Here is a 456,349-nt window from a genome sequence, read left to right as displayed (position 1 = left end):
GCCATGGCCAGGCCTCGGCCGCGGCTGGGTACCTTGGGGAGGGGATGCCCTGTGGCATCCTGGCCTGGCAAGACCCCACCCCAGGGCCAGACTCTGCCTTGTGCTTTGGGGAGGGGGAAGCTGCCAGGCAAGGGGCTGCTCTGAGAGCATCCCACTGCCACTGGCTACCAAGTCCCAGCTCAGCCAAGCTGCAAGGCCCCGAGAGGTGGGTTCAGGGACTGGAGATATCCAGTGAGCACCAGTTTCATGACAGAGGTGGTTTGAGTGGTGGAACAAACAGCTGCAAAAGAAACCAAAAGGGAAAGGGAGCTGCTTACAGGGAAGCAGCAGGCACCGGGCCACGGGCTCCAGGCCAGGAGAACAAAGAACCAGAACAAAAAAAGGGACCAAAGTGAAGTCTGGACTCGGCCAAAGGAAAATGGGAGGGGGAAACAAAAGAAAATAACCAAAGCAGGGTTTATTGGGCTGTCCTGGTCGCAGCGGCTGCCATGCAGGTGACATGGGGAACGTACAAAGACAGCGGCGAGCGCCACGCTCCTCCTCGGCCAGCACAAGGCAGGCATTCCCTGCAGCAGCGGCTCCGTCGTCACCTGCCCTCAGCTACGCCTGGCTGGGTGGAGAGGGAGCTGGAGACCCTTGTGCCCGCGCTCTTGTCCTGCGGCCACACACTCCTCCCGTGCCCCCCAGCTTTGGCCCAGGTGGCTCCTGTGGGGTCCCTGCCCCACGCAGGGGCCTTCCTGCGGCTCCCGGGAGCAGGAGCTCGGCTGCATCAGTCGCCCTGGCCCCAAAGCCCAAGAGTTTGCAATAGAGACAGAAAAAAAAACAAGAAGAGAAACCAGGATTCTCCTACCCCCAGGGTCGCGAGGGGAGACGGCACCTCGCGCTCTCCCACAGATGAGCTGAGCTTCCCCACGTTCTGCCGGGACGTGCCAGAGCCCTGGTCCTCTGCTCGCACGCCAGCCCCGCGCTCCGGGATACCAAAGGAAAATAACAGCAGCCCAGCGGGAGCGGTGGCTGGCGGCGGCTCCCCTCCGCCTGGGCCGGCATGTCTGGGCCTCACAGAGTTGACTGCAGGTCAGGATCCACCATGGTCTCGCGGTCCGGAGACTCGATGTAGTTGGCGGCTTCCTGGAGCTTCAGCAGCATGGCCATCTGCAGGGAGAAGAGCATGGCACCGAGCCCCAGTGGGACCAGAGATGCCCTGGGGAAGCCAAGGCCACTTGGCCCTCCCTCCCTGCCCTCCCGTACAAACCAGCCATCCCAAGCAGCTCCTTAGAGGGTAAAGCAAAGCCCAGAGATGCTGCAAAACCTGTCCCTGTCACCAGGATCTTGGCCTTGGGCACAGCTGGGATGCTCACGGCTGAGCATGCCAAAGCAGCGCAGAGGGACAGGCCCTGGTGCATCAGCTGTAACAGCCCGCTCGAGGTGACACACGGGGACACGTACATGCAGACTCCAGCACAGCAGGGACATACCAGAGGGTCCGAGTCCAGGGAGCTGGGCGTCGTGTCCTTGACGGTGCGCTCCTCGGGAGGGGAAACCGTGCTGTGGGGCCCAATAGTGGGTGGGGGCAGGTGGTACAGCTTGGACTGGTCCTGCTGTGCTGACGGCCAGGGCAGGGTGTCCCGCACCCACTCCACGGGGTCCTCCCAGGCTGCCTTCTGCCCGTGGACCTGTACACAGGGAGAGCAAGCAGCAGCCACCTGTTCAGCATCTGCCAGAGCCGGCATCATGGCACCCCGAGTGTCCCCAAACAGCACTATGTCCCACTGAAGCCACAGGGCAGGGCAGGGCCAGACAGGTGTCGCCTGTGCCCAAACTCCCAGTGTCTCCCTTCTCCGTGCCCCATTAGACTGCTGCATCAGCACATCCCCAAGCACCGCTGGTTTATTTCCCCATGTCCCAGGCAGCTCTGTGTACCTTGAGCCCATCTTTTGCCCCCTCCTGCAGGTAAGGGATGATGGAGTTGTTCCACAGGTCAATGAACCAGGTCCGGAAATCCTCAATTCCAATGGGGCAGGACAGGAAGAAGCAGGGACCTGCGGGGGGAAGGCAGAGAGCGAAAATGGGAGCCCAGTCCCTCGGCTCCAGTCACTGGCCCACGGCAGCACAGCACCAAGGTGGGCAAGCCTGGCTGTGCAGGGTGCCATGGGCTCGACCAGCTCCCGGGAGCAGCGTCTCGCAGAGCAAGCTCCCAGGCAAGTCACCAGGCTGCCAAGGTCCATGAACCCCCCAAAAGCAGAGCGAGGCAAAGGGAGACCTGCCTGGGGAAACACGGCTCTCCCTGCTCAAGGAGGGGTGCCAGTGACACAGGTAGCCTTGGTTGACACCATGGTGACAGCTCCCATAGGGCACAGCCAGAAATGCCACCCAGGGAAGAGGAACGCTTGTGTGCATTGCCCACCAGCTTCTGGTTGTGTGGGCCTGGGCAACACAGAGCAGCACAGCAGCTCCCAAAGCTCCTTTGGTTTTTTTGTCGCTGGGGGCTCCCAGCAGCGCACGGCGCAGGAGGGAGGCACGCAGCAGGGCCGTACCGATGAGGAAGTCAGAGGTGCTGTGTTTTTCCAGGAAGGTGTGTAAGTGGTACCAGAGCTTGGGCACCCAGTCCAGCACACGCAGCAGCTCCTCCTTGTTGGCGTTGACATCCGTGTCCGACTCCAGGAGCTTCCGCCGCAGGTAGCGCACCAGGAAGCCGTTGGCCGGCTCCACGTTGTTCGAGAAGGTCAGCATCCTGCGGGAAAGAGTCAGCTGTTCGGGGCTGGGTCTCTGCACAAGCCGCCAAGCACCCTCGAGGGGGACCTCCTAGCACCCCCACACTGCGTGTGCCCAATGTTGGGGCAACAGGTCCTTCTGGAATGGCAGGCGTGGGCCTGGGGATTGATCCTCACCCAGGTCCCCAGTCACAGGATTGTCCCCAGGACTGCCCCGGGGCAGAAGTGATGGCCTCTGTCCCCTGCTAGCCCCCTGGGGATGGTCCCCAGGGATGTATGATAAGCACGTGATAAGTTTAGTAAATCCTTTGACACCATCTCCCACAGCATCTCCTGGAGAAACTGTCTGCTCATGGCCAGGACGGGTGTGCTCTGTGCTGGGTTAAAAGCTGGCTGGATGGCCAAGCCAGAGAGTGGTGGGGAACGGAGTTACATCCCGCTGGCACCGGTCACACTGGGTGTCCCCAGGGCTCAGTGCTGCGGCCACTCCTGTTTAATATCGATGCTCTGGATGAGGGGATCGAGCGCTCCCTCAGCAAGCTTGCAGACAGCCCCAAGCTGGGGGGAGCGTTGATGTGGGGGAGGGCAGGAGGCTCTGCAGGGGGATCTGGGCAGGCCGGGCCGATGGGCCAAGGCCAGTTGTAGGAGGTTCAACAGGGCTCAGTGCCGGGTCCGGCACCTGGGTCACACCAGCCCCACGCAGCGCTGCGGGCTGGGGGCAGGGGGCTGGGAACTGCCCGGAGGGAAGGGGGCTGGGGGGCTGGCTGACGGCAAACTGAACGTGAGCCCCCAGTGTGCCCAGGTGGCCAAGGAGCCCAACAGCATCCTGGCTTGTGGCACAACAGTGTGGCCAGCAGGACCAGGGCAGTGACCGTCCCCCTGCACTCGGCACCGGCGCAGCCGCACCCCCAACCCCGGGTTCAGTTTCGGCCCCTCACTCAGGAGGGACAGTGAGGGGCTGGAGCGTGTCCAGAGCCGGGCAGCGGGGCTGGGGCAGGGGCTGGGGCACAAGTGCTCTGAGGAGCGGCTGGGGGAACTGGGGGGGTTCAGCCTGCAGAGGAGGCGGCTCGGGGGGGCCCTCATGGCTCTCTACAGCTGCCGGACGGGAGGCTGTAGCGAGGTGGGTATCCATCTCTTCTCCCAAGGAACAAGTGATAGGACGAGAGGAAACGGCCTCAAGTTGCTCCAGGGGAGGTTTAGGTTGGACATGAGGAAAAACATCTTCACCGAAAGGGTGGTCAGGCACTGGAGCAGGCTGCCCCGGCAGGGGGTGGAATCACCACCCCTGGAGGTGCTCAGAAGACATGTAGATGTGGTGCTCAGGGACATGCTTTAGTGGTGGCCTTGGCAGTGCTGGGTTAATGGTTGGACTTGATGATCTTAAAGGTCTTTCACGACCCAAATGATTCTAAGATTCCCACCTGAAGCTGAGATGGAGGCCATGGTTTGGGGTCATCTTCACAGGCTGGTTGGTGGTCCCAATGATGTAGGGGCTGAGCAAGTGACAGAGAGAGACAGAATTCATGAGAAAAGCATGCTGCATGACCCCCGCCTGTGGCAGAGCTGATCTGAGCACAGCAGCCAAGCAGTCTCATCTCTACAAGCCCAGGGCCCTTGCTGAGAGCAGCGGGGAGCATGCCGGTGCCTCCTGCGCTGGTGGAGGGTGCAGTGGGGCTCTCACCATTTGTGGTATTTGCAGGTGAGTGCGCCGTTGACAAGCTCGCTGATGGAGCCCGCCTCACTGAGGTCGTCCAGGAGGATCACCAGTGGCACATCTGCCATGCCCGTCTCCCGGTCAATCTGGTTGGCCAGGTTGGAGAGGTACAGCTGCAGGTCCTGCAATGAACGGGCCGGGTGTCACACATGGGGCCGTGACACGGCTGCCAACAAGGACCGCAGCAGCAGGGTCAGCGGGGACACTTCTGGCTGCAGCGTGCCCTCACCTTGCAGGACTGCTGGTGCATGTTGAAGGTGCTGACAATGCCCTCGGTGACGTCCCGACCTGAGCGCTCCACCAGGTACTCAGCCAGGCGGTTGGTCAGATAGGTTTTGCCGGTGCCGCTGGGTCCCGAGAGGATGAGCCGCCGGTGCTTCAGCAGGAGGCTGATGTAATGCTGCATCATGGGCTTGGGGATGAGTGTCTCAAACACTAGGCTGTCCACGCACTTCTCCTTCAAGCCTGCAGGCAAGGGAGGGCTGAGGGTCCTACTCACATCCCACGACACCGTGAGATAGGGGGAGGGACAGCGATGGAGCCTCGCCATCACACTGACCTTTGAGTGTCACAACGATGCTGGTCAGGCCTCGGCGGCACAGCGGCAGCTCTGGTGGCTCTGTGTCCAGGACCCGCTTGATGTGGCTGATGCTGTAGCCATAGACAGACTCGGTGCTGAGCCCCAGCGTGGAAGCAGGATCCATCTTGGTGATGTAATCCTATGTGGACAAGGACAGGGCTGTTAGTGCCCCTGAGGACCAGCGGGCAGCAGCCAGTTCCAGGAGACCCTGGTAAGGACCTGGGCCAGAGAGCATCAGACACAGTGGAGCAGTATAAAAGGCTGGCTCACAGAGGAGCGGCCCCCATGCGCCTACCTTAAAGACCTGGCAGACAGCCTCATCCAGCATCTTCCAGTCCACCTTCCCGCTCACCTTGGTCCAGCCCAGGAAAAACTCCTGCTGCTTGAGGTCCTAGGAGCCAAGGCAGGTGTGCAGAGCAGAGCACTACATCCAGCCCCAGAGAGGCAGTCTGTGCCCCTTGCCCAGGGCCAGGGCACTGGGACCGGCCAGGCTCCCCGTACAGCCCACACTTACCCCCTTGATGATGTGCTGGGGCGGCATGCGCACCACGATCCGTAGTGTCAGCTCATCCTTCTGGGTGCCAGCGCTGACAGCGTCCATAGGGGACACGTCTAGGGACAGAGCAATGAGGTTGTGCTGGCAGGGAGAACTGAGCCACCAGGCCTGACCAGGACCAGCCCGAGCCAAATCCTGCTGTGGCTGACTGGCACCGGTGGCATGACAGATCCCCGTGCACAGCTGCCTCCAGGTGACCAGCAGCACGTTCCCATCACACACACAGTCTCTGTCCCAGCCCTTCCCCATCTGCCAGCAGCTCTGTCACCCCTACCTGCATCCCCCAGGCTGGGGCCAAAGGCATGGCCAAGGGTGAGACCCAGGGAGCGCCGCGGTGAAGAGGAGGCTGACGTGCTCATGACGTGGCCAGGAACAGAGCCTGGCACTGCCGAGGGCCCTGGAGCCACTTTGAGCCGATCATTCTCGGCCTTCAGGAGGTCCACCTCCAGCTGGGGAGAACCAGTTACGGCACTGGGTGAGGAGCTGGCCGCCGGCAGCACAGCTCAGAGCCCGTCAGGCTCCTGGCAGTGGTCCTTACCTGCATGTTGTGCATGGTCTCCCGCAGCTGCTCCAGTTGGTGGGCCGAGTTGAGGGCCTCCAGGCGGATGTCCGTCAGCTTCATCTCCTTCTCCCACAGCTCGGACCGAAGCTCCGACACCTCCTTCTTCTCTGGCTCACCCTCACCATGGGCCTGGAAGAGCCTGGGCCAAGGGAGAGAGAGTCTTGCAGGGTCCAGGGTGGGAGCCTGCAGCCCCCACGACCGGCCCTCCCCATTCCGTGGTGCCCATCCTGGCCCCACGTACTCAGCTGTGTCAATGCCCACAGACGAGGACGTGGAGGATTTGATGGAGGGTGAGGCGGTCTCTGTGGAGCCATGCTGCAGCTTGGGGGAAGAGGGGGCCGACGAGTCTGGCGTGGCGATCTCCTCGATGTCCGAGTAGGACGAAGCTGATTTAGGTCCCTTCTTGATGCTGAAAGCCTTGTTGAAGGAGCTGCGCAGCTACAGGTGACAAAGACACTTGTTAGGGACAGCCCGACAGTGCAGCGCTGAAAGCAGAGACAGGGCTCAGTCCAGCCCTAGAACCACCGTCTGCCCAGGACCCACAGACAGCCTGAGCTGGGACCAGTAACACCGTATCCATCACCGAGGCTGCACTGTGCACTGCCACTGCCCCGGGGAAGGCACCAGCCTGACCCTGCTCTGCCGGCACAGCTGGCAGAGGGGGTGCTCAGCCCTCTGTGCAATGCTCCAGCCCCAGCCTGGACGGCGCGCACAGCCCCAGAGGGGGACCCCCGTCCCGGCCAGGCTTCCCCCAGCACCTACGTTGGGTGCTCAGGCACTGCACCAGCACCCCGACCCGTCGGGAAGGGCCGACTCCATCCTGACCTTCACCCCACCACAGCCATCCCAGCAAGTGGTGTTCAGGGGGACAATCCCCCTACTCCACAGCCAGGGTCCTGGTGCAAGGGGACAGTTACCATCCCACCATCCCACCCCCACTGTGGGGTCCTCCTGGAGGCGCAGCGGGCCGGCCAGCCCTCTGCAAGATGTCACAGGGGTCCCAGCCAGGCATGCAGCATGCACACAGCACAGAGAGCAGCGGGCGGGTGAGCGGCGTGCCAAGGTCAGGGAGGGTGGACGGACACTGCACGGGGGCCAAACCGGGCCTGGGTCCTGCACATGCACCACCAGCCTGTGGGAGAGCAGCAGGACAGGCACCCCGGGCTCACACCAGGTCCTCTGGAGGGCCAAGACCTGCTCCGAGGGGAGGTGGGAGGAAGAGGGGATGGAGAACAGGCAGGATCCAGCCCAACTCCCACAGGCACCAGGCGGGCTGGTCTGGTGTGACCCCAAAAGCAAGAGGGCTGCATTTCAGCACAAAAAAACAGGTGGGTGTCAGGTTCTGCTGACGATGGGAGAGTAGAGGAGCACTGGGACTCACGTGGGTCCCAACAGGGACAGAGCCATTTGGGGCCACGTCAGGCCAGCCCTGGCAATGCAGAGATAGGCAGCACCACACACCGGTGCCACAGGCAGGGCTGCAGTGAGGTGCCCGTCCAAAAAGATCTAGCCACAGGGAACCAGGACAATACCTGCCTTCCCCAGGCAAGAAGGGGACTGTCCCCATCCATGGGACAGGTCCCCATCCAAGCCCTTCCTGCTGCCTCAGAGCCGCCTGGGGCAGTTCAGCCCGTCCACGTGGATGCATGTTTTGGCCTTAACATCAAATGAAGCAGCCAAGGTGCACGCAGTCTGGCTGGGGGCCCCGGATGGCCCATGCGGGGGGTTAGTGCCAGTGAGATGGATGGGATGGGTAGTGTCATGAGCACCGTTCCCGAAAAATGGAGCAAGGCCCCTGGCAGGGCATGGCACGTGGTGGAAGGGACGGCATAGGACTTACCTCATACACCTGGAAAAAAAGAGTTGAGGTCAGCATAGCGGGAGAGAAACAAAACAAAGCAAGACTTAATTGTGCATCCAGCTTTGAGCTGTCTGGTGCAGGGAAGGGGCTGCCTGGCCGAGGTGTCCGGCCCCCTGCACTGCCAGAGCCTGCAGGGGCAGGAGACGGGAGGAAAAAACAAGGGAGCAGGCGTGCAGGACCAGGGCTGGAGAACTCCCAGAGGGGCTGGAGAAGTCCTGGCCAACACACCAAAACACAATCCATGGTGGCTACACGCTCTTCATCAGTGCTGTCCCCAGGGGACAGAGGAGACAAACACCACCATGCCACGGCAGACCAAGAAGCAGCTGGCTTGTGGGGCTGACCCCAGCCAGACCCTGCCAGTGGCTCCCCAAGCCCCACTCCTGCCAGCGCCCTGCCCAACCCACCCAGCTCTTCTTCTTCTTCTTCTTCGCATCAGCGTCCTTGCTGCTGCCAATGCTGGAGTGGCTGGTGATGCTGTTGAGGCTGGAGATGCTGTCAGAGGAGTTCTGCCGCTTGATGCGCAGCTCTAGGACCAGCAAGAGAAGCAGGAGAGATCAGAAAAGGAGGTATCAGCAAATTGTGTCTGCCCCAGTGCCAGAGCCACCTGCACTCTCCTCCCTGCACAGCTTCCCTGCTCACACCCAAACACCTTCTGAGCTTTCGGAGCCACCTGGTAAGACAACAGGGGGCTCAGACACTACATGGGCGCCGCCTCCAACTCTAGGGAGATGCCCAGGGTGTACATCATTCTGCTCCTGTCCCAGGCCACCTCCCTGCCAGCACCTTGCACTCACATTGTGGTTTCAGGACTAGGAACAGCACTCAACGGGAACAAAGTCAAGATCAGCAGCCAAAACTGGGCTGTCAGCAAAGGGCCCAGTGAGGAAGTGCCCCAGGGAGGACAACCACCCCGTCCCCACACCAGTGCCAAGATCTCCTGCAGTGACAGCTCTGGCTGTACAACCCTGGCTTCAGATGCTCAGGGGTCCCAGGAGGGGAAGAGCTGCTGCCCAGGGGACGCCGCCTCCCATGTGAACACCTCATGAGCGAGATGTGCTCTGGGCACCTCCAGGCAGGCACAGCCCAGCTGGGTTTGGGTGAGTAGCTGAGGAAGGGCTACATCCCTGCGGTGGGAGGGCTGCAGCACCTTACCTTTGGGGGTGACATCAGTGCCGTTCAGTGCACCCTGGATCACAGCTTGGGCCTCCGAGTTCTTCTTCTTCAGAAAGTCAATGGTTTCTCGCAGGTCCAGCAGCTCAGTGTCCTGGGGAGCAGAGCCAGGAGCTGTACAGTGTGTCCCAGCAGCACAGGGCCCACCTCAAGAGCACCACTGGGATGGGCAATGTCACAGCAGGTTCACCAAAGTCCAGCATCCCCCAGCACCACGAGCACCCTCCGGGACCACCAGTAACCCCCAGTACCCACTCAGCACCCCAACAGTGCCCACCTTCTCCTCAGCGGTCTCTGCCAAGTGCCGCAGGCGGGATGTCATGCTCACCAGGCTCTGCTCAAAAGCTGCCACCAGATTGGCCTGGGAGAAGTGGAGAAACAGGTGAGCACCCACGCCTGGGTGAGCACCCTCTGCCAGGTGTGGGACACGAGAGGCTGGAAAGGGGAACCCAAGGCTCTGGTGGGCACAGGGCAGCACCAGCCCCACACACTGCAGGGACACAGAGCGGTGTGTCCTGCAGCAGGTCCCACAGGGACTCACGTTAGCAGACAGCTGGGACGTCAGGGTGGCCACCTTCTCCTGCGAGGACTCCAGCTCACGGCGCAGCTTGCGGATTTGCTGTGGGGAGAGAGCAGAGGCAGTGAGAGGGGCCAGCTGCTCACCCTCGCCACGGTGGCAGGGGCAGGCGACGAGCAGAGGGTGCGGGCTCACCTCAGACTGCATCTTCTCCTCAGCCTGGCAGTGTGAGAGCAGAGGGAGACAGACAGACAGAGGCAGGCAGTCAGGAGGGCAGCGAGGCACGGACAGGCTTGGCGCAAGGCAGAGGCATGCACAGAGCCCCCCCCCCCCTTCCCACCCAGGCCCCCACCAGCCATGCACAAAGCAGCGCAGCACAGAGGCAGCTCTTACGGAGGAGTAGGTGGAGGACGCGCTCGAGGCCAGGGACAGCACCGATCCATGAACTGCAACAGAATAAAACCCAGCCCGTCAGGGTGCCCCGAGCCAGCAGCATCCCCATGGCTGCAGGTGCAGGGCATAGCAGGGTGCAGAGGACGGAGCTCCCAGTGGAGGGGGGGCTCTGTGGGGGGGCCAGGGGAGGCAGAGGGTGGGATGGCAGCTGCTCAGCACTGCCTGTTTCTCAGTGTGTGGCTGATGACCTCCCTCGGCACACGGTGTGCAGCAGGGTGTGGGGAGCACCCTCCACCTGCACCCTCCTCTCTGGCTGAGCCCAGGTGCTCTGCCACTCCCCCTGGCTGCTTGGGTCCCTGTGTCCCCAGTGCCACAACACCCTGGGGCCAACCCAGGGCCACAGGGTACCCATGGTGGTCAGGGTGGGCTGTAGCCCAGAGCAGAGGGGTCTACCAGGCCCCTTAGGGCTGCTGTCCCCTCCTCTGATACTGAGGACTGGATGCACCAACTCATCCAACAGTGCTGCAGCAGATCCAAAAGGAAGGGACAAGTGTGCAGGGAGTCCTGTCGCCACCCCCAAGAGCCCCCTCCACCTGGGCAGGAGTGCAGCACACTCTCACCATCGTCCACAGGGTCCCGGAAGGAGCCCGAGCGGATCATGCCCTTGGGCTTGTCGGCCAGGGAGAGGGTGCTGCCCATCTGGGACGTGCTGTACAGCTCGAAGGTGGAGTCGTGTGTGGGGATGCTGTTGGAGCGGGTGATCCGTGGGGTTGCGGTGGCAGTGGGGCTCACTACAAGGAGAAGGCAGGGGAGAGGCAGGGTCAGAATCACACCAGGGAACCTGGGACTGGGATGGGGAAGCAGGGCTGGAAGCAATCCACAAGAGCTGGGATGCAGAGGGGAAGCAGGAATCATGGTCCCAAAGCAGGGAGAGACTGAGGGAAAGCTAAAATGCAGATTTACACTGGGAAGATGTGGACGCCAGCACCAAGGTTACCACAGGGCTGAGGAACAAATCCATCACCCCAGGGCAAAGTGGGCACCACCATGCCAGAGCCCATCACCTGTGGGTGCAGAAGTGGAGGACTTCAACACCTGCTGCCCCCCACCGGCAGCCCAAACCTGTCTGCCTGGACCCTCCAAACCCTCCAAGAACACGTAGGTCCTGCCAAGAGCAGGGCAGGGCTGACCCCTTGCCCTGCCAGGCACCCCCAGAGGAGCAGAGAGTTGTGGCCAGAGCCCCAGGATGCCCTGAAGGTGGAGGTGATGAACATGCCTGGCCCCTGGGCACAACCCAGCACCTCGATGGGCCAAAAGCATCAGGCGCTGAGTGTCAGGGCTGCTGGGAGTGTCATGGAAAAAAGCAGCACCCGGGGCAACATCAGCAAGTCACATGGGGAGCACAGGGTGATGGGGAGCAGGAGGGACAGGGCTTGTTGCAAGCAGAAGGGGACTGGCAGCAGAGGGCACTGACCGATGCTGGTGAGCGGACCTTTCCCAACCAGCGCCATGGGGAGGGCAGGGGGCGAGGGCAGCTCCTGCTGGTCGTCCAACTCAGGGAGCCCGCTGCTGATGGCATGCGAATGGCGCCGCTCCTTGGCCTCCTCCTGGGAGTGGAGCTGGTACCTGGGGAGCGGAGCAGAGACAGGCATGGTGAAGTGGACCAGCACCATCCTGGCTCCTGCCCACTGCACTGCAGCCCAGCCTCTCCGGCATGGAGGGCACCACCAGCCCCCTGCAGAAAGCTCCACATGCCCACCCTCCCTCCCCAGCGCCATCCAAAAGTCACTTGGGCTCTTTTACCTCAACCCTTTCTTGGGCAACGTGTTCCTGTCGCGGTTGGCACTGGAAGGGAAGGAAAGATCAGTGACATCCCTGCACAGATGAGGGAAGGTGCCATGGGGATTGAGCTGCGGGGACAGGGAGCTTTTCCCCAGAAATGTAGCAGGAAGAGCCTCCAAAGCAGGCAAAGGTCGCAGCAGGATGGCAGGGAGGGATCTGAGTGCAGGGAGGTGCCCCAGCAGCCCTGTGCCCTCCCTCCAGCCATACCTGTCCAGATGTGCAAGCCGTGGGCTCCCGCTCCAGCCCAGCTCCCCTGCCTCTTCCTCCTCCTCTTCCTCTGTGCTGGCAGGGGGTGCAGCAGCAGGGGTTGGGGTAGTGGTGCTGCCCCCTGAAAAGGCACTGGGCAGGCTCATAGGCATCTGCAGGGACTCCATGCTGCGATGCAGCCCTGAGAGCTTGGGGTACATCCTGCCCTCCTTCGGGACACTGAAGCCACCCATGAGCTCCAGGTCCTGGGAGAAGCTGGCCGAATTGATGTTGAGGATGGGGGCAGGACTGGGGCTGAAGCAGGGCGCGAGGTGCCCACCAGCTGGGTGCAGGTCCTGGAGCTTGGCAGTGTGTGGGGGCTGCAGCTCGCTGGAGGAGGGCAAGTCCAGGCTGTTGGAGTTGACCTTGTCCAAGTTGGCCAGTGAGGGAGGCTTCACGTAGGTCTTGGCAGCCGCTCTAGAGGGGGAAATCAGGTAAGGAAGCAGGTGAGACTGGAGTGCTGGGCACAGCTGGGTGCTGGGCACCTGCTGCCCTCAAAGGTGGAAGGATCGTACCTGAGAGGCGTGGGGGGCAGCTCGGCCACCTTGGCTGCTGGCGGGAGGTTGGCCTGGGCTTTCGGTGTGCTCTCAGGTGAGCTGACGCTCTTCAGCGTCCCACACTCAGAGTCAAGTGCCACCGCCTTGGCCTTGGCCTTCTCCTTCTCGCGGTCTGTCTGGTTCACAGGGGCTGGTGTGCCACGGCTGGTGCTGATCTTGGATGGCTCCTTGAGCCGTGACACGGAGATGCTGCCCTGCTTGGTGCTCAGCAGGCTTGGATCGATGCTGCTGCTGACTGGCCGGTTTGCGCCACGGCCACCGGTCACACTCATGGAGCTGGACTTGGCTGGCCGGGGCAGGCTGCGGTACTGGATGTTGGAACGAGCCCCTGGGGCCAGGAAACCAGGCTCGGCTGCATTGGAGACATCCAGGCTGGTTTTCCTCCCGCTGACTGGCTTGACGGGGATACCAGAGCTCTTCTGGATCTTGCCAAGTGTGGCTGAGCCCCCAGCCTGCATCACAGTGGCTGTGCCAGTGGCAGGAGCTGGTTTCTTATAGCCGAAGGAGCTGGAGGCTGAAGGGCGCGTGAGGCCCGAGGGTGGCTTCTTGGCATCAGCAGCGCGATCACGGCCAGCATCGGAGGAGGAGCGCTGCAGGCCTGTGCTCTTCACAGACAGCTTGCTTTTGTCGGTGGCTTTGGTCTCAGGCTTGCCTGGTGGGTAGGGAAGGCCAAGTTAGCGTCCCTGGAGGCTTTGGGGACATTGAACTAGTCCAGATAGGACAGTGGTAGTGGAGATGCAGGGGTGTGATGAAGAAGGGACATGCCACCATCTGGGGACTCGGGGCAGAGCCGTGGCCAGGCCCTCAAGCACCCAGCTAGCCTCCAGCCCGGCACGTGGCCACGAGGCCATGGGGCAGGCAGACCAGCAAGCAGGGCTTAGCATGGGGCCAGACCCACAACATGCCTGCAAGGATGCACAGCCCTGCCACCCGCTCCAGCACACCTCCGGCTGCTGGGTCTGAGCGCTGCCTCTGGGAATCCCGTGGCCAGCGTGCTCAGGGAAGGCCCACAGAGGTGCCACCCAACCCTCTCCCCATCAGAGCAGCTGGACCCTGCATGAACTGGGTCTCACCTGCCACTTTGAGGGTGCTCTGGGCCGTGTGGGTGATGGGGGAGGTCACGGCCACGGGAGGGGTCTTGCCCTTTTTGAGGGAGCCAGGAGTGCCCAGGCTGACGGGCTTCTTCAGCTCACCACCCTTGGGCCCTTCCTCACCGCCCTCCGAGGGCTCCCGCCGCCACTTGGAGGAGCCGTGCTCCATCTTGAGGCTGCTGCTGTCGTAGTCCAGCTTCTTGGGTGCCTTGTCGTCGCCCTCACAGTACCAGCTCAGCCCACTCTCTGCCAGCGAGCGCTTCTCCGAGTCCGTGCGTAGCTGTGGGCAGAGCGGAGTCAGGGGCGCTCCTGGCACCCACCCCAAACTCCCCAGAGAGCACCGACCAGCTGGGAGAGGGATGCACTGTCACCCTATGCCATGCCTCAGTTCCTCCACGCCAGCACCCTCCATCCCCTCTTTCCCATAGACCAGCGGCATCCCAGGAAGGGTCTGGGTGCCACAGGCACCTACCGCTATGGCCGAGTTCCTGCGCGAGGCGGTGGGGGTGGAGGGCAGGGAGTTGAGCGAGGAGCTGGCATTGAACTCCTCCGAGCTGAGGTTGTCAGAGGCATCGCTGAGGCCGCTGCTGATGGAGCTGCTCTCATCCCAGCTGCAAGAGCAGAGACAGCATCAGACCCACCCTGCCAGCCCCAGCTCTGCCCGGCACTGCGGGATTTCCCCGCTCCAGGGGCTGCGGGGCGCAAACCTAAGCTCCCAGTAGCACCTGCTGCAGGGCTGCGGCGGGCTCCAGCCTGGCACAGGCTCGGTGCCCCACCAGCACACCAGGCCCAGTGACCCCACTGCGGGGGGAGGTTGGACCATGGAGGGTGTCTGTGCAGCATGGGGAGGCCAGTACCCACGCTGGCAGGGCTGGCAGCACTGCAGTTGGTACCAAGCCCCCTGCAACCTGCCCCGCTGAGCGGGTCTGGAGCATCGCTGGAAAGGGCAGGGACTGGCTGGAGAAAACAAACCAGCCGCCCCGCAGCGTCCACCCTTCCTCGGGTGGCCCCCACCCACTGCCTCGACGCACTCTGCTCCCCCCCTCCAGCAGCCAGCATCCGCAGCAGGCAGAGGCAGCAGGTACGGGCACCGCTGCTATGCCAGGGCAGCTGCTCCGTGCTGGGGGCGCAGCGGACCGTGCGCAAGCCCATCTGCAGGGCCATCAGTCTGCACCATGCCGGGGCAGCAGCTGCCTACGCACCCCCCGGGCCCGGCCAGCCCCGCAGCACAGGGCTGTGCCGAGGGCGATCCAGCACAGACAGGCACAGAGCGTTTTCCAGCAGGATGAGCACGGCCCCTTTCAGGTCAGCAGCTGAGTAGGTCAGCGAGGCCCTGCAGCCTCCGAGGGGGCTGCAAGAGGCTGGGGGAGACAAGCAGCGGTGTAGGAGAGGGGAGCAAAGCTGAGGGGCTGTGGCCAGGCCCAGTCCCTTACACTGGGGCCACAGAGATGCAGGAGCCCAGCAAGCACCAGAGCCCCAGCAGCTGGGGAATCTGCTTAGCATCACCCAAGTGACACTGTGACCCCTGACTGAGCTGGGGACAGGACAGTGTGGCCTGGCAGAGGAGAGGGCACCTGCTGGGTGTCCCTGCCAACCAGGGTGCCAGGACACAAGCTGCAGCCACCACCATCCCCTCTGGGATGCCCAAACCCCAGGATACAGCAACACAGGCAGCTCCAGCACCCTCTCCAACCAGCCCCATGTACCCTGTTCTTCCCAGACATCGGGGACTGGCCAGAGCCAGGATGGACACAGCCCCGTGCATCCCCACAGCAGCTTTTGCAACAGAGCCCCACAGGCTCTGCTGCTCAGGATGGGATTTAATTATGACCACATGCCCGGGATGTGCTGATGGGTTGCCTGGCTCCAAGCATCTCCCACCACCAGCCCCTGGTGCTGAGGGTGACTTCTCACTGGGACAGAAATCTCCACCCCAGAGCATGAAACAATGCTCCTCTCCTGTGTCAGCATCACCCTTGAAGCAGGCAGCACTGGGAGCAAGGCATGGCTCCTGTGGGCTGCATCCTGTGGGCGCATGGCTGTGACCAAACGCAGTGCTGGGTCTCTTCAGTTTGGCTTTAGTGGCCTGGCAGGGCAAATCTCAAATGCTCTCCCAGCCTTGCACGGGAAGCCCCTGCCACCCTGGCACCAGGCATCTGGAGAGCCCTGGTGAAACAGGCACAGGGTCCGGGGCTGAACTGGGGCAGGAGGTGGCCCCGGATCCTCCTTAGCAATCCCATGCTAAGGAAGGTCAACACAGAAGGTGACAGATAAGATCCAAGAGCACTCAAGCCCTGGGGTGAAGCCTGGGAGCCAGCTGCCCACTGTGGGATGTCTCTGGCTCTCTTATGGGGCACGTGGCTGGCACACTGAGGGCTCCTCAAAACTGGCACACGTATGCTGTAGCCGGCACAGCAAGGAAAGCCTCAAATCAGGCTGCACCACAGCACTGACAGCTCCTTGGCAAATACCAGTTCTCGGTGCCTGGCACCCCGGTCCCTGCCAGCCGAGGCCACCCAAGTGCCACCCACAGACCCCAAACAGGGGGCAGCGACGCCGCAGTGTTACGCTGGGGGGCAAAACTCAATTCCTGCTTTGTGCTCCAGCCCCTCCATCTTACACAGAGCAATTTCCCACCTCCCTTCAGCCGGCACCGCACCAAACCCACCCTGAAGGCAGCAATGCATCGGGACAACCGCAAGCCCCACACCCCTGACAGCTCCCAGCGAAGGGATGCCCAAGGAAGGGATGCCCAAGGAAGGGATGCCCAAGGACAGCAGCAGCAGCGAGGTGGGGGCTGCGGCAGCATGACCGTCCTGCGGTGCTCCCCGGCACCGGCGACGCACACCCGGCCCCGGCCCGGGGAGGCGGCTGCGGGGGACGGACCCGGCCCAGGGCCACCGTGCGAGCGGCTGCGCGGGGATGCTCCGCTCCCGCCCCGGCCCAGGCGTGCCCCGCTCCGGAGCCCCCAGGTGGGCACGCAGCACCGCCGCCCGCCCCGCCCCGGCGGGGTCAGCTCCGCCGGCCCGGGGTACCGGAGCTCCGGGAGCCCGGCCCAGCCGCGCTGCAGGTGTGAGGCGGGGGACTGGGCGGGGGGGGTCGCGCCCCGCTCCCGGCCGCGGGGAGCCGCCCCGATGCAGCGGTGCCGGGAGGAGCCGCGCTGCCCGGGTCCCCCCTTCCCCCCCGCGGCGTGGCCGAGACAAAGCACCGCCCGCGGTGCGGCCCCGGGGCGCGCGGCTTTGTCTGCCGGGGCCGGGCTCCGGCCGCCCACCCGCCCGCCCGCAGCGCGCCCTACCCGCCGCGCCCGGTGCCGGTGCGGGGCCGTCCGTGCCCGTACGGTACCTGCTGGCCAGGCGCGGGGCGCGGCGCGGCCTCCCCGCCCGCAGCATGGTGCTGCCCGCGGCAGCGCGGCCCCGCCGGGGCGGGCGGGAGGGGCGGCGGCGGGACCGCCCCGCGCTGCCCGCGCCTTAAAGCGGCAGCGGCCGCAGCCCGGCTATCGCCGACCGCCCCCCGACCCCCGCCGGGAGGGGCTCGGGGACCCGGCCCCAGGGCCGCCCAGTCCAGCCCATGAACTCCCACCCCTGTCCCTGGTGCCCCTCAGCCCAGCATGCCCCCACGCCCCCCCCCCCCCCCCCTCCCAGTCTCAGCCCGGGGCCCCCAGCTGCCCCCAGCCCACACTCACATCCCCACACGCAGCACCAGTGCCCCCCAGGCCATCCCCCAGCCTGGCCTCAACGCCCCCCATTCCTCCTCCCCGACGGCACCACCTCCGGCCGAGGGTCCCGGGGGGTCGGCGGCCCCCGCAGCCCAGCCCAGCCCCGGCCAGGGCACCCACGCCGCCCCGCGCCTCATCGACCAAAAAGCCCCTTTCTGTCCTTGTTTCTCTCGCACGCGCAGCAGAGCGGGAGCGCCGCGGGGCAGGGTCCCCGCCGGCCCGGGGACTGCGGGGACACGGGGCCAGCCCGGCCCCGGCGGGCAGAGGGTTAACGGCAGCCTCGGCGGGACAGGCCCGGTCCCCGCGGGCTGGGACATCGGTCATTCCTTCCTCGCGCCCGCCCCGGCGCGGCAAGGCACCGCCTCTGCCCCCCGCCGAGCACGGCCCCCTGCCCGCCCCCCGCCCGCAGCCGCCGGTGCCACTGCCGCCGTTCGGGGTCCCGCGGGCAGCCGGCCCGGCCAGCACCGCCCTCCGCCGCCCCCCAGCCCGGCGCCGCCCGTTCCCTCCCCTCCGCCGCGCCGGCAGCGCTCGCAGCGGCAGCCCCGGCTCCCCCGGGGCCCGAACCCGGACGCGGGGCTCGCAGGGTGGCCGGGGGCGCAGCCCCGCACGGCCCGGCACAGCGGCCGCCGCCGAAGGGCAGCTTCGGCCCCGCCAGAGCCAGGGTCAGAGAATCGCGGTCAGCGGCAGCAGCTCCACCGGCTGGCACCGGTACCGAGCCCCGCGCAGGGGGCACCCCCAGCCCATCCATCTCGCCCCGCACGGGCACCTGCCCGCAGGCCAGACCGACGCCCGGCACCAGCCGGGCCCCCGGCACTCGTGCCCCTGCCGGGCGGGTGCTGCTGGATCCCTGCCGTTGCCCTGGGGCCCACCCTGGACCAGTGAGGCCCCCTTGGTCTGCCCTGGCCCCTTCCTCCTGCTCTGCCGTGGCCGCTGCAGGGGAGGAAATATGGGGCTTGCACGGGGGTCTCCACGCCCCACATCAGCGGCTCAATGGCACTGAGGGGGCTCTGCAGACATGTCACCAGCATCCCCCATCACAGCCTCCTGCAGCCGTGGCAGGACCTCACAGGACCTGTGAGGAGGCACAGCCAGGGCTCTCCCCTCCCTCTCCTTCTACTCCACTTAATGGGGCAGAAAAAACAATTAGCTTCGTAAATCACGATCGGGGGTTGGGGACTCCCCGCAGGCATGGGCAGGGGTGGCTCTGCTTCCCCCTCACATCCACCTCAGGAACTGCCACAGGGCATCACAACACCCGTAACCTCCTCCCTCAGGATCCCCACAGCTCCCTGCACACACCCCATGCCCCTGTAACAGCCCCCAACCCCCCCAATACTCCTTGAGATCCCCACAGACTCACAGGATACCCAGATTCCTCTGAGTCCTCCTCAGACCCTCCCCAAACCCCTGTGTACCCTCCAGGACACCCCCCCCAAACCCCCAGGTACCCGCCCACCCACCCCCCAAATAGCACCAGCCCCTGCCGCAGGCCAGGCTTCCCCGACCCCAGGCGCTTCCCGCTTCCATTTTGGGTACCGGGATCCGGCACCCTTCATGGAAGCCGTGCTCAAAGGAACAGGGAGTTGCAAGGACCTTACAGATGGGGAAACTGAGGCAGGGAAGGGATCTGACTCGCCCAAGCTCACCCAACAGAAGAGAATCAGCATCACATCCCAGCAGTTGGTCCAGTTCCCTGTCCTCCAGGCAGCACTGCCTCTGGTCCCCGGCCCCCCAGGTCCCCAGGGGACTCCCCCCACGCCAACCTAGAGTGTGCGTGGCTCCTGCGAGGGGGGGCCCGTGGCCAGGCTGCACTTCTGCTCCAGCTCTGCGCTGTCAACCACAGTAATAGCAGGGTCTGATTTCCCCGAGGCAGCCAGGCTGATGCCGTGGGGGTGTCAGCCAGCACGCGCCTGCCTGCAGCAATGAGATCAGCCGTGGACCCCAACCACAGGCCTGGCCACCATGCCAGCGGGGCTGCTGAGCTCAGCCAGCCCCGCTGCGGGGCGAGGGGACAACGCAGGGTCACCCCCTGACCCACCCTGAAACCCCGGCAGAAGTGTGTCCCCATGTGGGGATCTCCAGCTGTTTTGGAAATGGTGGCACATGAAGCCTTGCTCGTGGCCACCGTGGCGGCATGGTGGGCTTCAGCGGCTGCGTGCAGCGGCCAGAGAGTCCCAGGGCAGCGCCGGGGTGGGGGAGCGGTGTGACTCAGCCTGCTTGCGAAATTCCTATTTTTCCCGTTGTCTGGACAAGCCAGTGGCCTCAGACACCTCTGCCTGCAGTGGCCGGGCCCCATCACAGGCAGCACGCGGGAAGCAGCAAAGCCAGATCCTGAGCAGCAAGCGGGTGGGCAGCCAGGTCTGGGGGCAGACCCCCCGGAGCAGCTCTCTCCACGGCACGTGGGCGTGCGAGGTCCAGCCCTGGGCTCAGTTCTGCTCCGCGTCCGCACCCAGCCCCACCAGCGGCCGCAGAGGCCAGCAGCTTTCCAAACCCTGGGCGTGCACTGACCCCTGAGCGCCCTGCACCCCCTGAGCCCCACAACCCCAGGAGCCCCTTCCCAAGACATGCTCCATGCAGCTGCTGCCACAGCAGCCCAGCCCAGGCAGCCCCAGGCGCCGGGGGTCACCACTGGGCGCCCTGACCCAAACCCCAAAACAAGGAGCTGGCTGGAACGCAGCGCGGAGGAGGGGTGCTTCAGTGGTGGCGGTGCCTTTCTGGGACCATCCCCTGTCCATCCCCAGCTGGAGGGAGGAACCCCACCGAGCCCCAGCACACAGCGCAATGCAGCGAGGATTTATCCAACACCACTTCCCCAGCCGCCCCCCTGCCACCCCCCCGGCCAGGCTGGGGCCCCGCACACACGCCGGGCCACGTGCAGGGCCACAGCCGTGCCCCCTGGGATGTCCCCTCCGAGAAATGACTTCACAGGCTCGCTGGGATGGTGGCAAAGGGTCAGGCCGGAACAGCCAAAGCTGAGTGAGAGGCGTTCGAGGGGAGCAGAGCGCCAGCGCCAATCCTGCTTGAAGCAGGAGAGGAGGGCGTCCGCTCCCCTGCCGCTCTCGGGGAGCCAAGCCAAACATCTGCTCCCGCCTCCGGGCTGCACCGAGCTCAAGTAGCTGCGAGGAAGCCGGAGCCAGGCCAGCCGGAGCACAGCGGGTGCCCGCTCAAGAGCATCCCTCCTGGGGGGATGCGGCTGGCAGCCCCCAGCCCTGCTGGAGGGGACCACAGGCTCTGCAGCGCCCAGCTGCCAGCAGCACCATCGCGGTGGCATGGGACAGTGCCCAGGGAGTACCATGAACTGGACACACGTGCTGACCCTTGAGCTGCACGGCACCCCGCGGTCCCAACACCAAAGGCTGCTGCCACGGCTCCATTTCATACCCATGAACAGTCAGGACAGTACCCGGCTGATGGGGGTGCAGATGCTGCCACCACTGAGGTGGGCTGCAGTGCTACTCCCTTTCCATCCACAATGAAAAACAAGGCCCAAAAGGACACCCCCAAATCACAGCGGTTCTGGGGTTACCTGAGCACTTCCCCAGAGCACTGAAAGCCCCAGGGGACGCGCACAGCCACAGGGACCAGCTCCAGAGCGATGCCTGCATGCCCAAGGCCTTGCAGTGCACACAGATCTTCAGCGCTCCTGCAGCCACCGCAGCAAGAAGGCGCTGACTCAGCAGCCAGCCCTGCTCGCTCCCTCTCCGCTCTCCCATCCCCGTGCTTGGGGATGGCAGGATCAGGCCTGGCAACACCGTGCCCTGCCAGAGGGGCAGGATGAGCTCAGCCTGGGCATCCCCACAGGATTCTGCCACTGTGGGTATTTGATCAGCTCCAAGGACCAAGGACAGAACCAGCCTGTCCCAATTTGTCCCTGAGGTCCTCACCTGGGGAGCTGCCCATCACATGGCTGAGCTCAGGTTTCGTGTCCTTGCACACCAGAGCCAGGGAGAGGTGCTCCTCCTCTACTCACCCCGCAAACCCTGCCGAGAGCAGCTGTGCCCTGCCCCAACACACTCGCAGCCAGCAGGGTGGACCAAAGGAAACTGAGGCACAGCCAAGGCCACACGGCAGGTCCCTTCAACCCCCACCCAGTGCCCTGCACTTCCCTGAGCATGAGGCACGCCATGGGGAGGTGCTTGGAGCTGCTAAGCCCTTGGCACTGGGCACGGTGGCCTGCCAGACCTCTCTGGGGACATCCAGAGCACCCCAGGGCCCTTGCAGCTGCATCACTGTTCGTGGGGAAGCGGCTGGGTAACAGGCTGGCTGATGAAGGGTCTGACAAAAGGAGGGTGGCAGAAAGGGTTGCAACACACAGGGTGCTCTCCAAGCCCGGGAGACGTGGTGGAGCAAGGCAAAGCAGAGAAGAACCGACACTCTCATCATACCCTCAGCCTGGGATCCTGTGCTGCATGGGTGGGGGGAAGTCCCATGACCCCAGGCAGGCAGGGCTGGGGGGGTGGAAGCCAGCACACCCTACCAGCTCCCAACCACAGCAAAGCCTCACAGCACCCTGCTCACTCCCCACCGTGTCCCTGATGGCCCCAGGGAACACCCAGGGGTGATGCATGCTCACCCGTTCCTGCGCCAGCACTCAGGACCCGCAACAGCTGCTCACATCTGGGCCCCAAGCATACACAGCACATGGGAGACGCGCCAACCTGCAGCCGCACTACACTGCAGGGGGAACGGCAGCTCCACGCGCAGGAGGTGGCACTGCTTGGACATGCAGGACATGGCTGGGACGAAACCAGGCAAAACCTGGCTTGAAAATTCCCGCTCGGGTGCTCTCCACCTCCTCTGCCGTTGCCTGATTCACACACAGGTCTGCACATGAAGGCACCCACGCTGCTGCATCATGGGCCCAGCGCTGCGCTGCAGCCGTACAGCCACAGAGGTCCCTCGGCACTGGGCGACCTCCCAGTGGGGTGACCTTGGTGGGGTGACCTCCAGGGCTCAGGAAACATTCCCAGCCTGGATGGGGTGGAAAAGTGTCACTGGCAGCACTGCACCCCTGCAGGGACTGGCATCAGGGGCAGGGAACAGCAAGCGGCAAACTGAGCAGTGGTGGGTGGAAACCTGAGCTGACAGCAGCCAAGGAAGAGAGCAAAGACTTCCAGTGCCAGGGAAACAGCCCAGGGGTCGGTGCTGTCCCTGCCTGCGCCCTGCCCAGGCCCCAAGGACAGGCAGGACAGGGCAGGAGAGCAGCACCACCCCAGAAAATGCTGCCATGTTAAGCTGAGCTTGCTGCCTGCGCCAGGCCCTTCGGACACCACGGTGCCAGCAGTGGTGGGGGGCTGCGGGGCTGCTCCCAGCATAGGCTGTGCCGGGTCCCTGCTGGCCAAGGGCTGCCCTGCTGCAGAGCACAAGGAGGATACGGTGACGCCGGGAACAAAAGAAAGGCCTCACTACCAGGCAGGGAGGGCAAAGCCAGAGCTTTCCACACTCCAAAACCAGCAGCAGGTTGCTGGTGGGGAGGAGCTGCGAGTGCTGGCCCGATGGATGCAGGCAGGAGGGCATGGCCAGGCAAGGAGGCAGAATGCCGGCACACTCAGAAACGCCTCTGGAGGCTGGGGTGTCCCCAGCTGATCCCTGCTCACACCACCAAACCTGATCATCCCACCCCCCTCTCTGAGCTGCGCCCTGGGACCCCCACTGCCCTCTCAGCTGGACCCACCCCAACCACCAGCCTGCCGATTCACCCCAATACCCCCCTGGACAGCCCCCATGCCCCAGCCATGCCTCACCTACCTCAGCCCTCTCCTCTTCCAGGATGCTTCCCCAGGAAGCCATGCAGATGCCAGGTCCTATCCCATGGCTTCCCGCACGTCTCAGGAGATGTGCCACCGCATCCTCTGAGCTGGCTCTGACCTACTGCCCTACAAGCCTGGGTGTGCGCCGGCGCGGTGCATGAGGCATTGGCCTGGCGGCCGGGGCTCGGGGGCTGATGGCCCCATCTGCAGCACTCGGCTCCTGCCCGGTGCATTAGCAGCACGGGGAGACGGGCCCTGGGGCGGTATTTGCTTTCTAGGTCAGAGCCAGCTGAGGAGGCTGGATGAAGGGCTGCACTGGATGAGTGCTCTGCGTTGGCAAGGCAGCTCCTCGCCCCAGCTGGCTCTGGCAAGGAGGGGATGCCCAGTGCCCAGGCTCCTGGACAGGGCACCTCCGTGTCCCCCAGCACCCAGCCAGGGACATTCCCTGGGTGTCCCTGTGGACTGTGCCACGCTGCCTGCTCCGGGGGACCCTCATCCCAAGTCCTATCATGGGGCCATAGGGGATGGAGCTATGACTAGATCATCGCTTGGCCCCATGTGTCAGCAACATCCTGGTGACGTTGCAGATCCCCAGAACACGTCCCTGCAGTTAAGAGGGCCCTGTGCTGCTGCGGCTGCCCTCTTGCACCCAACCCTGGCGAGGGGTACCCAGCACAGAGCACCCAGTCTGTCTCTGCACCCACTGGCAGGGCACTGGGGATTTCCCTTGCAGCACGCTCAGGGTCACACTGCGGACCCTGTGCAGGAACAGGGACTCTGGCACCCGGCCATGGAGGTGCCAGCCCAGCTTGCCGTGGCACTGAAAGCCTCACTGGCACTGGGGGACTGTGGTGCTGCCAGGGCCTCGCAAAAGGCTCAGCCACACAGGGCTCCCACCCCAAAGCTTGGCCCTTCCCAGGAGGGGCTGACCCTGCCCACACTCTGCCTGCTCAGTGGCTGATGGAGATGAAGTCATGCTCTGGTTCACCCCTCCCCGCACTGCCTCTGCAGCCAAGGGCACCCCAAGGTTATCCGCCTGCAGGAGCAGCTCCAAGATGAGACAAGAAGCAGTGGAGCCCCTCGTACCCACAGCCAGAACCACTGTGGCCCCAGCCATCCAGGGCAGCCCAAAGTCACCCTGCTGCCCATCACACCCCATGGTCCAGTGGCTGGTGGCAGAAGGTAGTGACGTGCCACCTCTGGCTGCCAAGTGATGGGTTACGGTCCCCAGGAGGGGTCCACACTGAGCCAGCACAAAGCACCCCATTCACAAACAGAGGGCAGCCCCTGAGATTCACCCTACATGCCTGTGGGAAGGACAGGTCTGACACTTGTGGTGCCACAGACACTCTCGCCCCCAAGCTGCAGCATCACAGGGGCGGAGGCCGGCACAGGCACCCCTCGGTGTGTGTCCCCTCCAACTGTAACACGCGCCTCCAGGGCATGTCTGGGGAGTGCTGGCCCCCAGGATGGGTGTGAAGCCATGGGCTGTGCTCTATCCTGCAACGAGCTGACATGACTATGGCCACCCCAGGAGGGCCAGAGCAGCACAGTCAGAAGAATCCTCCTGTGCTGAAACAGGAAACCTCCAACATGCTGAAATCCTGGACCCTTGCCAGAGCCAGGGGCACCTCAACAGTGCAGTGGGAGCTGGACACATCTGGAAGGAAAATGCAAGCCCTGGGCATGCTAGGTTGTGCCCACCTGGCAGGAGATGCCCCTGGCCCTGTGGGTGGAGGGACACAGGCCAGCGGGGGTCCCAGAAGGAGAGGACCCCTGCTCAGCAGTGCACCCCACTCTACTACGGTGCCACCCAATGACACCTCGGTGCGCAGTTCTCACTGGGGTGCTGAGACCTGGCCCTGCCTGCCCCACCACAAGCCACCAGCACTCCCAGCTGGACACAGGATGTCCCTGCAGTGCCAGGGTCAGAGGCAGCAGCTTAGACCCACTGGGAGAGCACTTCTGAAAGCAGCAGCACTTACCCCAGCAAGGCTCTGGCTCGGGGCTCCCACAGCCACACACCATGCACTTTTTTCAGCCCCCTGCTCTGGGAACACCCAGATCAAGCCGGACACTGCCCACATGCCAGAAGAGCAGTACACCCCAGCTCAGGGGCTTGCCAGCCCCAGGAAGCCCTGGCTGGTGTCCAGCACCACCAGCACTACAAGGGCTACACTGCCTCATTGGTGGGAAAGCACCTTCTGGGATGCAGGGACATAACCCAGATTGGCCGTGATCTATGTGCTCCTCCATCCTGCTGTGCCTGATGCCCCTCCACCGCTGGCCAAACAGGAGGTGACGAAACCTCCAGAAAAGCCCTGGCGCAGGCACCTACCCCGGTGTGGGCACTTACCCTGTGGTGATGTCGTCATCCTCTGTCAGTGTCTTCCCCATCAGATCGCTGTCACTCATGTAGCCTGACTTCAGCTCCACATCATCGGTGTCCAGTGCCTCGACCAGCTCCAGGCGGGAGATGTGGCTCAGCTTGCTGGGGCTGCGCATGGGCATGGTGTGCGAGTAGTGTGCCCGCTCGCCATGCATGTACCAACTGGGTGTGCCCTCAGAGCGGCAGGTCCCCCCAACCGATGGCGCGTCCCCCGCCTGCAGGCGTGGGCTTGACTGCCCATAGCGCCAGGACAGTGGGGAGGAGCGGTTGGACAGGCTGGAGACGCTCCGGGGGTTGGCTTCATCGCTGTCATAGCAGGTCATCTCCAGGGAGCTGCAAGGACGGGATGCAGGGGTGGTTAGGGCAGAGCACAGTGACCAGCAGAGGTCTATGCCCTGCCTCACCCCCACCCCGAACTGGGGCTGCAAGTGCTCGGAAAACAAAACTGCCCATTTTGAGGCAGCTGGGCAAGGCCAGAGGCTCCCAGGAGTGTGGGCGCAGGGACGCTGTCTGTCCTGGACCCCCTTCATCTCAGCTGGCAGGGGACAGTCCCCTCCTTCCCTGCCTGGTGCCAGCACAGTGTCCCATGTTCCAGGACCCACTGGGACATCCACACCACCAGCCCACTAATAGGCTGCCTTTAGTGGAAAGCCCAGACATGCTCCCCCATGCCCGGGCTGCTCTCCCTCTGCCATTTCCCTTCCCATCTGCACCCCACTACCAACCCAGACCCAAAACAGGATGAACTTGAGTGGTGGCACACTGATCCCAGGGGACACAGCAGCAGGTCATGCCAAGGAGTGGAGGTTGTGAGCCAAAGGATGATGAAGAGCAAACCAGAGACCAGGTCTCTGCATCAGCATGCCATACCGAACCCCTGAAGAGTGAACCTCCAAGTCTGGGCAGGAGGGGACACCCCAGGTCAGGGCTGCCCAGCCCCACAGGCTAGCCTGCTGCTCTCCAGTCAGCCCAGAGCCATCAAGTGCATCAGGAACGGGGAGTTCAGTTACTCCCTGCACCCCTCAGGGTGTATTTTGGGCAAACAGCATGCCAGGGAGTGATGCTGAGACTAAATATAGACACCAAAAATTATTACTTCTTGGAGCAGCTACTTGGGAACCCACAGCCCTTGACTTGGCTCTAAACGTTACTATCAGCGAACTATTCCCCATCTTGGATTAAATGCTCCTGCAGGAGCATCAAAAGCCAAACCCTGGCTGCAGTATTGAATTTAAAACAGGGAACTACATAAAAAACTAGGAAGTTTGTTAAAGCGGAACTAAAAGAGGCAGCTAAAAGGGTTTAGTTTTTGTCGGCAGCACAAAGGCTATTTAAGGATGTTCTGCTGGCGGCTCAGAGCACATGCAAACCACGTCTCCAAGCAGGACTAAAGCGAGCCCTTGAGGAAGCTCGTGCAGCCCTGCAGCCGGGTGCAAAGGCTGCCAGAAGTCCGATGACGTCTTTCAGGAACAAAGTTGTGTCCTAGTGGGGAAACAGCAAAGGATAAGCCCCCAGCCGCTGGGTGGAAGAATACAGTGAGGAGAACAAGAGAAATTTGAGGAATAGTTTGTGGAAGGAATAAAAAGAGAGCCCAAAGCAACAACACCAGCAAAGCGGAGCACATCCAGAGGGCTGCGGATGACATCCGTATTGGACACACTTGTAGGAAACGTTCATGAGAGCAGAATTAGTGGGTATGTGTGCAATTACAACGTACCGGGGAAGAGCTGACACAGCTTTACACAATAAAGGAAAATCCGGCTCACAGCCGCGGTGGAGCTCCTGGAGGGATGCAGGGAGCACGCTGCAAAGGCTGCTGCAGAAGTTGGTGGATGAGTGCCCTCATCAAAGGCAGATTAAGCTTCCAAATAAACTCAGCTGCCATGGGATAAGAGGGAAGATCCTCACATATTTAAGAACCGCTTAAGGGACAGAATGCAGGGGCAGGCATCCCGGGGCTATCAAGTCATTTTTCTCTATGGCAGGGATCCGGCTGAGGCCTCCGCCACGTGATGTACTACGCATCAAGAAAAGGAAGAGATAGTGAAGAGTCAAAACCCACCATCAATGCTAATTTAATCACCCTTAATATCCTCACGCTGTTTCCCTAAGGCTGGGTCTGGCAGAGGATTTGTAAAGGAGTTGAGCGCTGGGGCGAGAAAGCGGTGGGTGAAGTTTGACACAGATGAATGCAAAGCGAATGCAGAGCAAACACGAAGCAGACATGAAGTGAACACAAAGCAGCCCTGACTCGGTGCAAGCAGCACCAGGCTGTGAACCAACTCCCACGCTGAGCAAAGGGATGGGGCAAAGCTGTAATGGATAATTCCAGGAAATGGCCAGCCCAGGGAATATCGCTGTGGCCCCGTGCAAATCCCACTGCCCCAGTGCTCTGTTGCCTCTGGCTCGGAAAAGATCCAGAAAGTGCAGCAAAGATGAGCAGTGTCTAGACGAGCTTCTAGGTTAAGAAGAGCTAAATCATCTTGGCTGCTTCATCCTGAACAAAGCTGATCGAGGGGTGACAGGGGGAAGGTTTGTAAAGATGAGTGGTGGTGGGTGAAGAGCAGGGAGGAAGGTGCTGGGTTTTGCCCCTTCCAACACAGAAATGAGGACTGAGGGAGACCACGAGGTGGCAACAAACACCAGGAGAAGGATGTTCGCCGCATCCTCGGCTTTCTAGAGTCCTGACACCCGACACAGCCCCTCCGCAAAGCCCAGGCTTCACTGCGGCTGCACCAGCAGGGTGGGAGCCGGGAGGGTGCCCTGGGGAGTTACCCCCTCGCACCTGCTGCCCCCGGCCCACCACTGGCAGGGTCCAGGCCTGCCAGCCCTAACAGGGAGACAGGCAGGATGCTGGAGCTGCTGTGCAGACCCCAAGCACGAACACAGCAGAGCAGTAACCCTGCAGTGCTTTCAACTGAGAGACCCGGGGGCACACAGGTAGTCCCAAGCATGTGTCACAGAGACCTCTGAACACAGAGGTAGCCACTCTGCTTTGGTTCACCACGCAGCAATCACCCTGTCCCCACTCTCATGGTCCCCCCAGCCCCAGCTGCAACCATGGGGTGCTGCCAGCCCCGGGCTTGGCAGTGTACCCCACCTCTGCCCATGGGCTGCCAGGCATTTGGTCAGCTCTGTCTGAGTTTCTCCACCATCACCTCTACATACAGTAGAGAAACCGAGTCACAGATGGGGATGAAGCCTGTGTTCCAAACCTGGGCAGGCGCAGAGGATACCTTCACCTCTGGTTGTCCTTATGGGGGCACCCAACAACTAGGAACAGACCTCACCCCTGCCTGGGGTCTGGGGGCAGCTGGCTCCCCTCAGTGCCATCCCTACCCATCCCCACTGCCCCAGAGCATGCAGGGTAGCGTTGGGCCCAAAGCACTGCCAGGGATGGGGCTCTACCGCAGCCCCGCACATGACACTGCACAGATTTGGGAGCATCTCTCCAAAGCCCCATAAGTAGGGTCCCCAGGCCAAGGGGCACAGCCAGCACCTACATGGCCTTCACCTGGAGTGGAGTGGCTTCTCAGCCGCCCCAGCCTCCCTTGCTGCCCCAGGAAGGACCCTGGTGGTGGGGAAGGGGTGGGGGGGGTCCACTGTCAGGGCCTCACCTGTGAGACACTTGAGAGCCCCTCAGGCTGGACATGGTCTCCTCCAGGTTCTGCCGAAGGTCCAGAACATTCTGCACTGTTCTCTTCCTCTGGGACTCAGGGTCTGTGAAGAGACAAGGTGGTGGCTTTAAAGGAATGAATGGCTCCTGCGTCCTTCTGCCCATGGCTGTGCCTAGCAGCTCTCGCCCTACCTGCTGGGAGGGGACAGGGCAGGGCTGGCACCGGGTTGGAGCTGTACCACTGCAAAATGCCTCCCCAAAGGGCGCTGCAGCTGGGATGGGGATGTCTGGTCCAGAAAGGATGAGCTGGCAGGGACCAAGTGGGGCCACAGGACCCACAGAGGTGGCAGGAGGCCAGCTACAGTCAGGCAACCGTGAAGCACTGTGACCCTGCTGCATGGGGCCACACAGGAACAGCCACTCTGGAAGCACATCCCCAAACTCGCCCCTGCATCCCCCAGGCCCCGGGGGTGCCCCAGCCTGGGGACACGGGCACTGCAGCAGCACCGCTCAGTGTGCAGCCAGCGGGAACTGAGGAGACGCGCAAGCCAAGCCCCACTCCTGCCTCATCCCTGGGGAGAGGTGGCTGCTGCTGTTGGGGGCTGGAGCAGCCAGTGGGAATGAGCCCCCCATGGGCAAGGCCCGGGGCTGAAAACCCGCGAGCTCCAGCTGCCCTGGGTCATCTTCACCATGGCACAGGTATGCACTCCCAACCTCCACGTGTGCACATGCATGTACCTGCACCACAACTACTTGTGCATACACGTACATGCACGCACATCCACACACGTGTGCATACACACCCATAAACACACATGCACACACAAGCATGGGCACACACACCCCCAGGGGCACACACACACACACAGAGGAGGAGATTCACTGCTGGCACAGCCCTGGCAGCGCTGCTGGGCTCTGGGCCATGGCTCCAGCCCCTGCACCCCTGACCCGCTCATGTGCATCCCCGGCAGCTAACAGCCGTGCCACCGCGGCTTTGATCCCCGATTTCAAGCCTTTCAGCGGCAGCTTGCCATTGAACTGCAGTGACAGCGGGCGCCAGGGACGCTGGATGCGGCTCCTCCTAATGTAACGTGGCAACCAGTGCTTCGGGATTTGCAATGGCACCGTGCAAACTGCAGCAGTGCAGGGACCACGGGACACAGCCGGCACGCACCCGAGCAGGCGCCCCACAACAGCACTATCACACGCCCAGCGCACAAGCAGGGCTGACGTCCCACTGTCCCCATCACGCATCAGCCAGTCCTGTAGCCAGCCCTGTGTACCATTTTTATCGATGCTCTGGATGAGGGGATCGAGCGCTCCCTCAGCAAGCTTGCAGACAGCCCCAAGCTGGGGGGAGCGTTGATGTGGGGGAGGGCAGGAGGCTCTGCAGGGGGATCTGGGCAGGCCGGGCCGATGGGCCAAGGCCAGTTGTAGGAGGTTCAACAGGGCTCAGTGCCGGGTCCGGCACCTGGGTCACACCAGCCCCACGCAGCGCTGCGGGCTGGGGGCAGGGGGCTGGGAACTGCCCGGAGGGAAGGGGGCTGGGGGGCTGGCTGACGGCAAACTGAACGTGAGCCCCCAGTGTGCCCAGGTGGCCAAGGAGCCCAACAGCATCCTGGCTTGTGGCACAACAGTGTGGCCAGCAGGACCAGGGCAGTGACCGTCCCCCTGCACTCGGCACCGGCGCAGCCGCACCCCCAACCCCGGGTTCAGTTTCGGCCCCTCACTCAGGAGGGACAGTGAGGGGCTGGAGCGTGTCCAGAGCCGGGCAGCGGGGCTGGGGCAGGGGCTGGGGCACAAGTGCTCTGAGGAGCGGCTGGGGGAACTGGGGGGGTTCAGCCTGCAGAGGAGGCGGCTCGGGGGGGCCCTCATGGCTCCCTACAGCTGCCGGACGGGAGGCTGTAGCGAGGTGGGTATCCATCTCTTCTCCCAAGGAACAAGTGATAGGACGAGAGGAAACGGCCTCAAGTTGCTCCAGGGGAGGTTTAGGTTGGACATGAGGAAAAACATCTTCACCGAAAGGGTGGTCAGGCACTGGAGCAGGCTGCCCCGGCAGGGGGTGGAATCACCACCCCTGGAGGTGCTCAGAAGACATGTAGATGTGGTGCTCAGGGACATGCTTTAGTGGTGGCCTTGGCAGTGCTGGGTTAATGGTTGGACTTGATGATCTTAAAGGTCTTTCACGACCCAAATGATTCTAAGATTCTAACCACACCACTGGACACGCTGCAGGAAGCACCCATGGGTAATGCTGCTGCAACCCCGGGCTCTGCTTGCCCACTGGCCCAGGCAGGAGCACCTCAAACCAGTGAAGCAGCTCTGATTTACGTGTGACCCTGGAAGGTGGTGACAAGTGGTAACAGCCCCGATGAGACAGGTTAAATCAAGCAGGTTAAAGCCAGTGTAGATGAGGGTAAGAGTGCTGGTGAGCCCAGAGGACACCCAGTGCAGCCAGCACACACCATCGCATAAGAATACCTGGCCCCGTGTGTGCCCAATCACCCTGGTCCAGCTCACAGAACAAGGCTTAGCAGGAGGCAAGTTATGAACTCGTTATTAAATCTTTGTTGTGGCCCATGCACATTTGAGTTAATAAAAGGCACAGATCCTCCAGCTGGTGCCCCAGAGCCACAGGATGGGCATGTGCAGGCAGCATGGGCAAAGCGATGGAGGGCTGGAGTAGAAGCGGCTGCACACATGCAGCTGAGGTGCAGAGGAGGCTCCAGGGGCCCTTGCTGTCAGAGGGCTGCACCCACTCTGCTCCGCGGCTGCAGACAAGGGGACTCCTTGTCCTTCTGGTGGGGCAGGCAGAAAGGGTCGTGTTAGCAGATCAAAGGCACCTCAAAGGTGCCAGGCCCTGCCCTTGGGCTTCCTGGAAAGATGGATTTTCAGGCTTGAAATGGTAGGGTAAAAACCTGAGGCCAAGTTCACTGCTGCCACAGGTGCAGTCTGTAGGGCAATAGAACACTTCGGAGGGGAGGCATCTAAGAACCTTAGGGAAGACCAATAAAACACCCACCAGTGCCCCCAGGTGGGTCCATGCAGGGGAGGACTCAGCACTCTCAGCTCCTCCACCCTGGCTGCATTCGATGGGTACCAACCACCCTGAGCCCCGCTCCCGCAGATGAAGGCAGCACGCACACCCTGGCAGCACCGTGCCCCCATGGGCTGGGGTGGGACAGAGCAGGGCAGGATGGAAGAGCCACCCTTGTCCCCTGGTGCTGCCAGCACGTCCCACCCTGCTACCAGCTTGGCAGCATGCCCCTCATGGGCACTGCTCCCTCCCCAAAACACCCTGGCTGCCTCCCCTGCAGCCACCCACAGCCATCCCCCCCGGGCAGAAAGCCAGCGCTTGGGCCTGGTGCTGCCACCCCCCTGGGTGCCGCTGGCAGCTGGGCTGCTACAGCCACCCCCATCCCGAGGAGCGGTGGGGCCAGGGCGGGCACTCGCTGTGTCCCCAGCCGCCCCAACAGAGGGGCTGGCACACGGGTGCCACCTCATCTGCAGCCCTGCTGCCGCTGGGGAACCCCCTTGCAGAGAGGACCCCCAGAGCACTCAAAGAAGCAGCATCCAAGGGCAAGGGGCCCAGTGTTTCAAGGTGACAGCACTGACCTGCATCCCCAGCTTCACCTGTGGCACTGCTGGCCACCCATGCCTGGCCCCCAGTTCTCGGGTGACAGTCCCGATAACTCTGGCCTCTGGAGCTGCTTGTCCCCACTGTGCTGGGCCAGAGCAGTGACACCGGCCCTCCGCAGTCTGTTCTCCAGGTGCGGCAAGGGGCTGGGAGCTGTCTCAGGGCTGGCTGAGTCCGCTGCATGCCGAGGCTGAGCCAAAACCAGAGCTGCTGGGAGAGGCTGGAGTGTGGGAATGGCAGGAGCTCACTAGATTCCTCCCCACATCGATTTAGCAAGCTTGCCACAGCCAGCTGTTTCCAGCTGCTGGAGCGAGGAGCAGTGGGGACAGCTTAGCCTGTGCACGGCAGGGTCAGTCAGACAGTCTGCCTTGGCTAGGCTCATTTCCCAGGCAGCAACGGCTGGGACATGTCCTGCAGTGTCCCCTGCTCTGCCAGGGCTGCAGGCTTGGGGATCAGCCATCCCCTCCACCCCACCTCCAGGCTGGCTTGCAGCCTGGTTCGCAGCTTCCCGCTGCTCTTGCAGGCTCCATCCTGCTGCCATGGAGGGAAGGGCGTGCGGCTCCCGCCCTGTGCTCCTCCAGTCCAGTCACACACAGGAGGGCAGCCCTGAGACAAAGCCACTGTCCCCAAGCCCTGTGCAGGGAGGCCACCAGGCTCCACTGCCTGAGTCCTCTCTCCTGTGCCAGGCTGGGTCTAACCTGCCCTTGCTGGCTCTGCCTTGCCTTTGCCTGCCACTGCACTTGGGCAGCTCTCCTGCTGCCCCCAACCCCCCAGCCCCCACTGCTGCTTCTTTCTTAACCGAGCGCTCTCATCAACGTCAGGAAACGATACGGCTCTGCTTCACACATGGGGAAACTGAGGCTGGAAGTCCTAGCCCACCATCAACCATCCCATCATCCGCAAGCGCTCTCCTGCGCAGCCTCTATCACCACCTCTGCGTTAAACGCCAGGCAGCGCTGCCTGCCACGCGACAGCGGGTGCCAGCACAGCAACCTGGCACCTTGGGTGCCCTGCCCCAACCCACACGCTGCCCATCGCCCCATCTCCTGCCCTGCACAACTGGGGAAGCATCAGATACCACCACCACGAAAAGGAGCATCAGTGAGATGGGATGCAGGGCTGGAAGCCGCTGAGGAGGATGAGAAGGAGAAGGAGGAAGGAGAGAGCTGTGCTGCAAAGGGCAAGGTGCTGAATGCTGTGACCGTGCCATGCACTGCAGAGCCAGGGCTGGAAGAGACCAGGGAGCGCCAGGTTGTGCTCATGTCCAGCCCCTCCAAGAGAGCGGTGGCTGCTCCTCTGCCTGCACGACGGGGCGCAGCCGTGTCCCCGCAGCCGGGTGCTGCCGACGTGGCCAAGTACGTCAAGGAATGAGGAAATCATCAACTCCAAACGGCTCATGACAGCTCATTTCAAAGGAGCATGTGGCCAACAGCTCCCGCTGGGGCCAGGCAGAGCTGCGTCCGTGGGACACGTGTGCCCCATGTGCCTTGGCACAGAAACCCACGTGTGTGTGTGCCGCTCCAGCACTTGTTTGCATCATGCATATGTTCATGTGCAGGCCACATGGTAGCAAAAGCCTGCAGAAAGGTGCATGCATGCATGTGCACGCCTGTGCCCACGACCTTGCACGTGTGCCCACATGTATGTATGCAGGCACAAGGACAGCAGCAGTTACCAGCTACACCAGCACGAGCAGGCCAGGCTTGCATGGATGCACTGTCTGTGCCTGTGTTCATACGCTCAGCATGAGCATGGCACTCTCATCTACGTTTTCTCACCCCCCACAACCCAACTGGTCTCACTTCAGAAGATCAGACTCAGAAAGGAGTCCTGGCGACCCAGTAAAGGTTTTAATGGCAAGCGGGAAATTGCTGTAAAAGGCCTCATGGTGTTTCTGAGTCATTATGGTGAGCCCCTATTACACAGTAGCTGCAACGAATTTCCCCAGGCCATGAAACATTTTTAACTGGTTGCTCAATTCCTTCCAGCGCATTGAAAAATACACTAATAAACTCTGCAATAAAAACCATTCTCCCGGGGCCCTGAGACTCCTCCAGCCCAGCCGAGCTCCCCAGCTCCATAAACCTTCACGCAGATACACGCTTCTCCCACTGTGCTGCCTCAGCCTGTGCTCCCAGCTGTGTTTATGAATGAATCAGCCTAGGCATCGTTTTGCTGGTATTTTCCTTGCAAACCCTCCGCTTCAGCACCCAGAGCCTGCCACAGCCGGGCTGCCGGCCCAAGGGGAGACCCAAGACTCCGAGTCCGGCACAAACCTCGCCAAGCCCTGCAGGTTCCCAGCTTACACCCCGCAGCGTGCAATTTGGTTACGGGCGTCCTGGCACACTGACAGCAGAGTCTTTCCATATGGAGTAAAATGGCTTTATCTTGCATTACTTACATCCAGCTCTGATTCACGCTCCCAGACGGCTGGGCAGGGGGATGGTCGCAACCTGCAAACCTTCTCCCTGGGGTAAATCTCTTCTTCCCCTCCAACAGCTACCAAACAGGCTACATGAGCAGTGGAAATGGCTCACGGGGCTCTGTAGGGTGACTGTCAGGTCCACAGTGTTTCCTTCCATCATCAGCCTCATTTTCCAGCCCAGCCCCTTCCCTGCAATCCCTGTGCGCTCCCCCCAGGCACATACTGGGACCCCCCAAAACCACCCCTCTCTCTCAGAAGATGCCCCAACCTGAGTTCCCTGGGAAGAGCACATCCCTACCACTCAGTGCCCCAGGAGGGCATCTTGCCCTTTCCTGAAAACCTGTTGCCCCACCCCATCAGAAGGCAGCGGGTTCGTTAGCACTCGCCATGGTTTAACCGCTCTCATTGCCGCGGCTTCTTGGCATGAGCCAAGGGCTGGCTGCCAACCCTGGGCCTCCTGCAGCAGTCAGGAGCGCATCCTGCTCCCCGAGGGGCAGGAACCAGGTTGGGAGCCCTGTGCCATCCAGCACCCAGGCAACACTCTACCTGGGTACCCAGATGGTTGATTGGCACCTCTGAAACACCCTGGACAGACCCACAGGGAGAAGCACAGCCACCATCCACTGGATGAAGGCAGCAGCCCCAGGGCTGGCGGAGCCGTAGGTGCTGCTCCCTGGCAACATGGAGGCACAGCCTCCTGCTACAGGGGACAGGGGATGTGCAGGGGATGCTGCAGATACGCTGCCCTCATCACCCCAGCCGGCACAGGATGGGGCAGCTCCACACCGTGCATGGGGGCCATCAGCTCCTCGCTGGCAGGCAAAAGCAGAAAATTAGCAGCGGTGACAGGCTGGGACTTCAGCCGAATCAGCACTTCTGGGGCGATCACTGCTGCTAAGCCTTGTGAATTGCTGCTCATAACGAGGGCAGGGCTGAGAGACCTGGAGCCTGAACCCCGTCTGGCTCCAATGAGCCAAGCTTTTAAAAGGGATTCAGACTTTCTCAGGCTAGAGCAGCCATAAATCTACTTAATTGGGTCTCTCCCATACACAAGTTTCCAAGTGAACCCGCTGGAGAGATCCAGACCGGGCCTCCAGCCCATTTGCGGGTTATTCTTTCAATGGATGCTGTGCTTGGCCCCAAACCACCCCACCTGCGCATCCAAATTACAGCTCCTTTTTCAGCAGTGAGAGCCTCTAGCTGCTCAGTGTCCTGTGCATCCCACCTCCGTGCTGTCCTCCAGTCCCCCACACTGAGCCAGGAGAGCCCAAACTGCCCTGTCTTGGAGCAGACCCTGCTCCTGCATGCAGCATTGCACACCTCCACGCCACAGCTGCCTCCAAAGCTGCTCCTGCAAAGCGTCGGAGGAGCTGGGAGCATCCCCACACCGCTGTCCGCATCCAAGCGCTGCGGGTCTCCAAAATAACCCAGAGCAAATGCCTGTACAGCTTGGGAAGGAGGGGGATCGCAGATGGCAGGTGGATGGGCTGGATCCATGCACCAAGGGGTGCCCTGAGCCTCCAGACACCGGCACATGCAGCCACAGAAATTCAGAGTGACATGAACCCCCCAGTTAACAGCCCCATGGCCTCAGGCACATGGAGGTGGCATCACTAGTGGTCACTGCACCTGGGGGCTGTCCTAAGCTGGGGCCCGTGCAGAGTGGGGTCAGGCTGGTCACACAGAACTCCGTGCCTCAGTTTCCCCCCAGAGCTTGCAGTGCCCCACAGGGTTTTGCGTGCCATGCTGGCCAGCAATACGGCACAGCTGGCCCAGCCTGGGGATTTCAGGCACTCCAAATGCTCCACACACAACACCTTTAACACAGCTACCAGCAGACATCCAAGGCAACACTACAGACTCTGCACAAAAAAACCCCAAACAAACAAACAAAAAAAAAACCAAAACCAAAAAAAAAACCCCAGAAAGCAGGGGGAAAGAAAAAAAAAACGAAACCAAAAAAACAAAACCCCACAGCGAGGCAGAAGGTGCAGACGGGCCCCGGCACAGAGGCCCCAGAGCAGCCCGCAGCAGCAGGTTCATGCTCCCCACGCGTCACCAGACACAGGTCGGACATTGTGGAAATTCAAAATTCCAGATGGCTCTTTTTGGGTGGTGGGGCTTTTTTTTTTTTCCTTGCCTCATTTCCAAGGCAACAAGACTCGCTGTCATCTGCTAGTTGCCATAGAGATTTCACCTGATTCTGCTTCAGCAGAAGAGAAAGCCAGCAAGCTTGCTGCTGCTGAGCCACTAGCCGCGACCGCCTTCAAACTTACTGGGAAAAGCAGAGATAAATGGGGCTTTATACCACGGAGGCAATGGGCTGATTCAGAGGATCAAAGGAAGGAACTGCGGCTTTCTATAGCACAAATCAGCCCTTCACTTAACTGCTTCGGTGCCCTCCAGATGTGCCCTACATCTGGGGACATTGCCAGCCCCCATTCTGGGCTTTGCCTAGTGGAGGAGGGGAACATGACACAGGGAGAATCCTGCACCGACTTCTGACTGCATCTCAAGAGCCAAGATGGGTTCCCTGCAGGGATCCTGTACCGTGACAGAGGGCACTGGGCCTATGGCCAGTCACAGCCACATCCTTCCTCCCATAACTACCCTCCCCCACTGTGGACAACCCTTCTCCAAAGCCCCTGTAGCCCAGAAGGCGAGTGAGCCAAGAGGAAGATGGGGCAAACACAGAAGCAGCCAAGAAGGAGGAAGACCCTTGGGCAAAGGTGGAGATGCCCATGGGCTGTGCTCAGTACCGCTCGGCTGCCACAAACATGGGGGTTTAAGCATCACATCCCCCCACCCAGGGGAGCCGCACACAGCTGGCCACAGACAGCACTTATACCACATCAGGCACTGGCACTGTCTCAGCCATCCCATTACTGCTGAGGATCCTCCACGTAGATAGTGTGGATGTGCCCATGCCCCGAGCCCAGCTGCAGCATGTGGTTTGCAGTCATTCCCTCCACGTTCTGCAGCAGCTTCACAACTGCCTGCCCCCCTCACCAGCACAAGTGGGCTGCCTGGGACCGGGCACATCACCAGCAAACTGCCCTGCACCATTGCACCTCCAGCCACTTGCATCCATCCCCTTCCTTCTCCAGCTGGTCCGGGAATAAAATCCCAACTGAAAACCCAGTGCCGTGGGGATTCACAGGCCTTCCCACGAGCAGGGCAACTCCCCAGACTCTGGTATGGAGACACCACTCAAGAGTTCCCTGATCTGCAACAGCAGACCCTCAGACTCACAGTCAAATGCCCCAAATCAGCAGATCTGATGACTCAAGGAGCCAGCCCGCCCCGCCTGGGGCTCCCTTTACCTGAGGATATTGAACCCCTTGGCCACAGGAGAAGATCCTGAGCACTGGCAGACTGCTCACGGGTGGCAGTCACCTCTAGGTACCACAGACAAAGGCAGAGGTCCCCAGGCTCATCCCTCCCCACTGGGTGCCCAGGCCTGGCTGAAAGAGCATTTATCAGACCCAGAAGCAGCCCATACCCTCCGCAGCCCACGTCCCCGTACCCGGGCTGGCGGGGAAGGGCCCGGGCGGGCAGCTCTTGGCTCAAGTTGGCTCCGTTTTGCAGGGAGAACAGAGTCATTAGCGAAGCCAAACTCCCCATTCCCCGCCAGAATACAGCCATGCTTGGGGAAGCTTTATATTCACAGAGACAAACAACTCACATTTGCTTTTTAACTGTTGGAATTGCACCCACTGGGACGGAGCAAACAGGGAGCCTTTTGTCCCCCTCGCCTTGTGACTGCAAGCTTTGTGCAGAGCAATGCGTTGCAAACACAATTCTCCCCGGCCTCAGCTGGGCTCTGGTAGACACTTGGTCTGTCTGTCCATCACCAGATCAGCCAAAGAGTCCTCATGCGTCTCCAGCAAGAATGCAAAACGTCCTCCCTTGCTCACTCGTCAGCCAAAGCCTGCAGGGCTGCTCTGCACTGACCTGCTCATCAGCCACCAAGAACCCAAAACGCAGCTGTCACCAGAGGGTCTTCACCTCGCTGAGGACCTGCAGTGGGAAACCAAAATTGCATGGGGCTATGGGTGGCAGAGCTGCTCACTTGGGTTACAGCTCACCAGGGAGTGAGGGAGGGTAGCTCCAAGCATGGAAAATCCCAGCATGGCATAGGCACAAAGATCAGGTCATTATGAACCTCCAGGGAAGGTGCCCAAGTCACCCCCGAGATGGAGGTCTCTGGAGACCTCCAGCCCATTGCTGAGCTCCTGAACATCGGAGCTGGCAAGGTACTCACCAAGCTGCCATGGGCACAAGTGCTGCTCAGAGCTGCCACCCTGGAGAGGGGCAAGGGACAGCCCACCTGAAGTGGAACATGTCCTTGAGGAACCCCCGTCCTGGTCCAGCAGCATCACCCAGGGATGAGCATCCTTCAGTCCAGAAGGATGAAACCCCTGCAGTGCTGCTCTCCTCCAAACCCTCGGCTTCAGGAAGGGACTCGGTGCTTGCAAGCTCACTCCAGGCTCTCTGCACAGCCTGGCAGATGCCAGCCCATGAGGGTGCCTTCCCTGGGATCTGGTCATCAGCCATTGCATGAGGTGGTCCCCCAAGAGCACCTGGAGAGGAGGCAGCAGATCACCTCAGGCCCCCCAACCTCAGGGAGCAAACCCAGCTTAAATGAGCTCCAGGCTCGTTAGTGGATCTATTGTTGCCACCTCCCCCGGGAGGAGGGAGATAACAGAGGCTATATTTGCTTCCATCTGGGGAATCGTTTCCCTCCAATGTGTGCTGCCACAATGCTAATTTTTAAGGCTGATGATTAATTGATGTCAGGCTCATTATGGGGCCAACGGATCCATCTTCCCCAGAAGCACCAAGAACGGGGCGGGGGGGGGGGGGGGGGAAACACAAACGGTCCACGAAGTGTTTTGACAGATGTCATTCGAGCCACATGTGAGTGATGTCCTAACAACAGAGGAAAATAGGAGCCATTACCATGGAAAGCCCTGGAAATGGGAAGGGAAGTGCCTGCACACGACCCCAGCGCCCTTCCCCGCGCACCCTCTAATCAGCCCTTCACGCTCTGCCCTGACGGTTACTAGGGTTTTGCTCCCAGAGATAAACGGCCATTGTGCAAGTGTGGGGGTAATTGAACCCCCCGCCTGCGGCGAGGGCAGCGGGGAGGGCTCAGCCTTTCTTCTCCCCACCTGCCCCAGCCTCGCAGGAGGGCCAGGTGCCAAATTCACTCTGGCACCAGGCACAGCAGCCTGCAGAGAGCCAGAAACAAGCCCGCTGCACATACGATCACTGGGATGCTGCAAGCTTAGGGCTCCCCTCCACCTGCAGTTCCCCAGCACTGGGGTGGGCGTGCGTTGCTGGGGTGCCCAGGGGTGCTGCTCTTACCAGGCACTGGGGCAAGGTTCACCCCCTGAAGATCACGGCAGCATCTGCAATAGCAGTCCAGGTGGGGCTGAGGACTGACGTGACATCACAGACTTTGAGGTCCCTTCAGTCCACCCCACCAGCTGCCAAGGCAATGCTCACCCCAAAGCAAACCCACTGTGCTCTCCCAAAGACCAAGTGGCACACAGCAAGCAGCAGAAGGTTTGCTTGAAGAGGGCACTGCGGCTCTGACGGTGACACACAGATATCATCCTGCATTCGTCCCCAAGGTCCCCTGTGCAGCTAACAGGAACCAGTGGCTCCGAGGTCCCTGCCCAGAAGTGGGATGAGGCATCCCAGTAACTCAGCAGAGAGCCTGGGGTGACCCAAATTACTGCAGATGAACTCTCCTGCTTGCTACGCCAGCTCCCCCAGGGCCACTCCTGCTTGTGGTAAAGGAACACAAAGCATCGTGCCCCTGCCTCACCCAGCAGCATGCTCCCCACCCCACGAACGCTGCCATTACCTCTGCAGGACTTGTAACCTGCTCCTCCGAACCTGCCCCAGGAAGGTGCCTTCCCCTCACTGGAGCCAGGAGCAGCGTCAGCCCCACGTGCCTCTCCCCAGCCTGTGCCCCCCCTCCATCCTGCTTCTCCTGCAGCCCCACACCCGGCACTGCAGCCGCAAGGACACCCAGGGTTTCGTCCTGCTGCCTCACAGCACCGCCTTGCACCCCCGTGCCGGGTCTCCACTGGGGAGGTCGGCAGCACCAGCCTCCCCCCATCTATCCTCAGCACCGCCAAATCCTCCACCAGCTTCAGAGCCCGTACCGCTGATCTGCCAGCGCTATTATTACAAACTTGTTTTAATTGCTGCGCTGTGTCTCGAGCACCCTTCACAGGGAGAGGGATGCGCATGAATAAACTGTCTATTCTTAGCACTGATAGCTCCCCATGGGGAGCGCAGGGGCAAGGGTTCGGTGCACTTGGCGGCAGGACGCGCACCTCGTCCAGCTGCTTCCAGACCTGCTCTCCCTCTTGCAGAACTCTCGACGGGTCCCCAACACCAGGAAAAGGTTTTCTTGAGCAGCGGTTGCATTCTTCCCACTAAAGGAGATTTGCAGAGAAGGAAGACCCTGTCTCCTTCAGGAAATGTGGCTGTGCCGCAGGATGGAAGGGGATGCTTGGGACCAGAAAGCTCTGTGCCACTATGGTGGAAGCTGCCACTTGGTCCTTGCTCTCCTCCCTGGGACCCCAAAGCCCACAGCACTCCTGCCCAGGCACCCCAGTGGGGCTCAGGGACAGCACGCAGGAAGAGTGCTCTTCACCTCAGATCCATCACCTGCGCTGCAGCGAGAGGAGAGACTCTGACACGCTTTAGGATTTGATGCAAAGAATGGCGAGTCCAAGTTTTACTGTGGGCTTGGGCAGTGCTGGGGATGGGCAGGGCAGAAAATGCTCAGAAAAAGGCATTGGCACTGACAGGAGGGATTTCAGTGGACAATTCTGCACCATGTGCCAGCTCCCATGGCCGCCCTCACCATGCACTCATCAACACCAAGAGCTGCGTGACAGGTGGTGACAGCAGCCACAAGCCCCCAGGGACATCAGCTCACTCCGACGTTAAACAGGAGAGCGGCTGCTCGCCTCTGGACCCCTGTGCAGCGACAAGCCCCCATCCCCTGCATGCTGCAGGAACCATTTAAGCACGCTGAGAACATGCCGAGTTACACACCCCGCTTGGACAGTTTGGGATCCCCTCCTGCCAAGCTGGAGACAATGCCATTCCCCATGCCGCCGAAGTGCCAAGCACAGGGCTGTCCTGCAGGCAGCACCCTCCTGGGGATGTGACCCTCTGAGAACGGCACGGTGGGATCTCCGGCAGCACTGTCGCTGGGTATTATCCCCTCTAAGATATTCCACCTCTGTACAATGGCTGCCTGTGCTGGAGAAGCCCTCTCCACCGTGGGAAGCAGCACTGCAATGTGCTTTGAGCTCTTCCCCCCACATTTGCTCTGGGGGCCTGTCCAAGCACTGACGATGCACAGCCCAGAGCCACAACCGCTGCAGGAAAAGCCGAGCCAATACTACAGCTTGGGGGAAAGCATCAGCCAAAAGTCACTCAAACAAGGAAGTGATTTGTCTTCTTCTGGCTACGCTTCCCCCTGACAAAGGAGGGCAGAGCAGGGAAGTCAGCTGTGATCACGTGCGGCGCACCGACTGAGCGACCACCGAATCGGCAACTGGGAGTGCTCACACCAGGAGCCTGACAGATAAAACAGAACAGGGGAAAAAGGATGAAAAAAGAAACGCCATGTGACCCCTCGCTCGATCCAAGCCAGGCATCACATCCAACAGTTCTTGAATATGAAATACACACAATGAGCTCTAGTGAGTAATTAATCCCTTCAGGAACACTGTAAGTGATTGCAGACAGTTTACCAAGAAAAAAAAGAATTGGAAAGTCATTGAAAAAATGATCATAAAATGTTTCTTTTTCTGCTCCAGTATGAAATACAATGAGATCTGTTAGGAAATCTCTCTGCTCTACAAAATTTAAAGGCGACTGATTTAAGCTGTTTTTCTAACAACACCCAATCTACCTGACAAGCCGACGGCTGTGAGAAACCAGCCCAACCCAGCTGAGAGCAGCAGCAGGAGCAGCCCGTCTCCGACGCAGGCACTCAGCTCTAGTCTCTGCATTGGTGGGACACGGCAGGGGATGAAGCACGGCACAGAAAGGCGTCCATGGTATCTCACAGCTACATCACGGATTCAGACTCTCCAGATGACTTTTGCAGGTCAGAAGCACCTGGCAGCAGTGCCAGGCACAAACCCAACACATGCCGTGCAAGCCAGCCGACTCACCTGCCCCCACCTCCCTCCTCCATCCCCATGCTCCCTCTTGCCTCCTTCACCTTCTTCAGTGTTAAGCAGACAGTCCTCCAGCTGGCCAAAGAGCCGGAGGGCTCTGATTTGGGCCAAATCCTGACCCACTGCATCCAAAGCCCTGCCTCTGCTCACTGCCCTGCACGAATGGGCGAGGAACCACACCTGTCCACGGGCAAAGCCACCACCTACAAGTGACCAATCCTGCCATCCCCCACAGACAGATGGGCAAGAACCCAGAGGTATCTGTGGGGCAGCCTGTCCCACACCCAGGCCTCAGCCCCCCACTTCCAGGGAGCACTGACCCCTGCCAAGGCGAGGGAGGAATTAAAGGGCACAGCGGTTGCCTTTACTTCCACATTTCCCTGCTATTTTTCAACCAACAGCTTCTACTTGTAAAACTGGGGTTTATTAAAAAGAACATTAGGAAAGGTATTTTCTGTTGTCAATAAAGTGACTTAAAATTAGTTGGAATTTTAAAATTAAAAACACACCCTAAACTTTCACTTCCACTTGAAATCACTTTGCTTTTGAAAACAGGTCTTTTCCCCGCCCCCATGTCCTCTCCTGGGTTTCCCCCCCTCTTCTGCTGTTCTGTCCTTACCATGTTTTTGTTTAAAAATTCATCAGGTCAGGGAAAAAATCTGGGGCAGGAAAAGAGGGAAGGAGAGGAAAAAAAAAAAGCGGAAGAAACTGTGGCTTTTGCAAACCCATCTCGGCACAGGGGATAAGCAGAGCTCCAGACTTGCCTTCCTCCTCTTGGAAAGCTAGAGGCACTCAGAAAGACAAGGGAATATCATGTATTATCCAACCTCCTGCACACCCCCGGCAGCGGATACAGCCTCACTGACCCTCCGCAGAGCCCTGCAATCCTCTGTGGACTAACGGCAGCCAGCCTCAATCGGGGAAAAAGGAATGAACGAGCCAGGAAAACCATGCTGCATGTCGGGGTGGGACAGCCTGCTCCGGCACTGACCATAAAACCCAGCTGTGGCTCCCAGCTGAGCTCGAGGAGTACCAAACAGCTCGTAACAAGGCTCTCCCTCCAACGAGCCCAATGCCAGAGCATGTCCAGCCATGGCACGGCTCTGAGCTGGACACCAGCTGATGTTACGCATGTCCCACATACAACACTGATTTGGGGAAGGATTGAGACATACCCAGACACTGTTACACAGCGGCAAGGTCACCCCCTACACCGGTGCACCGTGCCCTGCGGCTGCAGACGCCAAACACAGGGTGCTACCAAAGGGGCAGGGACATGCTGTGTCCCTGCCATTTCAGGGGTCACTCCCACCCCAGGGTAATCCCATGCCGCAGCTCCAGAGCTTCCCCACTACAGCGTGCATTTTAAGGACAGCTGCTGCACGCTCCACACAGGATACATGTAACATCTCCTTACGAGCAAGAACACTCCGCAAGGGGATGAAAAGCTATATAGAAATGGAAGATCATTACCATGATCTCCTTGGAAACATCCCATCGGAGCAAGTTTTTCTTCCTCCTTCTCTCTCCCCATGTGCATGAATTCTGGCACCCTGTGTGTCGCTTGGCGTTGCCTCAGCACTGTGGGTCCAAAACGCAGGCGTCTGATTTCTAAAGCCATTGTCTAGGATGTGCTATTGAGCTGCAAAACATGGATGGTTTGGGATGGAAAACAGGCATCTCTTGCAATACAAAAAGAAGCTGGCAACCCAGATTTGATTTGTCTTTGAAGCTATAGAGAATCTCAACCCAATAATATTTGCTTTATTCCCACAAAGGGAACGAGAATCTTAGCAACAAAAAAAAAAATCAGCACCTCTGCCCCCTGAACGCAACAATGAGTGAACAGAGAACAGAGCAAAGGGAACATGGCTTCGCCCCGCTGGTCACTGCTGCAGCACGGCTGGTTTTGGAAAGCAGCACAGTAGTGTTGTACGCATTAACATGCTCCACTCGGGAATGCGAGGCTGGAAAAGCTGCTTTGCAAATTTACTTTTGATTCGGAGCTCTGGGTTTCTCTCCTCCTTGCGTGCCATTACATTTTGCAAGTGCTCATGCAGCCTGTTCAAGGCAGGGAGGCTTCCAGGAACCTCAGCAGTTTCACCAGGTTTAGCACAATGACTATTTGCTGAGGAAATCACCCCGGAAAAATTTATTACTTGCTCTTCGCTTTCAAAAGCAAGCAGGGGTGGGAAGCACACAGCAGTACAAACAGCAACTGAGCTGAGATTTAATCCTGCCCCCAGGTTACTGTACTTTCCCCAGGACTAATAAGCTATGTGACAGGAGGTGACCTCCCACCACAAGCAACACTGCCACGCAAGTTCTGCTTTCAGAGGGTTTTCGGACAGCTTTAAAATCCCACCCTCCAGGCCCCGCTCTGCACAGCCCCAAAAAGCATCTTGCAGGCTCCAGGAAGAGATTCCCTCACTCATCCCCCATGCTGCTTTATGAGCAGGGCTGTTCCCCTCCCCTTGCAGGAACTGGCCACATGTTCTCCATCTGGAAGCAGATGCCCATGAGCCAATAAGCTCAACTTGGAAAACTAACTGAAAATAGCACAAAATTTCTGAGCGCTCTGCAGACCGCGGCCGGATGATGGATATTAGTGCTCTAGCAGCACCGGGACGCCGTTTGGCACAGCGCAGCAAAAGCACAGCTAAAAGGGTTCAGGAAAATGAAAATGAGATGGCTGAAGGTGCTGCTGCCTGAGCAATCTACCCTCTTCCAGATGTTCTTGCCTGTATGGAAGGAGGGTCTTGATTTGCTGGCAAATCAGTCCCCAAACTGCTGCTGAGCTCAGCTTGAAGTGCTGAAAGACACCAGCTCTGTCCCTCCCGCATCCCTGAAACCACGGGGGGACATTCTGGTCTCGGAGGTAAACCTGAGCCTGCGGCCGTAGCTCTGTCAGGTAAGGGCTCCCTTGCAGCTGTGCTGGCTGGGGATGTGGCGCGACAGGCCGTGCCCCTTGTGCTCCAACACAAGGCAGGGTCCTGGGGAGAAAGGCTGAGGCCACGCAGGGCAGGAGCCCTCACTGCCCAGTCACAACAGGAGGTCTGGGGTTAGTCCTGGCTGCTGCTGCTCCCTATGGGGTCACGATGCAGCAAGCTTTTGGGTGCACTTAACCACAGTGGGAGCCAGAGGGCCCAGACAGTGATGTATCCAGCCTCAAATCAACCCAGGGTGAGCCATCAAAATGGAATTTGCCAAAAGACAACCACTGATGATCTGGATGATCTGTGAGCCCCCGGCTACATGCAGCCTGAGGCACAAAAGACTTAGGTCTGAGGCTGGGAGTCAGGCAAATGCTGGTGCTTCCCCTTGGCCAGTGATCACACAACACATTCTCCAGACTGAGCAGGATTTTAACCCCACGCCAGTCTACATGCATGTTATTTGGGAGAGAAACTACCACTACCAGGAACCAACAGGTCCCTCTGCTCCCAGGACCCCTCGTTGCTGCCCATCCCAAGGTGCAATGCATGGCCTGTCCAGGGTGACTCCGACCCCCTGGAAGGGTTTTTTTACTTTTCTTAAATGAACGCGGGGTCCATGGGAGACACAGGAGCGCAGGGTAACCATCTTCCAGCATGCCCAGCGGTTGGAGAGGCACCAAAGAAAAGCCCATGGTCTGTCCCCACTGATTCTCCACTGGCAGAGCCAGACGGTCTCAGGTCCTAGAAACAATCTGTAAAACGCCTCTCCTCTTGCTTTGAACATGGAGCGGGACCCAGTTGTGTCCCCTCCCTCAAAGCAGCACTTCCACCTTGGAGCCTGCCGGAACACCCCTGCCTTGCCCAGCTCCACTGCCACCAGGCTTGGTCACGATGCTTCGTCATGGCAAAGCTGCCTCCAGCCGCTGAAACACCAAGGCTGGGAGAAGCCTCGGGATGTGGGACCAGGTGCCTGTGAGGCTGACGTGTCCCCCATGGCACCACTCTGAGAACCAGCTGGGGAGGGACACGCTCGTCCCATCAAATGACCTGCAGCATGTTTTCTGCTAGCCCCGGCTCACCTCGGGGAGCTCCCGCACCACAGCAATCGATGCGAATTAGCTGCTATCTATTCTTCCACTTGTTTGCATCAGCATGGAAATATAATACCAAGTCAGAGATAAAGAAAACTGGAAACACCCCAACAGCATCTAATGCTTCCAGCCCGAAGGGTTCATTAAGAGATGAGTTTCAACATCGCAGGTCCCAGCCTGAACAGCAGGTTCCTTTGCCTTGCTCCTCAAGCACATCCCTCCCTGCCAGCATCCACATCTCCCCATACACCGGGCTGTGAAAGGGAAGGGCTGCTCTCCATGGGGTGGGTTTTACAGAGCCCGAACTGTGCCCACACATGCAGGGGTCACCACCATGCTCCCTGCAAAAGGCTGATGGTGTCCTGCTGAGGACACAACCGTGCAGCCGTGCCTCGACAAACCAGCAGACCCCCCCAGCCTAGAAAAAACATCAGGGTAAACTCCTTTTTGTGTCGATCCAGGCTGGCACGGGACCAAGACATACCCTACACTGACATGTGAGAAGCCTGAGACGACGATGCTGCGCATGGGCAACGGACGTGTGATTTTGAGAAGTGTCTCATCAGCGAGTTATTCTCAGTCCACAGCTACGCTGAAAGCTCACACAGCTATAAATAGCTGACAACAGAGCGTACCTGAGTCGCAGCTTTGAACGTGCTTCACGGCTGCTCGCTGAATCGGGAGTCAGGCTGCTCAGCGCAGTGGCTGGGGCAGTGTCGGTGTTGGGGACACTTCAGTCCCACTGAAAAAACATAGAGGTCTAAACTTCTCAAAAGCTCAGCTTTAGCCAGTCTGAGCTCCCAGCAGAGCCAGTAAGGACTGGGTTTGGCCAAGACTGTACGCTTCCCAAGGGCGCTACTGAAGAAGCTTGTCTGGTTGCAGCTTGTCTCATTGCCAGCTTTGTCACGCTTGGTGAAACAACCTTACACAAGATATGCAGAGGTGGGACGAGCAGCAACCCCACACCCCAATCACGCAGGCTGGCATGAGACATAGAAGCAGTTCAGCCCTTCCCTGGTACTAAAGGCACAGCGCTGCCCCTCTGCCATACTGCAGTTCCAACATTCTCCTCCAGCTCACACACCACAGGCTTCAGCACCCACAGCATGGCTCTTCCCATTTTCCTGGGTCACACAAGAACAACTACAACCTCCAGCAGCTTCAAGGAGCTGTAGAGGACCTCAGCCACGAGCCATCCTGCCAGCTCACTGAGCAGGAGAGGTTCCCAACCCACAGCCGAACCCAGCTGACTGGCTGGTGAGCCAACAGAGCTGGCACGGAGCCCAGCCCTCCCACCGCGTCACCTGCGGCTGCGAGTCAGGCTTGCAACCTGCCGAGGGAACTGCAGCTTCATGAGCATGGCACAAAACCCTCAGTTTCAGTTCCTGACTAAAAGTCACCTCCTGTAGTAGGTCACTCCTTTAGTAGGTCACTCCTAGCCAGCTCACCATCCTCTCCTTACCTGCACTGTCACTGCACAAGATTCAGCCTGGGGGAAACACAAGGACAGAGCAGCCCTGCCTTTACATCTTCAGAAACTAATTCCTGGATTTGCCACAAAATCCTTCTGTAATTTCAGGGGGATGCTTCACACCTTGCAGGTACATTAGCCAGGGGAGGGCTGCAAGGCACTTGCCTCTTGATGACCAAGAGCGCTCTAGCACAGGGATAACACAGCTGACATGCAACCAAAGAGGGATGTGGAGTGAGTAAGAATCACCGATGCCTACGCCAGGTAGCTGGGGAAAACCCTGTGCTCCCTACAGCACTGGCACACTCACATGCTCACGAAGGTGGAGGCACGCGTCCCTGCTGCAGGGTGCGCCTGCGTGTCGCTGGGCAGTGCGGGGGCACACACCTGCCCACGGTCTGCCCGTGCAGCGCCTCCAAGGAGCTCACACGCTGTGCTGGCCCCCACGCTGCGGCCACAAGGCTCTCAAGCCGCCTCCGGAGCGAGGAAAACGTCCTGCCCAGCCACACTGTGCTTGAGCTAAGCTCTCCTACGCAGATTCCAGCAGCTCCTTCAGCAGGAGATGAATCTCAGCCCTTCTCCTGAATTAATAAAAAATACATTACTGCCTCAATTGGAGAAGACAAATAGCATAAGGAATGAAAGAAATGCTCGAGCAAAACAAAATGTGGAGGAAAAGGATTAGAGGAAAGACAAGCAGATCAGCGGGTGCGCTGGGCACTGCTATTTAGTGTCACACCCGCCTTGACACAGGCACATCTCCATTTGCACAAGCTTCTAATCTCAGCCCTGCAATGCAGCATCCCCTGCCTTCCCAGCTCCCCTCCGCGCTCAGCTCCCCGGCTCTGAGCTGCAATGCAGCAGCGTGGGAAAGCCCTGCTCCCCCTTCGCCCCACCACGAGGCAGCACCCAGCCTCCCTGGCTGGGCTCCTCACCTCACACAGGCTCTGCCTTCCCCAGCTCACTGCCTCACAGCCGGAGAACCGGCAACCCCTCGCCTGGCTCCCCCGGGAGAGCTGCTTCGGGCGCCCAGAGGACATGACTTTGCAGGGCAGGGGACATGGCAGAACTGTATCTGATCTCCCACAGCCCTGCAGGACACCCTCAAGGTGTGAAGTCTGGAGAGGACTAAGCTGTCCCGAAGGATGGAGCCATCCCCGCTCCACCCAGCCAGTGGATCCAGACTCAGCAGCTTCACTGCTGGGCTCTAACTGCAGCTGCCACCGGCCCCAGGACGCTGCTGCCACCGCGCACGCAGGGCACCAAGTGCCACAAAGGATGCTCTGGACTAGACAAGTGACCGATTTGGAGGATGTGTCAGCGGACCACCTGACACCACAGAGCCAGGTGAGCGGTATGGGCTGACCCTGAGGCCACAGCCCTACAGAAAACCACGTGGTCACCCCCACGCAGGACCACGGCTCAGCCAAGCAAGCTGGGAGACACACACTGGCCACGGCAGGCGGGTCACTCACAGGTTGTGTCACTCACAGGTTGCTCACCTCAGAGGGTGCACGCTCTGGCTCCACACTGAACGGGAACAAATCCTCCCCCAGGCAGCAGGCACAAGCATCAGCCAAGTGCTGTGGTCGAATGCTCGAGCAAGATGTGCAAGGAGGACCAGTGAAATTGTTGTCTGGCACCACAAGAAGCTGCATAGGAAGGCAATGAGCTGGTAACCCAAATGGACATACCAGGACAATGGCAGAGGGGACACGTGCCACAGCATAAGAAGCTAAATATGCAAAGCTGGGGACAGGGGGCATCAGAAAGGGACTCTCTAGAAGGACCCTGAACTGCCACAGTTCCCCAAGTGCCACCCAAGCTGGAAGCACATTGCTCACAAGGCACCTGGACAGAGCAGGACCCACGAGTGTGTGTCTGCAGAAGCAAACCATCCCAGGAGCCCTCAGCAGTTGCTCTCAGGGGACAGCAAGGCCTTGAGGACACATCACCCAGGTGCCACTGTGGTCACATCCCACCAGCAGATCCCAAATAGCATTTCCAGAATCACACACAATTTTGTATGCATTTACATAGTTCTCAATGAACAAATGTTAGATTTGGGGGCAAAATCCAGGCAGTCACTGGGAAAGCCCCATTTGAACAGCAGTCTTCAGGCTCTTTGGGGGAGAAATTTGTTTCAGCAGTGCATCCCCAAATATTTTTTTCTTCAAGTGTTTGCTCTGCTACTTTTACATGGGAAATTTTGAAAGACAAATCTGGATTATTGGGTGTTTTTTTAGCACTTTCTCTGTGCTGCCATTATCACTGGGAACATGGCACAACCCAAACAGCTTCAGCAGAAAGCTCTGGGGCCCTCAGGCCACGTTTCCAGACCTTCTATCCAGTCACTGCAGCCATCTCAGCCAGAGAGAAAAAGAGGAGACATCTACCACTCACTGTCATTTCCTGGGAGCTGGCTGGAAGGAGCAACACCACTGCATGTCTCTCCTCTTTCTCCTCACCTCTAGCCCAAATACAGGAGTCCAGCTTCGCAGCCAAAAAGAAGTAAATCCCCTCTGCAATGACCTTGTCACACGAGTACTGTCACACAAGGGCCTTAAAAGAGGCATAACGTTAGCGTGACAGTGATATCAGGACAGCCGCACTGCTTTACGAGGCAATAACCTGCTCCCATCACTGTGAAGAGCTACTTGGTCTCTGACCTCCTCATGGTCTCCTGCCAGGGAGCCTGGCTACTGCTGCACAGTGCTGCAACGGGCCTATTAGCGCTTAATTAAGCAGCCAGGAACGCCATGGGGCAGAGGTGCTCCTTTTAATCCCATAGCACATGCCTGGCCAGCAAGGACGGTCATCAGGAGGGGATCTCCTTGGGAAGGGATACCTTGGTGACACCATCCCCACCAGAGCCGGGAATGTGCTCACATGGGGTGTCAGACAGCAGCCAAGCATCTCCTGCGCTATGGTTTCTTTTTTAAACAGACCAGTCAGATGCAACGTGAAGCTCCTGCCCTTCAAGGAGCCCATCTGTCCGTACCAGCCCCTTGGCTCTCCTCCCCACCGACAGGCTGCTGGCACCCGCTGCCCAGCCAGCCTGAGCATAGCCGGGGTCTGTCCTGCCTGCCTGTCAGCTCCGTGGAGGTGCTGGGTCTCCAGGGACACATGCTGCCCAGCGAGGACATCCCTGCTGAGCCATGTGGGGAAGGGTGGCATTGCCCACCCAGTGCCAGCCAAGGGCTGCAGGACTGAGACAGCTTATACCTGCAGCTGCAGAGTTCGGCAGGGCTGCAGAGACTCCTGCAGTGAGCATTTCGGGGAACACCATCTCCCCAGGGTCACACATGTGTCTGCCTGGGCTCTGGCCTGTGCAACACCCACCACTTACTCACTTATGTGAATTAGCAGCCACTTAAGAGGCACCTTACACAGCAAGAGATGGCCAACGAAACGGCTGCAGAAAGTAGCTGCGGGTTCTCAGAGGTGCTCTGGGGACCTCTAGGTAAGTGCAGCAATCACGCTGGGCACCACATGCCAGTGCTAACGAACTCACATGCAGCCTGTATGCGCCTCTGCACCTGCACGCAGAGATGAGCACGGCGAGCTTTGTACAGCCAGCTCTTCCACCACGCTGGCCACATGCCCTCCATACCCTTCATCCCATGGCCGGGCCCTGGTGTAATTAGCAACCCCAGCTGCCAGCCAGCTTTGATGAGAAGCCTCAGTCTTTGGTTGATGTGAAATGTATAATTTGGATGATGGAAATAGCCTCTACAAAGCACATGTGGTTGCTGTGTCCCAGTGACCTCTCCCATCTTGCGCAGGCTGCTCTGCTTTAAACGCGGTTATGTTTCCAGCAGCTCTACAAAGGCTTCGGTGCCATCAAACAGATGACACAGCGGCAGCAACCGAATGAGAGGTAAAATTTGGCCACTACTAAATTTTTGGCCAGCAGAGGCTTGGGAGTGCTTCTGGCAGGAGAAGCACGAGGTGGAGATGAGAACTCAGGTGTGCAGGCCAAAGACGCACAAAGTCTCTGCAAGCCATTGCGTCTGACGGAGCAGGGAGCTCAGGTTAGGCAGAAGCAGCACAGGCTTCTCAACACAGGTCAACAGCTCAAGAACAAGATGTGCAGAGGCTGAAAGTCCCTGCAGCTCCCGCCTTTTTCTTCCCAGCACAAACCAAGCTTGCGAGTCTTCTTGTGCCACTCTGGATAAGGTGTCCTCCAGCAGACATAGCCAACAGCTCTGACTGATGTTTCACTTGCCAAAGGAATCCATGAAAACAGCAGAGAAACCTTCCCTCCCTCCCAAGCACCTCCTGCAGCAACCAGGAGAAAGACGTTCTCCTGAGCAAGCGGGATCCTGTCCGTTCTGGGTCTATCCCAACCACAGGAACAACCTATGCCTTGAGAAGCCAGGCTGTGGAAGGCACTGTCACCCCTGGAGAAGGTTTCATCTGCCTGGATCGCACCAGACCGCAAGCAAAAGCATCAGGACCAGAAGCTCAGCATGTGTCCAGGCTCACACACCCCCAGCCACAGTTCTGCCACTGGCACATAAGAAGTGATGGAGTGGCCACCACCACTGTCACACTGCTCCCTCCTCTGCCCATCCCCAAGCTCCTCTTGGCACGCCCATGACACAGGCTGTCAAGGATGTGCCAGGTCATGGTTGACTTGGTTAAGTAGGTTGACTCAAGAGCACAACTCCCATGAACGTGAGTGAGCTCTATGGAAGGAAAGCGACATTTCAGCAGGGTTAAGCTTCTGCCCTGTCCATCCCAGGCACTGTCCCCACTGACACTGGACAACCAGTCCTCCAGTCCCCACCACAGGAAACTCAATAGTCCATACATCTTGGAAACTATCTATTTCAGCAAACACACAGAGCAGGGGGTTAAGAGGACAGATTCAGTAGAGTTTGGTCCTCACGGGCCAGCTGACCAAGCTTTCAGATGGTATGTTGCAGTCCAAAGGGATGTTCCACACCTCCCAAGGTCAAGGTCAGCCCTGTGTCCCTGAAGCAGGTCTTGATGCAGGCGGGGGGGGCTAGGCAACCATCCCAGAAACCAAAGCAGGTGTTGGGGGCACTTCTGCAACCCATGGTCTTCCTCAGCATGCGTACAAGTCCCTGTCCTGCAGGCAGGATCTCTGGTACTCCAGCAACTGCTACAAACCAGGAGTCACTCCTACATGTGCCAGTCCTGCACCCTCAAGAAAGCTTCAAGAATTTCTCTTGGGGGTGCTGAGGAAACTCCCATCTAAGAGCAGAGCATCACAGGGGGACACTGAGATACCCCAGGCATGCCAGCACTAGGAGGTGGAGATCTGTTAGTCCCATAAGGGACAAATCCTCCCACAATCCTGTCCTGCTCCCATGGCATCTGGTGTTACCGCGGCATTAGAGCTGAGAATGGATGTTCACGTGCCCAGCTGCAGGACCACCAGAGCAGCCCGAGCCCCCACAGCCCCTGCTGCGAGGCTGACCTCACATGTCCAGCCTGCTCATCCCCACGGTCTGCCTGCCCACAGCTTGAGCTTGCCCTGTGGCTTTCCATGAGCTGCTTGTGCAGCCCCAGCAGGCCCCACGATGCTCCAGCAGCTGGGGGAGACCCCTGTCAGGGAGAGGATCAGGCAGGGTGCACACCACCGCTGCTGTTCCCTTGGCTGTGCGCAGCCAGGGGACTCAGGGCCACAGTCTGGGAGGCTCCACGCCTGTGTGCCAGTGCCCACCAGTGCACATGGTGCCAGAGCGCTGCACTGGAGCAGGGGCTGCGACACCCCTAAGGCTCCTGCAGCAGCAGGGTACCGGACTCGTAAAGCTGCGTTTGCCAAGTGCCTGACTCCAGCACGTAGTCCAGCTCGCTCCACCTCTCCAAACCTCCCCCACAGCCGGAGCAAATCTCCCCCCTTTCTCCCCACGGCAGAGCTCTGCGCATAAAGCAGCTAGGAGAAGGCATCTAAAGCCAGCTCTCCAAGCACCAGAGAAGTTCCTGGCCACCTAAAAGGGGATCCCAGGCAGGGAACTTGAAAGGACTTGACACACCAGGGCTCCCAGCCCTGCCTGTAGCACTGCTCGCCCCGCCACCAACGACCAGGGCTTTAAACTCAGCGAGCCTGGACACCGGGAGCACCGGGATGGCTGTGCAGAGCTCGTTTGCCGCCTTCTCACACCAGTTTGCCAGACCAAACCAGCTCTTTGGAGCCACACGCCCCCATGGCCCTGGCCCAGCCAAGCCCACGGGCGCTGCCAGTCGGGACGCGGGGCAGAGTGGGCTTCGGCAGGAAGCAGGGGGCTCACGCAGCTTCGAGATCAGCACGTGGCCACGAGGGGAACACACGGGCTGGGCATGCCTGTGGCAAGACCCGGCGCCGCAGGCCACCAGCGGGGCAGTGGGTCCCAAGATCAGAGACAGCCGTCGCCAGGGGTCGGCACTCCTTGCTCAGATGAAAACCCACCATGCACACAACGCGCTCCTGACCACGCAGACCCAGGGACCAAACCCACCAGGCCAGCAAAACGCAGGCAGCCACGGTCTGGAAGCGACTCACGCAACCCCCACGGCAGCACCCTCAGTGCCCTCCTCAGCCAGGGCCCCGCAGCAGCTCTGGGTGCCAAGCCTCCGGCCCAGAGCCCAGGCGCAGCAGCGGCCGCGGTCGGCCCGGGGGACGAGCCTCCCCGGTGGCGGGGGGCGGCCGCAGCACCCGGCCGGGCAGCCTCCCTCGTCCTCGGCAGGGTGCAGCGACAAGGGGGCCGAACACCGCGGGGAGGACGAGCCCAGCCACCAGCTGCCATTGCTCCTGGCGAGGAGGCCGCAGCCGAGGCGGGAGGAGGCCGTCGGGTGGGCGGATGGCGCCTTCCCCTCGGCGAGGCCGGGGCGGCCGCTGGCCCGCCGTCCCCTCGCCGCAGCCCCAGGGACACGCCGCGGCCTCCAGCGGCCCCTCCGCGGGTGCGGACCCCGCCATCACCCACCCCGGCCGGCGGGCCGCACTCACCCAGCATCTGGCTGAAAAGCAGCTGCTCCAGGTCGCCCAGCACCGTCACCACCAGCTCGGGGTCCACCTTCAGGTAGGGCTTCTCCTCGGCGCCCGCCGCCACCGCCGGCCCCTTCCCGCCCAGCAGCTCGTCGTCGCACTTGCCGCCCCCGCCCGCCTCGGGGGCCTTGCTGAGGGGCTTCACCTCGGCGTAGGGCCCGCGGGGGATGCGGCTGGGCTTGCCGGCGGGCGGCGGCTTGGCGGGGCCGGCGGGGCGCGGCGGCAGCAGCGAGTGCTCCGAGCGGGACAGGCTCCGCGACATGGCGGGCGCCTCCCGGCCGCGGGGGCCGCCGCCGCCCCGGCCCCCCCCGCCCGCCGCCGCCCCCGGTGCCGCCGCCTTGGCCATGTCGTCGCTCCAGCGGGGCTCGTAGAGCTGCCGCTTCTTCTCGGCGTCGGTGAGGAAGGCCAGGTTGGTGAGCGACTTCTGCTTGCGCAGGTTGGAGCCGACCGGCAGCCGCCCCTCCGCGCTGCTCGCCTTGAAGACGCGCAGCTCCGCGCCCCGCGGGCCCGCCGCCGCCGCCGTCGCCTTCGCCCGCTTCGGCATCACCGCGCCGCCGTCGGGGCCCCGCCGGTAGCCTCGCTCCTCCTCGCCCAGCTCCACGTCGGGAAGGCTCTTGAGGTTGCTCCCCAGCATCCCCGCGCTGCAACCATTTAACCCGCCGGGAGCTGCTGTTGCGGCACCGAGGACACACCGGGCGAGACAGAGAGAGAAGCGCCCTCAGCGCCCGCCCCACCGGCGCGGGGCGGGGCGGGGGGGGGGGGGGGGGGGGGGGCGGGGGGTTGAGCGGCACGGCCCCACCTCACTGCTCCGCCGCCAGCGGGACACTGCGAACCAGCGGAATGTCAGGGGCAAACAAAAAGGGCCCGCCCTCCTCCGCGCCCGGCTGGCGCGGGCAGGGGGCGGGGCGCGGCGCGCGCGCCCGCGGCGGGGAGGGGGAGAGGAGAGGGGAGGGGAGGGGGCGCGCGCCGCGGGGCGGGGCGAGGCGGGGGCGCTCGCCGCGCGCGAGGACCTGCAGCGCCGAGCACGGGGAGCGGGGCCCCGCGGGACACCCGGGCTGCGGGACCCCGGGGCGATGCGGAACCCCCGGGCTGCGGGACCCCGCGGGACCCCGGGAGCGAGGGGTGAAGCCGGTGCTGCGTGCACCCCACGGTGCCGGGGCGCTGCCCCCCACGTCACGCCGGCCCGCGGCCCCTTGCAGGCAGGGCCGGGCCGGGGGCTGGCTGGGAGGGGGCTGCAGCCGGCAGGGGGCCAGGGCCCAGCACCCTGCAGCCCGTCCCGCCCGCCGCGGCCCCCACCCGCAGCCCCGACACCGCACACCCGGCCCCAGGGGTGTCAAAACTTCCTCACCCGGGGTGGCCCCGGGAGCCCCCCGAGGGACGCTGTGGCGGCCCCCAAACCCAGCGGAGCCTCTCCAGTGATCCGGGGGAATTAAGGGGGGAGAAAAAGAGGGGGAGCAGGATCTGGTTATCATCATTTTTCATTAATTACCCGTCCCTTGGGAGGGGTGAATTAAGTCTATTTGGTGACCTCACGCGGGCTGCCATGGCAACCGCCAGAAAATATTGCATTAGAGCCCATCACTATGTGCCGCGATACGGAGCTGGGAGGGCCAGGGGCGGCGCAAGCCCCCCAGCCCAGTCCCCCACGCTGGCCTGGCCGCCCCGCTGCTTTGGGGTTCAGCCCGTGGTGATGCCGAAGAGCCCCAAAATAACCCGGCCTGGATGGGACAGCAAAAGGTGGCCAAAAAAAGGTGTTCTGCACCAAAAGGTGCTGCTGGTGTGGGATGGGTGCACAGGGCACCCCACTGCACCCCAAAGCTGCTCTGAGGTTGGGGGGCTGTTACAGTCCTCGCCAAGTTACAAGGCTATTGCCTGGGAGTAGGGCCCACTGCAGGGGTCGAATCTGGGGTGTCATGTCATTCTGGGGCTGGCAAGGTGACTCTTGGGGCCTTCCAGTGTCCCCTGTCCCCTCTGGCTGGGCCCGACGGAGCTGCAGAAGGTGTCAGAGGCTGGTGGCTGGGGGAGGCGAGGAGCAAGGGGAAGGATCCGGCCCCTTCCCCAGCACTGAACCCGCTCAGCCTCGTCCCAAAACCTCCCGCAAGGGAAGCGGGCAGCTGCGCTGGGAGCATGCCAGCCCTGCTGCTCCCCTCCCGCCTTCTCCCGGAAAATCCTCCTGCTCGCTGCCAGTTTCAGCACTTCCAAAATCGGGGCTCAGTGCTGAACACCGCTACCCTCTGGCTGTGTGGCAGCAGCGCTGGGACCCCGCTGCAAAGCCGGGCTGTGCCGGCAGCCACCGTGGCTCTGACCGACTTCTGTCCCTTCAAATCACTCGGCAAAGCTCCCGGCTCTGTTTTTTTCCCCTTCCCTGCACATCCCTGGAGCATCCCACCATCCTCCGCTGCCGCTGCCCTGGCAACCGCCGCCCCAGCACCCTCTCCAGCAGCCGCCCCCCCAAAATCTCCCCCCAAAGCAACACCGGAGGGGACCGGGGTGTCCCCGGCACTGCAGTGGGGAGCTCGTCTTGGGGTTTGTTCGGGCCCCGAGAAAGGGAGTGACCCCGCGGCGGGTGTGTGGAGCCAGTGGTGCCTCGGCACCCGCCTCCGCGCCGGCTCTCTGCTGGCTCCCTGGAAATGGGTCATTCCTGGAGCTCGCTGGGAAACTGGGAAGAGGAGGGAAAGGAGCCAAGCAGGGCGATGTCCCAGCAGCATCACCAGAGGGGACGGTCCCCCTGTGCCAGAGCCACTGTGGGGGATGCTGACACGGCTCCTGCGCCCGGGTGATGCCACGCCGCTGGAGGAAGGTTTTTGGCCGGGGGGCTCACCAGATGCAGCAGCTGCAGCCCTGCTGCTCCTGGGGAGCTGGGGCACCTCCAGTGTGGGGGTTCCCCCCACCACGCCACCAGCCTCCCACCCTGGCTCTCATTCCAGCATGGGGCTATGGGGGTCTGAGCTCCGGCATGAGCCTCAGCCCCCTGGCACCATCATGGCAGCCCCCCAGCAAGACACCCCCATCCTCAGCAACCCCTTTGGACTCACTCAGGCCTCTGGGTTTGCAGTTGGGGTCAGGTCCCTCCGCAGGATCAGAGCACTTGTCACCCGGGGACGTGGCCCTCTCCTCCTCCTGGTCCTGCAGCCTGCGGGCAGAGGGGAGTGAGGGTGGGGGAGCAGCCAGCTGGGGACACCCAGGAGACAGGAATACAGCACCCTGGGCTCTGCCAGGGTTTAGGAACACTATTTTCATGGCAGAGGGGGTCCCAGGGCACCCTGTCCCCCATTGAGCCCATCCCCTGCCCCACACTGGCTCCTCCCGTGGGTGCTCCAGGAACCCCCAGCACCCCAAACCCATCAGGAACTCTCCTTCCAGGGCAGACACCCCAGACCCAACCCCACCATTCCCCACAGCCAACCCCGCAGCGCCCAACTGCTTCCCCCGTCCACGTGGCCCCTTGTCACCATGCCCACCACAGCCCCATGCCCCCCATCCCCAGGGACTCACCGGTACTGGAAGGGTGCCACGGTGGCGGTGACAGGGTGGCTATGGGGCAGGCCCGAGGAGAAGTTGATGGCCCCTGATCCAAATACTGGGCCTCTGCCCTGCGAGCTGCCATGGGGCTCATCCCCTGTCCCTACTATGGCCGCTCTGCTGCCCTTCCCCGGCCGCCCCCCACCCCTGCCTTGTGTTGGGGGAGCTTTGGGCAGCCCGGTGGGCTCCCCACCCCTGCCTGCCCCTCTCCTCCCACAGCCTGCTGCCTCTGGCCACTTCCCGGGGGACACCAGGGGTCTTGCCAGGGCTTTCTGCCCCCTGCGGTGGGGGCTGCCGGGGCTGCCCTCCCTGCCCTTGGACAGCTCATGGCTGGCACCTCTGCCAGCATCTTTGGGCTTGAGGGTCTTGGGGCCGGGGGTTGGTGCCTTTCCTGGCTGTGGGGATGGAGCCCTGTGGGGAATGGGGGACCCCGGTGTGCTTGGGGGGGCTGCAGTGTGTGGCTTGCCATGGGCCACAGCACGGGGCACGGGGATGGCGGAGACGTAGTGGCTGCGGCCAGCAGGGTTGACATTGGCTGTCCCGTTCATCCTGGCAAGGTGGCTGCCGGCGAGGCTGTGGGGGGAGAGGAGGGTTGAGCAGGGCCTGGCATGATGAAGGGGTAGGCATGGGGGGCATCTGCATCCCCTCAGCCATACCAGACCCTGGTCTTGGCCCCCATTGACCATAGGTGCTCAATGTCCCTATACTGGGAAGAGGTCACTGCATCCCGTGACCCAGGGTGAGGACACACATGATGTCCCTCCACAGGCACATGGGTCCCAGGGACCCCATGCAGCCCCATCCCTGTGTCTCCAGGTCCCTATGGCAGGTCCCTGCAGCAAGGCTGCATGGTCACAGACCCTCACCAGGTAGGGTTGCACCACAGGCAGGCTGGGCCCCTCCTGGCCACACAAAACCTTCTCCTGATCCCCAAAACTACCTCCTGGTCAACTGAGACTGTGTCCTTGTCATCCAGGACCAACTCCTGGCTGCCCAAAACCATCTCCCAGACACCCAAGGCCACTCCTGGCCACCTAAGACCATCTCCTGGTCACCCAAGACCACCTTCCAGTGCCACAAGGACCAGCTCTGTCACTCCATCCCTCAGGCTGTTGCTGGTGTCTGGGCCCCATCTCTGCCCTCCCCATACCCATATGTGCCTACATGGTGCCAGCTACCCCATCTCTCCACGCTCCTGCTCTCATCTCACCCCACGGTGACTCTCCCTGGCACCACCCCCCAGACGGTGCCCTGTGTCCCCTTGCCTTGACATTTCACTCCATGTGGATGAGGACAGGGACTCGGCGCACAACCCCATCCCACCCAAAGTACCCATGGGCAGGCAGGCCCGTCTTTGTCACCACTGGTGACAGGGACATCAGCACAGTCACAGTGAGTAGAGAAGCTCATCCCTCCGGCAGGCTTTGTCCAGGCTGGTAGAGCAGAGCTCAGCAAGAAAATCAGCTGTAGAGCAAAGCTCCATCTCCAACCACCTCCTGCTAGCAGCTCTCCAGGAAAAAATCCTCAAAACTCAAACAACAAAAAGGTTTTCTCCAAGGGGCTGGAGTGGTCTCAGGAAAGATGGGCAGATGTGGCTCCAGGGGCACCTGTGCCAACCTCTGCCCCTTGTCCCAGTACAGCTGCAGCAAACCAAAAGGCAAACAGGCCCCGGATGCCACAAATCTCCCGGGATGCACATTTCATGGGTTGCTCCAGCACATTTCACTCAGCCTCCTTGAAGGAGAACCTCTGGGGAGGGAAACAGAAGCTTTTTGGGGTCCCTGAACATCCTAGGGGAGACTATCAGCTCCAGGCTGGCCATCCGCAGTCACCGTCCACGAGGGGGGTCCCTCTCCCCCGGTGCTGGCTCGGAGCCGGGTGGGCGCAGCGAGCACAAGTGGGTCTTTGTGCAGCAGCTCCAGCAAGCACGTTCAGAGCCACTCTGGAGCCAACTGAAGCCATTCCCAGCGGGATGGGGGAACGCTGCTGCCCAGGTACAGGGCTGCACACAAGTCGCTCTTTTTGCAGCCCGGGGCCAGCAGTCTGGCCACCTTTCAACCCACCCAACCAAGACAGAGCTTCTCTGGAGCTGGAGAAGGTTTCTTGGTAAGCCGTGGGGTACAGGGGGGTGGCTCCCATCACCCCAATGGGAACAGCACCCAGCCTCAGCCCCGCACCCTTTGCATCTCCCACTGGAGGGTGTTGCATGAGCAAGGTCCAAAAATGACCCAAACTGCCCTGTTTTGCCTCTTCCCCAACCTACAGCTGCCCTGAGCCCTGCTCCCCTCGGGCTTCAGCAAGTCTGCAAGGACCAAGCCTTGCCCCATATCCCCCACAGTGAGCACCCCCAGGGTGGGGGACCATGTCCGGTGAACGCACCCAAATAACCTTTTGCCAACCACATGAGCTGGATCACTTGATCAACAGAGCCGTGGGTCACGGGGAGAAGGGCTGATGCAGCAAACGAGATCTAGGCATCACAGCGCTGACTCCAGTGCCAGCCAGCAGCTACAACGGCCTTTTCAAGACAGTTTTAGCGAAGGGGAAGAGGGAACCGACACACACAGCTCTGGGCTTGCGCTTGCTGAAGCCTTTGAAATGGCCAGGGAGATGTTCCCTCTCCCTGCATCCTGAGATGTCTCTGCCTCCACTCGCTGTGGCCATGGCCCCACGTCATGGCACCGGTGGATGGAGGAAGCCCTGGGACAAGGCGCTTGGGGGGTCTCTGGGACAGATCCATCCCCGAGCCACCGCATGGGGTGGGGTGGAGACATGCACTGGGGCTCTGCCACCCCCGTGCTGGCAAACAGGTCTGGGCCCGGCTCCAGTGGGCAGCCACAGCCCCCAGCAAGGGGCCCTGTGCTGGCACCAGCCTGCACCCACAGGTGCTGCGGGGCAGGCAGCAGGGGCCCCGCAGGGCTTCCCCTGCACCCGTGGGATTTCCTCGCACCAAAGGCCATTCCAGGGAGCACAGTGGCCAGGGCTCAGCACCCAGCACCAGCCAAGAGCTGAAGACCAACGCATCCCTGGGGGTACAATGCTCCCAACCTCTCCTTTGCAGACCACCCCGCAGTCAGCATCAGCAGCAACCAGTTCTCCTCAGCCCTTCCCCCGTTTCTCAGGTTGTGCCCCACAATCCACACTTACAAACCCCAATTTTTCACTTTTTTTTCACTCTCTTTAACCCAGTCCCTTGCCCCAGGATCGCTCTGCCTGGGGGCAGAGCAGTTCACAGCATTGAGCTGCAAAATACCTTGTGCAAACACAGTTGTGCTGACCTTCTTCCCAGTAAATGTGAGGATGCCTAGGATGGGGCCAAGAGCAAGCAAAGCTCCAGCCTCATGGACAGGAGTGGTTAAAACACTGGCCCCAACTCACGTATTTCACCCTTGAGGTCCCTTGCACAAATACCTCCAGCCCCAGGGCTGCTGCTGCTGGGTTTTCTCCTAATGCGGAGGAAGATCGTCTGCCACGGCCTCTGTAAACCTGGTTCCGGGCTCTTCTTCAACCAGCTCAGAGGTGAAACAAACTCATCTAGGTTTATGCTGTGACCTTACCTTCACCAGCACCCTCTGAGCATCATCACAGTGTGCAACATCCCTTCAGCCCCTCCTGCCTATCAGGCATCTAGCATGAGGGCTGTAACCAGGTTTTATAGATTTTTTTTCCCAATCAATTCACTTTGGATTTCTCTCTTTGGACCCAACTTCAATTTCTCCCCTCTGAGCCCATCAGCAGCCACTTTTCTGTGATACCACGGTGCAGCAGAAGCCAAAGCTGCCACGTCAGCCACCAAAAAAATCAGTCCTCCTCTTGTGCTCACAGGGCTGAGGTTTCCCAAGAGATGCCAATCCCTGCTGGGAGCCAGGGTCTGGAGCTGTCCCCCCTCCACAGCACAAAGCTCAGGGATCTCTGAGGAGATCCATCACTCTGCTGCACCCAGCTAAGCATAGGGGACCCCTCCTCAGGCTTCCCCTGCTTTAGAGATGCCGAGGGCTTTCCTGGGGCTGGGCCAGGGGAGATGTGGATGCGGCCCTGCTCCCCTGGGCCATAACACCAGCTGGACCCTTGGGATGTGGCCCTGTACCCACAGATGCCACCAAAGGGCTAAACCAAAGCAACTCCCACCAAGTCCCAATTTCCCCCCATTAGCCCCAGGAGGAGCCGCTCCTGCACCAAGCAGCCCTCCTACTCATCCCATCATTTTATTAACATGAGCAAACTAAAACCATTCCTGGGAGAGATCTGGCTTATTCTTCTTCAAAACAAATTCTTCATTTGCCTCCGGACTGATTTCTAGACCATCCAAACTCTGTCCCCAAGGACCGGCTCCCCCCTGGCACATGCCCCACGTGCTGTGGTGGCAGGGGACCAGCACGTGCTGTGTCACGCTGGCACCCTGCCACTGCTTTGCCCAGGTAAAGTGGGTTACGGCTTGACCTACATAGACACAGGTGGCTCCTTTGCAATTAGCTCGAAAGGGAAACACTTTCTCCTTTAATGCAACCTGGCCACAAGGCCTCCATATCCACAAAGCAGCTCTTGGGAACCAGCTCCCACTTGCCCGCCGGGTAATGTGAGTGCCAGACATTTGCACCCAATGCTTTAATTTTGCAGCTTCCAGCCAGGTGGGCCTTTGGCCCTGTCCCTTCCCTGGGTACTGGCTTGGGATCACTGGATCCTGTGGTGGTGGAAAGCAGCAAATAGACACAAGGTATTTTAGCACCAGGGGGTATTTTGCAGAAGCCACAGCAGTGCTGTGAGCTGCACAGCGCTACCTGAGTGCCAGGGCTGGGCCTCCCTGAGCAGCCAGAGATGCTTGTCTCCCAGCCAGGGGAAAGATGCTCATCCCAGCTACCTCCAGAACTCAGGTCTGGAGCTGAACACAAGTTTTCCCTGAATTAAAGACTTTTAAGCCCAGAGACAAGGTTGTTTCTGATCCCTCTGTAGATACAGAGACATGGGTGTTCACACTGAAGAAAAATTAAACAGCCTTGGCTGAGCTGTGTCCTTCATCCCAGGACAAACAAAACCCAGCACATCCCTCAAGGCATCTCCTTCAAAGAGGCGTCTGTTATGCTCTGAGGTCAAGCTACTTCCTTGGCCCAGTGTCCAAATGCATCTCACATGCCATTTTAGCAGCCAGAAATGAATACAGGGACCTGGAGCCCCAGTCTCATATCATGTCCTCATTCTGCCTGTAAGGGGTCACTGGAGCATCCCCAGCACCAAAGCAGATCCATTTTGGAGCCATCCATCACCTGAGCAGAGCTGGAAACAGCTGCTCCCCCTGGCTCTTGGCCCTCCTGACCCTGTGCTGGGGCTACACCAAGTGGCTGAAGCCCCTGGCTCCTCTGCAATGCTTTGGAAAGATCCAGCCTCTGGCTCTTCCATGGTATAAAGAGAACAGCTAATGGCTCTGCAAGCATTTTGCTCTGTTTCTGAAGCATTTGGGGGTGGCTTTTATAAACCAGAGTAAACTTGCTTCTCTCTTACCTCTCACAGCTGAGACATTCCTGCTGGGAATGAAACTCCACCCCATGCCCCTGGGATAATTGGTGGCAGGTGGTATTAAACCCTTCAGCCTGTGCTGGTGTCCTGCTGCTGCTCTGTTCCTCAGTTTCCCCACCCTGACACAGCCTCTACTAGGGGTCAGGGAGCTGAAACCAGGCTGATAAATACGAATAGAGGAGGATGGATCCTTTGCTGGATGTACTGGGCTGCAGAGAAGCTCTGTAATTTGGGAGCCATCATTGAGACACTTGCAGGACCAGCAGCATGGGGATGCCAGGGACTGGGGCAGAGCTGGCCGTACCACATGTCCCTGGGGAGATGCTCGGGGGCTGCAAAGCATCCCCTCTTCCTAAGGGTGAGGATGGAGGGGGGCAGCCCAGGGGTGAACCCCAGGGGGTAGACAGCCTGAGGAGCTGAGCCCCTGCCAAGGGACAGATCCTGGGCTGTGACGTGGCTGCCACTCAGAACTGCTGCACGCACCTTGCAGCCCAGCACGGGATCCAGCCCCGAGCTGCCTTTGGGGATGGCTGTGCTCCAGCGCAGCCTCCTCCCTGGCACGCTTGGGAAGGATGACAAAGAAAAGGCTCCTTGTGACACAAGGGACATAAAACTTTCCTAAGAGAAACAGAGGGAGCAGGGGCAGAAAAGAGCCTTCAGAGGAGAACAAGCTGCCAATTCAGCCACCAGCCCCATCCCTCCAGCCCCCACACCCTGGCCAGGACTTGGCCTGTCCGCCAGCTAGTGTCACTGCCTGGGACATTGCCACCGCCTGCACTCTGGGGCCCTGGGCTGGGTGCTTTCCCAGGGAGGTCTCCCTGCTCTGTGCCCCTCCGGAGGGGCAATGCCGGGGTGGCTGGCTCAGTGGGCTGGATGCAGGCAGGGGGGTCTGGGGACGGACAGCAGATGGGCAAGCGGGTGGGAGGGGAGGCCTGGGCAGCTCTGCCCACCCTGCTGGCTGCTTCCCCACGCACCGTGCTGGGTGCTCAGGGAGCTGTGGGAGACAAGCTGTGGGCCAGGGCAGGAGAAGAACAGAACTGCCTGTTGCCAGAGCAGGGGTGCCCAGTGCCGCAACCACCGTGCTAATCTCTGCTTTAGCTACTCCACGGCAATCCCATTAGGCACATTAGGGTTAACCCGCTTTAATAAACCCTGCTCGAGCAAAGTTTAGCTCTCAGCTGGGCGGACTGAAGAAGCCTCTGCCACCAAAAGCCCCACACACGGCATGTGTGACCAAGCTCTGCCCAGGCTGGGCTTTGCTGGCACAAATCCTGCTGCGGGGACCAGGTTGGGTGCTTCGGGGCTGGGACAGACGCCGGGCGCTGCGCAAGGGGCTGCACGAGGGTCTGTGCAAGGAGCCCCGATGCCGAAGGTCTCCCTGGCCACAGCACCTGGGGACCCCCGGCTCCTCACGGCCCCCCCGTGTTCCGCCATCCCGCCCCCGCCTCGCGGGGCCGGCTCGGGCAAAGGTGTCACCTCCGCCGGGCAGGAGCCCCCGAGGAGGCTCATAAGGGCTGGCGGGGCCGGGGCGGGGCGGAGGAGCCAGCCCCGACCCCGGCCCCATCCCGCGGGGGCAGCCGGCGGGCAGCGGGGCAGCGCTGCCCCGCGGCGCTGGGGACGTTCAGGAGGCGCCCGTGCTGGACAGCTCCGCCCCGCGCCCGCGGCGCCGCCCCCCGGCCCGGGCACCCCTGGCCCGGCACCGCCCCCCGCCCGCTGTCACCCCCGGGGTCACCGCCCGGCCCCCCCCGGAGCCGCCACTGCCCCCCGCCCGCTGTCACCCCCGGGGGCACCGCCCGGCCCCTCCCGGAGCCGCCACTGCCCCCCGCCCGCTGTCACCCCCGGGGTCACCGCCCGGCCCCCCCCGGAGCCGCCACTGCCCCCCTCCCGCTGTCACCCCCCCGGGGTCACCCCCGGCCCTGTCACCCCTTCAAGGGCAGGCACCACCCCCCACCCGCTGTCACTCCCCGGGGTCCCCCCCCGGAGCCGCCCCTGCCCCCCGCCCACTGTCACTCCTCCCGCGGGGTCACCCTCCGGCCCTGTCACACACACACACCCCGGGTTACCCCCCAGCCCGGCACCGCCCCCCGCCCGCTGTCACCCCGCGGCCCCTGTCACCCACCCCGGGCGGTGCCCCCTCGGAGCCGGTGCCGCCTTCCCGTACCGGTGCCGCCATCCCCGGCCGGTACCGCCTACGACAGTCCGTGCCCCCAGTGCCGGCAGCGCCACCTTGCCCATGGCCAGGGGGAGCCTGTCCCCTTTGGGTCACCACCACCCGCCTGGGGCCAGCAGAGAGAGTCCCCAGGGACCCACCATAGCCCCTCCGTCCTGCAGCTGCCTGCTGGGGGCAGGTACCATCTGTCTGAAGCCTGGTGCCATCTGTCCCCCCAGAAGTGCTGCCTGCCATCCCCCAGCGTCCCCAGCACCCTTGAGGACCAAGATAGGGCTGCCCCTCCACGAGGTGACGCCCCCCTGAACCTTCTCCCGATGCCCCCACGGCCAAGGTCCACCTGGGAGGAGGCTTTGGGTTGTGCTTGGGGGTCTCCCACTCCACCTGGCCTCCCCGCTCCCCCGTGCCGTCCAGCAAGAAAAGCCATGAAGCTGTCAGCAGCCCTGTGGCCAGCTCGTCCCAGCACACGGCTGGAGCCACCGGACACCACAGAGCCCAGGGCCGCTCCAGCATCCAGCACCACAGCCAAAAAGCAACATCTCCCATTGCACCTCCCGAGGGCTTCAAAACCTCCCCCAAATCTCCCCAGAACCCACGGATCCCACAGCACCATGTCCTGGCCAGAGCAAGCCCTTGGCCAGGGGTCATCCCGCAGCCCAGGTGCAGGCGCTCAGATGGGTGACATTCAGATGAACTTCTGCCCGGGCCAAAACTCTGCGAAGCCAATTGCATCATGTATTTAGCCCCGTGTTCCTGCTGCATCACGGACCTGGCCCTTTGCTCCCGGGACTTTTAAGCAAGAGCAGATGTCGCAGCGTCTGCATTCGCCTCTGCTGCTGCCATGCGGAAACAGCCCCCCTGGTCCTCAACCCTTGAAACCTGGAAGCCCTCGACATGTTTTGGCTTTGCTGACAGGGTGGTGGAGAGAGGCAGCTGCACAGCGGGGCTGCAAAATGCATTAACTCAGCAGATGCTGTCGAGTACGTGTGGGATGGTCGGGGGAGGGGGGGCTGGGCTTGTCTTCCCCCATCCCGGCACATGCACTCCCCCCCCCCCCCCGGCATCCCCAGACCCTCACTGCCTGTCTGCTCCTCCCAGCACTTGGCTCTCCAAGCCCACAGTGGGTTGAGCAGGGCCTTCAGGCTACCCAAAAAAGTATTTTTTCCCCAAAAAAACAGGTTAAGGATTTAGAAAATGCTGCAGGGAGTGTGGGGTGGGTAACACTGGGGACACAGCAAAGAGCTGGCCATAAACATTGCCCAAAGCGGGAGCTTTAACCCCAAGAGCAGAGACAGTGCCTGGGGTGGGGATGTGCCATCACCACATCCCCCCTGCAAAGCAGTCGAGCTCAAGCTGGGGCGTTTTTAGGTGCCCAGTCTGCTTCGGGTGATGAGGTGAGGGAAAGCCTCCAATTCCCAGCTGAATCCCCCTGGTACAGACCATTCCCACCACAAGCAAAACTCCCCGGTCTGGCCTTACCTGGGCAAGTGGGACAAATCTCCCCTCAGCCTGATTATCCCTCATATAATAAATCAATCCGCTGCTCTTGCAGCCAGGACTCTTCCTGGCAACGTTTGCCCCGAAAGCCCCAGACGCCCAGTGGCACCCCAAGGGAGTTTCCCTTGGGACAACCAGGTATTTACAGTGGAAAGCGAACACCACAGGGAGCCCTTAATGGGATGAGTGGATTTTCCAGTGAGCTGCAAATCCTCAGTGGCTGCTGGCAAATACCTCCCTGTTTGGGTCTTGGGGGTTGCAGCAGCCTCTGCTCCAAGCACAAGCAGGCAGGCTGCCCCCCTGCCACCAATGCCAGACTCAGTGACCGGCAGCCCAGGGGAAGCCACATCCCCCTGACGTTTATTGGAACAACGCTAAGTGTGTCCCTGATGCTAACATCCCCAAAGAGCTGAGGACTGCCACTCGGGGACTGGCAATGCCACCCCCCAAGCGCCCCAGAACAGGCAGCACCTCTGGTCCCACCACTCTCTTACACCTGAAAATCAACCTCCTGCCTCCAAGGGATGCGGCTAATGGAGCCACAGTGGGTCCATCACTCCCAGAGGATGCCTGGCTTTCCTGGAGGGGAACCCCAGCACCCCTTGAACAGCCCGAGCATCCCTCAAGCATGCCTGGAGCACCTCTTGAACATCCCGCCTGCCCACAGCGAGTAGTCCATGTGAGGATGGCAGCACTCCTGTCTTCCCTCTCGCCCACCCTGCGGTGTGTGTCCCTTGAGATGGACACCCCCGTGGGGAGCCAAGTCCCCAGGGGCCAGCAGTGGGGGAGGGCACAGAGCCCATTGGAGCAAGGGGCAGGGTACCAGAGGGGGAAGGGGCGAAGGAGAAGCCGTGACTTATCACCCAGCCCTGAGCAGGGGGAGTTTGTGCTGCTGGCGGTGATGCTGCCTGGCCACATCCGCATGGGCCCAGCGGCCATGTCCAGTGGGAGCTGAGGATGAGGATGGGGGGATGAGCACAACCCAGTTCCTCCAGCTCCCCACTCCGCTCCTCCGTGAGAGTGGGGGAACCCAGGGAATCCAGGCAAATACTGGGAGGCTTTAACTCGGGCGCTGGCTCCCACCCAAACCTGTTCCCTGCAGCACAGCTGAGACCTCCGGAGCCCAGTTCCCACATCCTGGCAGTGAGAGGGTGCCAGGATGCCAAGTCCCTAAGCCAGAAGTGGCTTCACCCCAGCTGCTGCCCCTCCCATCCCCACCAGCACTCTGGGACAGAGCAAAGCTCCAAACCTGCTCTGCGCCACTCAGCCAGGACCTCTCCCCCTGGATAATGAAAATCCTGCTTTCTCCAATTATTGTCACTTCCAGTGGCAGTGGGTGCCAAGTACTGAGGGCTCCTCCAGCCCTCCCCCCCCCCCCCCCCTCCTCTGAACACCTTTTAATCCAGGCAGTTAATCCAGCAGCTGTGCCCAATGACCATAACACCACGCAGACCCTGCAGCACGGCCAGGCAAAGCTTGTTAGAGCTCACTTGTTAACGAGCAGGGCTGGGGTAGAGGCAAATGCAAAAATGCTGGAGCCAGCTGGGACCAGTTGCTGGTTGATCTGTCACCTGGAAGGGTTTGAGGAGGACCCACAGGTGCTGGCAGTTTGCCACTTTCCTGCAGCCCGTGCCTCAGTTTCCCCATGTGCTCCCATCGTCCTTGTCACCACCTGCAGCCACTGACTGACAGGTCCCAGCTCCCCAGAGTGTTGCTGAGGCTGGCACTGCTCTGGGCTTGGCTACGGCCTGGGGACTGACCCTGCCCAGCAGGGACAGGCTGGTGACAGGAGCTGGGGTTTCCCTGGGGACACACCAGTGGCAGGCAGAGCCAGCATGGTCCCAGCTGCCCCATCCCTGGGGACCCATCCCTGGCACTGCCTGGTCTCCCCCCTGCACCGGGTACAAAGGGCTGCAGGAGGACAGGGGGTGCTGTCCCCAGCTGCCACCCAAGGGACACCCCAGCCAGGTGACAGGGGACTGTCACCCATTTGCCAGCAGCATGGTGAAGGGGGGTCACCACGGTGGTGGGAACGGATGCTGAGTGCTCCCATCCCAGGCTGGTGTCCCCATCCCATGTTGGTGTCCCCTGGTCACTTAGCTGGTGCTGGAGCGTGTGAGACCTCCCAGGGGAGGGAGCGCAGGTGAGGGGACACCCCGTGGGTCAGCGAGCAAGAGTGGTTCTGCGAGGGACACAGGCATGGCGAGGCACCCTCCTCCCCACAGCACCAGCTCCAGCTCTCCCAGCTCCACACGGATCCTGGTCCAGCCGGGAAGAAGGGACGTGGCTGGTGGGTGGCTCAGCCCAGGGGTCCTGCAGCTGGGCTGGGGCCCGGGGGCTGCAGCAGCCCCAGCGGGGACAGGGGCCCCACCAGCCCCCGGCTGAGCGGCTGCCCCCCAAGCAGCAGCCCGGGGGGGCCGCCTGCCCCCCCGTACCCCTGCCCCCCCCCGGCCCCGCTCCCGGCCGCAGCAGGAAACACCTTTTTCCTGTCCGTGGGGCTGCAGCGGGCCGGGGAGGGGCAGGAAAACACCTCGTGTCTCGCGGGTTATTTATAACCTGCCGCCAGCGAGGCTGGTCTGATCGCCCCCCAGAACCCCTGCCTGCACCCCGAGCCCTGCCCCAGCCCCTGCCAGCCCCAGCCCTGTCCCCATCCCCATCCCCCTCCCCACACACCAAGACTCAGCCTGGAGATCCCCTCGGCAGAAGCGGGCAGCCTAAATCCTGCCTCAGGGACCAAATTCTGCCCCAGGGACGTCCTTCCCCTCCCAGCAAACACCAGGGCTCACCCAGCCCCACACTCCCCATCCCACCACATTTCCCCCGGTTCAGACCTGCCCTGGCCCCCCAGGAGCCAGTTCCGTGCCCAGGACACGTGGTGGGGCTGGATCCAGCCCATGCCCATGGCCCAGGAGCATTTTGCCCCATCTGGTCCCGGGAAGCCACCGTGGGGGGAGCTGAGGCGCAGGGCTGGCAGGGCGAGGAGGGCACTGAGGTGGCGCAGGCTGTGAGCTGGATGAGGCCAGGGCCATGGGGAGTGGACGGGCCATGTGCAGGCAGCTCCTGCCCACCAGAGAGGCCGCGGGCAGCCCTGCACCCCCCCAGCACCGCATGGGCAGCTACTCAGCGCCTGAGAAATGACTCAGCCAGGATCCGGCCAGGCCAGCCGGGATTTCCTGACTCAGCTTCCCTGGCTGCAAAACTGGGGGGGTCTAACCCCACCTTGCAACAACACAGACACCAACACATCCTGTCACGGGGTGCAGGGGGCTCCCCCCATCCCTGTGACCCCCCTGGGAGCACCTGGACATTTGCTGGCACCAGGAATGACTGCACGAGCAGTTACGGCAAAGCCCTGGGGAGCAGAGGCAGCACCCCAGCGACTGTGGGCAAACCCTGCTGGCATGGGGGACACGTGCTCACCGCTGTGGGCCAGCCGTGGCACCAGCAGGACCACCGTGGCACTGGCAGCCCGGCACACCCAGGCTCTCTGGCTTTCCTCCCAGTTGTTTTTTTCCTAGGTGAAACCCAGGGAAACAGAAGCCCCGGCACATGCACACTGCAGGTCTTCACTGCTGCCCTCGCACGAGGTGATGGCACGTTAATGTCCCGTGGGGGACACAGCCCGTGCTGAAGTCACCTCTAAGATTTCCCCTTGTGCCATCCCAGTTTGGCTGCAGAGCCGAGCAAAGCCGGGCTGTGACACCACCGGCTCCACGGGAGCCATCCCACACGGGGCCTGCGGATGTTCTTCGGGGTGGCCGAGCATCTCCGGGGTGGCCGAGCACCCAGCAGGGAGAAGCCATCGGGCTCCAAAGCCCCTTCACTACTGGTGAAACCAGCACTTCAGAAAAGCCCAAGTCTCCACTGCCCTCCTTGCTGACCCCGCGCCAGCATGGGGACATGGAACATCTGGAGCTGCATGGCCCTGGGCACCATCCAGGGAGCACCTTCCCGTACCCGAAATGAGGGCAGACACCACAAGCTGCTGGCACCAACCCGTGCTGCCTGCAGAGAGGAGATGTGGGGCAGCAGCACAGGCCAGCTCTCCGGAGAGCCGCCACCCCTTCGGGCAGCCCCCCTGCCTCAGTTTCCCCCATCGCCCTTCGCTGGCGCTGCGGTCCTTGCCGCGGCCGGTTCGGGGAGCGAAGGCAGCAGCAGGCGGCACCGGCCCCGGCCCCAGCACCGCAGCGGCTCCCCACAGACCCCCTCTGCCGGGGCCGGGACCGGGGGTGTCTGGGGGACGTGAGGGGCTCTGGGACACGGGAACTGGCCGGGCCAGGCTGCTCTTGGGGCTGCCCGTGCTGGGGCTCCCACTGCTGAAACGGGGCCCCGGTGGAGAGGTGGGGACATTGGGGGGCACAGGGGAGGGGACGCGGGGGGCTGCCGCCAGTGTCAGGCAGTGACAGCCCCCAGAGCCGCTGCCTGTCACCCCAGTCCCCGCCAGGGCATCCCCCGTGTCACTGCTGGTCCCCTCAGGGTGACCCCATCACCTCGGTCCCCACGGGGGTGCCCCCCATCATCTGCCGTCCCCAGCAGGTTGCCCCCGTGTCTCCCCGGTCCCCACCGGGGTGCCCTCCATCACCCCATGTCCCCGGCGGGGTGCCCCCCGTGTCTCCCCGTTCCCCCTCGGGGCGTCCCCCCCGACGTGCCCCCGGGGCAGAGCCAGGCGGCCGGCGCGGCACTCACCGCTCGCTGCGCCCCGTCCCGTCCCGTCCCGCCCCGCCGCGGGCAGCGCCCGGTGCCGCCGCCGGTGTCAGCCCGGCAGAGCGGCCGCGGGACCCCGCGCAGGGCCGGGCCGCCCCGGGGAGGAGTCGCGCAGGCCCCTGCCCGGCCCCGCCGCCCGGGGGTGCCCGCCCCTGCCCCCCGCTCCCCGCGGGCCGGCCCCGCCCGCCTTCAGCCCCCCCGCTGCCGCCCCGGCGCGGCGCCCGGAGACGGGGGCGAAGCCGGAGCCGAGGGCGCCCCGGAGCCCCCGGACCCCCCCGGCCCGTGGATTCCTCCGACGGATCCCTCTCCGTGGACCCCCATCACGGATCTCTCTCCGGACCCCTTATAGACCCACCCGCGGATCCCCTCCCTATGGATCTCGGCGTGGACCCTCCCAGGGACCCCCCCGGGCTTCCCCAGGGACCCCCCCGCCCCAGGGATCCCGCCCCGGGGCCCGCCCGCCACCGCCCCTCGCCCCGCCCTGTCCCTGTCCCTGTGCCCGGTCCCGGCCCCGGCCCCGGCCTGCCCCTTCCGGCACAGCGCGGCCCGGCCTGGCCCGGCGCGGAACGGCCCGGCGCGGCTCAGCCCGGCGCAGCTCAGCCCGGCACCGCTCGGCCCGGCGCAGCCCAGCTCGGCCCGGCTCGGCCCGGCATGGCGGCGGACGCGGGCTCGGCCAGCAGCGCGGCGCTCTGGGCGCTGCGGCACCTGCACCTGGACCTGCACGTGGCCTTCGGGGCGGGGGGCGCGGGGCGGCTGCGGGGGGCGGCGCGGCTGGAGCTGGAGCCGCGGGCCGGGGGCGCGGGGCCGGGGCCGCTGCGGCTGGACGCGCACCCCAGCTTGGCCGTGCGCCGCGCCGTGCTCCTGCCGCCCCCCGGCGCCCCCCCGGGCCGCGGCCCGCAGCCGGTGCCGGTGGAGAGCCGCCCCTTCGCCAGCTACGGCAGCGCCCTGCACGTCGCCCTGCCGAGCGCCCCCCCCGCCGGGCAGCGCGTCGCCCTCGAGATCGAATACGAGGCGGGCGGGGGGCCCGGGGTGAGCGAGGCGGGGGGTCGCACCCACCCTCCCCCGGGAGGAGCCCCCTCGCGGCTCCGCCAGGCGCGGGGGGCGGCCGCCTGACCGCCCCCCCCCCGCAGGTGTGCTGGCTGGCCCCCGAGCAGACGGCGGGCAGGCGGAAGCCCTTCATGTACACGCAGGGCCAGGCCGTCCTCAACAGGTCCTTCTTCCCCGGCTTCGACACCCCCGCCGTCAAATGCACCTACTCGGCCACCGTGAAGGTAAGCGGTGCCCCCGGCCCCCCGCGCCCAGCGGCAGCGAAACCCACCGGGTCCCTCCCAGGGTGTCCCAAAACATTGGGCATCGCGGCAGTGATGCCACCCGGGCCCACGACACCAGCGCGTCGGAGGCGATCCTCGTCATGCTCACCTCAAATCCTCCACCACGGGCCCCCGGCAGCGAAGGCACCCAGAAATAATTCATTTGTGCTCCTGTTTGTACGTTCGCCCCCAGACGGGTGCCAGCAGCCCGCCACGGTGGCCCTGGCTGCTCCCCAGCCCCACGCTGGCTTGTGAGCCCGGAGCACGTGCCGGCACCGCTGAAGGCTCTTCTCTCCCAGTGGGAGGTGGCCGAAATACTCGGTGCTTGCGGCCAAAATACTGGCTAACTGTCGGGATCAGCGCATCGTGTGAACCCCCCCGCTCTGCTCCTGCTGCTGCGTTTCTCTGAGTAATTCCTCCAGTTACCGGAGAAAACCCCGGGTTTGCCCTGTGGCGGCTGAGGGCAGCGAGATGCTCTTGGTGTGTGTATCAGCAGGAGGGCAACTGGGACGAGCTGAGTCTGGGGGGACACAGCCGGTGGGTGTGGGTGACACTGGGCTGTGCTGGGTCCTGGTGGTGGTGCCGGGGCTGATGAGCTTCCAGGATGGAAGAAACAGCCGCTGGTCCCCAGATTTTGTACAGAAACGGGATAAATAATCTAGATTCCCTCTTGCGTGTGTGCAGGCAGGCATGCGGCGGCACCGGCACTGGGCTGCCCCAGCGTGCTGGCTGGCCACGGGCGAGGGAAGCTGCATATCGCTGTGACACCAAGCCAGTGCCGATGGCACGTAGTGGCATCAGCGGGTGAGGCCGGAATGTATCTGTTTATTTTGCCTCTTGCTCCGACTTCCACCCTTCAAAGTTTCGGCACAGTGCCCTCGCCAAAGGGCGAGCACGGGGCTCGGCTGTTGTACAGCCCCGGAGTGATGCTCTGTGCCAAGAGACCCGTCCTCCCCACGGCACCGCAGGGGCTTGCCCCGTGTTCGGGAGAGGAGAGACTGGATCAGCCTCCCAGGGCTTGGCCCCGGCCACTGGGTCGGCTGCAGGTTCTACTTTGGATTGAGAATGGGAAAAACAAGTTGTGTAAGAAACGGGAGGAGAGCCAGCGTCTGAAGGGCCTGTGTCCTCTGCCCTTCCAGCACCTGTGACTCCAGCCTTTATCTCGCGCGCAGCTCCGGCTGTCCCGGTGTGGCACCCAGCTGATGTCTGAGCCCAAGTGCTGAGTGACGCTGTCACAGGGATGTGGCTGTGACCCCGAGCTGGAGCTTGGGGCATTACTGCTCTGCGCCCCAAAACCTGCAGTGCCCATGGACCTGGCCACCTTCAGCGCGCTGGGACTTGTTCACCATCAGACATTGCGGCGTCCCTGGCCGGGTTAACTGATGTCCCGCTCCATACGGTGTGGGTCTAACAGATGTTTTTATCTATGTGTCCAGGTCCCCGAGGGTTTCACGGCTGTGATGAGTGCCACAAGCTGGGAGAAGCAGGAGGATAACACCTTCGTCTTCAAGATGTCCCATCCGATCCCCTCCTACCTGATCGCTCTGGCTGTCGGGGACATCGTGTCTGCTGAAGTTGGCCCAAGGTAAGTGGCTCTGGAGGAGACCTGAGCGTTAAGGCCTGGCTGTGGGAGCCACACGGTGAAGTTCCGGTGCTGTGCGGCCCTGTGACAGCTACCTGCTGCCTCTCCCTGCTCCGCGGTCTCTGGAGAGCAGGCAGTGCAGGGATGCTGCCATAGGCGTGACCTGGCCGGTCCTGTGCCTGCTGCGCGCGTGGCGCTGCTCGTCAGGCTGCGGGCCCCGCGGGGTGGGGGCTCTCGCTCTTGAGAGAGGAGCAGCCTCCATGCTAGGTCCCCTCGCCTTCGAGGGTGTCCCTGGCTCTGCTCGTTTTACCCCCGTGCACGTGAATGAAAGCAGCGGGTCCCCATTCATGGAGGGTCCCGCGTCCCTTCCCAAGGCCGCTGGTGTGCTTGGGCTCCCAGCTGTCACAGCAGCCATATAAAAGCCCTTTGACATTTGGACAAGGGAAGAAATTACAGCAGTTTGCACTGTCAGCCTCACCAGCTTCCTTTATCAGCAGGCTTTTATTTTGCTGTGTGTGCAGTATAAACGTGTGCAGGTTTTGTCTGGTGGAGCAATAGGGTGAAAGTCTGCTCGCGGTTAAAAGTTCCTCTTTTGCCACTCGGCCAGGAGCCGTGTCTGGGCCGAGCCCTGCCTGATCGAGGCTGCGAAGACGGAGTACAATGGGGTGATTGAGGAGTTCCTGGCAGTTGGGGAGAAGCTCTTTGGGCCTTATGTGTGGGGCAGGTATGGCCTCCTGGCCCTGGCGGACCTGGTTCTCCAGGGCTGGGGAGGGAGCCCCCCCCCGTCCCCAGTCGCATCCGGGGCAGGAGGTGGCTCTGACCCAAGTGTCTGCGCTTCCCCGGCAGGTACGACGTGCTGTTCATGCCGCCCTCCTTCCCCTTCGGCGGGATGGAGAATCCCTGCCTCACCTTTGTGACACCCTGCCTGCTGGCCGGGGACCGCTCCTTGGCGGACGTCATCATCCACGAGATCTCCCACAGCTGGTTTGGCAACTTGGTCACCAACGCCACCTGGGGCGAGTTTTGGCTCAATGAGGGCTTCACCATGTACGCCCAGCGGCGCATTTCCACCGAGGTCTACGGTGCGTGGCCTTGCCTGGCTGCGGGTTGCCGAGTCCCCGCGTGCAGCCGTGCTGTCGCAGCGGGACCCGCATGGGTCCGGGCTCCACGTGCTGCAGCTCAGCGCGTCCCTCCGCGCGCTGCTTGCAGGGACGGAGCCTGTGCTGCACCTTGGAAGAGGGGAAGAGCAGCAGCCTGCGACACCCCAGGGGTTGGTGTCAGCAGCAGCCCCCCTGTGCTCTGACGTGGAAGGGGCCCCTGCAGCCCTGCCAGGGCCGTGGGCGCTGCGATCCTGCCCACCCTCACCCTCACCGTCCTCTTGCTCCCGCAGCTCCCTGGTGGAGCTGATACCAGCTGCCCTGAGCTCCCCCTGGACACGCAGGTGCATCCAGCAGCTCCGGCACTCCCGGCATCGGTTCCTCTCGTCAGATAAACTTAAATGGCCCTAAAAACCTCCTGCTGAGAGCTGGGTTGTCGTGCCTCTTTGCACTTCTACCACCCCAATGCCTTGGTTATCGGTTTTCTCCTCTCCCAGCTCATACACTAATGCTGTTTCCCTCCTGCAGCGCATCAGTGTGCCCGAGGCGTGCAGGGGTCTGCTGGGGGTCTCTGAATGCCTCCTGGTTGTCTCTGCCCAGGTCTGGCGTACACCTGCCTGGAGGCTGCGACGGGAAGGGCCCTCCTGCGCCAGCACATGGACAGCACCGGGGAGGACCATCCGCTCAACAAGCTGCGGGTGGTCATCGAGCCAGGTCCGTGGGGTGTCCCTGTCCTCCCGCAGCCGGCTGGGGGGGAGCAGGGGGGGGGGTGAGGTGTGGTGCTGGGGGGAGGAAGCCCTGCCACTGAGGTGTTTCATGGCTTGCAATAAAACTGGCACTGGTGGTGGGACCCGAGCGAGGCGATGGCTCCAGGAGGGATGCGACAGGCTTGCAGCTGGCACAGAAAGCGGAAATCTGGGCACACATGGGAGCTGGTTTGTTTTGCAGATGCACAGCCAATTCCTGAGGGTTTTCCCTTTTTCTAGGTGTCAATCCAGATGACACGTACAACGAAACGCCCTATGAGAAGGGGTACTGCTTCGTGAGCTACTTGGCCCATCTCGTGGGGGACCAGAGCAAGTTTGACGCCTTCCTCCAGGTTGGTGCGAGGAGCTGTGGGGTGCAGGTGCCTGCGGTGGGAGGCTGGAGCGCAGGGACCCTGGGAAGGACGGGCTGAGCAGGGTGGCTCAGGAGAGGAAGAGATGGGAAATAGGTTCCTGGGGGGAATGAGATGAGGGCAGTGTCATGGTTTAACCCCAGCTGGTAACTGAGTACGGTGCAGCTGCTTGTCACCCCCCTACCCCGAGGGAGGGGGAGGAGAATCAGGAAGGAATGTAAAACTCAAGGATTGAGATAAGAACAATTTAATAGTTGTAATAAAATAAACCCAATACCACTACTACTAATAATAACACATATATAATAATAATTATAGTAGTTAAACCATTATAATGAAAAGGAGGGAAAAGGGGAGAGGAACAAAATCTGAAGAGAAGGGAGAACAGAAACAAAGTGATGCACAGTACAGTTGCTCACCCTCTGCTGACCGATGGCCAGTGATCTGCTGGCCCCGGCCAACTCCCTCCAGTTCATAGGCCCAGCGTGATGTCCTGGGGTATGGAACATCCCTCTGGCTAGTTCGGGGCAGCTGTCCTGGCTGTGGCCCCTCTCAGTTTCTTCTGCCCCACCAGCCTTCCTGCTGGCAGGGCCTGAGAAATGGAAAAGTCTCTGAGTGAATATAAAGATTACTTAGCAACAACTGAAATCAGTGAGTTACCAACGTTGCTCTCACACCAACCCCAAAACACGGCACTGCACTGGATACCGAAGAGAATTTGCTGTATCCCAGCTGAAAGCAGGACACAGAGCTCGGCCAGCGCTGGCAGCAGGCGGTGGCAGCACTCAGAGGTGTCCAGGGGATGCAGGGGGCTGGGGGGGGCTCAGCAGCATCCTGTGAGATGGAGCATGGGGAGGGCCGGGCAGCACTGCCGGGGTGGGCACGTGTCAACACGCCCTGGCCGTCCCTGCAGGCCTATGTGAACCGGTTCAAGTTCCAGAGCATCACATCCGATGATGCCCTGGGTTTCTTCCTGGAGTATTTCCCGGAGCTGAAGGAGAAAGGCGTGGACTCCATCCCAGGTCAGCGCGGCGCCTTCCCGGCCAGGGCACAGGGTGTCGCTTTGCAAACCAGACGCCCATGGGCACCGGTGCTGTCCCCTGCAGACCCTGCGCCTGCTGGTTTGTGCATTTTCCTGGAGACGCTGCCAGCACCGCTCGCCTCGGCTACAGCAGCAGGGGCTCAGCACCGGCTGGCCCAGCATCAGGCACTAACCTGGGCTTGGGTGCTCACCTGCTCAGACTGATGATTTTTTCCCCTGCACAAATCCAGCCCATGCTTTGCGCTCGGGTGCCGTTTCCCAGCGAGTCTCTGATGTTTGCCGGCGGAACCGCTGGCGAGTGCTGGGATCAGGCTGAGCCTGCGCCCCAGGCTTGGTGCCGCCTGGCTGCGGAGATCCAGGCTTGGCAGGAGCTTTCCGTGCTGGTGGCAGGGCTGTTGCTGCACAAGCACACACTGAGCCCAGCGTGGCTCAACGGCCTTACCCCATTAGTCTCTGCTTGTCACCATCCCCAAGCTGGGGCGCTGGGGACACCCTCGGAGGAGGCGGTGGGATGTATGGGCAGCAGCACCTGGTGGGTTCAGAAAACCAGTCCCAGCTCTTCCCCCCTTTCCTTGCCGCAGGCTTCGAGTTTGACCGCTGGCTGAACACGCCAGGCTGGCCGCCCTACCTGCCCGACCTCTCGCCGGGGGAGCAGCTGATGAAGCCGGCGGACGAGCTGGCAGAGCTTTGGGCTGCTGATGGCTTGGACATGGAGGCGATCGAAGCTGTGGACATCATGGCCTGGAGGACATACCAGCTGGTCTACTTCTTGGATCAGGTCCTGCAGAAATCCCCCCTGCCAGAAGGTGAGGGCCAGGATGCCCGGGGCCCTGGTGCCTGCAGGAGGTGCAGGGTGATGTGTCCAGGTCCAGCCCACTGCCTGGGGATGTGAGGGCATGTTGGTGGGACACACGGGTGCGTGGCCATCAGCCCACCTCCACCACAGTGCAGCAGTGGGGATCCTGGTGTATTGGAAGCCTTGATCAGTGCAGCAGGGGGAAGTGTGTCCCCAGGCGCATGGGGACATGTGCAGTGGCAGGAAGGAGCCCTACTGTCCCCAGGCTGGCTCATCCGGGTTGTCACCTCCCCGTGTCACCTCCTCATTCCTTGCACTCTGCTGAGGGACCTGCCCACCCTTCGTGCTGGCGGCCTGAGCTGGGCACAAGGTTCTGGGGGGCTGCCTGGCCCCAGGCGCGCCCAGAGCTGGGGGTGCTGGCAGGGTCGGGGGACGCAGGTCTGGCTGGAGGAGGGCAGGATCCCCGAGGAGCTGCAGCGCAGTCAGGAGGAGCTGGCAGGGTCCCCCCAGCGCAGGGGCTGGGAGCTGGAGGTTGAGCCCCCTGGGGGATGGTGACCATCCCCATCTTGCAGGCAACGTGGAACGGCTGAGCGCAACGTACCCAAAGATCTCCAAGGCCCAGAACGCCGAGCTGCGGCTCCGCTGGTGCCAGATCGTTCTCAAGAACAACCTGGAGGCCGAGTACAGCAAGGTCAAGGACTTCCTCCACAGCCAGGTTGGTTCGGGATGGGTACGGGGCACAGGACCTCCTGTGCCGGAGGGCTGGGGGCTGGTTCTTCTCTTGGTAGCCCCACCGAGCGGTCTGGGTTGGACGGGACCTTAAAGACCAGCCCGTTCCCACCCCCCGCCCTGGGCAGGGACACCCAGGACAGGGCCGGCTCTCCGGGCTGTGAGCACTTGTGGCCAGTTTGTCACCCACCAGTGTCACCAAGCCCTCCCCCCCCCAGCCTGTGCTGACAGTGGGGACTTCAGGAGCTTCTCAGGGCCCCCTCCTCCTCCAGGGTCACGGGCTCCCCTCTCCCAGTGCCGGGGGCTGCCCATGGTGGCATTGCTCACCCTGTCCCCCAGCAGGGGGATGCTGGAGGTGCTGTGCCTGGGGCTGGGGGGCGGCTGGGTGTAACCCCCCGACCATCACTGCAGGGCAAGCAGAAGTACACCCTGCCCCTCTACCGCGCCATGTGGGGCGGCTCGGAGGCGGCGCGGGCCCTGGCCATGGAGACCTTCTCCGCTACGGCCCCGCAGCTCCACGTCAACGTCCAGAACTACGTCAGGAAGGTCCTGGGGCTGGGGGGGGCAGAGGCTTAGCACAGCCAGGGCTCCCCCGGCCGGGCTGCGCTCCCTCGCTGCACACCTCATTAAACATGGGGAATTTTTAATGTCTCTTGTTGTGCTTTTCCCATTCCCGGCGACCCACGGGCAGCCTTAGCGTGACTCCCTGCTCCCGCCGCCCGGGAACGGGAACGGGGCTGGGGCGGGAGGGGACCTCGCCGGTCCCCCCAGGCGAAGGGGCCTGGCGCTGGGCCCACCCACGGCCCCAACCCGCACCCATCCTGCCCGGCTCCTGCCACACTGTCACAGGTCCCACGCAGCCTCAGCACCCCTGGGTGCTGCGGGAGGCAGAGGATAAGTTGGGGAGCGCAGCTCTTCCCTCTTCACACGGCGACACGTCTGCCCCCGTCGCGCTGGGGCTCACTCTGGGGTGGGGGACGCGGGGGGTGACGGTGCCACACGCTTACCTCCCCCGCAGCATAAACCCCAGTGGGGACAGTGGTGCGAGTAAAGCACGACTCCAGCGCTCTGAAGAGCCAGCACGGCCTACTGCGGCAGAGGCTGCAGGACAAAGCCGGACAGCCACACTGTCACTTCTCCGCACCGAACGCAGCCGTACGAGCACACGCCCCGAAATTCCTGCACAAAACTGCCCCCGGGCTGCACGAACACCAGTAACCCCGGGGACCTGCTGCCGGGGCCGCCGAGGCGTGATGAGCGCGCCCGTCCCCCGACCCCTTCGGACACCCGGGCTGGCGGCGCCCGGTGCCCACCTGCCCCCACAGGACGGTCGGCCCGTTTCCCCCAGCAGCCCCGGCGCTTCTCCCGAGACGCAGCCCGGCCCCGCAGGGCCGAGCTGTGGGGGGACCGGCTGCCGCGCTCCCGGCTGCGGGGGGCACAGCTCTGGCCACAGGCACCGGGCGGGTCCCCAGCTGCCCTCGGAGCAGCGCACGATCCCAGCACCCTGCACAACAGCGGCCCAGAGGCAAATCACAACGATGACGTAACGGTGCCACGGCCCGCGGGTTTTTCAGACGATAAATCCCACGGATGCAGCTGACTGAGCACCCCGGTCACTAGAGCCACGACTACGCCAAAACCACCTCCTAAGTGAAGATGCCCGCAGTGCCCCGGCTCGGGGGGTGCAGAGGCTGCGCATTTCCTCCCAGATGGGCTCAGGACTAAGATCCAAACCCCGAACAGTTTGAGAAAACAGACCCAAAGGATTATGGCATGGGTGGAATCAGCGCGTTGTTCCTTACTGAGGGAACAAGGCTGCACGTCTGGGAAATGGGTGGGTGTCCTCTAGTGGAGTCAGCGTGGCTGAAAATAACTTGCAGTATTCTCACAAGTTGTAGTGTACAACCTTTCTCCATTTGCAGATGATCTGTGTTCCCAGGGGACATGCAGGCTGATAACCCCTGATAAGAGACTTCATTACCTATGAGGCATCTGGAAATAATCCCTCCACGTGAAAATGAGCCCTTGGCTCTCAGATGCATCTGCCACCTCTGGTCTGACTCACCTGAGCAAGCCATCAGCTGGCAGACAGATCAGTGGTCCCTAAAGCACTTTGCTTGGATCAACTGACACGGCACATTCTCCACTGCACAGAGACTGCAGCTCACCAACGCAGGCACGGGCATGTCACGGTACAGGGTGCTGAACAGGAGCTCACAACTCGCACCACACTGGGGACACTTACTGGCCCCAATTAAACATGGCTGCAAGGGTGGAAACACAGGGGCGGGAGGGACCTTCCAAGCTCCTGCTCAAGCCAGCTCTTGCCATTCCAAACAGCCAAGCAGAGCAGCACCACGTCAGCGCCGCCTTCTGCATCACCTCTGTGAGCTGGTGCAGCTTAAGGCAGGACAAGAGTTTGGCTCCCAGCTTCTGTGCCACTCACTCCCTCTGGGCTGTGCTGGTGGCTCCCGGCAGGGCTGGGGAGCTGTTCTGCCACCGTGACACCGGCTGATCTCCAACGCGCCCCAACCAAGCTGCACCGTGCAGCAGCCAGGGAGAGGTGAAGCTCCTCTCCCCTCTGCGGTGTGGGAAGCATCCAGCATGGCAGGGAGCTGCGGGGCTGCCACCGGGAGGGAACAGCAGCTGCTTCTGAACTGGCTGGGAAGGGCACTCTGCCTTTATCCACTTCCCTGCAAAGGCAACGACTAACGAAGACACTTCAGCATAAAATTAGTAACAAGATGTAGCACACTTATTTTTAACAAAGTGACCTTCATCAGGCTCAGAGATCTTTTTGCTTAATTTTTTCCAAAATGAAAGCCAAGTCAATCATGAAATGCCAGGAGATGATGTTAACTCTTTATTAATAAATTGATTTAGAATGGCTTAGCGAGGCAGGATTAATGGATCTGATGGGCAGAAAGGACTCCTGTAATCTTCTAGTCTGACCTGCTGCAGAACACAGGTCTGGACTTCCTGCAGTCCACCAGTCTAGGCAGCTGCAAAAGGGTATCTCTTTAATCCACACCGCAAAGAGTCTCTGAAAAGTCACTACATTCTGGTCCAGTGATCAGCCTCACTGCGAACACCACAGTCTGTTTCCAGTTTTGTTGTAACTGACTTCCCCTTACAGCCCCCGGCTGTGTCAGCTGAAGTTGTTTAAATATTGTGTTTCAAAGTATTAATGACTCTCTTACTCATGACTGCTTTATTTTACAGTATAAAAGTAATAATGGGCTTGATTCTGAACTTAAGTTACTCCCAAACCCACACAGAATAAATTCATTCCTGTAATGGTTTCAATTTTACATTTGCGTAACAGAGACCAAACCCTTCTCCACAAAGGTACAAACCAAGCAAATCCACGGCAGAGCAAGTCAGCTGTCCGTGCTCCTCTGGGCCTCCTGCTATATTGTGCAGACGCTCTGAGCAGCTCAGTATGGAATGGTAAAAAAGCATCAGCTGTAAAGTGCTAGTTTTTTTGGAGGAGCAAATGAAAAGTTTGATTACCAAAGCATGTCATATGTCTGAGCCCAGCTCTGCACACTGCTTGTCTGATATGTGGTTAGCTAACGACTCTATGATGTCAAGGAGGAGCAGCTGACTTAGGGAGCGGAGATTTGGCAACTTGGAGACCTTCAAGGAAAAGAAAAACAGAACAGAAAAAAAAAACAAAGAAATTAAAACCCTCCCCATCATAGCTGATGTATCCCCATTTTACCCCTGCCATCCTGCGTGAAACAGGCAGGTCAGGCAAGTCAAAGGCTGGGCGCAAACTGCCTGAAATCGCAGTCGTGGAGCTGGGCTGCAGAGAACGGCCTGCAGGGCTCCAGTCATGACCTCCTGCGCCTGTAACCCGATTTCGAGTGCTGCACGGAGGGGATGGGGATGGAGAAGAGCAGAAATGCTGACTCCAGCACCGCCTCTCTGAGAAAGCAGTGTAATTACTGTTTATATTGACAACTCTACTGCTAATGGATGCCAGCTAAGCACTCTCCTAAAAGCAAAGCTGGGCACCAGCACAACCCTGAACTTTGAAGTCTGTTTCTACTAAGAACATGACTTAGGACCTGATCTCTCCACTCCTGCACGCTCCCAAGGACAGCTCGTGCTCAGTGTCCATGGTGGCTTTGCTGGCATGCCTCCTGCAGTCAAAGTGGGTCACCGGAGCACTAGCCAACAAAAACCTTCACCACATCAGATATTTGGGAACCTACAACGAACTTTATGCTCTTAGACTGTTCAGAAGCTCAACTGTTATCAAAAAGGAGCTCCACACATTCCTTCCTTCTCCACAACCTCTAGTAATGAGCCAGTATTCCCTCCTAGCTTTATTAACACACATGCCCAGCCTTGAAGGCAGCCTCTGCCTAAAAGCCTTACCCAGCCTGTGTTAACTGATCCAATAAAAGATTATCACCTCACTCTAAGAAGCTTGACTGTGATAAAGAATAACAATGTCCTGAGCATCTTTTGAAATCCAGGAAGGAAATGGCTGAGTATGCTTTCAGAAAGAGCTCAGGACACATGCTTGAAGTAATAGCCCCAAAATACGGGTCTGTGAGGACTGGGAGGGAGAGAGCCCCGTAACACCGCTGGGAATCCTGCCCCTGCACTGAGGCACGCACTGCAGAGAACAGAGCAGGGTGTCAGTTCAAACACTTCAGAACAACAGTTTTATTAGGGCTTTTGCACAACACTGACACACAAGAGCCTGAAAACACGTTGTCCAAACTAAGTGAACCTGTGGGAACAGCTCTTCAGTTCACGTTCTTATTGCGGGGAAAACTTAACAGTCCAAATCAAGATCAGCATGAATCAAGCTGGAAGAACAGGAGATCCCAACAGCCGTACACCCAGCCTGCCTAAGCCCTGGTGACCCACCAGGCTTGCACAGCTAGAACAAATCACCCTTCAGAGCCTGTGGCTCGCAGAGAGGGAGAATGGCAAGCATTCGTGCCCAGCCACACATAGAGCCACCCAGTGCTGGGCCAAAAATCACACACTGAAGCCTCTCAGACCGAAGAAAAACATTGCATAATTAAGATTTCTTCGTTCACATCTGCTTGACAGTTTTCCAGCCACATTTTGATGGAAACTGTTCTAACAGTCAACAGTTTAAATATAAAACGTTCCACATATTCTGGTTAGTGGAGTACAATTGAGTAATACCCTTCAGTTCAAATCTCTTTTTCTGAAATGTTGCAATATTCATCTCCCCCCTGTACGTCCTGGTGAGAAACGTGCCAAATTGTTTGTCTTCCTGTGGTCTCCACTGGGAAGTTGAGACCAGACTATCAGCTCTCGGGGACTGTAATGCATTGACCTCAAACCCCAGGAGCTGTCCCAGCTGCCAGGCTATGCTGTAACCCACGGTGGGACCACTCTCTGTCCCCTGCTGACGATGGGTCGCTCTGCAGGATCCGCAAGGCCAGAAAAAAAAATAATAAAATGAAGGCAGAGGCTGTAACCTCACGCTGGGGACTCTCCACCAGAAGCATGATTCCTGCATGCTGGCTCCACTCTCAAAGCTTTTGATGTATCTTCAGTTATTTCTGAATGTAAAACGCATTATGCTTGGGAACTTAGGCATTTAATAGATGAATACCTCCCTCTGTCTCACCTCTAGATACAAATGGGACTTAGCAGCGCTTTCCTTCTCTATGGGCAGCAGCGGGAGGGACCGTGAGTTTAGATACACAAAATAGTGTGAGCTACTTGAGTACGAACTACAGAATCATTAACAGCAAGCACGTAGCACCCAGAAATTCCAATTCCTGTGATTTACCTACCGATTGCAACAATGCTAGTAAGTTGTGCAATGAGCTGGTGCCATGCTGGGGAGCTCTCATGGAGGGATCATATATCACAGGAACAACTAAATGACAATACCCTTACTCTCCTGAGTGAGGACAGGAGTACCAGCACATCAGGCTCTTGACCTTTCCTATCACTAATGCAACATCCTACGTATCAAAACATGGAAATTACAGAAAGCCCAGCCACAATATGGTAATTCACCTTTTGAGCACATGACAACATAACGTCTATGAAAGAGAATAGTTCAAAAGAAATATGAACAGCGCACTCATGACCACTAGAGAAAGTGTGATCTGTGCCCTCAATACATAACAAACTTATCTTGCTATATACATGAGAACCCAACGACGGCATGGCACAAAATTAACAGCTGGAATAAGTGCAAATGGAAGCAATTCTGGGTAACTTCTGTTTTGGAAGGTCTTCACGCTTCCAAACTAGGCTGTTCTAGTCTTTCATTTATTTTCGGTGTGAAAAGTATGCCTAGCAGATTTGCCAGTGTCAGTAACATGCAGCCAGCTCTCAGCTGTCTCAGATGAGAAAGAATGAGACAGATTCCTACATTAATGCATCTTTTACCAACACAGCGACAGAGGACAGCAGCTCTCAAAAGCCCCAGAAAAGACGCAACCAACCTTGGTGAACTGGTGAACAATTATGTGCAGGCAGTGCCTCTTCATGTCCAGGGCTTGGGTTTTGTCAGCTGCCTCTAAAATCTAGAGCAAAAGCAAGAATGTGATTTTCTTTCTGCATAGCTCAGATGTGCAGCGCACAAACACTGTTCTGACTCAGGGGAGGTAATTCCTCTGAGCTAGGGAAACATCTCAATTTTTCATGACAAACCTGAATCTTTTCTGAACTATCAAAAAATAAGCTTTGGATTGAAAACATATGGAGTCCTCAGGAGATAATCAGTAGGAAACTGCAGATCTGTTTCAGAGCCGGGTTCCCTCACGTGCCCCAGCTGAGACTGGCAAGAGCCAAAAGCAGTTAATGCTGGAATTGATTCTGCTCGTGTTGCTGAGGGTTTGGTCTGCCTACCTAATAGATGGCATTTTAGGCTTTCTTATCACAGAGTATTTTTTGCTGGCTTAAACTTCATTGCCAGGTCCCATCAGCATTACTGATAAAACAAGACTAATGTTACCTGCACATCCCCATTTGTCCTCGTACAGATGTCTACCGAAAAAGGGTTTGGAGCTGAGTGCTGAGCACATGGCACATTTAAAAAGACAGTTAGAAACACTGGCCTACAATGGGGATGAGGAGCTCAAAAGGAACACGCTGTTGGCCAGCTGAGCAAACGCTTCAGCACAGGAGCGCTAGTGACACAGAAAGCTGGTAAGGAAAAGCGCTGCTGAAGGTCACACTCCTACACATGCATTAACCACGCAGGGCCACTGTCATTAGCAGGGTTTATGCAGTCTCAGTGGATGCCAGTTTGGCAGTAACTCAGTGAACCTGGTGCTGGGGGCACCCACTTGACTAGACTCTTTGGCTTTCCTGTACCTAAGTCAAGCGACTAATTAAAGATGCTTGGGGACAATTACCTGGAGTACATTCTCCACTGTGACATTCATTTCTAGATTCTGCTTACAATAGGCTTGTAGTCTGTTGTTGGAGAAGCCGTAATAGTAAGGTGCAGCAAAGAGGTAGCTATTAATCTCGTTAAGGGAAAAAAACATAAAGCAAAAGGTAACAGCACTGACTGCAAACACAAATCACAGAATCCCAGACTGGTCGGAAGGGACCCCCGGAGATCATCTAGTCCAACCCCCCGCTAAAGCAGGTTGTCCTTGAGCAGGCTGCACAGAGTGATGTCCAGCAGGTTTGGAATGTCTCCAGAGAAGGAGCCTGCACAGCCCCTCTGGGCGGCCTGTCCCAGTGCTGTGTCACCTGCAAAGGAAAGAAGTTTTGCCTCGTCTTCAGAGGAAATTCAGACTTCTTGTGTGTCAGTTTGTGCCCGTTGCCCCTGTCCCTGGGCACCACTGAAAGGAGCCTGGCCCCGTCCTCCTGACACTGGCCCTTAAGCTCTTTGTAGACATCGATAAGATCCCTCTCAGTCTTCTCCAGGCTGAACAGCCCCAGCTCTCGCAGCCTGTCCTCACAAGGGAGATGCTCCAGCCCCCTCATCGGCTTTGTAGCCTCCGCTGGCCCCTCTCCAGCAGTTCCCAGTTCCTCCTGAACGGGGGAGCCCAGCACTGGACCCAGCACTGCAGATGCAGCCTCCCCAGGGCAGGGTAACTTCAGCAACAGAAGTTAAAATGCAGTACCTGTTAATGCAGCCCTGACAAACAATCCTCCCAGGCTGGCCCTGGCAACCTAGAGCAAAAGGAAGGTAAGCTGCTGTACTAGACAGATACTTCAATTATTTCAGATTTAAGGATACAGGGAGTCTTCAGGAGGCATGTTTACTTCTCCATAATAAATATATCTAAGCATAGATTCAAATGCTTGCTTGCTGGGAACCATTTCACCTATAGAAATGTTCACTTGCCCATCTTCTGGCATGAAAGAACGGAACATGGCTTCAAAGTAACTGGAAAAGGAAATAAAACTGATGTAACATTCTGCAGACAGACGGTTTAACCCAGTATTGTTCAAAGGCCAGCTTCCAAAGAAGCAAATTCAGGTGACAACCTTGGCAAAAACACCGCTAAATTATTGTTTCATATATGTGCCTGTGTTCATTCTGCCTGCGAGAGAACTCCAAATATAATCCCCCTAATTTCCATCAGCACTACCTGAAATTTGTCTGTTTCTTGAAAATTAGGACACACGGTGCTTTGATTTTCATCTAATTTGCATAAGACCCAGTAGAGAGCTTAAAGCATTATGAATTTCCTTGGTATCTCCAGGCTGCCAATCATGCAGGGTTGTTTTAAGAGCTATGAAATGCTGCTGGTAGAATACCACGGTAACTAATGCTGAATATTATTACTGGGATTGGGCAAAAACTGTGACAGTATTTGAAATAGAAATTTTATGCAAACACTTAATGTTTGGCAGGACATAAAAGGTGCAGGTACACAGAACACAGAAGCAAGGGACAAACACGCTGCACCCATATACTGAGGAGGGAGAACAGTACCATCTTCAGAAGGGTGAACTACTTGCCCCCGCAACAAAGTATGGGAACAATCTACTCTCCATGACACACCATTTTTGTGTTGTGCTTATTCATATCCAGTCTTAAGTATCAGGAAGGTAGAGAGAGATTCAAGTTTCACATCATTCAAAACACACACTCACTGTCTGAAGACTTTCTGACCTCAGAGGACACCTGTTGCTTTCAACTGCACTGAGCCCACCTATGCTGTACACCCTTTTCCCCTTCCTATGATTTTACAGATTCTTTGCCTTGCAATGCAGCTTTTTACACATCCTCTAGAGAATCTCTACAGTTTTAATTTCTTCCTATCTTTCCTTGCTGGGTATCAAATTGAAAAAAAAAAAATATTTAATCACTGTTGCTTAAAGGTCTATTACACTCATTGAGCAAAGCTGTATCTTACACTTTATGCAGAAACAAAGTTCCTCCCTGTCATCTAAAAAAGGCAAGAGGACTCACAGACTGCACAGCACTGCATTTTACACATACAATATTTATTACAGTTTTAGTAAACAATGACTCACCTGGAGCGGGCAGCTAGGATTGCTTTATGGGCTGGCCGTGGGTGGCCGTCTAAGAGAAGGATGATATCACAGAATTCAGTCCCGGCTCCTTCTAGGTAAGCCTTCATGTCTTGAATTAAAGATGTTCCTGAAAGTTAACATAATGAAACAGTTAAAGAAATGGTAAGTTACAGGTGACCAGGTATAGGGCCAAACTAATATAGGGCCAAGCCATAGCTCCAGCCCCTCTTTCCCTTGGGACCTGTGGGGTGAGTTTGAGGGTGGCCCCTCCTCACAACCTTAGAGCAAAATGAGCTTCATCCTTCCCCATCACAGTCTGGTACCTACTGTCCATCCCAGAAACAAACCTCACTTTCAAACCCTGCTCTGCTTTCAAACTGCTGACAGCAAATGCCAGCAGTAGCCACATTGAAAGGTCTTCTCTATAGATAAAGAAATCTGATCTTCTCCCACTCTTTTTATTAATTTCCAACCACGAAGGATACAAAATTTTGTATCTTAATGAAAAAGCTTTCCCACATCCTCAATAAAGGCTTCTTTTAACCAACATTTTAACAAACCTTTGAAAAAACACAGAAACTGAGAAACAGAGCACATTCAAGTCTGATCCAAATTCACTCATATTTTCAAAGTTTATCTTTCAACTTTTTGATGTTTGGGTGTCTCACACTGTTCCAGCTCCGGATATAGAAGCTGGCTATGCCATCTTCCTCAATGGCGTATCCCTCTTCTCCCTGGGAAAGATGCCAGCCAAAGGCTTTCTACTTGACCTTCCAGGACTGGCTTCCCCATCTTTCTCTCCAGTCCCCAGTCATTTCTGTGCAGTATTCCAAATCAACACTGCCAACGCCTCTGAACTTTGTGGCCTCAGTGAACTTCACTATTACATTTTTTGTGTGTTAGGATGATAAAATCTTGAATAAGACTAGTCCCAAATCAGTCCTTGATGAATTCCATAATAGAATTGTAAATCAAATCTTCTTCCAGCACACTCACAGAATGAAAATGAAAGACATGACCATTAGCGCAGGTTATTTATCTTCTCAGTCTCCTCTTCCCAGCCCTCCCTATCTTCTATTCCTTCCCCTCTGCAGCTGAGGTCAGCCTTGCCAGCAGCAGCTTACTCACAAGATCATCTTCCTTACTCCTGCTCCTCTTTGGTTAAAACCTATGGGCAAGCCAGCTCCCTCCTCAGCTTTGTTACCTTCCAGTCCACTTAAACTAAACGTCCACTGCCTCTTCTTTGAATCATTCTTTACACCCTTCTGCACCTCCTGCCTCATCTCTCTCAGAATAGAATCAGGATATTTTATTGCAAGAAGAACATGACTAAATTTAGCAAGACCTTTCATGTATTTCGACGGGGATACTGTTCTGATTGAAGCTCACTGGAAAAAGAACCGGCATGCCCTGTCTGAGTCTTGGAAACAGGCGAAGCACAGTTACACCAGCTGGAGAATCGGTGGTCTGCACTGGTCTACTTCCTAGGCTGTTTCCTACACTAAACAAACTATTAGCAATGCAAAACCAGCACAACTAATTACTTTATAAAGCATAAAAGTTACCGATGTCAAGTGGCTGATCGGAATGTGTTCGAACAGGAGGTTGCTGTTTTCTCCGTACAATCTCCACTATGAGGGATGAAGAAAGATGCTCAAATTCCTTCATCATTATTACCTGATTAAAATGTGATTCCTTCACCACAAAGTTCAGGCAATGTTCCTTAAAAAGAAAACAGTATTAATAAAAAAATTACACTTTATGAAGTCATCCTACAGCATCACACTGTTACCATGTCACACTGAAACAGACATCCTTTTCTTATGACCCTCCACACATGGATCCTGCAGCTGGTACTATGGAACAGTGACCTCCTTACTAAGTGACTGTTTAGGCTCCTACTTGAACAGGAAATTCAGGACAATTCTAAGCATCTAGAAAAACCTGACTAAGAAATAATAACAAGGAAAAGATTAATTGTCTCCCATCTACCTTCTCTGAAGCTTTCTAAAATGGCAATGTCAGGAGACACCAAAAACTTCATGGAGTGAACGAAGATTGACTGCTATCTCAAAATAATTCTTTATACAATTAGATATCAAAAGTTAATTAGAAGCATGAAGAGATCTTAACTCTTAACACTCTCCATTAAGGGTACAAACAGTTTGTAGGATTTCCTTGTGTGGATTTTGCTGTAACCTTTGCTGTAAAGGTTGCAAGCAGTCTGAAAGGGCTCTTGTAGGTTTCTGTATGATAGAAAAACTGAAGTGGTGGAAAGGTGAAAAATGAACTAGACCTAATGCTAAACAGCTAAAGGGACAAAAAAGCACTTCATTTGCCACTGTGAACCAAGGCTTTCCCTCAGGACACTTGAATAAGCAAAGAATATCATCTATACCAGCTCACCATAAGGTGAGTACAAAATTCACCCAAAGAATAATTATTCTTGTCCATTTTCTGCCAAGTTATTTCACCTGGGATCCAAAGTGATGTGTCAAGGACCCATCTGTAAAACATTTTAAACAATGACTAGGATGCCAGGAAGAGCAGCCTTCTGCAGATGGCACCTACGCATGAGGACTAACGCGCACTTAAGAAGACAGGATGCCAACCCAAGGTGATCCTGACCACATGGAGTGGCGTGGAAGAGCCCCTGTCACCCTGCTGGTAGTTAAGGCAGGCGGAGGAGTTGGCTGATCTGAAATTACTGGCACTAGATCCACCAATGCTGAGATACTTGCTTGAGCTTCTGGGCAGCTAATGGAATCACAGTCCTGTGCACCCAAGGCTGTGCCAGCATTTACAGACTTGCTGCTGACTCTGCTGCTGCCCTCCTGGATGCCTTTTCTTTACCCAAATCCATTGCACAGAGTGCCTGAAGAAGTGCTGGGGCATACTGGTTTCTCTAGCCTCACTCCGATTGCAACCATCAGCGCTGCAGCGTGGCCAATGGACGTGCACAGGCTGCTCCAATAGGCATTCTGTGACCTAGCACTGACTCCTGCACTTGGGTGGGGGAGCTGCTTCAAGCAGAATTGGCTCTGGCCACCGTTGGTGGGAACCAGACCATCACAGCAAATCACGGTCTGAAGCCTGGGGCTATCAACTCTATCATGACTTTTGGCAAATGCGTAAAAGCCCTTGACCCACTACAAAGAAACAGAGTCTCGCAGACACCATTTTGCTTTTCAGATCAAAGGCATGAGAACCAAATTTCGTTATTTTCATCAGACCAGGTCAAGGAACCTGTTTGCAGTCTCTGCATAAAACAGTGGGACTACAAAATGCACTGGTTCCATCTTGCTGCAGCAAGAGTGAATTGATGAAGAGCCAAAGTCACTCTGCCCTTTACATCCTACAGGGCACACAAAAATATCAAACATTTAGTGAAAAAACCCTACATAATAACCATGAGCAACTGCAGGACAATCCACATGAACATATATTCAAGCAACTGTAATTACAGGAAAGAACTGGATTTGCAAAAGCCAATAGCTTTTCCAAAATATTAATTGCATAAATTTTATTTTTAAAATTTTCTTATCAGTTACTTTGTATGCAGGATGTGATTACCTTTAGCTGATCCAGCTGAAGCTTGTTAGCATTTTCACACACGATGAGCACATTCTGCAGATCTACAGATGCTTCAATATATTGCAGGCAGAGCTGTTCCAGTCGAGAGAGCTTGAAGTTTAGGGCTAGTTTGTACACATCCATAATAAGCAACACATCCTGCACATGGCCTGAAATGACAGGAGATAAAAATGCTGGAGAGCTTACAGAAGAAAAAGAGGAATCTTTCTCAAAGTGTTTATTTTTACATCAACCTGGGCATTCAGAATGGTAGAATGGGCAGCAACCGGAGTATTCTTATGGAGAAAAATGTTCCAGTGCTGGTTAGACAAATTCTGAATTAAGATTAAAAAAAGGAGTTTCAGAATTTTGGCATGAAACAGCCACTCAAAAAGATTTTTTGGACAAAGATTTTGTGACAATCTGGATCACAATTTTTTAAAACCCTCAAAATAAAGTGAAGTCCCTAAAAACACCAACAAGCTCCGAAACTAGCAGCCCGATTTTCCAAAGTGCTCAGCTGCTAACAGCTCTGCTGAATTCCTTGCTTTTTACGCAGTATTAGCAATCAGCTCCCTGATTTTGACAGACCCTTATGTCTGCGCTCTGTGCTTGCGCGTGTACGGATCTGAGGCTCGTCTAGAAAAGAGGGCTGGCGTAAAAAGAGGGGCAGCGTGGACTCTCACAGGCCACTGCAGCGGGGCTACTGGCACACCAGCTCAAGGAATCATCAATCCTCCATAGCCTTTGCTTTCCTCGCAGGAGATCTCTAGCCATCTGCTGTAACTACTCCTTGACAGAGAGAAGCCTTCTTGCATGTCATGTGCCCTCCCTGTGTCTAATCAGAAAATCCTGTTTGATAAGCATGCCCAATTCTATTATCTCAGCCTCTGGATGGATCCCCAAGGTGCTGCTCTCTGAACTATGAGGAGCAACTAGGAATACAAATGGTCAGGACAGGACGGGGCCATTGGAGGATCCCAGCAGAAAGGTAAGCACCAGGGAGAATATTTGATGGGCTGGGGGAAGGGTAGCAGGCTGCCTGGAAAGCCTGTAACAAAGAGAAGAGCTCAGCATGATAATCCTTTCCTTGGTCTGATCCTGTCCTGAGGTGAGCGTGCTGAGGATCAGCGAGCCAGCTGACAACGGGATCTGGCGATGTCAGCAGACACCAATGAGAAGGTTCCCTCGTCCCCACTAATTAGGCTTGCTCTCAGACACGCTGCCTTGGAGGAAATCCTTGGGATAACTGCATACAAATCACTATTTTCCTTAGAATTACCTTTTACAGAAAGGAAAGATCCCGGACTGTAGCTGAAGCAAAGCCTGCAGTGTGCTGACAGACGCAGCTCACTCCACCTTGCTGTGCCATATATCTGCAGCCCCCCCGGCCCCCCCAGCTGGAGCTGCCCCCCGCTATCCAGGCTGACTCCCACGGCCCAACAGACCCCATCGCTCAAGCACAGCCCTGAGTTAGATCTGCTGTGTGGGAGCCGAGATCTCTGCCTATAACCTCCCAGCCTGCAAGTGTTTTTAACTCAGGGATCTTCAATGAATGCATCAAATGGATTTTTCCTTTCTTGAGGCATTCCTTTGGGTTGGTATTTTGAAAAGAAAAATCCTAGCTTGCTCTGCCTTTCTGCGTGGGCTCAGTTTGCAATGCATCAAAATAATACCAGAAAAAGGAAATAAGCCAACCCAGGATACACACTCCTTCCAGGCAGGTTGCTGTAATGTTCAAAATACCACAAGACTTTTGTTTGTTTGTTTGTTTGGGGGAGTGTGTTTACATCTTTTGGAATGAGCAAAAACCTGCTTTTCCTTCACGTTTGAAAAGAATTTGGAAAAAAACAAAGCACTGTTAGTATACTCTGACAAAAATCTGCTTTTTTTTTAATCTCAGGTAAGTAATTAAGAGCAGAACTGATCATCTGCAAAGGCTCAATCCTGCTCTGTAGCAAAATAAATGTTTGCTGCCCAGTTGCTAGTATTTTTTTTGTATCCTGCTGTTCTACCTTTGCGAGGGTATTTTATTTTATCCGTATACAGGAACTGCATGAGCACCTCGAAGGGCTGTGCCTCAGCCTCTCGGATGGGTACTTCCAGCAGCGGCTGCAGGCGGCACAACTTGACATTCCCACCAATCCCATCCTTCTGACATGTCGCATGTCCCTCATCTTCAATATCTTGCTTTGATTTCTAATGAGACAGAAAAAAACACTTGTAATGTGGCAACAAGGCTGTGTCCGCTCACACACATTATTATCAAACTAGCGGAAAGATCCTTCTCATGACTGCATGCTCTTCAAGACCCAAGATTTCTTTATCTTCAAGATTATCTTCAAAACAACAAGGAATTCATAGTCTTAGACTTACTGTTCCATATCCTGTGACAAACACGGATCAGAATGAATGTGAGCCCCTGGATAAAGCTCAAAAGCAGGACCTCAGAAAAAGGGGAGAATGAATTCCACTGAGCTCACAAATCTGCCCTCAGCAGGAACAGCACCTTTCCTTGGAGGAGGAAGATGTAGGAGCAGGTTCCACAGTCCCCTGCCTTGCAAAGTCAGAGCTCAGTGCTGCACAGAAGCATTTTAAGCCACTGTTACTTTCAAGTTTCACTTTGACGGCCTTTCCCTACAGCCTTTTTCAGTGAGGATGGAGGGCTGTGGGGCAGCAAAGCAATTCACTAAAGGGCAATGAGGCATCCATATGTCTTACTGCAGGTTGTGTGCTACCACTTCCTCAAGAGCAATAAAATGTTTGCTGCTGAAAAGCTGTAAGTAGTTAAAATTAACAGACAATGAACCAGAGGCACCAGACCTTCAACTCTGGAAAAAGTCAGGAAATGCTAAAGTAAAGGGAATAGAGCCAGCCTCAAAACCTTAACACTGCCTTCCCTCTGATCTGTCTGATCTTGCCGGCCATCCACAATGACATGCAGTTTTTACCCTCCCCTGAGGGAGCGACAGGCGTTCCTCCCCAGGGGTATTCTGCTATGAGAGCTCCCAAGAACCATACTGCCAAATCCAGATAACTGGATTAACTCTGGCTCCTCTCTGTTACACTCCTTGCCTGGCCTGATGCACATCCAGGAGCCTACGCTAATACTAATTATCCTCCTTCTTTTACTTGCTCAGGAGCACCTTATCACCAGATGCTGCTCCAGCCCTACGTCTGTCTCAGCAGATGTTTTTTTTCCTGACAACTTTATTTCCAAAATTGGGCAGAATACATGTTACCTTGCCACAAGATTACTTTTCTAAAAAACACTCACCTGTTTCAACCTCTCCCTTGCCTGTATGATTTTCTTTTTCAGCCACTTGCAGCGAGCTGTAACAATTGCGGTATGCCCTCGGACTCGTTCTTCCTTCTGTCAAAGGCAAAGGAAGAATACATATGAAACTTTTATACCCAAATCACACGGTAGTGGGAGATGGCAGGAGTTGTAGAAACCTGGGCTGAACTCCGGGTTACTACACATTTAGTCTAAGTTAGAATCAAAGGCAACTTTGCATCTGCTCTGCACGTACAGATGAAATTCAACACCTATTTTCTCTAAAGGCTAACAGCAAACACCACTTGGAAAGTCTTTGTTATGTTCACTGAGTGGAAGCCGTTGCGTGGGTTCAGTGTCACAGATACCACTTCTTATTGTTGCATCTGATTTTTGGTTTAATTTTCTTTTCAAAACAACAGTATGGTTTTTTGCTATAGTTCTTCATAATCTACTTAATCTGTTGTTGAGGATCTGTTGTCTGATCTCTGTAAAGTGTTTTGTAACTTTTTTTTTTGCAAAAGGAATGCAGGCAAGTTCAAATTTCTCATGTTTTTCTTCAGAAAATATGTTCTTTTTAAAATTTTATAGCTGTTCTCATTACCAGAGAATCATTTCCCTGTGCTGCTTTTTCTCATTCTGTTTTATTTTAGTAATTAAAAATGGCTCTTGAAATGATACATGGATCTGCAAACCACCGACCTGCTCTTTCCAGGACACAGTTGGGACCTCAGAGTACAGAGGTCATTAGTATCTTTTTCATATATGTATAATTTTTCACTATATATAATGTGCCCTGATAAATTCAGGTTATGTCTCAGTGATCAATAGCTCTTCACAGTTTTAAAGTTTCTTCTCCTTTGCAGCATTAGAAATTTGTCTGGTTTAGCGTAACTTACTAAATCAGACACAATTTTCACCAGTGACACTGCTCTTAAAAACTTCATGCCCAGGGTTTCTGGCACAATCATTGCACAATTTGCTTTTCCCTGGCAAACATGCTACACATGCAGTAACACCCCCATTGGCACCTTTTCAATAAATTCTACTCACCTCTCCCAAAACAAACTCCAAGTCACTGAACTGCCTGTTTTCCCATAGCCTTCCATAATCTTCATGTAGAGTGCATTTAGGGTAACAAGAAAACTAAAAAAATAAAGCCCCACAGAAGCAGAATTAATTTCAAACGGCTATATCCAACAGCACTGTAGCTATACACACTGTCCCTGGATTTTCTTATTTAACTCAACCTCACTATAGTATATAAAGTAGAAAATAACAAGCAAACGGAACACATGCAAGGGTTTCCTCTATAGTAAGGGTAATGAAAGATAACAGGGAAGAATTGTGTCTCATCACAACTTGCAGATTTCAGGATCTGGTGTTCTTGGGAGAGCAGGAGTGTCACCTGCTCTCAGGACTTGTCTGAGGGTCCCACACAATAAAAATAAACTTGAGCGTAGGGGGGATTTGACCTGATGTGAGTATCCTGAAATTTAAATTTTAAAATTCCCATAGTTTCCAGGGGGGTGGGAGTGGGAGTGTTGCACGAAGGTAAAAAAACTTCAATACAAAATGCTCTGACCCAGGAACCCTGAACGTGACAGTACACGAAGAGCAACAGTCAGTGTTCAGTTAAACATTCTGGCAAATCCTGTCTAATACATTTTTCAATAATCTGTCAAATTAGGTTGTCATGACCTCTGCTAGGACTTTAGAAGGCACTGGAGCGCTTGGCCTTACCAAAATTTCTGTCCAGATAACATTTCTCCAAAGACTTTAAAGATATACACTAATCTTTGGCAGCCGAATCTGGAATGCAAAGGCTGCCTGCAGGAAGGACGTGAAACAAAAGCCATCAAGCTCATGGCGAGCCAAACCAGAGACTGTCACACCCAGAGACAGAAGGATTCACGCAGAATTGGTGTGGGAGTTTGAGCATGTTTATCAGTGAATTACCTGGAACCTGTACATTTCTCCGCTTCTAATGTTATTGTCGACTGTGCCACCAAAGATGTACATAGCGTCTGAGATAACAGCTGCAGCATGGAAGAGTCTCCCACTGGGTAACTAGGGAAAGAAAAGGACAAAATAGGTGAGAGAATAAATAAAAGCCGCTGCCTTCTCCCAAGAAAAATGACCTGCAACAGATCAACAGTGAGAAGGGAAAATAAATGTAGTCTGAAGCGACACAAACGCTTGCATCCTAAGATTGACATTTATTATGTTATAGGATTGTTTCCTGGTGTATCTAGAACACACTTTACAGTCATATTTAAAAAGACCCGTTCGTTGCACCTTCTAATCAGAAGGCTATGTACACAGCGCTCTACATATCGTGATAGCTACAGAATATATCATTTACCAAACTCAGACTCAACACTGACATAGAAAAATAAAACGCACTTCTAGAAACAAAGATTCTGCAAATGTTATCACCAAGCAAACTCAGACCTTATTCTGAATATTGTGGGGAACTTGAAAGGTACAGGATCACCTGACTCAGCAGGATGCTGAACTCCAGGCTGTAAATGCATGCGTTCCTCAGGGCTGCCTGGGGCTGAACCACCTGGCCAAGGAGCCCCTCCAGCAACGCCAGGATCTGCACAGAAGCCCAAGGCTGGAGATGTTTACAGAGTTGGCACCACAGAGTCAAGTCTCCTTTCTCCATCATGCCAGATCCACTGAAAATAGAGCCACCGCACACTGTAGGAAGCCTCAGCTATTTATAGGGCTGGGTGATCCCATCAGTCCATGCAACACACTTCACCAGGGAACTGCAAAATCAGATGATTTTGAAGCAGGAAGGAGTCACTGCCAGGCAAAGCTGCCATGACCCTCCTGCATGGGACAGAACACATCATTTTCTCTGGAGGTTACACATAAGGTATCTGATTAAATTAGCATCACTGAGATATCTCACATAACATCTTCAAGTGGTGATAGTAACTTCTTTTTTTTTTTTTTCCTAGTTTGATCAGGCTTGTTTTGTCTTCCAGGCAGCGAATCTCATTAAATCTTTGCCTACAAAACAAGAAGCCCTCCAGTATAAGAAATCTTTTCTTCTTGTACATATTTATAGACACCACTCAAGTAAACTCAGACACGAAACAAGATTATGTTTATCTGGCGAGACATATTTTCCAGGAAACCATGCTGACTGGCATTTTTCATTACCACCAACTTACCCCTTTTACCGCAGCATCACACAATGGTCTCATTTAGCTTGTTACTCACCAGACTTTCCATGACTTTTTCTTTTCTTCGGACTACAGCTTTTAAGGGTACAATCCCCCATGCAGTAACTAGGACCTGTTTAATGATATTTTTTTTCTCAGATGTACAAACTACAGATTTGGTCACCTTAAAATGCACATTTGCCTGTGCCAGTTTAACAAGCCATCCAGATTCCTCTGGGTAAACAAGATACCTTCTGTCCGCGCCACACTTCACGGCTACTTTAGCCAAGAAACTTTAAAATTGGTGCTAACAAATACTGTGATGGGAAGATTATGAAATAATATTGATTTATTAGTACATTACTGCTGGGCTCCTGTTCGATACCCCTCCAAAAGACGATGAGATTAATGTCAAATATAATCTTTTTTAGATGGCTTCTATTTGTTCTTAGTAGTAATCTCATTAATTAAATAAGATTTACTGACTGAAAAAATCAAACATATTATAGTAGTTTAAAAATACATCAGTGACCTTTATCAACCAGACCTCCAACCTCATCCCAAAATATAAAGTTTCTTGCTGAGACCTATTTCTACACAACTAGATGGGCTGTGTTACAATATCTTTCTTACAACTAACTCTCCAAACAACAACAAAAAAATAATAAAAATTAAACAGAACTACTCTGTCAGAGATCAAATGCAGGCCACCTGATTTATACTTATTCAGGTCACTATCCCTGTCTTTTTTTTTTTTTTTTTTAAATACTGTAGCTTTGCTTTTCATTGAAATAATTCCGAGTATTCTCTAGTATTTGCTTTTAAAAAATCAGCCACTGTATTTGAACAACCATATTTTTTTCTATCAAAAATCCTTAAAGCATTTTAACAACTGGTGCCAGAAAGAAAATATGAATCATCTGAACACTTAACCAAGTTAACACAATACTTGCTCGTCGCATCGTATTTAACTCAATCTGTTTAGGAACCTTATAAGGATGATTTTTAATTTGCAATGTTTGGTACCAGAGTGGTCAAGGAACCAGAGCTTTGCCACTTACTAGTAACTTAAGCAATCAAACAACTTGACTTTTTAAATATGCTTATCACATATTCCCTTCACAGTCCCACAAAACTTTGTTTTGATGTGGCATGTCCTGAATTGCTCGAAGTCAGCACTCTGTTCCTGCTGCTTACTGTTTCACTTGAAGCTAAAATCCCTCCAGTGCCATCCCTGTTGGTCTATCCTTTGATCCTTACCCATCAGCTCCCAGCCAGCTCCGCACCCATCCCAAGGCAAAGCTCCAGGCACTCCTTTGTATGGAGCACAACTGCTTCTCCTCACCTTCCCAGCCTGTCTTTCTGGTCAAGTGAACTATCTCAGCCATGTCCAACAGGGTCACAGCTCTGCGACTGTGCACGATCTTCTAACTCCTCCTGCCTCCTAAGCCAAATGTGCTTGGGAGAAGTAGCCGAGATGAGCTGTTTCCACAAGGGGAGAGCAAAAGCCTTCCCAATCCTGTTGTCCACCAGATGCCTCCTCCCACACCTTCACTTCTCTTGAGGCGATGGCAATCCTTCCCTGACACACCTTAGTGTAAATATTCCAGATAACAGGGTGAGAACTGCACTCAGTATTACACCGATTGTAGCGAGGAACAGAGCCATTGCGCTGCAGAGCCAGGCCTGTCAGGTATGCCTAACACTAAAGGCAAACCAGTGCACCTACCAGTAAAGTCCTCCCGATATAGTAACAACTGCTACCTAAAACCATCACCGTGCAAATGTAACTTGAGTCTGGCAGGTGAGATAATCTGTGCAAAACTACACTTTTGATTTGCGGTAACTGTAATTTCAGTAAGGGTTTCTGCTGGCACAACTCCAGATGGTCACATGTGAATCCAAACAGCTATTGTCCTTCTCATTCCCAGTGCATATGGGAATGCTAAAAATCACAGATGATGATGCACTGCCAGTCTGAACGTATTTGTCAGCTCTAGATCCTATACTTACCTCTCAATCAAGGTGATCTCCTTACTTTATTAGCCGTCTCTGACAAAAAGAATTTTAGATTCAATCCTGACACCTCTCATGATCCGGGCTGGCACCCCTCTGTGAGCTGCACTCCCCTGTTTCATCTGTTGAAGTGTTTTCTCTATTTAAGGTTAATGAGATTTGCAATCTGAGGCTCTTTTCAAGCTGGAATCTTTGCTTTGAAAAGATCTCATCAGTTACCTTTGCTTCCCCTTTCAGTACACCTTTCCACACCACCAGCATGGTTTGAGCCATCATTTTCAAAATTCAAGTATTTCAGAAGTGGGGTGGGGTTTTATTTTTGCATTTCTTGTGCCCAAATTCAGTCTGTATCCTGTCTAGACAGCACAAATTGAGTTTGTCCTGTGATGCTCATCAGGGTTCTGATTTGACTTACAAAGCTGTGCATTAGTGTTGCTTCTCCCTGTGCTAGAGTGCCGAGCAATCATTCAAATAGTTGAGATTACAGCCCTGAGCATCATCTCTGGGGCTGATTCCACATACTTTGAAATAAACTTAGTTAAATCTGTGCAAACCCCTAAACTCATTGATTTAAATTTTGACCTCACCAGGAATACATTCAGCTTCACTTGAAGTCCTTAATAAAGCTGAATCAGTGTGTAAGTAAAATTAAATCAAATGAATAGTTCCCACTCAGAAGTCAATACTAGTTTCCTATATGCAATTTAGAACTCGGCATGTGCAGAGTCAAGGCTTAAATGGTTCTTAGATTAGAGTTCAAGCTGAAATAGCTCAAGATATATTTCAAGGAGAGAAAAAAGGAGAGGAGGAAAAAAGCGTAAACAAGGCTGGAATTTATTTCTCTTTCCTGAAATACATTTAATTTGCATTTTTGAAGTCTTTTTCACTTCCCAGTGTTTCTTTACCTCCAAGTCTGCTGTAGGTGGTTGTTTAACTGTTGTTATGCTGAAATCTAAACCAAATACATCCTGAGATTTTTTTAAACCACATTCTTCCAAGGGCAAGGAAGGAGCTCCTTCTGGGGCAGATACTCTCTCAGCCACTTCTGGATAGGACACCTGGTTACAAGATTTAAAAACAATAGTATGTAAAAGTATAGATGGGAGGCATGAGAGACTGGATAGGGAGCAGCAGGAGCCCCCCTGCAGCTGAAGCTCCAGAAGATCATGCCCTTGTATCCAGAACATTCAGAATCAGTCCAGAAGAAGCACTGCGGTCTTGCTTGGAGCCTACCACTGTGACTGAACAATCTCACAAATTAGTTGTCTAATTTTCTTACGTTTTTTACAATGACAGAGGTATACGGCAATTAAAATCTTATGCACTTATTGCTTTTTGTCTGCCCTCTTCCTCCCGCGGTTCTTCATGAGAAGCCGAGGGTTTTGTTTACTGCAAGCAGGAAGAACGGAGGCCATGAACAAGGAAGGCAAAGAGGTATCTGTCAGCTATTCCCACAATCCTGAGACAGACTTCCCATGTTTTGGCCTGACGAAAAACCAGGGCAGCTGGACCACTGCAAAGTGACAACCCGTACTGTATGTCAAGGTTGACTAACATCCTTGGAAGCTGATGAAGTACAACCTTTCCTACGGCTGACAGGTTACAGCGCGGTGTGAGAACAGGCAATGTGCACAGAGCTAATGCAGCCGCCGCCGCTCCGCTGGAGAGCCGTGCGCTCCTCAAGGGCCAAGCTTTAGCTGGCTCTGTTCATGGTCCAGACACAACTCTTCTGTACCTCTGTCAAGAGATCTGGGTCAGTTACAAAAATCTATCTTTTCTGTAGCGAGATTTATTCTCTTAGCTCTCAAGAACGTACTAGCTATACTATTACTGCAGGCTGTGACTACTTGTTGTTGGTTTTGGTGCTTATCTTCTACCTCTTACTAATTTCTCAAAGTATTCTAACATGTTCTCAGTGCTTTTTCAGATTGAAATATCAACAATATTGGCAACACTAGGGAATGGCTAAAATCAAATCCACTGCAGTTGTTTCAAGGCTCTTTTTCTCATTCTTTTAGCTTCTCAGAAGCCGCCTTATATTTACAGAATAAATTTTTAATTGTATAAATTTAACTCTCCTCACAGTCATATATGAATGAGTAGGTATTAAGGAAGCTGACTGTTGCACTGAACTCCAAATCTAGTAAAAGATGCACTCGGATCTCTTTCACAATCTAGGAATACTGATGAGCATCTCTGTCCTCCAATACCACTGAAAACTCTAAGCCAAAATGAAATAAAAAGACCTAAAGCCATCAACAAACAAACCTGATGAAGCAACATAAACTCAAAGGTTAAAAAAATAATAATCTATTTTTCCTCTGAAACTAGAAAAAAACCTTATGGTTTAGAAAAAAAAGGTCCAAATGAGATGTCACTACTGGTAGCTGTTTATAAAGACATGCTTCCAGACTATCATACCAGGCAACAGCATAAAACTCTCAAACAGATGGGCAGACAGAGCTTTGGATATTCCTTAAGTTCAAGGAGGTTTAAGGATTTAAAATGTTTTCACGTGCTGGGTGCAGAAAATCTATATGCTTTTCAGACAAAATTGGAACAGACTCATTTTAGAGTGAATTTCCAAGACATACAGCTCTGCAAATGAACAAAGAGAAGGCAAATGCTGAAGGACTTTATTATGCCTTTCCTTAGACAGTTACTCCTTTGAAATTATGGCAACGGACTCATCCATCCCGGCTTACGGCTGTAGCTACCTGAGAGCAAACAAAGGGCTGCTTATAATCCACGAAGCACCTATTACTGTTAAAAATCTGGCATGATATGAACCTAGCAACACAGCCTAGGCAAAGGCTTCTTTCACCTGTGAGGAGGAGCATCCAGCCAGCCATAGCCAGTCAACCACACCTCCGTCCCAAGAAGGTTACGGAGTGAAGCCTCCTGGAAGCTACATCCACCACATGAAGGGGGTGACTAGGAGCAGCCAGCAAGGATTTACCAAGAGTAAATTTTTCCTGACTAACCTGATCACCTCCCACAAGATACTGAACGGCTACACAGATTAGAGGAAGGCACTGTGTTCTCAGCAAGTCTGTGGCTGAAACCAAATTGTCTGAAGTTCCTCATATGAATCAGTTAATACAGAAAAGGGACTGTCATGGATTGTGGCAGGGCACAGAAAGTTAGAGACCACGACGAAGAAACCTACAACACAGAATAAATCACTAGATACAAAAGCAAAGTCACAATAACAAGTTTGTTGCCATATCAGCTCTTCCAGAGATTTTGCACTTCTGGTTACGGTAAATAATAGTGGCTGGGACAGTGGACACCACCTGACATTCTGCTCTACAGTGAAGATGAGATTTTTCCATTTGACATTCACTGGAGAATACAGCATGGAAACAGGGAGTTAAATTCTTTAACAATGATATTCAAACACATGCTGTTATAACTGCAAAGGTCAGAATATGAGACAATCTGTAACTTACTGAAAAACAGTAAATGCTCTTTCCCTTAAAATCATTCTAATATACCAGTTGCAAATTTAAAAAGTAGTGTTCATGTATAATTCATCAGAAAGGATTACACACAGTTGAAAGAGCGAGTATTGCCAATTCCAATGAACACATCTCAAAAGATCACATACTGAAATCTAACAACAGATGACAAAAATCAAGTGACCAGCCATTTCCTCCTTTTTGGCACCGTCGTGTATATTCAAAAATCAGGTTACCATAGTAGTACTTTAGGGATCTTAAATCTGACTTCCTGCACAGAACAATCTATGAGACTTCCTTGAAGTAGTACTGAAACGGAGCCATTCTTTTAGAAAAGCTTTCTTTTTAGAAAATAGCAAATCCTGGTTTAGACATAGTGAAGAATCTACCAAAAAGCTCTGATAAAATGTTCGTTAGCCTCATTATTCACAATTTGTAAACTTCTATTTCCTTTTCTTTTTTAGTCTGAATGTTTCTAGTTTCAACTTTAAGCCACTGGATCCTGCTTTATCTTCTGTCAATAGATTAAAAAGCCTCTGTTCCCCAGGTAACCAGTGAAGAATTAATTTCCTAAACCTTCCCTAAAAGAGGCTGTGCTTCACAGCTGGTCACTGTGCTTCCCAATCTTCAGTCATTTTCAGATTTCTTCTCTGAATAAGCTCCTCGATTTGCGGACACAAGATGGTGAGATATTATACTGGAAGATCTAGCTAATAAACATAGGGGTAATGTATTTATGGTACTGAATGATATTATGCTATGTCGGCTTCTGGAGCCAAGAATATCATCAGCACTTCCAGCCATTTTACATTGCAGGGAGCTTGTTCTCAGCTTCCCACAATGACTAAAGTTTTGAAGTCATTGTTTCCAGGGATACTCTAAGGGAAACCATTAAGCACAGACCACACACCCTGTTCTTAGATGTATTGCTTTACACACATACTGAAATACGTCTTGTTTGTGCACACCTTAAGAGGAAATCCAAATCATACTGAGTGGACTGTTCCTTTAGCTGTTAATTGGCAAAACTCTGGACAAATAGTAAATAATAGGGGAAAGCTGTGATTTTTTGTTTTCTTAAGGTCACTGACAAAAGTTTATGGCAATGCAAGGATAACAACCAGTCCCTAAAGGACGTAAGCAGAGTAACTACTCCTCATTCGAAACTGTATTTCATATCTTTCAGTTATCCAACTTCATACCCAGTTAATGTGAGTCATGTTAATACTGTATTGTTCTAATTTCTTACCAGTGAGTGAGGTACAGAAATACATTCCTTCTGCCTATCATCCACTAAGTCTCCATTTTGCTTATTCTAGGAGAATTCAATAAAAGCATGTAATATACATCCCTTGGAAAGGTTATGAAGGTAGACCTGACGAACACAAATCGAGTTGTGCAACAATATTAACTATAGTTACAGTGACAACCAGATTTTTATAAATACCAACATTTTCAAGATGTCTCTCTCCAACTTATCAAGTACAAATTTAGAAAGGTCACTGGTATGAAGATTCTAAATTTTTAACAAATATTTTCTAAAAAGGATGCAAGTCTGAACACTATCTATTATTTATAGACATAAAAAGTACCAGTCTTCTCTTTGGACTGTGAAATGCTAAATTTTATCTCTCCTAGCAAAACATGATACCCTGACAGCTACACATCTGGAGGCAGATCTTGTTAGGGGCTTCACTGCAGGAATTCAGGGTTTTGTTCACATAATAATGACGTTTCTTTTGCCTGAAGATACCTCAACAGGCGTAACTGATCTCTGCACAGGGAGACTGTGGCAGACTCATCCACAGTAGGATGACTAAGTCCTTTTAATCCTTCCTAGCTGCCCACAAACCACAGCACTGTAATCCATCTGAAAAACTCCAGAACTGTGCCTCAAAGTAAGCCAAGAGAAGATTACCAACACATTAACCTCCATTTTTGCTTATTAAAAGAAAAATGAAGAGCTTTGAAAGTTAGAAACTTTTACTGCTCTTGGCATTGAAAGGCCTAATTGTGAGACTAAAATGTTTCACTGGCCAAGTTTGAGACAAGCAAAGACAGTTTGCTCACTAGTACCTGCTTGCTCACTAGTACCTGCAGTCAGTGGGAATATAACGGCAACTCACCTGGTAACAAGGGAGTGATTCACAGTGTCACTACCCACCAACCTCCTTCAAGCATTGCGAGGAACAAGAATATTCTTCCTCTTCCTGTGACACCTGGTCCCCTACGAGGCAGCAGCTGTTTCCAAACATCACTTTTGATTCTGCAGGACTGTGTTCGCAAATGTGCACCCCTCCTAGACCTCCAGCTCCTCCGTCACTCCCTGCAGAACACTCCTCTGCTGTAGCACAAACCGTAACTGCTGCATGCATGTGTGTCTGTCTGCTGGGGAGCAACTGTGCAAGATGGGGCATTTTCCCTCTTACCGCCTGCTGATTTTTTTATGCTGTTCCAACCACCTTTAGAAAGCCAAGGATATTTTGAGTTCAATACGAAAACTCGAGGCCAATAAAAAGAAAAATCTATTTAAATTATTTTTTAAATCCTCTGATAGCTCTGTGAAAAGGAAATCCAGCACCTCAGGAAGCTCTGGCAGTGTTATGCAGGAGGCATGGACTCAGACGTGATACTCCTCTGGCTGCCTTAGAAAAGTAGAACCCCCAACTGTGAAGATCATCTAACAGTAAAGATGCAGAATAGCTCTGTGTGCTCTGTAAAATATATGCACATATATTACAGTGTCAAGACGACAGTATGAGAAGCTATGGATTGCAACTGTGCAGTTCAAAAAGCCTGTCTTGATATTCATTTTGGAGACATCCTAAAAGCATAAAATAGGAGTTCCTGGTTTATTTGTAAGTACCGACCTGTTCCACTTTAGTTTCCCCTCTTCTATCAACTAAGCCATTTTCCGATCCTCCACGACACAGCGTGGCACTGTCAACAATTTTGAGAGACCTGGGCAAAGAATTAGAACAGGTCCATTGTCAGGCTTGTTTCCAGGTTTTTGTTCTACCTGTTTACCCCAAATCCAGAACATGCAGGACTGCCTCAGTCCACCTGCAGTGCCTAATACTTGACTGCTGCTGCCTGTCCTCCAGAACTTCTTCTACAACCTTCCCAGAACCCACCCTGTACCACTGCTATTGATGCTCAAATTGTGCCACCTTTTCCAGGTAAAAACCTCAAGATTTTTCAGTCTCATGCAACTTGTCACCTTCCACACTGCCCATAACAGGGTAGCAGGGGGAAATACCTTTTCTACCTGACAGCCTATTTCTGTCACTGGCATGCACAGGTCTGACAAGTCCAAGCCACTACCTGGAGAAAAGCGTCTCGGGGCTGGCTTAATCTTAGTTCAGAGGATGGGAAGGACTGGAATGGCAGCAGTCACTCTCCTTCAGCATAAGAAATCTCTTCTGCAAAGCACTGTAAAAATCACTGCTGAATTAATAGCTGAATCAGCACCAGGCCTTCTTATTTTGGACTCCAGAGGCTTTACCCACTCAACGCTAAACTCCAAAAGAATTAAGAATTATGGAAATGCATCACATGATGATAAGTATGAAAGTTAACCTAGCTACAGTTAAGCAAAGCTGTATCGTGGCATTTCTAAGATCATGTAACATAACACAGAAAAACACACAAAGAACACATGCTACACAATCCACCCATTAGAAAAAGGGGAACCCCCCTGACTGTATCAAGAGCCAAGACAGATTATCCTGCTGCACTACTAGTAACACAGGTCACCATCACCTCACACACAAGCAGAATCCTTCAAGCGCTGAGACAGCACTGCACTCATCATCTTCTATTTTGCTTGAACTTAATGTGAATAATTACATTCATAGACACGGACAAGAGGAAATTTCAAGTTCAAAGTGTCCTGGGAATAGTAAGTACAGTATTACAGACTCATCGCCACTGTTAAAAGTCTGTCAAAAGCTCATAGAAACTTCAGGAAAACGATTCTAAGAAACGATCCAGTTATCTCTCCAGAACACACAAAATCATTTAAAACTTCCTTAAATCGCCAAAGCTCTCTCAGATCTTGCAGTTAATCAGTTTTGAAGAAAATTTATTCTCACGTGTTTCAACTGAGCTTCAATCTTACTTTTTATTTCTACAAAATGAGTCTCTAGATGCTATAACTGTGAAAGAAACTTCAAAACACCACACATGCAGCTAACAGACACCTGCCTGGATTACAGACAGCCCAAGAAAAGAGCTCTGAAGTATGAAATGAAATTTAGCAAGGGGTAAGTCAGGTAATAATGCTGTTTTACAACACTGTCAGGAGTAGTTTTGCTCTTGAAAGCAATAAGCAATCATATGAGGAAGAGCCAATGACTGAGGAAGTCAAGTGTCAAATGACAATGTTGCTAGGATCAGAACGGGATCTGTATTCCTGCAGGCAGCTGTATCTTTAAAAAGTTGGAGATGCAGTTTTATTAATTTCATGTGAAAATAAAGCAGCTTTGTCAAAGATAAAATAGGCTACTATGAAACACTTTGTCAAATATTTTTTTCAAATGAGGCCCACATGCTTTGTTAATTTAAGAGCAGTGGATAAATGGTATTTTCCTATTCATCAAATGCTGAGTTACATGTCTTTGCAAACAAACTAAAATACAGTGCGACAGTCAAGGATGTGAGCACTTGTCATACCAATTCTAGAAAAATTAGTAAATCTGCATTTGATTATAATACACATAATATTAATCTCTAAGTTATAACCTTGATCTCGGCAGTTTAAACAACACACAAAGATCAAGTATTTCTACCCTGCAGATTTAGTTAACACACTCTAAACCTACTATTAAATCAGCTAGTATTTTAACATGGTTTAAGGTAAAATCTATTAAAATTAACAAATACAGTCAACATGACCATTCTAAATTCAGGAAATATGCATAGTTGTACAGGCTTCAAGAAACCTACTTTTTTGTGCATTCTGGGAATGAAATGAGCAGAGGCCACTGAAACCACATTTACTGAAATGTGAACTGAAACGTGTACTGAAAGCTTGCAAAACCTCAGCACTTCAACAAGAAGTACCAGGATATCCCAGAGATGGTATCTATGAGTGCGCTATGAAAAAAAAATTTACATTTTATCACACAATCATTTAATTGTAATGAGTAGCCCAAGAGAAATATATTAACACAACCATTAACTTTTTTTTTTTTTTCCCCCCCCAGTATTTTCTCATTTGGGGTTTTACTTGGCCCTTTGTGGTCTACTGCCTTTTTATGTTCATGTAAAGAACCTACATTTTTTAATTTATCTACCTTCTTAACACAAATATGTTCCAAAAAGCCATTTCTGAGCCTCCCTATGATCGCTATTATTATTTTACAGTTGTACCTCTATAAGCACTTTACACTTGACCTAAAAGGGAAATGCTATTCTGTATAATTACAGAATTTCTAAGATTTTACGCACACAGGCATTTATTACCGTGAAATAATCAAAACCTTGTCTAGTTTTGAATTCTGCTTCCACAGCATCACAAAGTCAGCCACACAACCACTGGCCCGCACAGTGAATTCATTACTAATCTTTGTCAAATAACGATTGACTCATAACTTGAATTACAAGTGCTTTATGGCATTGCTTTTAACAGTACTAAGCAAAGTCTTAGATGTGTCGACACTGACTAGCTTTTAAACTATGGCCCACAGTATTCCATCTGTTTAACCACTGGTGGGAAGGAACTACTACCATTTAGCTAAATGTCAATGTCCTTGTCAAAAACACGTCCGTAGCCTGACAGTAAAACCACGTCAAAAAGAGACGGAGCATAAAAGGAAAAATCAAGACCTGAAAGTTTTACCTCGCTGTCTGGGCTGGGCTGGATAACTTCCCAGGTCTGAGAGTCCACATCGTAGCAGTGAAGCTCGTTGGGCAGCGTGTTGTCTGCAGCACCACCAAACACATAGAGATGCCGGTCGAACGCAACCATTGTGTGGCCGTACCTCCGTTGTGGAGGAGGAGGGGAGCCTCGAAGTAAGTGCTCGGTAGGAATTCGTGTCCAACTGAGACATTAAACATGAAACAGTGTATTTTTTTACAATTCGTTTCTGCAAAGTAAGTTTTCTAACACTCAGATTGCATGAATAAAGAAGAGGAGCTCTATTACAGTAATTACTGAACCTGCACGAGACAGACAACGACTAATCCTGCAGGATTCCCGGAGATTTATGTCAGCTCCATGTTGCTAAACTTCTAACTGAAAATGTGATAAAGGCAGTATGATTCCATGACCCAGATGTATTTATGTAAAACCCAGCAGCTCAAAGACCACAACTCAGGGAGGAATCAGTCATCTTTTTAACACATGTTAACAGCTACCCCTTCTAAGTAAAGGGCACCGTCCTGATACCATATACCCCATTTTGGTATCGCTTACTCACTACGACAGCACGATTTCAGCCAAGGTCGTTGTTGCAGTTGTGGTTCCACTCCAGCCAGTAACCAGACAGACCAGGCTGTCAAAACAGGCCAGTGCATCTGCATTCCCACTTTATAGCATTTTTAACCCATCAGAGGGGCCACATTTTCAGAGCAATGGTTGACATTCTGAGAAAGCCACACCAACCATCTCAAATTGAATACTCAAGATTTAAAAAAATACTATGCATTTTACATTTCCAAGTGATTTCACTATGAACTGGTATTTCACAGGACCTCTGGTTCTAGTAAGGTATTTATAGAACAACTTTCAGTAAGGTAGTATTCGGCATCCCATTCTGAATACACTAAGATTCGTACTCACTGTTTAATCTACTCTATTTTCATCTGCTGAAAAAGACCAATCTGATGCATGTGAGAAAACACCTCATTAAAACAGTCCATATTTTACCTTATCCACCCTTCCTCATCATGAGATGCAGTATTCTTCCTCAATACCCTTAGGTATGTGCATTTCTCAACTCAAGTAGTCAAGGATTATCTGGATTTTGCACAACTTATCTGTCTACACTTACATCTTTTCTTTGAATTCAAACTGAAAGAGATTATTGGTAATCTTTGCTCCACTCTGGCCAGAGAAAACAAACATCTTGTCTTTGCAAACAGCCACGGGAAAATTACAGCATGAAGGAGGAATTTCACCACTTTGTTCAATCTGAAAGATAATGAAGTTCAAAATTACGAATGTGTTACTGTAGTGCACAGCTATGCATGCTCAGTACGCTGCAGGACCATGCATCAGCAGATAAGACAGACCACATGGCAGCAATGTGTGCAGACAACCAAGTCCCTGTAAATCTGGCTACAGGTAATCAACTAATGCTGTGCTTAAATGTCTGCACAGACTAATTTTATCATGGATGAAAAGGATGGGAGGTCACATTTCTAAAGCCCCTGCTACTCTAAGGGTCAGGACCCTCATCTTGATAGCCAGTCAGCAAAGCTCCCAGCCTACGGCAGTGGTTAAAGTGGGAAACGCAGACCCTCTTTATAGGGGACATAGCAAAGCCACCATGGGCAGTCCAGGTCCAGTTCACAGATTCACAAGCGAAAAGTCACACTTTAATATACACTTGGTTTTCCATATACACAAATAAAATCAAATTTGAACTGTTTCTTTTCACCTGTGTGACAAATACATTATAAAGAGAAAGCACTGCAGTCCAGCATAGGAAATTTTAAATAATTGTGCATGAAAACCAAACAGGAAAATTCTATGTGTTAGTTGGAATTAAAACTTCTTACCTCTTCCCAGCATGTTAGTTCTCTATCCTGTAGCCCAATAGTCCACATATCATTTAACCTATGTTATAACACAAAAAATGCATTATTTGAAACAGTTTATTTTCAGTAATTTTTAGCTCATGGAGTTGAAAGGACCGAGACCCTATTTTACTGGCTTTCCTTCTTCTGCACAGGAAGAATCTCCTACTTCACTAGCAGAAAAAAACCTATTAGAATCTTTTTGCCCTATACCTGAATTCTATACACCACCCCAGCTGGCTTTAGCATCTTCCCGGTTACAAGTACACTACAGTTAACAGCTGCACACAGCAACTCTGCCTGGAGCTTAAGGATTTGAACTATTTAACCTTTAGGATTTTTACAGAAATACCCCTTATTACCCTGCTGCCTTCTACTCATCCCTGCTAACCCCCGACACTGACCACAGTAATCATTTATGTGGCTGAATCCTACCTTAAATACATACAGGACAAAGTGGGTAACCTGACACATTGCTGACTACTTTGTATCTGACAATGCTTTTCCCAGTACAAGTTACTCACAGTAACTACAGATGCTTCCTTTGTTCAAATCTGCCGGGAGGCTCATGTTCCACAAAAAGACATTTTTTGATGTGATTAGACATATTTAACGTAAATTAGACAGCTCCTCTCATCCAGTCCCTCCTTCCAGCTACCCAGGGTCCTTGGGGAACCCCCTAAGCTGGAACTGAGCAGTCCCACAGCGTTATGCATCTTTCTCCAATTCCTCCCCCAGAAATAAAGAAAACATCCTATCTGTTTTTCCAATTAACAGCAGTTCTCCCAGAGACTCTGAGGAGCTGGTAACTTTTCTGCAGATTCTCCTTAGAAGAGGAGGCAACCCAGCACACTGAGGCAGCTCCTAGTTTGTGGCAATCTCTGTATGCTCTCACAATGCAAATATTGTGCACCAACACAAAGTACTTCTCAAGTTCATCAAGACAAAAAAAATATTATGTATTCAAAATTGATTCCTCCCTGATAGACTAACAGAAAATGCAAAGAGATGCCATCTGGGACAAAGCACCAGACTCTCCTAACTTCTCAGTATCACTCATTTCCAGTCTTTTCTTATCCAAAATCTCATCACCCTTCCACCTAAATAATATGACATACTATCAGAGAAAAAGCTGACGTGTTGCTCTTAGTTCTGTCATACAACTTCAAAGAAAATACATGCTCTGTTCTGTAAGCCATCAGCAACATCAGAAGACCCACGGTGGCTATCTTTTGAGAAATGCTCGTTTGCCAAATTTCAAAGATCCTTTAGCATCTTTACAGCCAAGAAGAGTGTCAAATTATACACCCTATAGCCATTCTGAGCCACCATATTTTTAGGTTTTAAACACATACTTATTTTGAACATGAAACGGTGAATTGCAAAAATGTAATGCTTAACAACAGGGGGGGTTTGCAAAGCTACAGTTATGTATTAAAGCACTTGGTATATGAAAACATCTCTATAAAGCTGAAAAGCAAGGGACTGGGATTTTACAAAAGCACCAAAGGAGAGAGTGATCCCACCACATACCGTGCATTGCCATCGTATCCTGCAAAGATCCACAGCTTGTCACTATACACTGTTGCGCCATGAGCTGACCTCGCAACTGGCAATCTGCAATTGAGAAAATCAAAAAATTCTTAAATTGCCTGCAGAGGTGCTATCAGAAGAAGATCTGCATGACAAGTAAAATGCACGTGTAAGAAGAATAAAGTCCCCTACACAAAATGGCTTCAAGTCAGGAAATCGCTTCTGTCATTCATCCTCAAAACACAAAGCAAGCCTCTGACGGGTATGTTTTAGAATTTTACACTCTGCTTCCTTAATTAAAGAAAAATTACCTTAATGAATACAGAAAAAAACCAACTGGGGAAAAAAAGCCCAACTAATCCCTTGCCAAGCCTTAAATGCCCTTAAAAGTATTTTATGGAAAGTAGCTAAGTAGCGGGACAATTAACAGCACTATCGTTACGGCAACGTGGCAATCCACTCATGCTATTACATCCAGTAGACGTTATGTTAGCTTGTCTGAGGTCATTTGTGCAGTATGCACACCTGTAACTACAGGCAAAGACAAGGACATTTGAGTTCGAAAATATGAGTAAGAACTACTCTCCTAAATGTCCAAAGTCAGACAATAATGAGAAAGAGAAATTACTCACGTTGCCTCCGTTCTAAAACATAGCATGTGCTCATCAGCGGCGAGCAACGGTAACTTAAGAATGGATTGTGCATTCCTCATCCCTTTCTACAAATCACAGAAATAAATGTTCCTTTACCTCTCCCCACTAAAATCAGCATTTCAGAAACTTCAAATACACAATGAACTTGTAGGTAAAGACACAGTATGTCCCGTATGTGGGTGTGGTAAACATTGAGTAGTTGGGTCAAAATCAATGTCACAGATAACATCCTGAAATGGGCACAACACATTACTGGTTTTGATTTTGCCTTGGAAAGCTGGAACTCAGGAACCTGTCAAAAGATCCAAACATATCTCATCAATTTATTCATCCGCTTCTGAATTTGTGTGAACACACATCACCTTAAGGTGCCTGAAGGTAGTGTGTGCATTTCAGAGCACTCCAAGTCCAACTTTAATCAGAAAAGAATGAGTAGCTTTAACTATAAACAGGCTTCAAATCGGTTTCTGATAAAACTAAATTGTTAACTATGAGGTATCAACAGATTTTACGCTATCCTTGAAAAAGAAACAATTCAAAAGAAAAAAATCCCTTTCCTCTCATCCCTTCTGTCACAGAAAAGAAACATGGGGAATAAATTTTGGTCAAATTCCCAAGGTGGTACACTACAGAATGGAGGCCTTGCAAAAAAACTTCTTCAGAACAGAAGATAGTTTTCAGAAAAAATTAATCAAGAAAGTACAGCAGAAATCATCCTGCAGCCTTACTATTAGCACTGTACCTAATTCTAACGATGCAGTTTTAAATGTCTCCTGAATTACGCTCAAGTCCCCTTGAAGAGTGTGGTAATGATGCCAGCTCCTTACCTTCCTTCAGTCTTCCACTCCGTCCACTGCCCAGTTGCAAACTTATATTCAAAGAGATCATTTTTATTCTTCAGGTTGGAATTGGAATAAATGTCTCCCGTATAGCCACCTGGGCAACAATAATTCCATCAGACTCAAGTGCAATAGAGCATACGCACTTCTACTCGTTATATTAGAAGAAAACTTAAGTTTAGATAGCAGAAGGAGAAGGTACTTGGCTAACGGACTACTACAGGTGGGAGACTTCTCCTCTACTCCTACCCTTAAAGAAACACTATGGTAATGAGTTCCAAGCCTTCTTTACTTTAGACAAAACAGCAAAAGTATTTCTAAGCTAAAGTCGAAATCACAGTCAGCCATAAAAAGTACTGGATTTGCTACTGAATAAGTTCTTTTTATACTTCCTAAAAATATCTCATTCTTTTTTCAAAACAATAGTACCAGCACATTTATCATTCTGAACACGCACAACTGTAATCTGCTGCTGTCTTACCAAACACAAACATGCTGCTCCCATAGACCACAGCTGAGTGGTGATACCGTGGTGCTGGCGGGGTCCCCGTGGTAAAAGCCCTGCACAACATTTAGAACAGCAGCAATCAAACATTCCTGTCATGCTTCAGGCACTCAAAGCTGTCTTGCAGATTCAAAAAGCCCCAATTATACTAAGATTTTGTGACAGACTTATTACTATAAGCATAAACCATTACAAACATGATGCTGTTTGGCAGAGAGAGCAAGTGAGGCACAGGTTAAGACAACAGACTGCACATTCCAGAGCAAAGGAGCAAAGCAAAGACACCCGTGAGCCCCCCTGGCACCTCTCCTGCCCTGAGGGTCTGCAGTAACCCAGTCCCTCTGCCTGCGCATCCTCCCAGTGCTCTCACAGCCTGTACAAACAGCGGCACCCGTGGCACTGCCCATCCCTGTGGTGCTCAGCACCCGCTTGCTGGCAGGAGCTGTGTGGGGGCACTCAGTAACCTCCCGGACAGCTCAGCTGCACAGCAGCCTGCAGAGCTCAGCTGGGACAGCCCCAGGGCTGGGGGTGACGCTTCCCCTCGCGTGCTCTGGTAGAGCCCCCAGCTTTTACACCCGGGCCCGAGGAGCTGCAGACAGAAGAGGCATCGCCCGGTGCTGCCAGCAGCGGGGCAGAGCCTGGAGCGCACAGCGCGGCCCACCTGCACCACGAGCAGTCCTTCACGTCGAAGCGCAGCAGGTCGTTCAGCATCGTCTTCCTGCGGGGAGGAACGGGAGGCGGCTGAGCCCGCTGACCTCGGCCCCCGGCCCCTCGGGCCTGACGCCCCGCAGGCCCAGGCCTGCTCCCCCCAGGCCCGCCGCGGCCTTACCCGTTGTCCCCACCGAAGACGTAGATGGCGTCGCGGTAGGCCACCACGGTGTGCTTGCTGCGCCTGCGGGCGGCAGAGAGCGGCGGTCAGCTGCCGCCGGGACACTCGCCCTCCCCTCCCTCCCCCCTACGCCCCTCACTCACCTGGCCCCCACGAACTCGTCGCAGGGCGGGAGACGGCGCCACCGGTGCACCGTCTCGAAGGGCCCGAAGTTGAGCGTGAGGTACTCGACACTGTCCGAGCAGCTGTGGTCGAAGTCTACGCTCGGCGCCACCTTCGAGCGCCCCGCGCCGCCCGCCGGGGCCCCGGCCGCCGCCATGGCCCGGCCCAGCGCCCGCGGCGCCGCCAGGCGGACTACGGCTCCCGGCGTGCCCCGCGCCCCCTCGCCGCACGGACCCAGCATGCACCGCTCGCTGCCGGCCGCGCAGCGGAAGGCCCTGGGTTCGAGTCCCGCGCCCGCCCTCAGCGGCACCGGGCCCGCCTCCGCAAAGACTCGGAAGGCAGGCGGGTTTATACATGAAAAGCGTTGATTTGTCAATACAAAAAAAACCCGCCCCACAAGTAAACTAACAAAGTCCCCCATGGACAATACTCATGAATGTGCATAAAGTCTCGTTGCAGAGCCTCAGCCCAGCTGCTCTGCTGGCTGGTGACAACGCAGCCCGCGAGGGTGGCAGCCACCATCCCACCGTCTGGTTCTAGTTTAACGGGCAGCTTGTACCTCCTGGGACGGCGTTGGTAACCCTTAAGACTATTGCTTTAGATTCTTCTCAACCGTAGAAAAGGAGCCAGAGGGGTGCCCTGCGCCGGCAGCAGCCCTGGCACATGGCGGTGGAGCCCAGCGTTCCTCGCCCTCTGCGAATGCCACGTTCCTGCCACCAGCAGCCTCACACCAAACACAGCTCTTGCCTACGGATTCCCCACCCAGAGTCCAGCACCGTGTGACGCAGGACAGAGGGGCACAGGAGCTGCCCCAGGCCACCTCCCCTGCAGACGGCTGCTCTCACACCCTACTTGGCCTTTTTCTAGGGGGGAGCTTGAATCACAGTACTTCTTGCCAAAACCCATCCCGCACACCACCACTCTGCTTGCGACGGAGTGTGGCACACTGCCACGTCGTGCCCGCCCAGCTCAGCCTACGCGCCAGCTATATGCTGCAGGAGGGACAGAACAGAGCACTGGTCCCCAAAGGCCACTTCTCCCCCAGTCCTTCCCTTCTCAACAGATACCCTTCCTGGAAAAACCATTAACACCTGCAAATCAATAGTTTCTAACCAACACACCGACAAGCTCCAACAGGAACTCTACAAGACACTGGCCCATCTACTTTTTGGACCTTGCAACTGCAAAGAAATCCTTGGGTTTCTCAGTTCAGGATGAGGAACAGTATCAGTAGTATTAAGTCAGTCTCATTTTTCATGATCTTATTTAAACCTGCCATCCAACTTAAACTAAAGTGAGCTCCCCTAAGGCACACAGCAGCCAACCCCCACTGGAAAGCAGTGAACCCCATCAGTACCTCTCCACGAGCTAGACCTGAATGTGTTCCATTTACTGCTGACACCCCAAAACACACCTTGATGCTTCCAGATGTTTGGTGTTCTTACCTCCAAGAATGGATGACTGCTATGAGCTTTGCTGCTAACACACAGGGCAAAGAAGGATGGTTCTACCTCCTCCCAGGGTGGGGATCAGTCACTTTGAAGACACTCGATCCTTCCTGTACAGCTATCAGGATACACCACTGCGGCCATCTGCTTCTAGTTGGGTTTCCTCAAGAGACTGCACTGTTTAGTTTAACTTGTTGGCCCTTTTCAGTGAAAGTTGAGAGAGACAAATTTCTCACAACAAAATTCCTAATAGACTTTAAAAAAAAAAATTAAAATAATGTTTAGGTAGAAGAAAGAACCACCAGCATCCCCACTGAAGGGAAGGCCATAGCACGTTTAATTATATATTCTTATACACCAGAGAATCCACAGGGAAGAAAGACACCGCGACACAACTGCTTGGAAATCAGAGCTTAATATACCTTATTAGACACACACACACACATGCACACACACAAACATCAGGCTTCCAATCCTGCCTCTCACAGAGCTATTCATACAAAACCGCTGAGAACCCAAGGACCATTCAGGTCAGTCTGCAGCGAATGGTGGGGATTCCCCGCTAGTTGTGCCCATTCTCAGACACAACATGAGGGGTTTGGGTGGGAGAGGGGAGCAAGGTCTGCTTTAGAATTCAGAGTTATTTTACCATTTTCCCCACACTTGCTAAACAAATTATGCCATCTTTGGCTGTTAAAAAGTTAATTTATTATCCCCTCCTGGTAAAAAAGTGAAAAGCTATACTCTGTTAGACCAGTAAGATACAGAATCACTCCAGCTCTTTGGAGGTTTTTAGATACAACTTCAAAGCATATTGTTCCACAAAGGAACTGCAAGTACCTTTCTTAAGAAAGGAAACTCTATAATGGGTCAGCCTTTTCTTTTACGCAGAAGATGTATCCATTACAGGACTCCCTTTCTGTCCAGACGACTCCTGTGAAATACCCTAACATCCTCCAGGCAGCACATACAGAAAGTTTCCTAAGGAGAAGTAAGTCTTAAAAAAAGTGACTTCAGGAAACAAGTGCAAGTTTCTTTTAAATCTGTTTTATAAGGAGGATACCAATGTACATTTTAATAGTTTTATTTTCATTTTCCCCAAGGGGGAACCAAAGGCAGAGAGGTGTTGTGAGACACATCACACTGTTCTTATGGGTAAATCAATTTGCAAATGTTATTTTACCACTCTATAAAAATACACACAGGAGTGTGAAGGAAGCAAAGTAGTTCAGAGTGGCTGTCATGGAGCAAATATGTTAAACACAGTCAGGTCTTTTTCCCCTAAAAATTGTGGCTTCTTATGTTCCATAAACCCAAAGTCTTTAGTAGCCACGTGCCACAGGAACAGAAATTTAAGTGGTAGCTTCCTTTGAGCATGTGCACACAAAAGCGTTAGTAAAGAACTGCTCCCATGGGACTAGGCAGCAGATGTGAGCAACAAAGCCCCATCCACAACAGGAAAGAAGATATGCATTCAGTTTTATTATCTCAGCTTCCCATCCAAACTCCTGTAAACAGTTTCCATACCATTTAGGCATCTCTGATAGAAGAGTCTATAGTTCTATAAAAAGAAGTCACGCTGTAAGATCAAGATATTTACCCTGTATGTGTTATGTGAGCGCAAAGAGGAACAACCTTCCAATTTCTCAAGATACATCCAAGCAATCTGTAAGTGACCCAATTCCTTTCTCTGTCCAACTGTGCTGTGGGAAACTCAGTTAAGTGCCTCTTCACAGGTACAGTTTGCTTTTAAAAATATTAAGAACAATTTTTTTTTTTTTTAATCTTTAAGAACTTCCTGGAAAGTTACTGTGGAAAATGAAAGTGCTCCCATGGTGAGACGAAATGTGCAAAGCTCTACAGACTTCTGTCCTTGTTGCTTTCTTAGTATTCCATCCCTTAGCAGATTCATGTGAAGATGAGGCTCAATACATTGCAACGAGGCCATCATCCACCTGTAACAAGCAGGCAGACACTGGAAAATGTTTTATGTTGAATCATAAAACGTGGAATAAGCAAAAAAAAAAATAATTGTTCAGATATGATCAGTGTGGTCTCTTGCACGGGTTTATATACCAATGGCCTGTAACACTCGCTTTTCATTCTCATTGAGATGGTCTGAAAACATTGCATAGCAGGGCTGCTGTGCAAACTGACAGAGGAAGTCAGTGAGATAGGCCTGAAAGGAAGACAGAAAGACCCAGTTAGCATCACGTCACTTTGGAAATTCTGTTTCTTTCACATATTGGAAGATAAACCTCAACACACATCAAGTAAGCCAAAGGGACTGCAGGGAACAGACAGGCGATGCAGAAGGAAGGGTGGCAGCAGGGGGGAAAGGCTAATACACAGCTGCCAGGTGGTGGTAAAAAGCAGGAGCACAGTATCATACAGGGGCTGACTGGATGGGAGCACCTCCAAGTGGAGCATGAAATTCTGTCATGTTCGGTCTCCAACCTATTTCTGACTTCAGCAAATAGCTGTGAAGTCACAGGTACAAGTTTCAAATCCCTCTGTTCAAAAAGCTTTGTTCATTCACATTTGCAAGTTACTGATATTGATCCAATAAAGAAAAATAGCTCCAGGCATTCCTTGGATACTCAGCACTTTCCAAAGTAATTTCAATGAACTGAGTACCTTCAGGACAACAATCAGTAACTGGCGGTTTGCAGTCTTCTTAAAGTACAACATTAAAAAAAAAAACGTTTATAAAGAATGATAGAAATCTGATTAAAACCCCCTCATTCTAGAGCATCACCTGGAGATCTATTTGGTAAAGAGGGTCCTTTAATGCATCTGGATCGTCCTCTTCATCATCTTCGTAGTAATCCTCATCTGTCAGAGGCAAATCAGCAGGTTTTAACATTAAACAGAGCAAAATATCTCAGGAAGTAATCTATTAGACTATTGTTGAAATCCAAAGATTAAAAAAAATAGTAATTGTTTCAGCACTGCTGGGTAAAAAAAAAATAAAAATTGTATCCAGAATATCCGCTTGAGCTCACATGACGAGAAAATCCCAGAACAAGACGGGTCATAGCAAGAGCCTCAAGGAACACACAGGTGAGACAAGCATACCAGGGATACTAGACAAGCAGGTTTGTTAGTTACGTGCACTATAGTCTTATGCCTTGATCTTATGTCACAGTGACCCATTTCCAATTCTGCGCTAATGTAAGTAGTCTCCCTTATTGTATTTGCCTGTAAGGTTCTCCCTTCTAAGACTATATGCAAACTGGAGAGCAAAGGAGATGATATACCCATTCCATCATCTTTATGCAGCAATTATTTCTCAACATCACTCCACAAACAAGCTCATCCATTTCTACTACACTGTCATTTCAAGGTCATGTCTACATCTTTGAACATCAGTTTTCTCTTTAGAAGAAATACCTGCACACATCTCACAGCAACATGAAGCCTACGCAGCATTTGAACTCAGGTGAAAAATGCAGTTATTTAATCATCGTGTTAATCAAAGACATGTCCCTCTTACAGAAGGTCCTTATTCAAAATCCCAGTGTAGTGTTTCCTTCCCCTTGCCCACAGCCTTTGTTGAGCTGCTGTCAAGGAAAAAAAACTTTGACTAGGATGTCACCTACTCTGTTTTTGCTTTGAGTAAGCACTTTAAAGCTGTTACTACTTACCATACTTGTTTGTGGAAAGAATATCTGATAAGAACTGTCCTGCTAAGCCTTCATCTTCATCCTCATCCTCTTCCTGATCCTCCCACATATCATTTGAATCATCTGTTTAAGAAAAAAAATAATTCTTCCAAAAATAATCCAAATCCAAGAGGTCCAGCCTGTTGACCACTCTAAAGAGGACTGCTAGTTTTCAGGCAAACATCCTGCTTGTGTAGGCAGATGAAGGGAAACACCTGCAACCTTTACTATCCTTTTGGAATGAGTAACTCAGGAATTGGAGCCAAGCAAAAAGCAGCAGCAAGAATGGATGCTTGACTCAGGGAGGAAGAAAGGTAAACCAGATATACCAAGAAAGGATGATTTTATTGGCATACGGTCAGATCCCATCTTCCAAACTAGCTCAAAACAATCTTCAGGTATGAGAATACACAATACTGATCTTAACCTTTGGATCACTATTTAAGCCTTTGTAATTACAGGTATATTATTTACTATTGTGAGTTTCTTAATTACTGAAGAGATTACAAAGTAGATTTAAGCCATGCAAAGAGACAAAGCAAACCTAGTATTTTACCTTGGCTCCAATCTGCAGTTGTCTGTCTAGATGCATTTGCTTCCATTGCATTAGAGAGTTCATTTATTATTAACTTTAAGATTTTTACTAACAAAGGAATGTTTGTCCAGCGTTCAGGATCTGTAAGAGAATAAAAATATATATTCACACTGCTTTTAAGAAAACGTTAAAACCAGGCCTTTTTTTATTGTGGTGGTTTTGGGGTTTGTTGGGAGAGGCTTTGAGGGGTGTTGTTTGCTTCTGGGTGTTTTTTTGGTTGGCTGGTTTTGGTTTTGTTTTGTGGTGTGTTTTGTGTTTTTGGTTGTTTTTTTTTTAAATTATACCATACATTTAACATGCTCACATACAAGCAAAACTTCCAGGTTGGGAGGAAAAAGGAACTGACATAAAAACCTTAAATGTTCTTCCCATATACCTCCGCAGCTAGGTTCCCAAAGACCTTAATGGCAGTATCAAATATTGCATAGTTTGAATGAAGAGAAGGCATAGTTAAAATCTTCACAGCTGGATGAATTGGTGAGTCTATTCAACGAAATCATAGTCACAGATGACTTCATTAAGCATTCTTCTCTGAAGTATGTTTACACATCTAGCAGTGCTTTCGAGCAAATGAGCAGCACAGCACTCCCATGCATGCCTCTACCCTTTCTGAGACACTGTAAGCTCCAGCTTTTCCTCATCAGTGTTCCTGCAGGGCTTAATTATTCCACGGGATAGCTAGTGTATTTGTCCTTAATTACAAAAGGAAAGATCCTATCAAAGAAACTGGGAGCACTGGTTTTAATTCCTATTGATATTAGCATTAATCTTAGTTTAACTCAAATGCCAGCAATTACCATTCTCTCTCATCAGATGGAACAGGATGACGCAAAATAGCAGTGAATAACTCTCAATTCTATAATCACCTCATCCATTTGTATTAAATCAGAGACATCAGGAGTCTTTCAAATCAGTTGTTGGCAGAATTAAGGCAAGTAATGGATACGTAAGTACACGATGTACGGATTAGCTCTAAAAAACCAACATGCACCTTCTGTAGGAAATATCTCCCACAGCTTTGTGTGATCTACAAGATCTATTTTAAGGCCTTTCATAGCATACACTAACATGGGAAAAAAAACCTGTTAAAATACAGCAAAACGATTGCTTACTTTTGGCTGACTTTGATCGTGTCCGTATTCCCTCATCCATATTAAATATTTCTTCTCCCTTTACCCTAATGTCCTGAAGTCGCTTGTCGTCTGTGTTGATGCCGTACTGAAGGAGTTTACACAATGCTACAGAGCTGGAGAGCGGGGAATAGGAAAATTACAAATCAGGATTTTCCTAAACTGTAGCCCTTCAGTGAACTATTAATAGGGAACACATCTCCAGAGCAGACATTCAGATGCCCTTTTTACTACACGTTTGCCAAGAACGAACATTACAGAATTTTCCTGTTTCTCCTGATCTATGCCAGCATCTGATACGCGACTCATATCCTGATTTGCACAGCAAGCTGAACACTGACAAAGCTTTGGATTAAACACTAAGAGACCCTGCATACACACATAAAAGGTTTTCCAGTTCAGAAGGGCCACAAGGTTAAACACACTCCTGAGGCATCACATGCAGATGATGATGGAATTAAGAGGAAAGCAGTGGTAAGAAAGTAGTAATTTGGTTGATCTGCAGCTATGAACATTTCTTCTACTCTTCTCCAGTCTCAAAGCTCTTTTTCACTTTGGTCCTTCACAGCTCTGCTACAGTCAGACCTTCTAATTTGCTCCTTTGGTATCTTCATGTGTTCATTCCATCTCTGCTACTCAGATTTCTGCTCCACACTTTCAAGCCTTCTCCATTTCCAGATCATACCGAGACCGTGACTACAGGTTAAGGATGCCAGTTTATGCTTGGCACTCTTAAACCTCTCTCCTGGCTCCACAAGTCTCAAACTGAAGTTTTGGAGCTCTGTGAAACTCACTCTTTTTGTGCTTTCACTTCACACTGTCCTTTCCTCCCACACTATGGCTCTCAATACCCATACTGCTGGTTTGGACCCAGATCTTAAGATGCCACCCTTCAGTTGCTCAAAATTTTCCCATCCTTTCATCATGCTGGTCAAGAGCAAACAGCCACTTCTTCAACCTGCCACTCACAGGGATGGGGACTGATGCACACAGAAGGTACCAGCTATCTTCACGTTCCTTTTACTAACTCTATACACGAGGGTCCCCTGAGCAGGCATTGCTTTTCTTCAATATGCACAAAAACATTTAGCATTTTCTAATGCACAATAAGCATCACTGTAAACAACACAAATCAAAGTGTTTAATATACTGTAGAGCCTTGCCAAGTCTTGGTACACAAACAGCTCTAGTCTCAGACATTGTGGAGACAGCTCTGAACAACAGTTTGACCTTGTTCTCCCCATCGGCATCTGCCTGGGCTTTTTCCTGTGGCCATAAGCAGTCACATGGAATCCTGCAGACAACGGTGTTCTGTCAAAATGGGGATAAACCACTGCTTTTAAGGATGAAACAGACCAAGTGTGAACAAAACCAGCACCAGATCCCCAAGTCAGACTGCCTCTTGTTCTGCATGATCATTCACAAAATTCCACTTCAAACATGCTTTTTCTCAGTATTTATTTCACAGGCCATGTGACTGCCTTAATAAAAAAAACCCACACCAACAGATACTAAGAAGTGAGTTAACAGCTGGTAAGACCCCTAAGGGTGGTCTGTTAGGCTTCCCATTTCCAGAAAAATCAAAGACAGCAGCTTCGGTAAAATTTAAAATAATATAGGGCATTTTGTGCTTTGGAATATAGTTCTCAGCCTCCACCAGAAGACAAACGTGCTCCTACAGCAAAAGGGGGAGAAAACGGTTTCAGCTGATTTCTTTACTGACTTTTAAGAGGTCACTAAATCAACAAGAAATCACCAGATTCTCTTAGGAAACTCTCTACAATGTCCTGAAACTCTACAATGTTCTACAAAGAAAATGTCATGTCTGGAAGCTATTCTCATCCCATTCACAGAAGTTCAATCTCAAAAGCACTCCTGTGCTTGCAAGAGTCACCCCCTTCCCCCTTGGGTCACCCTGTTCCAGTACAGAAACACCAGGCACCAAGAGCAGCACTTAGAGGAAGATCAGAGATTGCCCCAGTTATCACAGCTCTCCTGAGCTGAACTGACAGTGCAGGAACCAATTCTGTCCAGTGCTGGCACACACTAATCCAAGCCTGAACCAGCTCCCCCTTCCCTCACACCCAGTGTGTTTAATTACAATGGGATCATCAGTCAGCTAACGTTAACGCGCAGATCCTGCTTATGAAACATCCCACCTGACTTTGCCTTCGTACTGCCCATAGAACAAGTGCTGCCGGCTCATCCATTCGGCCATTACAAACTCCAGAGCAGGCTTCCCAGTTGGTCCAGGGAGACTACACAGGAACTCCAGGAGTGGCTCCAGTTGCGAGTGAACCAAGTGAGCAAACACCATAATCAAGGACTACAGGAGGAGAAAGGAAATGTTAGCCGTACATAATTTAATAGCTGAAAATGTTTTATCAAATATTCAAGTAACTGAGCTCCCTGCAGAAGTGCAGACTGTGATTACCAGCCCCAAGAGGAAGAGAAAGTGTTAGCATCTGCAAGACACTGTCTGCTACAAAAGCAGGCAATAAACTACTACAGTCAACAGCAATATGTTTTAACCACCCCAAAATCACACAGAAGGAATAAATTTACTCACAACCATGCCCCAAACTAACAAACCTTAAAGCAAAGATGAAAAGGCTATTTAAAAAATATCAGAGGCTGCATTTGACTTCTGACTAGCAAAAATATCACATGGCAACACTCAGACATTGCAAGTGCCCTAGTTTGCTCAATGGACCAGAAGCTGTACACATGGCTCTATACACAGAGCTCCAAATCTAGGCATATCTAAGCAGAAATGCATCTCATCATCAAGTTAAGGAACAGAAGTTACTGGGCCAGAGCCAGAACCCATATTCTCCTCCCCTTTCATGACAGGGGTTTTCCATCACCACCTCTGTCACAGGACCACACATCATCATTCAGGCCTCTTCCAATTCCAAGTGCACTTTGAACACAAGTTTCAGAGAAAGAATTGCAATTTTAGAAAGGTTTTTGGGGGTTTTTGTTGTGTTTTGTTTTGGGTGTGGGTTGGTTTCCTTTTTTTTGGTTTTTGTTTTGTTTGGTTTTGTTTGGTTTTTTTTTTTTTTTACAAGATGCAGTTTTACAGTCTGACTCCTAAAGACCTGGGGTAGAATTCACACCCTGCATACTTCTAAATGTCAGTCTCCAAGTCTGAAGGCATCTCTGCAGGCTTCCTTGGTGAAAAGCTGCCCACTCCAGAGGCCCATCTTCCAGGCTAACACAGGGAAGAGATTCAGCCTTGTGAAAGGCTCATTTCTCCTTCCCTGGCTACAGGACCTCGTGTTGACAGCTTCCAGATCTTCTAACTTGGAACCGATTTTAACTCGGAAGAGTTAAGAATCAACAGTGTATCTGAAGGGGTGGGTGGTGGTGGTGGGGTGTGTTAAAATCAAGGCTTTAAGATGAAATCTGTGCCGACACCCGAACGGCCTTCTTGACTCAGCATATGCTGGCTTGAAAAATGCACATACAAAAACCAGAGAAATACACAAGAAAGATAAAAGGCTTAGAGCACAGTGAGCCTCAGCCAAGTGCTGCACTGAGGGCAAAGGTGGGATCTTACTCAACAGTGCCAGCAAAACATCTTCCCCCAGCTGCTGCTGAGGAACCAGGGGGCCCACCACCATGTTCTACATTAAGGGCACTGACAAGAAAGACAGGAGAGAGAATGAAGATGACTGAAATAAAACCATTCCATAAAACTGTGCCACTAGAAGTAGGTCAAGGCTAGAAGAGATCACGATGCTTTTTGTGTGGCCTCTCACCTGATGCAAGCCAACCACACCTCCAACTCACCAAAAGTTCACCTTGTCTGAACTCCAAGGCATTTATCCTACAAATACAGCACAAAACCGCTCGAAAACATGTGCTGCCTTTGCCATAGCATCCCTGCTTAGGCAACTCCTGGCCCCTCTAAACATTCACTGCTTGCAAGCACAAAGCCGTGAGGCATTATTTAAGGTGCATTAAAGCTTACCCACAAAATCCATAATCTGGATAACTCTGTATGAGCAAAGTCGGCATTTACACGACTACTTCGAGGTGATACGTAGACCCTTCAATTGTACTAGCTATAAATAATCAGGTTTTTTATTACTTTCTTACAGTAATTTGTTTTTTATATATATAATAGAAACATATTATATTTCTATTATACATTATGTATTAAATACATATCTATAAGTATAATTTTTATATATTATATAAAAACATATATACAATATAAATATATGTATGTTTTGTTTTATAAAACAATTTTTTTAAAAATTACAATTTCTTTTCCTGACACTTCTACTTGCTTTCCTGGGTGCCCAGCCTGCTCACCTGCATTACACTGAGTGTCTCTGCTTGTTGCATTTTGCTCAGGATAGCTCTCAGGATCTGGTCCAGATTCTCTCCCAGCTCACTTCCTGCTTTTGAAATTAAAGTGGAGACCAGCCTGCCCACAAAGGCAGCAGTGAATTCTGAGGTCCTTGGATCTAGAAGTTGGCTCACCACCTGCATCACATACCACAGTCCATTGTGGCCTTGCTCATCATGCCATTGTGCAATTTGTTCCAGCGCTACTGAGACGTAGGCACGCAGACACTCACCACCATTCTGAAAAAGAAAATAATCATGTTAGAATTTCCCTTTCCAGATAAGGGAGTGGGAAGCATGGGAAGTCATCTCCTGTCATCACTCCCAAAAGACCCTTAACCAAGATGAAAACAATGGGCAAACTGGTGACATCTGTAAAAGATCCAAGCTCTATTAGAGCTATTAGAGCAGTAAAATCAGTGTTTAAATTTAAAAATAATTTCTACAGACTTCAGTGCATTTTCAGGTACAAAACTCTTCTATGCCCAAGCAGGTCTCAAGATCATCTAGTAAATACAAAGACAACCTAAATTAGTTGCAGTTTTGGGCCAGTCTTGTTACCCAGAGAAATTCCAAGAGTTTCTAACAAGTGAGAAATGAAGACAGCAAAGTGTAGCATGTTACATGTAACATGCTACACTTTGCTGTCTTCATTTCTCACTTGTTAGTGAGCTAATGAAGCTCACTAACAGCCAACAGCCAAGCTGCAATTGTTTTGCATTCTTCTGAAAACAAAGATCCAGCAGAGTGACCAGCATGCTGGTCTCCAATCTATTCTTACTGGTATGCTGTTTAAGGAAAGCCATTTCTATGGTCTGTATTCATGTGGCAAAGGGTAGCTGGCACTATAAAACTTCTTACATAAGGAATGAAATGAAAGCTTTTTATTTATATGCCACCTAGTAGCTGGAATGAAAAGGCAGCCTGCTCTTGTAGCCTCCGATGCTTTTTCCTTCTTGCTTAAATACTCTAAAGACATGATCAGGTAATAGAAGAGCCTGCCAGCACAGCTCAGGCAGAACTGCTGTTTGAGATTAATCCAGGCTCTCCCTCCATTGCATACATGGCTCCATCAAAAACAAGTTTGCCCTCCCCTTCCCACTTAAATGAGTACAGGAGAAAACAGCCAGGAGGAGGAGGAGGTCTAGAAAGGCTTCTGCACAGGTCTTTTTCTTCCCTATGCCCAAGAGTGTTCCTGAGAACACCCTCTGCCATTCCTAGCTGCGATGAAAGTTAATGGGGGAAGAAATGCAATGTTTTGGGTTTTTGTTTGGGTTTTGGTTTTTGTGGTGTTTTTTTTGGTTTTTTTTTTTTTGTGCGCTCTAGAGCCCTAAAACAGAAAAACTATCAAGGCTGCTGCTTTACTCACACCAGTCCTCTAAATTAAGGAACGATCAGTAAAAGTCATTCCAGGGCCTTGAACAGCAGTACTTTCAGGATAAACAGGAGGTGGCAGAGACTCCTGAGGAGATGCCAATACAGCTGTTGACAAGCAAAGCCTGGGCTCCCTTAAAGGCTATGTCACCCGTCTTACTTGGTCACCTCTCTTGGACTTGCGTAGCCCTGCAATTCTCAGTACTCCCCACAACGTTACCTGCATAGTAGCATTGTCATCTGTGTTCAAGCTGCACTGAGCCACTGCAGGAAATGCTTGGCAGATCAGGAGCTGAGACAGAGGAGGTTTTGTATTCCTCACAACTGTGGTCAATATATCAATAGAAGTCTGAAAGGAAAACACAAATGAAGGCACTGTTACAGCAGCAGCCACAGTACGCTAAGTCAGAATTACCCATCACTGGTGCAAACATCAAAGGCATAAAGTCTAGAATATTTTTAAAATCAGAGGCCCTTGGAGTCATGCACCCAAGCATCACTGTGTTTGACACAAATATGTGGTGAGCACTGTAAAAGTTTCCAAGGCAGTTCAGACATTAAAAGCAGTGTAACCCCTTAAATATGGCACACAGTTTCACGGTACCCTGACGCATGCTAATCAGTACAGCCACAGAACTGTTCTAGCTGACTTGTTCCATTTTGTTTATATTGATTATAGATCTATTTTAATTACCCATAAGGAATTGTAACTGTCATACCAATCAATAGGGAGATTATAAGCATGTTGATAAAGATATTAATGGGTTTAATTACATATAATCATTCCACACAGTCAATGCTTAACCTTTTATAAGGGTACTTTTAAAATTATACAGGCTTGTCCTTCCTATGTCTCCAGCAATTTATACATGTGACACACAAATCAGAAAAAGCCTTAGAAGAAAGTGCAAGAAATAGCCGTGTAGCCTACTGGAGAACATTCCACCAAAAAGAGGAGACTGTTACTGGTGAAAGATGGCTATCTCAAAGTGAAACCATGAGGGATATGCTGCAGAAACTGGAAGAAGTCCAGAGGAGCAGTTTAAAGTTAACTTTTGGAAGCATCTTCCCTCATCTGCAGATTTGCCGCCTTCTCTCCACAGAGAAACCTCTACCAATGACCAAAGTCATCGTTCAAAAGCAGTTTAAAAGCAACTTTTCTATTCTTTGCAGACCAGCCATCCTATACATTCAAGAACAAGGAATCATCTCCAGCTAAGACCATGTACCACTGTAGCACTTACTGCACAAAGCCCTGCTGGGATCTTGTCAGCAGGGGCTTGCATGATGCTGACAAGAGTTGGTATTAGCCTCATCTGCATTGGACCCTGGCAGGCTTCTATCTGAGCTAGCTCCTTAAAGATATCTTGGGCAAGAGAAGCAACAACTGGATCTGGAGAGAGAAAGCACCATTTACTGAAACATACTAACAAACACATCTCAATGTTTGCTACCACTATTTTGAATAGGCAAAGCAGCAAGTTTCCCTTCTAGCTTTACCACATGACTCAATGTTAATTCAATTACCATTTATTAAGTTTTCACCACCAGGATTCAGTAGCAAAAACAACTGTAGTTTGAGAACGTAACTTGAAGGCATACCGTTACTGTACTTCAAAAATATTGCAATCGTGAAGGGGCAGATTTTGTTCTCCACACTTGCTGTAAATGCTGGGTCTACCGTACAGACAATGCACAGCGTCTCCATCACAAGGTTTAGGACCTCGGAACTGAACTGAGTTGCCAAGTGGATCAGTCCATCAAGAATGCTAGGAAGGAAAGGCTGCAACACATGGGTGCTCTCAGAGATCTTCAGCTGGTCACAGTAGCTAGACAAGAAATTCATGATACAAAAATACATACGTAATATATTAAAGTGATTTATACATTTAACTCTAGATGATATTTCACCCTCTGATTCTTATTCCTCAAGTTCACTCCTCTAGGACTTTTCCCTTGATCTCTCAACAGCTCAGCTATCTTTCCTCCTTACTGCACCCCTGGAGGTTCACAGAAGCAGAGTTAAGTGATATTAAAAGCTTCTACCACCTCTTACTAAGAGTTCTCTCTTAAGAGCTGCGCATCGATGGATAGAGAAAATAAACCTTGAGGACAGAAGTAGTCCAAGACAGACACTCACTGCTTACAAAATGTTTAATTACTATGTTCTACAAGTGACCTGGGGAATGATAAAACAATTTCAGGAATAACTAAGTTCTAAGTCTCTGCCTTCACTTATTCAATAACATTTCAGTGCAAACAGAAGACAAGGTACTTTTTTGGAGGAAGAGAGTGGGGAAGAGTAGGGTTTTCACAAGTTTTTTTGTGGTTGGTCATTTTCTGGTTTTAGACAAATGTTCATTTTTCACTTTAGAATCAATACAGCAGATCTCCCTTTTTCCTTCTTGCAACTTACAACGAAAGGATTAGAAAAACAAACATTCCTTGTTACTAGGACTTGCTTCACAAGCCCGTACTATGTCCTTCAGCCACCCTTGTGACTGAACAGGAGTCATCTGGGTTTCGTCTTTATGCTTCTCATCGCTATCGAGTTCTGCTTCTCCTTGGGACTGTATCCATTACAACTACTGTAGCCAACCTTGAATCTCAATTTCACAGTCCTCATTGGAGTTATTCTATTTTGAACCTGATTGCTTACACTTTTTAAGTTGACATCTGTTTCATTCAAAGCAAGTATTTCCACAGCCTACACAGAAATAGTATTAGTATTTTAACATACTGGTCTTGTAAGCGTAATTTATACCCGCTATCCCTGCGGCTTTGGAATACCTTAGGGTTTGCTTACCCCCAGATAGCTCTGACTGCAGAGATGCGGACAGAAGGAGGCTGGGTTTCATGTAGACCACTGACAGTAGCTTGCAGGAACTGCTGGATTAGCTCTGGAGACATAGCCACTGTAAAACGGCTGGCGGCCCACAGAGCACGGCCCAGGAGAAAAGGAGACACTGAAGCAAAACAAAAAACCATAGTGGTTTTACAGTAAGTTTTATGAGTTTAAAATTACAACTGCTTCTATCCATTATTCAAAATCTTGTCATCCTGACAAGAAAATGGCAAGATGTGACAGTGAAGACAAGTATGCAGGCATACAAATAATTTTTGTTCATAGGCAGAATTCAGTTTATTTCCTTAGTTATTTCAAAGAATAATTTCTCATTTCTTTAAACAAAAAAAAAAAAAACAACCAAACAAACAACCACCTTCTTCCCTCAACTAGTTACACTTTAATTTGTTCATCAATACAGCAATACATGCTTTACTGATCACTGGAACAAAAGTAACAAAGGCTTCTTCAGTAATTCCTATTCATCTAGCTCAGTATTTTGTCCCCAAGAGCAGCAAACAGCAGCAGCTTAGGAAAAAGAATTAGAGGAACAGAAAATGTACTCGGGGATCTTTCACAGATTCTTCTAGTTTCCAGCCATCACCTTGCAATCACAGAACGTAATGTTCAACAGCACTAGTGAATACTCATTATCTACTCACCTGTTTACACTTATCAAGGTATGATGTATCTTTATCACACTTAACCCTTCTCTGCCTTTTCAGGCTGAAAGTGTCGTTAACTATTTAGGCTACCCTCAAACAGATGATGCTTTCTATTTCTCAGCATCTTTACTGCCATTATTTATACTCCTGCAAGTATTAATTTTAAGATGAGAACATGAAAAACTCCACGCAAGATGTACAGCAAGAGAAAAGCTTTATTTTCTAAGCTAGTATTATAAAACACAAGATTTCTTTGTCTTATTACCATTACTGAGCAGTAAATGATATCCTCTGAGAACTACATACATACTGACTGCAGGAGCTCTTTCTTGAGCACAATAGCTCATCTACAACCCAATACCAAATCTGTACATGTGTGTAAATACATGTAAATAGCTGAGGTTGTTTATTTACAGGCATTGCACACTATGCACTTTGCACACTATTTCTTCATTCAAAATTAAGACAAAAAAAGAAAAAACCTTCTTTGTAATAGGTTAAACAAATGTTTCTTTGATGAAAGCATCCAACAATTTGGTTTTTCTGCACTTAAGCAGCTTAATGTGGACTCACCAATAATGCTCACATTGGCTTAAACTTCTCAAATTTTAATTACTTGCAAGGACTTCTGAGGTGTGACTGCCAACAACTCCTTTGAGTTTCTTGCACACTGATGTAAGATAACATAGAAAGCAGAAGCCTGCACAGTTCCCAATAATAGGATCCCGCTCAGCTAGGAATATTATTTGAATTTATGGGCTATGACTACCATCAGCCTCAGCATAAAGAGAATGGTGTGGTATGGTGCTGCAGAGGTTCTGAAGCCTGTTAAACACTGCTGGTGTCCTTCCCAGAAACAGATACAATACAACAGAACAACTATTTTTCTAGGAAGTTCCCTAAGCAATTGCCCTTCCACCTCCAAGCCCTATAGGCTCAAGCACCCAGCTAACAGTGAGTTTCAACTGAAAGCAGCGCCCCACTTCAAGGACTTATATTAGCCCTGGTTGCATGTGTGAACTCACAGCATAAGATTTATGCCCTTTCACACGTACAATGTGCACAACTGCATTTCACACCACCATGTGCACACAGCAACCTGATTCATCAGACACTTCTGTTGAGAGAGATTTTCAAGGTCTGGCACTCAGCAGTTACTCTGAGCAATGGCAAGGTCCAACATACCTGAAATGTTGAGATCTGCAAGAACAACATTTGTCAGGAAGCCGTGCATATCAAAATGTATCCTACCATTCTTCACACTGTCTGTAATAATAGACTTCACAGAGCCCAGGGCCAGCATACAAGCTTCATGTATTTTCCACCTGCAAAAGAATTAGGATGCCTTTAAGTTTTTCCTTCATCATCGCCTCAAGAAATAGTGCCATGCTTGATTACTCTGTGTGCAGAAGCACTGTGATACCCAGTACATTTAAAGATTTAAAAATGTCTATTCTTGCATTACATTTTGTTAATTATGATGAAATGGAGTTGTGTGTAAATACCGTTTCCCGGTTTTATTTGTGAAGCAAATAACCTACTTTAAAACTTATCACAATTAAGGCAGACAGGGACTCAAATGTCTGATTCTGCAGACATTCAGTTGCTGCTCACTATAACAGAGTGGCTACTCTGACGTGAACAATCAAAACACACACAAACACTGAACTAATGCACTGAAAAACCAAGAGAGAATAGTTATAAAAAAGCAATGAGGTACTTCTACAATTGAGGTCTCTTCTCCTATCGCCAAGTAACATTAAAGAACACAACTCTGAAGTTCTGAAATTAAAACATACATCTGCATATAGCACCTAATCTCTTCCTCACATCCAAGTGGAAAAAAGAAAAAAACCAAACCCTAAAATTTTGAGCTTGATTAACTGGACACAAAATGAAAGTGCTGCCAATTTCTCTTCAGATTATGTATAGTAATTAACATTTCCAATTAGACATTTTAAGGAATTGTCAAGAGTCTGGGGACAGCTAACTCGTGCTAGGAATTGCTGAAAGTATTCCACAAAAGGATCCTGTCATCTGGCTCAAGACCTGCTGGAATTCCTTTTCTTTCCCTCTAATCAGATTTCTCAAATTTCATCCTTGCCCATGTGCCACCAAAAAAATGTAATTAAATTGTGCTGCACCCAATGCTGCAGAACAGCTTGGTATTTGCGTCAGTGTTCTTTCCCGCTGCCCCATCTCCTTACCAGTGCTCAGCACCATTGTTTTTAGCCTGCTCAGCTTCTTGTAGATGTCTTGTAGCTGCTGCAGCCAAAGCAGTTGCACTCTCATTCTGGAAATCAGCAGCCACAGCCTGCACAGAAGGAAGTGATAACACTCATTTGTATAGACGTTTAAAAGTTGGCCTTTTCTGCAAATGCCCTTCATGAAGCTAGGTTTATTATTTGTTAGTATTATTTTGGTTGCATCTAGATGTGGAACACATTGCATACCAGCAACAGATCCTGTGCAGCAATCCTCACTGTATAGGAAAAAGTATCATCGTCTTCATCCTCCACAAACTGTTGTGGATTTGCAGTCCAAACTTTTATCTAAAACAGAAAGGAGACAAAAAAAGGTAGGGTAGATGATGAACTCAGAATGCCATGGGTAAAAAGGAGCTTTTCTGTTGCCAGTAACCAGTTTTGCAAAACTACTTTCAGAATTTTTCTCTGCCATCAGAAGTTGTCATCTTCAACTGATTTTTCTTATATTCTATTGGAGAAACCTTTGAAAATAAGAGACTCTCTCTCTCTCTCTTTTTGTCCAGGGTTCACCTTGCTCTTCTGCTCCTTATTTGAGATTCGAATTTGACAGCACTAATGTTCAACCTGGAATGAACACTACAGTTTTATTTCTAGATGAGGAAAGAGAGAAGCAGATGAATCTTTAACGGTGCCCATTCTCACGCACGCCTACCTGAGCAAAGACAATGGCTGTCAGGCTCGGAAGGCCAGGAGCCACGCAGAATTTCAGCACAAATTATTTTACGCTACTAGCACGATCTTTTCACTATCACAGAAGCCTGGCTATCCCTTTCAACATGATAATCCTCATTTTCACAGCATAATACTTCATGAAGGAATGAAGGAAGAAAGCTTGGGAGGAGTTGGGGTTGTTCAGCCTGGAGAAGAGAAGGCACCGGGGAGACGTTATTGCAGCCTTAAAGATGGAGACTTTTTACCAGGCCCTGCTGTGACAGGACAAGGGGCAACAGATTTAAACTGAAAGAGCGTAGATTCACAATAGATATATAGAAGAAGTAATTTACCATGAAGGTGTTGAGACACTGGAAACATTGCTCGGAGAAGCTGTGGATGCCCCATCATTGGAAGTATTCAAGGTCAGGTTGGACAAGGCTTTGAGCAACTGCTAGTTAAAGATATCCCTATCCGTGGCAGGGGGTTGGACTAGATGATCTTTAAGGTGCCTTCCAACCCAAACCATCCTATGATTCTGTGATTTGCTGTCCACATTACACCACTTAGGAACATTTGGATGCTATTGCCCTAAGTTCTGGCACAACAAAGTATTAGAACACAGCAGCTTTCACACATTGAAACTTCATAGAACATCAGCTGTTTGAAATCATTTCATTTGCTTCCTACACAGGACAAGCATGCTCACCTGCTCCTCTGTGATCTGCATATAAAGGAGGATGTAATAGATCAGCTCTGGCAAAGCCTTCTTCACTGTGCTCTTAAATTTGTTGTTTTCCAACAAGGCATGAACAAATTCAAATATACTGAACACTAGATTTTCAAAGCCCAATACTTCACCTGAACAAAGAAGTGGAGAAAAAAAAGAACATGACTGAATATGCCAAGTTACAGAAAGGCAGAAGTGAAAACAAAACCCATGACCGAATATGCTAACATACAGAAAGATGTAAATGGATGTCAAATATAATCACAAACTGTTAGCTTGTCTGCAGAGATGTTTATTCTTACTCCTGGACTAGCAAGGGTGGCGGCAGCCTCAGGAGGATGTCTGACCTCATCACTTTCTGCTCTCTTCCCACCTCACTGCACATTCCTCGTTAAAACTCAAAGCAACCTAAAACCTGTTTTGTTTCCTTTTGTCCCATTAGTTTTACCTCAAAATTGTTGCAGGACTCACTCCTTGAATAATTAGAAAACTTAAATTACGTTGCTGCATCGATCACAATCACATGTAGCTTGCAAAGAACTGATGGGACACTGGTCTAACACCAGAAATGTACCTTTAAGCACAATCTCCTACTGTGTTTCAGTCGCTGTTTTGACAACAATAATGTTCTCAAAAGAGAAGGCAGAAGTGCCGTTTAACAAGTTCTTACCATCAGAATCCACAGGGTCCTCCACCTCCTCTGTGTAATTTACTTCTGTTCTCACATAAGTGGATGGAGTTAAGTAAATTTGCGTGTTTCTGAAAAGCTAAATCTATTTAGGAACTAATCTGTTGGTCTTAAAATTCCTGATAACTATGGAAGTTTTCTTTTTTAAATAAAATCTTTGACTTTATGCACAGTCCTGTGTTTCTGAGAGGACAAACCCCAGAAGCTCCTGGCTTTGTGCACTGCCTGGCTGCAAAGACCACTTCCACATCACTTCAGCACATCCTTCAGATCATTTGATTACCTTAAACCAAATCCACCCAGGTAACCCAAAACTTCATTTATGTTAAAATTCTGCAAGAATGGAACCACTCAGACTCGCTCTGAGCCAGTCAACGCTTCACTGCTACTGAAGGGTGAGGAGCCACCCCAAGCTCCACAAGCTCCCTAAGCTGTCCCTGCTCCCCGTCAGGCCTCCCCACGAGCCTCCAGCCCTGGGACGTGACAGAGAACTACCCTGGGGGTGGAGAGGAAGGACATTTCTTTGGGGATGGTAAATTTTAAGTCCAACAAGTGCCAGAGCAAACACCAGGGAAGGAAGGACAAGACTCTCCCCTTTTGCAAACAACAAACTATTTTGGTCAGCTCAGGTGCCAGCAGGACTGCAGTGGGAATCAGGACAGAAAAGGGGGAAATGCACCATCAAAAATTTAACAAACAGCAACTTGTATTTTAATGGGTGTCTAAAAAAAGTCAAACAAAACCAGACAGCCCCTACTTGCTCCAGCACTATGGCTACTTTTATGGTGTCCTTGCCCATTTTGACTCTACAAGAGCCTATCACCCAGTATGCAGCAGGATTCTGAAACACAGAACACAAACAAAATATGCAAGCAGCTTTGATATAAAAAGGTCCAGATCTATGATCTCCAGAACAGTCTTTCTTATTGAATCACAGAGGAAAAGCTCAGTCACCCCTTACACTATTATCACAATACAGTGTCCAACTCTGGTGTTTATATCAAAAATTCAGAAAAAGCTACAAGGCGGCCCAGTATTCTACCAATTACAGTCTCATTATAAAAGGCTAAAAAAGCAACTCTGGAATTAACAACATGGAAAGGTTTGACTTATCAGTTTGCACTTACTGGGAAAACTACCAACAGAACACCTCTAATGTGCCTGATTGTGCAGTGAAGCAATGACTGTTATAAAATTCCAAAGGCAAACCAACTTCAACCTTAGCAGCAAGTGTAACCAGACATTAGTACTGCTGTAGCAAGGGCTACTGTAGATTCTGCTTTGCCTGAAGTCTTTACATTGCAACTAGACATCTTTTTAAGAAGACAATCTTCACTGAAGAGTGCCAGAAACAGCACAGAGATCAGCCACAACTCTGCAGCCAGTGTAACATGGGCACTCACATAATATATCATATATGACTTTTAAGCTAAGAGAAACTTAATGGAGCCTAGTGAAGTAACAGAAATATCCGGTACATCTACGCAGCAGATGCCTGTGTTCTGTCCTGGCAGACTACTCCAGCTACCACACTCTTCAGCTGTGTTCAGGTCATTATTGTGTATGAGAAACAGTTTGTCTTGTTCTATTTGAGTTAAAACCATTCACTACAGAGGATATAAGGCGGCACTTTCTGTAAGGGTGTTCCAGACAATGGGCAGGATCTGCTGCATTGACGAAATCATGTGCTTCGGATAGTTTTTCACAAGTGCTGTCACAGCCTGCAACAAAAAGGATTATCAATCAGGAGCATAACTGGGGAAAACCATCAACAAACACTCAAATCATGGGCACTGTTTCATTAACAATTGAGATAATGCAGTGTCTTCCTGCCACAAAGGTCTCCTCTTCTCACTCCTGACCAGGTGGTCCCCTCTCCTGCACAGACTGACAAACAGAGCTCTCCCCATATCTGCTATTTTGCAGGGGAGCAAAGGGATAAGGCAACAGGTACGACTCTGGAAATGGAGACAATGCAATATTTGGGTGGTGAGGTACAGTCCCCAAGCAGAAGTACAGCACTGCCTGCATACGATTACCACCTGGGAGCTATCATGTCTCAGAAAACTCTAATATCGAGTAAAATCAGACCACAGCCTATTTCCCACACTTCTACACATGCAAGCAACACATCTGTTCGCACATCCAGGAAATAGCTGCAGTAGAAAACACCCACTCAGATCAATTCTCTCACCCATTTCAGCTGCAGACAGAGGCAGCCGTGCCAGTCCAACAGAGGGGCTGTTTTGGGAGCAGGTCTACAGGAGATTATGCCTGGAGTTTCATGAAGTTGATCACCCTGATTTAGGGGAGCCCTTTCACTGATGCTTGCCAAAAAGCTTTTGGGAGCCTCCAGGAGTCAAAGAACTCTCACTCCACCGAACAGACACTGTCTCCTCCTGCAGGGGCACAGCTCCAGTTATCTTTTTTCGGATACAGAAGAGCCCCTCACAAACTGCCTGACTGGTGGCTGCTACGAGACATATGGATATCAGCTTGTTTCTTCTTAGCCAATACAAAACACTTTGTCCAGTTTGTTTGTAGCACTGGATACACTAATAGAAATAAAAAAAAAAATCACCTTTCAGAAAAAAACCTCAGCATTTTAGTATCAGTATTAGAGATGAACAGGCAGCCAGAGATAATCCAGATACTTAAGTTTGAGAATGAGTCAGGTAGGTGCTAGAAGCATTACAGAAAAGACCTGTTGAAGCCTCTGGCAAGTTTATGCAAGTGCCGGCAGAGGATCTGAACCTGATTCTGCAGGACTGGAGCAAACTCAACACCCTGAGTATAGCCACAGTAGCATCTAAAGGGACTTGTTCCATACGCCACTGCTTATGAACCCTATGCAAGTTTTTCTTAGCTATGTGCCAAGAAAATCTTGCAGGAAGCATTGCTGGAGTGGGTAAAAGTTCTTCAATTCAATAGCTCTGCAGTTCTAACAACAGAAGACTGCATTTGCAAGTTCACCACTTTCCTGCAGAGCAAGTCATTAAAAAAAGAACACTCTCTCCTGTCAAATGTTGTACTTCAACCCCTGTCCTCTCATTCTACCAATTCCCACTGCTTGTTTGAGCTAAAAGAACTACTTCACAGATCTCCTCCTCTGCCAGTCCCCCTGTACTGCTCCACCAGCATGTAAATTCCCATAGAAAATCCTTATCCACCTCTTCAGAGCAAAGTCCAGCTGCTCCCCAAGCAGGACTTTTAACGGCCAAGCCAGGCAATAACTGACTGCACCCATACCTGTAGCCTGACTCACCACAAAGACCCACCAAAATCACCGCCGGGGAAGCAACACAACAGCTCCTGAACCCCTTCCAGCTATTCTGCAAGCAAACATCCATCCACATCTTGACTAATTGCTCAGCAGCTCCTTACAGTCACTCTGTAGTAAACCTTCTTCTTCTTTCACCTCATACTTGTGCTTTTAGATGGAGAAGGAATCCCCAAATTTGTGGATAAAAAGCTTACGATATATTCTAGCCAGCAGCAGAAGAGCACACTAGAGCTAAATGCTCAGTAAGAGTACAGCAGGTGCAGGTTATGTACTTTGCTCATAAACTTAGGAAATTTGCCAAAAGACGGCTATCATCATCCAAGAACAAAGAGGGTATGATTATTTTTCATAACTAATTATTTGTTCCAACAGCAGAAAAAAAGATAAGCATAACTTCACTGACCCACCTAATATACAGGTGTTGAAAGAACAGATTTTAAGTGTAAGCAAAGAAGCACTACATCAAGGTAGTAAGACACTTTAGACTGTTGGTTAATTGGTGCTCTTGATATAATTACTGCACACTAAGTATATCATATTTGTATTCCCTTGCTATCAAATTTGCCTTATCTCTGTTACTTGTCATGTTTAATCACACTGTTTCTCTCAAAACAATCAATAGCGGCATGTTCAACAACACTGGAATTAGGATTCAAGAATCATTTAGTTGCAGCTCATTCATCCTCAGGGATACCAATTTAATTCATGCTAAACCATCAAACAACAAAACCATAAATTACACCACTGGTATTTCATTCTAGTCCTCAGTTGAAAACATATTTGTTGTGGCCAAACCTCCACACTGTCCTCCAAGGGTTAAAGGCACTAACTTTCCTGCTGAGCAAGTGCTTCTAAACTTGTAATTTAAAATCTAAACCAGGAAAGATTGGGGACAAATTAACAATCAGTGGCTCGCCATGATGCGATCCAACCTACTTACTTTCTTAAACAGGATAACCGTCCTAGCGGATCAGACAGATGTGTATGCTTCAGTATTACTTGTTAAAGCTTTTGACACTGTCCTGCATAACGTTCTTAGATGGAAAACAAGACATTTTAGGTCAAAGCTGCCTCGCATTTCCAGAGAACTCCACAAACCTTGGAGTACAAAGCTCTCAAGAGTCAGGGGGAGGGGGAAATCTTTCTGTCATTTGCTGCACAGCACTTCATTAAGAAAAAAAAAAAAGAAGACAGGATTGAGTTTGCATCTGGTTGAATATGTACTATAAAAAAAGGCTCAATTTCCTCCTCCATTGCATCAGCACTTCAAGGGGTTCCTGTAATGATCTCATCTGTAGAGCTGGCTTAACTAATCCCTTGAGGTCTCTTACTTCTGCATTACAATGACTATAAAATCCACTTTTCTGGAATTGAAAGCAATTTGTAAGTCTTTCACCTGAATCCTTCCTCCCTTACAAAACTGGTATCATCAGCTTAGAAACCTTAAGCAACAAAATCATGAATTGCCCTGAGCCAACAGCCAGAATACTCATCTCTTCACAAAAAGCCTCCTACAAACCACTTGTCAGCAACAGATCTCCTGAACTGACTGATTTTCTGCTGCCATCAGTGCCACCCAACATACAATAGCGCATTCAGACTGAAATCCTCTCTTGTGTTGCACCCACCTAGCAGTGGCCAAAAGCAGATGCCCACACACAATTAAGGAACAGAGCAAGAACATGATGACATCTCAAATACCTTCGCAGTCCATCACATCTTTTTAAGAGACTACTGCTGCGTATCAATGCAGACATACAAATACAAATAGCTCCAATTCCAGTAAGCACTGTTACATAAATAAAAAAGGCTGCAGAATGTATGAATGTAACAAGAACAGAACTGGTCTATGGTTAGAGTGAAACTATATTACAACTGCTTTCTGTGTAGGCTGAAAACTATTTCTACTCATTAAAGATCTGAATGTATGTATCTGGAATCAAAGATCCAAACATACCTGAGGGGCAGCCTGTTCAAATCAAAATTACACCCTGCAGAGTATTCCCTTCATGTCAGTGTTCCTATATGTTACTGCCCCAGGAATTGCAGCACAGCCAATAAAAAGGAAAAAAAATAACCCCACAAGAGATTCTCTCTCAAGAAAACTTGCCAACGTTCTGCCCCAAACTCCCTTCCATTTGATGCTCCACAGCAAAAAATAACCTCCTGGTGTTTCAATACAGGTGTACAATACCTGTAACCTCTTACGGAGAAGTGACAGGATGCCATAACCAGGGTACTGCTGCCTTGAACAGGACTAAGAAAACAAGTTCTACAACACAGAACTCGGCAGTTTCTAGTTTGTATAATATGATAGCACCCTCCCAGCACTCATTTTCATGCTTCAGCGCAAAGCTGGTTTACAAAAAACTTTTGATGCTTGTTTTCAATAACTCTTCTTCATTATTTTCTTCAGGGAATGTGGCTGAATGCGTCTCTGCCATGCATCTTCAGGAAGCTGTACACTGTGAGCCAAGTCTTGGCTGGGCTAAGCAAATGGAAGATCTGGATTTGATTCTGCAGCTTATGTTTTTGAGCTCTTTTCTCTCCTATGTTGCAGGCAGCTCACCCTAGAACTCCAGTGCTTTCCCAGCTGTTGAAGGGCTCTCCACACCTACACTGGCACCCTTCTCCCCACGCACCGAGCTACATGTACACAGCACTCTGCAATCCGATCTTTCTCCAGCAAACCAGAAGAATGCAAAGACTTTCTCTCTTTTGCAGAGATAATCATTAAAGAGGAGGCAAGTTCTAGAAAAGCACGTGCACATAGTATATTTTTAAAACTTCATTGCAGCAGAATTCTGCAGCATCTTTAGAAAAGAGATATTTAACTACAGAGTATGGTGTTCCAACAAGATGTCTTAGATCAGCAAATGACAAAGACAGGCTGTCCAATAGATCGATCCCTATGGATCTTTTTATGGACAGATGCCTATGGATCTCATCACAGACACCTTCAGTACAGGCAGACCTATTTATTTCAATGTTGCATGGTACTGTGAGACAAAACACTTCATTATTGATACCATGAGCAATACTAGCAGAGGTGACATGCACTCATGCTTCTCTGCTTTCCAGCACATCTGACAGTCTTATTGGTATTCAGTTCTTCATCTGATCAGTCTGGAGTGACTTACCTTTAATACTTCCATCTTAAACCCGCTGTCTGATGTAGGTCCATCAGGCATTTGCAGGGCCTGAACAAAGGCCTCTGTGAACTGCTGCACCACCGGAAAAATCAGGACTTTGGCCGCACCCTAGTTGTAATAAATGCAAACACAGGTGAAAACTAGATAAAGAACCCCCACATCGAACAAGTAAAGCATGAGAAGCAGTGGAAATTGCACTTTTCTGCTACAAAACCCAAGAGGGACTTAAGGCAACTGCAGAACGTTGCAAAGTCACATGAAATACTTGTTCATCACTTTGGCCCTCTCCTCATGTTGGAAACTAAGCTCAGTTGAATCTCACCTTTCAAAACTGCACAGCACAGACTGCTACAAAACACACACCTACATCTAAGCTAATCACTTCAGACTCTAAAAAGAGATCCAGACAATCCAGTTCAGACAGTCTCAGGAGCACATCCTCCTAAAGAGGCACTTTCATTTGATTAGATGAATCATGCCCTGCACCCCATCACCGCCCCCCGCCTCAAGCTATTAAAGAAATCTGGGGTGACTACATCGCACATGAGCAATTACATTGAACCCTGCGGATGGCATTTATCTCCTCCTGAGCCACACTACCCCAAACCAAGCAAGCTCTTTGTGAGCTGAGTATCAACAGCTGGCCTGAAGATTACCATGATGATTCTACCTCAGAAAATGCAGCGAGTATTTTTCCAGATGTCAAAGCACTCCATAAGCGGCGTTTGGCACAGCAAGTAATATTGGACAAAAATAATTTGATTGAAAATATCCCTCATAACTCCATAGCTAAGACAGCAAAATTGTATGTTTAAGCCAACTACAAAATATCACCTTAGCAATTTATAAAAAGATGGCTGCTTTTTTTAAAAAAAAGTCAAATTTCAATAAGAAAATGTTTCATATGCAATATAAAGGATACTTTCAGCCCTTCTCCAGAATAAGACAGTGGGGAGCTACTACTATACTTTGGATACAGGTATAGCTGCATGGTATATTGCATAAGTATCCTTGTCAGTGCAGTACAGATATGCTGTAATTATCAGAACTTCCCAAAAGCCTGCGCTGAATCGCTGCCTGTGCAAACAGGGAGGAAGCAAAAGCTATAGCCACTCAGCAACAACCAGCCACTAGACTGAGAGTCACCCTTTCCTGTCTTCACCTCCCAAAAGTTTAAAAAAAACCAATTTATTGCCTGGGGAGTGGTGGGAAACCCACTTGTCAAAGGCCATATAAAATGCAGATGTGCCCAGAGCCAGACAGGAGACTCCTGTATTAAGCTGCTTAACTGCATAGCATTTTTTTCTTAACAGCTGCTCTTTCAAAAATTTGGTTTGGTTTCCACCACTCGTTTCAGAACAAAAGGTTAAGATACATGCTAAAGCAACTGATGAAGTTCCAGGAGCTTGTAACCCAACGCCTTGCCCAAGGGCCAGAAAACTGCACATCATAACCCAGATGGCCAAGGCCTGGCAGTTTATCAGGACACACAGGCAATTTATCCAGGTTCACCTGGAGACTGGAAGCTACAACAGGGATCTCCAGACAAAGGGATGATACTCCCCACACTGACTGCCCTTTCTCTGAGCTGTTATGAGCACATGTGCTGATACGTCACAAGTTAAACTTAATTATGGAAACTAAGTCCCAGTATCAAGGCATGCACGTGGAGGGGGGAGCTGGCCACTTTACATGTATTAAATTAATCCCTCTTCCCCAGAATTACAGCTGACAAGAGTATGTAATTCTCCAATGTTTTGTTTTCATATCAATGTTTAGAACCTCATGCAGTTTGAATTCAATATATTTTGTATGGTAGGTTAAACTCTTGCCTTTTCCAGTTCCTCCATGTTACAGATCATGTGGGCACATGTGGTAAATATCTCCACTGCACGTGACCTTGTGCGGATACCATACACCTAGAAAAAATTTTAAATAATAGATCAGGAACACAGATATTTCCTTTAGTTTTCTTTTAATTGCATTTATTTTTTCCTTTAACTTGATTCTCTCATTTTATCATTGGCTTCAACATTTTTGTTGAAACATTAGCTGCCATCAACTATCAGACCATCAAGAAAATTCCTTAAGTCTAACTCATATTACAATACAGCTTAAGCATTAAATCTGGAGCTTCTCTGCTCCAAGAAACAACCCCACCAATACCATCCAGTACCATCTTAGTAGTGAAGATTGTACCTCTGCCATTGTGAAAATTTTGTACATCTCTGGAAGAATAACAGGAGCAACGAGTGGCATCTGTGTGTCTGTCACTTCCCGTGTAAATTCTACAAAATGGAAAAAGAAGGGAAGTTCTTATAAGAAAACAAATTCATAGGCAACAGCAACAACAGAATCTTTGGGAAACACTAAGCATACTGGAAACCTGTTGATTTGTACTTTACACCAGTGTCATCTGGCCTACCCATGGCAATCCTTGAAGGCAAGCAGAAAAATAACACACTAAAAATTGCAGGTATCTGGAAAGCACGGTGTTACAATCAAAGTTCCTCCTGAGCTATAACTTGTAGCACACACATTCTTCCTCAGCTTTCACGACATATACTGAGCATGCAATTCAACAGTGATCAACAAGCATCACGCCCCGGAGAAGAGAAGCTGAAAATTCTTTGATTTGGAGTGAAAAATGACAGAATACTAGCATAAGGAAAAGCTCAAACCACTTCCCACATGAGCCTGGCCAAAGCTCTCGCGTACACATACCTGTAAGCACTCTCATGGCTCCGTGCACTGCATTCACATCTCCACTAACCAGCATCTCCATCAAGAGATTGAAAAGCTCAGGCCAGGCTTCAGGCCAGTCCCAATGGGCTATTGCTGAAACTGCATAAGCGACACTCGAGCGCACTTTGCTGATGGATTCTCTCAGCCCATTGGGCAGGAGCTCCCTAATAGCAACTTTTGCCTGTAGAGAATAACATTATTTAGCAAAACAGATCCCCAGTCATAAAACAATTTAATAAAAAAAATAATGTATACCTATGACTTTTGATTGTCATAGGTATTGATATTGATTCAACTTTGGTTTTACAAAACCACTCGAGACAACAAAACTTGCACACTACACCCCATAATTTTTTTTACAGAAAACTGCACGGTGTGTTTTAACATAGCATTCTTCTCACACAGAGCACTTGGTCAAGCATACAGTAAATAGCCCACAGCTGCAACTAGACAGGATGTAGATAGCTACATGGAAGACATCCAGAGTTAGCAGAGATAAATCCCAGCTCCAGTGTCAGGGACTATGTTTGCTTACTTTGGAAGATTTTAGTAAACAAGAACTAGTCACCCAACCCTGAAGGGACAGGAAAAAAAGACAGCACTTCTGGGGCATAATTCACAAGATTTATTTCAAGCAATTATCTCTGAATGGGATGAATCATACCTTAGATGCAAGAGAGAGTCCAGTCAAAGCAGTAAAGGGCTAGAATCTCTGGCCATTTTAGCTGTTAGATACTCCTACTGAACAGGTTTTTAATGAAACCCAGCAGACCTTTAAACTGAAATTTGTCATGGGAAAATAGTCTCTAAGTCCCAAACCAAAACCCACAAGTTTTGGCAAATCTCTGAAAAAGGACTGCCAGAACCAGTATTTGTAAAACTTACAAAGCAGTTTCCTTCCAGTCTTGCTTTTAGAGCAGCAGAAACATTACAGCTGATTTCTTCCTACAGAAATTAGCCCAAGCTTCCCAAGTCTAGTGTTGTTTTAAGCAACTGAAAACAGATTTTCAAAGTGGAAAATGTCAGAAAACCTTAACTGAAGCCATTAATCCTCAAATACACAAGTGCACTGGCACTTTTTAAACCACCTACAAAATCAATATTCTTGATGGATAAAGTGTCTCAAAGTAGACAACATGAAACCAAATCTTACCCTTTCTGTGGTCTCGGGAGGTCTAAACTTTTCTGACTGAGAACACCAGTGAGTTTCCACATACTGCTTCAAAATGACAGATGCTAGCTGCGTTAGAAGAGAGGTCAAGAATCACCAACAAATCTTGCAACCATGGCAAGCGTCACCCCTGACCCATTTGCTCAGCCCCTTGTCCCACCACGCTGCTTTTAGGGAGGCAACAGGGCTTGCCAAAAACACAAAAAATCTTTGTGAAACGGACAGAAAAAAGCTACCACAGTAGAAAGATGAACTGATGACTGTTCACTGAGCAATGATGGCCTGTACAACACTGACCCAAGGCGGGTCAGCTTCATTTACTCACCTCTACAAAGGCCCAAGATACAGGCCACAAGTTAACTAAAGAAATACTGAACCTAAACTTGCTTTTCAAGGAGGAAAACACCTACAGCAAAAGCTGCTGCAAAGAAGCCACACTTCAGCTTGCTGATGCCTACCATCCATGTAATAAGTCGTGCCCGTTCCCAGTACAGTACTGTCTCAGCACCAGGCTTATTAAGTCCAAAAAAAGCTCTATTTATAATGAAGGTTAACACTTGAATAATGTTGATAAAGAAAGTAACAACTCTAGAGAGATGTAAAGCTCTTCTAGAGAAGCAGTAATAGAAAACTACCTCCAATTTTTCACCTGGAAACATGAGAGAATATTTTAAATACCAAGGAAAATACCACCCAAATTTTTTCTGCAGTTCCAGGTAAACTCACCTGACGGATGGCCAAAGCTCCCTGGGGATCTACAGTCAGTTCTGCTAAATGAACACCAAATTCTGCAAGAAAAGAAAAAAAGTTGTTAGTATCATAACTTCTATTCCCACACAGCAAAATTCATCAAGATTTTTGGAGAAAGACATCATACCAATTGAATGACTCATATGTGGGAAGAAGACAATTCCATAGTGTAGCTACTCAAATGAATCATGAGCATTAACTCTCCCCTATGCTCTCCGCACAAACTTCATTTATTTTTTCAGCTTATTCCTTTCTCTTGCAGGCAAAAAGTTTTGCAGTGCAGGCTGGTAACAAGCAAATTATTTGCAACTTAAAACAAATTAAAATAAAATCATATCTACAATGTAACATCATTAGTCAAGCTCCTACATGAAGGATGCGTGGATAAGATCTAGGATGGAGTAAGACCATCAGCGAGCAGTCCCTTTTGGGACCAGCCGGGTTCATCCAGAGAGTGCTTTGGAAAGATCACTTCAGCTGTCCCAAATCACACCCTCAGACAGCTGAGAACGAACCAAGCGCCTTCCCGAGCAAACCCTGCCCAAGCACACTGACACCAGGAACTGCCTGTACAATCGTTCAGGCTGTGGGACATTCTCCAGCCAGAAATTTGTCCAGAAAAAGCAAGAGCTTCTTTCAATTGCCAAACAAGTTCTGTAACAAAGGCAAAATTAAAATGCTTGTAACAATTCTGTTCATGACTGAGCACAGGAAATAAAAAGCAGGAAGAGCAGCTGTTCTAGTATGGTAAATCCATATGCCATGATACATGAGCTTAAAATTGCAACTTTAAGTTCCGGGTAGCTGACAACTGGACTAAACATTTCATTTAATGTCACTAGTCTTCTTAAGAAATGTTTAAGATTTTAGTTCTAGAAACTGTGGAGCAGAAGGTATGCCCTGAGGTCCCTTTAGCACAACCTGACTCCTGTGGATAGGTTAAACGTGCTGACAGCATCCCCAACAAAAACGTATAGAAAATTCTTCTCAAAGGAGTTCTGCAACTCTCCTTAGCAGCATTTTTGAGTGCTTCACAAATGCAGTTATCTGAGTTTCTCCTAACATCCACCTCACTTGTAAAGGCTTTTCTGTGTTGGGAGAGAATTGCCTCTCACTTTTCCATGCTTACACTCAACCTTTCATCATAGATCTCCTTAGAAAAGGAGAAAAAAACCCTCTTATCCTAGGTGCAAAAGCAGGGAGCCTCATTTGGAGTTCTTAACATAATACTCCTCTTAACTAGTAGCAGTAATTATTCTTCTATCTGTCTGCAATATTCCAGACTTGAGTATGGCATTGCATTACAGCCACATTTTTAAAGGGTGTGTATGAACTAAGAAGCCAGAATAAATGCAATGGTTTCACATAGTTGTAACTCACTAACATGACTATTTTGCCATCTTTAAATCACTTTGCATATCTGCATTTGATTTTTCCCCTTTACATATGGTACTCTGCACTTGATTTACAATATTTTGTTTCTGATTTTAGGCCATCTCTCCAGTTTTCCAACATCTTTTTAATTCTGCCTCCCAAGCAGACTGCGGTGCCACTGTTGGTAACTACAGGCATACTCACTACGGCAGCGACCAAGAGCTGTCTTAAAAGCCCCTTGGGTTTGACAATAAGCCACTGATAACTACTCTACACACAGGCTTTCAGCCAACTGTGTATCTTAAAAATATTACAAAACTGCATCTCTTAACTGATAAATAACCGTTGTGGCAAAATCAGGAACCCCACTGAACTCACATCACTCACGCACAGCGCTTGCTTGTTTAAGCAATAAGCCAGCTCTCCCATCAAAGAAAAATTACATGGATTTATCAAGAAAAGATCATATAAAACAGCATTTGCTGCATAGCACCTATTTATCCTGTTATGTTGCAGACACTGGCGAGCTGTTTAATGACGTGGTCCAAGAATCTTTCTGGGGACTGAAATTACATTGGCTCCTCTATTCTCAAAGAATTGGTTTATTACTGGTTTTTTCCCAGTTGGCTAGGAACTTTGTGTCTTTATCATGGATAACTGCAGTTAAAACGCATCCCTTGGTGTTTCTTCCACTTATATTTTGTAGATTTGAGATATCAGAAGCACCAAGTCTTCTACCCAAGATAGAAGTCTGTAAAACCAAAAGATTAGAAACTTTTAATGAAGGGGCTGGCATAGGGAACACTTAGCAAACACTTTTCGTCCCAGCTCTGCTTCTCCTCCATTAACCTCAATATTAGTGAAATCCAACTCTCCTCCTTCACAAACAAGCTCCATCTACCACACAACCAGTTCATGCAACCTCTTCATCTCCAGCTTTTTGGAGAAATTAAGTGAGACCGAACCAAACCAAACAGTATTAAGCAACCAAGGAGAAACAAATGAGCAGGACTTTCTACCGAATCAGTGCAGTTCACATCCTGCCTTGCTGAAGTGGGTCAGCACTGACCGAGCGAGTCCAGCTCAGCACGTCCACACAGAGCTCGTTCGGGAGCTGCTACAGGTCCCTTGTAGTTGCCTCTGCTGCCAACAGAGACAGGCAGCAGCAGAGGCCCTGGTAGTTGCTGCAGCCAACCCAGGTGAACCCACTGCACCACGGCCACCAACACTCCAAACTAAAACATCATACAGTTTGCAGAGACCAGACCTCACAACCGCAGCAGTGTCAGAAACAGACCACTCCCTTCACCCAACATCTGCCCACTCCTTGTGCATCAGTCTTCAGCTACGCAGGCAATGTTTTCCACAGGACTGGTTTTCAATATGTTTTAAAGAACGTCTTCAGAATTTCTTAGTGATTAAGTATTCTTTATTGTCGGCGCCGGGTGTACGGGGGATCCTTCCACCAATCGTACACACCCAGAGGGGCAGATTATCTTATATTTATATAATGAAACAATGAATATTCCATTAACGCCTATACATATTCATTACCTGAACCCGCCTACCCTCGCTTCGTATGCTAATTAGCTTATCAGTCTTTCACGCTTGCGCAGATTCTTCCAAAAATTGTGGGCCGGGGTCTTTAGAATGTGGGCAGTAGTCTATGGGAGGAAGGCCATAGGTCTTCCTCATGGTGTACTTTTCACCTTAGGTCTCAAAAGTGATGAGTTGGCAGACTTGTAGAAATCTTTCCCAGGGTTTTTTACAATACCCCTTGTAGTTTTACTCAGGGACATCCAGCTGTCCCGTTATCTCCTTGGTAGGGCAGCTTGCTTTGCAGATAAGGAGGACAGCTCCCCTTGCAGAGATTTGCAACTTTCTCGCCAGAACAGTCTATATGATCTTTCAGACATTTTAACCCCTTTGTCGCTATACAATTACAAGCTTATTTATGCATTAAAATGAATATTGGTTTATGAATACAAACTTGACCATATTATTTACAGCTTATTCACATCAAATAACATAATCATAAAGTAATTTGGGCTGAAAGGGACCTCGGGAGGTCATCCTGTCCAACCTCCTGCTCAAAGTAGGGTCAGTCATGGGGTCAGACCAGTGCAGAACATGGAGAGCATCTGCAGACAGACTAGGGAGAAATGCCAAGCAAGTACCTAAAGCCCAGCCATAGTTTTTACATGCTACAAACGTGCTTCTTTGAGGAACTTCTTCAGCATCCATCATGATGCTCAACGACTACTCCAAAAGCTCTCTCTTCTTCAGGACACCCCTGAAAACTACAACTGTATTTTTGTATTTTCTCAGCAAAGGACAGAAAGATTAAGGCCACTTCTCCCCAGCATCTGCGATGGCTTTAGGCATCTCACTTGAAATGTCTTTTTCACAACTTCGCACTACACTCAGCATGTCTGCAGCATTTCACAGTGCAAATAATGGCATTTACTGCTGTGAATAACCCTTCTTCCTGAAAGTCAGATTGTTTCAATTTCCCTGTTAAAAATTCAGTTTAATATTAAAATGTTAATTCTGTTACAAATCCAGCTCAGTTTATCCATACACAGATTTCCACCCAGTTCTGCCCATCATCCACTCTACCACAATTCAAGTTACAGCCAAGAGACCACCATACAACCACGTGTTACAGTCAAGTCTCCAGAATCCCTTCTTCCACACAATACTCTGGTTTTATGGCACAAAATCATGTATTCAAGGAGGTACCCAATGCAATACAGAAATTACTCTCAAAGCCATATGCATTAACACACTTACATCGGGAAGGAGCTGACCATCAGCAAAAGCACGCTGAACTGGTGAAGCACAAGTGATGCTACGAGTTTCATGCTATCATTGTACCTATAGCTGCTCTCCTCATACAAATGGACAGCAAGCTGTATCATGCAAATATCATCAGAGATTCAGTGGAGTTTTAAACCATCGATCTAAATGTGTGGAGCCACCTACTCTGAAAGATACTTAAAGAACAATTACAAGACCTGTAAAGCCAATATTCAAAACTGAGATGACATTCCAATCAAAGCATTGGGACTAGTCTCAAACAAGATGGACAAGAAACTTTAAAGAGGGTCAGAGTGCCCAGGTTGACATGAATCAATTTGCTAAGGTCAGCACCGTCTTCAGAGCCACCTGCATATCTTGGCTTCTGGCAACAAACCTCGCAAAGGACTGAGCTGAAGATGCCTTTCCATACACAGGCTATCACAACACAAGCCACGCTGAAGACAGCCTTATAAATGCCTTTTCTACTGCAAAAATGGCAAACAAACAGGTAAGGTAGACAGGCAAAAAAAAGGCAATTCTGCAGCCTGGAGTGACCACCACACTTCCAGAGCACAGGATCTGATAGCTCAGAGACTTAACACCGTCACCATCAAACTCGTTATCTAACCAGGAAAGCTGGTAGCAGTATTTTTCAGCTGTATAAGAAGCTGGCATTAAATCTCCTTATCAGCATAATTTAGGACTCCGTTACAGACACTGCTCCTCTTCATAGGGTCAAAGTGTGATCCCTTCTGGGGGACGTGCACCTCCTGCAGAGCGACACTGTCCTTGCTCTGACATTCCCGCAGATGGCTTGGCCTCCATACCTGTTCTCCAATATAGGAAGACCTAGAGCAAGAGATTATTTTTGCACATTACAGAATTATCCTCAAGTTGTCGTAATGACATCAGCCGTAGTGCGCACACATATACCGTCAGAGATGGTGTATGATGTTACCTGGACAGACTAAATAAAGGGGGCATGGAAACACCATTCCCATTTCACTGGGAACAAGTTAACGGTGGAGTCAAGCCAAGTTAGACACACAGACAGCAGCACCGCTCCGCAGCCTGGAGCCCTCATTTCCCCCACCTTCTGTCCTGAACAGTCCAGGCAACGCTTTTATTTATGTTCCATTAAAACCTAGAGACAACAAAGGTCACCAGGTGAACTTCCACCTTTCTGGAAGCTGACAATAACACATCTCCCATCCCCAAGCTGTCAGGTGGTGCCTATTCCTACACTTTCTCAGCAGACAGAAGATGCAGAAGCAGGAAAGAAGCTGAGTTTCTGGGGACATGTTTGGAAGTTGTTGAAGGGTGACATGGCAGGAAGAAACTGCCACCACACATTCCCTACCCCAAAGCTGACATCCCATATTCCTCCAGAACAGCTGTATCGAGTGAGACAGGAGACTCTCCTGGACAGTTCAGCCTGCTCCAGAGGCTCACCTCTGACTGCATTTCTGCCCATCCCCTTGTACAAGCACCAGCCAGATCCACTATCAACCTGCTCCAGGGAGCAAACTACATCCTCACAAAAAACTGAACCATCTCAACCTGGCTAAAACCTGCATGGAAGAGAGCGGGGGCTAGCACGGGGCAGCCCACAGCACCCAGGGAGAGCTAACTGCTGTATGGGCTTAACTGCATTACAAAACCCTACCTGCAAACAGCTTACAAAAAAGGTGAGGGCAGAGCAACACTTCCCCCAACACACCTCCTGAGAAATCTTGGCATTAGGAACTGCCTGAAAGCAAGTTTGTATCCAGCCACCGTGTTCAATGGTTGGTGAGGAGGTTTTTCCCCTCCAGGAACGTCAAAACACTTTTAAACCATTTCTACCTCTAACATCCAACAGCAACGAGTTCCACATTTTGCACACGGAGGGGAAACAACCTAATTCCTTCTGCTTGTTTCGGACTCATTTTTACCTCACCTCAGCTTTATGAGAAGTCATAAACGATCACTTCCCACTCACCTTCTCTGTTGCTTATGATTTTAGAGCCTCCAATTCTGCTAAGTCTTTCACAGGCAGAAAAGTCAATGCATTCGCTCCTTCTGAGAACAGCAGCTTTTCCACACGCCTGTGAATGTCTCCGTGCTGCTTTTTTACCGCACTGCTTTACCCCTCCTGAGAGCAGCAAGCCAGTAATGCATGCAGCACTCAGACTGCAGAAGCATGAGGAATTTATGTCGGGCTTTGTTCTCTGTTCCCTCCTTAATGGTCCATTTGGCTTTCTGAGCACGGGCAGAGCCGTGAATGGGTATTTTCGGGAAACTCTCCACACTGACAATGGGATTTCTTCTCCCAGTGACAATAGTGAGGACAGCCTGTTACTTTTTAAGGTATCATCTGGGCTGTGTCCTCCTCTCCCAGCATTACTTCGCTGACCAACACTGGCCCACACATACCGTTTGCACACTCGACTTACTCTTGTGAAATCATTCTGTAATTTTTGCCATCGATTCTCACTCTGGCCAGACCGAACAGCACTATCAGCAACTTCGCCACACAATTACTGACTCTTTTCCACATCATTTACAGATGTGCTGTGCAGTCCAGCTTCATGTGGGACCCTAGATTACCCCCCTGCAGTGTGAAACATGACCAGTCACTGCTACCTCTTTTCTTCAAGCTTTTAATCAGTTATTACTTCAAGAGGTGTCAACAGCAGTTTAGTTTCTTCAACAAGTTTCAGTAAGTGAATTTTTTAAAAGCTTTTTGGTAGTTCCAGGACTTCTTCAACAGTTCCTCTATTAAACACAGATCAACTCTGCCACAACAATCTCATGTACTCTGCTCTACGCATTCCAACTCTTGCCATAACTTTAACTATTACAGGCAGTACAAAAGCCATGCCAACTCACCTGTAACCACCCCAACATTCACCTCTCCACTCCTCACCTTAGAGCCCTTACTAAAAGCTGTCCTGTGTTTACCAACTTAAATTTATCTGGTCCCTAAATGACCTTAAGTGGCAATTTTTACAGCATAATTTGGAGCACAGTAATGTAATGTTTGAGTCCCTTTAAAACTCTTGGGAGATCCATCCTGTAGCGCTTGCTGTCTAAAGTAAACCAGCAAGTGAAAGTGCTTCTACTCATGCTTTAAGGTGACATGGATTCTCCCATGTGACTCCTGTAGAGGCCCTTCAATGGGGCAAGTTAAGTCAACGCCAGCACAAGGAATTCAGCTTTCCTGCAGCCCTATGCTCCTTTAATGTGTCTTGCACATCACATCACCTGGTGGCTATGAACACCTCTGAAATGCTTTCTGCCTCTGCAACATTCGAAAGCATCGCAAGTTTTATGTCTTTAACAAGTTCTTCCTTTTTTTTTTGCCCTACCTTCATTTATTTTGCACTAAAAGTGCCAACACTTGTGCTCTTTTTCACTGCCCTCACTTTTACTTTCAGCTTCTTCACATTGCTACATCTTTTGTTTCTTTAAAGTACTTCTGACACATATGATCTACATTTCTTTACCTCAGTAATACAGTGTTGGCAAACACTATTCCTTTAGTTCCTCCTCTTGGTTTTTGCAAGTCTTTCCATACCTAAGAAAGCAAAGAAAGGAGACTCCCTCGCATGCTGCTTGACTAGGACAAGAGAAGAGGAGTCACAGAAGCACAGAATAATTCAGCTGAAAGAGACCTCAGGACATCTCTAGTCCAACCCCTATGATCAAAGCAGCACCAAATCAGGTTGCTCAGAGCATTTTCTAGGCAGATCATACTCAAGGATGGAAACGGCACAGCTTCTACAGACAACCTGCTCCAAAGCTTGGCTCTCCTCACAGTGAAAAAAATTCTCCTTATACCCAGTCTGAACTCTTGCTTCAGTTTGCTCCTGTTTTCCTTTATCCTCTTCCTTCCATTCCCTCAGCACCTTGACAACCTCCTCATAGCTACCAGAAGCTGCTGTCAGATCCACCCAAAACCCCCTCTCCTCTCCATACAGGAAAACCCCTCTGCCCCAGCTCTCCTCATGTTGTCAAGTGCTGCAGTTCCCCAGCGGGTTTGACAGCCCTTTGCTGAACTCCTGCTCGTCACCGTCCTTCCTGTACTGGGGGGCTGGGAGCAAGACCAGACAAGTATCATCAGTGTGGTCTAACAAGTGCTGACTAGAGAGGGCTGATCACTGCCTCTGATCCTGTTCATGCAGCCCAGATGCAGGTGGCCTCCAGGCCACGCTGCTGGCCCTGTCCAGCTCAGCGGCCACCATGATTTCCAGGCTCTTTGCCACAAAGCTATTCCCCAGCCAGGCAGTGCCTGAACCACATCCTTGTGGTGGGTTCTCCTATTTCAGGTGCAGAACTTGCGATCTGTTGTTGCTGAATTTCAGGAGGTTCCTCTCAGTCCATTCCGGCAGCGGGTCTCTGGGTGGCAGCCTTGCCCTCAAGGACATCAACTGCTTCCCCTCCAGTTTGGTGCCACCTGCAAACTGCATGAGAGGGTGCTCTGTAGCCTCCTCCAGGCCATGGGTACAGGTCCTGCAAGAGACCTGCGCAGTTCTGGGACTGCAACTGCAGACAAGTATTGGGTGACTTTAGGATATTTGTAAAACCGTGAAAAAACAGAAACATAGATGACTCCACTCCTCTTGCCCTTAATGTTATCCACCAAATATATTTCTGCTGCATTCCTGGGCTCTCAAAGGGACCTTACGGACATCCATCACCTAGAGCCCTCAAAAATACTCTCTTCTGGAAATCTCACACAAACTCGTGTTTTGGGGGAAAAAAAAGTTGCCAGTGAAGAGCATGCTGACCGCAGTAGCTTTGCAAGGCAAAGGCTCTATGGGTCAACAAACCTCACAGACTTCCAGACTTGTACCATCGCAATGCCAGGAAATCACTCATTAAAACCTCCAATAGCTGCACTGGCAACCCATGTTTCCTGGTAATCATCAAGGAAGACTTAACCTGAGAGTGTTAACAAGCACATGTTAAGGGACCACACAACATGAAACATTTCATCAAACAATCTGCCTTCCCCTCATCACCCCAGTCTCATTCCCAGACTCATCACATGTGTCCATCACAACACTATCCTCGACCCCGTCACGGCCTTACACCTTCCTTCTCTTTACTATAAACCTCCAATAACATTTCTGACCTATAGTTCAGGTAGAGAAAGACTTTAAAACACTTCACGAAACACTTTCCAAATGGCACAATCAGGCAAAGGTAAGGCAAAATTTCCCAGAGGGTACATGAACAACCAGCCCATCAAGCTGCCAGGCCACAGGTACATCTGAGGGCTGTATTCTCCAGTGCCCAGCTCCTGTCACAACACATCACCTGCAAATCTTCCAGTGGTTTCCGCACATTCCAGTTCTTTGGGATGGGTCATAAAATTTAAGCTGAAGTAAAATTAAACGTTACCATCAATAGGTTTTTTAACGGTAGCTTCCACCCAGGAAAAGCATCAAGTGCATCAACCAGCTTAGGGCCACCATAAAAAGGCCAGATGAGTAATGGAATAATTAGAGAGACTGTTTGAATTTGAGGTGCTTGCTCTTGTAAGCTGTATTTTTTTCAAAGCCGTAGGCCAGTTGCCATCCAGCTCCACTGTCCTGCATCTCCGTAGCTCTCCACAACAGAACGGAGCACCGGTGTAAGGGTTTCACACAAGATGAGGGTACAGCTGTGCCCAGACCGTGCTCAGCCCAAACCACGCCACGCACGGCCGCCCGCCTGCGGGACCGGGGCCCGCACAAGGGCTCGCAGGGCCAGAGGCGGAGGGGGCCACCGCCGCGGCGGGACAGGGCTCGCTGACAACGTGCAGCGGGGGGACCGCCCCGCCCGCCGTGCGACCGGCCCCGGGGCCTCGGCCCAGGCGGGAGAGGTGCCCAGCGCAGCGGGGTCGCTGCTTCGCCGCCCGCTCCCCGTCCTGCCATTAGCGCGCTCCGAGCGCCCCCCGGGCAGCGCCGGCACCGACAGCCGCCGTCCCGCCCGCCCCGCCTCGGAGGCCCCGCCGCAGGCCCCAGGCGGCCCCGCCGAGCGGCACCGGCCTCCGGGCGGGGCAGGGGCTGCTCGGGGGCGCCGGGCACGGGCCCGCCGCCACCGCCTGCTCCCCGCCGGCCCGAGCGCTGCAGCTGCAAGTTTGGCCGAGGCCAAGGCGCGGCCACGAGGCGCCGGTGCCGGGGAGGACGGCCCGGCCCCGCCCCGCCCCGCTCCCCTCAGCGCGGCCCGGCCTCACTCACCCTCCGTCACCTCCAGCACCTTCACCTGCTCCTCGGCGGCGGCGCGCACCGCCTGCACCGGGCACAGGATCCCCGTCAGCGTCTCCACCAGCGCCTCCTTCAGCCCCTGCGCCACCGGCCCCGGCCCGGGCCCCGGCCCCCCGCCGCCGCCCGCCGCCGCCGCGCCCGCCATCGACCCCCCCCCCCCCCCCAGCTTCGCCACCGCGCGCGGGCTCCGGGCCGCCGCGCGCGCCAAACGCACGGCACGCACGCACGCGCGGAAGCGGCGCAGAGCGTCCCGCCGGGCAGAGGGGACGCCGCGGCTCCGCGCGCCGCTCACAGCGCCCCCCGGCGGCGCGGCGGGACCTCGGCGGCGGGGCCGGGCGGGGCCTCGCAGCCGGCGTGTTCCCGCGGCAGCGGGCGCCGGGGGTGGGTCGGAGCCCGGGGAAAGCGCTGAGGGCCTCGGGCTCCCGCCGCGGGGCGCAGCCGCCTGGGCCGAGCCGGCTCAGTTTCGCCTTCGAGGGGCACGAGGGTTCCCCACGGGGGCGCCGGGGGCTGGGTCCTGCCCGCCCCGCTGCCGCGTTCTGTGCGGGGCCGGGCCGGGCCGCGCTCCCGGGCAGCTGCTCAGGACCCCGCGGCCCCGGGCGGTCAGCGAGGCCTCAGGTTCCCGGTTCCCGTTCGAGCGACGCTGTGTGAGGCGGGGGGCCGGGCGGCGCAGCTGCTCCAGCCACGGGCACGCCGGGGGGCGCCGCGCCGCTTCCCGCTCCGTTTTGTACGGCCGTTCCTCGGGCGGTGCGGGCGGCTGCACAGATCGCCGCGAGCAAGCGGCGCCGGCACGGGCAGACCGGGCGGCGGCGAGGGGCACCCGTAAGCGGGTCCCGCTGGGGCCGCGGCGCTGCCGGGATCCCGCGGCCCCCCCGCGGTGCGGACCCGCAGCCCGGCCCCGGAGCGGTTTGTGTGCGAACATGGGCCGGTGCCGGGGCCGAGCCGGGAGGCGGCGGGGACGGCAGCCGCGCTCGGACATCCCCGCGGTGCCAGCGGCTGCGGTACACACTTCTTACTCCTTCCCGACAGGTCTCTTGTGCCTTCAGCCTCCCTCCAGCCGCGAGGAGCTGCTCTTTCCCGAGGAAGCCTGTCCTTCTTCCCGGCACTGGGGGGGGGGCGATCTCCCTGCCCACGCCACACTGATTGAAAGCTGCTTGAGTAGTAGCTGGTCCTGGTCCTTGTCCCTACTCAAGCAACTACCTGAGTATCAAGTGATTACCTAGTGTTATAAATTGAGACCACAATTGATCATAATCCAATTAAAATTTTATTAATTATAGCAAGTAGAATATGAGCAAAAACAGCGCTGGACGGCAGGGGAGTCTGCGCTCCACCAACTGCCGCCCTGAGCAGTTTAAACAGTCCTTTTTTATACTTTTTACTTTCGTGTTCATGAAGTAGTGGAGGTGTTAACCCCTTACTCATATATCTTTATATGGGGTCGTCTGTCTTGTTTCTGTCTGGCGGTTATCTTATCTTTCACAAGAGGCATCCTGGACATCTGGCGCCTAGTCTTTACATTATGCTTAACATAAATCTTAATAAACAATATCCTAGTCCATACTTTCTTACACCTAGTAATAGATGGGCTACCACTAGCAGTATCTGGTTTTCATGTCATGGTGCTATTTAACAATTAAGCATACCTCACCACTTGTGCACTAGTGTTGCTCCTTTCCCTACCCACTCATCGCTCTCTGTATTGTGTTTTACTCCAAGCCAGCTTTGCCAGCCTCTTCAGAGTCCATTCCTCTGGGATAACGTGTCCAGTCACATTCCTTCCCACCAATATATTTTTAAACATTCTTGTCAAGAGTGATGCAAGCAAATGCTCCTATAAATCATGCATGTGACTTTTGCAACCCAAGTTCAAGTTCTCAACAAGTAGAAAGAGCAACTCAAAATACTGCAGGAACAGCAGGCTGGGTTCAGGTCCCACTGCACAGCGGCACCGTCCCTGTCCCACAGCCACCCCCTCCCCGCCTCGCTCCAGCCCTTCCCCTGCGCCACGCAAGGCTGGACAGCCAAACTGGTGAGCAGGCAGGGACCCCCTTGGCCGCAGCTCCTCCTTTCAGGGGAGCCCTGATGGTGGCTGGGGCCCGTCCTGTGCCCACCCCAGCCCTGCGTGGGCTCCCGGTGGCAGCAACAGCTCTTCAGAAGGCAACTTCACAGCCAAAGCAGGCAGTGAGGGGGCATGAACGGCTCTCCAGAAGCGCCTCTGTGCTTACACTAGATGCTCTCCAGACAACTGCAGTTAAGTGAAATCAGTCCACCATGACAGTTATAAAAACATCACCCGCACCACCAAGTTAGATTTTCTTCTGCTAAAGTTAGGGAAGTGGGGCAGATCTTTCCCCCTGAACTGAACAGGGCCACGGCTCAGGCAATGCCCAGCACTCCCCACAGCCCATGCCAAGCCACGCCACACTCCCTGGCAGCAGGCTGGGGACAGCAGAGGTCATTCCCAATCAGGGGCGCAGGTACAACCAAGTTAGGTTGGTATTTTTGCGGGGAGAGGAGCAGGAGAAGAGCAGGCTTCAGCCGTGCTGCTTGCACCCAAAGGCGAAGACTGGGTCTTGGCAGCTGCCAGCACGGCCAGGGCACGCACACCCCCATCCCTTGGGGCTGCCTGCTCACGGTGAGCACCCGGGTTCTCTACAGGGTGAATATAAAGATGACTTTTCTCTCTTCTTCCCAATCCAAAACACTGCTTCTGCTGGAGGAACAAACATATGTTTGTACAGGGTGTAACTCTTGCTAGCCGGGGGTCATCTGCTCATCTTCGCACTGTTCTAGTATTTTGGCTTAGTGGAAAACACAAGCAAATTCCTACCGCCCCGAAATCAGTGAGACAGGCCCAGGACTATCACACCAGACTTCCCGCTGGCACCCAGTGCTGGCTGGCTCACGTCAGAACAGACACGTCTGTGCACGTATTTGTTAAGAAGTGACAAAAATGATCACAAGTCAGAGCTGTTTTCTTTGCACTTCCTAACATCTCGCAGAAAACAAGGATGCGCTTTAGGGAGAGGAGGGGTAGGTATCCCACAGCAATGCTTGTCTGGCCCATAATACTTTTTTGCTCAAGTGACCATACAACTGCCCTGAATGCTCCAACTTATCCTTCTGTATTTGTAGAAGTTACATTTATTTGAATCTGCCAGGCTTTTTCAGGTTTGAATTCCCATGTGTTTTGTACACTGCATGGTCTTTTCACATATTTTCTGCCTAGATGCTTCCTGCAAAGCCAGCGGACTCGGAGCTCGTCTTTCAAATGCCATCCATTTTGCCTCAAAGCCAAATGGGTTCTGACATTCATCTTTCTTTTGACATGCTTTAGGGGAAGAAAATTCAGTCACCACAAAATATTATATTCTCATCACGAAAAGATATTTTATGATGAACTCCTTGTTTCCTCCTGTGATGTTTCAACTCACAGGTGAGGCACACAAGCCCTTGAGCTCCCCTGTGAACCTGTGCCAAGGAAGACCCCACAGAAGGATGTGCAGCAGACAGGGGACTGGTGTTAACAGCAAAAACCCTCCCAGAGACATGGGGGCCAGCACAAGGAACAGGCACAGCATCAACCCAACTTACCAGGGACATAACGTGGGACGTGCCTGACCTGTCCCCACCTGATTAAAATTTAACTCCAGGCAGCAACACAAACATGAAACCCCCAAAGCCCAGCAGACACCAAAGCAGCCCAAACACGCTACAAATACTTTTCAACATTGGGTTTATCCTCAACAAACCCTGGGTGTGGAAATATTCTTTGAGCAAATTAGGTGTTCTGTAGACAGGGAGCTACTGTTTTTACTAGCTTTTATAAAATACTCATACGATTTTAGATGCCTAGCTCACATAGATCTGGATGCAAGCACACACGCATACACACACAAGATCTGGCCCAGTATTGTGATTAAACAGCCAAATACCTTTAAAAACATTACCATAAGTAGTAGGATTAAGAAACATTTCAGAACTTGAAAAACTGAGGTACATAAGGTACCTTCATGAAGCTGCACCTATTTCTTTTCAACCACCTTTTAGCAAACCCTCCTCTCAGCACTTGGGAGTTTTGGACCCAGCAGCATATCACATCATCACACATGCTGCTTTTTTTTTCCCCCATAAAATATTTGTTCCTTCTACCCACGATCTTTTTATGGAACCCACTGATACCTTTTTTGTCTGTCTTGAATAGAAGCTGAGTGTTGAACCTGCGTGCTATTAGTCTAGCGTGACCGTTCTATCTCCTCTTCAGACGCAGCTTTTATTTTTATTAATGCTCTTCTCAGTGTGGGGCTGTTGCCTTCAGAGTCTGGCATGTTTATGTCCTAGAGGAGAACTCTCAATATGCGGCTTGTTCACTTCTGAAGAAAGGATAAATCTATTCTTCAACGCTGTAAACTCAACTCTTCTCTTGGAAAAGCACATTCATTTCTAGACTCACAGAAGAGTCATCTCTGCTCCTTCATGTTGCTTCCAGGTAGCTGCTGCCTGTGTGTATATTCTGGAGATCTTCCCTTCCTAAATCCCCTGTGACATGTAGTTGTGTCCCACAGATACATCTCCTGCTGCAGATACAGCAGCTGAAACTCTCATCATTGCTTTTCTCTTTGTTGATCCGTTCCCTGCCCTGGCAGGGCTCTGGCTGCAGCTGAAGTCCCTCGCTGGAACTCCCTTTTCCCTGCAGTGCACTAGCGCATAAACCGTCCTCCACAGACGGTCAGCTGGAACAAAGAGCATCTTTTGTGTCAAGCTGTAAAATTCACTGTTACTATGTATTTAGTCAGAATTAGACATCTCCCCTTCCTGTCCCTGGGTCAGGCTAACAAGTGACTGCTGAAGTCCCACGACGCACAGACAACATTTCAGTTCTGGTTTTCCCCTCTCGGTGCCATTTAACATGCGAACATGTGGCTCCACAGCTGGAAAGGGAACATTCCCCCTCCCCGAATCAATCGTTTGTACACCTGAATTTCAACTGTATACAGAATATTAGAGACTGATGTGTTGTCCCTAAGAAATGACATCCTTTTCTCTGGAACCCTTTTTATCCCTCAATAGCATACCTTGCCCGTCTTCCCATCGCAGAGGTGTCAGCGTGGGCCATCAGCCAGAAGGCGCTGGGGAAGGGACGGACTCGATTACTGTTTGAGACAAGAAGTTTGTATCAAATCCCTCTTTTCTCCACTTTGTTCCACACATTTTTGTCTTTGATGGAGGCCAGTCGGGCTGACCACTGATCACACCAATAGCGCAATTCCAGCAGCGGTTTCTGCCTGTGGCAATAAATGCCGTGTGCGCATTGCCTGGGTGCGGGTAGAGAAAAGATGACACGCGGTGGTGCAAGAAGAGTGTCAAGAAAACCAGCACTGCTTCAGACACCTTCATTTAGGCAAGTGCCGACATGACTATCTAAAATTTCTTTTCCCACCTTCTGCAGGGACCCATCCAAGGCTGCAGATCTGTGTGGACACCTGGCTGCCGCTGTGGGTCACAGTGCAGCAGCCATCATTTCCAGTCTTCCTGCCTCCTGTGGCCAGTTCCGCGGTGCTCGGTGACTGGACTCGAGGCATCCCCAACCTGTGCTGGGAGTCACGAAGCCCCTTCATCCTGCGTTGGCTTCTGAAACTAGGGCCAGGCCCGAAGGGCTGCCCTGCAGACGGGGGTCAGAGTGCTGGAAAGCCCAATTCAAACAATTTAGAAACTTCAGGAACTAAATCCTGGAGCACTGTGGGCTTCAGTTTAAGACCAGGAACAGATGGAACCAAAACCTTGCCTCTCCTTCAGATCAGTTGCCTTCCTGGTGCTGTACGTGACCACCACTGTCGCAGGAGGGCACGTATTAGTCTGCTCCTTATGAGGCGAAGAAAATGCCCATCAAGCAGATTAAATGTGGCACAACAAACAATCCTAATGTCTTGATGGATGGTACAGGCAGGCTTTAAATAAAAGGTAGGGTAACTAATTTGGGTTTTGTCCTATTTTATCATTAAACTAACGTAGAGGCCATAAGCTATTCTTATTAAAGAATTAGGATCTGAACAACCTAGGGAGATGTACTTTGTTGCTTTGTTCTAAAAAAAAAAAAAAAAAAAAAAGAAGAAAAAAAAGCAGAATGGGATGGGAAGGACTTGTTTGTTTGTTTTGGTTTAGCCTCTGACAATCTAGGATGGACAAGAGGAGGGGTGAAAGGGATGGCTGACCCCAACAGACCCTGCTGCTGGGGATGTTCTGCCCTCATCATCTTCCCTGATTAGGAATGTGCAAGGGATGCTCACAGAAGAACCCACCCTGAAGCAAGCAACAAATCTCTTGCTTATTTAGTTTGACAAAAATCAAACCCTAACCTAATCAAGTTCGCAGTATCTACATGGGGATGAAATCTAAGGCCCCGTGGCACAGCAGTCACCACCATCTCTGCAGCAACCTCCAGCCACCTGTTCCCAAGGTCACAATTCCAGCAGGAAATAAAATGCAAATCCTCAAGCAGATCTTGTATTTTAGGCACAGGTCACCCAGGGAGTGGGGTTTCCATTTCTTGAAAATTTTCAAGCAACGATGTGGTAGTTTCCAGAACATCATGCTATAATTCTATTGCATTCTTAATCCTGATGCTAGATTTTCTTGTCAGGACCACAAAGGTCTCCTCTGGCCCCTACAGTCCACAACATGACAACTTTCCCTTGGTCCTGTACTGAATCATCAGGCTAAACTTAACTGCATCATATTTCCTCTAGCACTTTTTGTTAGACAGCAATTCATTCAATGGGAAAAAAAAAAAAAAAAAAAAAAAAGGGATACTGGGAGAGAAACTTCTGTAAACATTTTCAGCTACATCAAAACACTGTGCAAGCTCTTTGTATTTCAGGTTTGTTCATCTGCCCCCTTTGAAAGGGAATTACAGATCAGTGATGTACACGTGGTCAAGGTCGTCTTCGCCCACCAGCACCACTTTTAGACAAATCATCTGTGCCAGGCTGAAAATTCTTTTAACAGTTAAAAAAACAACGTGAGACTAAAAAGCATGCTCAATGTTCAAAAAACAAACTCCAAACCCACCCCCCTGGGACACCAGAATTCTTGCACAGTTCTGATTCACCACACAAATCCACCACGTCGGTATCCGCTACATATGGCTTAAAGGCTCTGCCCAACGCCCTGTAGCTGCTCATGGGAAAAGGTCTCAAACCATCAGGAAAAAAAAAAAAAAATCTACCAGCAAATTCTTCTTGATGATGAACGGAGGGAATACCAATACTGCCACGGTTTTGGTGATGGCAGGATGTCATAAGGATAGTGCATACCCTGGTACACAGATCTTCTAGACCTCCCATCTTCCAGGGCTCCAGAAGTTCCACTTCTTAGCAGGCCACAGAACCACCCCAGGGTCACCAGGCCACTTCCAAAGCTACGTTCTGCGTGAGCAATTGTTCCCCAAAGGATTTCAGGTGCAGCCCCACGTGGAGCACCTCACGGGCTTAAACAAACCACCTCACCTCCTCAGAGATCCCGTACCTTCCAAGGCAGCACTGCTCCGCCACCACCTGCACCGCCCCGATACCCACCAGGCTACGGTCCCTAAACAGTCTTTGATAGAACTGTAACCAGTCCAGAACCTTCCTTATTCTTCAGGCTTTCAGCCTCAAAGCAAGCAGCAGCGGCTGACGGGAGCCTCCCACGGCCAGGCAGACGCTCTGGGGGCCACCAGGACACGCGTGCAGAGCCAGCGGCAGCGCACGCCGCAAGGCAAGTTTCTCCTTCCGAAGCCAAAGGAGCTGCCCCTGCCTGAATTCCCCATTCCTGCCCCTGCCAAACCACAAATCATCATTTCAATCCTTTTTATTTTAATCCTGTTAATTCACCTAACAGGCAGGTCACTTCAGTTTTGGAAAAGCTCTGCAAAAAAAAACCCCGAACTTTAAAAGGTCTGTGTTTGGGGTTTTTTTTTGGTATGCGAAATGTTTTGCTCTGCCTTCTCCTTCCAAAGCTGAATATACAAGTAAGAAAATATCACTGATTTTGCTTTTTTTTTAAAAAAGATGCATTTCTCTTGAATAAGAGAACCCATCAATGCAATCAATATGGATCCAGAGGGAAATGAAACTGCAGTTCAAGCTCTCTAAAAACACCAACATTTAATTTTATAACATAACCAGGGGTTTATTCCACAATATAAACTGCAACATTTGATACAAGCTACCCAAAAAAGGAGAAAGCCAAAATACAGCTGTGGCAATTACTTTACAGACCTTTTTTTTTCTCCTGTCTTCTACATCACTGGGCCATCAGTGACACTAGGATCTAACATTTGCTTTCTGTACATCAACCAATGCTAGAAGCAACACGCTGTTCAGAATTGTCATTCCAGTCACTGAAACCAGACATAGAAGTTATTGCTCAGATAAATAAACCTAGTCTACGAAAAACAAAGTGGAAAAAAACTAAAGTCTCCAAGGAGTTAAACAGAGTAAACAGGGATTTCCTCACAAGAGGATTTATTGGAAAATTCGTGGTGCAGGTTGTTTTGCACCTAACCCAAGCTGAATTAAATACGCCGGTAGATCCCAGAGAGGTAATTTAACGCTGTACAATAAAAGGTGCATGTTTCAAATGCCTTCCAAATTGGTGGAAACCCCTGCTAAACAGTCAGCATCTCAAACCTCAACAACCACAAACAGATCAAGGGAAAATACAAAAGTGTCAAAAACTGTTTTGAGTTCTGGAAAATGATCCCATAAGGATAGAAGTAGCACCATTTGCAATCTGGTTCTTAAACCAGCCCCTGTGGCTTTATTGGAAAACTGATAACCTTCTTTATTCAAGTCCTGAAGGGTTTATGGGGAGTTTTACTTCCGATATTGAGAGTCCTTCCCAGTGCAGCTGATGCAGATGTAGTCCTCCTTCTCTGCCATTTCTGGAGAGATGCCCACACACACCTGGTGGAACCACTGGTTGCAGCTGCCATCGCACTGGACCCAATCCACCTAATGGGGAACAGACACACTGGTGTTCAGCGAAGGACCAAGCAAACACCCAGAGCATTAAGTCATTTTGGGGATTAATCCATCTGAGTGAGAAATGTCCCGTTCTACGACTGGCTAGTGCTGGATATTCAACCGTGCTCACTGTTCTCTGGACTCCTGCAGTCCAGCTCCTCTGAAGGAGAGAGGAGGGCACACTTCCCTTATCCCTCTCCTGTTGCTCTCCCACTGACAGCATGATTATGGAAGGCAACTTCACCACAGGCTCACAGGCATCAGATGTCCCTCATCTCCACTCTCCAGTCAGGATGGACTCCAGGCAGCCCCACGGCACTGCCCCCATCCACAGAAAGGCTGCAACCCACAAAATCTACCTACATCTCTACTTCAAGGGCAGAGATGAGTGCAGTGTCTGCACAGCCCATCTCCCGATTCCATGCAGATGTTTAGATGTTCACCTGCCTTCCCCAGTCCCAGCTGCACGGCTGCTCTGGGAGAAGATGAGAAGGGTCATTAACTAGACGTGTCCCTGCAGCAGCAGACACTGTCTCTGGGTTCTCAAGTGCCTCATGCTCTCTTTTTAACTAGTATTTCGGCAAACAGTTTCAGGGCAGCCAAACGCCCCAGATCCCAGCATTCAGACCACCACAGCAGGTCTGCTTCTACTGACCTCATCTCCCTCAGGCTGCAGACAATTCACAGCAGGGCAGATGGCATCGTCATCCTCCGAGTCCTCCTGCTCAGAGAATGACACATCTGAGGGAAGCAAGTGGCTTTCACTGGAACGCTGCATCTCAAAGAGACGCTCCCGCTCTCTCTCCAGTTTGTTAGTACAGAGATCCTTTGAGTGATTCAGTTTTAGTTTCTTCTTCTTGGGTGTTCTCATCTTTTTTACTCTTGCTCTCTTCTCATCACAGAAGCTCTCTCTCTCAAAACGACGCTTTAGTTTTCTCTCCATGTAACTAATTCCATCCTTTTTTCCTCGGCAACACTCATTCTGTTGGAAAGATATTTTGGCAAAATTTTAAGCATGCAACTAACACTCATTATCCTGTTGTTCCAAACCCTGCTTTTAGGAATAGGCTTAAGTAAGAGAGCAGCGTTTGACAGAGCACTGCCTTTTCACCAGAAGTGGGATGTGTGAGAGAAGCAAAGGATAGGATAGGGTCACACCCCAGTGACAGAACTTATAGAAAAAAGGATTCTCCTTTCCTTCCCCCGAGTCCACTGCTTCAAAGGCAGCTCTCTCTGAAAGCCTCTACAATACAGGACAAGAGACAAACGAGGATAGATGTATTTAGGTCCTGGTTGTCCCACAACAATTTAAAATACAGAGTGACCACAAAAACCAGATTCAAACTGCAAAACCATATTAGGCCACAAGTTTATTCAATAGTTTGTAACAGATTTGTTAAGTTATTGACCTCCTGACTCCTTTTGAATGAGGAAAATGTATTTTCATGGAAGTACAGCCACACAGACAAACCTCTTTGTAAAGCTTATGGGTTCAGGCAGAGCCTCCACGCCGAAGTGACCCCAAGCTCACTGCTGCTGTCAGACACTTGCCTTTTCATTTGTCGGTCCAACGGATGACCTCTGCTCTGTCTGCAAAACAGGGCTTTGCTTTGTGAATAGGATCTGGTACAGCTCCTGTATTTCCGGCAGAGAAACCTGTAGCAGCTGGGCTTCCATCATCAGCTCATCCAGCTCTGTGCTAATGACTATTATGAAAGACAGGGAGAGAGGAGAAAAGGAATTCTTCAGTGTCAGCACTAACGAGAACTGCACAGATAATGAAAATTCTTCTCTGGTAGCACATTTGAAAAAAAAAAAAAAACCCGCAAACAAAAAAACCCCAAACCCACAAAAAAACAAACCACAACTGCAACAGACTTTAAATCTGCAACTGTATGAATTAACTCTTATCTGTTCCCTCTTCATCGCTCACTTTTAACAGCAGAGTTAAAAAGATAAAGGCTTGCACAGAAGTTACTGCACTTGGCTCAGCATCCTTCCTGGCTTGCATTTTTTACTGATTTGAGCATAAGCAATTGCCATCATTTTTGGCCATTTCTCCTGCTTCTGAAGCTACAAGAAGCGTGATGATCCCCTCACTACGTAATAAGTGGGTAAGGTGAACAAACTGAGTGAAATTGTAAGTGAAGCTGAGAGAGGAGGAAGAGCCAAGAGGACAAGCCTTGCAACTGAGTCCTGCTGTACAGTCATCACCCAGTGCTGCTATCGAGCTTCAGAACTTGCACTGGGCTTTTCAAACAGTCACAGCTAGGGGAGACCAAAACCACTGTGTAAGTAACAGCTTTTTAATATAGTGTTCAGTACAACTCAAATATAGCCTGAAAAATAAACCCTGCAGAACAAAGGCCTGCCTTGTTGGATTTTAACTGTAACATTAAACTGAAGCGCCTTGTGTAATATTAGTACAGACTAAGCTGCACTAACTTGAAAACATGAAGATAAGACTAGACCTGTGTCCCCGGATCATTATGCATCAGGAGGAAAGAATTTCTTTTACAGTTGTAAAATGATGCAATTTATAGCGTGTCAGTGTTAGTCCAAAAAACACAACGTCTGAGTTAGGGAGCATGGAAAACCTGCACAGAGCGACCTGGAGCACAGCAGCAGCCGCAGCACCTATGAAAACTTAAGTGTCTGTGACAGTTATGCAGCTGCAAAACTTACATTGACTCGTGTCCTGTGGATTAAGTCCCCCATGGCCTCCAGCACTACCTATTCCCATCCACTTCCTACCATTTCAATGGTCTCTCCCCTCCCCCTCCTGCAGCCCACGTGGCTGGCTGCAGCACGTTGTCAAGTTGGAAGAGGCCAGTTCTCAACTGATACCTCTTGTCCTATCACACCACATCGTTTCATTACATGTGGGAATCTGTATTGTTGAGAAATTTACCCCTTTGCCAAAGCTGGAGACATTAAGTTCCAAAGCTGCTGAGGGGATGGGAGAAGCAACCAGATGCAGAGTGCAGCCACGTGCCTCCCTGCCTCAGCCATCTCCTGTTGGCCAGGACACACTCTCTTCTCCACCACCAAACACAGGAGAAAGGAAGGGGGGGAAACCCACCACAAAGTAACGATTACAAACCATGAAGTGGGATGCAGTGCTGTCCTGTAGAAAATGGAGAATGTAAATATATGGTTCTGTTATCCCAGTCATGAGGCATGGAGAATGACATTGCTCCAATTGTCTGGGAAACCTAGAAAACAAAGCGCATCGATATTTTCACTAAACGTAGTTTTGAAGTGTCAAATAACTGCAATAGAATCAATACTTGTTTCTCCTACAATTGCTTAAATCTTATATTCCTAGAAACTGTTCAATCTAGTAAACCCAAATCCTTCATCCTACACTGGAAACAGGCAAAACCAACTTTACTGCCAGAATTCTTAGGTGTAAATTATCGTTTCCACAGAGCTCAGGAACCGGCCCTGGCACAGGCAGTCACTGCAGGATAAGCCCGGACTGGGAAGCGAGGGCTTCACCTCTAGGATCGACTCACGGTAAAATATTAGTTTCCTCCTTTTGTTCACAATAAAGAAGTGATTGCTCACTACCTTGCTCTGCTGAAACGCCAAACTGCTTGGAAGACTTCTCCTTACCCCAGCACGCACAGCAGACATGCCAACGGCAAACCGTGTGCTTGCATATGCAAAGGCCACTCACACAAGCCAGCAAGTGTCAGTTTTGGACTCACGAGTGTCAGAAAGGTGTCTCACCAGATGCTTTCCAAAATACCCACTACCTCACTAATTCAAGTGTCTGGACCCTTTCGAAAATCTGGCTCTCATCAGTTCTCACAACTGTTTTTCAAGTGAATTTTCCCCAACTCATCTAAATGCTCCACATTCTTCACTTTGGCCAGTGCCAAAGCAGCCCAACTCCAGCGGTTACTGCTACGCACTTCTCTGGAGGAACGAGAGTCTTGGATCACCCCAGATTACAGGGAAAATAGAACTGTTACAAGACAGGACAGCAATGCTGAGACACTGAATTCACCAAAAAACCACCTCAAATCCCCTTGAGACCAGAGTTTCAGCTTGGCTGCTGTGCCAAGATGGCTCTGGAGGCCACCTCTGAGCCACCCCAGTGCCACTGTCTCCAGGAAGGCTCCGTGGCCCAGGCACAGCAAGGGACCAGAGCTGGTGCTTGTGGTCAGATGCTCTTGCACTGAGCTTCCCAGGGACTTCTGATTTGGGAAATGCAGTCACAGGACCTGAACTAGCTCTGCTAGTTACCTTGATTTAGAGGTTTACTGACTTGAGCTCTACACCAGAAAAAAAACCGGTGAGACTGTTTTCAGGTTGGAGGAACCCCACAGCACCTCACTGAGCTAATAAAACTAAACTTACTGCTTCCATTTCTGGCCCAAACATCAACTTACATGCTCAAAATCTTGTCCGGCTCTTTTGAGTTACACTAGTAGGTCTAGCAAAAATATATTTTTGAAGCTGAGTTATCAGGAAAACTCTCTTAGATGCCTAAATATGGTTTTGATTTCTAAAACTAGGTTTGCCTATTTGAAAAATTTGGTCAACACAAGCAACTTGGTACAGCTGAGTTACCTGAGAAGCAGCTACAATACCTCGTCAAGCACATGTGGCACATTCTATATTTTATCATAACTGAGCGTGAAAACACAAACACACAGGCTAACTGTATAACAGGGTTGGACTAGCAAAATTAAGCTGTTTCAATCAAAAAGTAAAAGCAATAGAGTGCATTTCATTTTGGGGTGCTCTATGTTTTTTTTGTGCTGCACAGACCTGTTGTCTCAGATTTTTTCTGCATTTATCATCTCATGAAAGCTAGAAATGCTTAACCCATTTCCCACTTTCCCCACGCTTTTTGCTGAAAGGTCTTTACTGGAGGACATGTGAAACTCCCTCATGACCACACCTGAAACTGTTGCTGTAGCTTAACTCAGTAATGTTAGCAAAATATTCAGCTTGGGAGTTGTAGTGTAAGTGATAAGAGGAGGAGCAGTAATGGATGAAAATACCCTGTTGAAAACCACCTCATCTGAGAGCTAAGCTGGTAACAGACTGGACAGTTCGTGCCTCCGTTACTAATTCTCAAGATTTAACACTATATTGAAATACTTGTAAAAACAGAATATAAAGACTAATTGAATACTAAGCACTCCAGAAACAATACTTCAGCAGCTGTCATTAATAGCATCACTTGAGAGTGCAGGAGCTGGGAGGAGAAGGGGAAATAGGCCCTTCAGGAGTCATTGTTCCCAGGACTCCAGCAGCAGGAGAACATGAAGCTGTTGCTGGAGGACACTCATACCCTGGCTGTCACAGCAGAACCCAAACTCCTCGTATCAGTAAAGTGACACACAAACAGCCTGCCTTGCCAGTGTTTGTATATGGGCGCCACGAGCTCAGAGAGGTGTTAGAGACTGTTCTCGCTGACCACACACCACCCGCTGCAAGGAAACGCAGCTCAGCCTCACCTTGTTTGTCTCTGGCAACTGGCCTGCTGTGGCTTGCCATCTGTTGTACAATAATCCTGAGCCAACTTTGTCTTGTATGAGTTTTAGATTCCCTGAATATAACATTTGTTGCGCTCTGTGCTGCCAGTTCACAGTTCTCTCGATCATATACCGTAAGGCATCCCCCTCGGGAAGCCTCACACGGATACGCTGCAAGGAGGCCAGCAATGGCAAGATCTTTTCTAAAGGTGGCTTTTCTGATCGATGACAGTGCGGACAGAGCCACACACGAGGTCCCTGCAAAACGTTGGGCACAGAAACGCAGCCGGTATGGAAGAACCCTCTGCAGAGTTCACACTGTATCATGGGAGCAGCCGGCTCCTCCTGGCACAGACAGACTTTCAGTTCTGCATCCTCTTCACTAGACAGCACCTTCAATTCGTTTGCTGCTCGCAGAGAACGCAACGCTTCCATCTCCTTCAATCGGGCTTCCCCAAGCGTAGCCATCTAAAAGGGAGATCAAAGAAAGGAGCGTAACTCAAAAGGAACATCACTCATTAGAAGCAGGGTGACCGCTGCACAATCGCACTCTTTAAAATCCACCAGGGAGTATTTCAGATCTTTGAGGAGCTCCTCACCCCCGTAAGCCTTTCAAGGCTTTGAATGTTTGAAGCAAAGCTGTTATGAGAACGTGCAGCAACATGACTTCAGTCTCCTTCCATTTTCTCATCAGGCTGAAATACAAAGCTCATTCCTTTGCAAAAAGTAACCTCCTCCCTCCCTCCTTCCTCTCTGTTCCAAATCCTTTGTGTTTTGTACTACAAAAACATTACCTTCATATTAAAGCAGCTTAAATTCTGAAACAAGTACAGATTTGGCTTGCAGGTACTTCTCTGTGAACAACGTCTCTCAAGTATGTAGCCTGACACCGTATAACCTTAAAACACAGCTGGGCAGTTTTCAGAAGGTCAAATGCATCTCTTGATACCCACCTTGCACTCCCGAAGTGCATTGGGCCGTACCCTGACCTGTGTGCTCACTCTGGGGTTTGTAACCACCCTGTGAAATTCAGGTGTACCCCTGAATGTGGCATTTGCCCTTTCTGCACCTGCTCACGATCCTTTTTTTCAGGACTCTTTCGCACTAGCTGCTATTGAAGACAGCAATATAGTTCAGTTTCATAAAGGTCAATAGCTTTTATGGAACTGCTGCAGGTGCCGAGCCCTGCAGCTACAGCACTGGGCTGGGAAAGCATCCAAACCTTCACCGTAAAGAGATTCCTCTTCCCCTCACATGTCAGAAGCAAAACCTGCCACACTAAATGAATGCATTTTCCTGGGTGCAGTCCATGTGAGCGTCCTTCTCTTTCAATACCCCAACCCTTAATGAAATACTGTCTAATCAGAGAATAAGGGTGTGTGGTTCAAGGGACCCGGTCTCTTCTCCATACAGCACTCACAGGGACACAGTCTGGAAGTCCGGCTTTTCAGACAAGGGAGGCCAAAACCAAGCACTGAACCTACAGGATTCAAGCAGTTTCTGGAGGTTAAAACTTAAATGTCCCACACTTCAAACCCTACCTGGTCTGGTGCTCCTTGTTAATCATGGGACATTGTTTCATCTGACCATGGTGAAGGCTCTGAAATAGGTCTTTTGGGATGAAGCACTACACCACCAGCAAAGTCTGCATCATCCAGTTTTATTGGCTCCATAATGCATGAGGTTTTCTTCAATTATTTATGGTGTTTGCTTTAATTATAAATGGCATTGGGTTATTGTGTTCTTTGAAAGGATTAGACTTGGGAAACCCCTATCCTATCTTTAATAAGGTTTTGGTATGGTGGTGGAAAATGGATCTCAATTTTTTATTTGCCTATGCTTTGTTAGCCTGCAGGCATTGCCTGGTAAACTGTAAGGCTACTTCATGCACAAAGGCAACAAATTTTTTCCACTAAAAGCAATTTTGGGAAGTCTAAAGCAAACACAGAAAAGCACGGTGGAAGAAGTCCTTCTGCACAACAGCCCAGCAAGCAGAAAAGAGTGGGAGGTAACATTTCTACATGAGAGGCAAACATAAACAAAGATTTAAAGAACTGAGAAGAAACTCCAGTTCAAAAAAAAAAAAAAAAAAAGCTTAAAGCACATACCGCAGATGCAGTATCTTTGCTCTCAGAGAGCGCTCTTTCTAAGTCACTCAGAGTCTCTAGCTTAGCACTTTTCTTCTTTCCACTTGGCACGGGCTCCTTCAGCTTCTTCTGCTTTCTCTTCAGATTCAGTATTCCAATATCACACCGGGGACATAACACCTGATGGAGAGAAAAAGCCTCCATCAAATGTTGCCTGCAACATTTTGGATGCATTCATCCTGCCCTAGGGACAGCCATGACCGATTAGAACAGGGATTCCTGCTGTTTCTTCCACCAAAGGTCTGGGGGACTAGGATGAGGTTATCTGAAGATGGGGAGAGGTTAAAGATTCAATTTTATAAAGCAGCAGATCACGAAGACCTCCACGTTTCACTCAGGGTGCTGGCGTACAGACAGCCGATACACTGAACAGCCTCTGCGTGACTCAAGCTGGAAGCCCTGGCAAACAGCAGAGGATCCAGGGGCTGCCCTGCACTCCTGTCTGTCCTAACGGAGAGAGGAGGGCTGGGGGTGTAAGGGGGGCTCAGCGTAGCCTGGAGAGTGCGGATTGCTCAGGAAGCTGCTCACACAGAGCAGCACAGCCCGGAGGGCCAGCCAAGGCAGCTACAGGCTCACCCTTACGCAGCTACACCCACGGTGGGCTGGGCCCTACGCACTGAAGGAGATTCAGTGCCAAATGTCAATACTCCCAAATTCATACTGAAAATGTAAAATCGTGGCACAGCATGCTCTCGTTAGCCGCTGATTAAAAAGAACAGAGAAGTATAGCTAAATCTTAAGCATTTTACAAGTAAAATGATCATTAAAAGTATACGTCAACCTAAGAAAAATTATGTTAAAACTAGTAAGGTAATCCTAAAGCAGTCCTGCAAATATACTTTAAATTTACTGCTACATCATGAGTTAATACTGTAACTCTGATGTGCTTTTGCGGTGGTATGGATGGTGGTTTTCTCCAGAGCCGAGAAGTCTTACCTCCAAAAGTGAGTAAGGGGAGTTCTCGCACAGAAACGTGTTAGCTGCACACTCCTTCCACGCTTGAACTTCTGACACCAAGGACTCCAGCCTCGGCAGGTAGTCCAGATGCACCGGAATAGACCGGCCTCTCACGACAAGCTCTGCTAGCGTGTCCAGTACAGGCACACGTCCTCCGACCTGTTTGATTAGAAATTAAGAAATATCTGATGTGTATAAAACATACCACTTCCTTGAATCCCAGCAAGTCATTTCGATTAACTAAAGGTAGAGCTTGTAAAAGCAAACAGACGCTTCGGTCACTTCCACAGCTGTCATCCCAAGACTTGTGCTTCTCATTCTGTGCTTAAGGACAGAGAAAACTAATAGAACACTTGGGGGGGGCGGGCAGCACATGAGAGCCAACAATATAAGCAGACCTCCAATCTCCAATCTAACAATCTGCATTTGCAACAGAAAATCAAAATAATTTTGAAACAGGCCCAGAAGGCAAGTCTAACGCCGCCCCTGCCACGCGCCAAGGGCGAGGAACAATCTCAAGGACGCACGGTGGGTTTGAAGGCGAGATGTTGGCTCGCCCGGCTGCGTGTGCCTAAGGCGGCCCAGCCACCAGGAGCCCGGCAGCCACGCAGCACCCAGAGGGAACTTCTGCAACATGGGACTCCAGAACTATTCATCCCCAACAATCCCAGCATCTCCAGCAGCAAACCTCAAAGCACCGATACCAAGACCTGCCTACAAGTCACAACCGCTGTGGGCATTTACTAAAATCCTCGCAGAACCAAAGCAAAAATCCTTGGCACATACAGACACATTTTTCCATATTCAGGAGGCAGCATTTCAGAATCCAAACCAAGAAATTAGCAAATGCCAAGAACAATTCCCTTAAGTCCTCTCAAGATAGCCCTCAAACAAAAGCTAGTATTACATGGACTTTATTTCTTCAAAATTTTGAAGCCCAGGAAAACTACTGTTTTTAATAAAAGCCTCTTGAACTCAAAAGGAGTTTATTAAAATAATTTAGGTCAGATAGGTCCGCAAATCCTAGTAAGGCAGATGGGAATTTACTTTCTGGAAAAAACATGAGGACAACCTAAAATACAAGAAAAATATTTGGCAACTTATATCCAAATGCGAATCAGGGCTATCCCTGTTGCACCCCCTCCCAAACCGTGCATCCCACCGATCCCTGGCTCGGGTGCACACGAGGCTGAGCCACAAACACTTCCAAGGGTCAGCCCAGGCTACGTTTACTCACTTGGGCTTGAACCAGTGCAGTGTCCAGTTGCACGAGCAATCGTGCTGACAAGGGGGGAAGTGGGAAGAGAGAAGAGGGGAGAGTTAAGATGCCATTGAACTGTGAAAGAAGCAAAGAACCTAAAAAAAACGGTAAAAGAAACTGGATCCAGAGATAACACTGAAAGTTAAAAAGAGAAAGAAAAAAAATTGAGTGGGAAGTGCCAGGAGCCAAGGTGAAAACCCGTACAGGTCTTTATCAGGCTCCTGTTTTCATTCTCTGCCACCAACTTTTTTGCGGAGTTGAAGACTTATTTCAGACTTGTGACCATGGAAATGGAAATCACAGAAAGCTGGAAGGAACCTTAAAAGTAGAAGAGGATGGAGGGAAGAGAGAAGGAAGAAATCAAGTAACTTCCACCTCAAAATTCAGACAGAACTACTGCAAAATTACAGGTATTTTAACCTATGAAATCAAAGGCTGACCCATACAGCAGCAGAACAAGAAACAGCCTTGAGACTGGCCATGCTCAACGGCTAACAAAAGGAGGAATACCTCTCAATCACAGGATGTCTGAAATATCGCTAACGATACAGATGTGGAAACAGCAAATTAATTCTATGGGGCCTCAGAAGAGGCAATTCCGCCACCAGAAAGTATTAATGTCCTTGTATCATCCAACCTTGGCGTGACACTACCTGCAGTACAGTACATGAGATACGCTCCAGAAAGGCGCATTCAAAACTGGAGAAAATAGAAGGACAGGAGACTTGTCTGATCAGGAATATTCCTGGACCAGGAAATCTGTGGGTTTGTTGCTTTTCTTTAGCAGATGCTAGAGGAAGGTTATTTGTTTAGTCAAGCAAATGAAGGCTGTGAAAAAATACTATTGCTGACCTTGACATATTTCAGGGGGTTTGTTTATTCAGGAGTCAGCAAGCAGAACTGTGTGTCACCTGCTGCATACTATCTGTTACAGGAGTGGAGCAAATGCAGAATGGCACACAAAAACACGATTACCAGGTAACTGTTACTAAGCGACTGAGCAAAGCTTACCTTAAGGTAAAGTTCCCTAACATAATGTCTTTTTAACTTCAGATTTTTGTTAATAGTTCCTTTATAGATTTATTGCAGTCAGTTAATTGCAAAGGTGCAAGAATACAAATCAGGACCAGAAAAGAACAGCATTCACGACAGCATAACTGCACCATGACTCAGGCAATAGATGTTACAGATCAAGCGCTCTTAATCCAGCGTGACACTGAAGCACCAAGGGCACACAAGACAGCGCAGCGTGGCTCTGTCAACATGCCAGGGGCTCCCTCAGAGCACACTTTACGTACCTGCAAAGCTTCCACCTCCTGCAGCCAGTCTTTGGCCTTCTGTACCGCATCCTTCAGTGCAACACCATTTGGGAGATAGGCTGGGATCTCCTCTATTTCTTTCACTGCTGCTACAAGACTGCTCAGTGACTGGCGTGGCCTGTGTAAACAAAACATCTCAGAATGTAAAGCACTGCGATACAGTGAGGGTTCTTCCACTCACAGGGCTTATTAAAACCTAAGGGTTATACCAAAAAATGACATTATGTCCGGTACTAGAGACACATACTGTACAACCAGGGCATCCGTAATGCAGGTATGCTTTTAAAAAAATGTGTATTTGCTTGCCATAGACTGTAACTAGAAATATTCAAACATTCGGGCTTAAGGGAGATTTAACATTTATTAAACTTCTGAGTAATAGAATCTTGGATCCTCAAATGCACGCTGAGCCCTTAAGCAGCACCAACTCAGAGATGTTATATTAGAAGGTTAAAAAAATACCTGAGGATGGCCGTTCTGTATTTCACTATTTGATTCTGACATTTTAAAGCATTTAAATAAGCAGGTTAAACCCAAGCTTATTCCAGTTTTACGCCCTATGTAGTTACCAGTTTAAAACTGTATAGTTACTAATGGGTAAGGAACACTCAAATGCTTTCACAATTATGAGGCTGGGGGGGAGGAATTTAAAAAAAAAAAAAAACATTAATTCTGTGGGAAGAAGCCTTGCATACAAGTTTGTGCCACCTTTCTAAACTTGAAGCAGAGTGCGCTCTCCCCCATTTTACTTTGTAAATCAGAAGATCAAAGCAATGAGCAAGAAGATTTTTCTCAGAACAGATGTATTTGGCTTACTTCCTTCTCTCCTGCACCAACTAACCTGGAAGAAATCTCCTCCATGTTAGAAACAGTCTATGCAGTAAAATTTTACCGGTTGGTGGTATACATCTACGCTCTATCGGGACATGCATCCTCCAGTCTGACACTGGGGGAGGGAAGGAGATTGAAAGGAATGGAGAGGCGTTTTAAAACCCTCCCTCGTAGCAAAAGGAGAACTTGCACAGTGACAGTGGAGAACCACAAGCGCTGCAAGCCAACACCAACGTTTAAAATTGCTCTGTCACTCATGCCCCTTCTCTATCCCTTTCCTTTCTGGACAGCACAAGTTTTGCTTTCATGTTATGAACTGGATGATCAAAAGAGAGCCCCTTCAGATGTAAAGCCAACTATTCCATCTCGAACAGAACTACAGAACTACAAAACGTAACACTAAGATTTAGCTTCTACCTGGCCTTTATCAGATTTCTGGCTTTGTCATCCCAGTGTTCAGATACAGTAAGGAGCTCCTGCAGCTTCGCCATTGCTTTCTCAACTGCTGGGTAGGGAGCAAGTCCAACACCTGAGTCTATAAGACGCCTCATATCATCTAGAGTGAGAGAGTTTTGGTCCGAGGAAGCCAGCTGCACGTCCTCGAGCCAGCGTGCCTGTTCCAGACGTATCCGCAACTCAGCTAGTTGGGGTAGATCAACGTCGAAGTCAAAGCTGACATCCAACAGCTCCTGAAGTTCTGCAGCACTAGGCATTTCTTCAGAAAGGAGTTTTTGGCTTTGCTGTTGAAAAGCTTCCACACGATCAAGAAGATCCTGAAATATGCAAATACAACAATAAATCAAAAGAAAACCCACTGACAAATCTCTTCAAATATTTAAGTGCAAGCTTAAACATTTAAGTGCAAGCCTCCTGGCAAACACCACACATGCACACCATGAGCATGGCAAATTATCATGACACTTAAATAGTGTCTTCAACACACAGTGTATCAGCATCTCCTCATACATAATGTGTCCACAAGCTTGAGGATCATCAGACAAGGGAATTCCACTCCAAACTCCTTTGAACTAAAAGACAGGTGTCAAAAAGAGGTCTCAAAAATAGCAAGGATCCCAAGGGAAATTTTAAGTGTTTCATCAGTGCTGTTTTCTGGCTTTGTTCTGGCGTGGTTAAGGCGGCTGAAGAACATCAAGCTTAAGGTTAAGGCGGCTTTGAAGAACACTGGGAAGGGCATGGAGCTTCTGGGGTTTGTTTCCGCTGTGTTATTAAGGTTTTTGAGCTGGACCACATAGTCCCAGTAAGCCACAGGCATTTTACCCTTCCATGCAGTGCAACTCCTCTCTTTCTCTCTCCGTATGTTCAACAGCTAATTACCCTCAAAATGTACCTCAGTGGCTGTCTGCATTTCACCCAGGACAATGGACAGCCAGAGTAACCTCACTGCAAAGGCTGGACTGATCCTGTACGTAGTCATCCTGCCCAACGCTCCTAGTACTGCCTGAAATGCTATTCCAGCAGCACATTCTCCCTTCACAGCTGACATCTTGGTATTTTGCCAACGAGGTTGTTTGCCAGGGTAGGCAACCTCACCCATAACGGAAGTAAAGCCTTTTTAGAGATACATTAAATTGTGAACTGATCGCCAGTAACCGTTGGTCATTTATATTAACAGCCTAATTTGCATGACTATATATAATTTAGGATTGTTGAGAAGGATATAAAAGAATGACCATATGTGTTTGATATTTCCCTGTTCAAGAATGCCAGATGGAGAACTATTTGCATGTCTGGCATTTCTCAACTTCTGCTTTTTAAATAGTAAGATAACTTCAGAGTTACAATGCTATAAACAAATCACTGTAAATAGGATTACATAAATTCTGATTCAAATATTCCAGCTCTGATAAAGCTTCAAAATCAAGAGTCATAAAGCTGAGCTGAACTGGCCTATTCTGATTCAAAGTCGCACAATACTGTCTGGTCACTTAGGAAATAGTTCAGGAGCTGGTCCCTGCATCTCCTCGTTCTGAGGGTCCCAAATATGCAAAGCCTTTAAGACAGGAACTGCAGCTGCCCAGAATGTTTCCTTCTTGTTGTTTGTTTTTTAATCACCTCTCGGTATGATATGCAACATTTTGGCAAATTCTGAAACCAAATCTTGAATTACTTTCAACTTGTCTGAGGGTTGACCATCTGGTGAGCAAATAATCAGCATTAGCTGATGGTCGTGGGAGACAAAGCGATCTGCCACGGGGAGGCAGATCGATTTGTCTCCCACGACCATCAGCAGGCTGCTAGAACAAGCATTTCGGTAGCCTAGGCTGGTAGCTTTGGCTGGGGTTATCAGCGTTGCTTCCTGGAGCGGGTTGATAGCATGAGGAAGTCTCTAACTACAAGACTATGAGAAAGCTGATTCTGGATGAACAAAGAAGGAAAGCGATGTGAATGGGAGAACTGTCCCTCAGAGCATTATGGAGTTTTGAACATATTCAGATAAACACAGCTTCATTCTTAAGAGCAGACTAGTTAACTGACCCCAAACTTTTAATCTGTAGTTACCCAGGTCATCCTGCTGCTTCTTTCACATTACTTTGTACAACATGAGCATCTTGATTCCCCCGTGTGGTATAAAAATCTGCTAACCATGAACCCCGGCAGGTCAGACAGCTCCATTCTTAAGCAACTTGCGCCCAAGTTACCCAGGCCTGCCAGTTTGAACGTATTTATTCTTGGAGTAAACACTAAGATAGCGATGTGTTTGCACTGCACTGATCCTGTGACAAACGCTCACGTTCCTTCCCCTAGAGCTTTCCCAGTTACCTTCAGTAAGGGTGTCTGACTGAGGATGCAGGGCAGAGCATACAGCTGCCTCACGAACAACCGGAGCTCATTCACAGTCAGTTGATTTTGACACTTTCCTCCTCCAGAGCGGTACCTGCAATTACACACAATTCAGCTTTGTCTGATGCCACTAAGGAAATAAAATAAAACCCAAACCTCTCAAACATCTGCTTACAATTTTTTGTAACTCAAGCTTTACTCACAAATAATAGAATATTCAAAAGCATCCAAGCAGCCTGGGGCTTACATACATGGGAAAACTTCAGTTAGCTACAGCAGAATAAGCTATTGTTGAAAATACTCTTTCATATTAAATAGTATTCTGGAACATCTACTCAGCCTTGGAAGAGCACTGGTTATTATGGAATAAAATTAGGCTTTTTTCCAGAACACAAAGCAATTGTGGATAAACTATTCAGTAATGTTGCAACAGCTATTGTAGTAAGCTCTCCCCATGCCCATAGCAAAAGAGAACAAATCCCAATTTTGAATGGGTTTTATATTTACAGGTCGTGTAGGCACTTCTGAAAAATCCTCTTTACGCTGAAATCATCATTCTCATTTTTATCTAAAAGCTTTGCATCAAATGAGTGGCTTATAAGTGTTAACAAATTGGCTAATATTAAAAACATCTCTAAACTCAAGCCAATATTAACTAGGTCTGAGAATCTTGAATAGAAAAGGAAAGAAGTCTCATACAACGCTGGCTCCAATTTCATCCACAATATGTCATTTAAACAAAAGAGGAAAACAACATGCCAGCAGGATATGCCAGCATGACTGGAATGCGAACGCTACAAAATAAATTTTAATTTACCATTCTGTGTTAAAAATAGGTGTTTTTAAAGAATATGTAAGATCACATTAGGAGTTCCAAAATCCATAGCAAGCTGAACAAAATATTACTTCAAAGCCTCAGGTAAAACACAGGCTGCTTTACGTTCTACAAAGCTTTACTATTTTTTGTGGAAGTTCTGCAGTATCTTCCAGGAAGAGGCACAAGTTTTAAAAATAAATTAGTATTTATGTACATATACATATACACACACACACCTTAATTGCAACATTGACTGTCACAAGATGTTTTTGATAACCAGAAATTACACAAGCCTAAAAAAAAACAACCCAGCATTTGCAGGAGAAAAGCTCATGTCCATTCAGGGTTATTGATGGCAAAGATCTCCAAGCACAAGGTCTCTAAACTCTTGCAGACTGTAAGCAGCAGAAAAGGTATCCCGAGGCTTGGAGGAGGAAGGGGATGGATAGGGAAAACATCCCTTTGTACCTGTCCTGCTGTCATACTGTTCCCTTCCAGTATTCCCATCATCATCGGCTCAGGAGGTTAAGACACTTTTCCACAAGGCATGAAGTGTAATGAATATAATGCCATATGCACCACTGACAGATTTTCAGTCCCCATGCCACAAAGACAAGTGGACTGTATCTTGTTGGGTGTTACTTTGTCTGCAAATACCACTCCAATTTTTCCATTTGGGTAACATTAGAATGGATTTACTGCCCCACTGTCAAACAGAGAGGAAGAGGAGACTGAAAGCTCAGGACGTTTATCTTGTTACATGTAGTAAAGGTGAATCTCCCTGTAAAAGATGGCTCTCTTGAGAAGACAAAAAGATTACTTTCATTTTTAAGTCTTACAGAACATCAGCATCTATCACTGGCCACTGGCATCCATCTTCAGTGACGCCATCGTGTTGCAAACACGTACAGGAACATTTACCTGGTTTGCCTTTTGCCATTAAGCAGCTGCTGCGCAACTGAGGCACATTTGTCTGCATCCTGTGTAACCAGTCTGAGGTGTCGCAGTAGATCATTGTCTGGAAACTTTTTCATTTCTGATTCTTCTATCAAAGCCTTAAAACTGATGAGACCTTTTGGGAAAGATACTAAATTAACAAAAGTCTCCCTTTGTGATGGATTTTAAATGGTACAGCTGAATAACACAACGTATTATATATATTTCTATTTCAACTTCAGTTATATTTTGTGTCAAAGTGATCTACAATCTTCTCACACAGGGACAGCCTAGCATAATTTCTGGGACTATAACAGCTAAAATACAATTCCATGTTTTAAAGTAAATATATGATTTCTTTTGAGCGTCACATAAGACAAAAGTTGTTAAGGTTCAGAAACTAAAAAATGAAAAATTAGCCATTTAAAATTACGCATTGCAGACAAAAAAGATACTTACTTTTTTTATTGTTAATTTTTGCTTCCAGAGCTTCGTTAACATTGGAAGCCCATTCGTTGTATGACTCTGCACGCATCTTCAGCGCGTTCATCATTGGATAGAGTTCCTCCAGGGTATAGCGGTACCTGCAAGCAGCACAGAATTCAAGCTCTCCAGCAAAAACCAGGGGGAGCAGGGGGGTGGAAGGGAGAGGCATCAAGATATACTGACCCATAAAACACAAACCATCTACTACGCACCCAGGGTTATGTAATTGAGACCTACAAGCACACCATGTTCCTCCTAAGACAACTGCAATGTTGCAATTGCTTCAAAAAGCAATTTCAGCATTACAATGGAAACAACTGTGAAATTGTCTTAGGACAAGCTACATTCATGTATAACAAAGACGAAACAAACAACAGGAAAGGAAAGATGACAACAGGAAGGAAAGCTAACAAAAGCAAAAAATACTACTCAGCAAAGACTGGATGTAAGGGATGATGACCTTGCTGCTACAAATAAAAAAGCAAACTAACTTATCCAGCAACATCTGCTATTACAGAGCAAGAAGAGCTGAATGCTGGAAAGGAAGTCTTTGTACATGAGCAGAAAAAAAGGCACTTTGTTTTGGGGGCACTGTATTTGCAAAGGACTGAGAGAAACAGTATACCAGGACTAGCACCATTACAAAGCAGGCACTAGACTACTGCAATATGTACACATACCATAAATATCTCCAGAACACAGTATTGTTTGCCATCTAAAGCTTACCCCAATTTATATTTGTAGGTGGGACAGGAACAGAGATCCTCGACATGGTACAAGCATACCAATAATCCAGGTTTACAGGGACAATAAACAGCAGACATGAAACAGGTGGTTTTACACTTTAAGCACTGCCGCTCATCATCAGGGAACAGCTCAAAAGCCACTCTCTCCGAGTCAGTCACTCCCTGCAAAGAGTCGGTTACATCACTTCAAAGTCTAATGAAGAGGTGATTATTTCAAGCTAAAACATCAGAAGCTAAATTCATTAAAGGAATAACGAAGTTTAGAAATAAGATATTAAAACCAGATAGACAGAAATCTTGGTTAATGAAAAATCAGCTGTTCTGACTAACTTACTGGAAGAAGAATCATTACTTTAAAAGAGACATTCTGAACAATATTAAAAGGCATATGATAACACAGGATGCACAACAAATGATTCTTTACCCAAGTGGTCTTTCTAAAATCAACAATGCTCCTCAGGAAGGTACTACACAGAGCTCTATTGACAACACAGCACAAGTGCCAGCGTGTTTTCACACCACTCTTTCCATCATTCATTACAGTATTATTTCCTACAACTCACCAGTTTATCAACCTTCTCACGCAACCTCTTCTCATCTTCAATCATAATAGCCATGTCTTTCTGAACTGTAGATGCTACCACAACATCAAGAACATCTGCTTTGGAAGCCATTTTACAGATCATCTCGTCATGAGAAAACACACAGTAACGGTTTAGCAGACGGTAATGTTCCACACACTGGCGACCCAAGGGTAACTGCATGGAAAACCGTGAAATAAATGAAGAGTTATTTTGAAAGTTACATTAAGACACTTTTTTTTCTACTGAGCAAAAACTATCCAAATGAAAGGCCCAAGACAAAACCTTCTAGCAACAATATTCATAGTTCAGAATGTAAAACCGGAGAAATCAAGACTCCTGAGTTCTTGTCAAGCAGGCCGGTGTACAGCTCCGTTACAGCAGCACTGTGGATGCAGGCTGTTTCGCTGGGTTCATGGGGGGAACACACGGTCCAAAGAGACCACAGCTCGGGGGAACGAGGTCACTAAACCACAGTAATCTCAAGAAGACCCAAGCTCAAAACACACGGAAGCTGGGGAAGCGTCAAAGGGAAGAGTACAGACACGTGCCCCTTCTTACCGGGAGGGATGCCCTGAAGGCAGTTGCAGGGCACGCTGGACCTTCTCAAACGATACGGCTGGTTTATGTAGGACATGAACTACGCTGCAGCAGGAGAGACTGCTGACTCCATGAACCATCAGAGTCCCTGACTAGCCCCAGGCAGCGTAAACAATTAATTCCGAGCTGGGCAGGTTACTCCTAGCTTTCCTTTAAGGCTGTCACTGGCCAAGTGGATAGCAATGCTCAGGTTACAACGAGGTTACGTGTGAGAGTCCAGTATGAAATTCATGGAAGGACAAGAGGAAAAGTAAAACCAAACCAACTGATATCTGAACACAGTCACAATGCAAAAAGCTTCCCTCCAGTTTTAGTCATCTACTTCTAAGTGATGTTTTTTAAATCTAGCAACATTTTTAGATGGGCTACTTTTACAAATAGCTAAGACTGTTCTTGGGTGGGGGGGGAAAACAGAAGAGGAGTAATCTGAAATATCAGTAGCTTCAAAGGATCTTTCTAAGATCAGGCAACACTGTGTTGGACAAATTTGCTGGGAAGGAGAAATGATTACTTGTAAATTTGGAGCAACTACCCTCCATTTGTTTTTACTTAAGAAAAAAGACAAAAACCTTCATAAATTATTATAACCTAACAAGTGTCATGTGTGCCTGCCTCTGTTGTTTCAATGGGCTGAGTGAAGGTTACTGGAAATAAAGTACTGGTCTGTAAACCTCTCGTTTGAACACAAAAATGTTCTGTTCCCTTCTCATTAAGTATTCTTCCCTAAAAACCTACAGGACCTCTGCTATCCAAGAGGATGTACTCACATCAGTTGCAATTATTATTTTCTCCCCAAGAAGACTATCGAAGTCTTTAATTGTTTTTTTTTTAATGGGTGTCTAAATGTGTCATCCAGTTTAATGACAGAAGGGAAAGTAGAAAAGAAGTCCAAGTTGGCTTTGTTTTTCAGCTCTAGAAAGCACCTCCCAGAAAAATCCCGGTGCAATAAACAGAAAGATTCTATTCCAGCTCTTGATGATTTAAATGGAATTTGGGGACACAAAAAGAGTAGATTCTAGGAGCAGTGGTGCTTCTCATATTCTAGGCATGCACAGGACCGTACTTACCTCCTGCCGTAAAAGATACATCACTCAGCCCTAGTGTACAATTTCAAACTAAACCTTACGGACCAGAGAAAGCCCACAGTTCACTACAGGAAAGAAAGACCTTCAGCTTCCAGCAACAGGCTCCTTCTGATCTGCGGACTAGATTTGTGTGTCAGCAGTAAGAGCTGTACATTAGCTAGGCACAACTTTGGAACTGCAGACTTAATGAAAAACAGGTTTTGGAACGTACCCAATCAACTGTGCAAAAGTTCACAGCTTCAGCAAAATTGAAACCCTGATTGAAGCCGCTGTGGTAAGCTCTCGGAAAGGTGATCACGAACTCTCCAGCGCACTGATTGGTTCGATACACCTAGGAGAAAAGGCAGACAAGCATTAGGTCAAGCCTAAACAGAACTGAAGTCTGTGAAGCGAATACGGATTTCCAGTTCCTATTAACTTCTATGTCAACTTCAGATAGTTTTAAAACACAAGCCCAAAAATTACAACTGGCTTTTGGTAACTTGTCATACAAAACCCTAGAAAGCAAAAGGGTTTCATTCAGCCATACCCGTGCTCCGAGCCATTTTAGGCCAGCTGTCTGTGCCTTTTGCGCTTTGCTAGCCCTACAGGTAGCACACAGGCAAGGCTCTCTTCAATTAGCAGCTGAAGGGGAAGTGAAATTTGGAACCTAATCAAAAGTTTATACTGTTGTAAATCTAATACTTTTGGTGCTATACAATCAACACGAAAGCAGGCAGGTCTTCCTGCATCTTTCCGTTTTAGAGTCTCTCAAACCATAGCAGGGACCTCAAATTTTGCTGCTTTTTCCAGATTTTCCTTCAAGTCCCAAGGTCAGCTAGTCAAAAGCTAATTAAGTTGTAAAGGGACATAATTCCCATGAATAATCTAGCATGGAGTATGATGGAGACTGATGAAAAATGTTTTTAAATACCTAAGAATTTAACCAGGAAAAATAAGAGGATGTGGATGACAAAGGAAGACCGGGTTTTGGCCCCTTGCCAAAACTCTGCCAAAAAAAATTGTGTCTGATTAAACAGACATATGAAGAGCTCCTGCCATTGTTTCACAGGTCGAGACTAAACTTTCCAGCTGAGATACAGAAACAGAAATACACTAAGGTGGATCTCCAGAGAAGAGTTTGCCAAGCAATTCCAAAAGCAATGACTCCACTGCCCATCTGTTCATATTGGCATGTTACACTAGATGAGGAAGATACCACACACACGGAAACTACCACACCATCTCTGTAATGAAAGTGGCTTAAATTATCAGCTTTGAAGTAGAATTCAGTGCAAATGAGAGGGTTGGGTTTGGGGGAGTAGCACAGGAGTCCAACAACATACAGGCACTCCGTGGGCCATCAAAGTATTCGGGTTCATTATGGTGACAAGTTGGTGCAAGAGATCTGGCTGAGATTCAAATAGCTCTGGAGCAAGCTTCTTCATTACATCCTCCAGCTGTTCAGCTGCATACCCTGGGGCTCCATACCACGTTTTAGGCTCCCCCCTGCAAGATTATTAAAAAAAGTTAAATATAAGCAATCTTGTAAGTTACATTTTCAGTCTTCTGCTTTAAAATACACCATTTCAAAAGAAGGGTTTATCACCAGGAAGGAATGCAAAAATTATGTACCTTCCTGAATCTTCACATTTTACACAGGTCCCTCCTCCAGAACTAAGTTTTTAACTGCCTACATTTCCGAGCACATACTTAAAAGACTGAAGAAGCTCTCAGTGAAGTTCTGCTGATTCCAGCACAACTTCAAAACAAGCTGTTTGTCTTTTACCATGAACACAAATGCCCTCTTGGATCTACCAACCACAGACAGTTCTCTGTCTTGCTCATAACGGCCGTAAGAGCAGCATACAGTAAGTAGAAACTAAAGTTCTAAATATGCAAAAGGTATCAAGAAAAAAATAATCCACATCCAGAGTAGGAACAAAGAACTTTTAGCAACAGCTCAACCCAATGCAAGCCAGCTGAGAAAACTAAGATTACACAGACGAGTTCCAGTAGATACTATTTCAGGTTTCCAAGGAAGCTGGCTCACTGCAGCGAAGATGAAAATGTCTTCCAATCCCTTATGAAGAATGATGTTAGAAAGGGTGTTAGGAAAGAAGATAACAGACAAGTCACCTTATCACAAGACTCCTGAAGAGATGGCAGAGTAAAGCTGACCCAACAGTGTTCTTTTTTTCCATAAACCATGAAGCAATTGGGAAGATTCCGGAAGAGAAGAGTGAAGTGTGAATCCAAAAGCTTATCAGCCCTCATACCTAGAAGTTTATTCCTGTATCAGAACAGCACCTCTGTCATGGCGAAGGGGACAGCTAGCAGGGACTGTGGAAGAGCAGTTACACTGGTATCACAAGGAATAGCAGAGTTGTCACTATGCAGTGTTGGACAGCCATGCAGCCTTGGACCTGGTCATCACTTTGGAACAATTCTGGAGATGCAGAATCTATCCTGTTTCCTGACCCAGTACTGGGTTAGTCGAGAATTCTGCTCCTTGATACGTGTCGGGGCCAAGGAATGGATGACAGCAGTTATGAACTATGCTAAACTTGGACCAGGATACTGGTACCAGGGCTCTCTGCGGACTTCAGGAAAACAGGTAACAGAAAGATAACAGTCCTAATGGATGAGTCAAGTTGTCAGCCTTATGAAGGCAGCAAGCTGCAGAATGGATAAATGCTTGCACTGCTACCTGACAGCTCCACATTCCTGCCTTTACAAATCCTAGCATCAATGATGGTAATTCTTCCTCTGATCAAGACTGACATAATTGTTACTTGTTTAGTTACTTGCCAGCGTCTTTAGAAGCAAAGGTTTGGTTTTTTCTCCTTTCACCACTTCAAGAACTAACAGGATTTAGAGTCATGCAGGAGAACTATTGCCTTCAATCCTATGAAAGGTCTGCTGCTGTTAGCCTGGTTCACTTGGAATTATCCACTTAAAACACCGTACCAGGATACAAGCTCCTTCAAGGCACACGGGACACTGAAGCCCAACATGCCATCCCTAGTATTTCACAAGAATGAGTCCTGCCTTCTGAAGTCTTTTCAGAGTTTCATTGTCTCTTCAGCAGCAGGTCATTAAGATTGACTCTGGCCAAGAACAGTATTAACCTCACCTACACCCTGCTCTCAAATAGGTAAACCCCCCCAGACTTGAGCCTTTAAGTTGAAGGGAAATACAGAGTATCTGCAAATAAAAAGGATGTCAAGACTTGCACGCTGGCAGAGAAATAAATTACAAGCAGGTAGGGCAACTCTCACCCGTGTCTGTGAACGTATGTGCATGGGTGTGCACAGACACACGTATGCACTTCTGCATCCTTCCAGCCTTGACTGCAAACACCAATGCAATCTGGGCTAATTATGGAGGAAATAATGTAATTCTAACAACAGTGAGGGAAGCTCTCCTAGGAGAAAGGAAGTTTCTACTGCAAACAGAAAGACTCCTCTCCTTCCCACAGCTTTTAGCCTGACTGAAGGCCCAGACCAAAAAAAGCAACAAATGACAAGGAAGATCATTTCTACAATGTAATCCTGTTTACTTAGCCTCATTCAAACATTCGTTCTATGACAAGTACTAACAAAGCAAGTGAATTAAGTCACTGACTACTTGGACTGGGCTACAGTGGCAGCTACTTCAAGCAGCAGCAATTGAATAACCAAAAAGACAACCTACTGAAAGCCGAGACACAATTTCACCATTCTGCTGGAATACTTATACAAACAGGAACGGTGAAGGAGCTTGACAGGTTTCAAGAAGAGCGACAAGAATAATTCAACTCTAGAAAAGCTGTTGTGAGGTGAGAAGTTTAAGAAGTTCAATCTATTTAGAATATCGAAGAGATGGTAAAGATCTGTCCTGATTACAGCTGACAAGTGTTCACTTGATGAGAGGATTTATGATAGAATGGTCTATCTAAGAGACAAAAAAAAAAAATGTGCAGGATCCTAAGATTGTTAGTTGAAGCTAGATGATTTTTAAAATAACTTGCATGGTTTTTAGTTTTGCATTGAGCATAATAAAACATTTGATGGAGTATCTGCTGCATCTCTCATGGATTTTTTTAAAACTGGGAATGGATGTCTCTTTCCAAAATATGACCTCTTGTCCAAAAGCAAATCAATGCAGGAACCACACTGTCAGCTTTAACCCTGCTGCTACAGGACCGCAAGGGTTATCCTGGCCTAAACTCTATGAATCTGGTTTTAGTCCTCTAATTAAAAAGGGGAAGGGGGAATGAGGGGGAGACTGCTTCTCAGGCTGTTTATTCCTCAAACTCACCAATGCAGATAGTTAATCGAATAGCTCCAGTGGTCTTCAATATGCCAACAAAATGAAGAAAAGCACATTCCTACATATAGCCAGGGTAATTTCATTCCACATATGTCTGCAGTGATGTGAGCAAGAACAGATTGCTCCATCACAGGCATGTTGTTTAAATTCCAGCCGCTATCAAGGTATTCCTGAAAAATGAACACAACAGCCACAGGTTTATACAACATGAAGCAAAAAAACCAAAGAAAGAAAAACTATCAAAAGAGAAGCAGAAAAATAAGTGTCTTTCCCAACTGAAAAATTTATGAAATGGGTCAATGAATCAAAGAACAAAACCTCCATTGTCTTTGCTCCTTTCACGCACCTGATTCTGACCTGCTTTGTTAAAATGTATTACTATTTTTTAAGTTCAGAAGTTAATAAATAACTTCAGGATAAACCTGTTACTTTTAATATCTCATCACGGCAAATTTTATTTATTCAAAACTCTGATGTAATTCTTCTCTTCAAATACTGTGCCAGCTACACAAAACAAACACTTTGTGACCCAGTTCCATTATTGTCCTTTGAACCAAAGAAACTTATTTGATGAAAAACTGCAACACAAGAATACACGGTAAACTAATAAAGACCTACCTCCTCTTCTGGTCTAACTTTAAACTTCCCACCCCTAACTGGGAAACCACTGCCAAATTCCTTTGAAGCAATATCAGCTCCATATTCTACTGTCACATCCTCTTCAATGGTACTAACGAGTCTCCAGAATTCCTTTTCAACCAGCTCGGTGGGGACCATCTAGGCATAAGAAGGAAAACAAGGAGTATATACTGGGAAATCACTATATAAAAAGCATGTACATGAAAACTCTCTCAGAGAGGAACCTCCATTAGCTTGAAGCATTTCCCCATTTCAAACCCATTTCAACAAAAGAAAAGAAAATGTAGCAGAAATGTGGTTCCACCCAGGACATGCTGCTGCTCTGCTCTCTCAGGAATGGGTGATGGAGAGTATTCCCTTCCTTACAAGAACTTCCTCAGAAGTGGAAAAAAACCCCAAACCAGAACAAGAAGTCAGTGGAACAAGAAACCATGACACCAGCAAGAACAAGGATTCACCGATGTAAATGAGAACCCCTGATTTGCGATTTTGTCCCATTAAAAACTGCAATTCCCCTCTCCCCCTCAAAAGTTATGTATTTTAACTAAGCACAAAAACCTTAGATTACATCATGGCATCAGAGTAAATACAGGAACATACATGTACTGGCATGTTAAAATAGTCCGACTTGAATGCATCTGCCATTTCTCCAAATGTACGAAGTGTATAGTCTCTTGCTGCTTGTTCAAAACCAAATGCTTCTTGAGGCTTATTACACTCCTGCAATTAAAAATATAATTATTTCTGTAATACAAGACAATCTGAGCTCAGATTTTACACAAATGGGCTACTATTACAGCATCTGATGGGCAAGAAGGCAGGACACCTGACCAAAACAAGATTACTTCCCCAAGTTGCACAGTCAGAAGAAGAAAATACTGCTTAATTCACTATTCAGTATACACTTATAAATCTGCATAAACAATAGTGAAGTAACATGCTCAATTTCTCCTTCCTCTAGAGCTAAGCAAAAAAAAAAAAAAAAAAAAAAGAAGATACATAGACCCCCACAATGAAGCACCCAGTGAGACTGCCAATTTTCAATACAGAGGAAAGGTGCCGATTAAAGCCCAACATATTCTTTAAAGGCATAGCCATTTTTGGCTCCAAAGTATCAAGTAATAGCTTTCCAATCTGAGGCATGCCCAGTCTTCATTTTAGCTTTACCCTCTACCACCTTGCTTGCACTACCTCAATAACAAACTGTATTTCCAACCCCTAGGATAAAGTGTAAAAAACACCCACAAAACAAAAAAAGTAACCTTCAGCCTAACTTTTAGGTTTTGTTGGATTACCTGAGCCAAACACTGGGGACACCTCCAGTCTCCTTTGGGAACATCATGAAGGGGTGGAATTAAACAAAAAGTATGGTAACTGTCATCACAGCCGTCACACAGCAGGAGACGGTCCTCATCGTTACCGCTGCCACATAACAGGCATACATACAAGTCCACCTGCAACAAAAAATTGCCGGAGAGGGAAATGTGAGCACTTACGGTAACTCATGGTAGAAGAGCAGTTTGGTAACTTGGTCATCTGTGACATTTGCCAAAGATTATTTTTACCTCATCTCTGAAGTGGAAATGAGACAAGCAAACACAAAACATTTACATAAAAGTTTAAATAACCCCCTTCTGTAATTTAAGGGAGGACCGCAAGAATTGCAAGCTCTTCCATGTATTTTTTTTTTTCCCCCCCCTGGAAAAAGACAGAAGACTTGATTCAGTGGCCAGGAGAGTTTAACCCAGCAGCGCTGTGGATTCCGCAGGGGCAACCCAGCCCAGCCCATGGCTCACAAAGCCTTGTTCTGGTTGCTCTCACATGCAGCATGTATGCCCAGATGTTCCACCTCCCCGCCCCGAGCCCAACTGTCTGGAGCCTCAGAAGAAAGAAGGGGGTTCCTCTCGACGTGAGTGTTCCTCTTTTCCCCCAGAGACACTGGCCAAGACCTTCATTTTGATCTGGAAGGACAGCAGCCTCCCAGCGGAGCTTTGTGCCTTGGGCAGGGGGCAGCTGTTACAGCTGTGGGCTCTGCCGAGCCCCAAGGAAAAGGCAGAGGCACCCCAAACATGAGCAGGGCTGTCTGCTGCCTGTCCTGCGCCTTCGCTCGCGACGGGCTGGAAGGCTCTTCTCAAATGCAGAACAGAACCACAAGGGCAAGCGGACCCTGTCGTCTTATGTCGTTAAAAAACGCGGCAGCATCTCCCGCTTCTCCCCACAAGCTTGTTTTTGTTGGGGGGGTGGGGTGGTCGAGGCTTCTTGTATTCGCACATCTCATTCTCAGGTATCTAGCCACAGACGTGGATTAAACAAAGAACATTTCTGGTTTTGGGAAGGACCCAAGAGGTGGCAGGGACAGAAAGAATCTCCGTATTACCTTCTCAAGAGTGGGACAAACTACCATTGCTTTCAGTTTGGCATTTTTTTGGAGGGGGAGTGGTGGTGTCTGGAGAGTTTGAGTAGGAACAGGGTTTTTTTAAGAAACATTTGAACAACAAAGCTTCCAAGATAGTGCTGAAATTGTGGGTGTCGGGTCTGCCCGAGAGCCAGGTGCCAAAGCTCACTTGAGGTTAAAGGGAATGGGGAGAGATCAGCTCACAGAACCACCACTTTATTTGGACTCTTCTTTCAAAATTTTGAGACTCTACCTTGGAGACAGAAAACAAGTTACTTCAGTTATAGATAATGAAACTTAACTATCCTGTCATTTTCAGCTTTGTAACAGCATGAAGCATTCTGAGTATGTCTATCCCAGCCGGCACAGATACTGCTTTGTTTCAAGCACGGGGTTACATGAAGAATACAAGAGTCCTTACTATGACATAAATGACATGAGATTTCAGTGCACACCTAAAGGAAACCCAGAAACACCTGCAATCAGTACAAAGCAGCAGGAAGGCAGAAAATACTCACAGCATTAGTGGGTTTTTTAGATCGGACTTTGGATTTCTCTTTCTCTGGCTCCCCAGCATGTTCCCTCTTCTCAGGAGGTTTCACTGCGCTATGCATTTCTTTTTCTGGTGCAACAGAAAAAAATCCATGAGGGTATTACAAAATGTTCTAATGCTTACCATTACTTGCTATTGTTTATTGATTTGTTATTTCTTGTTAGGCAGCATAACGCGGAGTTATTTGTTGAATTATTTGTTGTCTCATACACACACTTCGATTTGAACACCTGCAATGCCTACAAGAAGCCAGTATTATCAGAAAACCCAAGCACACAATCACGAGCTAGCAATGGCTATTACAGCTCACATTTTTTGAGTGGGTGTTTTAAATCCCATTTAAATTAATTTAAATTATGAGTATCTTCATAAGCTAAGTTTTTGTTTCCATGTGGTGTTAAAAAAATGTGGTTGAATTACTCCATCCATTTTACAGCAGCATGTCACATGGAGACATGAAACAACACTCCAGCTTCCTACGACAATCTTCACACTTTAGTTTCTTCTAGTGATAGCTTTCATGAAAACGTATCATCAAAAGACGAGCATGCAGCAGAACAGGCCAGACAAAGCAGTTCCTCTACAGTCTTACACTCCTAATATCTAACATCCCTAATCAAGTCTTCATTCCTGACATTATAAAGACCCAGAAAACCATTCTTCATTCCCAACATTATAAAGACCCAGAAAACCCATACAACAGAATGTGGAGAACCCCAGGGTGCTGGTGCTGAAGACGAGGGAGCAATGAAGTTCTTAGCTGAAGTTACAAGTGAGCTAGAGACCTTTGCACCTGGACACGAGACAGTCCCAAGCATTTCTCTGAGTCCAAGAGCTAAAAAAGATACTAAAGAGAAGAATGTCTACATCTATCAGAAATTTAAGCATTAAAAAACTGTCTAGAGCTTTTTCCTTCTACTCTTCAGGAGGAAAAAGTAAGAGGTTAATGCCTAGAGATACTCCTAAAAAGAAAAAAAAAACTATAAAATTTTAAAAAAGACCACAATCTACACGAATACTTAGAAAGACAAAACATTTTGAATGAACAAAAGAAACTAACTACTTAGTTAATTTCAATTATTGATTAGTTGTAAATGGTTGCTATATTTGCTTTGCCAAATTATTTGTCAACAAGCTTATTCTTCTGTTTGACGACATTAAACATTTCTTCTCAGTCTGAAATTATTATTTCTTAAGGTCAGATAACAACAGACTCAGGACTTTTGATAGACACAATTTAGAAGTCATATTATGGGAACCTTATTGTTCAGTTCTCAACATACTATCTTTTGCCTTCATTTCCCGATTTCAAATTCTTTCCTAAAAATATCTGAAGTTCAGTACATTATTAAAAGTGTTTCCTCTATTTAAAGCTAGTGGATTGATGCTAGCTATTTAAAATACGGATTAGAAACGTGGCTCAAATCTCATTTACGATTGCTCCATAAGAGACAGTGAAGTTTCAAAAAGTAGAATTTTTTTCAACTGAAAATATCTTCAAGAAAACTTACAAAACATCTTACGTTTTCTTAAGAAACCACTTACAAAACAAAAAGATTTCAAAGCCAAAAAGGAACTTTTACAATAAATTCCAATTTTAAAATGAAGTTAACAGAAGTAATGTATTTTTTGTTAAATACTTTGAATTGTTCCTACTGCTGAATTCAACTCAGGTCTTAAAATGAATTTATACAAAGTAACAGAAATCACATTCACATTTTGTTTCGCTCCCCACTTGCCACTCACCGTTTTCACACTTTGGAGGTGCACATCCCATTCTACGTCTCAGATTGTGAGTTCTGGCTTCTGGAGGGTCAGATTCAGTTTTAATATTGGTTGCCTGAAAGAAAGGAAACAAAAAAGGAAAAAAAAAAAAAAAAATCAGTAATGCCCCTAGATGGAACACCTTTATTTCACACCTGTATTGGGGAAAGCGTTCACTGCCACCTGAAGTCACAGCTGCTTGCCCAAGCAGGGGCAGAGGGTTCTAGCATGTGCAGCTGGTGCTGCAGGAAAGGCTGTGCACCCGGGGATCCATCCTGCACCCAGGGATCCATCCTGCACCCCGCAGCTGCTGGGAGTCTCAGGAAGGGAGAAAGTCCAGCACTCTGATGCCCGTTCCCACCTAATTAATACTCTGCAACTCCCTACAGTTGAGTAACTCTGGTGGCCGACCCTGCAAGGTTTTAAAGTACACATTTCAATACTCACAAGAGCTGTGAAAAAAACTGCAGGAAAAAAAAAAAAAGACAATTTCATCTTCCAAATTAAAAAAAAAATAATAATTCTGCATACAATTCTTAATCCACTCTGGTAAGTGCTGAGACGACTGCAAAGGTTCAGAGCACCAGCTGATGTGAGACACAAACACTTTGCAGAGGTACAACGGAGGTCTTAAACCTTGTAACCCGACTTGTTCAAGGAAAAAGCCAGGCAGATGGAAGCCAGATAACAACTCTGACAACTTCATTTACTTACAAATGAATATATCTAAAAAGGCAACCTGACTTTCTGAAATGCTTGTATTCCATTATTATTTTTTTTTTTAAAAAAAAGGGTTCAGAGAGAAATAACATAGAGAACAACCTGTTTGAAATGAAATCCTACAAACAGCCTGTGCCAGTAACGATACCACGGGTTTAGTTTTATTTTAGTGGAACTTGATAAGAAGCAAAGGAGCAAGGAACTTGCGGGTTTTCATAGATTTTCTTTTTCTCTTGAGAAGCAGAACATGCTCTGATCTTCTAAGCAGGGAACTCAAGTGTGTTGTGGAACTTTCAACACAGAATAAAGTTTTTCCATTTCATTTTTTTATTTCTTCCCTGAAGTTTTGAGACTGTGGGAGAATATTCCCAAATGTCTCAGCATAGAGATAGGTTTCTCCAATACTGCTGTTTTTTAAGCCTAATTTAAGGCAATGGGGTCATGCGGCCACCCTTGCTACTCACACAAGCCAGTCCACTACCAGCCACCCCCTGAACCCCAAATAACGGGACTTGCTGCCCCAGCTGTGCAAGCGTGACTGCCAGCTGAATCCATCAGCGGGTATCTGAAGGGGCAGGGTTTGTCATTGCTCTGTCTGGGGAGTTTTTGGTAGGCTTTTTTGTTTGGTTGGTTTGGATTTTTATAGAGGTGGTTTTAACATTATTTTCCTTTCGCTTTTTGTGTTCTTTATGCCTTTATGAGATCAGGCAGAGGTCCCATGGCTTAAGATATGCCAAAAAAATATTGCTGTTCATTATATTTAGTAATACTGAATCAGGATGAGTTTGCACCAATCCTCAAGCAATGCAATAATAGATGTCCCATCTTCTGCACCTTTAACTTCTATGAATTGCATCCGTATTCTGTGCTTAGGGCTATATTTAGCTTCACAAGAACATTTTTTTTTTTTTTTTGCCTGAGCCTTTTATCATACCAATGTATCTCACTGTCACTTCCACAATATTATTCTGGTCTTTTACACTTACCTTTTCTACACCAAGCATGTGAACACTCTGCATTTCAAAACCAGCCTATGACTGTTATTGCTTTTTTCCTTTGTAATTACGAACATCATCTCTTCAGTGTTTATTCACCAAGTAGGAAAAGGCAAGGCAAAACTCTATGTGTCTTACAATTGCAAACTAACACTTATCCCACAGGCTGTATTTTTTGCTAGTAAGAATGATTTATAGTACTTTCCTGTAGTTCATATATTTTAAAGGTTTACACTAGATGGTTAACCTTTGAAAAGCAGGAAATGCTAAACATGAGAATGAACCTAGGTTCTACAATTTAAGACATTTACAAACCCTTGTATATCTCGTTAGAGCAAAAAGTTGAGACACGTTAACCAAACATTACTAATTTGCAATCAGGTCTGGGCAAAAACCAATTGCTTGTAGCTTCGATCTAGAATAAAATGGATTTAATCAGACTATCTGACTTTGCACTGAAATGGAACAGAAACACATTAACAAATCTTAATTTTTGGAAATTATTACCTTAAAACACTACAGCTCCTTGCTAACAGAGTGGGTACATGCTGCCTAACTCAGCCTTAGCTTTGCATGTTTCAATTCTATTCTTAATCAAGTATATTCTTTCCACAAAAACTAGGTGCATGACATCAGTGCTCAGGGAAAAGAGCTGAGAGGGTAGCCTTGCATTTTGGCTAAGTATGGGCAGTTAGTTTCCACAGAAATGACAGAAATGTGCACTCTTTGTTAGTCAGTGTCATCTGTCACCCCTCTCAGAGGAACAGCTAAAATTTTAGTGTGTGTTTGCCTTGCTGTTAATCTTTAAAGGATATATGAGAACTAGCATCTTTCAACCACAGGCAGATACTTCAAATGGAAAGTTTCAGATCAAACTACTGCGCTCTTCTCAGAATTGTAAGTCTGCTTGTAACCAGGTATTTGACTGGAAAACAATTAAGGTTTTTTAAAGCTATCTTAAGAATTAGCAGACTTTGTAGGCAGAATTTGTAACAGTGAAGCTGTACTACTTGGTTGTAACAAATACCAAGACTAAAATAATAGAGTTAATAGAGACGCTGAAACAAACTTAAATAGAAATCTGGATTATAAACAAAGAGTCAATCATGACCTTCCTAACTCATGATGTCACCACTAATAGGACAGTCTCCCAGGAACAAGCCTCTCCTACTCTTCATCTGCTCAAACAAAAGAAACAGTAATCTCTGAAGGCAGGAACATCAGCCTGGAAAGGCTGAAGTCACAGTATTACAGTTTTCCAGCAATGAAGGAGACACATCAATGATCGCCTAAAATACGCCTTCACAGGAGAACTCCATGCAGATATAATCAATACATTTGTCTGTTTATCCAAATAGATAATATTTCTTAAGCACATGCAAGATTAAGCTTGTTTGATCGTACAAAACCATACCGACTTAACGTTATGCAATTTTTTCCTTCTATTGCATGGTCAAAGTATCGCAAATTGATAGAACTCAGAGGAAAAAATGAAATGTAATAGCACTAATGTAAGAAAAACCTTCTTTGCTGTAACATCTGGCTTCAACTCATGAAAGATTTACAGAAACCTCCCAACACGTTTAGAGAATAACTACTGTTCGCTGCCTGTTCTTTGAGGAAATGACAGAGATCAAAGCTGCAAAAGATAAGCTTCACTTCTAGAATTTGTCACCTGTATTTGTGTCTGAGCTCCCTATTATTTATAATCATGCTAAAAACATTATTATAGTGTACACACTCATAACTAATGTATAAGTGGAACAGCTTCAGTAGAAGAGCCTCTCAGCACTCCAAACCTCAGTAACACACTTTAGAGAAGTATCACACAATCCTTACCATACTATTCATTATCTGTGAATTTATGAACATTTAGGTATGTGTAAATTACAAAGAAAGAGATAAAACAGCTGTTTACTATGCATATACATTTAGCAATCTGATCGAAATAACATTTGTCCTGTAACTTAACTTAAAAGTCGTGCCACGCGGCTGGGCAAACTATCACCGCACTATGGTTTCAAGCTCGGCCACGGCAGAGCATTTGCCTTCATAAAGACAGATCCTCTCACCTCTGCTCTCAGGCGTTTTGCTCGACGAGCGGGTGGACAAGTCTCAGATGGCTGAACAGACTGTCTCTGTGGAATATCATGGGGCTTATATTCCTTGTCCTTTGTGTCACTGGTGAGATCTGGTTTCTGCAGGCACTAAACAGACAATTTGATTACTTGATTTCTGCCTCCACTTCTAATACAAAGTTTGTGTAGAACAATTTCCTGGGTAATGTGAAAGAATGTAGGCAGGGCTTTAGTTATTACTGCAATGAGTTAATAAAAACAGTTATTTATGACAATTGTAGCATTACCTGTTTGAACAGGTCGCAAAATCACTTTTTCCTGCCCTTTTACTGAATGCAGTAACCATAAGAAAGGATTTTAAATAAAGCAGAAGTCATCCTTTAAATGCTATGAGCAACAAACATTTCTCTATGGGAATACCAATACCAATTCTTCTAGTAGGTGGTGCTTTTGGAGACTATCAACAGCATACTGGAAACTGCTGCAGTGCCCTCAGGTTGCATTACTGTAATTCCACATACAGAAAAACATAAAAGTAAATTACAGCCTATCACGCATCCCTTTCTAACTGAAATACAATTTTGTCTGAAAAATGTTGCAGAAGCTACAAGCTATATTCTCTTTCTGTTTCGGAAAGGACAACTCTGCTGCATGAATTAAAGGCAGAAGGGAAGAAGGAGGTGCAAGAACAGTTTTAGTTCTTTCAAGTTGCTGAATGAACCCATTTAATTGCTGAAAACTCTGCATACATTTGGCAAGAAAACTAATAATTAATGACAATTCCAAGTTTGTCAAGCCACACAACATTCAGTAACAGCAGACAAAACATAACAGTTTTTAATGAGTAAACAACAAATCCTAAAGAACTAAAAAGTCTTATGTTGTCAGGAAGTATTTCACATGAGTCACTGGATCCACATTTCCATCGTTCTGTTAATCTGTTGCCATCACAAGCATTTTCTCAGCAAGAGAGAAACAGGACAGGAACTGCAAGAGAACCACTAAGGACTGATGCTCTGTAGCCAGCACAGAAATCACTTTCAGAAACAAATGATAGTCAGAAGGGGGGATGGAAAAGGAGAAGCAGCGGTATTTCATAAGACAAGCCTATACTGAAAGAAATAGGTATTGAACAAAAAAGAAGCACCAGTCAAGGGTAGCAGGATATCATTAACCATCCCCCCCAGACAGTCCACAACACTGCTCAAAAACACCTCTGGAATTTCTCTTTTTTAGAGCCGCCTTCAATCTTAAGAGTTTATAAGCTCTAGACTTATACTTTGAAAGCAAATGTCTGACTTAATTTCAACATTAAATACACAAAACCACCCAACTTTGCAGCTCATGCTCATGAGCAGCAAGTCCTGGCTGATGCTCACAGTCGGGCACGCTCCTGTGCTGCACACTTGGAGGACAGAGCACTGCAGCTGCCTCTTCAGAAGAGCATTTCCCCTTATCAGTTTCACACTGAAAGGAGATTATGTGAATTCACATCAGTGGGAGAAAGTAAAAAATTTCTCAGGACAGAAAACAGACAAGCAGAAAAGACAAGCGAGTACGAAAAATATAAAAATGAGAAAACAGAAAAGCAAATGGGATGAATGCTACACAGAATGTTGCCAAATTGGATTACTTGGACAGAATTTGGTTCCTTGACTTGTGTCCTCATGTGAAACCTAAATCTTTCACTAAAAAAAAAAGTTTCTACTCCTTATAACAGAGGACATATGATCCTTGAAAGCAAATACCTAGAAGGCAAACAGCTTTTCCTAAACAAAAGAGTAATGAAACCTTGAAAGATGAAACCCTGAAAGAGAAAAACAAAAAGCATAACTGGCCTCACTTCAGTGTACTGTCCAAACAACAACAAGCAGCACTGTCACTGTTCACTGAAAAAGCCCAGAAGACATTTCCTAAACATTGAGATCTCAACAACTATTTAAGCAGAAACGTTTCCTGGTGTCCCAGCACCCAAAGGCTAAGCAGCAGTATGAAATGACTGTTTTATTAACACTGTCAGCTGTACCTAGGAAAAGGAACTCCTCGGAACCTGCTTTACTCCTAGACTGACCTTATCAACTGCAAGCACGCGCCTGTAACCAAGGTCACTAGCTGCCATTTCTTCAGTCCTCCTCTCCCCCAGCCAGCAGAGCCTTTTTGTTAAGGTTAAGATTCTATCAATAATTTACCATAAGCTCATCCTACATATTGTGATCCAGCCTGTGATCATGATCTCATTATATCCTGAGAAGATGGTTGCACATACAATCCCTGAACTCCAAACGGTGGCAGAGAGTAAATTAAAAGCCCATCAAGGTGAAACCATGAACGAGCAGATCCTTCAGCAGGCAATCAAAGGACACAGCAGGAACGTTCACAAGGCCTCCAGGATGTCAAAAGATGGAAAAAAAAGAAAAATAGGGACAGAATTAATCTCCTCCAGGTTTAGATGTTTATGAAGCAGTAATTTACACATAAGCTAATCACGCAGGCTCCCTGTACTTGCAGAATACAACTGGCCTACCCCTGCTACATAGCCACTTGAGGATAAGAGCAACCAAAATCCAGAGGTGCTTACTCTTCTCCAGTAACAATAAAGGGTCCTAGAGGACTCTCTCACACAGAAACATCTTTATTAGAGGCATACACATATAAATCTTTGGACATGAACCTCACTCGGGACATTAAAGCCTTAGTTTGGAAGAGACCAGACCCAGAATCACTAAACCAGTCATATTCATTGAAAACCAGACCACCACGAGACCACCTCTAGCCCCCCAGACTGCAGCTGCATTTTAAATCATGCAAACATCTGGCCAATGCATCACAGAAGGTGCACTGACAAAAGATTTTGGACACATCAGTTCACATAGGGGGACATTTATCCCTCTGGGCATATAGCACGATGCTGCAGCACCACACCGGTGGTTACAAGGGCTGAGAATATAAGCGAGGCACTGACAGAAACAACCAGTACAGCAACAAGTTTACTGCAACCACTCTGGAGACAAACATCCAAGACCTGTCTAGTCCAATGTTTCAAGATAAGAATAAAATAAATACACCCCTGTGGAGAGCTGCTTTGAGTATTGGAAACTGGTTGATTTAAGGCATTTTTGCCGTTTAACTGAACAAGAGCTTTAATAAAAACATGCAATCTGTTAACCTCTGAACAGCTCCTAGTTTCACTATTTTAGTATGTATATAGAAATATCTCCAGCTGGGACATTGGTCAAAACAACTCCTGAAGCCAGTTTAACATATATTTAAGCCACACAAACAATTAATGCTATACACAGATCTGGATGAAATTTAAGTTATGGCATTGTCATCAGTGGAAACAACATTGTTCCATATTTTCGGCTTTTGCAAAAAAAAAAAGTCAATTAATATTGACTGTTGCAATGAATACTGCAAGTACTACCAATTAAAAAAAAATGTTAAAAAAACCCCAGTGAATGCACGCACTAATCTTTTGTGGATGATCATCCCGACTGCATGAAGAGTTTCTCTCAAAAGGCTTGCTGAAGTCTTACAAGAAGGAACTACACATCTCAAACTGACAGCTGTCAAACCGAATAGCTACGTCTTCTCCAAAACCAAAAGTCACAGATGCTTAGAGATTCATAGTAAAGCACTGAACAGACATACAATAAAATGGACACCTACACAAGAAGCATCTGGGAAAGCACCACTCGCTGAGAACACATGGAAGCAAGCCAAAAAAGAATCTCATCCAAGATCCTTCCTCAGAAAACGTACTGCAAAACAAACTCAGTTGGAAGACAACATTGTCAGCAAGGAAAAAAAAAAAAAAAAAAAAAAAAGACAAATCTTAAAGAGCAAAAACTGAACGAAACCCAAGAAATTTCTGTGGATTCTGTCAGTCCACTGAAAATATGTATCTCTGCCACATATGGGAGGGGAGTATCTTAACAGCTTTTGGGGGGGAAGGAGTTAAAAAAAAGAAAAGTTACGCAGACATACGTAGCTTTGCCCAGAACTGCACCCACTAAACCCATCAATTTGGAACAAATGTCAGGTGCCTATTGCAAGAAAGAGCTTGGAAAGTTACACTTAAAAAGCCTGACCTTGTTTGAGAAGGTTTTTCTCTTCTAAAAGGGTCCACTACTGAGAAAACCATGAATGTAACCACTAACTGCGTGACAAGACACTCACATGGGGAACCTACATTTCCAAGGAAGTGTGGTACCACATTAACTTTTTTACAACTTTTAGTTCTATCTTTCCCTATGCAACTGCACCTCAAAAATATGAAAGCAAAGCTAACTGTCTCAAAACACACCAGCTTAAAAAAAAAATAAAAATCCACATTTACAGACCTAAAAACATATGAGGTTTTTCATGAAATGCCTCCAGAAAATGGTGTTGCTTAACGTGAATGTGTTTGAGGCAAGGCAAAATATTCTGATACAGCAGCTTCCCTAGCACAAAGATTTTTATATGCAACACTATTTTGTTCTTATCCTCCTTTAGCAAAACACTCAAACCTACACAAGTTAAATTGTTTTTTTTCTGAAGGGTCTGCAGAATCTAGCTCTTCTTCACTGAGAAGTGATCATTGCTAGCTAAATAAAAATCCTTCAATTCCAACCTTTCTTGACTTATGTCAAATCCTGCCCTCATTTTGGTAGCTTTATGTAAAAAGCTAGTGTTGATTTCTGTAGACAGAGACATGCTTGTAACAGGATTAGGGCTTTTACTGCTTAAAAAAGGTCAACACGCCTCTTTGGAAGACCATCGTGGAAAGAGTGCTTCAGATAAATAAAAATGCATGTTGGCAACTGCAACCTATTTTGGTTTTCCAAATAAATCACTACTGCTCTAAAAGAAGAGCCCTATTCTTCATTAGAGATTATGCTGCTTTCACTCTCCACAAACCCTGAATTTTGTTTTAATGGCCAAATCTAAGCAAGAAGGATGAAGATTTAAGCTTGAAAAAAAGTCACAAGCCACCCTGTTCACTACACTGCAACACCCATGAAGCACGCTTGGACTTGGGACACCCTTAGTGAAAGCAAGATGAATTACAGCCACAGAACTGGCAAAGTTTGATACAGTTCCTCAGTCACTCAATGTGTGCAGACCATATGTGCACATGACCCAGATCACTTGCTTTATCAGAGATGGACCTATAAGGATCTGTGAATATAGTCTTATTTTGCATTTGACAAAACAGGATTAAAAAAAATTTATATAGAAGTCTGAAAGTCTGTTATGAGGCTTCTTCTGTAAACGACAGAGAAAATGCAAAAAGATAGTATTCAAAGCAGTCAGCAAGAGGTTATCTTGAAGAGTACTTCTAAAAACTTTACTTTTGATTAAAAGTTTGCCTGTGGTTTTCTGAATCGCTTGCATCAACACCACAGACTGCATCTTGTCGCCTGCACGCCATCCATAAAGCATAAAATGCAGTCTTTGGAAATGTTCCATTACTAAAATATATACATATATATATAAACAGACTGGCTACTAAATTAATTGGACTTCAGTTAGCTTCAATATAGCTTACCAACAGGCTCGCTCCAGACTGGAATAAGTTGTAAGGATAGAGAATGCGCTCGTAATGTGCGCGGATGTGCGAGCCCACAGCTTTGCCAGGAGCAAATCCCATCCTAGTGGCTATTTTGGTCCATTTTCTCTCCTTGCAAACTACATCAAATCCTCCTTCTTCTGCAACTAGCTAAAAAGCAAAAATAAAATGGTCATATGTTTAATACTAAAATTATCAGCCTTTAAGGAAAGCACTGTTGGTTTAAAACACAAGACAACACCACAACTGCCATTTTAAAAACCTCAAAACATGAAAGCTTTTTAAAAGCTGTAACTGGAACATATAAACATATAACCTGTTCAGGAATTGTAAACTTGCTGAATTACTTTACAAACAAGTCAGCACCTGTATTAGCTGACCAAACAGTAATTCAGCTTACTTTTGAGAATTTGCCTGGCTGCAATTTGTCACACCTCTACTTTGTATTCCAACACAACTTTCCAGCACAGTACAATCAGTTCTTCTCACTGGAACAAAGTACTATGAAACAGGCTGAAAATCAACCAAATACAAACTACTCTAAACACAAAGAAAACAGAAAGCACATATCCTCGGGATCAGTAAATCCCATCCCCTATTTCAGAATACATAAACTTCTCCAGAACCTTAACAAGCTTCATCTTAAAAGCTGCTGGATTTTTTTCTCTTGTATTTCTGAAGGAATGTTTTTCTCACTGCTGTCTTTGTTCAGAAGCTTTCATCAGTTAGGATGAAGGTTTTTTTGACCAGTTTGCATCCAAGTTCAACTTCAAAGAAGACCTGGAAATGTAATTTGATCTCCCAGCTCACCTGAAGGCTCCCATAATGTTGTATTTCTTATTATTTTGTCACATTAGCTATGTTAGGTTAAACAAAGTAATAACTTTTTCAGCTTAGATATACCCCAAAATCTCCCTTGAACAACTATGATAGCGTCCCAGAAACTGAGACAACACAACATCTTTTTGGGACTAGTTTCTCCCTTGTAACAGTCTTACTCTATTAAGCTGAAATAAATCCAAGATCTTCCTCTCCACATGTGGAATTTTCAGCGTACATCCTTGAAGCTCCCAAAACTTTGCAATCTGGTCCAGAAAATTCAGCTTCACACGAGTTTGGGCCTGAAAAAAAACCAAAAACCATGAACCACATACTAAATGCAGATTAAGTTTTTGTATATCCCAGTGTTTATAATGCCGCAGCCTCAGTTGCCTGTCTGGATTTTCCCTTGCAAGTGTAATTTTGCATGTTTCCCTCTCATCATATGCAGAAAAAAAAAATTCCATACAGATACTACCAGTCTTTCTTCAAGTCACTTTTTGTTAACTTTTACTGCATTTAGAAAACTGCTTTCTGAGAACAGACAAGTAATGAGTTATTACTGCTACAAACTACCTAAACTAGCTGGACTGCTAGGGTTGATTACATTTATCACATTAATAAATGCAACAGTTTATTACAATTTAGTTTACTGTAATAAAGCAAAAATAGTCCAATATTTATGGCTTATTAAAAAGGGTTTTTCTGTTATCCTTTTTCACTCCCAACTGCATTTGTCTTGTTTTTATGGATACAAACCAGTCATGGCAGGAGAAGCCAACTAGTCCGTTGGCACAGCAATGTAAACAGTGAGATAATAGGACTGCTGCTACGTTAAAGAGCAGTAGCTTAGACTTAAATTTTGACACATTTTATTTTCATCACATTTTCTATTCCTAAGGCAAAAAACGGCCACGTCTATACAGTCGAGCTTGCTTTTAAACTCCAGAGAGCTCTCAACTGCCTCTGCTCATTACAGGGCAGTTGGACTAGATGACCTTGAAAGGTCCCTTCCAACCCTAACTATGATTCTGTGAACCAGCCTGGGTCCACACAAGTCTTTCTCGCAGCATCCAAGGCCAGCGTTCAAGTCCTTACCCTGGCACTTCCCAGAATCACACCAAGACTTCAGAAAGCAAGCCCCACGAGAAAAACCAGGCAGGCAAAGAGTCACTGTCATTCCAATTTGTATCGGTAGTGACCTAACCAGGACTCCTCACCAGTCCCTTCCACCAGTCTGAATTCATGAAAGCAGTAAAAGAAAGCGCTTGTGAACAGTAAATTTCCACCAACTGAATCCAGATTTCATAATTCTTCCTTCCAAATGGCTTGTTGTTTTTAAAGCACTCTGCAATTCATTTCTTCCACTTTTAAAAGATGCTGTTTAAGTTCAAAATGCAGACACAAATCCATGGCACTTGAGAGTTTGAGTTTAATCACTTATAAGCACCTCTGTGTGGAAAAGGCCTGAATTATTTTCCTTTAACAAGCATTTACTTTTTATGCTTGGTATGTTTTTAACTGAAACAGACCAATTTCTGTGCTAATTAAAAACTGATGTTCAGAGCTCCTGGGTGCTGTCCGCTCAAGTCAAAAACAGAGCTCACTGTCAATCCACTGGAAAACACCGCCTCTCAAAAAAACATTTAAGCATTTTGGAGCAGAAGCAACATTCAGTTTTACAGTTTACCTCTAGTTCATTGAGCCTCTGGATCCTCGGTGTGAAGTGAAGCTTATCAACGTCACATGCAAATGGAGGTTGCCAGTCCTGGAAAAACAGAAAAGCTTCATCAAAAGACCAGGAAAACGAAGAAAGCCTCTCCATACGACAGTCAAAAGCCAGGTAAGCCCGAAGCACGGGAGGGGTCTCTGTGGCTTCCAAGCCCCCTCAGCCCGAAGCAGCACAGCACGTGGCAGGAGCCCAGGGCTGTGGCTGCATCCCAGTTATTCTGCGGCTGCATCCCAACCCGCCGGCCATCGCATCCCGCCGCAGCTGAAGTGCACCTGCTTCTGCTTCCTGGCTACTTCATGTCGAACAAGCCTAGGAAGTGGGAAAATGAGATACTCCAACGGAGCTCCGCTGCTGACGCCTTAAAATATTTTACTGTAAACCAGACAGATGATGAAACCAACCACAAAATAAAGTACAGTTTGGGACTAAGGACCTCTCCTCAACGATAAGCCCATCCAGGCAGTCCATCTTCTCCCTGCCCATGCCAGGTAGATAAAGGTGCCGCAGGGGCCATTTGCCCCGGTCTCACGACAGCTGAGGCTGTGCCTGCCAGACAGTGAGGGGACACTGCTGGGGACACTCCACACCGAGCCTGGCCAACCCGCCCAGCGCTTTGAACAGGAGAACCAGCTCCGGTGCCGCTCTGAGACGGGACGTCACTTACACTAACGCAGTCAGTACTGCTACCACGCAAAACGGAACAGAGCCAGGTTCCTCAAACCACGATCCAAACTGTTAATGCCTGCCTCGGTTGGGAAGACCAACATTTGATAGTGGAGACTTCAAATGCTCACAAAGGACAAGTGCAGCAGTTAGCGTTCATAAATGTAGTCTCAAAAACAAACAGCAATTGCGCTAAACCAAAAAGGAAACTAGAAAAAAAGCTTCTTTTCTTAATTCCTTGCCTGCAAACATTCAGGAACAGCTGGAATATGACCAATTAAAAAAGATTATTATTAATTTAACAGAATACCCACAACTGGTAATGTTATTTATAAACACAACTATAAAGCAATTTTATCTTTTAGATCTCTGACATCTATCACATGCAGTTGGTTTGGCAATACACAGCTTCACTAAACCAAATTAGATTTGATTTAAACTTGACAGTAATTTATTATATATAAACCTATCTTATTATCACTAATTACAGAATGAAGATAACGTGTGTGAGAGCTACTGATAGTAGAGTAAGGCAAGAGTTTTCTACCAGGAAAAAGAAAAATGTTTCCCCAGCACCAGCAGACTAAGGCAACCAAAATTAAGAACAGCATCATAAGCAGAATATTTGTTGGTTTAGCTGACATACTTAATATGAAAACTAGTGTCAAAAACAACCATAAAGGATTTGTAAAGCAATTATCTTACATACAAACACACACCCAGCTCAATTCTATATTAAAACAATCTCATCCTGTCACTAGGACAAGCCCACAGCAGAGCCAAGGAGAGAAGGAACACAAAAGCCACCAAGCGCGTGGGACATCTGAAGAGCAAAGAGGGACACCAACGCATTTTATCAAACACGCCGACTAACCCAAACCTCTACATTAGTAACAAGAGATAAGTTTTCTGATCCTACAAGGCATTTTCAGCACATCAATGCTTGGCAAGACCAGGTTAGAATTAAGATTTGAACTGGAAATTAGAGGCAGTAGTGGGGATCAGGATGCTCAGTCCTCAAACCAGTAGGATGTGCTTCTTGATCACTTTTGTTCTTTTAACCTCTAGACTAAGACTGGTGTCCAACGGCATGGTGTTCCTCAACAACTAGGTAAAATTAACCCTACTTTTACTGATGCTGTACTGTTTGCCAGACCACCAAATGCAATGGAAATAGCAAGTATGATGAAGAAAACGTTTGACACTTTTGTAATACCCTGCTAACTGATAAATCATTTCTGGCCCCCAAACTGTGAGATGGGAAACACAACTGGGAACATTTAGAGAAAGATTTCAAGTGTTGCATTTTGTAAACAATTCAAACACCACAAATCTGACTTTCAAGCTGAACCAGTTGGTTACACCATTAGTCACAGCTCTAGAGTTTGCTCTGTGTGCAGAGAGACAGACAGAAGACAGGAAACCAAAGCAGGAGAGGACACACACCGGTCATGACACACAGCACCCCTGGGACATGCTGGGGACTAAATCGGATTGCCAAAGGGAGAACTGTAAGAACCCAAGCGCTTTGCTTAGGTTGAGAGAGTAAACGGGAAAAAATAAAAAGTACTGACATGTACTGATGTAGTGACTGACTGCTTAGCCAAGTAATAAGCCAAGGCTGTCTCCAAGTGAGCCGTGCATTACTCTAAAACAGGAACATGTAGTAAGGATCTGCAGAGGACAAGAAACAGGAATGAAGAGAACAGGAACAACATGCAGCTCACCCAGGCAATGACACTACCCCTGACACCACCACCAAGGCTGACACGGTGCTGCAGGGCTGTCACTTGCACAGAAAGCACTGGCAGACCCTCGGGAAAGCCAAGGGAGGGGGGCACAAGAGGCTCCTCTGTTGGGCCACATCCCCCCGGCACAACCTGCTGTGCTGCAGAGGAGCCCAGAGGAAAGCCTTCGTGCCACCAGGCACAACAGGAGGAACAGGAATTCTGACCTGATCCTACAGGTTTCCAGCTCACGCTCATTCCCAGAGAGATAAAGCCTCAAGGGTCCGCAGGACAGACACAGACTGAGGATGCGCTGCCAGACAGCAGCCTGCCTTCAGGTGGGGCACAGCGAGCTTCTCCTCTCCACTTACGAAAGCAAATGAAGCTACTGCTGTGTGCGACCTTACAGAAATACCTCACTCCCAACATGGCATGCCAGAACTCCAGAAGAAGCTGATCAGCTCCATACGTCTCCTGTTTATTGCTGACTGGCCTATATTTTGGGAAGTTCCTTCCTTTTCGCCCAAAGACGCTTGCTCTGGCAAAGCACTAGTTACCTAGTTTGTCAGGAAAGGTAAGATGACTCCACCAGAACACAAGCTCCCACAACAGTTATTTTCTACACTGTGCAGTTTTTAAGTTTAACCATATTGAATGAACAATATACGCAGCAGAACAGCGTGACAGTACGTCGGCTGTTTGACAAAGAGCAGCTTTGGAAACTCGATTTATTCAATACAGGACTTTCAGTAGACTGCTTTTCACTCTATCAGGCAGATGGGTCCCTCAACTAGAAACAAAAATTTAACAGCCTTACAAGCGTTTAACTTTTAGGAGCGTTTAACAAGGAGAAAGTCATCACCAGACCTTCAGCTGAGATATGGTAAATTGGCTTAATGAGAGGTAACACTGGATGTACTCTGGCTTTTGATATTTTTAAGCAGATAGAGCTGAGGGACACACACGCTATATATTATATAACAGGTCAGTTTAGATGATTATAAAATACTTCTGACTTTAGAAACACATTACTGCACATTCCATTTATCACAAACTGTTTCATATGATATTAGTCACGGTTACAGATACATAGCCATTCACCCTTTGGAAAAATTACAGCAGGTGTAGTAAACAGGCCATCAATGATTCATTTTCAAGTCACAGGAAGTTCATTTTGGAGTATCCAAACTACTCAAAGTTGATACAAGCAACAAGAATAATCTTTTATCATTTTGTATTGCAGTGTATGGCAAGTTCCTCAATTCCTAAAACAAGATGCTTTCAACCCTTCATTAATAAGCATATTATTTACTCAACAAAAAGCCTGCATACCTTTTGAAGCACAACCTATAAGATAAATGTGATGTTCATTACAAGGAATATAAAGAGACATAAGCGTTTTGAGAGAAATGCAGCGGCAGCAGCACCACAAGAAGGAGCTGTTCCGCAGCAGGGTCAGTTTGCAAAGATGCTGATGGATCCGTACGGAGGGGCTTTGCTGGGGAAGAGAAGAGCACACACAAACCAACCCCACAGGCCCACTGAGGTTTGTGTCTGGGAAGCCTGTGACACTAGCCATTTCCACCCAGCATGCACCTGCAAGGTCCTCAAAAAGAACTGGTTTGGATTTCCCCCCCTTTAAAAAAAAAGAAAAAAAAAGACTTTTAAAAAGATTTAAGTTACTTCCAACAACCATGCTGAACACTACACTAAGATTAAGGGTACACAAGAAGCAAGAAATCCTCAATTTCCTAAAAAATCGGGAGTTTTCACACTGCCCAGACTCTTCATCTGAAATTACTTTGTTGCTTTGTTGTCCATACACAATTGTTAGAAGCCCACAACAGACATGCAAAAATTGGTTGCCTGCATTAGCGTGCATTTGTTAAGCAGACCTAGCAGAATAAACCTGAATACAAATACATGCAAAAAATGAGACCGACATAAAAATTTCAAACTTTTCTACAAACTTTATAGACAAACCTAGCTGTGCAAAGGTGTACGCCAAGAATCACATTAATGTTTCAAGTAGTAATGCAAACTACAAATGGTCAGGAGAGCTATTTCTTAACTATTTCCATATCCTTCCTCCAGATTTGTTGTTACAGGGAAGGTAAGCTTCCTATAATTTCAGCTGGTAAACCTTGCACCTCATCCAAATTCACTCTCTAATTAAAATTTAACCACCCCCTTGAATTCGGTGAACAAGAAATTACTGTCACTGGTAAGCTGTTCTACAAGTTAGTTAGGTTCAACTTTTCCCTTATCCTCATCTCATTTTTAACCAAATATCTTGTTTGCTTACTGTCCAAGCAGAATGCTTCCTGGAAGCGATGTCTCAAGACATTTTTCAATAAACAAATACCTTTTTGCTTCTCTTTACAGAACAAGCTTTCCAGTCCCGCAAATGAAGATCTTCCTTATGCTTTTTCCCCATTTCTTCCATGTCTTTTGCAAACTGCAAGCAGCATTTTAATTGTACACTCTCCAATGTCAGACACACACACACAAAAAAAAGACATCACTTCCATTATTTTGCTAGACAGCATCTCATAGTAAGATCCAGAAGAATATCTTAGCAATTCTTGCCACAGAAACACATATTCATTCAGTTAACTATAGCAATTCACTGCTTTCCAGGATGCCCACCCTGCGAGCACGACTTACATTCTTTGTTCCCACATCTATGATCTTGCCTTCTCAAATGTGTTACATGATTGCTGCCTCCGAGAGGGAGGGAGCAGACTTGGTGACTCAGGAGGTCTCTTTTAGTCTCACAGTTTTATGATGACATTAAAAACTTACTCAAAAGAAACTCAGATGGCAGAATCTAGGCAAAACTGGTGAGCACCACCATTTATCGCCCCAGCAGTGTCAGTGGGTCATCCACAAAGCTTCCTTTTGAACAGGAACTAATCCCTCTCTGACCCTGTTAAAAGGCTAACATTAGTTGGTAACTCAAATCATCAGTTAACCTCGTTTGCGGCGACATGGTCCTTGATCAGTCATTTTGAGCACAGGTGATTTTTCCAACAGAAACACTCAATTCCTCCCTGCTAAGAGCAGACCCTGGGTGCAGGAACACACCTTACATGCATTAACACAAGCTTGGTGGAGCATTTCTCATTTGAGACAAAACTGGGCTCTTAAGTATTGCAGACTAGCAAGGGAGCAAACACAACCACAGATCCTTCCCACCTGAGACCCACAGCCAAAGACAAGCTTGCAGTGGGAATCATCTCTCCAGATCCCAGTGTTTCTGTGCCAGCTCCAATCTTCGAGAGGAACTAAGAGCTCAGGAAAGCTGGAGAGGATTCTCAAGCGTCAGGGCCAGCTGCTCCTTGGGACCCAAAGGCAGAAGACAGAAGCTATACATAGGGTTTGAACATCAAAGCAAAAGAGGTAGCAGGGTTTGCATACATGAGGTACCACTCTTCTCTCCACGGAGGCGATTGCGTGCAAGGAACAGACAGAGAGGCTCTGGCAGCACCAGGCAAGAACAAGCAATGGACCAGCAGCACTGCACGAACAGCTGGAGATGCACAGGGCGCTGGGGTCAGTGCACCAGCAGCGAATCCAACATCTCCAATTCACTTCAGAGGCGCTGACCTAGACCTTGAAGCAGAGCATCCATCAGTACTGGGCCAGACTCGGCTGTCAGCGTCCAAAGGCACCAGGCCCCAAGAGCCACTGCCACCTTCATTCAAGACAGCAAGCTGTAAGAAGACCTGTGGTCTGAGCTTGCAGTATGTTCCTGGAGGGTGTCCGACTGGCAAGCGGCACAGACAGCCTGGACAACCTTCTAGAGCTCTCCCGTCACAGCCCTTTGGAAACACTCTGTGCCCTCTTTGGAGCTGTAACCAGCAGCTTTCAAACCTGGATGTTAATCCCAACAACTCGGTAGAAGGAAATACCTGGATTTAACAGCCATCCCAGAACAGAAGCAGATGAGCTATGGACAACGCTGCTGGCTTCACCTGCCAGCAGCCGCAGAGCCTCAGCTGACCAGGGCTCTGCCTCTGCCCAGGCGGTTCCCCTGCGGCTCCCACCACTGCAACCAGCCACCACTGGCTGCCCCAGCTATCGCCAACGCTCCCTGCTCAGGCTGGGATTTCAAGCTCAGATTTGACTCAAGACACACGTAAGGGTGGCAGGCTGTATGATTCCACAAGCCCTCCTTGGCTTTTAAACACACACAGCCTGGTCGCCCAAACACGCACAGCACACAGCACCCCCTCCCAGCAGCTCCCAGAGATAACCCAGTAATCTGGGAATGAAAGAAAGCACCTCCTAACGGATACACAGGCATGAACTGGCAGCTTTCGTTTCAAGGCTGGGGGAGTTGTGTTTAATCCAAAACTCTCCTTGCAGCTTTTAGCCAATTGACACTGTTGATTCTCAAGTTAAACAAACAAACACTACAAAAACTCCACAAACCTGCTGCTGCTATTGCCCCATATAGAGTGTTCCGGACTAAATTGTTTCATCTTCAATTTTCAATGAGCTTAACAGAGTGAGTGTTGAAAGCCCCTCACTGGAAGAGACTGAGTCAAGCAGAGGATATTCGCATCATCCTCTAAGCAAACTCCAACGGTTCCGTATTTCTGAAGTGCAGGGATCATACCAATGGTGACTGCAGCAGCACTGCACATGGTAGCTCCCATTAGTAAAATACTCCTTTTTTACATTTTCTCGATAATTAAAGATCGGAGACTAGTAAATAACCTACACTGAATTTACCTAATTTCACAGTATGACCCCTGTATTGAACACAGCAGATTCTTTATCTGCAGTAAAAAAAAAAAAAAAAGCTTTGGCAACTGATCTAGTTTTCTTCACAAGAACTTGACAGTATGTGAACAAGGAACCTCAGCATTAAAACATCTCTTCCCCAAAAACCACGCCCATTCTTGATCCCAAAATGCCAAACCCACCACCATCCTCCATTTTTTCCTAACAAATGTTCACTTTCAGTTAAAATGCAGGCCCTGTTGTCTAGTTCAAGTGAGCCTGGCTTATGCTGAACAGGAACCAGTGGCTCAAGCGCTTCTCATCAAGGCTGACAAACGACACAGTACCTACGATTTTCTCCCTGTGAACCTCACTTATGTTTCATAATTGAGTTATCTCTGTTTTCTTGTTGATAAAATCAACTGACTGAGCCTGTGCATGTTATCAAATCAGAGGGATCATCACCACCAGCTTCCTGTTCAGGACAAAGTGTAACAACTCTCTGCATTAAATCCTGTTTTAGCCGTTTTACAACTCCAGGACCAGGAGAGATTGCCAGAACACTCAACAACATTGCTCCAGCAGTGAGTTGGGTTTAGTCCATAGCTTAATGAAGGGGTTTTGGTTTGCTTTGTGTTTTCTTTTTCTCCGTAAAAATGAAAATAAATCAAGCAAATGGCAGAACAAGCAGCCTGAACAGACACTGTTTAAATGAACATTGCTCCTCAAAATACGTCCCTGGAGCAGCAGCCCTGTGCCTTTAGGTTTCACCACTCCAGCTCTGTTAAGGTTAAATTTTTCAAAATTCATTCTTTCATGTGCAGAACTTCCTTGACACTTCTTTGTACCCTCTCTAGTTGTCAGATCTTTTTTAAGTCCTCACATGAGTGCAGTGTTCAGAGTATTTTCCACTCTCATGCTACCACAGAGGCAAAATCATCCTATTTTTCACTGAGAAACTCAAGAGCTGCATTCACCTGCTTAGCCAGAGCCTCCATGACACTTGTTTCTCCACAAGGATCCACAGGTACTTTTCTACAGTCCCCTCTCCTCCAAGACTAGCATATGCTCCCTTGCTCCTAAATGTAAAACCTCACAATGAGACCTACTTAAGCAATTACTGTTTTGTAACATCCATTGTTTATTAGGCAATCAGGATCCCTATGTAACAACGAGCTACCCGCCATAAACCAGCAACCTATATGGGAATAATTTCCATATCATTGAAAATCTGCAAGAACAAATTAAGATACCCTTGGCTTGAGGTTCTGAAAGAACATTAGACATGGATCCTTCATTACAAATTCTCATAAACACCTGAAATAATTTGTGATTCCTTCAGTACAACAACAATTTTGCACAATAACAATTATTGTAATTGGAATACTGAAACGCAATTAATTTCTAGATGTCAGATCACAACACAACTGAGCTAACCAAGTACATGGTCTCACAGAAAACAACAAAACCAACTGGACAATGCCAGTTTCCATGCAATTGTATTTCAGACTACCACCATTCCAGATCCTATTCAGGCCTGTATCAGCCATTCTTCTACCCTGCAGTGAGATGTGGTCAACAACTCTTGCACCCACAAAGAGTTTAAAATCCATAAGGAAGTTAATTCCTCCTGTCCTCTTCAAAGTTTCCCAGTATTCCAGGGTTTATTGAAAAATGTGAGTCAATTATTTACAGAACTCCAATGTCAATTTCTCCAAGATTTCAACTGTATTAATATGGACTTTCTGATCTTAAAACCGTTAGCTTTATCAGGGCAGACCTAAGGCCACTTAGCAGCCTTAACTATTCCATATTATTTAAAACAATGAAATTTAGCTGTAATCTTCTCTATTTTCATGTTTGGCCATGGGAAAGTTATGTTGTTCCTAGTATATTTACAACGTTGTATATCTTGAAACACATTAATAGGGTAAGTAAGGCCTAAGTAGTTGTTACTAGCTATTTCTTCACGGCAGCAAAGCAACTACACAACAAAGTGGAAGGAAGAGTCCATTTTCAAGAAAAACTTGGGGCAGGAACAGTATCATGCTCTACATTTTACTTTCTATTCTTGAAGCTAGACTTCAAATTTGTTAAGACTGTTGGTTTTCATCAGCTACTATTAACTCCCTACTGCAAATAACAAATGATACCGTTTGTCCTGGTTTCTCCATTCTCCAGCAACACTTCATTCCTCTAAATGCCCTCAGTAATTTCCAGAGCAATCATAAAAATCTTCCAGAAGGCCACAACTTGACATGACAATTTTTAGAATAAACCACTGTTCCAGATTACTGTTTAAAGAAAGAAATCCTAATGAAGGATGTTTTCAGTTCACAGAAGAAATACTAACTACAAAACAGCATGCAATGGCCTGCAAACAAGTTGTACACCATCCGCTTTTCCACACCTAGCTGCCCACCTTCAGTTCAGCAGCAAAGGGTCAAAGCATCTCTGATTTACCTAGCAGGTTAACTACCAGAAGCAACAGCCACTGGCAAAACCCCGCAGCTCGTCTGAACACTTTGCTGCCAACGGGACTGATGACTTGTGCTCAAGACTGCTGACAGAAAGCGTTCGCTTTGCTGTTCCATACAAAACAGTGCCAGTGAGTATCGTTATTGTTGCATCCTCTACAAGACAGATGCTGCAGTATCCCAGATTCTCTCAAATAAAAGCAAAACTAAGTCATCAGTGACAACTGGAACAAACTGAACTGGAATGAAGAGGAAGAAAGCTTCTTTTGAGTGCTCAGCTGGAAACTGCCATAGAGAAATGACACCTCCCGTTATATCCCTGGACATCCCTTCATCCCACAAAGATGCAACAATTGCCCAGAACCCACTAGCTTCCACCCAGATGTCCACAGTACGTCAGATGCCTCAATACTCCCCTGGCAAAGCAGTTGACTGTGCTCGAAACCTGCCACGCAAGAAGCCACTACAGGTGTGGTTTGCTCCAAGCTGACCTGGTGCCCACCGAACACCAGGAGAAAGGTACCAGAGACCAAGGTGAACCCGGTCCCTCAGAGAACAGGGCGCTCTCCTTTTCATGGTCTGGGGCTGATACATCAAGGCTAGCTTAGGGATAAGGACTTCTTCATGAGCAAACTGTGAAGCTACAGTTGGGCACCAGTCTCACAAAACACTATTCCATATTGCAGCTCAAATACAAAAGCACAAATTCATCTGCTGATAATTACCCAGCAGAGTTTAAGCTCAAATAACGCAAGGCCAGCAATCAAATTTTTAATTCCTTATCCAACTCAGACCCTGACAGTTTATGGTGCTGCCTTACCTGCTTACTGGCACGTAACCCGACTAAGAACGCAGGCAAAAGATTCACGGGGATGCATTAAGATTTCAAACCTCAGCCGCAACCAAACAGTGCATTCGGTCGGAAGCGACATGGTTTCGTGAGAAGCGCGGTAGAGTTTATAGCTCATGGTATTTATAAGCCACTTGATTACACAGAAAAGAACGGTAGCTGAATATTCATTGTGTCTCCTATTTTCAGGAGGAAGGCCAGGAACTACGTCAACTTCAAGGCTTTTTCTGATGGATTTGGAAGAGCTCCCTCTATGCTGCAGGCCGGCGAACAAACAACTGCACTTGCACAAGTCATCCAAGGAACTGCCATGGGTAGGCAAGGGCCATGGCAGCTCAGCCTCGGGACAGCCAGGCTCCACACAACTACTAGGTGTTCAGCCCTCAGCAGCTCCAACTATTCTCATCCTACTTCTAAATACGTTCAGTGAAATGCACAATCATAAATACAGGCAGATATTAGCTCTTCAGTAAGCGAGGATGAGAGTATGCTGAAAATGCAGCTGTAATAAGTAATTCATTAAGAGAGCTATTCATTTGAGTCTCTAATAGATAATATAGCTTACAAAAAGCCTTCATTACAGGGTTTTGGCTTTTTGCACAAGCAGCCAAGAAACACTGATGAGATTTTTTTTTAAAAAAAAAAAACAAAGTCCAAAAGAAAAAGCCTTCATAAAACTTCTGTTCTGCTCACAGTTGCTGAAATACTGTTGACAATATACAACTCAAAAAGATCATTCTACTAAGAAATATTACATAAGTTCAATGCTGACCGCATAATGAAAACCATCTTAACACACACCCCCCTTAACTATGTCAGCATTTGGCTACGCTGCATGAAAAGGGGCACTGGCATATTCTACCTAGATAAAAATTCAAGAGCGTTCTTGTGTGCATTTATACCGCTGCAAACTGGGACTCTTCTCCCAGAGAACAGAAACACCTTCCTCTCCAATGAGATTCACATTATTCAGTCTGCTACAAACATTTCTATCTCAAGATTAATGCAGCGAGTTAACTTCTATTTTAATTGGGAAGGAAAAGCACGGTTACCAACAGGAGTCCCAGCAACGATCAAAACATGAAACTGAGGAGCATGTGTTTCTGAACATTATTTCTTTGAACTTCAAGTCTCGCTCTCAAAACTTAAAGTCTGCTGAAATGTTTTCTCAGCTTCAGCTCCCACCGGATGAGATGTGGGGCTCCCAGTTACATGCTCATCATTGCCGTCAAAACTCCCTCCAGCCAGCTGCACCACCCCAGCCCTGCACCACCCTCCGCCCCGGAGAAAGAGCGATTCGCCCGAAATAAAGCCGATTCAGAGGCGCTCGTTAACCAGACTTTGGCCGTAGGCAGCCCCTCTCCCCACCACCGGCGCGGCCGTTCATCCCTTTCAACGAACCAACAATCGCGCCCAGACGAACTACGGCCCTGGGCACCCCCGCGGCATTTCTCACTGGATCGGGCCCAGCAGCCGAAGGGCGCGGGGATTCGCACCCCGATTTTGAGCTTGCTACACCACCAGCTGAGAAGAGGAGGAGGAGGATGAAGGCTCATTACTCTTCCCACTGTGTATCGCGTTCTAAAATGGTGGCCATGTCTGCCTGGGATTCGGCTGGCGAAGGCACCGGCCGGAGCGCGGCGGCGGGCTGTGCCGGTGCCCGCCGGGGGGGAGCGGCGCCCCGTGCGGGGCGGGCCGGGGGAGCCGGGCCGGGGGCCGGGGCCGGGCGCTCCGCCGCCACAATACCAACATGGAGGGCAACACCCAGGCGCTGCCTCCTGCGGGGCTCGCGCGGGGCCGTTCGGCCCGCGGCCGCCCCCGGTGCCGGGCTCCGGCCGGCCGCAGCTGCGGGGCGGCAGGGCAGGGCGAGCGGGCGGCGGTGAGGGGAACGCGGCCCTTGCCCCGCTCGCCCCGGCCGCTGCTGCCCGGCAACTCAGAGGCGACTTGGCCGGGGGGGGGGGGGCGGGGAGCCGCGCAGCCCCCCTCCCCGAAACTTCAGAGCGGCGGCCGGAGCAGCCCCGCTGCCCTGCCCAGCCAGCGGGGGTTCCCCCGCGCGGCCGAGGGGACCAGGGGGGTCGGGGCGGGGGGCTCCGGGCCGAGCGGCCACACAAAGGCCGCTCCCGGCGTCGCCATGCGGGCACTTACCGGCGGCGGCCGCACCTTGCAGATGCCGGTCTGCTCGGCGATGGGCCGGATCTTGTGGATGAAGGCGAAGGGGTCGGCGAACTCCTCCCAGCTAGGCTCGAAGACGGGGCACTCGGGAGGGGGCAGGAACTCGGCCATGGCCCGGGCCCGGGCCGCTCGCCGCCGCCGCTCCGAACAATCCTCCAACAGCCGCTGGGCCGCCGAGCGCCGTTGGAACGGGACGTGCGCCTCCGCCGGGGGGTAGGGGGGCAAGGAGCTAGAGCGCGAGAGAAAAAGAGTCCGCCCCGGCCTGGGCGGGGGGAGGGGGCGGTGGCCGCCCCGCCCCGTCACGCGCCTTTGTGAGGGGGCGCTTGGGTCGGACCCCGGGGGGACCGGTGTTACCGGGGCAGCGCGCTCCCGCCCGCCCGGGGGCGAGCGCCGGCCACGGACTTCGCCGAGAGCCGGGCCCGGGCCGGCCGGCCGCGGCGGGGCCACACCAGCCCCGGCGCTGCCCTGACGCCCTGCCCGGGCCCGGCGGGCGCTGCTGGCCGAGTCCCCGCTACTACCGGCCGGGCCGCCACCGTCGGCCCGCACACGGCTGCCTTTGTGCGCGGCCTCACGCCGCAGGCCTCAGGCCCGCCCGGCCCCGCTCGAGGCTGCTCCCCCCAGCACCGCCGGTTCAGGGAGGCCGTTGGGGTCCTGCGCCCGCCGCTCCGAGCAGCCGCGCTGCCTTGCGCGCTCGCCCCTGTCCCGGGGTCGCCCCCTCCCCGCTGGGGCGGTCGGCGCGCAGCGGGGCCGAGGGCACATGGACGGCAGCGCAACGGCTGTTTACATGCGCGGAGGGATCCGCCACAGCTGACAGCCGCCGCCGGCCGGCACTTCTTTTTTTAAAGAGCCTCTCCAGGCGCCGCCATTGGCCGCGCCGCTGTCGCGTAACAAGGGGCGGGGCGAGCCCCGGCGACCGCGGCCGGGCCCTTTGTTCCGCGCCCCGCTGCGGGCCCGGCCATTGTCCTGCCGCCGCCCGCGGGGCCCGGGGGAGCGCGCGCCTGTTAGCGGGGGCTGCCCCCGGCTCCCGGCCGGGCACGGTGAGGTGTCCCCCTACCCCACAGTTAACGTCGCTCCCCCCGCGCACGGTGGGGTCGGGCCGTCCCCCGCCGTTAACCCGGACGGGTTGGGGGGGGGGAGGGGGGGCACTGTGCGGCTGCCCATCCCCCCGCCACGCTGGGGGAGGGGCGGCCCCGCCGCAGCAGGCGCCGCACGTAGCGCACGTGCGTGGCCAGGCGCCCCGCCCCCCCCCGCCCACTCGCGGCCCACGCGCCCCCCCCCCCCCCCCTTCCCGCCCGCCCCGGGGCGCAGCTGGCGCTGCGAGTGCACCGGGTGCCAGCGGAGGCCGGCGCTGCTGCAGCCGAACTAAAAAACCAACCAAACAAACAAAAACCAAAACCCAAACAAAACTAAAAATCACACCTTTTGGGGTGAACACACAAGGCGCTCACTGTAATTTTTAATAAAAACCTCACTTCCTGACCTAACAGTTAAAAACTTCAGAGAAAGGGTCAGCGCCCCTCCCCCGGGGCACGGGCAGAGCCCCCACGGTGAGGCCCCCCCCCCCCCCCCCCCCAGTGCGCTGGAAGGGATGGGCCGGGGGCCAGGCCTGCCTCTGCTCGCCTTTGGAACAACGGTACCCACAGACCATCCACTACAAGTTTAGGATGAGAAGCACCAGTTTTCTTCTCAAAAACGCGGGGATAAAATGGAATTGGCTTTTGGGAAGCATCATTTGTGCAGCCAATGGCGGAGGGAGGGCAAGGGAGGGCTCTGCTGCTCCAAGCCATCAACTGCCAGAGCCTTCCCAGTTGCCAGCCCACGGGCAAGCAGGGCTGGGCCGGACAGCGAGTGCTGCTGCACTCCCCAGCCCAGGGAAGGCTGCCGAGGGAACTGGGCCCAAGTGACCAGCCCCAGGGCCCCTTGCGCAGCCTGCCGAGGGGCCACATCGGGGCTGTGCACCAGCTCAGTGCGTGGCTCCAGCCAGCGCAACACCGGGCATCATCACCCAGAGCTGAGCTCTTCCCCAGCCTCACCCCTGCAGGGACACAGCAGTCCCAGGAGTCACGCCCTGGCCTGGATTTAGGGCTCCAGGGTCCCAGTGCATCCCGTGCCATCAGGAGCACCGCTGGTTCCCATGAGCTCTGGGAAGAGGCTCCTGCCCTTTGCTGGATTTTACCTACAGGTGACAAGTCAGAAAACCCACTTGCTTGTTGTACAAAATCAGTATCAAGTTTAGACTGAAATCTTAAACAGTGTCTGTAAAGGATGCCATACTTGCTTCATATTTTCATTTTACACCAAAGGAACATCCAGTATAAATCACTCACCTAATACCACAATCTAGAGAGAAAAACTAAGCTGCTTAATCACCTCTGAACAGCTGCTCTGCATCACACTCAGAACTCAAAGCTCTCTGGCACAGAGAACACTTCAAGCCACACTACTTTTGTGACACTGAGTCTAAGAGTTTCCCCAAGAGTTTCAAGGATGCTTAAACACCAGTGGTTTCTGGTGTACAGCAAATAATGTCTTTTTGTAATAGCTCTGATGGAACATGTCCTCTGGGAGCTGGAAGACCTTGCTTAGGAGGGCCATTTCTGCTGGTAGTCACACACAGAAGCCTCCTGCGGGACTGATGGAAAAATACTCAAGACAGGGAAGTTATGATGGAGGAGAAAAACCACTTGCTGCAAAGATCTGAAGGTGAGCAGAGCAGGGAGATAAAAAGATGATCCAAGGATAAAAAGCCTTGAAGGGAGGGCAAAATGGCCCAGGTCTGGCTAAGATGGAGATTTAAGGGAAGTAGTAAGCCCTGGAGGGTCTGTATAACCCATGAGGCATCTTACTTGTCTTTCCACCTTGCTGCCTGCTAATGTAAACACTTCATCAACACAAATGTGTACTCTTGCATACTGCCTTGTCTTGTATCCTCCTCCTGCTGTGACATCTGCAGTGTTTGTTGCATTCAGGGGATTAAGGTGGCACAGTACCGTCTGGCTTCAAAATCAACAGCTCTGGATGCTGTGGTGAATTCCCCAAGTATTACAGAAGAATAAAATGCAAAAAGGAAAGCAGATTTCACTCAGTTGGAATGAGAATGCAGACACTCCTTCATGGTTCAGCTGACTGTCATTAATTAAAACCTTTTATTAGATAGGCTTTCTTCAAGCCTGTTTGTTCCGAGTGAGCAGAATTTCCTCCTTTGCTGCAGTTCAGCATTATACCCAAGAGACACAGCAGCTGCTGTCCCAGCAGTCACCTAGCAGAGCCATCAAGAAACAAGGGATCAGTCCATCCTGCAGTGAGGAGCATCAAGGCTTCTGACCAAAGCAGAGTACTCCTTACTACGTCAGGGATTTTTCCTTGGCCATTCCTCTACCCTCACTCAGTTGTGCCCAGCCCTGTGCCTAGACATGAGCTCTGAACAGAGGTCCATCCAGAAACCTTTCCATCTGAGGGTCCCTTTACATACCACTTTCTTCACATACCGTTTGTTTGAAGGAAGTCCCATCAACCCATAGGGATGTTTAGCTAATCCTATTTTGTGTTTTCTTGGGTGGGAACCATACTGTGAACTTTCATACTAGTGTAAACCACCCTTTCACTCCTCTGTACCAGCCACCATCTGTCTGGAGCACCTTGTTCATAAAGCCTCTGTTGACTTGCTTGTGTTTATGTATGACTCAGACATGGCAAAAAAAACCCCCAAAATCCTATCTTTCCCCCTTTTATCTACATGCCCATGCTATCCTAGACCACCTTTCCTTTTCAGACAAAGGCTGGGCACCAGTTCAGAGTAATTCCAGTTAAGTCAGCACCAATTCAGATTGATACTTGCTAAGTTTGAATTGCATCCCATCTGTTTGCAGGCGCACACTACGGAGCTGTTAATTCCCCTGCTAAGAACGGGCAGTCACGAAGGGGAGCTGTAGAGAGGAGGGGGGCCTCAGGCAGGACAGGGCACCATTCCATCCAGCGGTCTGGAGTCTGTTCAGTTTTATTCTGTATCAGAATAAGAGCTTTTACTGCAGCCAGTTCCTCTGGCACCCACTGAGTGCTGTTGCCTGGGACAACAGGAACATGGAGATGAGCTTTAGGAAAGAATATACCCTGGCCCTCCAAGCAGACAGAAGATATCTGCACTTCGGACACTGAGAAAGCTAACCAAACAGCTCCCAGAGGCTCCACAACTAGCAATACTGAAGAAAAGATGCTGATATTACACAAGCTTCACTCCAGAATTGCCTAGAAGCAAACTGGAGGAGATCCAGCCCATGAGAGGTCCAAGTTTTAGACTACCACATCCAGAGACAATCAGCATCACATATGGAGTTTACAGTCAGGTTGGTGGTTTGTTTTTTTTTTATAAGTCATAGATAAGTGAAACTCCATTGAAGTCAAAGCACTCGTTTCATCAGCAGAGAGATCAGCCTAATTAAAATACTATGTGTTTAAATGATCACAATACAGGGCAGGGAAGGAAATATGCTGAGCCTCTTAGCTCTTTTAAGAAAATAGGTTCCTGGGAACAAACAGATTTAGTAAGCAGAATCTATGACAGATCAAACCAAACCAGTTTTCCTGGGCAAACCAGCAGCCAGTAGAAACCTGCAAAGCAGTCTGAGTTTCATCATCAAGGCTACAAAAGGGTTTTACATTTTCCAGAAAGCCAGCTGCTCCCAGAGATGCTGATGCATGTCAGTCCTTGAGAAAAAAGACTATTACTGTCAAGCTGCTGCAATCTCTGGATTCCGGTTAGAAACATGGGAGTGTCCTGGATATACCAGGCTACAGACATTTTATAAGCATAGCTTCCTGCTCATAGGCATTGCGCCGACTCTTGCTTTGATACTAGGTACCCAAACTGCTTGTCTCCTATTGTGTCATGCCTAACAGCCTCAGCAGAAACATTCTTAGATTGAAAACTAGGTACTTTGCTGGCAACTTTTGCTACAAGAGAGACAACTGGTTTCAATACATAGACACCCTGGCACTTTTCTGCCTTTCCTCTAGAAGCTGCAGTCCATGCCACTGGCCTGCTCTGAGCCAGCTGACATGCCCGCTCGCTGTCTCCTGTGATGCTTGTACACTCTGGAGAAGCCTAACGAGTACCACCAGCTCTTGACTCCTCAAACTGCAGGCTGAAGATGTCAGCCACAGGAAACCCTGCAGAGGGGCCGCGCTGGAGGGGCAGGCAGGAAACCTGAGCCTCATCCGCAGGCTAGACCCGAGCTGGCTGAGGACGGAAGTCCCACAGCTGCACACAGCAACTCATGGGGACTATGTCAACAGACAGGTAAAAACAGCTGGTGAGCATGTGGAGGACTAAAATACCTCTGCTCAAATATGGAAAGTCCTCTGCAGTTGTTCAATTGCCTTCAGCATTACTTTTATTAATAAAATTCTTTAAGTCCCATACCCTATCATTAGCTAACTATTAAAGGCTGAGCAAAGTCTTACTCCAAATCCTTGGCCAGCCTGCCGTAAGAACAAGGATAAGCAAACCACAGACATAGGAAGCACTGGAAAGGCATAGCTGAGGTGCTGTTTCACACACCTCACTTCGCTCTCAGGCAGCTGCTGACTCATGCTCAACAAATTAGGGTTGTACCTTGTTGCTCTTCAGCATGCTAATAGCAAATGGCAGCAGCATGGGACACAATCTGCTTCCAGGCAGGACATGCAGAGGGTGGGATTCTTCCGGTTAAGTGTGGAGGCTGACAAGGGACCAGTCCTCAGTGGAGCACTCTGACAGTCAGTGAGGCTTTAAGGTTCATTATCTTAAAGCAGGTGTCTAAAATAGGTCAGAATAACCTCACCCTAAAATCCCCTTAACTTCTCTGCACTGACTGCACAAGGAGCCTTGAGTGGCTAGTTCAGCTCCAGACCTTGATGCTTGGGAATGCAAACCCCGCTACAAAGCCCTGGCAACAGAACAACTTGGGAAATACAACTTGCTATGATGCATAAAACCATAAAACTTATTTTTTCTTAGAAAAAAACTACCTCAGAAATCAAGACACAGCTTCTCCACCCCCAACCCCTTGGCTGCGGCAAAACAGTACCATCACAACTGTTCCCCAAAAAGTATCTGAACTCAGCTGTGGTTTCTACACAAGGCAACAATGGGGGGGGGACCCAACAAAAAACAAACCGCCAAAAACCAAACAACTGAGAAGACTGTACCTTCTGCCAGTCTTGCAAAGGCAGCTATCACAAAGTGGTGACGCGTTGCACCGCCACAGATAAACCCACTGCCCTCCTCTCCACAACTCAGTGACTCTGTACAGGCCCAGGCAAGGAGGGAAGCTGGTTTGGCAGAAAATGTTTAATTAACAAATCTTGTTCCTAGTCAAGCTTCCTGCCTCTGCTACAGCTGAAATCCTCCTTGATCACCCAGACAGACACTCCAAGATTCACTTGCTTTTAGACACACAAAGGGTAGCACTAAAATGGCAATAAGGAGACTTCATTAGCTTGTGCAATAGCATTGAATTCAGGAGATCCTTGTACTCAAGTAGTCCACAGCTGCATTCAGGATGGATTTATATGCCTAGTTCAAAGGTGCAGATACTACCCAAACCCTCAACCCCTGCAACAAGCTACTAGCCAAGTTTCAAACAGCAAGTATGCAAAAAGTCATCTAAGCCCTTGTGGGTCACTTAGACACTAAAGATTTACAGTCCTAGGCTGAATGGGCAAGGGAGTCAGAACATAAGAAAACATTTGTTTTTTTAAACCACTATCATTCACTGATGAAGAGCCATGGAAAAACTTCTTCTAGAAATGATTTAAACATGCAGAAATAGCTGCAAATCAGTCAGGTACGCTGCAGAATGTGTAAGAGCCACAGGAATTAAGGCAGATCAAGTATTTCAGACAGCACTGATGACAAAGGTGACAATGTAAGCAAAGGTGGTAAGAAACTGCATGAATCACACAATGAGGCAGACTGATACAGAATCTGGTAGATGGCACAGGTTTAAAACCAGCTGGGGAGCCAGAAGGCATTCAAAGGGGAAAGGATGTGATTAAACAACCTGGCAACAGAAAGAACAGGCCCTCAATGTACTGGGTTGTGAGGGGTTTTTGCAAAGGAAGCCTGGCTTAACGTGTCCATACCTGGAACCACACACATCTGATTAAAATTATGTAAAATCTTCACTCTCCAACAGAATTTAGAGCATCTTTTGCAAGGAAGTACAAGACTGAACAACAAAAGCACTCTAGTGACCACAAGTACAACAGTGAGGATTGCTGTACAACAGTAAGGATTACTCTTGATCTGCCAGCACCTACAATTAGCAAAAAATGGCTGTATCAGCACATACATGCTTAGAAAAGTGCAATAAACACATGTGTATTTAGTATGTTGAATCAAAAGTAAACAAGGTCTAAATCAATATGCAGTCAAGCTGCCCCACTCAGCCTCATCAGGCAAATCTAACACATGCAGGCACACTTACTAGATATTAAATACTTGCAGGCAGTGAAGATAATGAAGCCAGTGCACATATGCTGTAATAGACAAAGCTGGAACTTAAAACACACTGTTGATATCTGCAACAGCAGTGAACAAGTAAAGAAACAGACTCAGAATTTGAAAACAGAAAAAGGAAGATAAACACTAAACACAGCAAAAAAGTAAAACAAGAAACAGAAGAGTACTCTGCAAAGGACTGCCAGTAATTGTTGCCTGAATTATGAGGGAATCAAGAGAAAAGGAAACCCTCCATTTCTGGGTGCCATATGTGCTTACTGCAAGACATTAACACAATTTTCAAAAGCATTTGTGGACAATAGCAGAAACTGTTCTATAATGAACTCTGAGACGTGACTGGGACACTTCCATACGTACATGCACATGCTTTTGCCTTCCACATAAACACTCCATATAAGTTGTGAAGAACAAAGACAAAAACTATTTTGTCCCAGTCAGCAGAGAATAGTCCAGCCTGTGGTTCGACAGCAGCTGTAGCTAACCCACAGTACCCCATGCTTCCCTGATCCCTGCTCCAGCACCCAGCTGATCCTACACTGAGCCATCTTAGTTCATGACAGCAAAAGAAGATTGTGCCCTTCTTCCCACAAGAAGGGATAAGTTTTTTTGCCAATTTAACACAAAACTTGGCACCAGAGGCAGCATAAGAGTGAAAACACGATTGTACAGCTGAGAAAAGAGGGAGGACTGGGACAGTGACAGCCAGCAGCTAAGCTGGTTTAACAGCAGCTACAGACATAAAACTGAAAGTAACTGCACGGGACACAGCTTTGACAGCTTGTGCAGAGTTGCACAAGATCAACTCCAGAACCGCTGGAAAACAATGCCAGGCTCAATATGGTACATTAGCATCTCTTTGAAACAATGCATACCAGTAGTGCTCACCCAAGGCAGGTTCTACAAACTGGATTTTGAAATAACTGAAAAGCCACAAAGATCTCTACCTTCAGTATCACCGACTGAAAAGTCGCTTCTGCAAGTGGCAGTGGTGCAAGACTCTGAAATGCATTTGACAGCTGTAGCCACAGAGCTCTAACAGAAGAAAAAGCACCATGGAGATGCTTAAGGTCTTGGCAGCCTTCTTGAAGAACGCTGCTTGGAATTCATCCCTAATTTGAAGCACTGCAACAAGCCACTCACAGCAGCAGTCTCTGAAAAATGAACTTGAACATTGACAGCCAATAACCTCACAGAGGCCATTGTCACAGAGAAAATGACAGAAGTGACAGACTAGAACTGCAAGGTAAGAACAGATTATCACGAAGTTTGAGCCACTCTGGCCAGAGGAATTTGTCTCAATTCAAGCCTCTAGAAGTTAATTAAATGCATAGTTCTGGACTTGACACCTTAGGCCTTCAACAAGCACATAGGAAATTCACTTAAATCTAGCTTTACCACCTTAAATGAACAGAAAAAGGCCCTTTATTCCTGCTTTTTTTTTTTTTCCTCTTAATCCCCTTGACATTGCAAAAGAATCCTAGTGCACCTAGCTCAGACTACAGACAAGTAACTCACTTTCAGGTATAATGTTTGGAGAAGTGAATCTTACCCATGAAAAATCAGGCACACCTTTTGGGAGAGTTACAAACTGCATTAAGTACCTCCTTCACTGATCTCTGTTCAATGAATTGCCTGAGTAGCAAAGCCGACAAATTTAAGCAGCAGAATACAGAGAGACCAGCAATAGCATCTCACCGATTCAGTCCTAAAATGTTTAGAAATAAAAGAACTGCAGCTCTTTAGGAAGAGTTGCAAACAGGCCCTCAACACAGTGCGATACCAGTTAAATATCACCCATCACCTCCAACAGGTAACAAAGCTGAAGTGGGAGAAATGCCTAACCAGTATTAATGCAACACATTTGGGACAACCTTTCTGGAGCCCCGATTGTATCCATATGGACAGAAACTAAAGCCTGTGAAGTTGTCTTGAAGAATTTTTTTCAATTTCTCAACGACCATCTGATTTCCAGCCCCAGACCTTATAAAGTGAATTTAAATACTCCTGCCTATGATCAGGACTCATCACTTCTGGAAGCCCACAAAGAAAGGCTTAAACCCTTATTCTTCCCTCAGCCTCAAGAAGCACTCAGTTTTGTGGCTGAGTAACACAATTACTGTTGCACATAGACCCAAAACTGAATGGCCACTCACACACACACAGAGCGGTGTCACACAGGAAGCCTGGGACAGACCTTAAAGCAGAACTGAGCTCATTAGTCAGTGGGCTGGAGTACTTCATTTTAAAGGGACCAAGATGCATTCCCTTCTTAGTGAGGGTAATTCACTGAACACCTCCTGAGTCTTCCTCCATTTTTAATGATTCAAGTATTAGGAAAAAAAAGATTTCCTAAATATTTCTGGACCATTTTCTAAACCGTCACATGTAGTGTTTATAGCTACTGTTTTCTAGTAAACATTAAAAAGGAAGAATTTAACTTTTTGTGCCCAAGTACTCTAAGCTCTTAACACAGACCAGGGAAACTAAAACAATGCAACAAACCGTGAAAATGCTCCTGAAAGATGACTGCAAGGTTTACAAATTACTAAGGAAACAGGACAGTATAAGAACATAGAACATCTTTAAACAAGTTGATATTTTTGTTACATGAAGCTGCCCATGGAAAGTAGGGTCTTCAGAAAGCCAATGGCCAATGAACTGGCATCAGAAAGATGCAGAGACTGGGTTTTAAGCAACTCCTCTCACAGAAGAGCTCCACAGAAGGCACCACTCCTCATGCGACTCAGCCTTTCTTCATTTTTTTAGTCTCCTGGTATTTCTCAGCCTCTTGTCAGCCAGCACCTACAATACCTTCAGAGCAATGTAATTTCTCCCACTTCATCATGCTCTCATTCCTTCTCTTAATTAACAGCCACTTGAGGCTACAAGCCTTTAATCCTCTTGCCCAACTTTTAGAAATCTGTAGATCAAAGTCTTTGCACAGTTTGGGAGTCGAATAGTTAATCCTCCCCCTAGTTCACACCAAGGTAGAGGGAAGGGAGTAATCATTATCGGTTTGCCAATACATACAGAGAATCCCTACAGCATTTCCAATGGAGTTCTGCAATATGATGAAAAATTGTTCTTCAGGTCTTCACCACTGAATTTGTCTGTAAGTCCAGTCCCCCATTCCAGAGTTCAAACAAAAAAAAAATCTTTTCTTTTCAAGTAATTATTTATAAACATGATTTAAGAATTGGTGAGATCAGGAGTCACCTACTACAGTGTCTTATTCCTGGCAGGAGCCTCAATGACACTTCCTCTGTACTTTCCCAACTTTGGTAATTCACAGTTCCTATACAAGATATGGTATCTCTACATTTATTTCCCTGGTTAATTTGTCTTCCCAAACTTAAAGTTCGTAAAAGAAATGTGAACTCAAAGGTACAAACACATTGACTGAAAAATCTGCAGAACAATTTGAATCTTAGGTTGTTAGAATTCTTCAGCAAGAAAAGTGAAAAAGCCATCCCATTACATTAAAACAGCTCTGCACTATGAGTAGTGACAAGTTTAGTTTTGCTTCTGTGAAACATCTCCTACAGAAAGGAAAACATGACCTTGTGCAAAGGCAAACAAAGATCTATTTGGCAGAAATGCAGGCATTTAAAAACATCAGAAAAGGGCATGGGGTGACACATTAGCAGTATTGTATTTCAGACACCAGTATCTCCACTGTTAAATACTCATGCAGATTTGACTGAAAAAACATAGTCCAGCACAGAATTACCTCTTCCTTGCTCGTCTTAAGGAAAGTTGCCAGAATGGAAGCAGCATGTCAGCAGAAGGGCTAACAAGATTGAAGGCTGGGAACAAGGCAATCAAAACCTATGTGCCCATTTTCAGCACCATATTGACAAAGTAATGAAGTGACACTGCTCTTCCTTAGCTTTTTTACTAGCTCCTCAAAAATCTTCACAATAAGTCACTGTAAACTGGCCCAGGAGACATCCTTCCTCACTATTACACTGTGAAGAAAGGAAGAAGGTAAAGCCAAAGAATCTTTACTACCAAGTTTATTAACCATTTTTTCAGGTAACACTTTGTATTTTCCTAAATCACCGCCAAAAGCAGTGTGATTGAAATCTCTACTTTTTCCACAAGAATAACAGAGTCACTATTGTTTCTTTACTTCTTCACTTACAATTAAAAATCTTAATTACCAATTCTAACTCCAAAGAGCTATGCTCTCCTAAACCAGTTCATGCGTTTCAGCAACAGGCTGTTAGGGTGAATGTTACCTGTCTGACAGTTCAAAATATCTGAGGCACAAAAGCCCTTTCTGAATTTTGAGGAAAAGTTTTCTCTGCAGAAGAAGGTGGCAGCATGTCTAGTTGCATGCTTATGTTACCTATATTGTCCATAATGCTAAAGACACATTTTATTCGTACAATTACACTGTGGCATGCTTACTATAGAAATGCACATAATTATATATAATAAACATTAACACATTAAAAGGTATTCATATTGCTTATTCAGAGGGCAGAGTGGGTGGAAATCAGATTCTGCTGCACTGCATTCCCCTGGAATGGCACCAGAACCATCTTAGAACAGATCTTACAGATAAGACCAGCAATTTACAACAAAGTTCACAGCAATCTGCCATGGGCTCTAGCTCACTTCCTCCTCCTCCACTTAGTGAGTCATAGAAGTAACTCTGTATCAGGTGATAGCTATTAATTGCCAATCTCCATACTGGAGAAAGCTGTGTCACCACACAGGTAGAGATATATTTAGTTACCACTAGATAATGCCTGCACTTCTGCCAGTGCAAACAGGCACATTACTTTTAAATCACAAGAGTGGAGACTTCTTACCAAATAAAACAAGCATTTGAAATTTAGAATTAAAAAAAAGGCTCTCGACAGGCTGCAAAGAAAGCATTTTCTTTTAAGGGACAGCTAACCTTAACCTCTGCAGGTTTAGGGCATTCACTCTTAGACTCAAGTTTTATTTCAGTATAGGATCTCCTCTACATTTCAGGGAACATGAACTACACATTTGTTACTGCAACCATACAGCTAGTAATTACAGCATTTAAGGATTTTTGCAGCTAGCTGAAGCAAGAGCAGTTTGAGCAGGATTTTCCAGCTGTAATTATCTTGGCTTCATATCTGAGAAAAACACTATCTTAGCTCAGCTCAGTATGCAGATGCCTACACTTGGAGCTAACTGCCCACTAGCTAATGCAACAGTGTTTCCTAATACTAATACAAAGAAAGTTTGAGTACTATGTAGGCTGAGAATGTATAATGTTATTTTCAGCATCGGTCCAATGACTGTGTGACGTAGTATCTCTTGTCAAACTTTCCACCAGTGGAAGTTTATCGTGTTTCAGCTTACCATCTTGTCAAAGTGGCATTACATGTTATTTTTAAAAATTAAAAGCATAATGCATCTCAAATCTAATGCCTCATTGAATGAGATTCCCTAGTCAGTCCTAGTTTTTCAAAGAGCTCAGCATTTAGTATGCACAAGCCTTTTACAAGGATGTTGGAGTGCTGCGCCCTGCACAGACTCATCATTGTACATGCCCAGAGAAAACTCTGACACACTGCAAGCCAATTCCCATCACATAAGCAGCAGTGTCCTAAATAAGGGTGATACACATGTACAGTAGAAAAGCAGACAGTTTCAGCAGGAAATGAAGCATGCCAGCCTCAAATAATGAGATGAATTCCAGATAGAAGAGCCAAATCACTGCTGAAAGATCACACTGAAGGCCAGTTCAGAAATCCACTCCTACACAACCCCCTAACGCATATATTTTAAAGGAAATTATGGTGCTGGCACTTAAGGCCACACAGCTTTCTTCATGATCTGCTATTAGTCTAAGATTCTACACTAAAGATCTAGATAGACACCTGCAAGGCATGAAACAGTCCTTTGCATATTCCTCTCATGGGCACTGTCATTACATTAAAAATCTGAAAGCATGCACTGAAATGAAGTCGATCTGACTTGCAACGAATGTGACTGTCTCTTGGGTTATACCTAGCACATTTGCTTAATCACCCAATAAGTAGGAAAATAAGTTAGTTAACAGGACTTGAAATTCCCTACACTTCTGTCTACACTGGAACATAAAAGCACAAAAGTAAATGAGAAACTCACTGAAACTTTGCCATTCTCAACTATGCTGCCTGGCAGGAGGTATGATTTACACAGCATCTGTATATTCTGCGCAAGCCCATGGCTCACAAGACGGTCTGAGACACTCATTAGGTTCTAAAGGCCTAAAGATTGTTCTCCCCATCTATATAGAACTGGTAGCTTCCATCTACAGTAAGTTAACTTCTCATCAGATCAACTCGACCCAATGCCTGCAAGCACACAAACAGGTTTTCAGCCTAAGTGAATTACTGGCCAGCCCTCACAGACCAGGCTGTTCTGTTAGACCTTCAGTCAACAGAAGCAGCCTGTTAATTTAAAAGTGATACACCCATCTAGAAGAACAAGTACACCCAAGTCAGTTACAAGTGAGGTTAGGGAAAGGTTCCCACTTTGAGTTGATGTCAAATACTGCAGCATTACCCAGTTACTGTAGGTTTCCCCACAAAAGGAAGTTAAGGCATTTTTCATACCACAGCTAAAACTCCAGCTAAGCAGGTATGCACATTTTCATCAGCTAACACAGGCTTCAAGGCTTGCCTGAATCATACTTTGCTATTAAACCAGAAAACGTAAGGTTGAAACAGGACCAGGACATGAAAAAATTCTCCAGCTCAAATCTAGTCTTGGGGTGAGACTTTGGTATCCCATAATCACATTCAGTTGTCATCTTAACATATTTGACTATTCCACCTTTACTACTTCTGTGGGAGAGATTCCTCAGTCACCCAGCTCCAAGACAGAGTTAAAAATAGTAGGTTACTTGGTTTGTGGATCACTGCCCTGTTCCCCCCAAGCCTCCACTCAGACCACGTTGGACATTTCAGACACAGGCTGTCCACATCTCATAACCTGATTAGCCAAATCCTCTCCTGTTACCTGAGCTTACATGGAATGAAGAGGGATGGTAATTTTCCCATCTGTACCAATGGACTAATTATTTCTGAAAAAGAATTTGTTTCAGGGAAAATAAGCATTTGACCCTGGCCAGCTAAGTCAGAGATTTTGGTCCAGACCAGCCCCAGGCAAAAGACTGGCTCCACAGAGAACTGGCAGACAGGGACCACGGTTCCTTTTGTAGGAGGACAAAGCAACACCAGGGCAACAACCACACTAAGTTCTGACAGAGAAGTGGCAGGTTCCTCATGCTATGGCACACACTTTCTGGACATCTCTTCCCCTTCCATGTTACTGCATCCAAGTTACTAGCCCATGCAAAGTCTAAGTATAGGAGAAAACTAATTCAAATAGCCTTTGGTTTTAAAGATGTTGCATCTTTTCTGAAGGGAAATACAGTGTTAGTTCTTGTTGCTTCTTGTGACACCAGCTTTAGAGCCTTGAGAAAAAACATAGCTAACTGATTTTTCAGCAAAAGCTCAACATGTTCTAGTCATGTATTCTGGGGGGAAATATGCACTATTAGCTCTTCAAATAACACCTTAAGGACAAGAACTCGTCTAACTATAGCTGAATAAAATAATCATGCTATCTTTCTCAGAAAGAAGTTCTCTGGACTTCCTGAACTACCGACTACTGCATAGAGTTAGTGAATGTACACAGTGTTTGGACACTACCAGGTGTCTTGATTAAAGAAGTTTATTCCAATTATTTGACATGATTTACACCACTACTGAAGAGGCAGTAAAGTAGCAAAGACTGGGAATTCACTTTTGTTGCACTTAATATTCTTCACCTTCATCTTCTCCATCCATCGAGTCTGTGCCCACTTCTTCATAATCTTTCTCAAGTGCAGCCAAGTCTTCCCGAGCCTCTGAGAACTCCCCCTCCTCCATCCCTTCTCCAACATACCAGTGAACAAAGGCACGTTTGGCATACATCAGATCAAACTTGTGGTCTAGACGAGCCCATGCCTCCGCAATGGCTGTAGTGTTGCTCAGCATGCACACTGCGCGCTGCACCTTGGCTAGGTCCCCCCCAGGAACCACTGTTGGTGGCTGGTAATTGATGCCAACCTACATGAAAAGCAGAAGAGACCATGAGTTTCTCTTGAACATCTGACATGACTAATCAAAGAAGTCAGACAACAGTAGTTGAATAAAATGTTTCACTCCCAAGAAAAGAGCTTAGTATAAGAACCTAAGCCTCCATTTTCCAAAATACAAACCAGGTACCTACAGAACATCTAAAAAAAATTATGATGTAACTGAGACTTGCCTTAAAACCAGTAGGGCACCAGTCCACAAACTGGATTGTGCGCTTGGTTTTGATAGCAGCAATAGCAGCGTTGACGTCCTTGGGGACAACATCCCCACGATACAGCATACAACAGGCCATGTACTTGCCATGGCGAGGGTCACACTTCACCATCTGATTGGAGGGCTCAAAGCAAGCATTGGTTATCTCTGACACAGAGAGCTGCTCGTGATAGGCCTTCTCTGCCGAAATAATTGGAGAGTATGTTACCAGTGGGAAGTGGATACGAGGGTAAGGCACCAAGTTAGTTTGAAATTCAGTGAGATCCACATTTAAGGCACCATCGAATCTGAGGGAAGCAGTAATGGAAGAGACTATCTGACCAATGAGGCGATTGAGATTGGTGTAGGTTGGGCGTTCAATGTCCAGATTCCTACGGCAAATGTCATAGATTGCCTCATTGTCAACCATAAAGGCACAGTCTGAATGCTCCAGAGTGGTGTGGGTAGTCAGGATGGAGTTGTACGGCTCAACAACAGCTGTTGAGACCTGCGGTGCAGGGTAGATTGCAAATTCCAATTTTGATTTTTTCCCATAGTCAACTGACAGGCGCTCCATCAGCAGAGAAGTAAAACCTGACCCAGTGCCTCCCCCAAAGCTGTGGAAAATCAGGAAACCCTGCAAGCCAGTGCATTGATCAGACTGAAAGAGAAAATACATGTGTTAAAGCAATCGTGCAGACATTAAGAATTCCAAAACAAGCTCAAGAGAACTCTGAATTTCTGACACATACCAACTGTTCAAGCTTCAGGAAAGCAATACTGAATTTAATTCATCCACCAATAATCAAGAAGGTGTCTCAAAAAACCCACTCTATTCTTGGCTGTTTTAATCCCCCTACATACTGGAAGGTGACCTCTCCACTACAAATGACTACCTCAAAACTTCTACCCCCAATTCTCAGGCCAAAGCCATTAACAATGACCAAAAGCAGTAACAGTCAAAGAACTGCAGATCACCTTTCCCTTATACTGATTTGGCATTCTCTACCTGCACAAAAGTGGAGCAATCTCCTGTTCCAGAACTACTGTAATAATCCTGTAAAAGTTGCAAGCATGTAACTCAGTTCAGGGAACGGAGCTGTCAAAGTGTATTACACTGCCATTCCAGTTTAGTCTTCTCAGATGAAGAAACTAGACTGCCCTGTCCTCACAAGCACTTAGCTTGATTCCCAGGACTGACTGGAACTTCCAACAGCTTGTAAAAAGAGATTACAACCATGTTTTTCAGGTCAAAGTACAGCCTGCTGCAAACTTATCTTAGCTTTAATTAGAGACAGTGGCAGCCAAGTGTTGATAGTAATACCAGTTTTGATCTGCAAAAGGTACTTTTCAGTAACACTCATCTAGCATTCTGTATTAAAAGACCAGAGCTATACCCTGGATTTTTTTGTGCAATAACTTCTTACCTTTGTGACACAGATTTGTTAAAGTACATGCTTAGCAGCTCTGAGAAGGGAACTCTAACCTTCTAAGCTGACATCTTCATAGAATTTGCCACGTGATCAAAGCACCCAGGGAGCCTGAAACATCCCAACTTACTGAGATGTATTTCTTTTCTACTGTTATTACCATAAAATTAATTCAGAAATTATAATAGCAGGAAATGCAAACAGTCTAAACCACACAAGCAAATGCTCCTATTTACACTTCCTTGCCAGAGTCACAGCCAGACATCAGACCTTTTCCAGCAGGAACTATGCAAATTGTAATTCTCAGTCCTGGCTTTCTGAAGTTGAACATGAAACTTATAAATTTTTGGACACCACATCAGCATTTTAGGCTACTTTAAGTCATATCTGACAGGAATCATCCAACCATTCTCAGCTGGCTAAGAATAAAACCAGATGCAGACGAAGTCCACGGATTCTCCTACCACAGAATAAATTAAAGCACAATATATAGGGCTATGCATTTTTGATAGCCTAACTTCCAAATCCTGTAAACCAGGATAAAAGTAGATGTTTAAGAGCCTTCAGTGAAGAAAAGTCTTACCAGCTTCCTGATACGCTCTAGAACTAGATCAATTATCTCTTTCCCCACTGTGTAATGACCTCGAGCATAGTTATTTGCTGCATCTTCTTTACCAGATATCAGTTGTTCAGGATGAAAGAGTTGCTTGTATGTCCCATTCCTAACTTCATCTGGGGAGACAAGAGGAATATTATTTATAAGAAGTTAGTTTTCTATGTAGATCACGTGTTTCAAACTCCTGAGGGTGTCCAGAATAAGGTACCTAAAACCCTTGAGAGAAAGAAAGCAGCTTGATTTCTACCTATCAGTAGGTGACAACACTTAGTATAGTCTAAATGTTGAATACCTAAGAGAAATGAAGTTACTGCTTAAGAAGCTGTCCCATTTTACACAAGTTTAAATTTTTCACCTGCCAGAGCAACTTAAAAACTGGACTGTAGCAGCAGTATCATTCTTCCACAGTTTAAGACAATTTAAGGCCCACTTTGCAGATCGACATCTGAAATTCTGCCTTCCCCCAGGATTTTCCAGGCCCTCCAGGATGTTGCCTGACTGCTTCTGCAGCTGTGGGCAGTCAGAGCCTACACTGCTTGCTTACCCTGTACTTTCCCTTAATTGTACTTTCTGCCAAGTGTACAGAAAAATGTTCAGAAGGAACAGGAGATGCTCTTGTAGAGATATTCAGTTATTCAAACACTGTGCTGTGTAAACTCCAGCACAAATGGCTGTGTTATAAAGTAACCACACAAGTGAACACACAGCATCTCCCAGCAGTTACAGATTTGGAGATCTCCACTAGTTATCAGAAATATGCACTTTTATCTAAGCAGGCTAAGGCTCTGTCCTACCAGAAAGGTATAAAGACACTCGGCATAGCTTTGTCTCTGGTTTAGCTCAAGCCATTCTTGAGTTGTATGCTAATGCAGTACTGCATGCTTTAATTAAAATCAGGTGGAATGCAAAGACAGCTTTATTAACTACAGATGAAGTTGCCTGCTTGCATGTTGTTTTTAATCTTAAAAAGAGTCAGGAAGACAAAGGTAAGTAAAATTCAAGATTTAAAATACAGCTACTATTTGAGCCAATTTAGACTGATCAGCTAGCATTGCAGCCTGCAATCTGATATTCTCAAGTATTTCCAAGACTGCACCAAAATGAGAATTTGGAGACGTCTACCATTCAAAACACATACATTTAAGACTTTTTGCATTACCACCCCAAATTACAAAGGTCAAATATGGGTAAAAGGGAAAAAAATAGAACCTAAAAAAAACCCCCATAGCTGGTAGGGGCAACAAGTCAAGATGGTTCTGGGGAAGTAACAAAACTTGACAAGTAAGGAGGATCCATCATTGGACTATGAAAGTGTGCTAGAATAAAGAATTTAAAGTTTAGGGGACAGCTAAACCAAGTTTTCCCCTGGACATGCTATCTTTCATGTTTTTAAGTCCAAGGCAGATTTTTAAAGACTTGTGTTGAATTCCCAGACATGTTACTGTGCTGTTTCTTGGTGGATAGTCTGATGGTATTTTACCACCACATCCACAGAGCTGGTGTACATGTACAGCAGTCCTGCTGCTTCCACTAAGAACAGCACTGATCTGGAAGCTCCAGAAATCCCTGGTGAACACACGTGGCAGCTACAAAGCTGCTGTACGCACAATATTTTTCTTCATAAGTAGTTAGAATTATGCCAGCCGAGCCCAGGAAATATGGGATCAATAATTTTCAAGTAAGAAGGGCAGGAATAAAGAAAGAAGGCTAGCCCCCAGAAAGGCTCATGTAACCTTTAACAAAAAAAGTCTAACTTTTTTAGTATTGCCAAGTATTTCATAGGACAACCTTTTGTCATCTCCCCATACTACAGCTGTATCATTAACAAGTGCTGGAACACCATCTTTTACCATTTGTCCCAACACTTCCCAGCTACTCACCCCCAAAGGGAAGGTAAGAACTTTGTCACCTGTTCTCCCTCACCTTATTTCTTAGCCTTTTCTGGTTGCTTAGAGCCACCACCTGGCCAGCAGCAGAGGAAGCAACAGCCACAGGGCTCAAGAAAACAAAAAGCCAGACCTGCAACAGCTCCTAGGAATATTAGTGTACGGCCAAGGGTGCTTTGGCTCATTCCAAAGTTCACTCCAGCACTCCCACCCTTAACCCACTCAACACCTTCTGTTCTCCTGCAGAAGTTCATTCTACTGTACTATCCACAGAAAGTGGTCTGGAGTGTTACAATGCAAATAAGTTTTAGCAGACCCAGTGTATGGGTGGGTATGTAGGAGTAGGCTAAGCCTAGTCACTCATTCCCCTTCCCACCTCTTACGTATTGCAGAAAGATACAAGCACAGACAACAGACCTCACTCTTCTGTGAGAGCCCCAAATCACTACTTACGACAAGACAGCCACAAAACCAGCTCCAGTAGAATTACTTCAGGCACACATGTTGGTGAGAGCAAAACCAAGATCCACAACAAAAGGGAAAAGGGTCTTGAAAAGCTGGGGAGCCCACACTGGGCTGTCAGTGTAGCTAATGCCACAGAAAGGACTGGTGATCCCATGCATCAGCCCCTGACATCAGAACACTAAGAGCCCCTGTTGCCAGAGGTTGGGATAGGAGTAGTTTTCAGGTTAAGAGTGGATTGTTATTCAGAGATAAGACAACAGGAAGTTAAACTGCATGTTTGGAAGTCCCAGAGTTTAGGCTAGCAATTGAGACTCATTTCTGCAAGCACCATTCAAGCTACAGAGAATAAAAGATTGTTTTGGGAAGCACAGGAATCATTCCAACATACAAAAAAAATCTGCTTAATGATACACATCACATCTTTTTAAAAGTTTTCTATTGACTGCTGTACACATTATGCCACATAACCTCTTGAAACAATAACTAGTTCCTTGCATAGCAAAAGCATGAGGCATATTCAGAAGACCTATTTAATTCCACAGGCTGGCAGAAGGTAATACTTAAATTTTTTACAGCTCCAGAGTGCACATTTGCCAGTCTCAATGAATATAAAGCCAAGTACTTTCCATCACTAGGAAGCTACAGGCAAGCTTTATGCAGTAAAAAAATTAAAGCCCTAAAGCATTTTGCAGGACTAGAGAAATGGATCCCTTAGTCAAAAAAGTTAAATCAAATCCTACAGGATATTCTACAGCCCCTTACAGAGGTCACTGTATTTACCTATTACTGCTGGTTCAAGGTCCACAAACACAGCACGAGGGACATGTTTTCCTGCACTGGTCTCACTGAAGAATGTGTTAAAGGAATCATCACCTCCACCAATGGTTTTGTCGCTTGGCATGGTACCATTGGGCTGGATGCCATGCTCCAGGCAGTAGAGCTCCCAGCACGCATTGCCGATCTGCACACCAGCTTGACCAACATGGACTGAGATGCACTCACGCTGTGTGGAGAAAAAAAAATTGGATCACTCAGCAGAAACAGCAGTTTCCTTGTTTAGAAAACATTCAGCACACACAGCTTGAACTCCCACACTGCAAAGCTATTACAACACTGGCCTTATTGTCTTGGTGTTAGGGGCATTTGCCCCAAAATACAACAGAAAACAAAAGCCTCTTTCAGTCATCATCCACCTCCACCCAGAAAGACCCTTTTAGGCACCGTCATTTTTACATACTCATTCATCCTTGTTCTTCCTATCCTCAGCCAGACAGAAGAGTTTGACCAACTCTTCCAAATCCTTCAGACATCTCCTATATCCATAGGAAACACTGAATACTTAGAAAAACTGATGACTACACCTGTCACTGGCCTAAGCATCCAGAAAAGCATCACCATCAGAACTCCAGCCCCAGGAGCACAGCCACTAGAGGGTGCAAACCCTTCTGCAAGACCCAGGGCCATTTTGTTTAATACCCATAAAAATCAGAAAAAGATATTATCTTGATCACTTTAGGGAACTTTGCCATTATATAAGAAAGACTTTGCTTAACAAAACCCTTAGTATCACCCCATAAATATGGAACATTAGGCCTCACATCACACTGCTGTATGCAAAGTACTAAAGTCCTTTAACACTAGAAAAAACTACCTCATTTAAGCTATGTAGAGAATAGTTCATGTCAGCAAAAGGATTATTTATACCAATTTATGGATTCCCAAGTTGCCTTTGATGTCCAGAGCACACACCCAGCTTCCTCATTATTTCAGCATAGGATTTTGAATATTAAAAGCCAAACCACAATGAAACTATCGCCAGACTCCTGGTCCATCCGTGGCATTTCATATTTAACTTCTGATTTTGAGTTACAGTTAGGCACACTCTAGAAAAAGCCTGCATGCAGGATGATTTTGAGTAACAGTCATTTAACGACGTTAACGATGTTCAGACCCTATGACTGGGTGGTGGAATTTTGTCCCCTGAAATTCCAGGATAAGCAGGACCTGGAACTGCCTAGTCCATATCAATAGTCAATGCAGAAAAGCAAGAGCACTGTCCTTCCAATTTCCTTGGGAGCCCCAAGGAATTAGTATCTGTATTTGCCAAAAAAGCATTAAGTGTCCTCAACCACAGCACTGAACAGCTGAGAACTGCTGTTTTTCAGCTCTCTGTCCAAGCTGTGTATTCAGATATACAGATTCCAGAAGAGCAATCTGCATCCTCTCTGCATCCAGCCTTACTTAAAGCTGCTGCCACACTGCTCTCCAAGGCCATTCATCATAACTCCATCGCTTCCAAGCTGAAACACCAGGCTTGGCAAGGTACTGCAATAGTAGAGAACAGCCAGCCTACACAGTTGTGGAAAAGGTGACAGAAAAAGCAGCTTCAGCATGCAACCTACCAAGGCTGCACTGTTGCCAAGAGGCAAGGCCATGGCAATGAAGCAGGCATCCTTTCAGGAAAGCAGGAGGACAGCCTGCAATTCTTCTACAGCAAGAGGGGAAAAAAAAGAATAGAGAAATACCACCACTTCAGTGTGGAACCTCTCCCGTACTGAGGTCCTATCAATGACCTAAGCCTTGTAGCGAAGGTCCTAAGCAGCCAGCAAAGGTCACCAAAAGTAAGTGTGTAGGGACAAGCATGGCCAAGCAGGGTGAATGTATGGAAGATGTCAGATTATATATGGGCTTTCCAGCATCAAATGAACTAGCACCACTATTTCAAACTACATAAAGCAAGAGCAATCAATCATTCACATTCCAAAGATAGAATTTAAGTATTTGAAAGTACAACTTTGTCAACACAGCCACAGACCAGGTCCTACAGATGCCATGTTAAAAATCACAGCGTGTTCACTTTGACAAACTACAAAGTTCAGCACTTGGGGCAGGGTAACTCCCTGCATCAGTACAAAGCAGCAATTACTTGTGAGGCAGCCCCACTGAAAAGATCCCGGGGGTTACCACAGAAACCACCCTGGATGTTCAGCAGGGCATTCTCATCCTCAATAAGGCAGACAATGTGCCCAGCTACAAGAAGCGACACTTCCAGCACACCAAGCCTTTCCTCTGCTCTGCAGGAGGGTTCAGGTCAGATGTTAACAGGCCGCTGGGCGATGGGGCTGGGTGTTAGGAAAAGCTTCCCCAGCAAAGTGGTGCAGCCCTGGAACAGGCCACCAGAGGTAGGATCTCCCTCCTTGGAAGTTTTCAGAACTTGGCTAGACAAAGTCAGTGACGAAAACCTGGCCTGGTGCTCCTGTTAGCCCCTTTGAGAGGTCTCTTTCAACTGCTCTCCTGCAACTCCAAGTACTTTTAAGTAGTATGTGGCTATCTAATGAAACACAAGTCTTTATTAGACACTAAGAGACTGCCTATTTTGCTCTGCATAGCTTTTTCACAGCAGGAGTCTTACAGCATCAAAAACACTAAAGAGAACAAAGTCTGAGCCTTGACAATATAATCTCCAAGTTGTAAAGACAGGCAAAAGATAACTGCCACACTTATTACAACTCTGGGCTTTTACACATCACTGATTGAAGTCTCATAGTAAGGTTTAAATATGTACTACGGCTAAGTGCAGCTTTCAAGCCGTAAGTCAGGAAGGACACAGAATCCTTATGTAGTTAACACTAAATGCTCTCCCCCCACTGTTCTCAAGCATGGAACCAGCTTCAGTGAAAACTCCAAGAATCTTCCCAACTCAGCCTGAACCTCTTCAGCCTCTGTTTATCTCCTTTTACCGTATGATGCTCCAACTTCAGAGCATTGGCTTGTCTTCTGTAACTGCCCCTTCATTAGCTGCAGACTGCTATGAGGTGTCCCCTTGCTGTACTTTGCCAGGCTGAATTAGCCCAGCTCACTCCAACTGTAGTGGTGGACCATGTTCTAGCTGCCTTGTTCTCTCCAGCACTGTACTTGAAGTACAGCTCCATCTCTGTGAAGCTGATGAAAAGACAAGTTTCATAAGAACGGCTGTACCAGCTCAGCCCAAGTTCAACAACATACCACAGCGAGGAACGGGATTTCCCTAGGACAAGACTCAAGGCAAACTGCAACCTCGCAGAGGTGAGGGACTGCATTCACTCTCTTGATTTGGCTTAATTTAAAGGTGTGACCATAAACAGCCTCCCACAGAAGGGTAAAAACAAGGTAAGGACATCAACACATCCCTCCAATATTCTAATGTCTAACTATTTTCAGTTCAACAAATACTCCTTATGCATTCACAACTCTACAGAAGCAGTCTGCTACATTGCTTTAAACCCATACAACCTTCCAACATCCACAATCTCTTTCAAAAAGAGAAAAGCTACAGGGTAAAACGCCCACAAAGAGAAGGGCCTCACGCTTGTCCCAGCCTCCAACTGACAGATGCCGCTGGTGCGGCACATCGCTGCGGCTGATCTCTGTCCTCCTCACCATGTCTCGGCCTTTACCACACCCCGCAGATATGCCCTCAAGGCGGACTCCTCATTCACAAGCTCATTCCACCTCAGCTTTATTGCCCAGCCTGCCTCAAAGTCCACCAGCAGCCCACCGGCCCCCTCCCCAGCCCCCGCCCTAGGCCACAGGCGGGCCCGGCTCCAGCGGGGGTAAGGGCCAGGAGAGGCCGCAGGCCGCGGCTCCAGGACCCCGCTGCGATGGCCGCCCCCACCCAGCGCCCCCGCGCTGTTCAAGCCCGCAGGTGCGAGCGCGCCCCACCGCGGCCCCGGGGGCTGCCCGCGCCCAGGGCGGAGGGCCGGGGGCACCGCCGCCTCACAGCCGGCCGGGGCTGAGGGTCCCGCCGCCACCGGGCAGAACCGCCCCGCCGCGGGCCGCCATGTTCTCGGGAAAGCTGCCACCATTTTGGGATAAGGCCGCACGGCGGGACGCGACACCGTGAAGGCCCATCGGGGCGGGGCGGCGCGGCTCGGGGCCCGCCGGAGCACGGCCCGGCGCGAAGCCCAGCCCCCCCCCTCCCCCACCCCGCCGCAGGCTCACGGCCGGGGCGGACCCGCGCCTCCCGCCGCGGACGGGCAGGCCCGCCCCGCCCTTCCCCGCGCCGCCTCAGCATGCGGAGCGGCGCCAGCAGGCCCGCAGCCTCCTCACCATGACTTGGGCTGGCGACGGGCAGCGCTAGGAGCAGCAGACGCGCAACGAGTCCGGGCAGCACCTCGAAAGCGGCAGCCCTTCCCGGGCCCACCTTATATAGAGAGAGGGACGGGATGGCTGGTTCCTCACGCCTTGTTCATTGGCTATGCCTCTCCCGGAGGCGTGACCTCCTCGCGGCGCTATTGGGTGCCTCTGCGCGGACTGCGTCCGCTCGCCCAATGGGAGCCAGGCCCCGGCCGCGAGGAACGCGCCCTGCTGTGCGCCATTGGATCTCAGGTATGAATTTCAATTACCTGCGCTAGCTATTGGTTGATTCGTAACCAAGGGCGGGCAGGGGGCGTGGCCTGGTCTTCCCGCCAACGGAGGGCAGTCCCTCCACGGCTCCCGAGAGCGGACGGCGCGGGCCCGGGCCCCGGCGCCTATCGCCTTGCCCCTCCCTGGAGCCAGCGGCCGGCGCGGAGGAGGAGAGGGGAGAGCAGCGTCCCCCACCTGGGGGCTGCGGGCAGGCCTAGCTGTTAGCGCTCGCGCGGGCCGGGACAGGCCTGAGGCGGAGTGCGGCCCAGGGGAGCCCGGAGCCGGACGGAGGCCGCCCTGAGAGCCAGGCTCGGTCGGGGGCTGTTCTCCACCTACCGCCTGGGGGGTTGCTGGGCTTCAGCGAGGGTGCTGCTAGGCCTGGCCTTGCAAGGCAAGGGCTCGGGTCTCAGCGTGCCACTCCGAGGCGACGGACGGGCGGGCAGGCCCTTGGGAGAGCTGGGCCCTGCGTGGGGAAGAGTGCGATGGGGGCATATCTCTGCTCTGCCCTCCGAGGGGGCGGGAGACGGCCCCATCCCACAGGCGCCAGGCAAACAGCCCTTGTCCCAGCTGCCTTGGAGCAGTCACATGATGGAAAGGGCTTAAAGCCAAAGGACATGGTCTGGAAAGCCATGTAGAGCTACCAAACCCAGCAACTTTGCTATTTAAATGCCCCAGTTGAAGTTGGGTGTTTAGATGGGCTGTGTAAAACTCCATGTGACCTAAGGGTTATATTACCAGAAATATCCATGTGATTGCCAAGCTTTTTTTCCTGGGTGGAAATCGGCTGCCGTAGCGTGCGCATCTACGGTTTGATACCCAGTGCCATCCTTTCAAGGGTAGTACAAGCACCAGATTCAGGAAACCGATTCTTCCCTCTTTATCCTCAGCTTTTGCTGACAGGATAGGCATGGGAAACGTTTTTAAACAATAACAACGTAGACCATGTTTTCCTCTTACTGTGTGTGGATCTCAAATCCTGTGAACAGCCTGATCAAAAGTGATGCTCTTGAAGGGAGCGTGATGGAGGCGTGTCAGGCTGAGTCTATAGTCAGCTGGAACCAGCGGTGGGAAGTGACAAACCCCCTCACTCCTCCTAATCTCAAGGACATCATAACTGAAGCCTGCTAAGGATGCTTCTGCTGCTGTTATCGATTTCATTGTGATCATTTCAACAGAGTGTGGAAATTAAACCTATGTGGGTGCACACTCAGAATTACTGAAAGAAAAGAAAGGCGAAAGCTCTCCAAAAAGTAAGGATCAGAGGTTTGAGAGAGGAGGACAGAGAATGGAGGAAGGGGAAAAAAGACCCGCGAATAATGTACTTGTTTTTCCAAAGAATGATGCCAAATTTAATGAGTGGCTGAAAAACAGTTAAGATATAGAAGAGTACTAAGCTGTCTGTATTTAAAGAATTTGGCCATCTCCACGCCCCAGAGGGAGGCTGACTGGGGCTTGAGGGATGGTTGGGAGTGATCACACATACAAATACCTGTATCAAGAAGCAAGCTGCAATAGGATCTAGTTCCACCTGCTCCTGTTCCGTAAGCATACTGTGAGTATGAAACAGAAACCCTTTTTTGAACCATGAGCTGGGAAGCTAGGTCAGTTGACATCAGGGGACTACATACAGATTTGCAATTAGTTTTTTAAATATAAGTCTTCTCTGCTTTTACGTAATCTAATCCTCAACAAGCACAGACTATTTGCTTAGTGCTATCAAGTTGGTATACATTTGAAGAATCAACATTAAACTTCAAATAACCCCTGCTCCTGTTCCAGCCAGCCTCTTGTAATACGCACCAGTCAGCTCTGAGACCTGAAAGAACTTGTCTCTTTTTTCAGCTAGTTTGTTTTATACTAATTGCTCAGTCTAACTTTGCTGGGGTATGACCCTGGCTGCAAAGTCCTTTTAGCTCAGTCAGTCTCCTTAGTGAAGCTGTTTGGTAAAGACCAGGACAGACCTAGTTGTCTGAGAGGCAGAACTGAAATCTGCAGTTTTAGGTGCTCACGCTCAGGTGGGAGTGATCACACCTGAAGTGACCATGAGCCATCATAGCAATAACTAATGGGAAATGAAAGAGGAAAATAGCTACAATATTTTAGTTTCTTTTGTTCTTTTTGGAGAAAAAAAAATCATTTAACTGCCTTTTTTTCCTCCTGTTATCATCTGTTGTACTTTTCTCAGTTGGAAGCAAAAGCATCAGCACCACATGACTGATCAGACCTTTGCAAACCCAACTGTGGGAATCCTTTTCCTGCAGGATAGAGAAAATAGGCCAGATTGGATTTCATTCTTCCACATGTTGCAATTGTATGACAAATGTTTCAGTGCTCTCTCTTTTTTTTTTCTTTCCCACTCTCCTTTCTCCTTAAAGTCTCCCACTGTAGGCATCAGGTGAATCTGTGAGAATTTCATGTGTTCATTTAAAAAGATACATTTTGTGCTGCTTTTCCAAATTACTAAGGAAATCTTCAACCTATGAGCAAAGTTCAACCTAAGTTCTAAAACCTATGGAAAATAAGTGCCCACAATGATTATTTTACTTTTTTTTTTGTTTTAATCTCATGATTTTTAAACCATTCTTAGGAGTTTGAAAGACTTGATTCATGCTTTTAAAATTATATGACCTGAAATAACACTGACAATGCTCTGGCTGTAGTTACAACCATTCAGCTCTGCCAATGCAGTTTATCAGGGGGTCAGGCGCTGAATTGTCAGTGGTACAGAATCACACTGTAGTATTTTATTCTTCTTCAGAAACATTACAGGACCCTGAAACTAGAAGGGTCAGATGCCTTGCAAAAACAGAAAATTAGGACGGTATAATTTTGTCAGTGCAATGAGTACTCCTTTCAGTTTAGTTGAATCGGAGATTCAGGACAGGCTGGGGTGTTATAGTATGCCCTGGTCCAGCTTGAACTGAAGTTTTCACATACTTAACTATTGTGCTAATGACTTGGTTTGATTTGTCTTAACAGCTATTGGGAAATGGATTTTTGACATGTACCTCAGCTCTGAAAACTGGTGTTATCCTCGCTAATCTGGGTTTACCAGGACTGCTCCAGCTGGACGAGGTATTTGTCAGACTTCAGTGAGAAAATCAGGTTTTGATGCTACTTCGTCAAATTTCATGCAGCCTCTTGGGCAGCTGAAATCTGTTCTGTCATGCTGCAATAGCTGCCATAAAGCTTCACTCACTGGGCTTCAGCCCACTGTGAATCTCATGTGGTATAAAAAGACATCAAGATAGTGGGACCATGAAGCTGGCATTTCAAACTGAGTTTGCCTCAGTGCGCCTTTCCACAGTTGATGCACTAAGAAGTAACCCAGTCTTACAGGAGGTTATCTTGCTGTATACCCGGAAAAACATTCCTTGAGGACTGAAATGCATTTGATTTAGTCTGAGCAAACAATAATGTCAAGTCCAAGGGCTATCATGTACCCAGGATTTGTTGAACACATTCTCTTTTCCTACTGGAGATTATTTCTGCATGCAGTATGAGAATTTTTTACATTTGTCCAGGATTTCTCTGTGTCTGGTGATGCTATCAAGGCCCACAGAGCACAGACTTTGGCTGAGTACCATGTATTCAGTGAATATGATACTTTCAGAAAATGCTGGACTTGCTGTGTATTTGTGATACTCTGTTGCTGCACAGTGGGTCTGGGGATTCTTGAAGGGTTTGGACGAAATTTCTTTGAATGTACAACTACACAGCTCTTGTTTTCTGCTCTTAGACGTGTTGGACAAATAGTGTGTGCACATTTACTTCTATCAGTGAATTCCTAAAAATGTGACAGCCTTAACCCTGTGTCTGTCTGCTAACTACTTGTCTGTTCTGGGTTTGAGATGACCTGAGATTTCCATGCACGTTTTCTGGCACAGGTTGATGACAGCAATGTGCTGCATAGATTTCTGTGTTGTACTCACTCCTCCTTCCCAGGCCACAGAAGACTCGCCTGGGTGTGAGAACTGGTGAGTGTATCTGTACAGCTAGAGTAAAACGTTCAGATTTCATCAGTGAGGGGACAATGCTTTACCAGACTTCATTGTTTCAGTACTCAGGTTTAGCTCCTCCTTTCCTAGTGCAAATCTATTTCAAATATTCATCCTCACTCCTGTGCTCTTCACACTAGCTTTATATCTGGCTCCTTCCAGAGGTGTACAGCCCCTCTGACTGTTTCATAGCAGAGAGACTCTCCCTCCCAAATGGCTCCTTTATGAAGACCAGAAAACGAAATGCAGATGCCTGTTTGGACAATTCCTGCATAGTAAGAGGGTAGATGAGGGTGAGACTGGATGGGGACTCTGCATGTTCCTGGGCAGTGCAGTTTTTCCTGCTCTAGTTTAAGTCATACCCCGTGGCCACCAGCCTTACACCATGAGATGTTTCAGCCTGTTTCAGGCTAGGGTCAGGAGGGTGCGTAACCAGTGTGTGGGCCTTGTTCCTCAGTGACAGGTTTTATTCTGTGGATCTGAATGACTCTCCCAGTCTCTAACATAATTGATTTTATTAATTACTTTACATTCTAGATGCAAGATCTGGAGCTGACCATGGACATTGGCTGGGAGCTGGTGAAAGGACGTGGTGTGCTTGCAGCAGCTTACAGTAGAAAGTAGCATGTTGCAGCAGCCATCTCCTTAACATGGATTTCACCTTCTGTTATGGTGAATTGCATAACCCAGGTGAGCGGGGATGGATCCAGTCACTCCTCTCACCTCTCTCCCATTGCAGCGGGACATGGCTGTGGCCAGCTGCAGCCTTTGAGACTGCCTGCTCGTGGCTCCCTGTGCCCCTTGCCATCTGAAATCTTCTTTCTTAGCTCCCAGACACTAGTGTTACCCCATGTACTTTCGTTCTTTGGTCGCATTCTTTCCTCATCACTTCCCAAAATGAGCATCCAGGTTTTCTCTTGGTGAGGTCAGATTAAACAGCACCAGGAAAACACATGGCTGATGTCGGGTCAGCGCTGAGTTTCAGGGGCAGGGAAGGTGTAACGTAGTTAATCATTAGCAAACACGGCCCCTTCCCTTCCCGGCACAGGGCCCGCTGGGAGGTTATTGATCTGTCAGCAGTCTGCAGGGCCTCTGCTGAGGACAAGATGGAGTGGTGCCTTCCAAAGCAGGGATCGATTGCCTCGGCGTGTGCGCAGCAAGGGGGCTGTTGCAAGCGAAGGCCCATGTCCGTGCTGATCCTGGGTACATCTGCCACAGGCTGACACAGGAGCAATTAGTGCTGAGCTGAATGTGCCTTTGTGCTGGTGTGGTGTCCCACTTTGCATTGTTAATGCCTCCTGGCTGTTGTGATGGTGTGGCAGAGAACAAGAGGCAATTTTAGATAAATATGTTTTAATCCTGGGGTGACTATACACGAGGAAATTGCTAAGGACATAAATGTAACAAGAGTCACACTGGATCAGACATATGCCTGCTTAGCTCAGTGTTACTCCTCTTGTGACACAACAAATGCCTTGGGAATTATCTAGAAGAGGGTCAGTGTAACAGCATCGGGACTCCAGGATATTGTCCCCACGATCAGAAGAAAATTCCTGAACGACTAGCCTGTATTTTCTCATCCCAAGCTATCATCTGGCTACAGGGTTTTGCTTGCCTGGTTTGTCCTACCCTGCAGGAGGGGGCCTGGAAATCAGGACCATAAGTAACAATCAGTCAGCTGAAAGGAATGTGCTCGAGCTTGTAGGCCACAAACCTTGGGAGGACAAGGAGGGTGAACAGATAACAACAGACAGGATGAGTCAGGCCGAGAAAAGATAAGGGATGAGGAACAGATGGTGCCAAGGAGAAGTAACACGTTGCTGTTAATTGATGACTGTAAAAACTTACTTAGTAAGTGTCCTTTGTTTGTAGTTAACCAATTAGGGATTGCCTAGTATGTAATGCTTAGCTTAAAGAACCGATCTGTTTAAAGCGCGCAGCTTCTGAAAACATATGTAAACTCGTGATTGTGTACAATAAATTGACATTTGCTTGCATCAAGCTGCGTCCCGTCTCTCCATCGCAGCACTGCCCCATTCCCCACAGGTAGCTGAACACCTTGCCAGGGTCTGTGAAGGTAACACAGGGTCTCCTCCTGGATTTGGGAGCCTGTATTGTTACAGGAACAGGTGTTTTTTAGTGTTGGCAAGGAATTGCTTCCACAATTTCTTGACAGGGATCTTCAGTAATTAGGTTTTGGTTTAATCTTCCTTTGCAACACTGGTTGCAGTTCACTTGGGATCATCTGATCTGGGCTAATCCTTCTCCCGAAGACAGGCCTGACACTGCCTAGGACAGCTCGCTGTGGACTTTTATGGGGCCTTCTATTGCACAACCCTGACCTTTGGCTGTTGCAATACACACTCTCAGCTCTGCAGAGGCTGGAGAAAAGTTTGTGTCATCAAGTAAAGCAGCATCTTCGTTAGCCTTTTGGAGAGGTGGAAGGGCAAGAGATTTTGTTCTTTTTTCTCTCTGTAGACTGGGAAGGGAACAGGAGGTGAGGAAAACTGTTGTGTACAAAGCCTAGCTAGCAGGAATGAGGAAAAACTACTTTCCTGTGCTGTGTGATGAGCTTTTTAGTTGGTTTAGCACTGGCTGTGGTCACATACTGCCTAAACCAGCTCATCTGGCTGTTCCGGCGTGGATGTCACTTAGGGACTGCATTGTCAGTAGTCCACAGCTGCATGAGCAGACAGCACCATGTTCTTTTCTGCCTGAATGTATTGATATAAACTAAATGAATCATGAAAATCAATAGATGACAACCAGGATGGAACATTCTGTTTTGTTAGATTGGTTTAAAATCAGAAACCATTGCAGCTCTCTCTGTAGACCCCTCCCTGCCCCCGTGTCCAGGGCACAGAAGGGTCACCCCGTAGCAGAAGGTTTGTACACAGAATTCTGCTTCCTCAGCAAGTTGAGTATTAACAAGCCCTGCCCGGAAAGGGAGGCAAACCCAGCTCTGCCGTTAGGGCCGTGGGGGTAGGGCCCTGCAGAGGAACCGGCTGTGCAAGTGGAGGTGCACCCAGCTACCTGGGGTGCAGGGGTCTGAGTATGACACTGCAGCTCTTGTCACAAACCAGTTCATACCACTGGGCTTTGATTGCAGTGAAGATGTTTACCCCATCACACATACCTGTACATTTTATCTCAGCTGCAGGCAGCAAACAGAGGAACAATTTGGGGAGAATGTAGAACAGGTGGAAATGCTTAATCTACTGATCTCAAGCCAAATCTCCATGGGAGGACATGGATTCTCCATGAGGTTTGGGGAATGTTTGCTGGGTGCCAAGAAATCTCTTTCATTTAGAGCTGAAAGCTATCCAACTAGACAGGGCTGAATTAATTTCTGACCTAACCACTCCCTGTTCCTCATGGGCTGCAAACCCTTAAATATGGGAATAATGAGCGCAGGAGACATATCTAGAGTAGTTCGCACAAGGACAGGAATGATTCCTCTCCTGAACACTGAATATGCACTAGGCAGATCTCTAATTATGTGATTCTACCCTGTTTATACCCGCTCCTCCCCCTGCAGGGAGTGTCAAAATAAATGGAAGGATCTGCCTGAGTTGCCAGATTGGAAACCCAAAGGGGCTGGGCTTTCCTTTTGTTTTGTGAGATTTCCTATGTGATAGTCAGCGGAACTGCAGCAGAATGCATGTACACAGGAGATTAACATTTCACGAGAAAGTTTAATACCAGCATTCTCTACCTTGATCATTTGACTTTGTAACCTTAACGTGTTATTAGCATGGTTTGCTGTAGATAATCCTTAAATAAGATCCTGTTTTTAGTGGCCTTAAATACATTCCCTGGTTTTAAATCTTGCATTATTTGTTCTTCCAACTGTTTTAATCCTGCTCCTGCAAGCATAGACTTGACTACTTGCCCTATTATTTTGTTCCCTCCAAGTCCACATTGCAGGGGCTGCTTCTGTTCCCTGCTTGTTTTACATGCTACTTCAGCCCTGACTTTCACACAGTACTTCTTGCCTGTCTGCTTCCCTGCTGGTCTGCAGTGACAAACCTCCATTTGACCTTTGTCAAAGCTGAAAGTTTCTCCATCAAATCCACCTTTTTTTTTCTTTACTTTACAATCAAAAGGCCTTCTGAATTCAACTCACCTATTCACAGTGCCATCTCCGTATTGCAAGTTTGGTGTTGCTGTGCTGGTTGGTACTCCTCAGTCTCAATTATGTCACGCTTTGGTAGCTGTATTGCCTGTATTGGTTAAACCTCTTGCCCCAGCTTCTGTTTGTTACCTGGGAGTAAGAAATTTTGTGTCTTCTACGACTAACTTTTGGGTTAGATACTGAAAACGTACCTTGTCCTGCCCTGCTACAATAATTGGCCTCTTTTTGTGTGGGTAACTGAAATCACCCATTGGACTGGATCTCTCTCACTGTGAAGTTAGCCTTCTTCCCCTGGTCAAGCAGTAGCACTGCCAACCTGCTTTTTCTGATTTCCAGGGCCTGAACGTTCCTATCTGTACTGATTCTTTGCTGCATAGTCCTTTTGACCAAGAAACCAGTCAGCTGATGGTGCAGTTAGCGAGTGTGGCAAACAGTTTGCATCCTGTGCTGGTTTTGGCTGGGATAGAGTTAAGTCTCTTCACAGTAGCTTGGACAGGGCTGTGTTTTGGATTTGTGCTGAAAGCAGTGTTGATAACATGGGGATTTTTCAGCTGTTGCTGAGCAGCGCTTGCACACATCAAGGCCTCCTCTGCTCCTCACACTGCCCTGCCAGTGAGCAGGCTGCGGGTGCATGAGAAGTTGGAAGGGGACGCATAAGCATCGATTAAACCATAAACACCAATTAAACATCAGTTTAGCTGGATCAGCAGCACTATAACTCTGGCCTGGAAGGCAGGGGATACCAAGAAGTAGAGCAAGAGGGTCCCAGAAGACAGAAGCTGCAGTTTATGCTGTGTTGCTCTGAGTACGTGCAGCACTGGCACTGTGGCTTCACCTCTCCCCAAATCAGGTACAGGACAGCTGCACAGACATGGTCTTTTGGCGCTAGCATACTGGTTTTCCAGTAGAAATCCCCAAATCCCAGCCGGGGTCTGAAGTGAAAGGGTGGAACCAGATCCCTCTGAGTAGTGCTGCATTGTGGGGACCTTGTGGAGCATCAGCACCAGAGCCAGAGGACCTGTGGCTGCCAAGGGCACTGAGCCTCCAAATTTTTGCTGACGCCCACAGTAACATCCCTTACTCCTGGTTATTCCTTATGAAGGGAGGTTCCTCCCAGCAGAGTCTGAAGCTGCTCCTTTCTCCAAGCGTCTTTTTTTGCTCAGGAGTTGTGTCCTGTGTTTGCTGAGTCCTGGCACTTCTGACCTCCTACCCTTTTTGGTGCTAGCCCCTTGGACCTGCTACAGTTTGACACAGAGAACTGACTGCTTCTGCCTGTTTTAGAGAACAGGAGCCATGAACTGCTCCCTGCCCAGGAAAGCACAAGGCAGCACGTTCTTGATGCCACGTCCTTGTGCTCCATTGCCAGAGATTCCAAATTAACCAGAGATTCTGCAATGAGCTGCAGTCTGGATGCATTCCAGGCAGTGTGCAGAGCCAGCTGCTGGAGGAGGGGAAGGATACCTGTGCTGACACGGCTTTGCTTATTTTCCCTTGCTCTCAGGGCATCTCTTCCAGCTGCGTTTGACTCCTGGCAGCGCTCAGACAAGAGCACTCTGCCTCTGCACGTACAGCGATTAAGGCTAGCAACTGTAGCCCTTCCTCCCGGGGAATCCAGAGACTCCTGGAAGATAAGGAACATGAAAGGGGGAGCCGAAGCACAGCTGAGTATACACACACTCCCTGCTGGTTCCCCATCGAGGAGAAGGCATGGATGAACAAACACATTGGTGCAGGGAACTCCTAGTGCAGAGTCTCGCCCCAGGGATGTGTGGTTCCTATTGATGCCACAAACTGCCCTGAAAGCCTTCTAAAGGACAGGCTTTGCCTGCAGATCAGACCTGCCCTGCCAGACCAACACCCGCCAGGAATGCAGGCTGCTGGAAAAACCATCGCTCTGGCTGCTTTGCTGCGGCCTCCTCCGGTGGCTGAGCGGCAGCTGCTCGAGTCAGAACATGCCCCACTCGCCAGCCCCTCCGCCCGGCCTGCCGGGCTGGTCCAGCTGTGCCAAGGAGGGAAGGGCAACCCTGCATTTCTCCATGCAGAAGCTGTATCTGAATAGTTTGTATTTTAACCGAAGATGAAACGAAAGCCCCTGAAGTGACAAGGTGGTGATGATCAAGAGATACATCCTCTGCCATAAGCTGTTTCCACCCGTGTAGCACTCTCAGATTCAGACACGCAGCACTTAAAAAGCTGAATTGCAGCAACCCCTAGGTTGGACTGTGCTACTCTCAATTAAGTTTTAAGAAAGATGCAGAAAGAAACAATTTTTCCAGAGCCCACTTCCCCCTCTCAGGAGATGGAAGCGTTATTATCTCAGTGACCCGGGAACCTGATTACTCTTCCTCAGTGATTGCATTTAGGGAGCAAAGTACTTGATTTTGACTCTGTGCATGGTCAGATACTTTACAGACGTCAGTGCACTTCCCCTGAAGCACACTGCTGCGAAGATAACCTGGGCTTCTCTCACTCATCCGAGGGGTGCAGCCCCACAATTCACTCACTCTCATCTGGACCGCCAGGCTACCATCTCCCCCTTCTCTACCCTCACCAACACAAGGTCCAGCTGCACTTGTAAGAAAGCTGCACTTCAAGAACCTGGCTGAGTCTCAACTTGGTACAAAAGTACGTACACTGACATGCTTAGCAGGAATTATTGGTTAAAAGGAGCATAAAGCTAGCTTTTATCAAAGCCCTCATTTTCTCTTTGCACTTTTATGGCAAGTTCCACTCATCTGCTGTGGTTTTCTTCCATGTCCCCCAGCAGCTGCAAAATACTTGGTGGTTTAGTGTTCCTTTGATTCTAGAGTTTGGCCTTTATTAACCTGGCTTTGCGGGAGGCGGGGAAGCATTTCCCTGCACCATTTGTTGGAGGACCCTGAAGCTATTTCCTTTCTATTGTTTCCTTTCCTCCTACTTTTCTTGTTCCTGCCAGGGATTGTAATGTCAGGCATGTAAAATGACCTTCAGAGAATATTCATAATACATTTCAGATATTCCTCTGCTCCCAAACACCCACGCATTGAAGAAACTGCTTGTGCCGATACTGCTGTATCTGTTCATGCAGTGCAATAGTTCTGCTCTGTAGCAGTGGTGGTTTAGAGAAATAAGCAAGGCAAGAGACGTAGGAGGTGCAAGGCCAAAAATACCTCTCCTAGAAAAACTGGCCCTGTTTTTATGAATCCACAGCTCTTTTCTGAACTCTGCTGAGCTCCTTGTCTCCCTACATGGTGGCAGTGGGTTCAGGCGCACTGAGCTGCAGGTATTGCAGAGATCGTACCTTAAGCCCTCCTAGCTGCCTACGTGAGGACTAGCTGAACGGCAGAGCTCTAGAACACCGCAGGGAGGCAAACAGCAAAGTCCTCCTCCAAGCTATTACTTCAAAGCTCATATTGTCATAATTTCTTCTGTTAAGAGATCAGCAACCATGGAGAGACCTTGGGTGTTATCAGGCCCAGAAACCAAGACCTTTTTTACTGACTTGCAGAGCTGAGGAAAGAAAGTGCCATGAATTCCAGTCCCTGCTCCAAGCAACACTTACCTATTTCAGTGAAATGCACTTAATTTAGGGAAGGAAGAGCATGGATGTGACCTCTTCAGAAGGGTTGACTTCCAGCCGTTACCCAGGACGGATTCAGCTGACCTCACAGCCTCCTGCTGCCAAAAATGGGAAGCCCTTCACCCTGCCATTGCCTCCTGATTATCTCACACAGAGCTCAAACTCCCACGTTTCACCCCAGCAGCACAAGAAACAAAGCTTTAGACCAAGTTAGCAAATGGGACAGTCTCAGCAAAGGGTTCAGCGCCTGCCTTAAGGGAGAGATTTGGGTGGCAAAGGAAGCAGAGAAGTTCAGCGTCTACCTAAGCCCAGACCATAGTTTTGAGGCTGTGCACCAGTCTCAATACCTGAGCCGGAGTGGACCAAGACCTGTTTCTAACCATTCTAAATACATTTATATTTATGGTATATAAACACCTAACCAATACAAACAAGCTTAAATCCAGATTGGGAAGCAATTAGACAAAATGGTTATTACTGCCCAAATGCAGCACTAAGGCAAGGCCCCAGGTGCCAGAGGTTTTGTGCCCTGCTGTGCACAGGTCTCACCCACCTCGCTGGTGGGATCGGCTGGCACGAGGGGTGCAGGTTTGTTACTATACCCTCTCTTGGCAGTGCTACAGCTTAACGCAGAATGAGTCTTACCAGTAAAGTCTATGCAGCTATTTATGTAGAAGAATCAGTTTTCAAATTAATTTTAAAGTGACTTGCACGTGGAAATAAAGGTTTCTGCTCTGTCTTGTTGTTGATGATAAAGATGGGCTGCAAGATGTGCATTAACAGGTCTTACGTAAGCACTTCCCATACCTGAAGGTTGGCTTTTGTCTATCCTGTTCTTGGAAGTTCCTGCAGGCAACTGGAAAACTGTTTTTCAACATGCCAGCCAAAAAGCAGTGAAAAGATTATGTTTATTTTTGAGACTATCCAAATTTTTATTACTTCTCATTAATGCGAAAACTATTCAGTGCTTCATTAGATGCTCCCGAATTTGATGTTCCTGTCTGTTGCATAAATACAGACCTTCCCCCTAAGGCGAAGTTTGCTGACTGCAAACATTCTTCCTCTAAATCTCCATTAACATCACAGTGGAATTGCCTGGGCTCAAATTCCACAAAGTCATGCCGCTTTTTCCCTCTTCACCATTTTTTCCCCCCTCGTAATTCTCATGTCACCTCTTGGGGTATGAATTAGCCCAGGTGAGGGGCTTCTGAGCATCAGCAGCCAAATGCAGAGCTCTACTGCATGGCTGCCCCTTCACTAGCACCAGTCCCCTGCCTGCACTACTTGGGACATCAAGGGTGTTTCTCATGGCTTCTCCAAGCTGCAGGAAGCCAAGATCCTACCCGAGGTTGAAAGATTCTAAGATCTCACGGTATAAAAGTTTCCTCCTGTGAATATCCAACAGACTGTATATTTCTTAGCATTTCCACAACCTGTGTGATCCTACTTTATATTTAAGTTGGCAGAAACCAAACCTTGATCCCGTGGAGGATGCATCCATTCAGCACATCCCTCCTCTCACACTGAGGGGTAGGAGGCGCCTTCCTGACTCACCATCACTGAGCAACGCTGCACTGAAGCAGATTCAAGTCGCTGCCGTACTGGTGTGAAGACCCAAGGTCTCCCATCTCTCCAGGAAGTGTCCTGCTGAGTGGGAAAAGCTGCCACCACTACTTCAGCTCTGTCCCAGTCCCACCCACCAGCTTCTCCCCAGTATCAGGAATCCACATGTACCGTTTTTTTGAGAAGCGTCATTTACTCAGTGTTAATCAAGCTGATATCCACAAGCATGTTCTGCACAGTGGTGTCTTCAAAATGAATCTACTGTGCAGCACATTTTTATTTTAGTAACACGGACTATAATCTAAGTATTACAGGTCAAAACACATTCCCTAATAGACAATTTAAGTGAAAGTGTGAAATTAAAGTGACATGATCCCACTATTTTGTGTTGCCTGTGCAGAACCCAGCAAAGCTCTCCTGCCCTTCTCCATACACTTCTTTGATGAACTTGTTCCGTTACTGGGCTTAGGGCTAAAAGACAAGGGCAGGAGGAAAGCAGCAGTTTTCATGTCAAATGTGCACCTGACACATTTAGCGAGGACATAGCACAGGACTCACCTCCCACCCAGGCGAGAGCCTTAATCACCAGACCAGGGAGTTATGCCTCTTTCCATCCCATTAATAAATCTTCATCTGCCCACAGCAGAGGTTTCTGATACATCAGCCCCAGAGCAGCCAACATCTTGGTTGTTCTATTTCTACGCTAAGGCAGAGCCTTCAAATCTTAAAAGTGCAGGTGCTCAAGAAATGGAAAGGATTTGTTTCTTTCTCAGCCGCTGTCAGGATGCCTGTCTGGAAAATCTACTTGAGGCTGCACTTGCCTTACAGACTCCTGCCAGTAAAACTGTTTTAGCAGAGGAGCAAAGAAAAGGTCTCTCCCCCAGCCTTGTGACAGCAACACTGCTAATTGTTAAGTACAACCGATCTTGATTGTCATGGCAAATACAACTTCATCATCCCAGCGCCACGACAGTTGTGCCTTTACAGCTGCATTAGTACCAGAAGTGTTTTATTAGCCCAGTGAACCGATACGCCGCCTGCAGTGAGGCACGTCCTCTGTGACCCAAGGTGATATCTGTAAAGCCGCTGTATTATTCACACGGGAGTTTGCAAATGGAGAGTGCAAACTGGAAAACACAATTGCCAAAAGATAAATACAGTGAGAACCATGGCTGCTGCAGTCTCCCTTCGTTTTCAGTGAGAGTTGTGCCCATCTTTTAAAAAAGGCAGAGACAAAAACTGGACACAACGTGCACTGCTCCTACCACCTCTTACGGAGAAGAAACTCCTTCCTGACTTCTCTGTTTAATTCACACACGCCTGTCCTGATGTTCTTCAGCACTGAGACACGCTGCCACCGGGCACTGCTTGTCCAACGATTCAAACCCTTTTCAGGTTGGAATCTCTTCATTCTTGCTGCCTGGAAATACTATGATCTTGCACATTTACTTTATTTGCCACTCTATCAGCCTATGTTGTCTGCAGACTCTACCTGTATCTTATTTCCAAGTACTCAGTTAATAAAACTACATACAATGTTAGTTAAAATGCCTTACGTACGCTTTGGGTGCCATATACCCTCACAGAGCACAGCCGTCAGGCAGGATGAGGTCCTGGAGAAGCTAAATGGTTTGGGGCAGGGAACATTTCTTCTGAAAATCAAAAGCAGACACAGCCTAGAGCCCTGTAGCCACTTTGGCCATAGTTCAGACAAATTAAGCTGCCGCAGTGGTTCCGTGCAGCAGCCGTGCCCTCGCCGTGTCGGCTCTGCCTGCAGGAGCTGCCAGCACGTGTGCGGGCAGCCGGCACACGCGGCAGGCCGCCGGCAGCGGTGCCCGGAGCCTGTGGCCGAACTGTCCCGGCAGCCACGGGGACCCCCCAGCTGCAGCGTCCGTCCGCGCCGCCGTGGCCAGGGGCTGGCGGTGCCGGTCACTCCGTGGGTCTCGGCCACCGCGGGCCCAGCTGGGCCACCAGGCCGTAGGTCGGTCAAGCCACGGGGCAGCCAGGCCGCCGGTGGCCGGGGCCGAGGGGCGGCGGGGCCGCGGGGCTCCCGGCAGCGCTGCCCCAGCCCCAGCCCGGGTCACTCGTGGGCCACGCGCTCCAGCGCCACGTAGAAGCTGTCCTTGTCGTCCAGGCAGTGCCAGCCGATGGGCCCCGCCTCGCAGTCGGCGCACACCAGGAACTTGACGTTGCCCACGTCGCGGGTGAAGCCCACGTTCTCGAAGGAGAACATGTCGCGTACCAGCCAGTGCTCCCGCACCACGTCCCCGCCGCCGCCCGCCGCCGCCGCCGCCTTCTTCCTCATGGCGGGCAGGAGGAGCTGCGGGACACACAGCGTTACCGGCCCGCCCGGGCCCCGCGTCCCGCCCCCCCCGCGCCCCGGTACCTCGCGGTGGGCGAAGGTGGCGGCGCCGGGCAGCAGCACCCGCGAGCCGCAGCGCTGGCACAGCACCGCCTTCAGGTTCCGGCCCTGCGCGCACACCAGCCCGGCCGAGCCCGGCGCGGGGCACGGAGGGGGCGCCGCCGCCGGCTCCATCCCGGCACAGGCCGCCGCCATGGCCGCGCAGGCGCGCTAGGGGCTGCGCTAGGGGCTGCGCGGGGGGCGAGGCCGGGGCGGTGACGGGGGGCGGGGCCGGGGCGGTGACGGGGGGCGGGGCCGGGGCGGTGACGCGGGGGCGGGGCCGGGGCGATGACGCGGCCGCGCCGTGCGCTGGGGGGGCGGGTGGTCCGGCTCGGCCTCGCCCCGCCCGCGGCTCCGGCCGCCCCTGCGCTGCGGCGGCCCCCGAACGCCCGGTGGACTTTGCTGCTCAGGAGCGCGGGCGCCCCCGCTGCTCGCAGCGCCCGGGGTAGCGGGACGCCGGTCCGGTTCCGCTGCAGCCCGTCAGAACTTCGGGCTCTCCCCGCGGGTCCCCCCTGCCCCCGCGCGGTCCCGGCGGGGAAGGCAGGCAGCGAAGGCCGCGCCTCCCGGGCCTGGTTGCGGCCGGACACCGAGCTGCGGCTTGCGGGGCTGAGCGGGAGGGGGCTGCGCGGGGGAGGGGTCCGCCCGCCGGGCCTGGGGAAGCCCTTGCACGTTGCCAGGGGAAAGGCAACAGCTTCGCATCAACACCGACCTCGGTCCCCTCTGCTCCTCACGGCACCTCGGGGTGAAGCCCCCCTGGGGTGAAGACCCCCCGGTGGGATCGGCTGGCAGTCGCAGCCGAGCCCGGCCCCCGCAGGGCACCGCTGGGCTGGGCGATGCTGCGGGAACTTACCGAGAAATACCTGCCCCCGCCGCTGGGACCTTTGGCCAGTTCCTAACATTCTTGGGTGGAAGCTGTCTGGGGCTGAAAATTCATGCTCAGCTCTGGGTTTTACTGTTCCCTCCCAAGCTATTCATGAAGCAGAAAGCTGTGCTCTTACTGGTCTGTGAGAATCAGTACCAGCTTCTTTCCAAGCACTCAACCCTTTATCTTACCTTCAACGGTAGCTTGTACGTTCTCTCATCTCCAGCTATGCACAGTGCAGACCGTTTTGAAGACCTGAATTACAGAATCATAGAAGCCTTCTGTTGGAAAATGCCTTTGACATCATCAGGTCCAACCATTAACCCAGCACTGCCAAGGCCACCACTGAACCATGTCCCTGAGCACCACATCTACATGTCTTCTGGGCACCTCCAGGGGTGGTGATTCCACCCCCTGCCGGGGCAGCCTGCTCCAGTGCCTGACCACCCTTTCGGTGAAGATGTTTTTCCTCATGTCCAACCTAAACCTCCCCTGGAGCAACTTGAGGCCGTTTCCTCTCGTCCTATCACTTGTTCCTTGGGAGAAGAGATGGATACCCACCTCGCTACAGCCTCCCGTCCGGCAGCTGTAGGGAGCCATGAGGGCCCCCCCGAGCCGCCTCCTCTGCAGGCTGAACCCCCCCAGTTCCCCCAGCCGCTCCTCAGAGCACTTGTGCCCCAGCCCCTGCCCCAGCCCCGCTGCCCGGCTCTGGACACGCTCCAGCCCCTCACTGTCCCTCCTGAGTGAGGGGCCGAAACTGAACCCGGGGTTGGGGGTGCGGCTGCGCCGGTGCCGAGTGCAGGGGGACGGTCACTGCCCTGGTCCTGCTGGCCACACTGTTGTGCCACAAGCCAGGATGCTGTTGGGCTCCTTGGCCACCTGGGCACACTGGGGGCTCACGTTCAGTTTGCTGTTGACCAGTTGTCACTGTCAACCAACTACCACTGTCGACTATTACCACAGTCTTTTCCTCATCTCTGCTGCCTTTCATGCTCTTCTGCATTGGATCTTGCAACAAATTTGCCCCCTTAGCAGGTCCTCTGGGCCTGGGAAATTTTTGTGCTGTGGCTCTCAACAGATGGAGCAGCTGAAGGCGGCTGCACAGGGTTTGCACGTACCCTCCACACAGTACTCAGACAAATGTGCTGAAGGTAAAGAACAGAAGGTAAAATCCCACTGGCTCAGGAAATACTTTATTCTTTATATTTTCATTAAAAAATAAACATAGGAAACAAAACCACAGAACACTTGTGTGATAGAAACAAACGCAGAAGGTCAGAGCGTTGGCCAAAAGTGCATAATTAAGTCATGCTAGCACGTCCCTGATCCCACCCTGTCCCCCAAGCAAGGAGTCAGCAGGAAGCTCAACGAGCAGCACTACACAGAGCCCAGGCACTGCGGGGGCCAAGGTGACGCCGCCGGAGAGCCCCGCGCTCCCAGAAACGCAGCGAGGCAGAAGACATGCTGAGGAGAGAGCGCTCCAGTGAGCCAGTGATGAAGCTCTCACTTGGGGCTCGTGGGGCAGGTGAAGGATAGCTAGTGTCAGAGGATGTGGAATTACCAGGCAGGGGAAAAACAGCTGAGAACAAAGGGCAAAACAGAATCCTGGTTGTCACTCCAAAAGAGCCCTGGAAGCAGACAAATCCTAGAAAAAAGGAAAATCAACACAATGAACTTGACTGAAAGGCTGACGTGGGCGTGCCGGACAGAGGTGTGTCCAGGGACGAAGCCCCGTCGCTCACCAGCAAGATCTATGTGACAGTAGCAATTGTGCCCCTGCTCCCAGGGCCTCGGCCCCTGCGTGGTGACCTCCCCACAGGGGTGGGAGCAAAGGCACTGCCGCAGTACCGCAAGGCTCCTGCTGCCAGACAATGCAGCACTTTGCAGCTGGGTCTGTCAAGCTTTTTTTTTTTTTGAGGGAAATATGATGTGATAAACCTTGCTGAGCCCCTTATCAGAGCACAAACGCTGCAGACCTGCTTCCACACCAGGCGATGAGCTTTCCCCCCTGCCCTCTACCCCCCGCAGCCTCAGGCTTTTGGGGCTCAGTAGTTGACAGCTTTCACCTGCAACTTCTTTTGCGTGCAGACCTGTGAGGAACCTGCAGCTGCAGCGCAGGACCCCCGTACACATGCTCACCCAGTTTGGCTCTGCACTGCTGGGTGCTTGAGGAGCATGTTTAAACATTCAGTATGTACAAGATGATTTGAAGCTGGAACATAAGAGCAGCTGGATTCACCCTCACACATCCACGTGGCCGAGAGCAACCAGAGGACCTGTGTGGTCCTGCAGTGGCTGAAGAGACCATCCAGTTGTATGTACATGTCTTCGGAAGCGTTCACCAGGCTGGCTGACACCAAGGCTGGGGGCATCTCTGCTCTGCCGATAGACTTAGCCACAGGAACAGCAGAGAATGCAGCTTCCCCTGACCTACTTCACCACTTCCTCCATCTTCAGAGCCCCTGATTTCAAATGACTGCCGAGATAACACGTTTATGCACATGCTCTAGTCAAAAGCAGCACAGAAAGCTGCTGTTCTGGTGCCTATTTCCACAGCATCCGCAACTCTCAAGAACAGTCACTGCAAACCACTTGGGACTCTTCCTCCAGCCGAGACTTTTTAGGATGTTCTTCCTTGTAAGTTCCCTCCAGATCACTTCTCCCGAAGGACGCAGACTCCAGCGTCACAGCGCTGCATCCCCAGGGAGGTTACCACTTCCCAGTTGTCAATGATGGGATCATAGCACTCAATGCTGCTCAGCAGCGAGTTGCCATCGTATCTGCAAGGACAGAAAGTTACAGGTGAGGGATGCTGCTGGAGGAAATGGTCGAGGTGTTCAGAGCCCTTCCTGGGAGGCTGGGCAGCCAAGTACTGTGGGAACGGCCTGAAATGAAACCACTGCATTAAAGCTCCCTTTTGCTGTCTGCTGCCGCTCTCCTGCCTGTCTTGGCCCTGGACCATCACGCTGCCTATTCAGGCTGGGCGGTGACTCAGTGGGCTGCCTCCTCTCATAACGCTTGAAATATAAACGTGAGGAGAGGCCAGCTGAAATGGGGCAGCAGGCTGGGCCACCTCAACTCCCCTGTTCCAGCAGACAGACATGCAGAGCATCTCCCTCTCGAGCCCAGGGCAGCCGCTTACCCAGCGATTGCGTACAGCCTTCCCCGCAGCACGGTGGCCCCCACGTAGCAGCGGGGGGTTGTCATGCTTGTCACAGTTGTCCAAGAATCAGTGCGAATATTATAGGCTTCCACGGAGGAGAGATGTGCCGTCCCATCAAACCCGCCAACTACATAAATATGGTCATTCAGCAGAGCCACTCCAGCCCCTGGAGAGAGAGAAGGCAGCACAGCTACACCCACGAGTGACACCGTCAGCACCTGGCCTGGGGCTCGCTGTTACAAGGCTGAACTAGGTCTGTTCCTCCTGCCTTGAAGGACACTTTCTTATGCCCGTGTGTCCCACAGAAGAGCTGTCATAACCCGGTGTCTTCCCTTGTTGTTGCCTCCAATACAATACATGAAAACCTCTTCCTCTTACCAAATGCTGCTGAACCGCTGGCATAAGGGGGACCGAGCAAGGCTGCAGCCAGGGCAGCACTAGCAATATGAGATACTGACCGTGGCTGAAAGACACCCCAACCCCCTGAACAGACCAGCACCAGGCTCGCTCTGCTGGCGGGTGGCTGGCTGGGACTCTGCCAGCACAGGGACCAGCTTCTCTGGTGTTTCTGGCCCCCTGGTGTCACCCAGCCCTTGGCTGTGGCAAGGAGAATGACACTGCTCCATGCGAAGCTGGAGGAGGGATTTCTTTGGCACTGCTCCTCTGGCAGGCAGGGAAATGAAAACTGGTGTCTACTACACAGTCACAGAGGTGTAAATGGCATAAGCATCTGCCTGAACAGCTGTTCTCACAGCAAAAGCAATCAATAATACAGCTGGCCCAACTGGGAATTTATGACAACAGCAGGAAATAAACCTCTGCCAGCCTCTGTTTCCTCATCTGCAGCTCCCGTCAGGTAGAGCACCAAGGAATGCAGCTCAGACAACGAGCACTTAGTGGCCTTAGGTGCCCTGGCCAACAGCTGCTGCTGTTGCAAGCCGCATCGTGAGAGCAGCATAAACCCCGCCAGGCCGTTACCATCAACACATAACGATTGCACCGACGGCTGTCTTGAAGGAAACGAGCCAGCCACCCTGCAGCTCTTGGGCAGATCTGTTTTTTCTGCCAACAGGGTACAAGAGACTTTCTGTTCCACCAAATGCAACCTCGCTTCCACCGCCTGCCTTTGGTGACGGCACCAGGGCGGCGGGGAGCAGCCAGGCTGCCGCAGTGGGCTCGCCGATAGCCTCAGTGAGGAAGACTTTGGCTGGGAAGAGCGATCAGACCGAGGCCCCATCAGGGGAGTGGGATCTAGCAGTGCCATATGGCCGAGGTTTCCGAGGGGTGGCCTACCTCCAGAATCTGTCCTAAGAGATGAAGAGAAACAAGGAGAAGACAATCTCTGTGAAGGAAGGCAAGACTACTGTTAGTCCTGGTCTTTGAATTCAAATACCCGCATGCAGACAGCTCTAGGAAGTGCGTCAAGGCCTTGGGGAAAAAGAAGTCCGACAGGGTCCAAGGTCACCAGGACGAATGGGCTGGAACTGATACCAGGGTGGAAGCTGCAAGGGCAACTAGTGTCTAAGCTAACGGTAGTTTGGGGTGTTAGTGCCACAGAGCAGCAGCACAAAAACCGGGGGCAAAACCTGTTCTTGGGCGCACCCCCGTTCCAGATCTTGGTGCTCCAGGTCCCAGCACCGAGGAAGGAACCTGGCTGAGCCAGTGCCGGGGTCAAGAGCCTCACCATGTTGCTGCTCACTTGTGGCACTGAAGAGCCTGCTCTGTGGGCTTAAGCACTGCTACCAGAAGCCTCCAAGTCTTGTGGGAAGCTAGCACGGACCCGGGAAACACTTTTTATAAAAGGCTTTTTCCCTTGAACCCTTTGCTTTTGGTCTTGCTTGAAGCCACCTTCTGTGGTGCACGCAACAGATCCCTTGGGGAAACCAGTCTCATCCTTAAGCTTTCTAGAGATCTGTGGGTAGGTCTTGCATGTTGGTTCTGACGTAGGAAAACCCACAGATTTTATCACGTGCTTGAATGTGGGGTCTTCTCGGATGTGGAAAGCAACCAACTTCTAAATCAAATCCATTCTCGGCTTATGTGGGTTGGAAAGTATTTCCCACTTAACAGGAACAGCCCTGTCAGAAGAGTAAACGTTTACAGCTTGGGGTTTTGGTGAACACCACTGCAGGCACAAGAAAGCTTCAATGTTTTTAGAACAGAGACCACTTTTGAGTAACCAGCACTTGTCCCTGAACAAGAACGCTCTAGCAGAGAACACAGAGAAACAACGCTGCCTAGGCTAACTGTAAAGGACATTTACCGAAAGAACTAGAGAAAAAGGGACTTCAAAAGGGTTTTGAAAGAGGGCCGGTAAGCACAGCTCAACTGCTCCATTGAGAATCACAAAGCTGCAGAGGCACTGAGCATCCTGCCCATCCGCACGCGGCTGAGCAAGGCCACGGCTGCTCGCTGGCGTGGCTGCGGAGGCCCGGGGCAGCTGGCCCGAGGCACAGCGCGACAGCAGAGGGCCAGCACTTTGAGCACAGAGGAGCTGCGTGAGCCCCACAGGAACTCCTTGGAGGAATGAAGGAAAGTAGAGACAGAAAGTTATTCCAAAAGTAGGATTCAAACTATAATTTTCTCCTAGATACAGCCGCCGAACTTAAAGCTCAGCGAGAACACCAAGCAGGAAAGACAGAAGAGTTGGCGGGGGATAATTAATGTGTGACTGCGCTGTGTTGCAAGCTGTTAACGTAATATTGTTGCAGTGTGACGCTGCCCTGGCAGTGCTGCTCCCTGCATTGCTGCTGCCGCAGGAGCTGAGGCCCAGCGTTTCACAAAGCAGAGCAAGACGAAGGAGCAGCCTGCCAGGGCACTCCTGCCCTTGCCAAGCCCTGTGCAGCTGACAAGCACCGACTTAAACTGCCCCATTATCTTGCACTACAGCCTGTACTTTGTGCCTTGCCAGCTCTTCTCCAAGCCGTGCGCTGTTCCTCATCATGGAAGTCACACAGGACTTCCTCCCTGTAACCTATGAACCCAAACGCACATTCCTCTATGTGCATCTTAGCATGGGATGGAGACATCGGGCACGTGAAAATTAATCTTTCATCTGGGGAGTTAAGTCAGCACGCCCTAAAATCATCCCTTCTCAAAGCCAAATCACCTGCTGGGGCCAGTCAACATCCTCCAGGACAGCAGAACAAGCCAGCAGTGACTGCTTCCTCTGCACAGCACAACACGTTTTGACCTCAAGGCGCTGTGGGCTCTTACCTGAGCGCTTAGTGGCCATTGGGGTGACATTTGTCCAGTGTCCAGTGTGGGGATCGTACCTCTCTACAGAATTTAGTATGTTCAGCCCATCATAGCCACCTGAAACAAAATACAGGCGCAAACCATGGGTCTGACTTCTGGAAAACATTTTCTGTGTGGAGAGTAATAACATGCCTGGTTCATCCTTAGCACAACACCGCGCTGCCATCAGCACAGCTCACAGCACGCCGGGGCCGGCAGAACAAAGAGGATCCCTGCAGCTTGCAATGCCAGCCCAGAGCCAGCCCGGAGCGAGCTCTGCCCTTGCACCGCTCCGGGCCGAGCTGAGAGAGAACATCACCCCTCCAACCCAGCAGAGCCAGGTTAGCACCACACTGCCCACAGCTGCCGCCGAGCGTGCTGGTGCCCACGTTGATGCTGCCCTCCCAAAGCAGACGTACGGCCTCCAGACCTGGCGGCGGCTCCGGCTCTGTGTGCTGCAAGCGCCAGCTGACACTAGGAGGCTACGCAGTGTAGGCTAGGATGCCTCAGAGCTGTTTCACAAGAGGACACCAAGACATCTCATTGTGCAACTTCAGCAAAGGAGCAGTGTGCTGACATCGGCCTGGGGGGACAGCGTGAGGAAGAAGAATTTGGGAGAGGGAAGTGGAACCCATAAACCAGTGTCCAGTATCTGTGACTCCCCAGGAACAGGGCTGCAACAGATGTGGGTCCAGTGCTGGGCCTGCCTTTTCTGGGGCCCAGGGGGTGTATCTACAGAACAAGCGTTCTGAAATCTTCAGAGTGATTTGTCCTCCAGCACTCTCACTGTATTTACAGCTGGTGTGGGTCTCTGAAAATGTCACAAGTGCTACACAGAGGACTAGAAAACATACGGCTAGGGATACATATTTTGAGCACTATAACCAACATTGCTTTGTGTGGAGCAGATGCATCCTCTGTCCTGTGGCTATCTGCTTCACCTCTAGAGCATTTTAGCCACTGCCCAGTCCACACAAACCTCAGCTGGCGCCGCTCGTCCCCGTAGGCTGATTGTGCCCAGTTTGCTTCGGACAGCACTTACTGTAGTTATGTGGCAGCTCTAGTCTAAGCCATTGCGATGGTAACGGTGAGAGCAGGCTGCGTTCGCCGACAGAGCTGTGCAGCACCCACTGCAGTGAAGTTAAACCTTCTAACCTGGACATGACATAATTGGTGCTCCCCACAGCCAGCATCTGCACTGTCATTTCTGTAAAAAGGATTTGCGGAACACCTAGAGGTCCTAAGGGTACCTACCGAGGCAGTAGATAACTCCGTTAGCTACAACAAGTCCTGCTCCTTCCCGCGCTGTCTGCATATCTCCCAGCATACTCCACTGATCGATGTTTGGGTCATATCGCTCCATACTGGTGTGACGTCTGCTTCCATCAAACCCACCAGAAACATAGATCATGTCTGCAATGTTAGACAGAGGTTGGACTCAGAGTCAAGCATCAGGCGTGCACATGGAGCAAGAAGCCCCTCACAGATGGAGCAAAGCCACAACATGGACTGCAAAATACAGGAACAACTGCAGATCTTGGCACTTCGGAGCCAAGACAAACCCAGCCTCCTCACCCTAGCTCACTGCATTAGCCTGCTCGCAGACCCAACAAACAAAGCAAACATAAAACCCATGTGGCCCTTAAATCTGCTTCTTGCTGATGGATGAAAGAGAACATGCACACCCCGGTTACTTATTTCATGGTGCAGAACCTGCTGAAACACTGCCATACCCAAAACCTGCTTATCGCTAACAGCACGTCAGCACCTCCTCAAAGTCTTAAGAATCCTTCACTGCACACGCTCCAGCTTCAGCCTCTCCCCAGTGTTGGATGGTTGTTGCTGTACTCTGTGTCCTGCGCTCAGTAATACGCAACACTGTCACCATCCCAAGAGCTTCCCACTCCATAACCCCTCCTAGCTCCTTTCCCCTCAATGCACAGACACATGCTGTAAAAATGAAGCGGAGGCAGAGCTCCTCTCAGGGTATGTGGGCAAGCTTTCCATTTCTACATCCAAACGATGAGAAGGCAGAATTTCAGACTCACCTCCTCCCTCAGAGCCATCCCACGCTGCACATACCAGCTCAGGGCATTTCAGGACGAGAACTGAACAGGCTACACCGCCCTGTCGGTACGGTGACCAGCACATACCTCCAAGGGTTGTGGCTCCTGCCAGGCCTCGCCGTACGTTCATCGGAGCCACAGAGTACCAGATGCCATCCTCATCTGATGTATAATCCAAGCACTCCACCGAGCTGAGACGAGAGCGGCCGTCGTACCCCCCAATCACATAGATCCGATCGTGCAGGGACACTGTAGCAACGTAGCGCCTCTTACGGGTGATGCTCTAATACAGTAAAAGGAACAAAAATGTCACGAGAGGATATAACACTGATGCTTGGAGACCAATTGCTGTTCTTCCATCCTTTTTTGCTGCTCTTTTGGAAAACAGCCCACTACCACAGAGGCAAACAGCACTGGGGATTTAAAGGATACAGCCTTAACAACTGCACCTGCCTTCCTCTGCCTGTATTCAGTCTCTGCCATACTCTCTTCTCGCAGCCGGATCTCTTTGCACTTAAACCATTTTGCATTAAATGTCATTTATCTTATGCTGCTACTGAATCTTTGATGCATCTTGGAGGTCTGTGTGCCCTCCACTGGCTCCCTGCAGAGACCGTTAATGGAAAAATGTGGAGACTTAGAATATTTTATTAAAATACCTGAAGCTTTTAGCCTCCAAAAAAAGAACAGAATTTTGGGACACCAGGGGATACTGGTTTTTGCGATTAGTGATACTGAAGAAGAGGCAGTTCTCCACCATTTCACACAGATGAAGGTGATTCTAAATTTGGGTAGAAACAGTCCTCAGTTCAGGAATTCTCTCTTCCTTACTATGTCCCATTATGCTCAGAAACAATGAATCCACAGAGATCATGCAGCTTGCCTGAAAGCAAAACTGATTACACTATTCCTATTGACATTTCAGTTATCATCACTAACCTTAAAGCTTAACACCCCTTCAATAGGGGATATGATAGCTCTCACTCCCACAACAAAGATGTGGGTCTCTGTAGGCTCATCTGATTAGAAATATGACAGCTACCTCTTATACAAAGCTTACTTAGCAGATCTGAAAATGTGAAGCTGTTTCGGCATTCACTACGTAAGCCCTAGCAGCCCTAAGAATTTCTGTCAGAAATTCGAAGCAGAACACAAAGGACAGCCTGAAGAGGAATGTTATAGAGCTGATGCTACAGGATCAGCGTTTGATCACAGCCTGTTCAACCCAACGGTGGTCAAAAATGGTCCCTTACTGGCAAGAAACTCCACTCCTGAGTCTTCGGGTCATATTTCTCCACAACATCAATCGGTGACTGCTGGCTGCCAAAGCCGCCGATCACAAGCAGCACTTCATTAGCTCCTAGAGCAAAGAGGGAGAGCAAAGTCAAGTCAAACCCTTCACAACCAAGGGGTCACTTCAAGGGAACCACCTGAAGGAACACTGAGCCTTCCCCAGTGCAATGAGCTGCCTCTAAACCCCTGTTTTCACCACTCCGCTGAAGCCGGCCCCTAGCCGGGCTACAGGCACTTGGAGTCCCGCTGTCCTCGGCGGGGGAGACGAGAGAGGAACTCTTCCAGGACACGTGGCAATAAGACTGACTCAGGTGCTAGCAGCCATCTGCTGAAGGGCTGTTAATACTCTATTATCAGAGGTGCTTTGAGAAGACAAGCTGACCAAGTTAGGTGCTGAACTTGGCTCATTTATATCTTCTTTTTTATTCTTTCCACGATTTTCTCCCAAACCTCCGACCACCCCATGAAAGCGGAAGGAAAAGATCTGCTTCCCTGCAGCCTCCTCCCAAAACAAGGCCTTCTCCCCTTGTCTGCAAGTGACATCCAGGCCAGATGGCACCTTTGTTCCCCACTTCACAGAGAAGCAAGTGAGGCTGATTGAAACCTGAAAAATTTATGAAGTATTCTCCCAGGAATTGTCTCAAGTCTTATGTATTTTATTTCAAAAGCTGCCTTCCATCTACTTTCTTTTCTCTGAGACGGTCCCTGAATTTTTCTTATTTTCTTTGTGACTGTTAAATAACACCTGTGATATGGAGGGTCTGCATCACCCTTGTAACGACTGCCTTGAAGGCAGGCCTCTATCAGAGTTTTAAAAATAGATGAGCATCTTCCAGATTCCTTGGGCCCTTCTGTAACAGAGTTTTATTAGTTTAGAACCGTCCAGCTTTTCATCAGAGGACTGAACACCAAGCAATAAAGATTTAACAAGACCCTGTCTGTCACAAGGCAAAACAGCTGCAACCTCAGATGAAGAACAATAATATAAAAAAATAACTGGAAAGGAATCACAAAGCAGCTCCAACAACAACTTGGAAAGTCTCCAGTCTGGTATAACAGCTGAAAGTGCAATTGTTTCAGTTTATCCCATAGAAAATTAATACACCACTTGATCACAGTTTATAAGTGACACAGGATAAGAGCATTGCTGACAGCAGATGGTATTGAAACAATTAAAAAAGGCAGGGCTGAATCCAGAAGATGAACCTTACCAATAAGGTGCTTAGCTTTTACCTGTACAATTAAACAATAAAACGATTTTGTGGTATCTCCTTTATCAGGTGAAGCATTCCAACTAAGAACAAAATGAAATGTCTTTCTGAAATGACAGGCTGAGCTGAACTGCATGTCATTGAAATCTGCGTAGGATGTTCCCACAAAAACAGAGACGTGCCTGGACTACGCCCACATCAAAACATTCCCTGCAGGCCAAAAAAGTTTATGCTCCAGCAAACCTGATCTGCCCTCCTCCTTTCGTAGTTAAACTGCTTTCTGCCCCTTAAAACAGTGTTAATAACAGGAACTGGCCACCCAGGGTTTGCCAGGGTCCCTCTCCATTACACAAGCAGCAGCACTGGAGAACACGCAGGGAGGTGCGCTGGCAGCAGAAGTCAATGCTGGCACCGATGGCAGTGCCCTGGGAGTACACCCGGGATAAAGGCATGGCAGAGAGAGTGAGTCTGAAGGTAAGAAAAGGGGCATCTGGTGAGGATTAGCTACAGTCATGAAGAAGCCAGTAAAACACTTTTCCTTCTCCTGTAGGCCATTCCTACTGTTTATGTTGCTCTCAAGTGCTTACACCCCTAAGCCAAGCGTTTTCCCAACAATTCAGACTGTGTTTGGTAGGATTTACTGAAACAGAGGAATAAATCACCATTTATTTGCCTTAACAAGACTTGGGGAGGGGTGGGGAAGTACCTCTGAAAGGAAAGGGGGACCTCTCCACCTCCCCGCTTGTGCCCTCCCCTCTTTGCTGAACCGTCCTCCACCTCACAGCTCTTTTTGTTTCCGACACCGATACCTGCCTTTTTAGACAGGAAGAAACTCTTCCCACAAATCTTGGACAGGTGCACACTGAGACAAACATATCTGGAGGTACGAACAAGTAAGGAAACTGGTTTTATGGTTACAGCAGGGTCCTGGGATTAAAGGCAACCAACGAGCCCCCACGCTGCCACTAAACAATTCTGCTTTGAAAAAACCCATACCTCTGTCCTTTGCTCCAGTCCCCTTTCTGTACCACTGGGGCCTGTGGATTGACAAGTTCTGCTGTGCAGCACTTCAGTACAAGCACAAGGCACTGGGCACGGTGTGTAATACAGTACCTGCCAAGGCCCCAGCCCGCCTTCGTGTCCTGCCCTTCGCTGCTCACCTAGACGGGCTCTAGTCCTGGGTCCTTGCATCTGACTCCGGAGCTCAGGCCGAAGATGAAATTTCTTAGCTTCATCTACGAGGTCTCTGCACTGCAGACTGCATCGTATAAAAGGCTGAGGAAAAACATGAGTCACTGGTACATGCAATGTATTTTAAGATCCCTCAGGAGAACTGTCCTAAAGCCAACTCTCATCAGCTCAGACAGCATAAAAATGACTTGTGTGCAGGCTGTTGCTAGCAGAGTCACGGTGCAAATACTTGCATGCAAGGAAATGTGGAGACAACTTAAGACTGGACTGCAGCTGAGATGATGTGGCTCAACCCTCACACAAAGTCTGGCACTGCAGGTTCCATAACGAAAACAACTATATTGGAAAACTAAGGAAAAGCCAATTTTGCTACATTTACGCCAGCTGAAGTATGAGAAGGGGGACTGGCAGTAAAAATACACTTGAGATCAGTTTGGCTGGATCTGACCTATATGTTCAACTTTCAGCATACACCTGCCACTAAAGAAGAAAGAAACAAGGTGCACAGCACAATGAAGCAGTTTAGCTGGACCTGTTAGCTTGATCCCTCTGCACACGGGAAGAGAGAACCAGAGCAACAAGGCCCTCTTTAATAGAAGCGGGGGGCACTGCAGCCCAAGGACAGTCTCATCTCCCCCTTGCAGAACGCTGTGCAGTTCCCCTCCCTGGCTGAGCGCCTGCACCAACCTCCCTTGAACATCCAGCGTTCAGTTCCCTTTAGCTGTTCGCTGCTATATGCTGCTGCAGTAGGTTAAGATTTATTTTTACAAGTTTTTGGTACTTGTGCAAGAAGGCCAGGTTCAGAGCACATGACACCACACAGGGCCAACACTCTGCTCTCCACGCTGCCCCGAGATGATGATGTCCCATCAGTGTGTGTCACTTCCAGACTGGAGAGGCCTGCCTGTGCGATAAGAAAGCTGAGGCCCTTTATACACTATCTTGGGCTAGTTTTGGAACAGATCTAATTGTTTTGGTACTAGTCCCTTTTGCATTAGCTTTAACTTCACTTTAAAGCGGACCATAACAATCTGACTAAACACATTTTGGCTCTGGCACAGCTTAACTGCCTGTTAGCTGCTCGTATTTGAGAACATCCATAAAAGGCAGCTATACCACATTAGAATCATGGAATGATTTAGGTTGGAAAGGACCTTTAAGATCAAGCCCAACCATTAACCCAGCACTGCCAAGGCCACCACTGAACCATGTCCCTGAGCACCACATCTACATGTCTTCTGAGCACCTCCAGGGGTGGTGATTCCACCCCCTGCCGGGGCAGCCTGCTCCAGTGCCTGACCACCCTTTCGGTGAAGATGTTTTTCCTCATGTCCAACCTAAACCTCCCCTGGAGCAACTTGAGGCCGTTTCCTCTCGTCCTATCACTTGTTCCTTGGGAGAAGAGATGGATACCCACCTCGCTACAGCCTCCCGTCCGGCAGCTGTAGGGAGCCATGAGGGCCCCCCCGAGCCGCCTCCTCTGCAGGCTGAACCCCCCCAGTTCCCCCAGCCGCTCCTCAGAGCACTTGTGCCCCAGCCCCTGCCCCAGCCCCGCTGCCCGGCTCTGGACACGCTCCAGCCCCTCACTGTCCCTCCTGAGTGAGGGGCCGAAACTGAACCCGGGGTTGGGGGTGCGGCTGCGCCGGTGCCGAGTGCAGGGGGACGGTCACTGCCCTGGTCCTGCTGGCCACACTGTTGTGCCACAAGCCAGGATGCTGTTGGGCTCCTTGGCCACCTGGGCACACTGGGGGCTCACGTTCAGTTTGCCGTCAGCCAGCCCCCCAGCCCCCTTCCCTCCGGGCAGTTCCCAGCCCCCTGCCCCCAGCCCGCAGCGCTGCGTGGGGCTGGTGTGACCCAGGTGGCGGACCCGGCACTGAGCCCTGTTGAACCTCCTACAACTGGCCTTGGCCCATCGGCCCGGCCTGCCCAGATCCCCCTGCAGAGCCTCCTGCCCTCCCCCACATCAACGCTCCCCCCGCCCCCCAACTTTGTGTTGTCTGCTAACTTACACGGGATTAGAGATAAATGTTGCTAAATCGGGCATTTCTCTACGTAGAGAAGTCTGTCATTCAACACCCAGCCCCCATCAGGTGACAAGGGTTAGCAACCACTAGCTACCTCACATCAAACCACAGTGCTGGATTGAACTTCTCTGATCCTTCCTGCCAAACCTGGCACCGGGTCAGCATCACTTCCTGATTGGAATTAAACTTCCACTCCAAGTTTAACTATCTCTTACTATCCACATTTTGGTTTGCCCCTGCAACACCCCAGCCACACCAAGATGCAGTATTGGCTATGGCTCTTAGCTGCGTGCCGGCCCCGGACCTGCGCAGCTGCTGCCCTCATTCAAAGGTACATGCTCCCCATCTGCACCTAAAACAATTTCTGAGGAGCCGTGTCCTCCCCAGGATCGCACGCCAGCAACCTTCAGCCTGGAGAAGGAGACCTGCTAGTCCTTGTGAATCAAAGGCAAAAAGCGCTTCTTAGAAATTAGTAACAGATGACGACAGAAAGTTGCTACATATACCAGAGGAGACAACTAACTGCTCGGGATGGGGCGCCCTCCCAGCTGAGAAGCGGGACACTGTAACGGCTGGCACAGAGCCAAACAGTGGGCACTCCCGCTGAACAGGAACAGCTCCACAGAGCCAGCATCAAAAAGCATCAGCAGAGAAAGCAGCTTTAAACTGGTTTCATTAGGGCAGCGGCAGTCTAACCAGGGAACACAGCAATCACACACCAGTACTGGCTCCCATTGAGCCTGGATGCCGATACCTCAGTGTCGATGACATCTGTGATGTAGCGGGGGGTGAGAAGCGGCATGCGCACATACTGCAGCAGCTCTGGCAGCGATGCTTCCCGTTCTTTTTTTGAGTGCTTCACCCAGTTTATAACTGCCTCAAAAACTGGCTCTTCAGAGTCCACCTGGAAAGAGGAGGCACACACGGATCAGACTGCAGGGCGGTATTTCAGTTACTGCTGTGGAACAGACGACTTCCAGGCTGCTGACACTGCTTCACAGCTAGCAAAAAAGCAGGACATTTCAAGTAAGAGGCTGTTATGGAAATTTCCGTGAGCTGTATTTACAGGCACTATGAAATTTCCTCATTTTCTTTTCCTTAAAACTGCATTTGTTTTTTTCCTTGCAGCTGAGATCAATAAGTGGCAGTATGAGTACCAGAACAGAGAGCTTTACGGTAGGCAGCAGAGCCAGAAGCTGGGAGCCACCACTCTGTTGGGACAGCGCAGTGACAGGTGGCTCCCCTGACTTCTCAGCGGAGCAGGAGTTATGGTCCTGCAAAATGCAAAGTACCATCATAAAGATGATCAGAATCACATTTCCTTTTAATGGAGCAGAATCTCGCCGACCCCCCTGCAGCCCTGTGCCCATGCACTGCCCCTTTAACACCCAAGCCATACCAGGTACATTTAAGTTTTGTTTTCTTTTTTTTTTTTAATTTCAAACCACATTTAAGAAACAATAAACAACTGGATTTCAGGGTGGAGAACCCTGCCTTCTACTGTTTATTTTATTTTGTGACTGGTTTATTTCTCTCTCCATTTAGAACCAACATATGCTGGTGCTCACGCCACTTTGAGATTACACTGACTAAACTGCCTAAATTTGCTACTTTTAGAGAACCTCAGGTGCTTTGGACATCTATGACTGCCAAAAGTGAAAGAATTGTAAAAAGCTCTATAACATATTATTTAGGCTTGGTTTTCTTTTTGCACGTCTTCAGATTATCCACTGTAAAAGTAATTCAGACATTAATTTATTATCATGAGGTCTGTTAACTGTTATTAAATAGGAAGATAAAAGGAGATACTGTAATAACAGGATTGAACCTTCCCACCAATATATGACTGGTCCACTTTGAAATTCAGTTTGAAGCTGTCCATTGCAGGATATTCTGAAGCAGGGAGCCACAGAGGTTAATTACATAAGGCAATTGTTCCAAACCATTGATTTATATTTGTTACAGTGTAATTTGAAAAGGCCTCTTTCTATTTGAATTACAGGGAAAGGACAATCAGAGCTCACAAGAACAGAGTACTTAATTGTTTCCAATTTTTCCCACCGCCTTCTTAAATGCAATAGTCCTGTATCATTTTATTCCCTCTCAAACTGACTGTCCTCTGATACATTTAACAGTTTTGTTGTTCACGAAATCATTTCCGTTTTCTGATAAGCAATGGGTAACACTAAGCAGTGCCACAGGGAGCACCTGCCGTTGTAGGTCTCGAAGGGCCAGGGGATTTTCTGAGGGTGCCCCCTTACACATCACCTCTGAACTGGCACACAACGCATGCACACCTCGCCGTGTCTCTGCAAGGTCCCTGCAATCCACAAGGAATTTTACTTCGCCTGTGCGGGTCATCCGATTAGTTTGGCTGGGTCATTCTCCAGTACCTCACTATTTCCTCCTCACTGTCCAGCAGCGTTGTGTCAGTACTCACCACAACCCACATAAGCTCAAACCCTCACAGCGTTACAGCTGCAGCTTGTTAAACACCAAACACGCTCAGCCGTTACCTCGGCCTGTGCCAGGGTCCTTCACTGCAATCCTGCCGCTTTCCCAAGCAGGCCTGTTAACAAGAGGATGTCACCTTGCCTGAAGGTCACTTTCAAGGCAGGCTTTCATAGCATATATCAAGAATTCCCCTCTGGCTAACCCTGTATTGGCTTTTCAGGAGTCTCACCAAAGATATCACTTACATTGCTTCGCTTCGAAGAGTTCATGTTGTTGTGAACTGTGAATAGTGATTGCTTCCGTCACTTCTTTTAGAAGTGAAGCAAACATTAACTCTCGACACAGTCCACCTCAATTAAAAAAAAAAAATAAGTCAAGTCCCCTCCCCATTACCAAGGAATGTTTAACTTTTTCATAAAGAATTTGGAAAGAAAGTACCCCACAGGTTCCAGCCAAACAGTAAATCCTCCAGAAACCAACCTTAAGGGAGCTAAATATGTATGTAACTCCCTGAAGGGTCACGCTACCCTGCACCATCATGCATTCTGCTGCTTAGTAAAAGTGGAGGACACCCAAATGCCTGCGATGACACACACATTCCTTGTGCTGCTGAGAAGCATGCAACGGTCTACAAACAGAAGTTAAAGTCTTGGGGGTATTTCTGAAATGTAGGCATTGAGACAACTTGTCTTTGTAACCTCTGAAAGCTCCTCCAGGGAAAGGAGGGGACAAGGGAACGAGAACCCTGCAGAGGTAACTGTGATTGTCTCGTAAGAAACACTTCAGTGATAGCAAATTCTTACACAGAAACTACATGTTACTGATCAATTTCAGATGACACGGCTGAAAAATTAGAAGCAGCTTCTTGGAAATCAAATTAAAATTCAGGAATTGTGTGAAAAATCCACCCTAGAAGTACAGACTAATTACTGACTGGTTTCAATGTTTTACTTCAATGCTTTGCACAGTAATGGTACTTTTCAGGTTTTACCTGAATTTCATCACACTTGATGAGCTTTTCAACCTCTTCTTGATTTAAGAGGATAAACTCTTCATGCTGAACCACCTCTGGAAAATGTTTCTGGCTGAAGACCTCTGCAGCTTGCATTAGATCGACACAATTGTGTGTCTCAGCAAAATCCCGAATGCCCAAACAATTTGATGGATCCAGCTGGCTTTCTAGAAACTCACAGCAAGCTTGTTTCACACCTACGGAAAATTGGAGGGGTGAATGAGCACTGCATGCTTACTATCAATCCACTGCTTTGGAATGGGCTTCAGAAAAGAAAGTTCTAAACAACAATGAAAATCCAACTCAAATAACAAGCTCAAAAATACTACAGAAACACACATGCAAACATTTCTTTGGAGGGATGTAAAAACACTAAGCAGTAGACCATGTGTATGGGCTCTTTTGATCTCTGGCTATTCTATTTGAACACAAAAATTAAATAAATCTTATACTAGGAAGGGACTCACATGTGAGTTGTACACAGCTGCATGGATTATAAACAAAAAATATATATGCTAGTGGATATGGCTACCAGATTTCTAGGTTTTCTCCAATGTCTTTTTCATAAGCTGCCTGGGATTTGGGATAATTGCCTGGGATAGCTCCATAGGTGCATGTGCAATGACATCAACCAGTCTGTTAATGACCCAGACATACTATGATGGCAGGTCAAATGGCATCTAGGATTTGCTTATAATAAGTTGATGGAGCTGTAACATTTGTGCACTATACAGCCCACAAATCCTCTTGGGAATTCTCATGCAGAAATACAGTAGCCCAAAGCATGGAACAATAACCTGTTTTATCATCTTTTTTTCCACTTAAACCAGTTCCTCTACCAAGGAGACCACAGCGCACAAGACAACAGAAGTTTGACATAAGCTTATAAATATCACGCCTCCCACAATCTGTCTTCCATTTACAGAAGGTCAGACAAACCAAATCTCTAAACAGCATCAATTTCTCAATTTGTGCTGATACTTGGCAATTACCTTTCAGCTGAAGCAGACATGCCGCTGGGAGCAATTCTTGGACATTTTCTACTGTCACGTGAACAGTTTCTGTATATACAAAGTCTAGCAGGATTTCCATGGTGGAGGCTGTCAGTCCCTGGATATCTACATAGGGTTTATCTTTCTCTGACAGCTGTAAATTAGAAGGGAGACAAAGGTTTATTTTTCAGTAATGTGATCAAAAAGCCCACAACACTCAGCGGTTTTTAAAAATGTGATCAGTCAGAGAGGTTTCAACAGAGATTTGTCCTTTCTTTCGTTGTGAGAACAAGAACTGAAAGAACAAGGGGAAGGAGGGAACTTCCCTAAAGAATTCACTTACAGGGCAAGTAAAAGAGACAAAGTTTATTACGGATCAGGAGGACAGTTAAACTGCACTGTAAAATGAGCAAGCTGAGATTAGATACAGCAGAAATTACATGTGTCATTTGTGCAAGACAACTAAACTCTCCTCTCCATGCAGTAACTCCAAGCTTTACTACAAGACACAGCCCAGGGAGGGATCTCCCCTGGGCTGGATGCGTTTGACATGCTGCAGTTTACATGGAGTCCTCACCTCATCACTCCATTTTAAAACCAAACCAAACAGAAATCTTTCCTAACCCTTCAGTTCCTGATCCATCCTTCAAGCTTATGGTCAAGGTTCCTAAAAAGCATGACAATTTATAGGCCATGAAGTTCAGAGTTAAAGGTAAAATATAGGTTTAGCTTAAACACTTGAAAGTAAAATGATAGTAGATACAGTAATGGTACTTACACAATCTTGACTTTGTCCCCTGACTATTTTATCACCTCTATGATGCATCACTTCGGAATTACTATTTTTTTGAAGGAACGTTACCCTCTCAACAGTCAATCTTTGGGAATAATAAATTCTGGGAATCCACCAAATTTGCACTTCTATAGGTATAAAACTGAGATTCTATTTCACAAAGCATCAGCTTTGTGGTTCAATGCATCCGTCATGAAGCTGCTGGCACAGCATCTAATGATTCATGAACAATGGGCTAGCAGGTGGACTCACTAATCAAACCCTGCACATAACTGCAAGCCTGTCAGCATGAATGGACCTCAACAGAAGGATGCTTCCATGCTGCAAACCCAACCTTTTTTCCCCATTACTTTTGAAAAAGTAGTCAGTATCAGTGCAAGCACGATTCAGATGAAAGCCCACGACTTTTCTTGCCAAGGAGTCTATAGTTCATTACAGATTGAACAGATACTCTGTGAACAGAAAGCATGATCAAAGCATGATCACTTGGCTTAGAATCTGCCACAGCCGGGGAAAAAGGAGGTAATAAAGAAGTAGAAAAAGTAAGAGCAGTCAAGGGTATTTCTGCAGAGGCATTCCATGACACAGTAGCAGAAGGGAAGAAATGTGTCTGCTAAGACTGAGCCATTTCCACGATGCAGAGAGATACACTTCACAGCAGAGAAGAGAAACACAGGAGGCAATGGTGATACTCAAAAGTAATTTGAGGGAAGAGGTCTTTCAAGTCTGTTGACACACTGAACAAACTTTATAGCATCCAGAGTCAGAAAGGAACAGCAAATTACCTCATCTGACCTGCTGTATGTCAGGCAATGCATGGCATTTAGAAAGTAAAATGAGTCCTTAACTTGGTCTACACAAAACATTTCTAAAACAAGTCTAAGCTATTTGGTACAACAGATGAAGCACACAGATGTCACCAAGGGTCTAAACTGACGAGACAAGTTCATACCATTCCAACAAGCAAACTGAGATGTAGACCATGCACACTCAGAAGAAAGAGGATACAAAGTCACAGACATCTACTGACAGGAGACTACAAGGGCACCACAGCTCCTGGTAATGTATTAGACTGCCTCAGGCTGAAGTTGTAGACACCCGTTCTTCACAGATCAGCCTGGTGCTGGTAAAGAAGCTCTTGTCCCCACAGTTAATATTCAATAATCAGCCATGCCCATACTCTCTTTATACTGTTGACTAAAACACAAACCACGGGGACAACACTAATATGATAGAGGCTATTACCTCCTGCTTCCCTCCTACTTCTGCTGCACTCCGCTACTTGCTTGTTATTTGGCTCGCAGTTTACTTGTGTGCTAAGGCTACTTGGAAGGAAGAAAATATTTCAAGTAACTTCACATAATGTACACGATGCTAGGATCCCAAGCTATTCTGCATCATCCTTTAAAGAAGGAGATCAGAATGAAGACAATTTGAGTCTGAACACCCCGTGAAGACTCGGAGCTGTAGCTCCAGGCTGCCTATGCAGTGTTAAGAGAACTGTACACAGTGCTTAGTGCTGTGCTGTGGGGGCAGAGAGTCCCTCTTTTATCAATACATCCACATATTTGCACTCAGGAGCAATGCAAAATTATGGTCATACAATGCTAATCAAAACACAGTACAAGCAGCTTTCCTTTCGCAGGCATTTAGTGGTACAAGACATCTCTGCTGTCAGAATTTCAGATTAGTTTCCCCCTTTATTGTTTAGTATCAGAATTCTGCTAACCAGCAGAAGTAAAGCAGTAAGGGATTGATACTCCCTAACACAAACCCCTTTCTAACATGTTATAAAAAGTATGCAGCACTACAGACCCAGAAATAACTGAAGCATCCAGGAAAACACATTCCCATAATTAAGGGGAGTCACTTGAAGTTGTCATGAGTTTTACCCCAGGATGCCTAAGCTGCTGAAAGCCTTAAGGCAGGGGCTGCAGGGCTGTTGTGGAACATAATGTTGCTGCCTCCCATTCTACATGCAACTCACTCTGCAGGAGAACAGACTTAGAATTTTGGAACCACGTTCTTATCCAAGGCCATGTCTTGGTTTTGCCTTCACTAATGCAGATACACAAAAGTATATTCTAACAAACCCCTCCAATTTCTCCTCACCTATACGGGAAAAGAGATGCTGGCAGGACAGTGCTAATGTGTGGCTCGCTGCATTCTGGAAGGCATTCACAGTACAGTGAAGATGACCATGTAAAAACCTGGAAACAGAAGTTGTTTATTTTTATAATAAGAAAAATATCACTCCACCTTCTAGGGGAAGAACCCCTTCAATTTCCAGAACCCTCCTCCAAAAGAAGACAGACTAGTTTCCTTCTGAGATGGAGCCAACAGTCAGCTCTTAACACATCCCAAGTTATGCTAACTTGTCCCAACAGACAGAAATGTCAGTGCATAACTGGGATCCAAGGGAGCATTTGCTAAAACTGCTCTTCAATTTTCACTACAAGGAAGAACACTGTCAGTAAAACTGATGGGTGTTTCAGTTTTCCCACACTACTTAACATAGGGGCAGAGAAAGGTGTCAAAAGCCAGGGGTTCAAGTGGTGATCAGTGGTTTTTCCTGATTCTGGAAAATGGGAAGAAACTAATACTAAATAAGATTGAGAACTTTTTAAAGTAAATGGTTAAGTTGGAAGTGAGCAAAGGATGGAAACTAGAGATATATAGATTGGCAAACACATTTCTTTATGACGAAAATCTCTGATGACAGCCTCAGTGCTACACTGTCCATTCACAATGTCACATCTGTGCATCACAGGGGGCACAACCCAGAGATCAGTTCTGAACAAAGCCTTGAGCAGCCCAAGTCTGAAAAAAGCCACACATTACAGCTGGCCAAGCAGTCCCCAAATTCACAGGAGGCAAATGATGAGGCAAAGAAAGCTCTTGCAGAGACTCTTAGTCCATTATGCAGCACAGCATTCCAAGTTCCCTCAAGTTACAGTCATGGCCAAAGCACTCTGTACCCACAAGTGTCTGGAGAGTGACCAACTGCCATCCCATAACACTCACCAACATACTTGTCATTGGCACGCATCGGAAGCGGGTCTGCTTTGAGACTTACCAAGCTGTCATTTTCTGCAGAGAACACTCTCCCACAAACACTTGGTAATTGTGCACGCCACTTGGCAGGTTTGTCATTTTGGGGTTTCCATACGAAAAAGCAAAATTGGAAGAAATACAATCAAGCAAAAGTAGTAAAACCCTTAAAGCAGCGGCAATTTGTGAGCGTGAGAGATCGAGCAATCATGCCCACTGGGCACTGGACGCACTTATTTTTCTAGGAAGAATTACATCTATGAATTAAGGTCACTACAATGTTACAGTTAAAATGAGGCATAAAGAAGGAAGGTGACATGATCTCAGCTTAGAACCGAAGTATGCCAATCCTCAGCCTTCGTTAGCAGCCACAAAGAATGTTCTGTAGCACACAGGGTGATGGGATCTCTGAGGCGGTCTAGATAAAGTCCAGGAAGTCACAAGCATTGACAGGAACACGGAGGCGAACACAAAGCAGCAGTGCTGCCTGCTATACCGCTGCGCACCTTGGAGGTACTGGTAAACAGAGGACTTCAGCCTCCAGGAACTGCATTTGCTTTGTGTTTTTTTTTTTTTTTTTTTTTTTTTTTTTTTAAATTACATTTCCTTTATGCAAAGAAAGAGCACAAACCTGAAAAATTTGCAACTTTCATGAAGACATGGACAGAAAATATATTGATATGTGGCCTGGCCGTGTACACAGTCTTTCTTTGGTTGATTTGCACGGGCCCATAAAAACTAAGACACCTGCTCACCCAGCACAGCCCTGAAAGAAGTGCACACACAGAGAGCTCTGCCAACACTGTTCGTTGCTGGATAAAACAAAGAAGAAAAACATTCTCTCCTGCAAGGACCACTAGGCTAGCAGGGAGGTCTTTAGGACCTTTGAGCTACTTAGGAGGGTTTTTTTCTCACTGCTAATGGGGAAGTTACTAGGATAAGGAAAACATCTTCTGTGTGAAAAAGCCACAAAGATGGATTCAAACTCACAAAAGACAAAGCCAGGCAAAGCATCTCCTATTGAGTAACACAAAAAAATGCCAGCTTTAGCTCAAATATCACCTTTCAGTGACTCGGAGAAAGAGCATGCAGGTAGTGTGTGTCGATACAGTAAGTACTGAGCGCAGAGACCTCCCAAGCGAGATTTGACAAGCACAGCAACTCGGGCTCATAGTCTCACCCCCAGCGGTTATATCCTCTTCGCGACAGTGGCAGCACAACCCTACACACACCAGCTGATCAGCCAGCGCGAAGCAGAGACCAGGACCCGAGCTAAACACCCTCCATTTCAGTTTTCAAAGGCTGCCTTAACGCGCCACCCGGTCTAGGGCACGCACCACGGCTCTCCCAGCCTTGCACGAGGGCTGGTACCCTCACCAGGAAACGTGCCCAGAAGCATGAAGACCATAAAGCACCACCAGAAAAATCAATCCATGTATCGGAGCCTTCCAGCTTGCCTGCTCAGCCCGGCAGCTCCGTGGTGCACAGGCTGGTCACACAGCAGACCATGATCCAGGACCCATGGTGCCAGTCCCAGCCTCTGGTCCCCACCACGCTGTGATGAAGGGTGCTGGGGCCACCATGAGGAGACTGAGAATCACCGCCAGGGGCCCCAGGGCCACCAGGCGGGGACCCAGAGGGACCGAGGGCCACCACGGGGGGGCCCAGGGCCACCAGGCAGGGATGCAGAGGGACCGAGGGCCACCACGGGGGGGGGGGGGGCAGGGCCACCAGGCAGGGATGCAGAGGCACCGAGGGCCACCACGGGGGGGGGGCTCAGGGCCACCAGGCAGGGATGCAGAGGCACCGAGGGCCACCACGGGGGGGGGGGCCCAGGGCCACCAGGCAGGGATGCAGAGGGACCGAGGGCCACCATGGGGGGGCCCAGGGCCACCAGGCAGGGATGCAGAGGGACCGAGGGCCACCATGGGGGGGCCCAGGGCCACCAGGCAGGGATGCAGAGGCACCGAGGGCCACCATGGGGGGGCCCAGGGCCACCAGGCAGGGATGCAGAGGCACCGAGGGCCACCATGGGGGGGCCCAGGGCCACCAGGCAGGGATGCAGAGGCACCGAGGGCCACCATGGGGGGGCCCAGGGCCACCAGGCAGGGATGCAGAGGCACCGAGGGCCACCATGGGGGGGCCCAGGGCCACCAGGCAGGGATGCAGAGGCACCGAGGGCCACCATGGGGGGGCCCAGGGCCACCAGGCAGGGATGCAGAGGGACCGAGGGCCACCACGGGGGGGGGGGCCCAGGGCCACCAGGCAGGGATGCAGAGGCACCGAGGGCCACCAGGCAGGGATGCAGAGGCACCGAGGGCCACCAGGCAGGGATGCAGAGGCACCGAGGGCCACCAGGCAGGGATGCAGAGGCACCGAGGGCCACCAGGCGGAGATGCAGGCCCCGCCGCGGCACAGCCCGGCCCCGAGGCGGCCCTGCCTCCCCCCGGCGGAGCGGCCGGGCCCGGCGGCTGCCCGCGCCCCCGGCCACACCGACCTCGCTGGTGAACATGGCGCAGAAATAGTCGCTGCAGGCGGCCAGGACGATGCGGTGGGCCGGGAAGTCCTTGTGCTCCACGCGGAGGGTGACGTCGCAGAGCGTGTTGCTCTTCCGCAGGGCGTTCATGGCGTTGAGGATGGACTTGGCGTGCGAGTTGGTCATGATGTCCTTGGGGGGGGCCATGGCGCCCGGCACCTGCGGGCACAGCCAGCACGGCCACATGTCACGGCCCGCCCGCCGCGCCGCCAGGGGGCGCCCGCCCGCCCGCCGCGCCGCCCCTCCCTCTTCTGTTCCCTGCCTCTCCCTCTGCCCCCCGCCCCGCGCCGCCGGGCACAGGCCGGGCACAGGCCCCGGCCCCGGCCCCGCTCCCCGCTGGCACGGCCCGCCCGGCGCAGCCCGCCCGCACTCACCGCCGCGGGGAGAGGTCCCGGCCCGCACACCCCGCCTCCCCCTCCCTTCCCTCTCCCAACGCGGCGCGCCCTGATGGCGTCATTACGCCGCGCCGCGCCGCCGCGCCGCCCCTCGGTGCCCCGCTGTTGCCGGGCAACGGGCTCCTGCCTCCTCCCGGGGCCCGCCCGCCGCCCGCCCGCCGCCGCCTCCACCGGGCCCGGGCCCGTGTCCCTCCGAGCCGGGAAAACGGTGCCGAGCGGGAGCGCGGCCGCCGGTCCCCAGCAGCTACCCGGGCTTGCTCAGGGCCGGGGAAGCCCCGACATGACGTTGCCGCTTTCTTGACCGGCGCCTTGCGAGGATGGGCCCGGGGAACGGGCAGACCCCTCAGCGGGGCCCGCCGCGGCCCGCGCCCTGCCCCCGCGTCTCATCACTCCTCGAGGGCCAACACCCTGGAGGGGGCTCTGCCGGGACTGCTGGAGCCAAACCGGGAGCGAGGCCCCAGAAGTCTGCTTTAAAATCCCAGGATTTTTAAGGGAGTGCTATTTCTGAGCTCTTCCCACACACACAACTCAACATCTCCGGTGGATCGCCTCCAGCTGACAGCCCTCCCTGCGCTCGTGGTGGCTGCCGCCTCCGCTCTCCCCCTGCCCTCAAGCTCGTTTCCATCCTGCCAAGTGCCTGGGTATGAATTTAAAAACCTGAAGCTATACGTATAGTCAGGTTCTCGGTACAGAGTCATTGTTACTGACTGAGACAAATTTTCAGCTAAATGCAGAACAAATTCTGAGTTATGAAATCTGTACACAGAGGTTAAGATATTGTCCTGGCCTGGAAGCTGATCATGAATTCGTAAACTTTCAGAGAGGCTGGACCAGTCTGTTTTGAGGCTGCAGGTGGAACAAGAGTTCGGAGGATTTGTTACACCTTAGTTGTACTAACCTAGTGAGCAGAGGATTGATTGGCAAGATCCAGTGGCTGGGGATGAGAAATCAGCGTTTAGCCAGGAGGGCTAAACCTTCAGAGCTGGCAGATGCGCTGCCATGCCATGCCAGCGCCTCTTTCTCTAGATCCAGTTCAAGCAGAAATTATTGTGCTGCAGGCAGGTACCAGTAAGTGAAACTCTGTGTCAGACTACATCATCATACGGTCCTCTTGGAGCTTAAAATCAAGAGGGATGTTTGACCAGAATGTCACAACAGACTATCAGCCCACAAGAGATGCAGCCTGAAGTAATGGAGATAAAAAGTCAGCATATGCCTGCACAGTGCTTACCTTCACGCTACATGCTCCTCATTTCCCAACAGGCACATCAAATCAGCCTCTGCATCTACCTCATGTTGATTTTCCAAGGATATGTATGAAATCTCTGACAGTATTGAAGACCTACTTAAAAAAATCCATGACTGCCTTTACTCTTTTCCAGATGTTCTTTTATGTCCTGGGAAAACTAAGGTAGCCACGGTAAAAATTGCATATTGAAATGAAACTTTAGATCACAAAGGATGTAAAATACCACACAAAAAGTAGTGTTTACATTTATGAAATGGGTGCACATCCTTAGTTTTTGAATGTTGACAGATATATTGAGTTGCTCTTCACATTTAATGTTCTTCATATATTTCTTTCTTTAAAATACGTGTTTTAAAATAGGAAAAAGGAATTAGAGAAAATAAAAAACATCAACTTTGTAAATGTGTAAACAAGAGCAAGGTACATCATAGGGTTCAGAATAGGGTGCTTAGGGACAGGGTTACTGGTGGGCTTGGCAGTGCTGGGTTAATGGTTCGACTTGATGATTTTAAAGGTCTTTTCCAACCTTAATGATTCTATGATTCTATGAATGCACCGTGCTCTCAAAGGCACCCACAATGTACCTGAGAAACTTAATGTAATTTTGGTGTTGGCTCTACTTTGAGTGGGATGGGACCAGAGACCTCCAGAGGTCCCTAGACCTCCGATCTAAATTGTGCTTTGAGTCTATGTCAAAGTCCACAGAGCTAAATTCCTTCACTTGACTTGATAGGACTTGTCCTGTCCTTGGAGAGTCCTCTGAGAATGCATAAAAAGGTCTCAGCTAGAAACTTGGGAGAACCTTATCCGTAGGCTTTTTTTTGCGTTGCTCCCTCAGGCTGGCTTAAACTTAGAGACCTCTTGCCAGCCTGGGAAGTGGAGGAGCCACCTGTGTTGTGGCCTGCTTGAAGAGGCAGTTGGGATGTGGTGGGATGAGGTCTGATACTGAAGTAGTGTTGGTGGTCTCCGCGGCATGACTTTTGGGGTAGGTGGTACTGAATCTCACACGCAGCAGACCTGCTGAGGCCAGCCAGAGCCTGGCTCTTTGTGCCCCCAAAGGCTACCCTGCGGAATGGCCTGACCAAAACACAGCACTCATGGTGACTCAGATGTTCTCCCATTCTTGTGCTAGGACATCAGGGAAGCAGTTACCCAGCAGATGCACTGGCTTGGCTCTCCAGAGCTGCAATACATCCTAGCTCAGTATTTCCCACACTAGCAATACTGGGAAAGCTGCTGCTAACCTGCCACTCATGCTGCAAATCAAATCTGGTTTGCCCCAGAATTATAACACAGAGACTGTGTCCCCAGGGCACACAGGCCAAGTACACTGAGATGAGATCCCCATTAAGCCGAACATCTCAGGCTGTACTTGAGTCTTTTTTCTCTCAAACGTACTTAGTCTTTCTCCTTAGAAAGGCAAGTCAGGCCATTTCACTTGGGACCAACTGTGCAGAGCCCAGATTTCCAGCTTGAGACATTTTGTGTTTACTCTTTCTTGCAGATCATGGTTGAAACCTCTCCTGACCCTTCCTTATGGTACTTCTGGGTGGGCAAGTTTTCAAAGCTGTCATTGGCCATTAGAGTAATCTGAGAAATGCTATACTTCCACACTTGTCTGTGTGTTTTGGAAAAATGACTGATGTGGCTGAGATGAGCATAATTATCATAGGGAGGCATAAGGATTTCAGGGAACAGATAGATGGATTTTGGAAGAGATGAGAATGCATCAAAGACAGGTAGGGCAGAACCATGCCAGACTTGTCTGCTTCGTATACCCCAGGAGCTTACAGTGTCGGCGTGAGCTGCAGGTACTAGTCTGTGGTGTTGGAGGAGTAAAGATGTGCAAGAACTCTAGAGATACAAAATAGATGTGCCCAGGACAGATCAATAAGAGCTTTAGCCTAAGCATAGGCAAAAGCATTACAAACCAATTCTGATTTGTGAACAAAGTGATTTTATTTGAAATACTTCTTAAGTTATAAAAAGTCTTTTGGAGGCTTAAATGCAACAGAGCTAATGTCCTTTTAAACATGACTGATGTGCTTTCTTGTTCATTCGCAGAGGAAATGTTTTACATTAAAGGTTCTGTTCCTAAAGATTTTGTTCTTAAGGTCTTCCATTTTTCAGGACTCCCATACCTGTGGTCCCATGATAGATAAGTTCTTCATGCTTTCTGGCCTCACAGAACTCTGTTGTTATGGGAGGAGGAGTGGTTAGGGGAAGGCAGAGGAAGAAAGGTTGGAACTGCTTTGACTGTGAGTCACTTAGGTCAAAACTGACAAAAGCCACCACCAGATTTGGGAACATCCTCCAGAGGATCTTTATCCCCTGGAGGATAATCCTCTACCAGCTAGAGGCACTCAAAGGCTACAGTACTCAAAGTGCCTACTGGCTTCAGCTAGGCATTGCGTTAAGCTGCTCATCTGAGGACCCATGAGTCTGTTTTCAATCCTTATGCTGCAGTTTCTAGGAGAAAAAGTCAGTTACTGCATTTCAACTCTTGTTGCAAGCCCTGTGTTAAGAAATGTCTTTATTCTTTTCCAGTCCAGCTGCCTGATGGATGTTCTTCAGTTGAAAACAAGGCAAGGTTTCAAGGAGAGGTGATTTCTTTTATCAGAGAAATCAACATTCCTGGAAAAACAGGACAGTGTTTGGGCACTCAAGCTCTCCTTCAAGCCTGGAGCAGAAGCAGGCGGCTCCGGATTGTTCTTCAGCAGTGGTTTACCAATTTGGGATGGGCAAGATTATTGTGGCTGCAATTGTGGAAGAACCCAAACTCTTTGATCCTCCACTTCTTACATGTTGATTTACAATCTGGCTTTACTGTGGAGCAAGCCAACTGGATCCCCGGGTGAGAAACTCATGCTTGCTGTCAGGGGAGTGATGGAAGAGGGAACCAGGTTGGGCTCCATCCTCAAGAGATAGCAGGATTGTGACTGTCACTATTGTGGTCCATGTTCACCCACAGCTGTCTCAAAATATTCCCCAATACCTTCCACTCTTCCTTTTATGCTCTTTCAATATCCCTCTACAGAAGTCTGTGAAGAAAACCTGATGATGCTCTTCTGCTTTTCTTTGCAGAGAAGCAGTTTTGTCACTTTTTCTCATGTCTGGAAGAGGCTTGCTGGAGCTATGAAGAAAGCTGGGAGCCATCCATCCGGCTGGTAACATACCAGTGCAGCGACACAAGGTCATTTACCTGGATATTAGCCAGGCTGGATACACCTGAAGGCAACGTAAATATAAACAACAGAAACCAACTCAGGTTAGTAACAAGACTGCAGCTGTCTTTCTGGGGCAACATGTCTTTTCATGACTGCTGTGTGAAATCTGTGGAAGGGAGACTTCCAATGAGCCTCTGGTGATATTCCATAAATGTAGAGCCAAGACAGACTTAGAGGGGGTAAGGAAGAACCTCGGGCATGGGCCTTCAAAGTCATTGGTGTTTTAGACTTGGGAGTCAAACGGGAGACTTTCTCATAGCCAGATATAAGGCCTTTGTCAAAGCCAGGATGGTTTCCATGATCTGAACTTTTCAAACATCTGTAAGGATGTGCTCAGGTCTGGGAGGAGGGGTCATGTGGGTGTGGGCGCTAACAGCATGAACAGGGAGGGCAGAGGGCAAGGAAACACGACTCAGTCTAGTGCAGATGTGCTGTTGGAGGTGATGGTGACCGTCTGCAGCCCAGAAAAGGAGTCAGAAGGATGCACATCCCCCGACTGAGCAGAAATCCCCACACTATCATCTCAGAGCTTTACCGTCTCTGGTCAGAGAAGCTACAATCCTGGGCAAGGCTCACGTCAGGCACACTTCTTTCAGAAGGAGCAACGATGCAAGACTGGTTAGTTTCAGTTTAGCAACAAGATGCATCACATGGAGGGCCTTGGGTGCTTTACTGGGTCATGATCAGGTGCATCTCCAATAGAAGTTGCACCTGACCCATCATGGCTGTCTTCTAACCCACTCATCTTCCTTTGCTGACATTTTTCTCTGTGGGGGACTGATAGCTGGCTGGGAGTCAGTGTTGGCCTAGCTCACTGATGGACCATCACAGATTATCAGTTTGGGATTGTTGGCAGCTTGTAAGCATGGAAAGATTCATAGCAGATTCAGTTTTTCTCCTCCATGAACTGCAAGGTGGTGGTTTCTTCAGCTGTCTGCAGTATGGCTGTTCTAGCCCTTCCCTTGCAACTGGAGTCAGCAGTGGAAATCCTGTTATTATGATTGTCTTCTCTTTGCTCTTCATGGCATAAAATGGGGGCTGTGCTCCAATGAATGTAGACTTAACAGGGAAAATACTTGCAAATCCAACATCACTCAGACAGTTTAAATCAAATCTCTGGTCCTCCCCCAAAACACCATTACATAACCATTATGTAAACTGTCTCAAAAAATCTATGAAATGCCTCTTGTAAAAATACCCCACCTCCATCATGGAGCTATTGTGAAAACACACTGAAGAGACCGAAAATACTGCCAAGGAGCTATCAAGAATAAGCCCAAAACCCCACAAAGAAGCCATTGTAAATAGGACCATAAAAAATTGAGGGATCATTGTATAAATCCCTTCAAAAGGCTCCCATGAGAATGCTTCCAAAAATCACACAAAAGACTTTTAATACTAGATGCTTTGTGGGATTTTTTAGTTGTTTTTTTTATGGTCCTTTTAATGGGGTGTTTATGGCTGTGCTTTGACACTACAGATCACTTCCAAAACGCCTTCTATGTGGTGTTATTTGGGGCAGTTTTAGAATCACCAAGATGTTCACAGTAAATCCATATGGTTTGACTCCAGGGCAGCTTCACAACTGCCTTGATGATTTTCGCAATTGTTTCATCAGTAATGCCCTATGGGCATTTTCTAAATGTCCCTTTGGTGGGATCACTGAGACATTTGATAAATTACTTTGGTGGGGCCTTAGATCTATATATTTTCAAAATTGCCTTTGGCTGTGGTTTCTGGTGTGCTGGATCTGTAGTTCAGATTGTTTTCCAGCTTTTAGAGGAGTCACAGAATGGTTCCTGGGCTGGGGCTTCAGATGATTTTTCAAATTCTTCTTGGCTCTGTCCCTTGGGTGAGGTCTTTGAGTCAATTTAAAATGACTTTTGGATATCAAGGTTCCAGAGTTGGGTACTGTCTTCAGGAATATTGTAAGAAATGTTTATTGTGTGACCTGAGAAGTGCTTTAAAAAGCATCCAATGATATCTTATGCCCATTTTCAAAATGGCAAGTGTCTCTGGGGTGTGATATAGACATGTGTTGGATGTGATCTGTGATGTACTTCCAGACTGGTCTGTGAGGCCATAGGCAAATGAGTACAGCACCTACTACAGACAGTGATAAGGATGATACAATGACAAGTTATGAGGATGTGTGTCCATGTAGAGAGCCATAAAGATGCAGCGAGATGCGTTACTGCAGAACTGCCCACGCACCGCGCGAGGGCAGAGTAGCTCCAAGTCTGCTCTAGCAGCTTTGCAAAAGAAAGGATCTTCCCAGCATCAGTGTTTTAAGAACTGTATAATCCCTGTGCATGTGTGTGTTCGTATGTGTATGTGAGAGTGGCTGGAAAGACCCCTGGTATTTTTTCTGAAGCACCCAAGCAGGAGCTAATGGTCCCTCTTAGCTTACCAGACATTTGGGCAGGGCGATATTTGAGTATTGTCACGTTGTGTCCAATACAAGGTTACTCAGCACTTTATCCAGTCTGGATCTGAAACGTCAAAGGAAGCGTCACTATTTTGACATGGGAGCCACTCACTCAGTGGGATGGCTGCAGAAGCATGTTCTTTTTGCTGTATAGCAGGGTGTGCTGTGACAGTCCTGCATCCCTGGCCTGTTCCCCAAGGTTGGATTCCCAGACATCAGCACTAGAAAGTCTGCACACCATGAGGGAAGTACCTTCCCTCGACAGCACCGAGCAATATATGTGGGCACAGGATCTGGGAATTGTTCCTTTACCTGGAGCTTGACATGGTGCTCTTGTCACTCACTGAAGAGCTCACCTGCTGGCTGTCACAGCACGCACCAGAGTTGCTGCCACTGGAACCAGCCTGTTTTCACCTTCTGCCACACATTTAACCCCTGTTTCTGTTTCATAACCCTTTTTACCTGACTTTGCTCCCTATGCTCATGCATTTGTACCTTAGGGGACATCTGCTCACATCTGCACTACTGGTGGTTGGGCTCTGAGGGGAAAGCGTGCCCTTGATGGCTTGTGAGGAGGTGACTGTGGGATCCAACATGTCTCCGCGTCTCACTTGCTTTCATCTTTATAGAGTAGGTTTTCACCCAAATCAAAATCTTCAGTTTCAGTAACAACCTTCAGTCTTTACCTCTTCCCTAGAATACCATGATGTGTGTAATCTATACCCTGTCCCTTGCATGTCCCTTGCTGGTGAGGAGGGCTGGAGTGCCAGACTCAGGAGTCCAAGTGATTACATGGGACAAGTAGTGAAAAGAGAAGGACAAGGGTGTACCTAAAAGGCTAAAACAGGAGGACCAGAGCGGGGATAGTGCACAGAACATCCTCAGTTTGCCCAGCACTCCCTGGCGGGGTCTGGTGCGTGCTGCCCAGGAGGTCTCTGTCCCCAGATGGGAGGACACACAGCAAAGAATTAGATCCTGCGGTTGTGGGGAGCTTTTTGTCTCCCTTATTCCATTCTTCTGGTATTAGGGTTAGCCAGTGTGATGAGGGCCCCAATGCAGTTGATGCAAAAGTTCCATGATTTTGTGATGCTTCAAGCAGGGATTCCATAGGTCAGAAGATGAGGGGAAAAAAGCAGAAAGCGCTTCACTGTAAGTCTAACGGTCATTTAATTTTTTATGTAAGTGCTGGGCAGGTGATGGATCTGCTAGTTCTCCATAAGGAAGAACCGGTTGCAGATGTGGTGGCTGATGGCAGCTTTGGCTGCTGGAATTATGACTTGGTGGATTTGAGACAAGTAAGGAAGGCAAGCGGCAGAGTAATGATTCTGACACCAGGAGATCAGGCATCATTGTATTCAGGGGTTAGGTGAGATTGCAATGAAGTTGACCTTGGAGAGCAAAGCCACCCAGGAAAGCTGCTAAAACTTTGAGGGTGACCTCCCCAAATGGAGGAAGGGCCCAGCCTGATCTGCAAGAAGTCAAGCAAGCATGGCAGGAGGCCAGCATGGATGAACAGGGAACTCATGACTAAGCTCAAATAATAAAAACAGTAAGTGCTCAGAAAGTGAAAGTAGGGATGGACTGCCCAGAAGGAATATAGAAACATTGCTTGAATGTGCAGGGGTGGAGCTAGGAAACATTGGTCCACTTCTGAATGGGTTGGGTGTCCTCTTGACAAAGGACATGGAAAAGGCTCCAGGCTTCACTAGCATGGCCTCCCTGGCTGTGAGAGAGGGAGGTACATTAGAAGAAGATAAAATTGTAGGTCATTTAAGGAAATTTAATGACCCTGTGAGACCAGACAGGATGTACCTGAAGGGCGCTGAGGGAGCTGGCTGCATCACTGAAAACTCTTGGCAGCTGGGGAAGGATCCTGATGACTGCCATGAAAAAGGCAGGTGTCACATCCATCTTCAAAAAGGGCAAAAAGGAGGATCCAGGAAATGACAGAGCCTCACCTCAGTCCCTGGGGAAATTTTGGAGCAGATCCTCCTTGAAACCATGTCCAAGGACATGAAGGCACAAAAGGACAAGAAAGCGACTGGGAACAGTCAGTGTGGCTTTACTAAAGGTAAATCTTCCCAGTTACCTTCCAAAGTGAGATGACTGGCTGTGTGGGTAGAGGGTCAGTGGGTGCTGTTTCCCCTGGCTTTTGCAAGATTTCTGACAGTTTCCCATGCACACTTGTAGCAATGGTGTTGCAGTGAAGGCCAACCACATACTGGGCTGCATTAGTAAAAGTGCAGCTAACGTGGAGGGAAGCATTTTTTCATTTCCATTTGGTACTTAGGGGGTCACACCTGAAGTACTGTGTCCATTTTGGGGTCCCCAAGCATAAGAAAGACATAAGAGTCCAAGAGGCAGTTGGGGGCTGAAGCACAGGACACATGATGGGGGGCTGATGGGGCTGGGTTTCAGCCTAAAGAAGAGATGAAGGAGAGATCTTGCTGCCTGCAGCTACCTAATGTGGGGCTGTGTCAGAGGTGCATGTTGAAAAGGCCAGTGGTCGTGGACACAAATTTCAGCAAGGGAAATTCTGCTGCAAAATTTTCCCCCGTTGGAGCCGTACAGCTCTGGGACAGGTACCAGGGAGCTGGTGAGATCCTCATCCTGGAGGGGTTTCAGAACCTAACAGCACAAGGTGCTGAGCAACCTGATCTTGCTTTGGGGTTAGTCCTGCTTTGTGTAGGGAATTAGACTGGAGCCTTCCAGAGAGCTGGTCTGACCAAAATTATTTTGGGTTGCTTTTATCTCTCTGCATACAAGACTGTATTCTCGTTTAATCTAAACATCCTATTGAAGACTATAAAAGCTCCAGCATTTATTTTTAATTTTTGTATGCTATATTATAGAGGGTTTTTTTACATTTAAATTTTCTCTGTCTAGAAACTCTCCAAGATCTTGTGGACAGGTTGGTTGCTGTTATATCTGGGATAGTATAACTTATTCGCAACTCATAAATTGACATTAAGAAATTTTCTGTTTGCTGTTGTTGTATTTACTGACATGTCTTCATATTTTGCTTACAGGCTTTCTCATGCAGGAATAGAGCTCCAGAATCTTTATGTAGTTCACCAGAGCCAGGTGAAACTTCCTTTAGCTGTGTTTTGCAACTCAGAATGCTTTACAGTGTTGTTTCTAAACCAGTCTGTGTTTTGATGTTAGAAAACAAGGTCAAGGGCGTACAGAGCTATGTCAGTTCACATTTTATTTGTTCATTAACAAAAAGACCTAGATGAAAGTGAAGGAAAACTGAAAAGTACACTGGTGAAAAAGCTGATGCTTTGAGAATCTTGCCTAGATATCTGCAAAATTTTTCTGTAAAGGCTTCTCTGTTGATATTGCATTCTGGACACTTGTTTCCTCTCGAATAAAAAGGGAATACCCACCTATCTCTACTATAGGTTTAAATATGACAGCCGTAAGGCTTTTTCTTTTTACTGTAATAATGCTATGGGGCTGTTGATGTGCTTTGAGTGATGTTGGTTTTAGGGTGGAAAATGGATAGGTGGCCTTTTGTGCAGGAAAGATTGCTGTCATAATGTGCTTTAAAGTTTTATGGAGCTATGTTTCTGTAAGCTATAATTTGTGTCCCTGAAGTTCTGGTGAATAAGAGATCATGCCGGTGAGGAAAAATGACCTTACCAGAAAACAAAAGTTCCCCAATATTATGGACTGCCAGAAATGTAATGGAATTTATTTTATGAGGTTTTTTTTAAGTCCTTAAGGTCTATCACATATATGTGTGCACCCAGAGGCCCCACAAAGCTTTGTCAGACAGGTTGAACATGCCTGTCCTTCGTGGCTGTCTTGCTTGTGGGGTTGGCCTGCAGGTGTTAACCTCTCCTGTCTGATGCAAGACAGTGAGAAAAGCTGTAGGAGGCTCAGACTCTTTCCAGAAAGGTTATTGTCGCCTTGAAAGTTACCTGTGCTCATGGCTGTCGCTGTGGCCCTAAACTTTGAAGTGATCCACAAAAGATGGCAGTGTAGTCTGGGAAGGGTCATGCAATATGCTTTGTAACACAAGAAATATTTCTGCCAGTGGGATGGACAATCTGGGCACAGGACTTGACTAGCAGTGGAGCTGTGGTGTAGTTGGGGAGAGGCAGAACCACGTTGGAGAAGGCAGAGAGTAGTGGCACCAAGCTTGCTGGGAAGAGTGTGTGCACCCAGCAGGAGCTACCTAGGGTGCCTGGAGTTAGCTGAGGTCCATTTTTTTTTTGTTCCCTTTCAAATCTGGAAACTCTCCAGCCCACACTGAAATGGCCCAGACTCACTAAGTCTGGCAAGATGAATCTCATCCAGCTCAGCAGCCATTATTTAACCTCTTCTTTCCCTATTCCTCTCTGAGCTCTAACCTCTGATAGGATCTATTTTTATTTTATTTTAATTTATTTTCCCTTTAAGAAGTTTTCACTGGAGCAAAAATGTAGTGTAAAAAAGGGCATTTTCAGCTTGGAAGGATTTGTTTCTGGAAGGTGAATTGCATCTCACCCCTATGGTATGCACATGGTAAGCTGTAATTTCTGCCTTCCTTTTAAGCATATGGGAGGCATTAAGAGGTGAGGATTGGTTCCCTGGACACAGTGTTTGGAACAAAGACCATCAGTTTAGAATGGAGACCTTTATATGCTGATATTTTTGTCTTTTTCGCTTGGTTGATACAATTCGCTTCACTATGAACTCCTCAAGGCTTTGTTAACAGCAATCATTAAGGACTGTTATGAAGGAGGAAAAGGGACTTGGATGGACTCAGCTGATCACAGCTGAGACAATGGCACACCAGATATTGCAGGCAGAGGAAGCTGCTGCAACGTGCTGGCAAAAAAGATATCTGACAAGGTGAAATCTCAGAAATCAGCTGCAGGCATTTGAGGGGGGTAAGGCAGAAGCTTTAGTTAGGTTGAAAATGGAAATACCTCCTGCCAGAGTTGCTGTGTAGGGAGAGGTAAGATCTGTGAGTGACCTGGGGGGAGGATTCAGCATCCAGTTCTTGTGATTTGGAACAGAGACCTCATGAGGTCTGCTTCTTAAACACCTCTTCCTATGATGTGCCTCCTCAGACTTCTGTGGCATTGCTCTCTCTGCTCCCTCTCCTGACACTAACTGCTAAAGATATTTGTAGGCTGTCTGCAGATAAGGAAGATTAGGAGATACTGAATTGCCAACTGTTTGCGCAGTACAACTTCTGTGATGCAAAATCTTTCTACTGTTTCTTGCTCATGTGGGAGTATGAAGAAGGCGGTGGTGCAGCATGTGCTGATGTCTGACTGTAGCTTCTTGCCTTTGTGTTTTGCTGTTCTTTGAAGACTGGGATTTTCAGAAAAACCTGAGGGAGAAGAGGCTGTCCAGAAATCTTAACCTCAATTCACTGGTTCAGCAGAGGTCTGGAGAACAGGTGAGGGCTCCTGCTGTCTGTTGTGTGATGGGAGTAAGAGTTACAGGGGCACTGCTCCACTTTACTCACAGGAACAGTCAACGCTGCAAGTAACGGGATCAACTCAGCCTCTGCTTGACAGGCATGTGCTCCCCTGGGAACTGGAGGTTCTCCTCGTGTTGGCCAAGGTGCAGCCTAGTCAGCATTTGCTCATTGTTGTTCATGCCCTCTGCAAAGCATGCAGGGCCTCAGCCTGACTGTCCTTATGGCATGGATCTCCTCAGCCCGTTCCGTATGCTTCTTGTCTCAGACAGGCTCTGGCAGGAAAGACCTCACAGTCAGATCAAGACACTTGTCCTCCACAAGCCTCAGGGCCCCTGGGATGTTCCTTATTCACCAGCATTTGTCAAAAGAGAGTATCGGACTCTTCAAAGCTTTGCTCACTTGACTTACACCTGGCAGCTTCAGATCTGCAGCACAGTTTTATTTCTGTTTTCCTACAATTTATTTTATTTTGCGTGGGGTGATGCAGGGGTGTACATAGCAGGAACAGGAAGAGAAGTGGTGCAGCAAAGTGGAGATAGAGAGATGGGGGTGGGTGATGGATCCAAACAACCAGCCAGTCACAGCAAGGCAGAGAAAGACCAGCCAAGCCATAAAAGCTGGACCAGAAAGTGCTTTGCCTTCTTGTCTTTTTTCCTTTTGCCCCTAACGTAACTGAAGATGTGTGTGTCCAGGGTGAAGTTCATTTCACTGTGTTCCTCAAATGTCTTCAATGTGGTGGCAAAAGGAAATGTGAAAATGTGGCTATGTAATTTTTCCAAACCAGAAGCTTAAAAAAAAAAATATATATATATATAGAAAAAATAAAGATCTAAATGTGAGAGTGGGAGAAGAAGAAAGAGCAGAGGTGGGCTGGAGAAGGTAGGCGAGGAAAAAAATCCGGTTATTTTAATTGATTGATTCAATTGGCAAAAAACGCAGGGGAAAAACAAAAAATTAAAAGCATAAAAGGCTTTTTTCCTGAGGGCTTGGAGCAAAACAACTGCAGAATTTTTGGTGCAATTGTTTTTCTGTTTGTTAACTGGCTCCATTACTGTGGGGCAGCAAAGCAAAGGAGAGGAAGAGCCTGGCTGTGAATCACTGTGTAGGAGCAAGTACTCCTTTTGGGCACCCCTTTAACCTCAATGGCAAATTTGAACCCAACTTCACATCTACTTTTTCCTTGAGAATTAGGGTCACTTTAGCTGTGTTGCTGAAGACTGTAGCGTCCTGGACAGCTGATGGTAGGAAAAGTTAGCATTGCCACAACTCATCTGGTTCCATCCTCCTTTATTCCCCTGGTTCAAGAAATCATCCACAATGAAACTAGCCCTTTTTTTTGTTGTTGTTCAGAATTGACCTCAAACACTTCCTAGGTGGTGTGGAACAGCTGCTGGATTTTATCCCTAGACTGGCAGTAATTCAGGATCAGTTTTTTCCACACGCCATGGTGTAAGCACAGATATAGGATGATGCTTTTGAGAGGAGGAACTAGTTTATGGGTGTACTCACAAAGTTCCTGGCCCTTTGCTTTCTTGTACATCTTGGCTGGGAAAGTTACAGTAGTAAGTTTTAAAAGGTATGTTTGGTTATATGCAAACAACACCCCCCCAGTATTTCTAGTCAAGTGTTACCTTAGGGTGAGACCAGCTGTGCATCTCCACTGCTTCCCTCCTGTCCCTCTGCAACGTGACAGGAAAACCTGGACGTGCAGGCTGGGACTGTGCTGTGGTGCATAGGGTTGTCCCTGAGCTGGACAATGGGTGAATCAGGACCATGGGTCATGTCCTACAGGCTAGAAGTTTTCTTTGTCTCTAAGACTGTCCCTGGCTGCTGGATAAGGAAGGGAGACAATACCTCAAAGAATCCAGTCTCTCCCCAAGCAAAGAAAATGCTGTCATCAGGAAGAGGGGAAAATGTGTGCTTAGCTTGTAGATGGCTTTGCTGTCAACTTGATTTACACTTCAGGAAAATCAACTGATTGTTGTAAAGAAATAGATCTTATAATATTTATGTGTGATGCTGACTGGTTGGCCAGTCCTCTCTGGTTTTAGGTTGTTGTCTTTGATGTGGTGTTAGTCATTACCTTCAAACATAGTGCTTTATTCCTTGTGAAGAATATGTCTTCCATTTACCCTGGTGGGCCTTGCTTTTTATTTTATATTTTTTATTTTATTTTATTTCAGAACACTTTGAAAAACAATAAATAAAAAAATTATTCTGATTGTCCTGACTGTCAGAGTCCATTTGTGATGATAGTCATAAATAAATGAGCAGTTGCTTAATACTGTCAAAGGAAGTACTTTGGCAGACTGGCATTTCTGCCTTTTTATCTTTGGTGATGCAAACTGCAAATGAAAGAGCATGTTTGACTTTTTATGGGGAAAAGACATCCCATTACTCTCCATGTTTTGGACACCAATATGCCTGTCTAGAGCATGCCTTGTTTCCCTTCTTGGAGCTATGGCATTATACAATATTAGCAGTAGTTCAATATAAGTAACATTGACTGCACAATATACATGAAGAGCGCTGCTGCATCCCAGCCTTTACCCAGCCATTGCCACACCGTGACATCAATAACAAAGTTGTAAATCCAAAGATTATTTCAGCATGTTGAGAAAATGTCAATTACTTGCTATCAAGTCCCAGAAGAACCTTCTTGCCATAGGTTTGATTCCTTTTAGTGCTCTCACAGCAGAACTGGCACCTTTCAGCTCTTAACTGAAGATTTACATGTTCCTCAGCTTGTCATGTGCTCCTCCATAAACATCAGATCTGACTTTAGACACTGAATGCAAGACTATCTATAGCTGTCTTGTGTCTCAAAGAACAAAAACGGGATGACAGCTATGGACAAAATGATATCAGGTGAATCAGGACAGGACGCTGTAATTTAAAGTAAATCGTTCTATTCCTGTTTCTTCCAGTTTCCTAACATTGAAGTTCTGCCAGTGTAAGTCTCTATATATTAATGCATACTTGCAAATGAGGTTGCCATCGCTGGATTTTGATACTTCACAGTGCTGAAATACCAGTTGTGGCAAGTGGAACTGTGCTTGTTGAGTTGCTGTGGATACCAGAAAAGGAAGACACGTGCTATGGATTGACTTGGGAGATGAGAAACACAGCTCTGGAAAGATGGCAGAGATAAGATTGCCACGCCAATCCAGCTTTGTGTCAGTCTCTCTAACAGACAGTGTTGGATGCTGTAGAGAAATGCCCATTACTTTCATTCTGTGCTGAGAAGGCTTGGTTACTGCTCTGCACTAAGGCTGTGAATAAACCCAGCTCTACACACTGCAGCAGAGAATAATTTTCTTCCTTTCTCAGGGTGATGTACAAGGCATTTTAGGATGGGAGTTGAAGGATTTTGGGGTGAGGTATTTTCCCAGGTTGGCTTTTCATAAAGGGAACTCAGCTTTTCCTGTGATTTTTCCCAAGGGTCAGCTTGACAGTTGTTTGTACAATGACATCCTAGATAAATGTAAAGAGAAGACCATGAGCAAGGATCTTGAGCTTGCTGGTATGCCTTGGAACATAGCTGGAGAGTTTTTGAACATAGATTGCTTTCATACAAGGTTTAGGAAAGCTCCTAGCAGAATACTTCTGTTTCCCAACAGAATAGTACGTACCACCATAGTAGTGGGAGAGTGTCCTGGCCAGAGGAATCAGAACAAACTATTAACTCTTCAGCCTCTTGCAAGCCTGCTTCCTCTTTGCCATGTTCCTGCCTATCACCTTTCAAAGTGGTGCCTCTCCTTCTTCTGGGTATGGGAAGTGTACAGCTGGAAGCAAGGTAGATTCCAGACAGATCTGTGGCTTTGACTGCATTCCTGGGAACACCCCGTTACCAGACTCATGCTTGAAGGCTCTGAGTGCATAGGACAGCCAGCTCTCCATTGCGTGAAAGCAGTGTGGCTGAGTGAAGCGTGAAGGAGTAAAGTGTGCTATGCCATTTCCTTGGCAGCGCGGGGTGCCACAAGGCAGTTGCTCCATGCTCTTGCCTGGCTTCCCGCTCTGTTTAGGATCAAACCCAGTGTCTCTTGTAGCTGAGAGTCCTCCCTGAGGTCATCCATCAGATCTCACCTTCTTCTGTGCCAGTCTGCCCATCTTTCACTGCTCCATCCCGGAATGCATGTAGAATGCAGCAGATGATACAAGGGAAAAGCAACACCATGGCCAGTGGAGACTGACGATCACAATGTCTTTCACTTTGAGAACAAAGGCCAATCTGTTTGGTCTTTTTGATACTCCTGCTCTGGACTGTCTGTGCCTACACCAGCCAGCATCTCCTTCCTGGGGTCTGTGGTGGAAGGAAGAGGTGCATGGGGGATTCAGGGCTGGGAGCACAGTGTCTGTATGGAGAAATGTTGGGTCTGGATGGCACGGGAAAGAACCCAGCAGGAATTACAACTAACAAAATATTCACAGACAAAAAGTCAGGATGAAATTCCTCAGTTTTGCTTCCAGGAGCTCAAACCAGCAAACCTTGTGTAAGTTAGCCTGGAAATTCCCAGTCAGGCCTTGAATAGTAATGGTTCTTGGGGCATGTTTGGAAGAGCTTGTTTGAAAATGTGGATATGGTTTTGTGTCACTGGAGAGCAGGGAAAAGGCATTAACCCTCTGGTAGCTCAGGGTGTAACCTGCAACTGCTGAGGTCAGCTGACAGATGATGTGTGGTCTGTCTCGGTCTTGAAGACGGGCTTGCATTCTCCAAAATGTCTGTTTTCCTTTGGCCTCCAAGGAAGCTAGTACCAGATATTGCAATCCCATGCAGAGCTCCCCATCGTTTGCATTTCCATGGCTGTGGCAGTGCTGCCGTCCCAGTCATGGCCCAGGCTTCCAGAAATCACAGCACTGGTAGAAAAACAATGAGATGGAAAAAATAATACTGTAGGGTGCTTGCTTCACTGGCTTTGTTTCAGAGGAGTTGCATATCTACAGCCATGAGGGCTGGACAAGTGAAAAATTGACATCTGAGAGTGCCTACGAACTGTCTTCTACATTGTCCTGTTAGACAATGCTTCCGGGTCCCTCAGGGCCAAAATCCTCCCTGAAACATGCTGTCTCTCCCCTTCAGGGTGTCCTGACAGTGCCTTGCTGACGTGCAGGGAAAACCTCAAAGGTGCCCAGCCCTGATAATGGCTTCCAGAGCAGCTCTGCATGTCATCCGGCTACCCAGAGGGCCTCTGCCTGGAACGTCCCACATCAGCCAAAGTGTAACCCACAATGCAGTGTGGCCTTGTCCTCCTCCCTTTCAACATGTCCCACCACTTCTGTGCCCTCCTGCTCACTCAGGCTGTTGCAGGCAGTGCCTGAAAAATGTGCTGCCATCTGGAAACCTCTGGTGTGTCAGAGGGGACCCAGGACCACCAGCTGAGTGGGGGGCATTGCCAACCCACTCTACCACACTGGCAGAACTGCAGCCTGACTGCGTTGGGACTCACAGTCCAGCCCTCCTTGTCCAACCACGAGGTGCAACTCACTGGCTGCTGCCTGTGGCTCTTTGGCAGCCAGACCTCTTCCAACCAGGAGCAGTTGCGCTCCATGGAGGGGGCCCAGACTTAAACTTCTCTCTCACTCCCTTAGTTGCATACATCCCCTTCCAAAGACTGGAATCTGGGGGAGCCCTGTCTCCAATGCAAAGAGATCACAATACCTCAAGGACCTCCGGTTGCTGTTGGGAGACCCATGCTTGCATTTGGTGGCCTCAAAAAGGGTCGACTGGAAGGGAATATCCAGACAGTGTGGTATCTTACTGCCAAACCTTAGTTCAGAAGGCAGAAGAGCAGCCTCATGAGTTCTTGCTGGTGGAGGAGGGAGAGCAAGAACTTCCCTCTGTTCTGGGCTTGCTGAAGTCATTTCGCACCTCTGCTGGTTGACCAGCAGTGGTTTATGTAGACCAAGCTGACTCCTGATTGTCCACAGGACTGGGTAATCCAGGCTGGTTGTGCTGCCAGTGGAGCAGTAGGGTTGCCCTCAGTTACCCAACGACTGGCAGAGGGCTGAGCTGCCTGAAGGTGGTCAGCCTGGCACCAGTATGGGCCAAACCAGCTGCTAGGAAGGGAGCTGGAGTGGTGCAGGATTGCTTCTACTTTTGTTTTTAATAATTATTGAATTTAGTGTTTGGTAGGGTGGAAAGCCGTATGTACACTGTTAGAGATGTGATGAAAGGCACTTTAATGAACATTTGCCAGAGAGTTCATCCTCTAGATTTATGGCCTGCAGTAGCAGAGAGGAGGATGCTGGTTTCCATTTCCTGCACCTCTGTGGACCTGGAAGCTCTCACTGTTCCTCAGGCACCTCTGTGGGTAAGGACAGAACATGCTCTGTGTTTATGCTCCCTCCTTTCCTCAGTAGCCCCTCAGTGGAGTTTTCCATAGCTTCCTGGGGAAATGTTATTGCTTTTGGGAAGGACAGCACCAGTGCCTGCACCAACCCTGTCATTATCTCCAGCTCTTCCTGGGTGACGAACATGAGCCCTGGAAAGCTGGCTGTGCCAGACTCCTGCCAGCCTTGAACTCAGACTCACCTGTTCCTCTCTGTTCAGTACCGTGAAGGATGTCTATAATGCTGTTTGCTTTTTTTTTGTCTCCACCTGAGACACTTATGACAACATCAGGGTGGGATGTGCCCAGCAAGGCTGAGAGTGTATAAGGGACAGCCAGGCTGAATGAGGGCTGTAATTCATGTAATCCCAAGGGGAAGCTGTTGGCTCTACACCACAGTATCTCCAGCCATGGCAGCCTGTCCATGCACACTGACGTGTGTGTGGGAAGTGTGCGTAACATCAGTACGGTTTGGGAAACCTATCTACCAGCAGGGACAACTGGGACTCAGTTTCTGCTACACTGACCATGCAGCATCCTGCTTTTGTTGTCCGAAATACTGCTCAGCTCCTGTGGTGGTTGTGTGACTGTTCCTTGATGACCCAGTTCCCATGGAGAGCTGATGCACCCCATCCACTGGGGACAGGTGTCTGTCAAGGGTTTGTTTGGGTACCTTAATGCCTGCATGTCATGAATACTCCTGGCAGTAGTGCTGTACAGGGGATTTCAGGCAAGAGTGTTGCAATTAGTCTGTGACTTGTGATAATGCTTATTGTGCCAGTGTCAGTGGGGTTTATTTTGGGGTGTCTTATAATTAGGGATTTCCTTATGGAATTAGGATACATGCTGGGGAATCTGGATTTATGCTAGGGATGTATAATCCCACTCCTTAAGGAGCATTTTATTTCTGCAGATTGAAGTAAGTGTGAGTCTTTCCCAGTCATGTGCACATCAGCAGCCCTAAGGAATGGAAGAAAATGGCTTGGTGTTTTTAATGAGCCAAGCATGAGAACTGATTTTGAGCATCTATAGGATATCAGAATTCTGGATCAAGTATCACAACAGGGCATGTTTTTCATAGTTCCTACCTGAACTGTGTAGCAGAGCTTTGGGTTTTGTCACTAAACTTGGTGTTCCCATCCTCTTCTCTAATCTTATAGACCTTTTTCCTCCGATTTCCTGCTGATCTCTCAAGTTTTTCTTCTTGAGATAAGGCTACATGGCTTACATGCAGAGAAGGGAAGCAGAGCTAGGCTTTGGCTGGGGAGTCTGTCTTTGCATGGGAGACCCTGTTATATGATGTCCTTGAGCTTTTATGCAGCAGACTCTGTCCTGCTCATGAACACAGACAGGCAAGGAGCAGAGCATGGGGTGAAACCAGGTGTGTCTGGCCCATGGGGTCTGGAGAAGGACATTGGTGGTGTAATTCTGCTGCATAAGGGCGAGCATTTTGGCTCTTCCCTCTGAAGAAGAGGGGTGGGGAGGATGATGCCAGTTTATGTGGGCACAGTGCAATTTCCCAGTCCTCACTCAGGCAATACAGACAACTTCCAAGGCACAACTTCTCCTGGCTTGGCTGGGAGAGGCAGGCAGACAGCTGATGAATGAACCAACAAGGTGCTTTTCACATGCAAGAGGACACAAGCCAGCCACTGGTCAGCAATGGGGCTCATTTATTATCTCACAAGAATTAATGACATACAGCTGCAGTATTGTCAGCAGAACCAAAGCTTTGCCCAGGGCCTGAGCTCTGACTGTGGGGCTCCCTGCTGTGTTGGGTGGCAGTGGGAGGTTTTGTGATGGAGAGGATGGATTTGGGAGATCCCTGAGCTGCAGGGAGCGAATTTGAGACTGTTCCCAGTGGCCTGTGCCCTCCTGATGCCATCATCCCACAAGGATGATTTCTATTCCTTCCTTCTACATGAGCTGCCCTTAAAATAGGGGAGGGCAAATGCAGCCCCCAAAATGGCTATGCTGCATGGGGGACATGCAAGCAAGAACCAACAGCCTCTTCCAGGAGTGAGGTTTGGGGGCAGTGAGACACCATTTTCACTGTGCCTGACCAGGAGCCCAGTGACTACAGACCGGAGTGTCCCGGGGTGGTGAAGGGTACAGAGGTGGAGGGAGCGATGAAGGTGGAGGCAGCTCAGCGTTCCCTTGGGTGTCCTGGCCAGGTGCTGCTGTGTGACCTCAGGCAAAGCACATAGGTTTCTCTGGGGAGGTGTTTGGATTTGGCTGCCTTGGATTTCAGAGACCCCTTGTTAGACCCTGCGAGTCAAACTGAAAGAGGGACTGAGCATCGCCAGCTCCTGGTCTTGGCTGAAAGTGGGGGCCCTGCCCAGCTCATGAGGCTTCCAATGGATGAAGTGGAGGTGGTCCAAACCTCAGGTGCACACATGGACACACTGCTTTTAACCCATTTCTTCTGCTCTTCCAGTTGATGGCATGGGGCAGACACAAGCCCATTTCCAGGGGTCTGTGGGACCTGCAGAAGACCCCGGAGGACAAGGCCTGAGGTCCCTATGGGTGGTCACGTCATTGCAATCAGCCATTTCCATGTGTTTCTGCCACAGAGCAATGGCTTTCGCTAAGACACCTCTGCCTTAAGAAGACATGCTTGGCTTTGCTGCAGGCTCCTCCTGGCTAGCGATGCTGCAGGATGACAATGAGGAGGGTCTCCCTGACCCATCTCCTGAGCTGGTGGGGCTCTCTCCCAGGCAGTCCCTAGAGGAAGAAACACTCATGCAGGAGGTTTATCTCCTCCCATGGCCAGCCCTGGGTATCTGGAGCTCAGTCAGAGCCCTTCCAGGCGAGTGGCAGCTGGCAGGGTGGTGCCTGTTGCCCAGGCAGATATGATGGGGAGTGAGGGTAGATGGGTTGTACTGGTGCTTTACATGGAGCAGCCTGCTGTCACCTTGCTGGCCACCCGGCGCTGGGGCTGGCCCTCAGTGTGTGGTGTGGGGCTGTTCGGCATTGCTACTCAGAGGAGGTTTATAAGTGAGATGTGTAGGGTGGCATGGGCTGGGAGGGGAAGAAGGTTATTCGGAGGCTGCTGCCGGCTGGATCTCGGCTCTCCGAAGTGATCAGCACCTCACTGTCACTGAGGCAGGGACAATGCTCAGAGAAGGCCCTCTCCTTCCCCCTAGTGCCTACCCTTTGCTGGCAGGGGATGAGCGTCATCGAGGGGAAGCTGTAGCTGTCAAGGATGGGGTGCACTCCCAGGGAATCAGGTGTCTCAAATATGTGGTCGATGTCAGAGAAGCTCACCAGAGCCTGGGTGGAGTCATAGGAGCTTTTCTCCATGTCATCGACCCCACAGGACTGGGGGTAGCTCCCCTTGTCCTGGCCCTTCTGCCTCAGCAGGCGGAGGTCATCTCTGAAGTGGGGGTTGAAGAGCAGGTAGAGCAAGGGGTTCAGGCAGGCGGGCAAGGGCAGGACCACAAGAAGGATGGATTTGATGACCTCTGGGGTGATGAGGAAGAGGTTGAGTGTGGAGGAGAAGGTGAGGAAGGCCACTGGGCAGTAGAGGAGGCAATTGGTGAAGATCAGCCAGGCCACATGCTTGACCATGGCACAGTCCCAGACAGCGCTGAACTCCCCCTTCAGCAGGTTGCAGTAGAGTCGGATGTATGTGCCTGTGATAGTCAGGAAGCAGAGCATGTTTGTCATCACCAAGGCCACAGTGAACCCTAGGGTGGCGGGCTTCCTATCCGGGATGGGATACGGGAGGCAGAGGGGGGATGCTCCATATTCCCCAATGGAGAAGAGAGGCAGGACGGCAGCCACAGCGGACAGCAACAGGCAGCAAAAGGCAGCAGCCTTGACCTTGCATAAGGAGGGTGACTTTCCATAGCCCCGCACACAAGAGACTGAAATGCTGCACTGCATGGCAGCCAGCGTCAGCAGGAAGATGGCAGCCTCAGAGGCAAACACTGACAGGAATCCTGTCACCCTGCAGCCTGCACTGGTCTCCCATCTGGCACCGTATTTGGCAAACTGGCCATAGGTCAGGGCATCGACGAGAGCCAGCATGCTGCAGTAAATGCCGGTCAGTATGTTGGCTCCAGCTATGGAGCCGATGATGAACTTAATTGGAGAGAGGTAGCTGGGAGAGGCAAAGACGGCCAGGATGACCAGTCCGTTGCAGAGCACCGAGACCAGAACGATGATCCAGACTCCCAGGCGGATGATCCAGCTTTCAAACAAGTGATCACAAGGCTTGAAGGGACCTGGGAGAAAACAAACCCCAAAGTTACACCCAGAATAGACTGCTTTGCTCCAGTGGTGCTGCTCAGGGCAGTGGCCAGGTCTCAGCATTCTCCTGGTCCCAGCAGCCCCTGAATACTGAGGGCTGGGAATGAGCATACAGCATCATCTGCCCTCTTCTGCAGCTGCCTTTTGGTTCTGTCCCTGCACTCTCGACCCCACACTGGCGTGCCTCTGGCATGCTGACTGGGGCATCCTCTCAGATCTTATCTAGGGCAGAAACAAGGTCATGAGAAACGGCAAACTTAAGAGAGCTCCTAAAATGCAAAAAGGCTGGGGCCTGGCATTGCCACCCCATGACTGTATGCATGGCAAAGCCTTTTTGCTCTCATGTCCCAGGCAGCAGAGAGCAAAATAAATTAAAGGAAACTGAGGAATCTTGTTCAGCTCAAAGGGAGTGGAGGTCTTTGGCTGGCTTTCCTCAGAGAGCCAGCACCTCTGTACCCAGGCAGCCGGGCATGCCGTCTGCTAAAATCTTCTTCTTTCTTGCCTCTTTTACAGCAAACTCAGTGGGGCAACTGGTGAAAAGACCATCCCAGCCAGTGTCCCACGGCTGCCTGGATATAGCCAGGCCTCTCCAGCCTCCAGCTGTGCTTGTGTAGGACACTACTGAGCTGAAAATGGGGACAAAATCAGAAGGCAGCTTCCTCGTGTCCCTTCCTGCCTGTGCCCGCTGGCATGTTTTTGATGGAAGGATAACGTGGCTGAATGCAGTCCAGCACCTCCCTTCTCTCCCTTTCTCAGGAAACAGAGTAAAGTACCCCTGCACTTTGCAATGCCACAAGTATGATCGGGAGATCAAGGACAAGGTCTTGTCACGTAATATTCTGGGCTGGCTGGGACAAAGCAAAGCCTAAGCCTTGCAAGGGAACAGGAACTTCTTGAAAGCCAGAGTCTGAGTGCAGGCAGGCTGGGAGATGGAGGAGCTGGTGATACCTGGGATTCCTGATCAGGGATACCCTGACCCTGTCCTCTCCTCCTAGGAGGGCAGCCTCATCCAGATGGGAGAAGGAAGCTCCTCCCTTGTCCCCAGTTTGGCCAAAGCCCAACCATTCAGGCTTCTGAGTTGCATGTCTGTGAGACACTGCAGGAAAGGTCATGGGATCCTGGGGATTTAAAGAAGCTCAGAGGATCTCAGCTGTGTTCAAAGGGTTTCACTGGCTGCTCACCGGGGCTTGGTGTGCACTGAATAGTGGGCTGCAGCTTTGATTCCTCAAGGTCCAGCTGGAGATCGTCTGCATCTAGGTCATCTGGGGAGAAAACAATGAGAAATGGTGCTCAAAGAAGAACGAGCAGAGCCATCAGGGCTAGCTGGGCCAGAAGCTTTTCCCACTGCCTGTCCTCAACACAGACCTTCCCAGCCAGTTCCCAGCCCACAATTTCAAAGTAGCGGCTGGTGTCCAGTTTATCCCCTGCAGTCACAGCTGTAGAGGGAGAAGGTCTTGTAAATGTTGGTGGGTTGCAATGTGGCCAACCCCTCTGTTTTAAGGTTACTCCCAACATTTGAAGTGTAAGAACCCAAGATCCAAGAGTTGTGTGACTGCAGATCCCTCCTCCCAGCATGCTTTATTAAGAATAAATACTCCAGCCTATGTGGTTACAGAAAACAAAGCCTTCAAATGCATCTTCTAAATGGAAGCTTTCTGGGCAGGCCTTGTCCAATGTTATTTCATCAACAAGGACTTTGGAGCTTTGTTCAAAGGGAGACGTTAGCCTCTACTTGCAGCACAAATTCTTCATCACCAACCCCCCCCACCAAATGGCTCAGAAGCAAAAAGACAAGAGAACTCAACATTTATTGCTTTATTTTATATCTTATGATTTCTTGGGACTGTGGTGCCCTGTTTTTAATCCTGGAGGTTCCCAGTCCTGGATTTGCTCAAGGGCAGCCTGCTTGCCCATGCCTGCAGACTTCAGATCTGTAGGGTTTATGCAACCAGACTGCACTGCCCTCAGAGCCCACCCTGCTGGGCCAGCATCTCCATCACGCTGGCAGCTGCACCTGGAGCCAAACTTTGGCTCTCTGAGGGTCAGGCAGAGACTCCCTGGCTGAAGGAGAAGCTGTGGGAAGAGAATGGGGCTGAGAACTCAGCTGTGTTTTCGATGGCCCGTAGGTGTAGGCCATCACCAAGGAGAATGGCATCCTCTTAATCTAATCCAAGACATGCTTTTCTGCTTTGTTCGTCTTTTCAAACTACTTACTGCTAATTCACGGCACTGGAACACAATGAAGACAGCTGCTGTCCCACTGTACCATCCCCACCCATGGCACTAGCATAGCCTTCTCCTCCCAGTGGAGATCTTTGGAGGGTTTTCTGCAGGCAGGAGGAAGGGGAAAGGATGTGGGTTTTTGCTTGCTGCAGCCCAGTAGCCTGGGAGCTGGATCTGCGGCTGTGGGATAAACTCTCCCTTGGATGATATGGACTGATGCTGGTGCCCAGGTGTGCACCTGGCAGCTTAGACGCTGGCCAGGAAGGTGAGTTTCTGTGCTGAAGGTATGGGTATGGATAACCTAAGTGGGATTTAGTTGCCTAATCTGCTTAGAAATGGTGCCTCTCATGAGGTCTGCTCTTTGCCTGTGTTTGAAAATACGACTGGGATTATTTGATTAAAGAATCATGACAAATAATGTGCTATCTTTAGTGCCTCCTGACAAGCATTGTGGCTTTCTCGGCTTCAATGAGCTTTGGAAAAAAATGCCATTTTTAAAATCTGTCTGTGTAAGAGTTGAAATATTACTGCTGCTTTGGAGTCTGGCAAGAAAACACTCACAGTGGGATGGAAAAATATTTCCTCCTTGTATTTTATAGTCTTATAAATCTCCAGTGTCTTTTCCATCCACAGTGCGGAGGCTGTGATGTGCAGTCACGATACTCCAATCAATGCAGAGATTTGAACTTTTTGTGCTTTCCTGCCACGCATTCCATGGTAATGTTAAAGTGTAATCTGCTCCCATCCCTCTTCTTCTCAAAGGGCCAGAATGCACAAAGGCTGGTTTTAAGCATAGGTTGAACATTTACATGTCATCTTTTGTTTTGCCTAGACTACTGAGCTAGCTGTGAATTGCAAAGCAATTCTTGGCCAGCACAGTGGGATTCAAAGCAGAAAATGTACCTCTTTCTGCTGGAAATCAGTATTTCTCCCAGCCTGGGAACTGTAGAGAAAAGAAAATGGCTGTTGTGTTCTAGCAAGGCAGACTGCATTGTTTTTGAAGTAGCCCTTATTTATTTGAATTTTGCTAAGGTACCTCCACTTTCTGAGGCCTTATGGAAAAAAACCACTTTACTAGTAGGGCCCTTTCCATGGAAAATGGTTCGCAGCTGGTTGTACCAACACTAAAGTAGGAGGAAGAGGAGGACAATTGCTGGAGAAGGAGTAGAACAAAAAACAGTGGGCTGAATGCTTCTTCCCTTCTGTATTTCTGCCTTAGGCAGGGCGGTCCCCATGTGGGGTTTGCGGATAATGGCTCTCTCCCTCAGAGCTAGGGCATGGGTGGCTGCAAGGGGCCTGGGAAGGTGCTTTCTGGGGGACTCGAGCAGCCTTCTTGAATGACAGAGGCAGGAAAAGTGTAGCGCTAAGGACCCTCCAGGGTTTGCTGAATGATTGCAGAAGTCAATTATCAGCTTTACAAGCTAATGGAGGTGCTGACTGGGTAAAGCAGTGTCCTGTTGTCAAGAATAACCATCCAAGTGCCTTCTCACTTTCTATAGCTTTGTGCCATTATGGCAAACGTGCTTGTAAGCAAATACATCCCTTTGTATCCTCAAAGCAGTGTTCTGAAGTGAGGTGCTGGGACTGTGATGGAAGTGCCCCGTGGCAATGGTAGTGCTTGTACTTCTCTTGTCTGCAGCCAGTCTCAGGAGGGTGTCAGGAGCAAGCTGCCGGGAGGCGTTGGGTGAATGTCCTGTGTGACAAGCCCCCATGCCACCTCTGGGCTGCTGCCCGGCCACACCGGACAGGCTTGGGGCAGGGGCTATTTGCTAAATGCTGCCGATTATAATCCAAAGAGACATGACCCAAGCACCAAAGATTTTGGAAATGGGACCTTAAATATCTGTTGTGACAAGGTGACAGAGTAGTGAGACATCACTAAACATATTCCTTTGGGCCTCAGGTGGCCGTTACTTGGATGCGACTGGACGCACTTGGGTGGTGTCTGGGGGATTCCTGGACATCCAGAGCCCTGGGAGGGGGGTAAAGAGCTGAGCTGGCTCTGGGGTCCTCGGCACCATGTGCGCTCCGTGGCTGGAGTTAGGCAGTCCCTTGGATGCTGGGCTCAGCTAAGGGATGGGTAGATGCAGGAACGGGACGTGCTGTGGGAGGCAGCATTGCCTGGCTGCTGGAGCAGGCCTATGCCACTGGGACCTGTTCCTCCCCCTGCATGGCTGCCTGAGACAGGTCACCTTTCACCACCCAGCTGTGAGGTTCTGTGGACTTGTTTGTAAAGGGCTCCTCAGTCCCTTGCTGGGAGCGCTACGCAGGGCTGAGAGGACCTGGCTACCTGGAAGTGTGCCCCATCCCTCTCACAAGTTCTCCCACAGCATCCAAGCACCCTGACTGGGCCCGCCACTGCAGGGACAGAGCCCCAGGTTATTTTCCTTTAATGAGACCACTTTATCTCTTGCATGGAAGGAATGTTTGTGAGTGTTTTTCCTCTTTAATGAGGAAGTGTTACAAGATTCATATAACACAGCTAAATACCACTGGTGGCCATCAGGAAGGAAGCACTGGGAACAGAAATAAGGCAACAATTAAGTGAAATAGCAGTATCACAACATCAAGGGTAGACCATGCATTGCTGGATGGTAAGGAGAGTCATCTGCAAAAGCGGCACATAGTAAGGAAGGATATTCTTGTGCATTTCACATTTGCACCTCTGTGGTTTGATATTTCAAGACAAACCCAGTGCTTTAACATCTGAAAATGTGAGCCTTTATGAGCTGCTAATAGTCTTATGTGGCACATCTTAGAATCAGTCAGCATTCCCCTCTGGTCCTAATATCTCACGAACGCACATATAATCCATGAGGCTGAGACTCACTTGGAGGCCTGGGAGCCTGTGGTAGGTATTGGCCTGCTGACAGGGGCAGAAGAAGGTATTCTCCGAGACATCAAATGCTTTGGTGCCCAGCAAGAGCAGGTCTGTAAGCAGTACTATGGGCCCCGGCTGCAAACCAGGTCTTTTCACAGATGCTGCGATTTGCTAGGCAAACACCAAAACTGTATGCACAAGGACTGTTAAAGTACAGGCTGCATTAATGATGGAAAAACTGACCCAGCTGAGAAGAAACTCCTGCGGCAATGACCGTAACATATGGCTCCTCTGTACTGTCTGCCCAGCGTAACCACCAAGTCTACCATGCTTCCAGGAGCCACATCATGCTGGTAGGAATCACACTTGCTAGCCTCTGGCTGGACTGTGTACATTGCCAAAGCTTATTCAGAGTCTGTGAAGGCTCAGGGCAGGGCAGATGGCAGGAGCAGGAATGCAGGGCTTGTGACTCACTTGCTGGCTGTGTCATAAAGTGTCTGGATCATCCTGCCTCCCATCACTGCTGTAACAGGGTCTCCAACTGCTCTGGGACAGTATCTGTCTCCAGATCTGGTCCTGCCTGCTTAGGATGCAGGAGGAGAATCTGCAGAGCCCCTGGTTATGGCTGGATGCACAGAGCTCCCTGGAGCAGGTGAGTCAACTCAGCCCTCTCCCCATCTGCAGGTGCACAGCGTGATGTGGTTTTGCCTACAGCATGTTTCAGACCTCAGAGGTGCATGTGGCCTCTGTATTTACACAAACATATAAACAAATGCAGCATCCAGGCTGTGTCCTGAAATGCTATTCCCACTCTCTAACAGTTACAGGGGAAGCAAAGGGCTCATTGTTTTCTTTATTCTGAGATTCCCTTGCAAAAGGATCACACCAGCTTTCTGCCTGGAGCTGCTGTTGTGCTGTGAGTCTGTGGATGCAGGAGATGGGCTTTGCACACTTCTCTGCTGCCTTCATGGAACAGATTTCATTTGTAAACAGAACTGCATTTTGGAGCACAGAATAAACTGACTCTTGAAGAGAAACCATTGCTTATCTTTACCTGTGGAGCCATTTCTGCCCTGCCTCGGCTAGCCCCTGTGCTGAGCTCATCCTATTCCCCAAATGTGTACTTTTGTTCATACCTAACCCTGACCTTTGCTGTAGCATCAGGGTATGTGCACAAGTAGCACAGACACAGGTCTCTCTAACTCCAGCCATCTGCGCATTCCAGTTCCTTGAGTTCATTTTCTTATTCAGATTAATCCTAGGGTTCATCCTCTGTGTGTTGTAGCAGCAAAGCCTGATGTCCTGCCAAAGGCTCTGTGCTGCCTAATGGCCCCAGCCCAGAAGCTGTCCCATGTAACCTCAGCCACCTTCCCGTGGAGGTAGCCTCCTTCTATAGTCAGCAAGGCCAAGCTAGCGAATGTGTCCATGCTGTTGAGGACTGCCAGGTCTTTCTGTTAGACCGTGAAGGTTTGGATGTGCCAGATCAGCTCTTTCTCCAATGCAGTGACACTAATTGAAGCCCATTCACAGCAACTGGCCACCAGGGTTGAAGGAGGATCAGTCTGCCTTCCCAGAGGCAGGTGTAACTCCATGGCTGGCAGTGGGACCACTCCTGCAAATGCAGGATCGCATCCTGGCTTGCAGCATGGCTCTACCCATGGATTGATCACTCCTCCCAGTTTACTTACAGTGATTATCAGCATGACCTGGAAACAATTCCATAGTCCTCTTGTGGGGATCCTCCTCCTCAGGGCTCATGTCTTCTGCCTCCCATTGGTTGGACATCTTAAAGAAGCTGCTGCAGCTTCCATAGGCGCAGCACTGGTAGGCGTAAGGTACCTCAAGGACTCTGCAAAGGGGAAAGCAGAACTTTCAGGTGCGTCACCTCCGTAGCCTGACTCTCCATTGCTTTGCAGTTTTTGCTTGATTTCCACATATGACAAAAGCCAGCCTATCAGGTGATGGTTACATTGGAGCAGGACGTTGGTGAATGACTCCTTGTAGGACAGAGTGCAGACCCAAGTCACCCCACTGTGTCTCTGCACCGCCCCACTTTTGACACTTAAGACACTGTCAATAGGATGTTGTCAAACACCAGGTTTGGAAAGTGCACTAAAGTTCCTGGATAATTCCTAAATCCTTTCTGCCATTCTCCCTAGATTGAATTAGTCTTTCTTTCCCATGCCCTCTGGCAATATGCCATGTGCATGTGGACTCTTCATTTCTTTTACCCCAAGGAATCCTTTATTCAAGGTGAGAAGCTTCTTGAGAGCTTGAGCAAGTGCAAGGTCCTCCTTGCTTGTTGCTGAAGGTCAGAGAGGCACCTCCAAACTCCAGTTTCATGAGCATGGCTCACCCCTGCCAGCTCAGGCAGGGAAATCTTGGGTCTCTCAAGTGTAGCAAGTTATTTTAGTATGTCTGATTTCTACTTGACAGTAGAATTGTTAGCTGTTAATTATAGCATGTATTACAAGGTTAATTAAACAGCAGCTGAACGTCATCTGGATGAAATACCAGGCGATCAGTCAGCAGCTGCATTTTCATCAAAGACAGCAAACTCCTGCTTCTTTGCTGGAAGTCAGGAAGACTGCTGATGAAGGCAAGGGAACGTTAGGTTTTCCAGACAATTAAGGTCTTCTGACAAGATCAGTAAATATGTTGAAACTCTATATTCTAAAAATATGCTTTTGTTTTAAGTTCCCAAACATTTCTGGCTGAGCCCCGGGAGGCTATGGAAACTGTATACAAGCTTGCTTCCTGTTATAAGCTCCAAATTAAATCCTATTATTGAAAGGTGGCAGGGAGGTACAGATCCTCCCAGGATGGCTAAGAACTATTCTCAGATGATTCCTCCAGACATATGCCCCCAATACTACTTAATGGCAGTACCCCAAAATTTAGGAAATTTTAATGGGTCCGTTGCCTGGTGTGGTTCAATGAACCACTCCTGCAGATTCAGTCTGTCTGGTACAAATCCAGACTGGCTCCACAGATGTCAGTGGAATTAGTTTAGAGGAGGAATGCCTCTGGAACTGCAGAACCTGACCTGCTCTGCACAAGGGATTGCCATCTTGGGCATTGAAAGCCCTCCAGAAGCTTCTGGGATCCCCTGTCATTTGGAAACCAGTCACGCAGCAGATCCCAGCTATGAGGAGTCAAAAAAGTCAGAAGGGAAAGCCCTGCAGCCATCACTGCTGAGGCAGACCGAAGTGAGAGCTCCACACTTTTCATCCAACCTGAGCTATTAAGCCCAGTGTTGGCGCAGTGGCCTGTGACCTCAGCAGTGGGTGTCTAAATTTGAGAAGGCCCAGCCTTGGGAATCCATACTGGATGAGTGGGAGCAGCAGCTCATGCATCCTTGGCTCCCGGGGAACTACCTGGGAGACCAGAGGAAAAGATGCCTTCATCTCACAGGAATTTGAGTCATCAGGACCATGGACCCCTCAGCCTGAGGGCAGATGCCAGGCTGGAGACCCACCACTAAGGGAGGTTCAGGAGAGCCAGACTTTGCAGCGTGGCTCATCTTGCTCAGTTTGACTCATTCAGGCCCCTCATTAATCCATAGCAGACAAGACACGGCCACACAAACAGAGTTTACTGAAGGAAAGCTGGATGTCATTAGCTAGGATTGGCTTCTGGGAATGTTTTCCATTGAGAGGAGGGAGCCCTGAGCTGGGCCTGCTCCATGCTTTCTACTTGTGTGTGTGTGTGTTTCGGGTGGGGGTGGCAGGCCTGGGAGTACATCACTGCTCTCCTGTGGAAGGCTTTAAAAGATGAGGCACGTTAGCAGCAGATGAAGCTTCCTCAATCTATTGGCCTGAAAGAATGGAGGAAAGCAAGAGACACAAGGAACGCAGGGGGCTGATTGCTATAAGCAAGTACAGGCTGTACTGAGTGCCAGGAGTGAGAGGGTTAACACCACTGGTACCTTATTTTGGGGAAGCTCTCCTTGCTGAAGGGCTCAGAAAGAGCCGGGTTGCCTTGGAGCTTCAGATGGGTCAGTCCACCCAAACCATCCAGAGGCAGCACGACCAGCTGGTTATCAGTCAAGTCCCTGATGAAGGGAAAGCAGAGAGGGAAACCATGGTTAGGGTTTTGCTGCTAGTGGTATCTCAGCCAAGCAGAGGCTTGGAGAGCCATGCTGCCTGCCTTGATTGCTCCCTCAAATATGATGCTGAACCGGGGCTGGATGCTGCATGGGGACCAGGATCCTCTGGAGATAAACAGATTGATACTGCAATCCCTGGGGAAACTGAGGGGCAGGGGTTAATGCCCATGCTGAAAGCTCTGGGTGGTATCTACCTCCCTGTGCACATATCTACCCCACGCAATCTCTTCCCCCACCACTTCCCCCATAGTAGGTCAGGTATGACTGTAGCCCCCAGCCCATAAAGTACCCACGAGTGAGGGCAGTGAGGGGGCTGAGGACTGGGGACCTCTCCAGAGCCAGCAAGTATGGTCTGCAATGAGTCTTGCTGAAATGGTCTATCAGGCTGATCACTCATAAAGGCATCTAAGGCAGGTATGAAAGCGTCAGAAAGTGGAGGTTTAAGTGTTCAGGGTGAGAGCATTTTGAAGATGGCCCTTCTGGGCTTTTATCATCCCTTTAACATTGGTAGGAAACCTTGGGATTTGGTCTGCCCACGTCAGTGCTGAGACATGCACCTCAGCACTGCAGCCTTCTGATATCTAAAATCCAGGTGTCCTGGTAGCTTGGGGAGTCAGTCTGAGGTCCTCAGATACCTGCTGTCGATGGCCCACTGTGAAAGAAATGTAATTGTGACTTACAGCTTGGTGAGCGAGTGTAGGGTCACAAAGGCTTCAGGGTGAATAAACTGGATGTGATTCCAGCTCAGGTCTCTGCAAGGCAAGGACATACCAGTAAGAGGGGTGCAGAGCAGGGCAGTGAAGCTGCTGGCACCAGCCTGCTCAAGGGGTTCGATGCAAGCAGATGTGGGATCTGTAGTCCCTTGGTCGGCAGCAAGTTCTGCCTCATTGCAGCTCCTTGGAGGCAAATATGTTTGGGTCTATATATGGGTGATTTCTATCAGAGGGCACAAGAGTTTGCCTTGGAGGAGCTCCTCCACTGAGACCAATAGGAAAGGTTGCTTTTTGGCGTAAATTTCTGTAAATTTGGGGATTTTATGCTAACATGCTAAACCTCAGAGCAGTAGACAGGTTATGCCTTAGTGCCAGAGAATTCCTGATGCCATCACAGTTGTGGGTCAGGGGCTGTTGGAAGGTGAACCAAGGTCATCTTAGAGCGTCTCCTGTGATGTACAGTTGGTTTGGATTCACCAAGGCTCCTCAATAAGCTCTGCTTCCATCTGAGCTGGAGGGCTCAACTGCCCCTGCCATCAGTGGAGAGGAACCGCCGTATCAGGAAGCATTGCTTCCCCTAAGGCTGACTACATGAGCAGTCTCCTACAAGTATCTTTATTTCTCCAGCTCTGAAGGGGGCTGGAGGCACCTGCCCAGATGTGTTTCTCACACTGCAGATGGCTGAAGGTAGGTGAGGTGAATCCTTCCCACAGGGACTCAGAACGTATCCAAGGACAAATGCTAGAGCTTGCATGCTCAGCCATACATTTGTGTGACTATAGTGTGGCAGCAGCACGTGGGCGTTTGCATGCTTGTCTGTAGTGTCACATGTAATATGTGAGTGTTCCTGTGAAGTTGTAAACATGGTTTATATGACACTCATGGGATCATGCCGGCCTGTTAAATGACACTCAAATTGCTGTCCATGGGAAAAACCTTTTACGCAATTTAGTTCATTTCCTAACTGAACAGTAAATAAAGGCTACCAGCACCTGGGGGGCTCTTCCCACATGTCACGGGGAGAATTGTGCCCTGTGGAGCCTTATTGGCTTCTGAAAGGTGCCAAGCACTGAAGTGGGTTGTCTACTGCAAGGTCACTATGCGTGTATGATATGTGCCAGCCTGTGTGCACTTGATATGTCTAACATATACTTTTGAGTTGTGGGGAGACAGTCCCAAATCAAATGGGATGTTCTGCATGGGTGTTCCAGGAGCGCATGGCCCAGGACTAGCATGTTGAGGGGAAGGGGTGCTCGAGCTCATGTATGCCATGGTAAATCCCTGCCATGAGTCCACATCTCCGTGAGCTTTTAGGAGGCAGGTGTCCATAATGTGTGCTGTGCAACATACAGCGTGTGGTTAGAGCACGTGGTGTGGAGTGTCTGCACGTGTGGGCAGCGAGGCTGGCAGGTAATGAGTCTATTTATGGGGGGTGTCTGCAGGCAGAAGGAATGCCAGAGGGAAGGTCTGTGCCCTGTTCCTTCGTAAGGGGAAGTGGAAGAGGGACTAGACAGCGAAGTCTCCCAGCAAAGCAAAGGGAGTGGGACTGGGAAATTTCACATCAGCCCGGCTGGGTGCTTGTGGTTCCCCTTCCCCCAGCCAAAAGCTCTGTTGTTCCCTTCTGCCAGACAGTACTTACATGGATCGAAGGGCCATCAGCTGCACAAAGGTGTCTGCTCTGATTTCATGGATCCTGTTGTTCTGGAGACCACTGAAAAAACAGAAACTGGTTTGAGAAAAGAGCCGAAGGCAGCGTTTATACTTTGTAGGGATCTTTGTCCTGTGGCAGCAGACACGAACTGTCACAGTGGAAGTTGGCATTCGAGCTTGGGAGACCTACTCTTATTTCAAGGGGTAAACAGGATGAGCAACAAACCAGATCAAAGCCAGTCTCTCCTATGGGCAGCTCCAGGGCTCAGACAGCCTCTCCTTTTGATGCCATCATGGCACGGTAAAGTGCCATTGATGTGCAGTGGTTCAAGGTGCACGATTATCTCAAAAGCCATGCTGGTTTCCCACTCTGCTCCACCCTAAGCCTGCAAACTGCTGTGGGAAACTGTGCACAAATTTGGGGGGGTCTCACTGAGTAGGAAGGGTGGAGCTTGGGAAGAGGGAGTATTGGAACAAGGTAGTGGAAAATAATTCAAGGATGTTTAGCTGCAAGGGACGACCTGTGTGTTGCAGCTAAAAATCTGCACACTGGCAGTTACAGCAGAGTGACTGGCACACCTAAGTTGTTTCATGCCAGATTGTACCACCGTACACCACCAGACTTAATTCCAAACTATTTCCAAGCAGGAATGTGGGTGCCTGGTGGGGGTGGGGCTTACAGGGTGCTAACTTGGGGCTTAAGGGACCAAATACTCGTTTCGTAAGAAAATGCTGATTTAAGACACAGTCTGTTTGACTTAATTAGTCTGAAAGAGGGATTTACTATGCTTTTACATTAATGTTAAATCTGAATTTCGTGTATTATAAAATATTGTAAGAAGAAATTCAGGCACAATGTGTGAAACTACAGGTTTGGAATTCTGAAAGTTTGTCCTTTTCTGACATCTTTTCTATTTTTTCAAACATTTTCCTAGGGGTACTTTAGATAAAAATATGTGCAGCTCTAACTGTGTCCTCAGAGTTCCTGAAGAGGCAGCAAGGACTATGCAACTCTCATTTTCACATGATTTCACCCAGTGTCCTAGTGTCTGGTTTTGCTAAGGCTGGATGAACTGGTCTGGCCATCCAGTCTGGGGTGCTGCAGAGCGCAGGGATAACCTCTCCAGTGTAATTTGTGGTGATGCAGCTCCCACACATCTATTCTGCTAGGTTGCAGAATTCTATAAAAAAAATCACGGAGTCTAAGGCCAAGAACTTCTGTAGATTTGAAATGTAGGGCCAGATCTCCAGACACGTTGAACTGAACATGAATAACTGTTCTGGAGCAACAGAGGTGCCCCGCAGGGCCCAGAGAAGACCCAATTCAAGTGCTAAACATGAAGAAAACATCAGTCTTCTCTGTGGAAAGGCAAGCCCTGAGTGGTGTGGATAAGAGCTGCTTTGTGCCCATGACGCAGACCCCTCCTTGAAGGAGAAGGTATTTATGGTATAGATAAATTCTTGATTAACTCATACTGTGACTTGAGTTAGTGATATAAAATTCAGTTCTGGCACATCCTACTTCTGTTTGCTGTGGCTGGGACCTCTGAAAAGACCTGAGTGAATGAAGCTCCTATGCACAGGGGATGTGTTTTTATTCTGCATTTGAACAGGGGTAAAGAGTGGAGCTCTGGTCCATTTGCAGTCCAAATAGTGAGTTATAATGCTTAGCTTTCCCAGTGCTTGATGAAGGTTGAGTTTTGTGTGTGGGAGCTGCCTCTGTCCCTGAAACAGCCCTTTTGCCCTAGAGCATGGTGTAAGTGAGGGCTTGCTCTTTACTTACAGTTCCTCCAGCCGCTGACACCGGTGGAAACTGGGCAGATCTTCAATCTGGTTGTGTGACAGTTCTCTGCAGGGGAAGGACCAGTACAGTAATGTTAGGAGATCAAAAGCAAGTGCCCCCAAGCCCTCTCTTGGAAAGCAAATACTGCTGGAAGAGGGGAGTGACCTGACTCCCATTTTGCACAGCTGTGGAGAGTGGTAACCCCAGGTGAGGGGGATTGCCACTGTGCACACACCTGACACTTGCTCTGAGCATCTTTGTGCAAGGCTTGATGGTTTACCTACTGATCCAGCCCCATCCCAGCTCTCTCCAGCACAAGCTGTGGACTGATGGAGCTGCTTCTACAGCTGGGATGGGCTTTTCTTCCCCAGCCCCAAGTCAGCTGTGAAGTGCATCTGTGCCAGCTTCTACTGCGCACAGCCTTGCTTTTCTGTGGGCAAAGCCAGAGGTCCCGTCCTGCCATTGTGGATGAAGTAGCTCACAAATCTGCTGATGTTCTTGCAGAGCCTGGGGAGGTTTTGGCCAGCAGAACAGCCATCCCGCTGCCCTTCCTCCTTCCTGGCACAGCAAACCCAACTGCCTGTCGCCTGCTCTCCATTCAGCCTTTCCTGGCTTCTCCCCAGGGTTAGGGAAGGGGTTGTGGCACTGGCAGGAATTCAGTACAGGACATTACAGACTGAAAACCTCTGGTCCCCATTCTTTCAAGTGATCTTGCTTGAAAGCAATTCCCAGCAAACTCCTGTTCCCGCTGCTTCATGGTCCAGTGTCATATCAGCATCCAGAGTAGAGTGACCTGGTAGTCAGAGGAAACCCTATCCTGGCACAGCTAAATGTGGATTTATTAAAACTGAAATGGGCTGGGTAAGGAGTAATGCTTAAAATCAGCTCTTGCTCCCACCAGCAGAGGCTGGATTTGTGGTTGTTCAAGGGAAATTTGCCCCAGGTTAAAGTTTTGTATGTGGCCTCTCTGCTGACTTCACAAACTCAGTTTCCATGTTTCTGCTAATAAATTGCTGCTAAAACATTTCAATTATATTTTTTTTACCAACCCCTTCTCTACCAGTTCTCAATGTGGCATGCAAGAGGGAGGAAAAAGCAAGCAAAAGTTTTCTGCTTGGCTCTGGAGGCTGTCAGCCAGTATGGAGAAAGAGCTATAGCATCAATCATTTTTCCCTGGTCCCTGTGTCAATCCAGTAGGCTTGACAGGGCAGTGGCTTATCCAGACAGTGATGGAGGGAGAACACAGCTCCAGACTTATTTCTGGTTCCTCCAGAGTGAGGGTTACCAGATGCAGCTCAGTATCTACCAGCAGAGCAGCCTCAGTCACTGATGCTGTGTTGTGAACACACCAGGGTGAAGGTACTGGTGGTATCAAGGGACTTTAGCTCTTCTCAGGGACTCAGGGAAGTTTAATCTATTTCTGCTTGAGAGGAAAGACAAATCTGTGCCCTGAGCAGAAGCTCTGGACAAAAGCAGCAGGGCTATGTCAGGTTGATGCCAAGCTCAAGCTCAGCAAGGCTGCCCTGCCTGGGTGTGCTGGGCTCAGTGGCCATGCACAGACCAGCATTGCAGCACAGCCACGAGCCTCATGCCCTGTGGTGGCTCTTACAGCACCTGTGCAAGACCTCTGCAGAAAATCTGCAGCGTGGTATGAACAGTAGGAGGCCAGAAATGCAGCATTAACTGTATCATCTGTGTTGAGATGTGTCACAGTCATAATGTCAACCTGAGGAACTGTCAAGGGGCTGGCAAAGTGGGGGAAGCAGCAAGAACAACCACCAGCTCTCCAGGGACGGAAGACCAACGCACTTCAAAGGCAAGAAAGATGTAAACATGCACAAACATTGGCCCACATTTTCTCTCTCCAAACTCTGAAAGCAAAGCAATTGATGTCAGCAAAATTAACTGGGAAAGAGGAACAAGGAACAAGGGACAAGGTGGGGTGTCCCAAAAAAACTCTCCCACAGGGAGGGGAGAAGCACGAAGAACAGGCTTTGCTGTGAAGGTTTACAGTCTGATAACTTGCAAACATAAACAGAGCACTTGGGACCCTACATCCTGGGCCATTCCAAAGGCTGCACTTGCATGGCAAGATGTCCACTGAATTAGTCCAGATGTCTAAAGATGAGAGATCTTCCCTACAGGGACAGCTGGAGCCAAAATGCTGTGATCTGCTAAGTTACAATTTGTGTTCTTTTATTTTTATGTTTTTCTCTTGTTTCCAATTTCTGTGATGAAGAATTCACTCCTGTTGCTTTCCTGGAACAAGCTTGTTTTCATTTTCAGCTTGCTTGTATAAAGACTGATGAGAGTCGAGCCTCCTGCTTGCCCTAAGGCTGCAAACTTGTATAAATCTGGCTCATGACTCATTTCCTGACGATGTCTTCGACTGCAGACAAAATTGGGGATCTCAGGAATGAGGTGTGTGATTCCTGAGAAGATGCAGTTGTCTTTCTGAGATGCTGATTTCATCATGTACCAAGCTAAAGAAAAAACCACATTCCCCCACTCAGCATCATTCAGCATCTTGCCAAGCAGGTAAAGCCAAAGCAACTTAGAGACTGAGTAAAACCCTGATCTGACACTGCTGCACCTCGTGAGGGTCCATGGCCATGTGGCCTTGTAGGTCTCCATCAGGTCGGGCCTGTCCCCTCCTGGGATGTGAACAGAATCCTTCCTCCAGACGATGGCCCTTGCTGGGGTTCCAACTGCAGTAAGCCAACGCTGGGGCAGAGCGTTGTGTGAATGTGATTTACCCCTGGCTTTTGTGCCATGTGTGGCCAGGAGCTCTGAAATGCTGCTGCTGTTCTTGCCCACCACCCCTTCCACCCTCTCTAGTCTCCTTGCATGGGGCAGGCAGTTTCCACTGGTGCAGAGCAAGGAGGAGGCCAATGTGGATGTGCTTTATTGCTTGTTGCCCTGAGTCCAGAGCATAATGCTGGGATGAAGCAAGAAAGTTCAAGAACTTGCAGAGCTCAAGGTAGTGCCTGAGAAGGTGATGTTTTCTGCATGGAAAAGATAATGGGAACAAGAACCACAGGATGATCTTCTATAGCTGGTCCTCTCCCTGAGCTGGGCAAGAAGAAGGTCCAATTTCTGATGGCACTTTTCTATAGGCTAGGCAGGACAGAGAAATGTGTTACTTACAGGACTCGGAGACTGGGCAGCTGTTGGCACATTCCTCTGGGGAGTAAATGGATGCCTGCACGAGTCAGGGTCCTAGAGGAGTGTAAGAGAGAGAGGAAATGGTTACTGAGAGCCAGTGCACAGATTGTGACCCACAAACCCCGCTACCAGTCCCAGATGGTGGCAGGAGAGACATGAATGGGATAATGAAATACCTGGAGAGAAAAAAACCCTGATTTAGAAATGGGCACTGCTGCTGGACCTGGTAAAGGTAAATGTGCCTATAAAAAATTCTGGGATGCTGCTGAGTACTGAATTCACTGCTGTCCTTGGACATGTCGAAGGCAGGTGGAAGTGCCCTCTGTGGCATGCTCTACCATCCCAGTTCCCCATTACCCAGACTGGTTATCCACCTGGAGCCACAACTGCCTCAGAAACCCCTGAATGGGGGACAGATAGTGTGTCCCTGTGTCCCTGAGGCAAGGCATGGCCAGGTCACGCTCTGGGACTGGGGTGCTCCGCTGTGCTCCCAGTTTGGGCACAGTGCCCTAGAGAGGAGAACCGTGGGTGGCCAGATACAGTATGTCCTCCAGGCTCCTGCTCTTCTGGGTCTGGTGGTGTGAGGATGGGACCAGACCAGCCGCAGGAGCCCCCAGCCTGGGTGGCAGATGTTTCCTGCACTGAACTGCACTGCCAGTGCTGGTCCCAGGATGGGCAGAGACACTGCGTCTCGGTGGAAGCACTGCACCCAAAGGCTAATTCCTTCACAGATGCAGAAGGGAAGGAAGAGGAAAAAAATCAAAATAAGTTTGGAGGACACTCAACAGTACTGAGAGAGCAACTCACAGAGAGGAAAGCTGCTTTCAGGAGCCACAGGGGTGAAACGAAGCAGAGAGGTGAGTGACCAGGGAGAGGCAGAGCTGAAGACAACCAACTGCACAGCACTGTGAAAGTTGTCCTCGCTGAAACAGCCTGGACCACCTTGAAGGAGGAAGAGCACAAATAGCAGGGTAAAAGGGAGAGAGTTGCCACTCACAAAACTTCTAGGCTGGTGGTGCCTTTAAGGTCTGGGAATTCTCTGATGTCTGTTGCACCGTTGAGTGACCTGCAGAGAAACGAAGGTGAAATGAAGTGTCCAGAGAACCTGAAAGCAAGTGCAACTGCCCACAGTCCCAGACTCATCAGCTTCCTCACACCCAAATGTGGTGATCAGAGGCCCAGATCCAAAGGTGCCCCTCTCATCAGCATGCCACAGCCGGCTGGGTGGATCAGTGCAGTTGCAGTGAGCCAGATCTGGGCATTTCTATTCAAGGAGGCTCCGCAAACTCAGACCCTCCCCCAACCACTGACATTCTTGGCACCATGTCTACCCAAATTAAATAACAAACCCCAAACAATTACCATGGGAATGTAAGCAGGGCATCCCACCCAAGCCTGCCCATGTCTGTGCATTTGGATCTAAAGAATGTATGGGTATTTGAAGGATTTATTTTATTTGCCTCAGTGTGTGTTCCTGCAGTGAGAGGATGGGTGGGGCTTATAAATAGAGATTTTGAGGTTGCCTCTGCCTCAGTTATTTGGTGCTGTACCACAACAGGTTAGCTGAAAAGCCGGCCTGTCCAGACCAGCCAACATGGAGCTGCTGTTGTGGTCCAGATGGTGCCCAACACATGGTGGTGGCCCTGGAGCAGGCTTAGGGCCATACGTGTGAAAGGAGCGCTGTCACTGCTGGCTGCCCAGTAAGATTATTTGTGCCATGGTGTCTGTGTTATGGGACATATGTTCCTCTGCTTCTCCATCTTGTGGAGCCAGATCTGGGCACATGCCCTCAGTGTCCTTGTATATGGGTAACTACACAACAATGCAGTGTTGGCTTGAGCAGCATGCAGCGAAAGCTGTGGCACTTGTGAGTGTGGTCTTTGCTCGTCCTTATGCATCTCTGGAGACCCTAGAAGACTCCAGTGCCTGTCAGCTGGCTGGGCAGGAGGAATTAATTGCTCCCTCCAAAATGACCTTCTCAAAATTATTCTTCCTCAGCAGAAAACATCTGCAATGTCTACTCCTTGGCTCACTGCCTTTGGGGCTGGCCAGAAGAGTGGCATCAGGGTCTTCTATTGGCACAAGGGCTCTAGAAAAGAGGAGGGGAGGAGGCCACTAAGGTGTCCAGCTCACAGGGCTTGGAGCTTGGATGTATTACCACTCTGAGGATGTGGTTGTTGAACTTACAGAGTGTGGAGCTTTGGCAAGTACTGGAAAGCAGACTGTCCAACAAACTGGATGGGATTGTCATAAAAATGGCTGCAAGGGAAGCAAGTAACTGGTCAGATTCTGCTGCGCATAAAGAGAAGATGCTACTACAAGACAAAAGCCTTGGAGAAACTAGTAGTAAGCTATGTAGGAGGTACTGGCTATTCTGTGAGGAACCCTTGTTTTCCAGATAACCCCAAGCTCTCCCACTAGCCTGGCAGAACATTGCTACAGCTGAGGTCTCCTGCTGCTCTGAAAGGGGCCTCTAGGGTCCTGTTGAGCCAGGCACACCAGAAAGATGCAGAGCTCTCCTTCGCCCCTGCTATAGTGCTGTAACCCTGCTGGGAAACACCTTGCACTTGATGACACCTTCTCTGATCTTACATATCCACAGCACCAGCATCTTTCCTACTTGTGACAGTCAGTGGAGAGAAGTGAACTCTCCTAGGATCCAACTAGCTTTAGGAGGAGTTGAATCACCTCCTACAAGAAATGCTTTTCCCCCACTGACTGTGAAAGACTTTAGATGGGCAAATCCAATGGAAACATGAGTATTCTGGATGTGTCCCACCCCCATGTCACTCCAAGGATTGTGCCCCAGGAAGATGGGGATAAGCTGGTTTGTTTTGACTGGAGCAGTGACTATTTTTGCCCAGTGTCACCATGGCTTTTCAGATGGTTTTTTTTTCCTATAACTTAAGTCCTGGACTGGCCAAGCAGAACTTTTGTCACTTGCCATGATTTCCAATATCAGTGTGGTACAGGGAAGAACTGTCCAAAAATCTCTACCTGTGTCTGGGTCAGAGGGGAAATGAGTTGACAACTGGGTGTATTTATCTGTAGAACTCGTGTCCATGGGTCTGGGGTAGGGAAACAATGACCTGGTGTCCCAGCTCCCTATAGCTACTGCTATAGCATATAGCTACTGCTGGAGCTGGCTAGCAGCTTTTCTAAACACAAGGAATAAACATAGGCAGATGTCAACCAGGGTTTAGAAAATTCTGTTATTCACAGCAAGATTTCCATGCAGACCACCCATATATTTTTCCTTCATTGTTATCAGCCCGTACTGCAGCAAAGTTCAGCTGTGGGGAAAGGAAAACCCATGGCAAAACCCCTGAGGCACAGCTGAGAAGGAGCTAATTTCAGCTTGTGTTGGCCCTTATATAACAAATGTTAAATTGCAGTCACGCTTACAACTGTCAGAAATCCCAACCAAAGACATCAAGGAATATTCCTTTCTGGGGAATATAAAGATTTAGGAAAAATTGTTTTATTTTCTTACATTGTTTGGAGGAGGGGGTTCCCAACAAATGCATTCTCTGGAATAGCTTTGATGTTGTTGTTATGAAAACCGCTGTTGGGAGAAACAAATATCTTGATATTAATGGATGAGAAAGGCTTGGAGACACCTTCTTTCCTCAACAGTTTTAAAGGCGGAGAGCCTTCAAAACACATGTAAAATAGGAGGTGTAGGCTCTGTTCCAGCTACAGCATAATCCCAGCAAGTGAACAAGGTCTGTCCTTTGACAGGACAAAGCCCTCATTCTGCTGTATTTACTCTGTGTGTAGCTTGGTGCTCTACATGTCACTCCACTGAACCCTTCAAGAACACAAAGACTTAAAGTTTAACACTTTCCAAGTCAGGAAACAGGAGCAAACAAAATACACTTATTTTATACCCTCCAGGAATTACAATTTTTATGGATGGTCTCCATTATCGCTCCAGAGCTGTTAACCAGAGTGCAGCCTACCATGAATTACTGGCCCATGTGACTTTAAAGTATTTTTAGATCTAGCTGTGATATTTTTGGTTAAGCTTGAGAAAATTGCTATAAGCAAACTTTTGCAGCAGAAGAGAGTTCTGTGGCCACAGTTTGACCTCCTATACATCAAAGGCAGCCACAGGATCCTGCGTCCAGGACCAAGACCAGGCTCTGGGTGATCTCCAGGTTGTTTAATCCCAGAGGAGTCTGCATGAGTGATTAGTTGGATGGCTGTTTGAAATTTGCCTCTTATTTAGTGACAGGCATTTCAAAAGCCATCTCAAAGTGGATTAAGGATCTTACTCTCATTTTGAATGTCACAGTAATGACGACATCTGGTCTGATCAGAGAAATCTCTTGAGAATTCTTCCAGTAAAAGAAAAAAGTAGTGTCAGATTTTTACTCCAACCTTGCCAGCAGCCCCAAAGCAGCTGCTTTTGTGCCACCCCAGCCTGTCACCAGCATAACACAGACTTAGCGTCCACAGGATGCTGTGGATCCACATCAACTTGATTTGACCCCATCTTGGGGCTTCTACCTTCATCAGTGTTAAGTGGGATGGTTTCCCATTTTTAGTGTCTCCCAGGCTGACCAGTTAGTGGAGAGAGAGCTAGCCACTAAAATGGTTGTAAACTTTTGCAATTCCTTCTTGTAAATTTGTCCTAAGGGAGATCAAACAGTTTCTTCACGTCAGAGGAGGTGGCACAAGGCCTGCAGAAGCCATGGCCTCACAATAACACAGATAACTACATGGTTGTGGTCCCAAGCTGGGGAATGGGCATTAGAAGTAGTGGAGGTCAGAGGGACTTTGAATCCCTCAGATGCCACAAAATTAAGAGCTGCAGGAGGAACTGGCTCCAAGCCTGATGGAGATCTCCCACTCCCCTCCACCAGCCATGGTGCAGAGACTGATGGTGAGGTGGTTAGAGCTGATGGAAACTAAGGGGATAAACTGCTTTCATGTGCATGGTGGAGAGGGCTGGGAAAGACAAAAGAAAGGCTTGGACTGAGTGCTGTCCTCAAGTCAGAGCACATGCGATGCTTTATTGGTCACTCTCCATCGGGGAATGCTTTTGAAAAGGAATAAATAGAAAATCTTACAGCTCCTGCAGTCGGCCCAGCGTCCTGATAGCCCCAGGGAATTCCAGCAGCTCATTGTAGTTTAGATCCCTGAAAGACAGAGAAGGGAAAAACATTCATTAACGCTGCTGTAGGAACTCAACCAAATGTATCTGTGCTTTGAAGGCATGGAAACTTGCTTGTTAAACATGGGAGACAGGTTTTTCCTACTGTGCTGATCCAGCCACTGCCTGGAAACAAAATCTCACACATTCCTGCAGCAGGAATATTCCCTGCTAGGAGCACTGTCAGGCAAGAGCCAGTCCAAGTCATGGCTACTGCCATCTGGCCTCCCTCCCCCCAAGTCCCTTCATGCCTGGGGCACATCTCCAGAGTGCCACATCCCCCTCTCCCAGGAGCTCATCCCCAGGCGCTTTGGCTGGGAGTCATTTTTCCTGCCTTTCCAGGTCAAAATGGGATTTTACAAAGGACAAGAAAAACAAGAGCAGGTTCAGCTGTGTGGGCCCCATGAAAGGGCTTCTCTGGGCCCTCTCACCCTGTGGTGCAGAGGGGATCACAGGACCATTCCCGTGGTGCTTGTCCTGGGGATGTCGTATTTCCCTGCCACTGGGATGTGCTGTGACTGGGACCAGTGGGAAGAGCAGACTATGGGAAGGCCTAGGTTATCTCTGATGGTTAGGGTGAACCCCACGTTGGAAACTGTGAGCCAAAGGTGGAAGTGATGCGCAAGAGGTATTGACATTCCTGAGCATTAAGTTTAATTTGCAGTATAATAAATTAAGTAAAATATAATATGTTGGTCATAATGACAAGTGTAGAGTTTACCTGCCTTGGCTTGGCAACCAGAAGAGACATCTGAGCCTGACTGGAACCTCATGGGCTGTATTTGCTCTCCAAGGATGGGTTGGCATCTCCAGAGAAGAATTTATTTGAGCTCTGGGGCACTGCTGGCAGCCTGGGAGGAACAGCCTTCTGAAGGTACTGATCCTGCTGTTGACTAGAGGGGGCCCATGGAGACTGGCTGGGTTTTAGACGTGTAGCACTCTTCCTCTAGCATGCCCAGTGCTCTGCTTTGAAAGTTCCAGCTGAAATAGTAACTTTTGACCCTGTCCTGGCCATCCCCATGGGCCAAGACACTGAAGTCTGAAAACCATGTGACTGCTTCCTACCTGCGTGAAATTTGCTGAGTTTTAAGTGGTAGATACTTTGGAACATGAGGGTAATTACTGGCTCCTGGAGATTACTGTATAATTACACTTAATGGACCTCAAAGTAATTACCATGTAACCTGGATTGTGGTTTATGGAACAGAAATAACCATGCATTTACACAGCAATGGGTTGCTGCCCAATTACCTTGTAATTCTCATCCTCTGGGCCCAGGCATGGTAATTACATTGTGATCTCTCTTGGCCCCCTCTCTCTTGCCTGGTCTTCTCCTTTGCCAGTGTCCCTGCTTGGGAATTACTCTATGGCACCATCTTGGCTTTGCCCTGTAGGTATTTACACAGTAGATCAGCCCAGAGGGCCTCTCCCAATAGGTTTTCTTTTGCACCTTCCAGAACTCCAGGCTCACATGACTTATGTCCTAGCGAATACTTATCAGGGCATTACAAGACAGGGGACAAAACCAAGAGAAAAATAGGGAATGAGTTTTTCTTGGGTGTCTTATGTAGCCCTGACAAGGTCCATAGCAGACCTTGGTGCTGGATATATGAAAGTAATTTCTTTTTATAACCTCCTCAGTAGTAATAAAAATTAGCTTTAATTGGCCGGACTTGATGATCTTAAGGGTGTTTTCCAGTCTGAATTGTTCTGTGATTCTGAGATTCTACAATTCCCGTTGCAGCCCAGGGAATGCAGCAGGTCCTGCTGTGGCAGCGTTTGTCTCCCCGCACCAAGGGCTGTCTTCTCTCCAGTGACAGAGGCACTCTGGCTGCCTGCACTACGTGTATGGATTTGAGCAAATGAATCCTGCTCCTGCAGGACCTGCCTCCCAAGGTCTGTAAAGGGTTATTATAGTTTAATAATTGCCAGTGGTGGGAATCAGCAGGAGAGGAGCACAGGGCTGGTGACAAGGCCAGGAGCTCTGCTTCCATGCCACGTCCAACCTGCAGAGTCCCAGCACACGTGAAGCTGCTGTGCACATCCACAAGGCCCAAGAGTGGAACAGGAGTCATGTGTTCCCTCCTCACACCAGCTCACATCTAATAGATACAAGAGCTCTGCATCTCCTAAAGAGCTTGCCTGACACACTCAGTTCTTATCGGTGTCCAAGCAGATCAGTGATTTTCCCCAGTCTTCTCTGCTTGAGACCAAAATGATCTGTTTAAGAATACATAGCCCAAGACATGACTGCTCATACGCCTCACTCTTTGCAAGGCGCTCATAGCTCCTTATCAGCTGCTTGGATGCTCTTAGGCAGTTTCTGTTGATGGTACCTGTCGGGTGTCCATCACTGTCACGGCTGAGTGCCTCACATTATAAAGGCTCTGTTATGGGGGGGAAGACGGGGCAGGACTTTTACAATGCCCAACCCTTCACCAAAGCTCAGGGAGGCATAAGAGTGTATTTCCAAAGAGAATGAGTGATTAGAAGTGCAGACAGGACACTGCTGGGTATTTTGAAAGCATCAGTCAAATCCAATTAACCTTCAGATCACTACACTGAATGAAATCAGAGGGCATTAGCAGCCTAAGTTGACTGACAGTCCCAAATCTCTATCTGTGCGTAAGGTGCTTAACACCTTTAAAAATCTCACCCTGCAATGACTTCCCAAGATTACCATGAAGTTTCACAGCAGTGCGGGAAGCTACAGAGGTCGCTCAAGGCTGGGTGTCTGCCCGTGCCACTTCACTCCCTTGTGCCATGAACTGAGGGGCTGGGATGAGCCTGCATGCTGCCAAGGGACTGACCCTGGAGGAGAGGCACCGTGAGCCCACGGCTGTCATGTCGCTGACGCTGGGGGAAGCTTTGTGTGATGCCACGGGGTTGAGTTTCTCCTCAGCGATACCCAACGTGTCTGTGAGCAGCCGATGGATGGAAAATATTGCCCAACAGAGAGGAGGCTTGGCTCACTGTGATTCACTAACAGAAAAAGGGATCTTAGATCTGTAACCAATATTATTTACAAGGAATAATTGTGTGCTGTAATATTTGCTTCTGTCTTTCTCTAAAAATGCATTTCCTTTCCAGCCCGCATCTCTTCCAGGCAGGCTGGTCTTTCATCAGCAGATGAACATTTTGTTTGTACCTCTGTGTGTGTGCAAGTATGTACAGGACCAGTTCTTCCTGAGTGAACACACACCTTTCCCAGCCCTGGCAGCATCTTGGTGCCTCCCTCCCCCCTGCACTTGACAGATAGACAAAGCATTGTGTTCAGCAACTCCCTCTGGGTAAAAAAGCCATCTCTGAATGCTGGCATATACTGGGCTTGTTGGAAAGTGGAGATGCAACCAGGTGTAGTCATGCTGCTCCAGCCTGGCTGCCAGCGACCCCAGTCTGTTCAGGAGAGACAATGTGCCCGTGCTCGCTCCTGCCCATGCTTCCTGGTTTTCGGTGAGGTGAGCCTCCCTCCCGGAAAACAAACCCAACTGTGCTCGTTAACAGCTCGCCTGAGTGATGCTTGCAGCCAACTGCTCTTGATCTGTGTGCCGCTTGTGCTGCCCTGACTTGCCTCCAGTGCTGCCCTGTGCCAAGCCCTGCCAGTTTTGGGGGGAATTCATCTGATTGCAGCCTGGAAGAATCCAGTACCTGAGATGGTTCCCAGGTGTCATCTCTTCCCTCCAGCACAGCAGCTCTCCTGGAAGCCCAGACCCAAACCCGGACACAAGGGTGGCTTCCCTCTTTCTTTTCCTTCCTTCCCAGAACTTGAGTTGGGCTCTGGTTCAAGCAATGACCCAGAAACAGCCTCTGACCTTCATGGCGGGGAGGCTGTAGATGTTTGTGGCAGTGAAGAAGTTTCTGCTCATTTAGTGAAATTCAGTCCTTGGGTCTTTTCACAGATGTCTGAGAGCAGCAGGGCTACGTCCATCCCAGACATCACTCCTCTCGGCCTGCTCTTCTGTGATGAGTTTGGCCCAGCCTGTGTGCCCAGTGGTGGGCCTCCAGAATTTCTTTCCCAGATGGGAAGGAGTATGGGCTCAGTGGGTTGGGGAGAATTTTGTGTTTTGACTTCAGTGGCAAGAAAATTTCCTCCACTGAGCATGTCAGCAAACTGTACATCATTTGCAAACCCTTTCCAGGGGCTGGGTAGATACAGAAAATGGACGTGCCCCCCCTGCCTTATCTGAGCTGCCTGGGAAATACTTTCTGGTCCCAACTCCACACTCTGACATTTTCCCACTGCTTCCAGTTTTGGGACTGTGTGGGGAAAGCCCAAGCTCCTGTGGGCCAGGAGGCCTCCCTGGCCAGCCCCATGGCCACCCCAGCCCATGTGCCATAGTGGTGCAGCAGCGAAAGTGTCACCTGGTGCCAAGGTTGACTTTTTGGAGCTTTCCCCACATAGTCCCAAAGCTGGAGTGATGTCTGGGATGGACATAGCCCTGCTTCTATCAGACATCCATGGAAAGACCCAGCACTGCTGGGTCTCAGCTGTCCCAGGTCTGGGGTCTGCCCCATGGCTTTGCACATCACATATGGGTTCTCCTGGCTGTGGGGTGCTGTCCTTTTTGGCACACCTGGGAAAGTGGACCCAATGCCAGCATTACCTGGTGGAAGGATGCCAATGCGCCATGGCCATGGCTATGCCAAAACAATAGGGAAGCCTCAGAACAAAAGAAAAAATGATGGGCATGGCATAAGGAAGAGCGTTTTGCCCATTATCAAGGGTTTTTGGAAGCAAAATACCCAGGCGAAAGGTTCAGAAATGATGTGCAAGAGAGATTACTATAAAAAAAATCACTTTCCTTAGTTGGGCTCCAAGTTACCAGCTCCAGGCATCAGAGTGGGATGTCGAAAGGAGCTTGTGTTCTTGTTAAAATGAAAACCTCTTAAAGGTCACCCGGTCTGCCCAAGACACAGTGAACTGGCTGGCTTTCCATTGTTGTTATTTCTAGAATGAGCCTATAGCTTCATATTTGGAAGATCTTACCCAACCCTGTTGTTTACTTAGAAATAAAAGTAAATTGACATCAAAGGCACAGTTATTTTGGGCTTTAACTGCCAGGATGATTTGAAGCTGACAACATGCAGCCTGGAACTATTAATATCAATCAGGCCAAAAGGAGAGAAGGAGGGGAAAGAGTCTCAGGTCAATTTTCTGCCTGTTAGGGACTATTAGTGGTTCCACACAGGAAGCCAAAAAAAAATTATATAGTACTATAAATTCTTCCATAAGCCACAAAACACCACAAATTTGCAGCTAATAAACCTGAAGGTGCAGTAAGATTAGAAGCTGGAGACGGGACATTTGCTGACTATTTCAGTCCCAGTATAATCTGAGATGTGACTGTGGTGGCTTGGAGGGAGACTTTGTGCAGCCTGTGATAGGGACTTGCATTTCCACCTGTCCTGTGCTGGCATCTAATACCGCTGCTGGTAAATGTAATTGCCACTGCTGCTAGTCGTGCTGGTTACTGTGGCCAAATCAAGCACTGGAAATGATTTAATTGGTAGTCTGAAAGCTCAAGGGGGCCGTCATGGCCATGTAGTTGACCTCTTGCCTGGCACCAGCCAGACAGCTTTACCCAGATGCCTTATATCAAGGTCATGGCTTGTGGTTGAGCTTGAGCTGGGAAGAGCTGCCTGATTAGTCCAGACTATGAAAAGTAATTGTACCATTAGGTGCCATATTTCTGTTGTGTAGCACCAGCACAAACCCTGCTCTCCTGGTAGCAACCAACACGTGAGGTGAGTGGGTGCCTTTTCCCAGCATGATCTGGATTATGAGATGCAGCAAGGGCCTGTAATAAGCAAAAGGAGGGAAGGGGTGTGTGAAAGGAGGCAGAGCACGTGTCTGACTCCAGCCAGCTTGGAGCTGTGTGCCCACCCCCAAAACGGAGGCACGCCAGAGGCAGATGCTCAAGTGTGCGCAGGAGAGAGAAATGACCTATTGTGGGATTCGTCTGTTAGGGTCAGTGTTTTAATTTGGGAAACTAATCGTGCCCTAGAAAGGCCCATTTTTGGCAAATTATAAGGAGAAGCCAGGCTGTGATGGAATGTGAGAGAGTTCATGGGTGTCCCAAAGGAGCAGAGATGGCCCTTCACACCGTGGGAAGGTTGTTTAGGGACTAATGGTACCTGATTTCTGCCAGGAGCAAGGGGCAACCTCTGTACAAGGATTCATTCTGACAGCTTGGCCTGGAAACATCACAGGCTCTCACTGACATGGTGCTGCACCATTTTACAGGGTTTATGTGGCACTGGAAGGTCTACTGCTGGGGCGGGGGGCACCTGTCTGTAGGTCATGCCTTGTATGCCTGCAGCTGCCAATCCTTCCTCAAACAGCTCTGTTCTCCATTTAAAAACACAGCAGTGCTGCCCAGGATGTGTCTGTTCCAACCAGTATTTCTGTCTGTTCTCCAACTGACTAAGGTACTGGATTAAATATGTTTTCAATTTCGTTGATTTATTTAACAAGGTTGAAATAAGCCTTTGAGAATGGGATCTCGTGGGGGGTCCTGAGAGCACAGGCGGTACCATGCACATATCATTTACAAGACACAAAAGGAGCTGACCGCAAAGTGGAGCAGCGGGGACCTCGGTTGCTGGGGTGCACAGACAATAACCACGGAGCTGATGACTCAGGCAGGGGAGGCACGGAGAAGGCTGCTGCACTTTGCCAGGCAGGGGGGAAGAAGGCAGACTCGAGGAAGCCTGTCGGCAGCAGAGCATTTCTGGACTGTGGGAAAGAAGCTGGGGACCTCTACCTACCCCACAAGGTGTACAAGCTGCTGGTGATGGGTCCCCAGCCCCCTGCAGAGTGCTGCTGCTGGAAGGAGGGAGCGTGGGGTGGGGGCAGAGCTTCTGTGCATCAGCACAGCCGCCGTGAAGACATACCCGCAGCTTGCCTCTGCTGCCATTTCTGCTGCCTGCAGCGGCTGTTCCTCCTTTTCACAGACAATTAATTCGCCCTCACATGTTTCTGGAGGCAGAGGTTCCCCTCCTCCGGCACAGGCAGCTGCTTCTGCTCAGCGGCTCTGTGAAAGGGCCTGGGTCCAAGTGAATCCCAAGGAGCCAGAGGAGTCGGGGACCCCTGACAGGTCACAGAAAGAACATCTAGAGACCCAGAGTTGGAGGCGGGGGGAGCGTCGGTGCTCTTCGTCACTGCAAGATCGGCAACTCCAGGGAGGGGGGAGCCAGGCTGGAGAGCTGGCAAGGCGCAGGACAGGTGGTGTGAGGATTTGGTGGGCAAAGAGATAATAGGCAGCACCCTGTGAAGGAGGTGAGCCTTACAGTGGAGCTATAACCTGTGGAAAAATGCAGTAGCTCCAGAACTACCTTTTCACCTGAACTGCCTTCACTTTCAATCTATTTCTCTAAAATCTTGCAAAATATCATGTCTGCCTGGGGTCATGTTCAGCCAAAGCTCAGAGCCCAGCTGGAAGGTACCTGACTGGTTCAGAGCCTGAGCTGCATCAGTGAGGACACATTTCTGGCAGCCCAGGCTTCTGCTCTTGGAAAAGGACATGCAACAAACTGAGACCAGTTGGCCCAAGGAGACCACAGGAGGGAAGTGTCTGGTCCCCATTCTCCCAGGCAGTGCTTCATGCATTTGACAACTCAGTTTTACAGGTGGCTTTCTCTGTTTGGCAAAGTCACCTTCCATTTACGCGTCTATCAGACCAGTCAATGAACTTTACAGGTCTGTTCTTGGACCAGACACAGGGATCCATGCAACCAGAACCCTGAGCTGTGGTCCATTTGCCAAAAAGCCACCTGCCCCCTTCCTTTCTCCATCCCCTGAATCTTGGTACCCAAGCCTCTGCTGAAGTCACCTTCCTGCTCTGGTAGGGCAGGGTGGAACCGCAGAGCCAAGCTGCCTCTGACGAGCTGCCGGGGGACCCATAATGACACACAGCTGGAGCATCGGTATGCTGAAGATGTAGCAGAGCAGCTCAGCAGAGTGAACAAGACATCCTTGGAGGAGTCAAAACCAGCTACTTTGGGAACTTCACAAACTGGGATTAGCATCAAGAGACTGCACAAAAGCTTTCAAATTAAACATGCTGGTGGAGACAAATGCCACTTGAGAAACAAGGTAGCACTTGGCAGACAGTTTTGTGGGAGAACAGCAAAGCCTGCCTAGCCCTAAAGGGGTTAAACAGCGCTTGCATGAGCTGTGGTGGAGGTATTTCCCATTTCCTTCTTCCTGGCTTCATTGCCCGAGGTGCACTTTATATTAATTTTCTTTTTTTATTCTCCCATAGACTCTCTGGAGGAGTTGGTAGGTTCCAGCTCTGCTCTGCGTTTACAGACTCAACTAATTACCCGGATAATAGGGCAGCACGCTGCGAAAGCCTGTGGTAAGGGCATTTCCTGTGACGCAAGGCTAGGCAGATAAAATGCCTGGAGCCAGAGGGTTTTGGATTAAGCCATTCTGGGAGACGTTTTTAATTTATTAGCACCATTTTTTAAAAATAAATTAAAAGCTTTTTTTAATGCATGGAAATTTGCTCTTTCCAAGTGATTTATCTCCTTTGTCTGATGAGCAGAGGAGCTGGCAGGGTTGTGGATGGGGGAGCGAAAAGTCAGAGAGATAGGAAGCAGCAGGGTCATCTCAGGCGGAGGGGATGGACGAGGGCTGCAGGGCCTCTCTGAACTGGTTCCCCATCATGTCAGTGTCAGGTACAGGCTGGAGATGCCTGAACAACCAGAGGAGCAGCACTTTTAGGGCAGATCATTGCTATTTTGGCTGTAGCCTTGAGACCTTCAGCATTTGGGGCTGGTCCTGGGGAGCAGCCACTTGTTTCTCATCCCTGTCTCTGCCCTGGGAGCCACCTTAGCCCTGCTGCAGGCTGGGGAGACAGGGTGCTCCTGAGACACGTTTTCACTCTCTGCCAATGTCAGGGTCTTGTCTGGTTGCGTGTGCCAGGGCAGGGAGGAGCCCTGGCCCCTGCTTTTAAAGGATCTAGTACATTGTCCAGAAGGCCTTCAGGAAGAACGTGTCACATAATGACATTTACACTCTTATTTATACTGTGTCTTTGGGAGAGGGCTAAAAAGTGCCAAGTATCACCCATTTCGACCATCTAATACCTGGTTTTATGGCTCAGCGAGGCTTGGGGTTTCTTCCCACAGCCCTGCAGCATTGCTCTGTGTCATCTCTCAGACTTATGGGAACTGGTAAGGGAATCTCACTACATTTCAAGGCAATTTCGAAACCCTATTGGGAATTTGGCAGAGCAGCTCTGACTTGCTTCCAGCCCATGTGCCCATGTTTCCTTCCCAGAAAGAGGAGGCCGAGGGGGCTGGTGAACAGCCAGATCTTGCCCTGACAGAGAAAGTATTCTTGGAGCTGCTTTCTCCAGCTACATGCTGATGTTTGACCGGTTGAGACCTGGCGGCTCTTGCACATCTACCTGCCCCCTCATCAGCATGGAAAACACAGAGCTGCTCTTGCTCTGTACGTGGCAGAGCTGACTTGTGCATGGTAGCTGCAGGTCAGTGCAGGGGAAACATGAAGTCATTCATCTGGCTTCATTTCACCTCTTTCTAGATTGCTGCCCTCCAAAAATATCAGGACTTAAGGCCTCTCTAAGAACAGAGATGCTCCACTGGGATCTGTTTTTGCAGAAATGATAGGACCTGGAGTAGGCACCTGGTGTGATTGTACATAGGCAACTTGCACGCTGCTGAGACCTGCATGGGGCAGTGGATGCTGTTTCTTTTAAAGTTTTGGCTGCATTTGGTAAAAATAGACATTTCCCTGTCCAGCTCAATATGAGAAGAAACATTTCCCTTAGAGGAACAGAGGTTTCTGCACCTAGAACTTCCTAGGCTTTTCTAAAAAGCCCAAAACAATTTTTTTCCCTTACAACTTCTACAGTTCAACTGTTATGCCTGGCTTATAATCAGCATCTGGCCACAAATACTCATTTTAGGAACCCTGGAGAAGTTTCTGCCTTCACCAGCTCTTACTATCCTGCTGCCTTCCAGGAGGTAATGCCCACGGGGTAACTGAGAGCACAGTTTGGCCTCCACAAGCCAAGAAAATGTGCTAAGTGCTGTCAACAGAATGTAATCATAATTTGAGTTAAAGGGTATGTGCGGAGACTGTAATAGTCTCCACATGCACAGGAACTGGGAGGTGGTATGTAGATGCAGGTCTAGCAGCTTGGCTGGGTTGTTGCAGCCAAATGCTCAGCTGTGTTTTGCCACAAAGCCTGGCCAGCTTTGGTCAGCAGGGTAGATGAGTGCTGGCCATTAACATGAGGGGGATGGCTCCACCTGAGGACCAACGTGTTCCTCAGAGATCAGTGACTTGAAATACTTGCTGGCTTAGAGGTAAGAATTAGATGCTCAGGCCAAGAGGAGCAAAAGCCAGCACACTCTCTCTTGAAGATGCTCCTTCAGTGTGATCAGATGCAAAGGAGAGTCTGGAGCTCTTGCCCACAGCACTGTTCTTGCAGCTACAGGCAGCTGGTGCAGAATGCGGGCTGCGGGATACTCACATGCACAAGTCTGGGCTGTCAGAGCCTGAACACAGGTAGTGGTCAGGCAGAGCCCTGCTCCAGGGGGACAGCCCCTGGAGGTCGAATACTCCCAGGGACAGGACTTCCACAGCTGCAGCCTCGCAGAAAGCCCTGTCCCTGTTCCTGCAGTGCTATGCAGTCCTGTCCCTGTGGGAACTGAGAGCAAGAGAGGGAGACGCTGAGCTCTCCTGAATGCTGGGCAGCATCTCAGATGGGCAACAAAAGGTAAAGGAAGTGCTAAAGCAGGAGCAGAGGGGAAGAGAGGGAAAATGAACTTTCAGCACAAGTGTCTGTGGAAACGGAATTATTTCCCAGGGCAATGGAAGCCCTTTAGTCTTTCCCACAGTAAATAAGGGGCCAGCTTCTTCTCTGCAGCTCCATCCTGCTTGGGATGGGCAGCACGGTGGCTTTAACCACCCTGGCTGCAGAATAAGCTTGCCCTAATGTAGGCTGTGATGTTGCTGCATGGTCTGCCTGGGTTATAGCCCAAACGGGGCTTTCTTCCATCAGCAAGTCCGCCCCTCCCTCCTGCAACTTGCCTGCCTTTGTGCTGCCCGGATGCCATGACTCTGTGCTCACATATTTGCCTGCACCCACCATAAATGACTGGGGAGAAAGCCAAGCTGGCACAGTGATGGAGGAGACCCGTGGGTCACCAGAGGAGACCATCTAGCAGCCTCCCTTCCCACATCATCCCTGGCACAGTTCAGCCTCTCCCCAGCTGAGCCCTTCTGGGTGGCCCCAGGATGTGCCAGTCTGAAAGTAAGAGACAATGCGCGTCGTGGTCCTGCCCCTGAGGAGTGCGTCTGGGGACCAAGGGCTTGCCTGTCGCTTCCACTCTTGCCTGATTGCTGCTGCTGGCACCGTGCTGGGCACAGAGGGGCCCCGTCTCCTTGAGTGGCACTTGAATGCTGGGAAGCGTCACCTCTTTTTTTGCCGTGACCTGCACCCCCTAGTTCTCCTTGGCAAGGAGTGAGGGCCTGGCTCTGACCCCAAGGCCTGTGTGAAGGGACATGCTTCTGCACAACTGAAGGCAACAGGCACCTCTTGCAGTCTTTCAGAGCCTTAATTTATTTGCTTGTTTATGTTTCCTCCTAGGCCATTGCACAGCACATGAGACCCAAGCAATTGATACTGCTGTTAAAAGCACAGTGTGTGCAAGGCAAGGCCACCAGATTTAACTCTCTCTGAACTCAGGGTGACCCGTCTGCTGCTGATGAAGATGTGTCCTAAAGGAGAGTTCATTTCTGCTTCCCATCTTCCTCCGAGGTCTCCTGACAGACTGCCTACCCGGCCATGCCAAGAACATGGTGCAAGCTGAAGGAAGCTGGCAATGGGTGGTGCCAGGTGACATGAGACCATCGCAGAGAGAGGTATTCCTCAGATCCCCAAGGATTTTACCAGCCTTGAACTCAAGACAGCCCCTTATTCTGGTGGAGTCGGGTGTTTAGGAGGCTTTGGGACAACATGCCTGTGGTGAGGGGGTGGGGACACCCCCCGGGCAGGCTCTCGGGACTGCACCAAGACTCGACTTGTGTCCAGGGCCTCAGAGCCCCCTCCCAGCCACTCTGCCCACATGTGCAGACCCCTCTGCAGCAGCGGCACAGCTAGAGCAGCTTGCACAGGCGCAGGGAGAAAGTCCAGTCTGCCACCACCCCAGGAAGCATCATGCCCTCCATGGGCTGGTGCCTGGAGCCAGACCTGCTGCTGCTCTCTGTGCGTGGCGACGAGTAAAACATGCAGTGTGGCTGGCCCGGAGACACCAGCCCTTTCCTGTGGGCTGTGCTGGAGGGCATGAACACACATGGGTTCTTTAGGACAGAGAAGAGAACAGGTGACTCACAGGGTTTCCAAGCTGTGCAGCCCATCAAAGCCGTTGGCTCCCAGGCTTTGGATCCGGTTGTTGTGCAGGTGCCTGTGGACAAAACAGAGATGGTCAGTGCAGGCGCAAGCTGACTTTTTCCTGCCACTGTGAGCCATGGCCCAGGGACATCCTGCAACTGGAGCACAGCCTGGGCTGGGCTGGCAAGGGGTGCTACAAAGTCCCCTCTCTTGCCCCATGAGACACATGCTAGGTGCAACAGTGCTTGCAGAGCAGCTACAGAGCTCCCATTTCTCCCAGGAAATCCAGGCTGACATAGGACTTTCCTGAGACCTCCACTTTCACAGCTGCCAGGTGAGTTTGGATGAACATGCTTAAGCAAGAAGCTTCAAGAAACACCCTAGATCTCACCTTACATTGTGCCCAACCCTACAAAGTGCTGTGTGGCTTCAACAGTTGCCCATGGACACCGGGTGCTATCTAAGGACACAGCCATATTTAGACTCCTCAGAGCCCTAGTAGTAGCAAGAAGGCTTTGAGTTCAAAATCATCCTGTTAGTCACAGTTTATTATCTTTACTTGCAAAAAAATGAAAATGCTGCCAGTTCCTGGATTTAGCTCCAGTCTGACTGCAGTGAAAGTTGTCTTCAGTTTAATGGTTCAGAGTGGTTGAATTGCAGAGGCCATGCGACAGGCTGATGCACATTCTCCACCCCAAGGCAACAATTTTTTCCCTGTTCCCCTTCATCGTGGTGCTACATGCCATGAGCCAGTGCTTAAGGGCTCTGGATCTCCCAGCCTTAATGTTGGTGCTGAGGGCCCCTGCAAAGCCACCTGGGGTGTTTTTGCTTTGGAAGCTCCATGGGTGATGAGTTTCTGGAGTCCCATGTGATGGGTTTTCTGTTTCCACGGGCCCCTTACTCCAATGTCTTAGTTTTTGGGTAAACCCAAGACCTTATTTCCTGGATTCTTCCCTTCCGATGTCAGAGCCTCTGTGTGTGTATGTGCACATCTGAGTGTTTTTGCCATCTGGCTTCCTTTGCAGCTGGTGGGAGCTGCATGGCTAATCGTGCATGTTCCTCTGAAGTCCTACTCAAGGGCACCTTGAAGTTCATCTAGAGAGATCTTGTGGGCAGCTGCAGGAAAGTCTGCTGAAAAGCAGAAGACAACCCACTGCTACCCAGCCTACACTTCTGCCAGCCTGCGCTTCAGCACGTTAGCGATGTCCGTGCTTCCACTGGGATGGTCTGTGTGGAGAAATGCCCGCTGAGGAGGTAAGGTCCTCTGGGGCAGGATATCCTCTTTGCTCTCTGTCAGGGTGGGTTTCCCCATCAGTTCATTGTACAGTTCAGGTTCTTCTTTAACATGGAGTCATGTGTGGTGAACCTGCTGCCACACAACTTGCCTTTTGTCCCTTGCCCATGCTCAGGGACACACCAGCCTTTGTCCAACAGTGCTGCCTCCTTCCAAAAGCCTGGGGGAGACTCCACTGGCTGGCAGGTGGATCAATGACTTTTTTTGTTATTTGCTGCTTGATCTAAATCTGTCTTGGCTTGAAAAATCTCTTACTCCACCTGGATTCAAGTGTGAGCTGTTTGGCTGAGCACAGGCAGCTCCCACTGCCAAATATTCTAGGGTAAAACAGGAGAGAGCTGGGAGTGGAAGAACAGCCAGGCTCTAGGGCAGTTTGGTAGGGGCTTGCAAAACAGAAACCAGCCCAAGACGGATGTTTGTTATTGGGATGAGAACATACAAACATTTCAGAGGAATGGGAAGGGAGGGGAAAGATATGTGATAAAATGTTTGCTCCTTTGAGCAAACAGGAAAAAAGAAAAGGATGTTGCCTGCAAGAAAACTTGGTTTGATTGTGACTCTTAGAGGAGAAAAGAAGCTGAGATCAAAATCAGAATCTCACAGGAGAAATTTCTTTTGTCACAAGAAGAGAAATTTGTCTCCAGGTGGTTTTGTCTATCAAATGTTATGGGATAGGTTCAGATCATGTTGCCCTTACTTGGCACTTCCAGTGCAAGATGGTGCCAACCATTTTGGGTCAGTTTGAGTACTGGATACTGCATCTGGCAAATGGAGTGTTTGGATCTGGAGTTGCTCTGCAGTTGCAGCAAGAGGTACCACAGGAACCCTGTGCCCCACACCTCTGTCTGCTGGGAGGGGACGGCGTGGGGAGAAAGGGAATGCTGAATGCTAGAGGAGACGTGAGCTCCCTGGAGCTTTGTCAGGGTGGTACAGCAGGACACCTTGTCTAAGCGTGGATGTGCTGGGCAGCTGACTACCGTCTCTCAAGTCAAGCAAGGAGACAGAATAGAAAAGCAGTCACCTGCTGTGTTTCTATTTGGCTCTAGAGTGCTTTGTTTGGAGACAGAGTAATGAAAATCATTAGAAGGAAGTTCTTTGTTGGTAAGAAAATTATGAGCAACCAAACAGGAGAGTTATAAAAAAATTTGCAGTCCAAGCTGAACTCTAGAGTTGTTACCCAACCACATGGCAATAATAGAAACATTAGAGTTGCAAAGGTAAACACTTGAAAAGATGTTCCTTTCTTCCATCCTGCCTTCCCCCCCCACCAGTAAACAAAGTTCAACAAGTAGAGTTGCAACATCTCCAGTGTTCGTCAACTTGAGCTCAGCCCACATGACGTTCTATTCTGCCCCGTAAATTACAGCTGGTTTGATAGCAGCTCGAGATACTTGGTTCTGGGCTATAAACAACCCTTCTGTGATGCAAAAACATGAGAAGAAGTCTTTAAGCCCTTGCCGTTCCTATTGGAGCTTGTACCCACCACTGCCCTCAGTAAGAGCAATGAACTTTAAGATGTGTCTCCCTTTGCAGGTCAGCAGCACGATGGAGTGAGGCTGGTTTGTGGCAATCATCCATGATAGTAGCTTTGCCCGGGAAGGAGCAAGACAGTCATTGCTTTTTTGTGGGCTGGCATGCAGACTGCTTTTCAGTTATGCACCTCCATTAGAAAACAGTGATATCTTTGCAAAAGTGATTATCACAACTGACTTCTGGCAGGGTCGCAGGTTTGCCCAACATGCTCCTGCAGCAGCACAAGTGCTACCAGATGTCATGAGGCTGGCTAGCTCCTCTGCTGTGTCAGGTGAACCCGTGCTGCATCTTGCTGAAAAAGGCAACATAAATTACAGTAGCTGCAGAATTCCGAGTGGCCACGATCCCCCAGACAGGCTAGGGAGAGGTGCTTCGTCTAGGTTGGTGTCTCAGGTGATGAGACTTTAGAAGCACACCAGAAAAAAACCAACCCTACAAGATTAATTTGTGCCCCTCAAAAAAATGCACAATTGTTTCTAGAAGGAAGATTTTTCTATCCTCGCCAACAATTTCTTATCATGAATTGGGCATAAATGCAACTTTTTCGAATCATCCCTGCAGCACTCCTAGTAAAATTTGTTTCATTTTCATGTCACTTCCTTTTCCTGTTATTTTTCAGTGGATTAATTTTGATTTTTCTAGTGGATTAAAAGATCCTGGAGAACAGTCTTGTACTGAACTGGGAGTGAGTCCAACACAGGCATTAGCACTGTGAGCTCTAACTCTGGAAGAGCCACCTCCAAGGTGACAGGGCATTTGTCTTACACACAAAGGAAGGCAGCTTCAGCTAATGTGCTAAATACTCATTTAATAAAGGTGCTTGTCTGCATGAACAAGAGGGTAGACTGTAAGGAAAGGGAAATTATATTACATCTGCGTTATGCACTGGTGAAACTGGCTCTGGAAGGCTAAATGTATTTCTGGTACCCACATTGTTAACCGGATGTTGATAATTTGAAATGGGTGCAGAGAAGAGCAATAAAAATGATCCGAGGTCTGGAAAAAACTAGAATGGAGACTGAGAAAACTCAATCTGTTTAGCTTATTAAAAATAAGATCAAGGGGATGAATACAGTGTAATGTATAGGATTCTTCCTGGTTAGAAAATGGGTACTAAAATGGTTCTGTGATTTAGAGGAGAAAAGAATAATAAGAACAAATGTCTGAAGTCAGAGCCAAAGAAAATTCAAATGGGAAATATGAGCTTTTTTTTTTTGTTGTTGGTTTTTTTTTGTTAACACTATGGATGATTAACCACTGGAACAAACTACAAAGAAAAGTGGTGGATTCTCCATTGCTTTCATTTCTAATGACTTCATTTTTTCTTCTTAAAAAGGACGAATAAAAACATTTTCCATCAGTTATTTGCATTAGATGATTTGAACCAAGTTAAAATCTGACATGATATGAATTCTCCCACTGGACCAGCCATTGCCATGAAAAATTTCCAGCTCTATTGTGGCAAAATCGTCCTTTTCCTCAACTTGGCCATAGATAAGTAGAGAAACCTAAATCATAAATGGTGCAAATTCCCATGGAATATTTCTGTCAGTGAAGGACCAGCATGCAGCTTGTCTGGTGAAGAATAAAGCTTGATCAGAAGTGACGTTCTCAGGGGTGCATTGGAGTGAATGGGACCCAGGTGTTCCAAGCAATATTGTTTTTAGCAATAACGAACTGCACATACCTGGCACTCCCCACCAATACCTGTGTTCCCAAGAACTTCTCAAAGAGGGACTTGTTAAGTCCCTTGTACAGGTGAAGGTAGTGATGCACAGTGATGATTAATCTGACACTGACCTACCAGACTGGGGTTTGTTGTGCTGGGGAGCTCTGAGTCCCACAGATGTCAGCAGAATCTACCGGCGCTCAACTCCCCTCAAAAGCAGGGATGGGATATTTGATGTTTGCCCCCAGGCAGGGAGGACACTGAAAGTCAGTGGTCCCTTTTGGAAGTTTTGGCCAGAGTAACACCAGAACAAGGACCAAAACGGGAAAGGGAACCCAGGAGTCTTGGAAACCAGTTTTCTCCTCTGGTCACTAAACTATAATGTTAGAGAGCTCTATCATGCCCTTACATGATAAAAACTGTAAGAAAGAGAAATTCTGCTAAATGCCCTTCATTTACTATCTTCAGATCTCAACATGTTCAGCTGGAAGGTCTTATTGGGTGACCTCAGAGGGGAGCACTTGCAGATGAGTGGCTTTTCCCTGACAATGGATCATCAGCTGAAATTCAGGTTGCATGAAGGTGAAGTGCTGTAGAGGAGGGGAAAACCAGCCTTATATGAGCATATGCAGTAACAGGCTTTTAAATATCTACAGGAAGAAGGTCTTGGTGTTCAGTAGCTGTCAAAAAAGCAAATCAAATGATAGAGATGACTAGATAAGAGAAAATAGGCTAGAGAATGGCATTATGCCATTGTATAAACTGGCATTAATTTTTGTCTTTGCTACAGAGAGTAGTTCTGCGTCTCTCCATCTCAAAGGTGTGGAGGAACAAACAAGTGTGATATGTAGATTAACTTCTGATTGGAAAACAGCTGACTGGATATGGACTGGAAAAGCCATGAGAAGGGACGTGTATGACAGTAACAAAGACAGAGATGGCACAGAGGAGGTAGAGACAGAGTACAAGAACTAGAGGGTATTAAGCAAAACTAACAGGTAGTGGCACAGAAACAGCTTTCCCATAGTCCTTGTTTTCAAAAGACTTCTGACCAGGTAGACAAGGGTCAGGGCCAGATAAGAGAGGTGGAGCATCTTTTTTGCATTATGGGGCCAAGTTAACTCACTGGCTCCAAGCTCACTGCATGGGTCCTTTTGACAGCGCCGCGTTCAGCATTGCAGGGATGTTTGAGTCAGTGGGGGTTCCAGGAGCTAAAGCTCCCTGTGGAGCCAAACAGCGAAGGATCTGGGGTTTGACCTAATCTGCTCTAACATAAGGGATCACCTGTTATCTGATGAAAGTAAAACTACCCAAAGACTCTCTCTAGCCAGATCCGTCATTACAAGGCTGCAGAGCAAACCGCTCTACTGCTTGGCCTGTTCAGGAGAGGTCACTCCAGCTCGGTGTCCCATCCACATCCTAGCATCTCTGCTGAGAGTGCTCACAGCTCCTTTGGTGACACCAAGAAAGAAGGGAACTGCCACCCATTGCAGAGAATGTGGCAGCAAGGGGGAATTCCTGGCTATGGTTCCAAAATTTGTCCATGTGTGATTCTACTGCAGGACTAGTGGACCTCTCTGGGGACCGGGGCTGAAAGAGGTGTTGTGATTCCTGGTTTGAGAGTTGACTTTCTGCTGAATTCAACTGACAGAGGAGATGAGGGACACTAATGAGAACTGCTGTCATGCACTTTATCAGCCTGTCAGCACAGCAGCATGGGGGTTTCAGATGCTTGCTTCTAAATTAAAAAAATATTTTATGCCTGAGAAAGAAGACGATTTTTGTAAAAAAAAAAAAAAAAAATTGCTTCATACGAATAATTGGCTGAAAAATGTTCAGGCCTATTTCTGTTTGCAGATGCTAAGATACATTCTGTCCTGAATAGACCAGGCTTGGAGATACATCTTCACTGTCCTGTTCCCATGACCCACTCTGATCAAACAAAGTCTTGTGCCATCAGCAGCACAGTGCCAGCATCACAGCACATGAAGCCCTTGTTATCAAAGCTGGGAAAAGGATGGCATCAATTACTGACACTCATAGATTTCATGATGAGTGATTTGCGTGAGGCTCTGCTTACTGAACACCCTGCAGCCCTATTTGGCAACCTGTAGCAGCGATAGGTGGGAATAAGATCAGGGAAATCCTCAGCAGAGGTGTAGTTTATCGGCAGAGACTGAATTCCTTAACTTATTCCAGACTGAGGCTTCTATACTCTGCTGGTCGTGCTTTGAGTGAGTGCAGGGTGACCACTCACATCTCTCCCAAAGGCCCAAGGTGTGTGGGGGAGGAAAAGCACACCTCTGCACCCAGGAAGGTCATGCCCTTAGCCATGGTCAGCTGTGTCCATGAGTATTAATCAGGCTGTGTATGAGATGAAAGATTCCCTTGTGCTCCTCCACATCTGCCCTTGGCTCTTCTCCCCCAGGTACTCATTCTAATACCTCTCAGGCGAGAAGTTTCCCAATATTTATGGTACCAGCCAGCTCTTCTCCATCTACGTGCGAATTCAGACACTTGAAGAGAAATGCATGTATATGTCACCTGTGTCCTGGTAGGGCAAGTCTCCTCCTGACCTTAGTGCCTAGCTGGGCTGGCTTTTGGCAGGGGTTGCTTCTCACCTTGGTGGGTGAGTCTGAGGCAGGGAAACATCCCTGCAGGGGTGCAGGAAGAACACTGGGTGACTTTCCACTGGCTGCGTGATGACAGGGCTATGCATGGAAGGAGGGGAGATTTATGGGGCCAGTTCTGCCAAACACTTGTGATGCCACAAAAATTTATCATTGTGTCCCACAGTGCCTGGCAGGATCACACGTGTTCTATTCCAATTGTCTGTGGTGGGACATTATTCTCTCCCTTGTGACCTAATGGTCAATGACTTTTATTTCTTGAGCTTGCCTGTTTAATTAAGGAGTTGCTTTTCACCCAAAGTATGGGATAAGCCAGAATGAAAGCAGCATGCTTTTGAGACTGAAATAAAACCCCAAATGTCAGCTCACCCGCTGTGCTAGCTATTAAAGCTGAATGAAGTGGTTGCATTATGATGGTCATGGGATGCCTTGTAGAATGAGCACTATTGTGGGTGAAAACTACTTATTTGACATTTCTCAAGTTGCTTTTAGCATTTCTCCTAAATAAGCCTCTATGCTTTGTCTAAACAGCTGAAGTTGATGCTTGATAAAACTCTGGACTGTGCTCTGTCCAAGCGCTTTCTATGCTAGATGGCTTCAGTAAACACTTTAAATTTTGAAAGCGAAATAATTGCTAAACTTTCACTAAGGCACCACATGCTGAGGTTACTTAATACCCTGATATGAACGTATTAGCAAATGAAAAGGTAGCATTTCATGTCAATACAGGAGCTCTAAACTAGTTGGCAATCACACCTGAATTTGCTAATCAACACCAAAAAGGTAATGACTAGCTAATTTGCACATGTAAACTTCCTTTTAAAAGCTAAATAATATGCAAGCCTCTGTTGATAGAAAGGATGCACCTCCTGACATAACTGCCAAAGACATCGGTTTGCCTTTTGATTACAGGCTGTGGTGCGTCTGGCTGCCCAAGGAGTAAATGTTTCCCTCCTGGGCCAGGTATCTATCTTCTCAGAGCAGCACTGTTCTCTACATTGCTCTGAACACTGTCAGTAAAATGTTTATAATGCAAACTGGACGACAACAACATGCACCATGGGGTTGTGATCACTGCAAAGAATAGGTCATCTGCATATATAACACAGTTATGCAAATAGGCACGTGCAGGCTTGGACAAGGTGTTGAGGTTAGACCTTTTGTTCAAAATCATATTTGGTCAAAAAATTTTCTTGGCATGTTTTCCAAGAAAAAAACAAAGTTGTTCTTTGACCTGACTGCAAGTTGTTGCAGTTTTATATTTTTTTTTCATGTTGATATAAATTCCTGTAGTTTTAACACAAGGATTGGAGGGGAAACAGAAATTGTAAGTTTTTTATTGCTTGAATCTTCGGGGGGGGGGGGGGGGGGATATCTGCTGTTTCTATGTACTGATTTATTTATTTTTTTAAATGCAAAACATTTTTTTACTATCAAGGGAGCTTTTTGGCTCTTCAGTGAAAAGTGGGGAAAACATGAAAAAAATCAAAAGAGGCAGATTTAGCATTTCATATCAAATGGCAAGGATTCCTTGACTCTCAGTGAACAAAAGCCCTGCCTGCTGCCCCTGCAGCACAAAGCTGCTCCTGGGGAGTGACCACCAGGTCTTCCCACGGGGGAGGAGGACCCTGTTTGCCAGGCACAGTCAGCACCTTGTCCCAGCCGGAGAATGCTGTGGCTGCGAGGGAGGAACAAGCAGAGAAGGCTTACAGCACCACGAGGCTGCTGAGGTTCTGGAAGGCGTAATCAGGGATGTGCCAGATTTGGTTGAGAGCCAGGGTCATGGCTTGCAGCGCTGGCAGGTGGTTCAGAGCTTGGACAGGGATCTCCGTCAGGGCATTATCGTCCAGCCACAGGTGACGCAAGGAGAGCAGCCCCTCAAAGCTCTTCTCGGGCACCACAGAGATAAGGTTTGCATCCAGGCGTCTGAGTGGAAAAGAAAGGGTGGGGGTAAGTGAGAGACGGATCTAGCATTGCTGGTGTTATGCAAAGGGAGTTTTGATGCTGAGGGGGATGGATTGATGGCCAAGGAGATTGGATTAGGCTGTAAATAGTGATTAGCATAAGGAGGTATCGGTGCAAGGCTCCTAACTGTGCTTGGAGATGTCTGACCTCTGCCAAGGATGATCATTTCTCGATGGCCATTTAGAGCTGCCAGCTGATGGCAGCTTCTTAAACAAAGTGGTTGAGCTAAGTCCTTTCACATGGACCTACCAGATGGACAGTGGCCAGCTGTGGCTTGCAGGCACCCCCCTTAAAAATGAGCATCAAAGCTGCATCCCCTGGGGCTGGGCTTGCCAGGGATCTGCCTGAGCCGATCTGCAGAGGCACAGCCCTATTTGGGGCACCCCACAACCTGCTTAGACCCACTGCTGTGGGATGTGCAGGACAGTCAAACTGTGCGGCCAAAGCCCCATTGCAGGAGAAAAGGCTTTGTCTGGAAATGCAAAATATGTGGCAGTCCTGCTTGGGGTCCTGTGTTTGATCCGAACTGCCAGAGCTACCTGCAAAATCACCGCAAACGAGTCAGACCATATGTCATGGTGCAGGAATTAAGCCTGTGCTCTCTGTATCGCACATGTTCAGGCCTTTCTTTCTTCTGGATTTGCCAATAGCTTTTTTTCTTTTTTTATAATCATGGAAACCTTAAGGCAGTTGAATCTGAGGTTTAATTTGGTGAGAAACTTTAATTTTTAAGACTTGTTTTTGTTCCAAATTAGAATGAGAAGCCAAAAAATATTAAGCTTATTAAGAAAAAAAAAAGTTAAAAAACTAGGTTTGGAAATCATCTCTCTTAAAGATCTTTTATTTCAACAATGGTACACAGGATACAATGTGTTATCTTAGATTTAAAAATCAAAATATAAGAGGAAAACACTTCAAATTTGGATGAAGTACCAGGAACCAATTATACCAAGGAGAAAGCAAATTCTGTTTTCCATCCATGGCCAACAGAGCTTATTTTATTTTTCTGAACTATCTAAAGGAAAGATCTCTGAATTCAAATTGCAAAGAGAAAGCACTTTGTCTCTTAGCAAAGCATGGGAGAAGGTAGTTAACAGAACTGTCACGTCCCAGCCCTTGAATCAACACTCCTCCATAAAGGAACGTGCTATAGAAATCAGTATTTTTGACTACAGAAAGGAATACTTCTGATGAAAATTGGACACTGGAACAGACCCCCAGACGCTGTTTTCCTCCCCCCACCCCCCCAGCAGCAGACCCTTTTCCAAAGAGCACAGACATTCACAAACCACTTCCCAGCACCCTGCAATAAACTTCTAGTCTGCAGGAGGAGGCCAAATGCCCCACCATGTGCACAGAGCAGGGAAGAGGCCAGGTGCAAACAGTGGTCTCTGTGGGGTAGGGGTGGTATTTCCTGGGTGAAATTCTCAGATGATCCTGGAAAACAAACTTTTTCCTATGCCGCAGAGAGAAGCATTTCCTGCACTGGCTGGTCTGAGCTGGATGGACAAAGCTGGAGATTTGTACGTGGTCAAGAAGTGCAGTCAGACCTTCCTGAGATCACCCTTGGACAACTGCCCTTTAAATGCAGCGTACAAGTCTTGATACAACATCACCTCAAACTGAAATGATACCCCAATGTGGATTAAATAACTATTTTGTTACTTCCATTTTGCCACATCACCGCATTTTTCCAAATTGCAGTACGCTTGCATTGCTGCAAAGCAGCATTTCCTGGTGTAAGGCTGTTCAGCTGAGAGTTTTTCAGCCAGCTCTATTGATTCCTCTGTGGATGACAAAAGCACATCGCACCCAAAGCTCAGCTCAGTTGCCACCAGGTTTGAATCTTTGCTCAGAAGACTGACACAAAATGGTGTATATTTTCCTCTTGAAGAGGGTGGGCACATTGCAAGTTCTACCTCAATTTACCTCCTGTCACCAAGACTACAAATAATTCGGAGCACAGTATCATTTATCTTCCCAAGAAGACAAATCCAAAGAATAAAAACCAGAAAAGCAAACCCTACAGCAGCCCAGGGTAAGATTAAAGACTCTATTTGAAAAATTTCATCAAAATGTTTTGGGACAAACAAGAACTTTTTAACCAAAATTAAAACTTGTGTGGGAAATGTTAATCTTTGCTTAATTTTTCCATTCCTTCTTCAGCATAAGAATTCTGTTAGTTTTTGGCATCATAATCTGTTTTTTTTTTTAAAAAAAAAAAAAGTACTGCTTACTTTTCTCAGAGACATTCTTTCATCCAAATCCCTATATGTTTACTGAAAATTGTTTTAAAGTGAATGCTCTGTTTTAAGTTTAATTAATTAAAGAACAGACAATGAAAATATCCACTGGGAATAGTTATCATTTTTCAAAACCAAATTAAACTTTCAGAAACAGAGATGCTGAAACAGAGGCGAGGGCTGGTACACCAGGCTGAGCTGTCCAAGGCAGGGATGGTTTGTGGCAAGGCAGTGGGGTGGGCCCTGAGACTGTCTGGCTTTATGTCCTACTTTGGCCACCAGCTGCTGGGTGAAGCCACAGACGTGAGCCACGAGGGAGTCTGGCTTCAGTGTGATGGTGCCCCAGGTGTTGGGGAAATTTACCGTTAATGCTGATGTATCTGCTCCATGGCTGTTTAGCATATGCTCAGGAGAGGCACTTTTTAAAATCCATGGCCATAGGTACGAGAGAAGTGCCAGTGAGGTAGCATGGCTCCTAGGCAGATTTTTGTGAGGTGCTTGGACACCTCCCTGCCTTTGTGGATCCCTATGGTTAGTATAGGCACGATAATTGAAGTTCATCTAACGAGTTTGTTAACTCTTCTGGATGGCCACTAGCTTTGGACATGCTGCAGCTCCCAGCTAGGCTCTGCTCCACGTCTCTGTGCCCTGCCATCAGTGAGAGGTCACCTCTGCAACACCCAAAGGAACCCCAAGTCTTCTGTCCCCTCACCTCCACATGGGCTGCCTGGTGGCAATGTGGAGCATTGTGGGGAGCATGGCCACTGCCCCTGAGACACTCTGTGGAGAGCAGCACGCTCAGGGAGTGCTGGTGAGCTCCAGCCTCATCACTGCTGCCTTAACCTGGTCCAGAGGGTGAAAATCAGACCCCAGCCGGACTCCCCAGTGAAGCAAAAGGGAGACTTTCTGCTGGTTGCAATGAGCTGGACAAGGACCTGAGCAACCTCAGAAACAGCAGCCTGCTTGGACCACAGGACAGCAGCTATCTGGAGCTAATGAAGTTAAAATTAGGAACAAGGACGTGTCCAGGTGAAGGTATTTCACACACAGAATGAGGGGCAGGATCCCTTACGTGCCTTTGCAGCACTGAGAAGGGAACAGGGAACATGGACTAAGTGATGGCTGCCTTCCTGGTACCAAAAGTTCTCTGGGTTATTTAATTGCTCCTTGGGGAGCTGATGGCTGTTTCTGGAATAGAGGTGCATTCTTTCTAATAAAAGCTGTGCATGTGGGTATTGCTAATTGCTATGGCTTTCAGACAGCTCTCCACTCTCTTCTGGAAGGAGAAAAGCTGAAGTTCTTGGCACAGAGTTGTTAGTAATTATATCAATTATACTAAACAAAAACCAACCCAACAGTTCTCTCCTTTCTTCAGTGTGTGACTCTGGCTCTGTAAGTGTTTTGTTATGATTTATACCTAAGATAATTGGGCTGATTAGTGGGTAAATTGGACAGTGCAGGCTGGGGCTGGCTCCTCACCTTCCATGGAGATGTTTTAATCTTTATTTCACCAAATCACTCAGTCAGTTTTCCTTGCAAGCATTAACCCGTTTGTTGTTTACAGAGGAAGATGCCTCTTTCATGGAGCTGCTGAATGGCTTAGAAGTGGGACTTCATCTCACACCTGCTGTTAGGTCTGGAGAGTGGATGACACAGTGGTCTCCAGATGTCTGCATGGACAAAATTTCCAAGTGACTTCACAGGCTCAAGCAAGGCACTTCAGAGCATCATCCTGTCCATTGGAGGCAAAAGGAGCTGATTTTAAGTGGGACATTCAAGAGCAACGGCATATGAAAATCACCAGCTCCTTGAAAGTCTCAGCTTCTGGGTGTAGACCTGCATCTACTGCTGATAGTTATGGGGCATTTATATGACTTCAACATGACACTTAGTCGAAAGTCCTAAAAGTGCCTGGAATCACCTCAGATTTTACTCCGTTTTTGGTTTTATGGACTACAGGGATGGGGAGAGAGGGAACTGACTGGGAAGCATGTCAAAAGTCCCTTGGCTTTTGATCTGAGCCATTGACTGTGTCATCTTCGTTCACATCTGTGCTGAGCCATGGTGAGAGGAGCAGGTCAGCACCAAATGCAAGTATGTCTGAGCCCCACCAGCTGCTGCCTTTGCTGCTGCTGTGCCAGTAGCAGCTCTGGGGAGCCAAAGGAACCCACACGGGGTGGGAAAGGGAAGTCTTTCCTTGGGCAGGACAGTGTCAGGTAGGCTTCATGTGGGTGCAGGGTTAGGAGCCCAACATGCCTCTGAAGAGCACTTCATTCCTTTGAGCATTTTCTGTATTTGATAAAGGTTTGAGGAGGAATTGCCTGCCTTCTTGCCAGGAACAGTCTAGAGTTGATGCTAGGACCAAAAATATTTCTAGAAGGGACCAAGCATGTAGGGAAGTCCTTTTCTAATGAGAAAAGGTCAGGAGTGGGAGATTCCCCCTTCCCAGTGTGCAGAAGATAAGCCAATGCAATCAGTTCAGCCATTCAGGAGGTCCAGGTGGTGGTGGTGCTATGTGCAGCTGCCAGTGCAGTGAGCATGTCGTAAGTTTTGTATTAATTCTGACAGGTCAAGCTACAATCTGAGATCTTTGGTTTCCTGCACCACAGACCCAGCAGTTTTTAAGAACTGTCTTGTTCCAAGAACTGTTTCCAGAGTATTTCAGAGGATGTACAAGTGCATTTCCTAGACATCTGTAAGCACATGCATCCTGTTGTCTGTAACATGACTGGCAGAAGTGTGCAGCAGTGGATAACCAGAAACAGCCTCTCTGTTCCCTAACAGATGTGGTGCGAATCTCAGGCTATGACTGGCAGAAGCAACTTTGCCCGTATCTTTCCAGTTCCTTCTGCCTGTGGAGCATTTACAGGGGGAGCTGCAGCCTAGAAACCAATAAAAACAGAAAGTGCCATGCTGTCAGGAAATATCCTGACTTCTGCTGCTGTGCTTCCTTCCTTGCACGCAGTAGAGACAATAATAGCTGGCTCTCTGTATGCCTTAGACAAACTATGTGCAGTAACTGGTCTGCAATATAAACTCTGATGTTCCTCCACTGCCTGCAGCCCAGTCACAACAGGACAGCGGGACCTCAAACTCCAGCCCATCCTCCCAGTACTTTTTGCAATATATAGAGCTATTCTTTCCCTTGATAAAGTTGGAGAAAACTTTCCACCAAAGACTATACGCAGCGTTGGGTATACTGGGCTGGGCTGTTCTCTCTCCAAACCGAGGAGCTCCACTGCATCTCGACTCTCTGTCAACAGCAGAATATAGGACATAAAAAGGATGGTCTGGAGAGAGCTGTGACCCCGTGAAGGTGTTGAGGCCTGACCCAGCAGCACTGGGAGGCAGAGATGGTTGCCCACCCCTCCCTGAGTCCACCCCTTCCTCGGGGAGTGAGGTGCTCGCTGTCTTCCTTGGCCCCAGTGTGCATGTGTGTCGGCTGAACAGAGCTGATCTCACCAGAAATGTCTAATTGGTGCCTTCAGGCAATCACGTCTCTCTTCCTGTCTGAGTTTATCTTGAAAGGCTTGATTGAGTTACCTCCTATCCCATAATAGGATCTAAGTTCCTTGTAGTAACATAAGAAGGAGATGATGTCACTGCAGCTATTCTCCGATAACTTACTAATGACTGGGGCCAACACCTCAGTTCCTTTCTCAGGCAAAACTCCCAGACACACTGAGTCAGTACCTGGCTTGTGAGCTCCTGGGGGAATGTGCCGCGAGGAGCTGAGGGCACAGCGAGGGAGGATGGCTCCAGAGCCCAGCAAAGCGCCCTGCTCGAAGGCACTCTGTCCCCCTCTGCCAGGCTCCCCTGCAAGCCAGCTCCGTATGGGCTGCGCTTTCTGCGATGCACAGCACCCCATGGGGCCCAGAAACACAGAGGCAGGAGGTTCTGGGTCCCTGAGCCTGCCCAGACTGCCCAGGCGGGCAGCAAGGGCTCCTTCCATCAGCTGATACCAAACGGGATAGGAGAAAGGCAGCCAGGGACGGACTACAGTGCTAACCTGGAAGGCTGGAATCTGGTTTTAATTTCTGCTCTATCATGCCCTCGAGGTCATAATGCACTGCAGATACACTGGGAGAATGGACCTACTGGAGCGGGTCCAGAGGAGGTCACAAAAATGATCAGAGGGCTGGAACACCTCTCCTATGAGGACAGGCTGAGGGAGCTGGGGTTGCTTCAGCCTGGAGAAGGCTCTAGGGAGACATTTATAGTGGCCTTTCAATACTTAAAAGGGGCTTATAAGAAAGATGGGGACAGTCTTTTAGTAGGGCCTGTAGGAACAGCACAAAGAATAATGGATTTAAACTAAAAGAGGATAGATTCAGACTACATATAAGGAAGAAACTTTTTATGATGCAGGTGGCAAAACACAGCCACGGTTGCCCATAGAGGCGGTAGATGCCCCATCCCTGGAAACACTCAAGGTCAGGCTGGACAGGGCTCTGAGCAACCTGATCTAGTAGATGTCCCTGCTCACAGCAGGGGGATTGGACCAGATGACCTTTAAAGGTCCCTTCCAACCCAAACTCCTCTATGATTCTGACTCTATAAATGATACATTACTGAATAGGTAAATTGTTGCCTTGTAGCCTCTCTGCCTCTGTCACAGAAGAGCTCACAGCCCTCAAGCAAGACTTGCAAGAGTTCACTAGCTCCATTTCCAGGCTGAAAACACTTGTGAAAATCATCTCAGGCAGCAAATGAAGGTTCAAGATGCAAATGTTCCCAGTTGGGTGTGGAACAGGACCTGGTGGAAAAGTTTGCAGGGCTCTGTTTGGACTGCAATGAGTCTTCCTTCACTCCTGACTTAATGGGACATGTACCTCTGGGAAGCCCTCCACAAGGGATGCTCAGGAAATGAAATCAGGGCAATACCAGGACTCCACACAAAGTGCCTTTGGTACAGACAAGAAGGCTTTGTTATCCCCAGCTGCAGACACCTCCAAAACCCCTCAGGTCAGAACCGTGCAAGAAGGATTGCCAAAACCTCTGTGCAGCTATAGAAACTGCCAACGGTTGGGCAGCTGCACTCCACCGGTGCACCAATTCCCCAACCAGCCCTTTCCCTGGGCACCTGGCATTGCCCCTTTGCCCATGGTGCCAGGCACAGGGAAATGGAGAAGGTGCAGGAGGCAGCCAGAGGCTGAGCAGAGTGGCTCAAAGGTCCACCAAGCACTGTGGGTCCTGCATATTTGCTGGAAAACCTGGTGTTCGTCCAGCACAAAGCTTGCTGGAAAAGAGAAGGGAGAGCAGCTTTTGGGACCGAAGCAACAGGACACACTGATTTCTGCAGAGAGGGGCTCTGAACAGGTGATGGTGCCCTGAGAGCTCTCCAGAGCCAAGCATGTGCTGGGATGTAAGAGCCAGCTCACACCTTGAATGCACAAGGGACCAGATGCATCACAAGGACCCTGCCTGGCAGTGGGCACCTGCAGGGTGTCACAATGGGGTCCATGCCCGACCTGCTCCATCCGCTCTCCGCTTGCGAGTCGGTGTTGAGATAGGGGTCCAGATGTCCAGTCTGTGGTGTTTGACTCAGGCAATCATTGCAAGACTGGCAGTTATCTTGTTTTGATGGACACCTGGGTGGAGACTTCCTCCTGTTGGGGTGCTGGACTGTACCCTGGCATGTTCGAGTGCCTCCTTGTGCTGGGTGGTCCCCTGTGACCTTCCAATGCAGCTGGCTTTGTTTTAGAAATTAAATCACCCTCACCCTTACAGTGACACCTCACACCTCATAGACTATACTGGGGAGAAGCACTGGCCTTTGCTGAGAATTTTGATCGTCATGCATGCGGCGCATCACTTCTCACTGAACATGTGACCCGCAGCTGGCCAGATGTTGACCTGGAGAGGAGTGCACAACAGCTCTCTATCTCACCAGGGACTGAGGGCCTCTGGCCTTGGCCCCTCCACAGGTTTAAACAGCATGGCAGCCATGAGCCCTCCAGAGCCAGCGCAGGGGTCTGGGGGACTGTCTCCTGGCCCCTCTCTGGCTGAGGGGATCCTCCATGGGCCACACACAGCAGCTTTTGAGCCACACCACAGCTGCAGGGCACTGGAAAGCTCTGCTGCTCTTTCTGGCAGCTGAGGCTGCTTTCAAGGTGGAACACTGAGCCGTGAGAACAGGGCATAGTCTGCTCGGCTGGGGTTTGGAGCTAGCTGTCCAGTGTCCCTGCTCTGCCGCGGGCTCAGCGTGACCCTGGACAAGCTGCTTGGCTTTTCTTCGCCTCCTCTTTGCTCTGTACGAAGGGAACTGTAGCTTTGCCCTGCACTGCAAGGGGCTGTGCAGGTTGCTGTGTCCCGTCGAGAGCAGTCAGCACTGCAGGCGGCTGTGAGGGGACACATCGCTTGGACCACCTGCAGCCTGGGCTAGCAGGGACCTCCCAGACCATGGCAGTGAGCTCTGACTGCCAAAGATACCGTGTCCAACGGAGCCTGTCATGCACAGGGCTGGCTTCTGCTGCTCCTAGAATTTTGTATATGTGCCTCGTATCACTTGGCTAAAAATTAACTTGGTGTTTATCCCACCAACACAGCTAATATTCCTATGCCTTACCTAGTAAGGTGGGACAGTTCTGTACCTTTCACCCCTGAGTCTCACTAGATTGACTGTGCTCCCATCTACCTTGCTGTGGGAGGAACTTCTTGAAGTCCACAGGGTTATGAAAGGGGCAGAGAGTTGAAGATGAGAGAAATGTGTCTTGAATAGAGGACTAAATGTTGCATAGATGGGTGCCATCTTAATATGTTGTTCATTTCTTGTTTGCCTTCCTATGTCCAGTTTACCTGAAGCTTCTCTGTGGTTCATCAGGACTGCTTGCACATTCAATGCATGTAACATCTGGGACCCATCTTCCTTTTGCACTGACACATCTACTGTATGTAACATCTGGGACCCATCTTCCCAGCTCTGTGGCTGTATCTACTGTAGGTAACATCTGGGACCCATTGCCCATCTTCTCCGTTGAGCCTTCACTGGGGAAATGCAGCATGCCCTGGATACTTAGATGTATAAGTGAGTGAGTTAAGGTTCATGAATCCCCATAATAAAGGTCAATGGAAAACACGTTGGAACTTACTATATGACTCATATGCAAGAGCGTGTCTGTGTGTGGATTGTGGATGTGAACTATATTATTTCTTTAGTGTCTACAATGTTCTAGGCACTGGGAGGGCAGTCAAGACAGTGTGTGCCTCTTCCTGAAAGCTATTACAGCCTGAAGTGGGAACTGACAGTGCGTATGAGAGGGCTGTGAAGGTGAAGTTAAGTTTCTGTGTTTGTCAGAGTCACTTCTGAGGGACATTTACGTATGGAAAGCTGGGTGTTGCAGCCATTGCACTGTGGGCAGAGGAGGGTAGGAACAATACAGATAGACAAGCGACCACCAGTTTCAGCCTGGTGTGAATGATCTCTTGAACGTTCAGCCAGATGGAACTCCTGGTTGCCACACTGGATCTCTAGCAGTCAATATAGGAAAGTTTGGAGGTGGCTGCAGTACGTAATGGGCATAGCCATGTAGGTATAGCTTCTGCCAGACTGCTAGAAAAATACAGCTCAAGCCACTCAACCTGTACTGTGACCTCTTCACTTGAGAGCACAGCTGGTGAATCCTGGAGGTGTTGGGGCACGGCAAGGGTACCCCTCATCATCACCCCCTTCCAAGTGTGGCCAACCACAAGATCAATAAATGCGAAAATTAGAAAGTGAAGTATGAAGAGAGGAGTTGACTCAGGGGATCGTCATGAACATTAAGGCCCAAGTCAAGATCACTGGCAGCTGAAGAGCCTACACTCCTTGCACTTTTATTTTTGGGCAAGACGATCTCACCCGATAGGTTTCTCTGAGGGCTACGCAAGTGTGTGCTGGGTCATGGGGGAGGAGAGATGCTCAGCTCTGCTTTGGTACCCATGCTCTGATGATGTGTGTTAGCTTGGTGAGCTGGTTTTGCCAGATAAAAGTGGGGGGTGGGCAGATGGGTATTTTTTTGCTCTCCAGGGGTAGGAAAAACACATCTTACCCAGCCTTATTCACACAGAACTTGAAAGTAATTATAGGGTCTTTCCATAGCCAGAAGAGAAAACTAGAGTCCTTCAGAGAGTGATTCATCCTCTGAGACAGGGCTCTGAGATAACAGAGGTGATTCACCCTCTGGAGATGCTCATCATTTTCCACTGCTGACTAGCTGAGATGAGTAATATCTAGACAGCTATGGTCAGAGGAGAAAAATCCACCTGGCCGGCCTGAGGGAGATGTGGGCACAAGAGAAGCTTACCTGAAGGGAAGGAAGATTGTGTAGCGAGGCCATGGAGGATGACTCAGAATTTGATTTCCTGCCTGGTGGTATCTTAAGCTCTCCCACCACGAGGGAAGGATCTAGCACTACAGTCACAGCAGAGGCATGAAAACACCAGCCTCCTGGTTCCAGCCACTCGACTTCCCAACTACAAACCTGGCCCACGCTGCTCTGTGTAATGCCAAATGCCCACATGGCTGACCCCGCTGCTGTTATTTGAAGGCTGCAAGGGGGAGGCAGTGAAGCTGCTTGTTAGGTCCCACCAAGAATACAGTGACCAAGCCATAGTTTTTTCCCCTGTAAAAAGAGGGTGATTTCAGAGACAGGGCAGGAAGATTTTGTGCAGCAAGCATCCTCTAGTGTGGAAGCAACTTCTTTAGCACGCTGCCTGCACTGGGGTCTCTTTCCTGCCACAGGCATGCTTTCTGCTGCAAAGTGGTCTGTGAAAGGTGACATTCAAGGTCCTGTGCTCTCAGCAGCAGCAATCACCAAGAAAGTACTTGCTGTTGCTTTGTTTCAGTCTATCTTCAGATTCATCATTAAGAACTACCTCACTGAACTCTTTTTCATTGTGCTCCAGAAAGACCCCATAGCCAATAAATCATGTTACAGGACTGAGGTGGTCTTGCCACAGACAACTTCTGTGCCAACAGATTGTAAGTCACTGCTATGTTATGTCGACTTTATAGAGTTCTGTTTTTTCCGTAGCTTTCATCCTCTAAACACCCAATGGAAAAAACACCTTTCTTAAACCTTACTCCATCACGTGTGATTTATAGAGAAGAATATTGCTGTTAACAGCAAACTGTCAAATCTCAAATAGATCAAAGAAGTTAAACAAGGGATGAATTGACTGAGCTCTTCAGGCCATGCTTCCAAAGCATGCTTCCAGCCATGATTCCAAAGTAAATTTTTTCTTCCTTCTGTCATAAGAATTTATATGCTTGTGAGAATCTAATCAGGTGGGAAGAGCTTTCCTCCTTTGTCTACATCAAAGTCCACATGTTCTCAACTTGCTGTAAGTCATTCTTTGCATTTTAATCCCTGGCCATATGTATAAAAATAACTACCTGCCTTGAGGGACAGAGGATGAAGTAGTCTTTATTGCCTTTCCATAAGAATCCAAAAGGTTCCTGCTAAAGATATCAGAGAAGTGGCAAACCAATGGGTTGGAGTAACTGGATTATTTTAGTTAGAGATAAAATGAACCTGTATGCAGGTGAGTGTACATGTCAGGCTGGTTTACTGCTCAGAGATTATGCGTCAAGTAAAGCTGGAGTGAAATCAGAATATAACGGGAAATTGTATTTGTAGAAAACATGAAAATGCTTGCAGTATTTTTAAGAACAGTGTATATGACACAGTTTGTCCTCCAGGTTGCATCCCATCAGCTTATGAAGACATCAACTCCTTCTGCAGGACAGATATAAAGAGAACAGACACTGCTGTCATATAAGCAGTGCACCTCGTGGTGCAGGATCTTGAGGCTTCACTCCTCATGAAGGGAAGTGCTGCTGCTGCTGCTGTTGGGGAAAGGGAACGTCACAGAGGAGGAGGTGAGTGCAGTGGGGAGATTTGTCAAAAAGTAGCTGGGAACCATTCTCCAAGCCTCAGGTGCCACAATTGGTTTCTGTGCTTGCAAATGCAAGGGTGAAATGGGGTATGGGCTCGGTGTGCTGGAGGCTTCTGGGGCAGCAACAGCTGTGGGGAAATCCCACGGTCAAGGCTGGTCCAAGGACCTGACTGTTGCTGGTCACTTGGACAAGGCAGAAACATCTGAAAATTACTTTATGGGACTGAATGGGCTTTGCAGACCTTTAGCCAAGACACCAGACTCCTAGTTCCCTCTTATCTCAAACTGTAGTATCGATGGACTATGATTTACTTGCTCTCTCTTGTCTGGAGCAGAGAGTTACCAGATTTTTAGATATTTCTAGACAAACCTCTGTATGTGCAAGGCCAGAGGATGGGCTAGAGCTGTGGTTAACTCCCTGGTACTAAAGACTTAATGAGCACATCATTTTGATACCCAGGTGGGTATCACAGCTTGAAGTCATCTCAGCTGTACTCATATGTCTCCTTTTGAACTGTGTCTCTTTCCAGCTGTGAATGGAGGGGACCAGGCACTGCTGTGAGTGATCTGTCTCAGAAGGCAGGTGCCTGCTTTCCAGGAGACGTTTGTCCCCCCCTGCATCTACTTGTCTCTCTTGACTAAAGGATGCTGCTCAGACACATGGCAATGAGCCCAGCTGGAGCCTTCCCCGCTGCTGGTGTCCCACTGGGGGACACCATGTGTGTCAGCGTCTCCATGCCAGCTATGTCCATATTCTCAGAGTCTGCGGTCTGTGTGAGGTTACATGCAGCCACAAGTCTCTGTGCAAGGAGAAATGAGCTGCCATGGGGCAGGAGACAAACAAGTGGATGCCATTATCCGGCAGGGAGAAATGTGACCCTGGAAGCATTGTGTCTATGCTGCTGTGTTTTACTGGGTCAGAAAACCTGCTACTGTCTCAGGGATGTCCAAGGTCTCTCAAAATCCCAGAGATTAGCTATCAGTGCAGTTCCTGCCCAGCCTGGATAGGGAACCCTGAGGAAATGCAGAGCTCTGGGATTCGTGGCCGCAGGCAGATCCCCACGCTGAGAGCACAGGCTGGCACTGTGGAGTTGGGCTACAGCGGTAACCCTAGGACAGCTGCACTGGGCCACTCAGAAATCTTATCCTCCTGGAGCCCCTGGCCTCAAAGCCAGGCGAGAGAAGTGATGATGACAGTCCTGAGGCCACCATATAGCCGCCCATACTGGAAAAGCTCTGACACCCTTCTGCCTGGCACTAAACCTCCGTTCCCCCACCAAACTGCTGTAGGCAACATCCACCCGGAGGAGCCAACCACCCGCCAAGCACCTCCCCAAAGTGCTGATCTGCGAGAAACTCCAGAAAGAGCTCACTATTCTTATTGTTTTCAATAAGTATTTGAAAAAGAAAACCCAAGAGTGTATCTTGATCTCTTAATCCATCAGATTTCTTTTCTCTTTGCTTTCCCTACCTCTGCAAGCCTGGTAATTATAATTTATAGCACCTGCTCACTTTGAAATACCTTGGACTCCTTCTGCCTGGCAGAGGAACAGACACAGTGCCCATCTGCTTTAGGTAAATTCTCACAAACCACAAAGTCATTAATTAGACTGACACACGACTCTTCCAGAATACACATGGTATGTTGTTACTGCACCTATAAACCACTGGTAACCAGATACTCTGCCAGGGGATCACAACCGGATCAGAGCATTACGTAAAGCCTTGGCACCCCTTGCAGGGCTCAGAGCGTTGCCATCAGGTGTGCGTGTTCTCTCTAATCCTCCTCACCGGGCTTCCCAACATGCTTCCCCGATAAAGCAAGCCTGCTGGGAAGCAGCTCCCTTACACTTGGTAGGAGGCTCAGTCTCCTGAGGTTTGTATTCTCTTCTTTTGAAATCCAAATTCCTCTCTGTATTAAACTAGTGATCCCCGCCAAGGTCTCCTTCCTGACAGCTCAGGCTCCAGGCAGTGATGCCTCATCATCCTGCAGCTGGCAGGGAGCGGGGCAGGTCTGATTCTGGCCCCACGGGACTGGCTGCAGCTTCAGAGAACCTGTGATGAGGGTGTGTGTAAGGACAGGTGTGTCTGATGTGGATGGGGGTATTTGGGTGGGTTTGACACTTGCCTCCTTGGGCTGGCTGGCACTCATGGGGCAGAGTGAATTGTGAATGCCTCTGGCTGGGAAGTGCTGGACCCCACAGCAGATGCCTCCCTCCACAGGAGGAGCAGCCCAGACCACATGAAGTCCCTGATGAGGGATTCTTGGTGATACGCAGTAAGCCAACCTGGAGCAGCCAAGGTCAGGGTCAGCACTCAAAGTGGTGGCAATGGGTGTCCTAGACCTACAAATGCCCTTGGCACAGGACTATGCTGAATGACTGCAAACCTCCACCTGGTTTGCCAGTCTTCCCAGCACCTGTGTTAGAGTTTGCAGGAGGAAACCCTGTTAGTGTGTTTGAAGCATTATTTGCCAAAAGTCAGAACTGCACTTCCTTGGTTAGAAAAGGTACGGGGGATCACACAGGGCGATGGGAACATCCTCTTGGATAGCAACCACAGGGGAACACCCTGACCCTCCCTTGTCATCTAAACCTTCCTGAACCTAAAGTCAGGTTTTTTTGGCGTGCTGTCTGTCCTGTGAAGGACTGGAACTTCAGTAACTGAGGTTTCCTGAGAGCCAGTATGCCTCATCTAGGTTAGTTAAAACTAGTGTCTTCCCATTGCTGGTTCCTACATCACAACACATATTTTGTGGGTGACAGCACACCTGCCATGGAAAATCCTGCCCACCTGAAGCTTGTGGGTTGGCAGCTTCCAGAAGGCTCCTTGCCTGAAAACAGATCCTCAGCCAGATCAGAAGTGAAGAGCAGGGGGAGGTCCACAGAAAGACAGCAGTGTAAGCATGGTCTTTGTGGCATCTTGTCAGTGTTTCTCTTTCCTTCTTTCTGGTCTTCTAGAGACAGATGTGAAAGCAGGACCTGGGCCATGTTAAGAGAGAGATGCTGCTTCCTCTCCCTGGAAGTGGAGTCCTTTGTTCAGGCTGCCACAAGAAAAGCTGTGTGGTAAGTCATGCAGGGTGCAAGAGGGTTCCAGCGTGGAACAAAGTTTCCTGGGGTCAAGGTACTCTGGAGAGTAGAGTTCATGCCCTGACTGTGCCACAGAGACTCAGATCATTCTGGACAGGAGACTCCTGCTTCCCTGTGCATCACCCCCCAGCAAAAGGGAAGAATAACTTTCCTTCTGCTCTCTGAGTAGCAACGTTTATTGGAGTTTCTTTCTGCCTGGACTTTCCTGTCCTTTAGCATGTATGTACAAGTTGATCTGCTGTCAGAGACTCCCAAACTTGCTGCAAACTTCCTAGTTGGTACCCCAACCTCACAGCATGCATCTTGCAGAGCCTGAGGAGCGTCTCACTGCCTGCACTGTCTGGCACTCTCAGCCAGCAAGCAGAGGGACATCAGTACAGGTCTGAACATGCCTCATGCCTGGGACTCCAGCTTGGACCCCAGCAGTGCAGCAAAGGGACCCAGCAGTTCAATTCCAGGTGCTACCAAGGGTTGGATGCATGTGTCCTGTCTCAAGTATCTCATGTCCTCTCTGAATGCTTGAGAGTCAAGACAGCTGCCACCTTTGGAGACACAGTGGAGTTTATTAATCATTATTTTTTTCTTTCCTATTTCAGAGACTCAACTGACACGTTAGGTTTTTGCTATATTTCAGCTCTAACTTGGTGATGTGCAGGCAGTAAATAGCAACCTCCCTCTGTCCCACAGTGGTTAAAGCATGCCCTTCTGCCCCACTTGTTTGGCCATCTCATCCCTTGAATTGCTTGGTAAATCCTACTGGTAGAGCTGCACTCAAGACAATCATTCTCAGCTTCCACTTAGTTTAGCTGCTTCTGTGTAAACCTGACAAAAGACTTGTTTATTGAGAAGTCTGTTTTTCCTCGCCTCTGTCCATAAGGGATACATACTTTCCTTTCAAATCCTGCCTGAATCCCAGAGTGATGGATGTGGACATCAAATGCAAATATCTGAAAGAGCAAGAAAATAACCAGCACACAATCCCTTTCTGTCTAATACAGCTGTGTGTTCCACCCCACTCCTGTTGGCTCCCATTTTCACCCCCCTTTTCAGCTGTCCTGCCTGCTTAGCATGGGTTGCCAACTTGCAAAGCAGATAGTTAATATTCCACAAAGTGCCATACAAGTCTGGTAACTCAGGAACTGTCATGATGTGCCATCAAGCCACTTCCCCTTCTGAATGGAAAAAAATAGACTCTGGGCAACACGAGTACACTGGGTCTCAGATAGTCTGACCAGTGATGCTTGGAAATCGTGCTGTGGGTGACCTATAGATGTTCCAGGCTGGCTAATTTTTTGGCAACTAATACACAAGAGTCTCATAAACTTGTAGAAAATGACTCAGATACTTGAAAAAGAGGGGAAAAAAAATACCTAATGCAGACCTGTACTGGAGCCTCTTGGTCTGAGGTTAGTAACCACATTTGGAGAAATCATCGCAGCACTAGGAAAACCAAGCAGAGCATCTTAGCTCTGTATCTGCCTTAAGACATAGCGACTGTTCCACACTGTGCCACTCCTGTTGGTCTGGTGGCTAAAGAAAAGCATCTCTAAACATGAGCTGGAAGATGAATTGCAAGACCCTGCAAGCACTAGCTTCTCCATTGTGGGAGCAGCACAGGACAGAGGCTCCATATGAAAGCGGGTCATGCTTTCACCAGTGTGAGACACAGCAGTGGTACAACCTCATAACACACACAGTGTGTGTTCAGAAATGTCCCCATCCACGCAGAGCAGGGCTGTGCCTCACAGCCATGCTGGGCTTTGTCACCAGACATGGTTCCTGGGCCCTCCCTGTGCCCGAGGGTTCTCTGTTGTACACTTTCTGTATAAAGAGGAGAAAGTGCAAATCATCTTTTTCTGCATGTGCCCTCCACACTTCCAAGCAGCCGAGCTGGAGACACAGGCAGGGTTTGGTGCAGATCTAACGTGAGGCAGAGCTGGCTTGTGCCTGTCCTCTCGGACAGCAGCTACCTGTGAGAGTAACCAACTACCTCCTGTACCCTCCGTACTGAGGGCAGGTTTCACTGCAGCCTGTTGGTGATCGGTGACCTGAGAGGCACCTTCTGTGCATCCTTTCACCAGGCAGCTTGGACAGGGGAGAGGTCTCCATCATGTGGGACACTTCTGAAGCTTCTGCTTTCAGAGACTGCCCCCCGGTTTAGAGAGCTGGACCCAGCCTTAGGGTCACAGCACAGAAAAGCGACTGTAGGGGACCTGACTGATCCCTTATTGCTTTACCCTGAATTCTCATAAGCACAGAAAGAGCAGGATGGGTGAGGTGGCTTCACTGATGTGAGACCTACAGAAGACATTACTGTTTTGCTGCTTGCTTTTTATTCTCTCTCTCTCCTGGAGCTTTTGACCTTTCACACAGCCTGTCCCAGATACCTCCTCTCCTAGTGGCTGGTGGCCACACATACCGATTATGCCATTGCAGAGTCTCAAATGAGGAGTGGAAAGACTATTGTGGCAAGTGCAGCCAGGACCCCTAGGTCCAACTCCTGACTTTGCCATTGCCCTAGGGAAAATCAGTTTGCCTTCCCATGCTTGGTGTCATTCTGCCAGTGCAGTGCAAGCACTGGCAGTGAGCAAACTCTCTGGAATGCACTTCTGCATGTGCAGCTAGAGATGACCTATGTGCAGTTGTTATTATCCTAATGGGAGAAAGATCCAAAGCATCTTGCCCCACAGTTTGCACCGTCTACAGTTCCCACCAATTTGCTGCCTGTGGCTTAGCTAATCCCTTTCCAGTTTCTCTGATCAGGTGAGAAGTGATGGAGAAGGTCCAGTCCCAACCAGACACACTTTTGATACTCAGCCCTCTGGTTTTATTCCAAGACTAGTCCCCCTCAGGTTGTCTGAAGCAGCTTATTTCATCCTAAAATGTGCTCTTACTGTTCAGTTTCTGCAGTGGGGACATGAGATCTCATCTGGCCCGAGCTCTCCGTCCTCACCCAACTTTGGAGACACTTGGGGGGCCCACACTGGATGAGGTGGCCTTGGAGTACACTAAGAGCAGATGCCTCTGTGTTGATTCAAGATAAGCCATCCTTCAACCCTGAGCCCTAAATGAAGCCCAAAAGTGCGGTGAGTGGTTTCTTGGAGCATTTTTCATTTCTTGGTGCCATGTAGTATTTTGGTGGGGGCTGCTGGCTAAAGGGATGGAGCATATGGACATCTCAGCACTAGTTGATGAGCACACATCACCAGTGTGTGCCCAGCACCCGGTGACCCAAGCAGCAGTGGTACCTGCAGGCACTTGAACCTTCATCAGCAAAGGTTGGGTCTGTCCAGCCGTGGTGGCACTGGCAGTCACGCATTTTCATGGGCATAAGAGAAACAGGCCAAGGGGGGAAAGGGGCATTCGCCGCAGTCAATGACCTTCCATATCATGTTCCCCTTGAAAGGGAAGTCACTTGGAAAACAATCTGGTCTCCAAATCCACAGCGTGGGGGGTCTCAACTCTTGCACTGGTGGTGATAACACATTTTAATAACAGCCACAACTGTGTGCCAATGATATTTCAGCAACAAATGTTTCAAAACTCTCCTGGCAAAAAGTACATTCATATCCTGCACAGCCACACCCCCATCACAAATTAATATTTAAATTAATATTTACAGAAACTCCTACTTGGTGCTGGGAGGGACACACATGGAGAACTGTGCCCAGTTTTGGGCTGCCCAGTATAAGAACGATGAAGAGGAACCAGATGGGTCCAGGGGAGGGCTGGTAACAGGGTCAGGGTCCCAGAGTACTTGCCTCGTGAGTGGAGGTGGAAGGTGCTGGGTTGGTTTCACCTAGCAGAAAAGAGGCTAAGAGAGAGCTGCTAGTGACCCACAACTAAAGACAATGGAGCCAAGCTCTCCTGGGTGGTTCCAATTGATCAAACAAAGAATAATGACCACAAATTTAAAAAAAAAAAAAAAAGGAGGAGGAACGGCCCCAGGCCAGGTCACCAGTGGGGGGAAAATGTCCATGCTTGGAGGGTTTCAAGGCTTGGGTAGACAAAGCTGCACCTGCCCCGCATAGTATTGCTGATAGTCCTGCCCCAAGCAGGAGGCTGGCCTGAAGACCCCCAGAAACCACTTCCAGCCAGCATTTCTGTGACAAAAAGACAGTAAGACTAGGACTGAAGTCAAGGATTAGGGTTAAGGTTAGTTTTTCTAGTGGTTCAGCCCAATTCAGAATGATCATACAAGCTTTAGCAGTGCTGCTTATGCCAGCTGGGTGATTACCAAACCAACCTTCCCTAAATTCAGTGGCCCTACCAGGATCTGTTTGCAAGTGTGTCCATACTCAGAAAAACTATAAATATTTCAATGATGTGTGATTTTTAGTGAACACAATAGCACAAACCTGCTGTGGATATGGTTACTTTAAAGGCAAAGCATGATCACAGCCTCAGCTTCTTCTCATGACTGAATCACTGAAAGTGCTTTAAAGCATTTCTACTGACATAACTGCCCTCTATCTGGGTAAAGCATCCCTACTTGCATGTTGGCAGACCAGAGTGTCCTCTGTGCTCCCTGGCAGGTCCCTTCTCACTGTGGTCCACAGTGGAGAGGACAGAGCCCCTTCTGGGTAGGCATTTTCCAGTGTTCCTTGAAATATGCACTGGTGCTGGTGGCCTTTTCATCACAATGCACACATGGGGAGCTGTAATTTCAACATCCTTTACCAACACAGTGTTCCTTCCTTGAAAACCGCTCTCCCCTCCCTTCTATGCTAAGTGACAGTAATCTTTGGTTTAATTGGAAAAGAAAAGGAAGAAGGGACAGAACATCCTTGACAAAGGAACTAATGATTCAAATGCTGGGAAGCCTGGGGCTCCCAAGGGACTGTGCAGCTCGCAGCATTGATTTTTAATGACTTACAGAGATTGGAGGTTTGGAAGATCTCTCAGTGCCTCTGCAGGGATGCGACTCAGCTGATTGTTCTGCAACATCCTATAATTAGAAAAAAGAAAACTTTAATAAATAAAAAAAAAAAGCCTAACACAAAATGGAAGATGTTGCTGCTAGTTTCTGAAGCTGTCCTGGACTCTTGTTGGAAAGCTGGAGGGGTTGGAAAGCACCACACTGGTCACCCAGGGCTCTTAAGCAAGCCTTCAGGCTGCCAGCAGGTGAGCTGCAGTCCAGGCTGGCCCAGAACCCTGCAGCAGAGGGTCCCAGGGTGAGTTTGGTGCTGCAACGGGGGATCCGCTGGAGGAATGTGGCTGTAAAGGGGCCTCTCCACGGCACGTGTGCCTCTGTTGGTCCAGAGCAATACCAGTGCTTTCAGCTGAGTTGTCCTGTGTTTATACTCGTGCCAGACATCCTTCTCCTAGCGTGTCAGTGGTGATGACCTCTGCAGGGTCTATGGAAATTAGCCTGTGGGCAGCTTTCTTATTCAGCTTGTGGGACAGCTGCAAACACAATGGACTCCTGAGGAGCCACTCCATAGCTATTTGCTAAGGGGCTTCACAGCACTGGCACAACTTGTAGCAGTAACTGGAGCTGTTGTGGAAAAAGCCAAACCAGCCCAGGGGCTCCAGAGGGAGCAGGTGACTGGAGCTGTTGGGCTGAACGGGCAGGACCAGGAGGACTTCTTAGAAATGGAAGTCAGTGTAGGGCATGGAGAATGGCCATGGACACTGTGGTGACTACACAAGTGATTGGCAAGGAGACACTGGGTGGCCCCAGGGGCGGGTGTCTGCCGGCTCTAGCGGTTCAGGCAGGGTCAGAACCAGACCGCAGGGGTATTTCTGACCTGGTCAACCACTGTGCTCTCTCACTGACCTCCTGGAGCACCACACATGTGAATTTACTGTTTTTATTATCTCTGCATCTCTGGAAAGGCTAGGTTTTTGACTCTGGACCAGCCTTTGTTCTGAACCTACTTGTTCCTTCCAGAACTAGGGCACCACAGGCACATGCTCCTCTGGATAAGAGAGACATCCCAGCGTGGTAGCTGGGCTGCAGGAAGTGCCTAAAGAAAGGAATGTTTTATGTATCTGAGGTTTCTATTTCCAAAACCTTCAAGAAGAGGTTGGAGATGACATGAAAAGGGAAATGGTGCTTGGGGAGCTGTCATAATTACTGCCAGTGTCAAAGGGATAGAGCGTGGCCTTAGTAGTGAGGGGCAGCCCAAAGAGCAGTGCCGCAAGCAAGAAAGCTTCCCGTTGCTGTGAGTGCTAGCTTTACTGCAGAGGATGCACAGGTCTGTCATGAGAGGGAAGCTGGAAAAAGACAACCATAGTGACAAAGTGACAATCTTTAAAAAAGGCCTATAGGCCACACAGCTCTTCAACTGGTGGAAGAAAATGAGGACTTACCATTAAATTATTTGTATGTGCACAGAAAAAAGAAAGCAGGGAAACAAGCAACTGTCAGTAGTGGCTAGTGAAAAATGAGTTGTGCTGAAGCATCTAGGGTTTTTTTCTGTACAGAGTAAAAGGCCATGAGACTGGAGAGGAAAGAATAGACACCAGCTACCATGATTTTACTTCACTTTAGTAAGATGTTAAATGCTGGCATGCAATGCAGGAGAGCAGACACATTTGATGAGGTACAAAGAGGCAGCAGAGAGGCCATATTCAAATTAATCAATGGTTCCCTCTAAAATGATGAACATGTTTAAGGGTCTACAGAATCTCTCCTGGAGTTCACACTCAGCGCTATTGCTAAGGACCCAGATGACAGCTGGGAGAGGAAGGTTGTTACCTCTGCTGGCAACATGGGGCTGCACAAGGCATGTTGCACAGATGAGGAGGGGTGCAGATCTAGCTGGGAGAGCAGCTGGAAAAGGCAGGATGCTGCAGGGAGACCAAGAGTAAGGCTCCATGGATGGACAAGAGATAACCAGCTGCACAAATACAGCTGGGCATGGGGTTGCAGCCCTGCTGAAAATGCCTGGATCTGGTGGGGATCCCAGGAGACCTGAGGCAAGACAGACATGAGCATATGGGAGAGTGCAGAGACCATGTGGGGGTGGCTACATGGGGGTGAAAAGAGAAGAACACCAGCTGTGATGCTTCTGCACCTCTTGATGCTGGGCAGGCTTTGGCTGGGTGACCAACCGAGGCACAGACACGGTCTGTGAACTTGGACTTCAGTCCACAAGATCACAGCAACCCTGAGATCCCAGATCACGCTGGCCTCAGCCTTTCTCTGTCAGCACCTGTCTGCTCCTGCCTTTCCATCAGCTCCTGGCTCCAAACAAAATTCCTGGACTTCATTAGTTTTCCTACTGCAAGCTTTACAGCAGCCTGGAGACAACCTTTGTCAGAGCTTGACCTCTTGCACCAGTGGAGTAATCTCACCACCTACCCAGGCTTATGCCCACTCTGGTTGGCACAGTTTCTCAGTTGCTGAGTGCAATTTCTGTCTTCAAGCAGCTGTATCAATGAGTGAAATCCTACAGGACCGCACCGGTTGATGAGCCGCTATCAAATGCAGCACAGGACCTTCTGGACAAGTTGAGGATGTTGATGAACATGACGAGCAAAGACCACTCAGGCCAGCAAGTCCTCAAAACCAGGTCTGGATAGTGCCCTGTCACCTTGGATTGACTCTGTTCAGGTGACCATACTGGAGCTTGCGGACAGTGGCAGACATGGACACACAACCTGCTGCCCACATCAGCCTGACTGGAACTATCATCAATCACAGCTCTTCGGGGTCATGTTTTATTTTCAGAAGTAGGAGGATTGTTTGTTGGCATGGACCACGCCTGAACGACCAGAAAAATGTCGGGATCGGGTCCCATAACACCAGGATCCTTGCACAAGACAGTCTTAGCAGACTTACAGCCGTCAGAGGTATAGGCCTGTGCATGATAAAATGTCCCCATCTTGGGAGGCTGAAGTGACTCAGCCAGCACAGTCAAAGGCTGTTAGTGCTTGAGGCAACTGTGCCTGGAGCCATGCATGGGGATTAAAGACATTCCAACCTCTGCACGTTCCTCTTCCCTCCCCATGGGAGCGTCTCTTGGATGTGCCACACCATTCCCTTTGCCTTAAAGCCATTTCGGTTCTGCACAGGCTTGGGGTTGTCAAAGAGCTATAGTCTGTCTGGGGATTCCTCAAGTGTCCCAAACCACCTGCAAACCTGCCATCCTGGGGCAACATGGCTTTTTGGTGTCTGTTCACAAGCCAGGCTAGTCGGTGCCTGTCCTGGACCACATGAGATGCTGCGATTGCAGCTCAAGGGGGGGAAGAGCAGGAGGCACCCAGGGGGTGGCCATTGGGTAGGTCCACCCGGCCAGGAGATGTGGCATGTGCAGAGCAAGGCCACTCTTGTCAGGCTGACTCCAGCCTGCCTTGACGGAGCCCCGCTGTGGGTAGCACCGGGGAAGTGTGTGGGTGGGAGCAGCTGCGAGCAGCACCGGCTCGACACGCTTGTGCGGGCAGGTGCTGGGCAGCGCTCAGGCCACCGTCCGTGCAGGCAGGCTGCGGGCAACGCCAGCTCCGCGCGCTCGCACAGGCTGGTTGAGGCTTGCTGCAGCGCGGAGCAGCGCGGGGGCCACCCCAGCTGGCTGCTGCGGGTGCAGGGTCTGCAGCCAAGAGGATGCACCCAGGCATTTTGCCCTCCGCGTTTCGGGGGGAGGCAGGCTCAGGTTGTGGTTGTGCTTGGAATCTTTCCCTGTGGAGTTTGGTGTGGGATTCCTTCTTGGCTAGTAAGTGCTGCTGCTGCTGCAGCATGTTCAGCCAGGGAAGGAAGAGGCCTGGCAACGCCGCTTGTGTGGCAGAGCACTTGATGGGGGATACACGTGTGAGGGTGGGATGTGGGGTGAAGCTGTGGCAGCACAAGCTCAGCCACGTGGATAGCTGGGATGGATGCTTCTTGGCTGATGGAGCTCCAGCCAGGGCACAGGGAGGTGAGGGGCATCCAGGCAGCTCATGGAGGGGTGGGTCTGGGAGGACAGGGAAGTTTCCAGTTTTCCAGAGACTCTGATTAAGCAGCATATTCTACCACGCTGGAAAGCTCCAGGGCTGGGAGAGCATTGTCAGTTTTGCAATGGAACGACCTTGGCAGAGGAGACAAAGCAACCTGTGGTGCTGTGGGTTGGCCATGCTGCAGAGCAGGGCCCTTGGGAAAGGTGCACTTGCAAAGTCTCTTTGCAAAGGGATGCACCCATCAGTTAAGAAGACCTCAGAGCACCAGCTGCCACTGCTGAGCATCCATCACCGTCAGCCTCCATGTATCTGAGGGGAGCCAAGGAGGCCATGTGTCACCTTGCCGGTGGCTGGGGGCTGGTTCAAGGCTCGGTGCATGAAGATCTCAGTGTATGCGTCTGTGTCATGATGTTTTGTTGGTAGTGGGGCAGCCTGGTTCTTCCCTTGCTCTTTTCCAAGTCTCCACACACCTGCTTTCCCGGGTGTACCCCTGCATGGTTTCTGCACAGGCCTATCTTCATGGCCACTTTCCAGGTGGTTTTTGTGCAGTGAAGCAGCCGGAGGAGGCAGAGCCAAGAATCTGGCCCTGCTTCCAGTAGCTCCGGGTTTCACTCTGAGGGCAGGGAGAGGACCATCTGCACAGGCAGGTTTGTGGAGGAATTCCCAGGGTGTTTCCCATCCTTTTTTAAACATAAACTAATTCTCTGGAACGACCGGGAAAGCACCAGGCCCCTTGACAGCCCAAGATGCATGTGAGGGTTTACTTGTGGACATGCACATGACTGCAATTATCTCTAAGGCCCTAGCACATTAAAATGAAATTATGAAAATTGTTGCCATCCCCAGCTACCAGGCTGCCTCCTTGGGGAACACCCCTGCCACCAGAAGGAAGATCTCTGATCCTGCTGTGAGGCAACTCCTGAATACCTACAGGCTTCAGCTGGCCATGTTTGGGGCAGCCTGTCCCAACTCCAGCCATGCCTGTCACCTATCAACTCTCAGCTGTCTGCTCTGAAACCTCCTAGTCCTGTTTTCAGATATGGAGAATATGTATTGCCTTCCTTATTGCAGCAGCTGCTGGTCCTTAAAGGTTTATGTCCCTCCTCATTCACCTCTCCTTCAGGTTAAGTAACCTCAGCTGGCTCCTTCTTCCTTTAATTCATCACCAAACCCCTGATCCTTCTCACTGGTTTTCAATAAAACAATTTTTTCTTACATTTCCTCTCCACTCAGAGCAGGCAGTGAGATCACCCGGGAAGGTGAAGAGGGGAAGTATTTTGAGAATGGCAGGGCGGTGGGAGTGGGATACAACAGAGCAACTGGAGGAACATCAGGAGCTGGTGGAGTAGGGATCTGAGACTTCCAGAGTGTCTAAGGCTCAGACTGCCCCTGGACTACACCAGGACACCTGGGCCCATTTGTGCTGCCCATGGACCAGCTTTGCATGGGAGATGCAGGAGCAGGGGGAGCCACTTCAAAGATGCCTAGCCCTGCCCCACCAGTGAGGAGCAGTGAGCACCTTGCATGCCATCACACCTGATGCTTCTGCGCTGCCTCCTGAGTCTTTTCTTTTCTAGACTGAATTATCCTGATCGCTTTCCTTTACTGCCCCTGTAATTTCTATTTGCATCTCCCCACAGGTGAGGATCTGGCATTTCCTCATCTTTCTGCCTGTTGTCCTCTGGCTGCTCTCCTGCTTCTCCATGTCGTGCAGCACAGGTCCCAGTTGAGAAAGCATGGCCTGGCCAGAGGCTGCCCAGCATCAAGAGGTGCAGGAGCTGATGCCTGACTGCGGGTCAGAATCCTGCCCAGCAGCCTGTCATAGCCTTCGCTGGCTGCCAGAGCCCAGCACCCCCGGGAAGCTCAGTGTACAGCCTGATGGGTTACTTGCCCTCCCTGAGTCCTCTTCTGTCTTGGTTTTCAGCAGAGCCAGAATGGCTAAGTACGAACTTGATGCTTTGCCTCTACCTAAAGCAAGGGGACAGGACTTTCCTTCCTGTTCCTGTCTTTTCATATCTCACATCCCAGCATTTCTCCGATCTTTCCTGCCTCGTGAGCTCTTCGGATTACCTCTCCAGATACTTCCTTCATGAGATCTGTTGGTTTTTTGGTGATGAAATGCAGAGAAAAGCACATGACTGTGGGAGAGGTTATACTGGTCCTAAGGGAGCAAGGAGCTGATCTGGGCAGGGAGCGGTGTGGTGCATGTCTCAAGTCACCATGAAATGTGGTGCTTTGCACAGTGCAGTTTCACAGCAGCCTTACAGGACATGGATGTAGCTGGGGCCAAACTGATGCTCCCCAGTCACATGGCACACTTCTGTATGCTAAATGAGACATGGCTTGGGAAGAGGGCAAGGTTTTTTGGTCACTGCTGGGGTGCAAGGAGCAGGGTGAGCCAGCCCCACGGTCTGTCTCCAGACTCTGCTCTCCACCCCTGACCACAACCAGACTCTGAGGGAAGGTGCAGGGTGTTCTGAAATGGGCTGGGAAGGGACATTTTGCTTCTAGGCTCGGTTCCTGCCTTGTTTTTTCCAGCCAGTAAAATAGCAATAAATATAACTTTTCCCTACAGGAAGTTTTGGTGATTTTATTGCGCTGCTGCTGAGGCTGTGGCGCTGCTGTGGAAGGCACCCTGTACTCACACTCCTGTTCTGAGGAGGTCAGAAGGGAGGCAGAGTGGCCCGTGGGTCTTCGGCGAGCCAGTGCCAGGAAGGACACTTGTTCCCTGAGTCCCTGGGGAGACAGGGCAGATCCTGCTGAGCTGCTGCGGTCATGAGCCCCAACCGGACCACTGCTGCAGTGGCCTGGAGAACCTAAATCACAGCCTGAAGGGAAACACATCGTGGCCTTCACCTGCCTTCTTCAGTAGCTTGTGCCTTTCCTCAGTCTTTTCTCAGTAGAGGAATCTGTGAAAGTCCCCATCCTTCCAGTGTGATTAAGCTTGATGCTCCTAAGGCCTGTCCTGGCAAAATTTCTAGTCCTGCTCCAGCAAATTCCCAGAGACCAGCCTATCTTTTCCACGTCCCTCACTGCTGACCAAGAAATAGATGAGGGTGAATGATGCTGTTCCTGGAGGGTACAGGGACCCACAACTGCATCCGCCAATGACCTCACTCCTGTGGAGCCCACGGTGTTGTTGCATAAAGCAATCCCAGCATCTCCTGCAGCAAGAGCACATGGCACCCAACATACACCTGCAAAGAGCCAGGAGAGCGTCAGAGACTGGCAAGTGAAAAGCTCCCGGTGAAATGAGGGCTGGCAGTGGCCCCGCTCTTAAGAAGCAGGAATTCCTTCAAATAAGAGGCCCATGGCAGGACCTGGATGGGCGTCAACTCTGTGGGTGTCAGCTCTTCTTTCCCTGGTCTTGGAGCTGGGCTAGTCCTCTGCGTACCTCCATGGGAAAAGTTGAGGGATTAGGGAAAACCTAAGGCAGAGCTGCAGCCAGAGAGGTTGGTATGACAGCCCAGGTGCCACTCTGTGTCACTGGGCACAGCCTGGCTGAGAGCAAGGCAGGTTGTCCTGAAGCATGAGGACACTGACTTCAGCTCTCACAGGACAGCCAGCTTCTCCATGCAATCACTTCCCAGCTGGAAATGCTCCCATCCTTTGAGCAACTCCTTACAATGGGATCACTCGTGGACGTGTTGCCCCCAGTGCCACGCCATGGTAGAGATGCCGAGTGTCCGTGAGCCTGCCTGCACGTGGGTGGTGGGGCAGAAAGCGCACGCTCCTCTCCTTCCTGCAACCCGCGGGGGGCTGCGCCAGCACCGGGAGGGAGGCATCGCTCCTGTACTCTGCACCAGTAGTTACCTGGGCCTGACACAAATAGAAATTGATCAAAAGCAGCTTTAAAAGCTCCCGCATTCCCGGAGTAGAAAGTTCCTCTTGTTGAAATTGGGTGGGAGAGCTGCGGTTTTTCCTCAGTTCCTTTGATTTGTTGCCTAATGCAGGGGATGGATAAATCTCTAAGCCCTGAGATTTAGGGCAGGATTCATACTTTACATCTTCAGAAGACGTAGTAAACAGCCCTATACTCTCTAATCCTGGGAGCAGGTTTGTACCTGCTCGCTCTGTATAAACTGGACCAGCTACAACAATTTCACATTGTGGCTGAGTTCAAAACATCCCCTTGGGGATGAAATATTTATTGCAGGAGATTTTGAAGATGGTTCCTGAAAGGGAGAAAGGGACTTCCACCTCAATAACCTGCACAGAACCTGTGAGACTGCCACATGGATGCAAAAAGCAGCGTGACTGCACGAGCAGTGAGACAGTGCAGCCTGTAGGAAAATACTCTGGAGAGGAACTTGCTGGTAACCTGTGTCACTTAGATCTTCCCCACTGGACAGGCAGAGGTGGGTGGCCTGCCCACAGCGGCGAGGAGGTTGGCAGTTCCCAGGCATGGCCTGATGGCTGCAATGCTCCTGGGTCCAGCTGCATGTCCCCATCGCCCCTATGGACAGGCTGGGCTCAGGCTGAAGTCAGACGGTCCAAGGATCCTACCCTTGGCAGGGGCAGCTCACTCCAGAGCCCTGCAGAAGCCTCCTGGGCCATGCAGGAGCTTGCAGGAAGGGCAGGCTGGTTGCAAAGAGGCAGCCGAGCTGGGCAGAGCACAGGAGCTCTCCACGGCGCCTGCCCAAGTGTAGATACCTGGACCCTCGGGTTGCACCAGTCCAGCCCCAAGACTCTGCAGCAGAGCAGGCGGGGGGCAGTTTGCTGTCTGGACACCACATCTGGGGTATGCCACATCTGGGGTGCACCACATCAGGGCATTTGGTGAGATTTATGCAAAACGTGGACCTCTGCAGATTCTCCTGTGGTGTGTTTTCACACAGCATGGAGGGCTGCACCCTGGAGGTGACCTGCTCATGGTTTGCTGTAGCAGAAGCAAGGAAGCAGGGCAGGGAGACAGGTGGTCCTTGGGGTGGGACACAGCTCTCCAGTCACCAAGGGACACATTAGTCAGCGCGGAGGTTTAACAATGGACAACACACTGCCTTGTAACTTTGCACCCCCCCCGGACAGCTGCAAAATGTTGTGCATGGCCAGTGCCAAGGGGGTGGGGGGACGGGGGCTGGGGAGTGGTTTACTCACAGAATCTTCAGGCTGTAGAGACCAAAGAAAGCTTCCCCTGGGATCCTGGAGATCTGGTTTCCAGAGAGGCGTCTGCAGTAAGAAGAAAAGCCAGTAATGTGTCAACATCCTTGTAATGACGGTCCCTTGTCTGCAGAGGCTTCACAATTCATGCAGCTTGCCACAGTCCCCCTGGGGAGGCTGCCACACCTGCAAGCTGAGATGCGGTGTGCGCTTGGGCAACCTTTGCATATCATCCCGTCTCACAGCTTGGGGATAAAATAATACATTGCTGCTGCCAGACCTGAATCCAGTGTTTTCAGCATCCAGTCACAGCTCATGGCTGAAGTACTTCCCTGGATACCCACAGAGGAACCCACTCCTGTGAGAGGGACCTCTGCTTGAGGGCACTGACCAACCTGCAGACCCTGCACTGCGCCAGGTGCCTGGCAGAGGGTGGAGCAGGGGGAGAGCTACTTTCTGCTCATGCATGGTCCTGGGAGAACTATCCATAAGTCATGGACCATCATCTGTCCCTTTTGTCTGCACGTGTCCTGGTTCTGCATCCTGCAGGTTCTTTTTTGTTCTCTCCATCAAAGCTCGATGCCCCTTGATTTGCTTCCACTCTATCATTCCCATCACTGCTTTGACCTGTGTGATCACAGCTAAGGCCCAGCTCCTTCAACACACGTGAGTTTGGTGTCGCTGCTCTAAGGGGAGCCTGGGAAAGGGACTGGAGATGGGCAGTACCATGTAGGTGCCGCAGTAGAGCCAGGTCATCTGAGTATTGTTTCCAAAACCGGGCCAGAAAAGTCAAAAGTGGTTCTTGGATGAATTGTGACTAGACAAAACTGTAGGAGGGAAGACAAGGATAGGGACAATGCAACCTGGGCAGGCTGATGAATGAAGATGGACATGAAGGGGTGGGAGAGGAATACAAAATGAAGAGCAGCCCCATAAAGGAAAGTGGGATCATTGTGGAAACAGAGAAGAAAGCAGGGGACAGCATTCAGAACTGGCTGAAAGAATTTATATAAAGAAACGTGGGACTCAGCACGTACAGCATCATCTGATCAGAACGCTCAGAGTTTAGCAAGGCTCAGAGCAGGCTGGGGCACAAACAGGCATTTGGATTTTTTGCTGACATTGGGAAATGCACCACTGTCACTATCACCCACTGATGAAGACAGTGGTCCTGGGAGGCCATGGTGGGGGCGCCTGTGGGGGAGCCAGGAGTAAAGTCCAGGACTCTTGAGTCTAGGCTTAACCTAAGGAGAATCTTCTCCTTCTCCCCCTGTTTCTCCCATGGGGACAAACATAGACCAAGTCCCAGTGCTCATCGGCCAGAAATGATGAAGACGTTCAACAGTGTGAGACCCCAAACTGATACTGCATTTGTGCGTTAATTCTGATCCCCAAGTGGTCAAACAGAGGTCAAAGTTGGACCATAGTCACAGGGTAAGAAACTCGTTGTTGGCTTAACTTGGAGTGCAATTTTGCATCTCCCAAAGGGAGACAGTGAACATATTTTGTTCACTGAAATAATCACTGGAGATGACCAGGCTCATCTTCATGCTCCCAGGAAGTCCAAACCAGGCCCAAGAGGCTGGCTCAGATGCTGGAAGCCTGTTGTATTCATTTTGCATCGGCAAAGCTCCTTTCCTGTTAGATGTTTGGTCTGCAGACAGGTGCCGGGTAAGCGGTGGGATGCAGGAGGCAGAGCGCATCGCAGTGGGAGCTGCAGAGGTCATCGGGAGGATTGGGGCGTTCTGGGGAGCCACATGCACTGGTGGCAGAGCAGGCATGTGTGGGTGCCCGAGCTCTCTCCCTCCCTGTCTCTCCCCTCGGGAATCCAGAGAAAATTGCTCCCATAATTAGGCCTCCGACAGCACAAACAGCGCAGGGTCCTCTCTTTAATGTGTGTGCACAGGTTGTAACCTGCCTCTCTGCAGTACGCAAGCCGCCTGGCAGGCTGAGCTATTTGTCACTTAGGGGCTGTGATTTGGGGTAATTGCTCCTTTTGATTGTTGATTTCCACATGGGAGGGAGTGTTGTCCAGGAGACTGGAGTGCTCGCCTGGAGGGGAGGTGTTCCTGCACGGCATCCTGAGCCTGCTTCAAGCATCCATCCTACCGGGCTGCGCTGGCTCTGCGGGGGGCTGTCTGTCCTCACCTCCCTGGAGCTCCTGTCTGCCCCCATGCCTTTGCTGGCAGCAGTCTATGTGTGTTCACAGTTTAATGTGCCTCTCGACTTGTTTCCTGGCAGCTCTGCACTTTTATGTTCACTTTCCTGGGTGTGTTTGAGTGTTTGCCAGGTCCCGAAATGGATGTGGGACCTCCAGGATTTGCAGGAGAGGAGTGTGGAGTTTGGATGGAACCCAGGCTGGGGCTGCTGGCCTCAGAACAGGGTGGCAGGGAGCCCCATTTACTGGTGGGACACGTGCTGAGACAGCTCGTGACATCTCAGCACTATGGGCAAAACAACATGAGGGGAATAACAACTCTGTGAGAGATGCCCTGGTTTCACTGGGCACCATCTGTGGGTGGACTCAGAGGCACAAAGCATCCCCCCCCCCCCCCTCCCAGCTCCTTCCCCCCACCTCAGGAAAGGTATCCACGTCTCCCTGTTGCGGCTGGTTCTGTCCTTGGCACTGCCATGCTGAGACTATGCTGTGTCCCTGGCTCACCTTGGCCTCTGGCTCTTCCCTATCCTTACCTCCTCCCCACTGCCAGGGCAGCCCAGCTCCCCTTCCCAAGGTGTACAGCTCCGTGCTGAGTCAAGGAGCCGGCATGAAGCGAGGCACCCGCCACAACCACTTCACTCAATCCACCTCCCAAGGCAATGACCATTGCTGCAGGGGTCCAAGGTGGGCTCTGCTTACTTGTATGCATGCAGAGACTGGGAGGTGGGACATGTCTGTGCCTGAGCACAGGCTGAGGTTGTGCTTTCCTAGAAAAGCACACAGCCAGGACACGCACACAGGGTCTGGAGGGGTGGGCTTTGGAGATTTGCTACACCTCTCAGGACAGGAGCTGCATGATGCTGTGAGTGGTAGCTGGGTGTCCCAGGCAGAAGAGCATGGCTGTCCCATCTCCCTGAGAGCAGGTCAGGAATGGGTAAGTCTTCTGGGGTGTCCTGTCCAGCAGCACGCGTGGCCACTGGGAAGAGATGCCGGTTTCCATGTTAGTTGTTGTGCCAGTTCACATAAGAGACCCAAGCCATAGAAGACTCCCTGTGTGTGACCTTCCTCTGTCCATGGCCACTTGGCAGTCTCCCCAGTGCTTGGTTCCCTCCATCCCCCTCACTCAAACTGTCCAGAAATCTCCCAGCCTGGCAGACAGGCACCCATTGAATGTATCTCCAGAAGCCAGATCCCACAGGAAATCCACAGAAATGGTCCCTTCCCTTCTATTTAGAAAGGAACAATAACATTTGAAGTGATGCTACCAGTGTGACTTCCCCTGAGACAGCTCTTAATTTGCTCCTTCTGTGCAGAAGACCAAAGCAAATACCCCACCAAGAGGGACTGAGAGGTGGCATTCCCTTGTGCCCCACGCACGCGGTGGGGAGAGAAGCTGCTCTTGCCGGAGTGAATGTCTGTCCCCAGAACACGAGGTCTGCTCCAGGGCCGGCTCAGGTCTCTTTAGGATAGGCACGTGGTTCAGCTGCAAGCCCTGCCATCCTGGAGCTTACGCCTTGAGACAGGGCTGGGCGAAAGGGAAAGCTCTGGGTTTAAAGTGACCGGTGGAAGAGGGAAGGAAGGTACAGGTGGAAGGGGAAGGTGGGAGCTGTAGTTGCCTGGCTTGCTTTGGAAAGCTTGTGTGTTTGGTGGATTTTAGATTCTGCTCCCCCCCACTCCCCATCCCCCGCCTTCCCCAGTCCTGTGATTTCTGGGAACATTCCTCCGGGCTTTGATCTGCATTCTCAATACACTCCAAGTTGGAACAAACTCATGGTTTACCACCTTACGGTTGCTGCAGTTCAGTTACCACAGGCTCCCACCCCCTCCTGTATCCTGGGCTTCTTGGTCATGCTACAACTTCCATGGCACACCCAAAGGCTGTTTGTTGGGCATGATCGCTCATGCCAGGGGCTCAGGCAACACGATGATGCTCTTATCACTCACATTAGGAGGCAGGAACATTGCCCATTGGCAGGACAGGACAAACATGTGTGTCCATATCCCAGTGGAATTTTCCCCTTGCCAGATCTTTATTGAGCATGTCAGCCTCCTCCTTTGATCTCCGGCTCTGGTTCATTTCTCAAGCACTAACACTGTCAAGGCAGAATATGTGCCCAGATAAACTCCCCATGCTCCTGTCTAAACAGTGTCATCGTGCCAAGACTGTGCCATCCCCTGGGTGCACAGGGGACCACGGGCTGCGTGTCATGCTTGAGTTTGTTCTCATGCTGGTGCTAAACAGGCATCAGGCCAGTTGAGTCATGCAAGTGAAAACATGGTACATTTGAGAAAAGGGCCAGGCTTGGACTCTCCCTTCCCACACAGGAATCTGCAGCTGGTCCTAGTCTGGTATCACCTGGAGGTGTCTCTAACGTGGTCTTTACTGCCTTCCTCCATCCCTGAGGAGGAGACTATGCAGGCCTGTTTCTCAATCTGTTCTCCGTACCCCCACTGAGTGCCTGTTCCAACTCGATAGATTGATGGCATTAATTTCTTTTGTTTATGGTCCTCAAGCCAGTTTTCAACCCACATGAATGTTATATGCAAGCTAGTTCGGACTCATTTGCCAGGTAAGATTTAATAAGACACAACTCCTTAATGAAGAACCCGATACAGGACACTGAATGCCTTCACTCCATCCCCTTACATTACAAACTGTCGAAGGTTTTCAGGGGATATTTGTCCCCTCCAAACCTTCAGAGCAGTTTTGACTTTTCTGGGTGCCCCACTTGGGGTACCCCAAAACAGCTAGTCATTTGGAAGGCAGTTTTCAGGAAAACTGGGGCCAGGTATACTCACTTGCAAGGATTTTTTCAGTTGCTGAACACTATACCTAGCCTAAGTGGAGTAGAAAAAGAATGGAAATCTCTAAATATTCACAACATTTTGAATTTGACTTGGGCCCCTGCAATAACTTGGCTTCATTTTTTTTCAATCCACATGATGGAGAACCCCTTAGAAGCCCTTCTCTCCAGTCCCCGCCTGCACCTTAGCCATCATCTGCCTCCACACCATCCTAGATTACACAAAGAAAACTTTTGGAAGGCTTCATGAGATTAACTATCCTTTAACCCTCTGTGCCTCTGCCCACACACTCAATTGGCAACCAGTGCTATCCTCTGTCAAGGACCAACGTCAACCAGAAGGACAGAAGGTCCTGATGAACCAGGGCTAGCCCCCTCAAGCTGCACCCTGGTGCCTTCTCAGACACAGGAGCTAGGCAGCATCCTGGGGGACCTGCGGTATCCAAGCATTCGGAGGAGCTGCATGCAGCTCCTCACCTAGAGCCATGTGCAAATGGAGAGCTGTGTCGGGCAAGGTGGCTACCAAAGGAGCAGTGCCACAGAAAGCTCATGGCCCTACAAGTGTTTGTCTCTCTACCAGGTACCTCTGCAGCCTGCTGTGTCATGGAAACCCCCCAAAGCTGATTTCCGAGGAGTACCCGGCTCCAGGCATGTTACTGCACTGCTCCAGGAAAGGCTTTTCACCATGATGCCAGCACACTTGTGCATTGCCCAGAACCGTCAGCAGCCTTTACACAGCTATCGCTCCACAGGGAGTCATGCCCCAAAGGGTCAGGCATTACTGCAGTGCTGCCTCTTACAAGAATGACAATGCCTTGGAAGGAGAGACCCTGCGCTGGCCAGCACCCCCAAAGGTAGATGTTTCAGATGTCTGGGAGCTGATGTGGGTGGTGCTGGGTGCTCCAACATGGGGCAGGGGCACACTGCAGCGCTGCTGGTGCTCCGCAGCCTACGATGGGCCTTGTGCCCGCTTGGGAAGAGGAGTGAGTAGGGGGCAAGGGGGGAGAAGGGGGCTGCTGTGTTCACATTCCTAGCATACACACTTGCATGTTCTTTCGTTTTGCTTTTATGCAGTTTCTCGGCCTCCAGTCCCTTGAGCTGCCTGGCAAAGGAAACAGCCTGTGCTGCAGTGTGGGTCCTGGTCCTGCTGTGCCTGCAAGGATGCAGAGGCACAGCACTCCCCATGACGGTGAGTCCCTCTGCCCTCAGGGCCTGAGAAGAGGCAGGTGAAAGAGCCAGTGGCTGGGAAGGGGTCTGATCTTGCCGCTGTGCCCTGAAGCAGGAGGTGAATGGCAATGAACACCTGCCTTTGGCTGCAGTTTCTCTTCTTGGCATGAAGCGCTTATGTTTGGATTCAAAGCGCGGTAACAAAGCCCTTGCCGGCGAACACATTTCAACATGTTATTATTCCCAGGCCGGCTTTCAAGATCCTCTTTCTATTCCTTCTGTACTGACTGCTCTTGTTTCTCTTGGCTCCCAGCTCTGGCTTTTCAGGCTTCATTAACTGGAATTTATTAGCAACTTTAAACAATCTTCCTGCTGCCAAAAAGAGAAAAAGGAAGAAAAAAAAGAAAGAAACAAAGAGGAGACACACTTAACTCTGGGCTGCTCCCTGCCTGTGTGAGGCCCAGGTCTGAACACCTCTGTCACCGGCAGTTTTCTGTGGAGGGAAGGACCCGGGCTGGGACCCTGCCTCTGCTCCGCGTCCCTGCTGGAGCGGGAGGCTGGTGGTGACAGAGGGGAGCGCAGCCTGATGGAGAGGAGGGCTCAGTGGCATTGCCTCTTCAAAGCCAGCTGAAACTGGAGAATCTGGTCTCTTGGCAGCCTCTGATCATGAGTGCTAATTGCATCCGCAACACCTTCCTCAGCAGCTCGCAGTAAAAACTAATGACTAACAGGTCCTGGCACACCTGAGAGGCCCATTCTTGTCGCTGAATGGATGGGTAAATAGAGGCACTGGCAGGGAAAATCACTTTACCAAGACCACACAGTGAGTGAGCAGTTTGAGCTGGAGCAGTCCTGGTGCCCTCAGCTGTGCCCTAACCACAGCGTTGCCTCCGGTCCTCTCTGGGGCACGGCTGTTCGGTCTCCAGAGGAGACCTGAGCTAATGCAGAAATGTTCTGTGGGCCACAGCCCAGCTGGACATCATGGTGTGGCTTGGGTTGTTGCTTCTCTGCCCTCAAGACCCTCATGTGCCACCCTGCTCTCACTTGTTCTTTGCATTCCCCCACCCGGCATGGGTGCATGCAGAGGACTAACATACTCCGGTGGATCCAGCAGCTGGGATTCACTGTGCTCCACAGTAGCCTGGATAATGTGCAACAAGGCACGTTTATCCTCAGCGTCCATGAGACACACGTGCTTCATCTACCCATTTTGCAGCTTGCTTTCCCCTTCCCATTATTCCTGTTCTGTGGTTGAACCCCAGCTCCATGCACAAGCTGAGCCTTGAGTCCAGCTGGTCTCTGACTTCCATGAAACATCACCATGAAGAGCCTGAGATGGTGCTAAAGTAGAGAGTCATAGAGCCAGAGGCACAGAAAGAGGAGGAATAGTAAAAGGTGTGAAACACCATCTCTCCTCCAAGCCGCTGTGACCCTGGGCTACTGGGACTAGATCTAATGCGAGAGAAGATTGGCAGCAGCAGAGCCAGAGAGGGGAACTACGAGGAGCTCGTGAAGGAGGCGGAGGAACACGGGCTTTCTCTGACTGTCAGAGAAAATGAGGGTTACAGATCACATTCCCATGTGCTCAAGGGCCAGGGGTGTCAGGAGTTTCTGGGATGTTTCTGAGCATTAGACCAAGGTAAAAATGTCCCTTAAAAATAAGAGTGTCCAGGGGACCTGGAAAGGAGATTTGAAAATCTGTGTTGAATTAGGCAAATATTTTTGGCTGAGGACCCTCTGATTTTTTTCAGAACGTTCAAGCATCTTTTTTAAGGCACCTTTGCAATAAGGCATATACCATTTGAAATACTATTTTCTTTTCAAGTTTGACCCAAAGTGAAAGAGTAAAAGTTAAGTAACCTGAAAATAAACCAAACTTTTCTTTTTCAGGTTAAAAGAACTGTTTTGGGCTGACCAGCACTCTAGAACATCAGTTTTGGTTCACCTTGAATTAAATTTTGCAAGTTTTGTTTTCAGTTGCTGCGGGCTCACCCAGTTGACCAAGGGTGTAACAACACAACAGCCCGGGGGGCAGGCTGGGCTGTACGGTCACCCCAAACCCCCGGGGGTGAGGGACCTGCCAGAAGGGTTTATCAGACTGAAGATGGGCACTTGCAGCAAGGAGAGGCTGCAGCAGAGTCCTCCTCATTGTCAGCCCTGCTCTTCCTGGAGGGCGGTGGGGTGGGCAGGCAGGTGGGTGGGCAGTGGGGCAGGTGGGTGGGCAGGGGGGTCTCCCTCCTCCCCGGTGGCACTGACACTGAGGTACTGGGGTTGTCCCTCATCGCTCAGCGGGGTTCCCTGGTCTTCACTCACTCGTGCCCTAGCATGGGCAGCTCTCCCGCGGGGAAGAAGGCTGGGTCTCACGTGCTGCCTGTCTCCCACCAGGACCCAAGGGAATTTGTTCTGGGTAGATGAAATCTGCAGAGATTTGAGCTGTGAAACCTGAAGAAACTTCTGTTGAGTATGTATAAAGAGGCGAGATTTGTTTGTTTGATTCTTGTGCACATTCTGGCACTGAGGGTGATCCCATCCTGAATGTCATGGTCTTGATGTAATGTTTTGGGATGAAATTTTGGTAAAGATATAAGTGAAAAGAGCAAGGGGAAATGCCAGGCAAGTTGCATTACTGTTTGATGACAGCCCTATGATTAATGTACACTCTGCCCCAGCCTAGATGATGTTGTTGAAACCATCACTTTTAGTTCTTCATAATAGATAAGAAACCTTCCTTGCTTTTTTCATATAAATCATTTGATTTCCATAAATAGGATTACTGTCTTACTGCTATCAAATTCAAGCACAAACTTGGGTATGCATAGATATATATAGATATATAATGCTGCAGTTTGCATTTCTTCTCCTAACTGTGATGGTTTTTTCCTAGTCAAAATACCTTTGCTTTCCGAATGAAGACTTGTGGCATTTTGAACCTCTAGTAAAATGTTCTCTAACAACTTCCAATTATTTTTCAGATTTTCCTGTTTAAATTTTTCCTCTTTGCCTGTTTCATTTTTAATTATTTTTGGCTGTGGGAAGCTGCGTCTTTTGGAGCCTCTGAATATTTATTCATTGCTGGTTGAGACTGTTCTCTTTGTACATGACATGTAATCAGGACACAATTGCTTGCAGCAAGACAACTGTTAATTGTATACAACAGAGTATGGTCTTTGTGTGTCTAAAGCTGTACTATCCCCAGTGAATGCTTTGGGTGTCACACTTCAACACAGATGTTGGCAAAATGAAAAGAGAAAGGCTGCGAGAGGGATGTGAAGTCTTGAAAAACCCACCTTCTGTGGGCAGCCCAAACTCAGAAGCCAAAGGAGGATAAAAAATAACTCCTGCTCCGCCTGTAAATACCTAATGGGGAGGGAAGTTCGGGTAGCTGGAGTCCTTACAAGTCTAATGAATAGAAACTATGGACAGATGCAGAGAAGTTACAAGACCATTTGAAGTTAAAAACCTGTCATATGATTTGGTAGTTATGAGAGATTTGACCTGTTATGGGAATAATGAGCATCACTATCTGGTCTGCTCCCTGTAGTCAAGATGAAATAGTCAGAGAACTAAGTTTGTCTTTGCGTCTAAGTGGCCACATAAGTGTGCACACTCATCTGCAAGCTCTTTTTCAAATGCACAGACAGGACTTTCTGCTCATGACAGTGATGCCTGAGCATGGTACACGGTCACACAGTGCAGAGGCTCATGTCAGTAAGGTGTTAGGCAGGTCAGCACCACAACCTGTGCACATCACTGGTGTTATACTGTGGTACTGAATGCTGGTGATTCAGGGTCGCTCCACTAAAGAACATGTGGGCTGGCACACCTGGGAGACAAAAATGCCTCCATTCAGGGTAGTGCAAACACCTGTTCTGTAGGCAATTGTGATATTTTGGAAAAAAAATACCATTTTTGAAGGGTCAATGTCATGTACGGTAGTGGGTGCGAGAACTTATTCAGTAAAGTCGAAGTGTTTCATTTAGTCAGATGAGGCTGTAGCAAGTGTTATATATACAGTAAGTTTACAACGCATACTTCAAATGCAACATTAATATTAATATTTCATGTGATGTAGTAACATTGTTTTGAAGAAACTGCATTTTCCAGCAGAAGCTATTGTGTTGAAAAGAGCATCAGCATGAGAATAACACCTGGAGGTATTTCTCATGGTCAAGTGGAATAAGACCATACAGGTGCAATTTACCCGTGCAGAAATGGCCCACCTCAATATTCTGCCCTCCCAGGCTCCCATTTTTGGGGCTCCCAAGGGATTCCAGTGATTTCTAATGCTGGTGGTTAATTTTCACACTTCCAGAAGTGGGGCCACTCCTTCACTGACACACAGCCACATGCTGATGCTGGTGATTGCGATTGCTGCTGTGCCTGAGTGTGTCTGCTCAGACCGCAGTACGCATTGGTGCACAATGGGGCACCTCAGCCTCCCAGGTGAATTTTTTGGACTTTGATTGTCCCAGCTCATGGCCATCTGAACTGCCAGGTGCCCAGGACATCATGTGTCTACGGACTGCAGGAGGCTGTGAAGGGGGACCCTGACCCTCTGTGCAGAAGGGTAAATGAAGCTCCGTGCTTGCTGGCTCTGCTCCGGGGTACAGAGCTGATTTCTGCATAATGCCTTGGGTCCTCTTTTATTTCTGCTTTTGGCACATGCACCATCTCAGCCTAAAGGTAATGACTTCTGACAAAACCCTAGGCTAGAGTAGCAAACAAACCCTCTCCCATGCAGCCATCTCCTTGCATCTCAGCCTGTAGCCGTGGTGACAGCACTGGGGGTTGCTGCCAGAGCCCCATGTACCCCCTCCAGTGCCCTCCCCACCGCCCCGACCCTGCCATGCCCGGTGCAGCCGCTCCATACTCACAGCTCCTCCAGGAAGCGCAGGTGGCGGAGGGCGCGGGGCTGCAGCCAGCTGATATTGTTCATGCTCAGGTCTCTAGCAGGAAAGAAAGCCAGAAGTCTCTGATCAGTCATGCTGTGGCTTGCATGGAATAAACCCCAACTCCAGGCTTACAGAGCCTGCTAAGAGGGAATATGAGAAGCCCCTGCAATGGGCATTTCAGTGTTAGCACGTTATCGCACCAAGGCTCTGCCTGCAAAGGGGTGGAGAGGAGCAACCAGAGAGACGCTTGCTCCTTCAGGATGCTCTGCCTGAGCTCCTGCAAGTTAAGGAGCAAGTTAGGATGTTTTCTAGCAGCACAAGCATTATCAGTGTCTCAGTTTTTGGAGAGTGAGCAGGAAGCCCAGCGATTCTGGAGTAGGACCTGGGCACAGAAGCATCTTTCCGTGAGCACCAGTCACACCAGTCACCACAGGGAGCTTTTCCAGCACACACAGACACTGCTTTGGGGGAGAAGGTGAGCCATGGATGAGGGGGCACATCCTGTTGGACAGACCTGTCTAAACTGGAAAAACTGGAGAGCAACACCAGGAACAAGGGATGGACGTTGGCTCTGTGGCTGACAAACTCTGAGCTCAGGTGGTGGAAGGAATCTGCCTGACTGTGCTAGTCTCAGTCTTTGCCATCTCCAGCTAAAGGGTCATCTCCTACCTGCCTAGGGTCTGACAGCCCCTCACAGAGGAGCCTGTGCTGTCACGCAAGGGGTCCAGGGGCTGTTCCGAGTCTTAAACCCGTAGCACGTTACAAAGTCACTGTGAGCCACCTGCTGCAGAGCTGGCAACTTCATAGGAGATGAGCAGCAAAGTTTGCAGTAAATGGTGCATTAGACAATCTGGAAGCTGAAAAAAACAAGGATGCTTCTGGGCTCCGAGGCTCTTCAGGAGGTCTGATACTTGATAGCTGCAACTGTGCCCTCAGGAGCAGCTGCACATGCAGAAAACCACCTGTTACCCAAGTCTGGAGCAAGCTGCATCCAGATGAGTGCAAGTGAGAACTGATTTCTACGACTATGAGGAAAGATGAGGCTGAATTAAAAGCTGGCATGGTTAAAACTGATGGGAATGTATGGGACATATCTCCTACCAACCAAACCAATCCTGGTCAAAGGCCATCTGAGGCACTGAGACTTGTGTGAGGCAAAGGGGCTATTTTTGGTCGTTGTGTATAGGCAAGGACACCGCTTGGCTCCTTCGGACTGCTTAGGCTAAACGGCAGAGGCAGGCAGGTGTCTCTCGTAATGTGAGAATAAGGAGGCACAACGTATAAAGAAAGGCATTTTGCTTGACTCTTTCTTCCTGTAAGTCTCACAGACTTGTGAGCCTGAGGAAGGCTGTGCTCTCTCCCCGCAAAGTCAGTGGGAGCCTGTCTTGGTGTTGGACAAACGCATGGGGGAAGGAGGCTTGTGCCAAGGACAAGGACCGAAACATGAAGGAAAAAGGTGGCTCAGCACAACACAGCCATACAAGAGGGACCCCTCTGAGCAAGCTGCCATCTGCACAGCACGCCGTCATTTTAACTGGGATCCTGCTGACCCAAGAGGTGACACTGCACATCATGTGTCAAATGCCCTGGAGCATCACAGGGTGGCTTTGGGCTCTGGGTACAAAATTGCTTCAGTGGAAAATAAGTTTATTGAAAAAAATACTGTGATTCCTTTGTATTCTTCAGTGAAAAAAAAATCCCAAGTTCTGCTAGTGAAGAGGCTTAAAAATTTTGGGGTTGTGAGCTTCTTCAATTTGCACCATTTTCCACAAAATAACCCATCACTTTCTGACCAGACCTATTTGGCATTGGTGGAGGCAGGTTACACGGAAGGAGAGTCTAAAGCCTGCCTTTACAACTTCCCTGGAGACGTGTCCTGTGACAAAACTGTGTGGTTTTGTGAGCCCTATTTAGAGATATTCTGGTAAAGTTGTTGTTGTTGGGGTTTTTTTATAACTTTTTGCTCTCCAAAGAAGTGGTAGAAAAATCTCCAAAAGACCTATGAGAATTCAAAATTCTGTTTTCAGAATGAATGCAGAAATAAAGTTATTGTCTGCATTGTTCTGCGTGCAACACTGCATTCTATATTTAGATGATCCTGGGATACAATAGAAGGGTTAAAATATTATTTTGTGCTGGTTCTATTTTTATGTTTAAAACCCTAAGGGCAGTTGCTACTTAGCACCCATTAAAACATCTTTTTTTCCTACATCAAAGTGTCTCCTGTTTATGTTGTAAAGAATCGGCCTGATGTTTTGACATGTTGTGAAACAATGTAAAAATAACGAAAAATAACATAAAATGGAAGGCTATGAAACAAAACACACATCTAAACTATCCAATATCTGCTTGAAATTCTGGGGCATAGTCCTTAAGTTGCCTTCTGCTGGCAGTGTAGGGAATACTCCTTGCTTGCTGCAGGAGACACTTTCCAAAGCATCCTGGCTGTGGACAGGTCTGAGGGAAGGGGCTCTCTCCCACCATCTCTTGGGGCAGTGAAGAAAAAATCCAGCCCTGATCTCCAAGGCTATTGCCTGGGGAATGTTTTGGGTCATTTTATTTAAAATTCACTAATGTTTTGGGTGTTTGGATGTTCTGGTGGTTTGCAGTCCTGTAGGACTCGAGTGCAGCACACCTGCACTCGCAGTACTGAAAAGGGGGTGCCCACGGTGCAAACCCCGGCAGCGCTGTGCTGGCTGAGGAGCAGCAGGGCAGACGTGGTGCCAGCGCCCTAGCTTTGCCACTCGCTCCCCAGTATGACATCCTGCAGGGGCCCCACACCAGCTTCTTTGGAGCAGTGGGCATCACACCTGGCCTGGCATGGTGAAGTTCCTGGACTGGCCATGGCATGAGGCAGGGCAGGGATGGTGCAGAGAAAGAGTGTGAAGGAAGAACAGGCTCCTCCAAGGGCTGGAAATGAACTTCCTGAGCACAGTCCTGGACCCAGTGATTTTGCTGGCCACAGGAATATGAGATGTTTCTCCACAGGCTGTCCATGCTTGTGTAAAACCTGAGGCACAGGATTCTTGCCTGAAGTGTTGTGGGAGTAAATATTTGACTTATTACTCATGTAAAGATGTTGTTGACTTGTTGCTGTGTTTTCCCAAGCTCATGCTTTTCCTCTTAGTAAGGTTCCTTGTGTTATGTACATCCCCCTTGCATGCAAGAGTGGAAATGCTTCCTGTCAGAGTAATCAGAGAAGCTATTTATCTCTTCAGGTGTTTGAGGGTGGTTACTTCAATGGGCCACACAGTTAATTTTAAAAGGAACTCATGGTATTTGAACCTTTTTGGATTTTTCTTTTTTTCAGCAACAAATATCTGGCAGAAGGATGAAGGATTCATGGGATAAATGGGTTAGGGACTCCTCTGACCTTTCTCAGCTCTGTCAATGGCACTGGCTTTCCCAAATAGCTCTCTCTTCTGGGTGACCAACATCCAGTGGAGTCAAGGTGCTGGCACACTCACAGGTAAGCACAGTTATTGTCATCTGCACTGGAGAAACCACTACAAAGATGGGGACCGTACCATAGCAGGCATTACAGAAATGCGCAAAGAACATAATTCAGACCCCAAAGTCCCTTAAACTCTAAAAGTAGGAGAGGAAAAGGGGTGCTGCAGCTTCCAACAGGCTTGCAATGTAGGACCAGCAGAGGAACTGTCCAGATTCTTGCCTCTGGGCTCAAGCAACCACACTGCACCGGTGCACTGGGACGAGCCATCCCTCTGCTGCCCTGGGGCTCCCGTGTTCCTCTTTCTCATGACTGGCCTGCCTGTCCTCTCTGTAAGCTATCAAATAAAAGCAGGAAACCTTTCACCATCGGATCATTTTGCATGGCTGTGGTCTGAAACACAGACAGTCAACTCCTACTCCTGGAACCAAAACTCCGTTCTGGTATCACTCCCGTTTACCATGAAATGATGTCTTTTAAGGCCTCTTGCATTAGGTGTTGAAATTACCTATGCTTTCAAATGGCGCTGCACCAAAGCCATCATGGCTATAATTAGTGTGATTTAAAATCCCCCCCTTCCCCAACTAATTCTAAACATTTATCGTAAGCATTTCTAACTTGTACCTGCAGGAAAACTGAGACACAGTTCATGGAAACTGAGCTCATGTGATTCAGCCTCAGACCTTACAACTCCTCTGGCCCTCGAGGGGTTCCTTAAATTATTTGCTTTGATGTCGCCTTCTTTCATGAACAACCTTTGATTATTCACTGATTAGCTGATCTTCCTTACCAAAAAATGATGTGACACACACCGCACTTTGGGTACCCCAGTACGACTGGCTGCTGTGCTCGCTACCAGTGCTGTGAGGTGGTTACCACAGCATTTTAGTTCAGGGATGATACAAACTTTAAAGATCAAAGGGATTTGTCTTTGGCATAATTGCTTGGGCAGGTGGGATGCAGGCTGTGGCGCTGGTGCTCTGAAACACAGAGCCATGGATGTCCCTGCAGGAAGCAGCCCAGTCCCAACAGACTCAGCTCCGGTGACGGCACCTGTGAGACCTGCTGGAAGTGCAAGTTCTTAGGCAGAAGGGATGTCTCTTGTGCCACAATATGTGGGTCCACGTGAGGGGCACCTTGCAATACTTGCCCAAGGTAAGATTAAGCAGTATCCTCAGGACGTACCTCCAGGGACGGCAGGACTGATGTGTCTCACAAGAACCCAAGGTGTCTAAAAGCTGCCCACAAAACTGGGGAGAGATGAACCCTGCCCACGGCCCCCGAAACTCCTGACATACCTCCTCCCCAAAGGGCTTTGCTAGAGATGCACTGTAACGTGAATTAACACAAGCAGAAGTCAACAGCCCTAAAGCAGAACAGGCTGAAGCCACATGACAGTGACACAACGAGATCGTGGCTGCTCCGTCAGGAGGGTTTGAAGGTGAAATCTGCGGTGATACAGTTTTGGCTGAGGCCAAGCACGTAGACTTCAGAGCCAGGTGTGCCCCTGGCTCAAGATGTCTGGCAGAGACATCTCCTGGGAGCCATCACAGGACCAGGAGTTTTTCTACAGAAAGAGCAGCTCCTGTGCTGCCATTCTCCAGCCACCTCCCTCTGTACTGCCAAGGGGCAGAAAGTCAGGTCAGCATCCTCAGCCCCCCGAGGTGCTCCCCATGGATCCCTCTGTCACTCAGCATGACGGGAAGCCCGTGTCCTCTTGCTGTGAGAGCCAGGCGAAGCAGCTGCCTTCAAGCAGATCTTTGATCTACAAGGTGTTTGCAAGCTCAGAGTGTGGTTCCAGGGACAGACCTTCGGGGGGTCAGCAGTGGGAGTCTGTGGGCTCCTGGCTCTCCACGCCTTGGTGAAATCCCATGCATATGGCGACAGCTGGAAGTGACGACAGACATTGCTCAAGCCACTGGTCAGGATTTTCTGTATTTAAGCAAGTGGACCTTGTGCTCCTCTTTTGTAAGGAGGCAGGGTCACCCCACAGAACATATCTGACCGTTAGCCTCAGGTTCTGAGCCTACAGGAAGCTACTAAGAATCCCAAATGGTGACTATCTTCTCAAGCCCTAAATTGCTCCACTATATGAGTATCTTTGCATTTTTTGAGATGTTCAGGATATTAATGTGCTTTCTTCTCAGCATGGACTCAACCTCTCAGTGTTGGTGCTGAACACATGGGTTCCTGGACTGTATAAAAGACCTCCCTTACTCTCAGGCAGTTGAGCAGAAATTTTTGTGATTGTGTGGAGAAGCTAATGACCTGGTATCCTGTTGATTCATTAACTGTACATTTATAGCATTAAGACCTGCCAGTCCAGCAGCCTGACTTCTGCAGGAACTGTACAAAACAGACTAAAATTCCCATACTTATCCTGGAAAGGTCCAATGCTAGACCTGCTCTTGCAAGGCATGAAACCCTCTCATCTCTCTGAAATACTAGGAGATGAGCAATGGCTCTACCTATCTTCTGGCCACTCATGTCAGCATCCAGTGAAAAACACACCATTACACCACCTTTAGAAAAGAAGCCCAAAGGCAAGAAATGATGGTTTTAAAAATTCTTTAGATTATACTACAGTGATTCATAAAGGTTCTTGTTATCTCCTTTCCTCTTTATCTTGAAATCTCCGAGGTCACCACAAAATGCCTGAATTGCTCGGGGTAAAGCAGGGGCTGACGATAGAATGGTACTTGGGGCCATAGAACCAGCTGAAATTTTTCCTAAAAGCCTGCAGGTTGAAAACTACACTAAAGGTAGTCTTCATGAAGAAGAGGAGAAAGGGAAGATAAAGAGATCAAAGCAGTAAGAGCTTATTTGCATTACACCATATCTGGAGGCACCAGCCCTGCTTCAATCCCATATCACTGCAATAGGCAAGAGCAGAACGTGTTTCTACTCCCACCTCTCCATGTTTGAAAATAGATCAGTCATCTCAGATCATCCCCCACGTGTAGGCCCTATCCGAGATCTCCACAATGTTTCAATAATAAAGACTCAGCCAAGGCCAGTTTGCCAAGGTGAGATTAAGCCCATCCCTGCACCAGCAGGTCTTCTGAAGTCTGGTCTGTGGGTGAATAGCAGTGACCTACGGCAAGAACAACTCTCATGCCACTCCACTTGGAGCTTCTCCCGTAGCTGCCCTGGCTCTGCACCACTTTACATGCCCTCCACACATGAAAGCAGAAAGGGGCTGAGCAGAGGACTAACGCGCTTCTGCTGCTGGGAATGGCTGATGTGAGAACAAGAAGCGCTAACTCCTGGAAACCATCTGCCAGGTCAGGGCCGTCAGTGAACAGGACTCACCCAGGGCCCACAGGGCACGCCAGGGGAAGGTTCTGCCTGGACAGCAGAGGAGAAAGGAAGGTTTGGGGTGCACGGCCAAGGCAGGGAGAAGGGCAGATTCCTTGGCAGAATAGGCTGCAGCCACATGGATGAGACGTGGCTGAGAAGCAGCAAGGAGCTGCCTCCAGAAGTTACCGTGCCATGGGACAGAGATGAACCTTGGATCAAAACATGAGGATGTGTTTTCCAAAAAGGCAAAATACAAATTTTGCTAAGTCTGCTCCTAGAGATTTTTCTCATGGGCTCTGTCTCCTGGCTGCAACTGTTCTAGTTGCCGGAGGAGAGTCTGCATGGCAATAAAAAGGGAAAGCACTTGTGCTGTGACAAGACAGGGAGAAGATGGCTTGTCTTGCTGGGTACAGCTGTTATGAGCGCGATGGGCATTGACGTCTTCTGACCTACAGGTGTACAAGTGCCCTGGTGCTTCCAGTAGCCATTAACACAGAGCTGGTTCGGCTGGAGTCGGGGAGTCTCACACACCAGAGTGAGGGGGAGGCTGGTGGAGCCTCCTCCCAGCCCCTCCACTTTGGCGGTTCCTCTGCTTCCAGGCAGGGAAATTCAGAAAGAATTGTTTTGGGTTGATCAAAATAATAAAAATATGTGTTGTTTGGCTTCCTCCCCTGCCCCCCCCCCCCCCCCCCCCCCCCAGTTTTGACTTTCTGGGATGATATAAAAAATGTCATCCCAGAAAGGATATTCTAAACCAAAAGTCATTTGAAAAGAAAAATACTTTCTGTCCTGGAAGTGTCCAAGCAGGATCTCTCAGCCTCTTTAAAACTCTTTTTTACATTACGGGATTCACATAATGAGATTCAATTGGCCAGTGTTAGAGCTAGGTCAACATGAACTTTTTCCTTAGTGTGAGCACATCAAAACCAAAAGAACCTTGAAATGAAAAAGAAATATTGGGGCACAAATTAGAGTGAGGAACATTTTTTTTAAAGCAAGAAAATGAGATTGTAAGCAAATCCCCTTTCTGTCCACTGTGTCCTTTGGAGCAGCCACAGCCCAGCAATATCCTGACTTCTAGCAACTAAATGGTCTCCACTAGATCCCTGGAAAGATCCTCACGTTCCCTTGTGTTCTGAGTGTGAGTTTATTCCCTGCCCTTCTCCAGGTCTCTGTTGATCTCCAGCTCCCCACTCGCTTTCACTCCCCGCTCTGGCTTTCCCTCCTCTTTGGGAACAGACCTAGTCACTCTCATGGAAAGTGAAACTGCTCACTCTGCTGAAGTAGGTAACCTCTTAACACCCAGAACAGCTACCAGGGAAAGGTAAACCCAGGAGCATCTTCCTCTCTGCTGCCCAGCCAAAGTCTCTTGCAAGAGATAATGAGCAGTAAACAGCAAACAAATGCAACTGGTGCATCTGTCACATTCCCCACGTAAACGTCCTTGAAATCAACTGAGTCATGGAAATATTGTGCTTTCAAGTTGGCATCTTCTTCTTTGATTAAGGCAGGATATTTATGAAGACAATTGTTGTGTTGAGAAACTCTTACCCAGCTCTTCTCTGGGGCATGAGCCACACTTGCCTGAGGGCTGGCTGAGGGGCATGGTGCTGAGCCCCACGAAGAGCAGTGCAGAAGGGTAGAAAGTGGGTCAAGGTGAGCCAAGGACAGTTGTAAGCCACAAGTTGGAGCCAGAAACACCGTGGCAGAGGCACCTGCCAGCAGATTGGAGCTGTTCTGCAGCCTGCGATGCCTGAGAACGTAGCTCATTCATTACAGTCTGCCCTGCCTGCTCCAGGCTCCTGCCCAGCACCTCCAAGGAGACCTCCATGGGCAGTTCATGCTGACATGCAGTGTGCAGAGGGCTGGTTTTGTTCTTCAGGGCAGTAAAGGGCTTTGCAGCCCCCTTGTGTCACTAGCATCGGACAAAGCAGTGGACAAAGGAGCACAATGGTCGAACCCCTGTGGCAGCCCACATGGTGGGGACAGAAGTGAATTGCTACAGAGATATTCCCAGGAGAGTAAATGATCCACCTAGAAAGCAAGGCTTGTCGGACCGTACCAAAAAAACTTATGCTGAAGGAGCAGACGTGATAAGAGAGGGAAGAGGGTCTAAGGAACTGGGTCAGTGTAGAGGTGAAGATGTGAGGACTCTTCTCCTTGGCAGAGACATGTGAGGAGAGGTGTGACAGAGAAGAAGACGCTGGTTTGAGGTACTGGGAGGATGTACTTTCTAGCTACAAATTGATGGTAAAGAATTTTGTGGAGTTTCCCTATAAAGACACAAGATAAAGATAGAAGACAAATTAATAGAGGATAAATCTACCTGTGACTATTCAGGGTAAATAATACTACATCTGGCTCAAGGGTGCCTAAACCACTGATTCCTAGGACCTGGGGCGTGGGGGTCCAGCCAAGCTGAGGACAATACAAAGAGGTTCTTGAAAGTTGTCACCTCGTTGCTCCCAGTGGCTCTTGGTAAGTTTGCATGAGCAAACATCTGAGTGGCAGCCTGCCTGTGCTGGATGCCAGCTTTCCTTCGGGGCCACCGTGTGTGGAAACTCCTGTGGCCCAAGTGCTTCCTGAGTATGTCCTTGACTTTTGGACTACCAGCCTAGTACCCATGCCTGATTCAGAGCACTTGCTGTGAGTTCTGGTTCTCTTTTTAGGAACAGTTTGAGGTGAAGTTGCTGTGGTCTGCACACACATGCCATAGACATTCTTCCAACAGCATATCAGGGCCACATGCAATCACTGTCATCTACATCCTTCCTTCAATTGCCCAAGTTCTGCACAAGGAGCATTTGGCCCCACACATCCTGAAAAAGCATCAGCAGGAATTCTAAGGAGAGGCAGTGTTTGAATTAGGGAAGAAAGCTCTCTGAATACTCAATTACAACTCTGCTTGAGAGTTGAAAGCCCTGCTGGACTCTTTCTAAGGTGCCCACAGTTAATCTGTGCACACGAGACCCTGCACATCTGGCCCAGAGCAGCCAACTCTGTCTTGTCTCTCTTCATTGCATCCTCTCTTCGCTGCCAACTTGTGACCCCCCCCGGGCTGTTCAGGAATCCCTGACAGCTGATGCCCATCACCCCCAGCCCATCCCCATTTACTGTCAGACCCACTGAAAGGAGCTGGTGGAGCCCAAGGCTGGTGGGCAGGAAGCTGATAGCCTGTAACTGGCCAGAGGTGCATGTAAACAGGCTGGTTTCTTTCACATTGAGGGGGTCTGGCAGCATGCTGTTATTCCTGTTAGTTCTCTGGCTGGCAAGAAATCAGAGAAAGGATCTGGCAGGCTGTACGGTTACAGATGGGGTGTGACTTCTACCTGAGCTGGGGGCAAAAGGTGCTGAGATGGGGAAGAACTGGGGCAAGGCACTACTGGAAGATCTCTGGGCCAGGATGCCTCTTCCTTTGCAAGTCATATCTTGGGGCAGGGGGGTTACACCAGCTCATGTATAGGGCAGAATTGGATCCCAAAGTCTTGAGATTAGCAAATAAAGAATTACACGCAAAGTAGAGAGTTGGAGCAGATGCATAGCGGAGTTTCTGTCTGTTACTAACTGGAAGAAGCAGGCAAAATTTGGAAATATTTTACAGGGGATAAACTCTGATACATTTTCTAGTTGAAAATGTCAGATTAGCTGATTATAATGCTTTATGCTGACATCAAAACATTTCATTCACTAAAAGCTAAGCCATGACAATGCAATATTTAATGACAGGCAGCACCTGCACATATTAACCTGAGGCTGAATTTGGAAAAATCAAAAGTAAAATGAAACCCCAGCTGAAAGAAAATCCTTCACTTCAGACCTAAATGTCTCCAACATGTTTTCATTCAAAAATTTCAACCACATCTGTGTGTTGCCTGGAAACTTTTGCATTTGATGAAGAGCCCTTTTTGCTCTAGGAAACTGTTTCTCAGGAAATCCTGGTTTCCCTGTGCATTGTAAGCGGATCCTTTTGCTGCTCATGAACATGCTGCCAGCATGGGACCCTGCAGGATGCCAGGCACTGCAATTGTGGGAAAGGTCTTTGGCTCCATGGGAACACTAGTCTTGGTGCTGGGCTGTGTTTAGACACAGGAGCCATTGCCTGAGCAGCTGTTCCCCGTCTCCCCCTGATGGAAAGATGATGACTCTCTGTATTTTATTGGCACACTGCTTTGAAGCCGTTTGTGTTATCTCCAGGGCTGTGCGTGCCCAGAGCTGAAAACCCACATGCTAGGACAGAGAGGTGGCTCAAGTGTCAGGGAGAGACCAATGCACAAACAAAGAGCTGGCAGAGGGAGTGGGGCTTGGCATTCAGAGACTTCTGCATGGGCTTCCTCCCCTTGCATGTGACCTCGTGAACGTGCCAAATGTTGATGTCAGTGCTGCAGCTGCACGTCATTCTCTCAAAGAACAGGATTCCAGTTACTGGGGTATGGAGGCTTGTACCTGATTTGGCACTTCTGGACAGATCCTCTAAAGTTCTTGGAGAAGCACGAGACGCTTGCTGGCAAGAAATAATAGGAAAAGCTTCAATGAGAAGCCTGTGTCTTTCTGCCTGTGATTCCTTGGAGCAGACTGTTAGCTCCAGTGATAAATGGTTTCTCTTACTCAGAAGGTGAAAAAAGATCTTAGGTCAGAGCAAAATGGGCACTTGATGTGCCAGGTGCAAGCTGATGGCTTTACGCTCAAATCCTTGACCTCACGGAGAGGGCGTGCTTCTCTCATACTTGTTAGAAAGCTGTGAAGCTGAAGCATGCAGAGCTTCGGGAGTTAAGGTTCCAGGTGGGATTTAACCCGAGAAGGTTGTGCTGGGGACAGAGGCTCTCCCGTTAGCACAGCCTAGCCAGCTGCTGAGGAGAAGCCTGGTCTCGGCAAGGTCTGGACTGCTGCGGAACTGGAGCGGGATGTAAGCACGGAGTGCGTGTGAGCCATAGGCATGAACCTGCGGCAAGCTGTGCTGTGTGTGTGCAGCACATCTGCACTGAGCAGCACCAGCCTCAACCTGCAGCCAGACGAAGCCGTGATGAGCATGGCCCCCTGCTCTCTCGGCTTCTGCTCAAAGGCTAGGAGCCGTGTCAGCCTGGGAGCTGGCAGCAGGGACCAGGGGAGGCAGTGCTCTCTGTCTTGGGAAGCAGTCCTCAGAAACACTCAAGCGCTGGCCTGTCCCACATTTGGTTTGGAAAGACTGTGCAGCAGAAGCCCGTGTTTAAATGGCACTTTCTGAACACTCCCAGCCACCATGACCAACCAGCAAAGACAATTCAGTGTCATTAACAACCGAAGGAGCCAAGGCTGTGTTCCCATGCCCAAAATGGGTGGAAGGCTCAGCTCTGGCGCCTCTGACACTGCTCTAGCCAGCTCTGGTGCCAGCTGTGTTGCAATGCTGGCTGACAGACACGAGAAGGTGGGCTGCTGTGAACGTTCTCATTTGGCTTGTGGTGCATGGTGAGGCAAAGCTTTTTGCCATCTACCCCTGCCCTGCTCTGACAAGTGCTGCTTTCAGAGTCACCCTGTGAACCTGACCTTGGGCTCGTCCCTGCAGAGCAGCTACACCAGAGGAGCTAGGATCAGCTGGGAAACCAAGTTCTGATACCAGAGTGCTGATTTAGTGTCAGCACCCTACCCTTCCTGGCTATCCCAAATTTCAAGCAGAATAAGCTACAGCTTTTCTTTTTGGCCCATGTGAATCACGCTATGTGGACATCAGCCCTCCCAAGAAAGACACAGCTCTCATACTGCCTGGCATGGATTTAAAATGGGTTAAAAATCTGTTAATCCAGCCTCAGATCTGGATGTGATGCACTGGGCTGGCTCTCTAGGGTTTTTTTTTCACAAGCACCAGTCAGATGCAGCAAGCACAACCCTTGCCCAGCACATCAAGTGCGTGGCCGTGCTGGGGAGGGAGCACCCCCAGGCTTTGCCCCAGCTGAGGCCGTGGGTGCCCAGCATTCGCTGCTGTCGGGTCACGCTACCCTTAGGGATCCTGTGCCTGTCCCCTCTGCTCTGGAGCAGGGAACCCTAAAAAGCTGAGGGATGTTGGAGCTGGACTCCTGTGTTTCCCAGGTGCTCAGCTCCCTGCTGGCTCCCTCCTGGCTGCTGGGGTGCTGGCAGCAGGCATAAGTGTTGAATTCAGTCACTCAACGTCTGCCAGAGAAAAACAGCGTTTTAGCTGTGTTATCCACAGATTTTCACCTGTGCCTTTAAAGCTGGGGTCCAGCTGACAGCTGTGAGGCATTGGGAGGGGTCCGTCTGTCCGTCCATCTGGGCTCAGCTCCCCACCAGGGCAGGACCCAAACAGCAGCTGCTTCATCCAGCCAACGGGACCTTGTCTGCACCGACCCACAGCCATCTAAAGAGGGACGCTGCGGCACCCCTGCATTCACCTGGGCCTCCAGCCACCACCAAGGGATCTCTGTGAGTCCTGTGCTGTGTTTGCCCACCCCGTGGGTGTCTGAGGTACCACGGGTTATCTCAGATTGCACTGCAAGCCCCTGTGTGGGGAACTGTGTCCAGCCCCAAAAGGCTTTGCCCAGATCTTTGGCCAAACAAAAAGCGATGGCTGTGTTCCACCCAGAGCTGACAGAGAGACCTCTGAGTTGTCTCTCTCGTCTTTCATATGCTTGGACCCCAGCAGGCAGGTCAGCAGGGTCCTCCTCCAAGCAGAATAACTGAGACATGATGGGGTGGGGTGGGGGTGTTTGGGGGGTGGGGGTTGGGAAGAGTTTTTTGAGAATAGCAACCCTGTGCCTGTGCATTTTATCACGGATTCAGGTGCCCTGTCACGGTGTGAAGGTTTGCTTGCTTGCTCACCAGCGCGGAGGCTTACCGCAAGGATACAGGATGCTCCTAATTGCCTGCGCTGCCCGGAGGGAGCTGCCCATTGCAAAGATGGAGCAGCAGAACCTCCCTTAAGGTTTGCACTTTGCTTTTTTAATCTGGGTTATGGCCCTATTTTAGTCTCGACTGTGACAAGCTGTTGTCAAGATAGAGGACTACTTGTGCAGGCTGGGATTTTCAAAAAAACTTAAAGCTCTGAAAATTACAAACAGCAATAATATGACATCTGCAGAGCGGCTGCCTCGAGAGGAGAAAATCATGTCATAACCTAACACCTGCTTAGTAATGAGACAGTGTCCAGGCTTTGCTTTTCAGCTCACTTGTCTTGGAGATGGTGCGGTGTGTGCCAAAACATGTCAGAGAAGTAACAATCACATCATGACAAGGCTGAATGTATTTAATGTGCTCAAGCAGGAACGGAAGGCAATAATTCACTCCAGAGCAGGACTAGCTTGGGATGGTCTGGCACTGCAGATGATTTATATTATAGAGTTGGGCTTGGCAGGTGCTTTTATGGAACAGAGGTTTGGTTTTCTATTGTATCCGAACTCCCCAAAATAGTTTAAACCATTCTGCTTCATGGCATGGCCATTAACTATCTCAGCTGGGAAAGAAGTTCCCAAAATTTCTGCCTTCTATTTCTTGGGAATTGGGTAGTGCTAGGTGCTGCTGGAGACATGATGCTGGCATTGGTCAGAGATGACCAGCCTCTTCAACAGCTTTCAGCAGTATCTGGGTAGACGGGCAGAAACACTGGGGCCTGAGAAAGGATCTTACTCCTCTTCTGCCCCAGCCCCTTCTTCTGCTCTCCAGCTCCCTGTGTTGCAATGCCGGCATGTGGACTGAGAATCAAAAGACCAGCTGAGACCACATGCTCCTAGCACTGTGGTGGGAGGGCAGACAACCTGTCCTTGCAGAGGGGCTGTCCTGGCATGGGTGTCCGTGATGAGTTCTGCAAAGCTGGCTGTGATGGGTTGCATCAAGCCTGCAGCATTGGCTCGTGCAAGGCGATGGCCAACACTAACACTCCTGAAGCCTGGTGCTGGCCACCCCAGCGTGCGAGGCAGGGAAGGGCACGGGGGGGATGGCACACCCCCAGCCCTGTCCTCACAGTGTGGAGGCAGCTGACGACCACTTGGCTCTGGAAACTGGACCCCTACCTTGGGCCTGGTTAGACAAGGTTTGATGCTAGAGCTACAGGAAGAGACAAGCCTCTGCTGATACCCAGGACAATGTTAAATGTTTTACCTTCCTCATGAGGCTTTGAGTAGAAGGAATCTCAAAAAAAAATTGTTCCTGCAAATGTTCCTGCCTTCCCTTTTATTTTTTTTTTTTTTTTTTTTTTTTGTAGTAGGGTGGATTTGGATACAATGAGAAGTAAAATATCCTTGAGGAAGCAGAACAGGTTCTGAGGGAGATTCACAGGCCACCCCAGCTATTGCCCTGTCTGAGCGAGCACCAATGGTTGACCTTGCGTATGGGGAGAGAGTCAGAAAAAGTGAAAAAAAGCCCAGGATTTGAGATAATTCAGAAGCATAAATAAAACTTAAAAGAGCTTTTTTTATATCACTGAAGTCCCACATCTAGGGCTTTACAAAAACTGAGAAGCACTGGTCTTCCTGCGGGTGCTAGGGTAGAAACCCACAAGACTGATGTTACGTGCAGAGGTAGAGTATCACGGGACAACTCCTGCTGTTATCTGCAAGGGGTGTCGGAGGCTGTGGCACGACCCTGGGACATGGGCTCTGTCTGTTGGCCTCCCCCCACCACCCAGGCACCAGGGTTTTTGCGGTGCATAACTAAGGTTGGGTTTTCATACATCCCCAGCATGTTCCCCATCCTGATGCTCCCACCCTGTTTCTGGGCTGCAGTGGGAGAAGCAACGTCCATGGAGCACAGGGCACTATCTGGGTTGCTGCCCAGACAGCCTACCTGGCTGTCTGCACCTGATAGCCTGTTGGCAATGCCTATGCAAGGGGTGTGCTAAAGGGCCCCCCAAAACAGGTAATCTGGTTCTCTAACCATCTCACTTATGCAACGACCTGAGTGTGTCCAAGCATGTAGCCTCAGATAGCTGGAAAACTCAGCAACCCAGAGCCACCAAGAGAGGATGTGACAAAGTTGTGCAGCTGCAACCAGTGGACCCGTTTGGGTTAAAACAACCATTTACTAAACACATAGCACCTGCCTGCAGCAGTCAAGACTAAGCAATGCAGCAGCCTGAAGCTGTTGTGGATCCCAACAAAATGGCCTTTCACAGCAGAAAGGATGACGACTGTGTGTGTGTAGGTGGTGCAGCATTTCCTGGTATGTGCCTGCTACACCCACATCAAGGAGGGACTGCAAAGTTGCCATGCGGGCAGTTGCAAGTTGCTCAAGTCATTCTCCCAGCTGAAAATGGATACCTTCACATCCCCCTCACAAGACCTCACCTTTTGCACCAACTTTCCACTGGCCTTGCCATGCACCCACACGCTTGTATAATCTGGCGTATGGTGCTGCCAGTCCATGTTCTAATGCACTATCAAAGTCATCAGCAAGATGTTTTTATTCTTACTGTTGAGGTAAATGAAAAAAGGTTGGGACATTTTTATGTTCTGAATAAGGGGGAGAGGGTCACCAACCAGACATGGTTGAGAAATCTGGCAAAAGAAGTGTCAGAGCAGGTGGGGTAAGCTGCACCCAGAGGCAGAAAACAGTCACAGCCCAAGGATTCAGGTTCTGGCTCAGGTCTGTGAATGGAGCTGGTGCTCAGGAGGCAAATCTTGCCTGTCGCAAGCACACAGCACTCCCGACCCTCCCTATCTCCACTTTGCTGACAAGGCAGGACAATGGAGGCAGTTCCTGAAGCAAAGAAAGTTCAAATTCCTCCAGCCCATTACCTCATGGCAGTAAATCTTCCACCTCTCTTTCCCAGTCATTGGTGAAGCCTGTCTATTGTCTGGCGAGTCGTCTGTCTGCCCCAGCACAAAAGGGAGAACAATCAGTGGGCTTGAGTAACATCTGATGCATTAGAAGATGGAAGAATAAAGCAGGGAAAGAGCCAAGGAGAGCTGGGTGGGGAGGGAATCTCCAAGAGGCTGCTCCAACGTGTGAGTGTCTGGTTTGCAAAGGCATCCAGCCTTGCCTGCCTGGTGCAGGTGTCATTCAGGCTGGATGCTGGTCAGGGTCATGCTGGGGAGGGCTGGGGACCCCTCTGTGCAAAGGTTTTCAGAGCAGGGGGTGCTGCTGGCCTGGAAGGGGATTGCTGCCAGCAGCATTGTCCAAATCCTGCCATGCATCCTAAAGCTTTCTTCCCTATGAGGTCAAGCTGCCTTGAGTGCTGGTAGGTCAGCATGGTGAGCACCTGCTGGTTTCTTCTGCTGCCCTTCTGCACTGCCAGGCACTGCTCTTCATCAGAAAGAAAATATCCTGTGCTACCAAGATCCAGGTTGTTGGAGAGTAATGGCTCTGTGTTATTGCCATCAGTCCTGATGGTCCTGAGAAAGGCATGAGCCTAACTATTCCCTGGCTGATTAGGGGTCAATGGATGTCAAAGGAGCTGCCCTCTCCAGCCTTGCTGCTTGGTGCCTTCATCTGGCTTGCCGGAGCCAGATATACGCAGTCTCTCCCTTTAGACAGCCCAGGGTACTGCTCTTCCTGGGAAAGACCAAGGTCCTGGGGAAGCAAATATGAATCCAGTCCATGTTTAATTGACAGGATGCTGTTTGCCTGCTGTATCCTGCGCAATATCTGTTCAAGAAACAAGAAGCAGCTGCAGTGATGTCTGCTTTCTGAGGCTTTTTCAGGAGCTATACCTGTGAACTGATGAAGCTGAACTGCTTCACAGTTTTAGTCCCTCCATCTGCAGTCCAGTCTCTCTCAAGACAAGTTATGGCCAGACCCACAATCCCAGTCTTGCCAGAAAAAATTACTGAAAGTAGGAGAAAGAAGACTTAATGAAAAAGAAGGACTTATTAAAGTGCAAGCTCTGATGAGCCCAGAGAGAGCCCAGAGTTGTGCAAATTGTGAGAAGACTGAGGACAACTGAGTGAGAAGCAGATGTCAGGCTTGTGGGCAGTCCTGGTGCTGGGCTGGGCAGCATCCCACCTGGCTGATGTCTGACCACCACCTCTTCCTGCCTCTGCTACCCCACCAGGTCTGCTCTGATGACCATCAGATGCGTGTCAAGTGCTTTGAGAGCTGAGCGCAGGGGAGGAGGAGAGCAGCTGCTGCAGAGCTCTGGGCAGGGGATGTGACGGGGCACATCCCTTGCAGCATGCCCTGAAGAGCCTCTCTGTGTGCAAGGGGTGGCGGCTGGACGCAGGACCATGAGGCAGTTGCAAAGCAATCCACCGATGCCACAACAGCACAGTATGCTCCTCTGATTTGTCTCCCAACTTCACTGCAACCTCCTCTCCGCTCTGTGCTTTTGACAGCCTGTTGGCTGCAGTGGGCACCTCGTGTCCTTTGCAGCCCCACTGCAGTACCATGACACCTTTTTTTCTGTTTCCTCTGGGATGGGTAAGTAAATTTACCAAGTAAATATTAGCAGACACTTTCTGTGCAGCCTGGGCTAGAGGGGTTTTCACCTGTAGCCCAGCAGGGCAGCAGAGGAAGAGGCAGCAGAGAGGAGCTGGATGCTGCTATGTGGAGACACAGGAAAGCTCTGGCTGCACACTCAGCCTTGGATGACAACTCTACCCTGTTTGAGTAGAGCTGACCTTGGACACAGAGACTAAGGCCTTTGTGTGGGTAATCTAGGGAATACTTTGGGTTTTGACTGCCTTCCCACTCAGGATGTGGCCATGCTCCTTGGGGTATGGGCAGACACCTTATCATTGTTGGAGTGGTTGCTGGCAGCCTGATCCTGCACAAACCATCTTCAGAGCCATGGCCTGCCTTGCTGCAGATCCCTGTGGTTCTTGCTCTTCCTGGGGAGTGAAAGGAAGCATCTCTGGATGACAGTGAGACAAGTAGCATCCCATCATAGCCTGTGCTGGTCCAGCACTCCCGTCTAACTCCGGTTTGATCTTGCTTTTATCCTGTGCAGTTCAACTGCAAAATATTTCTGGAGGAAATCAGTGATTGTGTCATTTGTCCCCTGCGTTTTGGACTCGGCTTTGGGATCTTTCATTGCCTCAACAGACTAAGGCATGGAGAGACAGAGCCTTCTTCTGCACTATGCCTTAGAGCTGGCACAACTCCCACAACCCACCGATCTGTTGAAGATTGTGGGGGGAATCTGAAACCACCATCACAGCCACAAAGTGATGTGCTAACCCAAGCTATTGTGGGGAATGATGGATGACGGCTGACAGAGGGAGACCTCACTCTCATTAGCAGACTCCACAGGTGCTGTGCAGATGTTCTTTTCTGAGCCAGCTGTGCCCATTTATTATCTTGAGCTGTTCCTCGTTGCCACAAACCAAAGGCCAGACGTCCTGCAGGATCCTCTGGGTGATCCCCACACTGCTGCTGGCAGTTAGCAGGCCTGGGTCAAGCTGCCTTTGATGGATGTTTTTTGTGAAGTGGGGCTGGGAATGTGCCCACAACCTCTCTGTTTGTCAGTGTCCCAGCAGAGATGGGGCGCAGAGGTGGCTGTCCCCAGCTGGCACTGCTCACTGCAGCAGGAACATCTCTGCACTTCTCCATGTTTGAAATGCAAAGTGCAGCCTTGTCCCTGTTGGAGAGCTGCAGGCTTGTGCCTGCTCTGGTCCCTGCCTGCAGCTGCAGCCCCTGAGCTCTGCCATCACAGGGCATGCCTCCCCACTGTCCTGTCCAAGAGCCGAGGTGGTGGCAGGGCAGGGAAAGGGCACAAACCGCTGCACAGGCTGGTGGGAGACGCGGTCCCCAACCATGACCATATACAAAGCTCTTGTATAAGGTCAATCCCATTATCAGCAAGTTTATGTATCTCAAACAGAAGCAGCAAAGCACAGAAGAAGGAAAGAACATCCTGAACACTGTTACTCAGCACTGGCTACATAGAGCTCTTAACTCCAACAGGAGCACAGGGAATGGTGCCCACCAAGCAGACGGTGCATGGGAGGAACTGCAGTGCGACCTGCTGTGGTCACAGCTTGGGGGCTGTGAGCCATCACAGGGCAATGTCTTTATGCACTGCCCTGGAGCAGGGCCTGCTGCAGGGGGTGACTACCTTTGCTCCCAGCTGTCAGGGGTCCTGGTGCCTGGGCACCATTTTTAGGTGGACTTCTGCTTGTAAATGCAAGGGAAAGCCACAAGGCACTAGGCACGATGAGCCCTGAATCACCCTGAGACTACGGTACTGAGATTTCTGGTGCAGATCTGCCTGTTCAGCCTCTGAAAAAATTTGGAGTTGCTCTACTAACTTAACATCTCAAAAACACTTGGATGCTTGGCAGTGTTCTGGGTGTCCTTGCTCCATCAGATAGTACATTTCTACCTCCTTGTTATATCCATCTGCATCGATGTATTCCTGTCACAATAGTGCAAGCAGTTCCAGTCTTGCTTTCAACACCAGAGATGTCCATCTCCAGCCTTCAAATACCCCATATGTTTGCAGGATGATGTAAATATTAATTTATCTTAAGGAGACATCAGACTTTCAAGGCAACCACCGCAGTGCACTCCAGTTCCCTTCCAGCAATGGCTGCAGTGTAGGTTCCCAAAGTCAACCCGATTTTAACAACCAGATGTAAAAACCATCATCCTGATAGTTACTACCCACTCCCACAGAGGAACCGCAGACCAAAAGCTGTGTGGGTACAGGATTTGCAGTATCGGGTCCTGGAGTCAGGCTGCAAATAAATGGAGCTTGGTCTGGGGGAAGCTGCTCAGTGGCAGGAGTCAGGGCTTCCAGGGCACGGAGGGGCAGGTGTGGGATTTCTGTGCAGGGTTGGTGGTGTTGTTCTGCCGTGCACAGGGGAACAGGCCCCAGCGTGTGTTCTTGGTAAATAAATGAGATTACATCAAGAATACACCCAACTCCTATAATTTACTTTTCATCCTAACAAAACCAGCCCTTTGTGACTCTGGATATTGTCAACTTGCTTGGGCAAAAGGGTTAACAATGGAGAATATTGGGTTTCTTTTACTTGCCAGCTGAATTTTGAACCTTTAGAGCCCTGGGAAATGCCTTTTTCAAAGGAAAGACCCTCACTTTGTGTGACTGCAAGAGCTGGTGTTTGCTACCAGCTCTAAGAAGTGTAAATGTTTGACATTGCCACTGGTTATGCACATGCTGCATTCTCTGCTCCCATAACCAACACCTGTGCAGTTCCTTGCCAACTGATCTTCCAAAATGTGACCTGGGACACTGTTTTTTGCTTTCACGGAGACAATCACTGGCACCTCCTAATGCCTGGTGAGGATGGGAAGTGGGAAGTCAACACCTAGGGCTGCTGCTGTGGTATCCCCAGACCAAACCAAGGCCTCTCAGCCTGTCTTTGATATCTGACATGTCTCCCCCTTCCCTCCTCACCAGCCTGCCATCCTTCAGCCATGCTGTGAGCCCTATTTCCGAAAGCCAGGTAGCTCCTTGGGACCAACATAAGTGCAAGCAGCCCCTGTGCTTGGTGCTCAGAATTTGCACTCTGTTTGCTTTTTCCCTGTAAGGAAAAGCCCTAAAAAAAGCACCACTGCCTTCCCTGCCACCACAGGCAAGGGTCAGGCAGCTCTTAGAGAGGCTGCATGTGGAGTCCAAATGACCATGTCCCACCACGTGGTGTGCCTACATCTATTGTGATGTATCTGTTTACATACACTGCACAAGCAGGTGGGCTGGGGAGAGCTGGCACTGGGGAGGGAGGTTTGGAAGTGGCTGACCATCCTGATTCCAGCTGTGCCACTGTCTCTCCATGGGACATTCAAATGGTCCCTGCCCTTGAGACCCCTGCAAAACAAGGAAAACTGAGCTTTTCCGCTTGCAAAGACCTGGGAGCTGAACCACAAAACCAACAAAATAGTAAAATGCTATGGTGAGAGCATGTCACTGTATGCTGCTCAACCTCCTCCAGCACATGTACATTGGCTGGGAAGCTTCTTGACTCTGAGCACAAGTTTTTTGGCCCTTGGCCAGGGCAGTCAGTGCAGTGGTTTCAGCAGAAACTGCCTTTTCTCTGAAAGCAGCATCCCTTGGTGCTGCAGGGTTTTAGGCTAGTGTCCCAGCTGGGGCTGGAGGAAGACTGTGAGGGCTTGGCTGCAGGATGCAGGTCCCAGCCATGCCAGACCATCCTTCCGTTCAGTTTGTGTCTTCAAAGGGCTCTGCTCCCACTCTGCACTATTAATATTGTTGCCTTCCCTACCACAAGCTGTAAATCCTCTTGACAGCAGGGAAGAAGAAAGCACCAAGCCCAGATCTGTTGTACGTGGAGTGATGCTCCCTGTGGCCGCGCTGGAGAGAGGCTCCATCAGGCAGAGGCACAAAGCGGCTCCCGGTCCTGCTGGTGCTCGCAGGATGACCTCGCATGCCTGAGCTGGCACCCCAGCCCATGGCTGCGTCCGCTCTCAGCCCACACTCTCCTCTTCCCAACTTCTGCTCTAATGCCAGCTGATGGGTGCCATGTCTCCTCATGTCCCTCTCCAGGCTTGTCCCCATGTCCAGGCTCCACCCATCTGCAGAGCTGGCTGCCCTTCTCTCCATAGTTGGAGAGGAGCATCTGCTGGGCAGCTTACAGACTGCATTCCCCTATACAAAACCAGGGTTTTGTTTTAGTGCTGACACTCACTAGACAAATATGCTGCAGCTTTTCCCACGTTTACTGTTAAGCTTCTAGCTCCATCCGTGCCCATCCATGCAGGTCCCTGCACAAGCACCATTGTCTCAGCTCTTGGTAAGCACCACTTGTCACCGGAGGCAACTGTTATTGATGTTGGGTTGCACAGCCAGCTTTTTATGTAGGCCAAAAAAAAAAGTCTAAGGAGGAGCAAAATGCAAACGTCACCTTTGGTTTGTTGCTGAGGGGCCACTCTGTGTTAAGATCTGAACAGGTATCTTAAGTCACGGCAGATTTGTGGCAAGTTACCCAGACTGTGCCTGTCTGAGCACACACGCACACCAGCGTTCACAGAGGGAAGAGTTCAGCTCACCGGCTGCGCCGGGCTCCTGCTCTGCTCACTTTTTGCTGGGCTGGGTTACTCAGCCAGCAGAAAATGGAACAAAGCAATGAACTTATTGCAGAGATGGTAAAAAGTTTTTTGACTAACATTTGCTTTGCCAAATGCATTCATGGAATGACAATACAAGGCTTGGCAAATCGGTGTCCGGTTTTCCAATTATTTATGGAGGCAAAGGCTGAAAATGTCTGAAAATGTTAAAATGCTCTGTTTTCACAAAGTCCCTTGTAATACATTATTCTTCATCCAAACTGACACAGTTAAAGAGATTGAATTGCTTGAAATCAGTTCAGACAAAAAATTGTCTTCAACTGAGAACAAATGCTCCTGTTTTTCAACTTGTGAGAGCAGTTGGAGTATTTTCTTCTAGGATTTTTTTCTTGTTTCCTACAGTTTGTCTGTCTCCACCTACAAAGAGCACCAGCCAGGAATCAGAAAGGACCTGGTGAAAGGCCAGCTAATCTGATTAAGGCTGCCTGAAATATTCCCAATATATTTTTCAAGGAAAAAAAAAAAAAAAGTTGAGATACCATATTTGCTTTCCTTAAATATCTGTTCTCCACATAGAAAACAATTTTCCAGCATTAATGTCTTTATCACATCACAGTCATCCTGGGGGTCCAATTAGGGAAACTTAGCAGGATTATCAAAGCTACAGGTCCAAGCAGGTGCCTCCCATTATAAGTTCAATGTCACTGTGAAGTCAAATATGGGTTTGTTTGACCCAGCCAAGTGTTTTGACTGAGCATTAGAGGATGCCAGTCAGTTCATCGTGATTCAACTTTCCCAGTGGAAACTTGAGACATTCTGGCAAATATCACTATGTTCTGAAGGAAATATTCAATTTGAGGACAAAATGCATTTTTCCATTAAAAAAAAAAAAACTAAACCAGAAACTTCCCTCTCCCGTTGAGCAGCTCTTGCGTGGAAGTCAGCATGTGGCACTCGCCTGGGAAAACCAGGCCAGGAGCTACTTGGTTTGGAGCCAGATTTTCAGAGGAGCTTAGCTTCCTTGTAGGCACCTCAGTACAGTCTGGATTTCACAAGAAATCAGCACCAGCAGTACCTGTCGATGTAATGGTTCAGGTTTTGCACATCCCAGCACCAAGTACACTGAGCACCTAAAAAGTGACCTAGACGGAGATTCTGCAGAGGGAGCTGGATCTCTCTGGCCCAGGATGGAATGGGAAGAAGGAAGCAGAAGGCACGGTTCCTATGAAGTTATTGTTACTTTAGCAAGATTAGAGTTAGGGAAGTGGTAGTAGAAGTTGACATATCTACTCTGTGTCATTTTCATGATGGGGCCAGTGACAATGGTTTTATAATAATTTCACTAGCAGTTCCCACATAGTGAGAGCACATTGCACCCACAATGGGCTTGAAAACCCCTTCTGAAGTCAAATTTTTCCACAAAAGTGCTTCACAGCGTGGGAACTGCTCTGAGCAGAGGGAGGAGGAAAAGCCTGGCAAAACAAACATTTTCCTAAGCTCCCAAGTCAAAGGCATGTGAAACTGGCTGGGGTAGTAAAGCAGGACCTGCTGGAGTAACCAAGAGAAGCAGGGATTCAAGACAGGTGCAAAGAACTGATTCATACAGACCTGCTTTCTCTTTCTTTTGCTGTCTCTTTTCTGAGCTTTGGGTGAGTCTCTGAGACTAGGTATTGCACTGCAGTTTGGAAAGAAGGTAGTCCCAACTGCTGGTCACCCCTCTTGACTTCAACGGACCTATGACATTATTTTAGGGGCTAGATCTTCTGCGGCTTCCCTCTTATTCCTCAACACTTCCTAGCATTAAACTGCCTTTTTTTTGTTGGCCTGAGGACCAAGCTGACACCTTGGTCAATCTGCCTGCACTGCCCCCATGAACTCTTTCTCATATGGTGATAACACCCACGCAGCCCACTGGTGTGTGTACGCAAGTAGCAGTTTGTCCCCGGGTCTCTCGAAACTGAGTTTTGCCTGTTTTGTTCTTCTAACAAAGCTCTGTCATCTGCCAGAGGCACAGGTCCCTGTGATGCTCTCCTGGTCCTTGGTTCCTGCCTGCTTCTGCTCTGAACATGCCACTGAGCCTTCTTTCTTTTCCTTTTTCCTAACCAGTCATCAGTCCATGTCAACTGAGTTTCTTGGAGACTTTCAAGAACTAATTTCTGTTGGACCTGTTGGCAACTCCAATGAAGTTTCCTCTTCTCAGACCCTCCTCTTTTTAGCTCCTACCTACCCTTTAACTTTTTATCTACTAATTCTGTTCCTTCTAGCTTCACTTCATCTGATGGGCTTAAGGGTCTGTGATTTCCTGGATTACCCTGAAGGCTTTTCAAAAGTTGGTTTTGCATTTGTCCCCTTGCATTTTTCAGAACTGGTTTAAACAATGGGCTAAGCAGGGTGGTTAGTGGGTCAGTAATCTCAGATTTGGATGCCTTTAGAAACCGTGCGAGTATCATCTGGTTCTGACAATTTTTGTTATTCATCTTATCCATTTGTTCTCAGATTTGTCCACAGTAAAAATGGCTTTGAGGGAAGCACCCACAGCCTGTTCTCAGGGAACAACAAAGCAAATTATTTAATTTTATGCTGATGGCCTCTGTTTGAGCAGCTCTTCCCATCTCTGCCACCTTTTCGCCTGCCAGATTTCCTGCTTGTTGTATGTTGGAAATAATTCATATTTTTATTAGTGGCTGCTGTTACACTGTGAAAGTAATTAGCTATTAAATGTTGCTTGTCTCACCCCCTTTCCCATTTATGTGAGGGGAGGTGAAGGACTGGCTCTCCTTGCACCATCTTTAGCCCTTTGGAATGAGAGGATAACAGTCTGTCCTGATTTTGGTCTCCATCAATATGACATCAGTAGTGTCATCTCAGTCATGATCTCAGGAGGAAAGGTCATTGGCATTACACCAGCCTTGTGTGAGCTAGAAAACAAGTACTTGTTACGCCAATACAACACTGGGCTTTGGAGACACAATGCTGCACCACCACCCCTCCCTCTGGGCAGATGACCACAGCGGCCCTGGGAGCAGATTTGGGTTCCTTTACTCCTTGTCAGAGCCAGCATGAAAGCACTTGGAGAACACCTCTGAAAGCCAGCCAGAGGGTTTGTGCATCCCTCAGCTTTGGCACAGGTGTCCTCACCTTCTTTTTGTGTGCAGGTAGGATGGCTTATTTCCATCATACATCAAGGTTTTGGAAATCAGGTAAGACAGTTGAGAGAAAAAGGCATCCATTGCTCTTGATCTTGAAAATTAGATTGCAGAGAATGTCTTTACAAAACTGCAACTCAGAGATGTCTGAAGTTTGGCAAGAGAAGCCTCAGAAGATAAAATGAAAATGATCTTTTGGACCAAAGACAGACATTTTGACTGTTTGGTCATGCCCTTTGGCCTATCTAATGCTGCAGTTACCTTGCAAAATTTTTAATTATGTTTTTTAGAGATTTACTGGATTCCTTTATAATAATACTCTTGGACAATAGCAGGTTCTTTTCACAGGGCATGAACCAACCTGAGCAGCTTGTAAAATCAGTCCCAGAGTATTTGAGTTGTCACAAACTCATATGCCAAATTAGAGACATGAAATTCTGAAAGGTCTCCCATTGAATTCCTGGGCTGCTTCACCACCCCAGAGGCAATGGAAATGAACGCTGAGAAATCACAGACTTGGCCACGCCAAAGACAGTTACTAGGCTTCAGTGCTTTCTTAGCTGCATTATCTTTTATCACCAATTAATTAAAGACTTCACCAAATGATCTTCCCATCCTGGACTTATTAAAAAGGAGGACATTTGAATCTCACCACCTCAGTTTAGATGCCTACCATGCACATGTCTACATCTGAGCTAGACTTTGGGTTCCCTTTATAGTCCTATGAAGAGAAACAAGCCCTTTTACTGTGTGATTCATACAGCCTGTTTTAGGTAAGCATTTCAGGTGAAGATAAATCATACCCTGATTGCTGAGGAAACACTTGATAGTTTTAAACAGGTTTTTATAATTGTCCCATTCATAATACACACAAACCCTTCCCATCAGTTCATTGTTAAAGCAGATGTTTCTCGTTGTGCTGGAGGAGTAGTGGTAGCTCAGTTAAGGACCTTTCAACCGCAGCTTCCTCCCTACACAAGCTATTTATTGTGACTGGCATCAGCTGGGTCCAGGAGGATGGGGACTCATGGATGAGCTACCTGCGGCAGAGCTGCTCCTGCTGAGCTGGGACAGGGGCACTGGGGAGGCTAATGCGCTGTGGCTGCAGGGCTTAGTTGCTGTTAACACAGATTATTATCTTTCAAAGGTATTTAAAGATATTTTTTTTTCAAGTATTATCTTTCATTTCAAAATCTTGTATTTTGGTCTGTTGGGAAAACAAGGAGAGCAGGCTTTGTATTAAAAGCATAAGCTGACCAGCTCTGGTCTGCAGTCCTGGAGGGCAGTTTCACAACCACCTGGGTTTTGCTAATGTAACTTGTTTAGGTTCCTCGGCCACCCTGAAGGTGCTTTTGCCTACTCATGGCTCTCGGTCCTCAGTCATAGCAAGGTACCCACACGAGACAAACACGAGACTGCTCGCTCTGGCTAGGAGGCAGCTCCTTGGCTCAAGGTCTGAGCAAGCCATGTCTCTGACATAGTAGGTCATCTGGGGATTGTAAGCTTCTCACCATGTTCTTTTTGACTGGCCTACCATGCCTGGGGGCACCCAGGAGTGTATTATATGCTGAACTCAGCAAATATATCAAGGCTTTAGAACTAGTGATGGCCCTACATCTTTAATTGCACAAGCTCCTTCTTTAACTTACATTTTTGGTCTAAGCTTATGTTTCCTACCTCCAGGGAATCGGAACAGCTTTTTTTTTTTTTTCTTTATTAATGAGTTTAATTAAGACAGTATATCTTCTATTCTGCACCTACCCTCTTACTATTAAGGAAGTGGCTCAGCTTTTCTGAACTTGTAGACTAGCTGCCTACTGCAATTTCTGACTGAAAGCCCCAGACTTCATCCATGTTTTGTAAAGAGCTTCTTGTCCTATTGGGAACACAAGGGCTATTCACTGTTCCAAACTCGCCTTAAGGTAAAGGATAAATAAAGAAAATAAACTAAACTCTGGGATGATGGTTGGGCTTGTACTGTTTGGATGATGGGGTATATTTCGCCCCGCTTGCACAATTCCCATAGTATTCCTCCATTCATTTATCTGTACAGCTGTCTGGACTGACAAGTTGAGGTCTATCAATGATTTTGCTCTCTTTGCACCAAATTACAAAGGACCAGATTCCTCAGCTAGGCCAGACTGCACACCAGGATCACAGTCCCTTATAGAAAAAATCAAAGGAAGTCTTTAAAGCCCAGCCAGATTTTCATTGTTGGGAGTCTCCAACTCCATCAAAAGGAGAGACAGTCTAGACAAAACACCTACAAACTTCACTCCCATCTAAAAAATTAACTGTTGTTTTTGTGGGGAGCCTTTCACAATTTCTACTCGGATCAACCCAATAAATTACATGTTTGCCTCTTTGAGTTCTACTGTTTCATGAATCCCCATGAAGAGACACTTGAAAAAGCACTCCCCTCCCTTTAATCTAGGTTGGTGACCCTCTGGGGTGTCAAATCCAAGAAATACTGGATTCTGTGGAAACTTATAGATGGCATGTCTTTGGTTTGGGAGTTATCCATGTTGGAAAACTGGAGAGCCACTGAAAATCTCATGGAAATCCTTCATCCTCTATGGAGGCTCCATGTTCTGGGGAACCCCCCTCCATTAGTGTTACACCTATGTGATAAATAATGAGATGCCTGTATAGCCATCCCAAAAGTTTCCTATACTCAGCTGTCAACAGCTCCTCAAAACTCTGCCCGTACATTCCTTAATGCTTCCTGCTTTGAGCACTAATGCAGCCTTTTCCTGTCCTCTAGGCCTTATTTCTTTCTGGAAAAAATACTCTTTCTGTTTTGTTCCAGTATCAGTGGTTGCTTCAGTGGAGAGGCTCGAACCCTAGTGAGCCCTGACAGTGGGGATCCACAGCACAGTCTGAGTGTCAGATGGGTTCTTGCAGGTTTTTTTTCCATTTCCAGCTTCTTGTAAAGATGAACAGTCTAGAGACACTTAAAACAGTTGGAAATGGGGAAGGTCAGCCACCAGCTGCCTACATGACCAGCCTCTGCTAGGACAGGCAGTGCTTAGCCTTGCCTGTCAGAGGACAGGCACCAGGCTGCCTTTGTGGGGGCTGTAAGCTCTTCCACGTGTATAGACTTAATAAGATCATGGGGTAGTCATCTTCCTTCTGCACCGAGCACACGCATTAACCAGGGAGCCACTCTCTCTAGTCAGAATGAGCGTAACATAAGCAAAAGAGATAAGTCCCACAGATAAAGATCCCATCTGGAGAATAGCCCTGACACAATCACAGTCCACTGAGGAAATCGCAGCAGTGACTCATTCTGGTGTCTCCAGGATAAATCTGCATGAGATGGGGAATGAGAAGGGAACACAGTGCTAAAGTAGACCCACCCAGTCTTGAAGCTGCCAAAGTACCACGGTCCCTGTGGTTGACATGTCTCTAGCCTCCGTGCTGGGCTGGCCCACTGCAGCCGTGGCTTCAGGGCTGGCAGCTCCCTTACCAGGGAGCAAGCCAGACGGGCAAGTGCCAGCCCTGTGCGGGATGGGTACGGAATGGCACGGCAGCAGAATTCCCTTTCCGCCAGATGCACACTGTTAAGAGGTGACCTTGCACTGTCCCAGGTGTGGTGCCCTCCAGGTAGGGGAAAGCAAGCTATTCCTGGGACACAGCTCTCTGCTGCGGTGGTCACAGGTGGTTGTTGTGCCTTCCCTCTGGTAAACCCGGCTCCAGACCCACAGAACTGCGGCATCCACCAGCTCACCCAGCTCTGCCCACCTTTGTCTGCAAGTGCTGACACTGGGATCACGCTTACCTTTACCCACCAGATTCCTCCGGGAACCTACTCCTAGGTGGGTGCAAGAGAGACAATTGATTTATACTGAGGAAACTCACAGGCAGAATTAAGCCACCAAGAATTCTGGGGGGGGGAAAGAGAAGCTTTCAATGGCAGAAATCAGTTTTCTTACACTTGGTGAAAGTTTGAAAGCTCATGTTTTAACATCCCTGCTGGTTGCGTGTGAACAGTGAAGTGACCCTCCAGTGGAGTGTTTCTAATTCCCCTTTTTTGACAGATGAGATCCAGTACAAATCCACTTGGCTGCAGTACCTGGAAGCTGGTGGATGTAGAGGATTAAGCAGCAGGTAAATACCAAAGAGCTGGAGAACTGTACCTGGAATTAGTAAATCACCAAAGACAATGCAGATGAGATGGGTTCATCTGTTTAGATCAGTCTCCACATTCTCGCAGGAGGCAGCAGAGCCAGAGGAATGCAAAGCCTGCACACATCAGTAATAATGAATTGTTCCATTGTGATGCTTAATGGGAAGGTTCATTAATTACAAGGAGTTTTTAAACTGGGGGGGTTTACACTGGCAATGGCCGAGCTCTATGGGCAGGCCCGATGTTCCCTGATGCACTCCCAGGTTGGGAAATCGTAAGCAGAGCTTGTGCAAACCTCCCACCTCCGGCTGCCACACACTGGACCAATGCCTGAGTTCTCAGTGCTGGTTTTACTCAGCTCTTCTCCGTGCTGGTGGCCTGAGCAGCAGATGGGGGTCCTGCCGGGCCCCTTCCTTGGTCCTGCTAGAGGACAAGTTGTGTAGGACACGGGGGTCAGAAGAGGGGTGGGAGGCAGGACCCCACCGTGAGGTAGTCTGTGCCTGATCCGTACCCTGACCTGGAGAAGGCACTGGGACCTTCTTGCTGGGGCTGTGCTAATGTGTTGTCATATGCATAAGGCCACATACATCTGGTCTGGGTCTTCAGAGTCTCGGCTGTCATCTGCCCGCTACCTGGGGGACATTGCCACCGAGTACAGCCAGCAAGAGGGGGATCTGCAGGGGCTCTGAGCCGGACAGAGCTGCCAAGCCCCCCCCCACCCACCTCCCAGTGCAGAATCAGACTGTTCCTGCTGTTCACTCTCTCCTTCCCCCAGCTCCAGGTAAGGAACTGGCCCAGATGTTGCCCCACATGGAGGGAGGACCACCCACCAGCCACTTTTGGTCCCAGCTCCCTGGCAGCTGCAGTATGTGGGAACCATTGCCTGCTGACAGGGGATGCTGCTCCACGGAAAGCCCTGAGTGCCAGCCCTGCTCCCTCCCTTTTCAGATACAGATTGATGAAGGGATGACCGCAGCACCTGTGGCCCGGTCTCCTGGGAGAAAGGCAGTGAAGTGCGTGGGCCACGTCTGGAAATCAGATGCCCTGCAGGTGACTCAGTGGCACTCCCTCTGCTCATGCACCAAAGTATCATCTGTCCTGTTCAGACAAGTTGCACCAGCGTAAGCAGCAACTAAAAGTCGGCAATATCCCAAGATGACAATATCTGAGAGCCCGGTGCTGCCAGGATCCATCTGTGGGAAACAGCCCTTTCTCGGGGAACGTGTGGTGGACACCATTTAAGGAACCCAGCACGCACAGTGAAACACCTTCCTTGACAGGGAGAAGGCCAGCAAAGGTGAGGTACAGGGACCATGGCAGGCTCCAGGCTGATGAGGGCTACACCTCCTCCAGCCCCGTCAGTCCAAAGTCCACGGGGCAAACAGAGCTCTGTTCGCACCTGCTGTGTGCGGTGGGGACGTCCCAAGCAGCACCCAGCCAAGGGAAGGTTACATGCCAGGCACAGAGCACCTCCATCACTGCAGGTACCACCCAGCTGGCTGAGGCGAGGAGGGAGGGCACTCTGCTGTTCCCTGAACCTTCTCTCCCCATGAGCTCCTGCTACATTGGCCACGGTTGCTCATTGGGTGAAGACTTCTGTGGCCATCACTCAGCCCTGGCCTCCATAGAAGCTCCTTCCCCAGCAGCTTGGGGTCTGCATTTGAGGAGGATGCTGAGCAGTTGGCTTCCCTGGTCTGTGTTCCCTGAGCAGGGAGTGAATGCGCCTGGCGTCATTAATAGCCCTACGGTGCCTTTGCCAAGCTCTGAGTCTCCTCTGTGGAAGGGCCTCAGACAGACAGTCTGTGGCTCTCAAGTGACCTTCCAAGTGTGGCTGTCATGGTCTGATCCTCCATCGAGCCCAGCTATGACAAGGCTGGCCTCAACTGCTCTGAAAATTTGCAGCCTGTATCTGCCTGAGCTTAGTGGCACCTCCACTGTGGTTCACCTTCCCCATTTCCAACTGTTTTAAGTGTCTCTAGACTGTTCATCTTTACAAGAAGCTGGAAATGGAAAAAAAACCTGCAAGAACCCATCTGACACCACTTACTTTATTACATTAACTTAGGAATGTCAGTGCTTCTCCGGAGCAAAGACAGGTCTCCTTTCAGGTCTGCTTGATGATGCATGGCTTGGGTATATAGCAACGTAACTGCTAGTGCCCCCTCTCCTGAAGGTCTTAATCTCACCAGAAAGTAACCTGGAGCTCCGCTTCAGGCTATGGAGGTCAGTGGTCCCAGCCCTGAAGGTCTGTAGCTAGCCAAGAGGGAATGGCCAACTTTGAAACAAGCAAGACTGTGAGAGAAGTAACGGGTAACAGGGTAGCAAAGCTCCTCCAGTACAGCCGTAGGAGTCCCTCAAGTGCTAAGAGGAACTGCAGTGCTACAGCTAGGACAGGTCACCCCCTGCCAAAATAACTCAAAAGTCATCGGATAACAAAAGGCCCTTCTAGGTCTTATCATGAACCTGGTGACTCTGGTGAAAGTTCAAAGCGTAGCAGAGGCAGGAGCAGCTAGGACAGCCCAAAGCACCTTTGAAACCTTCTGATGTCACCAAGTCTGACTTCAGATGCAAAACTTCCCAGACACTCCTTCACATCTGCCAGGCAGAAGAATGTCATAACTAGCCATTAATTGTTATCTGGACCATTAGAAGGATCATGGTATGGATGGAGGGGCCCTAAAAGGCTGGTGCTGTAACCAGTTGTGCAGGACTGTGGGACTGGAGCTACAGGATATAAATATTGCCCTCCTGCCTCCAAGATGTGAGCGATTTGTTCAGGGAGAAACACACATAACTGATGAACAACGCTACAGAAATAACTGGATATAAGTGAATATTTATCAGAATTGGATCGATTTATCAAGATTTAGCACAACCCTGCCCACAACAGCAACAATGATCAAGACCAACAATGGGATTAAATAAAGGATGATTTTAATCTGGCTGTGGCCATTAATTCATGCAGTCGTAACAGGATCTGGCAGCAGAGCCTTACCTCCACACCAGCCTGCAAAAACCTGCTAGAGAGAAGTACAGGTGGGTGGATGCTGCAGTCTGGCAAATCGGTGGAGTTGTGAATTGGTTCTGGCTGGGCTGGAGCTCATTTTCTTCATAGCAGCCTGTAGAGTGCTGTGTTTTGGATCTGTGTCTGTGCTGGTGGCACAGTAGCGTTCTGGTCACTGCTGAGGAGTGCTTGCACAGCATCTTCCTCCCACTCTGCCCTGCCAGGGCTAGGCTGGGGGCACGCAAGAACCTGGGAGGGAACACAGCTGGGACAGCTGGCCTGCGCTGAGCAAAGGTGGATCACCACGCTCAGCCATAAAGCTATGGGGGAAGGAAGAGACATTCATGGTTACAACATTTCTCTTCCCAAGTCACCGTTACGCATGATGAAGCCCTGCTTTCCTGGAAGTGGCTCAGCACCTGCGGGCTGATGGGAAGTAGTGAGCAATTTCCTTGTTTTGCTCTTCTTGCATGCCCAGCTTTGCTTGTCTATTAACCTGTCTGTGTCTTGACCCATGACGTTTCTCACTTTTGCCCTTCTGATTCTGTCCCCCTTCCCGCTGCAGGGAGTGAGCGAGGGGCTGGGTGGAACTGAGCTGCTGGTTGGGATCAGCCCCCATAAGCTGTCACGCAGGGAAGCTCTCTGGGGCAGTGCACAGTCAGTCCTTATATTTATTGCAGCTTACCCACTCTCCTGCACTTCTCTCTGGATGGTACCACCACAGCCAGAGTGAGAACCTCATTATGCTGTTTTCTGATCACCTCTTGTGAGAAGCCCTAGACTATACCATCTCTTCTTTTTCTTGGACTGTAGCACAATGTCCCTTCGGGAGCCACCCAACCAACCTGGTCTGCCTTCCTTTTGGGACAACCTTATCAGCCTGCTGTTAAGTCCCTGATCCTGGGCTGCCTGCAAAGAAAGAGCCCAAGACATGGTCAGGGGGAGAGACTCTGCTCCCCATCTCCTTCAGTATCTCAGAGATGTGGGATCTGTGAAAGCACAGATTTCTGTGAAACCACAGTACCAGGGGAACTGCCCTGAAACAGTTGATTTTCCCACCTGAATTTTTACACTCTCCCAGCCATGGCTTTATTAGCCAGCAGCATTCTGACTTGCAGTTTATCTTTCCTCTTTGAGTTGAATCTTACTGTGGAGCAAGCCACCAGCCAGTGAGCTCAATAAACAATGTTCCCATCCACACACAACCCAGACCCCTGGGCCAGAAGCAGCGTTCTGCATCTTGTTGGAGGTAATAGAAATGGTCTTTGGAGAAGGCACTGTGTTGGGCGAAAGAGATGATAAACTGTTGTGATCCCAGAGGATAACTGCCTGGAGACATTTGTTTCATCTTGCAGGAGACTCTAATAAGCAAGGAGCAAAACCCAACATTGTTGACGCTGTCAAAGCGAGAACAGCATTTTTATCGGAATTAAAAATTGTTGGTGGTTTTCAGCCATTTTTGGTTGGAAATTATCTGTCTTCAGACCAAAGATTTCCCAAAATGAAACATTATGGCTGAAAGCTTTTGAAAAATGCCTGTTGGATTTCTGGCCTTTTCATGAGGAAATTTCGAAGACGGCAGCCATGAAATCTCAGCCAGCAGAAATTGAGGATCCAGCCCAAGGAGTCCATCCTGGTTATGGGGACACATGGCAGACAGAATCCTGTGGGTATTTCCTTCTACTGAGGCAGCCCATGTGGGCAGACTTCCCTTATGGTACCAGCACTGGAGCAAGTGATACAATCCGTTCGTTTTTGGGGAACCACTGATACTGGCAGCATCCTCCCTACCGTGAACCAGAAAAGCCTGGGTCTCTGTGACTAGTAAGTATCCAAGCCCTGCCTCCAAGACTGTGCATGAATTATAGACCAAGAGTCTCTGAGCAGAGGAGGAGAGCTTCTGCATGCTGTGTGTAGCAGCCTGGCTTCTTTGCTGAAACTCACAGCCCAAGGTAAGGGATGAATACCAGCTGCATTCCTCACCATGTTCACAGCCTTCTAGGGCAATAAGACGCCTGCAGGGGTTTGGGCTGAGGTGTTCTCCAGCCAAGCCCAGCAATGGCCTGGCAAAGGGCTGGGAGCTCCTCTGGTGGGACAGGCTGCGTTTCACAGATGCCAAGAATTGGCTCATCTCAGAGTGATCTCTGCTACCCTGTAACTAGCGGGTTTCCATTAACTGTGGCAGACTCTATGGTGTCACCAGGAACCCACAAGACATTAGAGCATGACAGCTCTTGCCTTGTCTTATTCTCTGGTGGGTGGTCCCTGTGCACCAAGAAAAGCCTTTCTTCTGCTGTCAAGTGGGTAACGAGAGCCTTGCTGTCTCCAGCACACAGTGCTGCTGGAGCGCCCGGCTGCATGGCTCACACTGAAGTGGTGGTGAGTCACCTCGCTCCGGACTCTGCTGGGGGAAAAGCTCCACTTATCAGTGCAATTGGGAAAGAGTGGGGCAGGGCTGGGGAGCTGAACCCTTCTGCCGAGGAGCCAGACCTCACTTGTGGGAGTTCAGCAACGGACAGACTGCTGCGGATGGACCTGACTCATCACCCCGGTGTGAGCCAGCCCTTGCTCTGTGGCCCCTGTGGTTCAGGTAGATGTCCTGCTCCTGCTTCTGCACGCCTGATTTCACAAGGCACGTGAAGCAACAAGGCAGGGGCATTATTTGACCAGAACAAATACAAAAATTCCCAGGAAGCCAGCATGTGTGGGATTTCTTGGTCAGAAAGCTTTGGCCATGGGGAAAACTGACAGAAAGAGGAGTGGATGCAGAAGGAGCACAATGGCTGACAGCACAGGGAAACCTGGATCCCAGAGCCCAGCATTCACAGACCCAAGCAGAGACCTGCCTAGGGATGCCCAGAGCGGTCCCCGGGGCTCTTCCTGTTTGCCAGACTGGGGCACAGCATCTGGCTCAGGCCACTCACCAGACACATCTGTGGTTTGCAGGCCTCTCAAAGATTTTTGGCACACATCTTATCAGGGCAAATATTTTTATGTCTGGATATTCAGATGCCTGGGATGATCCCTTGCTCCGTGGGCACCCCTGGTAATTCAGGATTATTGGGAATCTGCCTGTCTTTATTAGTGTAGAGTTTTGCTTGACAATGCTCAGCTACATGGTTGTGCCCAAAGTCCCAGTGTCAAGACTCTGCTCTCCAAACAGCGTCTGCTCTATAAGTGAGGTCTGGTTTTGATACGGATGTAGCATTTAGCATAAACTTCTGGACATCTCTTGAGAAAGATGTTTTCTTTAAGGCTCTGGAGCAGATTCTGGAGTCAAAGTGACTCCAGACCCTCCTCTGCTCCTTCCAAGACCACCAGGCATAGTTATAACACTGAGGCTTCATGAACCCTTCCTTGCAGCAGTTTTGAATTTCTCCTTTTTGTATCTGCCAGAAACAGCTTCAAGTGAGAAGGAAGCTCCTTTGCAAAAGTGCTGCAGCCGGTGGCACCCCAGAGGGTGACCAGCATGCAGCTTTTTCCTGCACATTCATCTCCAGCAGTTGTTCCACATCCTCATGGGAAGAGTCTGCCTGGGAGAAGCTGCCCTGCTGCACATCATGCTGGGCACTGAAGTGCTGCCACGGGAACAGCAAGAGAGAGGCTTAAGGATACTGTGAAAGCCTGTGTGCACACTAGATTTGCAGACAGAATTATTCACCATCCCATCTCACAGCCACAGTTGAAATGAAAGCTCTACTAAGCTAAGGCACGAAACTGCTTACTGGTTCAAGAAACACTGGAAGAGAATGGAGGCCTGGATGCTTGAAAGGAGTCTCTGGGTGCGTTGGTGCAGTCAGTTCAGTCTGCTCCCTGGCTTGCTCCAGGGAACGGGTCCAACAGCAGGATAGGCTTGGTTCCTGCTGGAGCTCATCAGCTAGATCCCAGTGCCACATCAGATACAGCTTGTGCCAGCCAGAGCCACTATTGCTACCCAGGAAAGGAAAAAGCATCCTTCAGGGACGGGTCCAGTTCTAGCAAAACAATCTTCCCGCTTCCACCTGCCTCTTGTGCCTCTGGTTCAGCCCTTCAGCAAGACCAGCTGAGTGCAGACCTGCCTCTGCGCTCTCCTAGGTGATAGCCCCTGAAGCATGACAGCCAAGGCCTTTTCCCAGAATGTTTGAAGTCAGTGGAAACACTCAAGCTGATTTTGCTTGGACTTTCAAAGCTGATGGAAATCAGAGCAGATTAAATCATACCCCCACCTTCCCCAGGAGAGGCAGCTGGACCTGCACACTAGGGCGAAACCCGATGCTTTGCAGAGCCTGTGACACAGGACAAAATCACCAAGGATGCTGTGGTGGGGAGTCCCACCTCAGTGCTGGGCTTCACCCAAGTCCTCCCTTGTCAGTGGGATAAGAGTGCAGAACAGGGCGGGAGAAACAACTTGAGGCTGATGGCAAAGGCTGTGCAGAGCCACAGATCCCATGAAGGATCAAAGCTGATCCCTGCCTGCCTTTGTGCTCTGCTCCCAGGCTGCTCAGGCACAGCTACGATCGATGGCTGGAAAGAGGACGATGAGCGCAGGATGCTGGATCCCGCCCCATCTCTGCTGGAGTGCAGGAGGATCAATGTGCACAAGGCTCTCTCTGCTGCTCAGTGACACTGGGCAAACGCTCCAGTTCCCACCCCAGCCTCTAAGCCCTGCTGAGAGTTACCTGTTCCCTTATTTCCAGTACCGGCCGGCTCAAGCACCAGGGACTGACTCTGTGATGGCTACAGCCTGTCTGGCAGCAATCAGAGCGTCTCAGAAAGAATGGTGAAAATGTCTGATGTCATTTTTTTCAGCAAAAACCACTCTGGAGTAGCTCCTCCTGGAGACACCCTTCTGCGAGACAGAGCAACTGGGTTTGGGAATCATGCCTGCACATGGGAATTCTTCCATAAAAGCCCCAGAGCTGTCAGTGCAGGGGAGCCAGCCCGCTCTGCTTCCCCCATGTAGACAAAACCTAATTCCAAGCTGAAATTTCCTTAAGACATATCTCATATTTCAGGATCTTTTGGTGCTACTTTCATCTCCAATCCACATATTGCAGCCCTATAATAATAATAATAGTAATAATAATAATAATAGCAATAATAATAATACCTTTTGTATGTGCATAGCACCTTTCATCCAAGGATCTAAGTCACAATTACAGCCCCACACATTCCTATATATTACAGCCCTATAATTCTAAGACTGCTCAAGTATCCAGACTTCAAAGGGAATGTGGATTTCCCCTCCAGCCCAGTCACGGTGTCCAACATGCTGGAGACGTTTCAAAGGTGTTTCAAAGGTGCCTTGGCAGTAGCCAGAGATTGTCAAGAGAGCCAGAAGAGCTCTCTTAAGCCAAAATGAGCCTTTGTGGATTCTTTCCTCCCCTCTCCCAGCCGCTCTCTACTCTCCCTAGAAAGTCAGCGCAGCCTGGGGATGAGGATGATGCTTCCGTGGGACCTGCGTGTTTGTACAGTGGGAGGTGAAAAGATGGAAATGGTGTTGAAAGGAAAAATGATCGAAGGCACAAGCTCAGCTGTGTCACCTTCCAGGTCAGGCAGAACATGCAGCATTTTGGTCAAAAGTAAAGTCACTGAAAAATCATGCTCCACTGGAAAAAGAAGGCAGGGGAGATGGTGTAACATTTCATTGTAAGATCTTTTTTTAAAAGGGTGTAAAAATCTTTAAGTAACTAAAAAATGAAACTAAGTAATCTTTTTTTGGGTCAAAGCAAAACACTTCAGGGATACCCAGACCAAACACATTTTGTTTTGGTTTGGTTTAGTTTTAATTGCATGGGAAACCTGAAAAAAAAAAATAATCTGTTTAACTCAAGCCAATCCTTCCCCTCCTTTTTTAGTTTAGCCAAAGAGCTGAAATAGCTGTTATTTATTCCTGTATGTTCAGGAAGAGGTATGCTAAAAGCAAGGTAGCTTCCTATAGAAAACAGATTAGATTAAAGAAATGGGGTTTACAGAAGCTCTGGCCAAGCTGCCGTTTACCAGCTGGGTTCATTTCCTCTGCAGGGTTCTCCAGTGCTGCCCACGAGGTTTTAAACAGCTGCTGAACGCGGCTCCAGAGCAGTATCCCAGTATTCCAGTAGCTGCACTGACTCGTAGCTGCATCCATAAGCAAGGAGTGATGAGGTCAGTGGACGTGAAAGGCAGGCTACAAATCTGAGAGCTTCATATTGCTTTTTTTCATGTTGTGGCTGAACAAATGTAAAGCTCAAGGTTTTTTAAATAAACTTTTAAAAGGTATTTTAGCTTGAGAGGTCCAGACATGTGGCTGAAAGTGCTAAGAGTCTCCAACTCTTCTATAGCACTGTCTTAATCAGTCAGTCTCGAAGTGCATTAGAGAAGCGTTTATTAGTAGTGCTTTAAAGATAGGGAGACCGAGACACGGGAAAAACTTTGAGGTAAACCATAAGGCTGGGACAGAGCTAGAAAACAGTCTGGGTTTCTCATGCTGCACTCCAGTCCTCTGTATCTGCCACCTCCACCATACAAAGCTCATAGGGCACCTGTCTGCTCCCAAAAGTCTGAGTCTTTGTGTCCCTCCATCTAGGAGATCTGCAAGATGGTCAGTGAAAAGTCGTGCCCTGGAAAAGAAGTGCATCTACCTTGTAGTATCACCAGATGAGCCAAAGTAGCTCATGGAGAAGCAGGGCCATTTCCACAGCGTGTGCTTTTTCATCTCAGACACACCACACTAACCAGCATGGGCTGCAACACGTTTCCTCTACCCCTTCTTCAATAAATCAAGGCTTCCAGCATTCATGCTTTTGTCACTAATAAATCTTGTGCTGTCTTACACCACATGAAAGCACAACAATGCCTTAACCGACAGGCACTTCCCTATGCAGGACTGCAGCTGCAAACACAACCTGCAGCACAAGAACCTGCTGTTTTGGCCCTGAGCTGAAGAGAAGTTAACGACAGCATGTTAGCAAGGCTGCCCCTATGCTCAGTAAAGCCCCGCGTGCAGCTGCCAGAGCACATGTAAAACCACTCGTGCAACAGGCACCTCATGAATCTGTGGAACTCATTGCCACAGGAAATCAGTGCAACAATAAAAGTCTTACCTGCACCTATAATCAAGGTCCCGTCTTGGTTGTGATACCTTTGGTTCTGCAAACACAATACACCTGACCCTGAAGGTATGTCTCTGTCCTTTGGTACCTGGGTCACATGCTGCTCAGGCAGGTGACCTCCCAGTCTTGGGGCAGAGCCTTGGGGCAGTATCTGGGACAACAGCTGGGGACAATATCTGGCAATTCCCATGCCCCTGTGTACAGGGAGGAGAAAGTCTTACAGTGCAGCTACGTGAATCTGCACCTCATTCTTCCCTTGGGAGCTGCTGACTGAGCAGCAGCAGCAGCAGTTTGACATGCCCATAGTCAGACTCACTGAGTGCTGCCTGGGAAGTCAACAAAATGCTCACACAATTATTGCCTTTCTCAGCTCCCAGGTACGGGGAGGCTTGTGGGGACACTGCCAGATGGCCAACTGCAGAAACAGGGGTAAAGAAAATGGCAGTTTGTCCCCTGAAACCAGAACATTTTCTTGTGTTCTCTGGGAAAGGCAGACAATGAATTTCTATCTAAAAGTGCAAATGATGTTCCTGCTGTTTTCATGCATGCATGCAAAGTTGAAAATTTGCTTTACTAAGGTTAAAAAATGCCCAGAATTGGGAATTTTCTTGAAGCTGCAGAATGCAATTACACCCAGAGTCATCCCTCCAGCAGATAACCTCCTTGGGAAGGTGACTTGTGCCTTCAGATCCTGCAGGTCCCTGAGTTCCCTGGTGCTTGGCCACACCATCACACTGCCAGCATCTGCTCTGGCCTTGGCTCAACTCATCGCTCCATACACAAGGCACCAGTGCCATTGGGATGTGGCCCCAGCACTTGGGCTTCACCTTCCCTTTGAACAAAGGCGAATGTTACTAATTGGTGCCTCACGGGGATGTTCAGTGCTGGAAGCTATCCTGTCTCCCCAGGGCCTCTTTGTAGTGGGACCTGTGGCTGCTCACAAGCAGAGACAGCAGGTCCCTTGAGCAGGTCCTACCCTTACAGGTGTGTCTGGCTTGCTCCACTCCCACGGGGACTGCGCTTCATTTCATATCCTTCAAAGAGGTTTGAACAGCTACAGGAAGGACTGCAAACAAGGCAAATGGAGACAGAAAGCTGCTGTTACCTTGGGAGACTCCTCTGTCATCCTGTGGAGGGGAAGAGACTGGAGAGCTGCCCTCCTTCATCAGTGTCAGCAACGTCTGTGCTGGTGGATCTGGGAAAGACTTTGTGTTACCCCTTCCTGGACCCTTGACACATCGCTGTAAGACTGGAGGCACCACCTGGGATTCACTGTGTCCTCCTCTTGCTCCCCACCACTGGCACAGCTCCCGCCTCCACTTGGGCTGGAGCCTGGCTCTGTTTTGACTTGGCTGCAACTCTAGATGCTTGTGCTTGGTCCTGCTTTTCTTCGTGAAGGCTCTTTCTGATACCTCTTCAGCTTCTACCAAACTCAAGTCCTTCCCCAACACCTCAGGCTACTCCCAGCCCTGACAATCCTTCCTTATCCCTTCCCACTGCTTTTCAGAGCACTGCTGTGGTGATCCTTGTCCTGGCCCCAGCACCTCTCTGGCTCCCTATTGCCTCTCCCAGCTCCCTGGCAGCTGGACATGGTGCTGCCTGCAAGGAGCTCAGCACTGGGCTGCCCTTGGCATCCTTTTCTCCATGCAGAGCCATTTCCTGTGGTACATGAAGGTGGCTCATGTTCCTGTTTCAGGTACTCCAAGGAACCTGGCCCATGTCCAGAGCAGCCAAGAGGAGGAGTGTCCATCCATCCCGTTGGCAGCTGGCTCACTGGGATCCAGCCCAGCTCCTTCAAAGATGAATCTGGGGGAGCAGCTAGTTCCACAGCATGCAAGACATTTTGGCACCCCAGCTGAAGTGTCTGGGCTCAAAGGCAGCAGCACCCACTGCCTCGCTGTTGGCAGAGGGTGCTCCCACCTGAGAGGGGGTCATGGGGATCCCTCAGCCCCCACTGCAGTGAGCTGGGAAGTGCTGCGCTTCCCTTTCCCTCCTCCACCCTCCTGCTGCTCCCTGACCCAGGCAGGTGCAGAGGAGGAGAAGCATTTGCAGCTCCATTGCTGCCTTTTGGCACCAGAGCCTCTGCCAGAATCAAAGAGCTTTTCAAAGAAAACCCTAAACTCCTTTAATCGCCAGCTAGAGCTCCTCCTGCACAGATCTAAGGGCCATGAGCTCAGTGTTTTCATTGCCCTAGGCAGATTTATGAGCTTATTCTTCAAGGAAAGGAGGGAGAGAGGGGAGGCTGTGGCATATTACTTAGCCTGGGGGGTGGGCAAGGAGTAGCGGGGGGAGGATGGAGGAAGGCATTTGCAGTAGAAGTGCACCACGACGTTGCAGAAAGCTAGGCTCTGCTGCGGCTGGTGCTCTCAGGCATGGTGGAGAGGCAAAGCAGGATCAGATGTGAGCAAGGACCAGCTTGCTGTGCCTGAAGTCCAGAGCATGTGGTGGGTGAGCAGCAGCTCTCTCCCACCCAGGCTCTTTGCAGGGCAGTGCCAGCTGGAAAGGAGCATGCAGACGCAGCGTGCTTGCTGCTGCCCAGCCTCACTCACTGATGGATGGCACCAGGAGTGGGACAGCCCTCAAAGCACGAGCAGAAAGGACTGGTCTCCTTCACTTCCAACCAAGCTGCTCTGATTGCAATTTGCAGAGTGAAGAAGGAGGGAGGAGGCTTGCTGGAAGTCACACGTGGCTACCCACCCTGGAACACAGCCCCTTCCCATGCACTTTTGCTCTAACCACTCCGCTGTGCTGCCTTTCTCACCGCGCTCATCATCCATACACCTGCTCCCTTCTTGCCAGGGAACGCAGTGCTCACTGCCAGCTGTGAAGCAAGTGCAGTAAAGGTCTGGCTGCTCCCTCTCCCGCAGAGAGACCCAGGCATCAGCTGTTGGCTTTGGGATGGGGCGGGTCCTGTGCCTCACTCCCAGCAGCCCTAGTCAGACACTGTCCCACCAAGAAGTGGGCACGTGCTCACATCCAGCACTCCAGACACCCTGCTGCCGCTTCCAAACAGCCCTGCAAAGGACACCCCTTTCTGTTTGAACTGAAATTTTGGAAAGGTCTCAGTATGACCTGTGGTACTAAAGCCACAGCCCCCCAACCGCATCGCCCACAACACTGCTTGTTGTAGCTGGAAGTATTTGGGGGCTGCAAGCCTTGTCCATGGACCAGCCACTCTCCGGAGAGCACAGCATCCCACGACTCCTGACAGGACTCGCACTGGGATAGCAGCAGCCAGGTAAAGCAAAACACTGTTGGACCCAAAGCATTTCTAGGTCATGATATCAAGAGGCGAAAGAAAGCAGATTTTATGGCAGAGAAGGGGGTTGGGAGATGATGAGGCAGGAGGAGATAGGAAGAGCTGTAGTGAACCTGAAAGTTTTGCCTCACTGGAAATGCAGACTTCAGTATTTCCTTTCCCTTGAACCCAGAACAGAGAGCCAACATGTCAATATTAGTATACTACAACAAAAATCAGTATATTGTGTTTTAGATACATGAAGATGCTTTGCTTTGATAGTTTTGGAGTCCTGCAATGTGAATATTAAATCACCTAGGGGTAAAGGTAACACCAGCAGATGAAAATACGTAAATGGAAACTTTTTTTAAAAAAAAAGCCACCATGAAGTGGAATTGTTAAAATAATCTCTCTTGATTCAACTTGTTACTACATTTCTACCATTCACAGTTCCACGAACACCAATCCATTTCCATTAAGCTTTTCCTTTTCAATGAGATGAGGTATGACTTGGAAAATCATCCCACCAAATGCGCTCTCCAGGCAGGTCTAGGCCTGACCTCACTGTTAATGGTCCCTCAGTTCTGGCTTTGCCCTGAGCACCACCAGTCCCCCTGGGACACTGGTTTCCCCACCACTACTTTGTCTGGTGGGTTTGGAATGTCCCCGCCGCTCTGCCCTGAGCCTCAAGCCCAGGCACACCACCGTGCAGCATCAGGCTCATGACAGTAACGCAGGGATGAAGGTCTTCTGCTCTGTGACTGCTAAATCAGCAGTGCACTGAGCACCGTCAGGGGCCAAGGGACTGAGAAATTTCAGCTGCTGGCTGGGGTGAGAGTTACGTGATGCCTGGGGGATACAAAGGACATTTGGAAGCATATGCTCAGTAGCTGTGGCTTTTCCAGGTTGCTTTTCCGTTTCTCTCACAAGCCACTCTCAAGCTGTGCCTGATTTCACATCTGCTCAGTTTGGTTTTCTCCTCATTACAGGCTGGGGTATACAGAGGCAGGAATTACACTGCTTCTGGTTAGCTTTTACCTATCTGCCTTCTTCAGAAGGGAAACACCAGCCAGAGTCAGGGCTGGACCCGTTACCAGCAGCTCTCCCTGATACCTGGGACTCGGGCAGATCTTGGTTTGATACCCAGCCTACTTGGGTATCCCAAAGTGTCAGCTGTTATTAATGCTGGAAGATGCTCGCCTGTGGGGCTTTGGTGCAACATGCCAGCAAACTGTCACTGTCAGCCACAGGAGAACCTGAGGTGGTACTTGGGGTGTAGTTAACTGGAGCTGAACCCAGGTTGCCTGACCTTAAAGACCCCTTGAAATCCTGCTGACAAGGAGGCAATGAGGATGCAGAACATGCCTGTGTCCTCGTGGAGTACAGAGCCAGCAGGCTCTGTGGATGGCCTTTGTAGGGCCCCTTTGGAGGAAACCAAATCCCTGGAGGTAGGAAACTCTCGTTATCCCTGATATTTTATGGGTGGGGGAAAATAAAACTGTCTCAAAGCTGTTAAATGGTGAACATAAATCTCTGAACCCACTGCAGGGTGTGTGTCAGAGCACAGCTCTTCTAATACATCTCACCAGCCTTATCTCCCGTGTTTGGCACCCTGAGCTCATAAACATTTTCCCTTGCTCTTGCTGTGATGGCCATTCTGCGAAGCATGCCGGGCACTTCCAAGGGTGAGGCTGTGGACTTCTGCCTGTACAGGGCAGGAGTAGCACTTCCCATTAGTCTTCTGGCAGGGAAGAATAACAAGCAGAGAGCCAGCCCCTTAGTGTGTCAGCCTGCCCACCAGGACCTGGGGATGGTTTTGGAAAGTCCTGTGTTCTAATCATGAACTGAGAAGTTGAAGGGTCTGGGAGCTCTCTGAGGTGAGTTTGCACCTTTGTGATGTCTTTGGATGCGTCGTGGTGCAATGATGGGGCTCCTGTGGTGACCATGGCATGAGGAAGAGGCTGTGTATGGGCCCTGGCACTGGGCAAGCATCAGCCACGGAATGGTGACTCACTGCTCTCTGCAAAATTACCTGTGACAGGGGAGCAGGGATGGCCCCCGGGAAGGACTTTACACCTTGCACGGGGATTTTGTGCTCTGCATTTTTGGCTGCTCTTTCTGCCTCCCTAGGGTGTGTGACTGTCACCTAGTACCCAAAGGCACACAAAAGTCCCTGTTGTCCCTGCAGGAGGTCCATCTCTTTGTCAGCCCCCTGCAAATCCAGTCAACCCCTCATCTCAACACTCCTCCCCACATCTGCAACGCCTGCCCAGGCTTCTATGGGTCAGGCACCAGTCCTGTCCTGAGGTGCCCTGGCCCCTCTGGCAGCTCCTGGGGTGCTTCCCATCTCAGGGGGGGCTGTGGTGGGGGTCGTCTTGCATTTTCCCCAAGGTGGGGGCTGCAAAGGGGGCAGAGTCAGGCAGATGGTTAGGGAGGTTTTTGGGCTGAGGGGAGCTGTCTTCAGCATTGCTGCTTGTCTTGCTCCAGGTGCAGCTGCAATCCGTAGTCCGCCTTCAAACTCTGCTGCCTCAGCTACCCAGAGGTTTGTGGGTGCTTAGAAAATGCAGCTATCAAGAGGCATCTTCCACTCACTCTTTCCCTGCACTGAAGGCGACCAGGGAAGTGTCTGCCTGGCTTCATGTCAGAGCATCCCTGCCTCCTGCGGATCCTTATCAGGGGTCTGTGTGGCACCTGATCCCAGAGGGATCTCAGAGAAGCATGGGTGATGTGGGGCCCCCAGGATCCCAGTGGGATGCTAAATTCCAGAGAATGGCTCAAAATGTCTCTGCAAGGTGATAACAGCCCTGAAGTCTCCTGATCCCGTTCACCTCAATGGAAATATGGGGAATGAGAAGCTTTCTGTCTGGACATTCTCCTGAGATGTCTGGTGATATCCGGGAGCAGCCAGACTCTCTGCTGCTCTTTATCCCCCCAGATCCTGCTGTGACAGCAGCAGCCCAACAACCTCATCACTTGTCTTGTGCCCCAGGTCTTTGCTGGCTTTCCAGGACAGAGCAACAGCATTGCGTGCAGTGAGCTGTGGAATGGCTGCCTGGCTTCACTGCAAGCTCTGCATGGGGCCTGGGGCAAGGACACAGCAGTCACCAATGTTTCTGGGGATGGGGCACAGAGCAGGGGTAGAGCCTGACCCCTCCGTGGTGCTGGGGAGACCTGACACCCTGGGGAAAGGGGGGATGTTTGATTCATCTGAGCTTTGATCCATGGTGCTACCGATGTCTGGTATCCTACAGGTCTGTGTCCTTCATCCTTACCACTTCCACTGCAGCGTTCCCATTACTCTGCCTGCCCTGATCTCCCTCATCATGATGCTCCCTGCTCCACTTGTGTCCCATACAGTGCTCATACAAGTAGGTCTACTGACTGGGAGAGTCTAGAGAAGATGGAGCCAAACCCTTCTTGGAGTTGTGCAGGGGAAGGATGACAGGTAATGGGCGCAATCTGAAACATGGCAAATTGCAATTAGATATTAAGAAAAACATTTTCCCATGGTCAGAAATGGGAAAAGGGGGAGGGAATCTCAGAGATACTCAAAGCCCTACTGGACAAGGTCCTGACCAACCTCACAAGCTGGACCTGTTCAGAGCAGGAGTGTGGGTCAGAGACCTCCAGAGGTGTCTTCCTGCTTAAGGTATTTTATGATTCCAAGCAATCCTTCCAGTTTCTCCCTGTGTCCCCTTAATCCCGGCTGGGGATAAGGCATTGCAAGATGTGTTAATTTCCAACCTATACGTGTGCAGGTTGGCCTGGGTGTCTATGTGCTGTCTGGCCAGCTGACCTGAATGTGTGACCATGACACTACTGCTGCTGCCTTTCCATCTGTGGGCACTGCTGAGGGTGCCCTCTGCTGAGTACAGGCACCCCATCTCCTTGAGCCCCCTATTTCCTGCCAGCCATGGTTGGACAAGCCAGTGTGTCCCTAGAAGGGACCCTGACAGGCACCAGCAACGTGGTGTCACTTTTTTTCTGATGAAACAGGAGCAGCCTCAGAAAACTGAGATCATGCCTTTGTTCCCCAGCACTGCCCACCAGTCCCCCTCCCCAGGGGCTGGTAGCCAGATGCAGCGGGGCAGAGGGGGGGTCAGGATGGCATCCTGGGGCAGGGTGCTGTGCTGAGCACCTGTTCCCAGTGTTCAGGCCGTGGGTGACAGGCATGGAGGCAGCTGAGGACTGAACTCCCCCAGCCCATGTGATAAGGCACTTCCATACCCTGGGGGATCTGAGGTGGGGTCCCTCAACCAGGTCACACGCAGGGTTTGCAGTGGAGCCAGGGATCAAAGCTAAGCTAATACTCTTGAGTACCAAGCAGCTCTTCCCATTTTCCTGTCCTTTTCTGCACTGCTTTGCACGGTCTCCTCTCTGCTGCACAGGAACCTTCCCTTTTGCAGCTGCAGTCTCTGGCACTCTCAGCATGCTGCTGTCCTCTCCACAGATCCGCCATCAGCTCCAACCCATCTCTGTTGCTGGCCCCAATAGCAACTCTCCTAGATATGGTGCTGGCCATGGAAGACAGAGATGTGATATTTGACACACTGCTGTCATACCTTAATGGCATATAAGCTAAAGGTTAATTCTGCTCTCTGAATAGCTCAACTCTTCTGGGTTGATACAGGCCCCGGTGTCTCTGGACATAGCTGCATAGAAGAGGGTGTGCTGACCTTCCGTGTTTCATGGCTGGACTCTAAAGCCAGGCTAAGACGTATAGTTCAATACCCCAAATATGTCATGAACCAAGAAGCTCTTTGCCAGCCCCTGTGTGATAAGCCAGGCAGGACGGTCTGTGCTGCTCCAGAGAAATGGGCTGTTAGAGCCAGCACGAGCCCTGATTCAGTTCAGGCTGCCTGCAGGAGCAACACAGACAGCAGGGGCCTGTCACCTAACATGGACAACCACCAGCTGAGCTGCCTGGGCTCTCTCCAGGGCTGCCAAAGAGACACCAGCATGGAGAAGCACGCCTGGGAAGAAGTGACTTGCTTTTCTCCCATCTGCCTGACCACAGCTGTAAATGGCACCAGTGATACCTCCATTGGAAAAGCTTGGGTTTGGATGGTGGGATCAGGTCTGAGTTCAGGGAGGTGCAAGAGTGAGCAAAGACAGGGTTCTTGGAGAGAGATGGGCACCGCAGGGGCACAGCATTGTCAGGACAGGGCATGAATGTGAGCCCATTAGTGGTGAGGCAGTGTCTAAACAGAGGCTATTACAAGGATCCTTTATTTTGCGCCCAAGGGAGTCCTGCTCTTTACAGAAAGGAGTACCAGCAATTTGCTTAGAAGAAAAGGCATGGAGCAAAGGAGCTGGAAAGTTTTGGGAGCAGCTGCCCTTCAGCTCCATGCTCCTTGTTGCCATTACAGGGCTTGCTGTTCAGCATTTGCAGCTATTAAAAAAAAAAAAAATCGAGGCACTTCTTTACATACCTGAATGTGGATTTTTAAAGCTTGAATTTACATGAAGAGCTTAGATCTGGAATATCCATACTTTCTACAAAACTTTTGCTGGTTTGCTTTGAACAACCAGCCCTGACTCCACACCTTACAGCCGAGGAACCAACCCTACATGACCGGCTGAAGGTAGTGGCAGAAACGAGGGGGAAACTCCGGCAATAATTCCCAGTTCATCCCGCCTCCCTACATAATTCCCAGTTCGTCCCGCCTCCCTACATAATTCCCAGTTCGTCCCGCCTCCCTACCCCTGTTCCATCCCATTGGCTAAGCCACCGGCGGTGTCTAACAGGCAGGCGGCAGATGCGCCGGTTTTCCCCCAGCAGGTCCAGCCCCACGGGCAGGAGGGAGCTCCGGACCTGCCAGCCCCTCCCCCCCCCCGCACCCGCCGGGGGGGCCCTGCGGGGGGCGGGGGCGGCGCGGCCGGCGCGTCCCCAGCCAGCGGCTGTCACCGGCGCCCCCGTGCGAGGCCGAGCGGCCGCTGCCGCACCGCGGGTGGGCCCGGGGGCTGCGGGGCTGCCCCGACCCCCGGCGAGCTCCAGGCCTCCGCCAGCAGCAGCCGCAGGCTCACCTGCCGCGCCGCGCCAAGAGCATCGCCAAGCGGCCGCCCGGGGGGACCCTGCCGGGGGGTCCGTGCCCCGCTCCGGACCACCGGCACCCAGGTGTCCCTTGGCTCTGGGGCTCTCTGCGGCTCCCGGCTCGAGGGGCGGCTCTGGGGGGATGATGCGCAGCCCCTTCCCTGCAGAGCCGAGCCGCGGGCGCCCCGTCGTGCGGTGCCGGGGGAGGTGGAGGGCGTGCCTGGAGGGGCTGCTGCTGGTCCTCGCAGCGGCCTCAGTTGCTGCAGAGCCCTGCACCCTCCCACGCTTACAGCCCACCTGCTCCAGGGCTTGTAGTGACTTTTCCCTCACAGGCAGCTGGCCCCAGACTTAGCCCCAGGGTGTGTGCAGGGGAGGGGGATAGCTCTATACAGGACACACCTCATGTGACAAGTGCTCCCTGGGTCCCTCTCCTAGGGAAATACAGCTTGCATTACACATTTCTCTCGCCTTTTTGCTCTCCAGTGAAAATCATCCTTTCCTGTCACATTTCTTTCCCAGCTGACCCAGTGCAGCGCTGGCCATCCAACTGTTGGCACAAGACAAAGCAGTGCACTCCTCAGGAAAGCGGGACGCGGAGAGCAGCTCTTATCCAGCTGTAGCAGCTTCAACCTGGCTTTGCAAAGCTCTTCTGACTGTGTTAGGGTGCTTAGCTTTAGCAATTTAGTAACTGCATCCCGGGACAATCCAGGAACACCAGAAAACCAGCAACATGGTCTGTATGCCACCCCTGGACACAAGTCCCCTCTCAGCACGACAGGCACAAAATTAATGTCCCCAGCACTGCCTGGGGGCTACCAGCTGCCCTCAACAATTGTGGTACACACGGCTTCCCTTGGCAGCACGGTAGCTGCATCCCTAGCTGGGAAAGCCAAGGTCCTCACCCACCTATCTGCCACACAGCTGCGGTTGGTGGCTGCAGCACTTTCTGCTAATAAACAGACGAAGCATCTTCCCCAGTGCATGCCAGAGCCAGCTTGTCTGCCTGTGTTTCCTCTCCTGGTCAACCCCCCCTGAGATTCTTCCACAGAGTCCCTTACTCATCCTGGGGACATCCTCAGTCATCACTAGTCAGATGGCACCACTGAGACTGTCTCTCTGGGGTTAGAAACAAACCCACCAGTCCCAGTTGCAGTTTAACCCTTTGGGGTATTAATATCAGAAAGCATGGGAAACATTCAGATAATTAAGAATTTTCAAATAAAAAAAAAACACCAAAGCCAGCAACGTACCATAGCCCCCATACCTCTTATAAGACTTTCATATTCATTTTAAAGAGACAACTTGGACACTGCTGGTGGCCAGCTCAACTCAAACCCCCAAAAGCCATGAGTTATCACAGCTATTAAAATGTTTGACAGAAGGATCCCAGAGCAGTTTGTACTAATTGCTCTGTATAAATACTCCATTATGTTCTCAGACAATCAGAATCCACCCAGCAAATCAGCCCCTCTGATCCACTGTAATCAAGAAGCAAAGCATGCATAACATCGCAATATAAACAGCATTTGCAGAGGGGCGCAGGGAGGAGGGGGAGCTGGCTTAGCTTGGCAGGTCCTGGAGTAATAGCTGCCTTTTTTGTTGTTGTTTTGTTTTACTTCTAATTTCCAGGGGAAATTTAATTTCAGGAAAATGCGGCACAAACTTCCAAGCCGGAGGAAAGCTGCAGCTGACGAAGGGGTCCGGAGAGAGTGTTGCAAAAGAAACAGCAAGGGCTGTACTTACAGGTAAGCTGTTAGAGGGCTCAGGTTGGCAGGGACCTCCGAAAGCCCCAGCTCGGAGCAATCCACCGAGAGCATGATGCCATCCTCCTCGCAGTGGCAGTGCGGTGGGCACGAGGGCGCAGCACCTTGTTCCGCAGGCACCGCCTGGAAGCGGGCGCAGGAGGCCACCAGAAGGCCCCAGAAGAAGAGCTTGTCCATCCCTGCCTTGGCTGCAGCTGCGGGGACGGCGCGAGGTGTCGCCGTCCCGCTCCGAGGCCGGGGCCGGGCTGGATGGAGGGGAGCGCTCCCGCCCGGCGCGCGGAGGGCAGGGTACCTCCTGCAGGTCGGAGTGTGGCAGGGATGCAGCCAGGGAAGGGGAGGCATTGTTGAATGATCCTGGTTATTGGGTTTCAAGGGCTGGGCAGGGGCGTGAGACACTCCAATGGGAGGAGTTAAGCTTTCTACTCTTTCCCTCTCTCTCTCTCTCTTAGAGCTGGCAGGAATTTCATTCAAAGGGAAGAAAGAAAAAAAAAAAAAAAGGAAAAAAGAAACCTCAACAAATAAAGACCTGTTCATAGCTCCGGGACCTGTGCTTGTTTTGTAACAATGTTTTTGTGAGATAGCAGGGCAGGGGAAGGCAAAGCTGGCTCTGGCAGGGCAGAGGAGTATAAATAGGGAGGCAGGAGTACCCAACCAGCCCTTCCAGGGCTCCAGACTTTGGGACGCTGAAATATAACCCCAGATAAAGGACTCTGTGTGTCTGTGCTGGCTGCGAAACCCAGCTGCAACTGGAAAGTCAGGGTGCAGCTGGGGAGAAGGGAGTGAGGAGCTCACAACAAGCTGCTTGCTGGGAGCAGCCCTGCCCAGGCTGCAGGTCTGGCTGTCCTGTGGTCCAGCCCTTGCTCACGCACAGCCCCCTTGCTATCCCCGTCCGTGGGTCAGGGGCTGGGGGGGAGATGTAGAGGGATGGAAGAGCAGTGCCATAGTGCTGAGCTTGGTGGGGGACCGCTCCAGAGAGTTCTCCAGGACAGTGGGACATGGTGCTCTTGCAGGTGTGCCACTTGCTATAGTTTTGCCCAGAACAAGGTCAGGTGCACGCGACAGCGTCGATGCCAGGAGCAGGTGGCTGATTTGCTCCCAGAGCTCTTCCTAACCTTGGGTAAAGTGGTCAGAGGTCAAAATAGAGGAGCAGTTCACTGAGTGGGGGCTCGGAGCCACATCATCTAGAGCTCCATTACACCAAAGGGAGCAGGTCTGGCTTAGCAATGGGGTACTGCCCATGCCAGCCCAGCCCAAGGCCTCAGGGTGTACCAAAACATAGGAGATGTTCATCAGAACAGGATTTCTTGCTACTTGGGTGTCAAGGAGCTACACAGTTCTGGGGCAGCAGAAGCACTTGCTTAGAAAAGGGCTCTGGATCTGCCCTTGGGATGAAGGCTGCAAAGGCCAGCTCTGTGTGGCATCTCTGTTCCCCCTCCTGATTGCAGCCACTGGTTTTTCAGGGTCACCGTGGTGCCCCTGACTGGGGTGATTGCTGTCCTCCTGTGGCAGTGGGTTCACTGGTAGGGGCTGAGTCTGGCCCCACAGCTTAAACCGTGCTGTGCCTCTCTCTACAGGGCCATGCACCTTGTCTGCAATGGGGATGGCAGCTGAACAGGGTTGTCTCATGCTGAAGAAAGACAGCTGGCCACTGGGCTTTGGGCAGATCTGAACTCCCATCAGAGCCCCATGCCTCCCCTCTAGCCATGGCTGGAAGAAGTGAACGGGGCAGAGAAAGAAGGGCCCAGGTCTGCGTGGCTGCAAAGTGCACCCATATAGTCACCCCCCTGGCTGTGGCCATGCCATGGTAATATGCCGTATGGCTGAAGCACAGACTGGGAGATGGTTTTCACAGCCCCGCTTCCTCTGAATGTGCTTTTTCTTCTGGCAAAAGAGTTTGCTAATTGTAATCCCCTTTATCTCAGGATAAAAGAGGCAGGAGAGTTATCTGGGGTCAGGAAGGGGAGCCTGTGAAGTGGGACACTTAAAAAGTTCCAGCTAACTTGGGGCTGGCAGGTATCTCCTCCAGAAAAAACACTGCTCAGGGTTCAGGGTTGATGCACAGACTCTGGCTGAGGACTCCTGGCCTGGGTGAGGCAGGGTCTGAAACTATTCCATTTGCAAAGTCCATTGAGATCCTGCCGTTTCAGGACTGAAACCCTATCACTGCTGAAGTCAGTGGAAACTTTAACACCAAGTACAGAGGAGCGAGAATTTTGGTCTAGGAGCAGGAACTGATTTAATTGGAATTAAGTCCCCTCCATCATGAGCAATTCTGGACATGTCATTAATTAAACATTTGCAATGTGTTTTGACAGCTCCAAATCACTGCTTGGTGGGCAGACAGGAAGCCCTTCTCAGAGAGAGGGTTCCTCGACAAGTTTCCCTTCCAGCTCTGACGTGGGACTTCAGCATCGCCTGAAATAGCTGGATTTGCTCTGACAGCAGCCAGGAATTTGGTGTCAGTCTGGAGAAAGTGTCAGGCCTATCACTCTGCTCCTGGCTGCAACAGCGGCTTTTATCTACAATTTCCCCATCCCTCTCTCTCCAGCCCAAGCAGCCAGACACCAACCGCATCGTGAGCTCCTGACAATTTCTCACTCAGTGAATTCTCCTTGGGGATCCAGGGCTCTTGCTGAGCACACTATTAATAGAGCTCTTAATAAAAATCACATTGAAGAGATTCCTATTGAAAGCTGCCATTCTGCTGAAATAGAGCCATTTCCTCAGGAAGGCATTGACTGCAGTGACATTTTTCACATTGTTTTTGGAGCAACACAGCCTGAAGTTGGAGGGCTTTGCTCTGTCTGTCTCACTTTGCTTTGACTTTTCTCTATTTGCTTTTCATTCCGGCTCGGCTGTGGTGTTTCATTTCCACGTCTCATTTCTTTGAGACCTGATAATGGACGTTAATATTCAAAGTGTTCACTTATTCCAGCATGTCGCTCGGCTCCTGGCAAAACCAAGAATCTGGACATGAAGTCATTTAGACCAGAGAGCTTTGACCTTTCCACGGTAAACCTGGAATTTCTGAATAAGTCCCCCTAGGGTGGAAGTGTCACTTTTCAGCCACCTATCACTGAAACCGCATTTTACTGCGAGTAGTGTGGGCTGCACTGTGCCCTTATTAAAGGCACCGGGAGCTCCAAATGCAGCTCGTTCCTATTAACGCAAGTGGCTGTTTTTCTGCAAGGCTCACAAGTGTTTGCGTGTTGTCCTCTAGCGGCAGGCTGCGGCTGGGGGGATGAGCAGAGCGCTGCTCCAGAGCAGCTCAGCCTGCTCACTGTGCCTGGCACACGCGTCTGCACCCCCCTTCCCAGAGACCTGCTCTTAGAGGATGGAGCTGGGACTCTGGGATCAATCACCCGGGGGGGGGGGGAGGGCTGTGGCCAAGCGTGACACCTTAGCATGTGGCACCTCCGAGTGGCAGGTGACATCCCAGGTGGTATTTCTCCTGCTGCCTCCACACTGCATGGCTAACAGGTCTTCCTACAGCTTGCTTAAAAGCAGGAAAAAAAAAAAAAAACTTGGAAAAATTTAGAATACAGCCAAAGTGGGGAACAAGGTCCAGCTCATGGGAGGTACTGCAAGCACAGTTATTGCCTCTGCTCGTTGGGGTGGTGGAAAAGGGCTGCGTTACTCACGCCAGCACAACATACTTGAGGTGGTCTGGCTCCAGATCTCAGCCTTGGGCCTCAGGAGACCTGGGACTCCGGCTACCAGCGCTGGCCAGATCTTCTCTGTGGACCAGAAATGAAATGCCAAACAAGCTTTGGGTTGTGGACTGCAGCTGGCAAGGCTTTTCAGAGCTGTTGCAGTTTAAAGGCCAGTGGGGTTGTTGCAGAGGTATAGCTGGGGCAGGGCTGCAGCTAAACCCACACAACAGGCGCTGTGTGTCCCCCCCGGCGCCCAAGCCAAAATGACTCTGTGGGCCCAAGCAGAACAACTTGCTGTCACTCAGCAATGCTCTTCCTGAGGGTGGAGGGAGGTGACGGGCAGTGCTGTGCTGTCACTGCTCCCAAGGTGCTGCCGATGCCCTGGACATACAGCCACGGACCTTCCCAAGCTGGAAGACTCATTGTGCTAGCTGAGCCAAAGGGCTGGAGGCTGTTTGTTTCTGCCCTCAGCATGCGCCAGACCTGGGGGCCCTGGAACAAACCCACGTGGGTTGTGTCTTCTGCCCTGCTCCCAAGGGGCAGCTGTTTGTGCCCTCTTTTATTCCCTTCCAGATTTTAGAGAGTTCAGGATCACCCCAGTAGATCCCAGTTAGGCTATTGATCTCCAAGGTCAACCAGTCCTGTCCCTACTGCATAAGTCCTCCAGACTTTCTCATCATCCCTGGCTCCTCCTAAAGCTGGTCCTCCAGGTTCTGGGGAGAGCAGGATGCGGCTCACACCAGCAGGGATGGGCTGAATGCAGCAGGAGCCAAGAGTCTGGTGCTTCAGATGCATCTGTAAGCCTGCAGCATACGCCAGGGAGCTGTTTGAGGTCAGGCACAGGGGCAAAGGCCAGAAGAATGTTCCTGGTGCTCCTGCTCCCATCAGGGCCATCCAAAGGCTGAATCCAAAGGGTCATCACCACAGTCAGGCTGCAGGTGAATCTGGGCCCAGCAAGGACTCCCAGAGGCTTTCCAAAATGTAAATGCAAACACTTCCATAAAAGCAGAAAGCCCCAGTGCCCAGCAAGCTGTTCCAGCTGCCTGACCGGGGCAGGGGAAGGACGGGGACTGGAGGTATCTGTGCTCCCTGATAGCAGGAAGGGCTAGTGCCAACGAAGTCACACAGAGAACGATGCCCAGGGCACAGAATAACACAAGCCTCAGATACACTTTAACTCCTTGCTCTGAGAGGTGCTGCTTGCAAAAAGTCATGAGGCAGCCTGGTGGCTCCATGCCCTGCAGAGAGGAGGGACAGAGGTGCAGAGCTAGGCAAAAGACCTGTAAGGTGGAGCAGAACCCTGGTTCAGTGTTCAACATTCTTGAAGACCTTCCTTTTTGGAGTGCCTACATCAGCTGGGTAAGGAAGCCAAAGCCGTGGCAAGCCTAGCACATGCAAGAGCAGGGTGTTGAAGAGGGAAGCTTGGCTCTAGTCCTAGTTGGCTTCCCAGGAGGAACTCCCCTTCCAGTTCAGACCTACCCTGAATCTGTCTGGCCCCAGTGCTTCTGCTCTCCAGGAGGTGTCTGACAGCAGTAGCTGATGAGAGAAGATACTGGAGATCCTGGGGAGGAATAGGCTGCAATCTTGGTGCTGGTAAAGCTCAGGTGGAAGAGACAGTGAGCAGTGGGCATCCCCACACCATGGCTACAGCTGGGACAGCCACAGCCTGATGCCAGGCACTTAATATCATGAAGGTGTCCAGCTTGGGATGTGCCAGGGTGTCATGGGCTCCCTGTGGTGGGAGCAATACTCTGTTACTGTGTTGTGTGAAGATGTGGCAGCTGCTGAACTCTGTGTCCTGGAGGGAGCAGGGAGCAGGGGAGACCCTCGGGCAGAGGTGCAGCACCAGTGAATGGAGAAGTAGTGGCCCCAGCCGTCACAAGCATGGTCCCATGGCTGTGGGTCCCCAGGAGATCCGAGCGTTGGGTACCCCCGTTCTCCTGTCACTTCACAATGCTAAGCCAGTCTGCCCCTGCTCTGGCAGCCATGGGAAGGGGGTGGGAAGGAGGGGTCCAAATGGACATGGTCCTCCTCATCTCCAGGGTCTTGACCTCTGCATGGGGGCTGCTGAAGGAGGGTGGTAGCTGGATACTGCCAGACTTCAGCAGGCTAAAAATGAAGAACAACACGGCACAGTCCAGAACTTGCTGGGCGGCCCGAGCTGGAGGCTTGTTTTGTTTTACTGTTTTGTTGTCTCTCTCTCCCTTCTGGGTTTTGTGGCTCTGAGCTGCAGGGTTGGAAAATTATTCATCCAAACCACAGCTCCCACGACACCCTCTGTAAGCATCTGTGGCTCCAGACTCCACTGCAGCAGTGGGTGGGAGGTCGTAAATTCATCATCATCACCAAGTCGGCCTCCTGTTAGACAGGACGTGAAACGTGGAGCAGCGGGCTGTGCCACAGTCGCAGCCATACTGAACTCACTGCATAAAACCTGTTGGCACGTTTGCATGACATATCCCTGTCCTGTGCCTGTCCCGTTCATGGGACGGTCCCTTCATACTTGCCGGAGCAGCTGTGCTTTAGCTGCAGATGCCTGCAGGTTCACCTTCAGTGCTGGCTCTGCTGGAAACACTTGTGCTGTGCGAGTCACACGTGAGGGCTGTGGGATCACCTGCTTCTGGACTTCAGGAAGCTCTGCAGACAACAACGTGCCTCCCACAACGTGGCTTTCACTTGCTTCCTCACGACTCAGAGCTAGCACCCCTCACAACTCTGCCACAAGCTCCGTGTCCGTGCATCAGACCTGCTTGGCTGTGTGTAGCTGTGCTCCAGGCTGGGACTGCCATCTCTGTGCATGGACACACAGGAGACCCATGAGCACTTTCCCAAGGGACTGTAAAAAGATCCTGGTGCAGCAGCCCATCAGACAAGGCTGATGGACAGTGACGTGCTGAACTGAGCCCTGTTGGGATGAGAGGTGGTATGGGACAGGTGCCAGCAGAATTCACTCCCCCATCTTGCTTGGCCACTGCCATCAGCTTAAGGTGAACTGGGTGGTGGCCAGGTTGTCTCATGTGGATGTTGCCTTGCTCTTCTCCACAAAAGGCAAGAGCCCACAAGCAGTCCCTGGGAATGCTGTCCCATTCTGAGGCCCCTCACCTCTGCCACAAGCTGTAAGGCCAGACCCAGACCCTCCCCATGGGGAATATGGCTTTGAGCAAAGCCCCAGGCATAAGGACTCTGAAAGCCACAGCGTAGCTCTGATTGCAGAAAAACAGAAAAGAGGATGAGGAGTTCCTGCCCCTCCTTATCCTTGGCAGCTGCCCCTTTCTGAGGACACAGTACTGGCCAGGCTGTTGGGAGATCCTGGTAGCTGCGTTTGGCAGAGTGTTGGAGGGCTTTTCGCTGCAGAAGCCCAGCCTAGTGTGGGGTGATGCACAGCCAAAGGGGCAATGGCCACGCACCCAGGGTAGGGGCCCAGCAGTACAAGCCCCGCACACTGGCTGCCAGGCTCTAGAGAGCAAAATCCCTAGTAAGCCTGCTTCTGTGCCCCTCACAGGGCTCCTGCTACTTCATAGCAATGACTCCTCCTTCACATCTTCACTGTCACTGTGATTTGCCCCACTTTGCAAGTCAGGGCACTCCACAGATGTTCTTGAAATCCTCTGAGAACAAGAGCATTAGGTGTTTTACACATCATAAACCATGCTGGGGCACACAGGTACAAACGCTTGCTGGTGCTCAGTGGGGACTGCGCAGCTTGAACAAGAGCCTGTGGGGTACCAGGCTAAAGCTCACACCTACACACACCTTTAAGATGTGACCGCGCACAGCATCTGGGGGTTCTGGGCCATGCAGAATGAGAGCCATAGGCTGTGTCCAACAGCACCAGCAGGGAGATGCTGGAGCTGGAGCCACGTCTGGTTCATCTCTCCCCTGTTGAGGGAATGAACACTGGTCCTTTTCTTACATCAGCAGCTCATTCCTGTGCAGACACCTTCCTGTGCTTTGTGGGTGAGCTGTGCTAAGGTCTCATCATAGCTGCTGTGTCCCCCACCCCACTCCAAGGCAGCTCCTGCAGTTGTGGGTAGGCGCTTGGGTCCAGATTGGGACAGAGGTGCTGCTTTGGGACTGTACCATAACGCCGTGCTGCCTGAAGGGGTGAAAGAGGGTAAATGGGTTCCCAGATACAGTTTTTTTCTACCCCAGGAATATCCTTGTGAAATCATTCGCTATTTTTTAACTCTTCCTTCTGACCTGCACTTGGAGCTCAATAAACCAAGTTGCTACTTGCAATTTCAGCTTGTGCATGGCCATCCCTGCTTGCAGAGCAGTGGCGTCTTTACATGTGGCTGCATGGACAACACAATTCCCAGAGCAGAAGCCAGCGCTCTGCAGTAAGGCACAGTGCTGCCAGCTGCTTGACAGCATGTAAGCTGCATCAGGTGGCTTTGCCCTGATCCTTGGCTCT

The 456,349-nt window shown here is 49.7% G+C and overlaps 9 protein-coding genes and 1 long non-coding RNA gene across 29 annotated transcripts; 2 read left to right on the top strand and 8 right to left on the bottom strand.

Moving 5' to 3' along the window:
• Nucleotides 1–442: 442 nt before the first annotated feature.
• NAV1 (neuron navigator 1) lies at nt 443–73,611 on the bottom strand. Of its 8 annotated transcripts, XM_080367408.1 has the most exons (33): nt 73,436–73,611; nt 60,041–60,147; nt 59,548–59,586; nt 59,088–59,185; nt 56,014–56,721; nt 29,275–29,377; nt 25,625–25,990; nt 14,276–14,414; nt 13,786–14,083; nt 12,671–13,364; nt 12,117–12,572; nt 11,871–11,912; nt 11,542–11,693; nt 10,688–10,858; nt 10,068–10,120; nt 9,870–9,893; nt 9,699–9,776; nt 9,435–9,518; nt 9,140–9,251; nt 8,392–8,513; nt 6,365–6,561; nt 6,100–6,262; nt 5,836–6,010; nt 5,520–5,617; nt 5,301–5,396; nt 4,985–5,144; nt 4,655–4,890; nt 4,393–4,547; nt 4,133–4,204; nt 2,535–2,731; nt 1,921–2,039; nt 1,476–1,673; nt 443–1,152 (listed from the first exon to the last, which is right to left on the bottom strand). In XM_080367408.1, exons 5-33 carry the CDS (start codon nt 56,684–56,686, stop codon nt 1,057–1,059), a joined length of 5,529 nt encoding a protein of 1,842 aa, XP_080223534.1. In that variant the 5' UTR covers nt 56,687–56,721; nt 59,088–59,185; nt 59,548–59,586; nt 60,041–60,147; nt 73,436–73,611; the 3' UTR covers nt 443–1,056. The 8 variants fall into 8 exon arrangements, with proteins under 8 accessions (XP_080223534.1, XP_080223531.1, XP_080223528.1 ...); XM_080367405.1 differs by having other exon boundaries at nt 59,548–60,147; nt 73,436–73,546; XM_080367402.1 differs by lacking the exon at nt 73,436–73,611 and adding an exon at nt 71,581–73,410 and having other exon boundaries at nt 59,548–60,147.
• A 399-nt stretch (nt 73,612–74,010) lies between these two features.
• On the top strand, nt 74,011–81,777 carry RNPEP (arginyl aminopeptidase). Its single transcript, XM_080367451.1, has 11 exons — nt 74,011–74,482; nt 74,584–74,724; nt 76,200–76,348; nt 76,953–77,069; nt 77,192–77,427; nt 78,043–78,156; nt 78,429–78,541; nt 79,473–79,581; nt 80,183–80,407; nt 80,970–81,112; nt 81,538–81,777. Exons 1-11 carry the CDS (start codon nt 74,105–74,107, stop codon nt 81,700–81,702), a joined length of 1,890 nt encoding a protein of 629 aa, XP_080223577.1. The 5' UTR covers nt 74,011–74,104; the 3' UTR covers nt 81,703–81,777.
• A 2,199-nt stretch (nt 81,778–83,976) lies between these two features.
• Nucleotides 83,977–119,038, bottom strand: LZTR1 (leucine zipper like post translational regulator 1). Of its 4 annotated transcripts, XM_080367448.1 has the most exons (23): nt 118,337–119,029; nt 118,194–118,256; nt 118,026–118,082; nt 117,341–117,420; nt 116,848–116,956; nt 115,368–115,451; nt 113,817–113,874; nt 113,087–113,226; nt 111,934–112,135; nt 103,536–103,688; nt 100,673–100,747; nt 99,933–100,037; nt 99,395–99,505; nt 98,489–98,581; nt 97,436–97,531; nt 96,174–96,357; nt 94,159–94,328; nt 92,151–92,307; nt 90,586–90,712; nt 89,339–89,488; nt 88,500–88,605; nt 87,585–87,665; nt 83,977–84,765 (listed from the first exon to the last, which is right to left on the bottom strand). In XM_080367448.1, exons 1-23 carry the CDS (start codon nt 118,774–118,776, stop codon nt 84,649–84,651), a joined length of 2,958 nt encoding a protein of 985 aa, XP_080223574.1. In that variant the 5' UTR covers nt 118,777–119,029; the 3' UTR covers nt 83,977–84,648. The 4 variants fall into 4 exon arrangements, 3 of the variants coding, with proteins under 3 accessions (XP_080223574.1, XP_080223575.1, XP_080223576.1); XM_080367449.1 differs by lacking the exon at nt 103,536–103,688 and having other exon boundaries at nt 118,337–119,024; XR_013924128.1 differs by lacking the exons at nt 83,977–84,765; nt 87,585–87,665; nt 88,500–88,605 and adding an exon at nt 88,626–88,845 and having other exon boundaries at nt 89,223–89,488; nt 118,337–119,038.
• A 1,796-nt stretch (nt 119,039–120,834) lies between these two features.
• Nucleotides 120,835–160,445, bottom strand: IPO9 (importin 9). The gene is made up of 24 exons (XM_080367447.1): nt 160,259–160,445; nt 149,850–149,911; nt 149,106–149,192; nt 147,932–148,133; nt 147,407–147,495; nt 147,040–147,126; nt 145,196–145,315; nt 140,384–140,493; nt 138,755–138,804; nt 138,064–138,215; nt 136,890–136,988; nt 136,644–136,750; nt 135,622–135,761; nt 133,733–133,892; nt 132,529–132,755; nt 132,171–132,319; nt 131,147–131,275; nt 129,517–129,792; nt 127,353–127,519; nt 125,176–125,309; nt 124,025–124,144; nt 123,451–123,552; nt 122,562–122,638; nt 120,835–121,982 (listed from the first exon to the last, which is right to left on the bottom strand). Exons 1-24 carry the CDS (start codon nt 160,428–160,430, stop codon nt 121,872–121,874), a joined length of 3,129 nt encoding a protein of 1,042 aa, XP_080223573.1. The 5' UTR covers nt 160,431–160,445; the 3' UTR covers nt 120,835–121,871.
• A 7,965-nt stretch (nt 160,446–168,410) lies between these two features.
• On the bottom strand, nt 168,411–223,766 carry KDM5B (lysine demethylase 5B). Its single transcript, XM_080367436.1, has 27 exons — nt 223,489–223,766; nt 210,854–210,931; nt 209,343–209,465; nt 208,324–208,494; nt 202,785–202,919; nt 198,980–199,073; nt 197,199–197,302; nt 195,581–195,739; nt 194,886–195,005; nt 194,265–194,423; nt 193,635–193,816; nt 190,679–190,841; nt 189,565–189,684; nt 187,651–187,845; nt 187,068–187,249; nt 186,315–186,439; nt 185,841–185,991; nt 184,082–184,196; nt 181,718–182,073; nt 180,449–180,587; nt 177,869–178,048; nt 176,894–177,052; nt 174,768–175,253; nt 172,394–172,505; nt 170,842–170,996; nt 169,946–170,272; nt 168,411–169,278 (listed from the first exon to the last, which is right to left on the bottom strand). Exons 1-27 carry the CDS (start codon nt 223,624–223,626, stop codon nt 169,141–169,143), a joined length of 4,566 nt encoding a protein of 1,521 aa, XP_080223562.1. The 5' UTR covers nt 223,627–223,766; the 3' UTR covers nt 168,411–169,140.
• Nucleotides 223,767–238,710: 14,944 nt separating this feature from the next.
• Nucleotides 238,711–248,928, bottom strand: LOC308054501 (tubulin alpha-1C chain-like). The gene is made up of 5 exons (XM_080367468.1): nt 248,811–248,928; nt 244,503–244,725; nt 241,339–241,487; nt 239,306–239,986; nt 238,711–239,103 (listed from the first exon to the last, which is right to left on the bottom strand). Exons 1-5 carry the CDS (start codon nt 248,811–248,813, stop codon nt 238,810–238,812), a joined length of 1,350 nt encoding a protein of 449 aa, XP_080223594.1. The 5' UTR covers nt 248,814–248,928; the 3' UTR covers nt 238,711–238,809.
• Nucleotides 248,929–262,604: 13,676 nt separating this feature from the next.
• On the bottom strand, nt 262,605–264,960 carry RABIF (RAB interacting factor). Its single transcript, XM_080367490.1, has 2 exons — nt 264,749–264,960; nt 262,605–264,682 (listed from the first exon to the last, which is right to left on the bottom strand). The coding sequence occupies exons 1-2, from the start codon at nt 264,917–264,919 to the stop codon at nt 264,443–264,445; spliced, it is 411 nt and encodes a 136-aa protein (XP_080223616.1). The 5' UTR covers nt 264,920–264,960; the 3' UTR covers nt 262,605–264,442.
• A 1,841-nt stretch (nt 264,961–266,801) lies between these two features.
• On the bottom strand, nt 266,802–291,120 carry KLHL12 (kelch like family member 12). Its single transcript, XM_080367461.1, is given in 13 exon segments — nt 266,802–268,405; nt 268,768–268,954; nt 272,005–272,103; nt 273,280–273,438; nt 274,179–274,374; nt 275,345–275,451; nt 277,756–277,870; nt 280,565–280,714; nt 283,256–283,473; nt 284,269–284,422; nt 290,610–290,807; nt 291,023–291,066; nt 291,069–291,120. Coding segments are annotated over 13 exon segments (1,791 nt in total). The 5' UTR covers nt 291,106–291,120; the 3' UTR covers nt 266,802–268,278.
• Nucleotides 291,121–291,199: 79 nt separating this feature from the next.
• On the top strand, nt 291,200–404,679 carry LOC308054513. Of its 8 annotated transcripts, none has more exons than XR_013924136.1 (9): nt 291,200–291,684; nt 294,840–295,146; nt 295,377–295,560; nt 347,201–347,475; nt 348,970–349,198; nt 358,503–359,073; nt 360,843–372,222; nt 375,148–375,332; nt 391,766–404,679. It is a non-coding gene; the product is annotated as an uncharacterized lncRNA (long non-coding RNA). The 8 variants fall into 8 exon arrangements; XR_013924137.1 differs by having other exon boundaries at nt 347,201–349,198; nt 360,843–361,372; nt 363,877–372,222; XR_013924138.1 differs by having other exon boundaries at nt 347,201–349,198; nt 360,843–364,940; nt 366,072–372,222.
• Nucleotides 311,352–452,584, bottom strand: LGR6 (leucine rich repeat containing G protein-coupled receptor 6). Of its 3 annotated transcripts, XM_080367437.1 has the most exons (18): nt 448,263–452,584; nt 397,227–397,298; nt 386,221–386,292; nt 377,123–377,194; nt 356,781–356,996; nt 347,946–348,017; nt 335,491–335,559; nt 333,909–333,980; nt 332,603–332,674; nt 331,413–331,481; nt 330,398–330,469; nt 327,251–327,316; nt 325,457–325,528; nt 323,785–323,856; nt 322,925–323,050; nt 320,685–320,845; nt 315,134–315,214; nt 311,352–313,927 (listed from the first exon to the last, which is right to left on the bottom strand). In XM_080367437.1, exons 1-18 carry the CDS (start codon nt 448,814–448,816, stop codon nt 312,690–312,692), a joined length of 3,228 nt encoding a protein of 1,075 aa, XP_080223563.1. In that variant the 5' UTR covers nt 448,817–452,584; the 3' UTR covers nt 311,352–312,689. The 3 variants fall into 3 exon arrangements, with proteins under 3 accessions (XP_080223563.1, XP_080223565.1, XP_080223564.1); XM_080367439.1 differs by lacking the exon at nt 356,781–356,996; XM_080367438.1 differs by lacking the exon at nt 397,227–397,298.
• Nucleotides 452,585–456,349: the final 3,765 nt, after the last annotated feature.

This window comes from Falco punctatus (assembly GCF_963210335.1).
Source record: "Falco punctatus genome assembly, chromosome: 17".
NCBI lineage: Eukaryota > Metazoa > Chordata > Aves > Falconiformes > Falconidae > Falco > Falco punctatus.
The sequence above is the reverse complement of the archived record's forward strand: the minus strand, read 5'-3'. Positions and strand labels throughout refer to the sequence as shown.

Excerpts from the sequence above, each read along its gene's own strand:
- LGR6 (XM_080367437.1), bottom strand. The coding sequence starts at position 448,816 with ATGAACAGGTCTTTATTTGTTGAGGTTTCTTTTTTCCTTTTTTTTTTT. Across the intron at positions 377,195-386,220 it reads CTCTACAGCCTGAAGATTCT|GATGTTGCAGAACAATCAGC; the intron begins GTGAGTAAACCA and ends TTCTAATTATAG. Across the intron at positions 332,675-333,908 it reads AACCCCCTCCTCCAAACAAT|CCATTTTTATGACAATCCCA; the intron begins GTAAGAAAATAA and ends CTTCCCTTGCAG.
- RABIF (XM_080367490.1), bottom strand. The coding sequence starts at position 264,919 with ATGGCGGCGGCCTGTGCCGGGATGGAGCCGGCGGCGGCGCCCCCTCCG. Across the intron at positions 264,683-264,748 it reads CCACCTTCGCCCACCGCGAG|CTCCTCCTGCCCGCCATGAG; the intron begins GTACCGGGGCGC and ends TGTGTCCCGCAG.
- LZTR1 (XM_080367448.1), bottom strand. The coding sequence starts at position 118,776 with ATGGGGGACTTTGTTAGTTTACTTGTGGGGCGGGTTTTTTTTGTATTG. Across the intron at positions 113,875-115,367 it reads GGATACGATGGCAATGCACG|GTTAAATGATATGTGGACTA; the intron begins GTATGTGGTGGG and ends GTTATAACATAG. Across the intron at positions 103,689-111,933 it reads AGCCCAGCCCAGACAGCGAG|GTGTCCTATCCAGAAGTGGC; the intron begins GTAAAACTTTCA and ends TCTTGTAACCAG.
- IPO9 (XM_080367447.1), bottom strand. The coding sequence starts at position 160,430 with ATGGCGGGCGCGGCGGCGGCGGGCGGCGGCGGGGGGCCGGGGCCCGGG. Across the intron at positions 149,912-160,258 it reads GGTGCTGGAGGTGACGGAGG|AATTTGGTGTTCATTTAGCA; the intron begins GTGAGTGAGGCC and ends CTTTTCTTGCAG. Across the intron at positions 147,496-147,931 it reads AGCCATGAGAGTGCTTACAG|AATTTACACGGGAAGTGACA; the intron begins GTATGTGTACGC and ends TCCATTTTGTAG.
- RNPEP (XM_080367451.1), top strand. The coding sequence starts at position 74,105 with ATGGCGGCGGACGCGGGCTCGGCCAGCAGCGCGGCGCTCTGGGCGCTG. Across the intron at positions 76,349-76,952 it reads TCTGCTGAAGTTGGCCCAAG|GAGCCGTGTCTGGGCCGAGC; the intron begins GTAAGTGGCTCT and ends CCACTCGGCCAG. Across the intron at positions 81,113-81,537 it reads AGGACTTCCTCCACAGCCAG|GGCAAGCAGAAGTACACCCT; the intron begins GTTGGTTCGGGA and ends CCATCACTGCAG.
- LOC308054501 (XM_080367468.1), bottom strand. Across the intron at positions 241,488-244,502 it reads CCTTGAACCAGCAGTAATAG|ATGAAGTTAGGAATGGGACA; the intron begins GTAAATACAGTG and ends TTGTCTCCCCAG. Across the intron at positions 239,987-241,338 it reads TAGAGCGTATCAGGAAGCTG|TCTGATCAATGCACTGGCTT; the intron begins GTAAGACTTTTC and ends TTTCTCTTTCAG.
- KDM5B (XM_080367436.1), bottom strand. The coding sequence starts at position 223,626 with ATGGCCGAGTTCCTGCCCCCTCCCGAGTGCCCCGTCTTCGAGCCTAGC. Across the intron at positions 209,466-210,853 it reads AGAGGCTCAATGAACTAGAG|GCCCAAACTCGTGTGAAGCT; the intron begins GTAAACTGTAAA and ends GTTTTTTTTCAG. Across the intron at positions 197,303-198,979 it reads ACCTCCAAAGTGTGAAAACG|AAAAAGAAATGCATAGCGCA; the intron begins GTGAGTGGCAAG and ends CTGTTGCACCAG.
- NAV1 (XM_080367402.1), bottom strand. The coding sequence starts at position 71,651 with ATGGGCATGGGCTGGATCCAGCCCCACCACGTGTCCTGGGCACGGAAC. Across the intron at positions 14,084-14,275 it reads GCAGGAACTCGGCCATAGCG|CTACGCACGGACTCGGAGAA; the intron begins GTAGGTGCCTGT and ends CTCTGCCCACAG. Across the intron at positions 1,153-1,475 it reads CCCTGGACTCGGACCCTCTG|ATGGCCATGCTGCTGAAGCT; the intron begins GTATGTCCCTGC and ends TTCTCCCTGCAG.